Raw genomic sequence first — 576716 nt, forward strand, 5'->3', positions numbered from 1 at the left:
TTCTTATATGCTGAAATACCCAGAAAAGGTTTTTGGAAAGGTGACTGCAGGCCTTGGTATGAGTCTTATCCCAGGAGATCCAGTGGTCATTTCATTGGCATGCCTCTGTGGAAAGCCCTTTGGAGAGCTTTCAGCATCCCATTGAGTGAGGTCAGAGCTGGGTAGATGAGCACATCTTTCTGTCTTCATTTTCCTTCCATGGCTGGTTGGCCCTTTTCTTTCCCCCCTACCTCCTCCCCCACCCCCCCACCCCCCCCGGTCCCCTCCCCTTGCTATCCTAACAGTTGTCTACCTGCTTTCAAGGAGTGGTGTTTGCCTTTTAAACTCAAAGTCTAGCTTTCTCCACTGCAGGATCCCTACAGACACACCTCACCAAGCCAGCTTACCAAATGCAGCTGCATGCGTGGGCCTGTGTGCTAAGCTGGTACACGTTTGTTAATAGACATGCCTCCCTGGCATAACATAGATGTCTGCTCTGACTTCCAGGTTCTGAAAACAAAACTTTTTTTTTCTTTTTGTCATGCAAAACCTATTTTATTTTATTATTTTATTTTATTTTATTTTATTTTATTTTATTTTATTTTATTTTATTTTATTTTATTTTATTTTATTTTATTTTATTTTATTTTATTTTTATATCCCAAGTTCTTTGTTTAAATGCTTGTGATGGCTTCTATCTCATTTGATTCACTTTGTTCCCAGAGCTTGGTAGCTTGGAATGGAAGTGTTTGAGAAGGGCTAAGTGCAAGGATGCTTTCTGAAAACAGATGGTCTCTAGCTGATGTCTTTCAGCTGAGGAAGGACTGTTTTGAATATTTACCAGAGATTTGGTTCCTCCTCAAGATGTGTGGGCTAATGGGCCTCAGGCGTTTGTTCATTACCTGAAGACAGACAGTCACAGATAAAATCCACAGCTGAGCAGGACTCTCCTTACGTTCTAGCACCTCTTTTTCTGTCTTTGTTTGCTTTAAGCCTCGTATGAAATGTATTTAAAGACAAGGGCCCTACTGTCAGCAGCATATTGCAGCTGTTGAAAAAGCAATACCTGCTTATGTATTAAATCTAAAGTGAATTTTTTTTTCTTCTTTTTTTTGAATGCAGTCTAGAGTTGTTACACATACACAATTGCAGTTATAAAGAACAGAAGTTGTGTAAGTCAACTCCTTGCACACATCACTGAAAAAGCCTGTAAGTTGTAATAAATCTTAAAACTTAGTCAGACAATATAAATATGGCACGTAGTGTTTTCAGTCTTTCTGTCACATTCTGGAATAAGGTTACAGAGAGCTGTGACTACCTCCCAGGATAAGTCTACAGTGAACATGGAGTATTGTATTCCGTAAGTCCTCACACCTACTCTGTTCTCACAGGTGATTCAGTCAGAAAGTTTACAGCCACCTGCAATTAGATTTTACTGGTTCAAGAAAGGCATTAAAAGGCATTAAAAACCTATATCCATATGGAGCACTTACCTTTACCTTTGTGTCTCTCTTTCATTTGTATTAATGCATTAAGATATGTATGCATTAATACATGTGTGTGTCTGTATATATATGTGTGTGTATAAAAGTATATGCATGTATATATGTCCTTGCGCACACACAAAGTCAGGGTAAATCAGCATTTCTTTCAGTTCTCTGCAACAGAGTTGAATCAGTCCCCACATTTTTATTTGCCTGGTTCACATTTGTTGTCCTCTGGCCTCATGATTCTCCCTTTCTTACTTTTCCACTCTTCCTTTGACTCTTTCCTTTCAAAAAAATAAATTCTCCCTTCCTCTTTTAAAAATCCTATTTATTTTACAGACTTCAGCCCTGTCTTCTTCTCTTTGGTAGTTTTGGTCTACAAACAAGTGCTGAAGAAGTTATTTAATGTTTTCCTCTTGGAAAAAAAAAAAAGAAAAAAAAAGTCTGTGTTGTTTTGGATAGGAGGGAAGAGTTGTATGTGCACCATGGGTGCGTGCATATCAACTCTGAGTACATATGTTGCAGTTTTGCATCCTCTGCCTTATGAGGAAGAATTCTGGTGCTGACAGTTCATACTCGGGCCATTACATCTCATTCTTTGGACCCAGTCATTGGGCTTTGCTATTTTCAAGCTGCTTTGCTTCCCATTCAGCCCTTCATCAGACCTTCTTTCAAGTCCTGGAGCCCCTCCCTGCAGAGGCAGGCAAAGCTAACTTAGCATAGCCTGGATCTGCTCTCCAGCTATGATGTTCTCAGCATGCAATACTGCTTGTTATTATCTGACTTCTTTCCTGTGGGACAAGGTGGTCCCTGAACAAGATGAATAATAAAAACTTAAGTGCCTTTTCAGAGGACACATCACTGTTAGTCAGCATTGTGTGGTTAAACAAATGTTCAAGGGAGCCAAAGGCAGACTAAACTTTAAAATGGCCTAGGTCCCAGAGATTAAAGCTGTATCAGCAGCCTGCACCTCGTACAGAATGCAAAGAGGGAAAACATCAAAAACTAACAAGCTGCTAGTATAAATTAAAGTCATTTTTTTCATAGCTGGGATTACTCAAAGCACAAGCAGTTTTCTGCAGCTTAACTTGTTGAAAATAGAAGAGAGACGACCAGTGTAAACTCATTATGCCATCATATTCAGTACATTTATGTCTGTACTGACAACTTTTAAAAAAGGATTTTGATACTAGACTCCTAAGGCAATAACTGCTGTGTTATTAATGTTGCCAGGAGCTGACAGAGAAATTCTGGTAAGCCTCTGAAGTGATATGTTTGCACATATCTATTCATATATATGTGAAGTCTATTTTTTTATCTTAGGAGATTTAAAAAAGCAACCAGACTTCCAAAAAAATTGACACTTCCATGCTTCAGGATATGTGAATGGCATCTCTCTGCTCTGAGTTAAGAATCAGCCTTGTGTTATGAATTATTTATTTTCCAGAACTGCCTCTCAGCTGGTAGCTGCTCTGACCTGAAAAATATCATAGTTAAGGAATTTGCAGTCATATGTCATTGGCATATTCTACGTTTGGCATTTCCCTTTACTAACGTAAAGAGAGCCTCTTAGGCCAGAGCATCTTATTAACTATTAGATATATTTATTTATTGAAAATACATGATCTAATTCACACCCAGAAAGTACATATACTTCTGGAAAGGCAAGATGGTTCCTTTGAGACAAAGTTTTGTTTTGGCATTGACACAAAATCTTGTGGGAAGTGGCAAATTCTTGTTTGTAGGGGGAAAAAAAAAAAAAAAAAAAAAAAAAAGCCAAGCTTTTGTTTCTGTTCTTTAGGACCCTGCAACAGAGGCCCGTCAGGGTCTCAGCATGTGCTGAGATTGCTGGAACCAGCTGTAGTCAGAACATGCCACAACCTTGTGCTGAAGTGTCCTTTATGGTGCCATTTCATACACAGTAAATCAAAACAGTCTGAGTTTTCTGTAGTTTTTGTTTGTTTGTTTGTTTGTTTGTTTTTCCCATTCCTCCCCAAAACTCTCATTTCTTAATGACAGGTTCTTGTCATTGAGCACAGCTCAGGCACACTCAGGCATCATATTCGTTATTGTCCATCTTACTAACACTGATTTTTGCCTATGATTCATTTCTACAGTGCTGGTGCAGAAAGAGACTTGGGATGAGAACCTTGCTTCTTGCCATCTATTCTCTTTGCAGCTGCCTAACCTTGATGAAATAATTAACGTCAAATCCACAGATTGTTACTCTTCCAAGGCTCACATTTATATCTCTATATCTTTTTAGTTGAAAAGAAATACTGGCTGATACGAACTTCTGTCTATTATGTATTCTTATCAGCACAATCCCTTGTACAAGCACAGACAATGTGCATTTCATTACATTGTATTTCAGCTTTGTAGCCTTCTTTAGAAACTGATGCCTAGAGTTTATTAAATTATAGTTTATCATGGAAGATGGGTTTTGGAGGAGGATTTGGAGGGGTAAATTCAGAAGGATAATACTGCAGCTTTGTGTCTGGACTGAACAATAACAAGCACATTCCTACACGATTATTTTCCGTTATCAGTTTCTTTCAAACCAAGGTAATTCAGTGCAGTCATTCAAAGAACTACTCCCCCTTATAAGTGAAAAATTTAATCCCTGCTTACAGACTCAGAAAATTTAGATGAAATGTAGACTAATGACAGTCTAACATAAAGTCATTTCATTCACCCTGAGTGATGGAGTAAAAATATCCCTATGAGATTGTCTGGGTACAGCATAATTTAAACAGTAGAAGATCGCAAAGCTGCCAAGTACAGTTATACTGCTTACATAAGTAATATACTTGCAGTTTACACCAAAACTGGGTAAACAGAACAACATGAAAATGTAATTAAAACTCAAGATACTTAACGAGTTTTGGGCATCTTCTTCAACCTTTTGTTCTACAGAGTCCATCCATGTGAAACATGTCCATGTTCCATGCCCATTATCAGAAACACGGTTTGTTTATTTGTCACAGACACGGAGACCTGTGATTACGGCTGGCACAAGTTCCAAGGACAGTGCTACAAATACTTTGCCCACCGGCGCACATGGGACACAGCTGAAAGGGAATGCCGTCTGCAGGGAGCCCACCTGACGAGCATCTTGTCCCACGAGGAGCAGATCTTTGTGAACCGTACGTACTGTTGTCATCTCTCTAAGCAAGCACAGGCACTGAGGATTCAGAGAGAGGATCATATTGGCCGTTCACTAAACTTTTACATCTCCATGTTAAAATATACTTTTAGAATATAGAGATGCAAAGATGCACTTTGTTTTCTTGGTTGTCACTTTGTCTTTAAGTGCAAGATCCTTAATCTCTATTAAGTTATGACTTGTTACATAGAAAATGTTTCATTTTGGGGGAAAGTGAACTAGTCCTATGGTTTTGATATAGAAAATTAATTAAACTTTTTTTTTCTGGTAGCTTTAGATCTTTTGTTCACATGGCAAAAATGGCCAGGCCATCATGTTAGTAGGCATGTATAAAAGAATAGCTCCTATGAGTTAATGCTGCAAAATCTTGACCTCAGTCACAGCCTAGACAAAACTTGAAAAAATACTGTAAATTAAAATATTTGTCTTTTTTTTTCCTTTCTTTTTCTCTCTCTTTCTCTCTTTCTCTCTTTCTCTCTTTCTTTCTCTCTTTCTCTCTCTTTTTCTCTCTTTCTCTCTCTCTCTCTTTCTTTCTCTTTTTTTTTTCTTTTTTTTTTCTTTTTTTTTCTTTTTTTTTTTTTTTTTTTTTCTTTTTTTCTGATGTGTGCCCAGATAGGAAACTCATCTGTTTTCTTTGGGGGGGATGCAGTCAGTAATAGGCATGATTGTTTAAAACAGTTAGATAAGAATCTCCATTTTTATAGACATCCAAATTAAAATAAAAATGCTGAAAAACAGCCTGTAAATAGTTGTTTGCACAGGGAGTAGAAGAATCTTAAGAACAGGATGTCTGATTCATTCTGTGCAAATTCTTTTTCTTTTCTTTGATGAAATCTCTCCCATTTATGGGAAAGTTAATAAAAATATCCTTCTGTTTCCTTTCCCATTAGGTATTGGGCATGACTACCAGTGGATTGGCCTCAATGACAAAATGTTTGAGCGTGACTTCCGCTGGACTGATGGTAGCCCACTGGTAAGATGCCTCTGAAATTAAATCATCCACTCCTTTCTTTTTGCTCTGTCTTATCAATTTCCCATCAGAACTGAGGGAAGCTGCATGAAAACATGCAGTCACTAAATATGCATCCAAGCAAACAGCCAGGATACTGTCTTGTTTCAGGATAATTTCCATTTGTGATGTAGTTCTAAAATCTTAATTTTAGTTCTTATTATTTTATATGTGGGATCTCCTAATGTTTCCAAAGAGAAAAGCTCAGAAAGTCTGAGACTATTACTTAGGGGTCACTGCTGCAGACGGTTTTGTTTTTCATCTCTAAGAAGATTCCTTACATATATAGAGCAGAATGCATTTTTTCAGATGAAGATACTGCATATGAGCCCTTGTCTTTTTGAGTGCATGAAGAAACCTTTCAGGTCTTCTGGGGAGCTGTTTTAGTTGGTGTGGCATTCTGATGGCTAGGATGTTGAAGCAGTCATTCTTAGGTGGTTCAGGAGGCCTGCAACCAATAATCTGTCCATAAAGTTTTAAGTTGCTGTTGATACCTCCTGATGCCTTAAAACATGAAGGAAGGAAAGTCAGCAGAAGGAGAGGGAAAACACTCCCTGTCCACCTTTAGCAGACCTAAATCAAATAGTTGCTTGATACAGTACCTCCAATTCAAAACAGACACTTCTGTAGAAGGGACAGGTGATTTATTGCTGTTTAACACCCACTGAATAGCACTATATATATAAAAAAGCAGTTATGATTATTATTTCCCCCCACCCCCAGTTGTGAATTCTTAGAGGAGAAAGCATCTGGACTACAGGACACAGATGTGCACATGCTCACACATGCACACAGTGATCATTGCTGCATACTATGTGACTACAGCTTATGTAGAGAGACACCTGGATCAAAGCAAGCTTTACTTATTACATTTTTATATAAATAGCCACAAAGTCCTTTAAAATAACTTATAAATGAGCCATTTCTTGGGAAACATGTGTAGGAGGTGACAGAATGGGGAGAAAAGGAAGGAAGATGAAAATGTTTGTTGCCCAATTGACTGCTTGGTTATTCTTTGGTGAAAACGACTTAAATCATGTTTGTACCCATTTGTGCTTGGAGCTACATAGTCTCGCAGGATGTAAGTGAAGGAGTTTCTTTTCATCACCTTCTCTTGCCTCTCGTGTATTTTTGGGAGCACAAGATGGGTCATGGCCTTGAGCTTCACTCATTCTGGATTATTTCATTCTCTGTTTCTTATGTGGCATCTTGCACCTCACTGTCTGAAACAGGCACTCTCTGAGGATGGTTTAACTTTGATGACACTATCCTCTAGTGGTGGTGATTCATTACACCTCAGGTAATAAATAGAAATAATGAAAAAATCAACTGTAAGCATAAAATGTAGTTCCTTGATGGTGTCCTTAAGTTCCAATGAATTTGAATACCATGTAGTTGAAAAATGTACATCATTTATGCATTTGCAGATGAAAAGCAGTTATGATAGTGTTAAATGAATCAATATAATTTACAATAATGAAAATAAGCATTATTTCATACATCCTCAGGCTCTAAAATAAATTTATGAGTAGAGAGACAGCTGTTGCGCATATCAAAATTTAAACAGCCTTCTGGTGTTCTACATATCAGGGTGCATCAGCTTTTTTTGTCTTTGTTGCCCAGCTCCTCTCCAAGAGATTATTGTCTGTCTAGAATTCTATTCAACAATTCTGGTGTAGTAGAAAATTCTTCATGTCTGCTGGGGATCCCCCTGATAAGCTGGAGACACTATCAACATCAGAAAAGCCACACCAACTTTCAGGTGGACAGTGCATATAGAAGTGATATATATTCATTTATCTTTATCTTGATAGTTTTCTGACAACAGCTTGGTTTAATCTGAAAATCATACTTATAATATTTCATAAGTTTTTGGGTTAAAAAGGGTTGTGATGCTCAGTAGATTTAAAAGAAAAAACAAATGAATAGCAGCAGCAGCAAGACACATCATGGATGAAATTATTGTCCCAGTGCTGCAGCTAACTTAGTACTGCGCAGATTAATAGCTGTGATAACCAGTGTTTACACATAAGAGTTGCGACTTCTCTTTCACATGAGTTTTTTGTTTGTTTGTTTGTTTGTTTGTTTTCCTGAACCAAACAAATAAAAGGAGACACAAACCTAGAACTGGAATCAGAAATCCCTGAACCACAGGCTTTACCTTTGGACAATATGGGATAAGGTCTGGATTACTCTGGTACACATTTTCCATGGACATAAGAAGACCAAAACTCAAATAGTTAGTATGTTGAAAAGAACTCTTTTGCCAGGTGTTGGCATGTCTTTTATTAGCAGTTTCTGGAAAAAGGATCAGGTGACTTTTTTCTTTATTGTTATTATTTTATTTGCACCTAAAAGGTATTTCAACCAATGAGTCTGATAGAAGAAAATCAGTCCTCTTTTTAGCATTTTCAGCTCAAAACCAAGCCAAGTGTTTTTCCAGAATTTTTAAACTGAAACTAAATGCCAGCCACCATTAAATATGATAGTCAAACAAAAGCACCTGCATGAGTTCCTTAGTGAAAAACAACAAACATACATTCAAGTGCACTGTACATTGTTTCCAGTTACAGTGTGCTCTTGAATACACATGTCCAGCTCAGCTATTTTTTGTGGGCTTCATGGTCATATGCAGCAATGACATAAATCATGTGCTGCCTCACTTCCATATGCTCCCAAAATACAGTTTTGTTTTGTTTTGCCGTGTTTTTGTTTTTGTTTTTTTCTTCTTCTTATTTTTTTTTTTCTGCAGAGCCTTCTTGTCTGTTCATGTGAGATAAGTGTTAAAAAGCTGCAGTGGTGGGGCTGGAGAAGGTGATGAATTCATCTTTGTTATTGTTCTGGTAATGTGAGAAGGGTTAGAATCTCAGATGCAGTTGTGGAAATTTCCCCTCCCTGACCAACCAATGGATATCAGTTTTGCCAGTCAAATATGCAAGGGCCTTTAGGTTTTCTGTGAGATCAGATCATGCCACTTCAGTGGGACAGGAGATTTCTTAAGGTTGTGTAGGGAGAATATGACCAAGACTTTTAAAAATTGAGCATATAAAATTAGGGTTCTAACTGGGAAGCCTAAACTGAGCCTAGATTATCCCAGGCAGATTCACACTTATATTCTTATTTTGAAAAAAGGGGCAATTATTTAGGTGCCTAATAGTGGACTGTCTATTGTCAATCAGTTTTGGTATCTTGACATTCTTGGTGATCCCCCGTAGAAAACAGTGACTGTCAAAAAAATCAGCAGTCAAAAGAGTCCATTTCTCCTTGTGTTTATTTTTCATATACCAACCGGAATTTATGTGACTTGCAAAAATAAAGCCAATAACCAACTTTTGGAAGAAATGGTCTAATTCTCAGAGATACCCAAAGAAAATGTTTGTTTCTTGAATAACAAAACAGGTACAATCAAATTCAGTGAGAAAACAAGTAACAATGCTCAAAACACTTTTTCTTTTTTATTTTTTAATCCACATGACATTTTTCCATGCCTGTATTGTAGATTGACTATGTTTGAATATATGTTCAACATTAAATGCTGAAGACTTCAAAATGTTTTCTTTAACACAAACTCTTAGGACAAGGAACATTTATCTTTAAGTAGAAACATGTACAGTTTTAAATCGTATTATTGTGAGATTCTGTTCCTACAAACAGTGTGTAAGGAGACCTTTAGATCTACCTCACTGAACTGTCTGATGAATAGTTATCTGTGTGCTTTTAGGGGATTTTGACAAGTTTTAGGTCTTAGTAGTACAGTAGTTCTCAAGGTAAACCTTCTCAGTAGTTTCCTGCTTTTCAGGCAAAATGTCATAACCTTGTGCAGCATATTGGGCAGTCTAGATAGTTTAAGCACTTCCCGCTAAGCATTACCTTTTCATCATGCTGTACTCCCTGTATTCCAAAAATGTATTGATCTTGAAAACTGCAAAATAACATGATTAAAGTAGTTAGGTCACACCTTTGGTGCCCTAAAGTTCAGCTGGCAGTCCAGGTACTACTTTCACATAAACAGATTGCTTTCCATGAAACTGGTATTTCATTATATACATTTTTATTGGCCAGACATTATATTTGTCCTCCCCCCCCCCCCCCTTTTTTGTTTGTTTGTTTGTTTGTTTTGTTTTGTTTGTTTGTTTATTGCAAATTCCCTTTGAAGACAAAGTGGGAGCTTCTTGCATATGGTCAGGGCAAAAGCTCTGAAGCTCCTTGGCTAAGCTTAGGGCACCTAGTCCAATATGTAAACCAAAATGAGATGTAATTTCACTAACACTGGAAAGTATTGCTGGCCACCTGCACGAATCCAATTTGTTCTGATTTGTTGTACTGTAGCTGTATGGCAAGAAGCAGTTTTTTTTCTCATCTACAACGTGTTCTTGCTTCTTTTCTTTTGGAAAAGAAAGAGCTTTCCGGCATTTCCGGTGGTTGGGAGAGTTGGATTTGTCTTCTGGAGCTGATGGGCCACATGAAAAACACTTAGGCAGTGTTTCCAGTGTTCCCATTTCCTATCAAGGGAAAAGAGCTGATTGCAGCTGTGTGAGTGCAACACAAAAAGAAAATGTTCTTTCAGGAAACTGAGACCCAGGCTTGTGGAGCAAGTTCACCTCTCACTGTGGTGAGAGCTATAAGGCACTGCCACATGCCTGGACCTGTAGCATCAGCCACACACAAGATCATGTGGGCCAGAGGCAGGGGATTTGTAGCCTGCAAATTTTGACTCATCCACCTAGACCCTAATTTCCAGAAGGTTAATCTCAAAAACAAAGGCACTGAAGTGAGCTCAGAGTGCTCACAGCACCCCAGCACTCCTAGAGCTTCATTATTCATTGTGTCCTCAAAATCAGGCAAATTTCTGCTCAGCACATTTGAGGTATATGCATTTCACTGCACTGACAGACAGAAGAGGCAGAAGGAAATAATACAACATTTTTAAAAGCTTTTTTTTTTTTTTTTTTTTTTTTTTTTTTTTTTAATTTGCTTTCCTTCTATTACAGTGTGGTTGTGGGGCTGTCCCATTGGTACTTAGTATGGGAAAGCATTAGTTTTCCTCAGCTTGATATTTTACAAGGGAATCAAAACAGCTACAAATAAGAGCTTGTTTACAAATAATAATACAGAATCAAAATTATTCTTGCACTTTTCTGTAGATTTTTCCCTTGCTTTTATGGAATAGTGAGTAACTCTTTTACAATGATTCATAGAGAGTCTTCATTTCACTTATAAAATTCTTGAAAAAAACTCAAATAAGTTTGGTAAAATCACAGTGGTACAGGAGAAAAAAACAAAGCCCAAATAGTAATACAACTATATAAAAAGAAGTCTGTACTTCTATACAACTTCTATACTTCTATACAACTATATAAAAAGAAGTCCATTCCTACTTAGGTCCTTGTATATCTTAAATTTGATGTAATACAAACTACAAAATAACAAAATTTACACTGTCATTGGAAACATTTAATAATTGGCTTGATCAAAGACACTGTGAATACAATGCAACATTTGAAGGTATCTTAGGGAAATTGAATTTAAATAATTCACTTAGCTCTGTGAATACTAACTTTTACAGCTGTAAAGCACACCCATCCAAATAGAAGAAATCTGGTGTTGCTTTTGGCAGCTTCTCCATTGTGTTTGGGCTGCTGGCGTTTCTCTGTTAAGGGCCCTTGAGCAGGCACGGTGGTAAAGGAGTCCTTTGGAGCTATTCATGTTATGGATTAAGCGCATATAGCTACTTGGGGTTGTGCCTTGGGCCTCTGTCTCACAAGGGGAGTTATTCATATCCTTCGGAAAATGCTGTTGATAATTAGTGCTTTGTAGGGCAGTAAGCTCACTCCCATTACATAAGATTAGTGCCGTAATAAGGAGCTGGCTAGTGTCTGTGGCCAGATTGTCTGTCACTGGGAGAGTGCTGCCAGCTAGGAGAGTAATGGGGCATATTGCCACTTTTAAAACTGTCCAGAGACTCTACGTTAGTTTTTCTTCCCTTCAGCACAGCAGCTTTACGCTGTGTGTTCGCAGTGCTGGCCCTCCGGTTGTCAGTCCTAGGTAGCTGCATAAAAAACACAGTAAAACCAAACCCAAGTTTAATCCTGGAGAAAACAAAGCCCTCTCTTTTCCCCACTTTATTGGTCAGTGCATCAGAATGGTCTGACCTGAGCAAATCTAAAACTGCACCCCTTGCATAAAGAGTAACGTTATTTAACACAAAGCCCTTCAAAAGGCACGGGGTTTTGTAGGGAGGTAGCCTGTCTCCGAGGGTTAAATAAAGCAAACAAACTAAAAAATACTGTAGTCAGCTGCAAACAAAAAGCTCATTGTGCCAATGTCCCACAGGATCCCTGCAGAAGGAGATTTTAAATCTACCAAATGTTTTGATTTTGTGCTGCAGTCAGTCATTACAGACTCTTTTTAAGATGCTCATTTGACCTGCATTTAACTGGGGGAGAAGTATATAACATTATTAATGACAGTTATGTTTTTAGTTCAGCCTGTTGTAGGCTGAAGGAAGGGCCTCTTGTACAAAGCGTTTTTTTTGTCTTATTTTTACCAAGGGGGCCAGCAGTTTCTTCAGAGCCTCATTACAGCTGGCCCTGGGCTAAAGCTCTTGGACAGCTTCAAACCTGCAATAACTGTTGAAATAAATGACAAAGTGGAGGATTTTCATTTTCCACTGACTCTTCTGTAAACTGTGCACAAAAAGAGCAAGTCACACCCTACACAATTTGCATCACGTTGATAATACGTAATTAAGCTGGTGTTAATCCCAGAAAACATGTATTATGCCATTTAACATCCTACCACACTTATCTTCCACGGCAAGACACCTGCCCAATAACAAGAGAATTTAACCAGCTCCCTGTGGCATTCATTTTTCATTCTCCATCCTAAGGGAACTTCTGGATATCTAACACACACAATATACCCAGAAAATTGAACTCTAGAGTGTGTGAACCATGATAAAAGTCACTACCCTAAGAGGACTTGGTGCAGAGCAGATCAAACAGGTCAAAGTCATCGGGGTGCTGTCCATTGACTTCAGTTAGCTTTTAAGCCGTTTATAAGAGAGAGATCTTTTCTGAAGAATTGTGATCTCGGAGCTACTTAGTTTGCTTCAGGGCTCAGTAGTGAGTAGACACTGCCATCTAGTGGTAATTTCTTGACATACCTGCCACTTTGTGCTTTGAGTGGAAAGTTTGTTACCTTGAGGTTCTGTTTAAAAAAAAAAGTCAAAAAGATAGTCGTCTCCTAGATAACCCCCCCCCCCCCCCCAAAAAAAAAAAAAGATACTGATTTTTATTTCAGCTACATCAGCTGATGATTTTTACTTATTTCATTTCTAGTTCAAAGCTCCTTCTTTCTCCCTGTGTGACTGCAATGGGGAGCCAATTTTGGGTGCCTGCCCAATCCAAATCCTGCCTCTTTCCCAAATCCCATGAACAAAAAACACAAATTAGAGGCTTGAGGGAAGTCATTCTACTGTGATCTCTGTATTAAGAATATTGGGATTGTGGCATGTGATATTTTTTGTACCCATAGTCAAGTTTAGACATAGCAGTTGTCTTCCAATTGACTCAAATTTCTCCCAGCAAAGATTTGCTGGGAAACATTTAGCTTTTATTTTAGCATGCGCCTAAAGTATGCATGGGATCTACCCTATGGAGTTTGGGTACCACCCATGTCTTTAATGCAAGGCATGTGCTTAAGCATTCAGTGACTGGAGTTTTTAATCTCACAAATACTTTTGGTAAATTCTGTCAAACTACTCCCATTCATAAAATTAAACAGAAGATCTTTTGCAGATCTTTGGGGTGAAATTAAGTGAAACAGAGCCTATGCTGTAAGGTAGTTTCTTGTCTTTCTCAGTATATAAATGTATTTAAATACTAGGTGAAGTTAATGTAAGTATTTTATTCATTGCCAAATCTTCTCAGCGATCTGTTTGATTTTATTTCTACCAAAAAGAAATGCAATCCCTTTCAAACTTCCCATGAGTGTCTCAAGTAACAGTTTCAGTGCTGTCTAACAGCATAAGCCACAAACATTCTGAGCTGATCTTTATTCTCATTCTACCCCTGTGCTGATCTATCTTGTGGTGGTTCAGCCAACCTAAAACCATGGGCAATAACAAGTTATTACATCTCTAAAAGAGAGATGTAGTTTTTAGTTAAGCAATCAAGCTATAAGAGAACTTCCCCAGTGCTGGACTTGTTCACTAGATTTCCCTGAAAAGGCTTTTTTTTTTTTTTTTAAGAAATGCATGCTATTGTGAAGAAAAAAAAAAAAAAAAAAAAAAAAGTATTCCTGTTCCATAGCAGAATTATGGGAAAAAATGAGGATAGCAGCCAAAAAGTTTTGCAGTGGTGTCTTACACTAATTTAGTGACAAAATCTGAGACAGGAAATAGTGCTTCATTTTAAGATGACATGGCACAGAGAGCATCATGTCACCAAGTCCCTGCAGCTTTACGTTTTTTTGTTTGTTTGTTTGTTTTTGTTCTTGAGTTTGTTTGTTTGATTGTTTGTTTTATTTTATTTGCTACATTAATCTTGAATTGAGAAGCAATCAGAGGGGGAAGCAGACAGAAAGAAATAGAATAAAAATACTATTGGAAATTATAAGTCCCAAAAAGTGCCAAGAAAGGTTTATACTTTAAACTCATTTGGACATGCTGAAAACATGCTTTACTTTCCCTGCAGGAAAGCCATTAACCCTACAAATATAAATAAGACATGTATTCCAAGTAAACTGTTTCCTAGCTTTAGTTTTGTAGAAAAGATCATTAGCCTTTGCACAATAATGAGGTCAAGCAGTAACATTTTGTTTGCATCAGTAGCTGTGCTTGGTTAAACATGGTGTTTGTTGACTATTCTGGAATGCAAAGCCCATGCTATTGATCTCAGCCACTTGGTGTGCCTTTTGGAGATAAAGGAACTGTTGAAATGTCTAAGTGCATGTCTCAAAGCTGAGATACTGCTCACTCCTGGATTCACCTTGACAGGGCAAACATCTGAAAGAGCTGAATGGATTACTCGTTAAAAAGGAAATGAGTCCCTCAAGTAAGGCTGGTTATCTGAAAATTTAAATAACAAATCTCCCACAAGGCAGGATCTTGTTTGTGACAGGAAGGCTCTGCTTATTCTGTTTAATTACCAGCCATCTGAATGACAAAAATAGTGACCAGCTAATAAAATCAGCCACTTTACAGCTCTTGCTGTAATCCTGGTTTTCTTGGATTTAATTGGTGGACTGTCATCCTGCCACCTAACTGGCAGATTAAGGCTGTGATTTAATTCAGTCTGATATGGGGGGGAGGGGGGGGGGGGGAGGGAATAAATAAATAAATTGAACTTTTATTATAAAAACATCTTCATGGACTTTTGTAATCATCAGATCCAAGGTCCTCCCATGAGGCAAGAAAATATATAGCCACTGTTCCCCAGGCTATCAGTTGCCAATCAGTCAGCCATGTGTTGTCTGCTGCCATGTGGGAAGCCTGAGGAGCTGGTCCCCTGCCTCACTGTGGCTCCAGCCCATGGACCTTCTGCCCTCTTTCTACGGGGAAGTTTTCAGTACTTTTCAGCAAAGTAAACTAGAACAACTAAGTCCAATGTGTTAGCATGGGTTTCAGTTTCGCCAAAAGACTGTACAAGAAAGATTTCCTAAAAGGCAAAAAGAGTGCAGTGGGAGCTCCTGTTTTTGGCATGAAATGATGGCAAGACACAACAGTGTGTGGTTTCCAAAGGACCAAATGCATGTACAGATATCAAAATGTTGTTGCCAAGGCCAGTTCCTGCTGTTTTCTGGTCACACCAAAACACAGATTTTTTTTGATAACACAAAGCAAGTGTCCTGCCTTCATGGATGCTGAGGGCTTTGCCAAGAGCCTGGCACAGCAGTGTCAGCGTCCTGCAGCCTCCCCAGCAAGACATGCTTCACAGCTGGAGGAAAAGGGCTAGACCTTCTGTGAAGCTCACTATAAGCTTACATGTCCTTACATGTCCTGAAGTGCTTTTCATTTTAATTGCTTTGACATTAGCCAGGGCAGTAAAAATATTTAGGTCAATATAATTATTTCTGCTGAGTACCTTTCTTCTTTTCATGGTCTTTCTTCCATGTATGAACTTAGCATTTGAATCTCTTTAGGTTTTCAGGACCCTAAATCATACCTTATGAATGATACAGCTAAAACTAGTGCTAATGGTGCTGATTGAAGCATGACTGTTGGTAAAAGGATGCCTTGGACTTTATCAACTCCAACACAGCACTGCTTAGCGTGGCTTTGCTGGTGTGCTGAGACAGCATCAGTTTCCCTGAAGACAGAAGGTAGTAGCAGGGTGGCTGGAATGATACAAGTGGGCTTTGGCTCCTCTGTGAACATAGCTAATCTGTTTTGGACATGATCTTAAAAAACGAACAAACCCAAATGGTAGATGTTGCCAAGGAATGAAATTAAAATATTGGGTTTTGTTTTTTTTTTTTTTTCTTTTTTTTTTTTTTTTTTTTCTTTGTACAATATAACTGTTCTACAAGACAGTAATTGCATTGAAATACAAAGAACTTAAATGATGTAGCCACTTAAAGAATGGCATCTTATTTAGATTATTTTGAGTGGTGTTTTCCAACAGGAGATTTATGAATTGTTTAGGATACTTCTTTTTGCAAGGGGAGGGGTATCTGTACATTTCACAGACTTTGTAGAGAGATTGTAAGGAATATCTCTGAAAACAAACAGTACAATGCAGTATGTAACATGGGATTTGGTTCTTTCCCATTACGTTTCTGCTGATGTAGTTTTACTGGACATAGTGCAGTCACCCCTGGTTTACAGTAGTTTAAGTGGAAAACAGAGTCAAGCTCATGGTCATGCAAAAATGTCATCTGTAAGAAGAAAGCAAATTATTAGTTTATTTTTGTAACAACTTATTCAACTCAAACTGTGAGAATCTTTTTGTATCATTATCATGTTATCAGGGGCTAAATAAGGATCTGAAAAACTACAGAGGAGCTGGGTGGGGACCTAAGAAAGCAATTCAGCGGTCTGGAACTTCCTCTGCTAAGCAATTCTGGCACTGAAACCAAATGAAATCAGAGGTATTCAGCCAAAATAAACTCATGCAATGATGATATTAGATATGAGGTAACAGCATGTCATGCTGGAGGATATCAGACATTCTTGAGTAAACCACACAGCCCAGATATAATCCCTTGCCATTATGCTGCAGCCCTGCCAACAAAGCAGACAAATTTTGGGCTCGGGTGGGAGCTGGCAAGTTGCTGAGCACCTTCAGCTCACACGCCCCCAGTTGCCATGAAGCATCCCAGTTCCCACACACTGACCCCTGCAGAAGCATGCAGCTCTCTGCAGCTGCAGTTCCACAAGACAGAGCCGCGAGGCTTTGCTGTCAGGGCGTCACTAACCAAACTTTTCTACCATTAACCTGGCTGTTTTCACAGCTTTTTCCTTGTGTCCCTATGTCTTGGCATATTCTCAAAGGAGCAGATGCTACCTTTCAGTAGGGCAGGTGGTGAGATGTGAGGGGTGACTGAGACGAGTGCGTGGGGCCATAACACAGGTAAACCTAAGCCCTTGGCGTGTGTGTGCACCCTGCCTTAGCCAGCAATAGGCATCTCACATGGCCTCGGCACATTCCCAGACCCTTCACCAGCTTGGCTGTGCCAAGTCACTAGACCTGAGGCGAGGCAGCACTTCCGACATATTCTTTTGCAAAAGGGAGCACTCCAAATTACAAAAATACACACTGTGCATGGGCACACGCCTTACCTCCCATTGTCCTCACTGGCCCAGGAGATATCAGGAGGTATATGCAGAATTTTCTTTAGTTAATTTTGTTGGTTATTTTTTTGTACCAGGTGTTGCAGGAGGCCCACACACAACAGATCCCATTTGACACATGTATATGGTATTTTACTACCATGCTTACAAAAGGTTATACTCTTAATTTCTCAGTTGATGTGAGTTTTTGAATTCTGGACATCAGTAAGGAAGTTAGAATGTGTTGCAGTTTAGGACTATGAGATACTAAAGCATAGAGGTGAAGTTAAGCAGGTCCCACAAAAGTAGGAAGATGTTTTATGAATTGCTAGAGGTAACAGATTCAGTGCAGAACAAATTTATTTAAATCATGATTGTTAAATTGCTTGGATAATTAAAACCAGTGATGGACACATAACAGGAAAATATGCATTTAACTCTTTTGTTGTTGTTGTTGTTGTTGTTGTTATTGTTCATAGCTTGATTCCTTGTAAGGTAAATACTACTTGTATAGAGTATGTAAACTGTATTACTAAAATGGTTTTGCACAGGCAATGAATAGTGGTTATTTCATAAAGCTAAGCAAATAGAAAGCTAAACTTTTATGACATTTATGTGGGCCAACTCTAGACAGAAAGATGTAAGCATTGTAGGAACTCTGTCATTTTGACCATACAAGGGACTATCTGCCAATTAAAGCCTGGCATTTATGTGAATTCCTGTTCTTTTAGATATCTATTTTTAGCCACCATCAAATTCTTGGAGTGACACAACAGGAATCACAAAGAAAATTGCTAAGAATAGTTTCCCATATTTCCTCTAGCTTTTCTTTGCATAACATTAAGGAAATCTCAAGTTACTGAGCTTCAGTTGGGATCAAGATGAAACAAGAAGTGGAGTAAACAGTATCCCACCACTGCTAACTTCAAGGACAGTAGTGCATATGTCCCCTATGAAAGACATTGGATAGATTATCTATCTGTATGATAATCCCTTTGTTTTCCTGCTGGTTTCCTGCTGTCCCTCTTGATAGGGGCAGGTGCTGAGCTGGGAGGTGCAGAGCTGTTTGGTTAAATTAAGTGCAAACCTGCAAATTGACAGCTTCGAACCTAAAAAGCAGAGTCTGCCCAAATCAACATGTCAATTGTATGTTCCAGGTGCAGTGCCAGGAAGAAAAAAAAAATAATATATATATATATATTATTATATATATTATATATATATAATATATATATATATTATATATATATATTTAATGCTAAAGCTATTTTTCTGCCATTTGAAACTTGTTGTTACATACTGACAATCAGATTTTTACTTCTAAAACTACTGTGCCAGTTTCCATTTTCACTCATATGTATGTGATCCAGATGTCTGTGGTGGTAATTTCTCTGCAGAAGGCAGAATTTGAATCATAATTTCTCAAGCTGCTCTATACTCTCAGTCTGCCACCTAAGCCTTTTTAATGGCAATATCAATCTGCAGTGACCTGGGGCCACTTTCTGACACCTTTACTTATTTCACACAAAATTCTGAAAGTCATCCTATTGCATGGCTTCATTAATGAAGAATAAATAATTTGAATTTGAGAATGCAGCCTGTGGTTTGTCATTTAGTAGACATGGACTAGTAGGGGTAGTAGCTTATTCATTGCATTTCCTGGCTTCGTGCTTTCAGCCTATGTAAGGTAGAGTGTGATCCAACACATTTTTGTTGAGATAGTCCTTGAACTGAATTGTGTCAACTTGTTTTACTCACCTGATACTAGTCTACAGTAAGTAAAATGTAGCATCAAAATACTTTTTGTCTGTTAATAGAGTGGGAAGATATTGTAAATCTAGTTTTGTGTAGTTTGTGCTTAACTGCCTGAACCAAACAATTGAGGTTGCTCATCATCAATGGTAATATTTTGTGTTCTGTAAAATGAAATGTAAATATATTCCAACACTGGAAATAATGGGTGTGCTTCTCTTTTCTGCAGCAATATGAGAACTGGCGACCAAACCAGCCAGACAGTTTCTTTTCTGCTGGAGAAGACTGTGTTGTTATAATATGGCATGAGAATGGGCAGTGGAATGATGTTCCATGCAATTATCACCTGACCTATACCTGCAAGAAAGGAACAGGTACAAACTTTACAGTAACTATAGCATAATTCCAGTTTTATAAACACAAAGGGACAAATTCTAAGTGATTTATGGTGACCAATAGAGTGAACCTAGAGCTGAGTTAGCCCCACAAACTTGTTTTTCTCTATCCACATATTAAACTTTTCCTAATCTGCTCTTGAGTCAAGGTCAAAATGGTACACAATAGAAACTCCTAGTTGAAACCAGACAAATTTCTTATTTGCAGATCTCAACAAAAGAGGCATTTACGTACTTGGCAGACCTGCTTTACCTGCGTGCCACTGTGAACAATGTGCGTAGCAGTGATAGAATGCACAGGAATGGCACAAAGCTGCACCAGGGGAGGTTCAGACTGAAGGAATCTGAAAGGCACATTGGACTTATACACTGCTAGAGCTGATGCTTACATACAATCACAGAATAGCTTGGGTTGGAAGGGAATTTAAAGACCATCTGGTTCCAACCCCCTTGCTATGGGCAGGGACACCTCCCACCAGACGAGGTTGCCCAAGGCCCCATCCAGCCTGGCCTTGAACACCTCCAGGGATCAGGCATCCACAGCTTCTCTGGGCAACCTGTACCAGGGATTCACCACCCTCAGAGTGAAGAATTTCTTCTTTATAGGTAATCTAAACCTATTCTCTTTTAGTTTAAAATCATTACTCCTTGTCTTCTCACTATACCCCCTGACACAGAGTCCCTCCCCAGATTTCCCATAGCCCTCTTTCGGCACTGGCAGGCCACTGTAAGGTCTTCCCAGAGCCTTCTCTTCTCCAGGCTGAACAACTCCAACTCCCTCAGCCTGTCTTCATAGGAGAGGTGCTCCAGTTCTTTGATCATACAGGACGCTCTTACAGGCCCCTGTCCTTCTTCTGCTGGGGTCCCAGAGCTGAGTGCAGGACTCCAGGTGGGGTCTCACAAGAGCAGAACAGAGGAGGACAATCCCCTCCCTCACCCAGATGATCCGTGCTGCTGTTGGTGTAGCCCAGGGTACGGTTGGCTTTCCAGGCTGCAATCACACATTGCTGGCTTGTGTTGAGCTTCTTGTCAACAAACATTCCCAGGTTATTCTTCTCAGAGCTGGTCTCAATCCATTCTCTGCCCAGCCTGTATTTGGGCTTGGGATTGCCCTGACCCATATGCAGGACCTTGAACTTGGCTTTGTTGAACTTCATGAGGTTTGCATAGGCCCACCTCTCAGGCCCATCCAGGTCCCTCTGGATGGCATCCCTTCCCTCCAGCGTGTCGACCACACCACCCAGCTCGCTGTCATCAGCAAACTTGCTGAGGGTGCACAAGGTCCTACTGCGCATGTCACTTACAAAGATGTCAAACAGCAATGGTCCCAACACCAATCCCTGAGGTTCACCACTCCTTCCTGATCTCCACATCGTTATTGAGCTGTCTACCACAACTCTTTGAGTGCAACCATTCCTTACCCAGTGAGTGCTCCATCCATCAAATCCCTGTCTCTCCAATTTAGGGACAAGGATATCATGCGGTCAGTGTCAGATGCTTTGCACATGTCCAGGTAGATAATGTCAGTTGCTTTTCCCCTATCCTTCATTGCTGTAACCCCATCATAGAACGCCATCAGATTTGTGAGGCACAACCTACCCTTAGTGAAGCCATGCTGGCTGTTACCAATCACTACCTTATTTTCCATGTGCCTTAGACCAAGCTAAGGAGGGTCTTCCAGGAGTGTCTGCTCCATGATGCTGCTGAACACAGAAGTGGCCTGTAGTTGCCCGGGTCAATGAAACCTCAAACACGAGAGTTGCCAGGGGATGTATATTAACACTTTAGTTGTTCTCTGTCTTTTTAGACTGGGAAAGTAAAGAAGAAACCAAAATCTCTTGTGCACTCCACTGTTGCCCAATTATCATTTACAGCATTTTGATAACATGTTCATTGTGTGTTGAAGGGTGCATGAGTTTTAAGTGCTTTTAAAAAGTCTGCTGTTGAGGAAGACCTGAGAAGTTTTAAGAATGAGATTTTTTTTATTTTATTTTATTATTTTTTTTTTAATCAAATGCTTGTAATAACTTCACTGCTCTTCAGGTTTTGCAGCTTTCCAGTGAAAATCTTTTCTTTGTGTGAGTATGAAAACTTTTTTGGTTCAAAATTATATCAGAAATTTAAACCAAAAAGGAAATATTAACCATGCATTTTGCAGTTTTACCATTTCCATCATTATTGTATTTGATGTACAGAACCGGAGAACTACAGAAAAAAAGTGATCTACCTGTCCTTATTTGGACATGTCTCTTGGGATTTTTGCTAAAATCTCTTGACATGTCCCCATAGACAGAATTTACCTCAGAAAGGCATTTACAAACTGGGGTTTTGTCTTCCTTTAAGTTGCCTGTGGTCAGCCTCCTGTTGTGGAAAATGCAAAGACCTTTGGGAAGATGAAACCTCGTTATGAGATCAACTCACTTATTAGATATCACTGCAAAGATGGCTTCATCCAGCGTCATATTCCAACCATCCGGTGCCAAGGGAATGGAAGATGGGATATGCCTAAAATTACATGCATGAATCGTAAGTTCTCTGAAAAGGAATCAGTGCTGCCTCAGAAACAATAGATTCATTAATGTAAAGATGAGCATCTGTAATGATAAGTAATGAAAAGTAATGAGTATATTTTTAAAAGAAGCGCAAACCTTATATTATAGATTATGACAGCAGTACAGCTCACACTATCTGTAGAAAAATCACTGGGATTCTAAAACTAATAAAAATGTTACTTTTCTGTTTTTAGAAAAGCCATTAAGATTCTTTTCAATTAAGCAGCAACATTCTTACAAAGTCTCTGAATTCATAGGTTCTCAATAATGCTAACAATGCCTTCTGCAGATGTGGTCTAACTATTTTCAAGAGATGCTTCTCCTGTCTGTAACATGGCCTTAGTATCAGTTAATCATTTGTTAACTCCCTAATTAATCACAAATAATAGAAAATTAATGTGAAGCGTAGCCAGTCCATTCATGCTGATATCATTTCAAATTAATTAATATATTCTTTTTCTCCCTCCTTTTCATTGCAGCGTCCACGTACCAAAGGACTTATTCTAAGAAATACTACTATAAACATTCTTCATCAGGAAAGGGAACATCATTAAATTCATCAAAACACTACCATCGCTGGATCAGGACATGGCAGGACTCAAGGCGCTGAGTGCTAAATGGTGAATGGGGATTTCCACCATTTCAGCCAAAGTTCTAACTTTCTGTGCCTTTTCTATCACTTATAGGAGTATTATCAAATTGTTTTGAAACTATGGACTCCGGTATTCACAATGCATTTTGCAAAAATATTGTGTTTATCAGAAAACAAAAAAAAAATAAAAATAAAAATTATATAGAGGAGAAGTGCTTATGGGGATAAAAAGAGACCATTTCCAGCCTATAATGATTATTAGTTTTCTATATGCCATCAGTGTGGACCATTTTATGACATATACCAGCCTTCTGCAATATTTAAACAGCTCAATTTTAGCACCAATGAAAATGTAAATAAGATGATTTTAATGTTGTTTAATTGTGTGTTGTTTTAAAAATCCTGTATATAAAATGAAAAGTCACACTAAGTTCAGGCATATTTATGGTTAGAATGGCCTCAGAGGTCTTCAGTCATTTGTGACATTGTTTTTATGTTGTTTACCTAGGCTGGAAATGGTTGAAATAACTTCACTGACTGAAATTTGCTATTACAAGGTGAAGATAAACACACAAGTGACATGACTTTTTCTTTTTAATGCAAACTGTGCCAGTTACCATCCAAGGTACAGTGTGTGTCCATGTGATGCAAAATTTAGAGCACATAAAGTGGGGATATAGCATGAACTAGGGACTGCAATGTGGAACTTTTTTTCTGCTCTCCATTCCAGCCTCATCATTCATGAGAAAGGACTGCATGGAGGACTTGTATATGACAAGGAGGGCCTGTAAAAATCCAAGTGCTAATACATTAACTTTATCAACCAGGGCCACCTTTTCTGAAAGAAAGAAAAAAAGAGGAAAAAAAAAAAAAGAAAAAAAATGAAAAAAAAAAAAGACTTTCACAACATTAACCACAAGGTCTATATTACAGGTCTCTGCATTCTAAAATGGAGTTAGACCTAGTGTTTGGGGGATCTTTTTTTGTAAAAAACAAACAAAAATCAAAAAAGTAAATAATTTTGTATATATAACCATTTTTTAATCTTTTTATAAAGTAATGAATGTTTGTGTATGAATGCTGCAGCTGTGAAGCGTACATAAATAAATGAAGTAAGCCATACTGATTTAATTTATTGGATGTTATTTTACCCATGCAAAGAAGATTAAAAGAGCTCGCCAGTGCAGTATTAGCCCCTGAGCTCCACTTTTGGAACCATCTTTTGCTATTTTCCCAGAGAACAAAATTCCTGCTAAACAGGATCATTTGTTTGTGGTTAGATGGGTGAGAACTGTGTGACTTATGGAAGAATCAGGATCTTGGCTTTCTAGGAAGAAGTGTGTGCACAAAGAGGTTTTAGGTTGTAGTTGGTGCAGTGTGTATGTAGGAGTTTTCTATTATGATTTCTTACCCTGGTCAGCGCGACAACTGACCTGGATGTGTATAGTAAGTGTAGAAGGTAATGTTTGAAAGGACTTCTCCACATAAAGGATTGTGTCTGGTTATTTCTGCAAAGTTCCCTGCACGTCTTTGGGCACAGGAAAAAAAATAAATAATAAAGGATAAATAAAGTAAGTTCCCTAGGATACATACATACAACTTTCAAAATAACACTGCAAATACAAACAGAGTTGGGAGGCTTATGCCTTTGTGTTAGTGTGGGGATATGATGCAAGAAGTTGAAAAGGAAAGGAAAAGAATCAAAAACCCAGCCAACATGTACAAGTTTGTCCCAGGCAGAACTGCCCATGAGGCGACCTTGCCATGGTTTATTGGGACCATTGATTACAGTCCCAGGCAACATCTCTTAAAAAATTGCAGTGACTGCTCCACCATGGATACCCAGTCTTTGTGCGTTCAACATGGCAATGCGTCACTGTGTTGGCCGGTTCATTCCCCACCCCTACCCCCAAACAATGCACATAATACTTTTCTCTATTTATATTATCTTGTATAGTGTATAATGTGAATGTCTGTTTTTTGTGAATGAAAGTCTAAAATCTTTGTAACTTTTATATCTGCTTCTGTTTCACCAAAGAAACAAGGTTTTGCTATACTGTGACTTGTCTTGTTATTGCATGTCTTCCTGTTTAAATCTATGCAATGTGATTTTTTTCATATGAATACGGTTAGACTGTCAGGTACTTCACAGTTATCATGGGCTTAGTCAATTGCCCACTGGAGTCAGAGAGTCAGCTGGCTGAACTTTAGTAGGTGCTGGATTTGACTTTATATGAGCAACTGTAGGAGATTTGGAGTAATATTTTAAGATATACGGTATATGTTTTGAAGTCGAATTTTGCTTGTATAAGTCAAGGCTCTGCTCATAAGTATACAGTATTCTGCACATCACTTCCTTGTACCAGAAGCATACAGAACAGAAAATATATTTTAACACTTTACAAACTTTCTCACCGTATGTATAAAAAACCCTGCATAGATTTGTTGTTTTCTTGTCTTCTTGTTGGATTTAAACAATGTTGTAAGGCATTCACATAACATTGTGATTGTAGTTTAAGTAGATTAGGTGCAGTGCTTATATTGATTTTTTTCACCTCCTTCTATTACGCATAATAAAATAGGACTGACAACATTCCTTATTAAAAAAAAAAAAAAAGAAAAAAAAAAAAGAAAAAAAATAACCAACCTGTTACCCATGCTTGTTTATTTAGACAGAGAATGGAGCTTTCTTCAGCTCTGAAGACTCTTTTTAACCCTGACCTAAACCCCAAGTGGTGCAGTGCTAGCATGCAGTTGGAACACATCCACTCACATTGCAGGGACAGGTCTGGTGGGACACCGGGACATTACCGCAGCAAGCAGCTGCGTTCCAGTATCTGCAGCATCACCAAGCTCAGGAGTGTGGCAGGATGCTGTGATCAGCCTATAGAAACAGAAGACAAAGCCAGAGATTCAAACACAGATCACTTATTTATTTATTTATTTTAACGAGTATTCCTTAGCTCTGCTTTCTTGCCTTCCAGGTAAACCCAGAATCCTGTCAAATATTTTCCAGTTCCCCGGTGTCTGCTCCAGAAACTCTGCTTTAAGTTGCATTTGACAAATCCATGCAAGACAAACACCAGAGTAGTACTCCTGTAGTAGTCTCCCCCTGCTGCATAAGTATTAAACACTTTTTCTCGACTAACCCACTTTGTCCTGTTAATGGGATGCAGAAACAGCTGTAGAGGAGAAGGTCGAAAGGTTAGTAGAGGATGGGGTGTTGATGGTTACAGTCCTTAGCCGAAAGGAGTCCAGGTGTGCACTGCACATCCTCAGATTGCTGTCAGCATGTGGAGCATTTGGACCAAACAAGGATCAAGCTGTAGGTCAGTGCACAGGGCTCAAATGCCACATGGGAGCATCTGTGTTTCATGTGCCTATGAATATCCAAATAGAGTTCATTATTCCAAGAGTCTTCCTGCCCCTTACCACATTGGCTGAATTTGACTTCCCAGCAGATGGAGAGTCCTCCACCTCTACCTCCTCTAGAGGCTGGCACTACACAGGGTAGAAATGAGCCAGGCTACTTGTTTTGTTCTCAAGAGGATGTGCTGCCTACTGGAAACATCCCTGTATCCCAGCTGTGCCCTAAAAGTCACATAACTTGAAGCTAGGTAGGAAGAGGCAGCTTCCTGATGGCAGATCTCCTGGCAGGCCATTTATTTCTGTGGGACATCTCACCCAAGATGGAGACTGTGGATGGAAGTGGCATGTAGGAGAAATCACAAGTCCCTTGGCATGCAACAGGCATGCCAGCAAGATACAAGTGGGTTGGCAAGGGGCTGCCAAAGCAAGGAACAGCCTGCAAGGAGCTTTGGAGTGAGGATGTTTTTTTCCAGAGCAGTGGCTGAAGGAACATTGTTCAAGGGTCAGTCTATGGGTATGGTGTGGGTCCATGTCTGATACTTTCTTAAGCGAAAGGTCTTCATTTCTGCAGCCAGCATCCTTGCACTGAGCAGGTGCAGAAACTAGCACACACATGCAGAGATATTTCCTTGACAAGAGGATGGTGAGCCTGCAAAAGCCAGTGCAAGTTTGAGCTGTGAGAAGTTCTGCAGTACAGGAGCTTGGCAGACTGAAGACAACCTGAAGCAAGAGGAGGAGGAGCAGCAGCAGCTACCAATTTATATATTATTGTGTAACTGCTGAAAAGCTGGATATTGACAAGAGTCCTAAGCGCACAAGTTCTGACTAAAATTAAATCCTTAGTGCCCTCTGCTGCTGTTTGCTGCTTTAATAAGTCGTCGTCCCCCCCCCCCTTTGTTATTTCCACAATGTAGATGCTGACTCTTCATCCAGAAGGGCCATGTTTTTATCTGCTGGGCTGTTGTCTGTTAAATGTCTACCCAAAAAAGAAGTTTTGCAGGTATACCTCCAAAACAGGAGGAGGCCTGAGGCCTGAGGCCTCGTCCCCCAAGGAAGGCTGCAGAGATGCCTCCTAGGGCTTCAGAGCAGGTCCATCAACTTTCATGGCATTCATGGGCAGAGAGGTATGAATCCTGGTGTGAACCAGAGCTATGGTAGCAGGGCGAATGGGTGACCACCTTCTTAGCTTGATTAAAAGGCTTGCATCCTGCCCTGCTGGGCAGCCCACCACAGCTGCCTCAGAGCTTCAGTGCTCCAGGAAATGTTTAAGTCTTTACATACTGAAAACAACTGGGAAAAAAAAATGTTTTCAGTTCAGCTGCACTAAAACTCAAAGGCAAATGTATTCTCTTTCCGCAAAAACATACCACTTTTCATTGTATTACTTATTGTAAGCAGCAATGCGCATAAGCCTCTGTGACCATGCTGCTTTTCCTGACAAGCTGTGAAAGGGATACAAGTGATATTTGGACTAAGCACTGGTGGAAGCTGTAACATGCAAACATGCCAAGCAAGGTTGTTAACATGGTGAAGCCAAGCACAGCCATTCTAAGGAAAGAAGAAAAATGAGGAAATACAGAAAAATATGTATCACCTGAACACCCAAGCGGTAGAAATAGAAGGAAATTTAAGGGCCTGTAAAACACAATGCAATGCAAACTTTGACTTCCATGGAAAACAAATATATTCAAGTGAAGAAGCCATCAGCTGCTACTATGATAGAGGCTAACTTATGGTTTAATGCAGGTGGAAAAAAATAAAATAAAATAAAATAAAATAAAATAAAATAAAATAAAATAAAATAAAATAAAATAAAATAAAATAAAATAAAATAAAATAAAATAAAATAAAATAAAATAAAATAAAATAAAATAAAAGGGAGAGAGAAATCAGTCCTGGAGATGTGTCATTGAGGAATTTCTTCCAAGGATGAGAATGGATTCATGACACTGGCAACCAAATTCAAGCAGGAAGGGATCCAGAATCCTGCTTCTGGGATGGTCAGAAGAATGGGGAAGCTACACACAATGCAAACACAGGTTGTGGTCCTGCACAGACACAACAGTTTGATGTACCAGCCACATGAGTTCTGGTTGTAAGCTGTAGAAGTTGCTTCATCCAGTGGTGAGAAGTTCTGTGATGGTAGAAGTCCTTACTACTTTAGCACAGGAGGAGATCGGTTCAGAAGAGGGAAGAAATGGTGTGGTTGCCTTTGGTAGCAGGTGAATGGCAGGAGTTTTGCTCCTGTGTTTCTTACACTAGTGTGTTCAAGTTGTTAATCAAAAATAATTTTCCTACATGGTATGGAAAACTATAATGCAGAGGCTTGGGAGAGGAAATACACAAAAATCAGTAGCAGACCCAGGAAATGGTTTTGTGGTTTTTAAGGGCACCGTTCCTTCACAGGTTAAAAGCAAGTGTGACTTTTTCTAAGCAGAAGATGGAAGTTTTGATTCCAAATGTATTAGAATCCAAGGCTGCTCTCTTCAGGGTTAAAATAAACTTTGGTCTCGCCCATGTACAATATATAAGTTAATATCTTATTACTATTATCATTTTAAATGCCTTTCTGAATGAAGAATTCCTTCGACAGCAAAGACCATACCTCTTCTGCTGCAGCTTGATCATCTTAAACTACGGCAGCTTTTTGAGGTAATCAAACCCTGACTTAGTAAGCACATTGTAGATCAACAGGGCGAGAGACAACTCCCAATACAGCATCCGTACAGACCTCGTGGCAGGAGAGGAGACAGCCCCCATCCCCACATGCCTGCTGAGACAGCTACTATTTTCACCTTCTTGCTCTATCCTGCAAGCAGGCAGGCTGGGAGTACAGTGGGAGCTAGGAAGGGACAGAAGCAGGACAGCTGACCCCAACTGGCCAAAGGGGTATTGCATACCATATGGTGTCATGCTGGACAAGTAATACGGGGTGGCTGGTGTACTGGGTCTGGCTGGAATATTAACTTTCCCTGTAGCAGCCCCTACAGTGCTGTACTCTGCACTTGTAGCTGGAACAGCAGTGTTATCACACCAGTGTTGTGTCTACTGCTGAGCAGCACTGGCACAGCATTGGGCCTCTCTCTAACCCTCCTAGGGGGTGGGCAAAAAGTGAGAAGAGAAACATCACTAGGGCAGCTGACCTAAACCAACTACAGGGATATTCCAAACCATGTGGTTTCACACTCAGCAATAAAAGGTGGAAATAGGAAGAAGAGGGGAGGGGTGGGCTCTCGTTGTGAAAACATTGGTCCTCCTCCCGAACACCGGCTACGTGCGTTGAGGCCCTGCTTCAAGGATGTGCTCAAGCATTGCTCATTTGTGGGAAGTAGAGAGTAATTTATTTCCTCTGCACTTCCACATAGCCTCCATTTATTTTATTTGCTTGTTTTCCTCCCTTCTTTTTATCTTCCCTTTCCCCCCTCCCTTTTCTCCTTTCCCTTTTTATTTCCCTTTAGTTAAATTGTTTAGTTCATAATAATCTTTCTTTAATTATTATTATTATTTCCCTTTAATTAAATTATCCTTATCTCAACCCGTGAGTTGTTCCTTGCTTTACTTCTCCCCCTCCTCATCTAAGGAGGGGGAATGAGAGAGCGGTTGTGGTATTTAGCTGCCCAGCACGGTAAAACCACCACATCTGGCTGGGGGAATGCACGGGTACTGGCTGCCACTCTTTTCTGGGCCTGGTTACTACAGGTAGTTTGGCTTGACAGAAAGAAAGGCCACGTGGACTGCCCTGCACCTCCCATCCCGTGCCCTGGCTTTATTTTTACCACAAGTTTTTAGGTAATTTTGTTTCCTTTGCTCTTATGATATCTCCCTCTTCATCTTCCTGTTCCTCTGATGGCCCAGCCACTTTGGAGTAGCCTATCTTGTCTTCTTCTTCTCCCTCCCCAGACTGAGTAGGAGTTCCTCTGCTTTCTAAACGACCTGACTTTCTCAGCCCTTTTGAAAAAGGGGTATGATGTTTCCCTTTTTGCACTCACCAGGGACATTGCCTGACTGCCAACACTTTCCAGCTAGGACGGAGAGAGGCTTGACAGCTACACCAGCCTGTTCCCTCTGTACCCTGGGATTCATGTCATCAGGTCCCATAGAACTGTCACTGTTGTTTAGACTCATCAGCTTGTCTCGAACCCACTCTTCCCTTACAGGGGGTTTGTGGTGGTTTTACCATGCTGGGCAGCTAAACCCCACAACTGCTCTCTCACTCCCCCTCTTTTTTGATGAGGAAGGGGAGAAGTAAAGCAAAGAACAACTCACGGGTTGAGATAAGGATAATTTAATTAAAGGGAAATAATAATAATAATTAAAGAAAGACTATTATGAACTAAACAATTTAACTAAAGGGAAATAAAAAGGGAAAGGAGAAAAGGGAGGGGGAAAGGGAAGATAAAAAGAAGGGAGGAAAACAAGCAAATAAAATAAATGGAGGCTATGTGGAAGTGCAGAGGAAAGAAATTACTCTCTACTTCCCACAAATGAGCGATGATTGACCACGTCCTTGAAGCAAGGCCTCAACGCACGCAGCCGGTGTTCGAGAGGAGGACCGACGTTTTCCCAACGAGAGCCCACCCCTCCCCTCTTCTTCCTGTTTCCACCTTTTATTGCTGAGTGTGACACCACATGGTATGGAATATCCCTTTGATTGGTTTAGGTCAGCTGCCCTAGTGATGTTTCTCTCCTCACTTTTTGCCCACCCCCTAGGAGGGTTAGAGAGAGGCCCAATGCTGTGCCAGTGCTGCTCAGCAGTAGACACAACACTGGTGTGATAACACTGCTGTTCCAGCTACAAGTGCAGAGTACAGCACTGTATGGGCTGCTGCTGGGAAAGGTAACATCCCAGCCAGACCCAGTACAGGGTGGGACTTTGCTCCCCCAGCCTCCATCTAGGGGTTCAGGGAAATGAAAGACTGAGGAAGCCTGCCTACCAGTGCAGACGGAGGCAAAGAAGTTGTTGAGTACCTCAGCTTTCTCCACGTCTCTCCTTAACAAATATTCAGGTAGAGGAACTCACTCCTAGGATAAGAAATTAGACACCTCTAACTGCTTACACACTCCGATTTTCACCCCTCGGTCTCCTATTGACACAAATGGTAGAGTTGCATGGTGGCCCTTGCGGACTCCTGCTGTCACCCCAGTGCAGCAGCCCGAAGGAAGCTGGCTCCTCTCTTGTGCTCTTCCTTGAGACTCTGTGCAGAAGGGATGCCACCTCTGGCACAAGGGCTGGGGGATGGGAAAGAAGCACTCACACAACCCCTGAGAACTGGCAACAGAGTGGTTTATTGCCGGGACGTCTTGCAGGTAAGCCTGCAGGACGTCCATGGTGTTTGGGGGCTCCATCGCAAGCTAATGCTTGCGATGGAGCCTGCGCGACGACGAGTAGGGGGCTGGCCGCGCACTCCTGCGATGCTGTTGTCGTGCTTGCAGAGCAGACAGCAAAGACGCACTGCGGAAGTCCCATGCCTGTTCTGGCCGAGGTGGATCCACTTGCATTGGTTCATCCATGTTTTGTGGAGGTTCCACCTCCATGGGCTCCTCGGTGTTGGGCAAAAGGCTGAGCCAGTCCTTGCCCGGGACTGCCCAAACAGGATGCCTTCCAGATGAAAGTTTTCCAGGCCGGGGTGCTGAACCACGGGATCGTTCCGTTCCATGCCGACGTCCACTGTCAGCTTGATTGCCATGCGTGGATCCGACGTTGCCATCTCGTTTATGGCCCTGGCTGGGTGCCGCACCATGGTAGGGATAATAGGCACGCCTGTGCTCCCTGCGGCTGTCTGCCAGATCCTGCTGCCTTTGCCCAACGCCGCTGTTGCGCCACTCGTAGGACCGGGGCCTGGAGTCTCTGTATGGATGCCGGGAAGGACTGCGCGTGGCCCGGGATGGCTGATGACCATGCCCATCCTTGCTTGCGACTGGCCGCACGGGATGCCTTCCATCTGGGAGGTTTTGAGGCTGGGGTGTGGAACCAGAGGGCTGTCCACTTCCATGCCTTGGTCCCATGCCACGGTGCGTTTGATTTCCATGCATGGGTCCGACGCTGCCGTCTGTGCTACGGCCACGGCTGGGTCCCGCGCCATGGTAGGGATGATAGGCACGCCTGTGCTCCCCACGGCTGTCTGCCAGATCCTCCTGCCTTCTCCCCACGCTGCTGTTGCGCCAATCATAGGAACGAGGCCTGGAGTCTCTGGATGGCTGCCGGGAAGGACTGCGCATGGCCCGGGATGGCTGATGCTCAAGTCCGTCCCTTCTTGGGACAGGCCGCATGGGATGCCTTCCATCTGGGACGGTTCCAGGTTGGGGTGCGGAACGAGAGGGTTGTCCGCTTCCACGCCGCTGTCCCATGCCACGGTGTGCTTCCTTGCCATTTGTGGCACCGACGCTGCCATCTGTGTAGCGGCCATGGCTGGGTCCCGCGCTCTGCTGTGGACTGTGGGCACGCCTGTGCCTCACGTGGGTGTCCATCTGATGCTGCCACTCTCTCCCCACGCCGCCGTTGCGCCACTGGGAAGGCCCAGGCCCCCTGTTGCTGGATGGCTGAGGGGCTGGCCTGTTCCCAGCATCATTGCGGTGCCAATGGTACCGCTTATAGTGGTCAATGGGCTGCATGCCAGAGCTGCCTTGGGCACTGGTGTCTGTTGTGCCGCTGGTGCTCTGCCTCTGCCCATGACGCTTCTTCTCAGTTGCTTTCCTTGCTGGTGCTTGCTGGGACTGCATCGCTGTCCGCTCACACCAACGAGGACCGCCTCTCACCTTGCTGCTTCTGGTCTTCCTTCTGCCGCCAATGCTGGCTCTCAGAGGGCCTAGAAGCTCAGCGAGTGGCGGGCCAGCGGCAGGGGGGGCTTTTTATAGGCAAAGGCGGGGCAGTGGTGGCCACTGTGACCTCAGCAAGCCTCAGTGATGCAGTGGCCCATGCGTGGCCAAGTTTGGGCGGCTGCATTGGGAGTGTTCTGGAAGATGCCCTCACGTGGAGGAAGGAGGAGGGATAGGGGGCTGAGGGCCCCTTGTGTGGGGCTGGCTCCCCCGGGCCATTTGGCTTGTCAGAGTGAAAGGCTGCGCCTTGGCCACGGGGACTGCCCTGCACCTCCCATCTTGTGCCCTGCATTTCTTTTTAACACTGGTTTTTAGGTAATTAGCTCTATTCCTTATGCAAAAGAAGAGAAGCAAGGTGCATCTTCAGCCCTAATTCCCAGGTGCGCTTGTGCTCTGACTGAAGAATTTCTTCCCCACATCACATCTAGTCTAAATCTCCCCTCCATTTGTTCAAAGCCGTTCTCCCTTGTTCCGTGGCTACACTCCCTGATAGAGTCCCTCTCCAGCTCTCTTTTAGGCCACTTCTATGGGTTGGCTTAGGTGGCAAAAATGCAGGACCTAGCAAACCGCAGCCTTATCTGCCTTGGTCCACATGTTCCACATGTTCTTTTCCAGCTCTGTCTCTAGCCTCTGAGCAGTGTACTATAGAGTCATAGAAACATGAAGGTTGGAAAAGACCTCCAAGATCATCCGGTCCAACCATCACCCTGCTTCCCATGTCACACACTAAACCACGTCCCTATGCACCAGGTCCAACCTTTACTTGAACACCCCCAGTGGTGTCAGGACCGTGGACTGTTCCAACTCTTAAATCCTCCCCAAAAGTCATTGTCAAACCTTTTTGTTAGTGTTGCAACCTGAGCTGGCCCTCAGGTGGACGTTTAAGCCAAAGCCCTGTGATTCCCAGGCTGGCATCTCTAATGCATCTCTACAGCCTTTTGACTCCCTTTCCTCACATTTGGTTATTTCTCTTTGCTCTGGGTAAAATAAAATTGTCTTCTTTTCAACGGGTTGGACAGTTTGTGCTAGTTTTCTAGTAGTTGCAGTGTATAAGGAGATCCTACACACAGCGTAGAGCGATTCATGACACCTAATCATTCACACCATTTCGTCTTGTGGAGCCAATATCCATCTGGTATCTCCATGTGGTATCTGCAGCATTTTGGAGCAAAGGTTTATCTGTTGGCACTGTGTCGTCACTGTCAAGGAGCAGTTAAAGTGGTTTGAAGGAGAAATAAATAAATAAATAAATAAATAAGGGAAAAGGGATGTTTTGATTCCTTCTGTCCTGTGTCCCTTTCATACCGGCAGCCTGGCTCCCTCCCCAAGGGTGTGCTTTCCAGACAGCCATTTCTGGAGGCAGACTAAGACAGACCAAAATCACGTGAAATTAATACTGTTATAAAAGGGAATTGTTATGTCAGTGAGAAAAATGCAGGGAGAATGATGGGAGGAACACAACATAGGTATTGATTTGAAAATGGAAAATCAATCCATGTTAACTTTGTATTAGGGAAGAACTTGAGCTTATACAAAATAATTTAGAGCAGCCAACCAATGGCATCCTCAGTGAATGCACATGAGCATCATTGCTAGCTATAGCAAAAGATACACAGCTGTAGTTTTCAGTAAATAGACCTAATTGTTTGATTTCTCATTTGGTAATACAGTGTTTATTTGCACTCTCCGTTACAATATTTTTAAGCTGCTACTATCCTTTAGGACTTAATACACAACTTTTAGCCTGTGTTTGTACAAGTGGACTACACTTTCGTTGGCTTTCCTGTTCTGGGAAATTGTTAGGAACAGCTGTTTGTACATATATAGCTGAACATTCGAGTTTAAAATGACAAGCAATGGAGATACAAGATTTTTCAAGATACTTAAAGTGACATCAACCTACTCCTGAAGTGAAAGGACTTCTAAAGTGAAAAGCTTAAGACATCCAGCAACCCTTACTGTTGCTTGAGTAGCAGATTCCTCCTGAACATGAGATTCTGAATATGAAAATTATGGAAAAGCTTGGAGGTTGGTCAACAAACGTTTTTTGAGCTTTCAAGTACAGTGGACAGTACCTGATGTGTAATTACACTAAGTAAGTTACTTTATATTTTATCACATTGTTTTTATCACAAGCTTTACATATTGGAAGCTTTGTTTTTCAGGGGAAAAAAAAAAAAAAAGATATTTGTATATTAATGGAGTCAGATGAGTGACTGCAAGGCAGTATTAACACCATCAGCATTCACCTTAGAGGATTACAGAGAATCATGGAATGATTTAGGTCGGAAGGAAAAAAAAAAAAAAAGTGTTTGCCAAAGGAGAGATGAATGAAATCACAAAAATTTAACCCTTTTTGTCATGCCCTGCCCAACTGGCTCCAGGCACAGCTTTGGTCCTCCAAAGGAAGTGGGATTAGGGATGACTCTGGGCTGCTGAGGTCAGCACTGGGGCTGTGGTGTTGCTGTGCCTCAGCAACAGCAGGAGGGAAGTGCTGTTAGATGAAGGGAGAACATGGGATAACTGGTGCTGGTGCTACAGGTATTCTGAAACATCCAAGGTAATGCCCTGAAAATAGAGTTACATTTGCAACTAGAGGTAATATGCATGGTCCAAAAAATCTTCAGGCTACTTGGATAACTGCAGTTCATTCCTGTTGGAGTAAATCTTCTTTCTGTTAAATCACTATGCTTCTCAAAAGTGTGTGCAGATCAAAACAATTGTCCCTGCACACAACACAGTTGGCTACTCTGCTGCATGTGTGGCTTGGAGTAGCCACCTTCCTTCGAGGGCACATCTTCAAACCTTCCCCAGCTGCTGCTAAGCTTCACTTTACATCTCTGAAGCTCACAGATCTTGCCCTTCCTTTGTAAAGAAATAATAAAGTGTATTCAAAACAATCTTCTCAACTTCTGTGGTGATAATCCACCAAAGTTAATGTGTAGTTTTATTTTCTTGTTTTCTTGTTGTTGTTGTTGTTGTTTTGTTTGTTTGTTTGTTTGTTTTTGTTTTGTTTTGTTTTGTTTTTCTTACTCTCTTCCAAGCGTCCAGTGCTGTCTGTACCTGGAAATCCAGCACTGCCTCTCTATGTGTTCAGTGACCTCCTGAGGTCACAGGGGTATAAATGCCTCTAGCTGATCTCACACTGTGGAAATAATATATTTTGGCTGAAAATCTTCAGTTTGTGTTGCACTGGTGATGAGCAAAGAGCTAAAGGGGAAAATCAGTAACTTCTTTGTAAACTTCTTTTTATCTTGGCTGTATCACCATTTAAGTAACCAGCAGTCTTAGCATTTAACTGCTGCTGCCTCATTACTTTTCATAATAGATATTTTCCAGACCTGTGTGTCTTGAGATATGACAATGGTGATATCCCACCCTGATGCTACATGGTCCAGCATCTGAGAAACAGTTTTTGACCTCAGCAGGCATCCCTCTATCTCAGACAGAAAGTGTCATTCAGTAGGTAATGCTCTCGAGCTTGCAAAAACTCACAAAAGCTGTCAGACTTTGTAAAAGATGTATAGCATATCACAATAAGGTGTGTGTCTCCTAGAGTAATGAGAAACTGACAATCTTTAATAGCCTTAATTTCACTCCATTAGAGATTAAAATAGTGGTCACACATGGTTTAAGTATAGATTCAGCCCGTAGTGAATGGGATGTTATGTCTTCAAAACTGGAGAAATCCAGTTTACTTTTGATCAATTATATTGCCTTACATGAACCACGAGCTTTTCTGACTAAAGTTTTGCTATGTCCACTTTTGTGGCATAAGGTATGTGGCTAATGGTTAACTCAAAAACTGAGCACCTTTCTACAGCAATGTCCCAGTGTTTCATGGGTTCACTCAACCACCTGTGTGTCTGTGCAATCTGAGCATGGGAGAACTCAGCACAGATTCCTGGGAGGACATGTGAAGGTACTGTTACAAATACTCACTGGCAGAGTGTTCTAGCATTTGCTTGCAGCTATCTAAATTACCCATGGCATGAGATTCAGGGATAAAGGTACAGGAGTGTTCTGCAGGACCAATGTAGAACCCTGGCTAGAAGTTTCTGAGAAAGCCAGGCAGAAGAGGAACCCTCTTCCAGTGATGTATTGTGATCTGGTTTTGCAGAGGCAAATAAACCAATCTGAAAGATGGGCCAGAATATATATAATAAACTGGGATTTAATTGTACGGTTGAAGGAAAAAAGGGGCCTCCCCAGGTAAAAGGGCTGATACCCACTGGTCTGATACCCAGCTTCATGGTCATTCTTGGCTCTTCTATGGCATGTGCAATTTCAGCCTAATATGCCCATGCAGCCTGCTGGGAGCATGAGAGGCTCCACAGCTTGTGGAGCAGAGCCTAACACAGGTCTAAGGCAAACCTGTACATCTCTTTCCCTCCACCCTGAAGAGACATTTTGGGGTGAGGGAGACCAGATGTGGCAGGAGGCTTGCTGCCTTCTGTGGGGGCAACAGCATAAATTTCCTTTGGCTGGTGCTCTTCCAAGAGCAACCGAGCACCCCAAACCACCCCTGCCTGAATCTGTGTTTGCTTAGGACCTCTCACTCCAAAGCAAGCAAGCAGTTGCTGCTCAGCAGATCCCACTGCCAAAAATGCCATCCGGGATCCCTCACTTACAGTCAGAGGTTATGTGGGAAAAGTGTTGCCCCTGCCACCTACTTTCAGCAAGGACCGATTGTACAAGCTAGCATTGTGCAAGGAAATGCAAACACATGGGGTGATTTCATTTAGATTTACCTTAATAGTGGGGAAAGCACAAAAAAAGAAAAAGAAGAAGGAAAAAGAAGAAGAAAAAGAAGAAGGAAAAAGAAGGAAAAAAAAAAGGAAAAGGAAAAGGAAAAGGAAAAGGAAAAGGAAAAGGAAAAGGAAAAGGAAAAGGAAAAGGAAAAGGAAAAGGAAAAGGAAAAGAGAAAAAGAGAGAAAAAGAGAAAGAGAAAGAGAAAGAAAAAGAAAAAGAAAAAGAAAAAGAAAAAGAAAAAGAAAAAGAAAAAGAAAAAGAAAAAGAAAAAGAAAAAGAAAAAGAAAAAGAAAAAGAAAAAGAAAAAAAAAAAGAAAAAGAAAAAAAAAGAAAAAGAAAAAGAAAAAGAAAAAGAAAGCACAATTTGAAGTGTATACATTATAAGTACAGATAAGGAAACAGAACAGGAAAAGGAAAGAACAGGAAATCTTTTAATGCCCCTTCCAACAGAAACCATTCCAAGATTCTATAAAAACAGAGATATATTAGGAAAAATAATCATTGTCTTGGGATCAGTTTTGGTGGGTGTTAGGAAGTCTCCTTTCAAAAACATTCTCTCCACACCCAAAAATGAGATAAACTCTAAGTGCTAGAGTACATGGATTTTATTAAAGTTTATCACTTCTTCAGTTTCACACACGTGTAAAAATTGAATCCATGTAATTATACCCCAGGGCAAAACAACTTGGGATGACGATAGCAGAAGCTAAGGAATATCTTTTTTTTTTTTTTTTTTTTTAAAAGGACAAAAAGGGGGGGGGGGGGGGGGTTGTATCTTTCTCCTTTGTATTTTTGCTGCAGCAGACACATAGCTACCTAATTTCTGAGAGATACCATCAGTCAGAGAGTTAGAGGTGAAGGCACTTTATTTACTTCTCTGTATTACTTATCTAAAAGCTATTTAAAGGACGAGGACATCGAGTGCACCCTCAGTAAGTTCGCAGATGACACCAAGTTAGGTGCATGTGTTGATCTGCTCAAGGGTAGGAAAGCTCTGCAGGAGGATCTGGATAGGCTGCACCGATGGGCTGAGGTCAACTGCATGAAGTTCAACAAGGCCAAGTGCCGGGTCCTGCACCTGGGGCACAATAACCCCAAGCAGAGCTACAGACTGGGAGAGGAATGGTTGGAGAGCTGCCAGGCAGAGAAGGACCTGGGAGTGATGGTGGATAGTCGGCTGAGTATGAGCCAGCAGTGTGCTCAGGTGGCCAAGAAGGCCAACGGCATCCTGGCTTGTATCAGGAACAGTGTGACCAGCAGGGCTAGGGAGGTGATCGTCCCCCTTTACTCAGCTCTGGTGAGGCCGCACCTTGAGTACTGTGTTCAGTTTTGGGCCCCTCGCTACAAGAAGGACATCGAGGTGCTTGAGTGGGTGCAGAAAAGGGCGACGAAGCTGGTGAGGGGCCTGGAGAACAAGTCCTACGAGGAGCGGCTGAGGGAGCTGGGCTTGTTCAGCCTGGAGAAGAGGAGGCTCAGGGGCGACCTTATCGCTCTTTTTAGGTACCTCAAGGGAGGCTGTAGCGAGGTGGGGTTGGCCTGTTCTCCCACGTGCCTGGTGACAGGACGAGGGGGAATGAGCTTAAGTTGATCCAGGGGAATTTTAGGTTAGATGTTAGGAAGAACTTCTTCACTGAAAGGGTTGTGAGGCATTGGAACAGGCTGCCCGGGGAAGTGGTGGAGTCACCATCCCTGGAAGTCTTCAAAAGATGTTTAGATGTAGAGCTTAGGGATATGGTTTAGTGGGGACTGCTAGCTTTAGGTCAGAGGTTGGACTCGATGATCTTGAGGTCTCTTCCAACCTAGAAAATTCTGTGATATGTGCCCAAACCTTGCGAAACTACAGCATACTTTTATTTTTTTTTTATTTTTATTTTTTTATTATTATTATTTTTTTTCAGTCAGTGATAATTAATACTGCTTTTCAGCTTTTCAGAGTATTGCTGTGGGTAACTACATAGTCTTATATCATCTGCAGATTTATATAATCTGTGCTGATGTGGAACAGAGTCAGGAAGGAAAACAAGGGATAGCTTAAAAAAATGATTGTACTAATTTCTAATCATATTTATGAAGTATGAGCCATGCTAAAAAGAAATTTTTTACAGCTGCACTCTGTTGCAAGATGCTGGGTAGACACACCTTCTGTCCAAGGATCATAAGGAAACACATAAGCATGACAAGGTTGCTCTCACAATATTTTAGCACCTCCTCACACTTGTTCTTCAAAAGGATTTGGGCTGTACAAACAGATTTTCAGCAATAAAAGATTCAGTACACCCAGGATTTGAGGCTTTGTTGCAATATTTTTTTAAAGTGATAGGTATCTTATTATGCAATGCAATTAACATAATGTCCGTAGGCAATGTTTACCAATATGAAGCCAAAGACAACTACATAAAGAAGTGTTGAAATGTACATGTTTTGCTTTATTGTGTGTTCACGACCAAGTTCAAAATGACTGGGTTAAAGTGGGTCGCTGCCATTTTCTGTCATCTCAGACATTCAGACAGAAAAGGTATGGGGAAGCACTGTTTACTGTGGAAGTGTAATTTCAGTTTTTAAGGCTTGTGTTTTTCAGGAGCTACAAACAGATCCCTGAAAGCAGAAGTGGAAGTTTAGCCAAGCTGGGTGCTATCTCAGAAATGTTACAGAGCAGTGCAAAATTTGGTGTTGCTGTTGATAAAAGTCTTCCTTCCCAAAATCCCTCCTGGTGGTCATGGCATGCTTGTGCAGAAGGATGATGCTTCCCTCTGATTCTATGGGCCAATGTCTGCTTTTCACAACTGATAATGGTTTGGCAAATGAAAAGATGACTGCAGTGATCTCCCTTTCGTCTACACAAGTCCCTTCCTTTCGCTTCAGAACTTGGTTTATCTCAGTTTTGCAGAAGTGGCCTTGGAGGTTCGTGGTGCCTATCCTTGGTGTGTCCATATTGCTTCCTCCCTTATTGCTAATCAACCTGTTCAGCACAAAGGTCTTCCCCAGCTCCCAGACCCCATCTTACAGAGATCTTTGGGAAAGGGAGAGAGATCCTGCTCCTCCTCTCTGTCTGCAGTCATCACGCTGCAGGTTCTGGAGATTTCTGAATCTCCAATGCTTGGGTCACTGAAGCCATCCACATGGCTGCTATGACAATATGGATTCTCGTCTCCTATCTGTTACAACAGCATCCTTCTCCTGGGCCTCAGCATTTCATCAAGCAGTGTTGACGTGCTCCTTGGACTCCGGTTTTAGGATGATTTTCCCAGCTTTGCGCTTTAACCCTGTCATGCTTTCTAGCACCCTTCTCTTGCTTTGTTGATGCTCTTGCCTGAATGAGTTGTAGGTGCTCTACCTGGACTTCTGAAACACCATGATCTTGGTGTGATCTGACTTCCTCCACACCAACAGAAGAACTTATCTCTACCACCAAGCACCCCACTGCACCAACAGACTGCACGTTCCTCAGGGGTTATGCTTGCAAGAAAAGGCCATCTTGGTCTTCTGAAAAAGTCCCAGTGAAATTCTGTGTGGATCCACTGAGATTTTTATAGTTACAGCACACGCATCTACCTTTTATTTGAACCATAAGTTGCTGGTGTGCAGCACCTCTATATTTTATACACATCTCTTTTCTCCTATTTTAAAGCAAATTGTGAAAACGATAACAACATTTCTCCAACTACAGTACAGAGTTGTGAAGTAAGACACTTTTTTTTTTTTTTTCTTTTTTCCTTCAAGCCAGGCGTTTTTAGCAAAGGAGAGTCTTGCTAATGTCAGACACTAAAAAAAGTCCTCAGACAGGTTGTCAGACTATAGGATTTCTTAAGAAAATTGGTTTCTAACTTTGGAAATGTTGGAATGCTATTTATTTATTTATTTATTTAAGGGTTTTGTTGCAAACTTTCAGGTTGAATATCTTCACTTTTTAATGAAAGCTAAATTCTTGCATAGTTGCATGACTGGGGACTTTGACAAAAAACATGCAGGGCTATACTGGATCTGGTTGGAATGTTAACCTTTGCTATAAATGCTGAATCTGAAGCCTGCATAGGAAATCCAAAGTAATAATAGTAATAATAATCTCAGGTTCTATACATCAAAATCACCTTCAAAAGACATATTTTGAGGCATAAGATTTGCATGGATGACTACTATGTGTGTTTCATTGGCTATGTTGTAGTTAACTAACTAACTGGGGAAATTCCACTGCCTATTAATATATATTTTTTTTTCATTATGGCCACTGCCAAAGTCTTGAAACTGAGGAGAAAAACATTTCCCTCCATTGTCTCAGTCTTTATGGTAGGGGCGTCATTTATAAAAGCAGAAAACAATAAAGGGGGGGTTAAAATTGTGTGTTTTCAGTGAAAATGTTGCTTGTTTTCCTCCTTTGCTGTAATTTAGCTTCTTCAAGAAATGTGATGTTGGCCACCATTTTAAGGTACACTTTCGAATTTTACCTTGACATGAAGATGCATAGTGTGTGTTTCCACTGAGGACTGAGATTAAACTGGACAAACAGTAACAAATGCCATGCAGATAAGGAAGCTCACTGGCAGCAGTCTGTCCCTGTGAAGTTACAAGCCTGAAACATCACCTTATTTTTCTGCCTGTGGATTTAACTGAAGCAAGATCAGTTTTGTCTGAGGACCATTTGGTCAAACTCTGGTATACAGCATCCCACAGCACACACACAGATCCTTTGGGAGGTGTTTACGTGAGCACTGACTGGTCCCCATGAAGCTTCTGGGAGCTGTTCCTTGGAGCAAAGTGTGGTATGCTTTCTTGGATGGGGGCTGGTTGGTTGACTTGTAGCAAAACTATTCTTTAAAACATATATATGTGTGTGTATTCATGGAGAAATCTAGGAAGAAGAGGGTTTCACTGTGCTTTAAATAAATCGGCTGCACTCAGGCATATTTCTCAGGATATTTCTTCACATGTGCTGTGCAGGGACAGATGCCATGAGTTTGACTTTATTTTGCTTTTTAAGAAGCAATAAAGATAAGATGCTTTGAAATGCTCCTGGGCAAGCTCCTGTTCAAAGCTACCTGATGTGGATCAGAGATGAAACTTTTATAAAGAATACATGTGACAGTCTTTGTAATTTAGTACATCCTTCCTGGGGATTGATGTCCAAGATGTAGTGGTTATTATTATATCTTTTAAAATCATATATCATTAATGAGGGAGAATATCAAGTAAACTAACAAGAGCAAAGTGACATCACCCTGCTGCTAAACATACAAACAGCAATGTCTAGAGCTGAAGAAAATCAATGTCAGTGACTGCAACTAATTTTTTAGCTCCCTAGACCTGTAGTTTTCTAAACTCACTTTTCGATAGTGCTGTCAGAAAATGTAGAAAACAAACAAAAAAACCTCTGCACAATGTCTGTTTTGGTGTTTTTTGTTTGTTTGTTTTTGTCCATTGATCAGGTGAGCACACGTTATTTATTTCAGCTCCAAAGTGCTGTTGATAGCATCCTGATTAGTTTCTGGGGGACTGACCTTGAGAGGTGATTGCGGCATACATCCCTAGCCTAGATAGCGTTTAGGACTGACAGCTATTGCTGGTTGGGGATGTAACCTTCTCCCTTCACCACACGGGGGAGAAGCGTTTGAAGCTGTCATTTAGGATTTCTCCTTTCCTGACATATCTTTCTTCCATAACTACCATGGATTTAATCGTCCTTGGCTGAAGGGGTTTACAGGATGTTGGCTCTAAAGCCTCTGTCCTTCTACCCTAAACACTCTAAATTGATGGCCTTACCAATTCACAGTGATGGGGCATTTTCAGTTAAAATATCAATGCTTAATACGCCAAGACTTTTTAAATGACTTTCTTGTGCATTTCATTCTCTGCTACTTCATTGGCAGTTTTATTTCCTGTTAGTAGCTGAGTATGGCAAGTGTTATTTTTATTAACTTTGTGATTAGTTTCTGTCCTTTACAATATGAGGAGTTATTCTCACAATCTGATTTGGCTTCTAGCAATGCCAGGCAAAATTACCCTCAAATACTTCATCTGTTGATTTTTATTTTTATTTTTTTCAGGTTCATAAGAAAAAAGTCACCTCATATGGCCTATGAATTTTTTGTTTATTCTGGTTTCTTACAAGGAAAACGTACTGTGTGCTTTCTTAGGGGATATTTTTCAAGGAAAAAGCATATCCTTGAATTTTACAATGTCTGTCTTCAGCATCCTGTAGTCACGATGGAGTGTATGACAGCTCTTTGAGTAACAGTGTACTGCAGGAATTTAGCAATATGGAGATTCAAGTTAGACCTCTCCAGTTTGACCTAAGTATTGTCAGCATGGAAAGGGTTAAAAGAAAGCACTGTAAGAAAGACTAAAAGCCTTCTTTTCAGAACAAATGATGGAGAGGCATTCATTTTCCCCTTTGATGTAAAAAAGTCCTTTTTCCAAACTGCATCAGTGAGTTGAATGAAAGACATGTATCTACCTATAACCTTCACCTTTCATTATATTCCTACACAACCCCTGTGAAAATAGCAAATTTAATAACAATCCAGAAATATGGTTTCAAATAGAAAATACACACCATGCGTATAGAACTATATTCTTTTTTTTTTTTTTTTTTTTTTTTTGTTTGTTTGTTTGTTTATATTTCTATCAGGATTGTCTGAAAATCTCTTCATGCTTTGTTTATTTGGCCAGTCCACAGACAAGAACTGAAATTATAAGTGTTAATAACTCTGTATAGCAGTGACCATTACATTGATATCCAATTAAGGATCTAAAATACAACCCCAGCATTCCTTGCAATTTGCATAGAGATTACAGCACTAAAATTCACTCAGTGATGTTTATTTCCTCAGATGTTTTTTGGTTATGAACTGATCTTGTGTACTGTCAAGAGAAGGCCTGAACAACACTATTTTATTCACTCTTCAGATGGAATTAACTTGGTTAATTTATTTTGGGATCAGTACTAGTAATAGCCTTGCTAGGAGGGGCAAAGCAATTTCATGTCTGTTATTATTGTATCTTAACGATGCACTTTTCTTTTTCCCTCTCTGGCACCAGTAAGAGGCTGCATCGGACACCTTGGATGATCTCTGCTGTCCTTTCCCTCACAGTGTGACTGGATGGTGCCCTCCAGCACCGAGGGGCTGGCCCAGAAGAAGCAGTGATGAGGGACAGCTCTGCCACCACTTCCTGCCCCCAGCCCTTTGCAGAGGAGAGGCTTGGAGGGCGGACAGGATTTTGGTTTGGGACAAAAATATCTGTTTGTGGTTAGGCTGCATGCCTTTGGGTTTTTCCTCTGGCCTGACACGTTGACCAGACCACAACCACCCCACAGGTCACCCCATCGGGGGGGGACATCTGCAAGCCCAATGTCCCCCCAACAAGAGGCAAACCCATCAGGACGAGCAAGGACTTGGCAGTGGCCTGGCTCTGCCAGCCTGAGTGCGGGCAGCACAGGGCCCATGTTGCACGGTGCAGGGGTCCCTGACACCCTCAGGCGAGGCGGCAGGCTGCGGGGCCTTGTCCTTCGCGCAATCCAACACTAGATGTCAGACAGCGGCGGGCTATTGCGTGGGGCCGCCCGCGGGTGGACTGGGGGAGCAGAATTTGGGGCCACGGCCTAGACTGCCACGCTTGGCATCAGAGCAATGGGTGCCCCGCGTTATCAGAGGGAAAAGATCTTCTGTGGGAACCGGACCGTGCTTCCAGATCATGCCTCGTGCTTCGGCACAACTCTGTCTTCAGTTGTGCTTAGGGCTGGTTAAGGTGGGGAGACTCATCTGTGGGTGAAGGTGGCTTAAAATTGTGCTCCCCAGACTTGAGGAGTTGCTGGGGGAAGGTGCTACAGAAATGTAAGCCCTTGCTGTAGCTAATTACGATGTGGAACAATTAAATGAACCCAAAGCTGTGTGAGGTGCTTCAGATGAATCAGACTCTTTTTCTTTACACACAGCGCTGTCCAACTCAGTTTTAACTATTTGTCTCCTCTTCTCGTTAATGCCCTCAATTTTCATGCCACACTAGGTACTGAATAATGAAAACTGGGGGGCTGTACAACATTCCTAATACACACTTCTTTTTCCTGGGTGCAAAGATCAGTAGTTGTCTTAGTTAAAGTATGTGCCTTAAAATTCCACAAAACCATGGAGAATTCTACAAATCATATTTGAAATCCTTTTATTATTTGGTCTTTGCAGACTATTTTGGGTAGAGAGGCAACTCTGTGTCTCTTATTTCTACTAAAAACATTACTATTATGCTGTTGTATGAGTTGTCCTGAAATTCATCTGCAGGTTTGGCTGATTTTATTGCTAATTGCTTTAAATGGTAATTTGATGTCTGGGACCTGAGCCCTAAAATTTTAAAATAATATATTTTGCTATTCTAGTCATTGACAGAAAAATAAATGCTGTTTTGATAACTGCCACTGTCTGTTTTTATTTAAATTTTGTGAATGGAATTTAGCTCTGATATGGTAGAATTTGTGGAGGTGGAGGCATTGCCCTAACAAGGGAAAGAAGCACCTGTCCTAGCCATGTCTCTGTTACTGGGCTTTGCCAGCGTGTCAGCACTGCAGATCCATCCTGCGAGATGCTGCAGTGCAGGCATGCCTGTTGTGAATATAATGCCCAAAGGCTGTGAAGTTCAGGTGAAATGCACAGACAGACTACGATTTTCCTGCTACATGGATTTATAAGCAGCGCTGCACAGGGTAGAAGTAGGAAGGTGAGCGTTTGTGTCTGCAGCTGGTGCTGAATACAGGCTTAGTGTTAACTGGGTGGTTTAGGGAACAAGTGTGTACAGACAGCAACAATCATTCAAGGCACAGAAAATGGCTATAGGAGGACACTGACAAACTCTATGTCACTTTGGGAAGGAATGGCTAACAAGCAATACAAGGGGAAGATGAATAAAAGAAAAATGTTTTCACAGTCTGTACAATTACCTCTGAAGTGAATTGGAACATGAACTTTCTGTGGCTTGGTGTTATTGAGATAAAGCTGCACGCACTTCTGGAAGCGAAGTTCTGCACAGCAGTACATGGTACCTGGTGATGCCTGAGTGTCCCATGGTAGCAGGCAATCAGGTTCCATGTGTGGTTTCATGCTCAGCTCCCAGGTCTGACTGCAGCATGACAACAACCATCCCTTCTTCTTTGAAAACCTGTTTCAATCTGTGCCTGGGTGCTGGACTTTAATATTACATCCAAGATGGAGTCCTACCAATTATTTTTCTTAAGTCTCAGAATATTTCCAAACATCCATCTCAGCTGAATAGTGGTATGGTGTCTGGAAAGTCAGTCAGCTGCCTCAGCTTGTAGGGGTCAGATAACGTCATGTAACCATAAGTAATGTAGAAAATGTTAAATGGAATACCCAAAGCCCTAAATTTTCATGATCTTTTACAATCAACGGTTACCTAGGGTAAGAGAAAAGAGTTTCCTTTTAAATAGGATGACTTAACTACTCAAGCAGAAATATGAAACAAATGAAATAACAAACAAGGTATTAGTATTCGGACCTGTTGGGTTGGGGATATGGTTTCAAGTTTTGATTCAAAGTTGAAATGAAACTATAGAGTTTGCATAGAGAGTGGAATCCAGCATTTTGGAAGCATAGCTAAACTGTCCAATCTCACAAGATTTCTACTATACTTGGTTGTAATAAACATCATGAAGAATATCTCAGAATGGTAGGGACCTGTTTCTTAGTTTCTCAGACCCGTTTCTCAGGTCTGACTGACTCCATGTTGAGGCACTGATGAGGCAATTAAAAACTGATGCCTGATGAGAGAACTGGTCAACATTGAAGATATATATCCATGGACCAGAACTTTCATTCAAAATTTTATGTAGCAGTAGTGCAACATGTTCCAGAAGGTGTGAAGCTGGCATGTCGTCATTTGGATGAACTAGCATCACAGAACAGCTGAGGTTGGCAGGGACAAGATCTAGTTTTTGTCTTTGTGTATATTGTTACATGAAAATGTTTATTATGTATCCTTAAAATATTTGTTGGTATCCTTAATATTGTTGTTATCCTTAAAATATTTGCTAGAATAATCGGTTTCTTTCTTCTTCTCAGGGCATGTATTCTTGACAAAGGCATCAGAAAGTGAATGTTGTGCATACAATAGATATCTTATGTGGATACTTGTGACAAGAAATGAGTTCAAACTGAAGTGCACCCAGAACTGAAGTCTGTTATGGTACAACTAAATGATCTTTAAAGGTCTCTTTCAACCCAAGCCATTCTATGATTCCTTTGTAGTCTATGTAACTGCAAAGGTCAGATGCAGATTAAGTAGGACTTGGAAGAATATTTGTTCCTACATGAGTATTCCGAGATCAGAGAGAAGGCAATTTTAATATGTTTAATATGGGAACACAATTTTCAGATGTTTTTACAGTGTCTCAGAAAATGACAAGTGAAAGAACCAAAGTATCACTAGACAATCTGGTGAGCTATGCTTCTGGCAGGAACAGCTGAAGTGGCAAGACTATGTGACCAAATATAACAAAAGTTATGTGTTAAGTTATGATGTTATGTGAAAGAGGCAAGCAGCAAAGTCTTTTGCCTGAGTGCCCTGCAAAAATGTATATCTGTCAAGTAATGCTATTAAATAATCTTTTAATCAAATAAAGAATTCAGGAGTAGTCTATGATGATACTAGCACCTGGGAATTGGGCACTGTGAGGAGTGAAAGAAGGCTATCAGCATGAGGGGGAGGTGTTAGAACCCTGGATAGATCAATGGATGAATGTTTCAATATGTAGAAATATATTTCTACTTGGTTTATATAAGGGTTGATTTACATATTGATAAAGCAGACACATCCTCTGTACAACCAGTGTTCAAAGGTCATTTCAATATGACCTTGGAGTTCACAGTCTAGCTAGCCCTTGATGACCCTCTGCAGGACTTAGCATTTATTCCTCACCCAAATATGAGTTTTAGGCCTCATCCCAGAAAAGGTAATCCCCAGAAGCTCCACTGAGTGCCAAGGGCACTTCCCTGGTGGGATCTGGGCATAAGTTTCTTCTTCCCTCATTGCACAAAACTTTCCACCAAGCCCTTGGCAATGAAACCTCGGTGCAGTGACCCTGGGCTCAAGTACCAAAGGCGAACGCCAACCAGATGGAGGTTATTTTCTCTTGTGCTCTCATCAAGAATCTGCTGTTGAACTAAGTACAGTCACGGTGTGACAGATCATTGCAGGGTTAGGAGAGAATCAGTCTTTTCATAAGTTGTTGAGAACTGTCCAGTACTCTGACTTGATTTGCATGTTTATGTTTATGTCCAATTAGTTGCATTTATATGGGATCTTTTGGGGATAGGATTGTAACTCTATCACGAAGTAAGTGTGACTCTCAACATGAATAATAGCTTGATTGTGCTTTGTTTGTCTCATGTTACTCACTCTGAAGAAACTAAAGGCATCTGGTCTATTTATTTTATTTTAATTTAATTTAGATCTATAATTAAAAAAAGTTAAATCTTAAAGTTCTCATTGCAGTGGTTAGCTGTCTTTTCACACAAGTGCAACCGCCATTTAAGCTTGGATGATACTACAGGAATTACCCACTGTTAAGTGGTAATAAAAATCACCGACTATTAGAAACAAAGCAGTTATTTTCTCTTCCCTTTGATCCAGTCTTACACTTTTTTTTTTTTTTTTTTTTTCTCTAAAGTTTCATTTAATCATAGCTTTTCTAAGAAGGTCTGTTACATGGTAGGTACATCTTTATTTTCTTCTCTTTGTATCTTTTTGTACATCCCCTTACTTGACCCACACTTTTTTGAAAACCTTGACAGTGATCTTCACTTCCATTTTTGTTGGTATGGCAGTAAGCATGACAAGTCAGAAACAACCCCTAATTTTAGAAATTAGGTAGCATTTCATCCAAACAAAGTGACAGGCAGGCACCTTGGGGCAAAAATTATCCACAATGGTATCTGCACTCTTTCTTCTGACTGTGATAAAGATCTCTGCAACTTTTGCATGGCTTCTCTTTTTTTTTTTTTTTTTTTTTTTTTTTTTTTTTTTTTTCCCAAATATTTATCTCCAGTCTCTTTGCAAAACAAAACTAGTGTCTATATATAACTCAAAGGATTCCTGTGGAAGGTCATGTTTTACCTCACTTCTAGTAGTTTTGCAACAGGAAGCTGAAGAGGCAGTCTCCCTGAGGCCTGCCTGAAAACCTAAGCATTCTCTAAACTGAGAGCCACAGTATTCCACACATGGAGGAACAGCAGAGCTAAATGTGGGTCTCATTATGCTGTATTAAAGATAACTTATAATGACCATAGCAATTGCAGCAAGTAATGTTAAATATACAAGAAGAACATTGAGCAATTGTTTTCCATGTTTATTTTAGGCCAGTTCTCCATCTCTTCTCCTAAACACCCTTTAAGGTCTACAGAAGCTTCCCAGTTGTGCAATACAAAGACCCTCTTTGCTAGGCAGCATAGACTAATACTGAGACAAACAGGAGAGTGAGATCTTGCTGGGTACGGTTAGGGCCTGTCTGGGAAGTGGGATGAGAGGAAGGTTTGCTAAATCATGTGTGAATCTGAAGTACTCTTCCTGTGATTCTGGGTCTGCTATGAGAATTGGCTTTGTAATTTTAATATGCAAGAAAAATACATTTGTGAACCTGAGCTGCATATCCAGAGTGCAGCCTCTTCAGTATTTCCCCTCAAAACTTGTCATATAGAGGCAAAGGGTGGGAAACGCATAGCTAATAGTATGTCTTCTGCAAGAGGAAAATCTTTAATGTGATGCAAATCATCTTTCCATCTCCTTGTCATTGCTTGAATACTGTAAAGGGTTGGAATAGTGTTGATGACTAAGCCCAACATCTGGAATTACCAAACGAACCAATCATCCAGAGACAGAGGCTACTTTTTCTAGATAAAATCTAGAGTGAAATGTGGAATGTGAATCTAAACTCTGTTTTCTGTGAAAGGTCTGTAAGCTAATTTTAGCTGTTGTTTTATAATTTGATTAATGTGTTTTATAATTGGATTAATAGAAACTTTTTCTTTTTCAGTCATGATATTAGTGGGCAAAACAGGCAAACTTAGTGGAATTCACATATCAAAGTCCATCTACTTCATGTTTATTCAAAAATGAGCATTAAATAAAATGATTGTACTAAGTGTTGTACAAGTAAATATAAAAGAAGACCCTAGACAGGAGCAGTAACAAGTTTCTTATCAGAAAGTGGAAGGGGGGATCCTGGCGGTGCTCTGGTGCACTCCTTGAGTCCCCAGCCTCCACAGAGCCTATTTTATTTGGACTCTATATTGAAAAAAGCATCTGTAAGCACTAAAGACCATGTAGCCGATACTGTTGTTCACAGGGGAGCTGTGCTGGCTCCCAGTGCTTTTGCTTCCAAGTGCTCTGGAGGTGCATTCTGTGACGAACAGCATTTCTGTGAGGAACCGGGTTGGTCTCAGCCTCGTGGTGCAGCTGTAGCAGAAGGGCAGGGGACCAGGGACATTTCAAGCCCCATTTGACAGTAAAGGAAGCCCAGTCTGAAAGGCACTGGCAGTTCAAAGGGACAAACAAGCAGGCCTGCTGACAGACGGCAATCCCCACTGCTGTGCTATAATACAGGCAGGGCCGCGGTGGTGAGTAACGCAGGCCCTGCAGCGAAGGAGACCTGAAAGCCTTGAACAAAGCACTAAACAGCCAGACAGGAATTTAGGTAAGGCATTTTCATGGCTTCTGGGACCACAGCTGTGAGCTCCAGCTGAGATGCAGACAAAACTTGCTGATTTCTTGGCGAGAGACAGTAAGCAGCAGGGCCTTCTCTTCAAAAGACGCCTGGCAGTTTATCTTGAGATGTCCAGTCAATGCGGCTAAGTCAACATGTAAGATGAAGGGGTTAGTGATCTCCCTTCCCTCCTCCATGGGCCCAAAGTCCCCTCCCGGCTGATTTATGAGTTCCTGCTGGTTTCCAAATGGCCCCTGATCCTCCCTTGAAACCTGAGACCCGCAAGACCCTCCTGAAGTTTCTCCTTCTCACTCAGGGGGGAAGAATCAATTTCCAAGCTTTCTGATGAAAGTTTTGTGCATTTTATCCTTCTGTCCTAGTGCTAAATGTTTTACTTGAGGAGAGAGGCTAGGGATTATTACATATCAACTATCTCCTCTGGTAGGCATCATTTCTGACAACACTTGGGATAACCCACTGTGTTGCTCTTTGCTCAAATGATTGCGCTTACACTTACTCTGTTGTGGGTACTGCAGGGCTCCTCCAGCTGTGGTATCTCTGTGCCTGATAACAGCTTGGATGAGGCAGGGAAAATTATTTCCATTTTACATGGGACACACACAGAAGATACAAACACAAACTGTGTAAGACCACACAGGGACTCAGTGTTGAATAACATGCCTGAATCCAGCCTATACAAAACGAAAACATCTTAGCCACCTGCACTAACTTCTATTCTTCACCTTAACAGAGACCTCATTGCAAGAGGGAAGAAGACATACTGATCAAGCGACAGCCACTCACCAAAAATCAATACAAAGTGAAGTTTTCATTGGAAGACTTCCAGTGAAATTTATTGCTTGACATGTTCCTGACAGGTCTCTTGAGAGTGTTCAAAGCTTGAGAGAAATTGATGGTGTTCAAAAATTTGAAGCAGGAAGTATTAGCTGTGTGTGTTTTGCTTTGGGGGTTTTGATGGTGTTTTCTTTTTCCGTTTTTTTTTTTTTTTTTTTTTTTTTTTTCTTTTTTTTTTTCACCAGTCCTTATTTTTTCTTCCATTATCTTGGCTCTGATTGAAGTATATTGCTGCAACCAAACATGGAAATCTTTGGATCCTGTGACATAGCAGCACTGACATTTTGGCAGGAAGGACATGAATGCAATGGCTTTAATAGAGTATTTGCTGAGCTTGAGACATCTCTGCACTTCACAATGAAGTCCTTCTCCTGAGTTTTGAAAGCAGTGGTTCAGGTCTTGGCATTAGGCACGACGAAGAAAATATCCTTTCAATTAAAGCTGGGAAACATTGTGAAAAAAACTTTCTGAATCTCTGTGTCTTTATTTTGGGAGAGATGAGCTGGCTGGCTAGGAAAGTGCCTTGAGTCACTTCAAACCCATGACCATAAAACACCTATGGGTCTTGGGACTGTGTGGCTTTCAGGAACTATTTAGCCATAAGAAATCAAATCCTGAGGAGAGTGGTAAGTAAAGCACTAACCTTGACACTCAGGTAAGAGTAATGACTGTTGACTCCTAAGGAGCTTAAAGACTTACATACAAGCTTGCTTGCTGCCATCAAGACAAACCTTGGAGATGTGATGGGAAGCCGGTGTCCCTTGTTGTCGATGTTGCATGTCAGTAACACTGGCGAAAACAGCTGGACACATCCATTTTTGTCCAGATGAGGAAACGAGTGGGTGAAACAAGACAGAATGAATTACTTTTGATTAAAAGAAACATCATGTTCTACTTTGAAAGTCCTGAATTAAGTTTTGTTGAGCAAATTTACTGCGTCTTTGTGGGCCTTCTTAGCAGTGCTGGTAGCACAACACAGACCAGTAACTTTTAAAATAGAGGTTCCACTGCTCCCAGGAAGGTGGTTGCTTTATCTCCTAAACTCCTGATGGTGTGTTGATCAAGAATTATTTCTTCTTTATTTTGTTGAGCAGTGCATTTGACACAAGATTAGCTACTTTCAAGCACTTGTTTTGACAGTATGAGTAATAGGGACTTTCTGTGTTTTCAAGGCAGCAAGTGTTCTTTCACAAGAAGGTGATCTTTGCTATCTTTCTTTGATAGGTATCCAATTTCTGAATATTGCTGCATTTTTGGTGGTGGTAATCTTAGCAGCTGTCACTTCAGAATTAACTGTTCTGTGGCTTTTAACCAAATGATGTGAAAAATTGTCACATATGCTCCCCCCACACACACGCACACACATTTTGTTTGTTATGAGCAGTCTCTGAGACAACTAGCCACTGTCCTTTTTCATTAAATAATCTACTGAGCCAAAGCACTATTCTGCCAAACACAGATGCCAATGAAGACTGAGTCACATACACAGTGCAGTGAATCATTTGAGGTTCAGCTGTGACCTTGGTCTTTAGTGCTTACAGCTGACATACATGATTGTGCTGTGCACTGATATGTTTTGCTACGGTTTGTGTTCAAGGCTGGTTACACTGTATTAAAACAATAATATTTAGAGGATTTGCACTGTTCTGTATAAGGTAAATCTGAATTAGCACAAGTTTCAATGCTGTTTTCCTAACCCAAGTATGCTGCATGTACTTGGAGCCTTCACAAGACTGCACTGGAGATATAGCTAGGGTAGCCTGCAAGAACATACTGCCTGTGGGGGCCTGGGGAACCAGAAAAGGGATGGTTCAGCCAGCAGAGCAGGCACTGGACATAGAGGTTTTAAGGCAACTGGGCCTGAGGGTCCAGGTTATCGGGAAGGGCAGGAGGCACATCCTTCAGAGAACTGAAGACAGACCAGAAAGCGGGAAGCACCTGTACCCAGTTCCCTGGGGACCAACACACATCTGGACAAGAAAGCTGCTTCAGGGCGCTGAATTTGCCTTTAAGGATGTTGTCACTAGGCAAACTGTAGACATGTTGTGATGGCTTGTTTGGCCTAGGTTTTGTTTTACTTGTGCTTTTTGTTTATTTGTTTGTTTTTTTTTTTTTTTTGTTTTGTTTTGTTTTGTTTTGTTTTGGTTTGGTTTGGTTTGGTTTTTTTTCACTCAGCCTGGAATAAGGGGAAGCTGGCCAGGCAGATGCATGTCAAAAGCAATGCCAGGGCCTGACTGTCCCGTACAATGAGATGTTGTGCAAGACTGTGTGAGTGAGCACTGGGTGGGGAATCCCAGAGGACACGCAGCACTTTGGGAGGGCATGGCTCAGTTCACAAAGGCAATGGGATTTGCTTTATTAGCAGGGTGCGAGGCATGAGGGTGTGCTGGACGCAGCTACAGTGGGTGGGGTTTCTTCACAATGATATCCCCCTTGTGCAGGAAAATGCTCCCTTGAATATCAGCAGAAAAATTATTTGTCTCTGCAGCTGCACCTAATCTGGTAAAACTGATTAAATCACTAGCTTAAGGAAAAGTCCATGACAAATGGACCTTGTAAAATTAGCTGCTAGGGTACATCCACGGTGCTTGCTGTGCTGTGAAATGCACTCTGCCGTCCCTTCCCTTCCTCCCTCTTTTCTTTGGCAGAGGGGTAGGAGTTGCTCAACTGCTGTGTAGCCTGGAGCATTGGTGCTCTCCAGTTCAGCAATAAGAAACGTTGCCACAAACAGGACAGACAAAAGTGTGTATGCAGTTGGTTCGGTGATTTCAATACTGTGAAAAAAATTCAGACAGCAAGCCTGGAGATGCAATCAGGGGGAGCTTGAAGTAAACATGTACTTCCTTAAAGAACTGGAGGAGCTGTGGGAATCTTTTTAATCTCTTTTTTTTTTTTTTTTTTTAATTATTTTATTTTATTTTATTTTATTTTATTTTATTTTATTTTATTTTATTTTATTTTATTTTATTTTATTTTATTTTATTTTATTTTATTTTATTTTATTTTTAATGGTAGTGGTGGTGGAGCAGGGGAGATGAGCAATTTTGAGCTTGAAAAGATCAATTATTCCTGAAAACAGAAATAAAAAAAAAAATGCATTTTAATTTTAAAATGCTGGTATGTAAGCCTGACCCATATCCCACCTTGGTCTCACTTTTTGTTTTCAAACAGCACTAGCTCAGTTTTCTCTGTACAACTGTATAGCTGCAATGTAGATAGAAATGCTGTTGCAAAGAAATACAGATTCACAAATTGCCTTCACTAGGTGTGGCAGCATGAATTCCTTGTGGATGAATTTGGCCTGATTTTTGTCACTTTTGTGACAATAATGGAGTTTCACTGTCTGCTCCAGTCAGGCTGACTTTCCCTGTGTGCAGTCTGTCACAGACCGCACCAGTGACTTTTCACCAGTGACTTTTCTTCTGGCTCAATGCTGGCAGGTATCTGTTCTGTTTTTCCCCTGGCCTTGCAGGCACTTGGCTTGGTTGGAAGAACTCAGTGCTGGACAGAAAGAAGTCTAATGAGAAATGCCTACTGCCCTCATAAATGGCATGAGGTCTACTGGGCTATTTTATTTTATTTTATTTTATTTTTTCCAGGAGGGACCATTGCCATTAACTTTCATATACAGTTTGGACTCCATGATAACATAAAATTCCTCCAGTGACTTCTAATTCTTTCCCAATAACTGAAATGTAGGGTTATTGTTCAAAAGACATCTGGTCTTGATTTAAAGGCTAGGAAATTAATTTAAACTTAAGAAGACTTTCTGCAAAAGACAAAATCCATCAAACATCAAACCGATCAGTCTCAATCTGATTAAGACAATACTTCAGGATTTGTTTGACATAATATTTATTCTTTTGTGGAGCAAGTGAAGAACAAACAGGCTTTTTTTTTTTTTTTTTAAATTCGCCTTGAAACTATGATTTTGTACTGCCAAGTTTTCATTGTAATTACTTTTTATATTAGTCACTAATTCAATATAAAGCTAATGTAACAGGAGTTTCAAATATATTTGAAGTGAGGTTCTTAAATACTGATCTAAACTCATTATGAGCACAAACTGTCATAGAGTTATAGCTATGTGAGTTCAAATATAAATTAAGCCAATAAATGAAGTTTGGGAATTAAATGGCACATCTTGACTCAGTTTTCATTCTTTGTTTTATTCCTTAGCCCCACCACGTGTCTCTCCCTCTCCCTCTAACTAAATGTAACATGTACCATGGGTCTAGTAGCTCAGACAGAGCAGAGCAGCAACTGAGACTCTGCTGTCTTTCAGGAAGGTCAGAGGATTGTATCCTTGCTCTGTCAGATGGGTCTGACAGGAAAATGTGTCTCAGCAAATTTACATTCTGGCTACAGATTCTGACAGCAATTCAGAAGAAAATCAGCGATCAGGGTAACAAGCCTGAATGGCAAATACAGGGCTTCGAAGTTACCCTGGGAGGTAGCACCAGTCATTTATATCTGTGGTGTTATCTGGTAACCCTGATTATTGAGCTTTCCTTCCCAAACCTCGTTTAAACAAAAGAGCAGAATAATGTTTCCAGCACGTTTTGGAGAGTGTCAGAGTGCTGAGCTCTGTAGTGACCTTGTTCTGAAGGACTCACAGTAATTTATTGAGGTCTCCTGGGACCTGAGTCTTTTTCTTGCTCATCTGGACGGGTTTCAGAGCAAGCCCTGGCTAAAACATGATGTAACGGTGCAAATGCAGAGAAACTAAAAGGAGAGGCAGGTTAGGAGTTAAGTACAGAGACAGAAATGTCAAGCTCCCACACCCCAAGCAGAATGTGTGCTGAGCTGGCCTCTGCTTTCTCCTCCCTTTCTGGGAACTGTACCCGCTGGAGCCTTGGCCCCTACTGATATCGCTCTCCCAACCCCACGTTTCTGAGAAAACAGAGAGACAGGCAACAAGGACTCCCTGCCTGCTGTAGCACATTGCAGAACCTGCCTGTTTTATTTGTCCAGTGTGGAAACATCACCAATACGGCATCTTTCTTGTAACTGATTGGGGCAATGTTTTACTCATGTCTAGATCTGACTTCCTGAGCAGGAATCGTACTTTTATAGACAGCCATACGTTTGAATTTGGAAAAGAAAATACAAGGATTGGGGAAAATATTTTATCCTTTAGCTTCTAAAAAATATAATAATTTCTGTATTTTTATTTTTGGCAAAGACTGAAGTGGGTGCCAGCCAGCAAGTAAGTAAAATACAGTCAAAGACTGTCCTTGTCCACATGTCTAAAATGGACTACCAAAAATGTATCATTTTTTCCAACATTTTTGTTGGGCCAGGTGTGGAAGGTGATTCCCCCTTCACACCCTTAGAAAAATGTTTATACAGAACAGCTTTAGTTTAACCTGAAAGGAAAATTCTGAGAGTGCCTCAGAAAGCCTGTGGTAGGAAATAAAAACTGAAAACAATTTCCATTAAATCGCTGGCTCTGACCATGATGTCGTGGGCTTGGCATATATCGTGGGTTTAGAGCCGAACAAACGGCCCTACAGAAACCCCTGAAGTTTTAAACTGCATCTTCACAAAGTGTCTCTGTTACTCACCAACCTCAGGAAAAGGAGAGGAGGAAATGCTTTGCTGCCTTGGGAGGGCACAGTAAATAAGCTTGCTGTCCTTTTCTACCTCCTCACTGAAAAGCAGAAGAATAGTGAAAGGATACTGTATCTAAGGAAAAAAAAATAAATGCATACTATGACAGACACAAAGGGAGTGTATAAAGGATCATATACTTTTTCAAAAATAAAGAGGTCCTTTGTAAGAGGATCGGGGGATTGGATTTGCCTGGTTTCTTACAGCTGAAACAGCCCTGGCAATGCTCTGCCCTCCTAACCCAGCAAAGGAAAAAATCCAAACAGGTCTAAATTCGGTGCTGGGGGAATGGTACTGAACTGAGTCCTGAATTGACATGTCCCTGGTTTTCCTTTGCTGGGTTAGGTTAACCCTCATAATTATCAACAGAGACATCCCCAAGTGCCACAGAGGCTGGGAAGCGATCCCAGCTGACCTCCTTGCCCTGACTTGACCTTGATTTCTTGCCTGTGGACACATACCAGCAGTGTGGTGTCCGGACAGCAGCTCTGGGGACAGCTTTGGCTTCCCAGGCTGGAGGAGTGGTGCAACTGCTTGGCCATGTGCTTAAAGTGAATTTCATAGAATCACAGAATCCTAAAATCACTTAGGCTGGAATAGACCGTTAAGATGAAGTCCAACCATCAACCTGACATGACCAAGTCCACCACAAAACCATTTCCGCAGGCACCACATCCACACGTCTCTTAAATACCTCCAAGGATGGTGACTCCACCACTTCCCTGGGCAGCCTGTCCCAGTGCCTAACCACTCTTTTTGTGAAGAAATCCTTCCTGAGATCCGATCTAAACCTCACCTCATGCAAATTGAGGCCATTTCCTTGTGTCCTATAATTTGTCACTTGAGAATATTGAACCACCTTTGAAGTTATGAATGCAAAGCTAATACATTTCAGCCCAAAAGTGAACCCAGACATTCTTTCAAAAGAGTGGATTTTGCCTTTGTTATGAAAGGAGACTTTTAATTTTTCTGCATTCATGAAGCATGTGCAGTACATATGGCGGCACTGCAGACAGCCTTCCAAAGACTTACCATATCCTCACTAAGTGTCTGAGAAAGTGATGAGTAAAGGCATCTCTTCCTACCCAGCCATCACTGTTACAGTTGAAGCTACTACTTTGACTGGTATTTTGCTGGTGGTCGTATGGTGTGGGCTCATGGCAAGGCCATGAAATGTTGGCCAAACAACTTTGTCTCTTTGGTCATCTGCAACTTGGATTTAAATACTGTATAATTCATAAAATCTTATTAATAACAATACCTTAAAGAATTAAAGAAAGAAGAACTATAGAAGAAAGTGTAGTGAGAAACACAGCTTAACCAGATGGAGAGTGTTGGTTTCTAGCAGTCTAGTACATTTCTCTAAATTGTGCAGAATTTGGATGCGTGGGGAAGGTTGGGCGACACCAGTTTCTCTCCCAAGTCTATGTTTGTACTAATCTATAGGTAAGTACTACTTCACAGATATCTTGTTTAGACTTCCTATTAGGAAACTGCAGCTCAGCATATCTACTACCAGTCAGGTCTCAATTGCTTTGTGTAATTAGCTGATTAGCTGCTGTTAGCAAGCCTTGCAGCATCTCTCCTTATCTGTATTCTCTAAGAGCTACTTACATACTTGGATATTCATAATGTTGTCCCAAACTAAGGCAATGCCTTTTACATTATCTGGAGGTTTCTTTTTACTTTTTCAGTGCAGCCTGTGAAGCTGCACTTAAGCCATAGCCAAAAATGAAACAATGTCCCTTATCACATTTCCTGGAAAAAGACAGAAAATTAAAGTTTCACAGGAGAAGTCTGACCAAAGAGAAGATATCCTGCTGGCCATAAAAGCAAATATGTGCAGAGAAGGGGTTGGAGGGGCTGTGGCTGCTACCTCCCTGAGCTATGGCCTGCTATGTCCAGCCATAAAAGCAGGATCCTGCAGGCTCTGCTGACTTCTCCGTGCTGGTTGACCACTTGCTCCTGTGCTTTGCGGCTGAGATACTTCAGAGTCCTTGTCCTGAAATGCTGAGCTTGGTTTCTTTGCTCAGTGAGTTAGATCAGCTTCAGAGGCAGAAACAATAAACATACATACTGTTTTGCATTGTTAATGATTATGAATGGGGATTTACCAAATGGGCAGGGAATCTTTAAACAGCAGAATAAACGTTATGGCTTTATGACTAATTGTTGCAACAAATTCTTACTGAAGATTTCTGATTAATAAACCATTACTTTGCACTTGGGAAAAGTGCTGGATTTATTAACATGGACTTTTAATCCGTAGCATGATATAAATGTCTAGCAGTGCTGCTCAGTTTCTTGCTCTCAGAGTTCTTACTCATAAATATAAGTAACATTTCCTAGATATAATTTTTTTGTTTTGCTAAATAAAGTTTGGGCAAAGACTTTTGTAAAAGTGTTTGTGGTTTGGGGTATGGCATAGATGGATTTCTGCTTCAAAGTTGTGCTGAAATGATTGCCTCATTTGTAATGGAAATGAAGTTTAAAAGACAATGCAAGATTATGTATGAATTACTAAGCAGCTGTGACATTGTCTTCATGCTGACACGTACATTTTGTCCCTAGTGTTATTGTGTACCTGTAAATCACAGCTTCGTGGGGTGCAATCTTTCCCAATCTCTTCTGAAATATAACTCTGGGCAGCTCATGTGCTGATGGGTGGTTGAAATGTGTGTGGCTGCACTCATCAGAAAGGTGCTGGCCTGGCAGCAGCTACAACAAGGGAAGTCCTGTATGTTCCTGTGTGCAGTGGGTGAAGATTGACAAGCACATAAGGCATAAGACCACACAATCTATTTTTGCTTTGCTTTTCTACTTTCCTTCCATGCATTTTCTAACTGGAATGGTTTACAATGTTTTAGACAGTTCCTATCAATAGCACGTTGTTTTTTCTTGTCCTTCTGACTTCGGGTTGATTCACAGAGCTGGTGTTTGTGCTGGCACCCGCCAGAAGCAGAACAAGCTGCCACCTAAACCATACCAGCTGTGTTTTGGGTGACTGGCAGGCCATGTCCTTGTCTACCACAACTTCACTGCGGCAACACTCGGTCTACTTAGACAACAGTAAATCTGGGAGTGCAAGCCAGACTTTTGGCTTGCTTAGGGGGCCAAGGTGGTGATCAGAAATTACCAGTGTCTCTGAGCACAGTGCCAGCATCATATAATTAATTAGTCTGGACATATGCTCAGAGGTCTTTTCTGGCATTAATGCTCTTCTCAAGGCCTCGTCTTCAACCTTCCATAATCAAATAACGATATTCAGAAAGTGTGGAGAGAGGGCTCTACTAACACTTACCCTGAAGTCTGCTTCCATCTAGGGAACCAAGATAGAGATTTTGCTCATCTCTGGAAAAACTCATCAAGGTAGCTGAAACTCAACCTTGTAACTGTTTTGAATCTTCTAACAGCCAAAAAAAAAAAAAAAAAAAGATGCAGAAGATGCAGAAGGAGAAGAAATTTTCTTTCTAGAATAAACTGAAAGTGCTGCTGGGGAAGACCACATCTGTCCTGAAGAGAAGCAAGTATCTGGGATTTCATTATAGCACACATCTGGGTCTTTGTGAATGGTATGATTATCTAGGTTGGAAAAGACCTTCAAGATCATCAAGTCTAGCTGTTGATGACTGGTCAACAATGTCCAAGGTCAATAAAACACAGCCCTGACTTAAACTGAAACCTTGGAGAAGTTTTAAACAAGGCTTTTCAATGGGGCTGAGCAGTCAGGGTGAGAATGCTAGCACTGCCAACATGTTTGCATGTGTACACAACCCCGTGTCCATCTGTCTGTTTGCTCCCTTTTTCCTGATGTGACATTTTTAGAAGAAAATGAAAAGGATTAAGTCACATCTTAGCATCCTGTCAAGTGACTGGTTATTCTCCTAGCACTCCTGGGGGTAAGGAAAACCCAGCTCAGTGTCAAGGTGATCACCAGGGTACCTCCAAGGAGCATGCTGAAGCTTAGCACATGGATACACAGCATGTCAATGACCCATTTGGCACTGAAATTATCCCCAACATGCCTGGAACATCTGTGGTGGTGATGTGGGCTGTGCATCCATCCTGGCATGGCATAAACCCATGGGAAGGGCTTCTATGGATGGTTTCCTCAGTTTGGTTTGCACGCTGTGATGCATTTTGCAGTTCAGGAACAGGCTGTGGGTACTGGGGGACTGTGTTTCCCAATTAGAGTGTGTTTTGGTGAATCCTATCCCATGATGGGCACTTACCCAGGGCAGAGCACACTGCAGAAGTGCCTAGATGAATTTGTGACTCTTCCTTCCTAGTTCCTCAGCTGTTAGTTTAACATTACACATATGCTATATAATTAATAATATTTAATGTAATGTTAAGCTAACAGCTGAGGAACTAGGAACGGAGAGTCACATGGGACTTACATATATATATATATCAGAGGCATTAAAGCATTTTAGAAATTAAGACAATCCAATCGCAAACTGGCACTATTAATTATATTGATCCTCTGTGTTTCTGAAATCACCGCTATTATAGGTATTACTTGAAAATCTGTGAGTCTGTGAGAAATACCAAATTCGCTCTAAAAAGCTTGATTGATTTCCATGTACAGTTAATCTCGCACAGCAGATTACTGCATTGCTACTGCAGTTTACAACTACTTGTGAAAGGCCTCTTGAAGAATATACCACAGAACTGAAACACAACCAAGTTCGTTTGTGCTCTGAATCAGCGACAAAACTTAGGTGTTGAAAAATGCAGAGGAAAAATTGACATCTTTTTAAGTATTAATTAAGATTTTCAGTTTTATAACACATTTGAGAACCATCTTAAAGAACCATACTGTGTTTCTTTTGTAGGACAATTCTGTTTTAAGGGGTATACACAAGGGATATATACATATTCATCACAGGAGATCAAGATTTATAAGCCATCTTCAGAAATTCTTGAATGCAAATTTCCTGGAAGTATTAAGCCTTGAAGATTGTATTTTCAGTGCCAGAAAGACAGTCTTTCCTGGTGTAATCCTTGATGCTGTCATTTTATGATAATTATCTTTTAAAGAATATGGGTGTTGAAAACCTTTTCATAGCTCTGTGTTTTCTAACTGAGGCTGTTCTTGTGCATTAGGATGTCACCCCTTGGTGTCATAAAGGTGAATGTGTCACTGCAGAGGGAAGAAGTAGAGAAATGAAATGAAAAGTTAAAAGTGCTGTGGTCACTAGTTTTGTGCTGAGTACTGTATTTTTCAGAACCAAGTATCCCAGGAACCTCCCTTGAGACAAGCTGAAGCAGTAGAGCTCAGCTATACTTGATTGCAGTCAGTAACAGCATAAAATCTTATTTTAACTGGCTTTCTACAAGGAACACTCAGTGCATGCTAATAATGTGCTGCATTTATACCTAAACAAAGAAATTTATTATTAGTTCTGCATAACAAATGGAAATATTACCTGGATCTTTTGGAGCTGGTTAGAATGTAACAACCTGATGGAAACAGTACAATTGCAGTTCAGCACTCACTGTCTGGTGGGGACACAGTCTGATGAGCCTGGAAGCTACATTCCAATCTTATTTTTGTAGTGTTGTTTTGAGAGGCTGTGCACAAATAGTGTTAAAATGTACTTTTTGAAGCTGCCTAGCTAGTTTGGGAACCTGTCCATTTTTACAGTCTGACAGCTCATCAGTCCTACCCCTGCCAGACACTTCATCCCTTCACTAACACTTCAGACTCTCCATCCCTTCTACTGGACCTTGAGGAGAATGGAAGATCCACACGCACCTCCAGCTGGACACAAAGCTCAAAGACAACAGTGCATATTAAATTTGTTCTTTTCATGAAGTTGATAAGAGAAAATACTATTAATTTCTGAATGCAAAGCACTCATATGTAGAAATATGCATGTAAATCCAAAATCATCCATAAACTAGATATGATAGCAGCTAGATATGATAGCAGCCTTATGGACTTCATGAGGAGCTAAAGGAGATCTGCATTACAAGTGTGCTGCATCCATTGCTCCTGGTAGCTGGGAAGCAGCAATGTTATGGAATATCTCTGGGCTGTTTTTGCTGTGGCTACAGCACTCCATCTGTGCTTTGTCTAAGTTGGCAAATAATTCAATACAACAGGAGTGGTTCAGCAGATTAAAGCAGTTAGTGCTGAGATTCCTACCTCTGTACAATGTGGGATATATAGTATTTTTCATTGGGTCGGGATTTGGCCTGGTCCCTGAGCCCACTGTCCACTCCACTTATGTGGTTTGAAGATGTCTGAATGACAGAGGGTTGGATCAAACCCTTACATACCCCTTTGGACCGGGCTGCATTTGTTGTCTACCTCAGCTTGAGCTTCCAATTTAGTTTCCTCTGAAGGCAACCAAATTCATGCACATTAGAATTGTTCTGCAAAACAAGCCAAAGTGCAAGAAGTGCAGATGATCAGAAGATACACTTCAAAAATTCAGAGCTGTCTTCAATTAATAGTGTTGATTATTTTTTTAATGTACATGCAGCCATATGTAGCTCTGACCTTAGCCTGCATTTACAGCACTGCCATTGAAGTAAAGAAAATGTTGCTATTTTAGTTACATTCACAAATTTAGAAACTTTTATCTTGCAGATCTTCAAGTTCAAGGACAGGCTAAGTAGGGTCAAACGAGCAGCTTAAGTATTTCATCCACTACAGACCGTCAGTAACATAAATAAAGTTGACCCTGTGCACATAGGACACCCTGGTGTGCAAGTGAGTGTCTGTGTCTCTGATATTTGCTCAGAAAACCTTAGTAAAATGCCTTATTGGGTTATTACGCAGGAGATAAGAAGGTTGCTTGCCTTATTTACAGGCAATCAGAGCAAAATGAAAAGTAAAAATCTCCAGATCAGGAGCAGTAATGAAAAACTAAAAACTCAAAAAAAAAAAAAAAAATCCTTGACAAGAGAAAGAATAGTCACTGCTGCTTCATGTTTGGTACCATGGAATATAAATTAATTTTGAATTGGGATTCAGAAGTTTACCACAGTAAGAACCAGCCACTGGTTCAAAAGTCAGTTCTCTTGAAATGAAGACTTGTTCATTTCTCTACTCTTTGTTTGAGTTGGAGCTTATGATCTTAAGATTTTTGAAATCTGATGTTTTTCCACATAAAAGACAATCATGTACTTAATTTTCTCCTGTTGAAGCAATCAGAATGAAATTAACTAGAAGGCAAAGGATGTTTTGTATGTGAATACAGTGAAAAACAGCATAGAAATTAAGAAGCTGAAATGCCTTGCAATACATTTTTTGATAAGGAGTAAAAAACAAAACTTATTCAACTAGTATCAAAGCATTTTCATTTTGTTTGCCAAACTTTAAAAAATAACAAATCTATCAAACAACACTGGACACATTGGAAAATACACTAGTGCATAATTCATTAGCTTAGTCTTATGTTAGGACTGTTGTTATTAGTCAAACAATTGCTTGCCTCTGGCATAACATTGAAGATGGACTTCACATTTTACTCTGTAGTGGCTTTATAGATTGAGACATTGTCAAACAAAAAGAGGAAAATATTAGACTTCTAATGAGAATTTCCTGCTTCCAGTTTGAGGCTTAGCAAAGAAAGAGAAGAAATTATTTCCAAACTCTTATCTATTTCAATTTGAGCTTTTTTGTTTGTTTGTTTGTTTGTTTTGTTTTGTCTGTTTGTTTTTTAAATTACACGTTTGAACTTGTTTCTTAGATATTAGTGGGCACAATACAGGGAAGGCAAATGCATTGTGGAGGACAAGGACCTGAACTATTGTTTTGTTTCCTTCTTTTTTCTTAAACAACCCTTTGTGTCAACCCTATTTTCAAGTGTATTTCACTATTAATGGCATATGAAGACAAGTAATTATTTTTTGATAGTAATTACTTTTTATCATTTCACCCATGCTTTTACGAACAATGACTGGTTCATACAGTTTTCTTAAAATTAAGACTATTCAATTGTTAATTTTGTATTTTGATTTGAAACCTGGAGAAGTCTTTTTGTTTTGTTTTGTTTTAACATAATAAGTTACCTAACGTTGGAATTTTATTGCTCTGTAGCGTACTTGTTCAACTTCCGTCACTGCTTCTGGAAAGAGGAGAAAATGGCTAATGTGAAAGATCCAGCATCTTAAAATCTTCAAGAAGAACAATAAGCTGTTGTCCTTAATTAACAGAAAACTACTAATATCCTTTGTGTGTAAAAGAGAGAATGGCTAAATAAAATGTCAGCCTATTGCTTCATTTAGTAAGTCTTCAGGGGAAAATCCAGACGTTTCTATTTCTGTGGCAGTTCCACCAAACGCATGTCTTAAATCCAGCCATTTCCAAACATGAAGACAGCATCCCTATTTTGAATAGTGGGATGTAATCCAATGGAAGCTGCCACTATAAATGGAAATCCTAATTAGTGAGGGACTGTTCCTACCAAAGGCAGTTTTAATTTTATGCCTGATGTAAAATCAAAATGTTACCCACTTAAAAATTGTTTTAACTAAGTTTTAAAAAATCAAGTATGATTATCTCAATCATGCATTAATTTTATTATAGGTTTACCTTATTCTGAAAAATGGATCACTCATTTTGGTCTTTTTCATTTAATTTTTACGGATGGGTGATAGAATGAAAGTTTTTATAAGATTGGTTTCTAAGGATTGGTTTCTAAGCTAAACAGTGCACTGTATATAACTTCTAGGGTTAAATCTCCAGCACAGATCAATAAAATAATGCAGGAATTGTGGGATTACAGAAGCCGAAAATCTGTCTCTATGCTTTGAATAACTGATTCTTTGCTTGACATTAAAAATCCTTTTCTTGACACATTACAAAAGATTTTTTTATTGTTTTTAATTCTAAAGTCATGGGATTGAAGAAAAATTTCATAAATATTCCAAAACTAGATATGTTATTCTACATCTAATTTCTAGTAATGCAAAAGCAGAGTATAATACCAACCAAGTTAAAAAATATATATATTCCTTGTATATATTTTTATTTTATAAGATGGGAGAAAACACAAAATATAAATTGGCACTTGTATTTCTACTTTCAAAATGTTTCAAAGAAATGTTTCAAACAAAAGCCTTTGGAATATGTTTCTCTTTATTCTAATTGTAAATCTTTTTCACAGAGTAGTTGATTTTTGTCTTTCTTTCTTTCTTTCTTTCTTTCTTTCTTTCTTTCTTTCTTTCTTTCTTTCTTTCTTTCTTTCTTTCTTTCTTTCTTTTTCTTTCTCTCTCTCTCTCTCTCTTTCTCTCTGTCTCTCTCTCTCACTCTCTTTCTCTCTCTCTCTTTCTCCCTTTTCTCTTTCTCTCTTATTTTTTTTTCCCCTTGACAATAATAAACAATTTTTTTTTTCCCCTTGACATAGTAAACAATTGCTTTGTTTTCTATGTTTACTATGTCAAAGTATTTTCATACTTTGATCTTTACCATTCCTTTTTGTCTTTGCTGGAAAAGAAGTAGAAGAGCATCCAGTCAATAAGAAGAAATCATCATATTGAAAAGAACAACATGATTTAATTGTTGTCATTCATGGGCATTAAAATACAGATACATTGTGAAATACAAGGTAACGACAGAGAACATGAATTGATTCTAATGACAGAATTTTCTCTGACCAACAGAAAACAGCACAGACTTTTATCCAGTTCTTAAGCTGCTTTTTAAGATTTTTATCCAAGCACCTAGCTAGCTTATTCAAAAATAAGAAAACATTTGACATTTGACATTATAAAAGGAAATGGAGTCAGTAGCTGTAAAAATAAATAGAATTCATGTCTTTTTGCCCATTTGTGCCCATTTAACAAGTAATCATACACTTTTTATGTATTTTTTTAAACCTGCTTACATTAGAGCTAATTATATTTTTCATACAAACATATTTTCATCACGCTATCCCATTAACTTTATCTGTTATAATAATATATAATATTGCATATCAATATACTGATCTAAAACTAGCTTGATCCCAAGTTAGACTACTGGGCTTTTTGTAAGTAACATGACAAACTTAAATTCACAAAGTGAGACTCCATTACATGAGCATTTGATTCCTAGCAAGCATTTATCTTCAGTGCGAACTTGCAGCTACAGCTGAGCAATAACATTTTGCCACTTGTGCTCACATGGCAGCCGAGGGCCACTTGTTCCTTCTTGTGCCATTGCCTCACTGTGCTGCCAGGCTGGAGCCGTGGGGAGATCCACAGAGCCAAGGGGACATGTGGGTGTTACGAAGCCCCCTCAGCCACCAGCACGGGTGATGCACTGAGCAGGGCAATGCGCTACGCCCGGGCTGTCACAGCGGCAGCCCCGAGATGCGGGCGCAGAAAGCATAAGCAAGAGCAAGCCTGAGATTGCTGTGATTTAGGACCTGACCAGCCATCCCCAGCATGTTGCAAAGTTGATGAAAGGCTGAATTCGCCTTTCCTGCAGTGCCTTTGGTCTAGCAGTGAGGGCACTTTAGCCAGCCCCACGAGTGGGTTGGAGGACTACATTTTTATGCAGGCACATAATAATCCCCAATCCTGCAAGAAAAATGTGTCTGGGCAAAACCCTGTAAAGGGTTTCCCTGGAGAGGTAAAAAAAAAAAAAAAAAAAAAAAAAAAAAAAAAAGGATAAAGAAAAAGAAAAAAAATTCCTTGAGGATCTCTTAACTGCTGTGCAGTAGGAAAACCATGCAGACTCCTCCAGATCTAGCAGATGTCTGGGGAGGTTAGAGCCAGCTGCATAAAGGGCTTCCCACTTTACAGCAAGTCTGGATCTAGCTGGGGTAACAACCATTCTGGGATATTCCCTATGGCCTTTCCCATCCCACAACTTCCCTATCCAAGCTTCAGAAATACTGTCTACCTCTTTTTCTGTACTTCTGATGGTTGGACAGGGGACAACATGTATTCTTATTGGTCACAGTACAGTCTGCACACCCTATTCTTTCTCCTGCACAAATATATATATATATTTATTTCTACTTTCTTCCTGGTTATTTTTCTCCCAAGTGTTTGGAAAATATTCTGAATGGCTTGAGAAAATGTGTGAAATGGACACTGATTTTAAAAATATGTAAAAATTACATCCTGGCCTATAATAACTCTCAATTTACATCTAAGCAATAGATTTCCAAAAAAATCCAACTTCCAACTTGAACAAAAAAGGGGAGGGGGTGGTTTGGCACCAAGATTGGTTCATCTGTGTAGTATGAGCGAATACTCATACTGTCAGTGACTGAAGAGATGAAGAGTTGTCTCTGAGCTTAATGGGAATGAACTCCAGTACAGTACGTCTTGTACTCCTACCATGGTACCTCTACACTCCAATCCTACCATGTACCGTTCCTCATTTGTTCACAGATTTTTAAAAAAGGACCACCACCACATTGGGAATCAGATTTATATAGCCATGTCCACGGGAAAATAACTAAACTGTTCACAAAAGCCTACCAGTTGTGTTCTACTTGGATACTACCATTATATCTCATTTAGATAATGGAAAAAATGGGCAGCTAAAAAACTTTGCAAAATACAAATATTGGTCCTCTGAAATCTTCATAGTCAGTAAGTGTAGAGTAGGAAAAGAGTTCTACATTTTTAAGTGGTAGAACCAACACTGGATAGAGAACTTCAAAACCGCCTAAGAGATTACTTCAGACCTAGATTTTTATTTTTTTTTCTTCTTTTTATCAGTGACCTCTGTTTTTTTGGATATCCAGCTTGAGACACCATAAATGGAGTAAATTTTCAGAAAGCCTTGAGCACCCACTCTCTGAAAAACTGGTTGCATTAAGGTATCTGAAGATGAGCACCAAGAATTGCTGCATCCAAAATGAGTTTGCATCAGGAATCCAAATTCCCTCAAATTGGCATTTAGGGAGGACCTAGTACTTTAGGCAGCTCTGAAAATCCTAGGCACCATGCACAGTGCATGTTTATCTCTGACACTGGCAGATATAGGTAAACATCTTCCACCTAGACCACTGCAGATTTAGAGAAAAAAACATATTTCAATACTTTTTTCTGCTAACTCTAAGGAGGATTAACGAAATAATTCAGGGCTAGCAATACTTTTTTTTTTTTTTTTTTTTTTTTTTTTTCCCACTGACAGTTTAAAAAGCAGATGTATTTTAGATACATGTACATATGAGATGCAAGGAAATGTATTTTTCTCTTCTAAACCTTAATAGCTGAGTTCAGATTTTATTTAATAATCTTGTTTTAAGACTTAATCAGTTTTTTCAAATTTTTATTTCTTGTGATGTGTAAATAGCTAAGAAATCTAAATATTCTAATATTCTTTCATTAAGACAGTAACATTTCAAAAGCTAATGTAAAGTCAAGCTGCTAAAGTTTATAATTTTTCTGTCCAGCAGTTCATTTATACAACTGCCCTGAGTAGATGCTATATACTGCTTAGCAAACAGCCTAAGAGTTTAAAAATAACTCAGTAAAGCTACTCAAAGGTAACACAATACTTCTCAGGCATCTTTAATTTAAGAAGAAAATAGGGTTTTCTCATTAATTAATTATTCACTCCATCAACGATTTATACATAATAAAAACACAATTGAAATGTTCAGAAATAATTGTGCTTGTTCTTATGCATTGGATCATAAGCCTATTTTTCAGAAAGACAGGGTTCAACTCTGAAACAAATCCTATTTTTGTGGACTCTTTTAGCTGCTTTTATTAAACTGCATGTCATTCCCATGTGAAAACAGTCTTTTCTAATCATCTGGCTTGCTGTGGTTATCATGTTGGCTTTTTTTCTTTTTTTTTTTTTTTCTTTTTTTTTTTTTGCAAAACCTTACTGACCCCCTATAAACAAAAACATTATCTTATTTCAAAACTCCAGATATAATCAATTTGCAGTATCTCAAACTGGTACAAATATGTAAAATTTGTGCTTTTAAAAGCTTCTGCTTTGAGTAGCCTTACATTCCATAATTGTGTCCTAGCATTGTCAAGCTCTATTGCATGCCCCATTCATGAAAATTATATTTTGTTGGGATGATGTAGCTTAAAGAATTTGGCTCTAAAAATTCCTTACCTAGAGCTTCTATTAAATTATATTAATTTAAAATATCTATGGAATGATACTTTTACAAAAATATTAAAACAAAAACAAAAACAAATTAATGAGTTGGGTTTATGAAAATGACTCTTTACAGTAAGAAAGGTTTATCACAGTTTTGGTAACTTGCATGAGTTCGTATCGAAAAGAAATCTTTCACATGTTCTTAATGAATTTAAATCTGGTGTGCTCTAGGTATTTTCAGTTGTACGCTCTGAAACAGTAGACACCATACAGCTTGTGCTTTTTATCGGGGAAGCCTACAAAGCGAACGGCGGCTTCATTAGGGCTGCAGCGTTTCCTTGGTCTGGAGATCGGGTAGCGGACGCTGCCGTCCGCCAGCCAGCCAGCGTCGCAGCGGTCATATCCCAGGAGCTTCCAGGCAGCAAATATCTGGCCAACTTTGGCGATCTGAGCGCCATCCTTCAAGCAGGCCTGGACAGCCTCATCATAGGTGAGTTTGGTCGGGTGTATTAGGTAGTAAAAACGACCTAGCAGGAGAAAGAAGAGGAAAGAGTCATAAGTCGCAGAATCAGGCCAAACAGTGGCTGATTTGGGACTCCGAAAGTTAGTTGTTACGCTGTGAAAAAGATTTTAAGTTTTTCTGTAGTGAATTGATAAATATTGGGAGTAGAAAAAAAAAAAAAAAAAAGAGCAGGCAGAGGAGGACAATCTAAACAAAAATACAGCATTATACATATTTCTACTAACATAGTATGGCACAGCATCTCCAGCCTTACTGGCATCCAGTGCTAACTGACCTGTTGTAATGCATTTTCCTCCTCTGGATGTAGAGGTATAAAAACAGGAAGAAAAAGGGTGAGGAAGAGAGATATTGGTAGATAAGCTGTTTTTCAGTGGTGGCCTTTGTTCTGTACCTAAGGTTAAGGTGCCAGATGCATTTACCAAGAAGGTGCCAAAGATAATCCAATAAAATGCCTGAGGCAGATCTCAGGCAAAGCAGACCTCATACAGCTGCATCTTAGCAGTAGGGAAGGGAAATTAGTGAAATGTCCAAAGCAATATAATTTTACATCATGCTCTCAACACGAGATTAAAACCCTTGCGAGTTTTCTTCTCAGCAGCATGACATAGCAAGATTTGGCCACAGATAGCACTTGGGTGAGGGTGGCTGCAGCTAACACATGCAGTTTTACCCTCTGACAAGGCAGTGACCTTGTTTCTGGTTAAGTACAAGCACGATGTAAAGTTTTTTGTTGTTGTTGTTTTTGTTTTTGTTTTCCCCTCTAAGAAAGACAAAACATAGCACAGCTTCTCAGAAGCAGAGTCCGAAGCTCTGGCAGATCAAAACCATGTCTGCCATAAGTCTTCATTAGCAGCATCACAAACATTCACAGCAGTTCTGCAACTCTGTTTCTCTTTAGGCATCAAAGGACATATCCTTGCCTTGCGATGGCATTGAACTGATAGTGCTAGTAAGAAAAATTTGACTCTGTCTCAAGCTAATGAAAACATATGCCAGCAAGTAACCCTCAAAGAGGAAGTCCCCTGTATTAATCCAAGAGCAGCAATAATACCAACATTAATTTCACTTATCAAGGCAATATAAATTCTTTGTTAGCATTTCACTCATTATACTTAGGTTTATTTATTAGATTTCAAAATAAATTCACAACATTTTCAATCTGACTGTTCTATAAAAGGGGGAATTTGGCTGAGAATCAAATCAGTTCATTCATGTGGGGCAAGTACACTCTCAGCTTTTTAGTTATGTACGTATTCTGGCGTAATATCCATTTTCTTCCTCATAAAAAAAAAACAAAAAAACAAACAGTTAAAAACACAGGTTGGATCCTGCACAGATTACTTTCCTGGTGAAGGAAAACCAATGAGAAAGAAGAAGAGTTACATCAGCTCTAGATCCCAGCAAAAAAAAAATGCTTAGTTTTTTTTTTTTTTCTTTTTTCAAGTGAAGAAATGTCAGGTCAGATGAAAATATAAAGATAATAGAATTAGCTTTGTGTGAAGGTTTGAAATTTTATACTGTGACAGGAATCATTAAAAAAAAAAAAAGCAATGACATTGTGGCTGTGGTGGAAAAGAACCTTCTAAACAATTTCACTGTTGTCAGAAGCAATATCTACAGTGTTTTCACAGAAAACTGTTGAGAGTAGATAATCCACACTTTTGTAAAATGCTTGGTTGACTCCAGCTCAGCAAGTTGACAGCATTTACAGGGTGTTGCTGAAGAAAAATGTTTATTAAGTGGAAACCTGTTCTTACTAGGTTATTAAGAGGTTTCCCCAAAGCAAATAGGATTTCAGACTTAAGGGAACAGGGATTTGGACTGATAGTATGTAAACTTCACCTAGCTTATTAGTTGCTCTTCAAACCATATGTCAGTGGAATGTAATTTCCTAGGGATTTGCAGTAAGGTCAGGCTTTTGACATATGACATCAATAATAAAAACTCCTATACTCTGCCCCTTCCCTAAATAGGAGAACTTTAATAGCAAGCCCCACAAGGGTGGAACATGCATCCAGAACATCTGATTAAATAAGACACAGTCAATAAACTCAGTGCAGATTTGCTGGTTTTTTGTTTTTTTTTTTTTTTTTTCCTGCCAATAGGTTAGAAGGCCTCCTAAATCGCAACTGCTCAATCTTAGTTTTCATTAATTCACATGGAAGGATGGGAGGTGAGAGGGGAGAGAGGGGCATTAACCCTCCGTCTCTCATTAATAGCTGGTAGTTAGGTCACTCCTACAGAGGATGCGTGTGCTTGGCTTGACTTCTCACTCCAAACCAAAGGGCAGGGGATTTATGCAAACCTAATCAAAATCCATTTATTACAGCCTTTTTAAGCTTTTGCATGTAATGGAACAGCTTAAAGAGGAAAACCTGAGCACTTGACCTAAATACCTACATCCTGTGACTGCAGGAGCCTGAGGGATGCACTGCCAGTGAAGATTCCTCCTAACCTCAGCTTTAAATGGGGCGTTTTGAGGTGAAGTGTTTTTTTTAATCAAAACTGGGTGTAGACAAAGTGGGACAGCACACTCAGAGGCACGGAAAGGCAGCACCACCCCACCTGCTGTATTCTGTGCCAAAGAGCTAAGACAGAGATGCCTGTGTGCTCAGGGAGGATGCCTTCATCCGCAGCTGGTCATCGAATACCTAAGGGTTGGGGCTGAGCCCTAAGGCTGATGCAGGGCATGGGATGCCCCGTGAAGTCAGCAGTCTGCACACAGGCTGAAAAGCTTATGAAGAAATGGGCTGAATTGTTTCGCTGTGCAAAGAGTAAATGCATGGTTTCAAATGGCAGCGAGGGGCATTCCCAGCAGGCAGCACAACATGTCGGCCATATCATCTGCTCCACAGACCTGTACAGCTCAGGACACCTCACAGCCACAGACACCGGCTGGGTTAGGCCATTGTTCTCCAGAGCTGAACATATTGAAAATAAATTCCTTAAAAAATAAGGTCACAGTAAGTATGCTTAAATACAGTGATCAACTCTGGTGACTGATTTTAAACCACTGCATTAAAGAGGTGGGAACAATTTTTGAAAATCCTCTTCAAGACCTCCCCCCTGACTCCAGTGCACCCACTTTTATGAAAGGGCACATAATTTCACTTTGCGTAGTTTTGTTCCCCTTTTTGGAGCAACAACTACGTGTTCCCAGAGATCCAGTACTCCGTTTATCTGGAACAGTCCGCATGCATTATTCAGAAAAGATCTTCTTCCACTTCCTCCCCTGCAAATGGTGGTGGGTAGTTTATCACATGCATTACTGAAGTAAACAGGTGGTTCACAGCTGCATTTTCAACATGATCCCTAAAATTAATTCTTTGTATTTTTAATTTTGTTAACATAAGAGATTTTTACCCAATTTTGCTAGAGCTGATAACAAATCAATTATGCATTGCAGTTCTGTGTGCAAAGTACATAACAAAATGCACGTTAATGAGCTGAAAGTGTGACAAGCCCTAGTTTTTTGTGGTTTGTTTTTTTTTTTTTTTTTTTTTTTTTTTGGAAAGTGTTTAATTATAAAGGAGCTGATAGATATGTCTATATTTAGCTTGCCTAACACTTTCCAGTGTCAGAGATTCCCATGTTTTTTCTTTGAGAGACTCACTGCTCCCATTGAGAAACCATTTGAAATTAGGTAAAGAATAACCCTCAGCTATATCATTACACATTCTTTGGCCTATGCTATTTTGGGTCTGTGGGACTTGAATTCCTGCTGCAATACTTGTACAGAAAAGGACCATCTTTCCTGCACAGCCATATGGTCTTATTCTTGAGCTCTGAATAGTAAACATATAGACAGAATTATGATAATGTTACTCTTTGTATAGTTCTCTCTCTCTATATATTGTTACATATTCCTATAAAATGGTAAATTGCTGGTACTACAGTTTTTAAAAAGCAGATGATCCATTTTGGGGTGTTTGACTTTACCTTCACAGTCACAAAAGACAAAAAAAAAATCTGCTATGAATCACCTGAATGACACAGTTACACAGGCAGAACAAAATGCTCAAGTATTGCACTTAAATTAGTCTGAGAAAAGACACTGTAGAGGGTAATTTTCATAAAGTACTAAGATTATTTTATACTGCATTGCAGAAGAACTCTGCTGAAACAATTTCGCTGTGCAGTTAACAGGAATGAGTGCAGAATTCATTTCTAACAGCATCAAAACAAATTTTTGTCATTATTTCTTGGTGTACTCAGTTTACCACAGAGGGACTCCAGTAGATTCAGAGTGAAAACATTGAATCTGGACAGGAGCTCACTGCATTGAAGACTATATTTTCATTTTTCACCCTAATGACTGAATGTAATTTTGTCATCATGTACCTTTCTTCTCCACATAAAACCCAAGCCTCTACTATTTAAAATTGAGGCTTTCTTGCTTTTTTTTTTTTTTTTTTTGCTTTTTTTTTTTAATCTCCCTTGTGATCATAACATATTTTTGAGATTTCTTTCTCTAAAAAGAACCCAATGTAAACCTCACACACCCTCATTATTCACAGCAGCAGCTCATACAACTGACACTCTTTGAGATTTTTTTAATATATATTTTTTTAAGCTAGCCTTACATGCCTGTGATCCTGGGGCCCCTGGCGTTTTTCCAGCTCCCTCACATAGAGCTGAAGGCTTCTCTGTTTCACACTGTCAGGAGACTCCAGCAGTCACTGCCACTGTTGGAAATGCATGGTGTCCTAACCACTTCTCATTTTCCTTGACTGTTCCCAAGCCGAGAGGATCAATATTGCGTGTTGCAGAAATAGCTCAGTGCCCATAGCCACTATCTTTGGCAATTGCATCCTGGTGGCAAGTAGGGTTATTGAAAGGTTTTTCCCTTTACAGTGAGAACACTAATGACATTGTTAAGCACATATAAGTTATCTGAATTTGTTAAGCACAGTTATTTGAATTGCTGAGCTGCCAGTAGGAAGCTGGCATTCTGGGAGGGTTGCTGGGATTATTGTGGATGTTAAGGTGTGCGTGGGACATGAACAGTGGAGAAAATAGAAGGGACACAGGAGGTTTTCTGCTGGTAGCCTGAGGGACTCATATGATGCTGAGCTACAGGGAGATGGGGAAATTGGTGCTCAGCACGTTACATCATCCTGTTGCTGTGTGGCATTCTGTCTTGCAGGGCAGTTTAACCAACTCCCCAAGCATGAGATTCATTTTAATGGAACTTTGATTTTTTTGATCTCTTTGCCACCTGTTTACCTTGTCCTCACCTTATCTCATTCCGCTTCTCTCCTTCTCTATCTTGCTGTATTACTGTACAGACAATATTTGTCTATAAACATCTTTTTTTTTTTTTTTTTTTTTTTTTCAGAAAGGATTTTTATCTTCCCATAAGAGATGCTGTTAAACTACTAGTATGGAAAAGGGTTGTTATTAGTGACCAGCGATCATAAATGTTTGCCCTGCAAGTGCTTTAAATGGTGTAGCTATCAAATTCATTTTTCCCCTAGTTCACTTTATTACTTAGTGCTATTTCATTACTATAGATTTAAATCTGCATACAATGAGCGCATACAAGATTTCACTTTGAATCAGTGGAGCCAGAAAAAATATGAGCCAGCATTTCACAGAATGATGTAGCATGATAAAAATCAGATAAACATTTGTTTCAGAGTACATCCAGTCTCATTTTTGATATTGTTGGTTTCAGGATTTGTTGCTTTGTAGTTTTTGTTGTTGTTTTTGTTTTTTTTTTTTTCTTTTTTCTGAGAGGGTGGGACAGAACATATCCTCTAATAGCAAATCTTATGTTTATTTTTTTGTGTGCTGTAGAGCACAAATGCTTCAGTGTGAATAATCAATCTGAGCAAACACAAAAAAGGTGATGCTCCTTGCTCTGGTGGGGCTGCATGCCAAGCAGGAATTACCCATGAGCACGATGTTATAGAAGATTGGAGACTCCTTTTGCACTGCTCACTTGCAGTGCTCCTCTCATTCACAGCCACGCTTTATAAATCCTTTTCAGGCACTAGATTAAATGATAGCAGGCTGAGATCAGCTCATTTCACACCTACAGTATGATCTACTGACAGCTGAAATCTTGCAGTCACTAAAATAAGGTTTAGAGCAAACCAAGCTCAGAGCTAGAGTGAACATATTTTGGTTTTGACAGTGTACTAAGATTAGAAATCTAAATTATTGGGCACAAGAGCCAGGAATAGCTTTGCTGATAAGGAAGTATTAGTCATGTTAGAGTTGGTGTATGAGCTGGAGCTGCTTGAGACAACACCAGAGATGACGTGGCAATCAGAACTTTGTTTTGGTGACATTTAAGTTGTAAAACATCATAGTTATAATTGAATTCAGTGGGGAAGTGCAATTAAAGGAATTACTGATTTCTTCATCACTTCAGCTGAAAGGACCTGGGCAAATAGCACTAAAAAGGTATTGAATTAACACTAATGGGGTGAAAGTGGAGATATTAGAAACAAGTGCCAGTACAACTCCAAGTTTTAAAAATGATCTGTGTGAACATGTGGCAAAGACAACATTACTCTGGGCATGTCTTAGTAAATTCAACAGCAACATTTCCCAATGCTGACGCAAACTTTGGCCAGCCAAGTGTTATCTGCTGCCCTTTGCTGTTGTCGGCATCACTTTCTTTTCTGAAACGGCCTCTTGTGAGGTAGAAGTGAGCCCAGCTCTTACCATTGAAGTTTGAAGTGAAGCAGAACACATCATAGCGGCTCTTATCCTTGTCCCAGAAGCCGTAATTCCTGACGCCGGGCACCGTGTTCTTCCCCCCACAGGGCTCCCTGGGCTTGGTGATGGGGTACTGCACGGAGCCATCGCTGAGCCAGCCTGCGTTGCACCAGTCCAGCCCAGACCTCCAGGCCTCGTAGAGCTGATCGAAGGAGGCGATGATGGAGTCCTGGTCCAGGCAGGCTTGCTGAGCCTCGTGGAAGTTCAGGTTGTAACGACCCAGCCGCGGAGAGTAGGGGAATACAACACCTGAAATGGCAGAGAGGGGGCTAGCTGAGTATCTTCAACACCAAAAGAGCACAAGAAGGAGAAGCAGCATTTCCAGTCATCAGAAAGAGAAATAAAGGTTAACCCAATAATGTGTTTGACAGATAAGTTGCTGTTTTTCTGGGGAAAAATGCTCTGCCAGCACATCAGCTGCGTGGTCTGGAGAGGGTTTGCAGCCACCTTCTCACCTAGCTCCTCTCCAGGTAACGCAGCGGGGAGCCCCCCAGGGCTGCATGTGTGCCCCACCAGCAGCTCTGCTTTCCCTGCTCTGGTCTCACCCTCATGCATGCAAGGAGTGCTTAAAGATGAGAAGAGCTGGAAGAAATTTTGCAACTAAATGCTTCTCATCAGAAAAGTCAAGTTTATTGGCTGCAAGATCAAATTCTCTTTCAAAATATTAAAAAACAAACAAACAAACAAACAAACAAACAAAACAGCTTAGTTCTATTTCTTCTTCTTTTTCTTTCTTTTTTTTTTTTTTTTTTTCTGGGTAGGATTTGGCGATTTTATTGCAATTACATAAAAAGAAGACGTAGCATAGAGACACACGAACTATTTCTTCTTGCATGTGAACATTAAAATAAAAAGTTCTGATTGACATAAGAGTGCTGTGCTCTTTTCCTGGACTCTTACCAAGATTTCCTGAGAGTTCAAGACTGCTGGATTTTTGTTTGTTTGTTTTTATTCTATTTCACAATGTCCCAGGAACAGGAAGGCATTTCATGCCCAGCTTAAAAAGAACATTTCAAGGCTAGTCTGGTAGGAGATATAATATCAGGGTCCTGAGATATTAAAATACGAAATCTACAGGGAAATAAAATCCATGAAATCGTGTGTGGTTCTGGGGAGTCCTTCCTGATACTCTTCAGCTGCTTTTTGGCATTTCCTCACCACTCAAGGAGGCAGAGCTCCTCACTGAGGGCATCAGGGAGCACGGTCCCTTCAGCAGATGACGTTTCCTCATTTAGGTGAGGAAACCATTTAGCCAAGCAGCACTCAGCGTGCAGCAATGCCAGACCTGATAAGCAGCACAGACCTGTCAGTGCCTCCATCCCCCCCTGAGGAGTACCACACACCATCCTGCTGCTTATCAGTGATGAGCAGCTGCATGCAGGCAGGACACAGAGACCTGGGGACAGAGAACATCCACGTGGAGGTGGCGGATGTAGGGACAGCTACAAAGCAGTTTCAGCAGCAACATTCAATCAAGGTTATTGAACTTATCTCATAGACTTTCCCACATGATATTTATATATGTATATCTGCATTTAAAAGTTACTTCTCAAAGTAAAAAGGATGTTTCTGAAAATGCTGAAGAACCACCTCCCCATGTCGCTCTGATAAAAGACTGTACAAAGAAGAGAGAGATGTGAAACAAAAGTTTGGTCAGACCACCCTAACTTTGGCAGGGTTTAGAAACTTAACTCAGATCTAAATTTTATAGTTGGCTTCAGCCCAATCTTCATAATAAGCTGAAATAAAATGGCACCAGAAAAGATCCAGCTCAGAATGTTTATTCTCAAACATCCCTGCACAACGGAGTGCTGTGGGATGCAGAGGGGCTGAAGACAAGATAACACATTAGGGGATGAGCCAAAAACTTTAAACTCTGGTACAGACATCCATCTCTCTTTTTATTTTCTTCCCTCGGATGAATTCTCCCCGTAACAAGTTTCTCGTCTCCAGGGCAATGTAGCATAGGATACTAGGATACTGAAATTACATTACAGCCATGCAAGACTGTCAGCATGCAATGAAGTCATTCTTCTTCTCAAGCACTCAGCCCACCTTGGTGTCTATTCCACTGGTATCTTATTGTCTCCTTTCTTTCCCTCCTCTCCCTCACTCATCTATCATCCAAACAGTGTTATTTTTGTTAAATAAAATCTTTGTTATTACTAAACCCCAGTGACTCAATCCAAGAAAATAAAGCATGCAAATGTAAACTTGCCAGGGTAATAATAAACAAGATTTTGTTCTCCTCCAGCAATTAACTGGAGAGTCTGCTGACTTTCTTTCCTTTGTAAATCTTTTCTTAAGGTACTTTTCAGTTATTAGTTGTCCTGAACTATAAAGCATTAATGAATTGTAATGCTTCATGTGCTGCTAACTATAACTTCATAAACAAGAAGCTGTAGCTGTGGCATGATTTCTCAAACTTTGTTTTTCCTTCCTCCCTCCTGCCCCTTTAAAAAATAAAAATATATTAATTCTCCCTTGGTGTTAATGGATAGAAATAAAAACGACTATAGTAAAAATATAGCAAGCATCAGAGGAGTCCAAGCTTTATTGCTTTATCAGAAATCCAATACTTATTGTTTTTCCAGAACTATACTTCCCCAGACAACTGACTCCTCGTCCAGTACATATGCTTGATCTGCACTTCCACGTAAAAAGAACCCTACCAGAGGTGGATGCTAGAAACTGAACTGCTAAACTTATATACCTTCCAATTTGTTGGAAACTGTTCAAACAGATTGGGTTCCTTAAGATTTCTAATATCTGCTTTTTTGACGGTTAAATATGTTAATTTGTTACAAATGTACTTGAGCTTGACAGTTTAAGACATAATGTCTTAATAATGTAAATAGGCACAAAACTGTAATATTAGCTTTGGGCTATATTTGGGTAGACTGCATAGAAGCTGATTTTTGTTTGGGTTCATCCGCAGTACAAGCCTGCAACTGATTAGCATTAATTTCATCCTGCAGATGGGGGTGGCCATTGGTGATGTTGTACAGCTCCATTGACTCGATATACATTTTGTATAGCTTTGCATTATTTTGAATTGTTGCTAATATTGTTTTATCTTCTTCATTTCCCTATGAAACTAACACTAAATTAATAGCTAGATCTTACTATTCATCTTCCTTTTGGTACAATTTAGCAGTTCTGAACTTTAGTTCATTGCACAGCGTCTTCTTTGGTCTTGGATCTTATAAACCATCAAAAGATAATCCATCCCATCTGTTCTTGAGTGGACAAAAGCTGTCTGGAGGCTCGTTTCTGTTCCCAAACTACAGACTGACTCAAAAACCCTGACTCCAACCCTGCGTTTTGCCACCAAACAGAACACCCACTTCCAAATATTAACAAATTCGGCTCAGGAAACAGAGGGAGAGGAAAACTTCCAGCCTCAAATGGCTGGAAATTAGCACTTATTGTTGGCCACATGAAAGCTCCAGATAATCTTCCACAGAGGAAGAATGGTTTTGTTCTTCCAAACACTTTACATAACTGTAGCCTGTTATGTATGGCTCGCTCTCGGCTTGCTATGAACAACAGCTGCTGATCTCCCCATGTTTTCTGTAGGCACATCCTGCTGGCAGTCTTCACATGGTATCTGTATGCAGTCAGGCACTTCCAGCCATCTACCAGAAAATGTGTCTGTGCAGGGAGCCTCTTTAAAACCCAGAGAGCTGTGGTTCCCTCACCCAGTTAGCTTGTGGGAAGACGGAGCTGAAACCCATCACTCAACCTTGGTGATTCAGCTCCTCACCCCAAGGAAGCTGTTGAGATACTTGTGGAGCCTGAATGAGGAACATCAACTTTGAGCGTGGACTTGACCATGTGGCTCCTCTCCCAGACTTGCACTTCTCTGAAATAGGATCTACACCCACGGTGGGACAACCCCTGCTAGAGGATGAACCTGAGACACATGGATTCAGTGCAGAGCAAACCTGTCACTGAGCAGCAAGGATCTGACCCAGCTTGCTGTATGTACCTGTGGCAATGCAATCACAGTCCCCAGAACAACTTTTGTAATGGAAATTAGGACTTGTTCCAAATCAGAAGGTAAGACGTGGAGGTTTAACATATCCTCCCCATACACGAGCCCATGTTTCCGTAATGCCTTACATTCAATTCAGGTGTTCAACTCTGCTACTGTGCTTCTCATTATAGTTTATGAAAGGGAAACCAGGAGAAGGGAGAGAGAGGGACAAGAGAAACTGTCCTGCAAAGCAAAGTCAAAAGTGCTTTTGTGCACAGGTGTTGACAGCTTCCTTCTCCCTGATTGAGGAAATATTTTTTTTTCTCCATTTGTTTCAGAGGGAGAATTTATAAGAGGTCTATGAGAATCAAATGGTTGCTTAACGAAAATGAGAGGAAGATAATCAGAGAAGCAGAGCTCGTCCTGCTCACATAAGGAATAGAAAAAAAAGCATGACATTTGTGTGTCATTTGCAAGCTATTTCAGACTCCTATATGCAGATAATTCCTAAAACTCAATACAAATGCTTTGTAGTTGCCCAGTCACTACAGGGACATTCACAGTGCAAGGAGCTGTAATGGTTATCCAAGGCGAGATGAGGAAATAAGCCTAGAAAGCACAACTCCTGTAACAATTTATGGGTGTCTATTAAGCTTGTACCATACGCAATTAGCAGTTTTAAGAGTATTTACAGATAGAACAAAATCTCTGTTAACGCATGTGGAGAAAAAAAAAAAAAAAAAGTCTTTTTAAAGCCAGAGTAAAGAAATGGGCTTCCTTGAGTTCTAGCCTAAACAGAAAAGTAAGTTTTCATGTAGCCAGTGTAAACACCTGGTACAGTAGGGTTTGCTATATGCCATACTGTAGGGTACAGTTTTACTTTGGCAGGTTCATGCACTCGAAGACAAAATTTTCCATGTTGGATTTCTAAAATTCGGTGAAAAGTGGTAAGTCTCTCACTTTCCTTCAGAATCCATCTCCACTCCTCTACCTGTTGGGTGTCTTGACTATTCAGCACAGGCTCCGTGGTGGGCCACCAGCTGTGAAGAGGTAGCAGCCTCCCCATGAAACTGGGGCCACTTGAGGCAGTGTCCATCCATCCCACGGCACCCCTGCACCAAGCCATCAGCAGGGTCACTTGCTTCTGACCAATGCAGGCACACCAACTAGACTTGCCTGGCCTGGGGCAGATTATTTCCTTTTATTTTCTACAGCCTTTATCAAAATTTGAAGACTGTTGTCCTTTGCTCTCCTTAGGACTATCCTAATTCTTTTAGCATTCTCCTTTCAGGTCTTCATTTCCAGATAATTATTTGTTGCTCTATTTAGATCTTTTACTTCACTGCATCCTTGAAGTGCCATTTCTCACAGTAGTAGCAGTACATGTGTGTCTGCAAAGACCTGTTGTCCTGACACAGAAGGAATTACATGGTCTGACACAATTTATTCTTGCTGAACTGTTGTCTTTTACAACAAATGTTGTTGTCTTCTAAGCACTTACAAATGGTGTGCCTTATATCATCAGTTTTACTATAGACAGAACAACACATTGTTATGCAAAGAATGTTTTAAATAGTTTTTGGTGTATGAATGTAACAGCAACATGCAAAAGAAACAAAACAAATTAGGATAAATCTGATTAGAAACTAGGGCTAGATTAGAAATGATTTCTGTAATAATTTGGAAGAATTTTTTTTATATGCAACTCATGAAATTTTTTGAACTATTTTTGAGCTATAAAGTCTGTTTTGGGGGGAGATGCTGCTTTTTCCCACCCCATCTTGGGCATAAAGGCTAACATACCTCCAAGCAAGATAACAAAACCTGCTAGTTTGGGGTTTATGTGGAGCCACCGAAGGTGTTAATTTCTATCAAGAAGCACGGTCTACAGAGATTTTTAACAGCTTTATCTAGATCTGCATATTTCTGGTACTGTTGAATGTATCAAGTAATTATTTTATTGCCTGCACTGCAAGGCTACTGTGCTCAGTTATCATCTATCCCTGAAAACAGGACCTACAAAAAAAAATCCTAACAAATTAAAAACCTGCCTTGGGCAGCTTAGCATTGCTCCACTTTCTCTGCCACCTGGCCCATGAATCTCAGTGCCATGAAGGAATAGTACACTCAATCTGTGCCTGAGCAATATTAGTCAGGGTGCTGCTGGAGCTTTCACCTGCCCAGGAAACCAAAGGACACAAACCTGGCATAGAGAGATTCACTACAGTGCCTCATGCTCATAAGAAGAAAAACAATAAAGCACTGACATAAAGAAAATTTAGTGCAGAACAGAAAAACAACAACATAAAGGAAATTTACTATAAGCTGAGAATTCATTCTTTGCTTATGACTTGGGCAACAACATCTACCTTCCATAGGAGGCCTTTTAATTTGTTGAGCTTTCAGTACTCTCAGAATATTTGAAAAAGAATACAAAGTTCACGATCCTTATTTATGCACAGGAGCATGGCATGTTCAGTTCATTGAGAAAATGCCTTTGGTGACAAGGTTAACATAAAACAAAATCCCACTCTCTTCAGTTCCTGCCACTTCTTCCATCCACTGTGCCCAGTGCAACACTCCTGCCCTTAGACCCTGCATCTAAGTCCACGAACAGGATGGTAATGATAACAAGGTTGTTTTTAAAAGTGCTTTAAAAAAAAAAGGAAGGAAGGAAGGAAGGAAGGAAGGAAGGAAGGAAGGAAGGAAGGAAGGAAGGAAGGAAGGAAGGAAGGAAGGAAGGAAGGAAGGAAGGAAGGAAGGAAGGAAGGAAGGAAGGAAGGGAGGGAGGGAGGGAGGGAGGGAGGAAGGAAGGAAAAGAATGAAAGATATTATGAAAGATTTTCATAATAACAAAGAAAATATGCAAAAAAAAAGTTGTGCAAGGTATGTAACAAATATAGATGGAGTCTAATTTCAATTTATTTTTTTTTCTGTTTTTGTATGTTTGTTTGTTTGTTTTTCCAAAGCTAAAAATAACCAGTTATTATGGATAGCTTATGTAACAACAATCATAGGAGGCCTGTAAGTCTAATAAGAATAAAGTTCTACCACATTCAGAGAAGATAAAAGGTCCATTGAGGTAGAGGTCAACTATTTTCATATAGATAAATTTACATGCTTTCACCTAGCCAAATTGATGCTGTTTGTACAGCAAACTCACACTGGAGTGATCAGCTGTTTTATGCTGCTAGCGGGCATTCCTGGATATAAATGGTTTTGTCTTGCTGCCAACTAACATCCTGAGGGCCACCATCTCGGGACATAAGACTAGTGATGCAGATCCTTCTTACTGTGAGATTAACCTTATTGCTTATAACAGATGAAGGATGCTAGTATGGACTAATAGATTTTCATTTTTGTCCAAGGACTAAAGTAAATTTTATCTAATAAATTTGATTTGATTTTTTTTTTAACTTATTCTGGTCAGCAGTGCCCAAATGCATGAAACAGCAATAAAAGCCAACACTGCATAAACCTACAGATGAGATGAAAGAGTGCAGTGGCACACAAAGAGAGGGATACGCTCCATCCATTATGTACATCCATTATGCCCATTGTAAATATATACTTGTAAATGAAGTATACTTTAATCATTATGATTTTAGAATGGAACTTCAACACAACTTGGATTTATTTATCCTAATCATTACTAAGTTGTTCTATTCCAATCTGACACACTCACACTCTTATCTCACCTCTTGAAAGGCTAACTTTTACCATAAGGTTTCCTAAATTAGTATTTTCTGTCTGATTAGGAAATGACACTCTACAATATCAGATATGAACAACTTGACACCCATATCTGACAAAAGTCTTTAAAACAAGACATTGTTCTGTACAGTAGCCAGACACTCATCAAAATGTGTGAACTTTCCTTAGAGCAGAGATTGGAACATACTTGGCTGAAGACAAATGACACCTCTTTGCCCTTCCTATCCAATGAATTTCCTTATTTTGGGTTTGAGGCAAGAGGAAACAGGAAGGAGTGGTGGTACTGGAGAAGATGGGCTGGAGCTGGCATACTTCAAAGGCAGATGAAGTAGGCTGGAAGATGTGTATTGGGAGGTAGAACCTAGATCTTGTATCCAATAACCTGATGCTCTATCACTAAATGAACATGGTAAAAAAGACAGAAAATCTACTTTTTGCCATTGTGTTCAAGAGATACCATTTCTCCAGTGCTTACTGCTGAATAACTTTTTTTGTCCTCAAAAAAAGAGATGTAGTAACTCTTGGGGATGTCAGGGCTGCGATGTCTCACTCTGTTAATGTGCTTTTCAGGACCTGTGTAGTGATGGGACAAGGAGTAATGGCTTCAAACCTAAAGAGGATAGATTTAGATTAGCAATAAAGAAGAAATTCTTTGCTTTGAGGGTGGTGAGGCCCAGGCCCAGGCTGCCTAGAGAAGCTGTGGATGCCCCATCCCTGGCAGTGCCCAAGGCCAGGCTGGATGGGGCTTTGGGCAACCTGATCTAGTGGGAGGTGTCCCTGCCCATGGCAGGGGGTTGGAACTAGATGATCTTTCATGTCCCTTCCTACCCAAACCATCCTACTGTTCTACGATTCTATGTAGATATCCACCTGAGCAATCTCATACTGCTCATTAGCCCATTTGTGGATTCAGCACTTAGCTCTGGGCAGCATCAAAAACTACGTAACTGTTACTTCAAAGGTACGATGCTACGTGGCACCAGAACAGGTACTGAATGTGTGGTACAATGAATATTTTAAAGATTTTACACTGGCTCTGACTGTATTACATTGGCAAACGATATCAATATGCCATAAAATGCTGGGAAGTCTTAGTATATGACTGGGAACAAGATGCACAGTAATTTATCTGCAAAAGCTTGAAGGCTGATGGAGGTATGTACTTAGGATGTGAGGAGCCTGCCAGAAGAATGTTATTGCCTAATGCCATGAATGAAGTAAAATGCTTTTTCCTTCTACTCATTTCTGTCTTCACTCAAAACTGAGTATTAGGTAACTTAACCTGTGTACATGACCAATTTTCTTTATCTCCTAAATTTGTAAAGAATAGTGTATGTTCTTATTAAGAACCAACTATGTGGGGTGAAAAACAATCTAAAAGGAATATTGTGCTGGCATGAAAACTGTGCAGGTCCAGGGCCTTTCTGTACCCAGAAATGGAAGATATTAGCAGCCTCCAACCAGGAAAGAAAAAAACGAATGAAAAGAAGTAAGCTCAGCCCATGATACCTATTTGGTTGCAACCAACAGTGAACCAGTCTTATTGAGAAGATTGTGTAAGCAACCATCAAACCGTCATAATGTGCAACAGCCTGCAGTGAAAGATTCACATACCTCACCAATTTAATAGGTCTTGCTTTGGATATATTTTTTTTTTTCCTCACCCCCCCTCCCATTTTTTTTCCCCCTAACTACTATATAATGCCTGATACACACATGCTGGAAAGTATAAGGGTAATGGGGACAGGGAGACATCTTCGAGCAACTCATGGTTTATTGCTGAGAACTATACAGTGCATTGGGGAAAAAGGCCAAATGCTGATTTAGCTTCATTGAATCCTGTAAAATTTATCTGAATTTCATAAGAGTAAATGAAAGATGATTTTTTTTTTTTGTCCTGTTTCAATCCATTCCACCATTTTTTCTAATGGTTTGTACTGTATTGTTTACAAGAATATTGCTGAGGGAAGTGGCTACTACAGTCTACGTATAAGAGTTGTCTTAGCAGGATATATAGAGATGTATTTCATACAATTATAAAGCTGGAAAAAAGACAAAAGCATTGTCTCTGTAAAATTATTTTAATATTTTCCCTGTTGTAAGAAGATTTTTATCTGCTTGCTAATATAAAATGTCCCAAAGTTCTGTAAAATGGCTTTTAGGGGAATACTTAATATAATTTTGCCCAAGTCAACTGCAAAAACACGTAGCAATTTCTGTAAAACTACAGGACCAAATTAAAAACATACGGAGTCCTTCATACTGTGTTTGGTCAGGGGTTGATTTTTTTTTCTCTTGGCTCCCCTTGCACTAGGCTCACTGGGAGCTGAATATGCTATGGGCTAGTATAAGTTATAAAAGTTCTAATGTTCTTCTAATTTATGATAGCTGCTAAAGGCTGTCAGGCCCAGGTCCCCAGAGCACAATGAATCCCACTTCTCAGCTTGCTGCTATCGCTGATAGCACAATACCAGCAGTATGAGGAGGAAAAGCAGGTATTCCTGAACACCACACAAATCTCAATTTAGGTATAATTCAGACATTACTTACCTTCCAAACTCAGAGCTACCACTGCCGTGTCATCCTCTAATCCTTCAATCACCTCGCACTTATATCTTCCATAATCCTCCAGCATTATATTTGTGATTATGAGGGAGGCATCATTTTCACTGCTTTCTCTCAGAAACACTCTGCCCTGGTACTTTCCGTAGCTCTTTCTGTGGTGTCCCATCGCAACAAAGACGTCCACTTCTTTGAGGTAATCTGAGGTGAGTTTGGTCCACTTGACACGGATTTTGTGGGTTCCTGAGCCAGCTATTGATGTGTGTTCGTGGTAAAATTTACATGGCAGTGTGACATTGCCACCCCGCTGCGAGAAGATTTTGGCTTGTTCTGCTACCACAAGTAGACGGGGTCCATTTTCTTCTAGGATTCAAGCAGAAAAATAGAAAGGAGAATGAGTCTGCATTCCACCTTGTGCAGAACGGACATGACCATTAGCTGTAAGTCCACAGGATCATTTCCCTGCAATCATTTTGTACCTGTACAGCAGTAAGGCATGCAGACTAGTTGTATACAATTATTTACATAGTCACACATATACAAGCTAGTAACAGGCATTGAGGTGAGATTCAATAGCAAGCTACAGCTTTACTTCCCACGCTATGTATGTGGAGAAGTGCAATATGTGTGCACAGAGTGGCCAAAATGGTTTGCAGCACTGTCCCCTGTGTAGGCAGAGGCCATCTTACATAATCCATAGTCATAATGATAGAGGTGCAGTGATATATCAGAAGGGTTGTAGAGTTGGTGTATGAATGCTATCATCTGAAAACTGCTTGATGCAAGCACCCTGTATTTCCCTGTGGCTTGTTCCAGAGCTGTCAATCAACACTGCCCTCTTTTCGTAACTCAGTTTATATATGCGAACTGAGCTTATTCAGGCAAAGCCTCTAATGATATGGGATGCAGCAAATCATTCTCACAGAACAGGAAAAGTGTTACAGTATCAAACAGCATTGTCTATAAGGACATGAGAAGTGTCAGTGTAATTTAAAATGGCCTGTTTTCTTCGTGTATTTTATTCTAACCTTCGAGCTCCTCTGCTGACATACTTCTGCTAACGTCAGAAAGTCCAATTTATCTTCAAAACCATAAAATCCTGTCCTTTCCTGCCCTCTTTCCTGATCATCTCAAACTTTTTTCCCCCATCTTTTTTAACCGATATCCTTCAAACTTGTCACCATTTTATCTTTGATGTTTTGATCTGACTTTTCACACCAACCCATTTTTAGCTGACAGGCTCCTGTCCTCCTTTACCCTTTCCCCAGATTCCCTGCTCCCTTTTCTCTGTAGTAGGTCACTATTGCTGATGCTGCTCTGTGTTTAGGATAGTCAGCTGGAGCAGCTTGCTTCCAACCTCATCTCTCTAGGGCTTCTTTGACAGGCTGTGTTGCCTTGGGAAAGCCCTGGAAAGCACAGGTTTGATGGTGGCAGCCAGCTCATGTGGCCAAATGCTAGAATATTTCCTTCTTTCAGTAACTCTTGCCTCTCCTTTCATACCAAATCGATTTAGCAAAGCGCAGTGCTTCTGTAGATATTGCTGTCCTCTGTCAGTAGAGACACTGTCTGAAGCTAGCAATCACCAGCACTCAGCTTGCTAGAAAAGAATTACCAACCTCACATAACTGATTACAAAGAATCACAGAATCACAGAATCATTAAGGTTGGAAAAGCCCTCCAAGACCATCTGGTCCAACCATCCCCCTTCCACCAATGTCATCCACTAAACCACGTCCCTAAGCACCATGTCCAACCTTTCCTTGAACACCCCCAGAGACAGTGACACCACCACCTCCCTGGGCTACCCATCGCAATGCCTGACTGCTCTTTCTGAGAAGAAAGATCTCCTAATTTCCAGCCTAACCCTCTTCTGGTGCAACTTGAGGCCATTCCCTCTAGTTCTATCACTAATTGCAAAGACAAGCCAGTCGAGCATGAACCTGCATCTGCATAAGAAAATAAGCTATCCTGAATGTGTAATCCTTTGCCAGGATATGCTGTGTCAAGAGCATCACCGCACAGGATAGCCTACCAGAGAAGGTTCCTCCAGAATGAACAAGCTCAGGTGCTGCAAGCTGGGTTAGTAAGATTGGAGACCCTCCTTGCTAGTGAAATTGCTTAAACCATCCCACCCCATGCAAGTGGTGTTCTTGTCCTTCGTGCTGGCAATAAGAGGGCAGCATCTGAGGAGAGAGGTGGCAGGGCACTATGGGAATTGCTGCCAGCCCTGCTTTCATGGGAAGAGGAGAAGGACGAATGGGAAGACAGCCAGGATGGCTTCTCTGCTGCTTTCCCAGTTTCCATCAGGGACAAAGAAGTCCCACAGACTTCTGTCTACCTTGGGAAGAGGAATGTTGTGCTTTTGGGTGGTTACTGCCGAGAAACCTGAATCAGAGCTCAGCTATGTTGTGTCTTTTACACTGAAACAGGCAAGCTAATAAATATTAGCAGACAGGAGGGAGAGTCTGACTCAGGTTGTTAACGCTTGCTCTTTCTAACAACAGCTCGCCTGTCCCAGCGAGGGCTGGAGCCTTGCCTGGAGCACTGTCACCTCTGTCTCAGGTGCCAGCATCCCCGTGCAACCCCGTGTCCCTCCTGGCTGCCACCCACCTGCCCTGAGACCCTTTGCTCAGGGAGTGCCTGAAGCTGTGTTCCAGTAAGAGCCAGGGATGGAGGAGATGGGAGGCTGAGGAGTGAGGGGGAGGCACAGATTCTTCTCAGGCTGAAGCATCTCCTGGGCCCCAATGTGTTGTGACATGGTGACCTGATGGTGGGAGATGGGGTGAGTGCTGCACTTAAAAAGAACAATTCTTCCCCAGAACTACTTTCTTCAGAAGAACCATCAGAGAAGTCATGAGGTGAATGGCCGAACAACTGTAAACTCTGCAAACTGCAGATAACGCCTCGCTAAACTGTTGCCTCCAACAGGACAGTTTGGGCCCTGTCTGGGGATGAGACAGACCAGATGCACGGCCACACAAGAGCCTCAGACACCACTTCAAAATGCGCTAGCCTTGCTGCCCCTCAGTGGTGCCAAACCAAGGAGGCAAACACTGGAGGAGAAAGGGTATCTGCTGTAGCCTCTGTTCTGCTCTCCCTCTCCCATGTCTGACAGCTATGCCACCAGCAGTGCTCTTCCTATCGTCCTTACTCTGTACATGCCTTGCCTTGACTGCAGCAGTGCGGTTCCCAGTTCAGGGACACCAAACGGACTTGCTCTCACATTGCTACGACCCTCAGCTTGGTCTCACCAGCTGGCTTATTGTCTTTCTTGTTTGTTTGTTCGCTTGTTTGTTTGTTTTTTGTTTAGCTTAGTTTTGTTTTGTTTTCTTTTCTTTTAACTGGCTTTTGCAGTCAGGAGGATAGTCAGCTGGAGGAAGCCAGGTTTGCAAGGAACACGGTGTGGGGCAGGAAGGATGAGTCAGGCTGCAGCCCATGACAAACAACTTTATTCACTTTATACATCAAAACTGTCCAGAATTTCATGCTGACCCTGGTACAGAACTTGATTATTCCCATATTTTAATGGAATAACTTACAGAGCAGCAATGAAGGGAAAAAGTACTTTCTTTTATTTTTAGAATAAAAATAATCCTCTTGGCGTTTTTTCTTTGCCCTTAGAAGTCTTCACAGATGTGTTTTGTCAGTTAAAACATGTATTGCTTAGATGTTCCACACTGTTAGGAAAACCATTAAGTTAATATCATTGTGCCTTGCTGGCTTAAATAAACATAGAGTTGTTTCTTGCTTTCTTTTACTAGTATCTGGGACCTCAGCATAGCTCTCATGCTAAAAAATCCTTACTCTTTCTATAGAAGTAGCATGTCTTGTTATTGTACTATGCTTATTTAAAAATTAAAAATATTTTCTGTGATAAAAATAATCCCCTATGATTATGCTTTTCCTCTGATCTCACTTATTCACACTGAATAATATATGGGAGGAAATATGTTAAAGGGGCTGTATTAACTCAAGTTTAAGTTTCTAGGAACCCTAGCATTGCAAGAAAAACAGCAGTGAAATAACAGACTTTCTCTCTTCTAAACTACTGCCATCTTATACCTTAAATATACTTTAAATGTGCATTTATTTCAGTATAGATAAAGAAATTGCATGAAGATCTGGCTGCAAGCATGTTTTCTCTCAAGTGGGACCTACCTCCTTGACTTACTTCCATAAACTTCCTGGCACTAAATCTATATTCAGCCCTATGGCTACTGCCCAAATTTGGGGTTAGTTCTGATTTTGCACTGATAGCAGGGCAAAGGAGCAGAATGTAGTCACCAAGTGGTTAGCATTAGTATCACCACCTTTCAGCCCTTGTTAGCCCCAAAAGAGGGAGCAGAGGATGAATAGAGCAGAAAACATGGCACTGTCTCAGTACCTTTTCTGATCGTAAGGAAATGTTCTTGGGTTGGGTGGTGTGGCATTAAGACTGACAAAACCAAAATATCACACAGAAACTGTGTGGAGATTCTGAATTACCTTTAAATGTTACGCATGGGAAATTACACTAATGTAGCATGGTGAAGGCAAATTAATAATTTAAATTGATGTTTAATACAAAACCTTCTGCTTCTGTAATAATTTTTTCATGACACGAGTACACTGGTACCTACAATGTACCAGTAATGTAACAGACCTAGATGTAAGGTCTAATAAGCAGACCTGAATGCCTTTAATAAAACCGAGATGCCAACAGAAGGTGAGGTTGTTCCGTGCTGACATTTCTATTACATGCTGTTTCGATATGCCACACTATGAAGAGGAAAGAAAGTTGTGTTGGTGTGAAACAAGCAGTTAAACTATAAGAGACCGCATGATGGATTTTGGGATAATCTTAATTGTCCTAAATGACAACAAAAGTATCAAGAAATTTTAAGGAAATATAATGCAATAACATGAGATTTCAGTTAGGTTTATGTTGTGTTTTTTTTGTTGTTGTCATTGCTAAAGAGTTGGTACCCTCTAAGGTGTACATATTTTTTTGTGGCGGTAGGGAGGAGAGTACACATCACTTAAACATAGTTCTCTCATTTGCTTTTATCACACAAAAGCTAAAGTGCAAGGACACTTGTATGCAAACAAACTAGCAGAGAGCAAGGTGTAAAGCCTATCTTGAAAAGATGATTTGGCCAAGTAGTCTGGGATAATAGCACAGCCTGACCAAAACCATGAAATGCACTACAAGCTTCAGGAAAGAACATAAAGTCAAGGAAGAGTTAAATGCAGCTTTAGATATTTCATAAATTGTGCTCTTTGATAGTGGAATAAAACCACAAGAGAAAAGATATAAGCAAAGGAAATGGGCCAGGAGAAAGAAGCAAAATGTAAGACTGGTGGTAAAGGTAGGGGGAAAAACCATCTAGCAGATGCAAAACTGGACTGAGGTCTTGTTTCACTGTGTTAACCAAGGAAGGGAAGAGAATTGGATGGCCTATTGCCGTGAAAGACTGAAAAAACAGAAACCCATGCTGCTCATGAGAAGCAAGAAGAGAAGATTTCTGGCTGGAGAGGATCCTGAAAGACCTCCAGTCTTGGCTGATGTGTATCTGGACAACTAGTACTGACATCTTTCTGCTTGGAACGGACCAACAGAGACTACATAGATCAAGTGTACCTGCGAGGAATTTTTGAGGATATTCAGAGTGGAAAGCACTCAGCCTGGAACTTACTTTATGGATGGACATTTTCTAATTCACTGATTACTAGTCTTCCATGACTGAGACACTAATTTTTGATAAGAAAAACTCTAAGGGAAGAAACCGGGGGAAAACTTTAAGGGAAAACATGGTATCTATGCCTACTGCACTGCTAAGTCTTAGAGACAACAGGAGTTTTTATACTAATGGAGGGCAGGAAAGTGGTGCAATTAGCCAGATCTTCTGGCTCCTGACACAGAATTGCTAAGGGAGCCAAAAGCATGTTGTAACAGCCGTCAGACCAGAAGATGGTATTAATCAGTGGCTCTTCAGGAATGCCAAGTAAAAGAAAGAGGTGATGAAGTGGCCGCCTGCATTAGTACACAGACCAAAAACATGTCAGGAAGGACTGTGAAAGATTTTACTGCAGCAGTGAAAAAAGTCTTCTGAGCAGGCATAGGTTCATTTTGGAGTGTGGAGTGACCACACAGCTGGAGGTGGAAGACAACAAATGACGCAAGTGCTAAACTAACATATCTTACGTTTTCAGTAAGGTTGTCTTTGATGTTCTGAAAGCAGGATATAGTTTAAAGTACACGAGTGCACTGATACAAAATAAGAATGTAAAGATGAAACCTGAGCTAAGAAAATATAGTCTGTTCAATGAAAAGCGTGGAAGAACTCACCATCTGAAGTACTGACGTTACTGCTGGCATTTGGTATGGCAAACCCGAAGGCGGAGATATCAGCTTGCTTATCACTTCAGTGCACTGTAGTGTAGCCTGTCACTGCACTACAAGAATAGTACCATATGTTTCTGCACAACAGCAACATAACATATACATATATGTAAGGAAAGTAATTTAACTGTTAACAGGCCTATTAGTCTGACTTCAACAGCAAACAGGACTTTAGGAAAATTTTTGACTAAAAATTGTTGAAGAAGAAAGAGAATTAGAGTAAATCACTAGGAACATGGATAAAATGCATCATATTCTGACCAAAGGGTGTCAGATTAATGCTATATCAATCATATAATAAAACTAAATATATAAAGCCAGGAAAATGGGATTCATTGATTGCTTGGATTTCAGGGAAGTGATTTGGGAAATATAGGAAATTATGGTGGAGAACACAGGTGTTTGATGGAAACTTTGCTAAATGTGTAAAAACTTCATAAAGAGGAGACTGCAATTGCTTGGGTTAAAGCATAAATGATTGGCCTAGAAAAAAAATCCAGTCAACTTTCTCCAGAATCATTTTTAAGACTCTTTAATATTTCAATTTTATTTATTTATTTATTTTTACCTTGTAAGGTAAATAAGTAAATGGGACTATTGAATGAGTAATGTTTCACATGATGTATATAGCCGCATTGAAGGAGGAAGGATAGATATTTAGAACGTGTGAAGATAGAAAAAGGGTGGACAAAGTGACAAAATTTAATACGGACAACAAAATCTAGATTTTTGAGGCCTAATGTGAAGAATTATTGATATGAACCTTGCACTTGTTAATTGCAAGTGATAATGAGGGACAACAACTGCTAAATATTGTCTAACACAGTAGACTATCAATCTGCACTGCAGCATGGCCAGGAAGAGGGAAGATTTGACCTCAGGTCTAACAGGCAAAGCATTGTTGTCAGGAAAGTAAAAATACTGATGCTAGCCTAAGATCTTATCTGGAATGAAATCCTGACTGTGCACACTCAAGAAATTTGGATTCAAACAACAAGCGTATGGATGAACAACTAACATCAGGCAACTGGAGAACATACACTCAGGGATTAATTTGAAAAAGTTTATTCACATGGTAGCTGTGAGGAGACTTGTTGGTAAATCACTGATGTTTTAAAGCAAACATCAAAGAAGAAAGATAGTTATTTGAAGATAAGGATATTAGGAGAAGCATAAGGTTGTTCAGTGGCTGTGAGCAAGCATGTAGAATTGGAAGAATGTCTCTCATGTCAGAATAGGGTCTAAAACTGCCCTGCAGTGATAAGGCTTGAAACCCAGCTTGTTTAAAAATAAAAGTAACTTTATGGGATGTTAGATGCTGTAAAAAAATGGAATAGAACACAGTTTAGCTCATTGCCTCAGGAGATGCTTTTAGCTCTGTGTACTTGACTACAGAACATTTATATGTACCTTTTGTCACTCCAAAACATGCAATCCAAGAGGAGTTTAGCTCTGGATCCCTTGGATTTCACCTACTCAATACTATACTCCTTAATATAATACAAAATGCCTTTTGTATGAAGCCATAACATGTGTTCCACAGACTTCCCTGATTTGCAGCTCATTTCCAGGTGTAGATCATCTTGTGTGTTTATGCAGCACTGGGCAGAGTGAAATCCCTAGCCTGTTGTGATTCCACAATGCAGAGAGGAATGAAAAAATTAATAGTAGAAATATCAAGTTCTGAACAGTTTAATTCTTTTTGATTTGTGGTCTGTGTATTTCAGAGCTCAAACCAGCTGATCAGCAAAGGTTATGGCAGAGCTTGATTTTAAGCATCATGCAGCTTTCCTTGAAGGAATGAGCTCTCAAGGTTCAGAAGAGTTGAGTTTTCATGGGTAGGGAGAATACTCTATCTTGCAACTTTTTCATCTGTGAACTATTCAGCATTTGCAAATTGCACTGTACACACCCTGAAGGACTAGTAAGAAGCAACATGTATGACTTGCAAATTAAACTAAAATAAACTTCTGACTAAGAAAGTTTAAGATACACAGAATAAGGAAAATTAATTTTGATTTGGTTTAATTATTTCCAATAATTTCTTCTCCCAACATGGTAAGTAAATTTCAGAGATAAGAAACAGAATTATACAAGGCACACTATATATTTAGTTGACATGAGTGTCAAATTTGAAATTAACCCTGGGGAAGGAACATTTACCATCTCACAATGGTGATATTTCTTCATTTTGGTATACACATTCATTGTGTATACCTTCATGCTGTAAGCTTCTTTAGAGGAAAGCCAGCTATCTGTTATTCCTTATTTGACCTTGACAGCATGAGTGCCTGTTTCAGTAGGTGAAGCATGCCTTTGACTTCTGTGACTTACCTGGAAACTTCTAAATGCTCAGGCTTTCTTAGTATCCTTCTCTAACTTGGTAAATCATATTTACATACAAATTCAAATAAAATAATTTGCCAGCTGATTAGAGAAAGGAATCAAAATTGGGGGTGGGGGTGGGAGAATTTGTGCTGTGTTTCTTAATTTTGCAAGATTAATTTTACTCATCCTCAATAAACATATAAATGAAGGCAGGAATTTACCTGTTAGTTCTGCCTATCCTTCCTGCATAAATCCTTGTTGTTTTCTTATACAGGATGACCCTCAACGACTGAAGCTGGGACTGAAAAAACAGCTGCATTGTACTGCAGACTCAAATCCTGCTACAGCTATAAGCTCTAGGATTCAAACCAAACAGGATTATGCAGAAGGGCAGTATAATACTTGGTGTGAATTAAAGGTATGAGAAAGGACACGTTTCTTTCTGGGTAAGCTACTTTTTTTTTTTTCCTGATGTTTAAATTGCCCAGTTATGATCTCAGATGTGCTAAGCCTTTTTAAATAATAAACAGCAGTAATTTTCTGTGATGTGAAGAATTATGTATGGCAGTCTCATAAAATGAAAAACATTCCACAATAAAGTAGTTATTTCAGCCCACTGCAGTTACTTATTACTTTAGGATGCATGCTTTTCTTCTTCATCTTAAAACAAGCTGTCCTTTACTCACTAATCTTTGCAAGGTTGTGACTAATTGCTGTTAAACAGTGCAACTTTCTTGTTATTGTGTTGTGTTTTTTTTTTATTATTATTTTTATTTAATTTTTGCCTTTTTACTTTCTCTGTGAGTAATAATAATGAAACAGAACAAGAAAAGTAAAGGTTCTGGTCACAGGTTGCAGTACTTTAAAACATGCAGCAAAATAAAAACAAAAAATAAAAAAAATAAGGATCATTAAGCACGTCATTCTGTCTTCCTGAGCAATCTGAAGATACTGGTATTTTCTCATGTATTTCCTTACCTTGGATGTGAATAATTCTCTCATGCTCCAGGCTTGAGTTGTCAGGGTGAGGGTCAGCCCAGCAGACAGAAATCAGCACCAGAAAGAGGAGACTCATCATCTTTATACTCAGAAGAATCTTCTTCACTGTAAGGGCAGCACATACAAAGAGGCTTGTGAATTTTTGGAAACCTTTACAGTGTTGGACTGCACAACTTGTTACAGCAATGATCTTTTAAAGGATCTGTAACATAGTTAACCCATTCAGCTCAAAAAGAATGGGTTAGAAATTTCTTAGTCATGAAGACTGGACCTTTTTAACCACAGACTTTGATTAAATGAAACTTGCAATCCATATTTAGCTCTGCTTATGCAGAAATACAACACGAAAGAACAAAAGCACACACACACACACACACGCACACACACACACACACAGATATCCTTAAACTAAACGCCTTGCAGCACCATAAGTAAGCTGTACTGGTGTTTCAAAAAATGTTCTAGTGTGCTTTTGCATTTCCAGACCTACTCGAGCTCTGGTCCAGGAATACAGTTAAAACAACCGAAGCTATATCTAAGTCTGTATCCCAATATGATGCAATCTGCTGGTGGCAGATTATTAAGGTAAAAACAATCTTCTCACAGGTTTTGGCATTTCAGACAAGACTGCAAATCAACATAGCAGTCAGGGTGATAAGTTTGCTTAAGCTAAGCAAGAAAGATGACAAAACATTTCTGAGGCTGATAGAAAGGTCTATTTTATTTCATACTCTCTTACCATTTTAAAAGATGCCTAAATACACAATGAAATGTTCGAAACCATGCACAAAGTAGGTTAGAGTTGTATATGCTACCACTGCAGCTGCCCTGATTGATTTTTCATTCATTTCTACCTAGAATGCTGACGCACTAACTTAGTGTGCCAGGTAGGGTCTCTGCAGTCAGCAGAGCTGAGAGCTGCAGGGAAAATCTCTGCCAGCCTCTGAGTAGTAATTAGGCAAATGAAGACCTGAAATAGAAAAGGAGGCATAAAAGACAAGAAGTTTTATACGGAGGGTTTAGACTGATGTGTGTTTTAGAGCTGTAATTTTAATGACCCTTATTTCTTGAAATAAGAGATAGTTATTTCCCAACTTTGCCTTTCAAGAGACTAGTATTTTTTTCCCCAGTCTTGAAGTAGGGACAGCATTATTAATATGCTTTCTCTCTAATGCAGAGAAGTGTAATCTTTTTTGCTGTGCCTCTCTCGGAGCTAGAAGCACATCAGAGTTGCAGGGTACTCTCAGTCAGAGCTGGGGGCTGAGTCTGAGCTTGCCAAGCAGCCCCAGTCTTTAAGCATATGCCAGCACCTTACAAGCTTCAAATCTAGATCCAAATACTGGAACCTGGACAGCCTCTGCTACCATCCGAAATGCAGAAATGCTATTGACTTTTATTCAAACAGCACATGCATGTTACTTGCCTGCCCTTCCATTTCTTCAAGCGAGTTTGGGTGGGAGCTCAGTGCCCGTTCAGCATCCCTTAAGTGGAGTGCCTAGAGGTAGGACAAGTGACTGCTGCATGCTGCTTTCCAGGTGGTCCAGCTCAGAAACTCCGGGCTCCCCAGCCACTCCCTCTTTCCTGGAAAGCCTGGCAGCCCAATGACCTCCATTCGGGAGAGCAAGGGCAGATGTGGCTCCCCCTGCAGCACACCAGCCTGAGCCTGTGCTGACTGGGGGGGTCACCGGCATGAAGCAAAACCACGCTGCTCTTTTTCTCACACACCCCACACCAGGCACATTTGCTCTAAAAGGTGGAAATGCTGCAGGTCTGAAGCATTTTTATTCACTTATTTTTGGCTGTTGACTAACAACTGACGATTCTGTTTCATTGGTTGGTGAGAGTTCTGTTGATTTGGAAATAGTCCGGGTAACAAAGGAGCTTTGATTTTGGAGAGCCCATGCAGAGTCTGTGGGGGTGTTCCCATCCCAATCTGCAGCCTGGAGCCTACGCTGGATGCAAAAGCTCCTGGACCCTGCAGGGGCTCTGCAGACCTGCTTGGGGAGCACCTTACCATCTCATTAAAGGTTTGCCTCTGTCATCACAAACTTGCTCTTTTCCATGGCACCAGTGAAACAGAACAGCCAAATAACCAGGGTACTGGTAGTACAACCCTATTTTGGGGGGCAGCACCCCCATTTCTCCTAAACTATGCACGCACAGGGACTAGGGCTCCACCGTGGAATAAAGACACACCTCCTGGTTACACAAACGGAGAACTCCACACATGGACCCCTCCTTTGTCAAGGTCACTTTAATGCGATGGGGAAAAGCCCTCCGCCTAGCAGGAGTTTCCCTGAGATGCTGACCTGCAGAACAGCTTTGTTCGGGGTCAGTCTGTTGCACTGAAGGTGCCAGATACAGCTTTTTGAGATATTTCTGTTCCCTTCAAATAGAGACAAATATTACCCTGTGCTCAAAACTTTCCGTGACAGCATCACAGAAGGAGGATGAGAGACTCGTAAATGCTGGACTCTGTGTACCTGCTCTTTCCTCAGCTCTGTGGATGCGGCTGAACAATTTCATTGGTCAGAGGCCATGGATATGGCACAAAATCAACCTCTGGGGTACAGATAGACATGGATTTGGGGTGAAATACTCCAAATGGTGGTACCTTAGCTTTGTGAATAGACGAAGTTTACAGTGTCTGGGCTTCAGGTTTTCCGTAATAGCCAAGGACAGAAAGGGCAGCCTGATGTGTTCATGGGAGGTGGAGGGGCAGGCACATGCAGTTATTATGTGTGTGTGTGTGTCTGTGCTTCCTTTCACTCTGGTCAAGCTCACCTGTGCTGCTCAGGTGCACCTCTCTGAATTGCCTCAGACTGCACAAAACCAGCAAGAACTCCAAGACTACCTAACAGGGGAGCAAATGCTTGGCCCACCTTTTGTAAAATTTACCTGTCGCATATTTCCCAAAATCACTGAACGCTTTATGCTTGAGGTCGATCAATGCAGAGCAAACTTTTAACTGGGCAGAAGCATCCCGTCTGTTCCAGCCTCTGCTAAAGGCGAGCAGCCCATTCACTGCCACCTATGGTGTTTCCAGTCAGGAACACTCCGAGCTCGTCCCACATTCCTCCTGGCACTCCCCACCATGGGAGACGCGGCACACGGCCAAGGCAACGCAAAGTGACTTCACCAGGCCAGGAACCTAAGCCCTAGTGTTTTGTAGGTTATCCAAAAAGCAATTAGCCAAAGAAACTTACATCCTCAGCTCTAGCCAAAGTAACAGCAATCAGGCTCCTTTTCTGCAACAGCCTTGAAGACCTCAGGGGAAAAATGATAGGTGTGGATGTTTTCACATTAAAATTAATAAAGTCTTGGCTGGAAGACAGTGAGTTTTCAGTAAAAAGTGGTAATGACTAGTCGTATTCAAGAAATTTGTGCTGGTTTCAATTGCTACATCTTTCTGCATCAATCTGCTGTCTCCCTAGACAGGGGCAGAAGGAGGCTGAATAGCAGTTTATAAGGGGGGAGCATAAGGCTTAGGGCAGTGGTCAAGATGGCTGTGCATTCAGCTTCTAATTTCTCTAAACCTGTCCATTCTTAGATAAAATTTGAAACTCTCGTACTAACCATCATTTTGTTATGCTTACTGAACCATAATTCATCTACCACAGGCAAATCTAAAAGGTGATAAAGCACCAATGTTTGCATTTTAATGTAATATGCTGAAAATCAGCAGAATGCCTTCAAGTAATAAGACTGTGTAAGTAAGAGGCATTTCAACGAAGAATGGAAGAGTAAAAAATGCAAATAAAGGCACACATCAATCCCTGTTTTTAATACAAAAACATATTTCCTATTTACTACTACAACTACTTTTTAGCTGCAGAACATGAGAGCATCCACAATGTTTGGCCAAAGGTCTACATTGCTCAATATGCTCTCCCTGACAGTAGTTAAAGGCCATGGGAATACCTCTGATTACAGGAGTTAACTTCTATCTTTTATTAAGATGTGATAACATCCTATATCAAGTGCTTGTGCCCCTGAGAGGAAAGACCTGTGGAAAACTGAATTCACAATGGCTCAAGAGCATATGGCAATATGACCATCACCTCCTCTGATTCAGCTGCAGACATGGTCACTCTGGTAAGATGAGTGCTTGAGTAAGATTTGACTTAACTCGTGCAAAGAACGGGCTGCTTTTGGGGAAATGCCATAAAATGCTGCTTTGGATCATGCAGGACTGCAACTGCCTTACTGCTACCTAGACCACAAGAACCCCAAGAACCACAGAGAAGGGTACTGCAGCAAGATACAATGCCATCTACTCAAGTGCATAGCTCTACGGTGCAAAGAAGGTTTAGGACGAGAGGCAGATGACATGAGATACCTTGCCGAAGAAGAATATGAGTTACCAGTGCACAAGGACAGCAAAAACAGCTAACTCCCAGGACAGACACAGCGGCCTTCTTCATTAAGGGCTCTGTCTTTCTGTGGATTTCTTAGTATTTTATACAATGAAAACCAGCAGCATTCAAGGGTATCTAAAATGGGTAACAGAATTAGTAAAAGCAGTCTAAATAGTTTAGTGTTGAAATAACCCCAAAATCAATGGACTATTCACAACTGTGCACAAACCTATTGTATGATATAAGCCACTACAGGCTCCCTCTCTTTGCAGATCTGTTCCATCTGAGAACTGGTGCTCAGCACTATAAACGAACTTCTTAGTAAAATAAAGCATATGTATTTTCAGGGAGAGGGTGTCAGCTACAAATAAGGAAAATCTCTCACTCTTAGACACCACTGGTAGATAACAGAACATGATGAAGATCAACCTAGACAGTACTCCTACAGTCTCCTCAGTAGCCTTTCCTAAAATTGGGAAGATGGAGTAGAGTAGTACTGCAGTCTAGCTGAGTAGACATGGACTTCTGGTGTCAAATGACTGGCCAAAGTCTGCTGAAGCTCACACCTTCTACACGCATGTAGACACCTAGGTTTAGGCAGCTGGGCCGAGCCATAAGAATGTGATTCAGCTGTGAATTATTTTTGTCTGTATGTAAAATTTCACTTAGGAGTCCAAACAACTAATATTGTTAATTAACAACTAATACAGTTAGTGCATTTCTAGCCAATGCCATCAGCGGAAGGCAGACTTGTATTTTGTTGACCTAGGATGCCTTTGGTGTACTCCTGTCTTTGAACGATTTCTTCCACCCGCAGTACAGCTTCTGGAAGAGTGAGAATTGTGGACTTGAATCTTGCAAGCTGAAGCAGAGGGCACGCCTTGCATGGCCTCTTTGGCTGAGTGGCCTAACAAGAGGCTGGTTTGCAAGCAAGGTACAGGCACAATTCATTCAGTCTGGGATGCAGTGCTCAGGACTTTAGGGGGACTCAGAGACAGAGGTGCCTAAAGTGCAGCTCTGTCTCAGCATCTCCTTACAGGAGGGGGCTGAGAGTGCCTCTCATGATTAGCATTTCTTCTGGCTAGATCTAGGCAGCTTTCCACTCAGCATGGCAAACAAGATTTTAGAAAGCCAGTACTGTTCTCCCCATGACTGCGCAGTGCCAGCTTTCTGACTCACCTTGGTAGTTCCAGCATGCTTCTTTTAGATCTCCTGATGCCATGTGGGCATCTGAAGTAGGCAATAGCAACATCAGCCTTTCTCTTGCAAGGCACCTAGACTTTTATAAGTACTCACAATCTCCTTCAGAGAACTTTTGTTCTCCAAAGGCAATGGTAAAATACTCAGTCCCAGCTACAGACTAAGATCTCACTTAAAAAAGTCAAATTAAAGTCCACTTCTAGCCTTGATATGCCCTTACACTTTTGTCTAGATTGCAGTTTTCATTTAAATTACTGAGAAGAAAGGTTCTTCTCAGACAAAAAGTCCCCCAGGCTGACGGAACTAAGGCAAGACATATTCAGCAGATTGCTCTCCAAGTTAAACTGTTCACACAAAGGAAATTTCACTGATGCCATGGCAAAAGGAAACAAAATTAACAGCATAACAATGGTAACATTTATACTCTCTATTATCATGACTTAGAGCAAGCTTTCCATGACCTCCTCCCATGCTACTTCATTAGTTAAGGCAATTTAGAAATTTGTGAGACTGTCTAAGTCTTGAGGCCATCTAAAGTGCCAGACGGTCAATGTCTGAATAACAGGTTGTCATAGTAGTTACCTAACCACAGGCAGAACACTTCAGTGGAAAAGCAGCATGACCATTCAAAGACATCTGGAATCCCCTAGAGTCTATTAATTCCCTGGGAAGAATGCTGATAAATTGCTTGCAAGGAGAAAGAAAATATCTTTGCAGTCTTTGAAGTGTCTGCCTTGTATTAGAAATGAAATATATTCCAGATACACAGGGTAACAATGATAACAATACTTTGGACGTTTTTCAGGGTATAGCCAAGGTCATGTGGTGACTAGAAGTTAGAAAATTCATTACTCCAGGTTTAATTCAAGCGCAGATAAGGCCAATATACTGCAGTGAAGGTCTATCATTGATGGAATACTGGTTATTCACTGCTTTGAGTAGGTTTCTTTCTTATTCTTTACAATGGGGTATATAAAAATGCCCTGAGTTCAGGAATCTGGATGGTTTTACTTAAAGGTGATCGTATGTTCTTTGATAACATAGTGCAATGTCACAGAAAGGTGACTCTTTTTTGCTTTGTGAAGTGGATTCACTTGTTTGCAGCCCCTTTCTTTAGAGAAAGTTGCTACTGCAATCTCCGCATACCAGGGGTTCTCAAAGAATTTATGCAATCCAGCTGAACAGCTGGGTCTCCAGCTTGGTTGTGCTTGTATTCTGACATTTGTTTGGTCAAAATGCCTCTTTCTGCCTTAAGCAAGCATGCAGGTTGCTGAAGGTCAGTAAGTGAACTTGATCTCTCCCTCTTACTTTTCTTGACCCTTGGTCATATTTACAAAGCTAGCTTTTCATCAGTCCCTCACTGCTTCCATGGGTATCTTCCTATTACCTACACCTCTTCTTCAAGGTGTTTCTTTTGTCAGAGGTGTACTTTCTGGTAGCCTGAATAACTTGTGAAAGGCCATTTAATTTGGGAAGTTCTGACAGAGTTTTTTCAGCATCTCTATTTAGGCTTATACTTTTTGCTTTGGAAATATAATGAAAATCATTGGAACGGTAAAGCCAGAAAACAGTCCACATAATGACAGTACCTTGAGATACATACAAGTCAGTGAGTTCCCATCTGTTTTACCTGAGGGAGGTACATCTCTATTCTGACGGTCCCATGTTTAATTTGATGAAGTTCTCATTCTTTTTCCCCAGGTAAGCTGACTGTCCCAGCAGTACAAAAGTGAAAATTAAAAACATTAACAGTGCCTTTGCATCCTTGCAGGAGCCTGCTATGTGAGAAAACAGATGCACTGCAGACTTAATTACCAGTGCCAGCCTGCTGTAAGGAATTACCATTAGGGCACCATTTTTGGCACGGATCCTGGTGCAAAGCATAAAATGAGACCTTTTGTCCAGCCAACCAAGATGGCTTGGTCCTGTCCTCCCTCTTCCCTGTGGCCCAAGAACCACTCTGTCTACATTCCCAAGGTCATTGCGAATGACTTTAACAAGCCACTCAGTTTCCTAAGGAAATAGTGACAGTGATACAATGCCCTGCACATTTTTTAAAATTGTTGTTAGATGTTGGTAGAGCAAGTCACCACAAAATCACTGCTTCTCAGAAGATAAACAATTTAATTTTACAACAGCACTGTCTCCATCAAACATCTGCTTCTTACTGCAAGGATACATATGTGTTTCGCTTGGATATTGTCACAAAGTCTTAGCTGTGGGTGCAGCCAGATCAAACCCATATGGGGATCAGTTGTAAAAGCACAATTCTTTCAACAATTTTTTAATTGAATTAATCAGCGATCAATGGCAAAACATACCTTCTACCGAGATCAGTTGTTCTGCGGAGGAGGAAGGTCTAGAGGTTAGGGCATGAGTTCAGACTCTGGGGGACATGAGTTCAGCTCTGCCCTCTCTGGCCCCCCTGGGAGGTGCTGGGGGGCACAGAGGTGGCAGGGGGAGTTAGTTATCCTTTATCTGAGCCCCCTCTGTGACACTGCCTGACAGTATTTCATTGCTCTGAGGGCGCTGTGGAAGACAATACATCAGCTTTTAGAGAGAGCTCACACCCCACTGCATTGGCACACCCAGAACAGAAGACTTCTTCATGGCCGATTATAGGCACTACACACATGATAAGCACCACGTGGCAGTTTTCCACATGTATACAAACATATGAACATGCAATTGTCTGCCTGTACCATGCTTCCCCCTGCTTTTCTTAGACATCTTCACGACCCAATGTCTTAAGCCTTAGAAACACCTGTAAAGCCTGAGTCACACATTTAGTTAACTTCTCATTAGTTACATTCTGTTGCAAACTAATAATGGACATTTCTAAGATTGTGGGTGTTTGTAAGACAGTATCTAAATAAAGGCAACACTTGCAAACCTTATTGCTCAACAATGCTGCCCGGGTATTATGCATACACTTTTGTTTTGTTTTGGCTTACAAAACAACCTACAGCACTGGGAACACCACAAGCTCATAGCAGGATTTAAAAGCTGCTCTTTATTTTGAATCAAAAAAAGAATATCCCTTTCTATTTTAGAGCAAAGAGACTTTCACAAATATCCTTTGTCAGTCAGATGTGAGAAAGATGCCAGAAATTAGTGTATATTCAAAGCTCCATACTCTGTATATCTACCAACTGCTGATATTGGCAAATGGTGATTGAAGTTCTGCTCTTCAAACTAAGTTAACAGCAATACCAAATAAATAAATAAATAAATAAATTGCTGGAGTGAAGAGGAAAATATAATAATTGAAAACTGAAATTGTGAACTGATATCCCTGAAGAAATAGATATGGGAAGCTGGGGTAGTTCTCTGTGGTGAGCAAGCCAATGGAGAACAGCTCTGCCACAGGTAGATCACATCAAGCTATTTCTGTGTGAGAACTTGATATCCCTGCCCTACCTGGGTACCAGGAAAACATCAAAACATTGGCTATGACTCACCATGGGAAATCAATATTGAGGATATAGAATTAAGAGTTTAGTTTAAGAAGGTAAGGACTTCAAAAATAAAATAATAATTAAAAAGAAAAAAAAAAAAAAGAATTTTTGCTGCAAAGCATCACCTGATGAGTTCAAAGAGCAATCTCAGGACTGGAGTTGTTTACATGGAGTATTTTAATTAATGAACTGGCAGAACAAGTGGATACCTGCCAGTTTAATTTGTGGATGACACTATGTCAGCTGGCCTCTCTGAGGGTTTTGATCGACACTTAAAGTTTTGGCAATGGCGTGGCCAGAGAGCACCACAGGGCAGGAGTGAGCACTCTGCATCACCATCGCCCTGACAATCTCCTCTCCAGCTCCAAAGCACTGACAACACCTTCAGACACACTGCCCACGCTGCCAGCCCTCTGTGATCAAGATGTAGTCAATAAAAATGGGACAAAGGCAGACAAGGGTTTATTGGGGTGATTGGAGGAAAGGAAAATCTTATAAAGGAGACTAAAAGAGCTTGTCTTTGTTGGCCTGGCAAAACACAGCTGAGCAAAGATATAATTGCTGTCTATAAATATATCACAGGGTAAATGCCAGAGAAGAAAAAGAACATTATTTCAGCTAAAATTTAGGAACAGTACAAGCAGGGCCATAAATAAGTTTAGACTGGAAATTAAATAATTTTAAACTATAAAGAACTGTCACAGTCTTCCTAAAGATATTTTAGGAGGGAGGCAGGAAGCACAGTTAGTTTAAAGGTGGAACTGGTTTGCTCTGTGAAAAACTGCCAGGGATGATGGGGAACTTGGGCAGAAGAGGACTGGGTTATGGCACAGGGCATTCCCTTCATTCTTGTAGTCCTGTTTTTTGTCAAAGGCCTCAATTGAAGTACGTTAATAATCCTACTTAAAGCAGAATTTTTTCCTTTCCTTTTATAGCAGGTCCAAACTCTTCTATTGCTATTAAAGACATGATCCAATATACTCAGGGAAGGCTTCCTATCACTCCACATTCAACTGCAAGCACGCTCTCAGTAATACTTGGCAGTGGCAGCAAAGCACCCTTCCCACCCTTGGTCCTTTTTATGAAAGATTTCCCCGAACAGCTTTTAATGGTCAGGCTTGGTATCTGGCTCCAGTTATTTCCCAAGTAGACTCTGTGCCTTACATACCGATGCTGTTGTCCCTGACACAGATCATTAAATATCTGCAGAGGAAATGGAGACAGATGTGGCTGGCACTTTTGCAGTGCTCGGTCACATGGAAGGTTTGGCTGTGTCTGCTGTGATGATTATGTGCAAAACGCGAAGATGACAGTTCTGTTCCAGAGGTGTGGTGGTGGGGGAAGTGCAGCCTGCCCACGACGCATTTTAGTTGTGATGATTTTGAGAGCTACAACGATGTAAAAATAAAGGAGAATGCCAGATCCATTTCCACTCTGGGCCACTCAGTAAAATGACACAGGATATTAAGCTGAGAAAATAGAGAACTTCAATACCTACTTGTAAATCAAGGACATAATCGGGAAAAACAAACAACCAAAAAAACAAACAACCAAAGAGGAGCTCCTCAAAACAAACTATCCTCATTTAACATTTACATGAGGAGCTAGTATAATGGTTCAAGCAAATTTCAGAAAGTGTAAAATATAGCATTAAGATTAACTGAATAATTTGCAACTGTTTGATGGAATCACAATGCAGAACATATCCTGGTAAATAAAACTCTCTTAAGTTGTGTAAGCAAAACAGCTTGCAGAGCATGCAGTTTTGCATATCTATTACAAGAACAAAAGTACATCATATCTTAGTTTCAGATATATTCAGATGCAGAAAGATGTGACTGAAGAACCTATCCAGGAAATACCTACTGCCTCCGGTACAAAGTAACCATAAAAGAATATACTAAGAATGTGTGGAAAACTACAGACAGCACAGAATTGAATTTAGTTTTCACAGAGACAGAAATTGAGAGGAAAAAAAAAAAAAAAAAAAAAAAAAGCCTAAGGCTGTGTTGCTATGTTTTAATTCGTTGGAGTATAACATATAACAGAAGAGATCTTGAAAAATCAATGCCATTGTTAATTGAATGCTTTTGACATTCATTTTCTGTGCCAGCAATATATGCTGCTTTTGGTCAGTTCTTCAGGTAAATTAAACCTGTGTAGGTTTCAGGAAAGGAGAAGAATAGTAAAGACCCAGTTACAGGTTTTCTAGACAATCTCTGAATAGGAAAACTCAGTTAACAAAGCAAGTGTATTGATTTGTATTATGCAAGACAAAGCAATACCCTTGCTTAGTCAATAATAAGAATACCTGCAATACCAGTAGGCTGAAAATGAATGAGGTTTCAAAGATACATAAATAGGATATCCAGTTTAAATAAATGGCAAACAGATAGGACTCATGCATTTTGCAAATGCCACTCAACCAAGTGAATTATAAGGATCAGCATTGCTACAGTCATCCAGAACAAATGCAAGGCTTTCATTTGCGCTTTAATGTCCTCAGGATTATGCAGGCTGTTTCAACTTCACAGCCATAATTTCCAGTTCTCAAATAGCACTTACAGGGGCTTTGAATGCCCTCCAGCCACTGTTACCCAATCCACATTCTCACCTTCAAGCTTAAGAGGCGGGTTTGTCACACCATGAGGGATGGAGGGAAGCCCAGGAACAGTGGTATGGTACAGATAGGGATCTCTTACTGAGATCTCATACATGTGCAATTTAAGATGTTGGAACAGTGAGCCAGATTATTCCTACATTTTTTTATTATTATTATTATATATATATTTTTTTAATATACATTATTTACCTAAGCAATTGCTGCAGGTGAATTCTGGACACTGGGCAAGGCTAACTTTTGCCTCAACGCAATACAGCCCTCCTCATGCTCTTCTTGTTTTTCAGTTACTCCACTGTTATTTTCACACCAGGTAAGTTTCCCAGAGAATACAGAGAAAGATTGCTTGCCAGGACAACAGGAAGATTTCCACAGTAAGCTCTACTCACTGCAGATGCAGGTGCTGAAATGGTAGCCTGGGGTGAAGAACTGAAGAGCAATGGAAACCACACATTACCAGCCGAAAGAGCTTCTCTGCAGTGTTGTCTGAGTGAAGACCCCCTGCCCTTAAGTGCTGCTAGGAGGAAAAGGAATGATGGGCTATTTAATTTACCCTCCTTGCCCCACAGGGAAGAAGAGGAAGCAGGAGGACCTACATAGCTCTGCCCTGGAAAGTCAGTGCTCGTATCTTCTCTGATTCTCCAGTCTGTACTATGGAATACTTGTAAGGTTTTGGCACACCACAAGGTAACATCATCTGTCTGAAGCGTTTATCAGGCCAGGTGAGACCTGTGCCAAGTGTCAGCAAGGTCTATGATTTCCTTACTGCTTTCACAAGTTAGGACTGTGATTTTCAACTGGGACATTAAATGAGAGTAGAGTAGAGTAGTGTAGAATAGAGTAGAGTAGAGTAGAGTAGAGTAGAGTAGAGTAGAGTAGAGTAGAGTAGAATAGTTCAGTTGGAAGGGACCTTCAGAGATCATCCAGTCCAACTGCCTGACCACTTCAAGGCTAACCAGAAATCAAAGCACGGTACTGAGGGCACTGTCCAAACGCCTCTTGGACAGGCTCAGGGCTCCCAGCACCTCACTAGGAAGCCTGTTGCGGTGTCTGGCCACCTTCAGGGTGAAGAAAGGCTTCCCGATCCCAGCCGGATGCAGCTCTATGCCGTTCCCGTGTGCCCTGCCAGCAGCTCCCAGGAAGCAGGGGCCGGCACCTGCCTCTGCGCTTCCCTCCTCAGGGAGCTGCCGGGAGCAGCGAGGCCGCCTCTGGGCCTCCTCTTCTCCAGGCTGGGCAGCCCCAGTGTGCTCAGCCTCTCCTCACAGCACGGCCATCCAGCCCTTGGGCCAGGCTTGCTGCCCTCCTCTGAGTGCTTCCAGGGGCCTGAACACCCGTTGTAGGCTGGGAGCCCACAGCTGCACACTGTGCTCCAAGTGAGGCCTGCACCAGCTTTTATACTGTGAAATATAAGTAAACTATGAAATGGCCTAACTGAGATACTGGCAGCTGCTTGATCTAGCTTTCAACTCGGTGACTTGTACAAACTTCCTAAGCTTCAAAAACTGCCAAGCTCACAGGGCATGGGACAGTGCTCCAGGGTCTCTCACTTACCAGCAGCCTTGTGGGGTCAGCTCCCTTCCACTTCCTTCTCAGAGGCCAAATGCACAGACTCACTTACATCCAAATGCCAAATCTGACAGCATAAACGCCATTCGTGAGGCTGTTTGGCTAGGGAAGGATTTTAAAGAGCCATGCAGCAGGGGGTAAAAAAAGCCCCAAACACCCAAACCTATCCCTGTGAAGACCTCTCTAAACAAACTAACCCTAGCAGAGCCCCACCTCCCAGCCTGAGGGCTGCCAAACAAGAGACTGGGAGCTGTGCTAATCCCTAATTAAATTTAATCTACACTAGAAAAGGTTTGTTGATTTAGATAGATAGGCAGAACTGTGCTGACAGGTCAGTCCCAACATAGGCATGCTCAGGAAAAAAAAAAAAAAAAAAAAAAAAGAAGCATAACTGGTGGCAGCTTGGTGAGCAAAGTAAACTCTGTGATGAGAGCAGAGGTTTCTCTCACTTGTGCAACTGCATCAGTGGTACACAGCACACGAGCAGCTGCAGGCCTGGTCTCCTCTTCCCTCAGCAGCCTTGCAGATAGCCCATGGTTTGCACACCTCAGCCAGCCCAGCAGCTTGCCCCATCTCCATCCATTGGAGCTACCTCCGGCTGCTGCTGTTGGGAGCAGGAGAGCTGGAGCTCTGCCTTCCAGAACAGTATAAAAGGTGAATCCCATCCTAGGTCCCCCATCGTACGTACACTTGTACACAGACACAAACTCTGGCCATTGCATTTGCTTTGAGAGAACAAGATATATGTTGTCTGACATGACTGCATGATAAGATATGGTAAGATAAACCAGCATGCAAGAGTTCTGTCATCCTCTCTCTAAAGATGTCCACGCAAGACAAGGAGAAAAAATAATTTCTGTCTCCCACCTTTACTCCTGAAGCATTAAAACACATTTGCTTACTCTGGAAAAAAAAAAAAAAAACAAAAACTTACAGTTACGTTGCACTAGCCACATACTATTATTAATTTGCTGCTCACTGGGATCAGAAACTCAGTAGATGGACTTGAGAGGTCCCAAATGCAACTTCCACCCCTGCCCCCCTTTATGCTTGTATAATGGTTAATTTGCTTCTAAAATAGGTTATTCCAAGATGAGGAGAGTTTATCATATTAGGGGACCTAATACCTAGTATTACAGCAAATAATAGTAAAGAAATTTCACTGAAATTAGCAAATTAAAAATAAAAAAAAGGTATGGTTTGTTTGGCTGACACATTATAATAATCTTAAAAAATCATCTTGTTTTTTGGTCAATTTGAGGAATGTATACTCCAAGAAAAAATACTTCCATGAGTATCATAATGATTTTTTTCTGAAAAAGCATAAATAAAATAAAGGAGCTTTTTAATGACCTAGCTTCACTGGAAATGCTGTAGACAGTAGAAATCTATTTCTAAGAAATCAGGTCATTGCTCTAATTAAATCTGACATAGACATAAAAGCATACATATAAAGCCTACATTTAATGAAGAAAAATTTTGCACCTGTAACATGGCACTAATGGATTGCTTTGAACACTGTTATTTTCATCTGAAATTTACAGGACGTCTTTTGAGGTGTAGGGATGGGTCTGTTTTGTATAAACGTAGAGCAAAGGCCATTTTCTTTGCACTTACAGATGAACTCGTGGCATTCAGCTCTGATCTCTATGCTGCCAGGATGGAACAATTCCTGCCAGCAGATGCCAGAGGCATTTTTACTCTCAAGGAGTCACAGTGTCTCAGTTGTGCTGCAGGGAAAAACGATTTAAGAAATGCGATACTTTATCTTCTGTGGGAAGGGGAGAGCAACTGCAGTAACAAAAGTTTTTCCCAGCACCAGGAGTGTGGGTGAGGAGCTGGGGGACAGGAAAAGAACGTTTTTTGGCTGAGCATCTGCTTGGGACTTCAGTTATAGCTAGGCTTTACAAGGGAACACCTAAGCTCTTCTTCAGCTGTAATGCAGCTCTCAATGCATCGATGCTACAGTCAGCAGAGCAGGCTTTATAGCTTAGACTTCAGCTGCAGGAAGGACTACAGAAAAAGAACTGCAAGTCTGCTGTGGTTGTACACCATTTCTTACAGTTACTACATGAGTATGTGGGTGACCTTTATTTCACAACTGGGATATCAAAGGCTGTAAAGCCAGATGCTATTTAAGAGCTTAGAAATTCCCTTAATTTTTACTATAAAAGGACTGGCACACATATTTTATTAAGGATTTTAAATTGGTTATAATAAAAGAAAAAAAACCTTCAACACCAGTCCTGTATTGCAAACACCTCTGTTTAAATGTCTCAAATTAGATTTTGTTGGAAAAATGACACTGGCACACTCATAAACCAGCATACTTTCCATTATAAACTCATTTCTAGTATAAACTTTGAATGTACAAGCTATAAATAGCACCTTGACTACAACATAGACTCTAATTGTGTGCCCTGAATTCAGAAACAATATTTGGACTTTAGCTGATTTCTTTCTTTATAATTCTTCATCACTTCTATCATTTATTTACTATTTCTTTACCTTTCAATAAAATTTCATGAGAAAAGCTATAAATAATGTTCTTCAGGCAGGAAACAAAAGATGTATCTGCAGTGAAACGCCTTACACTTTCTGTTCAATGACAAATACAGTGCAGTTTCTTGTTGTACCATGGCATAAGCAGCAGTAAATCCCATGAGAAAATCCATGTCTGCGATCCAGTATCCATAAACTTAATATCCAGCCTCCTTGTGCTCCCTCTGTACACTGTTTGCTGTTAAGCACCTCCACTTTGTCTGCCAATTGTGATTTTATCCAAGGTATTTTTTTTTTTTTTACCTTTCCTCAAAACCTTTCTTTCTCCTAATGCAATCTCATAACCATTTTCCAGTGTGCTTCCACCTGCATGCTCACCTCCATCTTAAGCACTCTCCTTTCTTGTGTTTACTTGGTATGAAAATAGAGAAGAAAACCTAATTATATATAATTGCTTAGAATATTTAGAAATAGATCCTCTGGGTGTTCTAAAACATATAGAACAACACTACTACCTGAAGGGGAAAAAAAAAAAAAAAAAAAAACACCTAAAAAACACCTAAAAAATCACCCCTAAATCACCATCAATAAAGTAACCTAAAGTAAATCTTGCTAACTTGTATCAAAGTATTTGAGACTGCTAATTTTCAATATTTGACATGTATGAAGAAAAAGGCAGTAGTATATATGTAGGCACAGATTCCATTTCGCTGGACATCATAAAAAAAGCAAAAGGGATCTAACTTTTGGGGGCTGGCAAAACAGAGCAGTGGATATTGTCAAAGAAAGATATTGTTTGGTTTTTAGCATGCAAGAGGAATAGTTAAGCAACATTGCCTCTACTTATTGGTCAGTGAAGCAAAGGTTATTGGTTTCACAAGTCATCCTCAGCTTACTGCAGTGATATAATATAAATTCAGTAAACATTTTCAGCAGTGCAAGTTGGCTAAAGTGGTAGGATGACCTGAAACTGTTTTCTGGCAAAGCAATCCTTGCTGCTGTTACATTGTCTCACAGTGGCTCTGTACAGTATCTCTAAGCAGTATACAGGATGCAGTCATTGCACAGATGCTATAAAGGGAGTTTGTTGCCATCTGTATGTATTGAAGTATTCAGGGTTCTCTGCACACTGGAGATGTACAGCCAAGAAAAAGCTATATGATTCCCCTTTCCTTCAAAACTGCTGTGTTCCAGAACATAAGTTTTTATTTAAAAATAAAAAAATACAAAAATCATTTAAACTTCCTCTCCACTTTTGCAAAATGAGTTAATGCTGCTTGCCATCTCTGTAATGCCATTTAAGATGTAGCAATGAAAAGAGATTTGTAAGACCTAAGTATTATTTTCATAGCTGTGAATAAAACCTTTATAATATGAGCTTGTGCTAAGCAGCTCAATGGTTCCTGCCTGAATCTGCTAGGGTATGCATTATATCTGCCCACAGTGGGGACAGTCCATCTTGGCTTTCCTGAAACTCCAAGGTCATAAATGTCCTGCCACAGATGCTAAAACCCAACAACCTGGTATAATACGTTATCACATATAACTTAAATTGTATGGAATCCCTGACATCTTCTGGCCCATTAAATACTCAGTTTAAAATCATAGAATCATACAATCACAGAATGGTTTGGGTTGGAAGGAATCTTAAAGACCACCTGGTTCCAATGCCCTGCCATGGGATGCCTCCCAGCAGCCCAGGCTGCCCCCAGTCCCATCCAGCCTGGCCTTGGGCACTGCCAGGGATGGGGCAGCCACAGCTCCTCTGGGCAGCCTGGGCCTGGGACTCACCACCCTCTGAGTGAAGAATATCCTCCTGACATCTAATGTAACTCTCCCTTCTTTTATTTTGAAGCCATCCCCCCTTATTATTCCCTACACTCCCTGACAAAGAGTCCTTCCCCAGCTTTTCTGCACACCCCTTTAGGCACTGAAAGGAGCCTATAAGGTTTCCCCAGAGCCTTCTCTTCTCCAGGCTGAAAGACTCCGACTCCCTCAGCCTGTCATTTCAAAGAGAGGTGCTCCAGTCCTCTGATCATCCTCATGGCCATACTCTGGACTTGCTCTAACAGGCCTCTGTCCTTCCTTTGCTAGGGACCCCAGAGCTGAACGCAGACTCCAGCTGGGGTCTCATGAGAGCAGAGCAGAGGGGAACAATCCCCTCCCGTGCCCTGCTGCCCACGCTGCTGTTGATGCAGCCCAGGGTACGGGTGGCTTTCTGGGCTGCAGCCACAATTAGCCACTCTTTGATGATTTAACAGAGAAGATCATGTGCTCTGGTAACTCAATCCTTCCTTCAGCACTTGCAAGAATAAAACTGTTAGGACAATAGCAATATATCATCTAACCTAAGGTGCTAGCACTGAATACAAGACACTGACATGACAGATGATGTTTATGGCCAGCAAATTGAATGATTTTACCTGCTTTGAATATGCAGTAAGGAATAGAAAAATGTTTTCCCCATTCTGTCTATGAATTTACAAATTAATCATTCCAGAAGATATATATACTTTAAAGGGAGGATGAATTCATAAAGTAAAAAGGAATATTATTGGTCTGTGAGTCAATGAGCCAGAAGACATTAGCATATGCAATCTTTACTGTAATTATTTAACATTTTTCAGGACACTGTATTAACCTTTGGAAAAGTAAGCAATGGAAAGTTGCATGGCTAGTGTCAACAAAGTATGAGCCAGAAGTGTCCTTTTTGCCTTCTTTACATGGAACAATAATCTCATTGCTCAAAGCACTTTTACTAGATTTTTAGTTGCATTCTACTTTGTGTCGATGTTTATATCTTTGCAAAATGAAGACAATTTATCCTAAGGTGAATAATGGGGGTTCCCTTGCATTAGAAGACCTGCACAAATGTCCATATTTGGCAGCATATAATTCTTACTGCTATATATATTTTTACAGTTTTAACTTTGATCACTAAAATGTGTATAAATTTACATGGAATCATATAATCATTTAAAAAGACCCATAAGATCATCATATCCAATGGAGACTAGAAGACTAGCTGGATGAATTTTGTTGTTGTTGTTCAATTGCTTTTTTGTTTGTTTGTTTGTTTGTTTTTGTTTTGTTTTGTTTGGTTTGGTTTGGTTTGGTTGGTTGGTTGAGTTTGGTTATTTTATTTTTTTTTCTTTTTTCTCTACCCATATCTCTGTTTATTTGTTGCTTTTTTTTTTTTTTTTTTTTTTTTTCTAGAAGCAAAGCAAAATGTCTAGAAACAAAACAAAGAGGATGACTTTTTTTCTTTTTTTTTTTTTTAATTGTGTAATTCCCCCTGCTGCCTGGCTGTCTGAATTATTTTCTGTACCTATATTCCGATTTTCATGTCCTTACTTTCTTGTAGTCTTTAATATGCAGCTATCTCTTCTTTATTTGGAATAATAGCTATCTGCTGAACTGGAGAAGATGGTAGCCCCAAGCAGTATCAGTGCTGAGAACTATTCCAGCTTCTAGAGAAATTGCTGCTTTGGGCTCAGTCAGTAGCTTGCTATCATTCAGTGTTGCACAAAGGCTCATAAACCTCTTTGGAACCATGAATTTAATATAAAGCCAACTGTGTGATATCAACTGAGCAACAATTCATGATGTTATGTACTCTCCATGCACTTTCTCTGCTGTGCCTTCACTGCAGTCCCACCCTAAACCACTGGTGATGGCCAGGATTAGGCTGGCTTGCATGAAGACGTATATATACTTTCTGTGATACTGTCATAAGAAGAAATCATACAGCACTGAGCCTGACGCAGCAATATGCCTTGCTTGACTGAACTGGTTGCACAGTCATGTTTTGTAGGTGGCTCTATATCACTACCAGATAAACTCATCAGGTTACCCACATGAATTCAAAATATCCCTGTGAAAAAGGTAAGCTTTACCATCCCATTTTTATAGACAGAGAAATGAAGTGCTAAGAAGATCCCAATTTATTCAAGGTCACAAAGGAATTTAAATGAGCGGAAAATGAAACTATGTTTGTCAAGCAGAAGTAAAATATCTTTACAGTAAAAAGTTTTAACTACCCAATAATTCTTTCTTGCCCATTGCAATTAATAAATAATTAAAAGATGACAAATAAGATCTATTTTCAGATGCACCAATCTGAAAGTGATACTGTGTCATATTCTCACTGCTAGTGCAGCACCCACAGTTCTCCCTTACACAGAAAGAAGTTAAGATAATGATTCCCTGTAAGCCCTCTGTGGGCACTCCATTGAGCACTGAGACATTCCCAGTCTCAGTGGCAGGGAGTTGTAAGCAGTAAGGTACTGGTCTTCAGATTTTCAGTAAACTTGCCTGACTAGTAATCATAATATAATTCCTGTAAGAGTGAAATGATTAACTATATTAGAAAGACACAGCAGGCACAAATTTATCCCAAATGGTCTATGAACCTTCAGCTATCCTATTCTGTTATTTTATTTCAGGAGGAAGAAAGTAAAGGTCAGAATCATGGACAAATCTGCTGGTTCATTCCTCACTATCCAAGCAATGCACTACTTGAATATATTTGAAGTCATTTTGAGATTAAAGATAACACTTCAAAAGGCTCTTTGAGCACTGAATCAGCCTTGAAGTACCCATAGCTTCCTGAGTCAATCTAGAGATGCTGATCAGTTTAATGCTAGAGAATTGCATTAAAGGTCAAATCCAAGAGCAATTAATGGCTGCATGATAAGAAATTGAAGAGTCAACTGAGAAACATAATGCAAATAAGCATCATGCTTTCTGTATTTTGCCTTTCTTTGCTTCCTTCTCTAGATTTAGCTAAACACAAATTAACCAGGGTTGTTCAGCATTTGACAGCAGTAGCTAATGTGTTGAGAAGGGGATAGCTTCTTCTTCACATCCCTCTATTCTTTGAGGAAAAGCAATACTGCATTTTTTTTGGATTCTTTTACTTGTTCTTTCTCTTTATGTTTGCCTTCCTTCCTCTTTCCTTGAATAACACCTGAAAATGATGCTAGAGTGGAAGTTTGGCATCATTTTGTAGTATCTTGTCCTCCTTTATTCTTGGGTTTTTGTATATCTAAACAGCCATGAAGGAACCCATAGCTCATTTTTGCTAAAGTCTCTCATCTCTTCAATACCATGAGTACACATGATACACAAACAAATTGTTTTTGAGTTTGAGTGTAAAAGTGCAAATCATGCAATCACAGAATAGCTGGGGCCTATGGAAACTGTCCAGTCTAATACCTCAGTCCAATCTCTCCAAGGATGGAGACACCATAACCTCTCTGGGTAACCTGAACCTGTTTCAGTGTTCATTTAATCTCAAAGTCTTTCTCACGTTTAAACAGAATTTCTTATACGTTACTGTGGGCCCATTGCCTCCTGTTGCTGTCATTGGGCACTACTGAGGTATGAATACCCCTTTCAACCTTATTGAGCCAAGAGATAAAAAGTATTCTTAGACTGAACCATGTGGTTAGGACTCACTAATTTACTTCTGCAGTTGATATATTCAAGTTTTCCATTGTAAGCACAAAAGACAAAGAAGGTTTTCTTAGTATAAATCAAGACTCTTACCTAATATGATTACTTTAAAGCTGATGATCTATTAAAACCAACCCAGAAAATATGATGAGATTTGCCAGAATTTTATGCTGTGCTTTCTATTGCACCTGCCATGTTTAAGCTTCCATGACAGGGAAATATGAACTAAATTCTCCTTAACGTAAATCCATGTAGATTTCCTTAGTGCTACATTTTCCTTACTGAAGTCTGGGAAGAGCTTATGGACCCATAAAGAACCAGAACTGCATTTGAATTTATTTATTTTTCAAGTCTGTATGACAGTGTCCCTTTCTAAAAAGAAGATGTGCATCCTCAGTTGTAGGTGTTGACTGACAGAGTCTTTAATTTGTCCTTTTGTTCATACTTATTTGCACATTGCACAGTAACTGAATTTGCCAAACTTTAACTGCAAAAGAAGCATATTCTTGCTTCTGCTTCCCCTGTGGACTACAAAGACTATAAATTCCCTTGAAGCAGAAGGAATGGGACTGGGACTCCATTGCCAAACAGACCATTGCCAAAGGTGGCTTAGAAGATAAAAAGCCAACATTTATTGAACCAAGTCTATTGATCCTCAATTTCTAATTACATTGGGTCACAGTTTAAGGCATAATCAAGCCTGATATAAGAAATATGTTAAATTGTCTGGTGTCAAAGGAATTCCTAAGATTGTCCATTGGAGACCCTAATCTTCTCTTTAGGTATATTTGATAGGGTGCCCTCCAACATGTTGGCCCCATTATAACACCGCACCTGTAAGATTCTATTTAACTTTGATGTGAGAAACTCAATATAAACTGGGCAGTTGGCACTAATATATAAAATAATAATAATAATAATAAAAAAAAAGCATAAAAGCTGTAAATCATATTTCAATGGCAGTTTCTGGAGTAATAAAAAATAAATAAAAATGAATCAATGAATATCACTGTCTGCAGAATGAAGGTTGTTTTCAGAGATGACTATTTTGCAGACTGTGAGTCACAGAAATAAATATAAATTTGCTCAAACTAATAATCAGCTAGAAATAAAGTCGTATTTTCCCAATATGACATCAGGAGAAGGCTGAAGTCCAAACAAATGAATTGCAGCAATTCAGTAATGGTGCATTCCTGAACCAACATTCCTCAGACAAAGTAATAGAATCTGCATTAATCACCAGATGCAACAAAAATAAGTTGCCCTCACAACATGATTTGACAGGATCTGTCTTCTGCTCTGGAAATATATACTTTCTCTTGACATTTACAGTGTTTCCCATAAATGTGGTAGCTTTAATTTTCTGATATGCAACCTTTATTTCTTGACTATGTGCCATCCAAATGACTTTATCTCATAATTCTTTGCATATTTTTTGCTGCTTGACAGTTCCTGAAACACAGTAAATCTGAAAGTTTCTATTAACTTGATACACAAAGTACTGTGATATGCACTATTGAGTATATCTTCTTTTGTCTCCACTACATTTAAGGACAAATTGATCTCTTCATGAGCCACAAACTATTAAAACTCATTTTTAAAATGAGTTTTTTTTTAAACTCATTATTAAAACTCTTTCAATTTTGTTAAATATTCTTTTGCAAGTTCAGATGTAAGTTCAGAACCAAAATATTTCTCCCAAATAAAACTGTCTTTCAGTCAATATGTAGAGAAGTCGTCCAACAGAGAACAACAGGAAGCTACTTCCTTCAACCTTCTATCCATTTTGTCCAGCCTGCTACTGAAAACTGAAACAGCTTCACAGGGTTCCCAGATAACTTATGCCTGAGTTTTCTCATCTTTACTTTCAGAGATCTCTTTCCCTGGCCTTTCTTCTTGCAATATGCACCCATTACTTTTCTGTGCTATAGACATGGAAAACTGACTATGCAGCACCTCTTACTTATGATTTGAAGACTTCTGAAGGCTTTCCTTCAGTGTATTCACCTTTAGTCTAGGCTTCAGTAGTTGCAGATTTTTAGTTATTTATTCAAAGTTTTTTGTTTGTTTGTTTTTCCCCTAAACTATCTTGTTTGTAATTTTTATTTACCTTAGGACTTTCTTTAGTTGGTCTCTGCAGCTCTGAAAATACCGTGCTTGACACTATGAACAAGCTCAAATGAGACCTAAAGCTTTACTGAGCCTTGTACATTGTTTTCTTTCTGTCTTAGTTTAACATACAGTATTTATTGAAAAGTTTTTTGTTTTTGTTTTCTCCAATTTGGCAAGAAAGTGATAACTTCAAAGCATAGCTCCCAAAATACATTAAGGTCTCCCAGTTTTATGTTGTCTAAAAACTTAATCATCTTTTCTATTCCATTGTTCAGGTTACTAACAAAAATACAAAAGAGTACCAAATTTAACTAGGTCTGGCAAAATCCCACTTTAGATGTGCTTCTGTTTTTACATTGAGCTATGGATTTCCTAACCAGTTTTGAAAACATGCTACACAAGTTCTATCAAGACAACACCTTCCTAGCTTCCTCATGTAAGTGTCATACATGCCACTATTGTTCTCCCATCCTACTGGGGAATGCCCTATTGGACTTGAAAATTTTCTTGTTGTCTGATTTGACCAGAGTGAAACATAAATTAAAACACAAATGCAGTCAGATATGGAGATTACTTTTGAAAAATCTAATAGCTGTACGCTTGTCTTAGCTGATCATGGGGTTAACAGAAAGAAATGTCTGGAAACTAGATGCAACAACCCATTCATTGTCTGAACAACCAGACAATGATATTAAAGAGAACCACCCAGGCACACTGACAAATGTTTTACAATACTTTTGATCTACTCTGAGACATTCTTGATATAAAATTACATTTTTTTTTTTTCCTGCTAGATTTCTCAGGAGTCATCATAGTGTTGTGCGATTTATTTATTTATTTATTTTATTTGCACTGCACCTTTTGCTCCTGTACATACATTCAGCTTCTGCTTGTTCTTCTCTACTTTTTATATGTTACATTGTTAGAATGGGACCAGCATGTCACACATCTGGAGTACAACTGTTTTTTCTCTGGAATATGATTTACAGGCTCAAAGGAACTGTGTTGAAAGACACATAACCCCTGCAGCATCCAAGTGTTTCTATCCATCTCCTACTATATCCACCCATATGTGTGGGGCAGAAGGGGACACATCACCCCTGCCACGCTGGGCACTAGCCACTTGGTGAATAACTCTGAATGTGCTGTTTCTTGCCCTGGCATTCAGAGGTGTTTCTAGTCTTTAACAAAAGCTAAACCTAATCTGTTGGCTTCTGTGTTCTTTTTCTTTTTCATTTTTAACTACTTTTCAGAAAATAGATCTGCAGCCATATTACAATGCTTTATCAAGAATGTTATTCAATATTTAAGAGTAAAATCATAGTTCTCTCTGGTTATGTTTATCAATTATAATAGCCAGATTATCATACTCTCTAGTCACAGTTTTAGCTGGGCAAAATATGGAAAATGTTTGAAACATCAACATCTTTAGTGTCCTACCAGTTCCTGGCTCACAGAGATGACCATTTAGTCCCCCAAATGCAGTATGACATGATACATGTGACCAGACATCCAACCACATGTACTACCAGATAAATACACATCACTTCACAAATAAAACATTTATTTCAGTAGCCAGGTAAGCTACTGAAAATGTGTTCTAATTAAAAATAAAAATAAATAAAATCAACTACATAAAGCAAGGTCTCCACAGCAACAACAAAAATCTGCCTGCCTGTTTGACTTGCTAGCAAAAGCTGAATCTTACTTTCTACACCTATTTCAGAACTATATAATCAAAGCTATTACAGAAACAAGTTACAAAAACTTGGCAAAATTTGACATTTTGTTTCAGACATCTAGAAATCCTGAAACACATTTTAGCTGAAAATAAAAAATACATTCATTTGTTTGTATTATGCATGAAATTAAAAGCATGGAATTTCATTACTGCATGTACTGCATCTTGGGTGTGGGAAAATGGGAGCAAATTACCTCCGGCAATAAGCAGTGCATATCAGAAGGTGGCAGCACCATTATGGCCTGATGCATTTGCAATACAAACATCACCGCCATTTCAATAAAACAACCAACTACTGCACCTCCTGTAACTTTATTTTTTCCTCTGACACACTTCTTGTAAATCTCTTGGTTGGGACCAACATGATAATGTTTTCACCAGTATTACAAAATAGGAAAATTTGCAATGTGCTTTTTTCTGGTATAGTCAGTATTTTTGTATATGACTCAGACCTGAGTTTTTCTTCTGTTTGAAAATATTGTTTATGGAAAAAAACAACCTGCATAGATATTTTGGGTGTGGCATGTACTTTCTTAAATAGATAAATAGATAAACAGTCATTCAGTTCCAAATAGAGAGTTTGGGAAGTTATTTTAGCAATGAAAAGTCTTTTCCTATACTAAACTTGCACTTCCTCAACACAAAGATGCCACAGGTGCAGGTTTTGATTTCTCCACTCTTTTTAAATGTGCTCTATTTTACTTAAACAAACACTCTACTGACATCAGTGCAAGAGTTATGTCTATAATAAATACATTTTCAGGTTAGGGTTTTATATACTGCTTTTTGACCATCTGTGTGAGAAATTATGGATGCCATTCTGGAAATACATGAATAGTTTTATTCATTGAGCCAGTTTCTGCTGATTTCAGTAAATTACTAATGTAAAGTAGCTTATATATTGTTTTGCAGGATCAGAATCTAACAGCAAAGTGGTATTGTACTATGGCTTGTGTATATGATCTTCTAAAACACAAGTGCCAAGCACTGATAGCCACTAACTAGTGGAACAATGAATCACCAGTTTTGAAACAATGGTGGATAATAGCCTGTATGCTAAATACTACAAATCACCAGCAGTTTGCCATTTAACATCATCGATTTTCAATGATCAGGCTCCAAAAAAATGGTACCTTATGTTAGCTACCACGACATAAGCAGTTTAAATTAACATGATATACCATAACAACAAAAACAAAAACAAAAACAAAACAAAACAAAACAAAAACTTAAAACATCTACTTGTGAAAGACCAAAAGTGATTAAAGCCAAATTTGAACTACTCTAAGTAACTCTTCCTTCTTTCCCCTCAGGAATATTTTGAAGTATTTGTTTTCTGCTACTTAGATTTCTGTCAAACACATTTCATATCTAACCTGTCTCTATTGCCCATATGTTCCTTGTAGACTGTAAGCATTTAAAGTAATTAGAAAAATTTATTAATGGAAAGCTGTCTCAAGATAATGGTCTTCTGGTGCTAGACAAATGCCAAGATGACATTTTTTGAGGCAAGAGACATCTATCCAGCCACATTCTTCTGGTGTCATGACTTCATTTCTGTTATGCCAGACAATTAATGATGTAGATTCTGCCATAACATCTGATATGCCCTGCTCTGGGAAGTGGTAGTGACTCTGTGTGCTGGAGGCTCTAGTGGAAAGCTTTGTTCTGGGAGAGTCTCTGCAGCTTTACAAAGGCTCTCAGCAATGCTGTTTGGGCTTGATTCCCCTCAGCAGCTCCTGTGATTCACCATACCATGTCAGGCAGAGTTAAAACAAAAGATAGCTACCCTATGAAGCATGGCATCAAATCAATTAGCCTATTTGCTGCTGTGGAATTTTACCTTCCTTTCATTTGTAAGCTTTGCCTAACTAGTGGAAAGGCAGAGCTCCTGCTCACTTTAGCCATTAACTCATGCATCATGCTAACAGCCTCCTAAGGTAATATCTCGTGTAACTCCTGAGAAAAGTTTTTGAAGTAGTCAGTGGAGTCTTCAGACAGAATATAGCTCTGAGATTTCTTAATGCATATTTTAAGTGTTTGTTTTCACAGCCATTGATCATGTTGAAGATTTCCACTCTGTAGTACTAATTAAAAGGAAACAAACAACAACAAAAGTGCACTTTCAAAGCTAAATGAATGAGAAGAACATGGAAATTGTTTGTTCTGCTGAGCTCAGTGTTGTCATTTGATTTACTCTTCAGACAGTGATGAGAATAAGTGGGGAGCGAAGCACAGGGAACTTGATTTTGCCAACTATTTTAAGGTCTACAGTGAAGTAGCTATTGTGGCACTTCAATAATAGAACCATATATCTGTTTTAGGTGCCTTGGAGATGACTGCAGTGGGAGCTGTGATGATGGTGAAGTTTCAAAAAAGCATATGAGGAGGGAGCAGGTAAGCTGGTCACATAGCATGAACAGTTACAAAATACATCCAGATCCATGTATGTCTGCTTAAAATCATGTTGTTTCATTGGATTCTTTAGAGCTATGAGAATTGACAGCACCTTAACACCTACTACTGAATAAACAGCGCAGTGCACTGCAAACCAACTTTCCTTTCTCTAATGAAGAGAAAGGATAGTCCAAGAGATAAGTGTCTGAGAGGTCTGAAGAAGGTGGAGGTAGATGACATGCACAGAAAAAGAAGATGAAGAGGGTTTATAACCTTTCATCAGCCATCAGAAATAATTTGACATTTTCTTTTTCCATATCTATTCTTGACAAAATATCCAGAGACAAAACAAAAGGGGGCTTAACAACAGCACATCCTACATGCTAAAGGACTTTCGGAAGGAGTTTTGAAATCCTTATTGCAAAACATGGATTCTTCTGCCACAATATTTGTGCAAAAAAAAAAAAAAAAAAAAAAAAAACCTATTTACTTTCTTCAGTAACAGCTCAGTATGTCAGGCTAAGTGTTAATTTGTTACTGAATGATTTAACAACTCCTTGTAAACAGATATTAGTGACAAATTACGTTAAATAAAAGCTAAACTGTGTTTTAGCAGATCTAATATGCATTTTAAAAAAGTAGAAAGAACCTCCCTTAAAAATATATTTAAAAAAATATATATTTTAAAAAAAGAAAAAAAAGAAAAAGCTGATAGTTTTTAATGGTAAAAACGAAAAAAAAAAAAAAAACAACAAAAACAACAACAAACAAACCTAACCACTTCGAGTTAAATTGCACCTGGACTCCACTTCGAGTTAAATTGCACCTGGACTAGCTACAGATGTTCAGAATTGAAGAAAATTATCTGGAAAGATTATTCACAATATCCAGTAGGTGGCAGACAGTGACTGTGTTTAGGTCATCTTATCTCCACAAAACCTCCCATTCATAGAGCAGATAAAGAACTGCATTATTAATTTATACCACCGCATCCACTCTACACCTAATATTTGTTTAGCCAGCTGTTTCCTCTAATCCTCCTTAAACGCTATTGATTGAAATCCTAAGTATATTCAGACTTTTTTTTTTTTTTACCCCAAAGAACATTTTGTTACCTACGTATTACAAGCTACCTTTTCAAGTGAAGTACTGTACGCTACAGTTACTAACAGCAGAGACAGAATGTCTAATACTTCCTCACAAGCAACAGAAGCAGCTTGTAATATGAAAATGATTCCCTCCACCCCCACCTCAAAAAAAAAAAAAAAAAAAGTACTGTTCATTTTCAGGGAGATTTAAGTAGTGAAATACACTGTCAGGTTTACAATGAAACATAGAAATGCAAAGTATTCCAACTTCCAAGAGTAGCTTAACCACTGCTTTAGTGCAAAGGCATATGAAAAGCTGAAAATACTAATTTCAAGTCTCACTCTTTAATCCTTGCACTGATTTGGAAAACTTTCAGTACATTTAAATATAAACAATTACAAACTCACTCTTCCTTTGAAGATCTCAAAGAACTTTTTAAGCTTGGTCAATATTATTTCCTGATTTTTATTGGGAGGCCAGGAGGTTAAGTGACTTGATTAAGTAAATATCAATACCAGTTCTTTGGTTTCAGACTGTGACCAACAGTGGACAATGACATTTCATTTAGTCACATTTCAGAATAAAATCAGAAAGACTGGGGAGCTTTCAATGCAGTAGAAAATGCTTTTCTTACCCTGTCGCAAATTGTAAAAACAAAGGTGCACTGCAGCATGCCACAGGAATGTGACACTCTTTTCTGAAACCTCTCTCACACAACCTCAAGCCTTTGCACTACTATATATTTTGTTTTATTTTATTTTATTTTGTTTTATTTAGAAGTTGCTAGTTGTTTTAACCATGCTGGCTGAAAATGAGAGGAAACCGAACCTGTTAGGTTTATAATGAATGGATGCTTTGCTGTGAATTACACTGTCAGTCATGTCTCTGAATAGGACATTGCTATAGGTAATACTTTTTCTCATAATGACATGGATTTTTTTTTTTTCTCTTCCCCATTAGCATCTGCTTAGAGATTCAGGGATCTTATTAGGAAGACAAGCAGTTTGGCACATTTTCAGAACATATCAGGAGTGTCTTGATTATTACCTCGACATTTTTATTATTCAACTTGAAAAAGCTGCTCTGTCCAAAATTATTTTTCCCCTTTTGCTTTAACTGCTGTGTTCAAAAGTATTGCAGATTAATCTATTTCTTTCTTTCTGTTCCTTCCTTTTTTTTTTTTTTTTTTTTCAATTTCCCCTCTTTGCTTGTTGATAACTTTAATACAGGTAAGTATATACAGATTGGAGTCTCAGCTAATGCATTCAGAGCAACTCCACTTAGCTATGCTCTACAGGAGTTGAAGATCTGCATCCATTAGATATGAAAAACCAAGGAAGCATGAGCTGTCTCTTTGTAGCACAAGGATTTGGCATTCTGCATGACACTCCTTGGCATGAGACTGCTGACTCCCGGTTCTCACTTCATAGGAGCTGATAATAATTTTCCTGTTTATGATGTATTTCTCCACGTGCTGGAAATGCTCACTCTCTAGAAAGTGTTTATTGAGAGGGTGTGTATCCATAGTTACACAGACTCACTGCACCTCTGTTTTCAAGTGCCACATCATACATATTCTTAACAACGTTTTCCTAACAAAACAATGGGTTTCTTTCCACATAGGCACTAGAACAGTCTTGCTAATCATTAATACAAAGTCATCACTGTCAATAATCCACAGGACTCTCTTGCACACATTGCCAGGTTCCCAGAGCCTCCTGCAGGAGTTTTATCAGTTTTATGACATCACACAGCAACATTTGGGAACATTTTCTCCCCTGAAAGATCCAGGCAGTAGTTAGTCACCCTTACTAATGACACACAAATAGTAACAAACCCCCTCAATTCAAACTTGCAAATGCTTTCCAACCCTTTGTGTCTAAACCTGACACACAAGCCATTTTGCTATGGCAAACAGTCTGCATGACACCTTTATAGGTATTTGACCAAAAGGAAATAAACAGTATTTTGATACAGTAAGATGATACAGTTATCATAGTGATGGACCAGCTAACATGTTCAAAATGCTCTGCCATCTAACTGTCTAGGAGGGTGGAGGTGATACCTGTGTCAAATGTTGTTCAGGCTTTCTCTGACAAGAAACAGAAAAAAATATGACATCAGGATATAATATATCACGTCTTATCAAAATCTTTTTTCTTTCCAACTGGATGGTCTGTATTTTATAGAAATCCAGTTTCAGCCCCTGAAATTCTTGCTCAGTCTAACGTCCTCCTTTTCTTATGCCCTAAAAACTTCTAAAAGCATCTAACTGGGTGGAGAAATCCTTCAAGAAAGACAAATCTCTGAGAAATGTATAATCCCATAGGAAGAAGCTGGAGACCAGAGGTATACAACTTTTGTATTTCAGTCTGAATCTGCAGTTGCAACATGATCTCTCCTTTGGTAACAACTGAGTACTTAAATGCATCAAATTTAGCCAGTTTCAATCCGTCTTTTGCCCTCTCCCCCCACCTTAGCTGCCAAATTAGATCGCTTGAAAATCCTTTCAGTACAGCCCCACAGCTGATGCTACAGCCGTTGCTCACTGCATCCCCATCCAACTTAAAGCAATAAAGGAGTAAAAAGCTTCCCAAAAGTTCGATAGTTTCTTTACCTTGCACAGAGCTCCCGAGTTAAGGTGCTCTCAGAACTCTCCAACAGTTTGAAAGAGAGGACAGCGAAGTGCAGAAGAAGTTTATGGTGCTCACCTTAAGTTAGCGTGTGAGTGTGTGTGCCTATGTCCCGACTGTCTCTCTGTGGCTCTGGGTGGCAGAGGACCTGATTCAGGGAAGAGAGAGCCACTTTCTCACCGAGAGGAAAAGAAAAGCAACACGTCATAAGTTAAGTACGCCTCCAAGATGTCTTAATTACAGCTCGACGTGCTTTCCATTCAGACCCCAGGAATGAGAGGAAAAAACAACCCCACACACGCGGTCTCTCTCTTTCTCTCTCTCTCTCTCTCTCTCTCTCTCACTCACAGACAGAGCGTCCCAGCACGCTGTCCTGTCCCTCCAGGTCCCTGCCCCGACGTCCTTGCCCCTTAGCTCCTGCCCTCCCAGATCTGCACCTAAAAAAGCCTCTGGCACCGTACACAAGTCCCGAGCTAAAAAAAAAAAAAAAAAAAAAAAAAAAAAAAAAAAATTTGTTAGAGAAAAGTTGTTAGTGGTGCTTCTCGTGAAGGGATCATTGAATTTAGGGTGTGTGACACCCTGAGAAACGTGATACTTCTGACCACTTGCCTCTGCTCATTTCCAGCCTCCCCGCTCCGTGTTTGCCCCCACCCTGCCATTACCTCCGGGGGTGGGAACGTGCTTTCAGACAGGGAGAAAGTGATGCGTGAAAGGCGGGGGTGTGCAGGGGTGGAAACAGCTGGACCTAACAGGATCCCGTTGTGTTTTTGTTTTACCCCCAACTTCCAATTGAATTATTAATCCAGGAAACAAGTCCTGCTTCTCTCATTACACCCCAAATACAGAACACACCTTGCTCACGTTGCTGGCACCACACGACCCTAAAGTCAGGAGACTGATGGCCCCAAGTCTTTACATTCAAATTTCTAAACCCCTCCTTGGGCCAAATTGTCCCTCCAGCAGCAGAAATCTCTGGATTGTGGTGCATTTCACATCAGGAAAAAAACAACTCCCTGAAAAAGTCTAAAATCTGCACAATATTTGGCTCTAACCCCCCTAAATCCAATGGCACATAAGGCATACATGTGAAAGTTTGCATTTTAAAACTGCAGACAAAACGTGTTGCATTTGATTTATCTCTAAATGTGACCATTATTTAAAATATATAAGAAAAAAAAAAAAAGGAAATAAAAAAAAAAACAGTGTTGATGATGTAGTACAGCTTGGCAAATTGGGGCACAAATAACGTTATCTATGTTAAAGCAAAGGTAGCTGTTTTTCCTTCACTTGGGAAAAAAAATAAAAAAATTAAAAAGGCCACAGTTCTTGATGCCTGATCTGCCATCAGCAGTAGGAAATGTATGCCCATTTCCTCGACCTCTAAATTCTGTTAAATTAGAGAACACGGGTAACCCAGGCAACTTGGTCTTGCAGATTCATTTCAACGCTCTGCCCACCTCTTTTCTCAAGAGCTAAATGGAAGAGTGTAACCGTGTGTCAGCCTGGACCCTGCTAAGCTTTTATCATTTCCATGTATTAAAGTCTCAGGCTGCACCACCAACACAGATGGCAGCTCATCTGCCCTCCTCACTCTGGAAATGCCCAAACCCAGCAAAGCCTGGTGCAAGAACCTAGGGCCAAATCCATCTGTCCCACCAGGTCTTGTCTTCAATTTTGTGGCAGACCCCCATTTTAATAATAACAACAACAACAACAACAACAATAAACAGGATTTTCCTAGACATATGAAGGCTTGTGGCTGTTCAAAGCAGCACGCAGGCACCACGCCCTGGCCTAGCCAGGGCTGTGGCCAAGCACCTTGTGCCCTGCAGGCCACGCTCATACCCTCGGTGATGGTGCTAGGGTGGAGGCCATGGGCCAGGATAAAGGCTGGGGGCCGGGGTGAAAGCCCAGGTCTGGGCTTCAGCTCCACTGCCTGGAGGGGCCACTGAGCTTGGGGGCTTCCATCTAAGAGTTGTCCGGGGGGCAGCAGCGGCCTGAAGCAGTCCCAGCTGAACAAAGGGACGTTTCTTTTCAGTGCACCGCCCTGCTGATCCCGGCCTCCCACCGGCGGCCTCCGCCTTGGAGGAAGCGGCCTCCGTTCCCATAACAGAGGGGGCTTTGATGGGGCAGGCAGTGAAAACACCCCCCCAGCGAGGCGAGGGGCCAGCCGCGGCCTCTGCCCACAGGGAAGCAGGGCCGTTCATAGTCAACGTAGTCCAAAAAAGCTGGGAAGGGCGGTGGTAGCTGCAGGGCTGGAAAGGAGCCTGAGGAGCCAATATGTCGGGGGCTCTGCTTGTGTTTGGGGAAGTGGCAGTAAACAGAAACAACAAACATCCCAGAAAGGGAACCGGAGTGTATTTTTACTGTGTTATTTCCGATTGCAAATCTGGTGCAAGTGGCAAGGGAACAAAACACCAGGAAGTCAAATATAAAGCCAGCCAGAATACCTTAATGATAATTTTGGTACATTTGAGGAGTTGTGAAGAGAACAGTGTTAAATGTTATCAGTGCAGCATGTTTTTTCATAAGTCACGGAGGCAGTGTGCTGATCTTAGTCTGATCTTCTCCATCATCATCTAAAGGCTTAGGAAAAACTACTGGGGTACTGCATAAACCCCATCAGCAGCATACATGAAATATCTATTCCTTCTTCTTCTGGTGGACGTGGAAGTGGAAAGAAAATACTGGCATGAGCAAATTTCTCCCAGCTCCTTTCTTAGGGAGACTGTAGCACTCCCCCAGAGGATGCAAAAGGGTGGAGGCTTTTTTTCCCCAGATGTTTGGTGAAAGGTATCAGCTTGGTACACATATTTGAAACAAATAGAAATAAAAGTGAATTAGCTCATAAAATTCCATTGATTTGTTTTATATTTTTTTTTTTTTTTTTAATTCCGAAATCTGTATGCAATATTATACTGGCTTTAGGGGTTTTATAATCACAGCTAGAGGCATGGCTAAAAATCCAATGTAGATTATTTACTGAGAAGCAATCTGTGGCAGAGGAAGTCCCTAAGCTGCTGGTTGCTGGATACCAGGAAGAAACATCAATTAAAAGCTCATTTTTATCTTGCTGTCTTTTTCATGGTCATCCTTCACTCCTCGCTGATTGGTACTGCTGAGAAAGATACTGTGCTAGACAGACACTGTTTCGGACCAATATGAGTGTTTCCATGTATTAAGCTCTAGCAAGATGTTGCAATCTCTTCGAGAAAAGATGCAGGTTCAAAATAAGCATAATGTTAAATATAAGTGTGGCTCAAGAAGATGGTCATGATATTGCAGGAATCTAGGATTAAAGAAAAAAAAAAGGCAAGAGCTACAGTGCACTATCTCAAAGGCAGTTATTTGATTAGTACTTGTCAAGGAAAAAAAAAATAAAAAAAGATTTCATATTGTTCTGTCACATTTGGAGGCTTTATCTGCATATGCTGATAATTATGTTTCCGTGTAAATACCATAGAGATTTTTAGAGATGCTCAGCTAACTCCAGCTGAAGAGTAGTTCCCCATGCCAGTCACTGCTCCATACTCATTCAATGTCCTTGGGAATTGGAACTGCAGGATCATATCTATAATACTGGTGAAGGATGTTGCATTTCCTTTTTTTATAAGCATAGTTTAGATTTTTTTTTCCTAATATCTGATCTTGAAAGCATGCAGAATGAAAGCTATTTACTTAAACCCAGTCCAGATAAGATGAACGGATATTATGTTTGCCCTTACTGTGGAAGTGTCAAGACTGGCAACTTCATAGTCCTACTGACTATTATTCCTAGCACCTCAGATCACAGCAACAACTCAAAAAAAAAAAAAAAATCAGTATAATTGTCCCAAAGATTTTGAATTATTTTCTTTTTAATATATACACAAGAGTGGTATTTTCAGCAAAATATTGTAATTAATGCTGCATTGGTACACTTTTGAAAATAATTTGGAAAACATCACTGGCACCAGTTACAATTGGCTATTTTTCAAGATCTGAGTAGAATTACACTGGGAAAACAGCATCTAAAATATAGACCTCCTGATAAACCAGAAGAACAAGAAAGGAAGAGTTTCAGGATATTCTTTTTGTTTGCTTTTTTGAACAGGCTTATCACTTTTTAAGCTTTCTTGATTTGGGGCTGATCAGCTGTTGAGTGGGTACACTTTTAGAGCATGTGAAACACCTGCCATGCTGAAATTCTTCACCTAAGTTTTCAATTCATAGTAGTTGGTATCTTTATTTTGGGGGAGTGTGTAAGGGCACAACCATCACAACATATACAGCTGATACAAAAATTAGAGGCCCTAGATTTTGGAATGTAGCCTGTTTAGGATTTGCCAGTAAAAAAACAGGCATTAGCAAGTAGTACTGGGCACACACGGTTAATGAACCTCCTGTGTGAAGATAGTTGTCCCATAATAAATTTATTGTCTCTTCTTATTCAGCTGTTCTTGGTTCTTAGTGCTCTTATTTATTTACAACATTCTTAAAGTTTCATTCTTCTTATACGTATATTCCTGATCAGTAATGGGGCTGCTAAATGGTAATGATTCCAAAGACACCTCAAACACTGCTGTCTTCACACTCTTCTTTCCTGCCTCTGTTCACTGCCATTCATCATTATTTTGGTTTGTAGTCATTCACTCACCTTCCAGTTCATGTGATAGTGATCTTTTTGCTAGACAGTCTTAATAACTGTGAATCATACTCTTTCAAGAATAATAAACAGCTAGCTGAAACTCAAGGGCTCTGGCAAATAATCCTATGCTAAAATACTCAGTGAAGTAACCTGACAAGACTTACATGATCTTTATGTGCTTTAAAAAATCCTGTTTACCTTAGCTATTGTCCTCAGTTCTTGTTGAGTTCAATGCTAGCTGTTGTAACTGCAGTTTTAGCTTAACACTGATTATCTTTTAATAATATAGTCACATAAAATGGAATGTTCAGTCTTAACCCATAAGAAAGAGAAAGCTGCTGAGGAGTCTGCTTGACAGCAAAAATGAAGCACACTTGATCCCACTGTGGAAAAAGATACAAGGCAAAAGCTAATATGGTGAAAAATGTAGGTTATTCACTTCCTCTGTTTGGAAAATTCAGCAGGATGGACTCAACAACTCACCAGCATAAAGCTACAGAAATCTACAGGAAAAAAAAAAAAAAAAAAAAGGTAATATATTAATACTTTAGTTTTCCAAACAGACTAAAAAAGAAGGAAATGTTCTTAAATGTTCTTATGCCAGTTGAACAGCCAGCTTTCAGCTTTCCATTTGAGATTATTTGTAGTTTCTCAGCCTACAGTGTTTTGTCATTCTTTTCGAAAGTTATGCTTTTTGCTGTATGAGGTTGTTTTCTTCAGACTAATTGTCAGATTTTAATGAGACTAAGGCTTGGGCATTCATAGTTGTTTAATATTTGTAGCTACATAATGCCCTGTTTTTACAATATTCTCATTTTTACTGGTTAATAAATGGAGCACCGAAGAAAGTTGATGTAAAAATACAAATAATATCACTTTTAGCATTAATTTCTCTAGAGATAGATATACAGGCTCCTTAAAAGGAATTTGCATGGTCTTCATTTTGCCTGATAGTATCAGGAGAATCATTTTCATATAATAAATACAGTTTTGACTGAGCACTTCACAAAATTTTACACTCTTCCCCCCAGAAGTGTGATCTTGTCTTCTGATCTGTGTTATCTTTTCCTTGGAAATTGATTGGTCGTGTTACAAGTTTGGGCCAGCTCATGGCCTTTCTAAAAAATGTTTAAATGTTAATACTGTATCTCACAATTAGTTGCGCCTCTTTGGCACACCAGACCAGCTGTATTTTTTTCATTTCATCTTCTGTGAGCTCTATACATTTTGTTCTTAATTATTTCTGTTTTCCTTGGAGATGCTGAAGACAAATTGGTGAAATGGAAATAGGCTAAGATCAAGAAAAAAAGGAAGCAGAAAGGAAAAATGGAAGACAAGAAGGAAAATGGAAAGTTGTGTAGAAACAGAGGCAGAAAACTTTCTCGTATCAGCATGAAATTTAGCAAGTAAAATACTTTTCAGTAACACCATAGCTCTTGCAGATCTCAGAGGTTTCACAAGTGTTGGTGCATTGCACACCGCAGAAAGAAAAAAATTATTTCATTAGATAAAAGAAAAACAACCCTTGAAATATGTCTTCGAATTAAAACAAAAATATCTGAGGTAATCTTTGGACTGCAAATTCAGTAGTGGACAAGATAATGTTTAAGCTACCAATTAAGTTGTCTTAAATGCTGCTCTATTAGTTGGCCATTAGAATGAAAAAAAAAAAAAGAAAATCAGTTCTTACGCAGTATTTTCTTTGCTTTTGTCACACACATTTATTAAAACTAGTTCATATGGTTGCAATGTCAGTTGACTCACAGAATGTCCACTGTGACTGTTGGAAAGTCAAGAATATCTGTATGCGTGAGAAATGCAAAAGAGATCACAGATATTACCCCACAGAGACTAGATAACATTTTTTCAATCCATGTGCATATAACTGATCTTTGGCATTTGATGGCATGAAAGAGGTGATTTCAGGCAGTTGTGGTGTTGTCAGAACTAAAAGAACTGAGGCTGAGGACTGGCCTTATCACATGGGAGGACTCATTTGGACCAAAGTCAACAAAACGTTGCGGAGCCACTCCTGACTGTGCTGTCATCTTTCAAACCATTCAGACAGGAAAAAACACTTTTTATTACCCAACCACTAGGCAGTCCAAACCCATAGCAATAGTGTTTTGGTTTTTTTTGTGTGTGTTTTTGTTGTTGTTGTTGTTGTTTGTTTGTTTGTTTTGTTTTTGTTTTTGTTTTTTTTTCTCACTGTTGCATGTCTTCCCAAATCATTAGAACTGAAGTGGCAAGATTTTGGCCACTCTCCAAGAAGTCCACTGAAGAGTTTCAGTATAGATTGTAACCAGACAGCTGCACTGGTCTACAGGGAGACAGCTTAGCATTCCAGTGGTGTATTATGAAGCGTCTTCTCTGCAGATAGAGAGTATGCTAGTGAGCATGGATGCCTGATGTCTAGTCCTGACTGTTTCGTGACACTTTCTGCAACTCTGGGCCAGGAAAAGCTGCCACATTGTGCTGCAGGAGCTGCCACTTTGCAGAGTATGTCTTGTACTGAATGGTGTTTTCTGAGGCATTTATAAATGCAGGAAGTTGTACTTGTCCTCAGATAATAGGATGCCTGTGCCTCTGAAAAACTCAGCATTGGAAGGGTTCAGATCATGAAGTCCATCCACGAGCCAGGAGACACAGCCACTTGCCACTTGGCTGTCAAACAAGAGGTGGATACAGCCGACTGCATTTGCCTCTGGACACCAGGGCAAAAGACCAGCAGCAGTCCAGAGGCAGAGAGATGAGCTTTCAAGCTGGCTTGCTCATGCTCAGAGGCCAGCTGGCCTTGGAGTATCTGTGACTGAAACTGTGTCACAGAGTTTTGGGTCTCTTTTTGTTTGCACATATCATTGCCTGGATTTGCAAATGCATTCTGAGGTTTGGATGGGTGAATGTTTTTGTCATCCAAAACTGCACAGGCTCAGACGTCTACATTTAGAAGTCAGTAGCTGACCCAAAAAGTCCTTTTTTAAAGAATGTATGGCTCTGTCTTTTCCATTTTACTGCCTCCATGTTATATAAGGAGCTACTATACTACACTTAAAACATACAAAACCCATTCCTTCTGCATTTTACTGAAACAAGAGGCAGAAATGGCATGCCACTTATTCTGGGCAATTATTAACACTTGCTCAGATTGGCAGTTTCATTGAAGTGGGATTTCTAGTGTGAATAAAGGAGCATACTGTCTAGTCCCAATTATTGTTGCTATTTTAGCAGAATATTTTGTGTAGGTAGATGAGGTAATATGAACTGTAATGCTGTCAGTGTGTGACTGGTACACTTCTTACATCTCTGAGCAAGACAATTCATTATTTTTGCTTCCCAGGGGTTGTGAACAAAATTAAAATTTCTGTAGGAACAGATTCCCTGAAGGTCCAGTGTGACCTCTTTTCTCATTTTGCATGATAGGGCCTTAAATCAAATGCAGCAGATTTCAGTTAATATATTTCATTTGCTGACAGTATGACATTGTTGGTATTTAGGCTTAAATTCATATTCTGTCAAATCTCATTAGTTTATTTTAATAAGAATAATCTTGATTATAGCTCCCTGGTTCCAGTAATAGCAAGGATGTCTGTCAATAACCACACATTGCTCCACTGTCACTTTCCTATTTCTTTAAGTACTGCTTATGGGACATGCCTCAAGCAAGAGGTGTTAATATTTTAAAATATGTATTTTCTGAGAGGTAAAGCTATTTGAGAGGTTTTACCATATGTATATTTTTAAAGACTTTACTTCTGATTACAATCTGATGTTTTTGTGTCCTCTCTGTCAAAGAACAGTTTCTCCAAACAGTTTGATTGATAGTCATGAGCTGGTGAAAGAGAAGAATGTGACAGCCATTTGTTTCTCTGCTTTAAAGAATTGTCTTGGGGCAGTCTGTATAGGCAACTGTTCTGGGGTAATAGTATAACAATGACTTGTTGGGCTTTTCAGGCAATTCAGTATCAGCTGTCATGCACAAGAGTCTGTAGAAGTTATTTGTGGTGCTACTGGAAAGTTATGAATTACACGTTTCTCTACAAAGAAAGTACTCACTCTGTCTTTTGGGTTTATTAGATCACATCCTGCAGGAAGTTTTAAGTCCTGCTATTTTGTTGTATTAGAATATCCTTTTTCAATAGCAGTATTTTCACCTGTACATATAGCTCTCATAGTATTTAGTATAATATTTTGTCAAAGTGTTAGAAAGAGAACTCATTTCAATAGTGTATGCCCGCACAGATAATTTGCTAGTGCTCTGTAAAGAACTTTGTCAGTGTAGCTGTACTTACTAACACAAAAAGGAAAGCTGGATATAATTATTCTAATTTCCTGTTTACTTGTCCTTGGAGAAATTGCCATGAGGAACAAAAACCTTCTCTAACTTGGCCTCAAGGAGAGCTACTGGGGGGTCACCCCCCAAATAGGGGTGGACCCCCTGCCCTGTCGATGTTGGGCAGAGGGAGGGGACCTGGGAGTTGAGGAGGAATGGAGACAGGTCCCTGCTCGACATCGCAGGCAATGCCCTCCCCTACTGGCCCCGCCTTCCCAGGTGCCCTTACACAACAGGTTTGAGGCCCTGGAGCTTGAGAGACCGGTGGGTGAGGATGAGGTAGGAAGCCTACCCAGAAGGATGCCTAGGGCGAGGAAATCAACTTCATGCCTCAGGACTGCCTCCACCAGGAAAGAAAGAAGGGTAATTGTTGTGGGCGACCCTTCTCAAGGGAACAGAGGGCCCTATTTGTCGGCCTGACCCTATCCGTAGGGAAGTCTGCTGCCTCCCTGGGGCCAGGGCCAGGGACGTTGCCAGGAAGCTTCCCAACCTGGTTCGCCCCTCTGACTATTATCCTCTTTTGATACTCCAGGCGGGCAGTGATGACATTGAAGAGAGAAGCCTGAAGGCTATCAAACGGGACTTTAGGGGGCTGGGACGGTTAGTGGATGGAGCAGGAGTACAGGTGGTGTTTTCGTCTATCCCTACGGTGGCAGGGAGGGGTACAGAGAGGATACGGAAAGACCACCTGATAAACACGTGGCTCAGAGGCTGGTGCCAATACAGAAATTTTGGGTTTTTGTTCTTTTTTTTGACCATGGGGCGCTTTACTCGGCAGCCGGCCCGATGGCCGCAGACAGATCCCTATCTCTAAGGGGAAAACGGATCCTGGGTCAGGAGCCGGTGGCACTCATTTAGAGGGCTTTAAACTAGGTAAGATGGGGGAAGGGGCTGAAACAAGGCTTGTTGGAACTGTGCAAGGGGAAACAATGGCAAGGCCGTGGGATAAGGCAATGGCCCAGCTGAAGTGCATCTACACCAATGCACTCAGCATGGGTAACAAACAGGAGGAGTTGGAAGCCATTGTGCAGCAGGCAGGCGATGACTTGGTTGCCATCACGGAGACATTGTGGGACCACTCTCACGACTGGAGTGCTGCAATGTCTGGCTATAAGCTCTTCAGAAGGGGCAGGCAGCATAGAAGGGGTGGTGGTGTGGCTCTCTTTATTAGAGAATCTTTCGATGTTGTGGAACTCGAGGCTGGGAATGACAAGGTTGAGTGCCTTTGGGTTAGGATCAGTGGGAAGGCCAACAAGGCTAGCGTCCTGGTCGGGGTCTGTTATAGACCACCAAACCAGGATGAGGAGACAGATGAGGAATTCTACAGGCAGCTGACAGAAGTTCCAAAGTTGTCGGCGCTTGTACTCGTGGAGGACTTCAACTTCCCTGACATATCCTGGAAGCACAACACAGCCCTGAGAAAGCAGTCTAGGAGGTTTCTGGAGAGCGTGGAAGATAGCTTTCTGACGCAGCTGGTTAGTGAGCCTACCAGGGGTGGTGCCCCGTTAGACCTTCTCTTCACAAACAGAGAAGGACTTGTGGAGGATGTGATTGTCGGGAGCTGTCTTGGGCAGAGTGACCACAAAATGGTGGAGTTCTCTATTCTTGGTGAGGCCAGGAAGGGGACCAGTAAAACCGCTGTATTGGACTTCCGGAGGGCTGACTTTGAGCTGCTCAGGACACTAGTTGGTGGAGTCCCTTGGAAGGCGGTTCTGAAGGGCAGAGGGGTCCAGGAAGGCTGGGCGCTCTTCAAGAAGGAAATCTTAATGGCACAGGAGCAGTCTGTCCCCACGTGCCCAAAGATGAGCCGGCATGGAAGAAGACCGGCCTGGCTCAACAGAGAGTTGCAGCTTGAGCTTAGGAGAAAAAAGGGTTTATAATCTTTGGAAAAAAGGGTGGGCCACTGAGGAGGACTATAAGGATGTTGCAAGGCTGTGCAGGGACAAAACTAGAAAAGCCAAAGCTCATCTGGAGCTCTTTCTGGCTACTGCCGTTAAAGACAACAAAAAATCTTTTTACAAATACATCAACACAAAAAGGAGGACTAAGGAGAATCTCCAGCCTTTACTGGATGCGGGGGGAAACCTTGTTACAAAAGATGAGGAAAAGGCGGAGGTGCTTAATGCCTTCTTTGCCTCAGTCTTTAGCAGCAATACCGGTTGTTCTCTGGATACCCAGTACCCTGAGCTGGTGGAAGGGAATGGGGAGCAGAATGTGACCCTCACATATCCACGAGGAAATGGTTGGTGACCTGCTATGGCATTTGGATGTGTGCAAGTCAGTGGGGCCAGATGGGATCCACCTGAGGATACTGAGAGAACTGGCAAAGGAGCTGGCCAAGCCGCTTTCCATCATTTATCAGCAGTCCTGGCTATTGGGGGAGGTCCCAGTTGACTGGCAGCTAGCAAACATGACGCCCATCTACAAGAAGGGCCGGAGGGCAGACCCGGGAAACTACAGGCCTGTCAGTTTGACCTCAGTGCCAGGGAAGCTCATGGAGCAGATCCTCCTGAGAGTCATCACACGGCACTTGCAAGGCAAGAGGGCAATCAGGCCCAGGCAGCATGGGTTTATGAAAGCAGGTCCTGCTTGACAAAGCTGATCTTTGACAAGGCCAAGTGCCGGGTCCTCCACCTGGGGCACAATAACCCCAAGCAGAGCTATAGGCTGGGAGAGGAGTGGTTGGAAAGCTGACTGGTGGAGAAGGACCTGGGAGTATTGGTTGATAGTTGGCTGAATATGAGCCAGCAGTGTGCTCAGCTGGCCAAGAAGGCCAACAGCATCCTGGCTTGTATAAGAAGCAGTGTGGCCAGCAGGGCTAGGGAAGTGATTGTCCCCCTGTACTCAGCTCTGGTGAGGCCGCACCTCGAGTACTGTGTTCAGTTTTGGGCCCCTCGCTACAAGAAGGACATCGAGGTGCTTGAGCGAGTCCAGAGAAGGGCGACGAAGCTGTTGAGGGGTCTGGAGAACAAGTCCTACGAGGAGTGGCTGAGGGAGCTGGGCTTGTTCAGCCTGGAGAAAAGGAGGCTCAGGGGCGACCTCATTGCTCTTTACAGATACCTTAAAGGAGGCTGTAGCGAGGTGGGGGTTGGTCTGTTCTCCCACGTGCCTGGTGACAAGACGAGGGCTAATGGGCTTAAGTTGTGCCAGGGGAGTTTTAGGTTGGATATTAGGAAAAACTTCTTTACTGAAAGGGTTGTGAGGCATTGGAAAGGGCTGCCCAGGGAAATGGTGGAGTCACCTTCCCTGGAGGTCTTTAAAAGTTGTTTAGATGCTGAACTTAGTAATATGGTTTAGTGGAGGACTGTTAGTGTTAGGTCAGAGGTTGGACTTGATGATCTAGAGGTCTCTTCCAACCTAGAAATTCTGTGATTCTGTGATTATGACAAGACTTGGTGAATCATTGATGATTCTGTCTTTTGATTCCTATCTGGCTGAAACATTCTGAAGTGGAAGCTCTGTCAGTGTAAATATATTACACGTATAAGCACAGAAGATAAGGCTGCCAAAAACTTAATCATTTTAAATATTTAGAAGTGAAGCATTTGTACATTGGAGTCTGTTTTCGACCTGATTTTACAGACTGTTACAGACTGACTTTTCATTTGTTGAATGATTCAATGTGGAAAATATTCATCAAGTTATAAAAATATGATGACTTTGATCTCTTTTCCTTTTTAGGAGGACAGAATCTGCAGTTACTGTAGGTGGAAAATCAATATAATAAGGAAATGTTGATTTAACTTTTCATGTGAAATATATCTTTTGAACTTAGCTAGAAACAGTCTTGAAGAGACCAGATTCACAGTTATTTGCTTGTTTTTTGGTGCGTGTGTATGTGTGATGTGTTTTTTTGTTTGTTTGTTTTGTGTGTTTTTTTTGTTTGTTTTGTTTTGTTTTTCTCTTTTAAAATGAGGATGGTTATTTAAGACAAACAGTTTAAATAGGAGAAAATCTTATTCATCAGAGTTGAAATAAACTCCACCTGCCTGAAGTCCAAGTAATAATCTATGAAGCCATTCATACAAGAAGGAGAGGCAAATGTTTTTGGAATGCTGAAGTTTTATAGTTGTCAGCTATGACACACTACTAAAAATCAAGCCTTACATAGTAACAGCTTTTCAGTTTAACCCAGCATTCCCCATACTTTTGCAACAAATGCAAATACAAATACAAATATATCCTTAGCAACACAAGAGTAGATCTAACATGAAAGGTAAATTATTGCCCTTTGTAGAGGATATAGAAGAAGGGTAGCTGAGATAGACACATGAAAAATGGGACAAGAAAAAATCTGATGAAGGCTATCAGACAGAAGGAATAGAGGAATTCTATCTTTTGTAGAGGATTTAAAATAAAATAGCAATTCAGAGTATAACTCTGCAGAACTCTAATCATAGGAACCTTACCCTGATCTATAAAGAGGATCAAGGTATTTGAAAAGGGTTTCCTATCTTCAGAGCCTTTGCTCTTTTCAAGCTTAACCACTAGCCATTTACCACAAGCAGTAGGCAAATAACCGGCTTAACTGACCAACTAGGATAAGCTATAATAACTGCTTAGATTAAAAAAAAAAAAAAAAGTCATGCTATTTTATGTCAAAAAGTGCAGTGAATAGTCACAGTGATGTTTTCATAGCTTCACAAATATTTTTCACTCCTAAAATACCTAAAAAGCAATTTTTGCCTTTGACTAATTTGTAGTGTATGTTTTTTTTTTTTTTAATAGTTATATACATGTGTGTACATGTCTTTTTTTAAATCTGACAATATTTCTGTCCTCACAACCAAATAATTATTTCAAACATTCTATGGTCAATAAACAAGCTTCTTTAGTCTTTCCTCTTAGCCTTTTCCATATACTAATTTTCAGATGGAGCTAACCGTATCTTTGTATCCAATTCTTTGGGCATGATTTTGTTAGGTAATACCAAAATAGATGAAATAATATGTTTTTTCAGCCCTCTGAACATTTTCTGTGGGCACCTTTGCAACAGGAGGACATTACTAGAGTAATTTGCAAAAGGAATTATGCTTCTTTCCAGTGATGGAAAAATTTCCTGGCCACAGTAAACACTTAGAACAGGGATGAACAATGAAAGCAACCGTACCTTATTTTAAAGTACTTCATGATGTCATTTAAATTATGTTATTTACTTTGTATCAGCAGACTTCCAATCCACGCAGATTAAGGCTTCCATGTAATCCACTGGACAGAAACTCAGTTTGAAAGAAGTAGGTTTCTGGATATTAAATATGGGATTCTCTGTGTTCCTTTAATATAACAATAAAATAAAAAGGATTTGTCCTGCCTTCTTTAGGCAGAATACCTACTGATCTTTGTGGCAGCTTTCCAATATTAAGAACTTTAAGGAAAGAAGCTTAATGAAGAAAAATAGTCCTAGTTTGCCAAGGAAGTTGTTTATTAATTTTAGTTTCTGAGGCCTAGAAAATTATATTGTTTAACAATGAAGTGTTTATGAGATGCTGGATGGCAGCAGGATTATTGAAGTTTATAGGCAGATCAGACTCCAAGAAAAGAAAACATTCAGTACATTTAAACATCTAAAATTTCTGTATTCCCTGCAGATTTAGGTAACTATTTCTTTATTAAGAAATAGATTTATACCTCTGAAGAAACTTCTCTTCTTCTACAGCATAGTTACAAAGGTACAACATAGAATACGCCAGAAAGTATACCTATCTATTCATAGTTTTATGCTGATTCACAGTAAAGATAGAAGTCAGTGTTTTTGCTGCTAAGCAGAAACCTGAGGATATACATCTGGTGAAAAGCACCCTAAATAGAGGTAATGATATGTTCTGTCGTGGGATCCAGAGAAGTATCTTTCAGGCTGCTTAAATTAGGCAACAGAAAGCCGGAATGAGGTATTGGCCTGAGCATGGTGGTATGAGAAAATAGAATTAGGCATCTAGGACATCTACTTTTGAACTTACTTACCTTCATTTAACCTGTATTTTATTTTAGGCACATTCGGTGTTGATCTGGATCTTGCTTTAGACATCTAAGCCTGAATAAAATATCCCCTATTCATATATTCTTGATTATTTTTGTTTTAATTTTATTTTTAAGGCAATGAGCAAACTGCTCTTGTGATTTTTAAATACCTGATAAATATTAATTCAACATAAACTTATTAAAAAAAGTTATATTTTTGGTGCCTGGGTTTCAAGATGAAAAGAGCAACTTGTACAGATTCAAGAGATATTCCCTTTTTTTGATGGGATTTACCTTTCTTTCTGGATACATATTCTGAAAATTGTATCAATGCCAAGAGACTGTTTTACAAACAGACCTAGTAACTTCACAGAATAAGACAAACCTAGTCTGAACAAATTTTCCAACATATGGCCTTAATAATTGAATGCACTTTTCAAGAATATTTCCCATGAAATTTGCACATTAATTTAAAAATTTCCAATGTCTATGCTTATCTGAAAATATTTGTCCTTCTCAAATTATGTGGCCTTGACCATGTGTTAAGAGAAACTTAACTGCAGATAAGAAACTAAGAGTTACTTGGTTTTAAAAACAAAGAATCAAAAGAGGACTCAATGTTCATAGATCTTCCTAATAGGAGTGGTATTTCCTCAGCTGATACCATTGCCTGAAGATGATTTTTCTTGATGAATGCATAGAATATATTGCTGTATGTCTGCTACCAGTTAGCAGAATTTCCTGTTCCTTGACTTTTCTGATAGATGTTGGTGGAGTTGATTTTTATGACATAGTGCATTGTGAAAAATTCAAGAAGTGAGGCTAGTGAAGATCTCTGAATGCTAAAGGTCCTTATTTGCAACGAATAAAATTAAGTACTGTTTTTTGCACCTTTATCTATGAAGGTGTAGTCACATTGCAGTACAATGGAAATGTTCATTGAGCTAGTTCTTCTTAGTAATGGGTAAAGAGACATTGTTAGTTGAGGTAGTCACTGTTAACCATCAAAAAAATACCTAAGCAGTCTCTAAATTGTGAAGGTGATTATACTTTGGAGAGAGATCCATGTTCAGATTGCTTCCAGCATCTGAACTGGCTTAATCTGAAATAGTGTAGCTATTGCCATGCTGCACAGGTCAGTGCCATGGACATACATGTACTCTGTGGGTGGACAATGCCTGGGTAGATGTAAGTTTGAACAAGATCCATAATTTCTCTTTAATAAATGTGTTGTACCAGTGCCTGTGAGAAATTCCAAGCCATGGTTAAGCTTCTGCTTTGCATTGAACAGTAATGAATCTTAGACAATAAATAACTTTTCTAAATTCAGGTGATGGCTTATGCTCACCCTGAAGGACATGTTGAAAAAGTAAGCAGCCGAACACATTTTAATATCAGAGTTGATTTTCCTGGCATTTCCTTTTCTCTGTTTCATTCCCTTTAAGTAGCTACTCCTTCTCTTAGGACATACATTCACATCAGATATATGTGGAGTCTCACTGTATCTCCAGCCTTAAACTCTCCTAGTCATTTTCCCAGATCATTTCCTTCTGCGCTGTCTGATTTCCCTCCAATGAGGTAGGGTCCATTTTTGATACAATGCTGAAGTTTTCCAGAAATAAATTTGGTTTATTTCAGATTGAATATTACTGAAAGTGTACACATGCATCCACTTATTACACTATATTACACTTATTACACTGTATTACACTTGTATCCACTGACACTTTGCTAACATTTTGTGTCCAAGTGGAACAGAAAAAGCACTTCTTGCATAGCACAGTTAAAAATGGTCTTTAACGTTTGCATGTTTTTTCACAAGCATTATCCATGACCTTTTCTGTAGTTCCTGGAAACCTGCTTTGCAATTGCTCGTAATGGTCTTAACATTGTGTCCACTTTTTGCCCGTATATTACGAGCTGAACTTACAGCATCCACCAATTGTCCTGTGCTCTTGATCTAAATAAGTGTTCTGTTTGGCTACTCTGTATTGGTTAAAATTATTTTTGATTGTAAATTGCACAGCAGATATGTTAGAAGATTTTAATTTTAACTAATAAATCTGAAGCCAATTGTGCTTGTTTAATGGGGAAGGCTGGAAGACAAATGAGCCATGCAGAGTTAAATATGACTTCTGAGATGGGTATGTGAGGAAAAAATAGGTAATGGTGAATGGAACCATAATTTGTCCTATTTTTTCTAGAGAAAACAGCTTCACCAAAACAGCTCTACCAAAAAAATAAAAAATAAAAATAAAAATTCACTGCTAATGTTTGTTACAAAAGTAAGAAATGAAAAGCAGGTTAAAGTCAACAGATAGAGATGCTCTTTCACCTAAGAGTAGCTGGGTTAGAGCAACCACTCAAGTGCGATACTCCAATTTCCTGAGGGACATGATCCTGCATTTGCCTAATTAATGTCTGTAAGGTACTTTGGAGGGAGAGGGAAAAGAAGGTAGAGGAGTCTTCTCAGGTCTCCTATTGAAACTACTGCTTTGAATAAATAATTAAGGCTTCACAGCTCCCAGGCAAGCATTCTCACCACCACTGACACAGTCACCTGACTGTTCTCACTAACTGTTTGAGTATTTTATGGAAAAGAGAATTACATTGACAGAATAATCTCACAATGTGTTGATAAATCTAGTTGAACCCATCCATGTGGCATACAGCTAGATGTGAATTTGCCTCTCTTTTCCAGTTATATTGGTTGTTGTTGAGAAGGAGAAAACTTGTCTGACTCACCTGGAATTTGGGTGAGGCATCTGAGTCCTAGTGTTCATCTTGGCGGATGTTTAATTATGTATGCAGCACAGAATGGATATGGCAAGGAGGACAGAGTTCCAGTTACAGCACAGTGGTTCATCATGCAAAGGAATACGGGGAACTTGAATTTTTTTTTTTTACCTGTAGCCACGGCCAAAGCACCATCTACTGAACTACTGAGTGGATATGGGAAGTGAAAGGTCTGTGAAGCAGGGGAATGTTTTTTCATAAGGCACCATGCTCTAATTCAGCTTTCACTGAGAAACAGTCTCGAGCTCTTTCCCTAAGGTGCATGATATGCTAAATCTGCCAGCCAAGAAGTCCTTTCCAGATCTTCTAAGCTTTCTGAGAATGCCCATCACTTCTCCTATCTTCTGAATCATTTCATCAGTTCTCCTGAGACCATTTCTGGGAGTCCTTCCACATGCTGATTCAAGACACATGCTCATGTGTCTGAAAACAAAAACACCTTCTGACAACTGTCTGTTTTCATGGAGGTGACTACGTATTTCATAACTACAACTTTTTCCCTTCATGAATCTAGAAGAATCCTACATGGCACCATGTGGCTCACACTATATTTTCCACTGCTTTTCCAGGTAGCTGAACTTTAATATATCCATGATTTAATAGAAACAAAATACTTTTTTTTTTTCCCTTTAAAATGACTTTAAATTTATTTACAAGACTGTCAGCACTTTAAATGTCTCAGTTTTACTTTCTCTCTGTAGATAGGTAAGGAGGTGATGTTAGTCTAGATTGAACAGATCCTATGGGAGAATGACTGACCTTGAGAAATTTAAGAAAAGCAAACTATGTCTATGCAATTAGAACAGCAAAGTGTAAGCCTGCTGGTCTTGTGAGGCCAAATGGCATATATGAAAATATTAAACACCTGCTGGCAATGTGGTACTGAAATATCAGAAAATCCCAGTTCTGATCTCACTAGAATTTCAAAGGCATCACTTCTTGAACCTCTCCTATCATTGGGAGGAAACATCTGAATTTTTCATATACCTTGATAGATTATAAATTAGCTGTAATCACAGCAGAGAAAGCCCTGTGCCTCACAGGGGAAAGTTCAATAAGAACATCTGCTCAATGTGCCATGGTGGTCAAAGAAGCAAAGAAGATAGCAGGTTGTATTAGGGAAAATATATAGAGGATACTGAGATCACAGTGCTATTACATGAATAGATGCATTTTCTTTATTTTTGTGCTTAAAACTTCCGGAATCTGCTTCTAGAATTCTGGCATTTCAGGAAATACAAGTTTGGTATTGACTAAATTCTGTTTGGTTTTGAGGTGAGAGATTATAGCTTGTTTTATTTTTACTTATATCCTTGTTTTTATTACATAAAAATAGTGCTTAAAGCTTGAGCAGGTATTAACTCCCATAGCACAGTCATAAATAAAAGTGAAGTAAAATCTATATATTAAGGTCATTCTGTCTTAAATAAAGATTTAAATACAAAGCCAATTTCTAGAGACATAAGAGGATTTTTACAAAGAAAGCTTTAAACAACTGGAAAAATGGGATTATTGAATGTGCAGAGGGTCTGTGGCCATTGTATAGAAAAATAAGAAGAAAGGAAAGAGCTCAAACTCCTTTATAATCTCATAGGAGGACTGAGGGATGCTCAGTGAACTGAAAAAGTGACAAATGCCAAAATGATATAGGAAGCCCTTTTACACCCCCTCCCATCATTTTGACCTTTGGAACTCAGCTGCCACGAAGTTGGCAAGCAGTGATGAAGTGGCACTTGTGGCAGTCAAGCTGGTCCTCCAGGCTTTCGTAAAGAGCCTGCAGAAAGGCTAAAGACATTAATGCTGCTCCCCTCTGCCTGTCCCGGACTGTGTAATTCCTCCCTGGTTTCTGGCACTGACAGGACATCTCTGTGCTTGGCAGTGGAGACTACACCACTCAAGATACCTCAAAATAGCATCTGCTCATGATTCAATCTTTTTCTTTCTCTTTCTTTCTTTCTTTCTTTCTTTCTTTCTTTCTTTCTTTCTTTCTTTCTTTCTTTCTTTCTTTCTTTCTTTCTTTCTTTCTTTCTTTCTTTCTTTCTTTCTTTCTTTCTTTCTTTCTCTCTTTCTTTCTCTCTCTCTCTCTCTCTCTCTCTCTTTCTCTCTTCCTTCCTTCCTTCCTTCCTTCCTTCCTTCCTTCCTTCCTTCCTTCCTTCCTTCCTTCCTTCCTTCCTTCCTTCCTTCCTTCCTTCCTTCCTTCCTTCCTTCCTTCCTTTTCTCTTTCTTTTTCTTTCTTTCTCTTTTTATCTCTCTCTCTTTCTCTCTCTCTCTCCCTCCCTCTCTCCTTCCCTCCCTTCCTCTTTGTCTCCCCTCCCCTCCCCTGCCCTGCCCTCCCCTTCCCTTCCCTTTCTGTTTTTTCTTTTCCTTCCACATAGTAATGTTGTTCTGTGTGGTTTAGAGCATCCAAATGATTTATTTCTAGATATTCTAGGTAATTCTATATAGTTAGATTTTCTTCTCTATTTTGTTGCCAACTAAACACAAGAAAAGAGAGCACTTAAACTGGAGGTGAGCATGTGGGTGGAGGCATGCTGGAAAATAGTTACAGGATCAACTTTTTCTATGGTACCTATAACTGGGTGTTTATTTGGGGTATTTCTTAGTATGTGTGTAAGCCTATATCTTAATAGATGCTTTGTTGTTAGTATATTGCCTAGATTATTGGCAAAGGTGTGATTTGAGAAAAGGTTGTTTTGTTGTTCTGACTTTCTGCATCACATTTAAATGTATGTTCCTACACACAGTTCATTCCTCAGAAAATATTCATCCATGCTATCAAGAGTTAGTCATTGAATTCCACTAAATATTTCACTCTGGGACCTGTGCTACTAAGGGAGGAAGAGAAACTCTGTAGAGAACAGCTATGGCAGATTTTTGTACTCTTTTGTACTGAAGATGAAAGCTAAATTTATAAGTAATTGTTTTTCAATATAATGAGGACAAGTATAAACTGATTCCCTTCCATATCATCTTTCAGCCTACTACAACGATAGAAATGACTGTCTATAATCAAGAAGGTATTTCATATGGTTGGGGAGAGCTTTTTTCTTTCTCTTAAATTTGTCCATCTCTGCCATCCCAGTAGGTATTGGCTAGGAAGGAAGGAGAGGTATTGGCTAGGAGAGGTGGAAACTTCATACCCCATGGAAAGTGAACCTGCCTTAGCTAGTTGTAGAACTGGACTTGCTCCAAATTTACTGCAGGATGAACCAAATCCCAGGTATCCAGTATTGATTAAGTTTCTGAAACACTTTGTTTTACAATTATTGTTTTCATTCACATATCTTGGTGGGGTGGAAAGGGGTGGTGAGGATTTCTTTTTTGTTTCTCTTAATTTGGTAATCTGAAGTTAAGGTTTTCAACTAATACACACCTAACGTCTTTCTTGGTTTGAGTTTCCTAAATTGAAAAAGTTAGAAGCATAGTAAAGACATTCCAGCTTTGTTTTGTGTCATCACAATGCACTTGATAATCTTTAGAAGACCGCATAAAGTAGTGTCAATGTATCTTTTCTTCCCAGTGCTTTCAGAAACCAAAGAGATACTAATGCAGATAACCAGGAAAGACTTGAAAGGGACAAGAAAACGCTGGTTTACAGAACAAGTGGCAAGTGCTAGAGGCAAAATGTTTTTTGATGTTTCATAACAAATAAGTAAATCAATATTACCTCATTACATTGACGTAAGTTTGTGTTATACCCTTATACATTTTAAACAAGTGGTTTTGTGCCCCTAAAAAAGAAAATATAAGATTAATATTTACAAAATGTTTATTGGATTGTACATGATAGATTGTGCATTGAAGGCAATCCTATCAAAAATAAGATGCAACTAATCTAATCTGAAGATCAGAAGCTATTTCAGGCAGATAAGATAGTGCTGACATCATGCCAAATGTAGTATCATGGTAACAGTAAGTTGCAACAGATTCAATTACTTTAAATTTGTCATGCCAGAATGACATTGAGAATACTTCTAGCCTGTAAGTCTGAAAACATTTACAAAATTGAAAAATTGATATTTAAAAAAGTCGTTTCAATGATATAAAATGAAGTCACAAATTTCCTATGTATATTAAGGTTGATTTTCCACAAAAAAAAAAAAAAAAAAAAAAAAAAAAAAAGTGTGTTGGTTTCATTTTACAAGAGGGACATTGTAAATTAGGAGGTTTTAAGTGTTAACAATAGCTAGTGAATGCTTTTTTTTTTTTTTTTTTTTTTTTTTTTTTTATGTTTAAGATTAATTTATGTGTTCTCTTCAAAACCCCTTGTTTTTACCACTCACTATTCAACCAAGATTTGAACAGAAAGGCTAAAATTCTCCAGGCCAGTGAAAGCTTCCAACTCCAGAATATTGGCAATGCAAGCTCCAGATGTGCTGTATTTAATTTTAATTTAATTTTTAATGCAGTTTTAATTTTGAGTCTGAACTGACCGATTACTCAGCCTTGTATGAAGCAATCCACCTGTCACTGTACAAGGAAGATGACTGAAGTCAGTTCAGAAATAATGTCAGTTCACTCAGCCAGACTAGATATCAGCTGTTTTCTGAAGTAAGAAGTTAATAAAATGATATCTATGTACCTGAAGCAGTGCTTTTGGTGTGCACAGATTCAATGGCTCCTGCCAGGATCAGGCAGGCAGGTTCACTCCACAATGGAGCAATCACAGCTCAGCAAGCTTATGACAAACTGAGGAATAACTTCCCAGATGTTGCAAAGCAGAGTAAACTGAAGATAAAAACTCTTCAAAATTTCATCAGATTTGTATCTACTTCATTTGTTGTTTTTAGTGGGTATGTTTGTACGATTGATGTATAGCTACTTCTAATGAAGAGACTAATGCACTTCCTCTCCAAAAGCAGCATTTTCGTAATTAAGAAATATTTTATTAATTATTAACCTCTGTTTCTGAGGGAGAAGTAAACAATCTGTGGTCTCATTTGTTCTGTAGCTGTTACCAATACTGTGATTGATATATTAATTGATTTAACATGGCAGCAGGCACAGAAAGCAGAGGTACTAAACACTGCCTGTGCTTTAGCCATTCCCACCCAGACCTCTGCACTTAGAGAGACAGGTGAAGGATAGAAATAACCAGCAGTGGATGAGCAAGAAGTCAGGGAGATGGTAGACGACTTGATCCATGGGCCAAGAAGACAAGATGGGCTGCACCTGAGGGTGGTGAGAGCTGGCTGATGTCCATGCAGGGTGATGCCCCTATAACCTCTGGGAGGTCATGCGGCTCCAAGGAGGTCCCCAGAAACCAAAGAAATGAATGTGCTGCACCCATTTTTTTCAAAAAAGCAAAAAGGTGATCTGGGAAACTCCAGGCTGGTCAGCCTGGCTTTGGTCCCTGGGAAGATCATGCAGCACATGGAGAAGAAGGTGACTGGAAGCTATCAGCACGTGGGTAAATCACACCTGACCAACCTGTTGGCCTCCTGGGAAGAAATGACTTGTTTGTGGATGGTGGGAGACAAGTGGGCGTCATGTACCTGGTCTGTAGCAAGGCTCTTGACACTGTTGCTGTTCTCACATCCAACATGGGCCATGATGGTTTGGATGGACAGATAACAGGATGGGTAAATACTGGCTGGGTGATGGGATTTAGAGCAGTCAATGGGCCACATCAGCCCGGAGCCTGCTAACAAGTGGGGCGCTGATAGGTTCTAGACAGGGGTGTTTCCTGTTTAAGGTATAATCATAGAATGGCTTGGGTTTGAAAGAACCTTAAAGATTATTTTATTCCAACCCCCTTGTCATGGGCTGGGATGCCACAGATTGGGTTGCCCAGGGCCCCATCCAGCCTAGCCTTGAACACCTCATGGGATGGAGTATTGACAGTTTCTCTGGGTAACTTGTTCCAGTGCCTCTCCACCCTCTGGGTAAAGATTTTCTTCCTCATATCTTTATTAGAGATCTGGAGGAGGTGACAGAATTATTGTCCATCAAGTTTTCAGATGACAATTAAGGTAGCCAATGACATAGAATCCATGAGTCATTAAAATAAAAATCAAGACCATAGCTGTGGTGTTTAATGCACTGAAGTTGATGTGCTCTTGCCTGGGAGCAGACATTTTCATTTATTTAAAGGTCATCTACCAATAATTTCAGATGGAATCAGCAATGAAAAAAAAAAACGTCACTTGGGTTTCTCCACAGAAATTTTAGAAATTAAGCTTAAGCCTAATCTCTACATTGAAATTCTTAATTAAAAGAAGTTTTGAAGCAAGTCTGTCTTTTACACCTGATAATTTCCTCTTCCAACAAGAGATCAATGCCCCAACATGATGGCAAATGACCCTGTGTCACTGGAAGTATCATCTTTCTTTTATCATGCCAGTTTCTGTAAGAAGAGAGAGCTTCATTTCATGAAGGATACTCTATGTGTGCACTTAGCTGCTTAGTTGTGGGTTTCAGCTAGATGTTGAATTGTTTGCTTTCTAGACTGAATGATGCTGTATGTTTTATGAAGCTTTTCACCCTTCATTCAGCGTCAAAATTAAGAGACAGATGATAATAGCATAACTGGGAGAATGTCCATTCTGAAAACCCATACAAATCACCATATTGTAACCCGGTCCGTAAGTGATCTGTGTTGAACTGGACTTTTTTTTTCTCAATTCAAAACAGGGCTCAGGGCCTGGGAGGTGGGCTTGGAGCAGCTGTCCCTTCTGGGCTGAGTTTGTGGGAGATGCCTCTCTTGAGGTCATGAACAGCCTGCCCTCACTAGGCAACCTAGGTGATCTGTATCAGATTATCAATACAGAAAATCTTTTTCAGACTCTGTGGGACTTAGGCTATTCCTCATTCACAGAATTAAAAAATGACTGATTCTCCTGGAGAGTATCTTGTACGTCCCTCCTCAAACCTATTACCACTCTGATTTGATAAACCCGGTGATTATATCTTTGTAAAATGGAAATAGACTTCATTACAGAACTAAATGTTTAAATCTTAATCCATCCTGAACATTTAAAGTTGTAATACCTTTGTTGGTCTTTGCAGAATCTCATTACCTGTATTACTTTTTTTTTTTTTCTTCTGTCATTTACTTTGGGGAAGTGAATTATGCATAACTTTGTTTCAGTGGGAAATTTGCAGGACTCTGCATTCTGTTTTCTTTTCTTTTCTTTCTTTCTTTTTTTTTTTTTTTTTTGGATTCTACTTTGAAGATGTGTACAGATCTCAGTATCTATGACACCAAAGGCAAAGTTGGTCTGTTAAAATGCCAGTAAAGCAGATTAAAATGCCTGTAGGTTGCACAAACTGCCATAAATAGGGCAATCTCTTAGATACCCTAGCACTGAAAAATCTTGGATGCTTGGATGGGCTATTTATCTGTCAAACTGAAACCTTCCCAATAGATCTTCATTTGGCAAATCATCCAGAACTGGTACCAGTTCCTGAGTGGGGGCACAGCTGTCATATTTTATCCTGACCAAAACACCTGTCAAACTGCACTGTTCTGGCCTCTCAGGCACCAACAAATCATGACCCTACTAAGAGCACACTGGGAAATTTGAACATACTTTTTAAGGCTGTAAAATAGTTAATGACTTCAATGTATAAAAGATATGGGATTTATTTATTTATTTATGAGTTGGCAGATTGCCATCTCTCCCTTTTCCCTTTGGTTCTGTATTTTGCATTTGAAGCATATTGCTTAAAAAACAAACAAACAAACAACAACAACAAAAAAAAAACTATCAAAATTGAGTAGGCATCTAGCTAATCAGAGCACAAAGGGTCATTGTCTGTAACTAGGAGGTTATGGTTCATTGCACATCACTGATTAAAAAAAAATTAACTTGACAGTCTTAGTGTGTAAAAAAAAAAAAAACTAAAATGAACATTTCAAGACTCAAATGACTTCAGTATCTTTCTTTTTAAACATAGGGAAGTCCAATGGCTACATCACAAGGGAAGGACTTGGGACATCCAGTTTCAACTTTTCAATCTGAAACAGGCTGAAGATGCAAGTTTGGACAGTTCACATAGGTCAGGCTTTTCCAGGGACATAACCCTAGTGAAATCACTGAGAGTTAAATTTCTCGGTATCTCTGAAGATTTGGCTCCAGGTATCCCAAAAAATCACAAATGCTCTTTAGCAGGAAAGTTTTATGATCTGCCCTTTGGTGCCACTGAAGTGTGCAGAAGGGTGGGGACTGAATCCATGTCTTGAGAAATATTTTCATTCTACTCATTAAGCTGGTAGGAGACAGCACCATGAGCAAGGTAGGAAGCAGTGAGGCTAGGCATTGCCCTAACCACCAAAGGACCCACCACATCTTCAGGAAGGAGGATCTAGAGAACCACAGGCTGGTCAGCCCCATCATGTCTGTTGGGAAGCCAACAGAACCAACTGGAAACCAATCAGAAGCAGTCAGCATGGATTCGGAAAGGGAAAGTCATATTTGACCAACCTGATAAGCTTTTATAGTGAAGTTACCAGCCTGGTGCATGAGGGGAGAACAGTGGATATTGTTTTCCTGGCCTTGAGTGAGGCCTTTGACACTGTCTCCCCTAAGACCCTCATAGAGGAACTGTTGAAGTACCAGTGAGGTGGATGAGAAGACGGTAGTGGTCAGCAGTAAAAACTCTAGTTGGAGGCCTAAAACAAGGGGTCAATACTAAGTCCAGTCCTGTTTAATGTTATTATTAGTGACCTGGATGATGGGATGGAGCGTACCCTCAGCAAGTTCATAGATGACACAAAACTGGGAGGACTAACTGACTTACCAGAGGGTTGAGCTGCCATCCAGAGGGACCTCACTCAACAGGCTGGAGAAATGGGCTGGCAGGGACCTCATAAAGTTCAACAAGGAGAAGTGCAAGGGAAAGAACAACCCCAGGCACAAGGGCATGCTGGGGGCCACCCAAGCAGAAACCAGCTCTGCAGAAAAGGAGGACTGGTGAACATGAAGTTAAGCATGAGCCAGCACTGTACCCTTTTTGCAAAGAAGGCTAAAGGTATTGTTGTATGCACTAGGCAAAGTATTGCTGGTAGATCAAAAGAGGCAATCCTTCCCCTCTGCTTGGCACCTATGAGGCCACGCTTGGAGTATTGTGTCCAGTTACAGGCTCCCTCAGTACAAGAGGGATCTGGACATACTGGAAAGAGTCCAGAGTAGGGCCACAAATATGATTAAGTGTCTGGAGCATCTCTCCAATGAGGAAAGGCTGGGAGAGCTGGGACTGTTCATGTGAGAGAAGAGCAGGCTCAAGATGTTGGAAGGGTCTCATCCATGTCTATAAATACCTGAAGGGACGGTGAAGAGGACAGAGACAGGCTCTTTGCAGTGGTGACCAGTGACAGGACAAGAGGCAACGAGCACAAACTGGAGCACAGAAGGTTCCCTCTGAACACCAGACAGCACTTCTGTGCTGTCCAGAGAGGTTGTGGGGTCTCCTCCTTGGAGATCTTCAAAACCCTCCTGGACATGGGCCTGGGAACCCTGTTCTGGGTGTCCCTGCTTGAGCTGAGGGATGGACCAGGTGCCCTCCAGAGGTCCCTTCCCACCTCAACCATTCTGTGATACTGTGATAGCCATAGCCCTTGATCTGTGGCAATAGGAGTGGGCTGAGATGGAGCCAGAAGTTCCACAAGCAAAGTGAGAATATGAAGCACAAGGCTGGGCACCAGCACATCTACATCACAGCTCCAGTAAGAGGCAAACACAGAGGTTAGACCTGAAATGCACTTCCTGTTGTGGGTGATGGCTCTAGCAGAGCCATCCCAACAGGCTTTCTTGCATTACAGTGTTGTGTTTTTTTTTTTTTTTTTTGCATCTCAGCACAGTTGCAGGTTATGTGGCTGTGCCATATTGGAACCCATATGAGGCAGGGAGGTAAAATTCCAGGGAAGGACGTGGGGGAAGAGATTGCAAAGATGGCTATTGAGCTCAGGAGTACAAACACATTAAATATTATTTGGGGAGTAATAAGGGTAATATATAATAAAATTAATGTTAATAATAAAAACACTGCCTGTTGTCTGCATCCTTCTCTTATCTACTGTGTAGGGTGATCTTGACTAAGTACAGAACTAGTTCCCTTGGTACTGCCTAGGTATATCTCTTACTCATAATTCTATATTATTCCAGTATTGCTGTGCTTGGAGCAGAGGGTTGTTTTGTCAAGCTGCATGTAGTGCCAAAAAAAAGTAATTAACAAGGCTTAAAAAGTGGACTAAATCAAATAGAATAGAAAAGTATAACCCTTGGCATAAAAAAGAATTCCATATCTGAAATCTTATATACAGAATTTCAGTCCAGAAAGATTTTAGTTTACTTGCCAAAATTGATGTTATGTATATGTAATACAATACAGAAATATTTTCTACACAAAATGCAATGAGGAAGGTTTCTATTGAGGAGTTTAATAAAAAAATTACCTGTCAGAGAACATATCTCACCTTGAAAGTCTTTATCATTCCTTACTTATGCTTTTGGTATTTAACTCATTAAAGTAATGTTAGGTTCTTAATTTTTTAAGGTGTAAGTCCTAGGCAGACAGTGCAAAAGGAAAGATGTGGAACAGAGACATATTTTTTGGTAATAGTCTAGTTTTTAACTGTTAATGCCACCACCCTGCTAGGCAGGCTCCATCCAGCTACCTTTTCACTACGACCAGACTTGATGAGAGTTTTCCAGGAGAGTGGACACCTTATGCAAGAAAGAACAAACATTCAGCTAATTGAAGGAAAAGTAACATTTCTGTTACTTGTGAGAAGAGGAGGCAGGCATGTGGTGGAGTTGTGCCTATAATCACAGCAATTGGCTCAGACCGTTGACAGCATACACAGCACAGAGCAAGTGGCATGGAATCAGCAGGATCAAGCAGACAAATAATAAAGAGTGGGTAAGTGGGAAAGCAGCCCAGAATCACAAAAGAGATGATAATAACACATCACAATTGAGGTAAATCAGATATGTGCAGGAGGAAGCTTAGCTTATTCAAGTGTGAATAGGAAAAAGATCATTTTGCTGTTTCACATCTAGGGCTGCTGCACAGACAGCACACATTTCTTTGGTTGTCATGCATACTTGTCAGTTCCTGAGTGCTTTATTCTCACTGCTGTGGGTGCAGCAATAGGAGATAGAGTATTAGCAGGCATTATGTAATTATCTTCACTCAGGTGCTGTGTGTGGAGTGCCCACCTCTCCAGTGGACCCTGGGCTTCCTGTGCCATCAGCCTACCAATCACACGAGGTGGGGGTTGCATCCTCTGAGCATCTCAAAGGGCTGAAAACTGGAAGTGCACAAACTGGAAGACAGTGAGAATTTTTTCAGCTTAGTCTAAGTAAAAGTACACCTTCCCTCCGGAAGAGAGAAAAGCGACAGCTTCCATTTCTCTTCCCACCGCGAATGAATGGAGGGAGAAAGGGTAAAAATTGTCCTGGCTTTAATTTTCTTGATCACCACAAAGAGGGTTATCTTACATGTGATTTTTCTAGGCACGTCTTTTACTCCTGAAAATTTTGCTCAGGAAGATTTAAGGTCTTCATCACTTTGTCCACAATTGCTCCATGTCTGGTAGCCTAACAAGTCAATCAGAGTGTGTGCAGACTGATAATGTGTGAGGTTTCCAAATATCTAACCAAGTCAGAGCTGCATGTCTGCTCTGTGGTGTGGCCATCTGCCATGAACACAAAAATTCTGGAAATCGACACTGCAGTAACTGCAGCAGATTTAGAAAACATCAGGTTTGCTTCACTATTTTGCCAGTGGTGAGCAAAAACAACACAGGGCACTCCCTGTAGGTCTGGTGCTTCTGCAGGAGAGCAGCTCATGGGCACTGCAACACATGAGTGTTTCTGGACGAGTGGTGCAAGCACTTTGTTTGCAGAGCTCTTATCTTCGGAAACTGCACAGCCTTTCTGCAGGATGTGGGCAGTTTCATTGACTGGGGAATTCCATTAATAGTTGAGCTATCTCAGCAGTAATTCAGAGATACGAGAGATGATAAAGACCTATTTGTACATTTTGGCTTATCCCACTGTAAAGGCAGGGTTAATACCTATTGTACAATCCCTGCAGTTTTGTCTGTCCTGCTTTATTTGTCTCAATCAATAGGAATTCCATTATACCTGGGGTAGTGCTCCACTGCGTGAAGCATTACCCTTCCAGGAGTTTATTCAGACACTTGGCTTAGATTTTCCTTTCTTAATTTTCATCTCTTTACTTTTGGCTATTCTCCTTTATGCTACCTGAGATATCTCTTTTCTGTCCTTAGTTTTCGTATCCTTCAGCTATTTGTTAATGGTTATCTTGATGCCTTTTAAGCATTCCACAGCCAGGCCATGTTTATTTAGATCTTTTCATCTTTCTTCATAAGTCAATGCCTCCAGCCCACTTTAATCATATCAGTGGCTTTGCACTGACCTCTCTCCAATTTACAGCTCTTCTCAATAATGAGAGTCTCAGGGCTAAACACAATTTTCTGTGAACAGCCACATACTGTACAGAAAAAATTTTACCTGGGATTTCAAGTGTGATTTATACGCAGCTGCAAACTATATTTTTTCTCTGCAGTTTTGCATTGGAAATTCTGTTTTCTGTCAAGATTACCTAATTTGCTATGAGGTGCCCATTGTTGTGTTTTTGCCCTGATATCCAAAGAAATAATAAATGGGAAAAATGATTTGAATGAATGTAGAGATCAAGGGCACATGGAACACTCTTCCAAATGATGTGGAAATGCATGGAGGATTTTTGTATTTTCGCTCAAGATGTCAGAAATATGGGCATGGTTACTATCAGACTTAGTGAATATGTACTGCATAGGAGAGATGAATATGCACAATGACTCTGTGTCTTGAAGTTCTTTATTTTACAAATGTCATCAAAATTGGTGATCTGGATGAAAATCCCTGCTCGTGTCAGTGGTAATGGGAGAAACTGGTGCCACCTTAATAGCTTCACTTTTTCCCTTCCCCTGGCCCAAAAAGCTATTCCAGAAGTTACCTTACAAAAGGGTTTCAAAGTGAGTATCAGCAACATCTGTTTAATGTGACAGAGAAAGCCAGCAGAGGGTAGCAAATCAGTAAAATGGGCAAGAGCCATAGAAGGTTCATTTTGAGATTGTCTTCTTTTATTGGCATATGTGGAGCATGAACTCCAAGGGTGTTTTGTGAAATAGAAAAATGTTTGCTGCAGCTAAGAACATGTCAGTGATTTTTGTTTATAAGGACATCAGCACTGGAGGTGGAGTGAATGAAGATGTAGTAGAAGCCTGACTTACTGAGTGCTTTGTCATTATTGTGAGCTTGAATTTTCTAATACTTCTGTCTTTCTTCATAGAGCTTGTTTCTTGTCTAGATTCTCTCAAGTTCATGGCCAAACTATGTGAAATTTGTAATAGAAAAAGAACTGACTGTGGCAAAAGTGGATAAGTGGAGAACAAATCATACTCTGCACACTTCAGCCAGGAATATAAGGAAGAAATACAGTACTCCTTAAAATTCATGTTAAAACACATTCATTGCTAACACAGTTTAGCAGCATGCCTGTTATTTTTAACAGATTTTTTTTTTTTTTTTTTTTTATAGTTTAGCTACTGCAATGATCACACTGTATAACTTTTCATCAGAAGTGCATATTTCTGTTGCATATGAAATAGTCTTGTAAAATGACTATAAAATGTAGACATATAAATAATGTATGCTCTCATGATGTGATAAAATATAGTCCCACAAATTTTTGTTGTTGTTTTTTTAGGCAAATTACGGTCAGTGGCTCATACAAAACATGTTCCTGAATATGTGAAAAATTACATGGGTGTTTAACATTACATTTGTGAGTACACCTGGTTTGAGTCATTCAGGCACACAGATAAAGTCCTACAGGAAGTTTTAGGGGGCTTACTAGCTCTTTTTTCAAAGTGAAATGCATAATAATCAGTATTTCATCCAGACTTGCTGAATATTCATCCCCTATTTGTCTGCATCTCTCAGTGCAAATCACATGATGACCCAAAGCATAAAAACACAAGTATTACCACCAATTTACTTAGTGTTAAAAAGGATATGACTGAAAGGAAAATGGAGACTGGATGTTTACTAGGTAAGTGTTAGCAACACAGGCTATCCTTTGATCTAGGTTTCATCTCTGTGTGTAACAACATGGAGCAACTGGGTATGACAAAAAGGCCTTTAGAAATGTCATGCAAACTTGAACGTTATAAATAGAAATAGTAACTCATATTTTTTGGTTCTCACCTCTGTTTGACTAATGATTCACATGAATAATCAGTATTCAGTCTAGTGGTTTTTCTATGGCTCAGTTTTTAGACTAAAAGAGTGTGTCTTTTCTCTATTTAAATATATGTATGTTTATCCATGATGACTTAGCCATGAGCAGAAATCTAATGTGGAAAATACTATCATAAAACATTAAGTTTTCCTTTGAGTATGTCTGGCTTTTGGAGGAAGTCTTCATTTTGTATGTGATTCCACTGCAATTAATGAAGCTTCAGATTCTAACAGGATATAAATGGATGTCTGATTGCTTATGTATTCAGAACAGTTATTTCTAATTTAAAATACAGAACCTAATCATGCCAATTCCTTCATTTTGGGAGCCTTTGCTCTTCCATTTTGCCATTCATCATTTTCTTTCAAGTTACTGTAGCTACAGAGAGAGAGAGAGTGATTTTTTTTTTTTTTTTTTTTTTTTTATGTTTCTTTAATATATTTTGATAGGCAAGCAAAAAAAATTCCTAGCCACATCTATGTATAAAATAGTGTGAGTATATTTTCTACCACTTTGAGCTGAAAAAAAAAAAAAAAATTTGCTGGTGCACGTAAATCAGTAGAACTTACATGATTTGATATTTAATTGAGAAAAAGCCAAAGTATCCAGAACTTTGATAGATAAAAAATGAAAGTTTCTTTGCAGAGTCAAAAAGTCAAGGGGTAACCACAAACAATTCAGAAACCCAGGCAGATAATTTAAGATGGATAGTCACTTAGTTACAACCTTTGATCTTTTCTGATCTTCACCTGCTGCTTGTTGGGTGAGATAGCCTTAACATTGCTTTAAGGCTGTGACCCCTCTTGCAAAGGTCTTTAGGCTTCTGAAGTTATAATTTAGTATCTAGTGGAAGTCCTTTAAAGGTAGCTGAATAGTACGTAGTTTTCATAGACAATTTTGCACGCTTCTTTTTAATGTTTCTAGTAACCCGAACAAATCTGAAAATTGGCCATGCAGAAGTTGCTAAAGACACTGGAGTATCCTGTGAGCTTTTGATAAAGGTTATGTTATGTAAATGCAATTGCATAGATTTTATTACAGAGGGTTAACCTGCATTTAGTAGGTATTGTGAAATTACAGAATAATCTCAATGGACACAAGGCCTCAGTTCTTTCCTACCAGCTGTGAACAGCATACAAGCATCAGAAAAGCATTTTAGCTTTTCTGCCAAATATAGCAGCATACCGGCTTTTGTTGTCAGGTCACCTCAGCTGTAACTGTGCAGAATTACAGCCCTGGACAAGCATGTACAGATTTCCTTTCAGAGCCCCACAACAAAACTGTAAAAAGTAAAGACAGTTATGATTATTTGAGGTGTACTCGCATTTCAGACACAGACATCCTGCCAAACTCAGTAGGATATCTACACAATGAACAATGACAGTAACAAGGATACACTTGTTACAACAGAGGTTGGTTTGGCTGCACGTGCTTGTGAGAACTAATCAAAGAGGATCAATATGTACAGCTGTTCCAGGTACACATCTTCCCCAGAAGTCAATAGGGCTTTTCTGTGCAAAGGAAGAGCAGGATATGGCCATGAGCCTTACAAGCTGTTACCTAAACTGGTGCTGTCGATGTCAGGCAGTGAATAGGACCGTTAAATGAATTTGAGTCTTCTGTCAACCTTTTGCAAGTCAATGTATATGTGTCCCAAAAAACACACACTGAATTGACAGAACTGCTTTATGCTTAGATAATAATAAACTGATGTCATTCTGTGGCATCCTTCTGAATTGGTTAGGAGCTCTGAGTGCAACAAAATAAAATTCAACCTGCTATTTTAGTGAACCTTCAATTTAAGGCTCAGATCAAGTCCTTGTTACTTGTACTAAGCAATAATTTCTCTCCTCTCCTCTCCTCTCCTCTCCTCTCCTCTCCTCTCCTCTCCTCTCCTCTCCTCTCCTCTCCTCTCCTCTCCTCTCCTCTCCTCTCCTCTCCTCTCCTCTCCTCTCCTCTCCTCTCCTCTCCTCTCCTCTCCTCTCCTCTCCTCTCCTCTCCTCTCCTCTCCTCTCCTCTCCTCTCCTCTCCTCTCCTCTCCTCTCCTCTCCTCTCCTCTCCTCTCCTCTCCTCTCCTCTCCTCTCCTCTCCTCTCCTCTCCTCTCCTCTCCTCTCCTCTCCTCTCCTCTCCTCTCCTCTCCTCTCCTCTCCTCTCCTCTCCTCTCCTCTCCTCTCCTCTCCTCTCCTCTCCTCTCCTTTCCTCTCTTCTTCCCTTCTCTTTTAATAAAGCACCTTATTTCCTAGTTCAGAAATCTCTTCCAGCATCTGCTGCAGCTTCACTGAAGTTAAAGCCTCACTAAAGGAACTATTTAAATGTTTAATTACTCCTCTGCAGTATGAAGTTTAATGATTCTTACTGCTTTCCATATACCATCCAATGCAGTTGTACTTTCTTTCTAGAACTTCATTTCCAACTTGCTCTTTCTCAGAGTAACATTAGATATTCATGAATTTAAGTAAAGCATGAACTGTCATAGCCATTGTTTTGTTCTCTCTTTCAAGAAGTGACATCTCTGAACAGTTTAGCAGCTTATTAACCAGAGGAAGAATTATCTTAGCAAAGACAGTTCACAATGTAAGAAATGAGTGGTGAAGTTAAACAAATGTGTATATTTACTGAAATACTTGTATTATCCATGTCTCTTCAACATCATAATTACAAAGACAGTGTAAAACCCCTATTTATTTGTAGGAAGGCTGCAAGCAATGTAAATGTAAATCACATTGCACCAGCTATTTTGCTGTCAAGAGCAAATATGAAAGTTCTGAAACTAACACTGTTTGAATACTGAACTCATAAATAACAATCATCCTACAGTAATGCTATCTCACCTGCCTTGCTGTTGGTTCCTTCATCGACAGCATCACTGCAATATCTTTGGATCTCTGATACCTTTGCACAGCTAAGCACCTGGGCATGCAGAATAAGAAATAACCAATGGAACAAGTCATGCCCCGTCTTAACAGCAACGTGCCAGGGCTGAGCTGCAACAGCAAGCAGACATCAGGTGCCCAGGGAGCACCAAGGATAGAAGAAGTCCCATCAAGCAGCATGGAAATATGGGGTGGAGCTAAACAATTTATCCACAGCTTAAATTCACCAAGCTCAGCCCCTGGGAGAGGTGGGGAAAGCAGCTTCCTGCAGCTCAGCATTAGCAGTGGCCCCGAAACAGCCCTGGGTGCTCCACCAGGCTCCGTGTGGCACTTGGAGAAGAATTATTGTAGCCTTGATTTACAGCTTCCCTGGAGCTTTTATTCCTAATTTGTTGTCGCAGTACAATAAATCTGCACCGTACCATATCGTATCCGAATGAGGTTAGGCAATTACTGGTGCCAATACATTTTTAAGCTGAGAGAAAACAAAGTCAAAGTGCTAAAGGGAATGTTCCCAAAGGACACTAGGGAAGCAAAGAACAATTACATGCTGAATTCAAAAGACATTTCATATGTTATTTCTAACAGAAGTGCAAATGCGTTGTGGATTCCTGAGCATGCTCCTTCTCCATCCCCTCATCTCCTTTAATCACTTTTTCCTGGACATGTGTGCTCACACACACATACTGTTTTTAGAGAAAATGTTCAGAAAGTCCAAACAAGAAACTTGAGTCATCCTTCAGTTTGGGCTGAATTTGAACTTTTTACCTAGTGGTCAAAAAACTGACTGAATATACTGTTCCCTTGTTTTCATCCACTGGGTCCCACAAAGGGACCATTTTTGTTATACATGTACAAGCACACTGCGGTGGGATTAATCATAAACCTGGGCCTGTGAGTGTCTGTGCGTGTGAATGATGCTTTCTGTGAGCAGAGTTGCAGCTGAGAACAAAGTCAGGACTAAGCCTCAGAAAGCAGCCTCTGTGCTCTCCTTTAAATGCACTAATTCATCTCTGGGCAAAAGGGGCGAGAACATACCAAGCAAGTCCCTGGAGGACCAAGTACAGCTTGTGTCATGACAAACGCACAAGGTGAGGGCTTATATCAGACCTACTGTGTGCTCTATTGACAAGTTGGGAAAATTATGACACTTTTCAGACCTTTCCTGCTTTTCATGTTGCTGGAAATATTTCATCTTGAAATGTCATGTGCCTGTATGAATTAATGTGTAATTTCGCATCATACAAAAGTAAAATAAGGAAAAGGACAGCAAACTCCCATCCTGTCGCCCGTGCTAAAATCTGAGTGTGAACTGACATTTTGAATGAAAATGTGGCAAGAATGACATGTCTTGACAGTGTTCCTGAGTTTCTGCTCTACAGGGAAAGCTGGAGGTGGCTTGCCATGGTGTGCTAAGGCATAAAACTTCCTATCCTGTGATTCACGATGTGGCAAAGTCCTGCATTCATTTGGTGACCTGCTCAGCTAGCAGGTAAATGAAAAGGCAGCCTCAGGGAAGTCTGCTTGATGGTATGACATGCTTGATTAGGGTTAAGGTATTGCGCCATACTGAGGGAAAGCCAGCAATAAAAAAAAAAATAAAAAAAATAAATAAATAAAAAAGAATTGTGCCTTAAAAACAGAAAATAGGAGTGTCACTAGTCTCATAGGCCCAATGAAGCAGCACTCCTATTTATTTTCCTGGAAAAAATCAGCAGTTTAAAAATAAATAAATAAAGTGAAATAAATAAATAAAATAAAATAAAATAAAATAAAATAAAATAAAATAAAATAAAATAAAATAAAATAAAATAAAATAAAATAAAATAAAATAAAATAAAATAAAATAAAATAAAATAAAATAAAATAAAATACTTAGTAGTGACATCTTTTGACACATTATTTCTTGTGTCTCATTGCCTGATCTCATTCTCAGTTGAAACAAATAAACTAGCAAATTTAAATTAACTTATAGGTCCAGAGAGCAAGTTACATGAGAAAGAATCATCTGGTCTCCCCCCAGAGCATCTTCTGTAAGGCAGCCCTTTGTGCATTCCCTAGACTCTCCTTGCCCCACTAGCTGCTGCCTCATGCTAGCTAGGGCCAGGCTGAAGCATCCTTCACCAGCTTCTGCTGCTGCAGCCCTGACAATGCAAAGGAAGGTCAAAGCAAAGATCTTCCCTAGGGCCACCCAGCAGGCTGCAGGGAACATACGACAGCAAACAGACATCATGTAGTGTTTATTTTCCAGGGCCTTTGTTCCCCCAGCTTTGCGGGCTGGGTCCCAGTGTGGCAAGTACACAGCAGGAAACAGCATCAAATGGAAATTCATGTTAGCAGTGGGGAAAGATTCCCAGAAAATAAAGAAAAGATTTGTGTATTTGTGATAGTTTCCTTGGCTAGGAAAGTGACAGCTTCAAGTACCGTTATAACTATAGATCATTTCCTAGCACTTTAGGTTTCATTATGCCTCAGAAAGTAGTGAAATGTGACATTGGTAAGTGAAGTTGGTGTGCAGGAGCTTAGTAATGCTATTCCAAACAATAGGAATTAATTTGATAGTTGGTTAGAGCCAATCAGAATAAATTTATGTGAACTTCATAAAGAGGTCTTATACATTTGCAAATAACATGTGGTGTGATTCTGCAGTAGTTAATGGACATTTATCATTATGATTGAATGACTGAGTTGTCTGCATCAAAATGAGAATAATGACCTAGACTAGCACTCATTCGTGTTGATACTTAAATAGCCAGTCTCGTATTTCAGCTAAATAATTCCATAATGATCACATTTCTGGATTAACTTTTTATTTTATTTTTATTTTATTTTTAAGGTAAGGTTACTTTTTCCTCCCAGCTTGAGCTTTCTCTTTTTTTTTTTTTTTTTTTTTGGAAAAACCTGTATGACCTTCATTATCAAAGACTGAGCATGTATAGCTCTTAAATAATAATGAATTAATCCTCATACTGTACTCCAAGGCTCACCACTTCTTCTTTAATGTCGGGGGTCTCCTTAAAGAATACGTAGCAAAACTCGATTAGTGCAGAAAACCAGCCTATTTTTAATGTGTATTTTTTCAGATTTTTTATGATGAACTGTGCTCCTCAGGAACTCTGTGCAGCTACACATGCTTACTGAATGAAATTCTCCCAACACCAAATAAATATATGCTTCAGCCATCATAGTTATAAAAGGCCTCTTCATAGCAGAGAGGAAAGTTGCACAGAGCCCGCTGAAGGCAAGAAAAGTCAATTCACTCCAGTCTTACACCTACCCACCTCACTGAACAGGAAAATAGATGGGCCTGGCATCTTACCAAAAGTGTTAAGATGTTAGAGCTATCTGACAAGAGGCAATTCCTAGATCCTTGTCATTTATTTTGAGCCATTTCCACTGATATGAATTACAGATGGTGAACATGAGAGAGAAGGAGGCAACCTCTGAGGTTACTACCTCTGAAACCACATATGGGTTAAAATCCAATATCTTAAGACTTACCAGCTGTCAGCACACATGCTGAAACAATGGATCCACTGGTAAAATACTGGTTAGTATGAAGTCAGTTACATTTTACTCTACCTTTAGTTTCTCTCAAGCCACCGTGTGCAATTTCAAGTCTGAGAAGGGTTGAAAAGGAGTTCAAGAGGACATATAATTCACTCCCTTGCACTGAGGGTCAGCAACCCTACTTAAGCTTCTCAAAACAGGTGTTTGCATGCCAAAGCATTGTTGTTCCCGATCTACATCTCCTATAATGCATATTAGAGAAGACAGTGTTTCAGCGGTGAGCTTACAAATCGTTGCAAAGTAGAGACATTGCTTTTTGTATCTTCCATAAAACAGTATGATATTAATATAAAATATTGTTACACATTTGTGATCTGGCTATATTCCCTAGGGCCTTTCCTGCCACATGGCATAGTGCAGTTACTTAACCCACATTTGGTATCTGTGAATCCAATGTCCTCTGCCAACTTCTCACTGAATTTCTTCCTGGACTTAGGAAATTCATTTGCTGATATAATTTTGAATATAATTCTGATATAATTTTGAATTCTGATTATGTTTCTAAAGTACTTTCAGCATTATTTGTTGTCAAAGCCATCATCGTTGTTGAATTTCTATGTAAAGGTACAAAGATGTTTGACCAGACCAGTATTTAGTCACTGAAAGAAAGTTATTGAGTAATGTGAGAGGAAGATATTCAAGCTGCTAAAACATGCATTTCACTTCCTCTCTCCAGCTAAGAAACTTGTTTGAGAAGAGGACAAAAATCCACACCATAATCAGATTGGTCAAGAAATCACATCCCCACTCAAAATGGAAATGAGACAACTTTTGAAAAGGTCAAATATACAAAGAGATCATTCCTTTGTGAATGATAAAATGCAAGCAGAGCCAGAGCATGGGCAAGGGCCTGTGTGTGTGCACCTGTGAGGAGAGCATTAAGAATCCCAGAAAGACATCTCGGAAGAAAAAAATCACACCACACAACTAGATAACCCACAAAATAAAAGCCCAGTATCAGGGTTTGGGTCAAAGCCTTTGGTTCTAGAGGTAATCAAGGAAATACTACTTTGTACTTCCTTTATAAATAAATGCTAACAGAAAATTTTTTAGTTCCTTCTTTCTATCTACTCTTTTAGAAGAAAAAAAAAACACACAACACTTTAAAATATAAATATTTGGTTCAAAGACATGTTACAGAATGTGAATTTCTAATGGGGGTAGGGATAAAGTTATAGTAGTTATTGCAGGGAGTGGAAATTCACTGTATGACTGCAGAAAGGTCCTCTTAATAATTCACAGATGGTCAATTAAATGAAAGTTAATCAGTCATAGGAATGAAACAAGTTATATCGTCAGTCTCTCTAATGTTAATGTACTACATGCCTACAGTTAAGCCAAACTTGCTGTAAGGTTCTTAAAACTTAGCTGCTGATAAAATGACAAAAGCAATTTGGATTGGGCTGTTGTTTCTAACACCTCTTACTTCATTCCCTCTTGGAATATGCCAGCACGCTGTCCTTCTGGCAGTTTTGGTCTCCATTTGCCCTAGCGCTGATTTGGGCATTATTTTTGGTTTCCCAGCCGTTTGTGGAATATAATTCCTTTTCCGGTTCTCAAAGCAATTTTATGAGTTACATCTTTGTCAGCTTCTCAGTGAGCTATCACTAGCTACATAACACTCCTTCAGATTTTCATGGTATTTCTGTTATTTTACATATCTGAACCTTATTTTTGCCCTCAAAAGACTGCAGGACATTTAATTTTTCTTCTGTCACTATCTATTTTTACTACTCCTGGCACTTCATATAAATTCAGTATTGTCACCACCACAAGAAGGCTGTTAGCCAGTCTGTGTGTGCTGTGAGCAAGACTTCCCGATCAGCTCTCATACAGCATTCATTTTTTTTTTTTCTGAAAGTGTTGCACGGCTATTAAGGAGGTGACTGTTGAGCACTGTGGGGACAATATTACAGTCTTCTTGTGAGAAGCTAGTAGATAAGACAGGGGTGCAGAAAGCAGGCATGGCAGTTTGCCATTCATTTAAGTGAGAACATAGAACATGTTGTCAATATTACTAATTGTTGCATGGTGATCATTGCTAGCATCCTACCTTTGAGAGTTGACTGATATCATGATGGGTATTGGCACAGGTTCCATCCTGCTGGAAACAGCATCATAGCTTAATCTTGAATGTTTGATTGTGTATGATGCTGTGATAGTGGAAAATGGCCACATCATACCTACTTTGGAAACAGCAGCATAGAAAGCATAAACTGCAGAGTATTAGGCATGTTCTTTCGAGGAACTCGGCCTTTGAGATTGACTCATCTCCACAAATTGCTGGCAGTCTTTGGGGTTACACCACCATAAGTCTGTGATGATGATAACATAATTACCAAGGCAACAGTAGGGTCTAGTGGTGTTAAGGAATTTGTCTTTGAATCTTATCCTGGCAACTTCTGTTACCCCTTCATAGTCAGGTCTCTGTGGACACTGGTGGACTTCCCTTCAAACTCTTGTGACTTTCAGCTGTAGAAAATGCCATTCTCAGCCTTTCCATATTTTCTTATATTGTTTTCACAAAAACAGGAAAATGTTGCAGACAGTACAACAACAGGAAGCATTATTCAGCTTACCTTTACATCCCTCCAGCCCCAGCACTTCACCTGTTGATGGTGGTTGATATGTTCCTGCAAACTGCCCCAGGGCTGTTGTACATGTATGTCCTCAGTTCCTAAACCAGATCTTTCTGCTGCTTTTATGAAAGGTGGTTGAAGGAGCTGGTCCTTTGTCTTCAGCACTTTCTCTAACATTGAATCACAGAATCACAGAAAGGCTTGAGTTGGAAAGGACCTCAAAGATCATCCAGCTCCAACCCCCCTGCCATGAGCAAGGATGCCACCCACTAGTTCAGTTTGGCCAAGCCCCCATCCAGCCTGTCCTTGAACACATCCAGGGATGGGGCATCCACAGCTTCTCTGGGCAACCTGTGCCAGTGTCTCACTACCCTTACAGTGAAGAATTTCCTTGTAATATCTAGTCTAAATCTACCTTTTTAATACCATTCCCCCTTGTCCTGTCATTTTCTACCTGAGTAACAAATCCTTCTCCATCTTTCTGTAAGATCCCTCTAAGTAGTGAAAGGACTCAATGAGGTCTCCACGGAGCCTTCTCTTCTCCAGGCTGAACATCCCAAGCTCTCTCAGCCTTTCTTCAAGGGAGAGATGCTCCAGCCCTCTGATCATCTGTGTAGCCCTCCTCCAGACTTGCTCTAACAGACCCACATCCTTCTTGTGCTGGGAGCCCCAAACCTGGATGCAACACTCCAAGTGAGGCCTGAAAAGAGCAGAGTAGAGGGCCACAGTCCCCTTCCTTGCCTTGCTGGCCACTCCTCTGTTGATGCAGCTCAGGATGCAGTTGGCCTTCTGGGCTGCAATCACACACTGCTGGCTCAAGTCGAGCTTTTCATCCAGCAGAACCCCCAAGTCCTTCTCCACAGAGTTGCTGATGGAGAGAGGCTTGGCAATGTTATATATGGAGTGGTAATTTGTGTTGAGAAAATGGTTGATATTAATAAAGAAGAGGGAGATTTGGGAGTGTGGCCATGGGGGTTGGAAAGCCCTGTGGTTGAGATAACATTAGACTCTTAACTATGAGGCCATCAGGAATAGAAAAGACTTTAGAGGGAACAAAGAAGGGTGATTCAGGAGACTCCATGCAGTCTCGGGTTGCTTGTTCTCCAGGCGTTAAGGCATGGAAGTTTCTGGGTGTTTATATGCAAAGTTGTTTGACCAATGAAAACTTGTTTTGAAAAGAACTGCTGTGGAGAGAAGGGTATAAGAGGGGAGCCTGACCTCAAGATAAAATAAATAAATAAATAAATAAAAGGCAACACTATGTGATGAAGTTATGTCATCAATAAAGAGACAGAAAGAAGGAATGGAAAGGAACAGGCTAGCAGAACGGAGACCAGGACGGGAACAGGCACATTGATCACCTCATGAGGATAGATTCGGCCAGACTCAGCAAACTGCTCAGAGAAGCTCGTACAGAAAGTTGCTGAAAACAGGCACACCGGAGCTGGGAAGAAGCTCAAGCTGAGCGAAGCAGACCCGTGCACACAACTGCCCCTCGCCGGTAAGCAGCTGGGCATTATGGGGAATCATACGTCCTTAGAAAGAAAGACTGTCCTGGTAACCTTACAGCTTATTCTCCTTATTAACAATCAGGCAGTTTATAAGCCTGAAATATGGGACCAAATTGATGTCAAGGTGTGGGACTCTGCAACTAAAAACGAGAAGCTTGCAGCAGGGTTGCTCGGCACTTGGCGAACAATCTCTGAGGCCTTAAAGAGCCATGTGGGACCACAGTCAGAAACGTGTGGTTTGCCAGACAGTGAGGGAGTTGCAGGCTCCTTTACTGTTCCTACTGCTACGCCATCAGCCCCCCCACCGCTACTGCCACCTCAGGCCTTTGCTGTTCCGCCCCCTGCTGACCTGGACGTGCCTTTTGACCCAGGCCCTATTGGCCTTGAAAAGGAGGCGGATATGTTTTTCTTCGATCCAGGAAGAATAAGATACACAAGGCCCGAAGACGGAGTTGCTTGACAACTTAAAGCAAGACATATTGTTCAAAAGGAATGTAAAATAGAGACTTATTTGTAATCAGGAAAAGGAATGGAAAATGGAGACTGTTAAGTCATGGAACTTAAAGGATTGTTTGTTACCTTTCCTGATTGTACGTATGTATAGGCATACTTGGGTTTAGTATGTAAAAGCAATGTTCTGTATATTTAGAATGTTTGATGTTCGTGTTTGCGTGTTGGTGGAGCATAGACTCCCCCCCCCCCACAGCACTATTTACTTGCCTTTTATACCTTTTATACCTTTTATATAAATATTACTAGATTCAGTTGAGTTGAGACTTCGTTTATAACAGCAGCTACACCATCCGATTCCCTCATGACCCTGGGAAGCATGTCATCAGGGCCCACAGACTTGTAGTTTTTAAGTTGCATCCCAAACTTGCTCTTCACTTACAGTGGGAGTGACTGAGCTCCCCCAGCCCCCACCTAGAGGTTTGGGGACATGAGAGATGTGGGAAGCCTGACTACCAGTGAAGACCAAGACAAAGAAGTTGTTAAGTACCGCTGCCTTCTCCCATCTGTCATTACCTGTTCTCCATCTTCATTTGTCAGAGGCACTACACTCTCCCTAATCTTTCTTTTGTGGCCAAAGTACCTGTAGAACCCTTCTTGTTATTCTTTGCATCCCTCACCAAGTTTAGTTCTGTCAGTGCCTTGGCTTTCCTGATCCCATCCCTGCACATCCAGACAGCATTTCTGTACTCTTCCCAGGGCACATGGTCCTGTTTCCACCGTCTGTGCATGTTCTTGTTTATTTATTTATTTATTTATTTTTGCCTAAGTTTGACCAGCAGATCCTTATTCAACCATGCCAGTTTCCTACCTTCCTGCTTGACAAAGATTTTTATTTTCTCCTAAGAATTCATCTTCCTCATTTCTTAAACTCTGTTCTGCAGCAGTAATATCTGAATCAATGCAAACTTCTTCCTTATTCCTGATTTTTAATTTCTACTTCTGTACAACTGCTTATGTGGTCACATGGTGAACTAGACCAGGGAACTGATCCGTCTGCAAAATTTACTTTGGGATAAATAATGAAAGGGGTTATTTCTCCAATTCATTGGTTCCCCAGTGCCAGACTTCATCAACTGTACAAACAACAAAGGGGACAGTACAGCAGGTTCGGATGGGTGTCAGAGAGACAGGAGGAAAGACTAATGCAGTGTTTCTGCCATGGCCCTACTCAGTTGGAAGAGGTCATTTCCTTCTGCCCTCCTGCATGAGATCTTTCACTTGACATTTCTACTATATACTTTTTAATTATTGCATTCCTGTCTTCAGGCTGTTTTCCCCTGCAGCTACCTTAAAGTACAATAATGTAATTTTACGGACATGTGATTTACATACTGCATAGCCCCTTTTTTAAGTTGTGGAAGGTGCAAAGTTGTGTGCTTTCCACGGAGTCCACATATATAACCTGCAAGTACATAAAAATCACTGGTCTGATTATGAGTTGACCCTGTGCACCTAGCTGGGGACAGAGCCCAGACGATTAGTAGGATTTAAATAACAGATTAGACAAAGAGGGTTTTAACCTCAGTTAAAGCTGTGTTTGAAGTGCGGAATTTTCCCCCTTTGCTTATCACAGTTTACCAAATTTAGATGCAGTCACACTCCTATCTGGTCCTGTTTAAATGACTATGCATGTTTCTTTTTTAGGGGTGGGGAAAGATGAAACAAATTCTAATTCACTGCATTTCTTTCCCACCCATGATGTAACCTTAATGCATTTTCAACCTGCAGAAAGGTACAAAGGAGTCTTAATTATCTGGAGGAATTTGTATTGATGGGCTCTCTTCTTTTTCTTAGCTTTCTTGTAGGAGAATAAACAAAACACTAATGACAATGAAATTACTGCTTTCTGATGATTCTTCTATAATTTGGGTTTCTTTATCTTATCCAATTCTATAGTTATGACTTTAAAAATTCTACAGTGGTCCAGAAAATGTATTTCTCTTTTCTTCCTGGTACATTGATGCTTCTGCTTTAGGAAGATGTTAATAATGCATTAAATAGGAGTCATTACTCATACGTTAGAGGAATGCTTCGTACAAGTGGAATGTCTTGCTTTTAAATTGGTGTTTTATATCATTGTTTATAAGATCCTTACTTAATCGTCTGCCACCAACAAAACAATCTATAGAATAGTTTCAGTGTTTACAAATACTGCTGCACTCCTAGAAATAGGAAAAATAATCTATGAAATTTCTATTTACTGATAAGACTGGAATGCGGGTTTGAATCATGAAGTACAGATTGCTGAATACATTAAACAATGAAAGAGAACTTGACCAGCTTTACTAACAGATACCTCTGCAGTCTACAGAAATGACTGTAGGTCCAAACAGGCATAAACATTAAGAAAGAAAGAAAAAAGAAAAAAAAAAACCTTCTTGAAAGACAAAGAAGGTTAATGAGTTAGCCTTCCATTTTCTGGCTACAAAGCAAGGTAATTAAAAGGTATGTAAGTGAGTATTATGAACTAGTGTTCATGCCAAAGATAGAGATAGATGTCAGTTACTGAATGGCACATTAGTACAGATGTGACCTGCTATTCTAATCAATTATCTTTTCTCTACAAACATGAGAAAAACATATTGATTTAATTTTGTGATTTTGTTTCTATATACACAGACTAAATTGCTTTTGGCAGCTTGAACATGAGAGTAATTTACTCTATTTACTCTGCTAATACTATATTTTTGTGGCCTCAGATGGATTTGAATACTCCAATTTCCTCTTATTAAGCCTAAGCTTTCACAAAAAAAAAAAAAAAAAAAAAAAAAAAAAAAAAAAAAAGCCTCTTGCAGGCAGGTTACATTTTTGCTCTCAGAAAAATCACCTTGTAGCTTTTTACGTTAGAAAGTGATTAAGTTTTAGAAAGAATATTTATTCCGCCTCTCCACTTTATATACTGTAATTTGTGAAGTTTATATCATAAATCTAGCCAGTAATCAGGATAACAGCATGACATTTTACATATTTCTTTCTTGAATTATCACACAGCTTTTGTCTTACAATTTGCTCTTGAAAGCAGGCTGGAGTATTAAGATTCTCTGCAAGAAATATGCTTCCTGAAGCCCTCATTAACTTTCTTTTCTTTTTAATTTTCATGTGTGTTTTCTTGTCTTTTTATCAGTGTCACACTGAAACAAATGGCTTTTTCTGACATTCTGTATTACAGTTACAACACATTAATTCTCTTTGGCTTTGGCACCTTTACTTCTGAACAGTACTACTTTATGCTTTTTAACCTTCCTTCATCTCACAGTTTTAGTTAGTGATCCGATTGTCTTTACCTCCATCCATCTACCCATTTCACCCACGTTCATACATCACAGTCAGAACTTTAAAAAATGTTACTGACATCAGAGTACTTTTTAAGTTCTTCAGTGTTTTAAGCAGATCTAAACCTATTTAATTTCAGAAATGTTCTTTCTCTTATTGATATACCATGCTTCACAATTCTCAGCTGGCATACCAAATGAAATGTCTGTGATCATTTATCATCTACAGATGGAAAAGAATTCAGTATGCAAGGTGAGAATACCGAGATACAGAGCTCTCCAGTGCTCTCTCTGAAACATTAGCAGAAGCCTCAAATTGAGGTAAAACGCACATTGCCTAAGGTGAGGTCTCCTGTGAAGCTTCATCCCATGGGCTGCACACACTGCCAGGTGCATAGAAATGAGGAGGTCTTTCACTATGCACCTCTTAGCCTTAAGAAGGAATGTCATGAGATATCCATTCTTTCTCTGCACATCTAATTTTCCATGTATGTTTGCATAATTTATCTTCCTATTTTATGCACATTACAAATGTGGTACAACTGTCCATGCAAGTCTGCTTACACAGACTGCATCCTGACAAACACTTGTAACAAACCTGAATATAAAAACAAATGTCTTATGGGCTTGAACAAAAAGTTACTTGACTCTGAACTCAGATGTGTCCTCATACATGCACTGAAGCAAAACCTGGTTGCTTTAGTAGATGGTCCAGCCAGATCTACTGTTTTTTTCTGTTTCTGATCCTGAAGTCAAGATCAGACACAGGTCAGGGGGAAAACAGGTGAGGAACGGGAAACAGGTGAGGAGGTAATGATATTCCTCTAGGTCTTCTATACTTACTCTCCTGTGCTGTGGAAATTCTGATAGACATGCTCAACAATGAGCATTGTCAAAATTGTCCAGTGGCTGAAGTCCTTCAGTGAACTGGGTTCAATCACAGAGTCAGTGTTCAACAAACAAAACTGGTTGGGGTCATGGTTGCAGAAGTAAGCTGAGGAATCAGCACAGGTACCCCTGAGCTTTGAAATGACAGTTCTGTTCTAATGAGGAGTAATTGGCTTCAAGAAAATAATGGAAACTTCCAATTTGCTGTGTATCTGAGAATCTCACAGAGCAAATTTATCTACATACATGTCCTAGGAATGTTAATTGTTTTTGTTTTGTTGTTGTTTTTGGTTTGGTTTGTTTATTTTTTCTTCTTTCTGTTTGCACAACTGGAGTTTGTTAACATATATTTTAATTATCTAAATTATTCTATATTATGTAAGAAACTTATGAATAATTGCAATATATTAGAATGAAAGTTAGTCTATCCAATATCCCATTTCTTGAGAGTGGTCTGTAGTAGATACTTGGAATGTGCTCAGGTGGTCAGAGAATCCAGAAAGGAAAGGAAAGGAAAGGAAAGGGAAGGGAAGGGAAGGGAAGGGAAGGGAAGGGAAGGGAAGGGAAGGGAAGGGAAGGCAAGGCAAGGAGAAAAGAAAAGAAAAGAAAAGAAAAGAAAAGAAAAGAAAAGAAAAGAAAAGAAAAGAAAAGAAAAGAAAAGAAAAGAAAAGAAAAGAAAAGAAAAGAAAAGAAAAGAAAAGAAAAGAAAAGAAAAGAAAAGAAAAGAAAGAAAGAAGAGGGGAGGGGAGGGGAGAGGAGAGGGGGGGGAGGGGAGGGGAGGGGAGGGGAGGGGAGGGGAGGGGAGGGGAGGGGAGGGGAGGAGAAGAGAAAAGAGAAGAGAGAGAAAGAGAAGAGAAGAGAAGAGAAGAGAAGAGAAGAGAAGAGAAGAGAAGAGAAGAGAAGAGAAGAGAAGAGAAGAGAAGAGAAGAGAAGAGAAGAGAAGAGAAGAGAAGAGAAAAAAGAAAAGAAAAGAAAAGAAAAGAAAAGAAAAGAAAAGAAAAGAAAAGAAAAGAAAAGAAAAGAAAAGAAAAGAAAAGAAAAGAAAAGAAAAGAAAAGAAAAGAAAAGAAAAGAAAAGAAAAGAAAAGAAAAGAAAAGAAAAAGAAAAGAAAAGAGTATGATGGATGCAATCCACATTGCAAAAGCTCTCTTGGAGTGCTGTTCATTTTTAACATTACAATTATCTTTCATGTCACATTTATGGAAGTTGTTTTGCTCGTTTATCTGTTCCATAGCTTTGGAAAATCAGAGTAAAGTGTCCCTACTTGATGGGGATTTGTGGGGGAGAGGGGAAGGGAGATTTCCAAGACAGACTGAGACCTTATCCAAGAGAACTTCAAAGCTCCATATCATTTTCTATCCTCCAGACAATTTAATTTCACTCCCCCCCCACCTCCACCCCCCCTACACACACAGGGATGGACATCAATACATTACAAAACTTTGGTATTTCTATATATTTTCAAGAAAAAAATGATATTCAAAAGCCTCCCATTGATTTTTTTGATAAATGGCTCATGCAGAAACTTGCTTGACAGCCAACAGGAATGAATAAGCTTATTCCAATAAAATCACCACCGTGGATGATTACAATATTTTTCAATGGCCAGTTTTGTGCAAAGAGAGAGATCCCTACAGGGAGGTCATTTGTCAGCCTAAGTCAGAGCTTTAATGCTACTTTGAAATAGCTTAGATGAAGTTGGGTGTGAGTTTCTCTTTTTCCTTTCAGGGAAAAAAAAAAAAAAAAAAGTGTGAAAAAGTAAGAATAAAATATGGAGAATCACAGCACTTGTATAAATCAGGACACAGCTGCAATGCAAATTCATGTAAGCTCATGGTGCTGATATATTCATTTTGTGATCTAATGGGACACTTACATGTGATCAGTTTTGTGGTTGTTGTATGTTTGTTTGCTTTGCATTTTCTTTAATTTTATTGTAGTGTATTTTGGCAGGAACTGCTTGAGCACATTTAAATCTTGAGACTGTCCATGTGGTATTTGTCTGTGCAGAAGTTACAATAGTATACACTGTATCCCCAGGAATTAGTTTTACTCTCAGCTTTTGCCATAATTATTTTTAACTAAATGATAATCCCTATGTCTGAAGCAGCTTCTGTTTAAACACTTGTTCCAATGGGATATAAAACTTAAATGGCGATAATTCTACTTGCCGTACTGCAATGTTGTCAGCCAAATCAGAATTTTTACATACAGCATGCATTCTCTTGTCATTATTAACTATTTCAAAAGCAGCATGAATTTACCATCCTCAACTAGCTCTTGATTTTAGTAGAGTTACTGGCTAAGTCTGGAGGAAAGCTTTTACCTCAACATGTTCAGCTAATGCTAGATGATACAATGAAAAATATAAAGAAGAAAAACAACTACTACAGATTCATAGAAATGCTTAAAAAGGAGAAATGCTTAAAAAACTTTCTCTTAGTTTTTCCTCTTAGCTGTGTAGTTTGATATATAACTGAAATTACAAATTTGTGTTGTTAATTGAGAAAAATGTGGAAAGGTTTGCCTGTGCATACATATTCTGTACCCTTCTAGCATGTTCTTTTATTTCCCAAAAAGACCTCAATGACAACCGTAGTTTCTAGCAGCAACCATCATACTCTCTTTTAATAGGGAGGGTTGCTATTTCATGATAAATTCAAAAAACATAGAGTTCCAAAAAGGGAGTCAGGTACGGCATTGCTGAGTGTTGCCATGTATAATTTTTGTGTCATATATATAGAGTGAAACCCCAAGTGAACCCTTGGTTTCCCAAAGCACTTCATGGGAAGATGTCTGGATTTAATAGAAACCAGGCAGACTGCTGGGCAGGGAAACTACTTAAAATTAACAAACAGCACACAGTCTTGTCTGTTCTGAAACCCAGTGGTTCCTCAGATTTGGGCAGTATTCACTTCAAGACCATCAGAGCTCAGCACTGTTCACCTTCCTTTGGGCCAGTCCTTCAAAGCTGAGTAGAGTAGGCAGAGTAGGTGCCATGTCCTCAACCAGACATGCCTTAGAAGAAGCTAGTGCCTCTCTGCACATTGCTGAGGAGTAGGACTGTGTGAATACCATAAGCTGATAAGAAACTCTAGCTTCCTTCCTTATGGCCTTGCTGTGGCCCACAAACCATCTAACATTTAATAAAAAGAATTTCCTCTCTACCACTTAAGACACATGGTCAGAACTTCATATCAAGCTCTTGAAGCTTTGTAGAGTGAAGCTTCTTCACTCAGAACCAGAGCCTGAGAGGCAGGCTACCATAAGTCTGCGCTTTGCCTTCAGCTAAAGTCACTCTGAACATAGAAAAATATTTTGATAGAAAACAAAATGAATTTTAAACTACTAAAAGACGAAGTCAACAATGTGATTGCTAGGTTTGGAAAGCAAATGCAAAGATACAATGCAATTACATACCTTATTAGTCAGCTGCACTTGGCTTGTTTTACAGCCTCTGCTCATTTGCCTAAGAGCTGACAGAACGTAACGAACCATATCCATCTGGCATTGTCTCTCCTGAGTTGAAGCCCCTGACTTAGGATGGAGTCTGTCTTTAATGAACTGCTTTACTCACCAAGGCTTCTATTGAGTATAAATATACCCCAAGGGGACTTCATATAACCCCCAGTCTTGATGGTTGATTTGATTATTGTTTGAATTTATGATCCTTCTACTAATGTGAATCTTTGTGATATAATATTTGGCGTTGATACACAGACATGATCTTGAAATACAATTTCATACTAAGTTGTGCAGTTAGTGTTACTGCTCTCTGTATCAATAGATGATGCATTAATACAATATAAATAATGCTTTTCTTAATACATATGTTGATGAGTAAACATTGAATCATATGAGCCTGTATGATTTTATGTAACTAACTTTGTTTTCACATCAGACTATTTATAATAAAAACACTTCAGGATGAAACACTGAGAAATAAAGGAAAAGAGTACAATATATTGTTTTTTACTTGATAAAAATTTGAAGAGCATACAAATAATTTTTCCAATTTTGTGGATGGATGAAAATCTTGAGATAACTTTCATAGTGGCAAAATAAATCATGTGTTTTCCAGCTTTTTGTTGAATTAAGAAATGCAAACCCCAAAGTTAAGTCAGAATAAAATATCTTCATTGAAAGAAAAAAGTATGTTGTTTGTGATATATAACCCCTTTATTCAGCTTAAATTTTGCTCAGGTTTTAATAAAAATGTGGTTTCATAGTGAAAAGCCAAAAATTGTGAAATTTAAAAAAAAAAAAAAAAAAAAAAAGGTTGACTGAAATTTTGGAAAGTTCAGAAGTAAGTATTTTGCTTCATCATTATGTTGACCTTTTTCAGACATATCTGATAGTAGAATTTATACTAGTGCTGGGAAAGTCCTGTTCATTGAGTTTTGTCTTGTCTCACACACATTGTCCTGAGAGACAGATGAGATCAGAAAAGATACCTAGCATCTGCATTTTAATTGAGGTTAAGTGTTTGTTGCATCTTAACAATGTCCAACATGACCAATATTAAGTTTCTTCAAGATAATTAGAGATGAGCTGTGTTTTCAGGTTTTCAGCTTTGGAGCTTAAATTCTGTGCAAGTTTAGTTTCTGGTCATTTGTTTAATCTTGCCCAGGGCAATGAGAAATCTCCTATTACTATGGGTTTAATCTTTCATACTTGGAATAAGTGGGAGTTTTCTTTTGCCTTTAGTGTAAACATATCTTGCACTGTTTTCATTAAAAAAAAAAAAAAAAAAAAAAGCTAGTACGAGTTTTACTGAAAGCATCTCATTAAGCTAGGGAATCTTCAATCCCCAGAGCCTCCCTGAGTATACCTGTGTCTCATTCAGTAAGTTCTGGTGGTAACTGTGTTACCACTTGTTCTGCACTTCCAGTCAAAATGCAGTGGTGGGTCTTTCAGAGAAATAAGCTGCCCACTTTTCCAAAAGAAATAGGTAGATATTTTAATATATTTTTTTCCCACATATACTAAAAAGCACAGAAATAGTTGACATCCACACGTTCACTAACTGCAAAATTTTGTATGCATTTTATAAATGAACCAGTGCAGTGCTCAAGTGCAGTGCAAAATTGGCAGCCTTGAAAACTGGAGTTGTCTTTGGACTGAGTGGCTGCTGCGGCAGAGACCGTTACACTATTTCCTATGTCAGGTGCTTCTGGGATGCATAACTCGGTTTTGGAGTCTTGGTTCTTTGTTGTGGGATAACTGTGATGTTCTGTGTAGCCTTTGGTAACATAAGCATGATTTGGACACTTATGTGATGCGTTACTAATTGCACACTAATCAGCACCTACTAATGCATTAAGACATTAGTGCATTTGTTTACCACTTACATGTAGCTCTGTAGCCCAGTAACTACAGTACCGTCATTGTTTCAAGTATGCCACAGGCATTACTGTTTGTGAGACCTGAGGACTGGGGCTTCTCAGGCTAATTTTTCACAACCATTCTTGGTCTTTCTGGAGCTTTGTTTTCCTGTGGTTTAGCCACAGCAGTATTTTTTCTAAGGACCAGAAGGCTATAAGTAATTTGTTTTGCTTTTGCTTATCTTAGTGTAGTACAATCATAGTTTTTATGTAGAGGGCTGTAGGAAGCCATTATCCTGTGTAGAACGAAATATTTATGATTAAATATGTAGAATGAAATATTTATGACTAACACATTGGTGTGGTGTGGAGGAATAGGGACCTTATATATTAGCAGAGCAATCGGGGTGCAGGATGCAGACTTGAGGAACAGTCGTGGGATGATAAGAGGCAAGGCACAGGCCAGCACTGGAGACCCCACAGCTATAAACAACTTGTCAGTGGTCAGTTGAACAAATGCAGACCTGGAGCTGGATAAAGTCAATTTTTAACAAAGGGGACACAGAGCAAGTATCTAACACACAAAAACAAAACAAAACTAAACTAAACTAAACAAACAAACAAAACACACACACATATACACCATAAATTTGGATATAATATGGACTGGAAGACCATTGAAGACCAAGGTATTAAGCACTGTTAGAAAATGTTTTTAAAATAACTATCAGTTAGATTCTAGAGCAAGAAAGGACTTGGATATTGACAATTTGTTGTGTCCTTCCCCAGGCTGAAGCCATCACTATCAGGAGCAGTGGAAGCATGAGCAAAACACCTGAAAAAAGGTGTGGTAAAATGGAAGTGTGCAGATAATTTTAACTTTCCTAACATTAGTGAGAATAATGTTAATATTATTGAGACTTTTTTGGTAATAGTATTTTTGTTGTTGTTGTAATAGGCAGTTAAGAGTTTACATATACTGAAAATAATTTCTTGATTTTACATATCATTTTATTCTCTTTTCCCCATTACAAGGTCTGAATGTAACTTATTCAAAACTATGTCTATAATTGGTGACATAATCCGAACTAAATTTTTTATTCATGTAATAACTGGGCTCTTTTCACAGAAAGGCTAGGTGAATCATACCCCAGATCAATGATGGACTTCAGATTTCTATGATTTATAGTTACCACTGGTTTTAAGGGTAAGTTGAATGGAAATAGAAAAAAAAAAAACAATTCATGTACTTGTCACATAGGCTCCATTTCTCTTACTTACACATTTCTGGTCTTACAGCTGTTACACCTGAGAGCACCGGTGTAGAGAGTAGTGGGAGCACTGGCCCTTGTCTGGGGCTGCTCTGTGAAAAAACAGAAAACTGGGGAAATTTACTGAGACATGGTGAAGAAAAAAGTTCACTGCTTTTCTTGCTAACCAGAGTCCCAGACCTATGAACTAATCGCTATGAAAGAGCCCAGCTCTTTGAAATGAAAATTGGGTTCAATGGAAAATCTGTGACTATTTGAAAGATGGCTGCAGTGCCAGCAGATGAAATTAAGCGCATGCTGTGATTGCGTAGGGATCTCTGATGTGAGTTTCCGCTCTGACATCTTTTATGCAAGGTCTGTAGGGTCGGTGCACAAGGCTACAAGGCACATGAAGTTTTCAAGTCCAGACTACCCCCATTTCAGCTTTAGAGTGACCAGCTCTTTGGGAAGTGCATTTTCTTCCTTTGGTTGGAACTGTCATCTGACAGAAGTGTGTACACAAAGGAAACAGCCATTTCTGGGAAGAGCCTCAGTAATGTCACTTTGTTTATACAGCCTCCATTTTACTCAAATGAAAAGATTGTGTACTGCATTCTTTCTCTATTTTTTTTTCTTACCCCTCCCAGTTAATCAGCAACACAAAGAAAGATAGATTCAATTCATCCCTGATTACTGTGGATGGGATGCAGGGAACAAATAGTTACAAGGCAATGTAAAACAAGGGTTGATTCATACTGTGACAAAGGCAAGGCACTGCAGATGCAAATTGTTTTCAGGAAAGACATTAAAGAGTAAACACAAACCCGTTTTTCCTGGATTTCATCATGACAAAGACATAGATATAATCGGATACTAATAGTATTAAAATTTGGAACAAGATCAATGGAAAGAAGAGCTGAGCACAAACAAGGTGGCAACTAAAGATTGAAGAACCATACACAAATCAGAGGAACAAACCTCTTCTTAAGAGTGAAAGACAGGGCTGCAAACATCAGCCACAAGAGGGATATGTGGAGCTATATTTCCTGGTCTGGGGTCTTGTTTACTCTTGTTGGGTGCTTATGGAGTTTTGGTCAACAGAATTAGAAAAAAGAAGGAAGAGAAGAGCTCTTAGATTTGGATAATGGAAGGAGGGTAAAGAAGTTACTGTTTTAAAAAAATATATATATATATATATTCATATATATACATATTTATGAATATATATATATATATATTCATATATATATATTCATATATATATATATTCAGGTGTTTATTGTTTTGCAGTAGTTTGCCTTTTGCCTGTAACTTTCTTATTTAACTCACACCTTCATAAATAGTTCTAAGTTTGGAGAGAGATTGTTTTTTCTTCTCTGTACAAGGAAGCTCTTTATCAAAGCTATGAGATACATGAGAATGACCTGAGAACTTTCCCACTATACATCACCTGCCTGCCTGCATTTCTCTGTCTGTAAATTTCTTTCTCTGGGATTTTTGGAAAACACTAGATGGCAAAGTGGAATCCAGAGCTGCCTATTGGAGATGAATTTTATGAACCTTGTGACTTGTGAATGAGGAATGTTCCTCTACAAGTGGTCAGGATTAGTGGCTGAAAGATAACAAATGACCACCAGCTTTCTTCTCAGATTTAGGCTAATATTAACACATGAACAGAAGATAGTGATAAAACAGGAGTTGGGAAGTTAAGCAATTTCTTCTTTGCAGACTGCCTTTATGTTTGGGGTTAGATTAGCACTGTAGTGCCCTGGTTCATGGCTAGCACTCCTCCCTGCCATTAGAAAATAATAAGAGGGGACAAATGGGGAACAAAAACAACATGACATTGGTCAAAGGAAATACCTGCTTGGATTTAGAGGCAGGAATGAAGAGCATTTGTGTATGTAAATTGGTCTATTTTGCCACATAGATTGCACCTGAGGAAACACAGAAGACTTGTGAATTATGCTCTAGTTATAAACACAATCAATTAGGAAACCATAATCTGTGGCAAATAGCTTAAACAAAGAGGCATCCAGCAGAGACATGCACCAGTCAGGTTGTGGTCAGTGGGAAGTGATGTCCTAACAGTGAAAGGTGGCCACCCATAAAGGAAGAACAGCATGTTGGTACTATAGAGAAGTTATAGTAAATTACAGCTTCATTTCAAGAAGAAATCACAGCTTCATTTCAAGAGGAATATATTGTATAGAGCATTAAGTCCCTGCTCTTCATAACCACAGGCAATATTTTATTGGTAATAAAATAGAAAATAACATTTCAAAGTTTATAAAGAACATTTTTTTTTTCCACCCAACAGGCTACAAATATGTTGAAAACACAATACTAAATAAAACTAACAAAATAAACATAAATACCTTAGAAATATGTAAGTGACTCCAGTAGACAAAGAGAGAGATCAGTGTAGGAAACTGGGGGGAGGAGGAGCACAGGGGAAAGGGACGGCCTGGATCATCAGTAGAGGTAAATTGCAGAATGAGATAAAAATGCTCAAAAAGCCTTATTCTAATACCAAAGTTTTCTTCCTTGTTCCCAAAGTTGCTGAACAGTGTAACTCTGACTGCAAACTATGCAGACTAAGAAAAGTTGTCCAATCTGAGGAAGTGCAACAGCCCAAAACCACCCTAAGTCTAGGTATGGTCAGATAAAATGAAAAATCACTAGAATTTGCCAGTCAAAAGAGAAGACTATTCCATGGCCCCAGAGACAGCCAACAGAAACTTAGAAACACAAATATTTATTGGCAAATATTTTTCAAGAAATACTGTGAGCATATAAAAAGAATGGCTTTTTTGCTATCACTTCCACACATAAATTTATCAAACTCCATTTTGATAGTGATTTCTTGCTCCCAAATGTCCTGCTTAAAATTTGTACCCAAGCACTATTCCTCTGGTGGTTAGAAACCTTATTGTAATTTCCAGTCTAAATTTATTCAGTGTCAGTTCATATGCACCTTCTACTAGCATTTTGTGATTAATCATATTCCCTTTCATTTTCATTTTCTCAGCTTTAGACACACTTTTATTATTCAAATATGGAAAGTTGTGCTCTGCTGCTATCATTCTGGCAGTCCTCTTTACTGTCCCAGCTCAGGTTAACATTATTTTTTTCACTAGAAGTGAGTATAATTAAATTTAATATTGAAAATGAGCCCTTCTGAATTGCCTGTAAAATGAAGAAGAATCTGTCTCATCTGAGAAGTGATAGGTTTCTAGGACAGTACTCTTGGTATTGGCCAGACATTAAAATACATATTGAACAGCAGCATCCTAAGAATTTCAAAAACTATTTAGTCTTCATGAAAGCAACAACACATTTGTGTTCAGACAATGCAGAAATGATATAGACATATTTAATTCATGAAGACATTCTCAAGGACAGTTCAGAATTCATTCTTCTCATTAGGCCTGATTTAGCTGGACAGACTCCAGAAAGTTTTAATTTGCTCTAATTTGGAATAAAAACAGACCTTGGACATTGTTTTTATAAACAAATAAACAAAGAGGTTGAGCTAGCCACTGTAGGAATGAGAATTTTCTAAATTGCTTCTAGATTGTGTACTTTGTTGGTCAGGGTTTGCCCAGTCCTAAGCCTTTTGAGCATGATAGCCCATCCTGGATGTTGTTGGAAGTAACCTCCTTTCCTGTTCTACAGAGTTTCAAACTGTCATCTGTTCTCATAACACTTCTTATTTTGCATGTATATTCCTCTCACAGTTTTCTTGTTCTCATTTAAACAATACTAGCCAAAAGCAATAGATAAAAAGTGGACTATTACATTCAATGTCATTTAACATCACATGAAGTGCTAAAAGGGTTTACATCCAACTGTATGTATTAGCTCAAAAAGGAAGAGAAAACATTATCACCAAGAAGCAATTCTCTTCTTTGGTAACTTCAATCGGGAATGATTCTTATTATAAACAAAGCTGTAGTGCCGTAGTAAGGCTATATTGTACTCACAAATATTCATTTCAGCATCTTCAGGATGATTGCATCTACTGTGGCACAGTGCCATCCTGTGGACCCTAAGGTTATCTAAGGCAACCAGGCAGATTATTATGACAGGTAAAGTTGAGCAATTTTTCATGTAAGGCATTAAACCAGACCTCGTTCAGTAAGGATGAATTAAGTAAAAGTCCTTGGCTGAAATGTGTTCTAACTTCTTCATGTAACCACACACTTCCTCCTGTGGCATTATCAACACTAAATTCTAGAGCTGCATAGAGGGCGATAATACCTCTCCATCTTAGTTTTCAAAAAGTCTCAAAATGTATTTTTCCTTCCACATTTTAAGAAAACAACCTCTTGTTATTATATATTTTTGTTTAAAAAGCAAACCAGGTCCAATATGTCTCAAAAGTCCAGTTTTGATGGACAAATACATTTTTGGTGGCATTTGATCAAAACTACTTTGAGTGCTTACATGTTAGTAGTGAGAACATTGGTCACAGACACGGGAGAGGTCTTGTAGTGATTCATGGAGAGTTTTTCTTCACAACTCATACTAAGCCTGACCATGAGAAACTCATATCCTAAGGCAGATTCAGAAAGCTAGTCTTTCCCTATTTACTTAAACCATGTGATGCTTATTCACATACCTGTGAAATGACTTGTGTTCTTAAAATTTCATCATGCTAAAAGTATTTCACTTACCTCTAACAACATTATCTTGTCTTCTACAGTGGACATATTTCATGGCCATCAGATGTGTTGAGCACATTCTTTTCCCCAAGTGGTTTGATCTTGCTTTTACCTTTGTGATATGCCTGAAACAAGAGATTCAGCAAGCCTTGGAAAGCTTTTCAAACAGCCTTAGGAAAGCCAGAAAAAAAGCATGTATTGCCTTGAGTTCATTTAAGGGATTGGCTGGTATCAAGCAAGTGGGCTGAACGCTCAGTGACCCCAACTGGATAAAGACAGTTCGTCTGATTTATGCATGTGCAAATATAATGCTACTCAATGCAAAAGTGTTTCACTGAGTGTTGAATGAATGCTCTCTTGTGACTATTTATGAAGACAGAGTGTTAAAAGTGTTAATGTAATCAATAAAAAGGAAAAGGTCTGGGAGTAGCACTCAATCTGAGCAGTTGAAGCTTTACAGAACATTGCCACTGAAATAAATATTTAGCAACTCTACACTGAAGCTGCTATTCTTTTGACAGGATGAGTTTCATGCCTCACAGCACAAAAGTTATGAGATTTCAGTCAGTAATCAAAGAATAAACTCTATATTTTTTCATAGCAAAAATACAATGCTTCTTTTCCTTTGACATGCTGATGATTAAATGAAACATTTCTACCTCCTACCTCAACTTTCATTTTTGGGGAGCAAAAAGAGTACAAGAGGTGGAAAAAGTGACCAGAAATAGAACAAAAAGATGTGAAACGGTACTAGAAAATGTATGCTAACTTCAGTGTGGCAAACCTGAAGGTAGTGCCAATGGACACTACTACATGACACTATTGCATCGTTGGAACTGAAAGTTGAACTGAGCTTGTCTGAGCTTAAAAAAGGTAGAGAGCTCATGCTTAAGACCACAAAGACTATGAATCTTAGATCACAAATGATATCTGGATATCTGGATTCCATAGGTGGGAGGAAATGGACCTTTATAACTCAATATACTCCAAAATCTTGCAACAGGGCATGTGGTTCCTGCAATAAGTAGAAACTGTACAGTGCTCTGAGTGAACTCAAAGCCTGAGATATTATAAATTTCAGTAGGAAAACGTAGTGTTTATTTTCACTACTAGATGATTACTGCATCACTTACTACGTACTTTGATATTTTGTACATATTAACTCATTTTATGCACTTTTTTAGATTAAATTCAGTTCATTGATGTTGTTATGAGAGAGAAATGATCCAGATGTTTGAACAGCAAATAACTAAACTGCAACAGGTTTCAGATGAGAAGCTGGAGGTTTTGAGTGTTGAGGAGAGTGACTGGGGATTTGAGCATGTAAAATCTTTGAGGAAAGTACATAATGGCAAGATGTTTCTGGAAATAACTTAATAATGTTTTATTTTAACATATCATCTCAAGGTCCTTTGGCTTCTGGAGCCCTTCAGGTGAATGGGGCTGCACACACACACACACACATTCCAGAACAATTGTTTCCAACTCAACAAAACAGTACCGCATCCACCAAAGTGCATTTTTCTTTAACTAATAAGGTATACTTTTTAATTATGAAATGCAAAATTGCAAAAGCATTTTATAGAAGAAGTTAAGATGAATACCTGGGATACTGCTGCTGGAAGGCTTGTATAAACCATGCAGTAGTGAGGGCAAAGAACACAGAAATGTGTACTGGTATGAAATAAATGCTTTGACACCGACTAGTTTAAAGACAGAACATAAGCAGAGAGAGTAAAAGATTGAAAAATTGTGATCTGAATGTTTTTGAATTCCCACAATGTGATTAGCTATCTTCCCAGAGACAATGGGAGAGTCATGCAAAATATTTATAATAGTCTCACAAGAGAAACACAAAATGAACTATGAAATGAATGCTTTTCTAAAACAGGGAATGACTATTAGAGGAAAATACTTTGTTATTTATAACTCAGCATATTTCAGACACTTAAGAAATGGGTGAAAGAGCCTTGTGTGCTGCTGCTGTTTCATGCTTTGGAAGAGGTGGAAGAGTATCTAAATGCAGGTAGCATTTAGATAGCAACTTTGGGTGTTTTTGTTGTTGTTATTGTTTATTTGTTTGTTTTACAAAATTGAAAGGTTATTTTTAGAACAGCAACTGGAAAATTAATTTCTAAAGTGAGTAACTTCTGAAAATATTTCTATTAATTGTATCTCAGCCACAGGTCACCCCACTGGCAAAGAGAACCAAGTTCTAAAATCACTTTGACTGATACAGCAGTTTTAATGCTTTTCAGAAGCACTTTCAACTTTCTCCAATCAGCATAATTAGATTGAGGCCACCATCAGGTGCACTATGCTATTATCTTTTCCTGTAACCAAATATTGCTAGGATAATAAAAACATTGAAGTGCACCTGGTAGTAGGAAGGTCCCACATGTAATGAAGCTTTTAGTTAGTCAATGAATTCAGTAAAAGTCATGTACTTTACAATTTTAAATTGATTTTATGTTTTATGGTTTATCTTTAACATACTTCAAGGAAGACTCAGAACTTCTAGAAATTCTTGGTGTGATTTCACACATGGATGCAGCTCAACAACAAGCATTTGTATGTGAATTTACTCTCTCATTTGCTGAGAGAAGCACCCCAAAATTATGTCAAGATTAGTTTGTTGAAGATATTCTCTTACTTACCCAGAAGATTTTTAGGGACATATCCCAGTAGTGAAACTTTCTTCTTGTCTGTCTTGGAACTTGAAGCTTAATAAAGGTTTTGATTTACTTTCTCCTACTTTTTAACATCTTGAGTATGCACATGAATCCAAAATGCTTTTAAGTGAGCTTCATAGATGGTTTACTATAACTAGCAGTGCTTTCCTGGACTTGTAAATTATTGTACTGTGGCAATTAGCTGATCACACTGCAGTAGGGAGTGACATGTACACCATGTCTGTCCCTCAGTACTTTGGAGACATGTTTATGACTCAATGAACATTATTTTAACTGCTTTGGGGAGGGGGGGGCTCCTTTTTTTCTCTCTCTCACATATATAGTTATATGTAATGACAGAACATATTACTTTATTTTTGCCTTTCCAAGAATTACTTGATTATTTTTTTTTCTAATTATTTACATGGATATTGTGGGCATGATGTTTAATTACAAATATAGAAAAATACACAGTTTTATTTGTATAAAATATAGCAAAACATCTCAGTTTAATGAATGGTCTCTTGTGGAAATATTAAGGTTATTTTCCAGTAGCTTAAAACTTATATTTATAGTGTTTATTTATTCCATAGTATAGATATTTTTATTTATTCCATTTTATTTATTCCATAGATAGTTGTAGGGAAAAATGCACCTACTTTCATGCCATTTCTTTTTTAGGCTGAGCCAAACAAACAACCAACCAACCAACAACAAAAAAACAGCTTTCATACTGAGGTAAAAATTACAAATCTTTTTTTTGTAGAATACAGTGAAAATTTCTATGTACCTTTTCTCTATTGACTTTCATGAAGAAAAATACTGTAAAGGACACAGTTAGGTATCTGTGTAGTAATTTAAAGAAAAAAAAAAAAGGCAAAGGAAATGTAGTCAAGAAGAAAGCTTTTGAAAGCACCATGTACTGGCCTCAGCTTGCTCCTGTTGAAATCAGTGGAAGTTTTATTATAGACTTCAGTGGAAACAGAGCGAAGCCAACACTGAAAAGTTTAGAAAATGTGAATATATGATCAGAGCTGTCATTTTGCAACATAGATGGGGCTGGTTCATTTAGTGCTCAGCTCTGGCTCCTGATGCTGTGCTCTAAGCTGGAGGGAGGGTGAGAGGAAGAAACCAAACATGTCCTTCCAGACAAAATGTAGAAGTTTTAGCTGCTTTGTATATATATATATAAATTTGTTAAGAGATACAGTCACCTGTAATAAAGAACATATTATTACATTTGAAAATCAAGTAAATGACATGAATGACAGATAATACATCTAGAAACAAGCAACGTACACTGTGTACTTCAAATACTGGTAAATGCAATGGAGAAGAAACCTTGTCACATGGTAATTCATTAAAAATGTTTATTTACAACCAAAGTATGTTTCTTTTGGTTGGTTGCACTAAAGCCTCTCTTACTGAAGCTTTAGTAAAGAACTCATATGGGACAAATTTTGTCTGAGCAAAGTAAGCTGTGATTTTGTAACTGTAAAAGTAAATGAAGACCTAGTAGAGTTCTTAGGAAGAACTTAGAAGTATGTAGGGGCCCAAGTCACAGTTTTAAAATGATATTGTACATTTCAAATGTCAAATCTCTTGGAGGTCAGAGGAACTGCTAACCCATTTATGGCCATGAAAACTGCATCTCCCAAACACAGCTTTCCAAGGACTTACTATTTAAGTCTGTTTTTCACAAGCCATGTAATAAACCCTGCATTTCAAACAGTTATTCCTGTTCATATTGTGGTATTGCTTTGCAGAATGGCCTGCCTTCATGACTCAAGTACTTCTCTTCAGTGCTAAGGGCATGTTGGCCTCAGTTCAATCCCAGTTATACACATTACCTAATTATGCCTCCTTTTATATTTCAGAAGGCCACAGAAATTTATGTGTGTATGTATATATGCATATATTATATATGTATGTGTGTATGCTAAATGTATATCTTTGTGAGAGCATAGCAATATTTCTATATTTTCTAGTTGTCAAACACTATAAATTCATCAGTAACATTTTTTTTTCCATTTGTGTTCATCTATCTTCTTTCAACAGATGAATATTTTTCTATAACAGCAATATGAGTCCCTCACTTTCAAAATATGACTTTTATTTTGCTATATAAACCTTGATCAGCTCTCTTTTCAGTCTTCACTTAAACTTCATTGAGCAGCATGCTCTTTTAAGTATGCTTTCCAGACTTTGTACTATATGTTTTAATTATCTGAATCTTTTCAAAACTTTTCAATTATTATTATTTTTTTTTCCAAGTGTGGCTAATCTAAACATAATGTCAAGCAGAGAGCTAAAGCATTTCATTTTCATACAGGTTTTCTCCTTGCTTATTCATCAAACTGGGTACTGTTTGCTCGTCTAGGCTCTGAGAACAATGGTTATAGCTGTGCTCTGCTGATAATGTAATCCTTAGCTCCACTGCTGGGTCACTTTATTGTAGAAGAAGGTTTGCTGCCTTTGAAATGAGCCATTTCACATTGTGCAAAAACACCTGGTGATCCAAATTCATTGATATATTATTTGCCACTCCACAATTGCTATTGCTTGTTTTGATATCAACTTTTTTTTTTTTTTTTTTTTTTTTTCCCCTCTATAAGTATTGCTAAGTATATGCAATGTAATTTATGACTTGTCTTTCTCTGCACTTCTTTCCATGGCCTTCATCCATCAGTCAGCCACACCATCAGTTAGATATTCTGCTCTTTGTGCACATCCTCCTTGAGCAAATTAACTCTCTGGGTGGGGAAACCTGAGTAGTGAGCAGAAGAGTATCAATGAAGGTCCATGCCTAACAAGGAGCCTGATGAGCACAGCCATCCACGTAGCTGAAACTGGGGACCAGGACTCCCTGATGAGGTAACCATGCTTCCATCAATGAGCCAATATGCACACCCATTGAGACAAATTTTGTTCTTCCAACGCCTCCCTAACATTGCAGGATAAGGCAACGACAATGTTTTAAAAGTATTTTCTGAGCTCTATCTTTAATCCATTAAACTGCCTCGGTACATGGCTGGATATATATCACTCTATTGCACATTGTCATACAACAAATTCCTCAGAGGTGATGAAGGATGTTGTGTCTGCCTAGGCACCTTTATTGGCTTAACTTTCCACACCAGAATCTAGAATTTAAAAGAACTACTTGCTAAAGAAAAAGCTTTGATCAACATTAATTATGATACTATTATTCCATTTTTTTAGGAAATCTACCTTGTGTGTTCCCATTCTTTTTGTCTTGTAATGGTCCATTATGATCCCTTTGGAGACATGATTGTATCCCTTCCTCAAATGGGGATAGTCTGCATATCTTTTTTTCTAAGGTCCCATAGACCTTTATAAATAAATAAAAGAGAGATCATGTTTTAATTTTCATATTATCTAATTTAAAAAATCTAAAATTAATGTAATATTAATGCCTGCTTAATGTACTGTTCATTAATACAAATGAATTTTCATTATGCATTAATTTAATATTAATTATTGCCTCAGGAAGTAGTAGCTACTCCTTCTGTCTAGAGGGGCATAACTGCATTTAATTCAAACTTTATCCTTAAACTGGACATTATCTTACGAAATTTTCTCTACAACTTCTCTAGGATACTGCCCTTTGTAATATGGACATGCTGTGAACATTCTCAGCACCAAGATCTACAGAGGTAATTTGAAACTACACTGGTCTCCAATCAACACTACTAGGGATTTTCCTAAACTTGGGAAAAACAGTATATGCAAAATGATCTCTTTTCTGTTTTTATGGAAGAATGGAAGTAGGCTCTTGAAACATAGAAACTTTCTATCTTTGTTGTTGTCCATTATCAAGACCTTCAATATGCAGTTACAATTAATTTTTTGCTATCTTAAAGTCACAAATGTAAAGTACTTGCTGTTAAGCAATTTTATTTTATTTTTTTTACAGTGATACCCCTTGTTTTTTATTGTTTTCTATTAACAATTTCTATTAACATAATGACTTTTTTTATTAATAACTCTAAGCTGCTATTTTATCTATCATCATCTACACAGGATACATTATGTATATTTTTATTGAACGACCCCACAAAAGAATAAGGGATGTTTTCTTTTGTATTCTTCCTTTGAGGAAAGCAATTTAAATATACTTGTAAGGGGCATTTTTAGTTCCTAAGGATTTTGAGTGCTTTCTGGAGCATCAGAAAAATGAAACATATTCTTCTCAATGTGTATATGAGCTGAGTGAAATTCATCCATGTGCAGCTGACCACCAAAAGGCTGAGGCATTTGTCAATCTTGAAATTTCTTTTCAGTGAATGTATGTTGTGTATACAGCTTCAGCTCTTCCAGCTGCTCATAAATAATTGTGTCTTGTGTTACTTATTCAAAAAAGGACTCAGTGGAAAGTAGACTGAAACTTGTATCCACTGGTCTGGGCAGTTAAAATTATGTTATATTCCTTCAGCATGAAAACTTTAAATTTCTATCCAAAGAAAAGGTGATAATGTAGGAGCCTGGGGCAGGAGGAAGGTAGCAGCAGAAAAGATCTATTAATACTTAAAACTCCTTTTTAGCAGCATAGATATGCTTTTATCTACACCTTATCAGAATCTAAGTACAGTAAGACAAATGGTTATTCCTTAGCAAAATATTCCATTAGAAATATCCCACAATGCATTTTTTTTTTTTTATATACACATACGTGCATTTATTTTATACTCTCCAAGATTTCACGACTGGCCCCTGCTAATGCTTTTTTGCCACAGTGGATGTTAGCAGTTTAGCAGGATTTAACATGATATAGAGTAATTGCTGACTGTGTAGGAGGTAAATTGCCTTAAAAAAAAAAAAAAAAAAAAAAGGGTAAAACCCAGAGAAAACAAGTAGTGTGAAGGATTGTGTCCCTAGCATTAGCATCTTGCTGAAGTAAATAAGCTTGCACAGGACAAAACACATAGGAAAAATGTGGGATCAAAAGAACACCACATCTGCAACAAGTTTATGGCCACATTACACTTGTGCCAATCTCACAACTCTGTCATGTCAAAATGACGAAGTGAAGATCAGGAAACCAGGAAGGATCTTGAACAAAAGCACAGGAAACAAAAATCTGTGGCCCCTTATTTCTGTACTTTGTACATAACCCAGCCCCCTAACACCCCTCCTGTTCTTTCTTTCCTTCTGCAAAAGCATCGTGTATGGATGCCGGCAGGAATCACTCCATGCACACTCTGTGCCCACTCTCCTGGCCACAGGCATACCTCTAGGCATCCAACTGCTACTAATTGCTCTCAAAGAAACAAGGACTCCTTGTCAGCATAACAGTCTGAATTACCATTGAAAAGTTTCTGATTTTTCAAAATTTCAAGCTTGGTCATGGGCTTTGCAGGTGTTCCTTCCCCTGCCAGCTTTCCCATGAAGTTGTGTAAAATTGTGCTTCATTAGCATTTATTATTTCTGTTAGAGCTTTGCATGCTGACTGAGCACAATAATGATCTCTGCACTTGGGAGACTCCAAGCTGTTATTATTAAGAGTATTTTGATCATGATTTACATCTGTGCATTTACAGATTTCACCAGGATAACAAAAGGTTTGTTTTTCACAACTAATGTAGTTTGGAAGAAAACAAAGAGTGAAATTCCATAATGGTCTGACTTGCCAACGAATTATAGCTACCTGAGCAATCGCCAATAATAATATCAACTCTCCAGTCCTTTTTCTCTCACTGTTAGATGTCATGAGAATAAGTACTGAACACAATGGTATTGGAGAAGAATGCAAATAAGGAAAATCAAGTTAAAAATGAAAGATTACAATTGTACTTCTTTTTATCATTCAATTTTCTTTGCAAAAGGATTTTTTTAAATTCATCTTTTAAATATCATTATTTTGGTCCACTTCCTAATGCATTTTACAGCTTAAATGTCATCATTTTACTCTTTCTCTTCTGTCAACCCATTGAAGATATGTGGTATAAATCATGGACTAATGTGAAATGAACTAGCAAATTGGTACATAATAGGCAATTTCTTTATATCTGCTGAAGTATTTCACATGCACCAATAAATACATTATACTGAATATTTGTAAGTGTCTTTTGAAGGATGCAAATTTGGAAACATGTAAGTTAGTGAGGAATTTAAATTCTTGACTTTCAGTGTTCTGCAAAGACACAGGAGTTTGTGTTTGGGTTCTGTTGTTTGTTTTGTATTTGTTTTCTGGTTATAAGGACAGTTACCTGTAGCCATGGAAGTCATTTTAAGAAAGATACTCCAGCTAAGCACCACAGGAAATAATTTCTTTATGATGACCTTGTGTCACTGCAAGCACAAAGCAGTCTTCACAGCTGAATGCTCTAGCCCCAGGGACTACTAATGATGGGAAGTAATAGCTTTTAAACTTCTAGCCACCTGAGTTGTGTGTCGCATACATTTATTCCCTTTGGAATTTTTAAAATTTATTTATGCGGTATCTTTCAGGACGTTTCAGTGTAGCAATATCACCTTGGTGATAAGTTCACATGAATTTCAGACACATCTCAGAAACAGACTGTTAGTGATGAACAACCTCTAGAGACCTGAGACCCAATTGCATATGATAATCTGGAAAATGTTGGCCACTTTCTATTGCATTCGTGTTATTCATGCGCTTTCAGTACCTTCAGTAAAATACTATTTGGAAATGCTTAGAGAAACAAACTGATAAAAACAACTATAAGATTTTCATCTTTGTTTCTACTCAGAGATATATATATATAAAAAAAATCACTAGGATAACACATACACATGCACACAAAATCAAAGAATTCTAGTCATAGAAAAAGGCATAAAATGAAAGACACATCTGTTGTGACCTTTATTTAATTTCTCTCGTGGCAAATCTGTTCCCCACTGAACACTGCCCTGAGCTCTGGCCAGTCTAAGCGTAAAACATTAAGTCATGAAAATGCCAGTCACTATTTCATTTGAAAGATTACATATCACCTTACTCAACCTAGTGTTCAGGATCTCATTAGCAGTTTTATGGTCATCAGTGTTTTCCTTGATTATAACATCTACGAGCAGTTACTTGTGCCATTGGTGATATTCTGCTTAGGGGGATCGTAACTAACTCTAGCATGTCATAGCATTTAACATACGGGAAAAGTATGTGTACTTAACACACTCCTCTGAGATGCAACATCTATAAGCATCTTGCGTGTGCTTAAGCATGTGGTGGCTAACCACCCCCCCTACCACCAATATCACCCACTAAACCATGTCCCTAAGCAGCACATCCAAACTTTCCTTGAACACCCCCAGGGGCAGTGATGGCACCACCTCCTTGGGCAACCTGTCTCAATGCCTGACTGATCTTTCTGAGAATAAATGTCTCCTCATTCCCAACCTGAACCTCCCCTGATGCAACTTGAGGCCATTCTCTCTAGTCCTATCACATGTGAGAAGAGGCTGAACCCAAGCTCCCCACACCTTTCTTTCAGGTGTGTTATAGAAAGCAATGAGGTCTGCCCTGAGCCTCCTCTTCTCCAGACCAAAGAACCCCAGTTTCCTCACCCACACCTCACAGGATTTGTGTTCCAGACCCTTCACAAGCTTTGTAGCCCTTCTCTGAATATGCTCCAGGGCCTCGATGTCCTTCTTGTAGTAAGGGGCCCAAAACTGAACACAGTACTCAAGGTGCAGCCTCACCAGAGCTGAGTACAGGGGGATGATCACCTCCCTGGTCCCACTGGCTACACTGTTCCTGATACAAGCCAGGATGTCGTTGGCCTTCTTGGCCACTTGGGCACACTGCTGGCTCATGGTCAGGCAAGCACCATCCAGCACCCACAGATCCTTTTCCTCCTCACATCTTTCCAGCCACTCTGCCCCAGGCCTGTAGTGCTGCATGGGGTTGTTGTGGCCAAAGTACAGGACCTGGCATTTAGCCACGTTGAACCTCATCCTATTGGCCTCTGCCCATCAATTCAACCTATCCAGGGCCTTCCTACCCTCCGGCAGGTTGACACTTCCCCCCAACCTGGTGTCATCTACAAACTTACTGAGGGTACACTCAATTCCCTCATCCAAATAATCAATAAAGATCTTAAAGAGGATGGATTCCAACACTGAACCCTAGGGAACACCACCGGTAACTGGTCGCCAGCTGGATTTCTCTCCATTCACCACCACTCTCTGGGTCTGACCCTCCAGCCAGTTGTTAACCCAGCAGAGTGTACTTGTGCAAGCCATTGGCTGCCAGCTTCTCCAGGAGAATACAGTGGGGAAAGTAAGGGAAAGGGAAAAGGGACTCACTTTCTCTTGACTTATGTTGTTCTTCTGTTGCTATTTTTGAAATTCATAGGGACGGGGTTTTTTTAATCGGTAGCTGGAAGAGGAATATTAGTCATAGATGGACAGTGGGCGAGCAAGTGCAAGGAAATCTGTGCATTAGCAAATGTAGAGTATAATAATGCAAAGAAGTATGTATTATGATTGTACGTAAGGGTTTTAGTGAAGCATTTCACATAATGGCTCATAAAACTTGACCTGAAAAAATTAATTCAGCTCAATTGGGAGGAACATGAAGAGAAAATTACCAGAAGATCATTAAAAAGAGCCATGATAAGCAGTAATGTACTAAGATGTTGGAAGGTGGCAGTTGGGATATCAAAAGGACTAACAATAATTTCAGTTGCATATAATAACTGAATTAATTGCCTGAAATAAATTAAAAAAAAAAAAAAACAAAAAACAAAACAAAAAAAAAAACACAAAAACCAACATATTTATTAAATATACAAAAGATCCAGAATTAACACTTGGTGTTATTTCCTTTGGCATAGAAACCGTAAAATAACCATTTATGGTTGGATCAGTGAGTAAGAGAAGTATGCACATATTGCCAGGTATGTGCTTTACATACATTAAGGATATCAGCTTTTCCAAAATAAAGTTCATTCCATTTTTCTTACCATCCTGTGGGTGAGCATCATTACAAAAGACTAATCCTCTGTCAACAGCTACAGCTGAGGGGGGTGAGTAGGCAACAGGCACATCAGAAACCATCAGACAGGCAGGGGATGTGTTCCTCCTGCAGGCTGGTGAGGTAGCAGCTGGGAAGGCTGTCACAATGAATTAATCTGCGTGGCTCAGACCCCCAAAACACTAAATGCAGAGACCAGGTGAAATCCTAAAACAAATTTTACTCACACACATATCGTATCTGGGATACTATGGTGGCCACACTTCTTTTGCCTCAGTTTTTGTCTCAAGTCATCCATGCACATAGAGTGCAGTCACTGCTGGGCATATCGATGGATCATGCTGACATTCATCAAGTTCTTTTCCAGTTCAGTTTTTTTGTTTGCTTGTTTGTTTGCTTTATGTTTTTTGTTTTTCATTTTTTGTTTTTCTTTATCCTAACAAGATTGTTTGCACCAGGAATACATTTTCTAGTGTGGCCGTTCACTGTTAACATCAGTGAATGAGTAGGTGACTTGCTAAGATGCAATGGACTCATGAACTTCTATCACATTACTAAATCTTATTAGTGGTCTGTAATATGAGGCAATAACAGATGCTACAGCCTCTGTGTCTTCTATCTTTTGTTGCCCTGTATCTTTGGATAAAGGAAGGGCATCCTGCTCATCTTATCCATGCAAGTAAATACCTGAAGGGAGGCTCTTTTTGCCATAGCCCAGTGCTAGGACAAGAGGGACACAAACTGGAGCAAGGAGGTTCCCCCTGAGTACCAGGCAGCACTTCTGTGCTGTGTGAGTGATGGAGCACTGGTGCATGCTGCCCAGAGAGGCTGTGGTGTCTCTCCTTGGGGAACTCCAAAAGCTGCCTGGACATGAGCCTGGGCGCCCTGCTCTGGGTGGTACTGCTGGAGCAGTGGTGGGACCAAATGAGCTCCTGAGGTCCCTGCCAGCCTCAGCCTTTCTGTGATAATGAGTAGGAAGTGGGATGAAGTTTGCAAAGGTAACAGCTGCTGAACCATGTCTCCTCTTGGACTTGTCCTTCTCTCCTCTTCCTTCTGGATATTCACCTATGTTCAGCAGCTTCTAAGAGTGCTCCAAACTTCAAAAACCTCTGCACGGTGTTCCCTTACAGGCCCCTCTGTGCTTTTTTGCTGTCCGCATGCTTCAAATGTTTCTGGGTTAAAGACCACCACAGAGTGGCTGGGGAATACTGACCAAAGAAAGAAAAGCATTAGGCTTAGCATCAATTTATCAATAGACTTCACTTCACACTTTCCTTCTGAAGCTGGCTTCTGGCTGTCAAGAACTTGATTATGACAGCAATTAGCACAGTGCCATCAGTGAAGACCCTCTTCTTTATGAGACTGAAGTCTTGTCTTTGGCCCCAACAATAAAAACGTATCTAAAAATAAGCATCTGTTTCTCACCAAATTTTAATCTCATGGGATTACATGGGAAAAAAAAAGCAGTGAGTCAAACAAAAAGAATTCCGCAGTTAGAAATTAACATTTTTTGAAATGTTTAAAAATATCCTTACAACTGCTTCTGTCTGAAAGGACTGACTATCCATTGCTGCAGGTTTTCTAATTCCACTCTGACTGAGACAGTTTAATTTTAGCTGGTGGGAATAGTGATGCTTCATGAAAAACAAACAAACAAACCACCTACTGGAACCATCAGAGGCACTCAAAGGATGACTGAACATAAAATACTGCAGTGTATATGGTCAGGTGGTTTGAAGATACAGTTTCATTATTTTGTGATAATTAGTGTTACTTGCATGAAATATCATCCTTAAAATATATCGATTTACTCAGCAATGTTCTGCTTCAATGGTACCCTTAGGGACATCTGTGAATAACAACAAAGGAAGAAGAGGTTCAAACTAGATGGATATTTAGACAGATGGATAGACAGGTGATTTACATGCTTGTGTGATACACAGGTTAAGTCCTATTAATTAAAGGTAGTATTCCACAAAAAAAAAAAAAAAAAAAAAAAAAAAAAAAAGAGTCATTTCTATTGTTGCATGATTGACATGAAAATCTTGTGTCCTCACACTGTAGAGCAGCAGTCAGTGTGCTGCTAGTGGGATCATTACCCTTTTGATTCAATGTTCACTTTTCTTTTTACCTGAAATTCCTTATGCAACCAGTTTTGTTAATCTCAGTTTTACTTCTGTCCTCATTGCCAGTAATTAGAAAGGCATCTGCAAAACCAAGAGCAGTGCTACTGAAGTACAGTTATTTCTCATCATCTGAGGATCTGTCAGCACTGTCTCTTAAATTTCCTTCGCCCACGTATTCAAGTTGTATAAAATAATCATGGCCAGCAGCCTTTTCATTTTCATGCTGCAAAATGATAAGGCAGGAGCTTTACACCAGATTCTGTGCTGACCTGCTATGGAAACTAGTAATAAAGTGTGGAGTGGAAAATAATTTTAGGCAGCCAGGCAAGCAGCAAGGCAGATGGTTCAGTGTTGGTAGCAGCAGTGGCTGATGCTGTTCACAGGACTGCACAATTTCTTCCTTGCCTCCTCTTTGTCCATCCACTGATTGTGAGCATGTTACCTGAGCACCAGGCCAGGTCCTGTGCCTGCACTGGTGAGGTTCACCTCTGGGTCCCCTCTGCTGCTCTTGTAATGCCCATGTTTAATAGCATGAGTGAGAGATGTTCCATATTCTAGATTTTTGGATCATCCTTCCAAGGTGAACCCAGATGAAAAGAGCTTTAAGGAAAATATACAAATATTACAACATTGTTACAGATGCACTCAAGCGTTGAAACAGCTTTGCAGATGTGCAGTAGCCAGGCATGTCACGAGGTGTCACCTAGGCAGTATACATGTAAGCAAGCAGCCACAAGAGCTTTCATCTCCCTCAGCCGTCCCATGTAACTGAAAAAAAATAAAATAGTGATGCCACATTATGATGAGCTCCAGCAGAAAATCGAAGCCATCCTGCTAATCTTTCCCAGCAGTCTGTTACCATCCATCACCTATTATTTTTCTGTTGTTCATCCATACTGGACAAGAAGCTCAACAGTGGTAGTGCAGATATTTTTATAAATGAGTATGCTGACCTTTGCGAAGTCCCATTTTCAGGTGGGAATAATGGTATGCTGCAGTCACCCCTACTACCTTTCCTTGTGCCCAAGGAAGACACAGTGAAGGCTGACGGGATGCCTCCCACTGGCAAAATGGAATAACAGTGCAGGAGTGCAAACAACACTGCTGCTTGAGCACACAAAGTCAGCATGGCTGCCAGCACTTGGGAATGTGTGTTTAATTCAGTCTAACACTGGCAATTTTGCTGCCCCGGGGAGAGCAGCAGAGAGCCCACCTATCCCACATGGCAATCAGCAGCTGAGATTTCAAGGGTAGCCACATCAAATGCCTTTAAATGCAGGTGCATGAAAACCAAGATTCAAAAACAGAAGGGTGCCCTACGTGCATTTAGGAACTGTATCCCAAGAGGGAAGTGGTGCCTGCATTGTATATTAGATCTATATTAAAAATAATTAAATAAATAAATTATTCACGGAATTAACTTATCAAAAGGCTTGCATTGAATCAATATAAATATGTCCTGTCATCGTGACAGATTTGGGCACGCAGGACCTTATGTCTCTGTATGCCAGGGTTAAAAACACACAGGTATTTGTTGTCTCTTGTCCAGTATGGTGGAAAACAGACTGAACGAAAGATTCTCCTTTTGATCAAATAAAATAAAGGGAATAGGAAAAAAAATGTAAAGACATAAATTACTTGCAAAGTAAGGAAAAGAATTAATTGAGGACCTAAATCTGTTACCTTTATTCCATAAGTTCCATGGTTATCTTTAGGAAAATTTCAACAATTTGCAGTCCAAGTAAGGCTAGACTTTAGTAACAAACCCACAGATCTAAGTGAATCTGTATCATCACTGTTGTTCAATATCCCACTGTATTGGAATACCAACACTTCCCTCAGCCTCTTTATTTTTTTCTGCCTCTAGATACCTATATTTAAATGAGCAAATCTTACCTCTCAAATAGATTTTGAAAGCATAATATATTCATATAAAAAGAGATCACACTGACAATTGAAAAGACTGCTTAAATAGCATCTATTCTAATAGCCTCTTTCAAATTGTGCTACATCATTTCTTTGTAAAAGAGTAAATAGTGCATAGGACATCCTCAGAGCGCATTGTCTTTAGAGGCTGGAGAAGTATAAAGAGGAGTGAGTCCTAATACTGTGAAGATTTCAAAAGAAACATATTTAGGTATTATTCTCAGGATGACTCAGGGAAGATCAGGCAGAACTAATCAAATTTCCAAATCAGAATTGTAATCTCACTAAAACAAAAGCAAACAAGCAAAACCCTATCTGTATTCTCCCTTCTGCTACTCACACAGACATTTTACATCCAGATGTACTTGTCAGGAAAGGTAAGGTATCAGAAGACTTCCTGGATCCTATCAGCATAACATCAGAGTAACTCAGCTGAAGCCTGTTCAAGTGACGCCAGTGTAAAACTGATCCAAAGCATGGGACTATCAAGATCGATGCCATTAAAACACTGGAAGAAATGTTATTTTCACTAACCCAATACAGAGGGCTCTGCATGGCCATCGTGAGATGCTGACAGCTCCACGCCAGACCCAGTCTCTCACAGCCTTCACAGTAACTCAATTATAATATCTCATTCCTTCCAAGATGACAGAAGTATCTGCGGCTGATGTTTTGAGATGTCAGCACGTAGCCGGGAACTTGCACCACGCAGGGGGTAGATGAGTGTCAGGACCCTGCATTATGCATGAAGGTCACTTCTCCTTGCCTGTGCTGCAGAAGCCCATCGGACCCGTGGCTGTCAGTGTGACAGGATTGTCAGCAGCACATCTCTTTGCCTCCCAGAGCCTCCTGTTTCGGAGACCCTGTGCCAGCCAAGGGCCCATGAAAAGGCAGAGGAGCTGAATCTCAATGTTAATAAAGACATTTTTGAGGGAAGGTCTTGTAAAGAACAAACATGCCAGTTTTGCAGGGACTAACCTTGAGCTGCTCTGTCTTCATATGGTGGTTTTAAACGTGATTTATACTCTCACCGCTTACAGGTAACTATATTTGGACAATGTCATACACATACAGTTAAGTGCACTGAAAATATACTTTTCAAAATCAAAAGTTCTGAGAAGTAAGAAAAATTTTGAAGGTGGAACTGCTTTGTCCAAAAAGACAGATTGGTCAGGGTAATTAATCCTTGCTTGCTGAACAATGTTAAAAGCAAACAAACAAATAAACCAACAAAAAAAACAACAGCTTTATGGGTTGTACATAAAATGTGACACAAATCCACAAGTCTCTATCAGCTCAAACTCTTCTAGAATTTAGAACCCACAATTTTTGGGGGGGCAACATGGTATTCAATAAATCTGATTGGCTAACCCCTCTGAATTTGCAGACTATTCATCAACTTTCCTTAAAGAATTTGACTTTGGTTCTCAGCTTTTTCTTTTTTTTTTTTTCTTTTTTTTTTCCATAAAGGAATATTCTTCTGCCTTCTAACAAAATAAAAGGGTGAAGAAAACATCAGTGGCTTGAAATACATCTCTGCAACCTTTCTGAAACCTCCCCTTTTATACCAGATCTCATGCATTTGAAATGGTTTGGTGTAAGTGTCTGGTATATTACTTAAATCACATTATAAAATCCCACAGAATTAATGGCCTCATGTACATTTGTTCAATGACTTGAACTAAGTGCAGGTTTTGAGGAAGCAGTCGTCCATTATTGCACTTCCCGAATCAATACTGTTTTGAAGGAGTCACTAAGTTAATTTATGCTTTTAGTCCCACAGTGCTTGTTCAGTTTGGCAGCTGTGTAGAAGGTTAACAGAGGTAAAGCTGTGTTTCTTAAGATGTAGTAGTTCTGAAAAATCCTGGGTCATTCTAATTACCACCTCCTGAAGCTAAATATAATGGCAGCCTGCCTTATGTCTCGGACAGCCCTCGGTGCAGTGTGACTTGGAAAAATGAAGCACGCTCCCTGTTTTGTGTACTGGGAGGGCTGAAGACACCAGCTATATAGCTGGATTTGTCTTTGAATAAAATCCTCTGAGGTAAAACGGCTTAAATGTCTGTCATCAATAATTATACCCGTGATGTAAATTAATCACTAAATGGGTCATGGCAGGTCGTGTGGGGTTTTTCTTATCAAGAGAGGTTGATGGAGTGAAGGAGCTGCCTGTCCCATGTGCATGGGCTTTGGTCCTCCTTAAGAAGTGATGATTGTGTTCTTCCTGAAGAACAAACACTCAGATTGGGATTGTGGTTTATACAGCCTCCACTTTATGATATAAACACCAACCTCCAGACCAGGGCCTTGTCACACCCACACCATCCAGTCAGCCTCAGTGCTAAGACCATTTTCCTAATGACCAGTCTATGGGTGTGTTTACTTAATAACTCCCCCTTTGCCTTGGAGTCCCACAGCCTCCTCCAATTGTTTGTTTTAAACCAGAGGAGGATCTGGCCCTGCCTCCCCTGGGTTTGTGTGTGTGCCCATGACAGCATGGGTGTGTACGAAAATGCTAAGCAAATGGTGCCAGGTATTTTCTACGCTTTCAAAGGAAATGTTTTTGGCTGGCTATGTGGGAATGCTTCAATATTTCATTAAAATATGCACAAGGTTTCACATTATGAAGATTAATGCATGCTGACAGTTTTTGGGTTAAGCATTTCTTCTGAGGAGGTTGTACCAGCCTTTGTTCCTGGTGACTCCAGAACAATGCATTGTGAAAAGAAGGTCAATAGTCAAAAAATAAACCTGTAAAATATACACTCCACTATTATTTAGGCAGAGTTTCAGTTAAGTGGAATGGAATACCACTTAGCTATAATAAAGCTAAACAAGTGGAAAACAATGCTCAGGTGTTCGAGTCTTTTGAGATTTCCTTTGTGTCAAATCTGAGAAGCCAAGAATGTGTGAGCCCAATACATGTAAATTATTATTATAATTATAATAATTATTATTTTATTTTAACGTGCATTTTAAAAATGTTCATTTTAAACTTGTTCATTCTTATAAAGGAATGGTGTGTCCTTAAATGGAAGCCCTGCATACTTCTACATGCTATCATGACTTCTGTAATGCTTCATGCTTCTGTACTATAATGCTTTATACTTCTATAATGCTATAATCACTTAAAAGATGGGAAACTTCCACTCTGTGCAAAAACAAGATAGGTGGTCTCTATGGTAACTTCCTAAAATACCGTATCACATTGTTTTAAGAAACTACTGTTACCCAAAACCCAGCCAGAAATACTGCAGGTGATCATAGCACGAGAGAAACTTACCCTACTACACCAAAGAGAAGACAGCAAGCTGGTGACAGCTTCCTAGCTAAGATGTCAGTGTGAGCCACAACACCAAATGTCACAACACACAAAGATGGATCCAAGTTGCTGAACACTGACCTAGTCATGATTCTGCTTGTGAGATGGGACTGTCATCTTCCTTCATGGTAGGAAGCTGAATCCTATTTAGCCAGGGTTGCTCATTTTAGAGGGCAATGGCATAATTTCTAGAGAATGAGGAATCCTTAGAGGCATTTTGCAGAAGAAAATCCATCAGATCTCTGTCACAATCCAATGACTTCTAATACTTCCTCCAAAGGAACCTCCAACATTTTTAGGTGAAATTTCCAGGCATGTATACCTCTGAAAATGTATGCAATTAAGAGTTATGACTAAAAGGAGGAAATAATATGATTTTTTAAAAGTATATTTTTCCCCTTGAATTTCCTAATATTAATGGTGCAGGATTTACATTGAGCAAAATTGACAATGAGAAAACCTTAGCATTTGAGTGCATTTTGCCAGGTAGAGGCCTTTTTAAATTTATTTATTTATTTTTTTTTTAATTTTAAGAGTACAATTTTACAGGTCACATTTGGTATACTTTATAAAGAACAAAAGACTGCCTTGAAAACATAGACCTGAACTACAAAAAAAGCTGAGGTGTTTGGCTTTCATTACCTTACTGCTGGCTGCAAGGATGAGGCATAACCTTTCTCCTGATGGTAAGTGCTTGCTTCATTCAACACATTCATTTTCTCTCTCCCTCAAAGTACGGCTGCAGGAGGATGGAAGAAAAGGACTTCAGCTTCAACAAGAGAGACTGAGAAAGATGTATCCGCAGACATCATATGGCATTCCACAAAACTGTATTGATCCCATGAGTAGTGTCATCTATCTGCATAGTATTTGACCACCAAATTTTGGAACTCAAAACTGTAAAGCTGCATCACTGAAAGTGTTTGGAAGATCTGAAATAAATCCACTTTTATTTTTTTATTGCTGTGTTTTGATGTTGAATTAGTTCTAGGCAGTGTTCTCAGGAAAAAATACAGGGAGAGGAGAGAGGAAGAGAGGGGAGGAGACGGGACGGGATGGGATGAGATGGGACAGGACAGAAAAAATAGATTTCTATTGGATGGGATCTTCAGAGGTCATCCAGTCTGACTACCTGACCAGTTCAGGGCTCAAGTCAAAACATGGTACTGAGGGCATTGACCAAACGCCTCTTGGACACTGACAGGCTGGGAGCACCCAGCACCTTGCTAGGAAGCCTGTTGCTTCCTAGCTTGTTGCAGTGTCTGGCCTCACTCAGGGTAAAGAAAGGCTTCCCAATGCCCAGCTGGGCCCTCCCTTGGCACAGCTCTGTGCCGTTCCCGTGTGCCCCGCCAGCAGCTCCCAGGGAGCAGGGGCCAGCACCTGCCTCTGCGCTTCCCTCCTCAGGGAGCTGCCGGGAGCAGCAAGGCCGCCTCTGGGCCTCCTGTTCTCCAGGCTGGGCAGCCCCAGTGTCCTCAGCCTCTCCTCACAGCACAGCTGTCCGGCCCTTGGGCCGGGCTTGCTGCCCTCCTCTGCATGCTTCCAGGGGCCTGAACACCCATTGTAGGCTGGGAGCCCAGAGCTGCACACTGTGCTCCAAGTGAGTCTGCACTGTGGGAGGTGTGATGATACCAAGTGATTCCCCTTCTTCACATCACACTTGCTTGGATTGAGATCAACAATTTTTAGTGACCACAATGTACCAAAGCACTTCAGCACATACTGCATGGGAGGGCAGCACACAGGCCTAAGTAAGTGGGACTTGAACAGGCATAAAGTTGCAAGGCCTTCCTGAACTGGCACTGAAATGCTTGTGTAGTGCAGAGATGAATGGTCCTCATAATATACATGTCCTGTAGCAGAGAACAAAACAGGGCAAAAGAAACAAATGTACCAACAGGCAAAAACAGAACTGAGAACACTGCAGACAGAGGCTAGTAGAAAAAAGATGTACGTCTTTGAGGCACTCCCCAGTCAGAAAAAATCCTGAGTTAAATGACGTGCAAGTAGAGAAAGGCTGGATATTGATGCCTTTGAGAGATTCTTTGTGAAGTCCGGGCATAACAGACACCCAGAGATGTGCAAAATACAGGCTTGGTTGTACTGCAGGACAAGGTGAGTTTTAGGTGATGGACTGAACTCTTCAGCCAGGTGTGTGCGGTACCACAGTGCACTGAAGGAATAACCCACAGGTTGACCTTCCTCCTCCTCTGATGGACCTCACTCAGAGCATCACCTTTGTGGTCAGCCCCAAGGTTTTTCCCCTGTGGCTCCCCAGTGTCACCAGGGTGCAGCCCTCATCCCACTGCCTATCGAGAAGGGGGCTGCCTGCAATGCTGATTTCACTGTCCCCAATCTCTATGCCACTAGAGAGGGGTAGGACAGTCCATCCATCCTCCCAATCATCTGTCAGCTCAGTTGCACACCTACAAGTGCATCAAGGGGGCTGGGCTGCAGCAGGAGGGCACCAAAGGACACAGAAGGGAAACTTACAGAGTTTTAGCCCCACAGCTGCTTTCTCTGTGCCCAGCTTGTGGCAGGTGCTCCTGGGTTGGCTTTCTGTGGCTTTTGTTCTCATCTTTTACTCTGTGCCTGCCTTTTAAGTATTCACAGGACAAAACAAAACAATGCTTTCCTGGGTAAATACAGGAAGGAACAAGGAGCATATTAGCATGTACTGATTTTTCATTATACTGAAAATTAACTCTTTGGACTTTGTGCTTCTTGTCAGCTGCAAGGAATAATTAACATCGGACAAATAATGAATGCCATTATAAGGAACAGTACAGCTGAGATTTCTTGTCTCATTTGCAATTACGTCTGAAGGTAACGGGATCACGTGGAAGGCTGAGATCCTGCATAATCAGTTAACAGAGTTTAATGTTGTAGGAATAGAAAAAGGCTATTGTGAAGACAAAGGCAAAGGTGCCAATCATGCAGCTGTTTCTGCACACTGTGGTCTGTGTGGCAGCCCCATCCCAACCTGTGCCACAGCTGCGGTCAGCGGCAGACACACATGTGCATGCAATGTCCTGCCACACTTAGTACAGGGATGACACTCCCAAGCAGACCACAGAGGAAATGTCCCTCTGAAAGCTTTGTTCCTCCTGCCTGTGCAAATCTTTCTCAGATTCTGACTTGCATTTTCAGACACTGCTTTCTTCTTTTCCGCCCCTCCTTTTTCCCCCCTCCCTCTCTCCCTCCCCCCCCCCCCCACTTTTTTTTTCCACCATATAAACATCAGTTTAATAAAGGCTGAGGATTAGTTAGTATTCACAGGCATGGTCTTTCCTATTCTCAAAGTAAATAGTTCCACTGCATGCAATCAGATTGCCTCAAGATGAAAACAGGCAAAAAGGAAACCCTCATGAAACAGATAAGCTTCCTGTAAGTCAACGTTGACATTTGAAATCATTTTAGCCAAACTGTGCCATGTGAATTAGTCTTTCAATTTAATTAAGGGTAACATAACTATTCAGAGACAGATCACGTTCAGAAGACGTCTTCGAGACTGGAAGGCATAAGTCACAGATGTGCTGAGGGGGCATGTTCAGATGAAGAACTGCCAATTCACCTTCTATCCCTCTGATACACTGTTTTCAGCCCCAATAAACCGGAGATTTCTCACAAGACAGTGGAAGAGGACTTCGGAGTGACTTGTGAGAGCTATCAAGTAAGGCTCATTTGAGCCCTGGTAATACTGAGCTGCAACCTGGGAGTCTGAAAGGAATATGCAGCCCATGAGGAAGCACTTTACTGGTCATACTGGAATACAATTGGCACAACTCACTCTCCTTTAACCTAAAATTAACTTCTGATTTCTGGGAAGAGGTTGTTCGAATTCATGGTGTGTAGGACTATTTACTTGGCTGCCAACATCTGAGGTATCTCAAGCATCTCTTCCATTTGGTACAATGATGGTAGACCAGACTTGTAGCAGACCTTTGTCAGGCTTTGGGAATGCACTAGTTCATGCGGGCTGTCTAAATGCATTGCAGACGTTAATCTGAACAGAACACAACCCAGTGGAGAAAACAATTAACCACAAATGCATTTTTTTGCAGGCCACAGGAATGTTTGTGGTAAAGGCCAGGGAAAAGATCACTAAATGTTTAAAAATACCTAAACCATTTTATACCACGACAGGACGTGTTTACTGAGCCATTCCTGATACCCACTCTGTGTTTACAGGTGTAGCCCCTGCGTGCCATCAGTGGGGCCGGGCAGACACTCCTCCACCACATCACACCCAGCTCCAGGGCTGCCCCGTTTGGAAGTCTGGTTTTAGGGTCCCAGAAATATCTGGGGAATGTGGCCGTTGCAGCTGAGCATGAAAAGCTGTTTGTGAGTCCATGGTCTCACTCCCACAGCTAAACAACGCTTTCTATTACAGCACAGAAACTGGATAGGAGTGGGTAGGTGGAGCAGCCAACGGGAGTGGTGCGTGGCATTTGCTCTGTGTGTGCATTGTATAAATGTTGGGTCAGACTCTTCTGGAAGTCACTCTCACTTCTATCTGAAATGGAGCATCTTTGTGTAGACAAAAAAACCTTCCTACTTCCCTGGTCACTAGACAGTGATGGTGCTTTAAGTAAAATACTTGTGAATCATTCAGTAAAAGGAAATAAAAATAAAAGGTATTAAAACAAAGTAGTGCTTCTGCCTTTCAAGTAATGCTGCCTGTTCCCATGTGAGGAAAACATGGCTAAACAAACCAGGAACATAGATGAAATATCCACAAACACCAACACTGCCCCAAACTCTGCTTATTTCTCTTACATGGAAGAAAATTGCATCAGCACGCAGAAGATGGACAGCCAGATTAGGCTGATGAATTTAATTCCTTTGCCATTGGTACTCGAGTTTTCTGCCAGTTGCAGTGAATAAGGTCCTTGGAATGTCTACTGGGGAAACTAATTTATCGACATGTTTTCACATCAGCTTTAGTCCATTATATTTGCTTACATATTTAAAGCTAACAAGATTTTAGCCAAAGATGTATACTGCCTAAATGTCCTTTGACATACCTGTCATTTAGCAGGAATGACATGCACCACGTGCCCTTGAAATGCTGGTCCTAAAATGTGAAGAGCAAGAAAATTAGAAAAACAGGACAGATCACACAGCTGAATACGCAGGTCTGGAGCCACAGCTGGTGTAAGCTGACAGCTACAGAATCAGGAACATATCTGGTTCACAGGTGCCTGTCTGAGGGGCCAGACTAAAAAAATCAAAGAGTTTTGGAGACATGCCAAGAACAGTGCCCTGCACGTTCAGTGTGTTTCATATACAGTAGCTGCCCTGGTATATAACCTCATCTGTATGGACACAGTGCCCTCCTCACACAAGCCTCCCCTTTATCCTTTCTCAGATTATTTCCTCATTCTGGTCTAAACACCAGCCAGCAGTTCCCCTTTTTCCCTGGTAGTTTTTCTAACCCCCATGCCCACAGAGGGGATCTTGTCCCCCAGTGCAAGGTGGGTCTCAGTGGCAGCATTTGTGAACACAGCTCTTATCTTCAGTCCAGTGTATTTTTCAGCCTAAGTGGTACCAACCTGGTGCTGCTCATCCATTTTCCACATTAGTACTGCAAGGTAAATAAGTACTGGGAACTGTACGTGTATCTTATCTGTGCATAAGCCCAGGCAAAATGGGTTAGGTTTTCATGGGAGACATCCCCATGATGAAGGTTGCTCCATGATAAATTAAGATTAAAACAGAATGTAGAACATTTGTGTGTCAGTTTCAGGATATTTAAAGTTCTAGACAAAATATATAGACCTGGATGCAAAGGTCTTACAATAGGCAGTGCCACTAGTCCTGCTTCTCATTTTCATTTAGACAGAGAGAGAGAGAAAGAGAGAGAATGGTATTGGATGTGTAGAGAACAGGAAATTATTCTCAGATTTACACAATGATCACAAATCCTGGAAAACCAGGAACAGGACCTAATGGGAAGAAGTATGTTTTCCATGCAACAAATTCTTTAGTCTGTTCTACAAGAAATGGGAGAAAATAGTGAGTGAAGGGGCAATATACCAGAAAAAATCACTAATCTTACCCACATCAAAAGGTTGACTAGAAACAAAATTAACTCTTATGTTCTCTAATGAATCTCCTGATATACACTGGATTTATTTTGCCAGATCTATAAATATTAAAGAGAACTACATGCAGTGCTCCAACATGAAAAGTGTAATCACCCTTCTGCTTCCTCTTTGTTCTTTCTATTTCCATGCCTATTTAAAGCAAACTGCATGACACTGGCCTGCAGAAAATTCATATATATATATATATATATATATATATATATATACACAAATACAACATCCTCAACAGAAGTAATCCATGCTTTAATAGATTATTCAAAAGTTCTCCATCAGTACCTCCTCCAACAAAGCCACGGGGCAACACATGAGTTGCAAGTATGAACAAAATTTCTCCAATTCAGAAACTGTAAAGGAATCACCTTTCAAGGGAAAATTAGGATGTATGTAAAATCTAAGGAAAGAATACTCAGACAAAATATTTTCTGTAAATCATCCTATATATTTTCTAATATTATTCTAATATTTTCTATAAATCATTCCATCATCCCAGACCCCAGATATGATTTATGTTATGTGTGTAAAGTTGTGGACTGTTGACACTGGTTATCATCTGTGCCTCTTGGTCATGCCCTTCCACCAGCAAGATGAGGAAGAAAGCAGGAAGAGCTAAAGTGAGAAAGCTTGTTGGCTGAGATATAAAGAGTTTAATGAGTGAAGGAAAGAGGTGAAACAAAAACCAGAACCACCCAAGTGGTGCAGTCATTCACCACCTCCCCAGGTAGACTGATGCCCACCTCCACCCCAGACCTCCTCCCCGCTGTTGATGCTGCATGATATTATAGGGCAGGGGGTATGGGATGGACAGCTTGGGCCAGCTGTCCTGGCTGTGTCCCTGCCCAGCACCTTGCCTACTCGCTGGGGACAGACAGCAGCTGAAATGCTGTGGTGTTGTTAGCTCTGCTGTAGCCACCAGTGCAGAACAAAGCACCGTACTGGCTGCTGCAATGAAAGGTAACTCCAATCCCAGCCTGACCCAGCACAGAAGTCCATGGTATGTAGTGCACACACCATATTGTCTGACATTTTATTAAGAATGTGCTGTATCACTTTATAAGAGGCCTTTGAGCCAGTTTCAATAGATTGCCTGTATTTTATGCCCAACAGTCTGAATACTTAATTGTATTTATTGTGGTCGTGGCAATATAATACATTTCTCTACAGTTCCTAATGACCTCTTGCAGTGCTCCAGAAAACCAATATATTTCAGATTGTTGTTCATTTTTGTCTGCTTTTTATTTTCCAGTCTGATGCAAATGTTTAGTGACCTTTCCTACCATATTCTTAGGGCTGATTTCCTTCATCTGGTCATGCAGCCATCAGAAACGTGTCTACTGACCTATCATCTGATGTACAGCCTCAGATAACCATGATGCATTAGTGTGTAAATCAGCGAGAAAGCAGCCCCAGAAACATTATCACGATCAATAGGCTGTGTGCTCTGACAGCTCTCACCATTCCTTCTGCCCCACCTGTATTTCACTGGGTTATTCATGCTTCCCATACATCCCACAGGTACAAGACGTGGAGCCTACTTCTGAGTTGATATATACTATATCTATATCTAAATACAATTAGTTTTGCTACTAACATATACTGATACAATGCTACACTCAGTTAAAGTTAAGCTGTGAGACCAAGACATGTTTCCATGTTCTTATGTCCAGATGCATTTAAACCTACATTTACAGCTCTCTAAATGCTGGTACTGACATGTATCATCAAAAGATTATGCATGATCAATGCAGATGTAAAGCTAGGCAACTAAGGCTCATAACAGGATTAAGTCTGCCTGCGTCTTTTATATTATTAACCTAACAGAGTCTTCTGCATTGGAAATTTCATTTAAGGAAAATTATGTATTCTTTATTTTAAAAAGAAAATACAAAGTTTGCATCAGTGCAATTATCTCCTGTGTTGTCCTTATTTATTTTATAAGGCTAAGCAATCAGAGGTTGCTCATGGATCACTAAATGAACAGGTTAACTTGCTGTTTGAAAAGAAGGCACAAAGTAAGTCTCATTGTATTTACCACAGAAGTATCAGGGACTACATATTTTATAATGATGTACAGTGTTGATATGCATGTTAATCTCTCCAGCTCATTAGCAACAGGTTTGGGAGGATGGACACTGATAAATAACTGCTATTCTGAAGAGAATTACTAATTATTTTCCTTCAGTGTCTTCATTAAAGTTCCTGGGGAAATACATTATGAAGAATGAGAGGGAAAATCACTTTTCATTTCTTCAGGAGTGGGCCTTGTGTTTCATGAAAGAGTTGCAATTTATAATTAAAAGTCAGGAAGATTCAAGATGTGTATGTTCAGAAATTTATAATTGAAGTGCTAATACTCAGCCACCATTCATCAAAAGGTATTATCAGCTCTTTATATGTGCCATTATATTGTTCTCATTTCTAGGTCTGGTAGAGATACGCAATCAGGAAAAAATCACAACATCTGTTCTGGTACTTTTCTGTTGAAATATGGCACACTGTTAATGTTCAGACTGCACATCTGGCCGACAGACCAACTGTCTGCACACACACATGGATGGATTTTGTCTCTTAAAAGACAACTTTTGGTGAAGGACAGAAGTTGAAAGGGGGTTGAAAGTAAAGCATGTACCTCTGTGAGCTTATTCTAGCAGAGCAGGGAGTAAACCACTGAAGCTCCAACCTTCCTAAGTACACAAAACTTGAAAGTTTTTTTAAATCTCAGTGTTTAAAATTGGGAGTGAATAGCTTTTCTGTGCACCACCTTAAATCTTCCTCAGAAATTAATAAGACATAGTAAATCATACCATGTTTCCCAAGTTTTGAAAATATTTTTCATTCAAACACTGCTTGGACCTTCAGATATGACCATCTTGGTCCACTCCCAAGCGTTGCAGTAGATCTTCTCTAGAGGTTATTAATAGGGCCAGGTTTGCAAGAAATACTGGGAAGCAGACTGCGGAGTAAGGTGCATGAATGAGAAGCGTGACTGTGAGCAAGCACCGGCCCTGTGCTGGTAGCCCTGCTGGAAGTCTCACAGCAGGGCTGCACTGCAGACACCTTTTATCTTTATGGAAATTAATTTGCCTAAGTAGGAGTGCAGAAGAGAGGATAAGAACTGATAAATATCCCAAGGAATCTGACTTGAAGGAAATGAAATTGTCAGTTTACATTTCTGGTGCTCATTTAGACAGCAGAAAAGGTACAAAAATGTTTTTAGTCTCATTGAAACCTTTGCTTTTTTTATCTAGAAGAACAAAGGGAACACATTGAAGGGAGCAGAACACCAGGGTTGATTTTGCCAGAAAAAAAACTTACCTACCACAAAGACCCCATGAAGGAATCCAGGAAAATGCCACCTTCTATCTCTGCTCTGCATTTGCTGTCAGTTTGTCTGAGATAAGTTGTATCTGTTTCAAGGGACTGCAATATAAGTGCTTCAAAAATGGCCTCATTTTTCAAAAGTTTTATTGTTAAGTTTAAAGACTAGACAAGGTCATACTGGTTTTACATCATCCTACATGATTTAAGTATATACAAAACCATTTGAATATTACACAGCTTGAAAGGTTGCAAAGGTCATTGTGTCTGAGACACTTCTGTACTTACTGACACATCAGAAGCCAGCACTGAATATTATAGTTCATATTTGTTGTATAGCAAAGATACACTCATTTAGTATCCTTAGTCTTCAAAACCCACACTAATTTGTATGCAGCCATTCCGAAAGAGAAAGTCAACCCCAAGACCAGAGGCAGTTAACACAATAAGCCCTTAGCATAGATAAAATGAAGCCTTGCACCTGTGCTTGATTTCCCAGGCTAACAATGTAGCACCTTGCAGAGTGGCAGGAAGGTGCCTACAGATACTTAGCTGGTTCAGGGTGAAATTTAATTAGGAAAACACTTCCACTCCTGTTCAATGTCATTGTCACAATTAATATTGAAGCCAAGGACCATTTCTGAGTGTTCTTCCATCCCCTCCTAAGGGGACATTCCCTATATCCACATCTGTTTTGGGGATGACAATTGCTTCCGCTGTTGTGTTAATTTATCACTTGTCCCTTATGTCAATGATTTTCATGCACACAGAGAGGAAAATAAAATTAAAGGGAAAAATCGTAACACCAGACCATATCTGACTCAAATCTGTTTTGTTAAACCTGAAAAATTATTTCAGATTTACACTGCTGACAGAAGGAGCACAATTTGGTACTATGGGTGCACAATACTGTTTAAAGAAAGCTTGTTGGCAGCTAAAAACAATCTCAATGGGAAAAGTCCCAGCACATTGGGTGAAAGTGTAAGGGCATCATCTATATGTTTTTTTTTTTTTGATAAATTATCAGAGCATCTTATCATGATGTATGGACTTTTCAGATTGTGAAGGCTGCTGGCAGATGGAAGCTGACAGAGAGTGAAAGGATGAAATTACTCATCTCTAATGCAAAACAAAACAACTGTGTTAGGTATCATGACAACACTACTTTTATATGCAGATAAGTGGGAACAATCAAATTACTAACACAAGACAAATTAACTCAAAGACAAAACTGATGTTGCAAAAGATGACCATGAAAAAAAAATCACTTGGGAATAAAAAATACAAACCAACTTTAAAATAACTTTGTGAACTAGGGGCTCTAATTTTCAGAAATGCCTCCCACTTTTTGGGTATACAGTCAACTAGCTAAATGGCTACATGGTGTTCTTCCTATCTATAAATAAATAAAGGGTAAATTGCACTCCCACAACTGAAAAATAGTTTTGGACATCTTTAAATACTGTGTGCTTCCTAAAAATATAAATATTCTCTTTTTTGAGGTGCCTGACGTGCACAACATGGGCAGTGTGTAACGTAGGAATGCCCTGGTCCTCCAATATTCACAAAACTTCTTGCTCTTTAGAAATACCCCAAGATTGACTTTCTCTTCAAAATTGCTCACTATGTTTGAAGACCACTTCATATATACATCATTAAGGAATGCTGTTAACACAGTTACGGACAAGACAGTAACAGTCTAGTGGCTTTTGTTATGCAGCACAAAGTAAAAAATAAAGAACAAACTTAGCAGTGTAGCACAGGACCTCAACATTTCTTACACATACTTTCACCTTTATAAGACTCTTCTGTAGAAGTCTTTAAATGTCTAAGCCTTATAAAATAAATACTTGTATAAATACAGTTTAAGGATTAAGTCATTTTATAGAGAGGCAGGGTGTTCTGTTTGTTAAAATGTGACAGTTTAAGTGACGCTATCCGAAAACCGCCACCAATATATCCCCAATTCTTGTATGTAAAATTCCTGGCTGCTAATCTAGAGTCTTTCACAGTTAAATGGATTATATATTTTGTCTGTGGTGGAGAATGTGTGATTAAATGCAGGTTTTGAAATCCAAACCGTTTTGTTTCCAAAGCAAACTTTGCCCTTTGCAGACTGTGGGCCAGTTGGGTGTTTGTCTGGGAAGCAGGACCCAGGCTCATACTTCAGCATTTTGGTTTCAGTGAGAGTGTAACAGTGACAAAAAATAAGTTCAGTGACATTTGCTAAAACATGCAGCTGTATATATATATTTTTTATTTTTTTTTCCCCCACATCAACATGTTATGAAATTAACAAGGTGACCCCACGTGCCATCATTTCAGGTAGGAAAAAGCCCCCTCACTCCTTGTCCTAGTTTTTTTTTTTTTTTTTTTTTCAGATGCTGGTGCTACACTAGCATAGTCATGGAGAACCTAGTGCCTAGGGAACCAGGAGTGCCTCACAAGGTTGGTATCGTTACCTCTGCCACTGGGGAAACGGAGGCACGAGGGTGAGGTCACTTGCCCAAGAGTGCCCAGCAGACAGGTACCAGAGCTGTGACTGCAGCACACTTCCTCAGGCTCTTGCACCTTGCTGCTTGGCCACCCTGCCTCACCAGCTGCTTCAAGGAGCCATGGCCATGTGGCCATGGCCATGTGGCCCACCCACCTGTCCTGTTTCCAGATTCTACAGCCAGGTGTAGCAATGCCGACCATCCCCAGCTTACACCGATGACCCACAAGATCTGCCCTGACATCAAATACCTAACTGTACCTCTGGTGTCCTCCATGCCCCCTCACTGTTCAGTTTTCCCTCCTCAAATCTGTTTATGACACCAGGGCCCTTGCTGACTATCCTGTTGTTCAAACAGCACAGTATGTATGAAGTATCTCTGCAGATGAAGCATGACAAAGATCAGCCTCCTCATGTCTCATCATCTGCAACGACACAGGTGGGAGCAAATGGTAACAGGTGCCCAGATTTGGTGAACTACAACTTCTCTTGCCTCCATTCTTGTGAAGAAAGACATGACCATTCACATTCTTCTGAATGAAAGACATAAGAGCCTAGTGAGAAGGTTTCCCTGGAGTCAGGAGTCATTCCTCCTGTGCATCTTGTAGCATCTAATTCCCTCACCCCATGTGTGCCTCCTCACAGAAATTCAGGAGGTTTCTGAAGGAATTAATCACGCATACAGCTCCATCTAGAGTTGCTCACTCCTGGGCAAGTCACCAAAGGGCTCAGGATTTATGCTGTGCTGTGTGCTTGTACTTTTGTGAGTACTGAGGATGAGAATCCTCAGGTACCACAGAGTCTCATCTCAGCCTCCTTGAAAAAGCACACCTCAAGCAGAATTAATACACTTTGGCAAATTCATTAACTTCATAACATACTGATAGCAGATTTTGTTCCGTATACAAACAGGTCACCTCTTTCAGAGAAAACAACATTAAAGGTGATACTGAACAGAAAAGATGTTAGTTATGTCTACTGCATGCAAAATTGAGAAGGAAAATGGGTTTAGCTAGTTGCATGGACTCTGCTGTTGAGATGAAAATAATGAAAGGTAGCTTGTAATATCACAGGTACTGTATTTTACAGTACCATAGAGTATTTTCCAAAATATATGTCATAAATACTGACAGTGTTTGATAGGCACAATTACTATAATGCAGTCATCCCCAAGTAAACTTATTGCTAAAAGCTGCAGTATCACTTTTTGCAAGTAAGATGACAGAATGATTTATGGAGAACTCGTCAGCCCAATGTTTCTAAAGCTGCAAATAAGCTTTGTCACGCTATTTCTCTTCCCTTGTAAAAAGGATGCTGCGGTTTTTCCCTAACACATTTGAACTAGTGCGAACAACTTAAAGGAGAGCTAGAAAGATAATTCCACAGCTAAAGGGACAACACTAACAGATTTCAAGGACAAAATCGGATTGGATCTTTTAAAGGGCAGGCTTAGACCTCCTTGCGAAAGACAGCTAGCGGCCTACCATAAAATGAGCACTTGGTCATGAAAAACCCACTCAGCTTCCTACAGGCTTTGCGCAGTTTCTTCTAGGGAGGGACTGGTAGGTGTGTGGAGAGCTGTGAGGCCTGGCGGAGCCCCGCGTCAGTCCTCCTCTGTGCAGCCCAGCAGCTCCGACCGCAGGGTGATCCGGCCGTACCACGACCATGGGATGATGCGGATGTGCCGGGCGTAGACTGGGGGGTCGATGACATTCTTACGGTGCGTATCATTGTCGAAGTTACCCTGGAACACCTGGAAGACAAGCAGCAAGAATATGGGTGGCTATGTGAGTGCTGAGTGATGACTGAGTGAGCAAGGGGAGCCTGGGACAGATCTCCCTTCTCCCCCTGACACCTGCTGGGTTCAGGAAGGGCTGGTCCTCTCTGCACAGAGTTTTCCACATCTATTCCTCGTGGTTGGCGTTTTATAAGATGTCTGACAAATACTGGCCCAGAACCAGAACTGCATCCCTACTTCGTGAAGATCTACCCAGTGTGTTTCTCAGAGAACAGGGAACAACGTCCTCTAAAAAAACACCAGATACCTGGAAAATACCTCCATGTAATAATATCCGTGGGATCCAAAAGGACCTGACAAAGCAAGCCAAGTGCCTGAAACTCTGTAAGTAGGGGCCAAAGGAGAGAGAAGAAACCTGAAATCTGGTGGGGCAGGTTACAGAGAAATGACCTCATGTATGTGTCCCAGAAGCTGTGTGGGGTCATGGCTCAGGCCTGGGAATTTCACTGCATGACACTGAGGATTCAGTCCTTGGTTGGAAGCACCATTAACATTTACAAAATCAAACATCTTTTTACTTGGCATTTGTATCATGTCAAGTTAATCTCAGGAGATCCTGTTATTGTTTTGAATGAAATAACATTAGTAATTAAAGTTAAGAAGGATTTTTACTCTATCACTCACAAATGTAATTTGGATGCAACTGCATAAGCCATCATAAAGCTAGTGATTCTCAAGGATACTATCTTTTGTTGAAAAATACTACATGAATTAATAGCATTGGTAAGCAGTAAAGTTTGTAATTTAATTTAAAAAAAATCTTTACACAGTATAATGAATGTTTAGACATTATTTCCATTAGTATGTTTTAGCCAATACATCAGTGAGTTCCCAAACTCCTGTCTGTGTTAGAACAATGACAGATTTTCCCCCTAAAAGCCACAATTCAAATTCAAAGGCCACAGTATTACTTTTTGGCAAAATGATCAGATTTTCCTCCTGAGATATTTTCCGTTTATATGGGAAATGCTCAATGTCTTCAAATGTCAGCCGATTCACTTTCCATTTACAAAAACAGTATTTGATGGATTTTTAACTTGAAATGAGTGAGTTTCATTTGCATCAAGCAGAAAAGGAATATGAACCTTCTGCACAAGTGTTTATATGACTGAATTAGTGCAGAATAACAATTTTCTTGGAAGTTCTTAGGAAAAATGTCAGAGGTTGAATTCAGAAGAAGCTCAACCACTATTTTAGTCTTTAAGCTTCTCTCAAGTGCTATCAATCTGGCATTTTCAACAAAACATGTACACTCCACAAGTGCTGCTCTTTCATAAGTGATATATTTCCCTCCTCGCCTGGCATCTCAGCATAGAGAGTTGGGAGCATTCAAGTACCTAGCAGTTAAGAGAGAGAGATAAAACTGCAAGACAGACTGACCACAGAAACATCAGTGCTGCGACTCTAAGGGAAAAAAATATGTATTTATGACAGGAAAATTTTTTGTTGCCTGAGTACAGTCTTGATTACATTAATCAGCTAGAGCTTGGCTAAGATTGCTTCTGTATTTGAGTTTCATTTGTTGTAATGCAACATACAATAAAAGGCAGTAAGCTCATTTTTAAAATTAGAGTGGCACCCCCCAATGTACAATCTGCAGCAAAGAAAGATTAGAAGTAGAAGGATTTTCATTTGATTTCTTGCGCATGCATGCAATATATCTGTTGGTATTTTTTTACCAAGCCAGATGATAAACAATGCAGAGCTACAAATAATTCTTGCTGCAGAGGTACTGGAAAATTCTCTTTTTTTGTTTTCCCCATGGAAGACTTATCTCAGAGATAACATTTTGACTAAGGCTTAGAACAAAAAATGTCTTTGTTTACCAGAAGAACCCATCTACAGCCCTCACATACAGCTACATAAAATCCATACCCACATGCAGCTATGCAAAATAAATGAAAATATCTGATGCAAACCAAGCAACAAAGGAAAAAGTTGGATTATGCTATTTACTTAGTGCAGGAAAAGAAAACAAACACACATATGATGTCATTAGCATTTAAATCCAAACTCATCTGTTTTGGAGGCCAATTTATGCAAATCTGAAATTTACCTTTCCTCAAAATTCAAGATCCAGTCCCAAGAAATTAACTCAAAGTGCCAGGTCAGAATAAGGATTTTAGGGAAATAAATTTATCAGAAAGTGAGCAGAGCTTTGCCAGCATCCACAAATGCGATCAGCATGAAATACAGCACTCCAAGAGCAAAAGTATGGGATTTTTTGTTGTGCACTAATGACAAATTTATTATGGGAAAAGTATGTTATTTGCCATTCTTCACTTTACCTCAGCATAAATTCACTAATGGAGTCAAGAAACTTGGATACAACAAGGAGGACAAAGGATAAAATCTGTTCATTGACTTATTGGTAGAAAAAAAGCTATTTCTGTAGCCAAAAATATAATTTTTCTTTATTTACTTGTTGTTTGTGGCCAAACAGTCAATACTAAATGAACCAACTAAGCAATTAAAAGCTTTTGAAGACCTGGTAGCGTCATACCATAAATGATCACTTCTCAGTTTTTGAGTTCATTTCTACAACACCTCTCTGAAAACTGTAGTGGTTTATTAGCATTGAAGAAGCTCATATTGCAAACCTAATACATAGCTCTATGCAATTTTTCATATATAAAAAATAATAATAATAATAAAAAAAAGCCCAGTAACAAACAAAGCCAAGCTAATTATACTAGGCAAGGAACAGAAAGCAAAGTGCAAGTCACTGATGTGGCTGTGTATAAATCCGGGGTACATGCTCGTTTTGAGTTCTGTGTGGGTGCAAATCTGCTCCTCTCATCTCAACTTCATCAGCAGAAGTGAAGCACAGCAAATCAGCAAGACAGTCACAAGCACAGAAGGATGCCTGTTAGAATATTATCACATAGACTAAGCCTCTTGAGACTGGAAGGAGGTATGATGGATGTCTATAAAATCATAAATGGCACAGTGAAGATCAATCACAGACAATATTGCACTGTCCCCTTCCAGTGAAATAAAACAAATGAGTCACCTAAAGGTCATGGTTCTCCACACAACACGTAATTAAACCATGGCACTCTTTCTCACAATCTTTAGGTATTAGTAAAGATCAGATAAGCCGTTAAGGGTGAGATCAGCTGAGGGCTGTTAAACATATAGGTAAAAGAGAGCTGGAGGCTAGGAAAGAATTACCAGGGAAGAATCATGGCATTATTATTTTTTCTCCTCCGGTTATCTGCTAGAGGATGCTCCCTGTCACGGAGGCAGGCCACTCCTGTGGACAGAGCTTCAGCCTCACTGAACACAGTGGCTGCCACCTCACCAGGTGCCTGTGTTTGTAAAAGTGGGTTTAAGCTCCTAATTTTTGACAATCATGTTTCAGAATGCTTTTTTTTTTTTTTTTTTTTTTTTTTATTTACAGTGGGCACATCTATTTATGCCAGTTTGCATACTTAAAAGGTGAAATTTACTAAACATTTACTCAGAAGCTTCACTAAGTTTACACATACACACCCCACACACGTATGTAGCTCCTCTGTAGCTTAGTCTCTTACAGCTGCTATTAAAATAAAAAAAAAATAGAAAATATATGATAACATTTTATGATCAGTTAATGAAAAAAAAAAAAGAGAACAAAAGCCTGGAAAATACATAATGATATTCTCTGCAAAAAGATTTCTGAATTTAAATAAATCTTGTTTATAACTGTCAAACAAGCAATTTGGTTGTCTTGCCTTTAAATACTCTCTGAATTTTTTTAATTAGAACTAAGTGTTTTATGCCATAAGCAACAAATCCAAATTAAGACAATGCAAGTTGATTCATCTTTTAAAAAGAAAACTGCATGTATCTTTTATGAAGAATACTTTTAGAAGAACTATCTGAAGAAGAATAGCTTGTGAAAATTGAAATTATTAGAATCAATGCTTGCTCCAAATGTGGGGCTGGACATCTGTTTTTATGGCATGTCCACAGGGCTAATTAACAGATGGCTGCAGCGGGGGGAATTGTGGTGCAAGGAACAAGAAAATTCAGTGAGCCTGATTCTCCACAGAGATATTTCTGGATCCCATTTCTTGCAGAAACTGAAATTATAAGAAAAGTTTGCATTCTAGGTTCCTGATAATAGCAGAGGTTATTACCCAGAGGTTCCTGGGTAATAGCAGAGAACTGAAACTTTTAGCATGCGAGCTTCAGATGGTTCAGTCATTATACCATCTGCTATACCATAACTGTATGTTTTATTCTGTGCACAGTATTTTATACAGGTTCTTGGACCAGTTAATCCTGCTCATATTGGAGGCAGAGTATTTTAAAGAGTAGCCAGACATGGCTTCCACTGGAGTTTGCTTCAGTGCATTACATCTCAGTGGTATGACAAATAGAGGAACACTATTCACTTCAAACATAAAAGAAAGCTGCATGAAAAATAATTTTTGATAGTGATGTTCCATTATTTCAGAAATACTATTCATTGAAAAAAAAAAATTGCTTAAGCAAGAAAGGGAATTTGCAGATAAGAACAGCACATTTAGTTGCTTTGAATTTTTTTTTTCTTGGAGAACAAGAGAACACCATGAAGAGTTACAAGTAAATAACACCAGGTCAAAGATGGTAAAAGATGTCCTGATTTCTTACCAGAAAACGAACTGATGTATTTAGGTATTTGACTGTATTTTAGAACGATTCAGTCCCATGAAAGATGCTTCTACAAAAGATTGAGCAGAGTTTTTTAATATACACAAATAAATGTGCAGATATATGCACCTGTGTTTATGTAGTGATTTAGAGGGCAGATAAATGACATTGTTCCTTTTCAGTTGGTATGTAGAAAGTCTCTTTGGGTGGCTGTAGATCCACCACTTCTGATCTTAGCCATCCTTCTGCTCTTCTTTGCTGAGCGCCCAGGAGTGGCTGAAGAGTCAGGATCTGGTTGGCATGCAATGGATAGCTAGGCAAAAGTGTCCAGTGCAAGGACTGTTTTTTACATTTTTGTAATCTATGAATAAAATTATGTGTAACCTGATCATTATTTTTATCTCAAGTTCACAATGGATACCAGGCATGTAAAACTTGTAAAGAATACTAACACATTTTTTTTTCTTTTTTCTTTTTCTACTCAATATATCTTCTGATTCCACTTAAATGGGAATTTTCTCCACTGCACATAGTTTGTGAGTGATTTACAATAGAAAGTTCAAAGCCAAGCAAAAAGAGAAATATTTTGAAGACCAAACTCCTTTAAGAAATGTTTACAGAAATTCACGTTAGCTCAGCTGAAGGTAATAGGAGCCACCTGTAATTTAAACCAGTGGAGAATTTAGACTAAGGGCTTGAAAAACTTAGACAAACACTCAGAGGGACCCTGGGAGGCAAGACACAGTGTTGAAACATTGCCCTGATCTTGCATGGGGTCAATATATTGATATATGTTGTTTATGCTCAATAGGGCTGTTTTGCTTTGTGCAAGCCTTATCATCAGTCAAGTTCCTTCAGGCAAAATACCAGGAAAGCACAACACACCATCCACACCACACAGAAAAATGGGCCACAGATTCTAAGCTGTAAGCAAAATTTCCACTCTCCTTTCCAGTCAGTCACACAAACCAGTGAAACCTAACTGACTGGTAGTTTCTTGTCGCATCTCAGGTGAAAAAAATCAAGTATAATGGAGATTTTTTCCCAGTGAAATTAAAAATATTCTATTAAATTAAAATAAAATATAATATATTAAATAGGAGCACTAAATAAAAATAATATAAATAATAATAATACAATTACTGCTTAGCTATGTCGAATATGTGGGTTGTTTATAGGAATTTGATCTATCAATTTAAATCAGGTATTATTATAATCCAACATCAAAAAGAAAAAAAAAAAAAAACAGTAAAACCTAGCAGAAACCTGGTAATCCAACTTCTTGCTTACATGTATGTTTTTGTCTTCTGTTCCTATAGCAATTAATGAGACACACAAAGCATATAGCTTATAACTTGTTCTTCAGTTTGTCCACAAATCCAGTGGCCGTTGTCTACCTGCAGTTACTCGCACATCTGTTGGCTAATAAGAATTGACAATACTACAATGTGCTAGACTTCCTTAGACTACTTTCACATATGTACTCATTTTAAAAATCAGCCTATAAAATGCCATTTGACTCTGCAGTTGGCCTTGAGTTACTTACAGCATGTCATGCAATTTATAAATCACATTTGGAATGTGATCCAAAAAAAAAAAAAAAGGTCAAATCTGGTTTGGTTGCCCTTAGCGTTGTAGAAATAGTGAGCTACTGACCTCTAGTTGAGGAAAACAAGATAGCTCTGGTCCTTTTCCTAACATGTAGCTTCCTCCTACTTGCCAACCAGCAATTTAATTTGTTTATTTTTTTGCATCGTGAAAAGAATAGGAAAAGAATTCATATTTTCAATGGATCTCATACAAACTATTTAAAATGAATGAGAGAACAAGAAAAGTATTGAAGAAATGTTTTTCTTTTTTTTTTTTTTCTTCGTCTTTTCCCCCCACTACCACTAACTTTTAGTCTGCATTCACAGAAGCTTAGCATAGATGTGAACTAAAATCAATGGCAGTTGAAACAGCAAAAGGCAAACAGGAGCTGCAGGAGTCTGTTCTTGGAACAACATTTCCATTTGTTACTGGGCAAAGAAGAAAACTGAATACCACATTTCCTTCTGTTTAAAACAACTAATTTGTTGAAGGGTCACCTTCAACAAATATAGGCTGCAGGTAGTGCACTTGTGAGTACAAGATACTATTTTTTTGTTTGTTTGTTTTTCTGTTTTTCTCTGTACAATAATTTCACAAATGATGTAAAAAAAAGAGACACAAGTGAGTAGCTTCAGGAATTCATTAAGATCTGCTGATGCATTTGGAGTCTTTCCGTAAACTACTGAACTACTAGATGATCAGCACCAGATAGGGTTAATGTGCTTTAAAGTCACTATATTCATCCACAAATCCTTATTTTCAGGCTGAAATATCTCCATAATTTCTGGATGTGAGATATTCTTTTTTTTTTTCCTTGTAAAATGACATATTTGTTTGGACTTCAAAACATGTTGTTTTTCCTTTATCTTTTCTTCTTTTCTCTGAGAGTTTTTGGAACCATCTTTCTCCTAAACTATTGGATGTCTGGACAAGGATCACAAGGATGAGTAAATCACCTGTGGGGGAAATCAGAAATCTATATATTCTATCCTTCTCAGAGGAAATCATTACACACAGTTATTAAATAGAATGAATAAGGGTAAATTATGAATAATTTATTCTCACTGCTGTTGATAGTTGCCAGTGTCTACCTTTCATCTCCCTTTTGTATCTTCAGGGGACAGCAAAAAACATTTAAAGCTTCACTTTGCTGTGAAAACAGAGTTTCTTCTGAAATGTTCTTCCATTTTGGGCCAAACCTTACATCTTTACTTAAGCAAAAGAAATTGGTGTGGGTGTCGTGAAAAGGCACTACTCTAAGGCAGGACCAGTTATGCTGTTTCTCTTCTGCTCCTCATGGATGATGCATAGCCTTGTGTTTTCTTTGGTTGTTTTTATTTTTCATTTGTCTTTTGTGTCACTCCACTGCAAAGGAGTGGGCAAGAGAACATCCAGTATTTTTGCTGCTGCACACTACCAGTGGGCAAACCTCATGAAAGCACACTATTACTGTATACCAGGCTGGTGTGGTGATGAAGGGTTTCACATCAAAATGAAAGGTTTTACTCAATAATGCTCCGTGCCTTGGGTATTTAATGTAATTAATATGTTCTCAGAATGAAATGGAGGTTAGAAATGTAAATGTTTGTTAAAAGTGCAGATGTGACCAAGCTTTTCCCATTTTGGAAGGTGGGATCAAAATTTGCAGTGGTCTTGACAAACCGGAGAGATGGATGGTGCAATTAGTACACACCAGAATAATGGTGTGTACCAAGCCAAACCTTAGGAAGTGATAAGCAATATCAGAGATGACAGAGCAGGCAGTAGTTCTGTACTAAAGACTACATAAATTAGCACAGATTATAAATTGGATCTGAGGAAATAATAACATGCCGTTACAAGTAAAGGAAGGCACATACAGAGATCTCTTTCTCCCTCTCTCTAATCTATCTATATCTATATCTATAGGTCTATCTATTGTAAAACAGATGACATAGTATTTCGGCTCGATATTAATCAGATCTCATTTGAAACACTCCAACAAGTCTGGGAAACCAGCTTCAAAAAGAGGTTGTCCAAGCAGAATCCAAAAGAATAATTTGAAGCTGAGAAAGCATACCATATAAAGGAAGACTGAAAGAATGAAGATTATTTGTTCCCTTGAAGAAGCTGAGAAGAAAGATGTTAACATACTTCAATCAAAGCAAACTGTGTTAAAAAAGGAAGATAAAATCTGTTCCTTGTGTCCTCTGAGGACAGAGAGGTACTTTGACAGAGCATTGCAGGATGCAACCTTTCCACCTTTAACGATATTTAAGCACTGGGTTTGACTGCTGATACTGTAAAATTTTCATCACTGACTATTTCTAAGAACATATTGAACAATACTCAGGTGAAGAATGGTTTATGATATGAGCATTGTACTTTGGTCAGGTGAAGGACAAGTAAATGAATTAAGTCTTGACTTAATAAAGAGTTTTGACTTTTTAAGCCAGCAAGTTTAAACCTTAGTTCAAACAAGGAAGAACTACTTGCCCTAGGGTAAAGGACCTGGGGTTTGCTAAATCCCATTTTCTATTCAGAAGACCTCAGAGGAGATTGGTGAGAGAGGTCAAGAGGTACATGTCCTTGTGATCTCTCCAGGTCTTTTTCAGTCCTACCTTGAATATCTCCAGAGAAGGAGACTCAACAACCTCCCTCCTATGAAGTTATGCCAAGCTCACTGACAACTAGCATTTTTGGAATGTTCTGAAAGACTCTGGATGGCTTTTGTCATCTGAAAAAAAAAATGGAAATAGCAAAAATACTTTTTTTTAATGTTTGTGTATCAAAAGACCGAAGACTAGACCCTTACCCAGTGATCTTGTTTACTTTGTACAAATTAAAATTCAGAAGATATAATTTCTGATTTTGAGTTAGGTGAATTCAATCACATTCTGCCTTTAATTGCTCTTGATTTGTTAAAGAATCATAATAAGATGCATTTATTTTATTCTTAGGGATGTTAATTAATACGGGATGGGAGATGTTTTAATAAGACAATGATTAAGAGTTTTTCATTGTTCATAGCGGACTGTGCATATAGCAATTAACAATCTACCTGATGATGAAAGCAGAAAGAATTTAATTACTTTGGAAAATGTTATAAACAAGTGTGGACTGGAACAGTGAGACCGCATTTTGTTTTAGATTTGCTTGTGACTGTTACTGTGTTTCTCACTGGAGACTGGAACACAGGTTTCCTTTTTCAGTAAAATGAACACAACAGTTCAATAACAGAAGTTTGGCTTGGAGAAGACATTTCTTTCAGAGTGAATCTTTCACTTCTGCTTTTAAATGCCAGAGATTTAAAATGGGATGTGTGCAAAGTACTGAAGTGCCTATCTGTCATTTACGTTGAATGCATTTACGGTACGTTTACAAAAGGTGAGTTGTTTCTTTCCAATTTTTATCTGGCAACCAATTATACCAGACACATCCACAATCATAGGTGTCAGGACCTACTCTGTTGGATGGCTAAAATAGCTGATTTTTTTTTTTCCCGTTTAAAAAACCTTTAGAACTTGTTGGGGAAAAATCTTGTTGAAGGATAGAACCACAGAGAGCAGCCACTTGGCTGCTTGTGACTTGACAGTGTCATCTTTTAATAATAATCCTCTTACAAACATAACATTTCTATGCACACATGAAGTTATGTACATATGTACATATTTAACCCAGTAATGCAGGATAGCTTACACTAATAAATGACTATATATACGATCAATCAGATAAAATCAGTAAAAATTAAGAGATGCTGCTGTCTAACCCCTCATCAGCAGATCTGCTTGTACTCATGCAACATAGATCAATGCATATCAAAAGCCTTCTCATTACCTAATAAATAAATAAATAAATATTGAATTAACCTATATAAAAATACTCTTTCTTTTATTCTAAGAAAAATAAGTACAAGTGGAAATATTTATTACTCCGATAATATAGATGTTAAAACCACCAGGTATGAGACATATATGTCAGACATATCAGCCATCTGGTATTTTTATTAATGTACATTTTGATTCAATTAGACATAATCCCACTAATATATTTAATAAATAATTCACATTTTGCCAGCTTTCTTAATGTATCCCTTAAGCAATGCATATGTGTTCAGGTTTTCACAGTATAAAAGTGTTATACAGTTTAAAGGAAATGTATAATGAATAATATCCTAAATAACAAGAGAAAAGTTAATTGCTTCTAAGTAAATCAATCAGGAAACCTATACTTTCTTTACACCTCCCATTAAATGTTTGCAAAGGAAGTTATGAAAGTTTTTATGTTTTGTATTCTTTTAATAGTGTAATAAAAATAATCTTTCCATTGGGTATTTGAAGCCCTAGAGTGAATAATTTCCTTAAAAAAAAAAAAAAAAAAAAAAAAAAAAGAGAGAGAGAGAGAAAATGGCTAGGTAATGAGGTGCATTAAAGATGTGCTTCACAGAAAATTATAGAAAATAGTGCACACTTACAAGAATATGCACTGAGACACTGTTTTCAAATATACAAATAAACTGCTATTTATATACCTTCTTCTGTAGAGTTTAAGGAAGAAATAATTTCAATAAATGGAGAACTGTAAAGTTTTATGCCCCATATTTAACAGCATTAAATCAGGTGCATTGCACTGATAGGTATGACATTATTGCACTGTGAATGTCACTGTGTTATACGACCCTTTTTTATTCACCTTTACTTTTATCTGTGGGACCCTATGCATAGCAACCCCATAAAGCAAGCATTGTGTAATAATCTACAGGCTTCCAGCACTGAAATTACTCCAGGCATTACTACCCTATATGCAACCACAATATCATTTTTCTCTTTGCTTTACCTTATCCTTCTTTTGTTTTTCATCCTGGTATATTATCCAGCGCTCCCCATCATTACTGTAAGCAAGCTTGTACGATCCCACAAACTGGACATGACCAAAATCTTTAGCTCCTTGAGTAATTATGCCAGTGACCTTTGTAGGGACAAGAAGGTCGACCTAAACAAAACAAGACACAGGAGAACATAATTAGAACAGTTTCACACAAAAATCACATCACAAAAAAAAAAATATTAAAACAGTGCATTGCTCTTTTAGGTGAGATGTTGGCACAATTTAAGACATCTTTTCTTCTCCATTCTCCAGGTTAGTGTTAGACGACAGAGAAATTCACTTCTGTATCCCGTTTGTTATTCATTGTTTTTACCACATCACGGCGCAAACAGGACAATCTTGTACTGTTTTTGATTGTCGTAGGTGCTACACACATTCCTAACAAAAGCACAGTCTCCGCTGCAACACATTCATCGCCAGAGTGTGTTCCCTTTTGCTCATATTAATCAGAACACAGCGTGCCAAAGGATGATTCCCCAATTCCTTTCTATTTCCTTTGCAATGACAGAGACTGTGCTTTATAAAGTCTTTTAAAAATTTGCTATCATATATTTCCTACTGAACTCTCTTTAAGACTCGTATGTCTTTTTCTACCTCTAAAGCTCTAGCTTTTAGCACTGACATTTTGGAGCTTTTTATTTTATAATCATAGCACAAATAAAATTCAAATTCAAATAAAATCTTAAAGCCTAAAAAAATCTGGGCTTTCATGTATCTCTCACATGGGTCTGCACATTTGTGATGAGTTTTTTTTGCACCAGATCTCTACACTGAATATAACAAATCTGGGCTAGATGCCTTGGCTTAAAGTGATCAAGGAACAGAATGGAATAATAGAAATAAATTGACTTAATAACATTTTTAGAAGAAGAATGGAAGAGTTCCCTATTAGAACTGACATTTTCTGGAAATGTGAAGGTAAAACTTCACATTAAATTCCGCATCCTCCTGCAAAGCGTTAAGCTAGTAATAAAAATTAAAAAATAAAACCCAGAAAACAGAACAGAGATAGATTTATTTCAGACAATAAATAGCTGTGAAACAGTCAGCATTTTCAATATTGTCTGTTAAATCAGGCTAGACAGACTAATAGTAAAAAAATTACAGTAAAATGACAGAATTGCTGAATTCCAAGAGAAGATGTGGGATATGTTTTTATACCAAAAAAAAGTTCAAACGAAAAGGTGAAAGAATTGAGGATCTTTGGCAGATCAAATTCTGAAGAGCTAGTCTTGAAGTTTTGGGAAACTGAAGCCCTCTGAACAGGCCAAATTTTCAATGAAGACATAGGGAAAAGGAGAAGAACAGCTGTGAAAGCACAAGATATTAATAATGAGAAAAGAAGAAAAAATAAACACGCGTAAGAAGTCATGCCAATTCTTTTACACTGTGTGTACTACAGTTTGGACCCAATAAAGATGAAAATGCGGAGAAGTATAAGGATGCATTTTTAAGAAACGAAGATGAAAAATGACTGTTCAGAGCAATCAGACAAGGAATACTGGAGACATCTGCCCCAACACTTGAAGACAAGTAGCAAATAATGAGTATGAAATCCTTTCCAGAAAAGGAATAAATTAGAAGCTGAGAAAACATGACAGTAAATGGAAAATGGCATTTCCCAGAGATGGTCCAAGAGTCTTGGTTCTACCAGAACAAAGGCATTTATTGCCATCCAACAGCAGCAAAGTTGCTCAGAGGAGAAACCCAGAACCCTAGGAGGATTCCTTCCATTGGGAGGATAAACTATTTTTGTTTTCTCTTTCTTCAGTGGAGAGAAGGAGGGTCTGAACCAAGGATCACTCAGAGCAGCAGCCTCCTGTGGATGTTCTCATAGACTGTTTCCTTCCATAAGGAGTGGAAGAGTCTAGCTTCAATGGCCAAAGTGGGCCTCTGGGAGCTAAATACCGTTAATCAGTTAATGCTTTTATGAATTAATAAACACTGGGTCTCCAGACCTTAATTCCAAATATTTTTTGGAGCTGGAATGAGTAGTCTGTTTTTCAGAAAGGCTGATCTGGTAGAGAATCATTAATTTGACTACACTTTCAGGCAGCATTTGCACTAAATTTCAGAGTCAAATTTAGATGCTGTTTATAAATAATTTTGACATTAACGTTTTCCAATGGTAACTTTTTTTAAGCAGAGGATGTTTCCTATACTAAAAGTTAGTACATCTCCTGCTAACATGAAAAAATGCATCCATAAAACCAGTTGTTTATTTTTAAAATGTCAAGAGATATGTAAAAGGATTTCACAAATATTTATTTTAACATGGCCGTGACATTCAGAGTATTTCTCTTCTCACTGAAATTCAGAACAAGAAAAAGGTCTTACTCATATTCAGGGGATTTCAGAGGTAAAATCACAATAAATCTTTATTATAATCCAGATCCAGATTTAATAAAAATGTCCTAGTAACAATTGCTTTGTGCTTACAGTACATATTTATTGGCCTTATACTCTTGTTCAGAAAAATGATGTGGGAAGCTGGAAAATAATTTAGCATTTTTTTCTTTTTATTATTATTATTTTTTCCCTGGAAAGACTTCTTAAATATTACTATGTAGAATATGTTTCTGTGTGTGCATGTTTATGTGTGTGTGTGTTTTATACAAAAAAGAGAGAAAGAAAAAAAGACGGCATTAATAGATAGGGACTGTTCTACATCTTGACAGTACAGACAATAGAAATTGCTGAAGACGAAGAAAAAGAAAACAAGAATGCACCCAAGTCTTTTTCTCTTACTTTGGTATCTTATTTACTTGTTTGTCCATAAGCCAATAAGAAACCTTTGTGTAATAAAGACTACTTTTAACCCATCATTAAAACAAAAACAAACAAAAAGCTGTTTTTACTGTGTTGCTTTATTACATCCTGGAAAGGGTTATAACACCCTTTCTTTTCATCCTTCCTATTGAAAGTACTTTGGAGCAGAAAGGTGAGAAGAATTTACCCCAATTTCTAGGGCAAACATCTGCACTAAAATAACAGAACATCAGAACTTCCTATCAGGATGCAGCACACATTTATTCAGTTAGTGCAGATTGCAACTAACAGGCAATCAAACAAATTGCCAGGGAGAGAAGTTGAATTAACACACAACCACTGTGTGCTCTTCAAAGCTGAATGTGATTAACCTGATCAGAATGTGACTTTGGCTTTTTTAGTGCAGCAGAATTTAGAGTGAGGTGGAGGCAATTAGTCTGCGACTGATAGGATCATTAGCTGGTTACACGAAGAACCATGGTTTACAGTTTAATGTACATTCCTACAAGCAGCTGATCAAAAAGCAGTTTAACATCTTGTCTCTGGAAGAACTCTCTTGGGCTATAGCTGCTTCCTTTGTAAATATCTATTTCCCACCTTGCTTCAGATGTTAAAGATGATTTAGTTTGATTTAGAGAATTTAAGAAAAGTGCCTAGAAAAACTCACCTGAACATGAAACTTTCTTAATGAAATGGATGTGCAGCATGAACTGTGTGGCACTGTACAGTTAGACACAGAGTGACTAGTACTTCTATTTACACTGTAAGTAGGTCTGCTTCATCAGGGAAAAAGTCATACAGGTGTTCTGTCCCTGCTGTGAGTGGTCCAGAGCTGAAAAAAACCTTGACTTTCCCTACTTGTCTGTGCAGGTGTGCTGAATTTTCATATAAATATCTTTGCAGCTAGACTCTTAGAGAACTGCAACTAGATGCAGATACTTGCAATCTGGCAACACTCCTTCCTCCCAGGAGCAGGAACATAAGGATATAACACTTTTAGACATTTGGAACAGCTGCCCGAGAGCCAGTTTGGATTGGCAAGCAGTACAGCATGCACTGAGCTTGAACACATCTATAATGATTCTGGACTCAAGCTGCCCTTCGTGGCAATGGCTTGGTTATCCATTACATCAAGAAACTTGATGCATGTGGAGTCAATGCACTACAAAATAGCTGCTATAGCTCTCTGAATATTCCCTCCTCACTCCCAACGCACGTTTTCCCTCTTTTACATGCTTACTATTTTAGACTGGGAAACCAGTAGGCACAGGTAGCCTATGTTTATATGGACAAGCAGCAGAGTGCAATGGGTGAAGATGTGCAAAGCAATGGATATTTACACCAGGTTGCCTACACAGTAAGTACTACAGTGATTTAACTTCCAGCTGGGTTGGGCGAACTTCTGGAGCATGTTTCTTGGCTTAATTTCACCTGAAAAAAAATCTGCATCGTGATCTGTGATGCCCTCTGAAGACACTCCATCATGTAAACTAAAGTATGGGAAGTGGAGACAATCTTAAAAAAAAAACAAAACTCGCTTCCTTATCTACATTGCAATGTTAGAGAAGAAGAACCCTCAGAATCCAGGGGGCACTGGATCCTATAAAGCAATGAAGATAATGGTGAGGTGGCTCTCAGCTGACCTTCAGCTCTGCATCTAATCACCTCAGCATTTATAATCTCAGCTTCAATTCTCAGATGCAAAGGAGAGAGATGAAATAGAAGATCTCAGGAGTGCTGAGAGTTAAGGTATTGGTTAGTTAATCTGTCTTTTTTAATTGATTATTTAAATAGCTCATTTTAGTCTGCTCCTTATAAAGATATTATGTTTCTGCTCCCAGTATAGCTAGCCCTGTGCCCAGTTACCTTTGTGGTTTTGTGGATTGTTTTTTTATCAGCTATTGCCAGATAACTCAGATGAAGTTCTGTGTTTCCTACTCATCAAATAAGAGTCCCTTGGAGCAGAAGTACTAGGAATGAGAAGGAAGAAATCTGGGTCATCTGAACATAAGGGAAACACTGGCAAGGTGTTACCAGCACCTGCCTGTAAAAGACTGAAAAAGAAGGCCTGCATGGCATCTATGTCACCGTGATGCAGAGCAGTCTATCATAAATGCTTGCCCTGTGTGGAGGTCTTATATATTTTAGGATGCTTAAGCTAATATTAGACACGCGTGGTTAGCACCTGAATCTCACCAAGACAGTCTAACACACTTCAGCTCTCCTGTGCAGGTTCTCTACTCTTCATCTAAGACCTTGATTCCCACTTTTTTTTTGTTTTGTTTTTTAATGGGAGAAACTGGCGTACACAGATTATTGCTATATTCACGAAAGCCTACAAGAGAGTGAAAGGCTTTTAGTGTCTACACCGAGAAGTCAGAATTGCAGCTCTCCTTATTGTATTGCGCTGGACGTAAGACATTCAACATTTGCCTCCATGCCCAGTCACTGGAGATAATAGGAAAATTGGTGGTGTTACAGTACCTGCTGCAGATGGGTGACATCTATATGCTACTAACAAAATTTCAGCAGCACGTCTTGCTTGTAAACTATGAAGCTTAGAATTTCAGGCTGTTCTCCAAAGGTTCAGATGAGAGGGAAAAAAAAACAAACCAACCTACCCCAAACTACAATCCATCATGACTAATTGCACCTAAAGACTTTGAAGGAAAAAAAAAAAAGCAACTACACATCCTTGGTTTATTATTAGGATTACCACTGCAGATTCAGAACTAGCAGAGTGTTGTCAGTATAAACATTTAGATACACACTATGAAGGTAAGTATTTATTAATTTAACCTGAGACAAGTTATGAGACAAAAGGAAGTGCTCTAGAAGAAGCCATAATAATTTGATAGGAATAGGCATTTCAGTGCATTTTCTTTAATATACGTCTAAAAAGGAATTTTATACGTTCAAAATGAAATTAACTACAAATGTATTTACATTTAATTGGGGTCATATTACTTTGTATATGTTTAAAATTAAAATTCTACTCATGTACCTAGGTGGAAATGGGTTGTTGTCAGATGAAAAAAAAGATTAAAGAATGCAATTCTTTTTCTTCCTAAAAATGTAGTGTTTGTTTTGCTTGCTTCTTTCTCAATTTAAGCTTAGACTTCAACATTATTTTAACATCATGCCACTATATTTTTAACAGTTCTAGTCCTGTAGGTTAAGATAATAAATACAACTATTATTATTTACTCAGATTTGCCTCTTCTTAAAGAACAAATTTCCTCTGAATTGCTTTATGACTGCAGCAACTGCATATAAGAAACAGCATTAGAAAGAATACTATATGCCTTCAGCTCTCCTCAGTACAATTTAAAAGCTAGACACTAGGGTATGAGGCCTGTTGCTTGAAATCTTCATGGACTATCAGAAAATAGATTCCACACTGTTATTTTGAAATCTGAATGCATAAAACATACACACAGGAGCTCACAATTCACTTAATTTCTGTGAGAAACTCCTCAAGTAGCAGCTATTTCTGACATTGTACAGATTGTGTGGATACTTCATTAATGTACTTACGTACTTGGTAATCGCTATTATTTACGTATTATGTGGGAAAAAAAAGGAAACAGAATACCTGAATTACTATATTTTTTAAGTGTTTTAAGAAAAACATTAAGATAAATAATCTATATGATCCACCGCACAGTCAGTTTAAGAACAGGATCTACTTCTTACAGAGCAACATTTTATAACCACACTTCAGTAAACCATGACCAATCTCATTTTAATGATATTTTAAATGCCAAAATGTAATAAAATGAAATAAAACTTCAGCCTTAGGATCTGGATTTTCCAGAGCAGCAAGGGGAGCTTCTACCTATTTCCTATGGGAACCTAACACAGTTAATGTTCTGAGGTCACATAGGCCCTCTGGTAATTCCTGCCTGCAGCACGCATAGGATAATACTGTTTTCATACTGATCCTGCAAACTGGAATGATTTCTGTGAGTGTTGGTAACTCCCACAACTTATCAGTGGGCATTCGTATCCTAATAGGAAGTGGCAATACCCAGCATATCTAGGCCTGAACGTATTCTGAAGTAAAAGAGAATTTAGCATCAAAGTTATAACATCAGTGATGATTAAATCTATAGGCTTTTCTCATAACATTGAATGTTTCATACCTGTGTACAACAGTAATATTACTCAAAATGTGATTAGTGGATTTTAGAAGGGATCACAGTTTGTTGCATTCGTCACTGATGGTCAAGAATCCATTCATTAAACAGCAGTAGCCTTCCTATCTGCTTTGTAATAATCAAAGCTTACCAGTCCTTGTGAGGATGACAAGAGATTTGAAAATTGTCCCTTAAATTACAAGCAATTAAGCAGGCTTAGACATCTGGTAGAGCTAGACGAAGATTTTGGGTTGCATTACAGGACACGTGAAGAGTTGATAAAAAAATTTGTAATACCATTCTGTGCTAGATGAATCAATTGGAGTTCTTGCAGGAAAGCCAATGACAAAACAGCACTTAGTCATTTAAAAGAAAAAAGAGGAAAAAAAAAATATGAATACGATCATCAGTAGTTCATGATGAACTACCTACTGAACACTGCTGCAAGCCCCAACTGTGCAGTACAATTCACTGATTCTAGCACCTAGTTCTGGCTAGAAATAGATATGTAAATGTGTAGAAATTTACATTTGCATTCAGTTCTTCACGTAATGATACATGTCTTTAAAGGCAAAAGAAGTGTATAAAACTGGATGACAATAAGAAGTGCCCTTCAGGAGTACATTTCTGTAAGATATAATTTAATGTAGTTATTGCTCTACTAGTTATAACGATGCTGATAACTTTTGGTCAGAAGTTTTTGAGTATGACTGGAAATGAAAATACAGCACAGGAAAGAACAACTACCAGAGAAAAAAAAAAGAAAAAGAATTAAGAAAAATATCAGTTGTTTCTCTTTCTGTTTGTCTTTCCTCCTATGAACAAGGAACCAATCATCCTGAGAAGCCAGGTGGGCATGTTCTGCTCTCTTTGGATTCCGAGAATAACAAGGAACTCTGCTCCCTTTCCTTATTTTACTAAAAGATATCTCAAATTGACGAGTAAATTTATCTGTAAGATTTCCTGCATGCCTGTCCTGTGGGCTCTGTCCAAGCTGTGGGTTCCCTAATTTTCTACCAAAGACCACTGCAGGGCATCTCAGGTGCTAAATTAAAACGGCAAAACAGGTGCTAGTAAAACAGCAGCAGATCCATGGGAAATGCAGACAGGAGAAAACTTGAGGAAATGTGGTCTATTTAACAATAAGCTTCAGAATGACACCTGATAACCTGAAATGTGAAGGATGAGGAAGTTAACATTTTATAGCAGCACTTTGAAACAGCATAAGCTTTTCAACTGCAATCAGTAGAAATCTAGTTATTTCAGATTTCATTTGTCTTGAGGCATTTGTCAGTGCATTATGGGTTTTAAACTGAAATCAAAGGCTTGTGATGCAATGACTGGAAAAGGAAAATCCTTCCTTAGAATTGAATTACTGCAACTTATGCTCAGTTTTCAGTAGAGAAAATGATGCAACACCTTTTATTGCAGGACTGATAAATATCTTTGTAAAATGTTGAGATCATAAATGGACTCACCTACGCATGAGCAGCCCATTTTATTTTTAAAATGAAAAATAATGTTGGTAATATGGAAGTTCATTATTCACCTGGTTGTTTTTTTCTCAGCTGATTAATAATGTTGCAAATATATTCTGCAGTACATAAAAGTGTCCCAATAATCTACGAGTATGCAGACTATAGATCAACAAGTAAACTAAAGATAAGCTTGCACACAAGATACTGCAAAGTGACTAATAATTAATATAACTAGTGAACTGTTGAAGTACTAACAAAAATCTGCCTGTAAGCAAAGTTGAATCTGTCTAGAAGATAAGTGGGTTTGAGGCTGAAAGTTCCTCCTTGTATTTAAAATCTCTGAGTGTACGACTCTTAGTTTTATAGGAAATGAAGCCAAGACAGCATCATTCAGCCATTCTTTTTAAGAATGACTTTGCCCATCTGTCAGCCAGGATTATTATGCATAACTGGTTTCATACAGCTATGCTGCTGTAGCAATAAACTAAAAATGTCAAAATTGTGCTACCAGGCTTTGAAAACAACAGTGAGCCCCCTGTCCCCATCCCCGTCCCTGCAAGTGATAGGACAGGCTTTTGTTCCCAGTGATACACTATTAATAACCTGCAGAAATAAAGAAAATCAGTGCACTGCAATGTAAGAACATCTTCTGGTAATTTTTGTTTGTTTGTCTGTTTTTTCATTTTTAGTTAGAAAAGAATTTTTGCAGATTAACAGAAGAAATCAAGTTTCTTCTTCCTTTTAGACTAAATGACTTGGCACTTCTAAGGCAATAATCATGTGATGTAGTGGCTTGAATACAATTAAGAGGCCTATTAATCTTCATTCTCCAGGACATAAGAAAGATTATCTGTTATTAGTCAAAAGGACATCCTGGAGCCCCTATTAGAGCTTCATAAACAGACCTCTGGTCAAAATAAGAATGGGCTACTGGCAGGATGTATCCAACCCTGGGACTCAGTTCTTTCTTTGATCTGACACAGATGTATGTTCTTGGCTTTCAGAGCACCCTGTAATGCTTATCAGCTCTCTGCACCTACCACAGAGCATCTGGAAAGCACCGGACACAACTGATTCAAGGGATTAACACATTGCTAAAATTGTTGACCAAGCCTAGAGTTATGTCCTGTGTCCGCTAGGTTTAAACAATAAACAAATCACTTTTTACTGAGAGAAACAGAAGGAAAAAAAAAACAAAAACATCCAGAGAGATATGAGACAAGGAATTGTGCTTTTGAAGTAGTTGATATGTATCTTGGCCACTAGGCCCAACTGGCCTAGTTCAGTTTCTGATCAGGGTAAGAAAAAGTAAGGTTGTAAGAATGGACTTCCACATTCCAGACAAAAGTGACAATTCAATAACCTTCATTTTTACCATCTATGTCATTCTAGAGCTAAGACACCCTTCCTGACGAAAGCTGCACAATAACTGATCAATAGGTCAATATCACACACATTTTCAATGAGGAATTTCAATCAAATGAACTTCAGAACAGTTCAGCTCCCCCCCCTCCTTTTTTTTTTTTTTTTTTTTTCATCTAGTCAATATGAGAACATAAGAAAATGTAATGTGAAAGTTTTTCTCAAAAATATATCCATCCATCTCAGGCTGCCACACAACCTTATAACAGGATTTTTGATGTTTTTGATAAGGCTAAGAAGTGTAGGCTCTAGCTGAATGAGGTGTGAAACAACTTTCACTCTGAGGACTTGCCACAGGTAACACTGGACAAGACACTTCCAGGGTTATGGAAAGGATTCTGCACCATGGGCTTTTCTTCTGCCACCTCCTGAGGCCGCCTGTGGTCAGGCAGCAACCAAGGCCTCAGCCATTTAAGAGTCATACTGCCCAGTGGACCTTCTGGCAGGTTACCCACACATTTTCTAAGGCTGCTTTGTCTTTTGTACCATTCTCTCACTCACCTGCAAATGGTTCTTCATCATGCTCTGCAGTGCCTACACTGAAGAAAACAAACAAACCACATGTACATTTTTTTGTATCTTAAACCTCGAATAGGCTCCTATATGTAAAGCCTCTCTAAACCCCTCTGAAATAAATAGAAGGAACTTAATGATTGCTAGTGGCTGCTATAAATACTCTTGGTGTCAGTGAGATACCACTGGAATGTAATTTTGTAAATTATTTCAAAGTATTAAATTATGCTACCACCATTTCCAATATAGGTAGCTAACCTCATGCTTACTGTTTCCTATGACTAACATACAAAGGATTTTGATGTCAGTGAGTGTTATGCCATGTTCACACTAAGTAGGTTAGTAAAAACATGACTCGTTTTTCAATATATAAAGACAAATTAAGTGACAAAATTTCCTGACCGTACTTTGGCTACCCCTAATTGTAACTAATATTTTTGAAAAATGAGAAAAATACTTTTTTTTTTTTTTTTTTTTTAAATCATTATTATTATTATTATTATTTTTTTTTTCTGAGCCAAAGACAGTAAAAGGGAAATATATAGCTCTGGCTAGAAAAGCCAACCTAGTTCTTCCAAAGACATAACTATTTTATACAAACAAGGTTCAAACCCAAAGAAAACCTTTGGGATTCTGAAGAATATCTGAAGCCAAATATTTGCAATATTCTACATTTGCACATACAAACAGGCAACCCCTACTTACATCTGATACAGCTAACAAAGAGCTACAGACAGACCACAGAGGGTAAGGTCTGGTCTACTAAAAAACAGCAGAAAGATAGGAGATGATCAATTAATTATTAATGAAGTTGAAATCTTAACTTAGGAAGTTTTGAGCACAAACATACACAGAAAGAAGTCTGTGAAATCCTTGCATTAAGAAATCTAAAAAGAAAGTATTTTCAGCTCTGAGCAATGTGTTTTACCTCTATATTCATCAGATTTTGTTTTCGTTTTTGTTTTTCCTTGTGTTCTCAGTGTTCCCATCCCAAAGATTAATCTTTTAAATGACTCCTGCAGCCTTTGCTCTGTCAGGTAGGTACAAGTCTAATTTATTAGAGCCCACTTCTTACTGTCAAAAAAATCTACACTCTTCTGGAAGCCTTGGAAGAAAGGGAAATTTTCAGTCAGCTTCAGGCATGTGGAAGATGTTGTGACACATCCATTTTCATACTTGGATGGTTAAAAAATAATTTTAGAGGTGTAAATCGGAAATAAACCTGAACACCTGCCAATTGCATCTACCAGTAAAAAGTCTAGATAAAAACATGTCAATATAAATTAACTTCTACTAGAAAGCAAGGTATTATATTGGCTGGCAGACAGAAATAAAAGATCTTTGGCTTATCACTGAAATACACTGCCTGTTAAGCATAGTTTCCTATCACGAATTCAAGTAAAAAATTACCCTTATGCAGTTTACAGTGTTTCTCTACTGACCATAAGTAGATGTTTCTCACTCATGCATTTCTGTTCAACAGAGTGGACGGCTTCCTAACTATTTGCTCTGTAGGCAGCAGAAAATATACCTCAATTACTACAAAGCAAATCAGCAGTAATTTGCGTACTGACTTGTAACACATTATTGTGCTTATGCCAGATGACTCTGTAGAAGGACATAATTTTCAAATGTGCTATGGCATTCAATAACAAAAATATTAATTTTTCACACACACACAAAAAGTATTTTAAAGAAACATGGGCATTAATATAAAGGTGTTTCTTTGTCATTTTTACAGCAATATTAAATATTTTTCCATACTGGTAGATTCTCACCACTTCTTCTCAAAAAAGACTTGCCAAGCTGAGGAGAAAAAGACACTCCTAAGGTTATACACACAGTGGAGGTAACTGTCTCATTTTTACCTAACGCCATGCGTTGAACTGACCAGATTTAAAGGTTTAATGAAACTGGGTGGCTGTATTTCGTTCAGAGTAAGCACTGACTTACATTTCATCTGGGGTTAAGGACCATCCTCATGTTAACCCTATGCCCCTACACAACACGCACTGCTTTATGAGTATGAATGTGGTTATCCCCACCAGTTTCGATGAAAACCCTAGCTCTATGCACTGCACGCATCCATAAGCACGGGAGATCCTGAGTTCACATGCAATTACCAGCTCAGTGATTCTGACCTGCTTGTATCACAGGCCAGAGATCCCACTCTGAAAAAAATACAGGTCATCCCCACAAAACTTGAGTTTTAACTTTGATATTTCAATGCCTTTGAACTGCAAAGACATGCGACAGATGAAGCTTCTCCTATGCATACTTTGACTTTAGAAGCCCCTTACCAAAATGGGGATTGAAAAAGGCACTTAAGAGTGATTTAAAAATACTTTGTGATTCCCTGTGGTAAATAGTCCATAGTCCATCTTGAGCAAGAACAACAGGGAAGGCTGAAAAAAAAGGGAAAAAATCCACTACAAAGTGTTGGTTTTCTTAGTATCAACAGGGTGTTTTGTGCACAACAATGGTTTTGCTTAGAATCATAGAATGATAGAATGATTTGGGTTAGAAAGAATGCAAATAATTTCTAAATTAAAGAAGAAAAAAAAATACTAACATGTTAATTGCGAGCATTTCCAGAATTACTACTGCAATCAGGTTGTATGAACCCTGATAGCATCTACTATATTCAGTAATTTATTTCTAAGGACGAGATGATGATCCTATGACGACAGCATGATTTGAACTTTGGTTTGAAAGTGATACTTGGTGCATATGTCTGTAATTACGCTGATGCATAAGAGCATAAAGGTGAGAGGCTAAATCATAGCTGAGCACTTGGGCTTTCAGAGTTATCTTCTCCTCTTTGTTTCTTGGCTTCTGTTTCTGATTGCACATTCAACTACAAAAGGGAGCCTTCAAGAAAAGCAGTCTTTGCTTCTCCAAACAATGCACATTCGAAATGGGTAACTGCCACATAGAAAGCAAACAAAAACCAACCAAACCACCAAACAAAACCTACCACACAATCCCTTTCATTTTCTTGGGACTTCTTGTAGCTCATGCAAGCCTCCTTGGCTTTGGTGGCAAGTGAAATTATCTGCTGGCTGAAGTCTGGCTGCATTTCTGTTGCTCAGAAGGCAGCCAGAGCCTTAATACTGGCACAGCTTTGAAAGAGCTTTTCTTGGAGATGCTGTAGGATGGCACCAGCTCCTGACAGCAGGCAGGAGGAGCAGCCTGCAGGGACTCTTGCTGGCTGCAGTGCAGCAGAGCGTGGCTAAACATCGTAGACACATGTGGTAATGACGAACACGATTCACTCTTGATGCTACGTAGCCAACTCGTGCAGGGCTCATTGGAAACTGAAAAAGTAATTCTGCACGAAGTTTTAGAGGATGATCTTGGCTTTTAATAAGGCAGCTCTTTCAGTGCATTTGCATACACTTCTCTTTTGTATGCTGAAAGTCCCTTGAAGTGAAAGGGTTCTTCCATTACATAAATATGCATACATATATATACTTACATAGAAGTATATCTTCACATTTCTTCTTAAGGGTTTTAATATTTCCTTAACCGTGAAGATGTTATTTGGGTTACATGAGCATATTCACAAACACAGCCCTTATTTCAATTCTCCATCAAAATTCTGAGTTGTGAATTATTTCCCCACCCTTTCCGTAGCTTTGTATGTCCCTACATCAGGGTGTTTTATATATCTGTGTGTGTGTGTGTGTGTGTGTGCATGATAAGTTCAACTGTGATCAGGTTGTAAATATATGTGGAAGAAGAAGCATATTTTAAAAAGAAAAACATAGCTGACAGCAAGTAGGAAAAGTCAATTTCCCAAAGTACAGGAAATCATAGGCTGGGATACACAGTGTAGGTGACCTAGTGAAAAAAAGGCTATAAAATTCTACAAGATTATGTAACTGGGGCACTTGTAGCTAAGAGCTCACACCCATAACTTGGGTAAGTTTCATTTGCATTATGGTGCCAATGACAAGGATATTGTATGATATTAAGTACCTCACATTAGTCACCAAAGTCACATGAAATATTAAAAACACATGTTCACATTATTTTATTTAGTCCACATTTCATGTTTTCTTCTGCAGACTCTGGATGTCATAGCTATATAGTATTGTAAAACAATGCAGTTTAACTTAGAAAGTTTAAAATAGCTGGTAGTGCTTGGTTTTGGGGAAAAACAAACAAACAAACAAACAAAAAAAAAAAAAACACCAACACAAAATTACAAAAGAATAAATATTTTGCACAGGCACAGGGCCTTTTCATGTCCTGGTATTTGCCAATACTGGGATAAATAATTGAGCCTTAGAGCTTCGATGTGGAATTTCTGGAGAATATTTATGATGACAGCTCCTGCCCCTGAGCACCCATGGTGACAGCACATGTAGTGAGCAGACAGTTGACACCTTATCTGACAAGTTCAAGCTATTCTACAAGTTTACAGTTCAATTTTATTAGAAATGAACTATCACCTGTCCGGGCAGCTCCATTTTCCCAGTTTCTTAATTCTTCTTATTTTTTGAGTTGCAGAAGTCCTGGGTATATCTAAGAGCAACAGGACCCAGTCTTGTGCTGGCCTGGTAGCAGCTATAACTGTCAATGCTTCAGCATTCCATGGAAGTAGTGCACACTGACAAAATTAACAGCGTGATTTTCTTTCTAATATCAGTTGGCCTCATAAGATATGTCTATTTTCTCTGCAAAACTTGCCTCAGCTACATTGTCATTGATGCATGCAAAATATATGCTATTTGTTATGCACATCCATGCTTCCTCATACATTTTGGAATACTGAACACTTTCTTTTGTCAATGTCTTCTGCACCAGTTTACATTCCCTTCCTTGATCATCTCACTCACTCTGGCTTCTCTAAAAAATGAACAAAAATAATTTAGGCCAAAGACAAAAATAAGATTTTGCAGAATTTTACCAGGCACTGAAAATGCATTTAACCTGTTGACAAGTACATTTAAACCTAACTCACATCAGGTGCACCTTAAAATTTACCAGCATGACAGCAAGAAATGTACTGCATTCCACACAGATTGTATTTCATTTGCTCATCATGCCCATAGTTTCTAAGGCTGTGTATCAGAGAAGTTAGGTTTATTTCTATAAAGTAGTTGAAATGCAATGATCCCAGAGAAATGTGGAACTAATCTCTTTGAAAAGAAAGTGCTGAACTAAAAGAAATTAGATGGGGCTTGCCAGTATTTTTATGTGTTACTTACTGTAGAGCTCTGTAATGTATGTTTTTATCTGCACAAACTCCTGGAATAACACATTTTTTCTAAACAGAAAATCAAAACATTAAGAAAGGATGTGGTGTCCATTTTTCTCTCCCTAAATGCTGATAATTTTATCTCTACCAAGTTGCTGTTCTAATTGTTCCAACGGTATCATGTCATAAAAATAAATTTCATAGTTATATACACAGTCCAATCCTAGTTGGCATCTGTTCTCAGATAATCCTGAAATTGGATCCAGGAAGGTTTTCCTGCCATGCAGCTGATTGTAGATGGAGATATAATAAGGCTTTACCAGCTTCTGAAAGTTCTTATGAATATTAAGAGCCACAGAATGCCCCTGCATCTGCCAGCTTGAGGCTATGGGTGTTTTGCAGCTGGCTTGTTCATGTTTTGCTCACGAACAGTAACAGGAACAAAAGTAGACCTTTTAAAATTGTTCCTCTTCATTTTTGTTGTTCCCTGTGGAAGTCTCAGAAAGTTTCCCATCTCAGAATGGAGATGGGAAATACAATGTGGCCCCTCTGGAGTGAATAGAGGCACAAGGGATGGAGGTCAGGAACCTGTACTGTCCTGGGGAGTAGCAGATCAGCATTGTCCAAGGCTCCCATCCACTGTTATAGACATTGTCCCATCAGACAGCATCTTGTGATCCCCTCTTTCCACTGTGCATATGGTTTTATATCCCATTCTCTTATGTCTTTTCCTCACGCTGAGGAGGAATTCTCTGTTCTCCTCACAGCTGCAGGCTGATACCAGGCTCAGTCTGTTCTCCTAGGCACAGCTGGCCTCAGCACCCTGTCAACATAATTTGTTTCCTATCTCCTTTTAGAACCTTTCTATTAGGCAAAAAACATTGATTAAAATCTCAGAAATGGGTAGAGAGACCACTGATGCAGAAACCTGAAACCATTTGAGCTGACGGGTATCTCAGTGATGGAAGAAGAGGCAATCTGAAACTGGATTACTACAGGTAAAGAGTTAGACAAGAGTTAGTGAAGAAGAACATTCTCACAGAGTAAGCATCCTGCTGCTGCAGACCTGAAAATCTAAGGAGAGGGAGAGACCTGCTAATACATGTTGACCTGATATTTTCATTCTATACTCCTACGCTACTAAGGTTCTAGAGAATTATTTTTTTTCTACTGCTCTAAATCAAACTGTAGATAACAACCATAATGCTTGATGGGTACAGGAGCAGTGGTTTCATCACTGTGGCATTCTGCACAATGACGAAATATTTTCCTATTGCAAATATCATCTTCTCCAATTGGTATGAAAAATTCTGTGAGTTAAATTCCCGTAAAATACAAGCAATATGATGAATTATATTTACTATGATCTGAGTTAATTTAAAAAGAAAATATTCTTCTATCCATAACATTTTACAAATAGTATTTCAAAGCAGTGCACATATATCAACTGTGCTTAGGTTTGTCTCCTATCTGCAAGCTCATGCATGGAACAGGGAGACAGGGAACATTCACTTGCCTTTTGCAGGTGTGATCTTAAATTATTGTAGTTTTCCTGTGCTCCAAAGGGGAATATATTGTGTCTTATTCTCAGTTCCCAAAAGCACACTGATTAGCCTTGCATGTCTCTTGTTCCATTGCTACCATCTGACACAAAGCTGGAAGCTGTTGTAACAGCTAAAACACCAGTGACAGGCACAAAACAAAGGTTTAGTTCCCTCAGCTGCTCAATTAGGAGCATTCTTGTCAGACTTTTTTTTTTTTTTTTAAATAATATGTCTCCAAAACAATCTCACCAATGAAAGGTAGCAATATAAAAATCTCTTTGTGCCTATTGCAATCTGCTTAATTATGTTAAAAATAATTTTTTTTTTCCTCCAAAGAGGAATAAAATCAGCAGTGTACTTCTTAAAGGGAAGTATTTAAAAAGTTTTATTTGCTAGTTTTTATTTACTGCTTCAAATGTGTTATACCATTACAAATGTGCTCACCACTACAAACCTTCCTTCAGAGATATGAATTTTAGAACGTTCACTTGCACTGAAGCACAGGCGACAGATGTGCTAACACAAGAAGAGGTTAAATACCTATTACTCCATTTGATGGTTAAGGTAATGAACTGAGGAATTGTAAAAGAGAAAGTGGTTATGATGTAACATGCTGTAACTGGTTTCCCTGGTATTGAACTGGTTGTGTCAGAAACAATTATTATTCCCCAAGTTATGTGTGTTGAGCTAGTGAAAGTAGACTCCTTGGGCTTCGTAATTGTGCTTCTCTTTTGATATATAAGCTTTAAATGCATATCAGTGTGGAATATTTACCATATATGCAGCATGACATCTGGCTGCGTTTTGATTGCATAAATGCAGAAGTGCTGAAACGTCACAGATTGTTTGCCTAGCTGCAGCAATAAATACTGATTAGCAATAAATGACTCCGCTGTCACGGATGCACTGACCGCTGCTTCCAAACCAACATGCCTACTACTTGTAGCTGCCCAAAGCAAAGCAGTGCCTTGCATTATAAAGAAGAAATATCTGACCCCTATGTTTCCATGATCTTTATGAATCATTGCGGAAGGACTTGGAAAGTACTGTGGTAGAGGAGCATCAGAGTCACAGAGACAGCAGATACCCACCTGGACAAGGGAAATCCATCTGCAAGGCACTGGTCTAGGACTAGGGTGTGTGAATGCAGACCTTTGGTTGTTTTAAGGGGATGTAATGTCCATGTGAAAATTTTGGCAGGACGTTTGGCAGGATGTTGGCAACATGATTCTGGCTGCTGCCAAGACAGACTATATTCCCCTTATCTTACTATGAATTGTTTTTCATGGTAGGGATATTGTACTGGACTTTTCTATAGTAAGGCAGACTTACCATTTAACATGATTATATCACCTGTGCTTCTTTTCACTGGTAAAATGTTTAAAAGATTCTTCCCTTTTTTCTTCTGTCTTTGAAGAGACATACTTACATTATAAAATCAACATGCACCTCAGGATACCCTAATTCCCCTTCTAAATCCCACAATTTTGATGTGGTTTGTAGAAGTGCAAAGGTGTGGATTACAGCTATTGAGCAAAGCCTCTCTATGAATTTGAAAAGAGATATGCCTTCAGTTGACAGCATTTTTCCCCTCAATTGGATAACTCTGATTTAATTTTTACTCTGGCAACGTGACCAGTGCATGACTGCAATGTGTCTATCCAGTAAAATACAACACATTGGATCAATGAATCTGAACATCATCTAAGGCTTACATATTTTCTCCAGAACCACAGAGACACCCCTTCATCCCCTGCATTGCGGCTGCTCAAGAAGGACTCATGAGGTCTTGTGATATGTTCCTAATTCCCAGAGGAAGCTGGCAGCAGCTACAGTCACTGAGCTTCAAACCCTGATAACTTAATTCTCCAGCCAAGGAAAACAGGCAAGCCACTTTTCCTGCAGAGGTGTTGTGAGCTGAATGGGGAAAGATGTCAGTCTGCAAAGCTGGTGGGAATGGGTAATTGAGCTTGTGCTCAGAACTCCTCACTAGGTCATTCTATGGGAACCTGAATTTTTAACAAGTAGCTTCTTCAGACTTAGGTGCTCTCAGAAAGGCAGAGCTGGCTAAAATATCCTTTAGAGCCTTTGGGGACTATTTGTGGGCACTGTTTAGAATATAGTGTGACCTCTGAGCAAATACAATCAACCAAAACCGAAAGAAAGCAAAGCCACTGCTAGACATTGCTCAGTACTGGGGATGGAGAACATAGATGTACTAATTGTTACGTGTGTATACAATGAAGTAAAAATAAAATGAAAATGCTTATGCTAAATGATAATGCTATTATGAAATGTTAAATTTAACAAAATATGTATTTCTGCATTTCTTGGAATTTGTAAAAATGCATATTGGCATAAATATGTACTAACAGACATATTTACATATGTCTATTTACTAATACTAATTACTTACAAGAAGTAATACAGAATAAATGTGATGAAAAGATTAAATCCAAAATAAAGGGTCAAACATGAATTTGCAGCATCCATGCAAGATCCAATGAGCTACTGTACAAACTAACATCCTCATCAAAAGAAAAAGAAAAAAAAAAAAGTCTTATAAGCAATAAAACTTTCCCTGTTCATAACACATAACATTTTCTACCTCACTGTGCCCCACCATTTCAAGTGATGACAGGAGCAGACAATTTATAAGCATCTGCTTACTATTTGCTAAGTTGGGTGGACAAGATCTTTATTTGCATGGCATCTGCCTGCTACCTCTTCTGATCCTTATCAAATTCCCCCCCCCCCCCCCGTAATCACTAAGCCACCTTATATTGTTTCAGTGGAAAGTTAGGCATTCTGTGTTATCTCATGATATCTTAACCTAAATCACACGTTTTTGTTACTCTGAGCTTCAGTTAATACAACGTGCTTTCACCTTGATCAGTGTGAAACAAAGCATTCAGCTTCAATCTGACTGAAGGATTCCTATGAGCTCTCACGAAAGATTGAAGCTCGCTTCATAAAGTTACTTTTCAGTACTTTTCACAGTGCTCATGTTTCTAAATTCACTCAGCTGTTTTCCCTGTGACATTTGTAATTGAACACCAAATTCTGCATAAGTCATCCCTATTTTTATAGTGTGTTCTGACAATGATATTTTACAACTGTTATTAAGGCAAGTGCATTTAATAACAGAGTGTCTGGTACTAAAAGAGCTGTGCAGATTTGAGTAATCAGATTTTAAATCTCTATTTCTGCCTTCCATTCCCCACTAGCATTTATGGTGGACATAGCTAATTATGTTCTATGCCTTGATTACTTACCCATCAATGTACCACAAACACGTTTGGATGTTGCAGTAAATTAAGCTTTTTGTACATAGCTTGCTATCATCAAGCTTGCCAATTATTCTCCAGCCATTTATTTAACCAGGCTGAAAAATATTGTCACTTATACAAATCAAAGCTACTGTCAGTACCTTTAAAGTTTCATATACCATTAGTAACAATTCAAAATCCTTCCATGGAAAACCCTCTTTTGTCCATTGACATAGTTGTTCTTTTGTTCCTTCATAAAGTGTAAACTTCTCTGCTCACTTTTACTTAATAAGAGAAACAATATTGTGAAGATCACTTAACACTCTTAACTAAAGAGTTTAGAAATATTGATAATAAAATGATTAGGTAACAGCAAAATGTGTTGTTCTCCTGGCTACCCACTTAGTTGCTTACATAGGTTCAACATCCTAAGTTGAAGCTACTTCAGCCATTTAATGAAAGATACAGTACGTTGCTTGACATGAAACAAGTAAAAATCCAAACAAGAGGACACACTTATAGACCTTGGATACTTATCACACTTTTCTAATGCCGTCCTCCTTGGCCATCTGACAGTGCCTGAAGGACTTCCTTATAGTACAGTGTGATGGATGGAACCAGCAGATCCACTAAAACAGCTCCTAACACACTGTATTATCTGTCCATACTGGTAATTGCCCTGGCCGCCAACTCCCAAGATTTTCTCCATTTTCTGAGGGCTAGCCAGTAATGTGATTTGGTGATTTCAGAGGAGAACATACCGGAATAATATCATTCTTGTCATTTAAATTGTTGTGTAGAAATATAATTCAGGTTATTACCCTAATAATACTGAAATCAAATCAGTTGCATAATTACATAAAAATACCATAAAATAAAAATATTGAACGAGAAGCTGGGCTACTCTTATCTCACCTGGCTTCTTTGTTCTGAAAGGTGGGCTCCTAAACAACACTAGTTGAGTAAACTCAGTGAGTAGAGAGTCAATGGAGAGGAACAACCTCCTCCAGGGGGCTGCTCATTCTGTATCTCTCAGTTATCTCAGGAAAGCACAAATTACTCTTTGGAAGTAACTCTCTTTAAGAGAGATGACACAGATGGAGTGCCAGTGACTTGCATAGATTCAGCTAAATAGATTTAGGAAAAAATACAGATGCAACTGTTTGTAGTAAGGAGTCATACTTGAATTAAATCCTCACAGGATTACAAAACAGAGTAAATTCTATTGTAAGTTGCAGAAACAGTTGCAGGGTGTGATTCTGCAGAAATAAAGCTGAAAGTCTGATAAAATCAGAGCAGCACCCATGTAGCTGATAAATCAGTCTTTTGTCACTATTCCTGAGACAACAAGATCATGCAAGCTGAGTGGAGAAAACTACTTTGACTGACACAGAGGCACATGCCCCCTGTTTGTCACAAAGCACTGAGGATTTACTTCCAGCTACATGAGAGCAATTTTTGAAAGCAGTTCTCCAAACAACAGAATTACACAGAGATCTCAGAGGAAAAAAAAATAATAATTAAACAAACAAACAAAAAAAAAAGATTAATGAAGTATCACTATTCTGTCCCCACATTCCTGTTCACTTTGTTTTTTCTCTGCTTTGACTTCTGCTCTCCTGTAGCTCTGGTTGCTTCATGTGTATGGTTGATGTCTCTGCAGAAAACTGACATAAGAGCACAAGCTGGACCAAGAGTCCTGAACTCTGCCTCCAAAAGTGGCCAGAAGCAGATAGCAAAGACAAATTACACAAGTTTCAGCCTGATACATCTGCATTCTCCATTAATTTTCAGGCAAGGGAATTCACAGAATCACAGAACACAGAACTTAAGGGTTTGGAAGGGACCACGAAAGATCACTGGGTCCAACTCCCCTGCCAAAGCAGGTCCCAGAGCAGGCTGCCCAAGTAGGCGTCCAGACAGGCCTTGAATAGACTGAAGCAAAGAAAGCATTCAGTATCTCTGCCTTCTCAGCGTCTCCCGTGACCAGGACACTCCCCTCGTTCAGCAAGGTACCCACATTATCCCTAGTTTTCCTCTTGCTGTTTAAATACTTGAAAAAACCCTTCTTATTATCCGTTATCTCCTTCAAAAGCCTCATCTCTAGGTGGGCTCTAGCCTTCCTCGTCGCGTCCCTGCAGGCCCTGACAACACATCTATACTCCTCCCAAAAGGACAGGCCCTTTTTCCACATTTCATAGACCTTCCTCTTTTGATCTTATTGTTGAGCTCCTTGCTGATCCACGCGGGTTTCCTGCCCCCCTTCCCCGATTTACTATTCTTTGGGATGCACCGATCCTGAGCATGGAAAAAGTGCTGCTTAAATGTAGCCCAGATCTCACAAGCATCCTTGCCTTCTAGCAACCTGTCCCCTGAGATACTCCCAAGCAGGTCCCAGAAGAGGTCGAAGTTGGCTCTTCGGAAGTCCAGGGTAGCAATCCTGCTTTTAGCCTAACTTCCTTTGCCTAGTTCCACCTGGAACTCCACCACCTCATGGTCGCTGCATCCCAAGCTGCCCCCAACCTTCACATCCCTAACAAGGCCATCCCTGTTGGTAAGAACGAGGTCCAGGAGTACCCCACGCCTTGTCGGCTCCTCCACCACCTGTGTCAGAAAATTGTCCTCAACGCATTGTAGGAACCATTTGGACTGCTTGTGCCTGGCCGAGTTGCTTACCCAGCAGATGTCTGCGTAATTGAAGCCCCCATGAGGACCAGTGCTCGTGATTGTGAGGCTACTAGCAGCTGCTGGTAGAAGGCCTCATCAACTTCCTCCTCCTGATCTGGAGACCTGTAGTAGACCGCCACCGCTGTGTCTCCCATATTAGCCCACCCCTTAATTCTTACCTACAAGCTCTCCACTTGTCCTTCACCCTCTCCCAGCTGGAGCTGGGTACACTCTAATTGCTCCCTCACATAAAGGGCAACCCCACCCCCTCGCTTCCCCAGCCTGTCTTTCCTAAAGAGGACATCACCCTCCATGACAGCATTCCAGTCATGCAAACTGTCCCACCATGTCTCAGTGATCACAATGAGATCATGGCCCTGTGACGGAACACAGATCTTGAGCTCATCCTGTTTATTTGCCATGCTCCGTGCATTGATGTACAGGCACTTTAGGGAAGCAGCAGGTGCAATAACTCCTGGGGGGATGCAAGAAGAAGATACTGGATGGGGAATTGGGAACACTACCTTCTCTGAGGAGCCCTCAGACAGTCCTATGGGAGAGCTCAGAAGCTCTTCCCTGTCTTCAACAGTGACAGTAGTGACGACTTCCCCCAGCCCTTCTCTGTCACCTTTAGCTCCCCTCCCTTCCCCCATCAAACCTAGTTTAAAGCCCTGGTAATCAGCCCAGAAAGCTTGCTCCCCAACACACTTGTGCCCCATTTGCTCAGTTGGTGTCTGTCCGTAGCCCACATACCCGGTTTCTCAAAGGACGGCCCAAGATCAAAATACCCAAATCCCTGGTCCAGACACCACCCCGTCAGCCAGTCATTTACCTGTCCTGTTCTGCTCCTTCTATCTGCATCCCAGTCACTCAGCGGGAGGACAGAGGAGAACACTACCTGCACCCCCGATCCCCCCAACAACCTCCCCAGAGATGTAAAGTCCTTTTTAATATTTTTAATTTTTCTAATAGCAGTTTCCCAGAATCCAACCTGAATGACTATGAGAGGATAGTAGTCCTCCTGTTTAATGAGTCATGGCAGAGCCTTCCTAACGTCTCTGACATGTGCCCCAGGAAGACAGCACACTTCTCTGGCTAGGTTATTTGGGCAGCAGATAGGAGCCTCAGTGCCCCTCAGCAAGGAGTCCCCAGTCACCAGGACTCTCTGCTCTTTTTTTGTGGCACCGGTTACAATGCGGTGCTCCATCCAGCCCTGATCCTTATGTTTTGCACTTCCCCCAATCTTGACTCTCTTCTCAGGGTTGCTTCCCGGGTTCAGACTACTGTCCAGACCCTCAGCCTCTTCCGCAACCTCCGTGAGAGCCTCAAATCTATTTCCCAGGGACACCATGGTGGTAGGTGGCACCATGGGTGTCAGGGGCAGATGTCTCTTTCTGCTCCGAGCTGAGACAAGGGTCCAGCCCCTTGTCTCTTGCAGACAGTCTAGCCCTCTGTTCTGCATGTGGTCAACGGGGGCAGCCTCTACCCCTTGTCGGGACATAGGAGAGGGCTGCCGAGCAACAGCAGGGGCAGGGAGACCCCTTCTAGAATTCCTTCAGTCTAACGTGTTTTGTCTATTTAGTAATTTTAAAGGCTTTTCTTCCTGTAAGGGCTGAATGAGTTCTTGTCCAGTCTGCCACTGAATTCAAATCAACCTCTCACAGCCACAAAACCATTAGTCAGAGTTTCTAAGGTCTATCAAGCATGGTGTAAACCACTCAGTAGTTTTTTGTTTTTTGTTTTTTTTCATTAATCTGACTCCCACTGTTGATGTTCTCTGTCTTTTATAGTTGTCTCTCATATTCCTCATAACATGACTGTTTTCCAGGTGGAAATTAAGTCTACTTAATCATCAAGTATATACCGTCATAGAGTATTTACTTTTTTTTTTTTTTTTTTTTTTTTTAAAGACAGTACAGTTAAGTCCAAGGTGAGACAAACAAACAACTGTTATGTATATTTCTCTCCCATTGTCTTAACCATTTACCCTTTTGCTTAATCTCTGTGCAGGCACTTAAGACTCAACTGTGATGTTGAATCACACACACTTTCCTTATCTATATAGAGTGGGCAGTATTTCATTATCCACTAATGGGCAATACAGAGAAGAAATGGGGTGCAGAAGGCATAAAATTCCTACATGCTCAGTTCATACAGCCTGTAAGTGGCAAGTGGAATAGGCTCTAGAGAGGTCAATGCTCACTTGTAATAATGATATGCTTCTTGTTGCACAAACCTGGCTCTCCTCTCTAGTCTTCACTTTACATTATTTTAATAAGGACAGATTAGTAAAGGAGGCACTGAAAGGATAATAGGGCTCTGTGCTGTGGCAAACACTGTGGTACTTGCTAGTCACCGTCAATGGTAAGATTTTATACCCATTGTAATTTTGAATGCAAGTACTTGTAGCTGCTAGTGGTGTTGTTTTTTGTTTTGTTTTGTTTTTGGTTGGTTGGTTTGGTTTGTGTTTTTTGTTGGTTTGTTGGTTGGTTGTTTTTTTTTTCTCCTTGTTTTGGCAGTTATGGTTTAGACACTTAATTGCTTCATAACATATATAGAGAGAATAGAGAGAACAAATCCAAAGAGGAGCAACTGTGGGAGCTGGGGATGTTTAGCTTGGACAAAAGAAGGCTCAGGGGAGACCTTATTGTACTTTGCAGTTACCTTAAAGGAGGCTGACCTTTATACGTGGGGATCAGGCTCTTCTCCCAAGTATCAAGTGATTAAGATTAGAAGAAATGGCCTGGAGTTGTGCGAGGGGAGGTCCAGGTTGGATATTAGAATAAATTTCTTTTCTGAAAGGGTTGTTAGGTATTGGAACACATTGCCCAGGGTTGAGTCAACATCCCTGGAGATCTTCAAGAAACATATAGATGTGGTGCATAGCATGGTGGACTTGTCAGTACTATGTTAAAGGTTGGACTAGATGATCTTAGATGTCTTTTCTAATCTGAATAATGCTATGATTCTATTATTCTACAATATTATGAGTTTTCTTTAAAAGAATAGAAATAGACAATGTTTTCCAGAAGAACTGACAGTGACGGCTACCAGCCACTGCTGCCTACAATTCTAAGAAAGAAGTATTCATGGTTTTATTCTATCAGGGAGCAATGATCATGCACTGTCTCAAGCAACAAGAAGGACTAAGTCAGACCAAAGCTGATCCCAGTATCCTGTTTGTTACAGCTCTAAAACTTAGGAAAACTAAAAAGCACTTGTTGCCCTTGGTAGAATGACCTTCCTATATTTGGTTGGCCTAAGGACTTTCTGAAATTGTATCTGAACAATCACTTATCCTCCATGAATTTACTGAATCTGTGATGAGCTTACTTACATATTTAATCTCCACAAAATTCCACAGCATATGGGAAGTTTATTTCTATAAATATACTGACTGCTAATCTCACGTGTCCTTACTTAATTCTCATGTTGTAGAGAATACCACATATTCCATTCCCAATGGTGCAATGGTGCTATTTCTTTGTCTTTTTTTTTTTTTTTTTTTTTTTGAGGTGTATGACTCAATGTCAAATGATTGCAATGCATAATATGGATTACTCCCAGGCATTATCCCATATACTCTGGAAATACCATATGGAAATAACTATCAGTATTTACACTGACTTTACTACGGCCTGGTTAGTGCTTCTGGTACTTTGCTTTGAAATATCACAACATTAATTCTCATGTTTAATTCAAAGAGTGAAGATCAGCATCCTGCCACCCACATATGAACCAGAACCCGTATATACTAGTTGGCTTCTTCTCCTGCCTCAAGTAGACATTGTTTATCTTGGGTATTAACTGTTCTGTAAAAAAAAAAAATATTCCATGTTAATCTAATAGGTTAGTTAATGCCTCTTCCTGAGCTGTAAAAAAACTACCAAACTGCTGCTACAGTCTTCTGTGTGCAATGTGGTCCTGAAGTTGGTGTAATAAACTAATTAGTGGAACAAACTTATAGAACTGTCTGTTTTTATTTTTATCCCTGCTATGTGATGATTACAATCAAGTGGGGTTCTTTGAAGAGATCTGCATTTTATAAACATTGCCTTTGTTAGAAATGTGGCATTGACTTGTCTTTTCAAGCATTTCTCTTTAATCTGTGCAATAATGGGATGATACAATGTAAAGTGACAGATGATCAAGTTGTCTAGAAAGCTCCACATAGAAAATCTCTACTCCAGTTTTTAAGACCACACAGCCTAAATGGCTGAAGTGCAATGCTGAAGTGAGATTTATAGGTCTCTGTAAAAATGAGGAACAGATTAAATTTGAATAATTAATTTTAATGTTTTCATTTATTTTCTTGTGCATTAAACTTTAACTTGCTTATATCTTTTAATGCAAGAAATAAAATCTAATTCCCAGAATTCAGTTCTCATTTCAGTCAAAATAAAATGGAAAGGCTCATGCAATGCAGGAGGACTGCAGTGTAAATTGATTAGCCACAATTTCCACCTTCTTTGTGAGCTTCCATAATAGATGACAGACTTTTTTAAATCACAGAGTTAGACGTTGGCTTACATTTTATTCAACATGACAACATTTATTTCCAATAGCTTCATTTTTTTTTTCCAAGAATGCTATTACTCCATTTGAAGTTTGACTTGTCAGAGGGTCAGAAATACAACACTGTGGTCCTTCACTATCTATCCTCTTTTGCCCCAGTAGCAGGAGTCATTATTGTTTCAGTAGAACTAAAAACAGATAGCATTTTATGACAGCTTCACAGGAGAGTGGAATGCAGTCAGAAAATTTAAAAAAATATTGTGGAAAAGGATTGCACCATCCCTACATACATGTAGTCAGATATACAGTAACTCAGATATGCAAAATACTCAAAAAAAGCATCCTTCATTCCCAAGTGTTTTTTTATAATGTATATTTTAAATGAAGAATTATCTTAGCATTACAAAAAAAATATATTTAACTTATATCTTGCTATGGAGTCAGATTGCCTTAGCATCACAAGCTCACATATATTAGAATGGGGAATAAAGCAAATAAATGGAACCATGTTGAAACTCTCCAATAACCCCCAAATAACTCTTAAATTCTCATAAAACAGAGATTTAATTTTTAATATCAAATGACTTTCTAGGACTATGAATTATTGCTATGAACCTTGGAAAACAAGACTTCCAAGCTCCTTTCAAATGAAAACAACCCTGTTTGATGTATTTCAGAACACAAAGCAAATCTTATTCTGGTCTGGCAATTTATATCAATGTACATTTGGAGGAAGTGAAAAGAATAAACAATTTGGTGGCAGCTGATGTGAAAAATGGTCAACAACTAATCACTAAACTGGCAGCTGCTTTAAGGCCACTCAGAGGTTTATTTTGAGTGTAACAGTCCTCCCTGTGGAGCTAGATCTGCAGGCAAGTTTGCCCAAAGAACAAAACAAATGCATCATTCGTTTGTCAACAGGCACCTCTCTACTGCTGGTAAGGCTATCACTCCCATTAGCTCAGTTGGATTTGACACATGTTCTCCTGACGTGCCATCCAGCCAGGGATGTAATACTGTGGTGTTCACATTATTTGACTGAGGTTCACCACACTCATTGTACATGTATTAACATGCAACATATACCTATATATAGACAAAAAAAAAATCATGGTACTTCCATGCCCAGCTGGAGAACTTTCATGGGCTGAATGTCAGTGGGAGACATTGAGAACAACAAGGCTTTCTTCTGTGGTGGATTTCTCTGTGGCTCTCAGCTATGCTCTGAAGTGTGGCCAGTACACTCTGACGCCCATTTTGGCTGTAGGAGTGTAGAGGCATCCATGTTTTGCCAATTCATTGTCAATGAGTTTTACAGACTCAATATTGCAATGTAGATAAGCTTGTAATTCAAAACACAAACAAACAAACAACAACAACAAAAATACCTTCTAAAAACTTCTTACTTTCATTCTGTGGCTCCATAAAATGACATCACCTGAAACTGTTTGGTACTCTCCAAAAAAGCAAGTCTTAACTACTCCTGCAGCATGACATTGAGGTTCTTAAAAGTTCAGGATGCTCTTTAATACATAGAAGCACACATAACTGAACCCACAGCACAGCCTTTGAATTCAGTGTAACTGACAAATAACAAATAAGACAAACATCACAAAGTAAAGCCAATAAAAATAAATTCAGATAAAGGAATATGCGGTGAGGGTCTGTTACTCTACTTATAAATACTGCATCAAGCCTTTGTAGCATTTCTGATATTGCCAAATGGGGATCATTAACCATCTGTGGTAAAACCTTTGAAAACATTATGGTAGTTTTCTTAATACTTCTTAGCTTAAAACAGTATTTGTTTGTTATAATTCTCATTACCTCATAAAAAGGATGACCCACTAAGATGGGCTTAAATATTGTTACTTTTGTCTTTGGAAAAAACAGACCTGTGCTTTTTACAGAGGTGTTTTCCTTTTACAAGCTATATATAGAAATAACTTGTAAAAATATTTTTCTGTTTAATTATATGACAAAGGCTGTGTTGAAATAGAATTAATATATCTTGTGGTTAATTAAACATGAAGCTTTGAAGAAGATCACTCCAACAACAAAAGCAATTAACACTTGGTTATGTATGGGATATAATTAGGCAGGCAGTTATTGTAATCCACAGGACAAACTTTTAAAGCATGCATTCCTTTAAAATAATACATCTTCTGACTTATTTTAGGGGCAACTGTTGAACAAGAGCACAAGCGCTGTCAACTCAAATACCTTCTCAGCTCTGTCCACATGTCAAAGATGAATTACAGATTAAGAACTATGGCTTCATTCTGAGAAAATTTGCCTTTATTTCTGTCTTTATGCCCATTGAACAACTCTCAACTTCTGTACGTCATTGTACTCCCAGACATAGGCTCAGAATCAGCGAGGAACTCCTGTGAGAGCCTGTTCCAACACTTTACATTAAAAGTCTGAAGGTGCTTTTGAACAAGACCCAGATAATTGAAGAAATGTTTAGTTGCGGTATTTTTGTGTCTACTGTCATTTCCCTTTTAAATTCTCTCTCTCTTTCTCACCTTTTCTGCTAAGATTTTTCTCCTCTGTCATGTTTGCTGACAGGGAAACTGCTCTTGCATTACCTGAGGATCAAGCAGGATGGATGTTATTAAGCAGGGTGGAAAGAGGGTCTTGCACAATACATCGCTATGTAGACACACCTGAGTTAACACGGAAACTAAAAACAAAAAGCCAAGCTATTAAGTATTATGCTGAAACCAACACTAAACTATCACTGGGGTGTTACAGGGGAAAAACACACAACAAAACCAATGAACAGGGTAAGATTCAGAAACATCAAGAGAAATGTCCATACTCTTATGTGAGGCTTTAACATGCAGAGATATGGCTGTTTCATTTTTCTGCTTACTGCTTGGTAAATGTCAGCCTGGTTAAGCACATTTCCTCCTTCTCTGAAGAAGGCTTCAGGGTAGTCAGTTTCTTTTGAGGTTTACATTAATTTGGGGTTTATTTGTCATTAGAACTTCTTTGTGTTTATGCCTCAATTTCATTATTTACTTAAAAAAAGCATATATATGATCTCTGTTCACTATTTGCCAAGCTAGGAACCATCTGTCTTTATCTACATTATGCAGGGAACCAAACAAGAAAATGAATAGCAGATGTTGAAGAAAAAAGTTCTGAAGTCAACCAGAATCTTGTAATACAGCTTCACAGAGCTGTTAAACTGGCGTCAAGACTAAAAGGCTAAGAATGCAAAATTGAGAGGCCAATCCAGTGAAGAGTGCCTTTCCAAGATATATTTTACTTGTAAGATCTTGACAGATATATGAAGAAAATATATAAAAGTGCCTTGCTTAGTCAAAAAATAACATTTGGGAAATATTATACAAACATAAAGGGCTAATAAAAACAGCACAGCCCAGTTAATAAAGCACTGAGCTATCAGAAAACAGAATTAGACCCAGTTCCACGCTGCTCTTTTGCTTTCATCCGGCATCAGCTTTTGTCTCGTCTGTTTTTACAGCAGGTATTTCTTCACTGCTGAAAGATAGTTGACCTTGCCAAGGACAGTTAATTTCTCCCCTTCATCTGTATTTTCCTAGTCATCCTTTTGTCTTGTCTAGACTGAAAGTATGTGTTGGCCGAAAACTGTGTCCAATTCTGCATGAGCCTAAAATTAATTCAGAAGCAGCCATGAAAACAATGAATGGTTTTATTTGGAAAAAGTGGATTCTATTTTGAAACAAAGCTGTGGGAGAAGAAAGGCACGAACAGGGAACATATTTGCAGCCTTTCTTTCTGTACTCCTACCTAGCCAAATTTGTAGCCATTTTCTCATTTTAAGAGAGGGGAAGGAAAGTACAGTTTTGTTGCACAGAGAGAAAACAGTATTTCAAGTCAGTGGAAAGGATAGTAGGTAAAATGAGCAGGAATTTAAAACAATGAAAACCTAACATCTTTCCATAATGCATGCCTTTTTCAGATGGTGCTGCTATTGGCATCAAGCAAGAGCAAAATTTCCACTGTAAATATACAGTAACAAAAGGACTCAGATGCTACGTACATCAAAATTCAGAACAAGGAGGGAGTTTTCGCTTACACCTAGATTTTTTAAAGCAAGATCAAAAGCTGTTATTGTAATAGGAAATGGGTCATAATTCAATTTAACTTTCATCTGCAGGGAAGTGATACAGAAAAAAACTACAAGTCAGTAAGGGAACTGACAGTACTCTCCTGCAATGCTTTAAAGCTAGACATGATTATGGAAACTGTTTATGGAAACTTCTCAAGTAATTTTTGTTAGTGATGATGAATTTGTTGTATTTCAAAAATATGCTCTGGAACAAAGAGTTAACCCCTCATTTTTTACAGAAGACTTAACAGAGAGAGTAGGAAATAATTCTGAATAATTCCTTCTGAACAAAGTAGGACACAGTAATATTTGTGCAATCAACGTTTTCCTCCTATAATATCCTAATTGTAGCTGCTTTACAGTTCAGATGGACTCTTGTACCTGTCTGTGAAGGTGTCAAGCTATGAATTCCAAGCACCAGGAAGTAATATGCTATGTCCAGTTGTTTTCTATTTACTGGACACCTTGCAACAAAAATCTGCATCTTTCCTGTCCTTCTAATAATCTTCTTCCTTGTATTTTGCCAGTTAGAGTAAAATCTATGACTTTACAAAGGCTCTAGACTTTCATATCTAAATAGTAAAATACAGTGTAAATGAAGCATTGAAAAGCCAAAATAAACTAAGATTTTATGCTGCCTTATTTAATTTCAAGGCTTAAATTCAATTACTACTATAAACATTTCCATAAAATGAATTGCAGAAGAGAGCTTTGCAAAGTCAAAAGCAATTTAGGAAGGGCAATGCTGAAATGCACAATTTAGTAACATTATTAATGGGAATAATGCATTTAACTTGAAATTTAACTTGATTTGGGGGAAAAATTAGGTTAGAGATTGACCTCTAGAATGGCCATCAAATATTTGCTGACAGATAACTGTGACTAGGAAATCAAGGAATATCTCTTAATACCATTTCTCCAAGTTACATGTGTTTGTTGCTAGCATTAAAAAAGCATTGGCAGTATAGGGGGAAAAAAAAAAGGAAAAAAGAAAAAAAAGCTTGCTGTTCACCTCTATCTACAGTGTCCCAAAAGCATATAGCGGAGAGCTATTTCTAAAACCAAGTCCATGGTTTATGAGCCAAAAGCGACCTGCTTGGCATTCCAGCCTAGGCATTGCAAAGTATATATATTTAACAATGTGCAATTTAGTAATGGGTACCCCTCTCTACCTGGTTTTGCCTTTGACTACATCACTAGGAACTATTTCTCCACTACCACCTTATTCCATCACTAGCCATTTTTCATAGAGTAATTATATCTATAGTGAGCTCCTGGCAAAGTATGGGAAAGAAAAGATCTATATTAATCCTTTAATCACAGCCTGCCTCGTTATGTTGCTGCATGCTGTGAAGTAACAGACTGAGCGGAGCATCAGTCTGCGAAGCTCTTTGAGGTAAGCATAAAACCAAAAGTGAGTTGCCAAAACTGAATGTCCAAGTTAAGTATTTCAAGCAGAAAATGAAAACTGCCTTTCGAAGGACAACAAGAAAAGAAGAAGATAACTTTGAATTGAAAAGATAAAACAACCAATATTGACTGTAAATATCTTTCAGCATCCCAATAAAAAGAGTGGTACAAAGCAATGTTTATCTCTGTACGACTTCCCTTTTCCTATCTGAAATCTACAAACTCACTTTTCTGCCTGTAAGAAATTGTAATTAAAAACCAATACCAGCTTTGCTTCTGAAGAACGAGAGACCTTTTGTTGCTGTATATGTAAAGAACATTGGTTCCTCTCCTGATCTGCTTGAGAGGTCTGTGGTTTATTGGAGCGGCAGAGAAAGATTCATCCCCTTCATTTATTATATGTTATAATTAAGCTTACAATTCCCACACAATACTTCTGTATCTTTCAAAGACCAGTCACAACATACTGCTTAGCACTCCAAGCTTTCTAGAAGTCATGTAATTTCCTCATTAAGTTAATTACTAGATTGGTCTTAAACTAACATTTTATCCTATTCCAATTTGGGGTATTTCAAGTCCTTAATTAAGACATTGAACTTTTTTTTCCTTTCTTTTTTTTTTTTTTCTTTTTTTTTTTTTCTTTTTCCAGAGTGTGGGTATGAAAATAAAATACTTAAGCTGGTGGCCAGACAGAAACTACTTACTTGTCTACTTTAACCAGTATTAGTAGAAATACTTGCTTTGTTAATGATACAGTTCAAAAGATAATTGAACTATCCACATAATTTTCTCCTTCTGCATTGTTTTCAGCATATATAAATGTTACAATATTGTGATTTTCTATCCGGCAAGCCTCTGCAGAATTCATTAAAAATAAACAGGCAAGTACAGCAAGACAGAGGAGAAAGAGGCAGGGGCAATAACAGAGTAGCAGTAAATACCACATGAAAGACAGAAAACAATATTCTTTTATTTTGTGATAGAGTGAAAGAATACCACCATGAAAACAAACTAGGCTAATCAATATGAGATAAAAAAGTGTTTTCTTCCCATATTAAAAAAAAAAAAAAAGGAAGGATTCACCTTACGGAAATCTCAGCATCTAAAAAATCATCTAGTTTAAGCTGATAAACAAAAAGTGAGGAACTATTTGGAATACAATTCTGCCTTTCTTTTCAACCAAGCGACTTTGTGATGTAGAAAACATGATAACATATTAAACAGAAAGAACAAGTCAAACTGCAGCACTAAGACAACTATTTTAGAGCAGTGTTGATGAAAAAGCCATGAGAATATTATCTAATAGTGGAGATTAGGCTGCCATGAAAAGCACCCAAGCCAAACATGTTATACTACTAACGATCATCACATTTGAAAAAGAAGTAGGTATATACATGTATATAACAGTTGCTTTGCCAATCTTCACAGTAATCTGTTGTCTTTATCAGCATCTGTTTTCTTCCTAATAGTGCTTATCTGATTCCATCACATGCAATCAGTGAGTGAAAATTAGAGTAAGACATTGTTTGTTGCTCCACTGTACTATTTAAGGGAAGGATGATTTTCTTAAATCATCAGTGCTCAGTGGTAGAAATATAAAACAATAGTGAATTAACTGTATCAAGTTTATCTCCCATGCACATCAAGTTGGAAAAAAATGCAACCTGAAGACATAGGTGAAAGTCAAATTCGCAGTGAGAAAACTGTTCTGAAGTTTCAAGTACGATTGGAAACACAAGGCTATAGCAGTGCTGTTGGTGGCCTGAAGATAATGTGGATATGCAAAGGAACCTCAGCAGGTTTCCCAGATGGGTATCCATTTCATCCAACTGTGCTCTGTTGAGATACAGACCTTCAAAAAACCCCCGGCATTTCACTGATTTTAAGTTAAAATACCAAGACCTCTGTGTGCTTAGAAAGAACTAAGATAACATACAAAACAATTTAAGTAACGGAGATGGTTAAGGGGGAAGAAGAAAACTCCAGCTATTTGGAAACACCAAATGAAATGAGATGCTTCGGCTGCAAGCAATATTGCAGAGGACAGCAGTTCAGAGAAACAGCATCAGAGAAATTACTTGCTGAAGCACCAAGCAAAGGACAAACGGGCAAAGGCATTAAAGCACAAGGCGCTGCTGTCCTCATTAGGCACAGAGTGGGAAATCAATACGGTGACGGATATGGCATCTGCCGGTCTAGCAGAAGTAGGAAATATTTAAAAACACCAAATCTTTAACTAACAGCAAATAGATGAAAGCAGATTTCAGCCTCTCTTGACTTCATAATTCGTAGCTGCAGAAAATTAATCGTAGCTTGGGGATGGATTTTAAGGAAAATATTAATTTTTTTGAATGATAGCCTTGGCTAGGAAAATGAGATACAGCATGGTTGAAAATTTGTTTACAAGAGCAGTCACCAAGCATCTGAAAGATAAGGAATCTTTTCAATAATCTTCATAGTCTCAGTGCCCCACTCCAGACATAAGGCAAGAAGTACTTTAGCATACCCAAATATCTAAAAAAATGGGGACTGTGGTGACTGGCTGGAATTACAGTCCTGGATTGTGTTCAGGAGAAAGAGAAGCACTCCCAAAACAGCCTCATCACAGATCACCAATAAATCCTTGCAAAAGACTGTGAACTGTCTTGCAATATCTGGCTTGGTTTACATTAAGGTTGTACATAATGATAGGAAGCAAACCTTTACTTCTTTTAAATTTCAGCACCAACTCCTTCCCCTCTTCCCCTGAACCTTTTTTTTTTTCTTTTATTTATTTATTTTTTTTTAGATAATTTCTCAGCAGTGTCTCCAAAAGGAAAGGAATCCCTAAGGAAGTGCATTCAGGAGCAGAACTGGTTGCTGGAATTAATTACTCCCATTAGGTTTGGTACCCTGCTGAACAGCAGCATTTTTCTGTATCACCACCCTGCACTGATTTTGACTACAACAACAAGAGAGACAAAAAGAGGCAGATTACCAATGTCAGTGAAGGGTCCTACCCTATGAATTAGGCCAGGTAACTGACACATGGCTTTTGCAGTAGCATCTTTACAGGAACAGCAAGTATCTCCCTTGAAGCAAGCACTTTGGGGAATTCACACCCATAGGATCAGGCAATCACCTAGGCTCAAAATGGCCTTCAAGTCCAACCACCAACCTGACCTACCAAGTCCCATCACTAAACCATGTCTATTAGTGCCCAGATTATGACTGAGATGGAAAATGACAATTCTGGTCATCTTATCACACTCACATTTCCCACACATCATAGAAAACCTTTTTCTTCTACTAATGGTAGTGTTTGATGTAAACAAGTGTTGTGCAGGGAACCTGTAGCTCATCAGGTAAGTAGAGCTTAGTTCACAACAGGTTTCCAACAACTGCAGCACTGATAAGGTAATATTCTTAAAGAAGAAAATGCACTGCCTCTGTGATGAGTCACATAGCTGCCTCTGGAGCTAAATTATGGATGTAGCGATCCCAAACACTTCAAGAAAAAGAACTTACTTATTAGTGGCTGCATTTTAAAATAAATAGAAGATTCAGAATTTCCCTTTTTGAAAGAGAGAAAACAAACAGAGTTAAACAACCCCAGCCCATGATAGAGAAGAATTTATCTCCAGGGTTCATCCAAAAGTGCTGTGAACTGCCCATAAGTAGCAAGTAGCATTTATGCACATGATGCAATCACCTCTCAGCAACCATTATCACAGCAGGCTCCCTGATGTGTATGTCAGCACACAAGCTTTTAAGAAGAGGAACAGTTGATAACAATGGCGTTTAGGCAAGGTTCTCCCAAAATAACTACCAGTTGGAACAAAGCTGTTCGAGTCATCCGCATAACACATATTACAACAATAATTTTTAAAGGCATTCAGTAGGCTTTTACCCAATTTTATAGGCTTTCTAGTGAAAATTATAAAAGATAAACCAAATAAGGCATGCAGAGAAAATTCAAAAGGCATGTAAAGCTAACACTGTGAAATAACACATTGGTAGGACAGCCACTTAAGTGATATTCAGAAATCTGTGCCTTACTTTATGCCTGTTTTAGGATACCATGGAATTGCTATTGGGTTTATTCTTTGCAATATGGAATTGCTGAGAGAAAAGGGCATACAGATAAGTTTGCTTTCACATACTTTTTCTTACAAATGTGTTTTGACTAAATTCCGTGAAAGCAGCATGATGATAAAATTGCAGTCAGTGCATTAAAAGGTTACAGTATTATGCATTTTAAAGAAAAAAAGAGAGAACTACCAGCAAACAAAACAACAACAAACAGACAAATTTAAATGTCACGCTTGTTTTTCTTACAGAACTGTTACCCAGTCTTGAAGAATATGAGTCCATTTTACTCATGGACTGAATTAATAAGAATCAGCTAATAGTGTAAGTTAATGGCTAGTTTAGACACTGAAAAAACAAGTGATTTTAATGCCTTCTGTTTTTTTAGAACAAGAAATATTATCATACTCTTAAGACAAACAAACAAACAAAAACCACAAATACTTCTTGACAAATTTTTGACCATATTAAAAAATATGCTTTATAAAGGACTTATAGAGTCCTAACAAGTGGTCACAGGGGTCCAGGTTAAATTTACAGGTTCAGGTAGGTTCAACTATGGCAAGGCTTAGAACAGAACAGAAAATTTTAGAATATAAGAATTAACTCTGCAGCTCCCTGCCATCTGTAGTTAATTAAAAATCCACTGTCACCCACAGGAGGAATAATGCACCACAGGGTATTTCTGCAGAGCCTCTGCACAATCTTGGTTTCTTGGCATCATTGACGGGGCTAAAACTGGCTGCAATAAAACAGCCTCTCTTTTACTTGCAGAAACACTTTCATCTGCTTCTCCACCATAAAATACAGCAATAAAATCTTTCTCCTCTCCAGAAGTTGCTAACTGCTGTTTCAACAAGCTGCTCTAAAAAACTTTCAGCAAATCCCAAGATCTGCAGTTATTCAAATGTTAAATAGACAAGGCAACTGATACTTCCGTGCTATACGTGTGTAAACTTGGGGAAAAGACAGTAATCATATTGCTAAATTGCTTAGCAACTGTAGGTAAAAAAGCTAATATGTCATAATTTATATGTGGAAAGATTGCAGGGGGTTAGTACCACATGTCTAGCACTATTGAGGCTTCCTGCTGAGAACTCCACTGCAAACTGGCAGCTGATCAAAACACTGCTATTTTCAACAGTTCAAAAAATGTAAATGTGTCAGCAACTGGTCAAATAGGCTTCCATATGGTGATTTATTGCAATCTTACACATTAGCCTACTACTGACTTGTATAAATCACGCTCAGGCGGAAAACATCGCCTGCGTGCATCTTTATAATGAATTCATATGCTGAATCAATCTCAGTAGTGTCAGACTTGTCTCGAACTTTTGAGCATTCTCATTTAGACAAAGATAATTTCTATGGACCAAGTTTCTTCATGTGCACAAATCTCAGGTAAATATGCTTTTCCAGGGAGCTTTGGAAGGACAGAAGCAGGACGAAAACCTCTCTCAACAGTAGAGAAGCCAGTGAAACAGATCTGCAAACACTGTGTTAATTTACAAAGGAATATTCCTGGTTGCTGGAAACCTTGCAACATTTGGCTAGCTCTGTATGCTGCACAATCTGACCTGCAATGGAGCAGTGCAACTAAGGTACCAAAAGCATGAAGATCTGTGCAGCCTTTCATAGCTTCATCATCTGCACGTGGCATGGTCAGGACGGTTATAGTCAGGATGGTTATACTCACAACGGGGAGCAAAAAATAATCCCAAACCAGTAAATCTTCCCCATACTGGCACCACAAAGAATAATGCCTGTGAAATTTTATGTGAAAGTTTACCTGCAGCCACTGGGACTGGTCATTGTGTCCAGAGGTCCAGGCATTGACTTTGCCTTGCTTGTCCAGCCGAGCTTTCCTGGGCTCCCAAGCAAACATGTCCATGTTGAGCGTCCGGAAAACACTGGAGGCAGTAATTTGATAGTCCTGTATATGTCCCGACTTCATCCCTAGGGGTTCAGAGCAACCTGGAACAGCAAATAAGATCTGTGACACTACCTACTTATCTCTGTAAGTGGTTTAGTTTTTTCCCTTATGGAAAAGACAACTGGCAATTCTCAAAGAAAGGGCTTTAATCAAGAGTACTGTTGGGGGAAGCTGCAAACAAACACATGAAAAATAGCCAATTCAAGGCACTTTATTTCAACACTACCTTGGAAGAATTGAAAACAAGATAGAGAATTCAAAGTATTTTATGCTCACATAAATTTATGAAGGGAAACAAACAGAAAAAATCACTTTTGTCTCTTATCTTGGTTTTCTTTTCCTGTCCAGTAACTTGATATTGTTTCCCCTATTCAGTTCATTTTTATCATGTTTATATGCCTTGCCACAAAACCCATGCCCCTGTATACTGAGGAAACATTATTTTTTCTTAATGTCATTACTGAAGTATAGTGTTAACAAGCACTGAGCCCTTCTACACCTTCCAATTACTAGATACCCAGACAAAAAAGTCTCCACACATGCTGGCAGAATGGAAGACTACAGAATAATGTCTGCAAGGGAGGGAGAATATTAGTAGATAATTTTGTAGGAGAAATAGAGTTGTAGGTTTATTTGTTCAAACCAGGTGGATGTCCCACATAACTGAGTTATTTTGACTGCCGCTAAAGATAGATCTTGGGCTTCTTTCTCTCTTTTTGGTGTCCATGAAACAACAAGAGCAAAAACAAATAGAAACAACATCAATATAATAAGTGACTCTGTGTTGCTCTGCCCTGCTACAGTACAGTGAGAATATACAAAGCACATCTAGATCCAGAAGAGAGAAGAGGGAAGCTGACAACAGGCGAGACAACTGTGGATGGTAGCACTGTAACAACAGTACTGGAAGTGAGGGAGGGAAGTGAGCTCCCTGGATATAAGGTTGAAAAGCAAAGAAAAGTGCTCAAAGTGGGGGATGAATAGTGCTCAGGAAGCGTGGACATATGGCTGCATGGAGCAATGATTGATGGATGGATATTTGTGGGAACACAAACAGAGGCAGCTTTCTTGATTTTTTCCTCCAGCTATCAAAAATCTGCCTGTGTGCAGTTGTGCCAAAGTTGTCACTCCATAAATTCGGTTATCCTACTCAGATCTGTGGCTGACTTATCTCAGTTAACCTGCAAATAATATTTTAATTTACTCTAACTGAATGGGCCAGAATGTGCCCAGGAGTAACTGTGGGTGACAAGACCTTGACTTTATAAGACAGAAGTTTTCCACCTGATATTTGGACCCCAAGCCACTGGGCTGGTTCCTTACAGGTAATCATTTGCTAAGTCACCAGCTGTGTCTCTTAAAGCACACTGGTAAATTGTGAAGACTTTCCCGTGGTTATATGACCTGTCTCAACTGGTGTCTCCTGATAAAATCAGAGAAGTGTGACTACTGAAAAAACAAAACAAAAGAAAACAAAACAAAAGAAAACAAAAAAACCTCAAAACTATCATATTGTTTTTCACTTTATTTGAGCAAGATATCAAAGCTGGCTCTCTTAAAACTTCATTTTCTCCACAGTATTCTCACCCTCATTTAAAAGACCTGAATCTTGTTTGGTTTCTTTGATATTCCTAGCAAAGACCTTTTGGTCAGATTCTACTTCTGTTTCTGCAGTTGGTTTAACCACAGAATCAGGTGGAATTATTGAGGATTCAACTAAGGGAAGATAAGCCTAGACCCCCTGGGGGGTTCAAACAGCAGGAGCAAATTAGCAAAGACAGGTAATAACAACATGCTCTTTAATGTAGTAACAACCATATTTAAACTTTGAAATACTGGCATGTATCATATTCAATTAAAAATAAACAGAGCTAACTTGGGGGGGGGGGGGGGGGGGAACAAACAACAACAAACCTTTTCAGAACTGATTCTCAGTGCGAAAATGGAAAATGTGAAGCCTTGCCTGTTGAGGGAACTATCTACTTAAAAACAACAAAACAATTTTCCTGGGAGTAGGAGGCAGCAATTGATAGTGTAAATAAGAGAGACTCATCTGTTGCTTTAGAGAAGGATTTTGCTTATTATTCAACTCTGAAGTATCACTCCAAGATCACAAGGGCTGTCAGCAGGAATGTTTCATCCAAGGAATCTGAAGGAGGCTCTGACACAAAAACATGGGTTGTCAAAACTGTTTTTCAGTGCTGGTCCAATCCATCAAAACAGTTCTATCTTCTCTGAGTGTTATTGATTTAGGAAACAACAGATGTGTCTGCTTGTGTGTCTGTGCATGTGTGCATGAATTAATGGCATTTCACACCTGCCTTCCTTCTTATCTGTCCCAAATGAAAAACAAAAGAGGAGTAAGATGGTTGTTGCAAATAATTGGAGAAAGTGAGAAGAACAAGGAAAACTGAAACAGATAATCTTGATGTACATGGGTTGCAGAACAGCAGCAGATCACATATGGTCTCTTGCCATGGCACCCTGCATGGAGTATGAGCACTGTTTTTTGTTTTTATTTTTTGAGAGGTGAGCTTTTATTGAGAGCACAAACAACAGAATCATCAAACTGCTGCAAAACTTTGTGTCTGTAGATAGGCATCTGCCACAGAAGTGTATTTGTAATAATGCTCACAACTCCTTGAGACATCTCCACTGTACTGCATGTTCTTTCAATTTGCTTCATATTGTTCCTTTGAAAGGATTAAACCTCCTCTTCCTTTTCTACAACCTGTTAAAATCAATGAGAGCTGATGTAGACACACTTGTGGCTAAGCTCAGAGGAGCATCTTAGGACAAAATGTTTCAGATACTTTGAATATCACCACCTGTGATAATTGTTAACTGGTGACTGTGTATGTTTAAACCCATCTTGGTATAAGTTTGGAGACATCATATTTGGCCTACCCCAATGAAAAAGGAGCAGCGAACTAATGAGGAACCTAAACCCTGGGAAAGTGTGGATTAGGGTCTGAAAATTGAAAGGATCCACATGGAGATTATTCTCTGTCGTCTTTTCTGATGGCATAATATTTTAGTCTTCTGAGTCCTGTACGTTGCTGTTATACTGAACTTCTTTCAAAAAAGCTCAACATTCCAACAGAAAGATTAAATGTCTGCAATAGCAGAGGCAAAACTGCAAATGCTTCTGCATGTGAAGGTCTATACACACCTTATCTTAGATGAGGATTCATGAAGAACTGGCAAAATCTGTGTTTAAAAGGTTAGTACTGTGGTATTTTTTATTTTCTGAAAATCGAGACATTAAAACAAAAATCTTACTATTAATGAAAATAGGATTCTTCTCCAGAGTAGATACTACTGAACATGAAAAAGGGGAGAGGAATCTAATATTAAACGTAAATGTTAAAAAGGCTCCCTGTGTGAAAGTGCTTTTAGATATTGTTAGCTTGGAGAAATATTTACCAGAAAACAAACGACCAAAAGAAAAAAATTACCTGCTTGGAAGATGCTATGTGCAAGTGTCCCCTGCTTAGTGCTGGGGACTAACTTTCCTCTGCAAGATGTGACAAACTCAGAACATTAGGAATTTATTGAAATCACCCATGGCCACCAAAGCACACCAACATCAACAGTGGACCACCTGCAAAAAGGCAGTGCCTACCGTATGCAGATGTTTGAGTGTGTGAGTGAATTGCATGAGTGAGTGACTACGTTGTGTGAAATTATCTGCTGTTGAAAGTTTGATGCTAATCCTAATAACAGCTTAATGAATAAAGGCATTCTAATAAACAGTAGCTGTGATCTGTGTCTCCCCATTAATGAATACCCTGTGGTAGGAAGGGAATTTGCAACACAGAAATGTGCAAAACACAGGCAAGGCAGAAACTTAAGACCAAGCAAATTAATGCCTGATATACTGATGGCCAACCACACAAGCACTGATCATAATTTTCAGTAAGATCTGGCTACGAGTCGTTTCAAGTAAAGGGATTTATGAATCTACAGCAGATTATACTGAACATTTTGATGAAATTTGTACTAAGAAAGGATTAACTTTTTGGATGATCTGGTGCTGCAACATAGTCTCAGTCCTTTTTGGTAGTGACTCCCTTTGAAGCACCAGCACTTGTCAAAGAAGCCAGACATCTCAACATGTTTTTCTGCCTAAGAAAGACAAGACCACCTGGAATTACAGTGTATTAGTCTGCCGTTATATATAATTATACTTCTCTTTCATTAAGATTGAAATGCTTCTGTTGAGGCTTGGCTGCCCAGGGTTCTAAGAAATGACAACCTTGAATCTGTTAGGAGACCACTGAAATTAATTCACTTCAGTAGCTTTCACAGTTCTTTGAGCAAAACAATTCCTGGTCATTCTGGCAAGGACTTACTCTAAATTGCAGTTCCAGAAATGGAAGACGTAAAAAAAATCTAATAGACTAAAGCAGCTAGACAGAATTTTCTATTTACTCTCAAACCTATCTATATTGGAAAAGGGCTACACTGAGATTAATGCATTAACTTTTCATTTCTGAATCTGGTTTTGATGCCACTAGAGGACTGAGGATTATTTAACTCCAGCTGTTTTGATATATCATTCGTGAATGGGATGACTATTGTTTGTACAGTAAGCAGCAGCCACATAAAAATCTTTCTTAAATGAATTCAGTGGTGTGCTCCCACTGGTAAAAGGTTGATCTCTTGAAAAAGATAAAAAATTTACATGCTTTACTGAATTTGTAAGGGAACACGGTTCTTGCAGAGAGTGACTAGAGGTCAGGCTTTACATTTTTGAGCTATAACTTCTGCTACTACAAACCTTAAGAGGGTTTATATTGGTTCCACTTGTTCATTTACTTTTTTGCTACATGATACAATCCGTGCTTCTGCTGGAAACCCACAGAACAAATCTAAACTGAAATCTTGTCCAAAGCAGACCAGCAAAATAGTTCTGCCTCCAGCACGAGTGATCTTCAAAGGCAGCCAAAGCAGTCTGGTACCTCTGAGGATGTCATACACACACCAGTGTGGTCACCCAGTCCTCATGAGAAATGACTCAGGTCAGCTTTGGTGCCAGGAAGATTTACAATGCGATACTGCGTAGCTGCCACATTACTCTACCCCTGTTACTGCCCTACAGCAATCTACTTCTGTCATTCATATTATTTAGATAAGTATTTTTGCTGATGTAACTTACATAAAAAGAGGCAAATTTCTGCCAGGATAAAATCAGGCCTGCCAACTGCATTTCACCAGGTGGTGAAACCACTTCGAGGTGGTTTAGGCCACAGGCACAAAAATGCAGTGCTTGCTTAAGCAGCACTACAGCAGCTTTCCAGTACCTAAAGGGAGCTACGGGAAAGCTGGGGAGGGACTCGTTGTCAGGGATTGTAGGGATAGGAGAAGGGGTAATGGCTTTAAACTAAAAAAGGGTAGATTTAGAATCTATGTTAGGAAGAAATTCTTCACTCAGAGGGCTGTGAGGCCCAGGCCCAGGCTGCCCAGAGGAGCTGTGGCTGCCCCATCCATGGCAGTACCCAAGGCCAGGCTGGATGGGGCTGGGGGCAGCCTTGCCCGGTGAGAGGTGTCCCTGCCCATGGCAGGGGGTGGCACTGGGTGGGCTTTAACGTCCCAAACTACTCTACGGTTCTGTGATTTTATGGTTGTGTGATTATTTGATTTCATGATTGTATTTAACGCTTCAGAGACACAGTGATTGCAGAAAACCCACCTGATAACTCACAGCCCAGAAGTTCCATCCTCAACGTGCAATGTCTTCTGCAAACCTGAGGATACAGCCGGACATACTGTGACTTTATTGGTGGTGTGAAGGAGTTAGCGTACGGGGTGTTGTTGTCCACGTTTCCACGGAACACCTATGGAAAAGTGACATCTTAATAAAACATGCCAGAAGCACTACTGGAGGTGCAGTTGATTACCCTGCATCAAAAATACCTGCTTTTTTCTTCTCACCTGTTCTCCATGTTTCTCTGCAAGTATTTTGCATGTTGAGGTTGTCCTATCTCCTCCAGTGCCCAATACAGAAGCTTTTAAGCAAAACCTAAAATAAAGCCCTTGTCTTGCACCAGTGTGCATTTGACACCTGTGCTGTGGGCCTTTATCTTGTCACTCCTAGGAACTCGATCTACTAACGCACTAAATTACATCTTCTTTTCTAATTAGTGCATTAAATGGCCCCTATTCAATTTAGCCTTCATTTATTTGCACTGATTGACATTTACTCTTCCCCTCTACTTCAAGAACCTGCTCTAGCTCCCACTGCGGTGTACTATAACCCTCCCATTGATCTCAGCGGTAGCTGAATTAAACCTATAAGCATTTCCCTATTTACTCCTCATTCTAACTAGATATGCTTTGTATGTGTTTTGCTTTCTTCCCTCACTACACACCTTTCACCCAGCAGTTTAATTTCCTGCCTGCATAAGAAAAAAACATGTCCAACCCTGCAAGGTGCCTTTGTTCTATCTTAACCTATACAGCAAAAGGATTTTTGCTGCTTTGTATGCAGAAGTCAGTACAAAAAATAAATGGTAACTATAAAGTGTGAATGTGTACTTCTCACTGGATGATACTGTTTGTGCAGCACAGAGATTAGCATTGATGAATGGGTTCCATGCTTTTAAGGGTTAATGGTAATCTGCCAATGTAATAAAACTAAATTGAAAACAGAGTAATGAGTAATTACTGGTAAACTAATTAAAATGAAAATCAGTTAAGTGTAATAAACAGGATTTTTTTAGCCTTGGGACAAAATATTTATAAAACCATCAATTAAAGAATAAGAAATTCTTAGCAGAAAGAAAGTCAAAATTTCTGGATTTCTAAAACAGAAACATAACTACTAGGCAACCTATATCAAGCTGTCAAGTAATTAAGCTTATTTACTAGAGATATCTCATATGTCTGAAGGCAGCTAAAACATGAGACATAGACATACACAGTCATACTCAGTAAGTCATACACAGATGACTTAACTTACCATATCCTCATTTGTGCCTTTTACTTTGTACATTGTCCACGACTTCCCATCATTACTATATGCAATTTTGTAAGATTTTACATATTCTGGACTTCCAATTCTCTTGGCACCCTGGGTTATAACTCCAGTGACTCGCATCTTCTTCTGCAGGTTTATCTGAAATGAGGGCAACAGTATCACTAACCATCTGAGGGACATAATTCTGATCCTAGATTATTTTGGTTCCTTCTTTTTTTTTTTTTTTTTAATTAAAGAAATGAAAAAACATAGCTGAATCATTTAAATCACTATCTTCACACTTGTATTAATTACTATTATCTTTCATTCATCATACACGTACACAGACAAACAAATAAAATAAAAAAGCACATACTATGCTTATATTATTATGTGCACTCACTCACACATTGCTACATAAGGGATATTGCTGCTATAGTACTGGGACATGGCATTTTACTTGTACTACTAGGTATTTCCTTCCTAAAGAAGAAATACAACAGTGCTTTAGTTTACTGAAGGCTGAATCTTCCGTTCTTTTAGGCGCCAATATACAAACCCTAAGTAAGAGCCTGAGTTAACCTCAAATTAACATTTTTTTATGAAAGTAAAAATACATGGATTTTCTCTAAAGCAAATAAGTAGACTTTTCTTTGATTCTCACTGAAAATTCATTTATATAAGATAATGGATGAAATGCTAATCCCAAGGAAGTCAATGACAAATTATCAATGGCTATCAAGAGATATGAACATTCCTTATCCCTATTTCCCAGCTAGCAGGGCTGACACCGTGACCTCCTTACTATTTGGAATGGCAGCCCCAGTGCAGGAATATCATGAGCCAGAGATGGATCAGGTATCTGCTGATGAGACACTTCAATCCCTTTATTCTTTATAGTGTGGTCTCAAGATTCTGTCTCACTTGGAAATGTAATCTAGTATCTATTAAGAAGGTAACATGATCAAACATCACTGTTAAAGCATCTTATTACATATAAAATGGGAAAGTGAGGAAAGACAGCATTTTACTGCTGTGCTTTTGAGGTACTCTATCTCTTTCTCTGTTATTTGTCTGAAATAGTTGGGCTTTTGATATTTTTGTTCTTGAGGAAAAAAGAAATGCCAATGTAGCTTTATCGCATTCTCACCACAAGTAATGAATAAACACTCCTACACTTTTAAGATAACAATGGTTGTTTTATCAGTTTAGACCTGGGAGAGTAGAAGCTGCCTATACAAGTTCACATTTTTACAGGCTCTTTCTAATACATACCAGGAAAACTCAGAAATATTTTCAGTTGCAATGGAGAGAATGGACTCATACCAGGAATTTAAACAGGTGGTGAGATTAGAAGAGATTCAGAGAAGAGGTTCAGTTTTGGAAAACTTTTCTTCCACATTCTCTGTTTCCAAGAGGGGAAAAAAAATGTGCACACCCCAAAAAGACAAACAAACAAAACAAAACAACAACAACAAACAAACAAAATGAGGAAACAAACAAACAACAAAAACACCACACAGATCTTTGTAAGAGGACAGCTTCAGAGACTACTATCAGCTCCCCTAATACCATTTCAAAATGTAGTTAACCCAGAATAATAAATGGACAAACACCAAGGTTTCTCAAAGACTCTTCTGCATATTTCACTCTGTATATGGAATTTAAAATTATTTATAAACAGGCAACATAGACAAATTTGTCATATATTTACTATATTAATAATAGTAAAGAAGATACAATTTCCAAAAACAAATTGGAAAGTACAGTCAAACATAACACAGTCATTGACAATTTGCTTTTTAGATATGCAGTCAAGAAATGTCTTCAAATTTCACTGTTTGGGAAAAGGAAGACACCATGGGAGATACCCCAATACCAAATAATTTTTCTTTGATCTATCTATGCATGTATCTAATGTTCTTTCAGGTTCACTCTCAATTTTTATTTTTATTTTTCCCAGATAATGATCTAACAAAGGTTTTTGTTTGTTTGTTTGTTTGTTTGTTTGTTTGTTTGTTTTGGATGAGAATGTATGTAGAAGATATTTTTTCTGGTTGCTTGGAAAGAATAATTTCTGATGAAACCATGGCTTTAGCCACTGTATAGTCTATTACCACACTGGCTCCTCCATGCCTCAGCCTCCAACTCTAATGTTCAACAAATTAACCACTGCACCTCAAGAGGCTTTCTTCCTTTTAGAAGCTTTCTCAGTCAGGAATTGTACTCTGAATCATAAACTGAGCTCTGGATTTAAACAGCACTGAGCTTGAAATAACTTAGGAAAGAAAAACAGGACACTGTGTTTTGCAATTAGATCTATAAATTTTGTCAATGTTTGCAGGAAAATCCTGGTGAAGGAAGAAGAAAAACACTTTCAAATCCCTACAGCTTTCTTGCATAGAAAACTGTCATGGGGCTAACTTCATGCCTGTGGTAACTCCTTTCAGTGTATATGGATACACCAGGAATTAATTGGCCCTTTGTGTCTGGGTTCCTTTATGTGTTTTAAATTTCTCAAGTCAGATCCTAGCAAAACACAAACTATTAGAACTGTGCAATGACTATAATGAAGCTGGTGCTGAAATCTTTCTTACTTAATGTACTTCAGCAGGAAGCACAGTTTCTTCCCAATGTGAAATGTGAACTAGCTCTTGTAGCACTAAAAGCATTTTCAAATGCATTTTTCTGTGGCAATTGTTAAGAAAAACAGCTTGGGATGCTCTGCTTTGTGGATACAACAGAAATACAGATTTAGGATAGGAAGTTATATATTCTAATTATATGGGTGACTGTTTTAAAACGAAGAAGTGAAAATCAGCACAGTAAGAACAAGAGTTCTTATTGTTTATTGTTTATTGTTCTTATTGTAAAATGTATATTTTTATAAAAGACAACAGCTTATTTGTTTATAAAAGACCCCTTGACATCACCTAGAGCAAACGGGAAAATCAAGGATGATAGAAGATCCATGGTACTTTGAGGGGCTTGTCCCAGTAATTTAGGTACTAGTGTAGGACAATAACTTTGGAAGAAGAATATACTTGCAAGAAGTTTGAGGAAAAAGATGAAAAGCCTGATCGGTTCTCCTAGCCTGGCTTACATCTAAGGTTACACCGAGAGTACCAGATTCAGGCTTGGCAGGCAGCCCACGTGCATGGTGTTGCAGTTGGCCCCAGGGAACAGCAACTGACACAGCATCTTACTCACCCAGCACACTTTGGGGGCTGCAGCTGCAACGTGCACATGCAGAGAGATCTTAGTAAAGGATGCCTGCTGCCATACTTCCTGACGGCACACAGCGTTTGATGAAACTTGAGCAAGGTGCCACTTAACACCCACAATTAAAGAATCAGCCTCTAACAGGTTTTGCATTTCAATGCAAAAGTTTCCTGCTGCTAGAGTAAATGATGAGCACTAAATCATGCAGGTAAAACTGGCTGTAAGAGAAAGCCCATAGTCTGATTTCAGCCCATCCAAATCTGATTCTACAAGAAAGAGGCACCGTCTTTACAATAGATGGTGCAAATTCACTATGCTGTTATGGCAAGTTAGTTAAAAACTCAGCAACTGCACAGGCTTGGCAGCCAACTCAATTTAACAGCCCTCAGGGATAAAATCTAGCACCTCAGATTCAGTGCTGTTCGCATTGCTGAAGGCTGAACATGTGTACTGCCAGTTGCCTGGTGCCTCCTAAACTGCACCATATAGACAAAACTAAGTAAAAAGAAAATCACTCAGGGAATGCTCCCTTGAGTGTGGCACATGCCCCAGAGCTGGGGAACAAAATGCACCCTTATCAGTTAAAAAAATTCCCAGCAACCCTTGAAATTTCATTTAATCTTGTTCCTTTAACCACCACAATCACCCCAGCTCCATGATTAGACCACTTTTCTCATTGCAGCACTTTACAGAGCCATGGCCTTTTTGTGCAGGAGGGGAAACAGTGACTTGCTATGTCTCCTGCTCTTGGCACTGATTCTGTAGCAGTAATTACCTATTAAACAATTTTCATGGGTGCACTAATGTCTTTGACTGCAATGACTCACACAAATCAGTTTTGGGATGCTAAATCATTCAGATATCTACACAGATGAAGATGAAGATGTAGGCAATCAAAATTAAACTGGAATTTAACTTCAAAAAATATGTATCATACAGGAAAAACAAATGAAAAAAAATATTTTTTTCCCAGGAGACTGTGTCAATGTGAACAAGGCAAAGTTACAAGTTTCTACAGATTGCACAAAGCAAAAACAGTGCAAAGACAATTATTTCAAAGACATTTATTTTCAAAGACGATTCAGAGCCAATCCTATGATCTGCATGTTGCTTTTTCAGCTACACTTTTAGGTGTGAGAAAATGGAGGACCATAAAACTGGAGATAACTACAACATGTTTTTTTTCCTATAAAAACAAGAAACCATTTAATAAACTGTCCAAAGAGCTCCACAAAATAAACAACAAAAATAACTTCCCAGCATGCTTAACAAACCTTAGAACTGCAGGAAGAAAAAAAAAAAAGTCACATTCATAATATATCAATGTAACAGAACAGGAGAAATTTGGGACACCGTCAATGTAAGTTCACATTCCTCTGCAATCTGTGATCAAATATTAGCATATTCAGTGTGCAGAAACTATGTACTTGACAAAAAAAGATTAAAAATAAAAATAAAAATCAGTTGCATCTGTCTCATCTACATTGTTACATGGAATAGTGGAGGAGAGAGATGAGAAGATGAAGTGACTTTAGGAAGACACCATATGTGATGCTCCTGGCCAGAATACATAACTATAATCCTCTCATTTGTTACTGCACTGTTAGCAATAACACCACTAAAATTTAGCACAGAACAGGTTTGCCTGAAGTATACCTTAACAACAAGCTTCCAAGATATACCGAGTTTAAAGCTTTCATGAAGCACTGGGTCTTTGAAACTTTAAATGCAGTTTTTCATGAGGCTTTGTTCAGAACAGAAATGCAATTTACAAAGAACTGTGATGTTTACCTAGTTCAGTTATGAGATACAATAGCATTACTATAAATAATTCTCCATCCTTTCAAAGCATATATTTTTTTAATAACCTTCACTACTGTTGATGTAAAAATAGGGTTGATCAGGACTATACCAGCATGCAAAGATTTACTATAGCAATGCTTCCCTGATGATTTCATCAGTTTTTGAAAGATTGAAATCTGATTTTTTTAAGTCATGATTCTGATAAAGCTATATAGAAAGCTCCCACAGAAGCATATGCTGATGAGAAACATGGATACTTGCCAATGGAAATGTTTGTAATAAACTCAGGAAAGGAGTAACCTGACATGATTCCTGCAATACTGTGAAATGTAATGAGCCTGAAAGCTCCCTCCTATGATTTCTTCTCAGTCTTCAAGCACAAGGGGCCCTGAGCACAATGAACATTGCTGCTTCACTCAGAAGGCATGTCTGAAGCAGGGGCTGCAGTGCAGGACTCAGCATGTGATGAGGTTCAGGATGGCCAGAGAAGGTCAGTTCCTATTATACTCCCTGCTGCAGAGTATCACCATGCCTCAATGCAAAGTGCTTGTATATCTTGCCTGTCTGTGGCTTTTTGTTATTCTCCTAACCAGCACTGTCAGCAGAGCTTCTCCAGGTTTAGCTGAAGGAATTAATGCAGTCAGGATAGCAGCACTAATACGAGTCCTAACTAGCATCCAGATGAGGTAAGGTAGTGATTTATCCATGGTGGCATTCCAGCTGTTGCTTCTGTTCTGGAATGGGAGTTTGCTACATGGAAAAGCCAACTTGTTTTATATTAAACTTGTGATAGTCTGGAAGAATAAACACAGTCATTTGCTATATGTCACTTTACAAATGGTAATTCCATTGTGTGATTGCGGGATTTTACCTTGCAGGCAAATTGATGAAATACCCCGTTATTTCAGATCTCAAATCCTCTTTGTTTCACTGACCTGGATGCAGATCCAGCAAAGATTCTGCACATATTTCATACCAAATCCTCTGTAAGCTTACCCTCCTGATCGTATTGTTCAGTGTGCCTCACCCAACTCTTTCCCCATACAGTAATAACAAATGGCTCTCAAGTCTTCCCCGTACTCACAGCTTAGTCCGAGCCAGCCACCTAAAAGTAACTCAATGTCTTTGCTTTCTTCAATTAGACTATTTATGTTTCAAGCTAGGAATGCTGAATCATTGGCATAAATTGTCCCATTCATTTAATTTCCATGTCTGTAGAAGGATCAGAATGTAGGTCAAAACCACTTGTATAGAAAACATAAATACAGGGACTGTTTGGATCAAGCTGTAATATTCATATGGAGGAGCATACACTATGAACATTACCAAAAAGCACTCACTTCATTTGGCTTTTGCTGAGAACTTTCACTTTATGCCTCAGAGACTTTACATAATTAGACAGACTAAAAACTTGCTTGGTCTGTTTCTTCTTCTTATTAAGCCATTATTTTAGTCCCAAAGGTAGTTGTTATGAATGTCATTAACAGGATGATATGAATTATTCAAATACTGGTGTGTTTAGCCTGTCATCTCAAAAAGAGGTCCATAATCAATCTCACATTGCTCAGAGGTCTGAAGCCCTGTAAAATTTCATTTCATTTACAAATTCCTGATTAAATGGGTATTAACTACCTGCAATTTAAGGTTAGCTAAGAAACACTAGAATTGTTTATTGCTATTATTAATTCCTTCATATACCTTGATCTTTGGAATCCTTTTCACTTCTTTGACATGCTTATATCTCAAAAACAAGACAAAACCAACCAAACAAACAAAAAAACACCCAAACCAAAACCCAACCAGCAACCAACCAGCTCACCAAACAAAAAAAAAACACTTCCCCAAATTGTCTAGAATAATTCTTACAGTTCCAGTCAAAGAATGTGTAAATAAAAACAATTGTCAAAGAAAATATCTAGACGTATTTCCACATGTAAAATACAATTGATCGATGGCTCTTAGAGTTTAGAAGTAAGATGACAGGCTCAGGGCACAGAAACAAACATGCCCTTTTCTTTTAATCCTACATGAAAACCCTCTTTCTTTAGGGAAGAGAAATAAATTCAGAAGGTAAAATCTTAAAATCACCATGCAAATATATTCAGTTAAAGCTCTTTAACTTGCCTTTGACAAATATCAGAGGTATTTTCTGTTGCATCCTTTCAATATGTTTTTAAGGCACTTTGGTATCTGCGCTGCAGTAAAAACTGCGGTAACAAGTATGATCTGCTCTGAAGCCCAACAAGGACAACTGGGAAGAATTTCCATTTTGGACTTCAGCATGCCTTGCCTAGGTCCTGCATCTTCTCAAGCCAAGACTTAGATGGAAATGTGCTAGAAAATGACAGGTCTGTTAAAGAAAATCTCTTCATTAGATTTAAATGTTAGAAAAAAAAAAAAAATCTGAAATTAAATGCATCCACTGAAAGATGGAAGCTGTAGCAAAAACTGGAATAGCTGAGAGCATGCAGGAGATTAAGGCTTCCCTGGCAATGTGCTATCTCTGCTGGGGGTTTTGCAAGTTCCCAGCTTATTTTAACACACAAGGAAACTGACTTCTTTCACCAGAATACACCCAGTAAGTGATAGCAGTGACACCAAATGGTGTATGAGCAACATGTGTGGAGAGCACTTCTTAACCATAGTTCACTACCCCTTCTTTGTTTTATGCAGTTTATAACTAGAGGAGATAGAAGGGGAAGAGTTTCACTGAAGAGTGCTTTCACAGGACATGATTGTTATGGGCTATGTAAAGGACAGACCTGCTTTACTATGTCATCTTGGCTATGCCAGCCTTAGGAGATGTTACAAACCTAAACGTAGTCTGGATTTTTTGCAAGGAGTTTATGAGGAACATGCTAGCCTTCCTTAGCCAGTAACGTAACAGTGTTTTCAGTTCCTAAAAAACTTGTGATGTGGTATTTCAGTTTTCATAATGCAGATCATAAAAATACACTTTCTTACTCATTTTCTTCTTAGTTTGACATAATCCTCATAATCATCATATACCCTCTTAAAACCTTTTCCAACGGGCCTGGCTTTATGCTGCCTATCATGTTGGTCATAGTATCTTGTTTTTCCCATCTGCAAACACCTGGAAGTGATTTTCTAGGTAGTCCAGAGTCTTTTTCATTGTCAGTTTACAGAAGATCCAAAGCATGCTGAAATTCCAGTTGTAATTAGGACTTGCCGACTGACCTGGTAATGCTGATTATAACTAGAACAATTTTTAGATTCTGTTCACCTTGTGATACAATTTTTGGGAGAAATACAAATGGGAAAATAGGAGTACATGAAAGCAATACTTCCTACATATTGTCATCTTTGAGAATAATCTGTTAGTTGCTATGAGACTGGTTGTCTAGGGAGAAAGGCCAAGGTTTTAGATGGACGCAAGTGGAGTAAAGAGGTAGATTAATAAGCACACAGGTGGCAGATGGCTTTGTTTCTGCTGAAAAGACTATATCACCCACATGATTTTGCCACCCACAGATGTTATTACAAAAAAGGAAGAATAGGCTTGAATGATTAATCCCCTCTGAACCTTAAAAAATTGCCTGAATATTGGTTGAATCACAACAAACACTCACATTTTTCATTATTTCTTGAAATTAACAACCAACCAATAAATAAGTTAACATATAAATATAAAAAAATTATCCTTGAGCATCCTAATGCTTAGGGAAAAAAAAAAAAAAGACAAAAAAAAAAGACTCTCCTATCATTTTAATTAGCTCTGCTTTTTTCCTTAAAATATTTTCTCCTACAAAAACTGATAGAAAATAGATTTGATAAAATGTAAAATGCTTTTGGCTTTCCAATAGAACAAGAAAAGTAACGAGTAACTCAACATTGGAAAAATCTTATTGAGAGCTTCAGACTTTATAGAATCATAGAGTGGCTTGGGTTGGAAGGGACCTTAAAGAACATCTGGTTCCAACCCCCCTGCCATAGGCAGGGATGCCACCCACTAGACCAGGTTGCCCAGGGCCTTGTCCAATGTGGCCTTGGGCACTGCCAGAGATGGGATATCCACAGCCTCTCTTGGCAACTTGTTCCAGTGCCTCACCACCCTCTGAGTGACGAATTTCCTCCTAAAATCTAGTCTAAATCTCCCCTTTTAGTTTAAAACCATTCCTCTTGTTCTACCTTTATCTGCCAGGCAAAAAATTGCTCTCCATCTTTTTATAAGTATTGAAAGGCAAAATGGAGGTCTGGTGGAGCCTTCTCTTCTCCAGGTTGAACATCTCCATCTCTCTCAGACTGACTTCATAGGAGAGGTGCCCAAGCCCTCTGATCATCCTCATGGCCCTCCTATGGACCTGCTCTAACAGGCTTTCTTGTACTGGGGGTACCAGACTCAGATGAAACACTCTAAGTGGGGCCTCACAAGGGCAGAGTAGTGGGCAGGCTCTCTCTGGATGCAGCCATGCAGCCAAATCCGTATCCACCAAATGGTCCACTTTTCAAATCCATATCTCTACAATTTGGGGATCAAGATGTTATGTGGGAATATCAAAGGCCTTACAGAAGTCCAGGCAGATGACAGCGGTCAGTGTTCCCTTGTTGACTGATGCAGTTACTCCATCACAGAAGGCCACCAGATTGGTCAGGCATGCTTTGCCCTTGGTGAAGCCATACTGGCTGTCTCAGATCATCTTCTTGTCCTGCATGTGCCTTAACATTGCTTCCAGCAGGATCTGTTCCATGATCTTCCTGGGCACAGAGGTGAGGATCACCGATCTGTAGTTCTCTGGGTGCTCTTTTCTACCCTTTTTAAAAATGGGAGTGATATTTCCCATTTCCCAGTCATCAGGGACTTTGCCTGACTGCCAGGACTTTTCAAATACAATGGACAGAGGCTTAGAAACTACATCAGCCAGTTCCCTCAGGACCCTGGGATGCATTTCACCAGGTCCCACAGACTTGTACCTGTTCAGTTTCATCAGGTGGTCCCAACCCTGCTCTTCACTTACAGTGGCAGGGACTCTGCTTCCCCAACCCCTGCAAAAGAGACTTATCAGTGTCTCTTTATCTTAACCACTCATGAAGATAGAAGGTTAGAAGAATGTGAAAGTAAAACTCACTCCTGTTTTTCAGTCCACAGAATTGAAGTTCCAGTGAAATTAGAAGGTCTTTGAGATTACAAGCACAGGTCACCATTTCCAGCAGATGTCTACAGGTTTACTTCAGAACCAGTTTCCTGCTTTAGTATCATGGTGCTGGCAACTCCTACACTCCCAACAGCCTATATAAGAACATAACTTTTTTCCACCACCTCTAAAATTGCAGAGAAATTCCAAGGTGCACACAGGGACTGCAAGAGTCTGTAAAGCTCGGGCTGTGACAGAGCTTTGACTCTATGTCCAGCATAAGAGAAACTTCTGTCACAGATGAACTCAGCACCCATGTGCTGCTCTGGGGCCATCAACACACAAGTAAGTGTATATACATGCCTCTGTATCGAGCAAAAAAAAAAATATATATATATATACATATATATATATGTTAATATATTCATATGTAACTCTACCTTTTCTTGAACTTTAGCTGTAGTGAAGTAACTTGAACCAGTTCTTTTCTAGAAGTGAGACTTGGCAGAAGACTAATTTTTAAGTAAAGATCATTTGGACTGCTGGTTTTGAAAGTGAGTATTTATGACATAAAATACAGCATTTTTGACTATCACACACCAGCACAGCATCATCTAAGTGCTTTAGACGCTGTTGTCCCTGTGGGGGGGGTGGTGATGCCCACACAGAGCTCCATTACAGCTAGCAAACCACCACACAGGCGCAGGGGCACCTACACATGCAACTTGTTATTGGCACAAGGAACCAGACAGACATGGATATGACCATTTTAGCATGCCACCACTTGCTGCTTTGATTACTTTTAATATTAAGATGGTAAATGTAAAAAAAGCCTTAGGTCAAAATAGATGGTGTCACAGAAACATAAAACAATGCATTTAAAAGTACTGTTCCTTCAGTCGTTCAGCCATACTACAGGGAGTTATTAAGGAAAGCTGATGTGCGGGCTGACAGAGCGTGTTATGGATAGTGTTTATAACAGCATCAAGTTTCCGTTGCCATGGGAATGCTAACTCTGAACCGGCTGCTTTTGTATCTCTGAAACCTCAATCAAAAGTTGTTTGAATATGTCTCTGTGTGGGTGTTTGTGTGTATGAAGAATGAAACTAGGAGATTTAAGATAATATCAAATAGACATCAGGATAGGGGACACAAGGGAGTATCTGGATGACTAGACTAGGAAATAGGCTTCCAGTCCTTTTGTTTTCTTGTCTGAGAACATAAACAGCATTTTTAGACTATGCTAAACATATAGGTGTTGAGGGAGATCTGCAGCTTGTAGACATTGGTATTGAGTTCACTGAAGTCAGTGAATTTGTGGCAAACTTTGACCATTTGAAGATATTTACTAATTCCTGTAGTTCACTGGTCCTATGTGGAGCTGCTTTGAGAGAATTCAACTGCACGTTCCTTATTAGTTTCTGTTTTCTCCTGTCAAGGACTTTCAGGTACTTACTGCCACTTGTCGATATTCTCCAAGGAATACTTTAATACTAAGTAAAATTTTGGATTGTTGACAAAAAATGAAGAGCTTAAATACATTTTTCAGCATTTAACTTACCAAATTAAGTCTTTCTATATGGTTCAAATCACCGTACGTGATGACTCTCAGATCATATTTCATAAGGTTCACTTGGCCACATTATTCTAAGCTGAGAGCTATATTAAGTAATATTAAATATTTAATCTATGATGACAGGTATTTTTGGAAGCTGATACAACAGTACTCATGAATGAGGAAATGAACTTTGACAAAATGAACGGTTTGACAGATGGTAGTTTGCTTAGAGCCCTTACTAACAGATGTTTGAATGAATGTTCTGCAAGACCTCTGTGTATTTTAGGTTTTATCGTTTTATTAGCAAATAGCTATCATCTGGTGTATACTTGCTCTTTGGAAGATCTTGATGTGGAAGCTGCTAATTATTCGGTGCCTTTTTTTTTTTTTTTTTTGAAAAATAAATAAATAAATAAGTAAAAATTAAAAAATATATACTTTTGTGTGTGTGTGTGTGTGTGTGCGTGCATTTAGGATAAGAACAATGAAACTTATAAAGCCTTTACTATAAGTAATTTTTTCATGTGTCAGAATGAGTAGTTTTGTGAGATTCACATCCACACAACCAGAGATGGGATTGAAGCTGCAGGTGGTGTGAGAGACACCCATGTAAAAAAATAAATTAAGCCACAGATAAATACATAAATAAGATTTACCGAACAGAAACAATACTCCAATATATTTAGAACAAATTAAAAGAAAAACAAAACAAAACAAAACAAAACAACAAAAAACTTTACAAAAGCATGAATAATCACTAAGTGTTTCTGGTGTAGAAACTGGACTTTGGATCCTCTCAAACAAGTATCCTAATCACTATCATGCAAGTCTTTGTCTTACCCTGCCAATTTTAAACGTCAAATCCAGTAACATGTGAATGTATGATTTAGTCCTTGGAGACATTTTTAGTGAATGCTGTATATGGGCAATGCTGTAGTGTTCTGTTTTTTTTTTTTTTTTTTTTTTTTTGTTTTTTTTGTTTTTTTTTTTTTTTTGTTTGTTGTTTTTTTTTTTCTGGGTGAATACTGCCATCTTCCATACAACATGCTGGCTGTGTGTGCACTCTGCAGGGCAATGAACATTTCCATGCATTTCATGGGATGCCCACTGCATTGGTCCGTAATTAATCCATTAATCCTTCTGATTTCTGCTGCGGGAACATGCTATACAAGAACTACATTTCTGTGACTGACTAGACTTAGCTGACCTTGCAATTCTAAATTACACAGGGGCCTGGGAAAGTTTTACCCAGAATCTGCTGGCGTAGATCTCCTTCTACAGGTCACCTTTTTATTAAGAGTTTCAGTAGGAAGACTATCTATTAACATTTTCAAGAAAAATAATGAAGAAAAATTAGAAAAGAAAACTGCAAAAGGCAGAAAAAAAAAAAAAAGGACCAAAAAAACAACTATTTTGTTTTAGATCAAAACACTAATATATTCAGATTACTAATTAAAAGTTGGGCATCTTCTCTATCAAACTAATATCTCATCTATCTAAAACTGTAATACCTCATCTAGAGTTTCATCTAAACTTTAGCATGTAGTTTCAGACAAGCTATTAGGGAACAAATTAGAAAAGTGCTGTAACGTTTTGTTTTAATATATTTTATATAAGACTTCTAGCCTTTCCATTTCAAAATAATATTTGACATTAAAAAATGACCCAAGAAATAAATAAAAAAAAAAGTATAATATAGAGCTATAAAGGGATGACTTATTCCAGGAGGAAAAAGTATTTCAATCTAATCTCAAACTAAGTATTTTGTATATTTTTATGTCCTGTAAAAGCTAGAGAAGTGAAACAAAACAAACCATTCAACCTGAACCAACTATTTTTTCCCCCATTTTTGACTCTACAATCAAGCTGAGCGGTCCAACTGAAAGAAATTCTCCTCCTTCTCATAGTAATAAAATATTTGAATGTTTTATTTAAAAGCAAATTAGTAACGATGCAGATGTCTCTGGAGAAATGGTTCATGCTATTTTAATAATGGATAATTAAATATATATACATTTTTATGTATTTCTATTTAATAACTTACATTTTTATACAACAATCTCCGGCAACAGTTTACATGATCAACCAGTTTCCACACTGGTGTGATGCACAGTAACTAGTTCATTTTCTTAGTATTCTCTGGATGTAATGTATGCCCATATCTGCTTTCTGTGTCTTTGGATTAATATCGACCTTGTAAAAACAATTTATATATCCAAAAGTCCCCAGAGCACTTTAAAAAATGAGGTGGTAGTCTCTCAAATACCATTACAATTTCTGCAATTACCAGGCTTACACCTCACAGGGATCCTCTTCTCAATCATGAGACCATCAGAAGTTACAGGATCTCTTGTTCTCAGATGTGACAGCCCAGTTGTGCAGCAGCAGCAGCAATTATGGGGCCACCAGAAGGCACTGATCTTTTCCACTTCTTCCCTAATCAAGCAACCACAGCCAAGACCAGGAACAAATTTACTCTATCCTTCCCTTAGTCAAAACTTCACTGCACACTCAGATTTTTGCTGTCTGGCATGAAATCTGGTACGTTTCACCCTGTATCTCTTGTATGCCTTCACCCACCTTCTTGTCTCATTCTAAAACTGACATATTTCTGAGGCTGATGCTCCTGGGCTCCCTGGTACGTTCAGCATTTAAGTCAGGCCAGCCTGTGGCTCTGCTGCTCCAGGCTCCCTGACAAAGTTGGCTAAGTACTACTGTTCTTGTGCCAGTCAACATTTAGAAAGGTTGATCTATGGATCAGCCATATATTAATGTAATTAATGTAATGTAAGTAATACCAATGCACTGATGTTATTTATAGAACAGGAAGGTCATACCCCCTCCAGAAGTCTGAAGAATTGAGGCTCTTATCTGACAAGGCAACATTCACCCACCTTGCTCTCTCATCCCCGAGCATGGTTCTTCCACGTGCACCATTCTACCAAAGTTACTCACACACTTTAACTGCATGACTTATCTATTTTGGTACTGTACACCATTCCTTACACTGCTGTTTATACTGAAATATTTTATCTTGTCTTATGGTGTTCTTCATGACATTCCAGCTCATACGTTTTCTGTATATCCACCATGGCTGAAGTCTTTGTGTGTTACAGGAATAATAACTGCAGTGATACAAAAAAGGATAATGTTGTGTGGGAGGATAAGGTAAATTAGCCATGAACAGAAGAAAAATGAGTTAAGAAATACGAGGTTTGGATGAGTTACTAAATACAAGCTTTGGTTAGTGAAACTGGGAGAAGAACAAATCTACTGTTTAGGCATGGATCTGTAGGTTAGAAATCACTAAAGAGGAGACAGATTTAGAAGGTCCTCTTACAGGTTTTTGTTAGAGATTAGCAGTTCTCATTAAAATATTACCATTACATCACAGGAGAGCAGACCATGGTACAGAGAAACAGTCATGAGTGGGAAGGAAAATGGTACAAACAGAGAAAATGTGACAAGAAGGAGAAGAGGGATGACTGAAGGTAAGTATGTGAGAGTCAGAATCATAATTTAGGATTTGATCCATTCCACTGAAGCATCTAAAATGACTTTGGATATGGCAGAGAGAGAATACAAACAACAACCCTGCCATGGCCATTTCTATATTGCCTAGAAAAAATATAGTGTGAACTATGTTGAAGGAAAGAACATAGATATGAACTATGTGGAAGGAAGGAGTAGAGATAAAATGGAATCAGAATTAAAAGAAGGAGCATATTTTAAAGCCATGAATGCAAAAGGACAAAAAGGTAAAGAGAAATCAGTGCTCTTTTAACAAGAGAGTTCTGAAAAGGGAAAAAAAAAAAAAAAAAAGAAAAAAAAAAAAGAATATTAACAGAACAGACAAAGTGACGACAAAGTGACCATTTTGACAGATGGAACAATTCAGGAAATACAGAATTGTGGAAACACAGAAGACCAATGAGATTTATTTATTTTTTTCTCACTGTATTTAAAAACATTAAAAGTCAGTGTTACTTGTAAAGCAGTGAACAATACACATGGGTGTTGTTTTATCAGAGTGTCAATCTATGAGGAGAAACAGAGGTCAGCAGAACTTTAGAAGGGAGATATGACTTACTCTGACTTTAATTTGCTTTCAAAAACATGGTCACTGACCCTTTAAATCACAAGCCAATTACAAGCATTGTAGTGCCATTACTAATTACATGTGGAGAGTGTAAATTTAAAATGGCAATTTCAATTTTCAGGTCATTTAGAGAATGCGGGAAAATGAAATTGCATACTAATTAGTTCATGTGTGTCAGACACCTGAAAGATTAGAGAAAAAAAAACCCTACACTCATTACAAGTGAGTTATAACCAAAGCACTCAAACCTTTCATTTGTCAAGCTGCATATAAATAAAGAAATTAAATGACAAAGAAAATTGATAATGATGGAACAAGGCAAAAATAGGAATGGGCCTTTACATAATCATATTTTGTGGGACTTTGCCCATTATCCAACAGCTTCCTCTAGGATTTATCTAGCATTAGAAACTGTAATAGAGTAACAGGCCACAGCTTCAGGTTCACTGCATTAAATGTTAATTTACATTTCCTAAAAATGTAATTTCTGGTTTCAAAGTTTAGATTTAATTTCTGTCACACTTTCACACTGTTTTTCAAAGTGCCATAATCTGGACCAGCTGCTCCATCTCCCAGACCAACGTAGAGAAGGTCCCCTATGCAGACCCTCTAAATTATGATCCAGGTTGAAGTTGGTGAGACGGTCAAGAAAGTAAAAGTAAGAGTAAGCTGTTGTTAGGAGGACTTCTCCCACAAGAGCAGAAGGGAGTTATCCAGAAACTTAGCAGATCCAAGTAGCCTCACTTTTTGTAAGTTTCCACAATTGCTGAAGAAGCACCTCCCTGGCCATTATGGAAGCTGTGTAATTATAGCATACGGGACTTCTGTGCTCCTCTTCTCTCAGCATAAACTGTTCACCCATACAGGGGTCATATTGCAGTCTTGAAGAACCATACAGGGCTCCAGTGTAAAGGACTACTACACAGTGCATAAGATGTGAGTTTGTGAAGTACTTTATCCTTGCCAAATCAAAACAGGATTTCTCCAGAACACTAAAAATTACTTTTTATCTATAAGTATCATCTCCCTATCAAATTTAGATTTCTCTCTCCAGGTGTTTTAAGGAGAAAAATCATCAGAAAAGGAAAAAAAAATCCTCTTAAGATTTAAACGTGTTTTAATATTGCAATCCCTGAACTCCAAAAAAAAAACAACCACACTTGGAAAGTTCTGTGAAAACTAGAGACCAAAGTTTATTTCTGAGGAAAAATGAGAAGAAAAAGAAAGGAATGCTAGGAGCTTACTACACATTAATCATATCACTTAATTAGCTTTTTAGAGAGTCCTTACATACTAGGGCTGTCAAAATTACAGAATAACCCGCAGGGGATTGGCACTACCTAGATTGGGTCATTAACTCCAAAAAAGGAACATATTTTTCAAACCTCATGCTCTGGGCTGAAATTTGTAGAAATATTTCTCCTTTGGTCCAACCTTCCTTCCAGGTAAGCACAAAGAGAAGACTTCCCTGGGAGCAAAGTCCAAGGCACACATAATTACGGTCTGGGTAGAAACCTGCCCAGCTCTCTGAGAGCTGCCTCAATGACAGGTGCTGGCTTTGCCAAGTACCAACATGGAAGCAACTGGCTGCAGGCAGTCTGCATCCAGGTCACCTTCGACTACAGCCATATCTAAGATGGGACCAGTGCTAAATGATTCTGACTCTTTTCTCCACACATTTTAATAAAACCCACACCCTGTAGCAGCCCCACAAGCTAATGTAACATGGACATTTTTCATTATCTGTTAGCTACATTAGCTTTCCACTCCTGCAAACATAATTCGCAAGTCCCTTTGTGTTATTCTTTCCAGGTCTTTTTCAATATATAAATTTCACAAACTTCCCAACCCCCTCCAGTCAGAAGAAAACTGACTTCAGATATGTTGAAAGACCTTTGTGTTTTCACTCTGCAGTGAATAACAAACAGTAACACAGGCTTCATTTTTCAGAACTGACAAAACCCAGCATTCTCACCACACCAGCTCCAGAGAACTTCATCAAACAGCGCTTTGTGCCTGTTCTCAAAACAAGAAAAATGAACAGGCAATCCTGCACACTTTTCCCCAAACATCTGGGAAACCCTCACAAAAATTGCAAATGGTAGTCAGCATGAAAACTTGAATAAAAATTATGCAATGCACACAAAGGTAGGTAGGTTCGAGAAAAGTGTATCTGACACTTTCAGGAGACATATGGACAGCTCATCTCAGTGCTGGTGGATAAGATGGTCAGGTACTGTCTTCTCCTCTTCCTGTGGCGGGTTCACTGGAAGGGAGGTACCCTATTCACATGTTGACTGTAGTGATTAATATGAATGTTTCTTTCCACGAGTATCTGGCATCACTTTTATTAACAGTTGATGACACTAAAGCTTAGCCTAATTCATATATAATAAAAATGTTACAAAACTAAAGACCTATAGCAATCACTAGGCAATCATTACCTTCATTAAAATACAGCCACAAGATTTTACATTCTACTGCTTCATGAGACACATACCAAAGTCATTTGCTGCTGGCAGAGAAATCCGGCCCACAAAGGGGGCACTGCCATTTGAACTATTCTAGCCATAACATCCTCAAGCAGGAATGGAAAAATGTGTATTTTCAGCCCTGCAGATATGGTTGAACAACTATTTCAACCTTAATTACAACTGTTCCCGTTACTTCCAGCATGATGCACACAACGCTTAACCTATGTGCACCGAGCAGCTCAGCAGAGAGGACACACAATTCCCGCAGGCTCTGGTACAGCCAAAACCACATTAAAGCAGTCTAGAATTATGCCCAAGGAGTGTGTCAAAGTACCTCCACCAAGAGATATCACTACTAAATGCTACTAACGACCTAATGAGCAAATGTAGCATATGTGGAAAGCTGCTTCCTTGGAAAGAGTCTTTATAAATTTGCTTCTGTGGCTTAAAGTCACAATGGAACATATGCACACTTTTCTTAAAAAAAAAAAAAAAGATCTGTGCACTTGCAAAGTTGAGATTATTACTGTTTTGCAACTAAATAGTCCCTTTTAGTCTAGGCTACATTTCTGACAGTGAATAAGAATCTAGCTGTTAGTTTACCACTTGTCTTCATCAGTTTCTTAAGTGACTATGGCAATTGAATCAAGGAGATTTTTTCTCCTCAGCTCCATCTGTTACCTGAATCCACGGCCATCTGTCATTTTCTGCAGCAGTCCAAGCGTTCACAAGACCCTTCTTATTAAGTCGTGCATAGTATGGATACCATTTCTGGAGTCCAAAGAGAGCTCGATGAGTGGATGATGCAGTAATTTGTTGATTTGACACAATTCCTCCTTCTATTCCTAGTGGGCCAGAGCATCCTATGAATGGAAAGAAGAAATGTATGCAACCGAAATTATTTATTTCTCCAAGTCCAAAATGGTTGTAATTACAAACAGCAGACAAATAGATCCAGAATATCATGTTAAATACCTTATTAGAAGAGATTTAAAGCACTTAAGTAGCATCTTCTTTTTTTTTTAAAAAAAAAAAAAGAAAGAAAGAAAAAGTACAAAAATATAGTTTGTAAGTAACTATTCCCATTACAAATTTAATGAAATCAGTAAAGATTTCCATTTCTTTTAGTTTGTTCTCTCTGAAGAGCTGTCTGTGCTTTACAGATACCAACATCAAGAAAATGATTCTTTGATTCAAATGCTGAAATAGCCGATAAAAGCAAAATTCTCTAATTTCTGTAAAGTTCCACATTGCTACTCGTGCTATAAAGGTCAGCATTTAGCCAATACTCTTCAACTTGTTATTGCAGTCATCTTTAGAAACACGAATCTATAAATATAGTATGCATTTACTCTGAAAAAAAGTTAAAGGTCTTATGCACCTAATGAGCAAACCACAAATTATGTATTTAACTGTAATGTTTAAATGTTCCTAATTTTAAGAGTGGTATTCAGCCAGAACAGCAGTACTTGTTGATGTAATCTTTCTTAAAGCCATGACATTTTTCATACATATTTTTCTGAAGCCACCCAACTTGGGTACATCAACAATAGCATTCAGTTATTGTAAGCAATCTAAACAGAAAAAAAAAAAAAGAAAAAAAAAATTCTTTATATCCAAATGATTGTCAGCCTGCCTACTATTAAATATCACCAACCACTTTCAAGTAAATTTTTTTTTTTTTTTTAAATTTGATTCTGATGCACAATATCAAGAGAAGTACACTGCAGGAGTATGAAATGTAGCAGTTCATCTGCTCAGTTGTTCAAAAGATCTGCTGCATGGGTCAACTGCTCCTTGGCAACATTAAACTCAACAGAACAGAGAAGATATTTACTTACACTTTAGTCTTTCTCAGAAGCCTGTCAGTGCATTCACCTTAAGCACTGTCCAGGAATGAACTCTGAAATGGTACTACTATGAAATCCTTACACCATATGGGCAGAAAGTCACAAATGATTTAATTCTTCATTAATTTAAAGGCACAGAGAAGGAGGAGTGACCGGCACAATTTGCTCTTCTCAGCAGAAGCTGAGGCAGGGAGACAGTGCTAGGCAATGCAATCCCTGGGTATTGCGCGTTACTGATAATGGAGACAAATAAAACTAAATTGCAGCTTTAAGTTGTTTACAGAGGAAAGACCATGGGTAAGCAGGTGCTTGGGTTCTGAAAGAAGAAAGTAAAATCCCATGGGTGACTTCCAAATGTGTTACTTCTCAAATGAGAAACCGGCTTTTCTTCCAGGAAAAGCTCAAGTGAAACCTTGGCCCCATTGAAATTAATGACTGACGTGCACCACACCGTACCATAATATCAAGCACATGTGTACCATAATATCAAGCACAGCCCACTAAACTTGCCTAGAGTTTAAAACTGTAGTTTTAGGTTTTTGCATCACATACTTCCCAACAACGAAGGTGATGCAATCAGAACTTGACTAATAACTCTGTTAATGCTACGCAAAATGCAACAAAATGCAGCTCACTCTCCTGCTGCTGTGCCAGATGCATACAAGAGCCAGAAGAAAACAAATTCCTTGTCACCAGTACAGGCAAGTACAATATATGAAGTATTAAAAAAAAAAAAAAAAAAAAAAAAAAACATGTCTGTTGGGAAAGTATAATTTTTCACTGTGTTATCAACTGTTACTTAAAAATTGGAAGACCTATGGAATCTTAACTATGTTTTTGAAATCTGTTCATCTAATTTACTTATTAGGACATCTTCATCATTTCATAATGGAAAAGAAAGCAGACATGTGTCTATATGTATATATATAAACATGAAACTCACAGGGATATACAGGACAGATTCCACCTTGCCATGAAACTCATCACTACAAATAGCAAGTATAGATTGATAAATATTTAAAATTAGAGATTTGGGGAAACAGAAGAGATGTGGAAACAGAAGAGAAGTCTCTAAGAAGAGCTTAAAAAGGCAGTGTAGAGGCATAGCAGGTATTTTCACATGGACGTGGAGCATACAGCTGTATTATGTCTTGTCCTGAGGATGAGGGCCCATGACAGCCCTGCTAGCATTACTCAGTGACCTAACAGGAAAATCATATGCATGAGGACAGGACCCCAGCATGTATCAGGGTCAGTTTTGACTGAGCTGGAGAGTAGGAGTATCTGGCCTTAGCAGATAACTTTCAAAAGCAGAACATTTATTTGCCACCAAGACCCTCAATCTCCCATAGATGTCCCAAATTTGTCAGAAGAGACAAGGATTTCTAGTTTTTTAGGTGCAGAACTGTGTAAGACTTCAGCTGAAGGCATTCTTGTTCTCATGCTTGGTATGTGTTAAACAGTACTTGAAATATGTGTGAACTTCTTTCAGAAGACATGCAAATATTCTCTTCTACATTGAAGGCAGATAAATTACCAAGTACAACACTTACTGTGCTTTGTCAGCTATTTGTCCATATATGGTCAAAGTGTTTACCTTCCCTTAGATTTAAGAGGATTTGATTCCTGAAATCCAAAGCAACTCCCTACCTTCAGGGAATAGGTACTTCATTGTACAAACTTACTTTAATTGCAGTTCCAGTCTTGGTTTATCATGTTTGTCAGTTTTTCAGTGTGAATTAATCCCATATTCATCACTTCTAGAAGTTAAAGATGCTAGTCTTTAAGATACTACATTGGTGTTCAGTCCAAGCATAACAAAATGAGATGTGTAGGAAACAGTAGAATAGGTATTACTTTCTAAACAATATCAGCTCTATAACATAATATGTATGTATGCACTACTAAGATATGTTTTAAGATTTTTTTCTCTGCCATGATATAAATTAGATTATTCTCATTACGTGGGAAATTTCAGTTAAGCCTCATGCTTACAGGTCCATGACTTGCAATACCATCCTACTGCCATGAACATAGCACTGCCGAGAAATTAAGCAACTTTCTAGGCACAGGCCTGGCATATGGACCCTTAGGAAGCCCACCCAAATCTATCTACTCCTGAGATGTTAGATGCATGCATAGTAATGGCTTGTTTTCTTGAGAAGTCTTATCTCAAGCTTGATGACACTGAATTTAATCTTCTGTTTCATAGCCAGGTCAATTGGTACTTCAAGATCTTTATAAAACTCTTCAGTACATTTTAGAAATGCTAATTACATTTCTTAAATTTTCATTTTGCTACCTTGCTCCTCCAAAAGATATTGAACTTCAGTGAAGGTTTTGCTATGACTCTACAAGTAAGCTCTTTCCACAGTTATCACTGCCCATTTACCCATCCTTGTGTTCTTTCTTTTTAATCAGACATTATTCTACAGGAAAACTTTTCAATTTACTTTCTTTTATCAGTTGAAAGGAAATAGTTGAACACATTTTTGTGTTTCAAATACTGCACAGAAAATGGACTTTCTTTACCCATAGGCTCATTAACTTTTTCCAAGTAGGCCAAATAGATTTGTGAGTCATGCTTTCTCCTTACAAAAGGTATAATGAAACTATTACTCTCCAAATTCCCAAGAAATGTACTTTGCCTGAAAACTACCATCTGAATCACCTGCCTCTGGTTCTATCAAGCATGTTTTATCAGTGACTAACTGTTTACAGACTAGCTGCTGTACAAAGATACTCAATTTGGGCCACAAACGGTAATTTAATTTAAGATACCAATTGTTCCTTTTAGTGCTTCATGGCTGTGATATGCTATAGACTTCTAACAATGGAGAAAACAAGCAGAAACAGCCTTTGGAGATTGTCTTTTAAACAAAACTAAGATATGCATGTTTGCAGAACAGGTACAAGCCACATTGGTTTGTTGTTATATCTCTGCTACTATTAAATCAACAATTCATTTAACAAAAAATCATGACAGCTTGGCAAGCTGCAGTCTCCAAGGGAGTGATAATACCACCACAGTGACTGTGCAATTCAGCCTGGTCAACGTCAGTCACCAATTTTATTAGTTAATGTGAACACACTGGGGTATGACAATCAACTTGATAAAAAAAAAAAAAAAGAAAAAAAAAAGAAAAAAAAGTTGAAAAATCAGGTAGTAGCAATTAAAAAGCTGTGTGACAGGTTGCTGATACAGATTCACAAGGCTGATTTTGTCATCTGGAGCTGTTACTTTTAATGTCATTGAATAGCAAAATACTAACAAGCAATTTTGCTTTTAGTCCTATAGTGGCAATTGTTATTCACTAAATAAAGCTGTATTGATGTTTCTCTAAATCTCATTAAAAAACACAAACCTATGCCCACAATACCCCATTGGCCATGAAGAAGACACAGTGCAAAACTATACCACAAAGTAGGTACATGTTTTATAATGGATTCATTGAAAGATGGCAAAAGTCAACAACTCCACAGAAGAAATTAAGGATTCTTTTATATCTTTTCAGTTCTTTGGAGATCTTCCCACCAACCCATCTGAAGATGGAATGGCTATAAAACTCCCTCGAATGTTCCTTTTATAATCTCAGGCATAACCAGGTCTGAAATGCAACATAATATTTTGCACCACAAAGCAAGTAACATTTAGTCCAGATGTCCAGATTTCACTTGTACACCTGGGGTATATGGTTCAACAAGGCCCCCAGATAAAAAGTGAGAAGATGAGTTCCGTGTTTATACCCTAGTCTCTTAATAAATAAATAAATAAATAAATAAATAAATAAATAAATAAATATCCCTAGCTTAACAAAAATACTAAATGCAAAAGGAAATATGACCTTTAGCATATTGGCATCTCTAAACACATAAAGAAGAATAGGCAGATATGTCACTGATTCCTGCTCTTAACAGGGAAGGAGAAACCAATTCAAGATAAAAAATTAGTACTTGTAGGAGATAAGAAGCAGAAAGCACTGGGTAAACATGTTACTTGAGTATATTTAATTTGGATGACTACATTTATGTCAGTCCACAAATTAAGAAAAACCTCCAAATGGTTTAAAAATTACTTGAAAATGTGAAGTGTTTTTGAAAATGTGAATGTGTTTTCTTCTGTAAACAGAAGAAAAAGATTTCTTGTTATTGACAATGAAGCATGTCTGATTTTGCAGCATGAATATATAGCTTTCATTTTCTCTGTTGGTTTCTCTCTAGCTAACGTCATCAAAACAAACAGATGCAAATTTGAAGGCATGCAGAAAACAAATCTGCTTTAGACATCTGCAATCCTGTCTATCTCCAAGCTCCTCATTTTCTGGAATGAGATTACTCTGGCTGTACTTAGCACAGCACGGTAATTGTGCCGAACACAAACCCTGACAATGGGATTACAGATGACCTCTGATATTGCAGTAATTAATGCCAATACACGCATCAAATCCCCACCAAGCAATCTAGGCTTCATCCTCCTGTTTCTTCGTGTTGTTCCCCATGCCATCCATACCTCTCTTCCTGGTTTGTTCTGTTTCTTCAGGTTTTAATGAGTTTATTTTTATAGGAGCTGGTTAGATAGATATGGACAACCATTCGGTGGTCTGCCACCGAAGCGCCATCCATGTGCTATGTTCTCACAGGGCTTGTTTTTTTCACAACTTCACAACATGATAAAATCCTTTATTTTTTTGTTTTGTTGTGTGTTTTTTTTTTTTTTTGCTTTGTTTTGTTTTGTTTTTGTTTTTGTTTGTTTAAACACATAAGGTGTTTTTGTGCAGTGGTGGATGTGAGACACAGCTTCCCTTCCTACGAGAGGTGTCAGCAGACCCTCTCATGGATTCAGGAACATGACAGTCTCCAGAGGCCAACTTCACCTTGTACAGTTTCACACAGAGGTTTTGTCTCTCTGAAAATACACATCTCCCCATGCCGGCCAGCAGCCCCAGGGTGGGATTCACATCACTCTGATAGACACCCAGAGGGATTTTCTACACTGACCCAGCTCTGGGAAAACTGACACTTCCAGCATAGTGCAGGAGCTCATGGAGATGCTGGCTCAGGCACTGAAAGCAGATTAGCTTTTTAAATGTGTATATATATATATATATATATACATATATATAGATATATATATGATGCTGTGTCTGAAATGGAGGCTTGTTAGTCAGGGAATAATTTGCTTTACTCTAGTTTGGAGAATTTTTCATTCTGCTGTTTGCACAGAATGGATACCTTTGTAAATTCCCTGTGCAAAACCCAGGGATTAATGTCTGGGGAATTACCACATATGACCTTGTTAAAGAGGGAACCTATCCAACAGGAATACAATTAAAGGAAAATACAACTTCTGATATACAAAGTCCCTAAGCAGCCAGAAGCTGGGGAAATGTGATGGGAGAATGACCAGTTAGTGCTTGTCCATTTTGTCATGCTCTTTTACTTAGTGTTCACTTCATCTCACCATCCAAGGCAGGACTGTTGGACTTTATTCTGAGCAAACATGTTTAGTATTAAACTCAACAAGAAAGGTATATCTAAAATCTCTTATCTGCAAAGCTGTAGACAGAAAAAAATATATGTATTTTTAGTACTGCTCCATAAAGAGCTGCTTTGTACTGAACTCAGAAACATTAATGGCATTAATAGCATCCCTAGGCACATTCAAGATGCTTTTAATGGAACTGGCCTGGAAAGCAAACTTCCACAATGAAGCCACACTGTTTACGGATCCCTGTTATAAAAAAATAAGGTTTCAGATGACCTGGAAAAACCTCTATCCCAAAACACATAAACTAAATCCATGTAATTCCCAACAAATGTTTTCTGAATGCATTCCACAACCCTATATTCAGTGTTTGACTGCTGTCCAGCTTGAATCTTCCCTGCTCTGTCTTACTATTTCTTGTCCTAACCCCACAAGCATGGACAGCAATGTACTGTTCGGGCTGCAGACTTTGCTCTATCTGACAGCATGTCCCCTGCCTGCTTTCACTGTTCTTTGTTCTACCTGGGGGTGCCGAACAACCATGATGTATGCCAAACACACAGTCGAACTCAAGGAGAGAAAGCCCATGGCTCTCCTCGCCTACAAGTTATTGGGATGAATGGAGATTTAACCCAAAATCCAGAGAGGAGTTTAGAAACTAGAAAAGCAATGAGGTTGTACTGGGTCTGGCTTTACTTCTTCCCCTCCTCATCTAAGGAGGGGGAGTGAGAGAGCGGTTGTGGTGTTTAGCTGCCTAGCATGGTATAACCACCACAGAGGTGAATCTTGACAATATTGCATGTGGCCAACGTTCAGCCACAGCAGAAAATTACCATCACTCCATTGTGATTTCAGAAAGGACATGCCATCTAAACACCAAAACTAATTTTTTTCCTCTGAGCTTATACCATTAATTATTCAAAAGTTACAGCATTCAACAGTTCAGTGATATGCATTACATTTATTCTATTTTGTTTTCAAGCAGAAATATGACTTTTGTGAAAAAAAAAATAAACTTATAAGTTATGTTGCAGTAAGGAGTATGGGGAATTTAGTTTCTCAAATTAATCTGCTGATCTCTTGTTTAGAAATATATTAATCTTTAGGTGGAAAATGATTTTTAAATTTCAAGTTGGCACTGTGAAAAATGACATTTTTACCATGTTTGGGTAGTGACATTAACCATTTTATATAACATAGCCAATTAAACACTACTAAGATTAATCTGAATAAAATAGAAATTATGAAGTAGCATTAAAAACAGCAACAACAACAAAAAGAACTTTCACAAAAATTAAACTACATATGATCTTGAGGTCTCTTCCAACCTAGAAAATTCTGTGATTCTGTGATTTATCCTAGAAGATAAATTCATATAAACTTTCAGGTCGCGCTACAAAGTAATTGACATATGGTCATACTTTCACAAATAATGAATGGCAGATACAGAAACCATAGCCCCTAACACTGTACAAAAATAATTGTTTTTTCTATTGCAGACTGAAAAGATATGCAATTCCAAGTTCTATTTACAAATCCCAAGGATTTTTGTGGATCTGGACTTAGGCAGCTGTACTTGGAGGAGACTTGTGCAATCGTGGAACTATCTCCTTTGCTTCTAGTCACTGTAAATGGTTATGGCACAGCACAGCTAATCTAAGCATAATTTAAGCATTTAAAAAATAAAATTATCAACCCAATTGCATTTCAAAATAAACCCTTTCATTTGCTACTGAACCCTGTGCAATCCATGCACTTTTCTCCCTTTCACAGGTGCAGATTGAAATATTTCTTTGAAGAATACAAGAAAACTCAGTAGTTTTCCAGCTATACTAGTAAATTTGCTAATCAGACATGGCATTCTGCAGAAGTTCAGCGTGATTTCAGTGTGATTACAGAAAATTGTTTTCAGATTTCCCTGGTTTTATATTCACTTTTATCTGTCTTGAATAACATGCACATTTTTCTTTGATTGTTTGCTTGATTGTCTATGGAGTATGTACCACATACATAAAAACATATATATAGCACACGTATTATATTGTGTTGTAACCCCTTCTCCTCCTAAATCCATTCCAAATGAGATACTTTTTTTTTCAGTCACATTTGTACTAGACCAACTAGCAATTTCTATAAATAGGGTGGATAATCTTATCTTAAACTAGACGTATTAAAATTTCCAGTAGTTTTCATAACTCCTGGGAAAAAAAGAAAAATCAAGCTAAAGAATATTCACACCACTGCTGCGAAATGAGGTTCACTACTTGGAAAGCTCACATTCTGCCCATCTTCTAGAGTAACCTGCTGACACAGATGCACACTCTTACAGTCATGCTGGCTTGGTGGGAATGGTAATTTCACAGGTGCTAATTGAACAGGAAATCTCATTGATTTCCTTTATAACTTTTGATAAATCCTATCAGTAGTGGTGAAATATCTGGATTCTGACTAGCTGACTGTTTTGAAGTCTGAACAGGTTCTCTGAAATAGTTACAGGAACCAGATGCTGATACTATTTTATTTTTAACAATTAACCAACTACTTCTAATTTAAAGGCAGTGCATGACATGTGTATGTATATGCACTGAATGATTGCATCATTTCAAAATCTGCCTGTTCCAAAAAAACAAATTTGAAAAAAAAATGCATTCTCTTGAAGTAAGACTGGAAAGACAAGATATAGTTACAATGAAAGTCAATATGCATTTTTTTTCTAGCAGGTCTACAATGAAAATCAATGGGATTACAACATCAATGTAATTAGCATTCCTGCAAGCCAGCCTGACAATCAGAATGTTCCCTTGCCTCAACAGAGAAGAGTATGTGCTTTTCAAGTGGCAAATCTCATTTTGCTGCCTAGAGACATTTTTTTTTTCCCCCTCAGAAGAACAGCGACTGTTCCTAGAAATTACAACATTACTAGTTACAGCATGTATTCATTGAAATTGTTTAAAAACTACTAGTGGTGCTAATATGAATTCTACATTATGATGGAATACACGTTCTACAGAAAGAAGTAAAAATATGGGAATATCCTGCAATATACTGTTGAAGTAAAACACTAAATATGAGCAATAACCACAGTAGAGAACACGAGCTGAATGCAAATGGCTGTTATTTAAATCTGTCTATCCAGAAATGGCAGTTCTCATGGCCTCTAAACTGTTTCCATCTTCTTCTAAAAAACATCTAACTTTTTAATAACTGGAAATTCAGATAACAGCATTTAGATCTTGTTTCTTGAAGCCATTTCATGTAGGTATAACCTTATATTTATGTAAAGCAGCCTGTAGGATCAGGGTTTGAAGCCATGTTAAAAAATACAGAATTAATTTAAAAGGTGAAACAAATTTTATTAGGGTGAAACAAATTCTGAATGATGATTGAAAATCAATCTTTGTATACGCACAGTAAAAGCAATTTTTCATTACTGCCATAGTGTAGTACAATGATATGTGATATTTGGCAATCCAGGAAGTATTCTTAAACAAAAGTGAAACATTTATATATATACATTTTTTCTATATCAAGCTTTTTCCTTAATCACATCTCTTCACCATAAACGTGGCATTATTTCAAAGTATTTATATGAAGAACTAGCTAATCAAACAAAGGAAATATAAGTGCTATAATTCACATGACCAACCTTCAGCCATCTGAAAGTTAGGTATCTACCCCAAACTGGCTGCTTAGACTCTTTCTATGGGACCCAACTGCTGGGTCCTACACCATTCTCTTAAAGAGAAGGCTCAGGGAGTCTTATGCACTTGTATAAATACCTGATCAGTGTGAATAAAGGCAAAGCAGCCAGACTCTCCTCTGCAGTGCCCAGTGAAAGAGGCAATGGGAACAACTTAAAAGGCAGGAAATCTGAATGGATTTCCTCTGAATGCAATTTAACATATTTGTTTGTGTTTTTTTTTGTTTTATCTGTGAGGATTGTCAAACACTGGAACAGGTTGCTTATATTGGTTTTGTAGCCCCACTTATGGAGATATTAAAAAAAAAAAAAAAAAAAAAAGGTTCAGATGATCCCAGAGATCCCTGACAACCTCAACCTTTATCTGACTCTGTGACTCTGTGGTCCTGAAGGGTAGCTACTCCAGCATATTTTCAGATCCATGTTCTTGGGCTGGTGGTAAGTCCTGTAGATCCACACTACCTCAAAGGGTCTTCTCTTTCTGAGCAGGATTAATCTGAGGTGGTTCTGTTGACTTTGGAGTCTTTTTTTTTTTTTTTTTTTTTTTTTTTTTTTGCAGTAGGGGGATATTTTCCCCTGACTACCTCACTTTATCCCATACTATACAGTGATACATGAAATAATAAATAATTTTGTCATTGATTTAGCACTTTTTCTACTTGGGAGTCATTCAAAAGCAGAACTCTGTTTATGCAAATGTGTCTGCTGCCCATATTTTTCTTGGTAAAATTAAGTATGAATATATTTCAGTTTCAGTCTATAACAGTCTGTTACAACGATACCTGGCCTACTAAAATCTGTCTGTTTTCTTGTACCAAATTAAATTTTTGCAGTGAGCCACACGGTTAATCAGCATATTTAAGAAAACAGGATTTCCAGTTGTAGGACTTATATCTCACATTTCCAGCTGAAGGTAGAAGCAGTGAAGGAGACTTTTTCATTTTCCAGAGGACTCTGTCTTTTGCATATACATGTACAGACAGACTGTATCTCTAAATGTACACTCTGATGGACTGAAGAAGAGCTGAAATTACTGGAAGCACTCTGGCTTTTTACACAGAATTTACTTCCTTTGCACTTGCACAAATGAAACACATTGTATGAAGGTAATGTGAAGGGTAGTCACATATCTGATTAACTGACTCCTGGCTTGGCTCGGTAGTCATGAGCACTGTGTACCAGTGCAGCTAGAGATAACATAGACACACTAGGTATATTCCTACATACACATTTTTTGAATGTACTGGCCTCCTCTTTTATGTCAAACACATTCTTACTGACATCTAATCTTCTCTCAACTTCATGACAGCTTTTTTTTTTTTTTTTTTTTCTTCTCTCACTAGTAGCTGTAGCTTCTTATATCACCTCCTAACACATCACTTTTAAACAATAGCACAGCCTAAGCCCTTTGCAGTCCCTCCCACACAGAAGTAGATTTTCACTTGGAACGAATCCTAAATTGTGCAAGACCTGTGTATGGAGCACTGACTTCTTAAATATTAAAGCTTTGCAGATCTGTAATATGAATATAAAGATCACTGTTGCCCAAAAAGGATGGTATACTACCACAGCCACCTTACTATAAATCTGATCTTGCTAAAAATCTCTAGCTCAAGTGAAGCAGTGCTGTGAATTTCAGCTGTTCAACCTGGACTGAAGTTTGAAGGTTGCTGATGAGTGCAACACAGTGGGGATACAGCTGCAGATCACAAGCTCAATGTCGCACTTTTTAGCTATCGGCTATTTGAATCAATCTTCACCTAATCAAATTGTTTGCTCACTCCATGCAGCTCAAGCATTTTTTCCACAGTCCAATGTTATGATTAGAGTGATATTGAGTAACTTGGTTGTAGCAACTCATGTTAATTGTTGTTCTGTCGACTAATCCCATGGGCAAGACTAAATCAATGTTTTCATTCTCATTGAAAGAATTTAATCAGCACTTTCCTTAGACATAGTAACAGACCACAGGTCCCTCTTTCTAGTACATCACAACACAAGGTGAAAATATAAAATAGAATTTACAAAACCCCATTTATTTCGCACTTCAGTAGACTTGGAGTACTCACAATGACAGTTATTTCAGATTGCTTTTACCTATTACCAGATAAAAAACATAAAACAGGTTTATTACTTATAGGTGACTCCTAACTATGCAATGGAATAGTATATTTTTGACTGGCTCTGGTAAGTTTATGGAGCCATTCAGCTCTGAAATCTGATTAACAGAAAGCATTTATTGCTCTAAGTTTGCTTCTCAGATTTAAAACTACACAAAATGGATTTTCTTGACCTATGAACATTTTTATTATTATTCTGAAGCATGGCTCTAAATGTCACTAGCCAGTCTGGTGGTTGGCACTGAGGTGAAGAATATGATTAATCTTGTTTCATATCTTCACATAAAGTACTGTATGTCAAAGGCAACATCTTTAACAATTTACATCAGTAGCAACTAATGAATGCACAGACACTTCCAGACAAGCAAACTTTCCAGATGATGTTGTATTAAGCTTCAAATCTCTAGGAGCTGACATGAAAATGAAGTGATTACTTATGTTCTATTCAACAGAAGACAGCTTTTCAGACAGTAATGGGAAGAATTGCTACCTATTTGCTGATATGTCCAAAGAGATTAAATGCTTTTTATGCTGATGTAGCATCTCAGCCAACCACGGCACATTATTCTGTTATCGTACTGGTCAATACAGTTCACGTGTATAAGCAATGGCTATCAAAACTAATCAAATATAAAGAAATTAGATGTTATGTTCTACTTCTCAAGAGTGTCTTTACTGCTAAGTGAATATCACATGCTTCTATTACCAAATCCTCTCTCCATAGTTTTATAGTATGGTTGTAAAATCCTGTCTTGGCCTTTACTTGGTCTACATGCTCCCTGCTGAGGAAACAGTGTAAAAATAGTCACGCAATTGTTAGGTGGCTTGAGAATTTAAAAAGAGGAAGCAAAAACATTCTTGAAATGCTTTTGTCACCTAATATTCACTTGATTTTTCCAGTGGTAATGTGATTTCATGACTTAGTGTTTTTAGAAATTGTGTCTGGATGAAGAAACTAAATTTATAGACTTTCAGTATAGAGCTACACCAATAAATCAGTGCTTTATTCCCATCCACAAAAAATATCCCTAGGGTGCACTGTGGGAACTACAGACGTGTGAGTCTGCTTCCATATCTTGTAAGTTGCTGAGTCTATAATTGAGAATAAGATCACTAGGTACCTGGTTAAAGGCAATCTGCTGGAAAAGAGCCATCATGACCTCTGTAAACAGCAATCTTGCCTCCCCTGATGGAGTTCTTTAACAGTGGCAATGTGCACTGGGATAAAGGAGATACAATGGAAATAATATACTTGGATTTTCAGAAAGTATTTGAGAAAGTTCCATATCAAAGGCTTTTGCTGGTGAGTGGGGATATGGTCCTTCCATAGACTGAAATCTAATTAAAGAATAGGAAGCAGCTTTTCAGGATGAAATGTCAGCAGTGGGATCCCCTGGTGATCAGTGTTTGCATCAGTTTTACTCATCAGTGGCCTGGATAAAATTGTGAATGGGGAAACTGACAAGTTTGAAGCTACTAAAGTCTCTTGATCAAATGCTACTTTGATGGTGAGCAGCTCCAGAATGGCATAAAAATTTAATGAGTGGTAAAAAGGGTGACAGATGATCCCCAGTGTACACAAATAGAAGATATCACATATAGGAAAACAAACAAACAAGCAAAAAATCAAACCAAACCAAAAAAAAAAACCTATGCCTACACAATTCTGAACTCAGAAATTGCCATCACAACTTAAAACAGAGATCTCAGAGTCATCATCAAGAGTTCTCTGTAGTCATTGGCTCAAATTGCATCTACAGCTCCTGCCAAAATAAACTGAAAAAAAAAAAAAAATTAGGCATGGAGAACAAGGCATAGACTATTATTTTACAGGTGTATGAAACTCTGGTGTGACCACATAACATGTACAGTTCTAGCCTGTACATCCCATGAAGATCAAGAGGAAGTACAGAGAACAGCAACTCAAATGATTAAAGGGAAACAGCAGGTATCTTAGGAAAAAGGTATAAAACCCTAGGACTTTACAAGCTGGAGAAGAAAAGGCTGAGGACAGATATGAGTGAACTTTACAGAAAAATGGGCAAGGTGAATGCAGTGCTGTTCATCACATCCGGAATACAGAAACTAGGAAGTACTCACTGAAATTCACAAGAAATCAGTTTAGCACATATAAAAGAAATTACTTCTCTGCACAGTGGGCAGTGATTTTCTGGAGCCTTCTAGAGGCACACAGAGAACTAACAGGTTCAAAAAGGAATTAGGGAAATTCAGGCATAATAGGATGGTCCAGGGACATACCCTCTGATATTCCTACTGCTGGAACTGTTGGCCTGGAGCAGACATGAGGGCAACAAATGACAGAAAGTTCTCAAACGTACCTTCCCTCCTTAAATAATGTTTTTCACTGCCATTGTCAGGGACTTAACCGTAAGCCAGACAGACCGTTGAACTATCTGACTAAGTATGATGGGTTTTATGTTCTTAAGAAATTAACAATAGAACAGTAGTGAAATTTAGCTAGAAATCCATTATGTCATTCATGTAAATAGACTATTTAAAAATCACTCCCCAGGAAAATACACTACATACATAATGAATAAGTATAACGGTTCAATTAAGAATAGAAACTAGACTTTAAAAAGCTACTCCTTCAGAAGGCATCTCCTTTTAATATAGTTTATAGGCTCTTTACTCAGCATTCTGTAGAAAACCTAATTATCCAATAATTTAATATTATAGAGACATAAAAATGTTTGTTAGTGGACTGCCAAGAACAGGGTTGTATTTCTAAGCTGACAAGCTATGAAACAATATTCCCTTTCCTGTAGTACCTCAGAAGAAATGTGGCCAGTGAAACCACTAGATAGGTATGAAATTTTTGTTGCAGCTGTTTAGAGAAGAGATGGAAGATATTAGAAAACACCATTTACTCACCAAAATCCAATTCTTTTAGCATTTTCTTATTTTCGTAAGTAAAGCATAAATAAATATTTGATTTGTGGATACAATCCTCTCACAAAATGCCTAGACCTTTGAAAACATATAGATTAACTTAGCATTTTTCACTTCTTATGACTAAAGAGAAAAATTTCACAAAATCCTATATCAAATGGCAAAGGGAAAGCTACCTGTCAGCAGTACATAAACCATCACAACTCTGCAATTTCATCTTGATGTGTTAGGTTCTGCTGGCTGAGAAAGAGCAAGGTAACCCCACTGTGCTGAAAACACTAGTATTATGAAATTCCAAATAAACAAAGTTACTCAGCAAAATTACAATGTAATTACCACAAACAAGTTGTTTGATTATTTTAACTCAATACTGCATAGATTACACTATCTATCCATAATGACTTCTCAAAAAAACAACAATAACAAAAAACACCAACAAAAACCCAAAGTATTAAAATGTACACATCTCATTTAAATTTGCAATAACCTCTTCATCCTATTTCCTCAGCACCAATGTAAAGAGCCTATAGGACTGCGGAAACATCTTCCTGCCTTTCTTGTGTAAGTTACCCTATGTAACATTTTCCATGACTTGAAATCCCTTTGGATAAATGTGTGCCTTGCAATGTTGGTTGCTGATCAGCTAGCTGAATGGCAGTGGGATTGACAGAGCAGGAGAAATTCTTTATTCCTCAATTTGTTGTTTTGTAGAAGAGGACCTAACTCAGAACAAAATCCAGAACAAGGAGGAACATGAGCACTTAATTGCAGTAACTTCAGTAGGCATGCATTTGTGTCCAACCACATGAAGAAGGATGAAGTTCAGCCTGCAAAAAGGAGAAGCTTGGATTTAGGGTCTTGCAGGAAGTAAAAGTTTAACTTGACACTGTCTTCTGAAGGTGCTTCACTATGCATAAAAGATGTCAGTTAATCAGAGACCAGAATTTTCTTCTCCCCAGACCTCTTTCTGGACCACAGACCGTGACATCTCTGCTTTCCCAAGTTGAAACACTTTTCTGCATTACTTCCTTCGAGGGTAAACACTGTTGACAGGTGCAGTCTTCGCTCTTCTTAGAAACTACACTTTTCCTCAACATTTCAAGTTGGCTAACTTAGGCAGCTTCCCACTCTGTAAACTATTTTGGTGAATTCCTTGGGGTCTGCTTCTCCTTATATGTTACACAGGGGACGAAGGTGATGCGGGGTACATGATGACTAAATGCTAGTAATGAGTAGGATCAAAAACTATTGGTTCAATCTTCAAAGCAATATGCAATTAAAGCTAGAAAGACAGCCTCACACTGACTACATAGGCCACATTTCATTATTAAATCGTATTTTACTTCCAGCAGTTCTATTTGCATGTCTAACACTAAACCATAGCTTATAAAATATATTACATAACTTGTGCCCCATCTTGCCTGCAGAGAACTGGGTCAGACACCCAGCACCAACTTCAGCACAGATGAGAAGGGGCTGAAAGGATTCCATTGAGTGCTTTGGGAAGGAAGGTTAATCCTTGTGGGTTTTCCTGTTGACACTTTTTATCAAGGAAACAACTTCCCATGTCTAAAAATGAATCAAAACCAGCACTCTCTCAAGTGCACTCTCTCATACCTGAAGGAAAAATTAAAGATTAAAATTAAAATGAACTAAAAAGGAGTTTTAGGGATTTCCCATGTGGTCATGATAGTGGTGGTGATGGAATCCAAGAAGACAGTATTCATTACTTCATATTCATAGACTGGAACGACTGGGACAGGAAAGAGGAATGTAGAAGAGGAAGAGATTTCAGCAATCACAGTAAAATTTGTGTGTAATCTTCTGTATGTAATTTTACTGCTATCGAGAGACAAAAATATTTTCCCCATCAATATATGCTTTTCTCCAGCTTGGATACAATGAATTACAAAATGGTTAATTTTTTTGCTGTGCCTGTATTTCAAAACATGGATCGGTTAAAATGGATTGAATAAAAATAGGAACATAGGTATTATAAAATTAGGTTTTAGTAACAGGTGCACAGACTGGGACAGATATTATCAGAACAGCAATACATTACAAATATTACAATATAAGTAATACAGACTACATATACTGAAGCTGATCTTCATTGAAGGTATGCAGTGTTGCCATCAACTGCACAGATTTTCCAACAAAGGAAAATCATATTTATGGAGGAGCGCTATCAAACAGATTTTGCTGGATCACTAATGGATATTAATCTGTCCATCTGTAAAAGTTTCACATCATTTCTTGTCTGTAAACAAATTTTCTAAGTAACTACACCAAACCAAAAGCCAGCTAAATTACATTTAGCATTAATACTAGAAAACAATTATTGATACCAAGGAAAAGCGTTTGAACTAAAATTAATTCCATCAGCTTTTCTCTGCAAAGAAATAATCCTGTATGCTACTTGTGAATTTCGAAATCTTTAATTCCACTTTGATTCTGAAACTCACTTGCACCCTTCTGAGCCTCAATTAACATGCAGCAGAAAGACTCCAAGCCTTTTTCCCTCAGGGTTATGTTGCTGCAATTTTATTTTATTTTTTTTTCATGCCAGTGACAGCAGTAAGTAATGCTGCGGTGGCTGATCCTCCAAGCTGCAGGGGTGCATCCATCTGGGGCAGCTCTCAGGCTGAAGGCCACTGCTCATGGTGTGGTCTGCAGCCACAGAAGCAAGACATTTGCCTCTCTTCTGACAGGCAGTGATTGACTGCTATTCCCCAGCAGACCCCACACCAAGTTGTGATGAACTGCACACTGGTTTTCCTTTTAACACAACTAATGATGAGATGCTGGAGACATTCTGAATTTCTTCTCTTGTAAGCCCTTGAATCATCTGATGGAACAAGCATGGTGGTGGCCAGGGACTAAAATAGATGTAACCTACTAGCATCGCTCATTCCCCTCCCACATATCTTACATATCACTGCACCAGTGCCTGGAACAGGAGCTTTGCTGGACTCTCTGTCTGTCCAAAGCAGCAGGAGCTGTGAATCTTGCCTCAGTGGGAAGTTGATCACTGAGCATATTACATTTCCTTCTCCTTCTGAAAACTGCAGGTGGGAGCTGTGCTGAGCCTGGAGATTTTATTTCATTTAGGGCTCGTGTACCCATGTTTTGTTCTGGTTTCTCTTCAGTTAATGTGGATTTTCATCTTTCACAGCTTGGTTGAAATTTGAAGTCCAAATGAATCTCCAGAACATGAAACAACTTAAAAGCTTCCAACTTTTGCCAAGTTTATATGATATTCGCTTGTATCCAGCCTTGTGTCCCATACATTAACCATTGTAAACCTCAAAGCAGTTTCATTATGAGGGTTTGCATGGCTCTAAAAATGATTTACTCTCATTGCTCACTTCTGTGTCCACCAAGGGGGAGCAACATACCATATCAGTCTGACTCAGATCTCAAGCCACCCTCCATGATGAATCAATTTTGGAATAAATCACTTATGCATTATAAATAATAAGCCTTGAAATAAGGTATTTTTTCCTACTGAGCTTGTACCTGAAACAGCTAAAACGGTTCTGTGATGTGGCTGTTGGGAACTTTGTTGAGCCCACTGCAGCTATGAATTGTTCTTTCCATATATTTATAATCATTGGTGCTGTTAATGAAGGCGTTTTTATACAAATTTAAGGAATTATTTTTTTGGTCATAATAACTTGCTTCTTCTGGCTTTTATTTCCTTTTACTGTACCAATTCCATACCTGCAAATTATTTCACTTGGGTAAAAGTAGAATGTACATTATTGACCAGGGACTTAAGTAGCCTATAAAGGCTACTTTGAAAATAATGTTATGCTGCAATTTTACTTTTAAGGCTTAGAAATGCTGAAATACACATTCGCATAGACTTTGCCACACATAAAAATGCACATAAAAGTTCCTCCTACACAAGAACAGAGGATATTTTCATAAGTATTTTATCTTCCCTACTTTTTGTGAATGTCAGTAATACAGAACATTACAGAAAAGGGTAGTAGCATCTCCCCCTTAGGCTGTAGAAGCAGACAGGTCGAAGACAGGTAGGAGAAGGAACCCCAGAGCAACCTTCCTACTTCCTTACAGAGGGTAACTGTGTGTCCCCAGGAGTCAGGAAATACATAACGCCTGACCAAAGCAGATCAGCAGATTTAAGTAAGGAAATGTGGCGATAAAGTCTCCACAGCAAGTTGGTTCAAGCTAAAATGAGATGTCACAAAGTCAAGCTGTAGCTGCCTGAAAATGGGGTTGACGAGTTTTTGACATGGCCCAAAAGCTTGTACTGCACTATGTGACTCATGTAGCAAGGAGATGATTAAATGGGTAAAATACACCTGTTGGGTCCGAAGGGATTGTCTGAATATCTTACAATGAGTTTCTGTTGGGTGTCTGAGAAAAGATTGTGTCTGCTACTGCCTAATCAAAATTAGATATTAAGAAATGAATTTTCAAAGTGGGACATTGCTGTGTAGTACAACGGCAGCAAGACGAAAATGCACCCAGAGGCATAGGGATGAGTATTTTATTTCAATATCAAATACTGAGAGTTCAGTCTCATTTTCCCATTGTGCTGAAAGGAAGAACTACCATTCTGATCTGCTGAGCCTAATTTTGCACACCTCTGCATCTTATATGAGATGTCTGGACAAAGAGCAGCAGAAGGGCCAGCCCTTGCTTTGTTGTTTGAAGACTCAATATTAGATGTGTTAAAAGGATTGATTAATATTTCTCACTAGGTCATTGAAATGCCTGGGAGAACATTTCATTTTCAACAATGCTTTCTGTCATTTCTATAACTTTTTCTGCCTCTCTGCACTTTCATACCAATATACTATACAGAAACGCCAGCTAGACCGTATTCCCAGCCTCAGCAAACCTCATTAGTTTCAGCCAGAGATTCAAGAGGGTTTTTGTGCAACGCAAATACAGAAATTGTGTTCCATCCATGATAAACTGACATAGTTAAGAATAAAAAGCACCACCCTTACTTCTGATGCATTTAGCCTGTCTTTCAGCACGTATTTAACCTCTTAAATAGTTCCTGATTTTGTTCATAAATAGTAAAAAGTTCAAAATAGGACATGAAGAAATACCTAGACTGAGTTGAATTACATGGGCTAAAATCACATTTAACAGGTGAAAGTTTTCCCTTTGCAGCTTCAAAATGTATTTCTAATATGTTTCTTTTAAAAGATCTTTACGTAATCCTAGGAGGACATAAATCAAGTACTAGTGTTAATTTTATATTAAATTGAAACAGTTCTTTTAGGCACAGAAATTCTTCCATTCTTACATTTTTGTAAGACTAACCACACATTATTCCCTAAACTAGCAAGGACATTGTATGAATGATAAGTTATCCACCTTGCATACAATTTAAAAAGTAGATTGTTTTTTCTAAGGGTAACGCATGTCCACACGTACACAAACACATATAATCTCCTTAATTTTTCCACACACCAAGTCCTGAACTTATCCAAATAATGACAAACAGGAATAGATATATTTACCAATTATTTATTTATTTATTTTTGTAGTATCCTTGGCAAACGAGCTGAAAATTCTAGCCTACAAATATGAACTTTGAAGAGAAATAAGAGAAATACAAGAACTACAATGCATTCTTGTCTTTGCCTTAAACATGAACTAAAATATGTATTCTTTTGATTAGGCTGATGAATATTTTCAGCTGGTTTTAAGTCTTGATTTTATGCTCAGGCTCTGACCTATGACATGCCTTTGTACTAGTTTAGTGTTTGTGGGGCCATGCAGTTCATCTGATTAAGGAATTGCTCTTATTCATTAATTACCTTTTCAAATTTCCTGGGTCAGTTTTTGCTGGGACAACAACGCAAACAGATAACATGGCAGCTCAGAAAAAGCAGCCATGAAAGAAGCAAGACAGGCAAAGAAGCAGTGAAGCAAGGCTGCTTTAGGCAGCAGCCTGGCTGGTTTATGTCAGTTTTCATGGAATTGCTACTTTGCAGTATGATGCAATAAAAAACAGGGTAGAATATTTTTGTTCCATTTCCTTCTAAGTATTGAAAATCTGCTTAGAAATTTCTGGAATTAAAAAGTAATTAAAAGAGCTTGCCTATTTAATGAATTGGATAAGAGAGCAACAGGAAATCTTGATTCAGTTGAAAGTCATAAAGTATAGGTCATCTAGAAATTATCCAAGGTCATCTAGTCTAGGAGTGTAAGGCTGCATGCAAGCAGAAGTCTTGAAAGCTTCTTTCTGTCTGGATTTGCCAGGTGTTTAGGTAATTTTTCAGTATGGAAGACACTGAAAAAAGGTACATTTTCATTTAAATAAAAAATTGTTACTTTTATTTCCATGGAGATTAATGCAGAAGATGATTGAGTGTAATATTAACATCAGTGTACTAAAACATAAAACACAGGAAAATGTTGTGAAGGTACACTGCTGAGCAGGTTTTGTGACATGTTATATAAATTAAATTGGAGCACTTCATTTGAATTTAGTCTTCCTACACATGGGCATGTTGAATACATAGAAAAGGAGGTGAAGGATCTACAGCATACGTCACAAATATTTATAGTGACTAATTTAATCTATATCTTTAAAGAAAAAGCATGAGAAAAATTGCCACGTGTTTTAATGGCAGTAATGCTTGGCAATCAGGAAAATATAACTCCAAAAGTACAATGGTGAAATTGTGATGTGTCCACCTTAGAAGTACCGTCTCCTAGATAAAAACTGAACACAAAATTACCTGTAGAACTACTCACAAATTATTGCAATTCACAATCCATGTTGCTCATGGGAGATTTAAACAGTACAGAGTCATACTAAATAATGCAAACAGTCTGACATCAATGAAAGTGGCTCCCTGTTGCCTGCAAGAGAATTTTGTGATCCAGAAAGTAAAATATTCAGGCCCAGGATAATCTGTCTTGGAACTAGTAGTTATTTACAAAGGCACAAGAATAAGGAAAACTGTAAAGGAGGTAATCATCATTGATAGCCTGCAGTCAGCACAGAAGCAAGAAATAGGTTCAGAGACTACAAGAACAGAAGGAGATGCAGCCGTAACAATGAACATGCTGAGGCCTTAAGAAATCTGGAAAGTAACGTGCAATTAATAGTATTTAGCTTTTACCTCCAGAGGATGCAGAAAGGTTCTATCTTTCTGTTCTGTGGTTACTAGACATTTACAGGCAAACTTTGTAAATACCAGATGCTCAGTAAAGGTTCTCTAACAGGCTGATAAGCTCATTCCTGAACAATTGAATATTTTTGAAGCCATAGGTGCTCTTGTATTCCACATCACTGATTGTGCCTCCTCCTGTGCTTTGCAGCAATGAGAAAAAGCTGTTTTTAACATCACTTATGACTGAATGGCTAAAGACAGCAATAGCTAATAGAGAAGAATGAAAACTGAATTTAAACCTCTCCAGAAACAAAGCAAAAAAAAAAAAAAATCAAAAACAAAACAACAAACAAACAAACAAAAAACAACAAACAACCTGAGAGGTCAGACCAGCACTTTATAATCAGAAGGACAGGTAAATAAAAACTAAAAAAGGCCACAGAGAAGCAGAAGCACTATTGGAGTGTGAAGGACATCAGCTTGCCAGGTGATACCTTCTTGTCTTCTGAGAACTTTACTCCATGGCTAAGCACCTAGAAACCAACTCCAAACCAAATCCTCTCCAGAAGGAGACACAGGATATGTCACAGGGTCAAGGTGGTCCAAATATAGTTCATGCTTTCAAGCTCATCGCAGATTTTAGTGCTATGGCAGCACTCAGGTCCAACCAAGCCTTTCCCTCGTACTTCAGCGGCACTAGCTGTTAGGGGAGGCTTTTGTGATTAGTCAGAAAGATTTGGGGTGAGTGTACCATGGCACTCACAGAATCTGGTTGTAATATAACCATTGTCTCACATCTGAAGAGTGCTACACATCAACCAAAACAGAAGGGAATTAAGAGACTAGCTAAGAGAAATGTTGTGGATTTAAAAGAATAATAGAATGACAAAAAATTTAGTTGAAGCACTAGGAATAACGTCAAACTACTGCAAGGTGATGAGTAATATAACAGGTCAGTATTACAAAGCATTGGTATTTAGGATATACAATCTATTGTACTATTTAAAATGCATCCTAGAGAATAGGCTTGCAATGACAAGAAAGCTGACTGCATGGTATGTTTCTCTATTTTTTCTTCTCTGTCTAGGATACGTTACATATTCTGTGATGTGGATTAGCAATTCTTGAGCTTTTTGAGGTAATTCTGAGACAGCAATCAGTCATTTACATAATTAGTGTAACAGTATTTAATTGTATGATTACTGTAAATATGTGTAATACTCTAATGGTGTAATTAGAATGTGTAATTACTACCTGTAATTACATAATTAGGTGTAATGGCATAACTAAACTTCTCATGAAAAAAGTGGATATTTACGACACCATCTATAGGAACTGCTATACTGCAGAATAATATTGCTGGCATAAAAAAGGAGAGTTACCGATTTAATGCTACCTGTGCTGAAGCTAGCTCAAAAGCATATGAGTACTAAAAGTTTGTGAACTATGCCAAAGAAGTAGAAGAATATGGTTAGTTTCCTGAACAAGGGTAGTTCAGAGATCTCCAGTCAATACAAACATTATTCCCATTGTTAATAGTTTGTTATTTATTTACAGCTCTTCATACACTGAGCTGAATAATGTACATATGAATATACTGAATATATATGAATATAGATCAATAAAAATGGTATAACTGGAGTATTTTAATATCTATGTTTTTATAAAACGTATTTATAAAACATAAAAGTATTCTATAAATACTGATTTAAGTAAGATATTACTTGTACCTTAACTCTTTATAATCTTTATAAAATCTGTCTGATCTTATTTTGGTTTTTAGAATTACCCAGACTTTCAGAATTGGATCTTTATAGTGAGCTCATAATCAACGTTATTCATAAAAGCACAGGCAGCTCTTCCCAGGACAGCTCCTAGATTAACTCCACTAGTGAATTCTCTGTAAACCAGTGGTCCATCTCCCACCTGGCTACTTTTATCTTCCCTTCAGGTCTCTACCTTGCTTGCCTTACAGTTGTTTTATGCATGATCCTCAATTAAAACAAGAGCCAGAGTCAAAAAACAACAACAAAAGCAGTCGTTTTCCTTCCACAGAATGGGTAGACAATCCGTGGTACACCTTGCCACAGGGTATTATGGGTTTTTAGGTGAATTCAAAAGAGGTTAAATAAATGCTTGGAGAACAAGCCTCTGAGGGCCATTCTTCCAGGTACCAAATCAATTGAGCAGGCCCAGGCTTAGGCTCAGGAATTGCCCTGAGCTGAAAACAGTCAGATGATGCAGACACATCAGAAGTATTGTATTTCTATGCCCTGCTCTTACAGTTGTTGGTATTTGCTAATAACTACTGTTGAAGATATGATACTTGGATAGATTGAACCCTTAGTGTGAATCAGTTTTTATATTTTTCTTTACACTACAGACACGTTTTCATTTCACTCTTACTTAATAATTTTACCACGCAAATGTTTCCATCATATCTGATACTTTACTTCAATGCCCGGCTGATTTGATCTTTAAATTTCCCCCATTCAGAAAAGAATAACATGATTCTTTTAAGCACTATGTATTTGTAGACTAGTTAAATATTTCTACAGTATTCTGTAGTTGTTTCTGTCAAAGAAAATAATAACATTTTTTTTTTTGAAAAAGAGATGTAAACCTATGGCAATACTTACTCTGTTGGCAGTTTCTCCCCATAAATTCACCTGGACATTCACAGGAATAGTTGGCAACAAGATCTGTACAGATTCCACCATTCTTGCAGGGTTCAGCTTCACATTCATTTATATCTGCAGGAAGCATACAAGATAACATCAGGATTAGCAATAAATAAATAAATAAATAAATAAAATAAAAGCAATAAACACATATTTTAAAGCAGTAAATCACAAGGTATTTATACACCAACATTGTAAGACATACATTTATTCTTTTGCCCAGAAAAAGTATATGATTAAACAGGGCAAGTTTCAGGAAAAAAATCAAAGCAGTCTCTCATAAATTTTGCTAGTTTCATATACCTACAGAAGTTTTACTCTGTCCCATCACACAGCAGAATTGAATTTTTTGCTCAGTGATTTGCATTATAGCTTCTAGAGGACATCAGAGCTACAAGTCACAGCTTGGCCTTAAGTACGCAAATTCAATTAGTCTTAACAGAGTACTCATTAGTGACACTTGCAACTTCAAGAAATGCATCTCCTTCCTTATCAACAGATGCCATTTGAGAATGTCTCTCAGTTAATCTTAATTCATTAAACATCTAATTGACAAGGTTGTTTAATTGTCAAAAAATTTCCCTTCTGTGCATGCCTTAGTGAGCAAATTGAAACTAATGGCTTGATCTAGAAGCTTGAAAATTTTATGAAATTCAAGATAGAAGCATGATCAATTTCATCTGAATTTCCTTTTTTTTTGGTATGTATCAAATTCTGCAAGAATAGTCCTCTGTGTTTTTCAATGTGGTAAGTTTCAAATATAATATCGGGTTCTTTTTCTAAAGTGCAATATTATTTTTTCAGTCATCACAAATAGACACATGAAAGATAATGATATCTCATAGTTAGAATTCTCTGTATGTTTATCTTTAATCTATATAGACTGAAAACATATGGATTTTATACAGTATTGTCTCAAAGAACTGTATCAATGCATATAATTAATTGGTTGCATTAGACAATGTAAACAGCAAACAAGAAAGCAATCTTTAGTTTGTGATGTAATTCCACTTCACTTTTGCTTAAGTACATGTTCATTTTGGATGCAGCTGATAATAAAGTGAACAGGTGTATAGCACAGAAATATATTAAAATAAGAAGATACTTAACAGAGATAAATTAGAAGCATTAGCTGATGGGCCAAATGGCCTATGAATTGAACTAATACTGTCCTGTTGAATCTGTTTCTGTCTCCAAAATGTAAAACTGGTTTGGACTGGCATATACAAACTAAAGAGGATCCTATGCCACTTCCTAAGTCCAATGTGATAAGACTTATGCAGAGGAGGCAGAATGCAGCTTTGTCAACAAAGTTGCTTGATTTCTGGTAGTTGAATGCGTAGCTTTTGTAGTTTCATTTGACATCGTATGTTTACTAGAAATCTAAGTACAAAAAAAAAAACATAGTGGTTTAATACACAAGTCTTCCATAGATATGAATTTTGTGATGCCTATGGGTAAGTCTTTATCTCCAGTCTTTTCTGCAACTTTAAAAGCTGAATATCTGTCAGGTTGGAAGATTTGCTACAAATGAAACAAGTGACTCTTTCAAGTACTCTTGTAGAATGAATTAAGCTGGGCTACTGTATGTACCAATACTATTTTTTTTTTAGTGCACAATACACGAAGATAGAAATGTACAAGCTTTTGAGCTTCTTCACTTAGTCATTCTGCCCCCTTCCTCCTGCCCCCTCCCAACTTTTGAACTCTTTGAACATTTGTTCCACATACCCAGACTGGTATATGTGCTATTTTAGTGAGATGCAAGTTGGTAAAATCAAAATCTGTTTTTACTAGAATGCTCCATGGACATATCCTTTTTTTTAAGGGTGATTTTATGGCAAAATTAAACTTTCTGCCTTTGTGGTTCCAGATATAAGAAATTCAGGAAGAAAAGCTACTGCAAGCATTTCTTTATCTGAAAGCAGATAAAGAAATCCTGTACGATTTTAAAAGTTTATAATATTTATTATGTACAGCAGTGTAATTAATTGATGTTCTGCACATATGTAAATTTGTACAGATTCTAGTGATTTCCTTAATGTACATTACCAAGAAATGAAATAGATTACATATGACCCAAAGCACAAGAGCAGTACAGGTATCTGAATGCAGGAACAATGCATTTTAAACAAATAATTGATATGGTTGCCTTACAACTACTTGCTTATTTTACACTAAACCGTAATTTGAATAATGACACATTATTCAATGGGCATCACAATGCCCAAACTATGGTGAGAAGGCACCTTTTTCAAGCAATATATTTAAAACATTTTGTGAGCTATTTCTTTTCATGAAGTGATGGTCTATTCATATTTTGCTGTGAAGGTATGCGAGATGAAGATTTTTCCTATATTTTTAAATATAAATTTATACACACACACACAAACACACACACACATATATATGTATAATGGGAATTTCCCAAGCAAATCTTTGCCTTACTTCTGACGAGGAAGCATGATTTTAGAATATGAAGAAAAAATCAAAGACAGATCCATAGTATTGATGCAAATGGTTATTTCTCACCAATTTCTCATATATAAGAGACAGTCATATCTTCTTGGAAACTTTCCAGCAGGGAGGTGTCTTAGTTCTTATATGGAGTTTCATGGAAGTGTTAAAGCTGAGGTTTAACATTAACTTCCATATTCTACCTCAAACTGAATGCAACTTTAATGAAAGAGTTTTAAATAAAAGCTGTTTGTCTGAGTTTTTAGTCAGAAGATAGTAATGGAACACTTTTAAAATGCAGTAATGCAAAGTGTTTAGCTTGTGGCAGGCCCCCATCTTAGCTACTACTGTTTCCTGCCATTCATCATCCACATCCCCTTCTTTGCTTTCATTCACCCCATTACTACAGCAGAATAGCTCATTTCATCTGTATCATGCTGTCCTGTAAAAACAATTTACATTCTTTTTTTCTTGCTAGGCACAATGTAATGGCAGTATTCAGAGAAGACTCAGCTGTCTCCCATTCAATCACCTAAAGCACATGACAACCAGCAAACACCACCCATTGATCAGAAAAGCTAAAAAAAATAAAATAAAATAAAAAATTCTAGCTCAGTCATGTTCTAGCAGCCATGGAAAGTAGTCTGTAAATGTTAAAAAAGCAGGGATGTACCTTTCAACTTGTCTGATCGAATGACCTGTGAATGCTGAGTGTGTATGAAGAGGAAAGATCACAAAAACTCATCAAATTCATGTGCTCTTGCTGTTGCCTCTTCTGCCCTTGCTCTCAGAGATGATACTGGGTTAGAAGGATGTGATGGTTTTTAGCTGGGATAGCATTAATTTTCTTTGTAGAGGCTTGTATGAAGCTGTAATTTGTATTTTTGATGAAAACAGTGCTGATAACACACCAATGCTTTTAGTTGTCACAGAGCAGTGCTCATGAAGGGCAAAGGCCTTTCCACAGCTGCTCGTGCTGCCCCACCAGCGAGGAGTCTGGGGGTGCAAAGGAGCTCGGAGGGGACACAGTCAATACAGCAGCAAAAGGGATGTCCCTTACCATGTAGCAACATGCTCAGTAAAAGCAGTGGAAAAGAAAGACGGATGTGTGTGTACATTCAGAGTGATGACATTTGCCTTCCCAAGAAACTCTTAGGTGTGATGTGATGAGCCCTGCTTTCCTGGAAGTAGCTGAACACCTGCCTGCTGATGGGAAGCAGTGAATGAATTCCTTGTTTTGCTTTGCTTGCATGTGCAGCTTTTAATTTACCTAGAAAAATGTCTTCATCTCAGCCTATGAGTTCTCACACTTTTACTTTTCTGATTTCCTCCCCCATTCCACCTGGGGAGAGTGAACGAGAACTGTGTGGCACTTAGCTGCCATACAGTGTCACCTGGAGTACTATGTCCAACATTGGGCCCCCCAGTACAAGAGGCACAGAGACATTTTGGAGGCAGTACACTGGAGAAAGTCCGTTCAAGAGCCATCAAGGTGATGAAGGGACTGGAACTGTCTCCTGCATGGAAAGGCTGAGAGAACTGGGACTATTTAGCCTAGAGAAGCTTATGGGTTTGGGGAAGGTGAAAGGGAATGGAATTCATCAATGTACTTGAAGAGAGGGTGCAAAAATGGAGCCAGGCTCTTGTCAGTAGTGCCCAGTGCCAGGACAAGAGGCAGTGGGCACAAGCTGGAGCACAGGAGGTTCCCCTGAGCACCAGGAACACTTCTATGCTGTGCGTGTGGCTGAGCACTAGCACAGGCTGCCCAGAGGCTATGGGGTTTCCTTCTTGGGGATCTCCAAAAACCACCTGAACGTGGGCCTAGGCACCCTGCTCTGGGTGGCCTTGCTGCAGCATGGGTGGGACCAGATGAGCTCCTGATGGCCCTTCCCCCCTCGGCAATTTGGTGATTCTGTGGTAACCTTCATGTTGCTATGATCATAAATGCAGGGGCAGACCTTCAGCTAAATGTGGAGGCTAGTTTCATTTCTTTGAACTAGCAAAATTTCAGACTTTTATTCTAAAATTAATGATGGTTACTGATCTCTGAGCTTCTTTTTAATCACCCGTGTCGTACTAGTTGTTGCCTATAAAAATATCGCATACTGCACTAATAAAAATTCATGGGGTTCTTAGCTGAATTTCTGTCTATTAAAGAGGAAGTAGAGAAGGAACAGAGTGGTGTGCTAGAAATAAAACCTGCCAAGGGAAATGACCAAAGAACAGGCCTGCTCAGTTCTAAATTAAATTCTTTATATGTATTTATAAAATTTAACAAGATACTTCAGCTCCCTATTTGCCTTTTTAAGCAAAGCCCATTAACCTTCCATTTTCAGCAGGTTATTCATCATCTTAATACAGGCTAACATATTCATGGAAGAAAAATACCAAGGTCACTGTGAACTGAAAAACATTAAGTGAACATATGAACTATCTTCTACTTGCTGAAATAAAGGTAGTAATTTATCCTCTTAAAAGCTTTTCTATGTAAAGATAATACCTTCTCAAGATATTTATTTTCTTTCTAGTTTGTCATTCATATTGCAATATATATAGAAAAATGCACAACTTTCTAGCATATTTCATTTTGCCTGTGAATGATGTAGAAAACAGATTGAACCTTAGATATCAGATATTTTTGAAGCAATCTTCGTATTCTATCCCTATGGAGCAATTAGCTATGATCAGTGTGGAAAAATGAAGTCTTCTATTATTATAGTTGTTACTTGGATCCTACAATGATTTTATTTCAGTAATTTGAGAAACTTCAGTCCCATCAGTTCAAACAAATATGTCATATTTGACAAATGAGGAAAGACAAGCTCATTCTACTATCGTGTTTGATAAAAGAACAGACCTTTAGCTGGAAAGATAGTAAACTGAACCATGAAAACTGAACCAGAAAAGAGCTGAAGTTCTACAGAATTATTTAATTTACCATTCATTATTTCATTTGACTGAATGTGCAGATGTAGCATACTTAATTAAAAGTGGTTTCTGAGAACTGCAGTTGGATTTTGTTCAAATTGCTAGATGTGCCAATTATGATACTAAACTTTACACTGGCTTAAGTGTTTCTTTTTTCCTGAAATACAAATATTTCCTCTTAAACTTTGATATATTTTCCTAAGGAGATTGAAATAGCAATTTTAAAGGCCTGAGTTTCTGGAGTAATTGCTCCAGAAACTTTTTTTGTTCCAGACTTTTAAACAAACTGTCTATATGTTGTCAGATACAAATTCTTGACTGACAATGCAATTGATTTACCTCCACTAGCAGAGTGTGCTTTATGTGCAAGTTAAGCACACACAAGGTGAAATCACTGTAGTTTACTCATGAGTTTACTCATTGAGATTAGGTTTAAAGTCAGGCCATACATTAAAGTTTAGTTCATTTTTTTTTTACATACAGTAAAGTTTAGTTATGTTATGCATTCTAGTAACTAAAACACAGATACTTGGCTGCTACCACAGAATTCAGTTCCTTGGGGAGGGACCTAGTAAGTCTGCTAAATGCTGAGTGAAATGGGCTCCTAAAGAGGCTCAAACACCAGCATGGGAAAAGTCAATATTTCTAAATTGTGTCCAGGTTAGCTTAAAAAGCAAAGCAAACAAACAAAAAACAAATCATATCAAAACAAACAAAAAACCTTCCCCAAGATTTCTCTTCTAAAGACAGATTTTGAAATTGACTAGGATGCAGGAACAAAGAAACAGCGACCATTTTTTGAAAACAGATTGTTGCTTGAATAATAGCTTGAAGACAGTTGATTAGGAAGTAAAGGCTACATTCATGTTTCTCTGTATCCTGCAGATGATTAAATTTACATTTCCTAGACTCAAACCACAACTACAAAGCTATCATGCATGCTTCTATTTGAGGCACAGTCACCACCCAACCTGAACAGAACTATGTGGTCAGAAACTGGGCAAATAGGAGACTGGTTGACTCTATTACATATTGATTTGGAGAATCACTATGCAGCAGAGTTCTGGGTTTTCATCCTTGTTTGCTGCATTATATTTGCTGGATAAGCAAACTCTATTTAATAAAACATGAGTAAAAAGAGAAATTGTACTAGCCAACATAGCTAAAAATATATATTCCATATTTTGGACTTTAACTGCTAAACACAACCACATGTGCTTTCCTAAAAAAAGTCAAAGAAAATGTGCATTTTAGTCATGTAACTGACATAATCAAATGTTTAGCTATTACTTCTAGTAATTTGAGTTCTTTTGCAAGTTACGTGAAATCAACCTGACTTTTTGTGGTGAAGGGACCAATAAGCTTGATCAGTTGTTTTTGCCAACACAGCTTGCTTCTTGGCTGTAAATGCACACCAGTTGATGTTCCCATCTCCTAGCCCAAAATCCTAGTTCCTGCCACCTGAGCCCTTATTTTTGATCCAGGCCTACCTCTTCCAGTACAGACTTCCTGAAGTTCCCTCCTGCCAACAGAAATTCTTTCTTTACTCTTTGATTTCATACTTATTCTGGCTTCCCTATCACATGTCAGCTCATCTTGGATCAAACTTGTATTTTAATCAGTCTTCTAGTTTCATTAAAAAAAAAAAAAAGGCCCATCTTAGCTACAGTGTCATGATTCAAGCTTCCACACGAAGCCAACTTGGTCCTTGTTAGGGGGCATTCATTAGGGGGCATAGCCCAGTTGTGCCTCAGTAAAACTGCTAATTTTTTTTCCATTGTGAAGTCAATTTAATATATAGAAAACAGAAGATCAATTATATAACCTCTGCTATAACCTGGCTTCTGTGAAGAACCACAACTATAAAATGATAAAGATCATGCTACAATATGAGAAGCTTAAAAGAACCAACCAACCAACCAACCAACCAACCAACAAACCTATTTTTTTTTCTTAATAACAAAGAGAAAAATTACAAACTTCACTGGTTGAGTTCTATTCCAAGATAAAAGTTTTTCTAAATAACACTGTTCTCTGCAAGTTCCCAGACGTAAATACGTTTGAGAATGTATATGTAAATGTATTTACATTTGGAAACTTGTAGAGAAACACAGTATGGAATAATTATCTTTTACCTGGACCTCAGTCTGAGCTTTTCTTAGAGTTACTTGATGACTCTTGAAAGATTTTTTAAAAGCATTCTCCATATACATTTTTTGGTTTGTTTCTTGCATATTGGTCTTGAAAGACTTAATTACATGCGTAAGTGCTATAAGACCAAAAAAAAAAAAAAAAAAAAAAGTGGATGATCTTGCTTGCAGAACTTTGTAGTAGCTTGATGTTTAAACATTAGGATTTTAGGATTCAAACACTCAGACTTCTCATTACTATTTTCATAACAAATACTGTGAAAGTCGTATTATGTACTCTTTCTTATTATTCCAGATTTGTAATAATTTCTACAAGTGCCAACTTTTTTGATGTATTACATGGTGAAGCTGCATAGAAATGAATAAAATACTACCAGTTTTGTTTGGCAAAGAATCTGATTCAAAAAATAATTTACTATGACCACCTTAACAGAGAGCTGCTTAGTTAAATCACGCAAAAGAAAGAACATGTCTAACTTAAAAGTAGTAAACTATTTTTTTATTTTTGGTAAAAATATGTTTGGTTATTTTTTAACTTTTGGTAAAACATTTACACTCAAAAAATATCACTTAAATGTTTTTTCTCATGCTCCTGTGGTTTATTAAACCAATCTTAAATTGTAGAGGTACATTTTTTTTTTTTTTTCTATAAAGCTAGAAACTTAAAAAAAAAGAAAAAAAAAAAAAGATGTACTTAAAGATTCAGTGAGCATCAACAAAAACTTTGGTTGGATCACCTCTAACTTTTGGTCAAAAGATACTGAAGAGTAAGAAATTAATACCACAATAACAGTTTTATTGTCAATTGTAGCAGTAAGGTTTCTAACCTGTTTCTGAGGAAGTGTTTGGCTGTAAACAAAAAATGAACTATATCTTCAACTATAACAATAGCTTGATTTAATGAGAATAATACAAAACCAAACACTAGTAAATTACAAGTACAACCCTGAGTTACACGTTTAAAAAAATAGAGTACCTTCCCATGAAATTTCTGAATTTTATACACAGTATTAAATCTGAACTAGATGTATTCAATCCATGTTCATCACAGAACAGACATCTGTTAAAATTTAGTGGTTTGATTGCTTTCTGAAAGATAGTTTCCTGACCACAGAAGGCTCTGAAAACCCTGTGCCAAATAACCTGCAGGAAACTTTAACTGTAATGTCATACTGAAGTGATTCACTGTTCAGATACCCTTATTATCTGATCTTCAAAAAGAGCAGAAAACACCATTATGCTTGAGAACAAAAAAAATACTAGCCTCTTGCTCCCCACCCTTAAAGGCAAAACATTACGTTATCCCTACAGTTTTCCTTCTCCTGCAAGTATTTGATATGACATATTATGGCAAATGTCCTCCAGAACAATCCATCACAGATCTCCTAATTAGGATTTTTCCTGAACTATCCAGTATAATATACAATATATAGTATCATATCATTCTACTAAAGAGAATAAGCCATGTAAGAAGCTTAGACCTAAGTTTTGTTCTGAACTCAAAGGAGATACCACACATAGGGAGGCCAAAGAAGTAAAAATAAAGTCTAGATATGTCAGAATTTTTGGCTTGACTATATAAGGAACTTTGAGATAAACTTGTAACCAACAATGTATATTAAGGTCTCATCATATAACAAAAACAATTTTGGGAAGAGTTTCATTGTTAACATCTACGGTTCTGTCAGAAACTGCCTCTTAAGCATTCTCCTAATATAATGGCCTTGCTTTTCATGCTTTCCTTTCAAAGCAATTTTACATTCTGTTAGGCTTTAGATGAATTTCCACATTTTTTCAGTGTGTCTTTATAACATGCTACCTTTGATAAAAAAGACATTATGCCACCTGTAAACACTGATTCTTTTCCTTACTTAGGAAAAAATCAAGTGTTATTTCCCCTGTTAGAGGTCTCTGAAACAATTTTAGGTCAACCTGTTTCAAGAAAATTGGAATATTTAGCTATAACTCTGACTTCTTTTTGATTTGTAAGGAAAACACAGTTAGAGTGAAAATGAAAGGATATTTTCTTTCTTTCTTTCTTTCTTTCTTTCTTTCTTTCTTTCTTTCTTTCTTTCTTTCTTTCTTTCTTTCTTTCTTTCTCTCTTTCTCTCTTTCTCTCTTTCTCTCTTTCTCTCTTTCTCTCTTTCTCTCTTTCTCTCTTTCTCTCTTTCTCTTTCTTTCTTTCTTTCTTTCTCTTTCTCTCTTTCCTTCCTTCCTTCCTTCCTTCCTTCCTTCCTTCCTTCCTTCCTTCCTTCCTTCCTTCCTTCCTTCCTTCCTTCCTTCCTTCCTTCCTTCCTTCCTTCCTTCCTTCCTTCCTTCCTTCCTTCCTTCCTTCCTTCCTTTTTTAATATGACATTTAAAAAAATGCAGTGTAAGAACTTTGTTTTTAAGAAACTACTGTTTTTAACCATGAATAATTTATTTCCCCTGTAGTTCATTTAGCACCTATTCTACCTATTATTTACACTTCTGTTCATGGTAATGTTGTTACAGCATCAATGAATGAATGGTAGCATCTATGTGTAAAATCACACTTTAAGACAGATATATTTTATATATATAGCTTTTTCTAGCTTTCTTCATGTTCTGTAATGGTACTTTCCCTCTGTTACCCTCATATGAATAAAATTTTCCAAATTCAATTTAAAGTTCAAAATCATTTATGAGTGAATTTCTATACAAAAGTAACTATAACCACAGTTGTCATAATGCTAAAGATGAACTGTAGAAGAATGAGAAGACTATCAAGAAAAAGACATAATGAATATTTTGCAGGATACTATTATTTTTGTCATGTTGCATAGAAAAATACTGTTACTCAACTTATAAGAATATACATCAGATATCTCTATGAATACTGCAACATTTATGATGCATCACACCAATATCAACAGATACAATATTTTATGTGTTTAGGTACATTTTATGAAGCACACAGGTGTTCCAGGAAGAGAGCAAATATTAACTTCAACATTTTTTATACTCAAAAGTTGTTTTTTTTTGTTTGTTTGTTTGTTTGTTTTTTTCTTAGAACTCCCTATGTAAAAGGATGCTAAGATCAAAGAATTAAGTTCATAAAAGTCAAGTAGGAGCTTCTAAAGTGAGTATAAAAGTACCAATTGACTTCAAACAATTTTATCAGCTCCTAAATATGGTAGGGCTCTACAGGGATCTTTGCCACAGTACATCTTGTTGCATTTCTGCCAATATCTGTGGATTTAATTTCATTTGTATTCCCAAGATACTTCTCTATTCATGTTTCTCTATTCCCCGTAAAACAGGTTAAAAACAAAAACATCAAAAAAACATCCCCCCAAAACCAAACCAAACCAAACCAAACCAAACCAAACCAAAACAAAACAAAACAAAAAAACTGACAACTGCTCTGATCATGCAACAAAATATGAATGAAGTATGTTCCTACTGCTGTCTTGCAAAATTTTTACCTTTCAGTTGGAGCTGCTAAAAAGTTATTAAAAATTTTCTCTATGCAGTCACACTTCCACCACAGGATTATGCCAGCACTTCCTGATCTTCTGTTTACCTGTTTAAATGTATACTTAATGTTTTTCCAGCTGAGGTAATTTAAATCTAATAGAATTTTGGAATGACATTCCCTGGACCTTTCATATTAGTTTTAAGAGTTGGTGCTTTAAAAGTTTTTTTATATAAAATAAAAAAGACTTTTCATATTTAATTATTTTATATATATACTGGCATGGAAACCTTCATGCCATTAAGTAATTTATCATTTAATTTTACAGTGAAGAAGCATGTCTTTAGGGCAACAATTCCTTTCATTTCCAATGAACCTTATTAAAATAATTGGCTATTTATAATAAGCATTTGACAAATCATTTTAGCTGTAGTTGAAGAAAAAAATCATATTGAAAAGTGAATCAAGTAGTGAATCAGTCTTTATTACAAGCAATGTTCCTAGATTGTCAGCTTCATGGGTAAAAAATTATCCAGCATTAGACTATAACCTCTAACTGGATTATTTGTACAAATAAGTGTAGGTGGTCTCATGGCAAGAAGTCCAATTATTTTCAAAGCAAGTTTGAACCCAGATCAGTAAATGAGCATACTTCCCTTCACATATCCCAAGACAATTGTGTTTTTTCAAAATGCAGTTGTTTATGCATTTCAGAATAGAGTGAATTTAGGGATACATCTTTTTTTCACATGAGTACAGTTATGGCATGTTTTTTGAAAAATGTTATTAGACTAACAAGTCCTGGAGGATATAATGATGGATGTTCAAAAATGACTAAAACAGATGGTTATATTTGTTCACATGTCTACATTAGATATACATGGAGTGAAGTGTATTGCTGTAGGGCCAATCTATAAATATCTAATTTCTGCACTCATACAAAGTTGTCTATGGGACATCAGTGCACTTATGTTGTATAACTGCACATAAAGGTGCTGCACAAAGGTCATGTCTACCCTTTGTAAGGTATTAACCTTACAAATTCATACTCACAGCTACTGATAAGTCTATGTATGTTTTACTGGTTATTATTCTTATTGTTAGATTTAATCACAGAAACAATCTAACACTGTAAATAGGAGCAAGATCTTTTGGCATAGTTCTCTAATCTTTTTTTCCCCTCTAGTGACTGTGGAGTACTACATTTTATTACATTTATTACACATGGATACTTAATAGATCAAGAGCATGCTTATAAATCATTTATATGGAAGGTTAATAAATGAATGGATGATTTATTACAGGATTAACCAATTGCCTTGGACACTAACAACTGTAAAATATCAATATGTTTACTATAACTATATGGAAATCTTTAACCCTATAATGAGTATAAACTTCCTTACAGAAGAAAAAGCAAGAGGAATCACAGAATCACAGAATTTTCTAGGTTGGAAGAGACCTCAAGGTCATCGAGTCCAACCTCTAACCTAACGCTAACAGTCCCCACTAAACCATTTCCCTAAGCTCTACATCTAAACGTCTTTTAAAGACCTCCAGGGATGGTGACTCCACCACTTCCCTGGGCAGCCTGTTCCGGTGCCTCACAACCCTTTCAGTGAAGAAGTTCTTCCTAACATCTAACCTAAAACTCCCCTGGCTCAACTTAAGCCCATTCCCCCTCGTGCTGTCACCAGGCACGTGGGAGAACAGGCCAACCCCCACCTCGCTACAGCCTCCCTTGAGGTACCTATAAAGAGCGATAAGGTCGCCCCTGAGCCTCCTCTTCTCCAGGCTGAACAAGCCCAGCTCCCTCAGCCGCTCCTCGTAGGACTTGTTCTCCAGGCCCCTCACCAGCTTTGTCGCCCTTCTCTGCACCCGCTCAAGCACCTCGATGTCCTTCTTGTAGCGAGGGGCCCAAAACTGAACACAGTACTCGAGGTGCGGCCTCACCAGAGCTGAGTACAGGGGGACGATCACCTCCCTAGCCCTGCTGGCCACACTGTTTCTTATGCAAGCCAGGATGCCGTTGGCCTTCTTGGCCACCTGAGCACACTGCTGGCTCATATTCAGCCGACTATCCACCATCACTCCCAGGTCCTTCTCTGCCTGGCAGCTCTCCAACCATTCCTCTCCCAGCCTGTAGCTCTGCTTGGGGTTATTGCGCCCCAGGTGCAGGAAGGAAATGTGCAACTACAGAAAAGTCAACTTCTCTTCAGTTCAGCCCCAGAACTTCCCACTTGAAGCAACTTAGTTGAAAAAATCATCCTGAAAAGCATTTCCAGGTAGGTGAAGGACAAGAAGGCCATGCAAAGCAGACATCATAGATTTATGAGGAGGATATCATGCTTGACCAACCATGTATAGCCTTATACAATGATGACACTGGTGTGGTGGACACAAGGTAGATGTTGTTTACCTCAACTTTATTAAGGCTTTTAATGCTTTGTCCCATAACATCCTCATATAGAAGATGACAGTGTACACTTTAGGTAAGGGGACAGAGAGGCGGACTAAAAACCTGCTGAATGGCCAGGCCCTGAGGGTTGTGATCAGTAGCACAAAGTCTACCTGGAGGCAAGTCACTGGTGGTGTACCTGGGGGCTTGCTCCTGGGTCCAACAACATTCAGTTAGTGACCCAAGTGTTGTGTCCCAGTGCACCCTCAACAAATTGGTGGCTGACAGAGCACGGGGAGCAGTGACTGCTCCACACAGTGCATGTGCTGCCATGAAGACGGCCTGAACAGGCGGGGGAATTGGGCTGCCAGGAATCCTGTGAGGTTCCACAAACGAACTGACAGGTCTGGGCCTTGAAGACAAACAGTCCAATGCACCACCACTATGTGCCAGGGGCCAACCAGCCAGAAAGCAGCTGTGTGTGCAAAGATGGGCTTTGGGGCGCTGGTGGACACAAGCTAACCACAAGCCAGAAGCTCACCTTCATGGCAGAGGCCAGTGGCTACCTGGGCTGAATTTGGAGGAGTGCTGTCAGCAGATCAAAGAGGGTGATCCTTCCCTCTGCTCTGCACTGGTAAGACATACCTGCAGTGTCCAGTTCTGGGCTCCCCAGTACGAAAAAGACATGGACATGCTGGAGAGAGATCTGGGGAGATATAAAAACCTGCTCCTGGAGCAAAGCACTCTGGTTGTCCCTGCCTGAGCAGGGAGGTTGAACAGATGATCTCCAGAGGTCCCTTCCAACCTATGATTCTGTTATACGTATATATAAAGTATACATGATATCTATGTAGACTGCATTATCTGTGGCAAATTCACAGCACTATTAACAACTTACCCATCATTTTATCTTTAGACTACAGAAATTTCCTTTCTTCCTCTGCCAAGGTGAAAAAAAGAAAACCCAATCTCCTTCACCATAAAATATGCAATATGTGCATGGAGCAGTTTCCTCACATCATCAATGACTGTCTAGTATACGAAGGGAAGTATTTTTCCAGTGACTTCTGTCTCCACCTGACTGACAGCTCTATTATCTCAGGGCACATACACCCTCGTTGTTCTTCATGATTCACAGAGCTGTATGTCCTGCAACTAAAAACACCTCTCAGAACTGGAACTTGTATTTATGGCAGCTGGGCCAGGCAACGTCACCTTTGTTTGATGCTCACATCAAATAAGCCCTATCCAAATAAGTTAATGCATTTTCCAAGTCTATGTTCAGCAGCCAGGGAGTTGCCTTCCAATTTATAGATATCATCTCTACAGAACTTAGGGCCATGGGTGGTACGATCCCTGTAAAACATCTCTATTTTTGCTGAGAAATGGAAGGAGGCTTTTTCTCTGTTAGAGCACTGAAATAATGAAGTCAGATACAAATACTGTTTTCACCTTTATCTTTCTTCCTCATTTTGATGTATGTCTTCTCCTGCAGTGTTATTTTGATGCTGCTTTCATATTAAGTATTATTGACATAGAAAATAGAATGGATGAGAAATGAGCAGATGAATTCTCCTCTAACAATGAAAACTACTGGTATTTTTTAATTATTTTAATTAAACTCTGAAAACTGTATAAGAGTAATAATTGTATGCATATACAGCATATAGCATTAAATACAACAAAGGATCAAATAGAACACATTTTCAGAACCAGATGCGTTATTGACTTGAGGATAAAATTAAATCTGACAAATCTGATTACAAAACTTATCTATTATTTGCAGGAAAACAGCAATTTAAGTTCTCTTTTATGGTGCAGAGCATACACATCTGGACCATGCAACATAATTCACTTCCAATCCTTTCTAGTAAGAAGGCAATTGCTGAATGCTATCATTTTTGCTCATTCATACCAAAGCACAGATAGCAGCAAAAGTGCTTCTGAGATATAAGTAACCATTGACACTCAGAGTCACAGAAGATCTGAGAATTTGGCCGGAAAAGTATTGCTGCAAGAAATAATAAACTCCTCTTGTAAGCCTGAGGAGTATCTATTTTATTAACAGCAGTGACCAAAAAGGAGTGCATCAGTTACAACACTTATCTAATCTGATGAAAATGGAGAGCCGGCAATTCCACCTCTTAAACACATTCCTGTGTCCCCACTTCTCTAGGACCTGGCTGATGTGTGGCTACATGAGGGCCAACTCAGTGGTCTGATCCCACCAAAAGTCCCTTCTTGTGGTTGGTTTGTACACTTCTGAACGAGCCTGGTGAGATGATTCATACTGAAGGTAGGCTGCTGAATCTGATGGGGATATATTCTCCAGGATGATGAGCACCATCACCTTTGCTGGTATCAAACAGTCACACAAAAGGATTAAAAAAAATAAAATCAGACCAGATTTCAGATCATGAGACTACAGAAGCTCATGTGCCTCTCATGTCATCAGACATTAAGAAGTCATAAAGAAGGGTGAGAAACATGATCTATTCATTGCTTTCAGTGCACCTGAAAAACAAACAAACAAAAACCAGGCACTGCCAGGTTATGTCTGTTTTTGAAATTAGAGTGGCCTTACAGACTTGCATTCATAGAGTGTGATGATTAGAGTGGAAGGCACAGTATCTGTATTACCTATATCTCAAGGATACTTTTTCTGCACAAGATCTAGGCTGGTTGGGTGGACTGAATTCCTATTTACTCAATGAAGTGTTTTGTGTCATTTCCTAGTGTGCAACATGAGGACTTTAAAATACCAGACTATTTTCATTTAGATTGTCTTCATGTCAAAGGGAACCAGTTCTTGTGTTCTGAGACTGCTCTGTCACATGAAGCAAAGCATACCAAGTGGAGATGATCAAGAGATCTTTTTAAAAAAAAGTAGTCCTCAACTAGAACATTCATCTAGATGCCCTACAGAAAAAAATAGTATGTTACTTAACACATCAGAATAAATGCAAGATAGAAGAATATCCTGGGTATTCATATGCTAATGTGATGGCACCATTAGTTTTGCTTCAGATATCTTATGAATACAAAGGGAATACATTTGTAATGCAAAATAGTATATACTATTAGAATATTCTCATTTTATTGCACTTCAAGTCCAAGTACTGTGTTTTTTTCTCTTTTTTTTTTTTTTTTTTTTTTTTGTTTTTGTTTTTTTTCAAGTTTTGAACACACAGGTAATGGGCTTGACTATATCCTTCTTTCCCTCTGTATATCACTTACTTACAAATAAACTCACTGACCTCAAAAGTGTATTCACATGAGTAAGTACTACTTAAAACTTCAAAAAAGTAGATAGTGCTCTTTGCCTTCTTCAAACTGTTCATTTGGTCTGTGGAGGACTATGACCTGAGACCTAGGTCCTTTTTTTTTTTTTTTTTTTTTTTTTTTTTTTTGTCTTATTTTTAATTTCTAGCAATATCCTTTGAAGAGCCATGGGAATTGTTCAAGTGCCAAACATTAAAGTCAGTCATATAATTTTCAACTAGTTCAATGAACAATGGAAATACTAACATTCTACATAAGGAACTGCACAGACATATGCCAGCAAGAGTTCATAACACATATACAATATTTTCATTCTGCATCCTTGATACACCCACACATACAGATGGTTCAGAACAGTAGTTCTTACAGCAGGAGAACAATAAAAAAAAATAATAACAAACCAAGAGAAACATTTAAATGATAAAACATTATTTTTTTATTTTTTTTTATTTTTTTTAACAGCTTCTTCCTACACAGATGGGTCAGACTGTGCCACTGTGTAACAAAATTCTAAATGGTAAGTTTTGTCTCATTAAATCATGAGATTTCACTTCAAGATTTCATTTATCTCCATTATCTTCCTCACATAAACGTCCTGATACCTCTGTAACGAATCTTCAATCCCCCCTTTAAAGCTCTAAGCATAGCTGTGTTGATCCTAAAACGTCAGTCACTGAAATTGTCTTATAATTTCCTCTGCCTACCTAAATGGGCATAAAAAGTGGGGAGAAGGAACAGAGGACAAACAATATGCTCAGCTGCAGGTTTCTTGTGTTTTTCCTCTGACCTTCTGTAACTTGTTGTCTTTCATCTGCATAATTTAACAGATCAGAGTTGCAGATATATTTTACAATAATAATTCTCTATAGATGTAATAATATGGTTAACACCCTGTTTTAAGAGCTTAATCTTGATGCAGTTTCTTGGAGAAAAATTGTGAAAATGACAGTTTGGGAACAGCCCAGTGTTATAAGTCACTTAGCATTTCAAGGCTGCATCAAAGAACACATGTTCAAAGCCTTCAGAAAAGGGCTTATGACTGTGCAGAAAGCCATGGATATTGCTCTCAATAATAACCATTCTCTCACACTTAGAAAGATAGGGTCGTACCAACAGATGGTAAGCAGGCTTATTCACAAAGTATACTACTTGACAAACTGGCAAACATGAAGGTAAGAACTTGCAATCACTGAAATTAATTAGTAGTGGTAAGGCTATTTATAAGACCACACTAACAAACAAGTTGTGTTTAGCTTTTCTAATCACTATTTTTCCATTTAAATATGTTTTCCTTCGTATAGTCTTACTATGCCAAATACTTGCAAGATAACATTTTGAGCATTCCCACGAAGAAGACAAAGACCGAACAAAATGGACTTGGACAACGGTCACACTTCTGGAAAGCTGCCTACCAGCCTACTGAATGTTGGAAATATGAAAAGTGAATTGTTAAAAATGCAGATTTTCTCCACTTAAGTTCTGAAAATGGAAGGAAGGAATAGAGTTTATCTACTACAACATGACCTTCTCCAGTGGAGACAACTTCTGTAGCACTTTGTGTAACAACAGAAATGAACGTGTTTTTTTTTTGTACGTGTGAAAGGGAACCCAGAAAGAACACCACAAAATAATAAAATGACACTGAGGCCCTAGATAACAGCTTTTTGTTTGTTTGTTTGTTTGTTTGAATGCATAAACTTGAAGAAAACTGAAAATATTTATACAGTATTTATTGCATGGATTAATGCAGTAGTAAATCATAAGGCCTGAGCATAACATATCTAGAGATACCAGATTCACTTTTACTCTTATTCAAGAAAAATTTCTGTTGAAGTAAATTCTATTTCAAATGATGAGTGCACAATCATGCCTTTATATGAAATCTGTTTAAGCATGAGACATTTAAGAAATACTAAACTCCAAACACAGGTATGATAGCTTTAGAAAAAAAAGTACAAAAGTAGGAGTAGAAGAGGCCAGATTAATCACAGTGTCCAGTTTGCTTTCTGCTACTGAAGAGCTTCCTAGAATTCTTCAAACTACTCTCCATTTTGATGTAATGCTTCTCTGTTACAAAAGGACTATAACAGCTTATATAAACATAATACGCTCCTCCACATCCTCATTTCCAAACCACATAAGACCACTTACATATTGCTTTCAAAAGAGCAGTCTAAAAGGAAACATCTAAAAGGAAATGTGTTAAATGTGTTTCCATGCAGTGTTAGCAAAACTCATTGCTAATATTTTCTGTAGTGCATTCAGGAATATAAACAGTTATTCTCATTCTGAAAAAGCATATTATACCTTTTATGTTAAGAGGGGATGTGTAAAGTTGACATTACAATTCTGTTATTGAATTAAAAGAGTTCATTTTAAATTCAGTATTCATTATTAATTCAAATATAAAAAGGAATGTGCAAAATATTTTTCATACGCTATCTTTTTAAAGCAGAACATGAACAAATTAAATTCCTTCAGCAGTCAAACAGCAATGCATATATTTTTGGAGCATTAATTTCTTTCCATGGTAAACTAATACTACTGATCCTTAAGAAAGACAGTAATGAAGGGAAGAGATATTTACCCTCCTACAAAAGATGCCTATAATGGCTATTGACAGTTGAAGTGACTTATAATATAAAGCACACTTTTTATTTTTTTTTAAATACCAATCATTTGTATTGTATTGCACAGTTTAGTTAGTCTAGAGGTCATAAGAAACCCACCCCTCTGTTCAATATCCTATAAAATCCAAAAGCAATTGGGAAGATCTTCTTTCCTCCCACCATGACATCTTATAAAAGAAACTTAGACATCAAAGTAGGACACTTAATAAAAGCCTCAGCTCAACATCCAGCTCTGGAAAAAATAAAAAGAAACATCCAACAAAATGCTGCATAAAGAATATAGAAAGCAGCGTAAGGATCTTCTACCAAATAAGTGGTGCAGATTTGTCTTCAGTACGGGTCACTGTCCCAGTAAAATATACCACACAACAAAGATTTGAGGAAGTCACTGAGAAACCATTAAAAGTCTTGGAAAAGCTCTCATGTGAAAAAGAAAAGGAAACAATTTAAACTGTTTGTACAGGAAAGAGTGAGATGGAAACATGACAAATGTATGCAAAATACTAAGTGGCATACAGAAAGCACTAAGAAGCTTCTTTTCTTCTAGTCATATAATGCACAAAGAAAGAGACAGTTTAAGATGCTGAAAGACATGAAATTTGAAATTGAAAAGGGATTTTTTTTCAATATACTATGTAATTAGACGATGAACTCAATGCATCAGGCAATTGTTGAGGTCAGATATTTAACAAGAATAAGAAAAGATATTACAAGTTTGTACAAATAAGAAGAATAAGCAATGCAGTGTAACCAAAAATAACAGGAATCAAACAAAATCGGAGAGGATATTATACTTCCTAGCTGAGATTTTAAGCCAATCTCTAGCTATTACAGAATAAACTAAAATCCTTACAGGGACAAATTATGCCCTCTTTTCATGGTGGGCGTGTCCTGAGACTTTCTGTGAAGTGTTGACCTATTTCCTTCCAAGTATTAGGTGACTAAGTAAGCTATCCAAACAAATATATTTATTTGGATTTAAAGCAAAACAAAGCCCCAAGTTCCAACAGCCCCCAAATTATTGTCACTCTTGTTCAGTCTCACCACAAATTTATTGTAAGAAGATGCATCATCAAATCTTCCTCTGGTCTCAGTTGACAACCTCATCAATTTGAACTTCAATTAATAGCATTTGCTTTTCCGGGCAGATTCAGACAGAAGTTTTCCTGGACTTCTATAACTGTGACAAACATCTGCTTCATTGCTGCTCCTCCACCTGGTGGTTATGCCTTTATTATGTTCCACATTTTGCCCCATTATGGTTTCCATTTTAGGAATAATGTTTGATTGACTTTTCTTCTGACTGTAATAAATATATTGACTATTGGCTTTTTTTCTTCTTTACTGGTGATCTCTAATAGACATCTTTCAAACTACTTGTTTTCTTTTACATTTTAATTAAGCAAATAAGTAACAGTCTGTCTGCCCTTTTTCATTTATTATCTGAGCAATTAATTAGACACAGGAATAGTTTTCAGAATTCAGGTAAATAATGCTTATATGAATCTGTTCCCTAGGACATCTACAGGTAACTTGCTATTACTATACTTTATAGCTTATTATTACTACTTTATATAATTTAATATTAATATAATTGTTAAAACTATACAAATAGCTAATTGCAACAACAACTAAAACAACCAACTGTGGTGGTTTTACAATGCTAGGCAGCTAAACACTACAACTGCTCTCTCACCCCCCGTCCTTAGATGAGGAGGGGAAGAAGTAAAGTAAAGAACAGCTCACAGTTTGAGATAAGGATAATTTAATTAAAGGGAAAAAATAATAATAATAATAATAATTAAGGAAAGATTATTATTAACTAGGCAATTTAACTAAAGAGGAAAAAAAAAAAAGAAAGGGGAAAGGGAGGGGGAAAGGGGAAAAAAAGGGTATAACCAAACCAAACCAAAACAAATAAAGGCTATGTGGAAGTGCAGAGGAAAGAAATTACTCTCTACTTCCCACAAATGAGCGATGCTTGACCACATCCTTGAAGCAGGGCCTCAACACACGTAGCTGGTGTTCAGAAGGAAGACTGACGTTTTCACAATGCGAGCCCACCCCTCTCCTCTTCTTCTTTTTTCCACCTTTATTGCTGAGTGTGACACCACATGGTATGGAATATCCCTTTGGTTGGTTTAGGTCAGCTGCCTTGGTGATGTTTCTTTTCTCATTTTTTTGCCCACCCCCTAGGAGGGTTAGAGAGAGTCCTGATGCTGTGCCAGCACTGCTCAGCAGCAGACAAAACACTGGTGTGATACCACTGCTGTTCTAGCTACAAGTGCAGAGAAGAGCACTGAATGGGCTGCTGCAGGGAAAGTTAACATTCCAGACAGACCTAATACACCAACACAAATTAAAAAGAAACACCTGGTTTACATTTAGAACTCCCTAAGCCTAAACTTACATTGCAGGAGAAGCCATAGTGAGTGTTCATCACCAGAATCATGGGGTGAACATCTGGCTCGGTGTACCTGCATATACCCTAGTACATTAAATTTGTCCATATGGCTCAGGGGCCTGCAGGCTTAGAATAAACTGCATCTGTGTGAGACGCTCTTGGTTTTAGCCTCCAAAGCAGGATAACTGCATACAAACCTCCTGTGGAGAATGGTTTCTGGACTGCTCTACCACCAAATTGCAGCTGGAAATGGTTTAGCTGGAGTGCTTGCTCATTGTAACAAAATCCATGCCACGTCTTCCTCACATATATTAGTTCCTAGTAGATGTAATAGTTCCTGGATTTGAATTTGCTGCTGAAGCTTCAGTTTATGCATCGTCTCAACTAGGTCAGAAATTCATGGAGATTGGCTGTTCCAGTTCCAGTCCTGCATGTATAAGCCACTACCATTACCCTACTTGTAGTTCAGATGATAACTCAACATACTATTAAAATGTGAGCTGATGCTCCGCCACGTGGCCTCCCATTCATGCAGTTTTTCAATACATTAATATGGCGGCTCGAAATGCCACAGACCTTCCATGCTGTGGAGGTAGAAAGCAGAGAATGCTGGAAAAACACTAGGAAGACATTGCTTACATTATCAAATGTATCTGTTTAATAAGCCTTAATCCTCTTGGAGTGCAAGGCATTTAGTTATGTCTGGCAGTGTTAACGATGCTCGGAATATAAAATCACTTAAAAACCAAAACCTTAAATCTGAACTCTTTCTTGTTTCCAATTTGATTTTTTTTCTTCTTGGATCCTTCTGTCATTTCAGTTAGTTGAGTGCCAGCCAGAAATCCACACTTTGGCATATATTGTTGATAAACCCTGAGTTTCATATTTCTTTCAGCAGGCAGTCTTTATCTGATAATCACAATAATGCATAATATCTATATGTCCCAGTTTATGGATTTTCGTTTTCTTTTGTGGAAAATCCAGCCATCCCATGTCTCCAGGGTATTTCCATGGATTTTGACTTGTTCTGCAGAACTGTACTTTTAGTCAGCTTTAGTGGGTGAAAATATAATCCCTCTATATGTAGATGAAGGCATTAATTATCTGAACAGGAGCTATTTGTCCAGCATTTTCATCTGTCATGCTGAAGAATGATTAGTGAAATTGACAATGATTTAACAATGGATGCTGGTTCATGAATAGTAGTACTTCTTCAGGCCTTTTTCAATAAAAAAGTGGAAAGATCAATCAAGATTGACTTTCTTGAAATCCATGGTTTAAAAAGGGGAATTATAATTCATCAAATGATTACATGCTTCTTTCTAATGAAGGAGAAGGCCATGTAGAAAAAAATGAATAGAATAGAATAGAATAGAATAGAACAGAACAGAACAGAACAGAACAGAACAGAATAGAATAGAATAGAATAGAATAATTCATTTGCAAGGGACCTACAGAGATCACCAAGTCCAACTGCCTGACCACTTCAGGATTAATCAAAAGTTAAACTGTATTTACACAATGTGGCATTTTTGTACTGATGGTTAGCTAAACTCCACCACACCACTCTCTCACTCCCCTTCCTAAAAAGAACTGGAAGAGAAATATGATGTAAGAGGGCTCAAGGGCTGAGTTATGGACAGAGAGATCACTCACCATTTACCATCGCAGGTAAAGCAGACTCAGCATAAGGGAGATTAATGCAATGTATTGCATATTGCTAACAGACTAGAGCACTAAGAACTAAAAGCAAACTTCATCCACCCTTTTCTGCCTTTGGGAAGGAACGTGGAATTCCTTCCTGAACTGAGCCTGCGGGGGCTGCCCACAGGCAGCAGCTCTTCAGGAACTGCTCCCACATGGCTCCGTCTCCCGGGGTCCATCCATCCCCCAGGAGCAAACTGCTCCAGCAAGGGTCCCCCACGGGTGGGCGGCAGCTCCCCCCAGACCCCCTGCTCCTGCGTGGGCTCCTCTCCACGGGCTGCAGCTCCGGCCCGGGGCCTGCTCCTGTGGGGGCTCTCCATGGGCCGCAGCCTCCTCCAGACCACATCCACCTGCTCCACCGGGGGCTCCTCCACCCATGGGGGGGCTGCAGCGTGGAGATCTGCTCCATGTGGGACCCATGGGCTGCAGGGGGACAGCCTGCTCCACCAGGGGCCTCTCCCTGCACAGCCTGCAGGGGAACTGCTGCTGCCTGCCTGCAGCACCTCCTGCCCTCCTGCTGCACTCAGCTGGGGGATGCAGGGCTGCTTGTTGCTCCTCTCTCTCTCTCAGATGCTGCTCCACAGCAGTTTTTTTCCCCTTTCTTCTGCTCTCCCAGAGGCCCAACCAGCATCACTCATGGCTCAGCTCTGTCCAGCATCAGGTCCCTCGTGGAGCAGCTGGAGCTGGCTCCTTTCTGACATGCAGCAGCTGCTGGGCTCTGCTCACAGAGGCCATCCTTGCAGCCACCCCACTACCAAAGCCTTGCCACATAAACCCAGTTAAAATGATCCTGAAGATAAAAATGATTTGATCACACCAACAGAATACACCCTCCTATTGCTGAATGTAAGTTTATGAAATTTTCAGGAAGTTAAGTGTTCTAAGTTATTCTCTGGAAGAGCTTCATCAGTGTACAAAGACCATAGGTAGAATTGCCTTAAGCTAGTTTTTCCAAACTCCTCTCTCCTTGTCACTAGGTACTGTCAACAACAGATTTGAAAGCCAGATTGCCATGCATAAGCATCTTCATGGACATCACCACAAAAGTCTCCCCAGGTTTCTACCTAAAGTAGTCTTTCCTATCCAGACATAGGTGATTTTATGAGCCCTGAAATGGGAAACTTCTACTAGCAGATATATTTTCACATTTTTGCCACTGCAGAGTTAGAATCTTTTCAGACTACCAGTGCCAATTAATACCAATTTTGAAATAAATCTAGGATATGCAATCAGTGAAGTTGTTAATGATCTCTTTTATAATTTACATATTAATTATTTACTCGGGTAAAAGGTTGAGGGATCTCAGAAATATTGACAGGATGTTTGTTGATAAGAATGACAAAATGCCAGCCTTGGGAACATATCGTGATTGCAAAATCAATCACTTACCTTAATTGATTTAGCAGCAGAATATTACACATGAAAGAAGTCAAAAAAAAAAAAAAAAAGAAAAAAAAATGCACAAGAGAGTATAACACAATTCCTGGAAATCTGAACAGTTTATATGAAGATACCTGTCTTGCAGTGAAGTTATTTTAATTTACCTTTTCATGACGGAATTATTTTGACACTTCTTACTTGGTTTACAGTGAATTCAGAATTGAATTGCTAAACTTTATGAAACAGGGGAAGTTGCATAAAAGGAACTTTCTGAATTAAGCTAAAGAGATATCATATTAAAGAGTTATGTAGGATTCATCAATGGAAGTCAAAGGAATGGTATGATCCTTTCTAGACAGCACGTTAAGCATGCATTTTACTTGCTGAAAATTCATGGTGTTATTTACTTCATTGCATCCTAACACCTTTGACATCTAATGATAGCAGAAGTATTGTGTATCGTGTGTGGACTACGTGTCTGGTTTTATGAAGGAGTGTGCCTGAGAACATAATGATGATGTTTCTTCATGCTGCTAGGCATCAATGGCACACAGAAGCTGTCTGGCTCTACCTTTTATAAGAGCAGTCACAAGAACAGAGATACAACTTCCCATCTTGCCACTTTCCAAAGACTTTTGTTCCACTTAGATGACAGACTCATATAAAATACATGCAAATGCCAAAGGTAGGGAACCACAAGGTACTGCACTCACAATTTAGCCTATGTTCAACCTTCAAGCTGGTATAACCTCTGAGTTACAGTCAGACATAAACTTGTCTGCTCTTCTAGTCTCAAGAGTCCTCAGCTCCTGGCTATACAGTTTAAAGGCAGGCAATGACTATCGTTTGCCTTCATTATTACACTACGAACTCAATCCCCTACCTTGAATGACTGTTCTAATGATATGACTATAAAAACAAATTCACTATGATTTCTACTGGTAGTCAGTTCCACTAGATGCCCAGAATCAGGGCTAGATGGAAAAGTTTCCAAAGGAGTGGATAATATCCAACATTTTCTTATAGGTGGATGAGGTAGGCATAATTTAACAAGATTAAACTAGTGGGACTAATTTGAATTCATGCATCTGAGTTGTCGTCTGGATGGTCCTACGGTACCTACATAATAAAATAAGAGGGAGTGTGGCCAAAGTTAATGGAATTGAATATCCATACTCTGGTCTTTGGACACACTTTTCTTTGGGGATATAATGAACATAAGCTGTTACTTTGGCTGGACTGTACTGGTTCCTTAACACTTCAAACTGTAGACAAGTATCTAAATGGAACACTTACTTAACGTAGACTGGATTCAGTGCTTATTCACTCTGATTTAGATGAATGCATTTGTCTTTTAACTGCAAATGAAACTAGATTCCTATTTTCCTAGGGATAATTTCCTAGCCTAGTTTCCTAGGCTTCCAAATGCATCAATAACATGATTTTTTGAGGACTATTATGTGCTTTACAGCACAAAATAAAACACAAACTTGGCATCTAAGTTTCTCCATAGGCAAGCGCTTGTTCTAAATGAGTTTTACGTGTGGGAAAAAACACACACACACACACACAACAAAACGAACAACAAAATACACAACAAAACAAAAACCAAACTTCAATGGATAATGCAGATTATAAGTTAGAACATGATCAGACTTGCAAATAAATGTGTAATCCATTAATTGTTTTTGACCGTTCAGAACGTCTGATGACATTAACTGGAGAAACATGGAAAGATGGTCCTGTAATTTCCAGTTTAAGCACAATAAAATAAAATAGATATTCTTAAAAAAATTTATTAGTGAGGTGTAGATCTTACTACGTGTTCCCCCAAGGAGTCAATATTAAAATCTGAAGGTTTTTTTTTTTTTTTTTTTTTTTTTACATTAGTACTTATCATTTTTATAATGACACACTTTAACAGATATCATCCCCCTGTTCCCAATCTAATCTTAAACTAGGACAAACTCTTCAAGTAAATTATGAGGAATAAAAAGGCATCCAGATATTGTATTTAAAACATGACTAAATATAAATACTGTTTAAGTTTTGAACTTCTGCCCTTGGATTTAGGGCTTGGATAACTCAAAGCACTTTTTCATAATTTTAATGCACAAGTAGAGACCTAGAAGACATATTTATATACAAATTTCTTTTCAATTTCTTTCAATCCCTTCCACTTTTTTCTATCATTAACCAAAAGAAAGCCACAAAAACAATTCCAACAGAAAGAGATATCCCTACTGTTTGCAATACTACCTTCCATTAATTTAATGGTAAATTCAGTTACCTTACCATGTCTTCAATATGCATAGCAAATTAGATGTCGTTGTGTCCAGTAAGTTGGAAGTGAAGTAATTTTCTGAAGGTAGTAAAACTATTCAATGGTATTAGCTTGTTCACAAAACAAAGGCCAAAGATTTCAGAAAATCAGATCTGATGTTAATCCTCAAAATTGCATGCTAATAAAAAGTCTTCTATCCACAAATACATAGAAGTTATCACATGAAACTTACTGTGCTGGCAGTGAATCCCATTAAACCCTTCTGGACATTTACAAACGTATCCTATGAATGTGTCGCCTCGGTATGCTTCACTAATTTCACACATCCCACCATTATGACATGGATTAGGAAGGCAGGGTCCTAAGAGATAGGAAAAAAAAAAAAAAAAAAGAAGAGAAATATATAATGAAAAACCATCACAATTTTATGCTCATTAAAGAAATAAAATCCCTTATGTAGATCTTCATATTCCACTAACCCACTAAAATATACCCTTCACTTAGTTCAGATAACTTGCCAGCACAGATTTTTATGAACAAGAAATAATATGAAGCATGTCACTACTCATTAATCACAACATTATTTTTTAATGTAACAGAAGACAGGAGACAGAGAAGGTAAATCTTCCTCTGCTATTAAAGATAACAGGGATTCTAACTTTTATACCACTGTGGCAATATGTATTAATCAAATGTGCCTATCATGTATAGCGTGACATGTACAATATCCCTGAGTAATCACTGCATGTCAAGTTAGTAGTATGAGATCTTTGCTATGGCTTTGTGTGACTATATGAATATGTAACTATCTGGGTCAGCAGTAAGGCTACTAAACCAACTGTTCTTTCCATTGAGAGCCTTTTTAGCAAATCCACTTTAAACTGCTTTGTTCCTCTGAGTAAATTTATATTTTTTTCCAACTAACTGTGTGTTAGGTTACATAACATCTCATCAGTGAGATCTGATTTGTTATGTTTGCAATGACTATATATGCCTTTAGGTCTACAAATTATTTTGTTAACAACAGGTGTTAAATGTGTTCCATCTTATTATCTTACTAATGTTATCTGTAACATACCTCCTACCAGAAAAAACGCTTTATCATTTTGATGATTTTGTTTTCCAATCTCACTTTAAAGAACTGGCAATTCTTGGTTGGAAAACCTCATATGCAAGTTTCTATGTGAAAAGATTTGTGAACTCAGTATAAAGTATATTGTTTGTGACCTTTGCTATGTACCCAGAAAGGTGTAAATTTTCATTTATTGAAATGCAATGTCATAATTATTTATCCACTTAAAATAAACAATAATAATAATAAAAAAACAGAAAATAACTTTTTCCACAGCATAATTTACTGACAATCAGCACTGGGAATTGAATGATATAAACTTAAAAAGACCACAAGTTTAGTGTTTGTCAGGCTCTGACTATTAGTTTATGTAAGCGCATAGGTTTTTTTATTAAGCGCAAGGTTTGACAGACATTCACAGCAACAGCATTCATTCAGCATGTCTCATCAGTGAAAACTACACTCTCTGAGAAAATATTAATTTGCAGAAGATAAAATTAACAGAATTACAAGCATGTCAGAACACATTCCACAATTATAATTGCCCGTGTAGTTACAGCAGTATGAGAAACTATCCATGTACATATTTCTGTTATAACTTATGTCTTTAGCCTAACCCAGGACACAATCCTGTAGAAGTTACACTTATACACATGATTAAAAATGGGATATGTATGTCTCACTGAACCCAATCAATTAAACACATGAATCTGTATAAGTCTAGTGCACTTAGTAGTAACAAAAGGCAAAAATCATGAAGACAAAAAGGAAGAGAGACTCTTCCTTGCCTTGTTTGTCTTTTCCCATTCATATTCTCCATTACACTTTAAATGTAGTGGTACACTACATATTTAATTCCACATGACATATATCAGTTCATTGAGAGGTCAAAGAAGATTCGTGGCTTTCTATTGTTACAAATTCTGTTCATGTTATTTCTCCTCCATAATAGAGGGGAAAAAAAAATTGCTTTTTGTCTCCCAGTGAATATGGACTATGTGTTTTTTCAAGCCTTGATCACAGTGCTGTGATTTGGGGAGTACCTGCAGGTAGCCCCATATGTTAATTACTTCTATCCATGTGGATCTTTAATCTTCCAAGAGCAATAAATCTTTTAACAATTATTTTCTCATTTTGCTTGCTGCTATCTCCATATGGCTTGTTAAGCACATGCTCAGCATTCAGCATACTTTTTTTTCTTTTTTTAAAGTTTTGTTTTTTCTCAGATCAGTCCATTTGAGCAGCACAGCCATAAATGTACTGGTGCAGATCAGTATTTCTAACTGATCTTAGTCTTCTACGATGCTTTAAGACTGACCTCCCTAACACCCGCACAAAGCAACATGCATATTTTTGAGTAATTATGGTTGCCACTTGTTTATAGAAATATAATAGTAATATTTGTAATCTAAATGTTGAGGGCTTTTTTTGTTGTTCACAGAAACTGGTAGTTCAAAATTATTTTGAGAGCAATGAAACATACTAATTAAATGCACCAAAAGCAGTAAACAATAATCATCTAATTTTCACTAATTAACATACATTTTCTAAAAAGGACATGGGTTAGGCTTATCTGCATTCTAAAAGGATGAATGAGTGCAACTTAACAAAGCCTGCAACAACTTTTTTCTCCTTGTTCTCCACAGGACCATAGTCTGATATTCCAGATCCTCAGGACATTAGGGCATTTAAACTATATGAGCCTTCAAGCATACTTTTTTTTTTTTTTTTTTTTTAAAACTTGATTCTACGAAATCCCTGATGCAAAATTATAAAGGCTTGAGTGTTTTGGACAATCTGGGTCGGAGTCCAGCAATAATGCCATCTTAAAAACTAAAAATGGTACATACGATCTAGGCACTGCTGCCAAATGATGAGAAATCACACCTAACTTCCTTGGGCTTTTAAATAACAATATATTGAATGCTGGATAATTAATTCCCTGACAATCTGATTAATATTCTCAGTTACTCAGATCTATAGTGGTGAGTTTGAAAGCATCCTTTTTTGCACCCTTGTCAACTGATTTTTTAAAAGAACAGTGGGCTTCAGGGATTATTATTATTATTTTTTTAATCAATAGCACTGTAATACTTCTGCAGGTAATCTTTAAGTAGCTTCCAACACAAGGAGAACAACATTTGACCAATATTAATGAGCAGTGGAATTCAATGGTATGCTTTCCAGGCATTTTTATCCTTGCTCATATAAAGTAATGTCAACAAGATTAATTGTGCACTAAAAGTAATAGATCTATTCACTTTGCTGCTCTTTTGAGTCCTTTGTGCAATTCCAGTGGTATTAGCCAAAATAATAATTACAAGTATACTCCAAAATACATCATTCTGTTATTCAATTGAAATCCCATGCTGTTTTTGAAAAAATATTGGAAGTTAACTTAAAGCATAGCAGGTGTTAAATTTTTTAGATGCTCTGACTAAATCTGAGATTTTATAGTTGAGGAATCAAACAAATGTATCCTCAGTAGAGTTGCAAAGGGGCTGAAGGCAGAACTATGTCATCTGTTTTCTTCTTTGACAAGTACAGTCAATTAGAACTTCATAAATATAGTCCTATGTAATGCAATACTGTAGCAATAATTACATATTTGAAAGAGACCATTAGTTTGTCTAGAGCAGGAGAAGATAGGAAATCAAGGAAAGTATCATTTCATCAAAATGTAATTTTTGACAGCGATAATAAATACAAAGAGTGAATAAGCCTATGTATGAAAATTGTTGCCTCATTCTGTCTTTTAGGGTACTCAAATTCTTTTGAAATAATTCAAAGAACTATTGAAATATCTTTCTACAATTTTTGCCTGACAGTTCGAAGGAAATATATATTTTTAAATATCCAGTCATCCAGTCTTATTTTCAGCTGCTTTTTTTTTTTTTTTTCCTTGCACAGCCACCCAGTTTTGAGAAGAAAACAAAACAAAACAAAACCCAAACAAACAAAACCCTAGAGACTTTAATATTTGTAAAGCACGTTTAAATTTATGTATATGAACATCATTACCTAAATTTCTGATTGTTCTCATTTCAGTTAGTTGGTAAGTGAATAATTTTAGTACAGGCTGGATTTATCTACATGAGCAAGCTACTCAGTGCAACTTGAAGAATGAGACAGCTGATGCTAAGGACCCATTATCCATCCATACAGTGTCTATCCTGAGAAGCAGGAGGCAAACTTACTTTGGGCTAACTCTAGTCTCTGTAAAAGCTTTTTGTCTGCTTAGGTTTGTACATATGAGATAAAACATTAATTACTGTCTTCTCTAAGTGTCTAAGCACTAGGGGGAAGTTTAAGGGGGAAAATAGAGTTTGTGATTCCTGTGCACTGATGATGAAGCAGTGCAGCCCTCTCACTCCTCACCCAGCTGAAGACAGCAAGGGCCATATGTAAGTTCATTTGTATCCTCAGTGCAAACTTCATCAGGATAAAGCACAGAGCTTGCCTGAAAGGGCAGGCTGTACATACATTCAAGTTCAAGGTCACAACATGCAAACACAAGATCTCATTGAATGCATTGAAATGCACTATCAAGAAGTCTAAAAATGCTTTGCCAGATCTTTTTCTGATAAATGTCTACCTGGGACTTAAAAATGTGACAAAGGCCAACTTCAAAGCACAATGGCTAACAGCCATTGTGAAGCATGAGCTTCGCAAAATATAAGAAACCAGAAAATAGTTGAAGTACCATCAGTAACAGGAAGAAATAAACAAAAACCCTAATGACTCTTTCCCATACTGCTCCTCAATTCAGTGATACTCAGCTGTAAAATAAACCATTTCTCGCACTTCCAACAAATATCATAAGTCTTTCTTGCCAAACACAAAATATCCTTCTGTGGTGAGAAAGATAATCAAAAGTATCAGGCAGTTGTAAGTGATATACTTAAACAAGAACTCTACATTAGTCAGGTCTTCCTCAAAGTCTGATTACATGTACTCAAAAGCATGCTTGTTGCTGTGCTAAAACAGGAAGACAATCAAATATCACCTATCATTTCTTGCTAAAAAAAGATGACGAATATGAAAAACAGAATAAAACGAATAATAATAATAAATTGTATACTCCAGTGGAGTCACATATGCCAAATTATCACATTTAAATATGTTAACTCTTCTGATGATACCTATCAATTCATCTCCCCTTCTCACAGAAGTAATACAATTTCAATGAAAAATACTAAATTTTATATTAAACATGATATGCATCAAGATGAAGACACTTAGCAACAAAGCTAATTGCTTAATTTATTTTGTGGCATATTACTGAAGAAGGAAGCACTAGCAGATAATGTTAATGTGACGATATGGTAAGCTCTGAAAACCATCAAAACAAATACAGAACCACAGACTTTGAATCACAGAATATCCTGAGCTTTAAGGACCCACAAAGATCACTGGGTCCAGCCCCTGGCCCCACACAGGACTCAAAATCGAACCCTATATTGAAAGCATTGCCTAAACACTTCCTGAACTCCAGCAGGCTCAGTGTTGTGATCACTTCCCTGGGGAACTTCTTCCAGTGCCTGACCGCCCTGCCAGTGGAGAACCTTTTCTTGACTCCCAGCTAGACCCTCCCCTGTCCCAGCTCCATGCTGTTCCCTTGAGTTTTGTCACTGTCCCCAGAGAGCAGAGCTCAGCACCAGCCCTTCCACTCCCCTTGTGAGGGAGATGCAGGCCACCATGAGGCCTCCACTTGGCCTGCTCTGCTCTGGGTTGAACAAACCCAGGGACCTCAGCTGCTCCTCATCTGTCTTACCCTCCAGACCATTGTGAAGCCCTCCTTTGGACACTCTCCAATAGTTTTATGTCCTTCTGATATTGCACACAGGACTCGAGGTGATGCTGAAAGAGCACAGAGCAGAGCACAGCAATCCCTTCCCCCAACCAGCTAGTGATGCTGTGCTAGAAGAACCCAGGATGCGGTTGCCCTTCCTGGCTGCTAGGGCCCACAGTTGACTCACGTTCAACTTGCCATTGACCAAAAACCCCAGATCCCTTTCTGCAGGGCTTTTCTCCAGCCTTTCATCCCCCAGACTGTCCATACAGCCATGGTTGCCCCTTGCCAGATGTGGAATCCGGCACTTGCTCTTGCTAAGCCTCATATTGTTGGGGATTTCCCAGCTCTTTGTCAAGATCTCTCTGCAAGGCCTCCCTACCCTCAATGGAGGCAGCCACTCCTTCTAATTTAGTATCATCCACAAACTTATTTAGTGTACCTTCAAGTTGGCATCCCAGTCATTTATAATAACATTAAAGAGATATGGCCCTAAAATGGAACTATGAGGATCCTCGCTAGTGACTGTTTGCCAGCCTGATGCAGACCCATTTACAATTATGCTTGGAGACTCACCCATCAGCTACTTGCTAACCCATCATACTTATATATGATTTATGCATTTATATACCTGTGTGGTGGACATATTGTCCAGAAGAATACTGTGAGAGACAGTATCAAAGCTTTGCTGAAATAAAAAAACAAACATTACATCAACTGGCTTTTCTTGGCCAACTACATGGGTGACCTCTTCATAAAAGGAAATCAAGTTTGTTAAGCAGCACCTTCCGCTCTTGAATTCATGTTGGCTGACCAATGACTGTCTTGTCCTTCAGGTGTTTTTCAAGAACTCCTAGAATAATTGAGTTATTGAATTGATCTAGAATAATTCTATGACAATTTTCTCTATATTTTTAGCCAGCACTGAAGTGAGTCTGACAGGCATGTAATTGCCAGGATCTTCTTTCTTGCCACTCTTGAAACTTGGAACAATGCTTGCCAGCTTTCAGTCAGCTGGGACCTCTCCACATTCCCAAGACCGTTGAAAAATAATTGAGCCATATCTAATGACGATATCAGCTGGCTCTCTGAGTACCTGGGATGAATCCCATCAAGCCCCGTAGACTTACATGCATCCTGGGGTCCCAGAGCTCATCGTCAATGTTGAATACAGAAGTGAAGAACCCATTAAATCTCTCTGTCTATGTCTATGTATTTGTGAGGTTACCATCCTCATCAGGTTAACAATGTTTCCTCTGCTCTCTTTTACCAATGTTACTTCTTTTGCTGTTAACATAATTAAAAAAAAAAAAAAACAAACTTTTTTTTTTTTTTTTTTGGTCCCCCATAGTACTGGCCAGTTTCAACTCCAACTGAGCTTTAGCTGCACAAATTTTCTCCCTACGATGAAGAATACCATCTCTGTAGACCCCCATGTTGTCCGACCTCTCTTTCAGTGGACATACACTTTTTTTTTTTCTGTCTAATCTTGAAGTTATCACCAAACAAATAAAAAGTATCAAATGATACCTTTGAATTTCATCGTAAATGATAAATACTCTCTAGCTGCTCCTTCATACAACTGATGTTTCTTAAGTCCCTCTTGGCTCTACTGGAATGTCAATCACATCTTTTTTACCCCCTCTGGTAAACTGAAATCTTCATTGGCAATCTCTCATAGTTTTAACACCAGTAGTTTGAAGTCTTCTTTTTTTTTACCCCTTATTTTCACAATGAAAAAAAAAATGCCTCCTCTGCCAAAGCAAAGTCTTCAAAATAAACCATTCACTTACAAAGAGTTCTTATATTTTGAAACAAATATATGTAAAAGAAAGCAGTGACATATACAGCTTCTTTCACCTTTATGGGAGAGTTAATCTCCTTGCTGCTGGAGTGCAAGTAGGGAACAAGCTTCCCATGATGAAAAAGTTACAGATTATCACACTGAGCTGAACTCAGTGTTCAGGTAATCCCATATCCTATCCCTGCTGCTCATCAGTTCCTGCAACTTGAGAAGAAAGTTTAAGAATCCTGAAATGGGGATAATAACAAAAAGTCTGTACTAGATACAATAAATATTTGAGTTGAGTTTAATCTCCAAATCTCTACGTTTCAAATTCTCTTCTAGTATACATTTTCTCTATACATTTTAAAAGACCACACATACATGCACAAATGAGAGACAACCTCTTTTTCAGAAATATATTGACTTTTTTCCTTCCTCATCATCCTTTTCAGTACTCAATTAAATGGATTTTTGAAAGGTGTGCCCCTTGAAATGTGAGCTCATAGATTTCAAAGTTTGGCAGATACAAATCCAAAATATAAAACAACCCTATTTGAAAAAGACTGTCTTCCACAGAGACACACAAATGAGCATTCAATAACTGCAGGAATGTCTTTACAGGCTCTGACAGAGAACTGCACAAAAAGGGCAGGAATATAACAAATGCTTTTCAGGGTCTCTGATCTTCCTCACATTTACTACATCACCTATTAATTTAGTATGATTGTGCAAGGCTTACCTGACACAGAGGCTGGTTTTGAACGCCCCCAGCTGTGTGTCTGTGTGGGAGTTGTGATACATTAGACCAAAACCATTTTAACAACTTGACAGAAATGATCCTGCACCTGCAGAGTTCTGGGGATAGCTAAATCATAGCAAAATGCATACTCATGACTTAATCTACAGGCTCAAGCACAGAAGTATGACATGTCCACTCCAGCAACTGCAGTGTAGAAGTTTAGGTCTCATTAGTACATGAAATTCAAGCCCATGGACCACCTTTATAGCTAAAACTAATTTGCTGTTCAAATACATTGTAGATTATGCCTTTAATTAGAAGAAACTACCACTTCCCAAGAACACTCTTTACATAGATGGATCCAAAGAACATATTTGCTCCCTACTTGAAACTACAACCGCATATCAACTGCTTGCTTTTCAGTACACAGTTCTGAGGACTTTCAAGGAAAGAGTTCCCAGGTTCCACTGACCTTCTTTTAGTAGCGGCTGTAATCACAGAAATGTCTTCTTCTAGTCAACACTGTTGTGGTGCAACTTAAGTATGATTCATCTTCAGTAATGAAAGAATATATTGTATTGCTTTTTTTTTTTTTTCTTTTTTTTTTTTTTTTTTTTTTCTCTCCTCTTAAAAAAGCTAATCTGGGCTTAACATTTATATAAACATCTAAACAATGTAGGGTTCAGTATTCATTGTGCTGGCTCACTGTGATGTGTCTGCAAAAAATAGGCATCTCTCAGTTTAATTGAAACCCAGAGAAGTCAACCTTAATGTAGTTTTAACTACTTCATCCTTCAAGTCTTCTAAATTGTATCCAGAAATCCTTGCTTGTTCAGCATACTTGAATATTTGTAAAACAAAGTAAAAAAATACAACAGCTACTAAAATCAATAAATCTCAGACAATTTACTTTTGGATTTACTACTGTTGAGCCTATTTTGCTGTCAGGAGACAGATTAATTTTATAACAAAAAAAATATTTATTATAGCTACAGCTTGCTATTTATTTATTTTAAACTGAAAAGAACAGACATGATAGGACATCATTCACAACCTATGTGGAATATCGGTAGTAATAGCTGATTTTTATATGTTATTCCAGTTAATCCATGAAACTACTAAAATAATTAGCAGTTACCCACATCTTGTATTTCATGAATATTCTCAAAATATCAGTTTGTCATTGTTGTTGTTGGTTTTTAAAGTAATAAAAAAATCTGTTTAGCCTGGATCATAAGTGTATTAGTACTGTATTAGATCCTATTTAACAATTCATTATAAACTAATGGCACTGATCCAGACTTAATTGCACTGTGATTAAATATTTATCTTGTTTTTTAATGCAGCAAATGGAGTGTGCTGATTATAATGATCAAGGTGTCTCCATCTGGAAGCAGCAAAAGCTAAGGTTCATCCTTTGAGTGCACAATGCTTTAGGTCATTTCTGCACATTTCCCTCTAATTTGGGTCTGTGGATTTTGTATTACTGAGAACTTTACACTGATCATCCAGCCATCTCTCAATGCTTTTTTATCTAAATAACTAGAATATTTTCTGACAAGATGATATTTAAACCTGATAGGTATACCGTGTTTTGCCTTAATGAACAGTGTGAACTTCTTACTTAACTTTTATTTTCTTAACTTTTACTACAGTATAGACCCACATTTGTGGTATGCTCAGTATAGTAGGCTAGGTAGCAGATACTGCACATTGTGAGACCTTAAAATGCTTCAGAAATGTTTAATGCACTACAAAACATTTTCCCCAAATTCTCTCTCATTATTTGTTTTCATACTCCTCAACTTCCAAGTTACAGAACTTTCTTTCCTCCATTTTCAATGCCTTCCTCCCCTCCTCCCCCCCCCGCCCCGTCCCCCCGCCCAGCACTTTATAGCCTTTGTTACTTTCCTGTGTGTTTCTGAATACACCCCACAGTATTCTTCCTCACCCAGATATCTCATAAACCTACTCAAGCAAACTGAGAGACTTGTTCTGGGTATCTACATGCCCCTTCACAGGATTTTGTCTTCTCAAAGAATATCTGCTTTGTTTGCAGAACATCCAGATTCAGGTCCTTTCCATTCTCTCTAACTTTATACTTAGGAATCTGTGTCTTTGTTTTTGTCCCAGATGACACTGCTTCAGTCACTGACTTCTCTCACTCTTGCTAACATAAATGTGGGAACTTGGTTGCCACATTCCATTTTCTGTGAGTATGTTTAGCCAATTCATTTCTCATCTCTACCAAATTTAAAATACTGAACATTTTAAAAGAAGATACTGGTTTTCCAATCTTTCTGCTTTTTTTTTTTTTTTTTTTTTTTTTTTTTTCTCCTGCAATAGTTTGAAGAATTATTTACTTTATTTACTTTAAAATTTAATTTATTTAACTTTATTTTATTTACTTAAAAAAAAAATAAATCAGAGAAATATTACAGATTGTGAAGGCCTTATTTATCAGGAGACCATCAAAGTTTAGTTCACTGATGTTATGCTCGGACACTGTCCACAAGAGTTGGGTCTAAGTTGTATATGTGAAAAAAATGAAAAAAAAAAATAAATGAAAAAAACAGTGACATAAACAGCAAGAAAGTCCTCAAAGTATAGAGTACTTAAAGTGATTGACAGTGTTAGTTTGAAAAGGTCTACCTGCCTGAACTGCTTGAATTTATGTTCTATTACTAACTGATGCTATCTCACTAAAGACCACAGACTACAAGAGCAGGCGGTAGGGAGTGGAAACAAGTATCTGGCAGATGTGTAGCTATATTTTGTCTTTTTAACCAGGCACCAAACTGTTCCGACAAATACCTGGTCTTAAAAAAATAATGGAGTAAAACTTTTTTACTGTTTACCCTTTTTCTGCTTGTCAGTGAAACTTCGAGTGTTTTGGAGAAAATTGAATCACTAAAATCACCTGCTGGCCACTAAGTCTCAAAAGAACTTGGGTTTGACTTGCGGGTCAGCAATCCAACATATAGAGCAGAGATAAAGCCAAGTGCAGATGTTACTGGGTTTCACCCAGGTAAAATAGCCACCACACGTCTCTTTATATCCAAACTATCTCACCCTGAGAATGGACGCACCACCATAGCTTTAGTAACACACCCATAAAAACAGTGTCCTGCCGCCAGGATATCATGAAAATACACATGGACAAATGACTGATAGCAAAAGAAATCAAGGAAAATTTATCTCGTAAATAAGTTGAAGTCGAAGGCTGTATTCATATTAGCAAGCAGAGCAGTCCGGGTAGCAAACTGCACGTTCCTGTTTTGTTTTAGCCATAACTAACCCAGCCCATCTTCACGGAGAATACACTGTAATGCAAATGAAAGCACAGTGAGTTTGGGTGATAAAAGGGGTTCAGTTCAGAAGTGCACTGCTGACAGCACTGATGTTTATATCTATAGGGTCTCCATCAAATCAAACTCACCAAATCTGCTCTCTGTTTAATTAAAACAAATCCATCTCTGTATTTACTGCATTGGTCTACTGCCTAAGTGAAAGATACACAGAAACTATAGAAAGAATATATTAAGAACTATATATAAAGAAACTATATATAGTTTGGTACCTAACCCAATGCCAGTTGGGATTTCTGTGTAACAAGGCTGGACTATTTTTAGCATCACATTCCTTGTCCTCATATATGAAGATGTCAGTTTTCATTGTTTCACTTGACTTTAAACTGCCAGCAATCATGGCCTCACATCCTTTTTAGAAGCGCTGTGTTCCACTAATAGCTGGAAAATTGAAAAAAAAAAGTGAAAAGATAATGTGAACCTTAATTATAACAGCAAATAGATTAAAATCCACTTAGTCTTCTTGCTGAGCATTCCAATGGGAACTAAATAAGGCAACAACCTAAACTTATTCTATTCGTATTTCTATGAGTCAGGTCCTAATTACTAATGTTGCATTAATGACATGGAAAGAGCAGAAGAGAATCTCTGAGGGTGGTTATCCTTAGGACACAAAATAATATTACAAAGTGATGAAAGAGAATTACTAAATGTGGAATATATATAGACCAAAAAGACATAAAGTTGTCCACAGCAGAAATCAAGGGAAATAGACAAGACTTAAACTCCAGCTGTTTATTTCCCTTAGGATGTAGGACAGAGGAAATGTATTCTTTCCAGTTTGCATTTTTTCAGCTATCATCAAACTTTCCCAATTTCATGTATCCTGCCCTAAACCCTTTTGAATTCCAAATCCTGTGCTCTGTCACTATTCACCATATCTTTCTTTCTTCTTAGCTAGGTCATCACTCTGTTTTTTGCTTCTACCTCATTCCCACATGTTTTGGTCTCCTGACAGCTGAGCAAATCACATAGTGCATAACCATCCCAATTTAAAGTAGCAACTTGTGTTTGCTGTTATGTGCCTTCAGTTTTTAAGATACACAGTAGAATTAATGGATTTCTGCTTCCTTTACACCTGCTATATCCACAGTACAGATAAAAATGAATGATTAATGTGATTCAGATGCAGTTGTACATAGATTAAAATATTGACCTAATTCAGTGGATTATAGTAATAATTTCTGCACAGCTATGCCAGAGATTTTCTGCTTTAACTTTAACTCTTGTCTTCTGTGTTATTACACACAACACAGGTGTTGTTGTTGTGGTTCAAGATAGCTGTCTGAACAGGTAAGTACATTTTGCCTTCAACAGAGACTTGTGCAAGAACTAGGCATTAGCTGAGCTCATGAAGCCACAAACATATTTCTTTAGGGGATGATACAAAATCTTTTCTGGTGTCCCCCTTCCACTGTGACATGGGACACATCCAGATTTCCTCTGGCTTCCAAGATCCCCAGATTCACACATGGGCATCATGATAGCTACATTCACCTGAGTGACTTCAAAAGATGAGGGCACAAAGTAGACAATGTGAACTTCCCCTTCCCTCAGGAGAAATGATCTATGAGCACGTCAATATTCCCTTTCCAATCTAATCAGTACCTGGATATGGTTCCTGAAATGGAATCCAAAATACTTTTCATCTGATGAAAGGAGTTGATGGAAAGGAGTCAGGCATGGTCACCACTCTTGAAAAATCGTGGATATTGCAATTAGGCTCTGAATGACATCGAGTGACACCATTGTGCTATGCAATGAAAACTGCATCACTGATTTACTGTGTACTTTCAGTGAGGATATCCCTAGCTACATGACCTCCACAGTTTGAAGTATATTCTTAATTTGGAAGTTCTTAATAAGTTACAATGCACTGCCTTTATTCTGCAACCAAGCATTTAGAGAAGCAAGAGTAGATGACAAGTAAATTATATTGAACCTTTTGTCCCTGTTCTAGGGAGGCTAAAGCCAAATGCTGACTTACAGAATCATTGATTTGTGTTTTGTTTCAAAAAAATGCCCCGTACTATTGTCTTACAGATTAGACTGTTAGACTGGTTTTCTGTTCTAGGTGGCTGGATTAAAAAAAATAAAAAATTGAGAAATTCTAGGTCAATACAGAAAGATTAAGATTTAAATATTGAATGACTATCACATTTTTCCTTCGTGTATATACATTACTTAATGCTGTTCTGTGGTTCAGAAAAATGAAAAGGATTGTTTTAAGGGTCTGAATTCTGTAAAAAGCTTGAAACTAATGGAATTCATGAGTAACTGTAACAAAGTCTTCCCCAGTGCAGTGGTCACTGCACCAAGCCTGCTGGAGTTCAAGAAGCATTCGACAACACTCTCAGACATTTGTTTTGATTTTGGGTTGGTCCACTGCGGAGCCAGGAATTGGGCTTGGTGATCCTCCTGGGTCCCTTCCAACTCAGGATAGTCTGTGGTGGTGAAAGACTTGTAATATTGCTGAACAGTTCGTGATCGATCTGCCACTAATTGTTAAAATATGGTATTCTAGGCAAAGTAAATACATAAGCTTAAATCCACAGCTTTTTGTTCTTGGCCTACGACTTCTTCATTGCAGCTATCCATTTCAGTATTTCAAATATTTTCTCAGCCTGTTTATCACAATTCAAGTAATTTCTAAAATTTATAAAGGTGCAATTCATTTTAACATTTTTAGTAATAAACAAGTAGGCATTCATGGGAGCATGTTACATTTTTGTAATTGTTAATTTTATCAGAACAGTTGTCATACAAGCTCAACTCCCATGGCAGCCAATGGAAGTTGTGTCTTGAATAAGTGATGAACACACACTTCTGGACTGGGCTGTGAAAGCTTTAGCTGTTTTACTTATCACCACTCCCACTCCTACTGATAATTCCCATTTGGCTTTATTACTTTACAGAACAATGAAGCTTATGTAAAAGTTTTTACCAGTTTTCTGAAGTCACACAGTATTTAATTATATCGAGTATTACTGAAATCAACAGTTTTACATACGTACCAGAAAAGGGAAAATATCAGTTGTTTCCAAAACAGTATTTTGAAACACTATAATTGTATAAATAAAATTACATGATAATGCAGAATATGGCTGAATACTACGTGTCATTCTTCCTTTAAGACTAATAATGGGCATTCATGTTCTGAGGTTATACATTGTTTATCTGAAAGACTTACAGGAGGAATTAAATGCATTTTAATTGAAATAGTAAAGGCTTCAAAAGAATATACAAGAAAAGAATCTATTCAATTTGTAAGAGAAAAGAAAAAATAGAGGTCTCGGCTCTGGCAAATGGTCATTAGCATATGGAAAGCCAACCAACTAGAACAATAATGAGAATTATTAGATGTGAATGAAGTGGCAGATACTTGTTATTGTAAAAGAAGGTCTAAGAAACTGCTGCATACCTGCGGAAATCCACATGTTCATGATGGAGAAAATTTGATAATGTTTTTGCATGATATTTCTACTCCCCTAAAACCATTTTTGTTCTCTATATAATAGGAACTAAATCTGGATGTCACCTATAATGTTGCTACAATTATACATTTTACAGAGAGTTGTTTATTCTTGGTCAAAGTTAATATATATATATTTTTTTTTCCATTAAAGCTAGTATAGACTTAAATGTTTCAACACCTCAGTGAAAAGGATATTCAGACAGTCCAATCATTTAGTCCTTACTGGCAACTAGTACCAACCAAAGCGAGAATCAAAACATTTGGGGACAGCTGGGATTTTTTGCTTGGTGTGTGTTTGGGGAGCATTAGTCTTATGCAGAGGAACAGCAACTACAGTGCAATGCAGGAACAAATTCATTTGGATGGAAACTGGGCTTCAGATGAGTAGTTGATGAGACAGAGATTCACAGTAAGAAGGACAAGATGGAGAAAAAAAATCAAAAACTCAGCTCTATTTTAAATGCTGCTCTTCGTCCTCCAGGGCACTTAATTCCATTTGCAGATAATTCCATTATCCGTCAATTTAAATACTTCCTGAGCTTTGATGCATGACAAATCCACAGCAGTGTAATGGTATTATACATATCCATGATCATGATCAATACAATACTGTTGTTCCAAACTTGAAAAAAAAAAAACAACAACCTGAATGTCTGAATACGTCTATTTCACCTAATCACATCAGCTAATTTAATAAAATATGCTACCTGTATCTACAAATCTTTCCTCTTTATAAACTGAAACAGAACTATAATTCATATAACACAACCTATGCTCCAATATTACAAACTGTGATTGTGACGTTGTGCAAGATTACCATGAATCACCATAGACTTGTTTGTTTGTTTGACTTTTTTTAAACTGCAGCTAATAAGAGGTAGAAAATATTTTTATTTAAGAATGAGAGAAATGAATCAGTAGGAAAAGTTACTCAAAGAAACGTATATCAAGACAAATGATTAAACTTATCATGATTTTTTCCTTTGCTGTAAATACAATAACATATGGAGGAATAATACTAACACATAGGGGCATACTGTTTCTGTATTTATTGGTCTTAAGATATTTTCAAATTAAGGTTTTTCCTCCAATTTTTCTTGGTTATGCCCTTCTTCCAATATGATGCTAGTGCACAACAATTTTATCAATGTTATAATAGAGCACTTTCAAGATTCACAATGGTTAACTTTGCACAGAATCTATAAATGGCATATAAAAAAATTGAGTCAGCACAAAAAGTGTACAGCCTCTACCTCAAACATCATTAGATTTCATGGGATCTCATCGTAGCCATTCTTATTTTATACAAATATAACTATTTACAGACTTATCTTGAAAAACTTGCATGAGTGAAGTAAAACTATATGGACCTAGCTTTTTGTGAGCATAAAGTCTGTGAAGCACAGAATGTTCAATGCGTTAAATGTATATCCTGGGAGGAGATATAAAAAATGAATATGAAGAAAAACAAACAAAAAAGAAGACCAACAGACAAACAAAAACCCACCAAAAAAACAAATATAGAAAATCAATAGCTTTAAAAAATGGAAAGTCCTAAAAAGCTCAGGAGAAATTTAGTACTGTCCTGATTTCAGTTAGAACAGAATTAATTTTCTTCCTAGTAGCTGGTGGAATGCTGTGTTTTGGCTTAGGATGAGAAGAGTGCTGATAACACCCCGATGTTTTAATTGTTGCAGAGCAGTGCTTATACCAAGCCAAGGACACCTCAGCCTTTTGCTCTGTCCTGCCAACAGGCAGGCTGGGGGTGCAGTAAGAGCTGGGAGGGGACAGACCCAGGACAGGTGACCCAAACTAGCCAAAGGGGTATTCCATACCATCTGACGTCATGCTAAACAATATATAGGGGTGGCTAGCCGGGGAGGGGGCCGGACTGCTCGGGGTTAGGCTGGGCATCAGTCTGCGGGTGGTGAGCAATTGCACTGTGCATCACTTGTTTGTACATATTATTATTACTTTCCTATTATCACCATTGTATTATTATTATTATAATTGTTGTTATTATTTTTGTTATTATTATTTTCCTGTCTTATTAAACTGTCTTTATCTCAACTCACGGGCTTCACTTTCCATTTCTCTCCCCCGTCCCAGAGAGGGAGGGGGAGGGTGAGCGAACGGCTGCGTGGTGTTTAGCTGCCGGCCGGGTTAAACCATGACAAGTACGTGTGCATGCTTATGTATGCATATACACCATCATATTGGGCTACACAATTTTACAACCCACTTTTGGGTCCTTCCTCTAGAAATAGGAATAGGACTTTTTAATTTCAGATTTTATTTTTTTTTCCAAAATGAAATCATGTGCAAATCATGTACAAATCATGTACACTCCTTCCATATTTAACAGAGGAAAATGGGGTAATAATTGCTCTCTCAAATATCTGACTAACCTGGATGACTTGTCTTCTGCAGGTTTATGTTTCTCTTTGACTTCAAAAACTGCATAATACTGAACTCCTCATTCTTTCAGAGGAAACCAGGCTTCTACCTAAACTGTTACTGCACTGCTGTCAAAGATATCAGGAGATGAAGTGTCAGGGACTGACCACAGCCCCCATTCCCCGTTTCCCTGCACTGCTTCAGGGGGAGGAGGTGAAAGAGGGTGGATGGAGAAAAGGTGTAATTAGTTTGTTTTCTTTGTTTCTCACGTGTCTAGCTTGTTAGTAATAGGTAATAAATTTCTCTAATCTCCCTATGCTGTGTCTGTTTTGCCTGTGACAATAATTGTTGAATGACCTCCCTGTCCTTATCTCAACCCTTGAGCCCTTTCCATCATATTTTCTCCCCTTTTCCCTTTGAGGAGGGAAGTGAGAGAGAGGTTATGGTGGAGCTCAGCTGCCCAGCTGGGTAAAACCACAACAGCACAGTCTAGTGTCAAATGCATAACTGCCAAGAGTGAGCAGTTAAAATTTGTATGTATGGAAGAACTGGCAACCATAATATGTTAGATGCCACTAAAGCCTTACACTAATGAACATTATTTGGGTTACAGTGTCTACCATGAATGGGCCTGAGTAGCTGTCTGTGCAAAGTGCATTTAGAATCTTTAAGAGCTCACTTACTTTACAGTCTTTAACATTGTTATCATGTATAATCTTTCTGCGGGGCCAGTCACTCTGCAAATGGGTCATAATTCAATACTTCTTTTATCCTTCTGGCTGCATGTGTAATACAAAGCCTTAGTAAATGAAAGCCACTTAAATCTGCACCGAACAGAAAATGAGCAAAATTTCCTCCCCAGTACTCTTCATATTTGCACAGTCAATTCAGTGCTTTAAAGATGGGCATAAGACACAGTTTAAAACCAAAATATACAGAAAATAACCCTCTTTCAGATTCTGTTTTTGAGCAGAGTCCTTTGCATCAATCTTGGTAATCTCAACCAAATCCTCAACCAACCAGTACTAATGTTTGTTTTGCTTTCATGTTTTTTTTTTTTTTTTTTTTTTTTTTTCCCTCTTTGCCACACGTCTGATTCCTGGCTAGGATTTCTTGATTGCTTTAATCAAATTTAATTACAGCTTCTCACTGAAGAGGACCGAGTTTGTGTTATTGTTTGTTTCTGGCTTTTTTTTTTTTTTTTCCTTTCTTTAACTCTAGCTCTGGCTACATGTTTCTACCAAATTCTTCCCACCAGAGCATGCATGATATTACAGAGCAGATAAGGAACTAATCCAATGGAATGGTAGCTCTATGAGATAAATGGCATTAGGGAAGAGTCTACTTTCAGCTGGATCTCTTTCAACAGCACCCAGCCCAATGCAGGTCATCCCAATGCAGCCATCCCATTGAATGCCCCTATTCAGACCCACTCACTCAGTGACTGTGCACTGCTGATTAATCACAAATCTTAGCCTGTCAATTCCCTTCTCCCTTGGCAATTCTTTGTCTTGGTTTCCATCACTTCTCAGATGAAAATCTATGTGTTCTAACAGGAGAGGATTTTGTACTATCTGTTGTCTGTATCTGTTCCCTGCCACAGTGTTTTGCCATATTTTCTGTATGCTTCACCTCTAAGAAGGGTCTAGACACCTATGAAACCTCTTCTTGGGGTATACTCGTTCCCAGATCGAACAGCATCTAAGTAAAGCTACCCTGTTAGTGCAGTCTCGGTATGGATACAACATGCTGACAGTGCTGGAACCTGAGGAAAGGGTGTTTCCCTTCCAGGGCATCACCTCCACCTCTTCTGCTCCTTGCCCTCATTGCTCCAGAGATACATTGGTAGTTAGTATGGCAGACTTGACTGCATCTGCCTTCAAAGAGCTTATGCACTGCTGGTTTGCCAATGCTGGACTTCTCAACTCTGTTAGGGTTAGGGGTTGTCTCTGAGAATGGAGTGTGAACTCACTGCCTCCTGGCTGACCCTGTGGACTTCTCAGCAGGAATAAAAGCTCTCTCTGACACCGTGCTATGAAACAGCATGCCCCTGCTCCCCAGCACTGGAGCAGAAGTGTTTCTGAGCAGAATAGCTGTAAGAATTACAATGGTCAGGAGAACTTGTTCTTCCTTAACCTCACTGTGAGAAACTGTGAAATGTCTTGAGCTGAGTTTGGCCTGAGGCAGGTGCCTAGCATGGAAAACTTCCATCTCACACTTCAGGAAAGTGATAAGCGACCTACCGGAAATGTTCATGACAAAACAATAGTACATTTATGGGATACTATGTTGTATTTGTACATTGGGATGAATGTTGTGTCCTCACCAAAAATACCATCCTCTAAAACTATGCAGATTATGGAAAATGCACATGTATGAGTTTCTCAGACAGCTGCCAGCACTGCAGGCAAATAGCGACCTCCAAGCACACTTTTTGTCTACTCCTGGAAAGAACGTAGCTATGTTGCCAAACTGAGATATTTTTATGATATATGGACAAACATTTGCTAAGGGATAGGCTGAAAATACTACCTAATTTCCATTTCTGACTTAAGCAAGATTTCCAGCTTTTAAATGTGTCAGACTACTGTGATGGCCTTCAGTGCCACCTGGAATCTAGGGCTATTTTTACTGCATAAGCCTAATTTCCATCAGAATAGGGTTCAAAATGACCTTTATATCATGTTCTGACTTAGTCTACATTTTGCTTGGGATATATGGAAAAATAATTAACAAGTTAGCTTCAGGCACTGAAAAAGAAAGTATGCAGTACAAGAAGAGAAAGAAAAGATTTTTATGAGTGTGTAAGTAAGCAAGAAAGTAAAGCTCCCTTACAGACCCCGGGGGACTGGCAAATCCTTTCCCTTACAATAATATGGAAAGATAGTTTTCCTCTTCAAAATGTGCAAAACAGAATAGCTCTGCATACCACAGCAGAATTACTGTGCCCCAGAATACAGCCTGGGAGCAAACTGCCACAAAACTACAACATGCTGGACTCTGCTGTACAGTGGATGATAAATTAAAATCTTTGCAAATAAGCTAGATGCATTTTTGAGAATCTGAGGGTGAGAGTAAGCAGATTAAATATCCCATCAACTTTCTGGGAAGTTTCTTGTCAGTAAACTATGGACATGTGCATATTTTGTTTTTTCCTTCCTGATCAAAGGTGTTACAGTCTCAAATTTTTGCAATAAATGCATCATCATAAATAAATGATCATTAGGGCACTATTTTCAAGAAGAGATGCCCTTTGTGAAATCCAGTTTCATACCCACACTCAGTCAAATAGAGTTAAGGCAAATATATGTATAATTAACCTATAGAAACATAAGCTGTTTTTCATATGGAAACATAAATGTAAGCAAGATTTCATAGAATCATAGAGTCATAGAATATCCCAAGTTGGAAGGGACTCATAAGGATCATCAAGTCCAACTTCTGGCATGCACAGGTGTGCTCAGAATTTTAGACCATGTGACTAAGTGCACAGTCCAATTGTTTCTTAAATTCAGACAGGCTTGTGCAGTGATTTCAGATCTTTTTCACTTGAAGTCATAATGAAGTTGTCTAAAAATCAGCAGCCTGTTACTTGAACCACGTGGATCTCTTTAACTCTTTGATGAATGCACCTTTACAGCACCGAAAGGTAAAAACATTTGCTGATGTGAAGGAAGGAAAGGCACTGAAAAACTGACTACATTATTTCTCTGTCCAAGCAAAAACTGTATCTAATATTCTAAACAATCTAACGTATAGCTAGCTAAAATGGAGCTAAGTAGAAACTTCCCATCTTCCACCACAAATAGTTAAGAGAAATCAAAAAAATTATAATTTAGAGTTATGAATTTACTCTAAAATAAAAATGAATTATGACTAGGGTAACATGGGGATTTTGCTAATTTTATGTATATGGCTTGAAATCTATCAAAAATGGTAATTCAGTAAAAAACTTTTTTTTTTTTTTTTTTTTTTTCTGGGTGGGGGACAGAATTCAGTTCACATATTTGCAACTCTTTTCCAATATGAATTCATTCATATATTTATTTATTTATTATATTATTTATTTATTATATTATTTATTTATTATAAACTCTTAGCAATGTTATTTCTGGAGATTCAGTAATTTCACCAGAAAAATAATAAAGAATTACATTTATCACTAAAATAAGATTGTATATTGGTTTTAAATGAACAGATTAGTAATGCTTAGCAATTACGCCTGGCAAACACACAACAAATATGCTTCTTTACTGCCTCTACTCTGTCCATTTACACAAGTCCAAAAGGGGAACTCAAGACACAGGCATATTTTAACACGAGTACATAATTTCCTTTCTATTGTGCACTATAGTAAGTGGAAGTAGATGCTGGTTTTGCCCTGCCTTGCCATGCCACTGACAAGAACAGCTTCTAGGTTAGAAACCTCCATGATCAACTCACACAGTGAGGGTCTCACTGAGTCAAGGGACAGCCCCAGGAAGAGAATGGAGCTCCAAAAGGCCATGGTGTTGCTTCCTAATACGCTCTAGTCTAAGCCAAATTCATTTAAATGTCAATGTGAATAAAAGAGAGAAACCTAGAAAGCAGGTAAATGAGAAAACAAAAGTCCATAGTCACTGCAGAAATCTAATAGGAAATGCAATATGCTCTCTACAGTGAGAGTGTCCAGGAAGAAAGTTGCTAAATAACTATTGGTTAAAATAAATTAAAATTACTTTTAATTACTTTTTTCTTTTTTTTTCTTTTTTTCTTCTTTTTTTTTTTTTTTTCCCCATCATTTTATTTTTTCAAACACAATGACTGATCCATAGCTTCTTATTCTGCAAACAAGTTACAAGGCATACATTAAGACAATATACTTTGGTGCTACAACACCTGCTTTAAAAGTCCTCTTATAAACAAGGCACCTGGGGCAGAAACAAAGCACCATTTTTAATAGCTAAATAAACCTGAGGTTTTCCGAACAGAAAAAAATAAAAAAAAATAAAAAGGAAAAAAAAGAAAAAAAAAAAAGAAAAAAGAAAAAAAGAAAAAAAAAAAAGAAAAAAGAAAAAAGAAAAAAGAAAAAAAAAGGAAAAGGAAAAAAGGAAAAAGAAAAAGGAAAAAAAAGCTGTTATTGTCTTGATAAATTTGTAATCTGTAAGTATGTTCACTGAGATAGAATCATTGATGAGTTTGTTGAGATTATAATTATTCCCAAATCATATCTGCTGCTACTTTTTCCTGTTTCAAATACTCTTTCTACTACTTGTAATCGCTGCTTCTACTAATTGGTATTACATTCTTAATATCCATTACATATATAAATATGTGTGTGTTTTTAGATATTTTAGATTTAGATGTAAAAGACAGATATTTTATATATGTCTATATTTAGACTCTTTTCCTCATTGTATTTCAATCTATATACATTTACCAGATTTATCCTAGTAGTCTTTCTAATGGTGATTTGAGCTGATTTGTAATAGGCAGGAATCTTGAGCTTCTGGAAGCTTCTGTGTCCTTGTGTATTATGGAACCCTTTGAACTCACTTATGTGCAAAGTTTAATTAGTTAGATGTTCTCTCTCTATCTCTCTTTTTTTTTTTTTTTTTTTTTTTTTTTTTTTTTTTCCTGGAATATTGTACTTTCTTTTGCATTTTTTTTTTTTTCAAGCTAAACTTCATTCTAGAGACAGCAAACCTGTCCAATACAAGTCCGTTTCTTAATTTTCCATGGCATTTTCAAACCTTGTTGTTTCTCAAAACTGGTTTTCCCTTTCTAAAAGGCTTAAGTAAGTTTTATATAAATTGAAATTCTATGGAAGGGAACAGATTAAAATCACAGAACGCTGTTGAAGAGCAATGCTACTTTCCATGGGAAAAAAAAGACTGCAAATAGTAGTTGCACACAGATATGATGATATGGTGATACAACCATCTGTTCATTTACATATTGTGCCACAAAGTTGTTGTATGGATTGTTTTCTACCAATGTCTTTGAAGAAGAACTTCCTGTCATATACTGAGTCTCTTCAATGCCAACATTTCATTAAAACAATAAATTCAAACTCTTAAATAACTTTTATTATCATGAAAGTCTAAAAACATTTGCATATCTTATATAGATGGAATACGAAGACACAAATGCCAGTTATCTAAAACACAAGACTTAAATCAATGACAACAAAAACAAGGAATGTATTCAGTTAAGTTATGATCTTAAAAGGGCACATATTTTTTACTTCATTCAAAGTCACAGTGTAAATGCAAGCAAACAAAGTGCCGCATGTTAAGCTGCATCATCTCTCATCTTGTCTTGGAAGATCTACTCTTTGATAGCTTTAGAAATAATTCCAGACTCCTTGATGAAAGGGGAGAATACATTAAATCACAGGGAAGCTTTTCTGAGACGCAAAGATTCAAATAGCAGGACATCCATACACTAGGCTTAAAAACAGTTTTCAGCAAAGCAACCCCCTTTTAGCTATACAACAGACTTTAAAGACTCATGCCACATGGAAAAAAATCTCCATGAGAACTATCCCTAGGTTTTCCTAGAGTTTTCTTTCACAGGGTTCATGAGCTTCTGTGACAGTAAAACTATTTAACTGATCTGAAATGCAAAATAAATGAACAGATATGTACAAGTAGTTCAAAGAGTGTTTAGATGTCTATAACAACAACAACAAAAAAGAAAGATATTTAGATGAAATGGAAAAAAAAAAAAAAAAAGATCTAGATCATTGCTTACCCAGAACAAGGGTAAGAATAAACTAATTGAAACATTCAGGAATGTTTAAAAAACTCCTTGTTCCTGCTTTGGTTAAATACCATGCAAAACATGAGTATGGTTCGTCTTAAAGGAAGTATGTTTAATGATTTATAATTACAGTTAGTTGCTTAGACTGAAACATTCTGACACTGAATTTCACCCCAATGAAATACCATTCCTATAGAGACATACTCACAGGACATGTATGAGATGATTTATGTTCATTCTAGGGGCTACAAGAGTCAGAGAAAATTTTAGACACTTCACTTCTACGAGATTATTTGGGGAGGTGGCAGAGAAGCTAAACACTACCCCAAGAACAGAGAATGGGAAATAGTACTATTTTATCTCTTTGATTAAACAGAAAACATAAATTCTAGTTTTGATCCCAACCACAGGTCAATTAAAAGGTTATAATGTTCATAAAATGTTCCTCTAATGGTCACAATCTTCATAAAAGCAGTGTGAGTTGCAATTTATTCTACAGTGTATTTTTTAGTAAGTAAAGTTATAGTTTGGAAAACTACTACATTACATGTTACCTCCAGTTAATTTTCTCATCTTTCCTCCCCTGCAATTGTTATAATAAATACAAATTCTTACCTAAGAGTATTTATGCGACAGTCGAAGGTACTTGTAGTAACTAAATTCTGGGCCTTGCAGCTGGAACTGCCTGCTTGTCTCCCCAGTGACAATACTGATCAGAACTGGAATTGGGAAGTTAATTATGTCTGAATAACAATAATGTCTGAACAACATTCAGATAAATGTTGTAAGTTGGATGAAATGGGCTGCTCTTTTGGGAAAAGAACAAAATCTGCTAGCTGAGAGAACTTTGCTTTCTGCCTGAAGCACATCTCTTCAAGATGACCACATTCCCCTGAAATTTCTGAGAAAGTCTCCAGGTGCCTCCTTTGGATGCATTTTCTACTTGTTTTTCAGCAACCCTGCATCTTCTTTTCATGACTGTCTTCCTACTATGAGGAATAATATCTGTTTTAAGCAGAACACACAGCTTTATGGAAATCAATACAATCTGAGAAATAAGTTATATTAGAACAACCCTGTAAAAATTCATTAATCTTTTACTTTAAAAACAATTACACCTGGTCAGATACTGAAGTAAAATCAATAGGAGCTATAAATTAAAAAGCATCTGATGACCTAGTATTGGTTATTAAATTTTAAGGTATAAATAATATTTAGTTGAAGAACAATTACACTTTATTCATAATTTTTCCTCTGGAAAAGTTAGAATATGTAATATGTTTGTAACATGGGTTTAAGTATAACTTCATTCTCATGTGCACTCTCCACATTTAAAACTGCACACCTGCTTTTAATTCAACTGGCTGCTTTTGATTTTGACTTCTTCAGGAACAAAAGCGTGTTTTAATATTTAAATATATATTGTGCTTTCAGCTTGCACTTTCACTACAGGTACTTTAAGCTCCACTTTAGCAAACACAAGCCTAAACACATGCTCACAAGACAGACAGGTCTACTATGCACTGCCAATTAAATGGACTATTCAGATATACTAACTTTGTATATAAATGCCTTGCTGAGGATGATTCAAAACGAGATATGCACAGCTGTGCTGGTAATAATTTTTTCATCTTATGAAATTTCTAAAAAAAAAAAAAAAAAGAAAAGAAGATCTATACTTATACATGCCTTATTTTATTCACTGTCATGTTTCATATAAATAGAGAGTTGGATTATACTCCAGTACTGTCTAGCAGAGGAATTTAAGATCCAGAGTTTGCTCCTCAAGGCAAAGATCAGAACTGTTTTCCCAAAGGTACCCTTTTTAAAGAGGAAATTTTCTTATAAATAGGGAAAAAAGCTCAAAAAAAACAGGAGAAGAGGAGAAGTCTAGTTCAAATAAATCCTGGGGGAAAACAAAACAAAACAAAACAAAACAAAACAAAAACACTTAAAATTCTTTTTTTGTTTGTTTGCCTTCAAAGAAAATAATTATTTCAAAAGTAATTCCTGAAAATTCAAATGATGTGAAGCATCTATGTCAAACAACCAGATTAAATAACAAATTAAAACTTTTGCAGGTATTTCGTCATGCTTCCTTGTAACATAATGTCTGAGAAGCTGAGATTTATTTGCACAAATGTTTACAAACATGTGTTTTGTCTCATATTGCAAATTTACGATGTAGATGCTAGAGGCATTTGCTCATTTCTCCAATTCAGAGAACAAAACATTCTGGTGCTCTTTGTTTTTATATTTCTAGCTGATAATTTGTCCATGTGGGTATATCTATCTGCACTGCAGTATCAGTGTAGATCCCACATGTACACCCCTATTGCAAGCAGCATCCTCTTATGGCATAACCAACATGAAAAGGTCACTTGTGTTTCCATTAAGAATTTTCATATAAAAATTTATAATGTTATAGCTATTACTGCACAAGTAATTGTGATACATATTTTGGATGTCAACAAACCCTGCAAGTGTGAAAAATACAGTAATACAAATAATTACCAAAAATTAGGTGCAGTTCATTGAACCAACCATAATTAAGTAAATTGAGTTTGGAACATATATGACAAAGTCTTGGAGGAAAACACCTGAAAAAATACTTCTGTGAAAGATGTAACAGATAATGGATGAATTCAAAGGAAAGTTTAGGAAGATTATGTGATAGAACAATGCTCAAGACATTCATTGTAAATTGTTGTCTGAGCTCTGCTGAACACAGGAATTATGTGGAGAAATAACTAAAGCAGTGATACAGGGCACAGTGAAACAAAGCAGCTAGAGGTGGATAAAAATAAACTACTTAAATGAGTATGAAAGCAAGAGTACAACTCTGTTTTCTGGCACTCCAAATGGCATGGGTTCCAGAAAAGCTGAATATAGAACTTGTAGGCTTCTGTCAAACTACGAAATTTCAGCTAGTGAGCCTAGCAGACAGCCGTAGTGGAGCCCATGTGAAATTTTATAAATTTCACTTCCCTCCCGTCAGCATTTTCAGCTGATGTGTCTTTTTAGTTTGGCGAGCTTATGGACATGGGCTGTCACCAAAAACTGCAGTGTTGTTCAAAATGGAAGGAAGCAGGCTCTGTCTTCATGAAATGTTCCACTGGTTGCTACAGGAATGACTATCAGTGTACAACCACAGCAAGATTGTACTGGACATTACTGCAATGCATTAATATATACCTCAAAAGTCTCTCTACAAAATGTGCATTCCTACATAAGCTCCACAAGGACAAAAAAAAAAAAAAAAAAAAAAAAAAAAAAAAAAAAAAAAAAAGGTGCTTTTCTTTCATTCCTATCTAAAATAGAGGACAGATAACCTCCACGTATCTCCTTTCATAACAGACTCTTCTATTAAAAAGCTGCAGTAGCTATTTTCCATGAAAGTTTCAAAACTGACACATCTCTGAAGAAAAAAAGAGTTTAAGTCTTATTCTTTCTAAAGCTCTTCCTCTCTTTGTTTTGTAGTGGTTTTCCTCACCACAGTCATGCTTTCCTTCTCTTCCACTACTGTCCTCATGTTGAAAACTCCCTTTCGCTTCTTTCTCTGTTCGGTGCTATTCTTAACTATTCTGCCCCTCTCACATCCTACTTGTGGCTTTGTTCTCAGTCCTTTCATTTATTATCCTCCACCGTATCTTAATTACTTGTATTGCTCCCGAGTTGTAGGTTAGTGTTGTAAACAGTTAGTATTAAATCCTTCATTGCCATTTTCCTCTTTTTTGTTCACTTTTCATACCTTTTCTCCTTTGGTCCTCTGGAGACCTTTACTTCTTTTAACAAGCCACTATAAAATAACTCCCTATTCATCTGATGTTTCAGCTCACTAAGTTTATACAACCTAATGCCATTTCAAATATGTTAATCTGTTTAGCAGCATTCTTCTCTGGTACGTCTTCCTTTTCTTTAAATACTCCCAAGCTAATGGATTGCCAATTAATTAGAAATAGTTAATCTTTGCAATAGAATATGCACTACATGTTTGTGTCTCTTAGAGAGCTCCTAAACTAATTTTTATGACTGTGTTGTTAACTGTTCTCACTACTTGGCAGTCTGTCAATGGAAATAAAAGTTCACTGAGCAGATATCCATGCCACAGTTTGCTGAATGTTTATTTTGAGCGGCATGCTTCTGCATCCTCTGCCTTGCCCTTCTTTCCCTCCTTGTTCCCAAGCTATGCTGTCTTGAGGGTTGCAGATCATGCAGCTGACTGAGCTTCACCAGCATAAAACCAAATAAAAAACTAGCACAAAAAATTATTTTTTTTGTATTCCTGATAACATCTTACCTAACCTGTTGTATAAAGCCCCATGTGCCAGCTTAACCAACAAAGAAATATGAAGGAAGATACAAATGGCAGGGGAGATTTTGAGTTATTACTGAAGGAAATGTTCACCAAAGACTATCTCCTAGTGATTATGAACTGAGAAAAAGAAAGCCAAAAGGAAGGGGAGCAGACAGAAGAGAAAAGATCCCAACACTGATATGAATATTTTTCATGTGTTATGACAAATATAACAAATATAACCGGTCAAAATATATATTTTTAAAAGGTAGCTCTCAAATTACAGTCACTATGATTGATGTGTAATCATAAATTCTTCATACCTGCTGAGGTTGGTTCCTCTTCGATGGAGGCTGTGCAAATGGGGAGAGTGGGGGCCGGGGAGAAGGGAAGAGAGGGGACGGAGAGAGAAAAAAAAAGAGAGATGAAGAAATTCAAATAATGCAAATTGATTTATCAATTAACTTTTCTTAGTATACAAGAAATAAAACATCATGAAAGAATTGTTTATTCTATCTTGTTTGATAAACTTGAGTAACAGATGTTTCATTGAAGTAAACAACTAATCTAAAATGCGTTAAATTCTTGGTTTCTATTTATAACTTACACTCTTAGTGTTTCCCTCTAATTTATCTAGTGGGATAGACCCAGTACTGTGATAGCAAGGCTGAATGGAAGTAAATCTGATGACCTCTCTGTCATCAGCTAGCTGTTCCAATACTAAAAAAAGTGCACTTCTTAAGGTACAGACTGCATTTTTTAAAAAATCAGCTGCAGCACCCCTTATTTAGGTAGCTAACAAAGACTTCTGCCTGATGACACACAGACATACATGTAGTCTACATCTTTTTCCCATCTCTTCATCATCCACCCCTTATGCATCCTTCCATTTCTTCTCAAGTTTGTGCTGTTGGTAATAGTTCAATGATTCCAAAATTAAACAGTTAGAGAGTAAATCTGGAAGGGATTTTTAGTTAGTTTGTTTGTTTCTCCTCATAGAACAAAGGGGTGCCTTTTTGATGCTTCAATCCAGCTGCTTACTGCCTAAGGAAAGCAATTAAAACAAATGTCCAGAGCAGAACTTTTCCCTTTTGACCACAGGTAACCATTAAATTGCTTTAAGTTACCATCAGAAAGCACCTTTGACTGTGGACAATCTATTACCCGTACATTCTAAAGAAAGAAACAGACATATTCCCAGTAAAACTGTATTGTAAAAGTACATCTGTGGCCTAGTTCTTTCCTTGCAGTCAGTATGTTTTATATACACATGCATCATAAAAATGGTCTTCTCACAGTCTTGAGAAGTTTTCAACGACAGAGAAAGCAACAGTCAAGCATTTCTCACCTGGGCACTCTAAAAGCACTGTGAAGTCTGAGGCGACTCTCCATAAATGTGATATAGAGACCCACTTAAGATAGTAAACACATCTACCTGTACCATATTTTTTCTCTTTTAAACAGTCTCTTCTACCAGTTGAAATGTAAGCTGCTTCTGTTTGATTTCTTGCAGAATCAGTTCCACAAAAAAAAAAAAAAAAAAAAAAATTCCAAAGAAGCCCTCTTTTCAGCCTGTCAAGGTACACATTTACTTTGGAGCCCGGCAGACTGCAGAGGACAATGCTCCTGCATCCCTGGGAGACATTCATCCACCATGATGGATTGCTTCAGGGCTTGCAGATGGCACAGATAAAGATTTCAAACATTTTCACAAAGATCAAGTTTGGTAAACCATGCCCTTTTTTGCCTTCAATATCATTTCATGTATATAATATATATGTACTGCATCTAAGTTAAATGTGTTGCAGGAGAAGATTTCAAGACAACAAAAGAAAAGAGGGAAAATAACACCTTATTGCTCTTATATTAAACTAATACTATACACCATTAATTCAGTGTTGTACAACAGCTAAATGCATGAAAAGAAACTGAATTTTTAAATCTTGAGCACAGAATCAGAAGTAAGTAAATGGATTACAAACTCAATCAGTCAAGGATGTTAGTACTTCTTAAGGCATCAGTGGCAGAGAGGAAGACTAGACAAACTGAGCACATGATAAAAGTTAGAACTTCAGTTATTAAATTTCGCAAAATGTCAATAATTTCCATTATCTGCAAGAAGAATTGCTGCTTGAGCAACAAATAATTAAAAATGATAGTGACATTGCATTAAAACTGGTTAAACAGAAGTATTCAATTATACAAATAATATTCATTCCAGTAACAGTTTTTTTTAGACTGCTATTTGAGTACTATATGTAGAATTAATTATCGTGATGAACAAATACTAGCATTAGCAATTCAAAACTAGATTCTATTATGACTCTTACGGTTGTTTCAATGGGACCACTCTGCACTTCTAAATAAAATAGGATAGCTGAATCTCAGCTGAAATAAATCATTCAGATGCCAAGACAGCTAGATAATGTTACTTCTTTGTTTAATGAATTACTTTTGACTATTTGACTGCTGATTAAGGGTCTTTCAGACACAGACTCTGTTTGTTCCTATTCCATGGGTGCTGAATTGTCTTACAAATAACCATAATGACTGTCCTTGATAGTCTCAGTTTTTTTCTTGAAATCACGTGCAAGATATTGAGACAAGAATTACTCAATATATATCTTGTCAGAGACCAATATATTTAAACACAAAACCCTGACTGGATGAATTAACATGGTATGAAGTCAGGTGTCACCGAGGAAAATTAATCCATTTTCCTCAATGTGGTCTAATGACATGCCAAGTTACATGACAGGAGTTCAGAACTGTTTTGTAACAGACAGAAGACCTACTTCTAGTTGTTAATAATGTATTTCTTAATCCTGGACAGGAATTAAAGATGCATATTAAAAAGCAGATATGAAAATACAGTTATGAACTTGTTTGTATTTCACGCATTCTTTTTAATCAAATGAAGTTAATCTCTTGCTGTATGTGTATTCTTTCACACCACACAGCTTTATAAACCATGTTTAAAAAAAACAACTTTCAGTAAGCTATTGAATACTCAAAGAATAATCATTTTTTGCTTTATCATACCACATCAGATGCAATGTCAGCTCTCTGCTTTCTCTTAGTTAAGTAAATATAAATTACCATAGCTATAAATTACCATGCCAAAAATTTCCTACACAATGCCACTTTTTTTTTTTTTTTTTTTTTCCATCGGCAGTGATTTAAAACTTGAAGTTATTTTAAAAAGTTGTTTGTACAGTGAGTTATCTCTATAGTAATTATCCATAATTTACTTTCTTTACTTATTTCAGAGGAGTGGTTTATGCAGTCATCTGGAGTTGTTTTTCTGGACAGCTGCTGACTCCCTACACCACGCAGCGAATCAGAGTAAGAAAGGCCCCATCCTCTCCTCTGCAAGGAGGAGCTGGGTGTCTGACAAAGGCATCCCCCAGCAGCTGCAACGGACATGACAACAATCTCACTCGACCAAGCTATGACCTACCCTGCAGCTCTAAAGTGTTTTCAAGAATATTTTTCTTCCCCTTTTAATACATCCTTGACAAAATTTAATAAGACATATGGAAGCACAAACATTGGCTTTTTCCTTCTTAAGAGAAGATCAGATGCACATTTAGGAAAATTCAGTGTTTTTCCTCAGATGTGAATAATACAGGAAAGATACTGGGGAAAGAAAACAAGACAGTGGCTGATTTAGAAATATAATTAGGATACATATGCTCCAACATACAGGAGCTTGAGACAGTACTTGGATAACACCAGAGCAACTATTCCAAACTTCTTATTACTGAAACAACGCTAAAAGACTGGACAAGTGTGGAAAAAATCTGAACTCACAGGAAAGCTGAAGTGAACCTCATGAGGTTCAACAAGACCAATTGCAAGATCTTGCACCAGCAATGTGCATTTGCAGCCCAGAAAGCCAACCATACCCTGGGTTGCACCAACAGCAGCATGGGCAGCAGAGCGAGGGAGGGGATTGTCCCCCTCTGCTGTGTTCTTGTGAGAACCCACCTGGAGCCCTGCGCTCAGCTCTGGGGCATCCAGCAAAGGAAGGACATGGACCTGTCAGAGCAAGTCCAGAAGAGGGCCACAAGGATGACCAAGGGTCTGGAGCACCTCTCCTGTGAAGACAGGCTGAAGGTGTTGGGGTTGTTCAGCCTTGAGAAGAGAAGGCCCCAGGGAGACCTCACAGTGGCCTGCTACCGCCTTAAGTGGGCTGCAGGGAAGCTGGGGAGACACTCTGTGTCAGGGGGTGTAGGGATAGGACAAGGGGGAATGGCTTTAAACTAAAAGAGGGGAGATTTAGATTAGATATTAGGAGGATATTCTTCACTCAGAGGGCGGTGAGGCCCAGGCTGCTGAGAGGAACTGTGGCTGCCCCACCTGTGGCGGTGCCCAAGTCCAGGCTGGATGGGGCTGGAGGCAGCCTGGGCTGGTGGGAGGTGTCCCTGCCCATGGCAGGAGGTTGAAACTAGATGGTCTTTCACCAGCCCAACTTTCCAGTCCAAACTATTTTTTGATTCTCTGATTTTGTGGTACTATGAATGAGGCAGAATCAGTCTTACAGTGTATTGTATTACATGATATAGAATCACAGAACCACAGAATGGTTGAGGTTGGAAGGGAGCTCCAGAGATCATCTAGATACATTACATTAGATCTTAGTTTATATTAAGATTTGTCTTAATTATATTTTTTTATATTTATATTTAATTTGTCTTAATTATATTAAGATTTGTCTTAATTTTACATTAATGTGAAATATGTTTGCCCTTAACATGAATAAAGTGTACGAATCATGTAAAAGAATAAACTTAGATATTTGTTCACATGTCTGTGGAAAAGGATATGGAAGAGCTCTGCGAAATGATTCAAATAAAGCACCTGTGAACAGCAGGATTCAACTTTTTCTGAATGCAACTTCAAAAATTAATGATATTCCACTCAGCATCACATCTCAGGGTCTCTGAGGACCTGCATGCTAATGTGGCTGACTGACTGTCTTCCTATAAACTCAACATCAGTCATTATGACTGCAATGTTGATTATACAGATGTTTCATTAAAAATACCCACATAATTAGTCTCTTCATTCACTCCCTAGTCCTCGGAAATCAGTTCATTTTTCCATAAACTGGCTCATTTTTTTTCAGCTCACAGCATGCCCCTGTGGGCAGTATTGCCACTACAGATGCGGCAACCCTTCATCACATGAAACAGAGAGTTGGAGCAAGATGGAGAGGCTCTGCAGAGGGATATGGATAGGCTGGACTGATGGGCCAAGGCCAACTGTATGAGGTTCAACAAGGCCAAGTGCCAGGTCCTACACTTGGGGTAAAACGACCCTCTTGGAGGACAGGGCAAGGGTGGCTGGAAAGCTACCTGGTGGGAAGAGACCTGGGGGTACTGGTTGATAGCTGGCTGAATAGGAGCCAGCAGTGTGCTCAGGTGGCAAAGAAAGCTAACTGCATTCTGGTTTGTATCAGGAATAGCGTGGCCAGTAGGACTCAGGAAGTGATTGTCCCTTTGTACTCGGCTCTTGTGAGGCCGCACCCCAAAAACTGTTCAGTTTTTGGCCCCTCATTATGAGAAGGACATCAAGGTGCTGGAGTGTGTCCAAAGAACAGCAGTGAAGCTGGTGAAGGATCTGGAGAACAAGTCTTAGGAGGAATGGCTGAGGGAGATGGTTTTATTTAACCTGGAAAAAAGGAGGCTCAGGGGAGATCTTATCACACTCTACAATTAGGAAGTAGCAAGGTGGGGATTGGGCTCTTCTCCCAAGCACCAAGTGATAAGATGAGGGGAAATGGCCTCAAGTTTCATCAGAGGAGGTTTAGGTTGGATATTAGGAAAAACTTGTTTACTGAAAGGTTGTGAAGCATTGGAACAGGTTGCCCAGAGTAGTAGGTGAGTCGCTATCCCAGGAGGTCTTCAGGAAATGTGTAGATGTGGTGCTGAGTGACATGGTTTAGTGATGGACTTGGCTTTGGGACTACACTAGGTTAAATGTTGGACTAGATGATCTTAGGTCTTTTCAAACCTAAATGATTCTGTGATTCTGTGATTATCTACAAGGTAATTGTCATTCCAAGTTATTTACAGTGGAGAAGCAAACCCCAAGAAAAACAGATTTTTTTCAAGACAAATCATTTGCTTGTCTCCATTAAGATCAATTCGTACCACTGTTTGAAACAAAAATTAGCAGGTCACTGAGTAATATTCAGCAGTAACACAGGAAGTTTGTGACAATGCTATACTGAAGATGGATAGATAACATATTAGGTAAGGCCAATTTTTAAGCTTTGCTGCCTCTCCCCCACCTTCCCTTGCCTCTCTTTCTTTCACCTGCCATTCAGAAACCTGGTTTAACGATGTGATGCTTGGGGCTGTTGCTATCGTCCATTCAATAATACTAAATAATTAGAACTCAGTAATACTAAGCATTAGAACTGAAATGCGCAGTAGGAATTACCATACCAACATTAAACTGCTTTGTATCTCTTTTTAATTTTCAAAGTAGGACACCTTTCTCCTTCTTGCTAGATATGAGACTCCAGTTATATATTCTAGTTTAAAATATGATTGGCAATGAATCTGCAAAGTGCACCATTTATGACAGTCAAATATACATCTGTTAGTGTGTGTAAGAAGTTTTTATTTCAATTTTACAGTGAGGTTCGGTTTGTTCTTTTACTGTATGTCTTTTTCTGTCTAGAAAGTGTCCTATTGGGACACCAGTACATCTTTTGACATTCACAGGCCCCCAGAAACAGCTGTGACTCCTTCTATCATCTGTTGGCTAAGTTGTGTTTGCAGCTATTCTTAAATAAAATAACATCAAGAAATAGGACATCAGACAACCCACTAGTGCGTGTCAGCAATCACTCACTATGAATGGACCAAACTGTGCTTGAACAATGAATGGAAAATAGAAAACACATTCTTTAACTAAGAGTTCCCAGGAAAGCCTGTACCACTTACTAAAGTAAATCTGCACTCTTCATAGGTTTACATTCACTGAGAACTTAAAGTCTATGGAAAACTTATTCTTCCTCTCATTACTTTATTTCAAGAAAATCACTTCTAAGAAAAAAACTGGGTACCTTAGCAATATTTCAGGAATTGCTAAAATGCAGAGTATTAACTTCTTTAAAATGACAATGGTGGAAATACCAAGAGTGGTTGTTAATTCATGTCCAATATTTTTTCTCATTTTCTAAGCATCAGTGTCTGGTGCTGAATGAGAAAACGTTTAAATATGAAATAAATGTTTCCAAAGATTTAGTTGGCAGGTTAAATTCTATATTTTTTTCAGAAGACAAGACTAGATAATGATTTTTGTGTTTCTTGCCTTTGCATTTACAACTTTGTAGAACAAGGAAGTCGATGCAGCACTTAGTATTTGGCAGGATGCTCTGCTAAGGAAAACAGAGTAAAAAGATTTGTTTTTAAAACAATTATTCAGTTCTTAGTCAGTTGCAGTTCCTGCCAAAGTTTCAAGTGCTGCCAAAGGCACAACGGTGCTTAAAGCTGTAATTCTGAAACCAGGAGTAGTCTGTCATGACTTGAAATATTGCTCAATTTTACATACACACACACACACACACACAGTGCCAGATGCACTGTTTCAGGAAGATGTGCATGTTCCAAAAGAGCAAAAAATATAATCAGGAAATATCCTAGTGCTTTTATGTACAAAATCAAATGTTCTCAAACAGCTAAGTGACTAAGACCATAAATCAGTGTACAGTAGTCTTTGTTCCTTTAAATTTCTGAGATCATTCCCAACAGCATAACATTAAAATTAATTTGTAAAAAAGGCTATAAAATATAGTTATGTTTAAGTACCTTTCTGCTAGCATGTGCTACACTAGTGATTCCAAAACCTATAGATAATATCCCCATAGCTACACATGGAAAGCTTCGCCTTCCAATCCAAATAATTTAGTATTTTCATACTTCAGGCACATATCTGAAGCTTTTTCACTTGGTCGTTCTGTGTGTCTGAAGGGAATTTTGACCTGTTACTCTTACGTGACTAGAGAATTTGTTAAAAGTATAATATATTACAATATAAACTAGTAATAAGGATGATGATAATGATCTTATTTTATGGGTATTCCCCCTCTCGGGAAATAATGACAACAATAAAAACATAATAAAAGCCAATTCTGATGCTCACAATGTGTTTGAGTCTGGTTTTGAAGTCTGCCATGGGAGGCCAGGTTAACTATCCCACTGCAAATGTGTGATGAAGGACTTGATTCAGACTAAGATAAATGTGTCCAAGTCCCATGCTAGATTTACAACTCCTTTGTACTACAGGCTGCAAAATCTCTTGCATCTCAATCCGAGCAGATGACAGATGATGATTGAGAGAGCAGTTTGGTCTGCTTTTGAGAACAGTTTACTCAGCGTTTGACAACTGCTGCCACTCTTTGTCCAAAGGAAGAGAGCAAAGCTTTCTCAAGGGTACAAGATTTCAATCTGAAACAAAATGAGGTGGAGATATGTGACAGCTGACCAGAGTTTGAGCATCAACAAGTCTTGCACTATAAATAAGAAGGTTGTATCATACTACCTGAAAATGAACTAGAAGGAAAAGTTCCACCAAGAACTAAGAATGGAGATGATATTAGTAATATCAGTGCTGAAATACAACAATAAATTGTAGCTATTCATACCTCAAAAAGGAATCCAATGGAATGAGAAAGATTCAGAAAAACAACAACAACAACAAAACAGTGCTCAAGACCAAGCAGAAAATCACAGTTAAGACAACTAAACCTCAACTCTACATGATGATACATCAGATACCAACTTAAATACATGAACTTTCTGTGAGACTATTGTGCCATTCCTTACCATAGATTAACCTCAACCAGCCAGTCTTCTGCCAACAAATTACTTCCAGATTGACCAGCTTGCCTCACTGAAATTAATATTAGGAATTTCACACGGGAAAAACTGACAAATTTCAATCCCTAAAATTTCAAAACAAATACAGATCCTGTAATTTTCAGTGCTTTTCCCCAAACTTGGCAAATTTTTGGCAAATTTTCTAATATATCAGTTAAAAACTTTGTATTGCCATTCTTTGCATTGCCTTTCTGGAGATACAAGCTATATAAAACAATGAAATAATTTCATTTTTGTATGATATGAGCTTTATCATTATATGAAAAGTCTTTAGATTGCATATAGACAAAAAGAAAAATATTCATTAGTGACTGTTTGATAGAAAATACTTCAAGACTAGATACATACAGTTGCTTTGTTTGGTTAATAGGCCCTACAGAAGAATTACTTTTATTTTATTTTTTAATCCAAGTCTATAGTATGCTTTGCAGCATGACTGAGGGTCAGCAGATTGCTTTACAGAGATAATTTCCATGCAACACAATCTTCATCACAGAAAATGAGAGCTGCAAATTGTATAACATGCCAAGAGGAAAATTCAAAGGAGCAGATGGAAGCTGAAAAGACACTGTGGAGTTAACAGGAGTCCCATGCAGGGAGACATACTGCTTTTATGTGGTATGTGTTTTTAGTAGATTAGTAAATTCAGGAATGAGGAATGGGAAATACCCCATTATAAAGCTACATGGCATGGATACAGGCATAAAAGTTGTGAAGACCTGCAAGAAATGCAGAGCAAGTATTTTTAAACAAATAAAACAATATTTTGACTGCTCAAATAAATTTCAAAGGCTGGAACACAATGCTTAAGGAATAATTGACATACTAGCATTCACTTTCAACTTTTCTGATTGTACCGGAACAAAAGAAGGTCCTATGACCTTTGAAGTCAATGTAGGTTTTAAAATTATCTTCTTTATAACTAGAATAAATGACTAAATGCATGTGAATCTGCTGCTGTTTAACGTGAATATATATGCTGTAAAATATATATAACAGGATTATAGAATAGTTTGGGTTGGAAGGGACCTTAAAGACCACCAGCCCAGGCTGCCTCCAGCCCCATCCAGCCTGGACTTGGGCACTGCCACGGATGGGGCAGCCATAGCTCCTCTGGGCAGCCTGGGTCTGGGCCTCACTGCCCTCTGAGTGAAGAATATCCTCCTAATACCTAATCTAAATCTCCCCTCTTTTAGTTTAAAGCCATTCCCCCTTGTCCTATCCCTACACCCCCTGACACAGAGTGTCTCCCCAGCTTCCCTGCAGCCCACTTAAGGCGGTAGCAGGCCACTGTGAGGTCTCCCTGGGGCCTTCTCTTCTCAAGGCTGAACAACCCCAACACCTTCAGCCTGTCTTCACAGGAGAGGTGCTCCAGACCCTTGTGGCCCTCTTCTGGACTTGCTCTGACAGGTCCATGTCCTTCCTTTGCTGGATGCCCCAGAGCTGAGCGCAGGGCTCCAGGTGGGTTCTCACAAGAACACAGCAGAGGGGGACAATCCCCTCCCTCGCTCTGCTGCCCATGCTGCTGTTGGTGCAACCCAGGGTATGGTTGGCTTTCTGGGCTGCAAGAACATTGCTAGCTTATGTCGAGCTTCTCGTCAACCACCACCCCCAGGTCCTTCTTCTCAGGGCTGGTCTCAATACATTCTCTGCCCATCCTGTATTTGTGTAGGACCTTGCATGTGGCCTTGTTGAACCACATGTTGTTTGCATGGGCACACCTCTCAAGCCTGTCTGTATCTCTCTGGATGGCATCCATCCCTTCCCTCTAGCATATCAAGCTCACCACTCAGCGTGGTGTCATCAGCAAATTTTCTCATGTGATGTGGGCTCAATATGAGCTCAATATGATATGGGCTGTGGTAAAGCAGTGTTAAAAATGTTAAATGTTAAAAACACTGTCCTCCTCTAGCTCTCAAAGAACTTATCATCATTATGTCTGTTAAAAATAGACATTGGTCCACAAAAATATCAATTTATCTAAAGATACCATCTGAGGCCATACTGAACCTGGGCATCTTCAAACTTATCACTTTGTTCTGTCCTAAATACAGGTGACAAAAAAAGTTTATTTTAATCCTGGAGCAGTTTTAACAAGTTATTGTGTTCTGGACTGTTTTTACTGAGCATAGGAAGCTCTTCACTAACAAGTGAATTTCAGCATCAGAAATTCAAGAAGAGAAAAATGCTAAAACATGTAAAAACAGACGTTTTTCTCTCCTGCTGACCCCAACATGGCTTTGCTACATACAAGAGAAAACATGGTGATATGAGATATAAAAATCATGCTGGGGTAAGGTTTCTTTACTCCTCCCAGAAATGTCACATTTCTCTCAACTTGTCATCTGTATACTTACTATTAATTTTTCAGAGAGAAAAAATAAAATAAAATAAAATAAAATAAAATAAAATAAAATAAAATAAAATAAAATAAAATAAAATAAAATAAAATAAAATAAAATAAAATAAAATAAAATAAAACAAAACTTGACTATCAAGGCTATTTTTCATCAATAAATGAAGATAATTTACATTGATTTTTCTTTTATCTTAATGAGTAAAGTCAGTAGAAGTCAAAAGTTTATCAGCTTCTCTGATCTCAACCCTGTAGGAAGCATTTTCACAGCAGCTGTCAGTCAGCACTCCAGCGCTCCTCCACGCCTTCCAATTTTCACTAGTGTAGGAGCCAACCCTATTGAATTTCAGCTGTGTATTTTTCAAGATTTTTTGTCACTCCATGTATAGAGATTTTCTGAAACCCACCTCTCCCCTACTTTGCATATGTTCCTCCATGCAGGTTTATTTGTTTTCCATGCACTGCCCTTCAGAAGCAGAGTTCTGTCTTTTCAGAGGGCACCTTGTACCAGACCAGTGTCTGCATCTCAAAAGCAATCCCAACCAGCACCTCCTCCCACTGTGAGAATTTAGAGATGTTGTGCTCTCATGAAACATGCTAAAAATCTGTCCTTTATTCTTTTTGGGTTTCCCCTCTTCCATGCTGTAAACTGATGGCAAAACTTCTCTCATGTTGCTTCCCTACTTCCAACTGACTATACCTCCACTGACATCTCTGCTGCACACCACTGCAGCCCCAGCACCTGAAAATGACTGCCATTCTCCTCAGCACTTGAGATGTTGCAAAATGTGTTTTTCTTGGTCAGTTAGGTCAGAATAATATAAATCAATACTTAATCTTTGCTTCTGGGCATACAAAAAAAAAGCAGGGTGCACAGATGAAACTGCTGTTTTGAACAGCCGAGTACAAGACTGGTAGTCTTGTCTCTTATCCGTTCTTATCTTTTACTTGGGCTCTTAAAGCACTAGCCTTCTGAGTTCCAGACATGGGAAAGTAAGTAGAGTCTCCATCCTTGCAGATATTCAAAAGCTGCCTAAATGTGGACCTGGGCAACCAGTTCTAGGTGTCCCTGGTTGAGCATGGGTTTGGACCAGATGACCTCCAGAGGACCCTTCCAACCTTAACCATTCCATGATTTTGTGTTTAAACACAATGTGTTTAAAGAAGAGTTAACAGAAGAGCTGTGCAATGGTAGAGGAAGAAACTATATTTCCATAGTTACTCATCTTTTTTACTTTAAGTATTTGTTGCATGTCAGCCTATTCATATTGCTTCACATTGCTATCTAACATGTATTTTAGGACACGTTGACTGCCATACTATTGTTACTGGAATACATTATATTTAAAGGACTAACTACAAAGACAGTGATGGAAAAAATCCCTACTGCTTACATAGTCCTCATCTCCAATATTCAAGACTAATACATTTAAATTTAAATACAATTTAAATGTTGTAAGTGTTTCTGGTGGTCTGAGAAAATGACAGGCAGATATTCACAAATTTAACTCTGAGAAACCTTGACTGAAACACTATTGATTTTTATTACAAAGAAGTGCACATTCGAAAAAGAATTTACTCATTTGTCTTCCCTACCACTAATTGCTCTGTTCAGGACAGAACCTAAAGAACAGTCTTTTACTGTATTTTTCCCCTCATTCAATAGGAAAAATTAGTATATGTTAAGCAGAGATGGGTCAACCTAAACTTTCACGCTTGTAGTGAAATACCTCATTTTATTCTGAGCCCTTTTAGGAGGCAAAGGAAAAAAGGGTCATTTTAAAACATTTGGATTTATTTTTAGAAAGTTAGATGCCAATTCACATTGACTTACAAAAATAAAAATGAAATTTGTAAATATATTTTCATGAATATTTTTCCGAGTTTTTAGGTTTAACTATGTTTCTGTTAGTTTTTAGGTCATAGATATACTTGTTAGTTTTTAAAGTCAGAAATTCTTTCTGAATTTAATTCATATTCATGAATAATTTCCAGAACCCCCATGGCATTTTCCAGCTAATATGCATGTAAAAAACTTCAGGTTTAAAGATGGATGAGTTGAATACCTACAATGATAACAGATGCCATTTTATAACATTTTTGATTTCTTAACATTATTACAACATTATGAACATAAAAATGAAAGAGTATCTAATACCAGTATCAAATGACAAGGTAAATTTCAAATAACTCCACTGACTTAAGTAACAGACAAAAAGTAATTCCAAAATATTTTGTCAAACTGCGTTTTTGTTTTTGCTTTTCTCGAAAACTTTCTTATGATGACTTCACTGAACAGCAAGCAATTCCCTTAAGGGATTTCATTAGAATATTAAATTTTAAATTAAACCATGTATTTTAAAGTCGGTGTTAATTAATATCTACAGCATTCTGCAAGAACTTTCTACATCAAAGATTATTACGACTAAATATAAGACATATTCAAGAAATAGAAATAAAAAAATGCAGTCATGAAATATTCATCAGGTGAGCAAAATCTTCTTCTTCATAAATATTCTAGGTTTTAACCTAGCAAATTTTAGCCATGACTCTGCAATAAAAAGACAAAATAACTCACTACATATATATGTTAAAAAAAGACACACACATACACGTGTATACACATACATATGTATACATACATGCCCTCCTACTGTAAGCTGACAGAACAAAGTGTCTGATTGCTATCTGTAGTCAATTATTAAAGTGAATCAGACAATATTTGACTGATTTTCCTTTACTTGTGTATCATCTTATTGATTCTTTACACCACACAAAGGCCTTTACATGAGATCCATTTTATAAATGTAAGAGTCACTGACTGAATTTATTGTTTCCTGGTGACCTGGAATTAATCAGTCAAATACACATTTATATTACCTTCCATTGTCTGTGCTTCTCTTACTTCTTCATACTTCTCTTTCTCTTTACAGTTTTTGAAAATTTTAAATGGCCTTTCACATCACTAAGGGCCAATTCAGACCTACATAATGCAGATATAAACTCCAATAAAATCACTGGAGTTTAGCGTAAGTAGTGCAATATCTAATCTAATGACACCAGGATAGTTCCTCTATAAGTAGGTCAAGGTTTCCTAGCAGAAAGTGATCTTGTAAATTTTGCTGCCATTTTATCATGACAAAAGCATGCCTCAATGAACGAGAAGCTTAATGAGGTTCTGGCTGGTTTCCAAAACATGTTTTAGTGCAAAACACTTCAGTCCTCATGTCATTCATGATCTCAGAATTTTGTAGAATGTCAGTAGTTGCAGGTCTGTGGTAGGCTACTGTCCATCAAAGGTGCCAACCAGGTCACAGGAAACGTGTTTTCTTTTCCTTTTTTTTTTTTTTTTCAACATTGGCAGAAACTTCTGTGATCCCCAGGGGAGTGGACAGCCCAATTTAAAGAGGTTTCTTTTCCTTCAGATAGTCTTAAACATGATTTATCAGGCAACTTTAAAAGTGACCAGTCAGCGCCATACAGTCACCTTGGTGGATTGAGGAACTTGGTACAAACTAAAGAATGGCAGCTGTTTGTTTCCTAATATCATTAAGGCAGTAAGAAGTTAATGGCCAATCCTTATTATTCATAAACATGGAACCATTAAAATGAAATCAAGCACACCAAAAATTTTCTCTCCATGTCTTGTCTCTTAATCTTCTCCAAGTCCTTTTGCCTTTGTTTCTTTGTCATTTTGGAGCTTTAAAAGGTACTTGTCTGTTTTCTGTATTGTTTTTTCTGCAGCACATAGTGACATGAGGTATGTTTTGTTCGGTTTTAGATTAAAAGTACAAATTACTTTTCAAAAAAACACCTCTGGAGCTCTTGCAAATAAATTACTATTTTTTACTCAATAATATTTTTAACTTCCTGAACTTCCTGTACTTTCTGTACACTGTATGAATCATTCTCACAAATTGTTTACATTACTATAGCAGTTTGGGGATTTGTTTCCATCCTATGATTATGAGTGACACTAAATCTCTAGACAGCTCATACCAAAGTTCTTCTAGCTCTCCTACTCAAACAGGAAGTTGAATGAGGTACTCATAAGTCTTCCATGTCATAGGTTCCCTTTGCCTGCATTGACCCTTCTGAGTATGAGTTTGTTGTCTGCTGCTGCTTTGCAATAGTAATAATAAATAAAAATAAATAATAACAATAATAGATAATAAGTAACAAATGGATAATAAGCAATTAATAATATTTTTTATCTGATTTTTACACTGGTTGGTGGCCAGTCACAAGTGGTGTTCCCCAGGGTTCAATACTTATTTATCATCTTTGTCAGTGATCTTGCTGAGGAGATCAAGTGCACCCTCAGTAAGTTTGCAGACAACACCAAGCTGGAGGTGGCTGTTGATCTCATTGAGGGTAAGAAGGCTCTACAGAAGGATCTGGATAGGCTGGATCAATGGGCATGTTGAATGTCATGTTGAATGTCATGAATCTCATGACATTCAACAAGGCTAAATGCTGGGTACTGCACATGGGTCATAATAACCCTATGCTGCTGTATGGGCTTGCGGATGAGTGGCTGGAAAGCTGCCCATCAAAAATATTTCTGGGGATGTTGGTCAACAGTTAGCTGAATGTGAGTGAGCAGTGTGCCCAGGTGGCCAAGAAGGCCTACAGCATCCTGGCCTGTATCTGAAAAAGACCATGGCCAGCAGGACTAGGGGGCTAATTGAACATGTACATGGCACTGGTGAGCCCACTGCTTGAATATTGTGTTCAGTTTTGGACCCTTCACTACAAGAAAGATACTGGGTTGCTCGAATGTTTTCAGACAAGAGCAATGAAACTGCTGAAAGTACTAGAAAACAAGACATATGAGGAGTTGCTGAGGGAAGTGGGATTGTTTGGTATGGAAAAGAGAAAGCTCAGTGGAGACTGCATCACTTTATACAACTACCTGAGGTGAGGTGAAGTGAGGAGGGTGTCTTTTCTGACAAGGTGAAAAATGATAGGACATAAGAAAACTCTCTTAAGTTGCACCAGGAGATGTTTAGACTGGATATCAGGAAAAATTTCTTCATGGAAAGTGTGGTAAGAAATTGGAACAGACTGCTGAGGGAAGTGGTGGAGTCGCCATTACTGGAGGTATTAAAGAGATTTTGGATGTGCCACTTAGGGGCATAGTTTAGAGGTGGATTTGATGGTATCATGTTGATGATCTCAAGGGCCTTTCCCAACATAAATGATTCTGTGATTTCTATATATTATGAGGCTTCATACTGCTTATCTTTTCTTCTTCAACATTGCTACTGAAAGATTAATAGGAAACTTTATTTCTGTATTCAGGTTTTCTCTGGATGTTCAACACACTGAATCACACAGCCTCATACTTGGTTCAAATGCACAGACCTGCACTCTCCTCTCCCATTGAGATCACTGTTGATATTGTGCTCTGCACAGTCCTATGTTGAGTTTGCAATATCCAATTGCCTGCAATGATTATGTTGTATGACTGTGGTGGTTTTACTCTGATGGGGACAGCTGAGATCCACCACAACCACTCTCTCACTCCCCCTCCTCAAAGGGAAAGTGGGAGAAAATACAGTGTGAAGGGCTCAAAAGGTTTGAGATAAGGACAGGAAGATCACTCAACAGTTATCGTAACAGGCAAAACAGACTCAGCACGGGTCCCCCATGGGTGGGTGGCAGCTCCCCCCAGACCCCCTGCTCCTGCGGGGGCTCTCCATGGGCCACAGCCTTCTCCAAGCCACATCCACCTGCTCCACCGGGGGCTCCTCCACCCATGGGAGGGCTGCAGCGTGGAGATCTGCTCCATGTGGGACCCATGGGCTGCAGGGGGACAGCCTGCTCCACCAGGGGCCTCTTCCTGCACAGGCCACAGGGGAACTGCTGCTGCCTGCCTGGAGCACCTCCTGCCTCCTGCTGCAGGAGATACTTGGGGTTGCAGGGCTGCTTCTTACCCCTCTCTCCCAGCTGCAATAGCTAAGATTTTTGTTTTGCCCTTTCTTAAATCTGTTCTCCCAGAGGTCCAACCAGCATCGCTCATGCATTGGCTCTGGATGTCCCATTGGCTCATGCATGTCCCTTCTGGAGCCAGCTGGGGTCACCACCACCCCTGCAGCCCATGTCTACCAAAGCCTTGCCCCCTAAACCCAATACAATGACTGCATGTGGAATTAATATCTGTTCTTGCTCCATGGCTTTTTCATTAGCAATCTCTGTTTACTTGAAGATCTAAGAATTATTTTGCAGCACTTCAAACAGTTCCTTTTCTGTCATATCACCCATTTCTTTTTAATATTAGGAGTAAATATTACAGTAAATGAGATCCCTGGATGTAGAGGAATACCAAAAGTTAATTTGTTTCTTCTTACAGCATTGCTAAAACTGATTTGGATTAAGTTACCCAGTTTTTGTATCTACATTTTAGCAAAAACATGAAAATATCAAAGAAAGAGAAAATGAACACCTCAGAAATGTTATGAAAACTAGAAACACTAAAAATAATCAGAAATAAATGTTAGGGATTTCTGTTATTCAGGTGATGGAAACACAACATACTGAAACATCTGATCACTATGCATAATCAGATACATAAAACAAACCCATTGCTGAAAAGATTGAACTATGTAGTCCTATGGGCTACATACTACTATAGATTACAAATAACACTAATCAGCAAGACTTAATTTTTCCTGGCTTCACTTAACTGTGGAATCTGTTCCCTCCCCTTCCCTTGTGCTGTTTTGCTAGGCTGTTTTCATTCCTTTTAATCACGCTCTTTTCATCACTTTGTTCTCACCAGGTAGGCCATTGCTATTATGCTTCACTGTGCTGCACTCTGGTTTTCCATTAATCACATTCTCATTGCTGCTCCTATTCTCACCAGACTGTTGCCACTGTGTTTCACATACCACATGCTGGGTAACGACATAAAAAAAATCTGTGTCTATAAAGCTAAATTGGCCCCTTCTTATTCACATACAGGAGTCAACAGTGTATAAAGGTACAGATAAATTAGATCAGTTAAGTCATCGCCCCAGGTCCCAGCTCTTCACTCATATAACCAGTAGACTTCTGAGGTTCCAGGGAGACCTGCTCCAACAAACTAAGTGACTTCATCATGGAAAATGTGTCTTTCTTCTTGTGCAGGCCAAAGCCACTGAGTAACTTCACATGCCTCACAGGACAATCAGCTCCACAGAACTGATGTCTACATTTGAAAAGAAAGGCAAATGGTAGGCAGCAAACAGAGCTGTGATTTAGGGCTGCCAAATCAAGAAGAACAGTGAAGCTACTATGGATCATTTTTAAATTAACAGTGCTCATGAGATGAATGGATACAATACTGTTTGTTACAGATAGAGTATGAAATTAAATTTGTGGCAAATTAAATTATATTCAAAAAATATGCAATTTGATACAATCATGATTAACTAGATTATTTTAATTTTAGTATTTCTTTTCCCATAAAGATTGGATCTTTCTCTATAACTATTGCTATTGGTTTGACTTTAGCAGGCCCAGAAGATGATCACACATTTTATTTCTTTCTGTATTTAAATTAAAGATGTATAAAATAAATGCTTAACACATCCCAGTTCCAAAGTGGAACAAGATTCATAGCCTGCCATTTTAATATTCACATTCCTTATTTTAAGAAACTTCTCATTTAATGGTGTTCTGGTACTCATACATTCAGTTGCAGTACTTCAAACACAATTATTTAATGTTGGATTACTGATTCTTTTAAAGAGCTCAGGTACCTCTTCCACCCTAAGAGGGCAAATAATGAATGTAGTGATGTTTTGGAAGTATCTGTAATTTGGAATCTGATTGATATGTTTAATTACTTTGTTTATGCGACATTGGTCAGGGTCTGTTGTTTCAGTATAACTGAGACTGATCCCAATGACACCACTAGTGAGGACAAACTTAATCTATTGCTTACATTTGTTGCTGACTTAGGCTAATGTATTGTTCAACTATGAGCTAATGACTCCTGCAGATGTTTCTTATTTCATGCCAGAAAAAGCAGAAGCTGAAATTAAATATTTTCTTTTTGTGGCCATTATAGTTCCCCTTATAAATTATAGCCCATTCAGTCATATTTTTGAGTAAATCAAATGACACTGACAATGCAGTTTTCGTATCTAAAAATGCTAATCTTACAGGACCAAATTCTGTCCTCATTAAGACTTTTCAAAATGAATGATATAATTGATGATTTAAAAGTGGAAAGTAATAAGAATTTTTAATCAAGACATACCCCCCTCTCTCTTTCAACAAGCATCAATTTATACTTAAATATGTTGGCAAGGTCTCCGCCTTCATATTATTTCATATTATTTTCACACTCATACTAACCCTTACCTGACATGGAGAAAATCAAGAATTTTTTGTTCAATGCCATATTCAAATGCACTTTGCTATATTCTGAACTGGCTATAGCAATGTTTATTTCTAGATAACAGTAACCTAATACACTGAATTTTAGCTATTAAAAATATTTTTTTCTTCTGTTTCTCAGGGTTTTATGGCCTGATCCACAATAATGACTCTATTATAAGCCTTTATCACACCACTGCCTGTGCATACACAGATCTTTTGCCAGCTGAGGGCTGCAATAACTTCTAAAGAGCTTTTCTCAGGCATATCTATACAGCTGTGGTCTTGACTCTATAAGAATCCTTATTAACAATGATAATACTGTTTATCATAGTAGGAATGTTATTAGTTCATGTTGTCCTACAGCAGAAAGCTGGTTAGTCTGGTGGAAGGAGTCATCTACTGTGAGAATGTGAGAACAGAGTTTTTATATACAGAACTAGAAAAAATGTTTTTTTGCATACCTGAAAATGGGAGTTTTCATCTCTTATGATGCTTTTATTAATTAGCAAAACAACTTTTTAAATAATATTAAAGCTTAAAGAAGTATCTTCCACTGAGAACTCCAAAATACTTATCTATCTGCTCACTATAAATTCTCACAGAAGATTTGATTTTCACCTTAATTAAGTGCAACTTCTCACTTTGTGTACAAATATCTTGCAGCTAAGCTTTGCACTTCTGCTAAACCTCTAGTCACTGTAATTTTGGAATAATCTAAGAAATATGTATTTTTTAATGAATGCATATGTTACTATAATGTTGGAAAAGAATGGATGGAAAAGATGGCAGTTCTTCTGTTCCAGTATACTTCTAATTATACTTCTAATTACTATACTTCATGTATTACCTTTGCCTCAGTTATGTCCTTTCTTGGCAGTTACCACTTACAGCATCTTCTGACACTCCAGTTTCTGGAATCCCTACATCCCTTGTCTTTGTTTATCTGACATACTGCCAAAGCACATGACTGCTCATCACTGTTCCCATGAAGAACAAAGAACACAGGAAGCTGTGTTTGGATGTTCCAGCAGAACAACCTTGGAGGTTGGCCTTGCATCTTTGCCTCCTGAGTGCAGTCTCTCAGGCAGTGTCCCCCTTCTGTCATTTCTCACACAACAGGACACTGTACCACACTGACAGAGGCCACAAGACCAGATAAGTTATTAGCATAGTCTTGTTTGCCTGCAGCTTTAATCCATTATGAGTAACAGCAAAGAGCAGGGGTACTTCTGCAACATAAACTTCAGAAGTAACACAGCTTAACATGTGCATACACCTTCTTGCTGGCAAAACTGGAGAGGTTTGCACTTAAGAAACACACACATGAAAAACATTTGAAAGTGTCCTAATGTCTGAGAATTGGCAGTTTTGGTTAGCCCCATCCTCCATGCCCTCCGTTTTCTCCCACTGTATAGTCAGAGCTTTCTTTGCTTGATCCCCCCAGCAATACCTTCTTCATATGGTTGGATGAAACCTCTAATACAACTCTGCAGCACAAAGTAAGGAGAATGAGAGTGTACCATGGTCATGGTTTTCACCACTGATGGTCTTTGCTACAACACATCTGATCATTTCATGGACTACTATCTTTTTTTTGTGTTGCATTTTTGTTTGTTTATTTGGTTGTCAGCAAGTGTTTCTGAAGTTAGTATTACAAACAGAAGTCAAATAATAAAATAATAATAATAAAAAAAGATAATTCACAATTTGAATATAGACAGAATCTGCAAAGCTTTGCATTCTATTTTTTCATCTCTTACATGTATCTCATTATGCTGCTTCTCTTCCTCTTTCACAACAAACCATTCATACCTCTTCCATACCTTCCTCATTCATACCTTCCTTCCTCTTTGGGAGTCTCTAACAACTCTCAATGTTTCTCATTGTTTGTACCAATTAAGGATAAATATATTCTAGAAATGGCTCATACTGCATTTGAAAAGAAAAAAATATTTTCCCTTGTTCTTGAAAAAATATACTATCAGTGAACTACCTTCTAACTAGATGCAAACATTTTGGCAGATCTCTACCAGTTAACTGAATTGGCACCATTGCAAGCTCTGCTAAGGTGTGGGTCTCTTCTGATACAGCAATGAAAACAGCAAATTTCTAAGATACTAGAGCAGTACCCAACTTACTGATTTTCCATAGATTCTCCTTTTTAAGCAGAATTAATTCAGTTCTGGCTAGTACTTGTTTGACTTGTGCTGTCAAGTCGTCTCATTGTAGTTTTAAATATAGCAAGTGAAGCACAGTATAGGCATCACTTCATTTAGATACACAGATACCTGCAGAGACAAGTGAAATGTTACGTGTGTCCTGTTTCTGTTTACACCATAAAAGACACCAGACTCCAAGAGAACTGCTATGTCTAGAATAAAAATGAACTTTAAGATGGTTACCACAGCAGCAGCTATTCTTTGTATTCTATGCTTACAGCTAAAGAGACCACTTGAATGATCATAGTCAACATAAGCTAAATAGTAATTGCTGTTAAAAGCAATGAGGAATTATAAATATATACCATACTGGATGGGATATAGAAAAGGGTCTCTGGCATTTAAGGGTATTTCAGAGACTTTCCCTCTGAAATAGAAGTTCTGAACCCAGCCATGTGCACTCTCCTCCCAACACCATGGAGGATGTTATGAGGGATAGCACATAAATATCTGAAACCTCCACTTCTTTCTGTGTTCTTTTATGTAGGTTAAAGAACAGTGAATGAACCCAAAAATGAGTTAGCATCATGTTGTAATGTTATATATTTGTGCAGATGCACTGATGTAGAAAGAGGGAGGGCAGTAAAGAAGTGTGCAGGAACTGAAATGAAATATTTGAAGCATCTTCAAAAGGACTTGAAATCTGAGTATTCATATTCCTTTCTCCCTGTAGAAAATGCTCATATCTATCAGCAGAATTGTTTTTTTGCAAATCTAAAATAATCCAGTCTGTTTTGACCACTGCTATTATTCTCTTAGGAGAAGGGGAGGGAATAAGTTTAGGACATTAAAGTTTTGTACATCTGGACAGATAAACAAAGTAGATTACATATGAATGTCTTGTATCCATCCATTTGAAAAAACATTAAAACCTTGCATGCATTCATGCATATTTGAATTATATATTTGTCAAAAGCATAGATCAGAAGTGCAGAACTATGCATATTTGTACTAATTATGCATGAAGAGACACATAAGCTGAATACCATTATAAATACAAACGAAGCTGAAGTGTGGCTTTACCAAATCACACAGGCATCTTTTCTAATATCGTTAAAAATAAAAAAATAAAAAATGTCCAAATCAAACCCTTGTACGTGCTTTTCTAGACTTCAGAATTGGCTGGCTTACAGTCGAATCAGCCCAGTGTGTGATTGTAAATGAAGATGGTATGGATGACTGGAGTGTTTGTTCCTTCAGCTAGTATACTAGTTTTATAGATATAGGCAGAAAATCACCAACTGAAAATGCAAATTTTGATCCTTTTTATTTTTTATTTGTATTATTTTTATTTTTTAGATGTAGGAAGTAATATATTGATTCTCCTGATTTATGGCACAATGTCAGTTTTCACCCAGCTGCTCAGCTCAAGTAATATGATTGAAATATTATACTGTGGTCATAATTTAGGATGGAATTTCATGCCCTAATCATTTTGGTCATTACTATTACGACATAAACTTGACTGAATTATTATTATTATTTTACAGCATCATCAAGTTAAGAAAGCTGTACACCTCTGATACAACACACAAAAAATGTCCCAGTACCTCTAAATGAAATTATTTGTATGCTTCATACAGTCAGCATTTCATTTAAGATCTTGTTATCCACTCTGGGACTGAATTAAAAAGAAGAGGGAAAAGATGCGTGACTTCTCTCTTCACAAAATAGCTGAAGTGTGAAAAACCACCCCTAGGCAACACCCCATGCCACACAGGAGTGTCTGTAGCTCTCCCCACACTTGTGCTGAGTTTCAGTTGCAGGTCTGTGCAGTGCCTTTCATCACCATCCCAGATCATTTACTAGGTAAATGAAAGAAGAGGAGAAGAACCAGTGGGAGTAGCGGAGGTTCTTCAGCCTGGTTATCCACAGCTGCCCTTAGGTTCAGGCCAGTTCAGGCCAGCCTGGCCTAACAACAGAAAGTCCAGAAGAAAACCAGTCCTTACTGTCACCTAAGGTAAGAAGACACTCAGGTGGCCTCTATAAGACAGTTGGAGCTGGCTTATAGAGACACTTTTTCCATTCATCAGTAACCCAGATTATCCCAACATCTCATTAATTTATGATAGCTGGCTATCATATATAAACTGTTGCTCTGTGAAATGAAAGCACTTTTACTCCCTATCATTTTGACTGATAATTTTCATAGGGCTTTGATAATGAATCTTGACTCCTTCAAATTCTGATTTCCATTTTAGATTATCTCATCTAATTCCCGTTTTGCTTACTCCTTGCAACAAATCCTCCATTTATTCAGTAGCCTACTTAACAGGAACAATTTTAAACTATAAATTTATTAGGAAGTTCCTATAATTACACTTACATTACAAATACGCAAAAAACTCTAAGAGCTAGAACATTTCGTTACTTCCCCTTAATGAGGTAAAACGGGAATACAAGTACTACTTTTTGCTGAAAAGCATAATATAAATTTGTCATCTGGTGTATACTTCATTACTTTTCTACATTCAGAATTGAGTCCACTTCTACAAACAGTTCTGTCTTTAACTTACAATCAGAATCATAAAATCACTTAGTTTGGAAAAGGCCAAAGTCTGTCACTAAACCATGTGGTACTCACTAAGTACCGCACCTACAATTTTTGAATACTCCAGGGATGGTGATGTTGGGCAATGGGTTCCTCATGATCCTTTCAGTGAAGAAATTTCTTGTAATATCTAAACTTCCCCTGGCACAACTTGAGGTCATTTCCTCTTGTCTTATCACTTGTTGCTTGGGAGAAGAGACAGATTACCACCTCACTACAGTGTCCTTTGAGGTAGTTGTAAAATATGATAAGGTCTTCCCTGAGCCTTCTTTTTTTTTTTGTAGGCTAAATAACCCCAGTTCTCTCAACTTCTCTTACAAGCTGTATACATTCCAGTTTAAAACCTTAAATAGCTCACACAGTATTCTGGAACTTTGCAGAAGAGATGGCAAGAGAGTAGAGCATATACACTACTCTACACTGTTTTAAACACTTAAAATAAATCTGCATCTTGAATGGAGTGCTGATCAGAAGAGATCAGATCTTGCACCCTTAAGCAAATGCCTTAACTGAGATTTTAAATAAAGAGTGAAAGAGCATACAAAAGTATCAAATCATACAGAGTTAGACAGTAGAAAGAAAATTCTGAGTTACAAACAGCAATTTTCCCAGTTAGAAATATTAAATTTATGCAGAGTAACATTTGGGCAACCTTATTCTTCTGCTTCTGAGCACAATAATATTTATTAGTGGATGGAAGAAAAAGGCGTAAGAATTCTTTTAAGGGGTAAGGGCATCTCTTTATAGTATCAACATTACAAAAGAATGTTTCCCTACTTCGTTATTTTAAATATAACTAAAGATACTTGTGGAGAAGAAAGTAAGTAAATGTGATTCCAAATCATGATGAATTTTGCTGTGCTTAATGAGCCCTTTATATAAATAGTTTTGCAAAAAAAAAAAAAAATCTGGAAAATAACTTGGAGGGGAAATGAAAGAAACAATAGTAAAGTCCCTCTGTCCCAAAGTTTCAATATTCATCTTTTTTTTTTTTTTTTTTTTTTTCTTTTACTCTGGAACTGCAGTGTACTTAGAACTTGCATTAACCTGAGCACCAGCAGGTTTTGCATCTGATCATTTTAGCCTAACAAGTCTAAAATCTTCTAATCTGAATCTCCTAGGATGCCAGAATTATCATCTCATTAAAGACCAATTTGCCTTTTCAGCTAAAGAATCAGCTTCCTTCTGGCATTTTTATTTTAGCAAGTTGTTTTCAAGCTGTTGAGTCATATCCTTCTACACAAAAATCTGGGAGAACACTAGATTATATAAAATAGGAATACAAAAAGGGACAGTACTTTAGGAACATCTATTTCTGAAGTCTATATTTTATGAGAAATTACATCATCTGGGCTCTTCAAAAACATAAAAACTACATATTTTACGTCAGCCAAGAAGCCAGATGAAGAAGAAAATGAATCTATAAAGCTACCACCCATTTCTAGCAAAACAGAAGAGTAACTTGAACCTTCTTGATAGCTCTTAACGAATAATATATTTTAAAAATATCAAAAGTTCTGCAACTCTTCATTCTACCAAGAGTCAGACAAAAATATACAGATCTTGGATTTAATATTTGGAAAAGATACATGCATTTGACATACATACAAAAATGATATACAAGGAACTCTTTTAGGGCAGATTATAGTACTAACAATAAAAAATAAAACATGCATGTTTTATGTTTATGCACATGTAAATAAATAAATAAATAAATAGAAAGTAAGGGTGGGTGAGATCAATCTTTAATATTTGCCTTTTCAAAAACTTTACAAAACCAAAGAATCTATAATAGGGTCAGGTCTGTGCTACAGCTGATGAGCATCTGATATGCGTAATATGAGCCTCTGCAGAAAACACCACTTCCTTCCAAAAGGAGCTTGCATGGCTCTTAGAAACTACAGATCTTTCCACTCCAGACAAAAATAAACAATACTGAACAACAAAGTCAACAATACATGGAACTTTGTTTAAAGAGCCTAGAAGCAAATTCAGCAAGTCTCTGGACTGCTTCAGAAGTACTAATGGATTTGAAATGTTCATACAGTTGCATAACAGAATATTTATTCCATTAGATTTCAATGTCTCAATGTGTACTCAATTCAGCTGTTTTAATCTGCTGCAGCTGTTGCCCACCCAAACCTCTTTCACTCAAAGCAGATGAATTATTTGCAGGTTTCTTTCTCCAGACAACATTAGAGCACCTATCCAAAGACCAATTTTCCTTGGCTGCTAACATAAGCTCTTCACAGATTTTTATGTTTTACTGGCAGATTTGGCAAAATATAGTTGGCTTATTGTACCTACTTGTTTGAAGCCAGTTCTAAACATTTCAGAACCCAGACACATCATGCTGCTAAGGAAACCACTCTGCTCTTTTTTTCTGTTACTTTTTCTGTCTCTTCTTTGCCCCTTAAACTAGGGAAACTGGTCAGCTGCATACTGGAGCCCAGTAGGAACGGACCTGGCTCACAGGAATGAACAAGTGCTTGCAGGTGTCTCCCTTTCAGTCAGATCTGCAGTGTGCCAACTCTTCCTTTTGGACCACCACATTGTTTGCAGACCCTATCTACTTGGAATTTCCAACGGAATAGCTCCTGGTTAAAAGGTACATCCTTATTGGTATGTGAGAGTTCTCCATGACCTACATGCATGGTTTTCTCAACATTCTATTCCTTGGCATCATTGCTGGAACTTTTAATAGAAATGTAATTTACTGCTGAGAGCTTCATTGCTCCCATTGAAAACAGGGGCTGAGAATGTGTTTTGCAGACTGTCCTGGGCTCACAAACCTTATTTATCTTTGCAAGTTCTCATTCTGAGCAGTAGTTCTGGCAACAAGAATCTGGATGTTTTTAGGTTGTCTTTTTAATTAGACCAAAATGCATAAAATCTCCCTCAGTATGTTGAACTGCTTGTTTGCCCATTTGTCAAATGCTCTGAGGCAACTACTCATTCCTTGCCAGTCTGTACTTTCATAAAACAAATCTTTAAATTGAAAAAAAAAAAAAAAGTGATATGATTTTCAAGATAGGGTTTACCTATACACATTGTGGATGGTCATCTTGATATCAGTGGTAGACTTAAGACTTGACATATAACTCAGGATGCTCTATAAAGGGTATGTCCTGATTAAACCCAAGAGTATAGTAACTAACTTTTTAAATTGCTAACAGCATGCTGGGCATTAGCTTTCTGTGATTCTCTGACACTATCCTAATGAATTTAATTCTCAATATCCAAATTAAGAGGTTCTCTTAAAATATTAGCTCTGGTCTAAATGAACATGGTCGTGTATCACTCACAGGTAAAGTCCTTCACCTAATTTGCTGATGCTGATGCAATATCCACTGTATTAGCATTCTCACCAATTTTGACTTGAGCTCCTGTTTTCACAAGAGGTTTACTAGCAATCAATACCAAAGGCAACTGTTTCAGCAGAAACATTGTACAATTACTTACAATATTACAATTACAAAGTATAATGTTTTCTGTTCTGCATTTAATGCAATTTACCAAGACCTTCTACTTGCATGTATATACTCAGTTTAGATTTCTGTGTACTATGCACCCTTCAGGCTACTCAGAAGCTAACAATTAAGACTTAATTAGTCAAATTATTTTTATTAATACCTATTGATTGTCTTTCAACAGAATTCCATATCTTTGGAAAACATCTCTTAATGACTCAAGTGCCCTTATATGTTCATGGTTAAAAACGTGTCTTACAGTCATTTCTAAAACTGTTCTATCGGAGTTGTGGCGTTACAGACTACAGACTTCGGGAGAGAATACTGTGAGAAATGCCATTAATATAGTGAACATACAACAACAGCTACAGCCTTACTAAGAGGAAAATTAGTAATCCATACTCATATTGACAATTCTAATCATAGGAAAGGTAATACAAGAATGCATTTCAAACTGTTTAGCAAATAGCTTGTGGATGTTTCCCACTAAAACCAAAGAAACAAAAAACAGATTCACACAAAATCACATTCATTTTAATCTGGAGTTATGTTGATAGAGCTCCATTTAACAACTTCTTCCATTGCTCAGAAGAGGAAACCTGGCTATCATTAAGAACTCAGCAGCATTAAGTGGTTGCTGAAGAAAACTAGCACTTTCCCTGTTTGCCCCCAAGAAAATAAATTAACACAGAATCCAAACAAGTACCATACCTAAAGCCCAGCAGAGAAGAATTTGTTTTCTACCCCTTCCCACTCCATCTCTCTCTTTTCCCAGAAAAGACTGGTCTGCTATCCTGAAAGCTGTTTATTCTTCCTATATACAAATAAACACAGGCTCACTCACAACTCCACAGTTTCACCTTTTTGTCAATGGGACCATTGAAACAATTTGCAAGAAGAACAAAAGAAAACAAAAACAAAAAGAGACAATCCTTTCTTTTTCAATTTTTCCAAATGTTAAATTGATCAACATCAGAAGCAAAGCATGATGACACTTTACTGAATAATATCCCCCTTTGATCTATGCAGCAGAAGGCGGATAAGTCACTGAGGTAGATGCAGTCATGATGGCAATAAATATAGTCAATTTGGGTGACACTACACATACACTGGAGGAAGAACAGATGCTGAAATTGGGACGAAAACATCCTACTATTTGGGAAGCTTGATATAATTACCTTTTACTCTTATCTATTTAGCTAAATCCTTTTCTGCCTCACTGGAGGATGTGCTGTATTAAAAAGAACCACAATGTAATTTTTCCTGCTCGCCTCTATCTTATTCTCCACTAGTTTATCAACTTTTTATAATCTGTTAGGATTTATAATCTGTTAGGACACAGAATATTAAAATGACCTAACTGTACAGACAGAGTAATAGTATAGATCTATCTTCTAATCTCAATTCACTTAGCATGACAATGTATATATAGTATTTAATATAAGGAAATGGAAAATGAGGGAGGATTACATTTAGAGAAAGAATAGGATTAGAATATGATTGTTAATTTATAATACATAAATTATTACTAACACTCTACAGCAACTTTGTTTTAGGTAGGTTCACTCAAAGTTACAGGATCAGAAAATATTGGAGTGGTCTAGCAGAAGAGTCAGGACTTTCCATTGGTAAGGTTTAGAAAGAAACACTAATACTGAAATAATGTGCTATGATCATGGTGGGTTATTTTATGTTATCTTTTTAAGATAATAAAGAATGTAACTGTAGGTACACCCTTATGTCCTTGAAACACTCACACTACTCCCCAGCTTTCTTGAAAAGGGGTTGGTCAATGTAGATGCTTCCATCTAAATATTTGATTTCTCTACCCTGAAGTATTTTCATGCATCTATCATTCTTCTGTAACAACAATTTTCACCTTCCTATCTGTATTGCATTTATTTACCTACTTCCAACTTCAATCATTCTGTGATTCTGTCATTAAGTAAAACTCGTTACCTCTTCCTGTGAAATCCCCCTATCTGAGGTATATTCCTTGAAAATGTGTGACTTTCCAGTTAGTATTTAGAGATAGCAATATTTTGTTGCCTTGACTGAATAATATCTAAAATAGGAGTCTCTGACAACAGGGCTGCATGGAGTACCTCACTGCATCTCGTTCTTGCTGTACAGTGCTTCTGAGGGGAGCATCACCTTGTTGCTTTCAGCTACACAGGAAATTGTCAAGAAACCTTTTTGGAGATCCTAGGAACTAAAAGAATTAACTCATTAAAAAGACAAAGAGAAGTAAGCTTTATTAGCATCCTTTCTCCAATCTTAACACCTGCTAATAAGCACTTGTGGTAGAAGTGATCACACAGGGTCTTACACTCCTGGACTCCTCTCAAATCCATTTTGCAAAGATTTTTTTATTTGGAATTTTTATTTTATTTGAAAATTTTTATTTGTTCCAGTGTTTGAATTAATGGAGTCTAACTTACTAACAGCTTACACTCTTTGTCATTATTTTCATAGGAAAAATCAGGATATTAACTTGAAGTATCATTTTTTTCAGTGGTTTACTTTATGTAAGGGGAAGATAAGGCTGGATCAGCCTCAAACACTATATCAAAAAGTAAACAAGCAAACAAACCTTTTTCTACTTTTTCTCCTAAAAAGAACTAATTTTGAAGTTTTCAGAAAGTAACAGTTGTCTCTGAATCCATACAGGTAGCATAACCATAAAGAAGAAACACAAACAGAATGAACACTCTGTATTTTATCTAATATAGGAATTTTAATAAACCCTGTACCTAATCAGGGTTGTTTCCTGCATATTCCCTCTGGATTGCAAACTAAAAAATGTAATATTGTGCCTGCATAAACATTGTGATTACCACATATTCTAGAGCTCTCTATTTGCTTATGTTTTACTCTGTTTACCAAACTGAGATTTTGTTGTGTTTGAAGAACTTACTTAAGAATATGTGCATTTTTTAAAGCCCTGTTAATATGTAGATCTAAATTACAGTGGCAATTACCACAATATGCTTTTATCTCAAATTCAGTCACTATCAGCATCCTCTCTGTTATGTGCAATGCAATTTCCTGCCAACCAAATGCATGATAGACACCAAAGTTTCCTGCAGGAAACCCATGTCACAGCCATTTTAGGGCAGTGTGACATGTACTTCTAGGATAAATTCAGACCTTCAGGCATGCATAAAAATGTTGGGGAAAAGGATGGAAAACAGGATTCAAAGACAGTATGTTCCTGCTTCTTGGTAGCTGCACCAATGGAAAATAACAGTTTCTCATTCAAATCAAATGTTAAGTAATAACCAGTTACTATGTGTGATGATGATTTACAGTCAGAGGAAAAGTGCAGTAGGTGTCTACCACAGGAACTATTACATGTGCTTCTAGAAAACTTATGTTCAGGGGAACCAAATTCAACCCAATCTCTACCATAATTAAAATTGCATTATGGAGACTTAGGTACATAGTTAATTACTCTTAATTACTTAAATACATACTCTTCTTACAGAAGAGTTTCTTCAGGTTGTGCCTGTATAGCCTTGACCTATTTATTAAAAAATGAAATCAGCATAGACTTAGGAGACATACAGTGTTAGAGAGGCGCTGAGACTAGCTTTGACAGTTTCAACAAGGCATTTGCAGAAGTAAGTGCTCTCAGGTGTTGGCGTTGCTTTTCTGCTTGAGGCTGGTGTCCTACAGGACAGCTGGCAGAAGCAAAACATGTGAACTGTACTCGGCTGTCACTGACCAAAGCATGTTAGTGAAACTCAGATTGATAAATTACAAACACAGACGTCAGATATGAAATACTTGAAGGGTTGTACTGTTTTGAAATACTTTGGCTGTCAGCAAAAGCAATGCAGAGGGCCTGCAAAGCCTTCAGACAAGAGGTGCTGCCACAGGGCCTTCATTCTAGCTGCAGCATATTTTCCTAATATGAACAAAAATAAGAGACAATGCCAAGCCATTCTATGATTCTATGATATAGATATCTGTGATACAGAAAAAAAAAAAAAAAAAAAAAGAAAAAAGATGAGACAGCAAATACAAGCAATGCAACAACCACAGCACTACACAAAATGCAGTGGACAAAATCACTGACTGGTTGGCCACAATTAACGGGATGTTCAAACAATTATTCCTCCATTCAGATTTTGCACTTACCAACCTCCACAACACTAGAACAATTGGGGTCTGTGAAGCCTTCAGGACACTCGCATGAGTAGAAGTCATCGTTCAGCCCTGACAGACAGATGCCACCATTTCTGCATGGGTTGGAGTCACACAGGTCTCCTGTGGGTTAAAGGAAGAAAAGATTCTTGTATGAAACTCTGCAAAATTTATACACTACCTATGGTAGACTACTGATGATCAAGAACAGACAAGTATAATAACCTCTGTGTCCTCTGAATATCTTTTGGCTAATTCTATTTTATATTTATTTAGCAGTACACATCTGTCTCATCATTTTTGCTTAGCCTTCTACTCCACCAAAAGGGCTTCTCATAAGCACAATGACAGATATTCATTTGTAAACAAAATATAATTAAAAATAATAATAATTTTTCACTTTATCTCATTTTAATTCTATCAGGATATATATTTGGAAAAAAATTACTTCTCCAGATTTAATGGAATGTGAAGCCAAATGGTGCTTTTGATTCAGGATATTATCTTACCACCTAGGTCCCGAGCAAAGTACTGTTACTGTGGTTACATCCTCACCTGCTCCAGATACATACACTCTTAAACTACTCAGCAGTACAGATCAGGCATGACAGTATTTCCACTGAAAACGAAGCACAGAATTTAGGCCAGCAGTGTGCTTTTATGTCAGTCACAGAAAGACCCGTTACATGTGTTTCCAGGAAGAAGTTCAACAACAGAAAGTAAAGCCACTGAATGGTTTTGAGCAATTTAATTCTAACAGTAAGGTTAATGATGATATTTGAGCCAAGAGAAGCTGTCAGTCCACCTCCAGACCCACCAACACCACTGCAAGGACTTGGGCACAGACTTTCAGTGCTCCTTTGCAGTCCCCTCCTTGGCCTCAAAGATGTTTGCCAACTTCTCCAAAAACTTCTTTGCTCTGACTGCAGAGACAGAGCAAATCAATTACAAACAAAGCTATGCTTCGCTTCAAAACCATGCCATGCTATGAGCTAGCCATGCTTCAAAGCTGCGTGGGACATGGCAAGCACAGGCAAAATGGGTAGCTTCAATCTTCCTAAATAAGGATAAGCAAACAGATTTTGCTAATCCTTGAATTGCTTTTCAGGGAAGACAGCCTCCCTGGCTAATTAGCATGGAGGTGATCAACAGCAGCAAGATGTAAACGCTGAAAGACCCACCTCAGGGCTGCTTCATATGCTCAGTGCTTGAACACATCTCCAGTATTAGCAGTGTATACAGTACATTATCTAATACTATTTGAAAACACCTTCATGAGGAGATATAAAAGACTGAACAGAGTGCCTGTCCAATTCTTGTTACTCCTCTAGCACCTTCAGAGAACCACAGCCTCTCACAGTTCTACAAATACGCTGAAATATGGGACTGCTTCTGCTGAAAACATCTGAAATACCTGTTGTCAGTTTGAGATCTGATCCAAAGATTTTGAGTCTTGCTAGTGACTATTATTCCCCTGTAATGCTGGTACCAAGATGTGACTTATTTTACATTTTCATTGAAAGAGAACAAGAGGTAATTTTGTGTCCAGTTCGCAGTGGTATAATTTGAGGCAGTCCTGAAGAATATCCTTTGTGCAGCCTCAATTTCATATCAGATATTTATATACATCTTTAGATGCATTTTTACTTATCTCACACTTCATCTGGTAAAACATATTTGTGCTGTTTATTGATTTCTGTATTTTGTCATATGACATAAGCCATAGGAACACCTTCCACATATCTTAGCATCAAATCTCCAAATGTGAATTTCATAATATTTGAATGTGTTATGCTAAAACATAACAGTAACTTCAAATTCTTTAAATATCATTACATGGAATGTAATTTTGCAAGTAAATCAAAATCATTGCTGAGCACAAATGCAAGTTCATAAACTTGAAGGAAACACTTTTTTTTTTTTTTTTTTTTTTTCCCAACCATGTGATTTTTAATTCTTTACAAAGTTGCACCATTTTACAGGTAAAGTATTTTATTATAGAATGTTACTATTGCTATTCTACATTATGCTCAGTATTGTTTTTAGAAATACCAATAATTTGTACAGTTAAAATATGTATAATTTGTTTTGCAAAAATTTTGCAAATGCAACTTTAAGCAACATCTACAGAAAGGCAATTTTAAAAAACTAAGTAGCACATTATTTTGTATGTTTCTTTAAATTGAAAAGTTGCCTTCTGACATGTAACTGTAGAAAGAGTTACAAAAAGTCCACCTGTTTATGTCAGTAGTACTAACATTTTAATGTTTTAGACTACAGTGATGGCAAGGAAGACCAAAATGTTTTTAATGCCTTGCTGGCCCACAGAGTGAAGATCAGTGCCTTGTGTGAGAATTCCAATCTAACAATCACTTAAGCCATTTTATGGATGTACAAAACTTCTGTGAATTCTGCACATCAATGGCAAACAAACATACAAAAACTTATTTTTTTTTTTTCTTTTAATCAATCTGACAGCTTTATTGGCCTTCATAGCACAGAGATTTGTCATGTGTCTACCTATCTGGTACTAACAGTCTTATACTGAACACTGTCCAGCTGAAGAAGAAGTATGGCAATTTGAAGAGAATAAATGACAACTTTCCATAACATACACTACATATCCCTAGACAGTTTACTTTTCTTCCTGTCAGAATCTAAACAACTCAAGCTTTCTCAGCTTGACTGCTGATTGCATTATTTGGTCCACAAGAGAAGCTTTAGATTTCATGTGGCTTAGGCATATGATTGTGAAAGAACAATCAGTATGAACTGACTGCTCTGAAAACTGCATTCCCATACCTTTAATTAAACAAATTAATTAAATATCATCTGGAACAGAGACACTTGTTATGTTAATGCACATGGATATTCTTATTAAAATGAGAGGGGACACTTTTACTAAATGTTTCTCCACTTAGTGTCCTTCTGATTTCATTTATTCAAAAACAAGAAAGAAAAAGAAAGGTAGAAAGACAAACTACTGCTCCCATGTGTATGTTTTATACTGATTGACAAACTGAACACATTGCTAATTCTCCATTGGATTTTCAGAATTTGAAATCTCCTACTAAAACCAAAGTGTTTATTGCTAGCTACATTGTTTTAATTTGTCTGAAAATTTGTGTGGGCTTCTTAAGCTTGAAGCGAAGTACCTTGACCTACAGTTTGGAACTAATAAAGCAGATGGTGTCCTTTAACAGCAGTCATTTATTTCCATGTTCAAAAAGTAACTGCTCTTTTGACTCCAGCCACCCTGACTCAAATTCTACTGTCAGTTACTGGTATAAATTTGTTGTCATTATATTACATCACAGAAACAAAAAGAGCACAGCACACCTCTAAAGGAAATGGGACTATCAAAAAGACAGAGTGTAAACAATGAATATAATTGTAAGGAGTGAATATAAATACTTTGGGAACAAATTCTGACTTGGGCTGAAACAATTTCCAATTGTATTCATAAAAAAATATGAAACAAACAACTTAGACCTCTCTATACTTATTGAATAACTTATAGCAAAATGCTGTTATGTTTTAATGCATTTCACACTTAAATAATAATGTTATTATTGTTTACGTTTGTTTGCTGCTTACATAGCCTACTTTTTTGTTTTGTTTTGTTTTGTTTTTTAAGTGAGGGCATCTGATATCAAGTAGGGTGCATAACCATAATGGGCAACACAGCACAAACAACATGCTCCACCTGCCCTCAGAATTCATGGTCACCCAGGAGACTGGAAACCCTTGCAAAGACACTAAAACATCTAACATCCACACTCATGGGGAACTAGGAAAATTTTTCACCTTCAGTCCAGTTACCAGTGACATTATCTACCAATGTACCTCCAAGAGAGAAATAAATAAATAAATAAATAAAAATTGACTGTTACTAGTCCATTTCACAGTAGGATTACAAACAGGCACATGTCTTTGTTTCATGTTACTGTTTTAAATGACTATTTGTTTAGACTGTGGCAAGCTTAGTTCATTAATTTTTTGATATTTTATTGTTGTCTTAAGTCTGAGCAAGTGCACAGACACAAGTGAGCAGTAATTCTGTGTAAGACTACACATAAAGTTTGTGAAAACTTGCATACTCAAATTACTAAAACTCACTTAAAATGTTAGCACTCTTATTTATGACTTAGTGCCTGTGAAATTGTGCAGAACAAAATAAATGTCACCTTTGAATCAACAATATTCCTCTCAATTTACATTTTGTGCCTCTTGAGAGGCCATTCATGTTGAAATATTGAACTCTAATTTGTTATACATTTTACTCAGTTTGATGTACAGAATCTGATTTATAAGGCTTTGCTCTGAAGAAGAAAAGGTTACACTGGTGCTCTTTGTTTTAACATAACTGATTAAGGGATTTGTTACCATTAAAGTACTATGTTACACATGACACAGCCTTTAACACAACAGTAGTTAGGGAATTTAACCTTAGAGTCATTGTAAATGGGAGAGTAAAATAAACAAAAAGAATTATATCCATAGATCAGCTCCTACAGAACTGTGCTCTGTACTGGTGACTTGCCATAGTGGTAGATGACATGCTGTTTGCATGCAACTGTGGCAGGTTTCTGTACATTAAACACTGTAAGCAGAACTCTGATATTAATAATAATAATACTTTAAAACAAAACAAACAAAAGACAGTAAAATAATAGTGTACATCAAATAAAATGTATTGAAAAAGGTCCAATAAATAATTCAAGTGTCAAATAAAAACAATTTTTTTCTTTACTGTCTGATCAACCCCATACCTTTCATTGTATGACTACTCAAGCATTGAGGTATGGCACAACTTTGTGTACATAATATTTGTGCTATAATTATCGCTGTCTTTTTTTCATCCTTGGAAATCTCTCGGACTGTAAAATCTCATCACATCAAGCTTTTGAGATTTGGTGCAAGGACCTGTGAAACAGAACTAAGGGAACGTTCAGATGGTCCCTGCACAAAATTGCTAGAACTCATAACCCTCTGAATTTAACTCTTTAAAGGGACTCTTCCTTCGATGTGATGTTTTATATGTAGCTATATATATAATATACATGCATGTATATGTGTAGTTCCTGTTTTTTCATGACAGCATGCATGGAAGAGTTAAAGTAGAAATCCACTCCAAATCATCTCAGACCAGACTGCATTGAGGAGCAGATAGTATATTTAAATGGTTAGAAGTTACGAAATTTTCAAGATGTGCTGTTAAATTTTTCCTCATGTCTTCAGGTTTTTGTTTTTGTTTTCAGAACATTCCCAAGTCAAATAAATCTTTGAGGTTAAGAATAAAAAAGCAAAACAAAAAGAATAAAATCAAAGTGAAGATACATACATACTCAAAAATACATTTCTAATAAAGGGTTCTCCTTCCTCATCCAAACTCAGAAAAAAACATAAAACAAAGTTCAAATAATAAGATGTTTGCTCTCCAGTAATAATTAGGCAATTAGGCTTTTTTTTTTTTTTTAATTTATTTATTTATTTTTCAGAATAACTGTTTTGTTGTTGTTGTTGTTGTTGTTTTGATTTGTTTTGTTTTGTTTTCCATGGAGAACACGGTTAGCAGTCCTGGTTTAACTTTCAGTAAAAGCACTCAGAGGGGAATCATTCTGTAAGTCCACCTTGTTCCCTGACATATCTTCACATCACCATTCTTTATCTTTCAACAAAATGCTGAACATACGACTATTGCTTCTTACCGCAAGCACGTAGCCATGGAGAGAACAGTAACAGTTGTAAACCATTTGACAAACTTTATGTTTTCATATAGAGTACTTTCTAATCCTATAAGATACCCAAAACTCTTACATGACTCTTTACTGAATAGTGCAATACCTTGCTTGACAGCAAAGGACAACCTGAAAGAAGGAACTCAACTGCAGTATATAAATAATGCAGCACACCATGATGGTAACAGTTAGGCCATCAATCCTTGTCAAGAACAGAAATTCAGAGTTTATGAAAACAATTTTTGTGATATGAAGGCTAAAGAAGATGCACCGTGCAAACTGAGCAGTACCATCCACAACCATGTGTGTGTTCCTTTGCAAAGGACTCTTAGTTGTTTTGTTGTAAAATTACATAAACCAGTCAGCTACCATAACTACTTGCAAATCAATTTGCTATTGCAGCTCACTAATGATTGTGAAGGAATAAAAGAAAAAAAAATCATTTACTCTGATTAAAAACTACTTACTCTGTAACGGCATTGTTCCTGGGATAGGAATAAAAAAAAAAACTCCTGTCAAACGCTCAAGAACAGTGTCCAGAATCAGGCATGGGAGAAGCATTTGAGCCCCTATTCACAAAATCATTATCCTGAAATGTATGTAATTTCCCTCAACTACCTTTTAACACCTAGAATGATAACTGTTATGATTTCTGGCAGAACTGTTACTGTAAGAAACATCTGCTTTAGACAATGGAATAAATACATCTTAATCCCATGGATTCATAAAATTTCAAAACTGGAAGGAAAGAAATGATAGAAGAAAGATAATTTGTGTTTGGGTACATTTTCTTCTATAATTTAACATGAGAGTATATTATTTCAAAGTGTGAATGCATGAAGCATCCTTATGTATTGTTTGACATCCTGTACATTAAATATATGCTCAAATGTATTTAGTAAGCATTGTATACTGAAGTAGTGAAATTTACAGAAGCTGATACTAAGGTAAACACACTGATACTGTCGCCGTCCAAGGAGCTGCAGACCCAAACTAAAGGCATGACAAAATTGGTAGGTAAACAGTTGAAAAGGTTATAACACCAGTTCAGGGTGCTAATCACAGATGTTGTTGGGTAGGTACACCACCCTTTAGTGGTATGCTACGTAATGAGTGTTACACAGCTGAATATTGGTGTCACTATTGATGGAGAGAAATGGACCATTTTTCCAGCCTAAAACAACGGCTACATTTTTATTCAATTCCCTATATTGCTACATGAAATATAGCTTATTTTAAAAGCTGTCTCTAAAGAAATAAAATGAATAGCTATTACCTTTCATGAGAATAAAACTTGTTACAAGGAAGAAATCTCCAGGTGACTCCAAACAATAAACAGCCCAGAAAATAACCAGTCAATAGAAATTTGGTCTAAGTATAGTAAAAATGAGCCCCAGCCATGAATCCCAGAAGAGCAACTAAACTTCAGAAGAAGACTGAGAAAGTACTTGCTACCACTAGCATTTTCACATTAAAATCAATTTTCAGAAAAAGAGCTTTAATAGTATTCTGATTTACAGAATCATCTGTACAGTGTCCAAGTTCAAATCTATTTCTCCACAGCTGAACCACTACCGAGAAGCAGAACTATAAATCATATTAAAGACACATCTGTGCAGAGATGCAAAATGTGAACATGAGAACAGATGAGCTCTGCAGTTCTTTTAACAAATTTGTAAGGTGTTATTCAGATTTAATGGTGAGGCAGCTAATTTGTTTTTCCTAAGGTAAAAAGATGGCTCAATAATTAACTTGTATCTCTCTTTATTTGAAAGCGAAGTTAAAGTTTCTAGATATCAGTGGCTCATCTGCCTCTATTCTGCCTGTTTTCTATTCTGATTTGCTTACTATGCAGGTAGAAGGTTCAGCTAGCTTTCTGGCTAAAATATTCATTGCACAATGTTTAAATCATTTCAGAAAATGAATAAATTGATATAGAATAGAATCATAGAATCATAGAATATCCTGAGTTGGAAGGGACCCTTAAGGATCATCAAGTCCAACTCTCGACACCGCACGGGTCTACCCAAAAGTTCAGACCATGTGCCTAAGTTCACAGTCCAATCTCTTCTTAAATTCAGACAGGCTCGGTGCAGTGACCACTTCCCTGGGGAGCCTGTTCCAGTGTGCAACCACCCTCTCTGTGAAAAACCCCCTCCTGACGTCCAGCCTAAATTTCCCCTGCCTCAGCTTAACCCCGTTCCCGCGGGTCCTGTCACTAATAGAATCATAGAATATGATTCATTAACTCTATATCAATATCATTAACTCTAAACATCCATGTCTGAACTTGATGTGAAAACTTCCAGGAGATCATAAATCTCAGAACAAAAAACTCATGATTTTATCATAGGTCTCAAGGAAGCTGAGGTGGTTGGCTTTTTTTTCTGAAAGCCTCTAGGATGAAGAGACTGTATGCACTTAAATAAAACAGCATCAGCAGCTTGTAGCTGTGGACTAGAACTGCAAAATACTACTGTGAACTAGACATAAACATTTCTATAAATGTAACTTTTTTCCAGTCTTGCAATCAGTGGGGGGATGCACCAGCTGATTTCTGAAAACCTGAGATGGCACTATGAAAAGAAAACCAGATTTTTCTAATCAGAGAATTCTCATTAGAATACCTCCCTAGGACTATGCTGAAGTATTAATCCAGGTTGAAGATGAAGTGCTGACTTAAGCTTTGCATTTAGTCTAGTAGTACAATACTGTAAAAGTGTGTCCCTGCTTTCAGGGTTAGAATAGAGCCCTGAAGTAATGCCTGCAGAGATTAATTTCTATCATAATAAATCCCCTTCTGCCTTAAAAAAAAAGTATAATCTCTTTCCTTTCTAAAGGTCTACAGCATGAGCTACTTTATTCATTTGAATGTGAAAGAGCAGTAGGTCACTGTACTTCAGCCTGCTGTGCTACAGGCTTTTCAAGCAGCTGATGGTTGACAATATGAAATGCAAGTAGAAGTAGAAAACAGCTTAAAAAGTAAACTCTTCTCTCTTTTGTAGTTACTGAGTTCATTTCTATGCCAAGTATGTCTTCAGGGAAAAAGATGAACTATTCCTGTCAATTCAAATCTTTATTAGTAAGAAAGGGATCAAAAGTGATTAAAAGAGGAGCAGTTACATAATGCATTTCTGAATATTTTTTGCAACTTGTGGAAAAGATTTAGTCCATGCACTGGTACGAGAATTTGGGGAGAGCAGCCATGCATTTGGATATTGTTTCATCACACAAAAAGAGATATATTTCCCCATGCTGGTAAACTGATACAACCAGTGAGCATCCAGCCTCCACTAAAAGTCACAATTCTTTCTTAACACAAACAAGGAAGCAGTTGATGAATGTCTTTAATGCAAGTGCCTGGACCCCTACTAATACAACCTTCCACAATGAAGGTGGCAAACATTACCCAGGCTCTCCTCAAACATATGCACTGACTTTATGTGGCATGCTTTTGGTAGCCTGCAGGGGCTGCCTCTGTGAGCAGAGCCCAGCACCTGACAGAGATGAGTGATGTCCACCTGCTCCAAAGGGACCCACTGCTATCCAGAGCAAGGTCATGAGTGATACTGGTTGGGCATCTGGGAGAGCAGGTTGAAGAAAGAAGGAAAAGAAAATCCTGCTGTGCCACAGCAGCTAGGAGATAGAGTTAAGAAATGAATGAGAAGCCTACCTGTGGCCCCCCAGCTGAGTGCAGCAGGAGGCAGGAGGTGCTCCAGGCAGGCAGCAGCAGTTCCCCGCGGGCTGTGCAGGGAGAGGCCCCTGGTGGAGCAGGCTGTCCCCCTGCAGCCCATGGGTCCCACATGGAGCAGATCTCCACGCTGCAGCCCCCCCATGGGTGGAGGAGCCCCCGGTGGAGCAGGTGGATGTGGCCTGGAGGAGGCTGCGGCCCATGGAGAGCCCCTGCAGGAGCAGGCCCCGGGCCGGAGCTGCAGCCCGTGGAGAGGAGCCCCCGCAGGAGCAGGGGGTCTGGGGGGAGCTGCTGCCCACCCGTGGGGGACCCGTGCTGGAGCAGTTTGCTCCTGGGGGATGGATGGACCCCGGGGGATGGAGCCATGTGGGAGCAGTTCCTGAAGAGCTGCTGCCTGTGGGCAGCCCCCGCAGGCTCAGTTCGGGAAGGACAGCATCCCGTGGGAGGGATCCCACGGGGAGCAGGGGCAGAGAGGAACCCTGAAGGAGGAGAGGAGATGAAGTGTCAGGGACTGACCGTAGCCCCTAGTCCCTGTTCCCCAGCGCCACTCAGGAGGAGGTAGAAGAGGCTGGGTGGGATGAAGGTGATTTTACTTGACTTTAATTCTCACTGCTCTAGTCTGTTAGTAATGGCTAATATATTACATTAATCTCCCTAGTCTATGTCTATTTTGCTGGTGATGGTAATTGTTGAGTGATCTCCCTGTCCTTATCTCAGCCCTTGAGCCCTTTCGATTGTATTTTCTCCCCCTTTCCCTTTGAGGATGGGGAGTGAGAGAACGGTTATGGTGGAGCTGTTGCCCATTACTATGAAACCACCACAGCATAGTGATCTGATTTCAGTTGTCACTCATGTTGGGCATGTTGCTAGACTTATCTGTTACTCACCAATATGTGAATCAACTGATACTTCAGCACCTGTTCAGACTTACATGGTGAGAGAGGTTTATGAAAAGGGAAGAATAAGAACTTAAATTGAGATGTTCTGTACAAGGCATTTAGTTTAAAGTGTTTGCCTCCCCATTAAGCTGTGTTTTGCTCAATTAAGACTTTGGGAGAGATAGCAAATCATGATGTGAACACATCATCATTACCAGTTACTTGTCCTTTGTTTTCAAAGCTGATCTAGGGAATCTGAATAGTATGCTCACATGTAATATCTGGTTTAGTATAATATTCATATTTCTTGCTAAACATTACTATGTTTTGCAGATCTCCTGATACAACTTCAGGTGGTTTCTGTCAGCAGTCATCTGAGCTCCTATTGGTTTGTCCATTAACTGCTGATAGGTTCCAATTATATACTGACGACCATGACACAGTCAATACAGGGAGCTAGATTTCCTGTTTGACTTTACCTAAGTTCTGGTTTTGATCATTAGCTCCTCCTAAATCTTTCTTCAGAAGATTCTTTGTTTCTGAACAGTTGTTTATAGTTTCTGAACAAACAGTCCTAATGCCTGATCAGAAAACAGCTCAGACACAGCTGCTCCCTTCCCCATCCCCTGGCTTCCATGGAGTCCAACCTATACCACAGTCCAAAGGGTGCCCTTTAAGGTAAGCATTCTTAGGTGTTTATGACCTTCTTTAAATAAAAGGTCATTCTGTCACTTCCTTATGGTCTGGGAGCATTTAGGTACATTATTATTGACTTTCAAGGTACATTTTCTTTCCAATTTCTGCCTTTGCTTCATTGGTGAGAAAAGAGGGACTTTTGCCAAAAAAAGAAGACTTATTCTGGAAACATCACATTTGTGCTGTTAAAATATTCCTGGTTTTCTTCTTTTTTTCTACTTTTTCTTTTCTTTTTGGTATCTCCATTTTACCTTTCCATTTTTCTTTCTTTCTTTCTTTCTTTCTCTCTCTCTCTTTTTTTTTTTTTTCCCCCTTGTGCTCCATAGCTTTTGAGGTTTATCTTTTGGCACCACCAGAGTGAGTGTGTGTGTGTATACATATATATATTTAGCTCCATACTTACACATACACTATATATAGAAATAAAAGTGGTGTGCTTTTCCTTTGTTTGCTCTATATAGGAAAAAAATCAGGCACTGGTTGCTAGGCAATTATTAGTTTCATCTGCACTGGCAAATTTATCTTTTCTCATACAAAGTAAATCCAAATTTGGAAGCTGAGCAATTAAAAAGTCATCATTAACAGTTTTAAAAACTCTTATTACACTCATAATATCCTCCTATCTTCACCAAAATGAAATAACTTGAACCAATGAGTTCTAAACATATTCTCATTAGTCTTTGAAAAGTATTCACTGATCTCTAGTTAACTCTATTTTTTGGTACCCAATATTAAATACTTTATTTAGTCACATTTTAAAGAGTCAACAATATTTACGAAATAGGTGGCATTCAATATCCCGAATTAGGTATCTAAAATAACAAACTCACAATTTTTTTTTTATTCAGTTTTCAGAATTTTGAAAAAATCATTTAGGTTTGAAGTGCATTCCACAAAAGTCCTTAAATATATGTCTACATTTATATAAAATACATTCATTTATACAAAAATACACACACATTCATCTTCATCAACAGTTTCAAAACATGCAAGAAAAATGTAGGAGTATTCTATTTTCAAGCAATACTCTAAACTGCAAAACAGATATGAAAACACATCATGAGGCAGTTAGCATTGGCTACATCTAAGTTAGAAAACCGCCAGGGACAACGTGAGTGGACCAGTATTTCAAAGCATTCAGTGCAGAGGCTTCTGTACCTGCATTACATGAAGCCTGAGGATTTTTTTTCCGATTTAGTCACTTCCCTTCTAGTTAGAAGGTGCCCAAGTGACCAGTCAGTGGTTCAGATCCTTGAGTAGCCATAGGGGTTAAGGTGCATCAATCTCCCATCTGAGCACAGCTTGTAGCCTGATGTCCTCAGAAATCTAGCTCACACACATCAAAACCACTTTGCAGACTGACGCAAAGCAAGCATTGAATGTGGAGGCAATCACAGGTTTTACTTCCAAAGCTTACTGTCATGCTAGAAAACTATTTTAACAGACATTGAACAGGCACTGAACACTCTTTCCTACACAAACTTTTTCTACAATGAGGTCTTCTCTTCTATAACAGCAAAGAGAAGAAAGCAAAATATCTGCAAAGTTTTGACTGTTATAAATGCCTGATCTTACTGCATTCATTCAATGTATTTTTTTGTCCACGTGGATGTTTAAATCTATCCCCAACGAAAGTTTTGTCACCATGAAAAAAAAGAAATGTCACCTATAGAGATACAACAGTATTGCTGGTTTTAATCATTTTCTTTCTGACTTTACAGAAAGGTGATGTTACTGACCGCATTCAGAATAATAATTAGGTAATGAAGATATGTGCCCCTCCTGTGAAAGATATGAAATAATAAGCACATTAGGGCTGTCAGCTACAATAAAAAAGCAATTCAGTTTATTTCAGATGATGTAGCTAGCAGTAACATTAGAGCTCTGGGGATGAATGATGCATATCCCTTTGGTAATTTTTGGAAAGAGTCTGTGGAAAAGATGTACAGATGTATTTTTTATCTTCTTTGGGTAGACATGTTCAGAAATAGAATAAAATCTAAAACTTCTGCACATGTAAAGATTCAGGTGTAGATTGTACTGCATACTTTTACTGTAAAAGTTTCTTCTGGCCCTAGATTTTCCCAAAATAAAACACAAAATTCCATAAAACAACATACTTATTAGGCACATTTCAACTAAATGCATCAGGTAAGACCTGTGTTTTAACCTCATTTCATGCAGCTGAATGTGATGCAAAGACGCTTAAAACAGGACTCGACAAGGGCTCGTACATTGGACTATGTAAACTTGTTTGGTTGCAAATACTTCACATACACCTGTGTTGTCCTGAATTGTGCAGCACAGAACTGACAATTAGCAGCCATTTGGCCTTGCTGCTTACACAATGTAGATGGCTCAGTGGCCATGCAAGCACTCACTGGTAAACCAAACCATATGGAAAAGGTTGCAGCTTGAATGAGCTTACTGCTTTTTGTTTGCCAGGGAGTAAAGTTTGAAAATGAAGAACTCGGAAGAAATCAAAGAAAAACAAAGAGGAAATAAATAAAAGTTAAGCCCAGCAGAGAATAGTATAAATGAAAGATATTCGCAAATGGAAGGGCTGAGAACATGATATTTTTAGTACAGTGAGCTGTAAAAGAAACCCTAATTGTAATCTTAATAATGATAGAAATGGATCCTTGACTAAATGCTATTCTATTTCAGCAAAATTCTGGACACAGATTCCTGTAACTTGTTGCTTGTCAGGACAACCAGAATACCAGATCTGGGGAACTGAAGTACACTGTAATTGCTTGCAGCCTCAAGGCCAAGTCATTAACCTGCCCTTCAACATCTCAGGTACATCCAAGTCTTAACAGAATGTCTTAAGTGAGCTCAAAAATTAAGCTGGTCTCCCACTCTAGCTTCATTTGTAGCAAAAAAGAAAGTGATGCTCTGAGTAACTGGCCTCCTATTTTGTTTGGTTTACCTGCAGCTTTGCTTTACTAACTGCATCCAGGTAATGTAAATATGGTTAAATATGGTTAAACAAATTTATATATATTTATATATTTATATAAAATTTATTTTTATTAAAAAATTATTAAAATTTATTTATTTATTAATTTATATATATTTATATATATATAAATATAATATAATATTATATATATATAATGTATACAGTAGTTAAAGTATGCAAAATAAAATTATGCGACTACTATAAGTAGGAAAAATAAAAAGTGTCAAACTGAAAACAGTAAACGAAGTCATTTCTGAGAATAATTAATTCAAATACATTTTCTTGCACTGCTAAGTGGAAAATTGGAATTTCATGGAAAACTCATTTTGCTCTGCATAACCTCAAATCTCTTCAAGTCGTAAAGATAAGAGAATAAATACTTTCCTTGTCAATTAAGTCTAAAATAAGAGTAGATTAAATTTCACAGAATCATGGAATTGAAGGGGTTGGAAGGGACCTCAAAAGATCATCGGGTCCAACCTCCTGGCCAAAGCAAAAAAAAAATACTGCATTTTAAAACAAAGCATTGGGATACTGTGGAAACCCACTCAAGCCAGTGGATTATTCTGGCAAAGGAAATATTTATAGTAAAAACACCCCCCCCAAAACAACAACAACAACAACAGATTGAGAGAACAAGTATAAATTCTAAAGATATTGATGATATTTCTGGATTTTTGAACTTTTCTAAATGGTTTTGAAACCTTTAAAATACATGAAGAATACTATCTGAAAAGAATTCTGGGGTGAAGGTCGTAGTGGTATTGGTGGTGAACATTTTCAGATCTGTAATTTACATCTGTACTAGAGGTACTTAGTATTTGTTCAGTTCTCACTAACTAGTTATGACAAATATTGCAGTAGTGAATTTGTGTAATGGATTTTACTGATTTTTTTTTTTTCCTAGAAAAAAAGATTTATCTGGAAATTAAAGATGATTTACAAGGAAACTTCAGTACACTTTGTTGTGACACATTTGAAATATTGCCCAATGCTGATAACACACAAAGCCATTTAGTTTCATCCAATCAACAGCTGTTGACACAGAAATGTTGTGCAGAATACCCACTTTCGAACAAGAACAGATGCTCTTTCTCACGTCATTGCTGTCATAGGGAAGCTACGTGAAAACACCTTCTTTCAACTTGTAAATTATTGTGCCTGGACACCTACAGAAACAGAGCAGTGATAATACAGCAACAGTATTAATACTTTGTAGCACTTATTTTGCTCACCTGCACTGACTCACTGTTCAGAGCAGGACAAGTTCATCACTGCTCTCCTACTTCCTCCTGTCCTTGTACAACAACAAAAGTTCAAACTACAAACATTTTCATACAATTAACATCACTTGGGCATCTTCCTTTCTTTCCCTAAAGATACAATTCAGTAAAATTCACTTCCTCCTGTCTCTAGTTCCATGCCCTGGCTTACAAATGTTATTCTTTAACATTTGCTGTTAGTATCCAGTAATTTATTCCAACAAAAAAAGAACACAGTAGTTATAGCACAAACAGGTGATTAGAGAAGCCTCATTATTCACTGACAGGAAATATAAAAGAGTTATTGTGGGTACACAAAAATAGATTGCTACTGGCTGATCCTGACAAACAAAGGGATTTCAGTAAAAAAGAGTGATAATACAATATAGGAGTGCAGTCTGGGATTCAATGTATTTCTTCTCAAATGAAGCTATTAACAACAACTCAGAGGCTCATTAGGGAATTCCTTTATTTTTCCTTGTATTTGTGGTTCTCATTAAATGAATCAGCCATTATTTTTTTTGTGTATGGTAGTTGCATGTTTAGTTCTGGGACTTTTATTTTTTTTTTCCCCTTCCTCTGAGGACAGGCTTAGATTTTAATTTTGTTCTAACAACAACAACCAAAAAATCTGTTGATCCCTCCCCTCCCCAAACTAAAGTTATTTTTTATAGCAAATGCATGTTCTACACATGTATAGCATGCATAGTAAATGTATAGCATACACAGAAATGTAGAATGGTTTGCATTGGAAGGGTCATCTGGTAAAGATCATCTCATTCCAACCCCCTGCCATGGGCAGAGACACCTCCCACCAGACCAGACTGCCCAAAGCACCATCCAGCCTGGCCTTGAACCTCTCCAGGGATGGGGCAGCTACAGCTTCTCTGGGCAGCCTGTGCTAGAGCCTCACCACGCTGTGAGGGAAGAAATTCTTCCTTATATCTAATCTAATCTCTGCTAGTTTAAAAATGTATTTATTTTAAAGCTGTACTGCTGTGCCCATTTCTGTATTGCCCAGGGAGTCAGTTCATGGGTCAGCAAAACCATGGGTTAGCTGCTGCCACTGCTTTGCCTTGATCTTGACCTCGGACTAACACTCTGAAAACATTTCCCACCACGCAGCCACAGACCACCACCTACCATCATATCCCAGTTGGCTGCCACTAAGGGCAAGGACATGATCACCTTCCTAAATCAGATTTCCTCCCCATTGGAGCTGCAGGCAGAGCTGCTCTGGACAAGCCAGGAGGCAGGCAGGGATCCCTGTGATTACACTGCCTCGTTACTGGCAAAAAGCAGCAGCACACAGCACACAGCTGTGCTGGAGCATCCGGATTGATAAAAGCATTATTTGCATAACACTTGGTGTTCCTGCAGGTTTACAGCCTAATAAATCTCCCAGGGAAGTTAAAAGCAGAACTCTTACTGACTTCCACAAAGCTGGAAGGACACTGGTGCTCAAGATCTTTAAGTCAGGAGTAGTTACGTAACATTCTAACAAGATCAGCAGAATCGGTTTAAATACAAATGCGACTTGCATTTCTCTTGTGCGAGTCCAAAGTAACTCCATTAGTTTAATGGCATTATTCCTGTTCCATATTGTTAATAAAAGCAGTACTTGAATCAGTTTCTCCATTACTTATTTATACTCTATCACCATTTATACCATTTATCACCATCATTTATACTGTATCACCAAAAACAATTTTTGAAACAACTTCTTTGGATTTTATTTCCTCACAGTCTTGCTTCTATCCTTTCCTCTAATTTCCTGTCTCATTTATTTTTTAATCCAGTAATGTTTCAACTATGTTTTCCATTTCTCATAAATTGCTGATCAGTTCTGTCTTTTTTTTAGCCCAATTTATTTTTATTTCAACTTCATTCATTTGGTAGTTAGTGTTTGCTTTTCAATTTGTGTACAACCTTTTAGAATTGTTCCGCTCGTTACTCACCTGCAAGAATTTTCTGGCTAAGGAGGTTTTAAACTATTTTCAAAAGTGTCTACAAACTTTCAAGCCCTTTAGTGTGTTCTAGTGACATTATCAGTACTGTCTCAATATTAATTTTGATTGCTGAATTTCTAAGCCACAAATTGCTGAAAATAGCTTCTGCTAGGCCTGCTTAAATCAAACTTGTAAATCATACATGTAAGGTAATTTGGAGAAATAAATTAAAAATACTAATCCCTTATTCACGTTTGTGCTATACAAAAAAAAAAAAAAAAAAAAAAAGCCAGACACTTATTACATTTATGCACAAAATTATTTGCTGAAGCCCCCTGCTATGTTATTCAGAAATAAAGTGATTCAGGTTATGACAGCTGCATTCAAGATATTAGGATATTGCACATAGTTCAAGACAAATCACTTCAAACTAAGCTCCTGCTGGATTTCAGCATTTTGCAACCTGCTTCTTCTTTACACATCTAGCCTGGTAGGAGACTGAAAGGAAGACAATACAAGATGAATCTTTTCCTTTCAGCAGGTGCCAAGCAAGCTGGGATATAAACTTTTGTGGGGGCTGCCTAACAACATTGTCCAAAAACCTTAGCTATTAAAAGCAATACAAGGCATCACAATAGAAAGTATCTTGAATAACTACAGATCAAAGACAGATCTACTACTGTACTGCACTGAATTCTTTTATTTTCTGGGAGCATGATATTGTAGTGGGTTTACGTGGCCAGGTTTTGGTAGCGAGGGGCAGTAGGGTTGTCTTCTGTGAGAAGAATCCAGAAGCCGACCCATGTTAGATAAGAGCTGGCCAGAGCCAAGCCACTAAGTAATGTTGTTTGTGCCTCTGTGAAAACAGATCTAAGAAAGGGAAAAAAAAAAAAAAAAAAAAAAGTGCTTTTGGTTTCTTTCCTTTGTTTCTCACTTCTCTAGCTTGTTAGTGATAGGCAATAATTTTTACTAATCTCCCTATGATGAGTCTGTTTCGCCCTTAACAATAATTGTTGAGGGATCTCTGTCCTTATCTCTACTCTTGAGGCCTCTCCACCCTTTCCCTTTTATGTGGGGGAGTGAGTGAGAGGCTGTGGTGGAGACTTTTACCTCACCTGGGTAAAACCACCATGGCTATAAATTAATAAAAGTAAGGATGAACCAAATTTGGTAGGATTATTTGTCAGAAGTGCAATGAAGACATCACATCTTCCAACCTCAGATAAAACATCATGTAAAGTAGATTAAAAACCATGACCACAAAGTAGTTAAAAGATAGCCAAAACATAGAAAGTACATTTGAGTGCTGGAAAGCTCTGTCATAAAAATCACTGATTGAAAAGTTGCAAGCGTTATATATGGAGTGGTAATTCGTGTCAAGAAAATGGTTGATATTAATATAGAAGGTGGGAGTGTAGCCATGGGGGTCAGCAAGCCCCATCGTTGATGATAACATCAGATTCTTAACGATGAGGCCATCAGGAATGTAAAAGAGTTTAGAGGGAACAAAGAAGGGTGATTCAGGAGACTCCATGCAGTCTGGGGTTTCTTGTTCTCCAGCCATTAAGGCATGGAAGTTTCTGGGTGTTTGCTGTTGCTGTTATATGCGAAGTTATTTGACTTTGCATAAAAAGTTGTTTTGAAAAGAACTGCTGTGGGGAGAAGGGTATAAGAGGGGAGCCTGTCCTCAAGATAGAAAAAAGGCAACAGGACGAAGTTATGTCATCAATAAAGAAGTAGAAAGAAGGAATGAAAAGGAACAGGCTAGCAGAACGGAGACCAGGACGGGAACAGGCACATTGATTGCCTCATGAAGATGGGTTCGGCCAGACTCAGCAAACTGCTCAGAGAAGATCGTACTGAAAGTCGCTGGAAATAGGCACACCGAAGCTGGGAAGAAGCTCAAGCTGAGCGAAGCAGACCCGCACACACAACTGCCCCTTGCTGGTAAGCAGTTGCGCATTACAGGGAATCGTACGTCCTTAGAAACAAAGACTGTCCTGGTAACCTTACAGCTTATTCTCCTTATTAACAATCAGACAGTTTATGATCCTGAAACATGGGACCAAACTGAGGTCAAGGTGTGTGACTCTGCAACTAGAAACGATAAGGTTGCAGCGGGATTGCTCGGCACTTGGCGAGCAATCTCTGAGGCCTTAAAGAGCCATGTGGGACCACAGTCAGAAACGTGTGGTTTACCTGACAGTGAGGGAGCTGCGGGCTCCTTTACTGATCCGACTGCTACGCCATGGGCCCCTCTGCCGCTGCAGCCATCGAAGGCTTTTGCTATTCCGCCCCCTGCTGACCTGGACGTGCCTTTTGACCCAGGCCTCATTGACCTTGAGAATGAGATGGATATGCTTTTCTTCGGTCTGAGAAGAACGGGATACATAAGGCCCGAAGGCCGAGTTGCTTGACAACTTAAAGCAAGGCATATTGTTCAAAAGGAATGGAAAATGGAGACTTGTTTGTAATCAAGAAAAGGAATGGAAAATGGAGACTGTTAACTCATGGAACTTAAAGGATTGTTTGTTACCTTTTGTGATTGTACATACGTATAGGTGTACTTGGGTTTTGTATGTGTTATAAATGAAGTCTCAACTCAATCTGAATCAAGTAATATTTATACATATAAAAGCTATAAAAGGTATAAAAGGCAAGTAAACAGCGCTGGGTGTGTGGGGAGTCTACGCTCCACCAACACACACACGAACATCAAACGTTCTAAATATATAGAACATTGCTTTACATACTAAACGCGAGTATGCCTATACATATGTACAATCAGGAAAGGTAACAAACAATAAACTTCCATGCCTTAACGGCTGGAGAACAAGCAACCCGAGACTGCATGGAGTCTCCTGAATCACCCTTCTTTGTTCCCTCTAAACTCTTTTACATTCCTGATGGCCTCATAGTTAAGAGTCTGATGTTATCTCAACCACGGGGCTTTCCAACCCCCATGGCCACACTCCCAAATCTCCCCCGTCTATATTAATATCAACCATTTTCTCGACACGAATTACCACTCCATATATAACATATGTAAAAACAATGTTCTGTATATTTAAAAAGTTTGATGTTTGTATGTGCATGTTGGTGGAGGGTAGACGCCCCGCACACCCAGCGCTGTTTACTTGCCTTTTATACCTTTTATAAATATTCTTTCATAAATATTACTAAATTCAGATTGAGTTGAGACTTCATTTATAACATAAGCATTTTCTACAAATGTAACCTATTCACAGTTGCATTAAAATTTTGGCTGTATAAACTTATATTTCCTGGGGTACTGTGACCTCTTTTAAACAAGAAAGTTATCTGTACCACCATCATCATCTACTTCATCATAAATCCATAATACCTGATGTTGTAACAAAATGAGTACAAAATGTTGCCTGCTAGATCAGGTTCAAAGTTTATTGATTAGCTTTTTGTAAGAAATCTTCCCGTTGCTGCAATAGCAATTTCACAAAACTGAGCAAAACACAAGTTATTAAAAATGGTGTATAGAACCAAAAAACATATCTTTGTCTATGGCCATCTTAAAGAAAAAAACAAAAAACCCAACACTGACGAACAAACAAAAAAGATCTACAATATATTGGGCCTGTAAATCTCTTCTTATAAGTGACTCACCCAACCTGCCCACTACTAAGTCTTTAAATCCCACCCTCCAGACTGTACCAGACACTGCCCAGGAGACTGCCATCTGACATAGCTCAACGCCAAGGACAGGGTTAAGAACTATCAGTATAGACCGTTGTGGGATTGTGTCTGGCTCTGTGCATTAGACCTGTACTACGACCAACACAGAAGCTGTAAATATCAAAAAAACCCTTTCCTCTGGTGTCAGCATCTGAAAAATGAGAACTACTTCATCAGACAAACAGGGGAAATGGAGACCTTCTTGTAGGAGGGTCTTCTGTCCTCCATTGCTTCACATAGGACAAAATAATTAGGCCATATAAGAAGGGGCAATTATGAGGCAGTGGGTGCTGCCTCTATCTCTGAATCTCCTTGCCACCATTGTGGTGAATGGAACAGTGACTAATTCCCTACAACCTTCTTGTAGTGCTATATTAAGCACTTTTGCTATGCTATCCAGGCTATACCTAATGAAGGGTATACATTTTCATGAGATTTTGATTTTTTCTCTCTGCACAAGTTCAGGAAGTGCCTGTATGTTTCCAGTTCACTTGGGTTGTTTTTGTTTGTTTTTGGTGTTTTTGCCTGCTTTGCATCATTATCATGCACATCTGGGTTTCCGATGAATGAATTCTAGAAGTATCAAACATGCATTTTTATAATGACAGACTACAGCTGAGAATTTAAGTGGTGCCTGCTCTAGGAAGACCTCTGATCAAGTTCAGTCTCTGTGCAAGACCACTGTAATGGGTTTTGATGCCTTAGCAGTAGCCCATGGGGTTTGACCCAGAAAAAGGACAAACATTTGGACTATCTCAAGACTAACCACCCGGCTGGGGCAAGTGTACAATGCCTTCCCTGGTGTGTTGGAAGCTCAATAACCACATATAATCACAGTTCTACAAAGGCTGCAAATCATCCTAAAACTGTGCAGCACTTTCCTAAAACATTCTTGAATGTTAGCTTCCATTCCTAGGTCTTCTGAACAGAAAGCATTGTGATAATCCTAACATTTCAAAGATCCACCTGACTTCAAATGTAATCTGTTCCACGGACATCAAAGGGGCTCGTCAAAGGCCCTCTACAGAGCAGCTTGCAGGATTTGTGCTTCAGGTCTTGAGCACTGTCCTGGTTTCAGCTGAGATACGGTTAATTTTCTTCATAGTGGCTGGTATCATGCCATGTTTTGCATTTAGGATGAGAATAATGCTGATAACACACAGATGATTTAGTTTTTGCAGAGCAGTACTTGCACTAAGTCAAGAACTCTCCAGCTTCTCACTCTGCCCTGCCAGCGAGCAGGCTGGGGGTACACAAGGAGATGGGAGGGGACACAGACAGGACAGCTGACCCCAACTTGACCAAGGAATGTACTGTGCCTGTTCCGTGTCAGCACATGGTTTGCTTATTTTAAGCCGGATTGTATTCTGAAGTCCAGTTTACAAAGCAAAAATAAACTGAAATTACATACTGGTAAATGGCATTACGGATTAATAATTCACAGTATCTCTAGATTTACAGCACTGCCTCTCTGCTCCTGTCTGAAGCTGCTCAAAGAGAATGTGTCTGTTTTCTCATCCTTCTCTGTTTGTCCTGCTCCTCTCCTTGTACTCTGAATTCCCACCTGTCCGAATGTAAACCACAAAGCATGCCGAGGTATGGTGTCAACAGCACACTCCCTAAAAATCAACACATCTTACACTCCTCCTCTAATACCATGGAACAGATTTGGAATGCTATCATTTTTATCCATGCATAGGGAGTACCACATCTCTTAGTGCTCTGTGTATGTTTACAGCAATCAGGTGGTTACACTCATGGAGAACTAGATTTTATGTATGCAGTAAGAATAGACTCCCCTTGACTTCAGTGCACCCACAAAAAATGTTAGAAATTTGTAGCATTTGGCCTGGTATGACATCCTGCCAGACATTTGTGTATCTTCCCCAGATCAGTAAGATCTATTTATTCTTCACACTGCATAACCTGTGCCATTTGCTTAGTGGTGAAGTTATACTATATGACTATACAGTCAGACTGTCCCTGAATGTTAAGTAGTAGTAACTGTGAATCCAAATTTCAATAGCAATAGGGCTGGATGGCTATAATCCAATATAAGAATTCACATGTGAGGAAGTATAAAAAACTTTGTAGTTTTGTTTGTTTGTTTGTTTTTTAACTCTACAATGAGGCAAAAAGTCTACGGCTGTTTAAAAAAAGTGTTTGACACTTAGAACCAGCATGGACACATGTACAGAAATATGCATTATTTTGTTTCTAACCTGATGAAAGATTTGAGCTTGCTTCAAAAAAGTCTGGACCTCACACGCTCTGGTCAAATTTTTGGCAACACTTGTATTCCCATAAAGAGTTTATGTTTTGAATTTCTGCCATTTTCCCATGAAATTCACTTTGGTGAAAGAATTCCAGACCAACCTTAACTTGCAATGCTCTCCCTACTGTACTATATAAATGCAGAGTAATCAGAGCATATATTCCATGTAACTGTGTGATAAGTGACACACAAAATGGTCATTGTGAGAAATGCCAGCTGTATGCAGTGATCTTCTACTGTATGCAGTGATGATCTCTGTGTCTTCTGCTGCCTGGTCTGAAGAAGGAAAATGAAGTAGGGTCCAGCAGACGCACCAGGCTCAGCACGTGGTTGAGCCACTATGAACAAGATGAACACACATGTTACAGGTAAAGAGATGCTGTCACTTCTCACTGTCAAGGCAGGAGGTAGTAGGGGTGAAATAAAATTATTCTCCCTCCAGGGCATGCCTGGATTTTTCTGATTAGCATGTTAAAGAACTTGGAGAAGTCATAGTAGTTCACTTTCTAAATATGAAATTCATTAAGAAGCCAGTACCAATGTTTTCTGTTATCTTTTGAAGCTCAACACATTCTTTAATAAGATTTTCAATACATGATTCTGATTGACTACCTGGTCAGTACCACTGTCAAGAAAATTAACTGGATAATTTAGAGTAAGGTATTTCCTCTTTAAATGACAAGAACTTTCCTTGTAGATACACTGTGTCATTGACTAGTGTGTTAGCTCAAAATCATTAACCTTAATACATGAAATTAAGCCACTTTGCATAACATAATGCACTAAGTTTTCAACCCAGGCACAGCACAATGGATGATCACACCATTGGCCAGTTTTACAATAGTTGGAACAGTTAATTTTAACATTAAATCATATCTATAGATGTCTTAAGGACAAACAGTGTTGTGAGACGAAAAATCTGACTGTGAAGTTTGAGGCTCTTTCAATATATTTTATTTTTAGTAATAAATAAGGTTATTTTCCTGTTTAATGGTTAAAAAATTGTATAACCACAACATTTAGCAAGTGTTGATGTACATAATAGACATATGAGTCAGTTATTACTCTCTGTCATGATGAAAAGTATTCAAAAAGAAACCAAAAAAGAAAAACATTCCGGATACACCACTGATTTGTTACTGATTCCTTAGGTGGGCAGCTATAAGCAACAGCCTGATGAACTAACTAACTCAAATTATAAATATTAAAATAAGACCTCTTTTTCTGTATACAGTGAGAATCTGTATTTTCTTTTAAGTTCTATACATACATGTGCACTTTCTATATTTACTTATACCTTGATTTTGCTTTGTCTCCATACCAGAATAAAGTGGAAAAGGTCTTACAGTCACTGGGTTGATACAGGGATAAACAACAGTGTGAGGAAAATAACTAAGCTCATTGTCTCAACATAGAGAAAAAAATATTCTCACCAGTGTAACTAAACATGTATTTAATTTAACTAACTTTATTTAACTAAATCTCAATACCTGGCAAATTAACTTGCGAAGTCCATGTTGTGAGACCAGTTTACTATGACAGACAATTGACTGACCACCTCTTGCATAGGTATTGCACATTATCATCTAAGGTAATTCCGACAATTACCTCAAGACAGGAATTTGATTTTTTTTTGGGGGGGGGGTGGGGATGGGGGGAACGGAGTCAAATATCAATACCTAATCCAAGCTTCCCTTCTGGAATTGCAGCAGATGCACAACAATATTTGTTTCCATTATCAGGTAGCTGAGAAATGTTCACAGATGTATCAATAACCTTAATTACAAATTTCTCAGAACTTTCTGGAAGAAAAAGGTTTCACATAGTGTTGTGGTTTAACCCCACTGGCAGTTAAACACCACACAGCCATTCGCTCACCCTCCCTCCTCCCTCTCTGGGATGGGGGAGATAAAGACAGTTTATTAAGACAGAAGAATAATAATAACAATAACAACAATAATGATGACAATAGTACTACTACTACTAATGTGTACGAAACAACTGATGCACAATGCAATTGCTCACCACCTGCTGACCGATGCCCAGCCTAACCCCGAGCAGTCTGGCCTCCCCACCCTGGCTAGCCACCCCTATATACTCTTTAGCATGGCATCAAGTGATATGGAATACCCCTTTGACTAGTTTGGGTCAGCTGTCATGGGTCTGTCCCCTCCCAGCTCTTGCTGCACCCTCAGCCAGCCTGCTGGCAGGACAGAGTGGGAAGCTGCAACGTCCTTGGCTTAGTGTAAGCACTGCTCTACAACAATTAAAACATCAGCATGTTATCAGCATTCTTCTCATCCTAAGCCAAAACACAGCACCCTACCAGCTACTAGGAGGAAAATTAACTCTGTCCTATCTGAAACCAGGACGCATAGCTGTTCCCCACCTAATTCACTATTCCTACTGTTCCAGGACAGCCATCCTACCATCTCAACATCTTAACAGCTGGTTGTTTTTTTTTTTTTCCCAACTCCTCCCTTGCCATCCAGAACATTACACTGTGAAAAGTATTAATTGGACAATTCATGTATATTTCTTATGCTATGGGCAAACAGCATCATTGTCACATGTAATGTCTCTCCCTTTCATCTCCAGTCCTATCTTGAATCTCAACTTTTCTTTAAACTGATAGAAATTTTAAAAGGGGGAAAAAACAGAAGACAGTAAAAATTAGTGTCAGATAAGCCAAACCCTGAGTACCAACAGATTTTCAGCTGCTTAACAGTTTGTGGTTTTGTTTTGTTTTATTATTTTATTATTATCACCTTCTCCATTGCAAAATTGAGAAAGGATTATCTTCGCCACACAATTAGGGAAAGATGCTAAACTGTTTCTTTTTTGAAATCAGATCATGTTCTCTCTTTTCCTTCAAAGGTCAGTGAGGATTATTTAAAAAACAAAAAACAACAACAACAACAACAAAAAACAGCTTATGGCACAGAAAAAGACATTATTGGGGAATGGTAGCTTGCTTTGAGATCTTGTACTGGTATGACTATGAATGTTGCTAAAATACAATATAAAGCTAAATATTCATACAGGCTGATGTGTCTAAATATTTATTTTTTAATTCAACATTGCACAGTGTACCTCATGCACAGTCAGCACATATTCCTACATGGAAATGCTTTGGAAAACAGTAGTTCTCCCCAGTACATATTGAATTATTATTACTACATTTTTGTTTTGGAAAAAAAATGAAATCTCACTCTAAACTTGGGTTTACCCAAGTAAAATTCAGGTTTACCTGAATTTTACCTCAAACGTCACAGTAAGACGTAATTAAAAAGTTTAATAGTATTTAAATGTTCATATGGCTTCTGGAAATATAAAAATGTTGAACTTATGTCTAAGCTATCCAAACAAGGTCCTAAAGGATACAAGCATCTGTCTTTGATTTAGGCTATGGGAACTTTAAATTATTATTTCTTTAATTATTCTATTTTTTTTTTATCAGATTTCAGTTCTGCAAAGTGTACTAGCAAACCACTGCAAGCACTCCATGATTTAATCTATCATTAATACAGTACGGGGTGACAACTGACATTCTGTAAGTAATTGCATAGTCAGTGATGTCCAAAAAACACGTAAACCACAGCTGAAATAATGAACAATCATAGTAATTTATGATCTAATAAGATTAGTATGATGAAGCATAGTAATTTATGATGAACTTCATAGCTCTCCACTATTGCTAAAAAACCTGATCTGTGAGATCAAAGCACTTCATTGTCTGTAGTTTTAAGCTATTTGGACCACTTCATACGATCTCCGGATGTTTGGAATTTTGCATAGCTCCCAACTGTGATTTGTGGATACAGGTGTAGGTGTTTAATTTTGCATATATTAGCTGTTATCTGCTAAGTGGTTGTTTTTAAGTGACAAGCAAAGACATATAAAGAAATAGCCTGTTATGTCCATTGCATATGAATGGTTCTTACAGTTAATTTTAAATTCCTGCAGTATGGGGGCTACAAATGCTAATATAGCTACTATTCTAAGGTTAGTCCACCACCACCCAAACTCAAAAACAGGCTTGGATAGAAATATATACTTTTCTTCTCAGTCTGCTTACTCAACACAGGTACCCCTTCTAGTCAAGAGTATTATCATACATTTATATGCATTTTCTAACACGTGTGATCCTGCTACTCTAAGTATTTGACGTCAGGTTTTGGATGAGCCTGTTTTAAATATCATCTTAAGCTAAATCTCTTATGATAGTCTTCTTTACGTATATTTCCTTACGGAACAACACTGGAACCTGGTAATATCAGAAGAAAAACCTCCCATCACACTCAAGTTACACGCGTTAGAAAATACAATCATCAAACTAACAAAAAAGACAACTTCCAGTCAACAGTTTGAAAAAAATCGAAACACAGATATGACTTCAGCCATAAGACATTGAAAGTATTCTGTGGCCATGAACTGTTCACCCACATAGTTTGATCAAGCAGAGATGTCCTCAGTTTAACATTTGTTAGTGTTTTCTTTAAATACATCACTACAAAAAAAAAAAAGGAAAAGAGCACTTCATAGCATTGCTTGAGTCATGATGTGAATGCATTTATGATTTTTTCAAAAGCTCTAAGGTAGAAAATACCATTCTATTATATTTTTACTTTTCTACCAGAAACACTGGTGATAGATAATGGATTGTATATGGAACAGACTTACATGTCGTCAGTTAAACTTACAAAGAAGCATCAGCATCACAGTAGCCATGAACAAAAGGAGCAGGGAGGGAAAAAAAAAAAAAAAAAAAAAAGAAGAAGAAAAAAAAAAAAACTCAAACATGACTAAACAACAAAACCTCCTGAAATTCGCTTGTCTTATTTGGCAAGACCCAAGCAGTCAATAAATAAATATCAGTTTCCCAAACAATATAATTTATCAAACGGGCCCCAGCTCTTCCATCCCCATTAAGTAATAGCTTCTGGGAATGATATATACAGAGCAAGTCACAGTAACAAGCAAGCAGTAAACACACACAACAGGGAGACCTTCCTGGGTGCCTGCTTCTTAATAATTACTTTGCAACAAGACAGCAATTATTATTTTTATTTTTTTTCTTACAATAATGATTTTTAAAATTTATAGTTTACATGAAACATGCAGTGCAAATGTATTACCGAAACTGCCATAAGGAGGAAAGAAGAAAGCAATGTATCTGCAGGAACTATGGTTTTCTATACGCAAAAAATCTAAATAATGAACGCTGCAGTCAATGACCAGGAAAACTGGGGATGCCAGAAAAGAGCATATTAATGACTGAACTAAAAATAAATAATTGACAGGAATCTTTCTTGTAATGCCTGCACTACTGGTGCTCTTCACAAAATCACAGAATGGTTTGGTTTGGAAAGGACCTTAAGGATCTTACTCTAACCCCCTGCCAGGGGCAGGGGCACCTCCCACCAGGCAAGGCTGCTCCCAGCCCCAACCAGCCTGGCCTTGGGCACTGCCAGGGTTGGGGCAGCAACAGCTCCTCTGGGCAACCTGTTCCAGTGCCTCACCACCTTCGCAATAAAGAATTTCTTCTGATATCCAATCTAAATCTCCCCTCTTTTACTTAGAGCCATTACCTCTTGTCCTATCCCTGCACCCCTGACACAGAGTCCCTCCCCAGCTTTCCTGCAGCCCCCTTTAGGCACTGGAAGGCCCCAGTAAGGTCTCCCCAGGGCCTTCTCTTCTCCAGGCTGAACAACCCCAACTCCCTTTGATCATCCTCATGGACTCCTCTAACAGGTCAATGTACCTCTTGTGCTGGGGGCCCCAGAGCTGAGCGCAGGGCTCCAGGTGGGGCCTCACAAGAACACAGCAGAAGGGGACAATCCCCTCTGTTGCCCTGCTGCCCACACTGCTGTTGGTGCAGCCCAGGGTATGGTTGGCTTTCTGGGCTGCCAGCACACATTGCCGGCTCCTGTCGAGCTTCTAATAAACCACCACCCCCAGGTCCTTCTCCTCAGGACTGCTCTCAATCCATTCTCTGCCCATCCTGTATTTGGGCTTGGGATTTCCCTGACCCAGGTGTTGGACCTTTCATGTGGCCTTGTTGAACTCCATGATATTCACACAGGCCCACCTTTCAGGCCTGCCCAGGTCCCTCTGGATGTGTCAACCACACTACACAGCTCGATGTCATCGTAAAACTTGCTGAGGGTGCACTTGGTCCCACTGCTCATGTCACTAACAAAGATGTCAAACCTCCAGTCCCAATATTGACCATAGAGGAACACCACTCATTACTGGTCACCACTTGGACATTGAGCCATTGACCCCAACTCCTTGAGTGCAAACATACAGAACCAGGTCCTTACCCACCAAGTGGTCTATCTGTCAAGCTACAGTTTGCAGCCAGAACCTTTGACGAATCCTTCATTTCTCCCAGACAGCCACACTAACTCAGATAAGCAAGCACTCCTCATTTTGAACCAGATTTTTACGTGGCCAGATAGCAACTTGAAAGGAGACTGGGAAAATAATATAACCTGACTTTAATTGTTATATTGATGGTACATAATAGTATTGGTATTTGCTTTTACGCTATTGGATGGTATTTGCTTTTACGCTATAAAGCTGCAAGGGGCCTCTGGGCATTGATATGGTATTTTCCATTACCAAGCAAAACACTGGCCAGTGTGTCTGAGGAAATAATTTAAATTTACTTGTTTTTAATTGGTATGTTTTTAGGAATATCCAGAATATCATTTGGAAATTTTTTGACTTCTTGCTTCCTGTTTCCTCATTTGCAGTCACCATCTCTACTTTTCTTGGAAAGATGTGGCTGATGAAATGGCTCTCAAAGATGTCTGGTGTCAAAACACGGCAGGTGCACTGACATTCTATAAAAGAGAACTTTGCTTTCTGTAAATCCTATAACCGACTTCCTATAACACTGAATTAAAATTCTTCATTCACTCACCAAGATCACATCATATTACACAATACACAGGCTTCTACACAATTATAAGTGTTGTTTCTTATTGGAAAATGCACGTCTAGCTTATAACATACAGGCATGGTGCAGAACAGTCCAGCTGACTGAGCCAACATTAGCAGCAAGCCAAGCAGCAGGAGGAAAATCTGTTTGCATGACCTGTGTTTTTTGTGGCAGAAAATTCTTTCCAAAAGGAGAAAAATGAAACACAGCTCCCAACTTGCACACTATTTATGCAAGCACAGTCAGTAGGAAAGCAGATAAAGGACGGAAAGGAAGCAGTAGACATCTTTGTGTCTTCCAGGAAAGGAAACCCCCAACATCCCTGCAAACACACATTCATATACACAGATAAAACCAAAGACTCCACAAGCCCCAGGGAGTTACTCTGGCATGTTTTAACTCAGTCACCAGATGCAAACCAAAAACTCCTCTAATTTCAAAAAAGGGAAAACCCATTTCTTCATAGAATAACCTGCCAGAACAGGTCATATACTAATAGCAGTAATCTTTCCAAGTTCTCATAGAACAACTCACTACTAATTTGAGCCTCAACCCTAAAATCTGTCTCTTTGAATGTCTATTATAAGTCTCATTAAAGTTGATGAGGTTTTGACAAGGCTTCCAACTTACAGGCTGGGTTTTTTAGGATTGGGTACCAGACATGTCAGTCAACTGTTTTTAACCACACTAACTTTTGACAGTGTTCTTTGAGGTCTATATTTTCCCCTTTCACAAAACTATTTCTGTGTAGTGAATTTCAAGGACTGGTGTCTTGAATTATGAAGTTAACTTACAAACACAAATACAGGACATTTCATGCAGCACTTATTTTGAAATCTCTGATGTAAATATTACATCTTGGGTTATTTTTGCAAACAGAAGAGTTCCACAGACTGTCTGGAATGCACATGGAGCACACATATATGCTAGAGAAAGTACATTCTGAAAAAAACTTTCCATACTAAAATGGCATTAAAATTATTCACCACTAGTCTTCTTTTAAAACATGAGAGAAAGGGTATACATCAACCTATTAATGTGATATTATCATAGAATAAAATCATAGAACCATAGAATATCCTGAGTTGGAAGGGACACAGAAGGTTCACTGAGTCCAACTCCTGGCTCCACAAAGAACCACCCAAAAATCAAACCACATGTCAGAGTGTTGTCCAAATGCTTCTTGAACACTACAATGCAGATGAAGCCACAGATGTTACTCATTGATTTTTGTTGATTTACATAAGTATTCAATATTTTAAAAAATAAATGAGAGATTTAAAGAGGGTTTCTAATTAGACATATCTCAGCATAGCTTTCAAACTCTCAGTAAAGCAGAGATTTAAACAGTTCAAAGAAATCCAAGAGTTAAAATCCCATTATTAAAGATAGATAAACATACATCCATATGCTCATGATCATAACTGACTTTCAGACCTCACCCTTCTCTTTAGATAATTTGTGAGGTAATTTTAGTAACATGACCACAGAAGTTATTATTCTCCCAAGAAAGCTTAAAAATGAGTAACATGGTGAGCAATTTTACAGGTCTTTTAATACATGGAAAAGAGCCCTCTAAATTCTACAATTTAACACTGTTTAGAATTCTCTCAGCTCAACACACACATTGAAATATTAAATCCATTTTACAGTTGTTTTCTGGTGGAGCTAAACGCCATTATCAAATAGTGGAATTAGGAAAAATCATTGCTGGGTATTGAGTCTCGCATGCAACAAGGACTCAATGAGCTATGTGATATTCCTGCAAAGCAGTGTAGTGTTTAGACATTCCTTTTATTCTTTCATCAAGGTATTAAGATACAACTCATCTCATCTAACCTCGGAAGTCTATGCTATAATGTTTACTGCTGAACTAATCACCTGGGTACTTACTGTCCTCAATGAAGTATTGCAACAAAAATGTCTGCAAAATTAAACTAATTTTCTAGTTTAACTTAGTTTCTTTGTAAACATTTCAGCAATTTCACTTAAAACAATTTAAATAATTTATTGAAATGAAATTAATAATAATTATTAGTAAATATAAATAAATTAAAAAACAAAAACAAAAACAAAACTAGAAATTGAGTCTTTGCCAAACATGTCAGTGGTCTCTCTGAGACTTCTCTGCTTTGTGGGTATTTAGTGAACCTGCACTGAATTATCAGAAAAGCAGTTTCATAGTAAAACAGATACTGAACTGAACAACTTAAGAGTTGCTATATTTTTTGACAATGTCCTTGGTACCTTGACTGCAGATAAGCCATCTTTATCCAGTGGAACTGGAACCAGCTGCAATAAAGGAGAGGAATATGGTAGTGCATCAAGTCGTACATGGAATGTACGTCTGTGAATTTACTGCCTTCAGTCATCAGCTGGAACAAAAATTTGTCTCCAGAACCCACAAGAAGTCTTACAATTTGCACAAAATCTACCTGCAGAATGAAATTGTTGCACTTACTCCAGAGGGGACTGCTCTTGTGCATCAAACACCCCAAGATGACCACCAGTGTCTTAGAAACATCTGACATTGCCAGAAAGCTTATACGCCTGAACACATAAGGGCCATGACATTTTGTGAGCTTATGAGAATTTCTTTGTTATGAAGATAGACCAATGAATTGCATCAAATCCTGATATTGCTACATTGTCATATACATCATGCAAGATCATGCAGAATATCTTTTGCATTCAATTTTGTTCCTTTTTTTCTGAAGTTAGAAAACTAATATTTATTAAAGTAGCTGCTCCAAATTCATGTCTATAATTCACTTTGGGCAGTTGCATACACGCACACAAACACTGCACAAATGTGAAATTAGATCTCAGGTACTCAGTAAATATTGAACACGTAATCTGTACGTCCTGTTTTGTACTAGAGACTAATTGCTACATTTGTTATTTTAGTGTTGAATATGCTTTCTGGTTCCTAAGAAATGAGAAAGATATCACAGATTAACTAACAGAAGATCTGAATATTAGATCTGAGATTTATATTAAACATATAAATAAGAACTACATCTATAGTTGAATTTTTAGATACCTCATGCCACCGAAACAGAGAATAAAATGCTGTTTTCAGAGAAATACATTGAACAACCTCGTGTTGACCACCTTCTTTAATGGCAAACAAACATTTCATATCATTTTGCTGTCTTTAGAAGGGGAGGGGGGGGAGGGGGAAAAAAAGTGTTATCTATGAATAAACCAAATTTGACATTTTTTTCTCTTTTGGAAGTCACTTATGACTAGAATCCATTGAGAGAGAATGAAATAAAAAGCATACAGAATAATACAACCCCGTTCATCATAAAATCTTGGGTGACAACTTTGTAAGGGTTCTACAGGATGATGGCAAACAAAGAAAACATTTAATCTTAACTACTTTTCTTGTGATTTTGATGTGAAAAGGTGGTTTTGTTGCTGTTTATTTGTTTGGTTTTTAATGCTCTACAATGCATTATAATAAGTGGTTGCGTACAAAATAGTTTTTAAATCTGCCAATAATTCCTAGATGACATACAAATATTAGTGTACAAAATGCATGTAGTTTACACATTAAAAATATGAAATTTGGTGGTTTTCTACTATGAAAATTTCAAATAAAGATATGTTAATTATGTAGCTTAATCAAAATTCACAAGTTACCTGATTCACAAGAACCAATGACTGTCCATATCTAAATACGTTAAACATATGAAAACATATTTACTATTTTCAATTTTCCAGCAGTTTCTAACCTACTACTCCCTAGGAGCTTTCCACACCTGCATAAATCAGTTTAATTAGCAGATACTCAGCTGGATCGTATTCTGTGTCAACTTGATTTTTCAGCTTTAAAAACAGACAATTATTCTTCAAGTGTATATGCTTTTTTTTTCATTTTACCTAGGTGGATAAAACTGCAAATGCTTTCTCATGTATGCAAATGCAATTCCCACCAAGCACTGTGTAAGTTTGTTGTGACTATGCATTATTCAGTGACAGATCAAGCTTTGATACAGTGGTAACAGCTCTGTTTCAGGAAGGACTGAGACTTGTGTAGCTTCCCCTTGGTTACAGCTGGGAAGTTAACTGCCCTGCCTGAGACAAATCAGTCTGCCCCTCTTTCCTGGGTGAAAACCACAAGTAACGAATGCAAATGAAGACTGGCTCCACAAAGCCAGTCACTCCCTGCTGCTGTCCTTTCTTTTGTGTAATTCTGGAAGAGATGGGACAGGCATGAGAGAGGCTGGAGAGGTCTTCAGATGAAATCTGGAGCCTTCCAGCTTCTCACACACCTCTTGCAGAAGGTCTGAGAGGACTTGGCTCTGGTAATTACCACTTCCCCAGGTCCATAAGAAAATACAGTTTAGTTGATGTACAGGTTTTAATAATCATTATCACTGTCCTCTTGAAAATCTTTTAAGATGTATTACTTCCCTGTAAGTCTCACATCAGTTTGTCTCAGAATTATTATTATTATTTTTTTTTTTTTTAAAGTAATTTAGTGAAATGTTTGGGGGTTTGACAGCACAAAGCCAGTCTTCTTTTCTTACCAGTAACTCACAAATCTACTCAAAAAATTGTTGTAATATGAACAAAACTCCTAAATTCAAAATAGATGCATGAAAAATGCACCTCTGCAGATTCCTGTTTAATGAAATTCTGATATGTCTGACTCTCCTCAAGAGAACAGATTTGGAGCTGTGTCACTCCACATTTGCAATACTGCACTGACTTTTCAGAGATATTTTTGCTTGTGAAAATATGCCTTCAGGTGCTGTTATCTAAAAAGTGCCTCCTCCCTTCCCTGCAAATCTAGACTGTATTGAAGACTATCTTATAACTCTAATATAACTTTTCCTACCTTCTAGTAACAATTGCTGGATGCAAGGAGATGACTGGGTACATGAGAAATCCAAATCCAAACCATGCACTTAGGATGAACATCAAGATTTCACTACTTGCTGCAGGAACTGTCTATTAAAGAGTCAATAAATAAATTATACTTCTCCTCTTGATTGTTATTTTTATCAGTTATGTCAATTAAACATGTTTCTGTGTTTCTTCCCTTATCATAATAATCTTCAGATGATTGGCCAAAGTACAGCTAACAAAGCACAAATGACTAGAAGCAGCTTGCTGTTTATAATGCTTGCTGTTTAACTTCACTCTTTCAATGTGCCATTTGCAAGAAAACACACAAACATGAAGATATAAGCTGACAATAATCCACAACTGCATATAGCTATAATTATTAATGCATTAGTGAAATTAATTCAATTTTAAATATGCCTACAGTTCAACAGATATACAATATTCAAAGGCAATTACACATTACATATAACAGAGACTACAGCCAGCAGAGGGGAAAACAAAGATGCAGTACCATTATGAACACAGGCATATTTGTACAGATAAGTCATTTTTACAAGCAAAGTCCTAAACCTAGTTTCCCTGCCACTACTGTTTCTTTAGAATTGCATTAATATTAGATTCACCTTTCCCTCATTGATTGTTTACTAATCATTTTATTCCAGTAAAGTTAAGGACATATTTCAAGAAGTACTTCTCCTGAAATAAAAGCAAGTCAATTTTATAGTATTTCTGCCTTCAGCTGAAAAGGTAGACATCCAGGGAGCACTCTACATTCCCTTTGGGAGAAAAGGTTTAGTTCACATCTCACTCACAGAATGAAGGGCAGGATTCCAATAGTTGATGGTGAAATTATCCACTCTTCCTTCATCTTACTGTCTGTAGCCTCTCATTTGTATCAGCAATATCAGACCCATGGAAAAATAAAACAAAACAAAATAAACAGCAGGTGTTGGAGATAGGGAGAATGGGTAATTGGTTAAAAAAATTGTACTAAGAGAAGGGCAAAATGGGGCAACAGAATGCCAGTCGAGAATACAAGAGCTGAAAACTGGTGATCTGTATGAGAAAGCTTAATCTTGTAAATAATGGCACTGACAAAGGCATCCAGAGAACACGTGCAGATCCCCAAAGAGGTGGCAGAACCACTCTGCAAAATACATACAGATGATTTCATGTCTGTTAGTGAGCATTGGACAATACTAATTTGTGTGTGTGTATGTGTGTGTGTTTTTTTTAAGAAAAAAAAGCACCTTCCTTTTAAAAATACAGTCAGATGATTTCATGTTTGTTAGTGAGCACTCAACAACACTGAAAGTTATATTTTTTAAAAAACTTCCTTTAAAAATTTTTCTTCTGTTGGTTAACTAGTAGGAGGCTAACATAGTTTAAAAGACACACACACAACCAAACTGTTACCTACTTTTAGTTTGAAAGTTAAACTATTACATGCAAAATGGCTCAGGCATCATGCAGAGTTTTCCATGAACAAATTTCTACAAATGTTAGCACTGTGAATCAATTTATATAATTATGTAAATCTGGACAAAACAATACCAGTTGTCATGTCCAGATTTATTTATTTATTTATCTATTTATTTATTTTTGAAGTGGTTAAAAATCTAATTATACACTTTCCTGGATTTTATTTTCATATTCATGTGGATCCTAACTCTGATATCTTTTGGCAGGCTCCATTTTAACAGCTGTCAATGTGAAAGTTTTGTATTATCAATATGCACCAACAGCCATTCTCATTAAGCCAACACAAGTTTTCCACCAGACTGAGGAAATACGGAAATACACAGTACTGAATGCTGCTAAAATGCTTTGTCTTTGGGATATAAATTAGGAAGTCAGAAACAATTAGTCAAGGCCCAGAAGCTGATCTCTCAGGTTTTTAACTGCTGCTGGTAGCAATCGTTTAATATGGGACATGTGACCATTCAGTTACAATTTCTTCATGCATTAGCAACTGAAAGCCAAGCAGTGTTGACAGATTAAAATGACAGATTAAGATGACATCTTAAAAAAATTCTCATCATAAAAAGGCTCTTACTGATTGTCACCTTGCTCCTCTGATTAACTTTTCAACACTTAACATACATTTTCATCATACCATTTTTCAGCATGTGCAGTAACTTGATTTTATCCTCTAAAGTAGTTCTCCAAAGACATGTAAATCTTAATTTTAGGAGACATACTGTTAAGATACCATTTCCAGAAATGTGGTCTCTGTCTCATGGTGGTCAAAACTGCAGGTTCAGAACTATACCCACCTATGGAGAATGCCCTACTTGTCATAAGCATTTTTACTCTGAAGATTTTACTTTGACAGTTAAATCACTGCTCAGTCTTCAAGAATACAAACTTACTTTGAAACATCTGTATTTTCAATATGTTAACTGAATAATTGTAGTTTTAGAAAATTTCTTCACAATGAATCCATATCCTCAGTTCTGTGCAATGAAAACTTTGTGATGGGTAAGTGAAAAAGTAAGTAAGTACGAATTTATCTGACAGTTTCTCAAATCAATGGTTCTTGAGCCCTGCAGTTACTACAGTCTCAACACATGAAACAGAAACAGATTTCACTTCAAAGTCCATAATCCCCTACAATGCTGCTTGTCCGTATTTCCCATGTGAATGCCATATGTTGTTATTATAATGTATTCTGAAACTTCTACTCTGTTGTTCACATAGCAGATCACACTAAACTACTTAAAACTCCTGTTTCATGGAACAAGTGTACAAAAATAACCATTCAAACAATTCCTGATGCTGTCCCTGAGAAGATTGTTTCCACCTTTATTGTTACTTCTCCTGGATTATGAAGTGGGATAGGCAGAACAGCTGTTTACACAAACAAAAGAAAAGGCAGAGGGAGAAAAGAAAAAATAGTACCAAATGGAGATAGTATGAAGAAAAAAAAAAAAAAAAGAAAAAAAAAAAAAAGAAAGAGAAGAGGAAGAGAAGAGGAAGAGGAAGAGAAGAGGAAGAGAAGAGGAAGAGAAGAGGAAGAGAAGAGGAAGAGAAGAGGAAGAGAAGAGGAAGAGAAGAGGAAGAGAAGAGAAGAGAAGAGAAGAGAAGAGAAGAGAAGAGAAGAGAAGAGAAGAGAAGAGAAGAGAAGAGAAGAGAAGAGAAGAGAAGAGAAGAGAAGAGAAGAGAAGAGAAGAGGAGAAAGAGGAAGAAAGGAAGGAAGAGGAAGAGAGGAAGAGAGGAAGAGAGGAAGAAAGGGAGAAAGGGAGAAAGATAGAGAGAAAGAGGGTCATTCTCATCTTTTTAGATTCCTGTCTGGGTATCTCCTGTCACCTGAGACAAAATCATGACCAAAAAAAATATATATCTCAACAGTGCAGGGAAAAAAATGGTATTGAGTGCAGAGTAAGATCTCTCCATCCCCCTGACTGAATCCTTAAATATCTAATTTGAGAGAAACAGACACTGGTAAAATCCTTGGAGGGAGAGAAAATGCTTTCATAGCTTTTTCCTCAGATTACTTGTTCTGCCCTTGCCTGCTGGGTTTTTCAGAAAGAAGTACATTTGTAAAGGAACACTTGTCCTCCGCCTTGGAGGTTATCACAAAATCTATATTGGAAACCTCAGCTAAAGCTTCTACATATTTACTATTTTTCCTATTTTCACTAAGCAAATTACATTTTTTCCCTGTAGTTTGCGTCTTTCCTTTTGCAAGGAAAATCTATACTCAAGTCCTTCCTTGCAGAAGCTTTAAAATTGATTCTTTGTGGTGGTGGTCGTGATGCCTGAATATATATGAAATCTTTTCAGTCATGAGTCTTGGACCAGTGAATTCATCCCTCACACTTCTGTTTATTTCATTCTGAAAGTGGCACCTTCTCAGCAGAGAGCCTCCCTGGATTTACTGTGTGAATTTCCCTGGTTCTCTTGGAAATTAAGGGAGGGATCCATTCCTGGTAAGACAGAGGGATCCATCCTGTATCTGAATGGTTAATAGTTATGGCAGCACTCTGAGTTGCCCCCTGAGAATAAAGTGGGGTTTTGATTGCCACTTGCTCAAGAAGAAGCCAATGTCTGATTACCTTATCTATCAGCTTTTTCACAGTGCATCACACTTCTGAAATTTTCACTACATTCACGTTGTAGGAGTTCATTTACTATATCCCGTGCTTCTGCTATAGCTCTGGACTTGCAAGTCCATCACATAGCACAAGTTTAATTGCAATAGGTATTCCTGCATTACTCCACACATGGGCATTGTCACTTACTTTAGGTTAATTTGTAAAAGTTATTGCTCTAAAATTTCACATACAGAGAACTCAATGATCTTCATCCCTTCCAACCTGAGGTATTCAGTTTTATCTAAGAAACATGCTCCAAAAGTTTACTAACTTGCTTGTGATTTAATAATGGTATTTTAAGCAAGAGAGAGACACCCAGATGAAGATATAAATACACTTGTCTCTTTGTCTCTTTTAAGTATTGGCACTAGCAATAGATACAAAACACCATTAAACTTCTTAAGTTGATGGCTGGACTTGATGAACTTGAAGGTCTTGCTCAACCTAAATAATTCTTCTTGATTCTATGAACGCTTAAAAGTGACAGGACATGTAACAGCCCTTCCCTAGTCACAGTGCTCTTACATCCAAATAGACAAGTTACACGCATGCCTTGATGCTAATGTAACTGTTGTCCATTTTGAGTCTCTGAGAGTACATTTCTTAAATGGATGAAGCCGAAGTAGATTATTATGCAAATACAGAACAGGCATTTTGCTCAGAACCTGTGATTATATTTTAACATGAGATTTCCCATTTAAAATAAATGTAAACTATGCAGTAAAATAGATCTTAAGAGGTTGGAAATAGTGGTCTCCAACTATTCTTACAGGATTTGTAATTTTGTTGCTGTTTCTAGAAACTTTGCTTGCTGGTACCCACAATAAAGGTAAGAACTCCTCCCCTGTAAAGAATCTGAAACCACAGATTCAAATCTCACAAAACCCCCGTTACCAGTGTGACTCTTCTCCTATCCCTCTCATTCTTCCCACTACTGGATATGAAACACAGTTTATTTCCTCCCATTTGAAAAACAGGGGGGTTATCACCTCCTGGTACTATTTGAATAGAAGAGATAAATGCATATAGCTAGATGAAAGAAAACATATCAGAAGAAGTAAGCTCTTAATTCTGGATTTAGACACTAGAGTTGGTTATTATGAGCTGAACTATTTGTATCAGATACATGGATTTCCAAAATCTGCCCCTAAAGCCTCATCAGTCAAAAGTGCATAAAGAAAGAGTAGAAGATTTTAATACCTTTTCATACTTGCTGCTAATTCACCATCAAATAATCAAAAAGCATATTACCTGTTTTCTAGTATTGCTCTGATAATAGATAATTATGGGGATCACATCCGCAACAAAATCAAAATGTTCAACAACTCCACTGGGTAAGTGGGAAGATAAATTAAAAATCTTTTTGTACTCAAATGGATGAAGCAACACAAACCATCTCCCACGCAGAGCATCTGGATGCACTATGCTATATCCAGTAGGGTTTTGTTTCTGTAGTTGTTTGGATTTTTTAGACTGACTGAAAAAGCAGGGGGTTACTCAGTTTCTAGAGTTGTTTGAGTTTGTGGGATGGTAACAATGCCATGAGATGGAAATGGCCAGCACACTCCTGTCTGAGTAGACTCACCTGAAACTGGTTTCCAACCAGTTTCCAACTTAAATGGAAAGTTCCCATTTAAAAATAATCCATTTCATTATTATAGTGTATTTATGTAAATACATGTTCACTTTTCACAGTCACAGTGTTTGCGACCTTGTAGGGGGTCTCCCTGTGCCTGTAGGAGCCCTGGACATGCTCCGACTTCATGCTGGAAGCTGGTGGGTAGCTAAGGTATCTCAGTGCGGCCAGGACACAGTGCCTCTGCGTAGAACAGTCTGGATCATCACAAAAGCCAGGCCTCACCTGCAGTGTGGGACTTCTGACACTGCATCTCATGGAGACACAAGAAAACAAACTAAGAAATGAGGGAGAGGCAGCAATCTGGATAAAACCACTGGTTTTAAAAGCTGTGGCTAACTTTCATCACTACTTTAGTCCTAAGTGGTGACTGTAGCAGGCTGTGGAAACACCTTGAAAAACTATGTAATTCTGCCAATTAAGTACTGAAAATTAGTAGTTACAAGGAATTAAATGCAGATTTTAAGTATGACAAATAGCAAACATATAAGACAAATTTGAGTAGGGTGATAAGACACTGTGACTTTAAAAGAATGCCTTGACACTAACAAATTATTGTTTGCAAACTTTGAAATGCAGGAACATGTAGCTTAAAAGTGTGACCATCTACTATTCTCCATGCTAATGGCATTCACATGACAAAACAAATAGAGTAAGCAACCTCCGGTGTCTGTATTAACAACTGTTCCTAAAAGATACATTAAGAATTAGACACAGGTTTATATACTTTGAGCAAGCAAACCTTCTGTCATTGACTAGTTTCATCTCTCATCCACAACTGTAAAACCTCTTTTTGTCAGAATAAAGTTTTCCAGCTTTTCTTCTTCAGATGATTTTAAGGAAAGAAAATGATTGAATGAGGTAAGAGAAATATGTTGTTTTAGCCACAGGCTGGACCTGGTGGGCATTGTATCATAGGTGAACAGTGCTGTGTTATATAGGACTGATAGATAATTTACTCATGTAAGAATGCTTTGAGGTGAACTTTGTGAATTAGAGTTTAATTTCATGAATACTTTGGACTGCCAAAAGAGGTGGGGAAAAAAAAAAAAAAAAAGTTTTCAATAAAGGAGAACTGTTTTCTATTTGTACCTTGAAACAAAATTTCATTTTGTAACTAAATTGTGGTTTCCTTAGCAAAGTAAAAAATACTCCCAAACCATATAATACATTATTACAGAAAACAAACCCTAACATTTTTGTCTTGGAGGAAGTGCCATTTTTTCCATTTTGATCAGCAAAGCAGAATTATCCTCAAAGCTCACGTCAAGAATGTACAGTGAAAGATATTAGAGATACCACTGTTTTTTAATTTATTGGAAGTGTTCATGGCACATAATGGTTGACACAGTTAATTACAGGAAAAAGAGAAATGACATCACAGTTGTAACAAAGGAATGAACCCATGGAGGTACCTGCTGTGTCACTAATACTGCTTGTAGTTGTTTGCTATACCTGCTGCTCATTTTGTGAACTCCAAATGTCATAAACAAAACTGATGAGAACTTAGATCTACAATAAATGTATGGTCTGTGAGCTGAATTTTAAGAATTCTTTAAGAAACAATACTGTGACAGTATCAGGTATCTAGAGCATCCTGCCTCAGTTTCCTTTTTTGAAAAGACAATGATATCGTCCCATTTCAGACAGTTGTTATGGAAATGTTTTCAAACATATTCAGGAAGCATACAAAGATATTACAAGGATGAGCACAGATGAGCCTGCAAGGAAATTAATCATTCTATTTCAGAATACTATGCAATAAATAATGCTCTGCCCTGCTGTGATTATGAGGCAAACAGTCTTTGAACTTGTAACTCTTCTCTGGGATAAATAACTGGAAAAAAATCTTTCATGTAGGTTTGGATTCTGGACTCTCATCTTCCCAGTTTGCCAACCAGACGTGCACAGACAGTGTAGTCCAAAGGGCAAGCTGAGAAGTGCTTCTTGATGGAGCTGAAAAATGACTGCTCAGATAGCAGGGAATTAAATACAAAACAGTCACACTGTGTTGTATCAAAGAGCTCACAAGAAGAAACAACAATTTAAATCAAAAGTTTACAAAACAAGTCAATAACATTACTGTACTGCTATACTCTGAGATTCCAGCAATTTACAATGAGACTTCTTAAGTCAGAGTAGGTGCCTTTATATTTGGAAAGAATCCTGCAAAGGTTTTTCTTCAATGAGTATGTCCATATTGTTTTTTGAATCTGAGAAAAGCTGTGGCAATAAAATATGCCCCAAAGGTCATACTGTGTACAAAAACACTTGATTAAGAAGTAGGTCCATCAGTTTGCTTTGAACAAAATATATTTATTTGATGTCACCTCATTTTTGCAGCACGAACAATCATTTTATTTCTCTCCTGATTTTGCATTCCTTTAAAATTCTCACCCATCTTTTACTCACTTCAAAGTCTGCTACTTTCCCATATTGTCTTGTTACCCCTATGTCTTCTCTGCCCTCCTTGTTTCCACCAGGGCAGCCAGAAGGCATAAGATGCTTTCAAGAAGAAAAGTAGAAGAAGAAATGATAGAGATAGGATTGCAGCCTACATTCAACACTACACATACATCTTACTCCATTCACTATAATATATTCCTGACCTTAATGCTTTCAGTATTTCAGTAGTGTTGGTGTGTAAAATTCAGGAAGATAAACACAGGCATGTTTTGGACTTTTAAGGTGTGACTGTCGCATGGGGCAGAGGAACAGGATGTGCCACAATGCAGGCAGATTAGTTCACTCTGATGTCTTAACACAGACCTATATTTATTGGCAAATCTTTAATCCCTGCTTAATCTTTTGATTATCTGCTATTCAGGAAGAACTTTATTTAAAGTTTGATTTTTAATCCCTGTACTGACCAAAAATGTTTCACCTTACCTGAACAACAGGTACATATACTCATGTATTTCAAAGACAATTAGGAAAAAAATATCAACTTCTGTCTGTAAGCTCAACATACTTGCTATTATGTCAACAGAACAGCAGACACTCCTGCAGTGTCTATTTAGGCAAGACCAATACCTTTACACGAGTAAATTCCAACAAGCTAAGATACAAAAGCTCATTAGAAAGTCACCTGCATTTTTCTAAAGAATCCTGCATTACCATTAAGTTCACTGCATAACAGCTCAAAAGCTGATGATGCTACTTACTTGAGGAGATAAACTATTAAGAGAGCATATGCACCGCTGCCTTGTACCATAGTAAAGGCTCTCAGCTTTGTAGGAGGGGTATTTAATCAAGTATTAAAGCATAAGACAGACTACATTAAGACCATTCAGACAACATGAATTCTTCCTTCCCTCCTCTGCAGTGCTTGCTTTTTGTGCACATGCTTTTTTTTTTTTTTTTTTTTTTTTTCCCCTAAGAACGTAAATAAGTTATTGCAGCTGAATGTGAAAAGAGATATATGAACTCAAACATAACAAGATGCTACAAAAATTGAAGTGACTAGCTTAGACTGAATAACAGGAACCACAAAGGTTCTTTCATGGACAGACAAATTAACAGTTTCCTGTTTCCAAACTTTATATAGGACACAGCTTTAGACTCATATTTAAAAATCATTAAAATAATCTCAGAAATTTAGGATTTTTGTATGGCTCACTGAAAATGAAGCACTCAACCGAGTACACATTTCTGAAAGAAAGCAAATTGAAGCGGAGAGCAGGAACAGCCCAATGCTCGATGAATTTTAACATTCTTCAAGGTGGCATCATCTAAGTAATTAAACTGATTACATTTGAGAACTCAAAAGGCCTAGAGATAAATTCCTAATCTTGAGGAGTCCTAAAATCCTTGATTATTAATCTGCTAATTGTGTGAACACACTTACTATTAACTTCAGTGGTTCAGAAACAGAAAAGAGAAGAAAACAACCTTTGACAATTGCTCAAAGCCGTTTTAAATAATAAAGTGAATTTCTCAACTCTGATTCCCACTGCAGCCATTCAAAGAAAGTAATTGCATTCTGTATCAGAAGTCAAGTTTAAAGGTAATGCAGGGGTAGTTAGAATTATTCTCAGACTTCCAAATATTAGCTATACTTAGTTCCTATTCCAATGGGAAATATTACTCATCACAAGATGTGTAGGAAGGAATCTATATCCAGTGCACCCATGCTCCTCTCTACTGGAGAAGAGAAAACATTTAATGTTACCATATTTACACCATTTACACCCAACAACAGGAGAGCACTATTATTACTCAGCAAGCCTTATTACCTAAGTTATAAAAAAATGCAAACATCCTGCTTCAGTGTTATCTTAATCCCCCTCTGCACCTTTTGTTTTATGTCCTTTTTAAACTACTTCTAACACTGTTTCATCCACAGTCTCATTCACTGCAATCGTGGCAGACCTTGCACATTACAAAAAATCTTCCAGTTCATAAGGAGAAGAGACTCATGATCCTTCTGCATTGTATATGTGCATAGAAAAGATGATTTTTAATTATTATTATTATTTTTTTTTTCATATTAATCCACAGAAAATTTTGCCCTCACTTCACAGAACCACAGAATTGATGAGGGCACTTCCTACACCCAGGTCAGTTCCTCCAGAGCTACATTCCCAATAACCCTCAATCTCTAGGTATAGGCCATTTTTTTCTGAGGAATGAAAGGATGGAGGGGGAAATTAGATACATTTTTATAATTATACAGACCCAAGCTACCTCTCCAGGAATGTTCCAAGATGAAAAGGAAAAGGGAAGGTAAACACAACTGGTTCCATGTCTTGCCCCAATTTCCCTTACCCACACACAAATACCTAGATTTCAGACCTGCAACCCCTCTTTGGTGTTTTTCTTTCAAGGAATAAATAATTCCTCTTCTTTTGTATGGATGTCCAGATATGCTTATAACCTTTATCACAATTCTGTAACTTCCAGGGACTATTTGTGTCTGCTTTCATAAACAAAAAGACTTATGCAATTAAATTAATTTTTAAATGTGTATCAATTCACCGAGCAGTATATTAGGAGACTCTTCCTAGAAGTTTTTCCTAGAAGTTTTGTGAAAATAACTGGCTGTTGAACATTTATTTTACACCTTCCCTCCAAAACAAACAAACAAAAAAAAACACCACCTGCAGCTTACTTGAGCTTCACCAGGTATCAGACAGCTTATTCTATAACACTCCTAAAAGTTTTATAATCTGCTTTTACAGTCACAGGACCTCATTAAAAAAAAACTTTTCACTGAACTACTTATACAAATACTTCAAGATCACTTTCTGACAAGCCACATGTAATATACAGGCACAGAACAATGTACACTTTCAGAGCTTAATTAAAAATAATTTATTCATATTCAAAATTCACAAAACACTGTTAAAAATTGTGTGAATATTTAAATGGAAGGGAATAGGCTGCTGATCTCTGAAAGAAGCACCTGAATCTGATGCCAGCTCAAAACTGCCACAGTTGGTTACCAGTTCTCTGGCAACAGTCTGAGAAAAAACACTCATGAGGTGAACAGGAAATCATAATACCAACTCTTTATTTTTGCTGCAGTGACCGGATTTTTTCAACCTGCCTGTCTTTTCAGAGCAAAACCAAGTGATTTCTCTTGACAACAAGCCTTGGAACTGCCTCTGAAAGAACAGTGGCAGCCACATGATTTAAATTTAAAAAATTAGTTACCTCATTAAGTACTAATGCATGTTCAGCAGGAAGACAATCCTACACAGTGAGAGCGTATGGGCTAGATGATTAAACTGAACAGCTAGCAGAACAAATGCATTCAGGTTCAGCAGGTAAAATTCCAGAGCCCAGGCTTCTGAGATAATTGTTGTTTGGCTTTTTAACCCCAGTCTCATTTGAGGAATTGCTACACAATGGGACAGGTGAGGCAAGTGAAGGCCTCCCATGACCAGGTGAGACAATTAAACAGCATCACTCTTTCCAAAGCACCTGAATGTGTAGGGCTACAGAAGGAGAGTGTCTATAATCCTACAGCAGAAGCCTGAAATACCTTAGCAGAGTGCTTTGAAAGCTCTGACCTTAGAAATAACAAAACTCACACACAAACAAAATACATATAAATAAAATTGCAAAGGCATGTCCCTAAGGTGTATACGTATTCTTAGGCTACACACACTCCAAAAGTACTTTTTTGTTGTTGTTACACATATCATATTAATAAATAATAATGTAACCTATGTTACTTAATAAATGTCCTTAATAAATGTCAGTGCACATTCTACATGGGTTATAGAGAGTATGTGTATTAAACCACATAGAGTACTATGTTTCTTGCTTACAGAGCTTCTTGCTTACTCCTTGCTGTGAGTTGCCAAATACCAGTTCTTTGCCATCCAGAACCCCTGCAAGTGGCACTCCTCCTGAGCTCACAGACATCTACCTGATTTCAGCCTTGCTGTTCCTTTTGGTAAAAGGACAATCTTGGTAATTTTTTTCAGGACAGGAAGGTGAACATATGTAAATCAAAAATATGTTTTCTTCTCTTGTGGTTACTTCACAGAGAAAGCTGTTAAATGTGGAGTATTGCTTTGTTGTACAAATTGGTATTTCTTCTATCTTTTTAGGAGACTTTCTATTTGGATGCACTTGTAGATGTTCACTTAACGTTTATAGGCTGGCCACTCATTCCTCTAGTATTGTTCTCCTCCATGTACAATGACAACAGTTGTGCAGATCATTTTTTATTATAGTAATGGTGCATTTTGAGAGAGGATGTGACAGGACAAGTTCTCTTTCCAACAATGTGAGTAAGAACATTTGGTGAAATGCAACACCACACAAATGCTAATACAAGCTTGGGTTTTTTAAAAAAGAATAGGTGTTGGAGATTAATTCCTGATTTCCTTCAACAGGAAAAGATGTTGGAGATTATTTCTTTAATAAACTACGGTAAGCACCTGAAAGCAGTGTTCTTACATTGGAAGCTCTTGCTAACATGTTACGAATCAGCAAGAGTGCTTATAGTATATGAATTTAGGCTTAAGGTAAGAAGTCAGTCTACAAACTTTGTAAAAAGACCTGTCATATTCCGTAAGCACCTGCATTGTTTAAAATTTTCTTGCTGGTGTAACCAACAATAGAATTAGAACAAGAAATAAAAAGAAAAGTTATTAAAAGTGGAAAATCAAAACAAAACAAAAACAAACAAACAAAAACAAACAAACAAAATTAACATGAAGTTTGACAATGTATTACTAGTATGCCTTGTGGAGACATAAAGAGCAGACATGGAAGTAAAAAAAAGATGAACTGAGTGAGACGAACATTGCTAATGAGTGATAGAGAATGTTACAAACATGGTAGCTTAGATAACATCTATGCTAAAAAAGTTCTTTTTAAAAGACAGAGTTGTTGGTGAAATACAATTGAAACTTACAATTCTGTCATTGTCCAAAAAGGAGGCTCAAAATGATCTAAAGCATCTGACACTTCCCCTAAATACTTTTTCAAACAACTGATGTCTTCTGTTGTGCTCACAACCACCTTCTACATGAATTTCTTTATTCTTTCACTAAGAAAAGGAAAGCTATTGTTCTCTTTCTTCCTCCCCAACCATGACTTTTCTTCTCTAAACAACAAACTAACAGATATAGCTAAAAATAAAAGTGAGCTGAAGATTGGAAAGATATTCTATTGTATCACTGTCTTGAATTTGCCTTCAAAACCACTCTTTTATTATGATAATACAGTTTGTATTGATAATATTCTGTGCTGAAACGTAGATGGCAATAGCATTTATGGATATGTTTGAACTGCTTTTTCTTTTTTTCCCAGCAATTCTCAAGCTTATGCCATAATTGCATAGAATCATAGAATGATTTAGTATAGGACACCTAGAGGCACAGCAGTTTGTTATGGATACTGGCTCTTCCAGAGCAATCACAACCCTCAGTTTTACCTAACATGTTCCATTTACCAGAGGTATGCCCACATCCACGACAACAGATATCCTGCCCATGTCTTCCAGATTAATTAGAAGTGTCATTTTTGTTGTATTCAGAGAAAATTGTAATGAGTCTAATGCACGTCTAAAAGCATTATCTTCACAACAGAAAAAGAAATACGTCATTACCCTAACAGGTCACCTATATCCTTGTTCTCCATATGATTTAATTGTAACTGCTACTCTTTGTTCAAGGTGCTGGAGGAGTTGTATCCACCAAGTCGGTGTTAGCAGGGTCTCCTGTCAGCACCATTAGCAGAGGAAATGTGAATATGGACTTCATGTGAATAATGAGTGTGCTGAAAAAAGCAACTCCAGCAAAGAGTGCCAGTGCTCCTGAAACATGTAACTTAATAGGCCTTTCAGTATTTCCATTAGAAATCCTGTTGGTGATACAAAGTTGAGAAATGTTATCAATACTGAGGCAGATTGGTGTGGCAGAAGAATAATTGGATGAGCTTAAGGAATGTAATAATACAGGTGGAATGGCATTTAGTAGAACAATATGCCAGTTCTCAATATTGAGGGATTAACAGGTCCCCCTGAGCTGAGGGCTCAAATATCTAATCAATAATCTGATCCATACTGTTCTTACACCATGACAAAGGCAAGCAGAATACTAAGGATGTATTAGATGAAGTATATTTCTAGTACAGATAAAGAAACCTGACTATCATTTTGTAAGATCTCAGTGAGCTCTCACCTGGATCATTACATACAGTCATTGTGTATGGCCATGGTCACTAAAAAAAAGGTAATTTAAAGCAGGCACGGAGGAGTTGAGAGCTTATCACATACATGAAAGTTAGTTCAAACAACACTGAGGGCATAATGTATTACTGTTGACTTCAACCACTGTTCATTCCTGATGTTCTTCTGCCTATGTGTTTAAAGTACCAGTACTAACACAAACACTCATGTATGTAAATTACTCATACATGAGTCTGAAATTGGAAAATGTGTGTGTAAATGACTTCAGTGATTACTAATATCACTTATGAGTTGCTGGGTTACCAGTTCACACATATTTGAATGAAATGATGTAAAGGCAGGGCTGTCATGTCAGATACAGCAAATGATAGATAATTTATGTCAAACATACACCAGCAAAAGCATTATCTATACTAGTTCATCATCATGCTACAGAGCTGCAGAACTCTGATTTGGAATCAGAAGCCATGTATTTACATGTATTTACTGTATATTTTGTATTAACTCTATGTTTATAGAATCATTTAGGTTGGAAAAGACGGTTAAGATCAATAAGTCCAACCAACAGCCATTCAAACAACATGGTCCCATGCTTTGGAGAAAAACTGTCTTACACTTATATGAGTCATATGAGCAAACTCCTTCAAAACTTTCATTCCCAAGCAGTTTTATTGATGCTGATGTCACAAACCAACGCCTTAGGTAACAGGTAGCCATGTAATGGCAAAAAATATCTAATGCAGGTGCTACACTCCTCATTTTACAGCACTAAGGTCACAGAGTCACTGTATTCAAAGTGCCTACAATGCTATGTCATATTCAGTCCAAGCCTCCAAGCAGCATAATGAAATATATATGCAAACCCTTTTTTTCCTTTCCCAGTCTTCTTTGAAGTTGATTTTGATTAACAGGAAACATATTTTTTTGGCACATAAAGTCTCAGTATGGACAGCATACCTAGTCATTAGCTCTCTTGCTGCTGAAGAGCACAAGTATAGTCATGTGTGCTACGTAAACTTCATACGCAAGGCTTACACGAGCCCTTCAGTTTAAGGGCTGATGACAAAGTAACTCAAATCAAAGCATTTTGTGTACTTCCTAAAATTCTAGTTCTCAGAGTAATTCCATTCTTCTCAACAAAAATGACAGAATGCCCTCAGCATATAAATGACTTTTAAAGACTTTTTACAAAGCTTGACATTAAGGCTATTGTTGAATGCAGTGGTCAAAATAGACTGCCATTTCCATAACCTTCCTCCATACGCTTACCAAATCCCCTAAAAGAAATATAACTGCTGTACCAAATCAATTATTACTACCTGAACATCACATATACAATAACACTTAGGGAGTTTATACTTCCAAAAATGACAGCTTTAACTCATACATTGGTTAACTAGCTTTTCTAAAATAATACTTCTGCTTCATGACATGGCTAACTGGAATAACTAAAATTGACTCAGATTTCTGTTACATAAAACAGAAATCCCAGATGTTTAAAGATGGAAAACTTTACCAAATGTTTACTTTATACACTTCACATATTCCCATGTGACTAAAGAACTGTGCAAGAAGCACTCTCTGACTATTAAATTTTTCTCAGTTTTTGACATCTCAACCCTCAGGTGACCAAGACTATCAGTTTACTTAAAGGGCAACAACTGTTGAGTCTTACATATTCACAAAGACACAAATCATTACTCCAAAGAGCCAAATAATTTTAAAATGCATTTATCATACTAAGTATTTTTTAATCACAGAATCACAGAATCACAGAATTTTCTAGGTTGGAAGAGACCTCAAGGTCATCGAGTCCAACCTCCAACCTAACGCCTTCTTAATGAAGATGCCATTCAACAGTAATTTTTTTTCTTAAAATACAAGAATATAAATGGGAAAAATAGCTAGTTATTAACTGAATAATTCAAAAGAACATTGAAAACAGTAATTTTTCTTGTGTAAATGGATGGTGATATTTAGATTTATTTATTTATTTTATTATGGTAGGGTTTCTAAGCACATAATGCTCTGCAAAACATGGTAAGAATTAACAAAAGACACTTGGCTGTTCGATAACATGACAGACTTCTCTGATTTTACACAGATGAAACAGCCTGGTGATCTTTTTTATGACAGTCCTTCCCTCCTGCTGATTCACAGCTTCTAAGTACTTGGCAAAGGGCAGCTTTCAAATTTCCTCCCAGGATGCTATTCCAACTCCTTCTGTCCCAGCAAACACCCTTCACATTTTATTACTAAACCACGGATGTTTGTGTTTATGTGATGAAAGAGGAAAGGAGAAGAAACCAGGGAAAAAAGGAAGAAAAAGGACAAGAAAGCAGAAAGCACAGAATACACAATCCTGGTGCTGCTCTCTGCCTTCAGGCACAGCCCCGAGCAAGGAGTAACAATGGGATGCATTTTGCAGATGACAGAGCTGTGTGTAAGACTGCTTCCTCTGCATCTCCCCATTGCTCCAGGGATATGCAGTTTGCCTTTGGCACACCTACTGCAGTGCACTGGACCCACTGGTCCAGCAGTGCTGGACTGATGCAACACAGAGGGGCAAAGCAGGGCTCCAGCCTCCTCACTCTTTGCGTGTAGCAAATGCTGGGCTGTAGTAGAACAAGTTTTTCCTACTCAACTCATGCAATACACAGTGTGTATGCACACCCTGATTAAATAATAACAATAAAGCAATCTGAAGAACCCTGATTGCCTCTAAAGCTTTCCTGTGTGTGACCTCTCCATTTTGAAGAAATGACCTGCTCCACAGACTATTTGCAGAAGTGATTGATCCTACATCAGTACTGCCATCTTCTATACAACTAACAGGCAAACTGAATGCAAGTCAAAGAACATGTTAAATACAGTTAAATATTTTTCCATTGGCTGATAAACAAAGCCAGTAGTTAGGCTAACTTATGAGATGGTAAATGCTATTCATACTTCCCACTTTATATTCCTGTTCTAATCAGGCAATCTTTTTAAGCACATTAGAGCAGGTCTGTGCTGTACAAAGGGGCTCAGGTAGATTTGAAGGCAACAGAATCCGCATGAGCCCACCGAGTTGTACAGATGCAGCAGTGCACGCTGTGTTGGTAGATTGATACTCTGACTGCAGATGTGCCACTATGCAGCATTGTGCCACACCATGCGCACTGCACTGGAGCACCCAGCACTAACCAGCTGTGGCTCACCACTTGTACCATATGTAGGTAAATCTCACCCATGCAGACTTTGGGCAAAGTCTTTCAAGAAAAGGGTTTCATCTTCTCGTTATTCCCTTTCACTTACCTGTATGGCTCAAGGCAGCCTTCTTCAAAGCCACCTTGTTCTTCTCTGGTGGCTGAACAAGAAGCTGTGGACCATAAAAGGCAGCACTCTTATTAGCGGCAAGGGATGCAACTATGTGTAAGCAGATACAAGAGTTTATATTTTTGCAATTTAGTTCCTCAGTTACACGCATACAACAAAGACCTGTAAAGCACACAGAGCTAAAATGCCTAAATAGACCACCAGGTGCCACTTGATGGTTTCTGAATGCTGGCTCTTTTCCTTTGGGTGATGTGTTTTACTAGTCATGAATGAGGTCTTCATTGTGCCAAATTCTTTATGAATGCAAAACAAGAAGGATTCTCAGATGCAAAGAGTTACAATCCTAAGAATATGACTCTCACACAGGGAAAGGGCATTTCTGTTGATTATCATGGATCGAATATGTCAATTCAGATGTGGAATGTCCCAAAACTTTTAATTAGTATTTTATCAGAGTTGACTTTCATTCAGATAAGAATCCATTTTCATAAGCAGTTCCAGTGGAAAACAGAAATGTCTTTAGTCTTCATAAAAATCTACAAAAGCTGTGTAACCTTCAGCCCCACCTGCTGGTACCTAATCTATTAACAAACAGAGAGAGCTACCCTTTAGCACTATTAAAGGTCTTACACACAACCACGCCAAACTCACTCAGACTCATTTGGAGGTGGTTTTCTTTCTTGTCCTTAAGAGATTTAGCTTCACCCCCAAACAAATATGTGTATTGGGTTTACATGGCAAGGTTTTGGTAGTGGGGGGCTGGCTGCAGGGGTGGCCTCTGTGAAAAGAACCCAGAAGCTGCACCATGTTAGGTAAGAGCCAGTTTCACTCACCTCCAGAGGGAAACGCTTCTGGCCAGAGCCGAGCTAGTAAGTGATGTTGTTTGTGCCTTTGTGAGAGCAGATTTAAGAGATGGAGAAGAAAAAAAACTGCTGTGACAAAGCAGCTTGGGGGAAAGAAAGGAGTGAGCACCAGCCCTGGAGCCCCCAGGTGAGTGCAGCAGGAGGGCAGGAGGTGCTCCAGGCAGGCAGCAGCAGTTCCCCTGCGGGCTGTGCAGGGAGAGGCCCCTGGTGGAGCAGGCTGTCCCCCTGCAGCCCATGGGTCCCACATGGAGCAGATCTCCATGCTGCAGCCCCCCCATGGGTGGAGGAGCCCCCGGTGGAGCAGGTGGATGTGGCCTGGAGGAGGCTGCGGCCCATGGAGAGCCCCCGCAGGAGCAGGCCCCGGGCCGGAGCTGCAGCCCGTGGAGAGGAGCCCCTGCAGGAGCAGGGGGTCTGGGGGAAGCTGCTGCCCACCCGTGGGGGACCCGTGCTGGAGCAGTTTGCTCCTGGGGGATGGATGGACCCCGGGGGATAGAGCCGTGTGGGAGCAGTTCCTGAAGAGCTGCTGCCTGTGGGCAGCCCCCGCCTGCTCAGTTCAGGACGGACGGCATCCCGTGGGAGGAACCCCAGGGGGAGCAGGAGCAGAGAGGAACCCTGAAGGAGGAGAGGAGATGAAGTGTCAGGGACTGACCGCAGCCCCTAGTCCCTGTTCCCCAGCGCCACTCAGGAGGAGGTAGAAGAGGCTGGGTGGGATGAAGGTGATTTTACTTGACTTTTAGTTCTCACTGCTCTAGTCTGTTAGTAATGGATAATAAATTACATTAATCTCCTTAGTCTATGTCTATTTTGCTGGTGATGGTAATTGTTGAGTGATCTCCCTGTCCTTATCTCAGCCCTTGAGCCCTTTCGATTGTATTTTCTCCCCTTTTCCCTTCGAGGAGGGGGAGTGAGAGAATGGTTGTGGTTGACCTCAGCTACCCAGCTGGGTAAAACACCCATAATACATTTGTAACACACAATTGAATTTAAAAAAATCAAGGACTGTAAATGACTCAGATGGTGTGTTGCTATCATCTATATTGTTAAGTTCTCATTTCTCTTTGACTTACCTCTCCTGGTCTATCATTTTGATGATTCTGCTCCGCTCAATCTTTGCTCTTGGTATAGTTCCTGACTAAAATTGTGCCAGATGATTTAAATCCTCTTGTGGCATTACTGGTGAAAGAAAACACATCGCTCCCATTTCAGATACCACATCACTGCTGACTGTCAAATCCAGTAAGTCCCTGCTGAAGTGCAGCCAAAAATCTAGCTTCTGCCTAAAAGAATAGCAGAGGGAATGCTGAAATAATTGGGTGTTCATTCACAAGCCTAAGAAGGAATGTATACATTTCCCTGTGGGATTAAACAGACTATGATTTTATTTTTTTTGTTTGTTTGTTTGTTTTTTTGTTTGTTTTTTATTACTTAATGTAGCATTTGAAATACCTTGATAAACATGAAGACCTAACTGAGCAACCATTACATTTCCGATACTAGCCACTGTATTCAGGAAATATGTAATTCTTATGGCTCCTCTAATACAAGTACTCATCTTTTCTTTGCACTCTGCTTTTTATGAAGAGCAACGGCTTCATCTTTTACCAAAAAAAAAAAAAAAAAAAAAAAGTATTATATACATTCATTTTCTTCTGAAGATAGTTATGGAAGTCTGGAATTTCATTTTCTTCAGGAAGTTCTTTTATATTACTCAGTGATTTTAATTGGAAATTTTAAGCTGATTCACTATATACATCTAATTATTTTAAAATGAAAAATGCATGCAATTCTAGTGCAGAAAATTACTGTTTCTATTTAACAGAAGCCTGTGATCAGTATGATTTACTTTCTCTCTCTTAAAAATTTTAGTACTTAAGAAGTTAATGACATAAATAGGAAATGGCTAAAAAATAACTCTAGCATAGCCGTCATCAAAGGAGTATATTTTAACCCTCTAATTTAGAAGCATAAGCATTTGAAACCTGTTGGTCTTTGTGACCAGAAAACAATCTCTTCAGGTACAAATCTCAAAACTATTTGTTTTGTCCATTTGTCCAGCAATCTCTTGGTTTTATTTGGATTTACTAACACTGGTCACAGGGAGGGAGGTGATTGAAATAAACAGGAGAAAGTTTGTTCTGTTGGATTTGTCAAAGGTTATATTCCTCTCTTCTTCATTCAAATACATCATTTCACTAATTTGATTAAAATTCTTAAGAACACTTCCCTGATTCTTCTCAAACTAACCCATTGGAACACAGTATCATTACCAAAGTTGGGAGAAACAAACAGATAAAACCAAAACAAAATGTCTGTTCTACAGAGGAGAAGTGGAAAAAGCCTTTCATCTTATATTGAAAAGGACACTATATCTACACATGCTTTCATAACCATCAAAGAAACCTCCTTCCCGGCACTAATCTTTCATATTGTTTCATCGCAAAGCTCGTTCCAAGTGACCACAGCACAAGCATCACCAAAAATTTGTGACCTACTGGCTGTATCCTGCTAAGATAAACAAGCTCAAAAATACAGAAAACCTCAGAAAGGTAGCTCCATTTTGCTCAATCACCACATAAAACAGCTGCAGAATTGACCTGAAGTATGATTTAAAAAGTCAAGATTTTTTGAGGATCATTTTTACAGATACAATGAGTTTTTATCAAGCAAAATAAAAAATCAAGAAAGTTTATGATATGCCACAGCCAACACTCACATCCAAAATGCACCTGTAACCTCCTTTTATTAGAAGAGTGAAAAGCAAGCAATACAGAGAGTTAGTAAAAAAAAATAAAACACAAGGAACACATCTCAAGCTTCCAAGGCCAACTGATACCAGTAAGTATCATGTCTAGATACTTGAAATGTTACTGGTGCAGTATGGCTTCATAGTATCATCATACTCAAATGCATCTCGTCTTTATTGTGTTTTTGCTCTCTGTTTTACAGCTATTCAACTTATTTCCATTTTTCCTTTCTTTTTTCTTAAGCTAAAATAGTATTATTTTAATGCCTTTTATTTATTTATTTATTTAAATCAGTGAATTAGATGGATGCTCACAAACTATAGAGTATAAATGGCTATGGAAAGTGCTAGCAAAACTTTACTTTCTTGCATGCCCTTGTCATAAGTCATGTAGCAACTAAAGCTTTGCACAATTCATGCCTATAAAAGAAAATAGAGGGAAAGAGCAGCCTTTAAGGTTCTGTTCTCTGTGAAAGACCTGGGGCTGGTAGAATTTTTTAATAGTTCCAGCTGGTAGAAATCAGAGGCAGTCCAAAGATGCCCAAAACCCAGTCTCTGGTTTTCAACCAGAAGCAAGGCTCCTTCTTAAAACAGCAACAGCTGACAGAAGGCTATGGGAAAAAAAAAAAAAAAAAAAAAAAAAAAAAAAAAAAAAAGCATAAATACTGTAAGTTACTTGTACCTCTATGGTTCATTTTCTCCAGTTCTCACCTATAACTATTTCTGCAATGGCATTCTGCTATTTTTTTTTTTTTTCAGATCTGGATAAAAGTGTTCACATATCTATCTTCCCTTTGTTTTACTCTCACAGTAAATAATGTCCACCTAAAATCTTATAATAATCTGAGATGTTAAAAGCCTAAGGGTAAACAAAGACTGTTGTGTTTCCTTAACACCCTTCCACAAAAGCCAGGTAAGAGAAGTACAAATCTTTTAATCTGATTTATTTTTAGCTATAGCTTAAGACCAGTCTTTTTCATCTTTAAAAGGAAGCAAAACTTAATTTAAACTGTTTAAAGAATTGACCAAATTAATGTAGAGTTACGAGAAGATGGAATCCCTTCCTTAGTTTTTGCATGCTGGAAGCATTATGTAAGATTATTTCTTTCTCAATGTTCCATACAGCTTTCTTAATACTATTTAAGTACAAGACACCTGAAATATTTTGAAAATGGTGGCTATAGAAAAATGCACAGATCCTCATCTTCCTTCAGTAGCACACATATTCTGCAATTAGAGCACAAATGTAAGTCAGGGTCCCACAACCAATTAACTCATTTAAGTTTGAATCCCCTCCTGACAATTCTGACCCTACACTTATAAAATTGTTTAGAGATCTATCTTCAAAAAAATACTCTTGGTGTCAACTGCTGGTTAGTACTCTTTTTGTGTTCTAAAGGAGCTATGCAGGGTGTTCTTTTTTGGTGGTGGTGGTGGTTTGGCTTCTTTTTTTCCTTTTTTTTTTTTTTTTTGTGGGGTGGGGGGGGGGAGAAGAGAGGAGAAGAGGATGAGGGAAGTCTGCTGCCAGTACTTACAAACAAGCAAACGTGTTTTACTGATGTCGACTAATGACCATCATTTGGCCTTAGCCTGCAGATCAGTGCCTCAAACTACCTACATTTACCACTCATCACAACTTTCTCCAGAGATGTTTTTCCCCTGTAGGATAAATTGGACCTGACTAATGCTGCTTAACACAAAATCACATTTCTCTCTCTTTCTCTCTTGAAACACATTCTAGTACTCAGTGAGTTCATTGAATCATTACACATGGTCATCTAAACATTCATGGATATTGCCTAAGGTAAATACTTTTCTAGAAGTCAGCCCAATTAAATGATCCACCAATTTTTTAAATTTTATTTTATTATTATTTTTTTTAAGGCTAATGATATTGTCATGATCTGCCTGCAAAAATTACCCAGCTTTTCAGTTCTGCTAGTTCTGCTTAACATAACATTTGTATTGACAGTGTTAAAAAGCTTTTTTTTTTTTTTTATTTTTAATTTCCACCCTTTTTTCCCCAAATGACTTATACTTTGGTCTTTAGGAACTAAATCTGAAAAGCTCTCTCAGCTGACTACATGACTAGTCCCAAAGCTACAGTCCCCTTATTATCCAGATTAGCTTGGAGTAATTACAGAGCATACCAGATCAAGGAATCTGAATTTCCTTTCCTTGGAAACCCAGCCAAAGAAAAAGGCCATGGCAGCATGAAGGGTATGTGGGTCTCAGACCTTCAGCCAAGTACAGTATATAGAATAATTCTTGCATATTCACTTGGGTCTGGGAGCTCATAAGTCCCCATGTTCCTTGAATCTCTCTTTCTGGAGAAGGGATGGCATACCCTTCCCTCTTAAAGAAAAACAGGCACTAGCGCTTAAGACTGAAATTAATTAGTTTATTCACCAAAATCTCTACAACAGATTCTGCAGTAACAGATGGAAACATCCAATTAGTTGATTTAAACACTTTTTAGGGAAAAGTTGCCCCTTTTTGCTACTTCTTTCATGTATTTGCATCCCCCATGGACAGACAGAAGAGCTCTTCCTGATGCATGCCAGAATTTCTGGACAGAAGAAGAGGTCTGAATAAAGGTGAATTAAGATTTGAGCCCTAATCTTCAACTTCTAGAAGCATGCTAACTGTGTTAATGCACTCCCTTGAAGTCTTCATTTCCTCCCAGTACATGAAGGATCCTCAGTTACAAAAGCTTACATAGTGCAACAAATAATACTGCAATACAAACCAGTATTACTTTGCTTGCCACTTGATTCTAAAAAGCGTGAAAGTGAGAACCATCACTGGCTGATGTTCTGCCAATTTTTTTCCTTAACCGCATCTCTAAGACACTACCTTTCTTATCCACTGGCATAGCTAATCATCACAAGGTCTCATTCTTCTTGAATTTGTATTAATTTGTCATCTTTCACTCATGCTTTCAGAAATTGAATAGATGGTGACTTTCTGAATACTGCTGTGAAGCATTACACAAGCACTTTGCTTTAACTAAGATCACTGCTATATTTTCTCACCCTTTCCTATCACACCCAACCTATGTCACTTTGTACTTTCAAAGCTCTTGGAAAGGATCTCTTGTAATGTATCATCTCTTACCCAGTAATAAGAAGTCTAGCTGAACCTTCCGTGTATTTGAAAATTCATTTCCAAATCAGCTTGTGTTTCATTCTCTCCCACACTGCCCTTTAGCCTTGCAAAGGTATTTTTGAGAAGTTCAGCAAAGCTGCCTTTCATCTTTTCTAAACGTATTTGTAAAACTCTCCTTGTCACACCAGACCTTTAGTCATACCAGACTAGCAGTATAGCCATTTGGATCAGGATTAGGCTCCTCCTGTGTTCTGCCAGCATTTTCTCCCATCCTTAGGCTGCAGCATTGTGTTTTGTTTTTCTTTTTTTTGTGTAGTTATCTACATACATGCTACAATGCAGAGGTGCCAACTGAGGCATCCCTACTAACTGTGAGAGAAAAAGTATTTAAAACCAATGAGACTTACCCAACCACGGTCTTCAAAGACTGGTCACTAAACCTTGTACTATGGCACTGGTTCTACTCTTCTTACAAATAAAGAGTACTACCTACCCTGCTTATTAACAGTAATATTTGCAAAGCAATTTCATGCACTAGATTTGAAATTATAGGAACAGTAGTAGGGTAGATGCATAACTGGAAATCAAGCCAGTGGCTTGAAAAATAAACCACAGTCGCCTTATTACTGCAGGCAAATGCACTAAATAGGAGTAAGAGGAATCAACAACTGTTCTGTCAAATATTCTTAGCAACCTCCACACATTATGCTACTAGTGCCGTATCAGCAGTATTGTTACCATTTCAGAACTGTAATGAAAAAGTTAACAAAGACAAGGTCACCCTTAATTTGGGATTTTCACAGAGGTACATTTGGCTGGTAGAGAGTCTTTGTTGTAGCATTAGAAGAAAATAGAGGAATATGAGCATTGACACTGAACATAATTCTAGGTTGATGGTTTGTGTGATAAAGAGTGAAATACTTAATCTCAGAATACATTTTCCAGAATCCACAACATTGTAAGATTGTGCCTTTTTTATTCTAAATTCTACTGAGCACTCTCAATTTATAATGAAGGCAATCAAAGGCAGTGAAAACTTCCCAGAACCGCTCAGCTTATTCAACCTACATTTATTCATTTTTTAAGTAAAAGAAACATTTCATATGGAAGTAAGAGAAATATAACACATGATCTATGGCCAGCAATCAAGACTTTAATTTATGCATATTTTTATTTTTCTTACACAATTTCCATATACTGATCAGCTCTGTTTATACATAGCTTTTGTTAATAAATCAGTGCAGGGTACATTCATTTTACTGGCTAATTTGCTCAGAACTAATTCCTTGAAGCGGAGCCCAGTGAACTGAAGAGCCTATAGTTTTTAAGAAAAATATAACATCCCTTCTCATCAGTTTTAAAGATCAGCTGCTTTATTATACAAAATATTTAATTTCTTACTACAGCCAGGAAACAGGGAAGTTTTAAATTAGATAATTAATTATTAGAAAATGTCTGGTCTACACCCAGAGTGTAACCAAAATGAATCACCAATTCAGTTCATTTTAATTTCTTCCCTTAACATACATATCAGCAGAATTGTTAAACTCTTTGCATGAACACTGAATCTTAGATCTATAAATCTCATCATCTTAGCTGGAGTTTTCTATCTGAGATCTCTTGTGCCAAATCCAGATTGCATTTTAAAATGCAGACTCATAACTTCATTCCAATATACTTGAAATAGATGTTTTGTTGTCACTATCTGGAAATTGGACATTTCCATTACTACTATCTCAAGGAAGAAAATGTTCAAGGAGGATCTCTATGTACTGTCAACCATTTTTTTCATCTCTATTTCATAAACAAACATAAAAGGAAGTTAATAATGGAAGTAAATTTTTCTTTTTGGGTTCTTACTGCCAGCCCACACAGACAAAAAACTATAAAGTGAAAACTGCAAAAGAAAAGAAAAAAAAAAAAAACAACAAAACATTAGCACTGGAAATCACAGCTTGTTTAATGCAGTTTAGACTTGTTTATTAATTATAAGCAACAATTACAAAGTAAATAAGCAAACAAACAAACAAACAAAAACAACAACAAAAACAACAACAACAAAAAAGCAGGTGTACTCTGTAGATGATCTTAAGATTTTAAGTCTGGCTTCTCTGAGTGACAGCCCTGTCCTTCAGTGCATACACTGGCTGACCCAGTTTGGTGTTACCTGCACTCTCAAGTGGAAAGCACTCACTCCATCACCTCCTTCAGGTAACTGATAAAGATCAAAAATGGCAGATGTCCCAGATATGCCCCAGCAGTGTCAATATGGCTCAATTGACCACTGCCCTCTAAGCACCATCATCCAACCAGTTTTTACCCATCCTGTTCTCTGTCCATCCAAACCATCACGGCCCATGTTGGATGTGAGAACAGCAACAGTGCCTTGCTACAAACCAGGTACATGACACCCACTGGTCTCCCACCATCCACAAACCAGCCATTTCTTCCCACAAGGCCAACAGGTGGGCCACGTGTGATTTATTCCCATGCTGACAGCGCCCAGTCACCTTCTCCTCCAGGTGCTCCATGATATTCTTAGGAACAAAAGCCAGGCTGACCAGCCTGGAATTTCCCAGATCATCTTTTTGAAAAAAAAAGTGCAACACTTTCATTTCTTTGGTCTCTGGGGACCTCCCTGGATCTCCACAACCTCCCAGACTTTATAGAGGCGTCACTCTGCATGGACATCAACCAGCTGTCACCACCCTCAGGTGCAGCCCATCTTGTCCTTTTGTCCCATGTCAAGTCGTTTCACATCTCCCTGACTTCTTGCTCACTCACTGCTGGTTATTTCTGTCCTTCACCCATCTTCCACAGAGATCTGGCAGACCTGGCTGTGGAGGACTGAGGCAAAGGCAGAGTTTAGTACCCCTGTTTTCCACAGTTCATTTGAAAGTGGTCCTCTATATTTCCCTCCTCCCTTGCAGTGAAGGACTGAGTTGTTGGCTTCTTGGAGTCTTTACAAGACACTGTTAAAATTGTGTTTGTTCTCCCCCATACTCATTCCTGCAGCCTGAGACTGGGGAAGCAGCATCATTTCTCAGTACTCTTCTTCTGGGCCAAGGTCACTGAGATGTACCACAGTGGTTGGTCCAGCCCACACCAGGGGCAATCTTGTCTGGCATATAATCATAAATGAATCATGTTCCCCCAAGAGTAAATGACCACTTATAACACCTATATTTGACAGACAGAGGTTTTCATTTCAGGTGCACACACTGTTACTCAACTTACTGCAAAGTTTACTGCAAAGGGATGACTTCACCATTTAGTATTGCAAAAAGTTGACAGGTGATTCATACAATGCTGGCAAGCAACCCAAATTAAGGGCCCCGTATCATAGCATAAAAAGACCTGCAACAATTAGGGCACAAACACACCTAGTGCAGTGCTGGCAGTTTTTCCTCTATGTTTTTCCCTGAGAGAGAAAGGAGTCCAAACCCGAAAATGCAATAAAACAAAACAAAATCTCAGAGAGGTTTTAGCCCATTCTGTAATGAGCTCTACTGCAGCTCTTGAAAGTTCTGTGAAACCATATAAACCTCAAATTTACCAACACTAATAATAAACCTACATATACGATTTGAAGATTTAGTTACCTGATTTGAACATAAAGAGACAGCTTGCAATACAAGTAAAGGTTTTGCCAAACACTGGCATTAATTTAGGGGAAGCTTTGGTGTAAAGTTATTCCACTGTATTCACAGGAGGTGTCCCAGGGTTACTAAAGCTGAGAGAAGCCACGAAAATCCAGATTCCTGAAAGAGTTAAATGTGAAGAGCAACCTACTTTCAACATCAAACTTGGATTAATATCTACCAGGGTCCTCGGTCTTTGAAGCATCAACTGAAAAAACAGAAATCCATAAGCTCATGTCCATTCAATGATAGGGAAAAAGAAAAATGTATTAAAAAAAAAAAAAAAAAAAGGATAAAATAATAGTCCAGAGAAGAGAAGTGGTTTAAGGTACAATATAAACCTTAAATGTGAAAAACACTTTGAAATAACACTGCGTTTGACAAAGTGAAGCCTTTTGTCTGCATTTTCTGCCCTAACTGTACTGCAATTGTGGCTGACTCTAGACCTTGGCCATTATCGCATGTAACACTGATAATTTTTAGATCTATTAGAATGCTTTCAATTTATCACAAGAGTTCCAGGAAAACGGAAGGGAAAAAGGCACGGAAACCCTTTGTGCAGAGGAAGAAAGTAGGACCTCATAAAAGCCAGGCTTGAAGAAATAAAAAGCCCAGGCAAACAAACAAGAGACCTGCACGTCTCTCTTCCCACAAATATAAATACACACCTCTTTACTCTTCTAGGCAACAGTAAAAATTCTGAGTAGTTAGTGATAAACAAACTAGGTCACTACACAGATACCAAGGATAAATATAGTAATTTCTAATGCAGGGAAATGATCCCAGAAAAATAAATAAATAAATAAATAAATAAAATTGGAAAGCCTAAAATGGCTGTACTGAATGCAGAAACCCTTTTTTCTTTACAAATGCCATTACCATTATTCACTTTTTGGTGAACATTGCGGAACATAAATACTACATAAAGATCTGCCTTGTGTCAGTGCTTACAGATCTGCCAGAATAAGTCAAAAGCCACCACAAACACTGCAGGGCCATACAGTAATTCCCCATCCTCTCCTGCCAATACATTTATTTTACAATTTACACCACTGCAGCACATTCAAAGACTGACCACCTATGAGTGGTCCTGTATATACAGGATCATATAGCGACATCTGCACACTGGCAACATACCACACAGACATGATTTCTTTTGAGTGCTCATTCCCATCAGGAAAATAAGGTCTGTACTCTGCCCTAAAGAGGCTAAAGACTAAGTACACTCCCTTTCCACCCTGACGGCAACAGCAAGCACCTTGCACAGGATCATCCTTCCCTGGTAGAGCATCTCTGTCCCTACATCGTGGCCTTCAGTCTGCTCCCCAGAGCTCAGCCTCCAGGAACAGCCTACGTGGCTGAAGAGCAGAGATATGATGCAGCATTATTGCACTGCTTGAGGAAGGTATGAGCCGAAAGAAGTTAGTATTTTATTTTTAAACTACATCAATTTAGAAGAAGCACCACCTATAAAGTCAGTTTCAGCAGATATACACTACAGATTGTAATCTACTGGAGCAGTAATTTTATGTCTTTTATGCTGTTCTCTTTCAAAGAACAGATGTAATATGTCTAAAATCTTCAGTAATTTTACTGCTATATCTTAACAGGAAAATGGGCAGAACAAAACTATACCCGTTCTGAAGCTGCTTTTTCTACAGAAAATCTGTTCTGAGATCCTATATTAAAGGCTTTTAAAAATTATTCCAACTGTTACAAAATACATATACCATGCTGTAAACAGACTGGGCATTTGCAATTTGAATTTTAAAAGCTTCTAACACCTCATTTTGAAAATGGAAAAGAAATGAGAATCTCTTGCATATACAGTAATAAAGCAGGAACACCAAAATAACTCCAACTAAGAGTTTTCCTGAAACAGCAATTCTAGAAGATTACCTGTTTGTGAGATCCGTGCAAGTCTTTGGGTAAATATCACTAGCATGCTAACACCACACATACACTGTGAAATCCATGTGCAACCAGCTGCAATATTTGCAGTGCAGAGACTTACGCTACACGAGACCTCCCATCCAGGCTCTAGATAAGTAGATGTAAGACATCAAATTTCATTATTTTTCTTGAAAGTAGATGCCTTTCAATATGATCTATTGACCTTTGTCTTCAGACTTCAGGGATGCTTTTTGTAGCATCTGGAAAGTGCAAACACTTCAAGAAAAGAGGAGGGAAAAAAAAAAAAAAAAAAAAAAAAAAAAGGTTGCTATGGAAGATGCTGGCATAAAACATTAGGAATATCTGCCAGATTAGAAGATCTACAGGGTGAAAGAATACCTTCCTGAACCTCCAAAAACATGCAAGAAAAAAACTTCCTTTATGTCTTGCTACAGTTCTTCAGCTTGGAAAATGGTGGTGCCCAGTTCAGAAAACTGTATGTAATATGTAATCTCTTTATAAATATGTAATCTGATTAATCTTTATCTCAGTTAACTTGGGGCTCAGTTTTGGGTTTTTCCTCCTTCTCTCCCCTGCCTTAAAAGTAAACGTTTAGTTGAGATTTAAGTCTCCTACTGGAAAAGAAAGTAGTTTACCTATACTTAATTATTTATTGCTTTCTACAGGAAACATACAAAAACTTTCAAAACTTGTATACTAAAAAAAAATTGTCAGCACACCAAATTGGTAAAAATTAATCAACCACTGGTTTCAGACCCCAGGAAGAGACACAGAGCTAGTGTGTAAGGTTGGGGCAAAGGGATGCTGCCACTGGGAATGGCACAGCACTTCATCAAGTCACGTACTCACTGAAGGATGCACCTTTGTCCAACCCAATGGCCAGACTCAACAGGCATACATTCACATGAACTGCTACCAGAATAAATAACTGAAATATTTTAGGTCTACATTTTGAAGAGTTTCCCCATGGAGTAACTGAAGCATGTCATGGTTTACTCATTAATTTTGGCTGCTTCTCTCCCCCTGCTCAGGCTTCAGTTAGCCCAAACGGAGGAGCCAGAGCCACGTCTCCTCACCAACAGCTTAAAGCAGTTTGCTTGCCCACGAATGAGCAAAGGGAGAGTCTGGCAGGGAGGCAGCTCCTCCTGACTGCTCTCTGTGGCCAGGGAGTGATCTTTATCCACAAGCTAAATAGTTTGTACATAGTAATTAGGGAAGAAAAACACTGTAATCTACTGTCATCAAAATAGCCTACCAGGAACATTTTTGTTAATCAGCACTTGATTGGCCCTGGGACAGTAAGACAGCATGCCTCTGGGCTGGGAGGTGGCAGGAGAAACACAGAGCTTGCTCCTCTGCCTGCAGGAAGGTACTGCAAGTGCACACAGACAGGAACTCAACACATACTCACAGGTATGGTTTTTGTACCTGGTCTCTGCAGTAGATGATATATAACTACACGCATGGGACAGGGAGGGAGCTTGGCATTTTCTGCCTAGGGTAGAGAAACAAGCAAGCTTGTGTTACTGCTCAATATGGTTTAAGTTCACCTGTTTGGTACTGAAAAACGGTCTTGGGACATTCACAAAAACACTGATAGCCAGCAAGCATTCTTAGGGGAAGGTCCAGAAATCTATTTCTCAGGAAAAAACACCAAAGCTGTCACTGAGAAAAGGATCTGTAATTTCCCTTGTAGAAAGAATGTGAGGACACATCCAGTGTCCAACAACACCATGACACTCACTGCTGTCTCCCACTTCCCAACACCTTTCATAGCACCCGCACTGGGCCTTGGCTAGTCCTACCACTAAGTCACCCAAGAAGCTGAACTATCAGAAAACCAGCATTGCAGAGAAATGCAGTCTTCTTTTGCTCTGTTTAAGATCGTCACCAGTGCTGGAATTACAGAAATTAGTGGCAAACAGCAACTAGAGGAGCTTTGCCACCAAACACCCAACGAAGTTTCTCAAATCACCTGATGCTTAGCAGTAGCAAACTGCATGGAATGAGAAGACTAGACCTTGCTCCTCACCCCTCCAGAGGCCAAGCAGCAGCATCTCTACCCACATGTCAGAGCCACAACTTTTACTACCCTACTTTTACCCACACTCAGCACTATAGCTGTATATTAGCACATAATTACCCAACCATACTGAAGGATACTGAGGCACACTAGAGTGATAAGTGCTCTTGATGTGTGAAGTAATATAGATGTAGCCTTAATGTGCAGCCACTACATATTGCCAACCACGCTTTACTCAGCAGAATTCAGGGCTCTGACTCAGAATGTTGCTTTGATTTTTGACTACATTTTTTGAGACTACATTTCTGAGTACGTCTGTGTCGTGGTTTAACCCGGCTGGCAGCTAAATACCACGCAGCCATTCGCTCACCCTCCCCCCTCCCTCTCTGGGACGGGGGAGAGAAATGGAAAGTGAAGCCCGTGAGTTGAGATAAAGACAGTTTAATAAGACAGGAAAATAATAATAACAAAATAATAATAACAATAATAACAATAATGTTACAATGGTGATAATAGGAAAGTAATAATAATATGTACAAACAAGTGATGCACAATGCAATTGCTCACCACCCGCTGACCGATGCCCAGCCTAACCCCGAGCAGTCCGGCCCCCTCCCCCCGGCTAGCCACCCCTATATATTGTTTAGCATGACGTCAGATGGTATGGAATACCCCTTTGGCTAGTTTGGGTCACCTGTCCTGGGTCTGTCCCCTCCCAGCTCTTACTGCACCCCCAGCCTGCCTGTTGGCAGGACAGAGCAAAAGGCTGAGATGTCCTTGGCTTGGTATAAGCACTGCTCTGCAACAATTAAAACATCGGGGTGTTATCAGCACTCTTCTCATCCTAAGCCAAAACCCAGCATTCCACCAGCTACTAGGAAGAAAATTAATTCTGTTCTAACTGAAACCAGGACAGTCTGACATTGCTTGAATTATTATTTTTTTCCTTTCCTGATCTCTGTCTGTCCACTGTGACTTCAGTAGCAGGCTGAATCAAAGATCTACCTTTCGGGAGGAGTTCAGTTAATTACAATTAAAAATGATAACTGTCATCCACAGGAACCACAGAGAGTAAGCATATGCATAAGGATGCAGGGTATGACAATGCAGCATTTCTAGAAGACAACATGCATCCGAGCAAGTACACCAGATTAAATAGAAGCCTGGTGAAGGAAGCCGAGAGGTTAGAACAGGATGGGATTGATCACACCTAGGGAAATGAAAGTCATTATTAAAGAGGCTGGTTTTTATCCTGAAGGAATGCTTATAACTGCTGCATCATTTTATATGAGGTCAGGAGGTAAGCCATAAAAGAGACATCTAAGAAATTAGACAAAAGCATCATTAAAGAAATATCTGTAGAACGTACAATAGAAGAGAACTACTAGATCATTTTAGCTACTTCTCATGACAACAGCATATAATTTCCCCATCCACACTGTATACCATTCACTGTATTGATCTAATTTTTCCTTGGAATTGTTCAAATAAATGGATGTTCAGTGGTTTTTAAATAGTTATGGAATAGCATCTGAGAGCAATCAGCTACTAGATCTTCTTTTTTAACCTACAAAAGTCCTTGTAAGACAATCCGGTGCAATTCCTCACACAAGTAAGAAACCTGACAAGTTACGCAGCAAATGATGTTTTCTCCATCTCTGTTTTGAAAGCCCAAACTGCCAAGGGTAAGAATAACAAAAAAAAAAAAAAAAAAAAAACAAAACAGTCTCAAAGCCCATGCCACTGTCTCAAAACATAATACTTAGCTGGAAAAATGAAAACTGGCAAACAGATTAAAGTGGTACAGCCTATGGGACTGTAATAGAGAATAATCAGAGAGCAAGCCTGGATTAAAGGCAATGCTTGTGTGCAATGATATCCAGCAGGGACAGAGGCTGTCGTACATGAGGGGGAGATGGACAGAAAGATGTAAATGTTAAAACTAAAATAAATCAACCCTCTTTTATTTTCTATTTTTCACATGCATGGCATATATAAGTCTTATCCAAAAGTATTTTCTAAATTGTCTGTTGTAGCGTTGCTGTTGTAGAAACCTACGGACATGAGTAATCACAGGGCAGAAATTACTGTTATTTACCCACTGCTGTCACAGCTCTCCATAATTATACAGGTTGACACAGCATCTTGACAATGATAGGAAAAAAGCAGTTTTTATAAAAATTTTGTCAGCCTCCCTACATAGAAGCGTGGCAAATAAAATTACTTCAGCTAAAAATTGGCAAAGCAATCATCTCTTTCAATTTTTTTCATCTATGTCAAAAAGTTGCTGTTGGGAGAACACTCAAAGACAAAAAAAAAAAAAAAAAAAAAAAATGTCCTCTAGGCCTAAACAGTAGCTTTCTCCTTACAGAAGGGCCACAGTCTGGCTATGCACAAGTGCCTTGTGCTGTTTAAAACTGAAAACAACTGAGAAAAACAATGAGTTGCAAGGGAGCAGGACAGGAAGAAGGAAAAGAAGGCTGTTTGCAAAACACTGAAAAAGTCCTGTTCCATAAGAGAACAAAATTGAGACTCTCATTTTAAAACCTTGGCCTGAAACACTTCAGAGCTGACACAAACCCATGCTGTCCACATCCTTGCTTGCACCTTCAGTTTCCCACTCAGATGTACAAAGCTCCTGCCCAGGCTCCAAGCAAGGAGCAGATCTCCCTGTGCCTACTGACCATCCTCCATCTCCTGCTCCTCCCCACTGTCATCTTCATGCTCAGGTATACTGCTTAAAATACTATGTCTCAAGTCCTGACTCCTGAAACTGGCCTTCTGCAGGCACAAGTGGTATTGTTAAGATATGCTGGGTTCTCCATGTGAACCATGCAGATGAATACTTTCCTCTGTATTTTCAAACAACTTCCATTAAAGTCCTGTGACTTTGAGCCTTTGCCTACAAGTGGCCAAAACTGAAGTTTTGGGAGGTGAAGTGAAGAAAACAATCATAAGTCTCAAAAATAGTTTTAAATGTTTACTGCTTTTGCCAAATGCAATAGACTTTGCCTTGAACTATGGAGCTCTGCATCAATGCAACAATGAAGTCTTATTTAACATTACCTAAACATTTTGAAAATGGTTTACAAAGTACCAGACTAGATGTGTGGCACATAAGTGAACATAATTCCACTGCACACTAGCTGAAGAGGATGGATATGCTCACTATATACGTATGTGGCTACTATGCAGCATGCAAAATTAACTTTTCACATGTGTTTCATAGGCTAATGCATTCACTCACACACCACATGCTGCAATTATTAGCTAGGTTAGCTTGACTTTTTATTAGTGGACCATGGTCTATTTAATTTCTCAACTTCTTAAACTTAAAATAGAATATCAATGCTGTGACTGAAAGTAGCACAGCTTGCTGATCAACCGCCACCACCACCAAAAGTGTTAAGTGTATTCCCACAATACCTTAACTGAGATTTTGCAAGATCCCAAACCACCTGCACATGACAGACATGCACAAATTCTGCACCTCTAAATTTCTGGGACCCTTAAGTAATATCCAGTGCCCAAGTTTGTGCTCACAGTTTTTGTTTTCAGGTGGGCCAACTCATTGATTGTGCATTAAGAAGTGCACAAAAGCTCTGTTGCTTTAGTGCTCTATACATACCACTAGGACATTAGGCTTATCCTACTGTCAGTACACACAGTGAGCAGCTCTCGCTCTAAGATAAGGTCTTGTACAACCTAAGTTCCCTACAGAGGAAACCTAGACCTATTATCAGTGATATATTGCACTGAAACTAGGCTCATGTTGGCTTTCCCCTTATTTCCTCACTTCACACCCTTTGAATTAAATATGTGTGTAGGTCCTCCATTAATTATATTACAGCATTTTCCAAGGTTTTTAAGTTTGCAAATGTTAAGGTACTTACAATACTTATTTGGGTTTAAATCTCATAACTCATCTTTCATTTTCTAGTGTGCTGTTTGACTAATAAAAATGAAGCTAATGTTCTCACCGTACAAATGCTTTTAAAGTCAAAATAAATTAACAGCGTTTTGATCCTCAATACATATTTTCAAACTTGAGGCAGCTAGGCCTCAGATATGCTACAAAGAAGCCCAGCATAATTTGTAGTACAATGCAGATGGTTCTCTAAGACTTCAGATATGCTGTTGGCTCTGGGGCTTACGTAAGTTTGAAATGTGTAAATGCTTTTTTTTTTTTTTAAAAGAGAGAGATAAAAAACAATATCATGCTGACTGCTATGAGATTCACAAGGAATTTGAGAATAACATATATTTGCTCTGACGTTTGCAGTCTCTTTAAGCACTGCTTTTCCGCGGCCAGGTCCTGGTATCTTTACTTACATTGATGGGATATCTGGCTGTGAGTATGCCACGGCTGCTGTGTTGATAAGTGCTGTATAAATGGCTAGTTCAAGGCATAAAAATCAACATCCTAATGCAAAGCATTTGTCTTTTGAAATAACTTCCAAAGTGGATCACTTCCTTGATTTTCAGTTGGATGCCAACTGGAGAAATGGGGGAAGGATGAAAAATAATACAGTACCCCTTTTCACTACGCTATCATTGAAACACAGCTTTATATGAAATATATCCTTTGAAAGAAGATGTACAGGATTTAAGTAGGTAGGGCAGAGAAAAACAAAGTTGGATACTTGAAAAAATAAAAGAACGTTAAAAAAATAAAAGAAAATAAAAGAAAACAACACAACCAGCACTATTAAATCCAGTTATAAGAACGCAAGGCTTGACATCAAATTCTGTCCTAGGCTGACCAGACACGGACTGGATGAAAGAGAGTATCTGCCATATGCTTTCTGGAACAGTCATGGAAAATCAATTTGAATACAAATGTAATTTGTTAAAAGAACAGTGGAAATCATTATGCAGGGTCACACTGTCAGCAGTTTGTACAGAAGCAGATGCCAACCAAAAAGGCAAAGGTGTGTTCAGTAAAACAGGAATCTTGGTCTTTAAAAGTGTCTGTGATCTTCTCGGTCTCTTGGCACAGTTGCATGTGAACAAACATACAGTTTACCTCTCTTGTTTCTCAGGATTTTTACTCATTGCAGCTCATTCCAGCTGCAGAAAGAGATTTTATAGACACTTCTAAGCCTCAGAGAGAGTGGAGGTTCCCACTGTAATGGAGAAAAAGCAATATTTATGAAACAGTTCCTTGAAAGTTCCAAAATATTTTATCTCAGGCTCACAGTCACAAATTCAAGAAAGATCTTTGCTTGATTTCAGTAATGTCACTATCGCTTTTAGGCAAACAAAACCTAAAAACTCAGCAACAAGGAAAATGAAAATGTACAATACAATTTAAGGATCAGCTCCATGACAAAGACAACTCAGATGGTAAATCTTCAGAAGATCCTATTGCAAAACCATTCAATACATAGACATGGAATACATCGTACCATTACCACAGCTGATCAGTTTGCCCTGCTCCATGAAGTAAATCTGGGGACTAAGATAGCCACCAGTTTTCAATTATGTTTTCCCCACATTTGATCCCAATCTTCACTCACTGTTCCAAAAATCTATTGGCAATAATGTTCCTACAAAATGTTCCTATTTGCTCTACTTCTGTTGCCCTATATTTGTTCCACCTGAAATAATCTCCTGTAGTCTCTGTAGTCACTCTAGTAGTTACTGTCTGTCTGCTGCACGGTGGAACATCAGATTTGCTCTTGTTCTGATTTGATGAGGGAACAGCAACAAAAGCAAATGTGAACCTTTATGGCTGTTTAGAAATATAAAAGCATATCCCTCATTAAAAATTCAACTGCATCTTTCTTGCAAGCTAGGGAGTAGAAGTCACTGCACCCTTGAAGCCTACCTTCATCATATACATGCATACAAACACATCTCTGAAAATCAGACTCCTGTTTCCGTGCATGAGATTGCAAATTTGTCAGACCAGCCACAGAGAAGGTAATTCCAGTCTTCCACTGGGATGACTTTCATCCTCTCCTGCAACCCTTCCCCCATCCCTCTCTCCCATTTTTTAAAGAAAAAAAGATGATTTGCTGATATACTATGCATGTGTTCCAAACGCAAAAAGCAAAAAAAGGTTTTTAAGATGTGATAAATCGACCAGAATTTGATCTCCATCATTACTCTTCAGTGCTCCAACAAACAAACAATTGGTATTTTCTATTTGACGGCAGACTTGAAACACAAGTCTGAAATGAACCGTATAATTTAACTTTGATCTGCAGTTGGAATTTACCCCTTAAGAAAGCAAGAAAGAACTGACCACTGCACAGATGACATTACTGTAGGTTTTCATGATACATTCATTATACTCCATTATGTGAACGGACTCATCAGGAAGTAATGTTCAAACGATGCACAAAAAGTTTTGCACTGTTCAAAAACTGCTCTCTGATGAGTTTCTTAGTTACAGTGCCTAGAGTCTACATAAATTGAGAAGACCTATTAAAAGTAAACATTATGACAGCGAGCAAAATTAACCCACTATATCAGACTTGTCAAGCAGCATTTTATTCTGCTTCAGCATTAAAAGACTGTATAATTTTCTTCTGTCCCATTTTGAAACCCAAGGACAAACCCTTAACTGAACAATCACAGCCCAAGCAGGAACAGAACAAATGGACTCTTTCTTCCTATTTCTCAGCTCTAGAATATCTGTGAAGTTTTCTGTGGTCTGAAGTCACCTAAAAACATTGCAAAATCATGGACTTAAATGAAAAAACTTCTTAGGTGTGAACCCCACAAAATCCTACAGAAGCCCAAGGCAAAGCCAAATGGCACATCTAGACTTTGTGCCAGTTGCAGTGTCTTTTGCTTAAAAGACTTTAGGCATAAACTGCAGGTACAATGACATCTTGCATAAGCTATCACATGCTCACTGCAACCGTGTGAATGTTATTGGATTTTGAGGAGCCACCGTGCTGAATAATTTAAGATCTGATAAAATATTCAATTTTACTGATACATCGGTTCATGGGTTTCATTTTAAAATTAAAAAAAAAAAAAAAAAAAAAAAGTGAACAATGACGAGAACAGGTCGCAGTCAATGAAAATACTCCCTGAGTCCTCGGGATAACACTTGTTCTACTCAGTTTCGGGGAGGTACAGCCAGGACAACAACAAGGTCTTCCTCATTCCCCCCACCCCCAAGATGTGCCTTGCCCATGGAGGGACCGCAGCAGCCCCCACCCGGGGGGCGAGGCCGCAGCTCCCGGCGGCCGAAAATCCTCACCCGTGCCCGGCAGCCGGGGCTCGGGGGAGCCTCCAGGGACGGCGGGGGGGTGCCGGAGGTCGTCCCCAGAGGATGTGGTGGTGGCCGGGACCGGGCAGGTGATCTCCGGCCAACCCCAGAGCCTTCCTCCCCTCTCCGCCGGTCCCCGTCCTCCCCGCCGCACCGCCGCCGGGTCAGCCCTGACAACTTTTTTTTTTCTTTTTATTTTAAATAAGGAGTCGGCAACCCCACTCTGCTTACAGTGAAGGCTTATTTCAAATAATGATGAAAAGAACTCATAAAGTTATTTTTCTGGAGTTGGGGATTTTTTTTTCCGAGCTTGTTGGGGGGGGTGGGTGAGAGATGGAGAAGGCGCCGCTGATGTTTTAGACGGAGGTGCCCTAGTTAAAGAGCAGCAGGAAAAGGGGAGCCTGAGGAGAGCTGTCCAATGCTGCCGCGAAGCTGAAGTCCCCGAACATGTTTGCAAACTGCTCCGCGGATTGCTGGACCTCCGGCTCCCCGAGCCTTCAAATTAAAATGAAGACGGCTGATTGGGGCGGTGTGGCGGGGGGGAAAAGAAGGAAAAAAATAAAAATAAAAATAAAAAATAAAAATAAAAATAAAAATAAATAAATAAAAAGGAGATGTGGACAGCTCTGCTGGTATTGTTAAATCTTCCCAGCCGCTCGTCTGGGTTACGTCTCAGCCCTCCCGGCATGTCTTCACCCCGCTCATTAAGCGTAGTTGGGAAACAAAACGTGCCCGTGGAGGGGCAGGCTGGTCGGCTTCTGCCTGGGATGCGGAGCTAAGTCCGTGCCATGCCCAGCCGCGAACAAAAAGGCAGCCTCACCGGAGGCACCCACCGCCGGCCGCGCCCGCCCGGCACCCGCGCACTTGGGCTGAGACTTTTGGGACCCCCGACCCCGACCCCCGACCCCCGACGGCTCACCTCGAGCGAGCGCCAGGCTCCCGCAGAGCGCCAGCCAGGCCAGCACGGTGCGGCTCATGGTCCCCTCTCCTCCCGCGGCAGCGCAGCCTCTGCCGGAGCGAGCAGCCGGCGGAGCCTCCACCTCCTCCTCTTCCTCCTCCCTACTCCTCCTCCTCCTCCTCCTCGAGGCGAGGCGTGAGGCTGGGCTGGTCCCTCCCGGCTCGGCCCCGGGGCCGAGCGCAGCTCCCGATGCCGCTGCCGCCGCCCTACCCGCGGCGAGAAGGATGCCCCGCCGCGCCCGCCAGGTGCCGCCGCCGCTCCTCCAGCACCGACCGGCCGCCGGCCTCCGTCCCGCCGCTGCCTCCGCCTCCGCAGCCCCCCTCCCTCCTGCCCTCCTTCCCTCCCTCCCTGCCTGCCGCCCGCACGGCCCCCCGAGCGGCTCCGGAGGGGAGGGGAGGAGAGGGGGGGGAAGGAAAGCGGGGGGAGGGGGACAAAGGGGAGAGGGTGTCCTCTCCCCCACCCTCTCCCACATAGCCCCCTGCATCCCCTCCGACCCCCTTATCTCGGGGAGAGGGACGCAAAGTTTTGGCTGGAGGCCCCCCCTCGCCCCCTCGCCCCTTCTCAGCATCCCACCTGGCAAAATTCGGGGGCGCCCTTCCTCCCAGCCGCCCCCGAGGTGGGGTGCCAGCCTGCCCCTTACCCTGGAAATCTCTGGCTCGGGAATCGGGACTAGGGTGAAATTATGGAAACGGCACGGGGTGAGGGGCGCCGAGGTCGCCTGTCAGAGCTGTGGCTGGCAAAATTGGTGCTGATGGATGATTTATTTATTTTTTTTCCAGCCTGCCGCATGAATCCAGAAGAGTGAAATAAGTACTAATTGTCCAGCGGGAGACAAAAGGCTCTTCAGATCTTTTCTGTCCGTGATTTGCTTCCCCTCTACCTGCCCTTACAGTAAAAGAGCCCGTAGTAGTACTGCATTAAAAGTTAATAGAAATGCTGAGCGAGAGGAATGCACTCAATAGCATCAGCGAAGGAGCCCTTCTGCGGGCACAGCCCCGGTCCATGGCCGGGCTGTTGTATGACAAGAGGGAGAAACATCGCGCAGCCAGGAGTGGGAACGGCCTGTTAAGTCACCTAGTCCATTGGTTCCCATCTCACAATAGCTTCCAACTTTTTCTTTTACAAGCCCTTTGTCTACCACTAAGTGCCAGTAAGTGGCAGGGTGACAGCCCTTCCCTAAAGCTCCGGTTTTACCTCCGAGCTTGCAATGAAATGCGTTCTTTCTCTGACATTGGAGGTATTTCCGTTCCGACACACAGGCCCTCAGCGCATTTTGTGCACCTCACCCCGCACCCAAACGCAAGCCGCTGCTTCGTGATGCGCCGCAAAATTATCCAGCAGCTTAGCATAGATATAGACCGGAAAAAAAAAAATCGCCTACACTAATGAAGACCACAGTAGCAAAGGAGATATGTTAGCACGGGCTTTTTAGTCCAGCGCATCTCTCTGGACATGCAGTAGCTGGTGGTAGCATTCACCCAAACTTTTTGCTGCTCTTCACCTGGCAGCAGTGGCGTGGGCTGTGCTCACACCTTCCTTCTGCTGCACAGACAGACTTCGCGATTACACCACTACCTCACAGCGACTTGGATTTCACTCATCAGTCTCCATGCCGGAGATCTCCCTGAAGAACTACTGTCTGGGAAGAAACACTTTTTTTTTTTTTTTTTTTTTTTTTTTTTTTGTCTCCTGGAGGGTTGCTGGAGATGCTTTTCTATCAGTACAGAGATAGCAGAAATTTAGGAAGCCTTTACAAAGCTTCTGATATTAATGCATCATTTCTCCACGACGGTGCTAATTTTGTGGCTTATCTCTGTTTTACAACGAAGAATCCAACTGTCATAATTACAAGGCAAGCTGCACTTTAGCTGCTGTGGCAGCCCAGCATGCCTGCACCCCCAAGTGGCTGGCTTGCCTTTTTTTTTTTTTTTAATGTATTTATTTTTCTTGAGGGAATAATCCCGTGATGCAGCCCCTTTATTTCACCAATTAGGATAAGTCTAAAGGGCCTAACTACATTTGGTACCGGGAAGCCCTTTTTCCACTGAGAGTCTGTGACTAGCCGCTGATTAAAACGACACAGAAATAGCTTCTTCAAAGCAAGGCATTGTTTATTCAGCCAAAAGCAATGAAACAACAAAAGGCTTTTATGTTTGGTTCTTACCTAAAGTGCAATGACTTTTTGTTTTCAGATTTTCAATAAGTTTTATTCAACAAAATCTCTCTGTCTCTCTCTCTATCTCTCCGGTAGTCACCTCAGACTATCAGACTGCTCCCGCATCCTTCTTGCTGCCCATTCATCTGGGGTCCCCTCCAAACAATGCTCCTCACCTCTTGCTCCGACGTGTTTCAGGGAGGACCCTGACTCTGGGATGCTGCAGGAGCTCCCTTTCATCCAATGCTTCACTCCAGGCAAGTCATTTTCCCTGGCATGGGGTGATGCAGTGCTCCAGCTCAGTGCTGGGAGGTACAGTCTGTTCCTTCCACCCAACTCAAGCATAGTAATTATTTGCATCTAGATTTTCTTAATTAAGATTTCTGATGTGTAAAAGCCAAACCTGCTTATTGTGGTAGCAACAGTTTTACTTTGAGATTCCCCATACTACAGTCCCAAGCTTCTCTGCTACGTCACCAATGTTATCTTCGGGGTTGCTGAGGTTGCAACATGTCACAGTGCTCTCCGCCACCTTCATCCCTGACCACCCCTGACCTGATCTTTCAGTGAAGAGGTTGACCCAGTGTCCTTCTTTGTCCTCTAATGTTCAGAAATGGTGGACTTGTGGTGTTTGTTGTATGCACCTTTCTTGAAGAAACTGTCCCTCCTGTCACTGGGAAAACCTGACTCCTGCCATCATGAGCACTGTAGGTATGTAATTGTATTTTTCATACAGGAAAACCCAGGACATGAGACATCTTGAAGGCTATCTTTCCATCATTTGTTTACATATCTGCAAATCCTTAATGACTTCCCAGTGGGTCTAGGCACTAGGCTGAAATATGGACGAGATGGGACTGGAACGGCACCAGCTGTTGCAGTTGAAACTGACATTCTCACCTTTGGTATGCATTTTAATGCATATGATTCTATGATACATGCAGCATATAAATATTGAATTTTTATTTTGTATTCCAATATTTTATGTAATGCAAGATTTCCACGTTCTGTCATGGTTGCTCTTAATTTTCTGGAATTTACTACCAAAATGGGCTCAAGAGCTGCCAGGTATTAATCCTTACTCATCCTTTCTTCCTTTTTCTGCCACTCGGTGTATGAACACAACACACAAAGGCCTCTTTTCATTTTCCACACTGTTTCCACACTTCAGGATAATGTGTTTACTAATCACTCAGGATAAAGGAATCTTTTACACGCAATTCATTTAACTTCTTCCATCTAAATGACGATCATTGTTTACATGGAGTTTGTCCCTAACTCTTTAGCAGATAGAAACTTTAGGAGCTATCTAAATCTGTGACATTCTGTCCTTGGGCTAAGGATTCCTGTTATCTTGAGGATTTTAAGTGGTTAGCAGAGAGACAGATGAACTATCACCTTACAAAGGGAAAACACAGGCTTCTTTGACCCTTAGCAATAGCTATTCCACAGCCAGTAACTTTCCCATTGCTTAGTTCATCTTCCTTTCTTTACTACTTTTTTTTTTTTTTTTTTTTTTTTCTGTATTATTTTCTGTCCTACCTCATATGCTTAAATTAGCCCTTTGGAGTCATAAAGCACATCAAGAAGGAAAAAAAAAAAAAAAAAGATGGACATTAGAAATGTATGCAGCCATTTCATTTGCCACACTGACCTTGGATACAAAAGCCTTCAATACAGCAACAGCAACAACACATTTTAATGCACAAAAGGAGTACATATTTAGCACTAGGTACATGATAGTGCTTAAGGTTTAATAACAGTGACGTAAGGTCTAAATACTTGTTACACTGAAGATGAAGCAAGTATCTCCTGCCTGTGCTGCAGTCATAAAGAGGTAAGAGACTAAAAGCTTACTTTCATCATTTGCTAACCTATTGTCAGTTTTAGAAGGCATCTCGTAAACATGAATACAACCAATGAATTACCCTGTGACACCTTCAGGGCATCCTGGGTATCAGCTTTGTTTAGGAGATTAGCTTTATCATTGACTCCCATCAAAGCAGTGGCCAGATTTGAGCCTTCTTAAAGTGAGAGATCAGACCAGCTCAGAGCTCTGGGTGTACAGACACAGATTATATTGCCACCTCCATTATAATTAAGTGGCTACTAAAAAGCCACTGCTGCAAACAAGCAGTAGATCTTTCCATAATGTTTTTGAGTGATACACACTTTGTTCGTCAGGGATTTGCCATGCACCATTCACCATAACTGGCTACTCTGATTCTGCAAGTCATTGGCATGTATTTGCCTCGGAGACAAGAACAAATACTACGTCTGTCTGTCACTACCACGGCAACACTGTCAGGGTCATCCTGCCTCTAAATAAAGGGAATTAGTTCATTCTTTTATGTCTTCCCAAATAGAGATTGGGCCCCCACTTCTTGAACATGAAAGGTTTCCAGTTAAGCCAAAAAGAATTTTTGATGTGTAAAGCATGGAGGAGCCTTCTTCCTTCAAACCTTTCTGGTTGAAAAGAAGTGTTATGTGCTGCTGCATCACAGGAATGGGAGAGACGCTGCTGTGTGACACAGGGATCTTCAAACTCGTTGTCAAACAAACAAACAAACAAACAAGAAAACTTTTTTATTATTATTATTTTAATATTTCTAGAAAGGATGAAACAAAATCAGTGCTGTAATTGGTTTTGATTTCCTTTCTTTTGTCTTAGAAATAAGCTTTCACTGAATACAGATGACATATTTAAGAATCCTATAGAGTGGCTAAATGTTGGAGTATGTTTTAAAATGAATCCTTTGCCACCCATAACGTGAATGTGTAATGTGAGAATGTAAGAGAGGAGAAGGGTGTGCTGGATGAAGTACAAGAGTAACCCCTGAAACAAGCTATTCCTACATTTTTTTTCTACATACCCTTACGCACACCAATGAAGTTGTGGAACTTGATGCTAACTAATTTCAGTGGAAATTATTCCCTGCCCACTTGTGAAAGGATGAAAGACAGCAATTTAGATTTACACGAATGGGGAGCAGTGGTTCTTCCAGCAGCAGTGAGGCAAGTGTAGAGGCATAACGCTAATGGGTATGTGTCTGATCACTGCTCCTGTAGGTATGTGTCTGATCACTGCTCCTGTAGGTGCCTCAACACCAAAAGCACCTGGTGGCTCTGCTTTCTGAATGGGGAGGTGTGAATTTGTGAATTTGTCAGTTTGACCTCAGTGCCAGGGAAGCTCATGGAGCAGATCCTCCTGAGAGTCATCATGCAGCACTTGCAGGGGAAGCAGGCGATCAGGCCCAGTCAGCATGGCTTTATGAAAGGCAGGTCATGCCTGACGAACCTGATCTCCTTCTATGACAGAGTGACGCGCTGGGTGGATGAGGGAAAGGCTGTGGATGTGGTCTACCTTGACTTCAGCAAGGCTTTTGACACCGTCTCCCACAGCATTCTCCTCAAGAAACTGGCTGCTCTTGGCTTGGACTGGCACACGCTTCGTTGGGTTAGAAACTGGCTGGATAGCCGGGCCCAAAGAGTCGTGGTGAATGGAGCCAAGTCCAGTTGGAGGCCAGTCACTAGTGGCGTCCCCCAGGGCTCGGTGCTGGGGCCGGTCCTCTTCAATATCTTCATCGATGATCTGGATGAGGGCATCGAGTGCACCCTCAGTAAGTTTGCAGATGACACCAAGTTAGGTGCGTGTGTCGATCTGCTTGAGGGTAGGAAAGCTCTGCAGGAGGATCTGGATAGGCTGCACCGATGGGCTGAGGTCAACTGCATGAAGTTTAACAAGGCCAAGTGCCGGGTCCTCCACCTGGGGCGCAATAACCCCAAGCAGAGCTACAGGCTGGGAGAGGAATGGTTGGAGAGCTGCCAGGCAGAGAAGGACCTGGGAGTGATGGTGGATAGTTGGCTGAATATGAGCCAGCAGTGCGCTCAGGTGGCCAAGAAGGCCAACGGCATCCTGGCTTGTATCAGGAACAGTGTGACCAGCAGGGCTAGGGAGGTGATCGTCCCCCTGTACTCAGCTCTGGTGAGGCCGCACCTCGAGTACTGTGTTCAGTTTTGGGCCCCTCGCTACAAGAAGGACATCGAGGTGCTTGAGTGGGTGTAGAGAAGGGCGACGAAGCTGGTGAGGGGCCTGGAGAACAAGTCCTATGAGGAGCGGCTGAGGGAGCTGGGCTTGTTCAGCCTGGAGAAGAGGAGGCTCAGGGGTGACCTTATCGCTCTCTATGGGTACCTCAAGGGAGGCTGTAGCGAGGTGGGGGTTGGCCTGTTCTCCCACGTGCCTGGTGACAGCACGAGGGGGAATGGGCTTAAGTTGAGCCAGGGGAGTTTTAGGTTAGATGTTAGGAAGAACTTCTTCACTGAAAGGGTTGTGAGGCACTGGAACAGGCTGCCCAGGGAAGTGGTGGAGTCATCATCCCTGGAAGTCTTCAAAAGACGTTTAGATGTAGAGCTTAGGGAAATGGTTTAGTGGGGACTGTTAGCGTTAGGTCAGAGGTTGGACTCGATGACCTTGAGGTCTCTTCCAACCTAGAAAATTCTGTGATTCTGTGATTCTGTGAATTTAACATCAATGTCACTTAACATCTGTAGTGCAGAGGGTTAACAAGACAAAGATACACGCCGCTAAGGAGCAAGTGGCACACAGTGGGTGTTTGGATGTGGGAGCATATGGATATGCTGTCCAAGACCCCTTTTCCCAAAAGACTGGGGGTACCCACAGCTCTTGAGGGGACATGGAGCACTCAGAGTGGCCATGACACTGCTTAACCCTATGCTTTGTCACCTACAACAGTTTATCATTTGATGCAATGCTTCTGCACTCATTGCTGAGGAGGGCTTGGCATTCTGTGTCTTTGATGGCATGCATCCTGCTTCCAGCTGCAGACATCTGCAATTAGAGGAAAACAGTCAGCAGAAAACACACAAACCTATCTGATTGAATAGACCTCAAAGCCAAACTAACATATTTCCAACTTTTTGTATTTGCCTCTCTCCCTGCACTGGTGCATGATTCCTGTCTTGTTCATTTATACACTGGCTGCCATGGTAGGTTTAGATCCTATTGTAAAGACTGAAAGATGATGAAGACCATACTGCCCTGCTTGTTCATCCTACCTGTTATGGCAATTATAATCATCATTCTTAATGATAATATTAAGTTGTGTTGAATGCATATACCATTTTAAACTTCTTTTTAAGAAAAAAAAAGGGGCAGTTATTTGAAATCTCTACCAAATTTTTGACCTGCTCCCAGATATTACAGCCCATCATCACCCTGGATCATTGAAAAAACATCTGTAAAACATAACCCAGTGAGACAGGTTTGTACAAGCTGAAAGGATTCATTCTGATCCAATATATGTTGCAGAAATCTGTGTCCTTTATATTTCTGTGTGCAGAAATATATGTCTTTGAAATCTGTGTTCCCTGGTGTTGCTACCACTGGATCAAATGAGGTTGAAGCTGGATTTCTGCAAAATATCCAAATATCTGTGGTAGAAGGAATCTGATAGCATCAAAATACAGCTTTTTAGAGGCAAATCTAAAGTTCCTACCTTAAAGTACTTAACGACCAAGTCATTTCTTGCTTCAGAGCTACATAAATGCTGAACTTGCAATTTTGCAAAGTTAAATGTGTTTTATCAAGGACTAAATCTTCCTATTATTTATATAAGAACTCTAAGGTCAACACAACCAATGGATTTGGTGAAAAGCTTTGTTTTGGATATCTCTGAATGATAATTTTAACCTAGCAAGGATATTCTTTAACCATTTAAATGGTAAACATCTCTGTGGGTGTGTAAGACTGCTTTTCCTTAAATACTCTCTTGATCCTTCCAACAAATAAGTTTATTCCTCTTTTTAAAAAGTATTCCGAGAAAAAAAGAGAGATTTGGGACATAATTTTAAAAATTCTTTTGTCTTACTTTCAGCACTTTTATTGGACAGTGAGTTTTAGCAGTTCATTCACACTGTATTTCAGAACCCAGGGGAGGAACCATTAAATCACAATGAAGTATTTAATAGAGTTATGCCATCTGCATTTCTGACACTTAGCTGCAAACTGAGCCAAAGATAGCATGATTTCAAAATAAGAGTACTATTAGAACCAAGAGACTTTTGACACCTAATCTCTCATGGTGGGATGCATTTCAAATCAACATTGCATACACAGTTACAGGCTTTGTGTGAAACAAGAAGACAACTAATCAAAACTTTGTATTTTTTGTTTCATCTTTTGATAAGCTGGCAACTCATCATGACATTTTGTAAACTGTCTAAGTTAGAATTTGGCAATATGAGAGATTTTGGGAATGCTTTTATGGCACTGCAGTGAACTGTCAGAGCCATCCTGTCTCAATGTATGACAACTTTTCCTTGTCACATAAAATTAATCTTAAGTGATTTTTTTTTTTTTTCTTTTTGAGGTAGCTCTGGAGATGACAGATGGGTGTTAGAAGTTCACCAAAGTTAAAATACACCAAAACCACAACAGCAATGAAAAGTTGAGGAAAGGAGATATGCAAGTTCCAGTTAAATTTTTGAAAGGTGAAATTTTTCGTCTCTGGCAGAACATCTGTATGCAAGATAAAAAAGGCCATGATGATCTAAAGAAGACACAAGATACTCTTGCCTGAGACAAGATGCTGGGTTTCCTACCCATACCCCAATTCTGGCAATACAGCTGCTTCATCTGGTTTTCTGGTACATCAATTAAATATCTTGAATATTTTCTGCTCCATGGGGGATGCCTCTTTTTCAATACATACTCTGGTTCTCATGGTAATCTTGAGAAAATTTCATTTTATTTTATTTGATTTTATCTTTACTGACAGTCAAAACATATTTTCTAGCTAAAGTGGCTGAGGATTGAGGCAACAACACATTAGAGGCTGTGACAAAGTACAGCATCAACAATGCTTCCCTGAAGGATGCCCACCCTGAGACTGCAGCCAAAAAGACAGGGCAAGAAATGAAGCCAATGAGCTAGAGAATAGGTAAGAAATAAAATGTTCTATCACAAAATAAGATCTATCCATGCAATTCTTTTTCCTATTTGTAGCATAAGCTCTTACTGGATGCTGTTTCTACTGGATGTAGGAGACCTTAGTGAAGGTCACAGAGCACCTGCAACACCATCTCTTTTGAGCTTAAAATCATGATATCTCTTCCTAGAGCAAAAGGTTGCTGCAGTATTATTTTACCCCACTAGCAGTCAATTTAACTAATTAAAAAAAAAATAAAAATCCATAGGTTAAAACAGAAAGAAACTCAGAAACCCAAAAGTTTTAACTATGGGCACCCAGAACAAACAAAATTTATAGCATCATTGGTTGGTAGTTTGACCATATTATTCAACAGAAGCTGTAAAACATTGAGACTAAAAGTTTCTAATACTATACACAAGTCCTAATACATTAAAATATGTAAATGTTTACATACGTTTTATTTCTTCCAAGGTTTTAATATATATGCACTTCTTTTAAATATCCTGAATTGCTATCTGAATGTTGTGTTTGTCACATCGAAAACTTTGTTTAATGTCTACAATTGCAAATTTTGTCTTTTAATTGAGAACTGTTTAAAGGATAATTTCAATCCTTCATTTTTTCCCAGTCTGCAAAAACTTCCTATTGGAGAGACTTTCTCGCACTTGAATGATGTTTCTTTATTCATTTTTAAGACAAGTCACATTCTATTAGATGGACAGAAACAAATTGCACTTCAATGCCAAATGTTCCTAAATTATACACATTATAATTCCTGCCTCTGGCAACTAAAATCCCTAGAGATCAAAGGGGTGGCCCAACCTAATAGTACCTCTTCCCCAGCACCGTTAATTTGGACCAGCATGTTTGGATCATGCTGTTTTTCCTTTTTTACAAGGTTGAAAAATAAACTATTTACACTGAGATGCAATGAACCAAATAGTCATCAGAGACAGTAAAAGTTGCTGTTGTATTTGATCCAGTATAAATTCCCCAATCTGAACTTCCACAGGGAAAATTAAAGTTTTAGAAAATCTTGAACTCAATGGCTCCAATGCCTACCAGGCAGTCTCCAATTTCACCCAAAGCTTTAGTCTTTTAATATTTTGTAGTTCCTGCTAAATTGCTCCGTCTTCAAAGTTTTTTGTTTTTGTGTTTGTTTGTTTGTTTTCCAGTGTCTCTCCTTATCCTCCATAAGATTCTTACTTCAAGAAAAAACGGATTTATTTTCCCCTGATCCATAGTTCTTAACCCATTTCTGTGTTGGAAACAAGACTTCTGGAAGACTACGCTCTCAAAGTCAATCCAGGATTTTATTTTATTTTATTTTATTTTATTTTATTTTATTTTATTTTATTTTATTTTATTTTATTTTATTTTATTTTATTTTATTTTATTTTATTTTATTCTATTCTATTCTATTCTATTCTATTCTATTCTATTCTATTCTATTCTATTCTATTCTATTCTATTCTTTTCTATTCTTTTCTATTCTTTTCTATTTATTTCCCTTTTAAAATAACTTCTATTTGAAAGATGGATGCATGTCCCAGTGCATTGGGAAAGTCCCTTGCCAAATAAAGGCACTTTTGTCTCTCCATGGCAGAAAGGCATACACACAAATTAGACAGCTATCACTCACAGTGTTGACAAGATGAAGAATAATCAGAATATAGCATTGAGGAGTATTTTTTTCCATTTATATATATAAATAGATGGAGAATTCCCACTAAAATGGGAAGCAGAATGATCAGAGGTTTCTTTTAATTGGAAGACCACAGAAAGTAACAAGAAATATCATCAAAGACTGAGAAAATGAAAGGAAGGAAACTCATTTAAGAGACTAAAATGCTGTGATATGGAGGAAAAATATTAATAAATTATTAGGTGGGGATGGCCTGAGGGCTCTGCCATATGAATTAATTGAAGAGGACAGAGATTACCGTGCTTGGACCATCATGAAGCCATTACAGTAGATTTTGACAAATAAACATAATGACACTACGATATATGTAGGTAAGGCTAAATTAGTTTTGTTGCTCATCAAGAAACTTTTTAAAAATTACTGTTTAATACAGATGTTTTGAAAATGTAAATGTAATACACTTTGTAAATCTATTTATTGTTTAAAAAAAAAAAAAAAAAAAAGTAAAAACAGGTATTTCCCTTTGCTGTGATGCCCAATATCAAAAGGAAAGGAGGTGTTATACATTAGCAAAGGTTAACATTAAACACTTTGATCATTTGCAATACATATATATTTAGCCAGCACTTTTGCAGACTAAAAATACTATGCATAAAGTTGGTGATATTTGTAATAGTACAGAGGATTGGTATTTACTAGACTCCATAGTTAGTATTCTGACTGAACTTTGAATGCTTTTTGTATTCAGTTTGCAGCTTGCTTTTCATATTATCTCGTTTCCATCAGCTTTAAAATGTTGCCCATTGAGCTCATTATTTTAGGATGCTATCTCATCTTTATATGTTTTTGTTTGATTCGGAGTTGCTCTTCTAAAAGGGAAAAAGTGTTGCTCTAGTTAAAGTGTTGCTTTAACCGCTTGAATGAACCAAGGAATATTTCCTGAAGCTCATTTTAACTGTACTAATCAGATTAATTTGCAATATCTGAAACTTCACAAATAAGAACACAAGGCCATCATTCATGAGGAATTTCAGTTACATCAATCATTGTTACACCAAAAATGTCAGTACAAGGAGCAGTGTGATTTAAAATGAATTCGTAATGCTTTGCAATATTTAATGGCAACAGTCCAAGTAAACAAGCCAAGCAGAGAATTCACTTAACATTTACTGAGTTGTAGTCACATGGACATTCATGACTAAGGTTTTGGAAGAGCATCTTTCAAAGCATATGATACCATATACATAGCAATTACTGTCTTTGCTATCTGACAAAACAGTTCCCTCCCATCTTTGATATCTTTGATATATTTTATGGTCTCTCCAGTATATACTGACAAAAGAAAAAAAAAAAAAAAAGGTGTCTTTACTTAAAGGATATTTATAACATCATTAGTATTTTTTTTCCCAGTAGTGAAATTTAAAAATAGTTTCACGGTGGACTGTAAGAAACAGATGTAGGTTATTACAAATAATCAAGCAAACCAGAGCCAAAAATGAGAGATGGTAACAAAATATCAGATTTTCTTATTGGAATTTAAACATGGATGATTATTTTTCATTCAACAGCATAAGAGTTATCTGAAAAAATGGAGAACAAAAACCTGAATTTACCCAAGTAATATAAATTGTTTTAGTAACTCATGAGATCAGTTTTCCCTACGGTCTCTCACTAAGGTAAAAACACTCTGATTAGAGAGTTTATTTTTACTAACACCTGTGATTTGCCAGCCTTTTATCTCAGTGCTATTCTTTGAAAGATATCCAGATTGACTGACTGGCTGATCGACAGCCTCTGTCCTACATGCCTGTATCTTGTCATCTCTTAATCTGCGCACAAATGATCAAAACACATGGTGCTAAAATATGTGCACACAGCACTGAATCAAACTAAAAAACAATACAAGCAAAGTTAATGCAGAAAACCATGGTTTGTTTCTACTGGACAATGTTGAGCATGGTTACAATTGTCTTCCCTACAGCATCACACAGCGACTGGCTCACTTTTACTTGTGGGATGGGGGAGAGAATCAGAAAGGTAAAAGTGCAAGAATTTGTAGGCTGAGATAAACACAGTTAACTGGGTAAAGTAAAAGTTGCACATAATAGCAAAGCAAAACAAGGAATTCATTCACTGCTTCCCATCAGCTGGCAGATGTTCAGTCACTTCCAGGAAAGCAGGGCTCATCAAACGTAATAGTTTCATGGGAAGATAAATGCCATCACTCCAAATGTCACACACACCCTCTCCCCTTCCCTCCTTACTTCTTCTTTACCCCAGCTGTTATTTCTGAGTGTGACATGGTACAGGGCATTCCTTTGGCCACTTAGGGTCAGCTGTCCTGCTTCTATCCCCTCCCAGCTCCTTGGGCACCTCCAGCCTCCTCACTGGCAGAGCAGAGTGAAAAGCTGAAATGTTTTTGGCTTAGTGTAAGTGCTGCTCAGTAACAACTAAACATCAGTATGTTATCAGCACTGTTTTCATTAAAAATCCAAAACAGCATCATACAAGCCTCTATGAAGAAAATTGACTCTATCTCAGCCAAAAACAATGCAATGACATACATATAATAGATTAACAAAAGAAGACACACTTCAACATCTGCTATAAAACCATTTATCATTATGAAATCTTGTGTTGCCTTTGCTTTAAAACCTAAATACCTAATCAGCACTTGCAAAACCAATGCAAACAGAATCACTTATATTCTCCTTTATTTTGCGTAGTCAATATCTTCCCTTCTTCCATGAATCAATCATAGATAGGAATTAACTTTACAGGAAAACAAGATTAAGAAAAAACTGTTCAATAAAAACTAAATTATTCAGAAAAGGGAGGGGCAGCATGTGACAGGGGGCAACATGTGACAGATTGATCAACAGATAGAGCTTTCAACATCAAATATAGACTTTCTGAAGTTAGAACTTGATAAATTCATCAGCTCCCAAATCCCTGCACAAGAATTATTTGTGCTTTAAAACACTCTGTCTTCAACAGTATTTGGAAATACAAGATCCTCCCACAGCCACCTACAAACATCCAACAGTGCTTCAGCAGGAACACCACCAACTCAAAGAAACTTAATTACTCATTCAACAATTTTTAGGGCTCACCTCAAGGACACTTGAGCACAGCTGAAGTGGCAATGGCTGTAAGTTTCTGATAGTTTATATGAAAAAAAGAAAAGAAAAAGCACAGCTTAACAATATTATTCTCCTCATGTACTCGTACTCATGTACATTTTTATTCATTCCCACTTCTGGGTTTCTATCTAGCATGTATTTTCCTCCACAATGCTGTTTAGAATAACAATACAAACAGGCAAAAAGCATTGTGGCTGGTGAATTAACATTGGTGGAAAAAAAATAATATATATATATATTATATCTATATATATTTGCTTTCTTGAAGATGCAGCAGCCATTCTAAAAATACTTTCTAACATTTATTAAAAGTGACTTGACCTTTACTGTAGTTTTATTTACATTTTTTTAATTTCATGTAAATTGAGTTGTTTATCAAAGGGCATTTTGCACTGATTGTCTTTAGATTTTCTTAGTTTCTTGCATACAAAGAGAGAATTCACAATGTTGGCCTTTGCATCAGAGTTAAGACCTAACTGTTCCTTGTTTTTTTGTGGCTATTCTGCTAATGTGTGAAAATGTAAGTAAGAAATTGAGATCATTGCTACCAGATGCAAGATGAATCACACACCATATACTCTGTTTATGCTGCATAGTTCTTGTAAAATGCATTTGGAGGAAGTAGATATTAAAAAAAAATATAGTTGCTATCATTTAGCTGTTAGGTGTGTAAAAAGTCAACTTGAATAGGTAGAAAATAAGTAGCTGTGAAGTGCCTGGAAACGATCTGTGATCTACCCTGCAAAACCTTTAGAATATATCTAATATTAGGTGTTGGGAATTGTTGCACTGAGGTGTAGCAGATTGCCATAATACCTGAAATACTCAAAATGCTGAGGCACACAGCTTCCTGTGTTTCAAGCTTTTGCAGGAATAAAGGGATTTCTGTCTGCAGGACCCTTCTGCATTCCCTTGCAGGTGCTCAAGGGTAGTTCTGAAATAAAACCAATAGGAAGAATAGATGTAGATAACTTTTCTCTCTGTTTTATCATTCAACAAAAAATACTGTTAAATGGAAATAAGTTAGAATAATGTAGATAACAAAAATAAGTTAATGCATTTTATTGTTGTTGTTGCTGTTGCTGTAGGGTTAGCAAATAAGATTTTTAAATTGTATTTATTTATTTATTATTACAAATATATATTTAAAGGCAGGAATACCTCTTCATAGATACTTCATAGAAGACAGAGTCTTAGGAAGTTAGCTCCTAGTAAGTTAGTCTTTCCATGCTCTTTCCCCAGAATAATGTCATACAATTTCCTTAATGAAAGAAAAACTATTTACTTCCTTACAGAACCACTTTCAAGGACCACAGAGCACTTTCAGATAGCACCTTAACAGACAGCCACATAATTATAATGGATTAAGAGGTCAGGCTTTGGAAGTGGGGGGTGCAGGGGCAGCCTTTGTGAGAAGAATCCAGCAGCTGCCCCATGTCAGAGAGGAGCCAGATCCAGCTGCTCCAAAACAGACCTGCTGCTGGCCAGAGCCGAGCCAATAAGATGTTGTTTTTGCTTCTGCGAGAGCAGATTAAAGAAAGGGGAAAAAAATGCTGCACAACAGCAGCTGGGGGAGAGAGAGAGAGAAGTGAGAAGCAGCACTGCAGCCCCCAGGTGGGTGCAGCAGGAGGGCTGGAGGTGCTCCAGGCAGGCAGCAGCAGTTCCCCTGCAGCCTGTGCAGGGAGAGGCCCCTGGTGGAGCAGGCTGTCCCCCTGCAGCCCATGGGTCCCACATGGAGCAGATCTCCATGCTGCAGCCCCCCCATGGGTGGAGGAGCCCGCGGTGGAGCAGGTGGATGTGGCCTGGAGGAGGCTGCGGCCCATGGAGAGCCCCTGCAGGAGCAGGCCCCGGGCCAGAGCTGCAGCCCATGGAGAGGAGCCCACGCAGGAGCAGGGGCCGCCCACCCGTGGGGGACCCGTGCTGTGTCTGTTTTGCCCATGACCATAACTGTTGAGTGATCTCACTGTCCTCTTCTCAACCTTTGAGCTCCTTCCAGCATATTTTCTCCCCCTTTCCCTTTAAGGAGGGGGAGTGAGAGAGCAGCTGTGGTGGAGCTGCCCACCTGAGTAAAACCACCACAATAATGCAAATATTTTAGATATTTATTTATATATGCAAGTAAATAATGAATCTTAAATACTTTCAGTTTGGTTTTCTTTTTCTCTATTTATTTATTTAGTTAGTTACTAATTTTTTTAGGCTTGAGTTCTACTGTCACAAATTTCTAAACCTAATTTTCACCTGATTCACTGGCTATACTTGCATAAGGTTGCAAATATGAAAAGGTTCCAACTGTGTTTAGGGTAGACTGCCAATACTTGGTTCCTCTACCTCTTAATTCTCTGTGCACAGTCTCTCTCATGGTGCACATGAACATGTTGCTCTTTCTTCAGATCAGACAAACTAAGTACACTAATGTTTCTTGTCTTCCATAACTATACATATGTTATCCTCTGATCCCTCAGGAGGTCCAGAGATGCTGCCCTTCTATGTAGTGTGAACACAGTTTTCCTATCTAGTTCTTTATCATAAGACTTTCTCTAGTACAGGTGATTGACAAAAAAAAAAAAAAAAAAAAAAAAAAAGACAACTCAAAGAATCTGAGTTTGGAAAACAAGCTGGGGACTGGTATCACCAGTGCCGAGTGTCTATGCGATGATGGTTTATGGCTCACCAAACATGTTGGGATGCTCAGAGCAGTAGGGGTGCATGCTCTGGCGCAGCCATGAGCTGACCTTTTCTACCCTGTGGGTGGAGAAAGAAGCAATGCCCCAAGCCCTGCTCCTTCTGAGCACAGAGGTCAGCACATGTCCTTGTGGCACACAGGTAGTGCCCTCAGATATGATGTACTGTGTAGGGCTCCCTAGGGGATAAGATGGTCACCTCCACAGAAGTACCATTTGTCATACTGCAGTCACTGGGTGCTGTAGTGGCAGAAATGTCCACTACAAAGTGCAGAAGTGGACATTACAAAAGTAAAGCTTAGAAGAACCTGGGCACTATGACATGTTCTCAATTCATGCTGCTCTGGACAATATAAGTGCATCCTGTGTGCATCTATTCATTTTTGTAAAGGGGGATGATATTGATTCCTTACCAGGTAAAGATCTTTGCAGTGTGATGAATACCCAGGAGACTCTCAGAAGCTGCAGTGAATGAAACACAGGAATACCTTCAGAGAGATATTTATTGTAAAATTATTAGAAGAATTGGAGTGACACAGAGGGGGAGAAGCATTGCCAGCAATGTCAAATACTGAAATGAAAGTATTGTCTAGCAAGTCGCATTAAAAGGACATATATATCCATTTAATGAGAAATTAAATAACATTAATCCTCAAGTTAGTGGCTTCTTTGAAATAGGCTTAATATGTTGGGTTGAATTTAGGTTGAAACTTATGAACTTTTTGTTGTTGCTAGCACAGAAATAGTACTACTTGGGACAATATTTTGAAATATGAAGAAAGTTTATTGTTACAAAACTAGCTGTGATCTTTGAGAGACTTTTTTTTTTTTTTTTTTTTTTTTTCAGAAGAAAATCTGACAGATTCATGCATTAGTATCAATATCTTTTCCTCTATGAAACTGGTGAACCTGTCTTAAATGTATGATTAATGTATTTTCAGTTAATGATTTCTAAGATTCTTTGTTATATCTTGTCAAACCATAGGCAGACTACACACTAAACAGTTTCAGAAATGTATAAACAAATAATTAAGGATTGTGTCCATTATTTGCTGAACATATGGCAGAAGAGAACACAACAATTCTTTGTTAAGTAAGTACTGTTGATAATATGATATAAATATTCACATCTTTCTATTACTTTTTAAAATAATTGCTAAAACAATGAAAGGATGAAATTGTTTATAAAGAAAAAAAGGATTAAACACAAATTTCTTTGCTTTTTTCTTTCTTTTTGTGGGCCTTCTTCCAAGTTTAGAGAATAATAAGGATCAAAAATATTGTTCTGAGCAATGAAATGGATGGCACTCCTAGCACTAAAATTGTTTCTATGTCAGCTCTGGACCATTTACCTCTGGATGTTGAGGCTTTTGCTTAGATTCTCATAGTCCTTATGAAAGGCAGGAAAATACTTCTGGTAAATATGCTTCAGTACTTCCAGGCCGTTCATCATGATTGTGCCTACACTAGATTTGGGCTGATAGTTCTTCATTAGGTTCAGTCATTCTAAAAGGTTCTGTTGCTCCTGGTAAAAAAAAAAAAAAAAAAAAAAGTATATGAAAGTAGACAAGCAAAAAGTAAAATCTTATATACTGCTTTAGATTGGCAAGTTATCCTGGGCTGTGATTATTAATCTTTGTCATTGGTCATAAAATCAAATTACAGAGAAATAAAAATATACCTAATTAGTTTTCTTTCAGTAATTCAGCCATTATTGTTTGGTAATCTCCTATTTAAACATAAACTATGTATCCCCCTAAGTTTATTTTTGTCAAGCCTCCAGACTTCCTTTTTCTCAGTGTTTGTTCTCTTAAATTCATTTTTCCTTTAAAAAAAAAAAAAAAAAAAAAAAAAAAAGGATGCTTTCACAGAAAAATGACTTAATTTTTATGTGGGCTGAAGGAGAGCTACTTGAATGCCTGCTGCTGTGTGTAAAATTAGCAAGTATTTGGATACGGACAGCCAGAAATACTAAAGAAGCCATTAGACTTTGTCCCTTTATATCTTAGACACTCACTTTTGCCAAGATTAGTTGTATGGATGTTTCCTACTTCTTTTTTATAGATGTTGTCTACTTCTTTTTCTCTCTACCCACCATGGAGGACTGAGGTGAAACTCCGCTTTGCTTAACCATTCCATAAATAAAAGTACAGGATACTTTCATCTCTTTATGTCTGGAGTCTTCCCTTTCTTTTCCCCTTCTCCTTTCTCCCCAACTGAATTTTCTAACTTCACATGCTCCCATGGACCACATAAACCACTGAAATGTATGGCTTGAAGACTTCTAGTACAGAAATCTGTTTCAGACCATTTATTTTCATTAGTTTTATCATGCCATTTCATCTTTTTTTTTTTTTTTTTTTTTTTTTTTTTTTTTCCCCCTACAAGTTTCCTCTGAAATACAAAGAAATGGATTCTTATAGTGAAAATTAAAGCTTTTGACCTACTCTACTTTTTATAAGGATACTGCTTAATCAAAAATCAGTATCTGGAAAACATAAGGCTGTTCACCCCATAAGGCTGTTCATGCACAGCTTAAGCCTGGAAAAAGTAATTTTCCACTTCCCAAAAAGTCTGATGAAAACATGCAGAAAATATCTCCACACCCCAAACCAAAACAGCAGCTAAATAAAGACAAGACTCCTCATCTTTTCAATAAATGAGAAATATGGGCACCATAGAAGACATTAAAAGATTATGGAAGCTTTTAGTAGTAATTAATTAATGCAACCTGGAAGCCATTGATAAGAAAAGAGAATAGAAAACTCTTCATAAACTTATCTATAGAAAAAGTTATCTGGTCTTTTCTATCAATGAATAATTCATTGAGAATCACGTATAATTTTCTAAAACCTACAGCTCTACCACTCAGGTTAGAAAACAATTCCACTACCACTAAAAATCCAGTGTGTTTAGATAAGTCTTGTCTTCACTGATGTCATAGTCTAATGAGGCATTGCTTTTTCCATACAAGAAAATATAGACAGAACACAGGCAGGGAAAGAGCCTGATTTTCTGGCTGTAATCCTATGAATATTGCTTGGCTACATATAAAAGGAGTTTACTCTCTTGAGTAAAACTGTGAGGATCGGTTTCATTGAGAGATGCTTTCTGTATGTGAAGGACTTATTATGAAGAAAACTAATTTCAGGTTAGTTATAAATGCCACATATTGTGAAGTTAAATATCAAATATTTTAAAGACTGCTCTGATTCAAGCCCATGAAGAAATTGCTCATTAATTTGAAAGTTCAAAATTCAATTTGTTGTTCCTGAGATTTGGGAAAGTATCACTACGTGCATTAATATTTCTAGTGATATATAGAGTATTTTCTCATGCTGTTACTTGGTGGAGGAGGACTTTGAAAAAACAGATGCTTCATCCTTTTTGAAACTGGAGTAGTCTCCATGGAGCAGTTCTATCTGTATATACTGGTTATGGGGTGGTTTCCAGTCATCCTGCTCCCCCCTCCTCCCCCCGACCGAGCTTTAGAATACTTACTTGTGTCACTTGGATGGACATTACAAAAGATTTATGTCAGCACTGGATACAATATAAATCAATCTTATTGAGAAAATACTACTATTATATACTTTATATGTTTTACAGAGGTACTGTAAGTTAATTTTCTAGTTCTTATTGAACAGAGAGAAGATATGGGAATCTCTTCGAGCATTAATTTGCCGGTTATTTGTATTTGGATCATAATATTTTGATTGTATTTGGATCATAACATTTTGATAATTAGAAGTAAACTACTGGAGTGGGTTCTTAAAAAAAATAAAAATAACCTCTATTTTCTGTCCTGACATAGTCAGTAGAAATTAGCCCTGTGAAATTAGCCCCCATGGTCATGGGCCCTTTTATGTACTTTCATACATTTTCTGCCATAGGTGTTTTCTAATCTCTTGGCACCTCAGGTCTTGCAGAAAGTTTTGGTTTAGGGATGCTTTTTTTTTTTTTTTTTTTTTTTTTTTTCCTTCAAGTAAACCTATGTGGCTCCTGTTTGAAGTAAGTATTTTTATACCATGACAAACATAAGGGCATTTTGTGTTTTATGCAGTACATCCCACTGTGGAGGTGCTCAAGACAGCAAGAGACCATGCTAGCTCTCAAACCGAAAGAACCCAACAGCACTAACACACTGTTCTGCTGCATGCTGCACAAGGTAGAGTCTGAGCTAACAAATCTGCTAGTGAGTACCGTTAAGTGTTAATGAACACTTCAGAAGAATGCATTCATTTAAGTGCAGTGATACACTGATGTCCTTATCCTGATCTCATGATCCAGTAAGGACATACTTATTTGTCATACTAAGGGATAGAACTGTGTAGTAAAAGCTATTATGTTAGAGCTTTTTTGAAGAAGAAAATCTGCTATGGGCCAGACATCTTTCTTACAATCACTTTGACTGCACGAAGTGAGAACCTTCCAACATATAGTGAATGGCTTTGGAGAGCAGTGATTATATTTTATAAGGAATTCTCTTCTTCTCCATTTCACTCCTTTCTACTGCTGCAGGGATAGAGGGTATCCAATAGACCTTAATTACTTTCTATGGGAAATGTCAATTAGCCAACTGAGTAAGTTCATAGTGTGCTAATAATGCATTAAAAAGAGTAAGAGCTGTATTTAAAGCAGAATTTTGTCAAAATGCTCTCTCTTTCCTTTGACAGTCAGAACTGGATCCAGATTCTGTAGCTCATAATTATAGATAATTACAAAGAAAAAATAATCTTGAATATCTAGACTACAGAGCACGGGCACGTGCTGGGCGCGTGACTTGATTCTATATAAATGTCTGAAATATCATAGTTCACTTGTCTTTTTAAAGCAAGAAAAGGATGAAGTCTTTCCTATATGTGATTGACCACACCAGCAGCTAAGCCTCACAGTCGTTCTCACATTGCCTCTACAGAGGGAAAGGGGAACAAATGAGAAGAACAAAAGCAAGAAAATTCATGGGCTGAGGTAAAGGCATTTTAATTTAAGAGGGAAAGAGGAAAAACAATGTCCCTGAAAGTAAAGAAAGTCTTGATATTGTGGGAACAGCACTCAGTAACAGCCAAAATGCTGGTGCATTTCACCAACACTGTTCTAGTCACAAATCCAAAACACGGTACAAAATGGGCTGCTGTGAAGCTGTATAACCATCCCAGCCAGACCCAGTAAACAATGCCTTAGTACTTAAGGCATGCCAAGTACTTACTGCCGTGGACCTCTAAAGTAATTTTGGAAGAAGATATGTCTGTGAGATACCAAGCTTCTCTTAAGAAAATGATAGTAAGTGTTTGTCTTGGCCCTTCTGCTATTGATTACTTGTGTAATTGCAGGAAAACGAGCTAACACCAGAAATGAAAAAATGTTTGAACATATGGAGAGACATACAGAGTCCAATGTCTCAGTCCAGCTTAAAATAAGCCAGCAGCAGACAGAAAATGCTGACCTTCATGTAAGATATCTTGCTGGCATGATATTTTAGATCATGCTCAGTGCAATGTCAGATTAATGGTGAAAGAAGGGCTGCACCCAGTTTAGGAGTCAGGCATGATGGAAAACACTGACATCAATTACAGCTGTTCAAACTGGGCAGCACCTTTCTCAGGAGTGGGCTCCACCCCAGTGGCATCTTCTCTGCAAGGCTGTTTCTGGCAGCTCACACCTGAAAGCAAGGTGTTGATGGTCAGGGTACAAATATCTGGATTTCTGAGTCCAGAGGGAAACTCAAGATGAATGTGAAACAGGAATTCTGAACTTGAGAAAGGTTCTTGAAATGAACTTGATCAGGGATGGAGGGAGAGAAAGAGAAGGGTGGGGAAACAGATAGTTGCTTCTAATTATAGCACTTAGTGAAAATCTTGTCACATGGTAAATCTGGGTAGGGTAGAAGAGTCACACAACTGACTGAATTATGAGACGTGCAGACATACGGGTTATTGTCGAATAATCTTTCATTTGAACAGACCAGATGATTTCACAGATTTTTAATATTTCTTTTCTTTTCTTTTCTTTTCTTTTCTTTTCTTTTCTTTTCTTTTCTTTTCTTTTCTTTTCTTTTCTTTTCTTTTCTTTTCTTTTCTTTTCTTTTCTTTTCTTTTCTTTTCTTTTCTTTTCTTTTCTTTTCTTCTCCTCGTGTTTCCTATTTGTGTGTGTAAGTCTGCTTGGTTTTGTTTTGTTTTGCTCTGCTCTGCTTGTTTTTTGTTTTGCTCTGTTTTCTTGAAAGCTTTTTCTCATGGTGACGTTTCCTATGGAGTAATATGCCATAAAAGTAGCCCGCACAAATCTGTTGCTTTCTCAGTGAGAGTGCAGTTACTTATGAAAGGTTCGTGAGAAAGTCAGATAACTTAGGACAACAACTTAGGCAAGTGAATTGGTTTATTTTTAAATAAACATATAGCTCCTCCAGTACAGCACACAATCTAGTGATTGTGATGTAGTTTCTCAGTTTTGCTTTCAGGGGTGCTAATGAAAGTTTTGTGGCTTACTGCCTGGACCCAACCATATGTTGTGGTCCTGAGGAGTCCACTGCCACTTGTCCAATCATGAAAAGCTTTTGGAGTAAGTGCTTGTGCCAGTTAAAATCATCAGTAGAAATTAAACCCTAAATAAGATTACTTCTTCATTTGGGTATGTCTGCAGCGTATGCTGAAGCTGTAGGGATAGAGGCTTTAAAGCCAAGTGAGTTAAATTAAGTAACACAAGCAGTTCCTCTAGAGCAAACCAGATTTGCCTACAGTGTACGTGGTAAACATGTTCTCATTTATGCATAGTCACGAATCTTTATGATGGAAAATCTTTCATGCTTATTTCTTCTGTGTTCTGTCTACATTTTTCCTCTTAACAATTTTATTGACTTAAGGATACCTTCTTTGTGATATACTTTGCAATGTTAAAGAGTCTATTAACAGGATCAAATATCTTATTCTGTGTTAAATTAAACCCACCTAAGGAAATGACATTTTTTTTTTCCAGTTAGTTACATTATTTAATTATTGCAAATCAATATTTCCAACACTTTTTCTTCCACAGTATTTATAAGAACATTAAGTCACTTTTTTTGCTCTGTTACTATGAATTCCCTCGTTGCCTTCTTGAAACAAATTTGATCAATGCTGATTTATTTCAGTAGGTTTGGCTTACGATTATAAAAGTTGTTTGGCAAAAAATTTTTGAATCATTCAAACATTTGGCCCATGTAATTCTCTGAGTTGGCTCAGAAAAGTGAATGTATATCATTCCACTGGTAGAAAAACTTATAATGGCCTACAAAATACATAAGTTTTGGAAGGGAAGCTCAATCACCATACATTGGCTGCTTGTCCTTCAGGACACAGTATGTGTCATAGTGGAATTATACTTTGGATAATTTGTCAGCTGAATAAAGTCACCCATTAAAATTTGGCACCAACTGCTTCAGTGATTTTCAAACAAATATGGCAGAGGAAATTTCAGAGAAAAGCATAAACCAAATAATGACAGGCAGAGCCTGAAACATCCCATGCTATGGAAGAAAACCTCTGACATCTGCTTTTCTTCACATTAACTTGGGCTTTGACTTAGGAAGTTGGGAAGCTCTGATAATTTTATCATAACTTGAATAATTGTTATCAGCTTTCTTGACTAATTATTTAGTATTCTCAAATGAGTTGTAACAAGTGAATGGCAGTCAATTAATTACTAGTACTTACAGGAAATTTCTATCCTACAAGCATGTGTCCCCCTGCAAATGTTTCTCTAGGGAAGAAAATAAGCCTGACGTAATCCTAAGGCAAATCTACTCTCTTCTTCATGTTCAAAAAATATAATAAATAATTAGCAAGATACTATATTGAAATCACTAAATCAAAACGATTTTTATCTAAGAGGAAGCATTCTCTCTTCCTCCATTTTCTGAATTCAGTAGTGGTTGTAACAATAACAGCAACAACAGCAATAATAATAATAATAATAATTTTTAAAAATGTATGCTAGTCAGTTTTTCCATAAATAATTTTTAATATATATTTGGGTTCGTCTGTGTGTGCATACACCTACAGGAGATTCTTACCAAACCGGAATGCAACAAGGTACAAAACAATGGAAGGTTACTGATAAGAAAAGGCAATATCACATTATTTTTTTCAACTTTGCAAGTTTTTTTTTTTTTTTTTTTTTTTCCAATAAAATAATTTAGGATAAAAAAAATGATCATTATTCCATAGCACACTGTACTTGGCATATGCATAACTGGAAGTCTGCAATGTTAAATAGCTCTCCTCTTTTTAGCCAAGGGAGAGAAATAGTCACTTACAGAACACAGTCATCTAAATCATCTAATCTACTTACGTTATATGAGCTTTTATATTAAAGATTGGATGAATTATTCACTTTTTCTCACCATCTACAGTAAAGAAGATCCAGATGATCAGCTCATCAGCTAAATTCCAGCAAAATTCACAAGACAATGCTGATCTATGTTTTAGGTTAGTAGCTGCTAAATAAGTGATAAAAGCTGAAATTAAACATTTGTGTATAAAAACAGAGAATAACATGGTTTTAAGGTTCCTGTAACCCAAGTTAGTGCTCTTAGGAGGTTTGACTGATGGGCAAGGTCACTTTAGACTCAGATGGTGAGGTTAACGGCCTGTCTGTGAGTCCCAGTGCACAGTTTTGAGTTACAACATCTCCTGTTCTGCTTGGAAGGGAGCTTGCTGCAGTACACTTACAACCAAAACAAACATGAACAAAAATATGGATGGAGTTAAAAATATGTAATATAATTTCTCTCTCACAAAACCCTAAACCTTCTCCTGCTGAGAACTGAGAAAGTATTTTGTATTCTTGACCTGATTTTCTTTTCCTCTAAAGCAACATTTACAGGCTACGATCAGAGACAGGATACCTGGTGAGCTGTGATGAGCAATTTTTGTAGATCATTTTTAGCTTTATTTTTATATTTGATGTGGTGCAGTAAGGCTACTCTTACTTTCTTATGTTCCTTTTATTTTTCATTTCTTACTGATAAGTCTAAGCATATCCTTGGTAAGTCTTGCGAATCCATTTCTGTGGCACCTGCTTCTAGGTTAGAACACAGACTCTCCTCATTGGCAAAGTCCCTAAATGTTCACCGTTGCAATATTCATCTCAGTAATGCATGCCAAAGGCACTTTGTAGATAAAATCTTCAGTTCATTTTTTTAGAATCTGTTTCAACAATCTCAGGCAAAAGGACTACTCAAAGCCCATTATTGGCAGGGAGATTTTGTTATTCACTTTATGGGGCTTTGATGGGATCAAGCCCTGTGCAATAATGTATAAAATAAACCATGGTCTAGCTGTGCAGTCACTGGGAATCAAGGGATTTTATGAGTTCCCCAGAGACGGTCAATATCTCAGAAAAAAACAGACCCAATATGTTCTCTCTGATTGTAAATTTGTGATATGCTCTCTGAATGAAAGACATCAATCATTCTGGACTTATGGGACTCAATAGATGTTTAATATGTCTTTCTTGGAAATCTTTGCACAAGATCCTAAAGCAAAAATAAACCAAAAAAAACACATCCCTTTAACTTTATATGTTTACCAAAATTCATATCTGAAGAAGCAAAAGCAAAGGCAAAATGAAAAACAAAACAAACAAAATATAACAAAAAACCAATCAGCCTTGAGAGGGAAAAAAAATCAAATGTTGAAAGACAATTCAAAATCAGCCATTATATTATGATTGAACTCTTAATGTTTTTCTATTTAATCAGACAGCTAGAAAATCAAGGCCTGAAAGACAAAATTTAGAAAATGCTTCTTAAATTTCTTTTATCTGGGCTTATCTATGGGTCTGAGATTCTTTTCTGTATTTCTATGATGGAATTAATTAATGACTTCAGCACGGTTCACATCTTAGATTTGAACTATTACTTTAAAATACCAAACCTGAACTTTGGAGATGTTTTCCTATTGTTTGAACAATGTTTGCTAAACTTAACATTTATCATTGTTACTTAAAATGTTTTGCATTAATATTTATTTCTACTGATGTCTTTGCAGAATTAAAACTGTTTGGTTTTAGGACTTCTGACATGCTTGCTTTTGCAAGATATCCCTCTCTGAAAAATTAGTTTATTTTAAATGAATGCATGATAACTTTGAATTACATTAAAATTTAAGAACCTAATGTGCTTCAGGCATGATTAACCCACCCTCAGATATGTTCCTTCTGTTCTCACCTCTCATATAAATATCAGAAAGATAATCTTTCCCCACAGAAATTAAATAGGCAAAAGTGAATTTCACAAGTAGAGCATACACTGGTAAGTCTCAGGTCAATAAAAATTAGACTTCGTACATTTCATTTTACCTATAATTTCTTGACAATCTTTATCAGCCAAGCCCAATCTGTTTTGTATCTTTTGCTTCTTGTCACCTGTCTCTATTTCCTTCCTGTATTTGTACTTCCAGCCTCTTTGCTCAACTTTTCAACATTTCTTCCTACCAGGTGATGTCTCAGTCCCCCCACTGGTTTTAATAAGCCTCACTGCAATGACCATCTTTCTTCTAACCTGTTCTCCCATTGTCCCACATTTTACAGCTCCAGGATTTATTTTATTATTTGTTTTGTTTTATTTTTATTTTATTTTATTTTATTTTATTTTATTTTATTTTATTTTATTTTATTTTATTTTATTTTATTTTATTTTATTTTATTTTATTTTATTTTATTTTATTTTATTTTATTTTATTTATTTCACTTTTGTCCCCCATATTAGTTCTCCACTCTGTGTTTCACACTGTTTGGATTTTGCAGGAAGATGCTGGAAGCCAGAATGGCCAGGAACTATGGCCTGCAGCAGCTTCTGGGAAGGTCTTACTGGATTATTGTGTCCAGACATGTATCAGAGGCACTGCAGGTGAAATCTTCACAAAGCACATCTGCTGGGGCATCCCACTAAACCTATTTCTCCTGTATAAGTCTTCTGTACAGATAGCAGAGAAGGTGTGGATGATCTAAAATGAACATCAGTTCCAGATGATAACTCTGTATGCATAGACTGTACATAAGGGATTCAGCTCTTTTCCACGAGTTACAAAATAGATCACATACTTTACATATGATAGCTACAGCCTTTCAGAATGGTCAGCTATAATTTATTTATTTATTTCCACAAAGAGATAAAAGCCTGTTGCCCGGATCAATCATCTAGCTAAAAATTCAGTGCTGTAATCCAAGTAAATAAGCTTCTGATGTCTTTAGGAAATTTGACTTTGGGCAAAGCCATGCTTTCTCCCTAAGCTTATTCTTTGAAATTATGGTTACTTTTGGTCAAAGTCTTCAAATAAGAAAGTACTTAGCTGGAGATATCCTGACATGTAAAATTTATGAGTGATTATAGTTACATAAAGTGATAAACAACACATACTGCCTAATGGAAAATATGCTGATTTGACCATCTGCGGTAAGATATGTATACTTCCATTACATGCTAGTCTTTTATTGCAACATTTAGGTAATACTATGCTATTAAGAAATATGTATTCAGATGCAGTTTTTTGTTCTGTATTTCAATTATTCAAATATCCAGATAATCTTTTCAGTATCTGATATGAAACTTTTAAAATTAGGCTTAAAATTCTTCTCCAGCATATTAAAATTCTGGAAAGTAAGAAAATGACTAATGTCAGGTATGCTATTAAAATAAGAAGGAAAAAAAAAAAAGAATTCTGAAGCCTTCAGCCATAGCTAATTACATAACTTTGTACATGAAGTTTTCTAAATTATTTTTTATATACTCTCCAAAGAATCAAAATCTTAATAGATTTATTTTAAAAATGGTTAATCTTAACTAGATTTTGTTTTGGCATAACAAATGACACAGTCAAAAATTGGCTTGATTTTTTAAAAGAAAGAGAGATATGCTTTGGACAAGTTTTCTACCATATTTTGTAGGTAAAAATATTTCTTGCTAGCATTTGAGTAAATAATCTGAAATGGCGCCAATTTTCTCTTGTACCATTTTTGTTAATATGTCATTTGGAAAACACCCTGCTGATGTGCATGGGGATACAAGAGAGCTGCAAGGCTAAAACTGTGCGTATAAGATCAGAATTCAGTATTCAAATAATTATACCTTTCTTTTTTAACTACTTTGAACTTTGCAAATAAAATTGTAGACTAGATAGTGATGCTGTTTTAACATTCTTTTTCCTTCATTATCAGTGTTTAAAGCACAGTATATTCCTCTGCTACAGATAATTTAAGTTTATATCCCTCTTGTCATTCTAAATAGGACTTTTGAAAAGTTTATTTATTTATTTATTTATTTATTTATTTATTATCACAAATATAAAAATGTTATTATAATGTTCTTAGTAGCAGAATTTATTTCAATTGTAGTTTTATCAAAAGAACCACCTTAGGGATCCAAATGTGTGACTCACATGTGCATATTAAAATGATAGGCTGTCTGAGTCCAAAAAATATAAGCTTTTGGTTTACTGTACACAATTATTGTGCTGTGCGACTTTCACAGTAATTCATTTTCAGAATATAGGTATTTGCTACTGGAGTGAAGATAAACTTTCCACTGACTTCAGAATCCAGCCTATTTGCAGCACCCTTGAAAACTCTGTTTCATATATGCTGAGTACTGCAGGGGGATCATATGCTCTGATCCAGTTCCTAAGCCCAGCTCCCACTGCTGATAATAAAAACGTTGCTTCTTTAAGAAGTTTCATAACACACAATATAAAAGAAGAGGAAAAAGGTCAAGCTTAAGATGAGAAGCAAAATGAAAAAACAAAACAAACAAACAAAAAAACCCAACTGCTTAAAAGCCTCTGGCATTTCCCTTGGAATTTAGCACAGTAACTTTTGCACACACACTTTTATGGCTACAATGTATTTATGTTCCCTTCCCTTCCCTTCCCTTCCCTTCCCTTCCCTTCCCTTCCCTTCCCTTCCCTTCCCTTCCCTTCCCTTCCCTTCCCTTCCCTTCCCTTCCCTTCCCTTCCCTTCCCTTCCCTTCCCTTCCCTTCCCTTCCCTTCCCTTCCCTTCCCTTCCCTTCCCTTCCCTTCCCTTCCCTTCCCTTCCCTTCCCTTCCCTTCCCTTCCCTTCCCTTCCCTTCCCTTCCCTTCCCTTCCCTTCCCTTCCCTTCCCTTCCCTTCCTCTTTTTCTTCCTATCTCTCTCTTTCACTCTCACTTCCTTGCTTTTTTACTTTCTTTCTCCCTTTCTCCCTTTCTCTCTCTCTCTTTCTTCCTTCCTGCCTGCCTGCCTTTCTTCCTTCTTCCCCAGGTCATGCAGTATGATGATATGTTTGCTATATCCTTAAAGGCAGAAAGCTAAGCTTTATTCACATACATTCCTTCAGAAAATTCTGCCCTAGTAAAACCCTTATTGTCACAAGAGTCTGATTAGACCCTCATTCTGTAGTCTGTACAGCATTTTTCTTAACTGTCTAGGCAAGAGAGGACAGACATTAATCTTCTTGTGAGCTTGGGGTGTCCTTCCAGCTGGGTATGTGATTTGTTTTTCTGGGGTCAGAACCAACAGAAACCAGACTTATTCTGAGCATAAAAGCTCTCTAATGAAGGTATACCAGCCAGCAGAAAGACAGAGCCTCTTGTGGGTAAGTAGTCAAATGTGACTTACCCTCTATTTCTTTTAGGATTATTTGGAAATCTCTGCATTTCTCATGTGTTCCACTGTCTGTGGCTTAGGGTCATACCAAATCCATCTTCATTCTGCTGCTGATCTTAGCTGTAAAGAGGCATCCATGTTTTATCTAGAGTCCATTTTGAATTGTTTATGTTGTTTAAGTAGTTTTTGTTGACTTACACTCAGGTCAAGTTGAAGAGCTCGAGAAAGTATTGCTTTTAGAAAACTGTTAAACACACTCCAATTTACCTTCTTCTTTCCTTTCTGAGGACAAAATCTGCTCTTGCCAGGTTGACTAGAAATAATTTCAGCGCCATTAATAGTGGTCATGGAGGTTGCTTCTGAATTATTATCTGTAAATGTACACATTACTTCAAATTTATATAGCTAAAGCTATATTTATAAAAGTAGAAAAACTAATATCTAATTGTAAATAAATGTTTTGTTTAATAATCAAAATATATTTTGATTTATGTTCTCACTTAGTAGCTGTGCTACTGTTAAAGCCTTTACCTATTATGTAAAAAAAAAGCTGTTACTTTATTGTACACTGAATGGGAACTGAAGCTCTTTTATTTAACTTCAGGCACTGGCTGAACCCTGCCTCAAAGAACCTCCCAGTGATCTAGTAAGTTTTGACAATGCTATTGTAAAGTGTGCTGAAGTATTCCCCCACAAAGCAGGTTTATAACACCAATACAGCACAGAGTGTATCCTGTATGTTGCAAGGTCTTTAAATATGCAAGACTGCCACAGATGTTCCCATATGTCATTTCCATCCATAATAATCATAAGGGCCATTGGAGAAGGGTAAAATTAAACTTGGATGATTGTGGTTCCTTCCTTTAGTGACTTTTTTTTTTTTTAGTTCCTTCCTTTGTGACTTTGCAGTAAATCCCTGGGGCACTTAGTAAGCAGTGAAAGATAGAGAAGTGTAGGACGAACAGATCAGCTGTGTTTTTTGGGCGTAACATCCTTAAATATCCTGTTGATAGCCCAGGAGGTGTAACTATCTTGCACTGCCTCTCTTCACAGGACTATTTTTCCATCTCCTTTAAGTAGCATTTGAGTCTCTGACCTCCTCTCACATTACCTTCAGAAATCCAAATCCACCCTGAGAGATAACGTTGCTGCCATTTCAGACTGGGTAGATAATTTCTGTGATTTCTACTACAGGGCCTGCAATGAAGAAGGCAGGGCTACATCTGGCTGTGCTGCTAGCACAGGCGCTGGGTGGTATGTATGGGAGAAGGCAGCAGGATGAGACATCAAGATTTGGATGTGGCTGTGCACTGAAAGATGCAGCAACTTGTCTTCCTGCATAGGACTTGGTTAAATGCGTCAACCTGTTGTGGCTGCAGTATCTTGCAGCTTAATGTATAGCGTACAATCTTTATCTTCAGTATAAATTTTTTATACTTGGAAACTGAGTTCTTTTCATGATATGATGCTGTTTGAGTTGGTTTTGGAGAAATAGATGGATGTTAATTTGATAGCCCCTGTATCTCTGTCCTCATTAAAGATTTCAGAATGCTCTTTGTCAGGGTACAACTGATTAAGTAGTAACACTGAGAATCTGCAGAAGAGCTAAGAAAAAATTGATTGACCTGACCCAGACTTTCACTTTTTCATTTAGGTCAAGCCTTTGTTGGAGATAGACATATTTTGATTAATTTTTTCTCATTAATTTTTATTTTCATAAATCTCTGCACTTCAAGATTCCCTGTAGATGCCCAGGCAGATATGTTATAGTTGCATGAAAACCTCAGCCTTACACCACATCTGACCTAAAATAAAAAATAAATAAATAAAACTAAGCAGATTTGGGTAATTACTAGGTCTGTAAGCTGTCTTGTCTGATACAAAATGTGACACTGTGAGCAATACTCCTGTGGTTTGAAAGCAAAATTCTTGTTTATCTTCACAGGAAGCATGCTAGAACAATAAATTCAAGCACATATTTCAGTCTCAGAGCTTCTCCTTTAAATTCATTCTATTAACCTGCACCCATAGTTCTAGGATTTTTTTTTCTATAATTTACAGTTTAGGAGTTCAAATTTGCTCTGAATATCTGTCCAGGCTGTTTTTGTAGCTAATTCTGAAAACTGTAAGATTGCATAACTTACTTTGAGGGTGGTTTTGGCTCACTGCAAATCCTCTGTGCCTATTCTGTTGTGGAAAATGAAAGCATTTTAAACATTAATAAAATGTAAGTAAAGTAATAAACAAACCAATTGTAAAAAGGTTAAAGGAAATGTTAAAGGAAAAGGAAATTTATCCACTAATGGATAAAACATCTGCCAAATTTTATCCTGACATTTAGTTTTATAGCAGAGTGATATATATATATGTTTTTTTTTTTTTTTTGAAAACAGGTATCCAATAAAAACCTCAACAAATTTTTACACAGATGACACCATCCCATTAAAAATAAAATAAATTATATATATATTGTAATAAAATCAATGAAATGTTTACTAATTTTGCAGATTAGCGTATATGATTGAGTTAACAATTGGTAGGAGTTCCACTGTGTTAAAGAGTTTTTAATCTTTCATAAGCTGTTGATAAAGTTTTGTGAATGTAGCCCCTAAAAACAGCCTTTTCCCAGAAAATTATTAAAATATATTCACAAAATCAGTAAATAAGACATTCTGGAGGTCTGTTTAGTTATTTTCCTCAATTATTTTCAGAATTGACAGTAATGAAAATAGATGACAGTAATAAAATTGGGATTCTCACCTTAGAAAGCTTTCTACCTTCTGGAAAATAATTCAGAAAAAAAATATATAACCTAATAAACTGGCTTTTCTAAGTATCGACTAGTATGTAAAAATGTGAATATTTGCATATTAAAGTATAATAAGTATATATTTTACATATTTAAGTTTGGTACCTGACACAGGGCATCATATGGGAGGAATAAAACAATATTTTTTTTTGGAACAGATAGATCCTACCACATTAGGGTGGGTATTTATCTGTGGCATCATCTCCTCCAGAGGATGCTTATAAATGATTTTAAAGAGAGCAAGGCAAGGCAAGCTTGGTAAAGCAAAAGTAAGGCAAAGCAAAACAAGGAAAGGTGAGGTGAGGCAAGCTGTGAAAGTTTGTGGCACATGAGATTAGTATAACTGTTTAGTAGCTAGAAGCTAAACCACCAATGTTAAGAAAAGTGATGTACTTCCTGGTTTATCATTAAGTTGATGGTCTTCACAACCAATCAGAAGCAAAGCTTGTGTCTAGTGTGGTGTCTTGATGGTGACTTCAGGTGAGGTGGGTTTGGAAGCTTCTGTCTTATGTCCAGAGATAGCTGTGGATTCTCTGTGATGGTAACACATTCTCATTTTCCCTAACTATGTCTGCAAACCTTGCTAGCTATTACTAAGCCTCACAACTAAAACTATTAAAGTCATGCGTGCACAAAAATACATGGCATCTAACATGTATTTGCAGCATAGGTTTTGGGATGTTTCATTTATTTCACTCACAAACATAAATTAATTTTATACCTATTAAATGAAATGGAGAAGAAGCTTTTGCAGAAAAATGGTTTTCAGTCTCTAGTAGTACAGTGTTATACAAACAGTGTCAAAGCAATAACTATCTGAAAAAGCAGTAGGCCCTGAGAGTTTGAGTCTGAGCTTTGGTAGACCAACATCTGCTTTCTACTGGATAAGACCCTAAGCTTCTTATTTTGGTGGAGCTTTCAGTGTTTAATCTATTTTGCTAAGGAGCTCTAATATAAATGTTGATATTTTATACAGATCATACCGTGATGCTTCTTGCAAATATAGCTCAGGAAAGCCCAGGAGCAAGGCTGAAATAAAGTTTCTGGAATTTTCTCAACAAGAGAGAAGGCAATCTTGGAAGACATTTATTTTTGTCAGTATTAAAATTGGTAAGATTCTTCTTATTCACAGCCTATGTGTTATAATAAACTAACACACTAGTTTCTTACCTCAGAATTCTTGAGGGTTTTATAATTTGGGTTAATGAACATCTGAAATAAGATCAATGAGCCTGCTATCTTTCTTGTGTAAAATTATGCACAATTCATAGTCACAACATGATTCCACAATACTCCTGACAGGGTAGAAGAAAAAAGAGAGATATCTATATTTAGCTAAGGAAAAGATATCTGAGGAATGTGGTACATTATAGAACATGGGAAAGAGGGAAAAAAAAAAAAAAAAAAAAAAAAAAAGACAAAAACCAATATAAAGATGTCATTTTCTGCATTCTTGATTCCTGGTCTGGGAATCAATAACCAGTACAATGGTTGTTTTTATATTAAATATTACATTTGGGAAAATGAAAGAAAAACTTCTGCAGTGTTTTTTATTAACTTCCATGCAAAGCATAAGTTCTAGGAATCTGTTTGAATCATGTTCAGCTTTAGTACAAATGTACAAGTTATGTGTGTTTTTGGATTCAAAAGGCAAAGCATGCACATAAATTCAAACAAAGATATTAAAGCTGGCAGGAAACTATAGGAAAGAAAAAGGATAAATTGGTGTGGAAATAATTAAAATTAAAAGGAGACTGAGGATCAGATATGTTTTCTGTGGATCTAAAAGTTGGTGGGTTTGTAAGAACCATTTTGATAAAAAGTTCTTGGTCTTTTTATTTAAATACAATCCATTATACAATTACTGTTGTGGTTTAACCTGGCTGGTGGCTAAACACCACACAGCCGTTCGCTCACCCTCTCCCCTACCTCTCTGGATGGGGGAGAGAAACAGGAAAGTGAAGACTGTGAGTTGAGATAAAGACAGTTTATTAAGACAGGAAAATAATAATAACAACAACAATAATAACAATAATGATGTTAAGAGTAATAGTGTTTACAAAACAAGTGATGCACAATGCAATTGCTTACCACCTGTTGACCGATGCCCAGCCTAACCCCGAGCAGCCAGCCCCCCACCCCAGCTAGCCACCCCTTCGTATTGTTCAGCATGAATGGAATACCCCTTTGGCCAGTTTGGGTCAGCTGTCCTGGGTCTGTCCACTCCCAGCTGTTGCTGCACCCCCAGCCTGCCCGCTGGCAGGACAGAGTGAGAAGCTGAGATGTCCTTGGCTTGGTGTAAGTACTGCTCTGCAACAATTAAAACATCAGCATGTTATCAGCACTCTTTTCATCCTAAGCCAAAACATAGCACCCTAACAACTACTAGGAGGAAAATTAACTCTGTCCTAACTGAAACCAGAACAATTACTAAGCAATGGCATTTAAGATCAGTTGTACTGAAATGCTGGAATGAAGGCAGGATTTAGGTATTAAAAGCTATCATATTTAAACATCCAATTTTGCTGTGGAAGTCAGACCTGGAATAAAAAGAAATTTTCAGGTACTCAAAAATTAGATTAACACAATTAATTTAGTATCGGTGTCACCCAGAACAGGTATTGGGTGTTGATTATATCAGCACAGCATATTGAGAACCTACATCTTTTTCAGATTGATTTTAGTCTTGTGCAGTTTGACAAAATTGGTGTAGATACAATAGGTTATTAGTTATGTGTCTTTCTAAGTTTGTGCTTTATTGATACTCTTTATGCAATGTGATTATCTGCTTTTCCAAGCGTGTAAAACAATGTAGGATGGTGGAACGTGGACCCACTAGTTATTACAGTGTCCAAACAACATTGATGTGTACTCTAACCATGACTACAGATGTAGAGGTTCAGACTGAAAGAATATAGTGCTACAATCCCCTTCAATATTGAGAAGCAATGAGACAACTTGGGTAGCACTATTTAATTTCTAAAACCTTCAGGTTTTTTGAGGGAAATGCAGATAATTTTGGAGTTTTGACTGAAAATAAATTATCCCAGGAAACAATTTGACATTTTCATGATGAAATACACATTGTTTTTCAAATAACAGAACTATCTTGTTGAACATCAGAATTGTTATCTGGCCTCAGATTTCCTTTTGCTAATGACTCTTTTAGCATAGTGTATAACTAAAGTTGTCACTGTAGCCACTATAGTAATACATCAATAAAACTGTGTTTCCCCATTTTTCTGCTTGCTTTACCAGGTGAAATAGAGAGATCAGTAGATTAATAGAGCTCCTGTTGGTGTAATGAAAAATCACAAAATACATACAACTGGTAAAAACTCTTTAAGGGCACTTAATTTCCTGTACTTGAAGACCTTACACCTAACAAATCAATTTGTGCAAGCTTTGTGACTCTTGAAGACAAAAAGGATATTTGTTTTTGTTAACATAATATCATTTTCATACGTGATCACGTAAATATTTAAAGCATTGACATGTGGAATGTACCATATTACTGTCCCAGACCTCCACAATGCTCACCAGCTAGTCCTCATAGAACTATATCAGATTTTTTTCAGCTGTGGAAACTAGCAAAACGTTAAGGTTGAGCCTTTTTTGCATACATCTCCAAGGACATTTTCACTTAAGATTCAAACTGAACCACGTTATACACATACTACAATTTTCTCTAAATTACTTCCTACTCAGACTGACATGAGTGATTTGTTAATTAAATAAGGGAAATTTGTTGGATGATCCAACACATGTGAAATCTAGATTATTTAGTAGTGATCCATCTTTCATTGACAAGTTCAGTTTTATTTAATCATTAAAAAAAAATAACTGATTTTTGTTTTTGTACTATTTTAGGTTACAGTTTTCAAAACTATGGATTATGACTAGAAAACCAAAGATTAGAAATATTTTTCTAATTTCCAGCACTTACGAAAATGTTTTCTGCATAGCAGAGACTGATATATATGACAATGAGGATGTACAAATACAATTTTAACCCTACAAGCTCCAATGTCCTCCAAGTTCAGAAGCACAGTCAGTTTTTACTCTCCAAATATTTTTATAATTTCAGAAACCTACCTAAATATGCACATACATTTCATAATATTATAGGCCTTACCATCAGCAGTGATGTTCTCACAAGCATAGTCCTTTATAATCTGTTATTTCAGATACCAGGTGAGCACATGGTATCATTGGCCTTTTTTGTATGTTCCCAGGAATCCATTTATAATCTTTTAAAGAGAGATGGTGCTGGATTTAGAAATTGTAATAAAATAGGGCAAAGATTTCTACTATGTAGGTAATTTCTACTATGTAGGTAGAATAGCTGGAAACATGATTAGTAAAAAAAAAAGGGGGAAAAAAAAAAAAAAGAAGTATTTACCTGATGTTACAAGCAGAAGATAAGCAACTAAAAAGTAGGCAAAAAATACTGGTGAATGACTATGTTATATGTTAATGAAAGGAGGTGAATATGAAGGTGAAGCCCCATTGAACCCCCAGTACCCCCAACCCCAACCCCAAAGGAATAAAGGGAAGGTAATGAAAGTTTTTCTTGTATTAGGAAGCATAAGAGCAGAATATAACCAAAAAAAAAAAAAAAAAAAAAAAAAAAAAAAGTGTTTTTCTAACAACCCCTTTTCTTCTCTTCTGTCTCATGTTCCTCTTCTGTCTTGTCTTGAGGTGAATACAATAATAATTTAATTGTGGTTTTAAGCACATGCACAAATCTAGCAAAAATAAATAAATAAATAAAAACATAAAAGCATAAAACGAAACTAGAACGTATTGGGACATATTACTGGTCTCCTTGTCTCCGTGGTGAGCAATACATTTGCTGCTATGGCTGAGGAAGCACAGAAGCAAAACATGCTTATAGTTTCTGGAGGGATCATGATCCACTTAAATCATAAAACTTAAACTGCATTTTGTACAGTTTTTGAGTTACAGCAGGCTTCTATCATATTAATGAATGAACAAAACCACACAAGTCCTCTCTGTTCATAAACATATATGTTTGGTTTTCAAGCTTCATGTTAAAAAGGAAATGCGGTCTAAAATTGCCTTATTAATGTTTAACAAGCTATTATATATATGTGTGTGTTTATATATATTATATATATTTATTATATACAATAAATATATGATATATTTATATATTATATATACTATATATTGTATATATATTATATATATATATTTAAGAGGTCCTTTGAAGCTACATTTTAAGTGGTAGAAAATGCTTAGAACAAGGCAAGGCAGAAGAATTTGTGATTGTGGGAAGTGAGTTTTTCAGAAGTTAATGCAGTTGAATGGAATACTTGAGTGCTCTCAGCTCCAGCATCAATCAGGTCTTGTATGAATGTAACTTTAATTTATTTGCAATTCAATTTCTCCATTTTGTTATAAAGGAAAGAATACTTGCCTTTCATCATGAAAGAAATATAAAATTGGTAGCTGAAGGTTCAAATTATGAATAAGGAAAGTGGAACTCACATCACTTATTTCACATTCTATTTCCAAAGCTCATCAGTGTTCTTGACAAGGCTATCACACTTATTTTTTTGGAATGAAAATTCTTTTCTAGAAGGTTTCAATAACTGTGCTATTTAATTTGAATCATGCATTGTAATTTTACAGTATACTTTCTTTATGAATGTCTTCTAAAAGGTTTCATACATGTGTGCCTGATAATAATGATGTTATTTCATGTACTTGGTAGTCTTTCTTCTGTTAATGGAATAATTCAGCCTTTTCTCACAGGTAATTCTCATACAGATATAGTGACTGTATTTTACAGCATGTTTTGAACAAATACAGGAGCTCACTTTTAGTGAAGAACACTGCATTTGAAAGACTGATTATTGGTATTTGTGATTTGACAAAGTAATGTCACTTTTTGCATCTTGCCTATTAGACAATTTTGGTTGCTGACTGGTCATAGCTAGATTTAGTACACAATTAAAATTAATTTTGAAGACTATTAATGAGTAATATTTTTGTTACTATGATTTATACTATTATAAAGGTAAGGTTACACAGTTGAACAATAATTCCAATGCTTCTATTTAAAATATGACACCAGTTTGATGTTGATTAGGTCTTTAAATTCAAACGTGATTTATCTTCTCTTTCAATCTTCTTCAAGAAAGATCTCTTCAACTACTATTCTATACTGAATAATAAATAAATAAATAGATAAATAAAAAACTGCCAGTGTTCCACATCTGTTAGGTATGCTTTCTGAAGTAACTATTAATACAGTATTAAGAGTTACAAGATTAATGCAATATTTAAAGAACCAGACTAAATAACACTTCCTCTCAAAAATACCTTATTCCATCTAAAATCTGTAATTATTATAAAGGAGTTACCCTACCTCTTGGCATGACAAACTCTGCTCCTTCATTTCTGCTACAAATAAAACCACACCATGGCTTAGCCCTGAAGTTAATTGGACTTTTAGACCATAAAAAGGAAAAAAGAAAAAAGGGAAAAGGAAAAGAAAAAAGAAAGAAAAAAAAAAAAGCAAAAAAGAAAAAGAAAGAAAAAAAGAAAGACAAAGAAAGAAAATCGAAAAAGAAAGAAAAAGAAAGAGAAAGAAAAAAAAAAAGAAAGAAGAAAGAAAAAGAAGCATTAGGTTGAAAAGAGCTAATTTCTTTCAGACTTTCTGCATGGGAGATTTGATAGCAAGTACTGTAGTTTAAAAGTCTCTGTAAATGCAAATGAAGGAGAAACTGGGACATCTGGGTATAAAAGTATATTATGTAGTTCCAAGAGGTCCAGTGGCACTTATGTTGTGTTTAATCAAGTAGAACAAAGTAGATATTAGATCCTGGTAGACTATTTTGCTTAGCATTCTACAAGTTGTATTTAAATCTCAGTGGCCTGAATGCTAATTAATAGAACAAATTAATCTTTTTGACCCAAAGGAAATTTACAAGCATGTTCTTCTTACACTTACAAGGGTATTTATGAAGGCTTTCAATGGCTCCATTGCAAAAACTGAGCAAGAGATGTGTGGCAGTACCAAATCAAAATTTGGAGGAATCAGGTTTTAATCACTAAGGCTTTATTGAAAGCAATTTTTAGAGTAGAGTAAGGCTGTCACACAAACCACTGTCAAAACAGTCTGATATCTCAGAGGAATTTTTTTTTTTTTGCTTTTTTTTTTTTTTTTTTTTCTCCACTGAAGTTAGTACATCAATATTGTTCTCTAAAAGTACCCAGAGGTTTTCCTAATGTGTTTTGTTAATAAAAGATAAGGAAATGAGATTACAGTGGATGCCAGTGGAGAAAAGGATCTGAATGTAAAGAAAAGGAAAATGCATTTCAGATTTCAGTTATTAAGGGACAAACTCCAAAAGTGAGGGTATTGTGAGTCAGAATGAGACCCAGGTTAGGAAATGGGAAATGTTCCAAGAGAAGTCCCTTAAGGTGGTAGATGTTAGGCTGGTAAGGAATACCAAGGATCTCTATAGAGCAGAGAGAAGAATACTTTCACAGACAGAAGCCTCTGGAAGAATACTTTTGCATTGAAAAACAGTTTTGATCATCTTGTATTTGAAGAAATAAATTTCTTACAGCATGAGAAAAGCTTTCCTAAATAAATGTTTACCTCATAAATGCATTGATTTTAGATTTGAAGGACTGTTCTTCATGGATACAGCCCTTCCTGCTTTGCTCTTGCAAAAAACTCATGATATAACAGAGAATGCTGGATTGAACTAGTGTCTTTTTCCTTGGTTTTCATGACTATAGGTGTACTCATTCCTGCTCAGGAAAAGCTGGTTAGATTGATAATTTGATAATTTGATAACTTGATAATTTCAGAAATTGCATCAAAGGTCTCCACACTGCTGGCAGTAAGCAAGAACCTATGACAAGAGCTTGTCCATGGGTGTTGGTGGTGATGGCGGTGGAAACCTTCACTTAAGGAACAGACCAGCTGGAGAAATGTGGTGAAGCAAGCACAAGGAAGCCAATATTGTTTGGAACAAGCTTTGCATTCATGCCTGTCATTTTGCTTTAGCTTCTTTTTTCCCCCACTGCTGGCATCTCTAAATGCAGCTGCAAACTTTATTTAAGTTGTGCCCTGCCTCTGCACTGAGCTGTACAACTGGCCAGTCTTGAGACCACTTCTTCTTTGTCAGATTTATCCTTCCTGGAGATCTTTGAATATGAAATCTGTGCTAGTCTTCATGGCTGCAGAACATGGCAATAGGTCATCTTGCAAAGGCAGATCCAAGCAGTGGTGAATATCTATTCACTAAAATCTATGCTTTGATTCAAATCCATCTGTTTTCTCACCCCCTAAATGTGCAAAATTTTGATCTCTGGAGGGCTATAATATGTTAAACTATAACTGTTAAAGCTATAGCTTAATTCCTGACACTATTACTGTCAGGATGTCCAACAACACAGAACAACTTTATCTTAGCACCATTTGTCATTTTGCCCTGAGTCTGGCATGCAAAGTCACATGTGCAGCCATGCTGCTTAGCTGTCCTTGTGTATTCTGTTTTGGGACTCAGCAAGGAAAATAATTGTCAGTTCAGCTTGGGTGTCAGGAGAGACTGTGGAAATTCTCGCATACACGATCAAGACATCTTTTCAACCAAAAAAATCTAAATTTCTCACGGAAAAAAAAAAAAAAAAGTCAAGTAATGACACATTGCTATCAACAGTGAATCTCTGAGAAGCAAGGAGTGATAAGTGTTTAACTAGCTTGGCAAGGTTTACAGATGACCAGGCTTCTTCAAAAGCTTCTTCAGTATTTTTTGGTCTAAATACATGTATGCTGGGGACAGTGAGCATCCAAAACTGGTATGCAAGTGCACTGCCTGCCCTGAGAAGAGAAGTAGCACAGAAGCAGCCTGCCTAGGGAGTCTTCAGGTACACTGCTGAATGCTTCTCTGACCTTATGAATGTATGTCTAAAATGTCAAGGGTTTTGATTTGCATCTGTAAAATTGAAATCAGGAGCTCAGCTCAGTACAAACTATAAATATGACCAGAAGAAAATGGATAAGAACCGTAATTACCTTATTTTCATTTTTTCCTACTGAACGGATAATCATATGTAATTTTTTTGTTAACTGTTGAATACCATTCTCTGTGTGTTGCTTTCAGATGAAAGAAAAATGCTAGTGCTTTTTTCTCTGGGGGTGGCAGGCAGACCAATAGGCCTGAATTCTCACACTCTTGATAAAACATAGCCAAATGGCAGATTTTAGCTCATATCATTATAAATAAATAATCACAAGTGGGATTTACACTGTTCATACCTTTCTAACAGCCATGCTAGCTGCCCCCCTGCCCCAAGCTGTATGCAGACAGTATACATGTATAGGTAATATACATATATACATAGTCCCCTTCTTTTTCCCAGAAACATCACCCTTCCAGGTAGCGCACAAATGCTATCTGAGAAATAACTTGGTCCAGCAGATCTCCTGAAACTCTAAAGGGTATTATATCTTTATAACAACACTGCTTTCTTCCATTCAAGCCCTCCATTTTATTTTCTCAGACCAGATGGGATCCACCCAGGGATACTGAGGGAGCTGGTGGAAGTGCTCAACAATCTGTTTTCTACCATGTATCAGCTGCTGTATCATCAAGCTATCAGAGGAAGTCCCAGATAACTGGCAGCTAGCTGGGTGATGCCCATTCACAAAAAAGGCCAGGAGGAGGACCTGGGGAACTACAGGCCTGTCAGTCTGTAATGGGGAAGCTGATGGAGCAGATTATCTTGAATGCCATCACGCAGCACTTACAGAACAACCAGGCAATCAGGCCCAGTCAGCATGGGTTTATGAAAGGCGGGTCCTGCTCGATGAACCCGTACTCCTTATATGACAAGGTGGTGTGCTCAGTGGATGAGGGAAAGGCTGTGGATGCTGTCTATGTGGACTTTAGTAAACTGTTTGACACCATTTCCCACAGCATTCTTCTGTAAGAAACTGGCTAGTCATGCCTTGGGTGACAGTATGCTTTGCTGGGTAAAAAACTGCCAGGGCCCAAAGATTTGTGGTAAATGGAGTTAAATCCAATTGGAGGCTGGTCACTAGTGGTGTCCCCCAGGGCTCAGTACTATGGCCAGTTCTCTTCAATATCTTCATCAATGATCTAGATGAGGGGATCAAGTGCATCCTCAGTAACTTTGCAATCGACACCAGGTTAGGGGTGAGTGTTGATCTGCTTGAGAGTAGGAGGGCTCTGGAGAGGGATCTGGATAGGCTGGACCGATGGGCTGAGGCCAACCCTATGGAACAAGGCCAAGTGCTGGGTCCTACACTTGGAGTGCAACAACCCAAGGCTGGAAGATTGCCCTTTGGAAAGGGTCCTGGGAGTACTGGTCAATAGCTGACTGAATAGGAACCAGCAGTATGCTCAGGTGGCCAAAAAGGCTAACTACATTCTGGTTTGTATCAAAAATAGCGTGGCCAGCAGGATGTGGGAAGTGATTATCCCCCTGTACTCAGCTCTGGTGAGGCTGCACCTGAAGCACTGTGTTCAACATGAGCCCCTCACTACAAGAAGGACATCGAGGTGCTCAAGCCTGTCCAAAGAAGGGCAATGAAGCTGATGAGGGGTATGGAGAACAAGTCTGATGAGGAGCTGTTGAGGGAACTGGGGTTATTTAGCCTAGGGAAAAGGAGGGTCAGGGGAGACCTTAGTGTTCTACAGTTACCTTAAGGGAGGTTGCAATGGGGTCAGGGTCAGTCTCTTCTCTCAAGTAACATACAGTAGGACAGGTGAAAATGACCTCAAGTTGTGCCTTGGGAGGTTTAGTTTGTATATTAGGAAAAAAATATTCACTGAAAGGGTTGTGAGGCATAGGAACAAGCTGCCCAGGGAAGTAGTTGAGTCACCATCTCTGGAGCTATTCAGAAGATGTGTACATGTACTGCTTAGGGACATGGTTTTGTGGTAGGCTTGGCAGTGCTAGGCTAACAGTTGGACTTGATGATCTTGGAAGTCTTTTCCAACCTAAATGACTATATTATTTTATTTAATTCAAGTGGCTATAGACCATGACAGATTGTGGGTTAATTTTCTTTTCTTTTAAGTCAGCCATCCAAATAAGACTGTTCATGATATATCCCAATATTATTTGCCTCCTCAGCTTCCCATGGCAGATAGGTGTCTGATTGCAGTTCTAATAACAGAGTTCACTCAGGCAATATATAAAAAATGCCTGCAGTGAGGGCACGAGAGCAGTCATTCATGATATGCAGCTCCTCAGACCAGTAAGCTCTTTCACAAGTCTTTTTTATCATTATTATTATCTGGATACTCTGCCCTAACAGGACGTAGCAAAATAATTAAACTGAGCAGACTGCCAAAGTACATGCTAATTAACTCTGGTTAACTTCCTCCAGTATTAGCCTATGAGAGGGACATCATTTGAAATAATTACACATTGGAGACCTCTAAAAGTTCATCAGCTCATTCATTTTCTAATGCTTTACCCTCCCTGAACACATATGAACCTTAGGGATCTGCTTGAACTTTGTTAGTAACAGTGGCCTTTCATAAGCAGGTGTTTTCTGCATCATTTCTGCAAACAAAAACAAAAACAACAAAACAAAACAACACTAAACAAAAATAGAATTTCATATGAATGTCAAGTCACTTGCTCAGATGAAAATGAAGGAGACTGAGCTTTACAGAGCATCATCAGGATGAAAATCTGCATAGTACTAGTGTAAACCAACAGATAATGCAGGTTTACTTCAAACTGGGAAAGTAGCCTGTGTTTGCACAAGGAAAGAATGAAAAAAGACTTTTTATTTAAAAAGAAGCATGGAAGGTGACTCTTCACACATTCAACAATATGCTTCTTTATGATGATGTTTATTCCTCCAAGCATTGTCCTCTACTCCCACAGAAATCAAGAAGAATTTTCCTAGTAAACTTTATAGGCTTTTTACCTTTGCTGGGGGAATTCCGTGATTTAAGACAGCTGTGCTATAGCTGTGATCATTACTATTCCCAGAAAAAGATGTCATAGTTTAGCCCGGCAGGCAGCTGAGCACCTTGCAGCTGTACACTTGTTGCCCCCAAAGTGGGAACAGGGAGAGAATCAGAAAAAGACAAAGTAGAATGTGTCTGTTGAGATAAGGACAGTTTAATAGGAAAGAAAAGGGGAAGGGTCTGGAAATGAAAAGAATACACAAAGCAAGTGATGCCGAATGCTCACCACCAATGCCCAGCCAGTGCACAGGCCATGGTAGTCCCCTACGCACCTTAGCCAACTCCCCTCAGTTTTATTGCTCGGTATGATGCCACATGGTAATGGACATCCCTTTGGCCATTTGGGGCCAGCTCTCCTGGCTGTGTCCCCCCTTGGATCCTTGTGTGCCCCCAGCCTCCTCACTGGCAGGGCTGTGTGAGAAGCTGAAATATTCGTGGCTTAGTGTAAGCGCTGCTCAGCAACAAATAAAACATCACTGTGTTATCACCATTATTTTCCTCCTAGATCCATAAAATGACACACACCAATCCCTATGAAGAAAATTAATTCTATCCCAGCCAAAACCAGGACAAGAGAGTAGTAATATTCTTCTCCACCCTGTGCCTGGAAAAGACACCTCTAAGATGTCTTTTGACAGAACTGTTGAACAGGAATTAAAATATAAACAAAAATAAAAACAAGCAATGCAAACAGAGTATCTCTACAAAATCAGAAGAAACCAGATATGCTTTGGATGCATGGATTAAAAAAAAATTACGTAAAAGTCTTTGGTCCATCTGCGTTGACAGTACCCAGTACAGTATCTCTCACTTTGGGTTTCAGTGCAACCATTCTTTTCAAACAATTTCAATTTGCTCATTAATTTGTCCATGTGTTACTTCAAATAGCTGAGCTCTATCCTGCTTGTTACGCACACAGTGTAGTTATTTTCTGTACCCAAACCACCAATTCAATAGAATACTAGCTTCCCAAATCACTCATATATCTTCCAGCAGTCGCACATCCACCTATTCCAAATAAACATTCTCAGCCTGAAAGAAACATGCAGCACTCACTGCTTCATAGTCCCCCAACCTTTGAATATAAGGCATGCTGTTTTACTGTTCTGCTGTTAATTTTTTACAGGGATAGTTTTCTGGATATATATGTCACTAAATGTGAAAGTAAGCAACTAAAAATAAAACAGATCTCAAATTTGGCAATGTGTTTGTGTTATGTTTTTAATTGGCTTGCACAATGTACAATCACACCATGAAGCAATCTTTACACACATTCATCCCTAATATGTCTCACGGTGAACTGGTTCCAGGTGAAGACATGTCATCATCAAGGAAGCATGGACAGTTCAGCAGAAGTCACCCTGGAGATATGGCTCTAACATATGATTTAAATAAACCTGAATTAATCCTATATGTTCTCCTCTTGCAATGGTTGTGCAACCTTCATGCTCCTTTTCCTTGGCCTTACACTCCTTTCCCTTCCCAACTTCATACTGTTCTCAAAGAGGTCACAATTCTTGTGTCCCTCTGCTCTCTGATTCAAGCTTTAAGACCCCACAGGCAGATATAACCTAGGTTAAAAGCTAAACAATTTTAAACCAAACACCTTAGATGATTTCTTTTTGTTTAGGCAAAGATATGAAGGAGACTTTTTATTGAACTTAAAGGCTTTCTTATATCCATGCTTTCATATTCATCTGCTAACATTTCTATATTCTTGAATGTCATGAAAAGACTTTTTTTTTCATTCTTGTTGAGCTCAGATAGTTTATAAAGTCTGAGGTAGACTCTGAAGCAGATGAAAGGGCTGGAGCAGCAGTAGAAAGGCAGGTCTTGAGGCTCTAAGTCACTTTCAAAAATCCACCTCGTGCTGATTTTCCATATCAACATATAACTGCACCAAACAGGAGATGTCCACTTGATTTTCCATGACAAATCTCTGAGTCCTCTACAGAATGGTCACATGCCCTGATCTCTCCCTGCCCCACTTTGCTCTATCAGAATGCTGGAAGGGCTCTGCCCCAAAGCTGTCTCTCAAGGTGAGGATGGTGGCAGAGACATAACTGATGCTAGGGTGAACTAAGACTGAACAAAACACTTGCAAATCACTTGCTTTAGGTTGTCAGGTGGTTCCCAGAAAAATGCTATGTGTTACACAACCCATCCAAATACCTTCTTTAGGAAGTTTACTTTCCCGTCCCCCAGTGTAATACTCATCAGCATACCCAGTGATTTACAGGCTGTGAGTGGAGAGAGTTTCTCCACCTGCATCCCATAAAGCCACTGACACTGTACCACTGGCAGAACCAGTTAGGTGGGACTTAAGAAATGATTCTAGAATCACAGAACCACAGAATGGCTGAGGTTGGAAGGGACCTCTCAAGATCATCTTGTTCAACCCCCCTGCTGAACAGGATCACCTACAGCATATTGCACAGGATGGCATCCAGGCGGGTTTTGAGTATCTCCAGAGAAGGAGACTTCTGAACCTCTCTGGGTAGCCTGTGCCAGTGCTCTGTCACCCTCACAGTACCGAAGTGCTTTCTCACATTCAGATGGAACTTCCTGTGTTTCAGGTTGTCTCCGGTCACTGGACATCACTGAAAATTTTGGCCCTGTACTCTTGACACACCTCCATCAGATACTTACACCCTTTGATGAGATCCCCTCTCAGCCTCCTCTTCTCCAAACTAAACAGGCCCAGCTCTCTCAGCCTCTCCTCGTATGACAGCTGCTTCAGTCCCCTCATCATCTTAGTAGCCCTCCACTGGGCTCGCTCCAGTAGCTCCATGTCCCTCTTGTACTGGGTAGCCCAGAACTGGACACAGTTTTCTTGGTGTGGCCTCACCAGGGCTGAGCAGAGGGGCAGGATGCCTTGACCTGCTGGCAACACTTCTGAATGCAGCCCAGGATCCCATTGGCCTTCTTGGCCACAAGGGCACGTTTCTGACTTAGTCGGCCTGCTCTCCTCCAGGACTCCCAGGTGCCTCTCTGCAGAGCTGCTGTCCAGCAGGTCAGCTTCTAGCCTGTACTGGTGCTTGGGGTTATTCCTACCTATGTGCCGGACCCTCGTTCATGACAAAGTTGATGAAGTTGAACTTCATGAGGTTCCTCTTGGACCATCCCTCCAGTCTGTCCAGGTTCCTCTGAATCGCAGCACAGCAATATGGGATATCAGTCACTCCTCCCAGTTTTGTGCCACCAGCAAACTTGCTGAGGGTGCTCTCTGTGCCTCATGCAGGTCATTGGTGAATAAGTTGAACGAATATCTTTTCCTTTCGTCCTGGACTTTATACTGAAATATGTCTTTCATTCTAACAGCAGAGTTAAGCCTTTTTCATGCTCATTTGAGTGTCATGTTCACTTATTTTCCTGACACTTTGTGTGTGTGTTTGTTTGTGTGTGTATGTGTGTCTAGTGTTGTTTGTCAGATTGAACTATTTTATAGACTTGAGCATTGCATTTCATCAGTGCTAGGCACTGTGGATGAGTCGTCTTTAGGCTCCAGTACAGTCCATAGAGAGGCATTTGGAGCAGCAGCTTAATTTGGGTGTTTTGAGTTGTCCTCTGAAAGGACAACTCATTGCCATTACCCCCACTTACCCAAGCTTCTCCATATACTGCCCAGGATATGGGTGCCTAGGACCCCATTTCAGCCCAGCCTGGGGCCATCAGCATCTGCACCAGTGGTTCTGTAAGACTGCACAGCCCAGCCCTGCTTGGCCACAGGCCATGATTATGTGCCAGCTGACACCCCACATAACCAGACACCACAGGCTGCAGGCCTTTTTATGATTGAAGTTAACCCACAAAAACATTAATTTATTCTTCCTCTTGCTGTTCCCAGATCATTACATAGTAAAAGATTTAATCTCTTAGTGAAAATTGATGTGTTTAGAACTCTACCCCATTTAAAAAAAAAAAAAAAAAAAAAAAAAAAAGCCTTGTAAGCAAGTGAAGCATGGGGCTGAGAGGAAAATTGTCTCTTTTGGGGCGGAAAAATATTTTTTTTGTTAAGTTCTAGGTCTGGATTTATGGGACAAAAGTCCCTTCAGTCCACTCTAGAAGGCTTTTTCCATTAACATTGGGATAAATCATAACACTAGCAATCAATTTGGAATCCTGCAATGTATTGAGAGGTGGTTTCTGCAGCTGCAGGCTGCACTCTGTTTTGATGAACAAGTGTTCATTTCATCACTTTCACAGGTTTTCAAAATGACTCTAGTGAATTAAATCTGGAATTTTATTATGCATCAAATGTGTACCGTATTGATAAACAACTATATTGTAAAAATGAATGGCAGCTCATAGTGCCATGTTTTACAGCTCAAAAGGAATGTCTTTCCAGATACAGTAGCTGTATAACTTGAACTTGAATATCACATACGTCTGGCACAAAATACATTTTTGCTTATTTGTTCACTTTGACAGCAACACAGGTTAATTTTTGTTGCTGATGTTGTTGTTTATTTACAGAATAAAAAAGACAGTTATATTCACTGTTGAAGTTATTGATATCTTATTTTTCCTTTTCCTCCCCCTCTGCAACTCTCATTTCACCAGTGTTCTGAGGGTTTTGTACATTCTGACAGAGATAATCCACAAACAAGTTCTTGCATTTTAAAATGTATATTATACATATAGATGATAATACATCTTCATTTAAAAATCAAGTAATTATGAGTGAAGACCTATGTTTTGTGTTTTCCAACTTTGATTTAGGAAAGATTAGTAAACTATCAAAAGAAACACTCTTAAATATTTAGATCTTTTAGATCTACTTTTTTTTTATTTTTTATTTTTTATTTTTTTGTGTGCCTACAATAAAATAAGTACTTAGAATACCCTGAATTCTTAATTTAGTGGCTGTCAGATAAAAGATTTTGAAGATAATTTCATTTTTAATCATTTAAGATTTTAAATTTACCATTTATTATTGGTTAAGAAGGCAGTCTTGAAAAGAAGCAGAGGTAAATCATAAAAATATGTATCTGAACCACCAATGACTTTTCACACAGTAATCTATCTGAAGGTTAAGAATACCAGACAATTCCATACTGATGGAAAATCAAAACGATTATATTACTAAATATTAGTTCTACTGGTATTCTCCATCCTGCAACTGGTTGGGTGAGGTTAAATTGACTGAAACACATTACAAAAGATCAACAGGAGACAGTATCAGAAAATATGTCTACCTTTTTAGCCAGTCATCTGGAAAAGTGAAACTGTATTTTTGATTTCACAAAACAAAGTAATAGATTTCACAAAACAAAGTAACTGCCTTTCTTCTTCCTTTCCACTCCTTCATTACAACTATGGTGGGGTATGGTGGGCAATACAAAGAAATAGTGACAGTAAGAAAGAAGATGCAATGCTTTAAGCTGGTATTACTGCTGCCTGTTTTGATATGAAACTGTAGTTTGTAATTCTTGGGTTCCTCCCATGCCAACACTTTCCCCTCATTTTCCTGTTTTCTGCATCTTACTGTTGGTTTTCTTCTCCTTTCACATACAGACGTAAGCATACAATCATTCAAACTTCTAACCTTCATTTTCAAGTCTCAAGGAAATCCTATAGCTCTTACCATTTAACTTCAGATCTGCACTGTTTTACAGTTCTTTGTTTTACAGTTCTAGGTCACAGAACATGAAGCAATTGGCCGAAACAAAGACACATTTATCTATTTCTTCTATTTGACCTATTCCATTTGGTTGTAACTTTAACAGATTTTAAGGACACAGTGAACAGTCCATAGGCCAAACAGACTAGGGGTTATGGCAAATACAAACATTTTATAGTACAGCAATACTTATGCTTTTGAGTGAATTACAGCCAATTACATCTGATGTGCTGAAGGATTTTTTTTTTTAATTTAAAAATAGAATCACATAAACTTCAGCTGAATTCAACCATTTCTTTTATGAAACCTACATTTTGGCAGCTTTTAGATATTTGGAGGGGTCTTTTTTACCTTATCAAACCAGCCAGGTATTAGACTCATGTCAACAAAACATTGTTCTTTGGAATATTCCTTTCCAATTAGGAGAATCCTTCATCCTTAACAAATGGATTCCTTATCTATATTGATTTTGCAATATATTACATTATTACAATGAAGTGCCAAAGCAGAACAATAATACTTAATGACAACTAAAGTCAGACCAAGAAAAAAATAATAGAAGTTGTACTAAACAAAGCAATTTTTTCAGCCGTTAAGTACATAAGTGTAGCTGTTCTGAAGCTAAAATGAGCTGAAGCTCTTCAGAACTCAAATATAGTAACAAAAACTTACATCCATGGAAATTCATTTTTTTTTTTCCCACCAGTCTTTTATTCTTTTTATAGATCTAGTCAGGAACTATATGTATATAAAAATAACTATAGTTATTTATATGATATATATATATATATATCATATAATATCATATATCATAATCATATATATATAGTTACAGTTATAGTTATATATATATATATATTTATAGTTCCTGACTATATATATATATAGTTCCTGACTATATATATATATATAATAATATTTTCTATAGACTTAAAGATTTTTTTGCTCCTTTACAGAAAAGCCCCACCTTGCATTGCTTTCTAAATTACTCTCTACTCATTGACCAATATTTCTATAGTGATTTAAAAAAATAAAGAGCTTTTAAAACACCGTTAGGATAGATCATTTGGTTAGTATAGTTCTCTGGAAGTTAAAAATCAGTGCTGATCATCACTGAGTATTTGTTTTTGATGTTATTTCTATGTGGTGATAGAACATGGGCAATAATATTTCTTAGTTTATACTGAACTTTGAATGAAAATTAAAGATTTAACATTGGAAAAAGTGAGTTAGTGTTCTGGTTCTCAAATGGTTCTCAAAACCATTATTAAATGTTTGCACTTAGAAAATATATTCAAAATACAGTCATTTGTATGCAAAATTGTAGACTGTGTGCATCACCATTATACAGTAAAGTGCAAACCTTTTATTAATGTTTGTGATTTTTTTTTTATGGAACATAATATCTAGGAAAAGTATAACTTCTCACATTTTACTGATATATTTATTACCATTCCAAGAACTAAAACATTTTGCAGAACATGGCAGAATGGAATTGAGACAGGGTGAACATTACCTTTATATGGATGGTCTTTGACTCAGGATTCAAAATACTTTGCACATTAGAATTACAGAATCATAGAATGGTTGAGGTTAGAAGGGACTTTAAAGATCATTTAATTCCAACTCCCCCACCTCCACCAGACCAGTTTGCCCTAAGCCACATACTGCTTGACCTTGAACACTTACAGGGATGCAGCACCTACAGAACTTTTGTGGGCAACATGTTCCCTCGCTCTGCTGGACACACTTCTTTTGATGCTGCCCAGGAGGCTTTCTGGGATGCATGTACACACTGCTGGCTCATGATGAACGTCTCATCAACCAAGAACTCCAGGTCCTTCTCCTTAGGGCTGATTTCAATCCACTCATTGCCCAGCTGTATTTGTGCTTGGGATTGCCCTGGCCCAGGTGCAGCACCTTGCACTTGGCCTTGTTGAACTCTATGAAGTTCTCATTGGCCCACCTCTCAGGCCTGCTCAGGTCCCTCTGGATGGTATCCCTTCCCTCCCGTATGTCAACTGCACCACACAGCTCAGTGTCTTTGGCAAACTTGCTGAGGGTATACTCAATCCTACTGTCCATATCACCAACAAAGAGGTTAAATTGTGTCAGTCCCAATACTGACCCTTGAGGAACACCTCCCATTGCTGATCTCTTTGAGTGCAACCATCCCGCCAATTCCTTGTGCAGTGAGTGATGCATCCATCAAACCCATGTTTCTGGAATTTATTGACAAGCATATCATGGGGAACAGTGTCAAATCATAGAATCGTAGAATAGCTTGAGTTGGAAAGGAACTTAAAGATAATCTAACTCCATCCCACCTGCCGTAGGCAGGGATGCCACCCACTAGATCAGTTTGGCAAAGGCCCCATCCAACGTGGTCCTCAGCACCTCCATGGGTGGGACATCCAAAACTTCTCCGGGCAATCTGTTCCAGTGCCTCACTACCCTTAGAGTGAAGAATTTGCTCCTAATGTCTAATCTAAATCCATTCTCTTTTACTTTAAGACCTTTCAGCTTTGTCCTATCATTACCTACCCAAGTAACAAGTCCTTCATCTTTTTTGTAGGACCTCTTTAAGTATTGAAAGGTCGCAGAGAGGTCTTCCCAGAAACACTTCGCACAAGTCTGTGTAGATGACATCAGTTGCTCTTCCCTTACCCACCAAAACATGCAAGGCCACAAGATTTGTCAGGTTTTACTTGCCTTTCGTGACACCATGTTTGCTGTCATCAATCACCGCCTTATTTTCCATGTGCCTTAGTATAGGTTCTAGGAAAATCTGCTCCATGATCTTGCTGGGCACAAAGTTGAGACTGAGCAGCCTTTAGTTCCCCAGGTCTTCCTTTTTTTCCCTTTTAAAAAATGGGGGTTATATTTCCTCTTTTCCAGTCAGAACTTTGCTGGACTGCTATGACTTCTCAAATATCTTGGACAGTTGCTTAGCAACTTCATGTGCTAGCCCTTAAGATGTGCAGATGCACCTCATCAGGTCCCGTGGACTTGTGTGCCTTCAGTTTCCTTAGATGGTCTCAGACTTGATCTTCTCCTACAGTGGGAGGGTCTTCACTTTCCCAGTCCCTACCTTGCCTTCTGTGACTTCAGCTGTGTGGCTAGAGCACTTGCTAGTGAAGACTGAGGCAAAAAAGTCGTGGAGTACCTCATCCTTCTCTATAATCCAGGTTACCCTGGGTTATATACCCAGTTATAACTTAGGTTATAACCCCTGTTTCCTTCCATAAAAGGCCCACAATTTCTCTAGTATTCCTTTTATTACTGGCTTAGTTATAGAAGTCTTTTTTGGTGCTCTTGACTTCCCTGTCCAGATTTAATTCTCTCAGGGTTTTAGCTTTCCTAATCTAATCCTTGGCTGCTTGGATGATTTCTCTGTGTTCCTCACAGACTATCTGTCCTTGCTGCCACCCTCTGTAAGCTTCCTTTTTGTGTCTGAGTTTGGCCAAGAGCTCATGTTCATCCATTGCAGGCCTCCTGGCATTTTTGCCTGATTTCCTCTTTGTTGAGATAAATTTCTCCTTAGTTTGGGGGATGTGATACTTGAATATTAGCCAGCTTTTTAGGGCCCATCTTCCTTTCAGGGCTTTCTTCCGTGGTATTCTACCAAGCAGATCCCTGGAGAGGCCAAGTCCTGAAGACCAGGGTAGTGATCTTGTTGTGTGCCCTCTTTGCTACACTAAGTATCTTGAATGCCACCATTTTGTGGTCGCTGCAGCCAGGGCTGCCCTTGAGCTTCACATTCCCCGCCAATGCCTCCATGTTGGTAAGAATAATGTTCAGCATAACACCTCTCCCAGTTTGCTCCTTTATATCTTGGAAAAGGAAGTTATCATCAACACACTCCAGGAACCTCTTGTCTTGCTTATGCCCTGTTATGCTGTCCCTCTCACAGATACTGAAGTGTATGAAGTTCCCCATGAGGACTAGGGCTTGTGAATGTGAGGTCGCTCCTATCTATCTATCTATAGAGGGCCTAATCTGCTTGTTCTTCCAGGTTGGCTGGCCTGTAGCAGACTCTAACATCTGCCTGTAGCAGACTAATGTCACCTCCCCCTGCCCTCCCTCCTGTTTTAGGACATCAGTTCGATTAGTGCTTCCAAGACTAATCACTGTACCAGTCTGATAACCTTATTTTGAAAAGAATGGGAGATAAGAATAACTCAAATATTCTTTCAGGCAAGACAAGCTGAGTATTTTGTGTGTTATAAGAACATGGAAAAATGGTCATTCATCAAATACCCGTAATACAACATATTTTGTCAGAACATTTTTGCATATATAGTTGTATTCTGCATGTATTTTGTATGTACAAGGATAGAGCTAGATGTTTACACCTTTCAAGGGACAAACTGATGTGACTGAATCACCAACCATCTATGGTTTATTGAAAAGTAAGAGCATATTCATCTCTTTTCATGATACATAGAATGACATCAGGACTCCCCTGAAAGTGATGGTAGAGATAATTAACATATGTCAGTATATCTTAATATATTTTTGTATATTATATATCTTAATATATCTTAGTATATCTTTGCACTTATATCTTATAAGTGCAAATTGAATTAGATAAGAACTTTCAAGAGATGAAGCAAGATCTTGCAGTCTTTAAAACAGGAATAGATATCTTCCTCAGTGAACTCATATTATTGTCTAGAGTCAATGTAGGTTACTCTTCATAGAGTTGTTGAAATTAGAATGCATGTCTTCAGATATTTAGTCTACCCTACCTACCTAAGCAGGATCATCTAGAGTACATTGTCTGTTCTGAAAGTAGTAGGGCAGGCTTTTTCCTGGGTGAACGGGCAGATGAGAGGCAGTCTGTGCACACAGGATTGGTGCAGGGGGATATTGGGAATGCTAGGAAAAATCAGCAGTTGTCTGTCGGCTGTTGAAGAGAGCAGGTTGCTTGTACTGTGAACACCTGTCGAAATGCCTCGTCATGGAGAATCATGGAGCGTTTACTGGAGCACTGATATGCGATCAAATTTTGTGTAAAGCTTGGTAAAACAGGCAAAGAGACTGATGACATGATTAAGGAGGCCTACGGTGATGCTGCCATGGGTAGATAGAGTGTTTTTGAGTGGCACAAGCTGTTCCAAGAAGGTAGGGAAAGAGTGGAAGACGACAACCGCTCCGGACGCCCTTCAACCAGCAAGACCAACGAAAATGTGTCACGAGTGAAATATTTATTGAACCATGATCTCAGGATGAGTATCAGAATGATTGCTGATGACTTGAGCATTCCTCCAATGGAAGTTTTTGAGATGGTGAAAGAAAACTTAGCCATGAGGAAATTGTGCGTGAAGTTTGTGCCACGAGTGTTGTCAGAGGAGCAAAAGGCCAACCAGAAAGCGATCTGCCAGGATCTTCTTCATCATGTGAATGAGGAGCCCGACTTTTTGGACAACGTAGTGACCAGTGACGAGATGTGGGTGTTTGAATACGACCCGGAGAGTAAGCAGCAGAGCACAGAATGGCACACCCTGCTTCCCCACACCCCAAGAAAGCACTAATGAGCAAATCCAAGCAAAAGTCCATGCTCATTTGCTTTTTTTATCAACATGGAGTCATCCACAAAGAGTTTGTACCACCCGGACAAACAGTTAATGCAGTTTTTTACATGGAAGTCCTCACAAGACTGCAAAAACACATTGCTTGTGTCCGCCCAGCCATCGTCAACAATTGGCGGCTGCACCATGACAACGCGCCGAGCCACACAGTGTTCCATGTAGTGGAGTATCTTGCCCAGCACAAGGTGGCAACGCTGCCTCAGCCCCCCTACAGCCCCAACTTGGCCCCGTCAGACTTTTTTCTATTCCCAAGAATAAAATTGATGCTCAAGGGGAAGCATCACGCATCGGTAGAGGTGCTTCAAGAGGCCATGACGAGGGAGCTAAACAGCATTCCGGTCCAGGCATTCCTGGAGGCGTACGAAAACTGGAAAACTCGTTGGCAGCAGTGTGTAGATGCGGAAGGGTGCTACCTTGAAAAATTCTAATCGTTTGTTCTATTCCCATGAATAATTTTTTTTTTTTAAATGAGTCCTACTACTTTCAGAACAGACCATGTACATTGTTCATTACTGTGTACAGTAATAGTTTTCATGTCTACAAGATAGAAACTCTTCAACTGGTGCAAGAAATCTGCTTCAGTGTTTGTTCACTCTCAATGGTTAAAAAACAACCAATCAACCAACCAACCAACCAACCAAACCAACCAAAACCAAACCAACCAACCAACCAAAAAAAAAACCACAAGTTATTTCTTATATTTAAACAGAATTTCTTGTATTTCAGTTTGTGCCCGTTGCCTTTTGTCCTTGATACCACTGAGAAGATTCTGATTCTGTCTTCTTTACACCAATCCACATCATTACGGATTGAATACTTTGAAAAGTTTGATTATGATCAAGATATCAAAATTCAAGGTTATGAATCAAGATACTGTCGTGATTCTGCTCGAGTGGGCAGCCGAGCTCCACCACAGCTACTCTCTCACTCCCCCTCCTCAAAGAGGAATGGGGAGAAAATATGTGAAAAGGGCTCAAGGGTTGAGATAAGGACGAGAAAATCACGCAATAATTATTGTAACGGGCAAAACAGACTCAGCATAAGAAGATAGTAAGATTTATTGCTCATTACTAACAAGCTAGAGAAGTGAGAAACAAATGAAAGAAACCAAAAGCACCTTCCCCCCCCCATCCACCCTCTTCCACCTCCTCCCCCCAAGCGGTGCAGGGGAACGGGGAAATGTGGGTTATGGTCAGTCTACAGCACTTCTCTGCTGCTCCTTCTCGGTCACTCCGAGAAGTGACCGAGAAGGAGCAGTGGGGTCCCACCCACGGGATGCAGTCCTTGATGAACTGATCCAGCGTGGGCTTCCCACAGGCAGCAGCTCTTCCAGAACTGCTCCAGATATGGGTCCGTACCATGGGGTCCATCCCTCAGGAGAAAACTGCTCCAACCTGGCTCCCCTACGGGCAGCAGCTCCTGCCAGGTCACCTGCTCCTGCATGGGCTCCTCTCCATGGGCTACAGGTCCGGCCTGGAATCTGCTCCGGCAGGGGTCTTCCACAGGCGGCAGCCTCTGTCGGTGCGGGGCCACCTGCTCCACCGTGGTCTCCTCCACGGGCTGCAGCATGGAACCCTGCTCCACCGTGGTACTCCATGGGCTGCAGGGGGACATCCTGCTTCACCATGGGCCTCACCACAGGCCACAGGGGACTTCTGCTCCGGCGCCTGGAGCACCTCTCCCCCTCCTTCTACACTGACCTTGGCACCTGCAAGGCTGTTCCTCACTCCCTTCACTCTCCCGGCTGCTGTATGGCGCAGCGTTTTTTTCCCTGTCTTAAATGTGCTCTCACAGAGGCGCAAAACAACAGTGCTTATTGGCTCAGCTCTGGAAAACAATGGGGCCCTTCCCAAACATGGGGCAGCTTCTAGATCTTTCTCACAGAAACCACCCCTATGGCCCCCTGCTACCAAAACCTTGCCACGTAAACCCACTACAGATACCAAACCCTTTCCTTTGGACTGCTGAAAGTTTAGGTTGCCTTTGCAATTGGGATTTTAGATAGTCATCTACTATCACTGTGCTAAAAAATATAGTATCTGTAATTTGGTAAATATAAGTCTATGTGTGGGCAATATCCAGAATTTAGGCAAAGATGACTTAGAAATACGTCCTGCCTTCTTGACTAATGTATTGCTTCCATCTTCTGTATATATTAGTTTAATAATATTATACAGATTTACTTTTTGCATTCAGTCTGTGTTTGACAGAATTCAGGCAGTTGAAAATATTACGGAAAGCATTATGATGATATAGATAAAAAGGATGCATGGTGTCCTACTGGATTTTGATTACATCAGCAAGAAAGCATTGATTTCTTTTCACTGAAAACATTGTACTCTCCTCAGATTAGAAAGAGAACAGAACAAAAGCCAAACCAATTTTAAACAAGTTCTATAGCCTCTGCAAATGGATGGAACACCAAGAGAATTTGCCTTCTCTCATGTGATGTCTTCATGAAAGAATGAGAATTTTTAAAGGTTTTAGATTGGGCTCAGTGTATTTGAAAACTTTAAAAAATGCTTTTTTTTTTTTTTTTTTTTTTTTTTTTAATAGAAGGTCAGTAAAAAAAAAAAAGACAAGTGTTTTCAGTTATAAAGATATCTGTAGTCATACAAACTTCTAAAGTCTGTCAGGTGAAATCATACAGACAATACTTATTTCTGTCAATAGACATCTCATTTTCTATTTTTTTTTTTTTTTTTTTACTGATGTACATTATATTGCTTCTGAGATGCAATGTAATTTTGATTTAAGGAGTAGAGAGAATTATCAAGTATTTTGGAAAAAATAGCACTGTAAGAAACACTTAATGAGACTTAAAAAACACTGGATATGACTATTTAAATACAGACATACTACAATAAGCTAAATGCACTTGAACTTACAGAAATTACTATTATTCTTTGTTCTTGCAAGACTTTAAGTTGCTTTAACACTTCTAGAGGTAAACATTTTAATTTTCCTTGAAGTATCTGTTCATTTTCAAGAATTTGCCTCAGTAACTGAATTTAAATTGACATGCCAAACCAAGAAAGAATCAATTTACACCAGTTTTATTTAAAATTGTTTAGAAACCCAAAAGAAATCAATTGTTGTGTACATGCACTTTAAATGTCAGCAAATGTGAAATGAAACAAAATGAAATGAAGTGAAATGAAATGAAATGAATTTTTGATAACATCAGGAAAGTCAGTATTTATACTTTAGTTATATTAGAACATTCCCCAATTCCCCATTATACATCATAATCTGTCAGCATTTTATTAGAAACACACGTATTTGACATTCCACAAAAGGTCTGTCTGATTCATGAAATTTTTTCTTAAACAGATTTTGAAATGTGTTTTTAATTTGCTTAGATACAAGAAGTTAATTATTGCATGGGAAGTTTTTTTTTTTTTTTTTTTTTTTTCCCCTCCATATTCCTCTATCTAATACTAAGTAGTTTTATTTTTGAAAATGAGCTCCTGTTGGCATCTAGCCTGTGGTAAAGTAAAATAATTTTAATCATTAAAAACAGGGAAAGCTGATATTCTGAGTGAGAATATTGAATGATAGATGAAAAACATTATAAATACTATGAAGAGAGGACCTCATTAAAGTTCATTACACATTGTAAGATCTGATCAAACTAAAATTAAAATATCTTTTGTTTTCCACTATTATTTATGTTTGTTTCTGTTTATATGAATTTGCTTACAAAGCTCATAAAAGCAAAGCTTGTTCTCCATTTTACTGTCTGTTTTATAAGCCACTGGCCTTGCAAATATCTTGTCCCAAAATAATAAAAATTTCATGTTCTTTTTGAAGTAATTGATGGATTTTCATCTTAAAGTATCTTCTCTGAACACCTGGAAGACTAGCCACCATTTTACAACATCTTTGAGCAAAAGTCTGAATAAAATTTACTTTAAAGAAACTTTAAAGGTTATCTTCTGAGCCAATGAGGACCAGCAGCGACTGATCACAGATTCATAACTCAATGTTCCTTTCAGTGGTAGGGATTTAAGGTAAAAGTTGAGCGACTTAGGATAATCACAGATATGAGATTCTCAAAACTAAAAAAACAACCAACCAAACAAACAACAAGGGACTGATTTTGACAGTATAGTTTTGATAGGCATTAACTTCCACAGCTTTTGCTATATATTCTCAGTCCAGTTTTTCATTTTATTTAAAAACAAAATTCACACATACTAGAATGTAAACAGTATCCTCTATCAGTTTCCCCATGAACAGGGATAAATTTTCTTCTCTGTTACTGTTTATTAATTACACCTGACACCTGATATCAGCTTCTAACAGCAGAAAAACAAAGTGCCCTTTGTTTTACTTGCCATGATCTAAATCCTTTTAGAGCCATTGCTTTCCTGGATATTGTTCCCATTTTTGGGAGTATGGGCACAGTCTTTGTATCTACATGTCTACCATTATATTTGTCTATTTTAAACTCATTTTATTTGAATTATACACAGCTTATGAAGCAATCATCTGAAATAAATTTTGCTATTGATTTTGCTTTTATTTATTTAGGCAGTAAAATTAACTTTCAGTTAAGATATAGTATTAGGATGCATATGGAATTTTGCAAAAGGGCACTGCAATCCAAACTTACAACTACACAAATCAAAATGCCTATTTTATTAATCCTGGCACAAAGGCTTCTGGAGTTCTAGAAGCATTTAGACCATGCTTTTAGGCATACATTTTAATTTTCAGGTAGTCCAGTGTGGAGCCATGAGGATGACTCCATGATCCTTGTGGGTTCATTCCAACTCAGGATATTCTATGATCCTATTATTCTATTAGGATGAAGGTTGAAGAAAACTGTGCTTCTGCAAAGATTAATCAAGGAAAATTAGTTTGTCCTGGTTATATGAGGGATCTGTGTATCAGCAATAAGTATTTTAAAGCCTGCTTTATTAGTCACAATGTGCTGTGATACATGCTTTGTATGTATTTTGTCATCAGGAAGTACATGGCTAAAAGTAGGTTATTAATATATTTCTTCAATTTTACACAGAAAAATTTAATTCAGATTTTAAATTGAATTTAAAGTTCTGGCTTTTATTCCAGTGGCAACATGCTCATGAAATGAAGCATCTATTACAACCACCTCTGTAGTGCAGTATTTAAGAGCCAAATACATGACGGTATATAGATGAACTGAACCAGGTAGGAAATGAGAACTATAGCCACACAGAAGATTAAAGAATTGTAGCACTGAATATTGTTAAGATTGATATTTAGGTACCTTGCCACCCAGTTGAGTTCTTAGCCCCACATTAGGCATTCAAGATGAGTCCTAAAAGAAGAACTGAGGGTCTGAATCATTTTTAACGATCACTTTGGATACCAAATTTTAATTCCTAAAAAAGAAAGTTTCTGTTGCCAGTAGAGAAATTAGTTTGTAGAGCTATTTATGAGAGGAAAACCCTCCATCCATACTATATATGTTAAGATAAGGATCAGTGAAAGATAACCTGAAACTCAATATGATATTTCTTATACTTTTAAAGTGCCTTTTAAAAATAGCTGCCATATTAAAACCAATGCCAAGTCAGTCCAGAGCCAGACAATGGGCTCTAGGCAAGATTTATGTGTAACTCAATGACTAGGTTCATCACATTTTTTCAGCAGAAAAATTCAAAGCTTTTGATAATCCTTTTCTTCTCTCTCTCTACCTGCAATTACTGAAAAATATAAACAAATGATACAGTTACATTGTGATTAGATACAATTCAAATTTAATGTTCCAACTCTCCGAAAACACCTATAAGAAAACATTCCCTGCAAACTAGAGGAATGATTAAGAAGAGCTAGTCCACGTGATTTAGGAAGGAGTGGAATAAAATATTACAGAAACACAGAATCATGGAATTGAAGGCATTGGAAGGGACCTCGAAAGATCATAGGGTCCAACCCCCCCTGCCAAAGCAAGTTCCTTTGAGCAGGCTGCCCAGGTAGGCGTCCAGATGGGCCTTGAATATCTCCAGAGAAGGAGACTCCACAACCTCCCTGGGCAGCCTGTTCCAGTGCTCCGTCACCCTCACCGTGAAGAAGTTCTTTCACATGTTGGTACAGAACTTCCTGTGCTCTATCTTGTGACCATTACTCCTTGTCCTGTCCCTGCAAACCACTGAAAAGAGGTTGGCCAAATCCCTCTGTCCCCCACACCTCAGGTATTTATATCCATTGATGAGATCCCCTCTCAGTCTTCTTTTCTCCAGGCTGAACAGACCCAGTTCTCTCAGCCTTTCTTCACAGGCGAGGTGCTCCAGGCCCCGTATCATCTTTGTGGCCCTCTGCTGGACTCTTTCCAGGAGATCCCTGTCTTTTTTGAACTGAGGAGCCCAGAACAGGACACAGTACTCCAGGTGAAGCCTGACCAGGGCACAATAGAGGCGGGGGGGGGGGGGGGGGGGGGCGTTCACCTCCCTTTATCTGCTGGCCACACTCCTTTTAATGCACACCAGGATCCCATTGTCCCTCTTGGCCACAAGGGCACACTGCTGGCTCATGGTCAACCTGTCTTCCACCAGGACCCCCTGGTGGAAGGACCCCCCAGGTCCTTCTCCTCAGAGTTCCTCTCCAGCAGGAATATCTTAAAGCAACATTCTTCAGGATGCACCAGTTGTCACTGATAGGTCCATTTTTTTTATATACATAGGGCCTGATTCTCAGGTAAGAAATCAACTTATCCATACTGACTCAGTCATCTGTGTCAAAGTACAAACATAGCTCATTGCATGCAATGGAAGCTCTGTAGTCAGAGCTTTGTGTTAAAGTTTTATTTTGCTAGAGTAAGGCACAGGGTTCTTTTTGCTGTACTCTTCTGATTATACATTTAGTTTCTTTCTCCCAGTGTAAGGAACAGTCACCTCAGAAGAGAGTGAGGTTAAGTAGTACAAACAAGAAGCAGAAGTTTCCTTTCTTCTCAAGTGGATGGAGCAAAATTTATTCATCAGGCAGTGACAAAGACAAAGCTATATACACCAGGTAGGCTCATGAGACATGAGATTTAAATATTCACTTATCAACAAGGGATCAGGTTATCACCTTGCTTCTGTGCATTTAAGAGAGATGTAGGAGGGTGAAAGAATGTGCTGACAGTGTTGATGAATCATGCCAACTCTGTAGAGCTTCTACTTTGGCAGAGAAAACATGAGGCAGGCTGATGGATCTGCTCACTTGCTCACACTCCCTTGTGTAATTCAGTCCTAAAACAACAACAAGAAACAGAAGCAAGACCATTTACAATGATACTCTAGACATATACCATAGAAAGTGTTCTTTAACAGTTTTTGTCCCTCTCAGAAGTTTGACTTCTGAGATAATGTTGAGCTCCACATGTGAATGTCAGTTCATGCTGCTTGTTATTTTTTGATTACTGTGTTTGTCATTGGGATAAATAAAATTTCACTGCATATAAGCCAGGTAAGGGACAAGTGGTTAGGGTGCTATTATGGGATTTGAGAGTCCTAGCATAAATCCCTGCTCCTCCACCACACAATTTGTGATGAATAATCACGTTCTTGGAGGAATTTCAGGCTAAGGGCTCAGAATAATTTCCCCCACAATACATAGAGGAGTTAGATGCTTCAAAGTGGCTGTCATAAAAAACAGACTGCAAAGTAGGACTGCCATAGAAAAGTAGTCATGAATGCTGAGGAGAGGAATTACAGTATCTTAAATTTCGTCTGTCGCTGAAGTTTGAGTTATTCTTTCCATTCACGATGGGCAAGCTTGAAACTTCTCTCTGTCTTATATTTCAGAACTAGAAGGCAGATCCTACCCTTTTCCCAGGGTTAGCAAAAAGATAGCAACTGTCTGTGCAACAGCTAAAAGGCCAGAATGCTCCATTACCACATGGGTAAGATGAGTTCAGTTTTCTTTCCTCTGAAAAAGGCTCAAAGCCCACATTTCTTGATTCCCCAGACAGTATACAACAAATTAGATGCTGCTCCATCTTAATGTTAAACATATAGGAGATAACTGCATCCCAATGCAATTCATGTCTTGATGGGAAGCGTGCCTGAATAGCCTCTTCTTGGCTACATAGAGCTGAAAGATTTAAAAATACCAAAACAAAATTGTGATCGGGGGTGTGACAAGAAAATCAGAGAAGTACATGTGAAAGTGACTGCTTTACGAACTCAAATACCTCAAGAATTGTTAATAACACAAATACTCTGACTTACTTTTTATTGAATTTCTTTTTTAATGAATAATTTATTTTCAGAAAGCTAATTTTTTCCACTCCATAATTCCTAATAACTAAAACTCAGTTGTGTGGTAAGCAATCCTTTACTGTAATTTAGAAGTTTCTTCTTCAGGAAAGGGGAACTTATTTGAGATGAGCAATCTCATATATAGATTGTAGAGCTCCATTACCTCTGAACTAAATATCCTAGTGTGATGTAAATAGCAAAGGGAAACATCATTCATTTCTCCCATTTTATTCTTGCCAGAGTAGTTTGCAAGATTCTGGGTAAGGTCAGCTGTACATGTTCTTATGCAGCACAGGGGCTGCAGCCTTTCCTCTATCATGCAACAGGAAATCTTTTTATCCAGTGTCAAACTATAGACAATCCTACTTATGTGAAAACAGACAGCTGCCAACATACAATACAGGAAATCTTCAGTTTTGTGGAATTTTGTGTGATAGTAAATAGATGTAGAGACAGTCTTATTAAAAGCAGGTGAAAACCTTCAAATTTTCTTAGATTGCAAAATACTTGTATCAAAATTAAATCTCTCTTTTTCTCTTTCTCTTTCTTCCTCTTCCTCTTTCCTTCTCTCTGTTCCTGACTTCCTGACTTCCTAAATCAATGTATATTTAAAAATGAACAAAACAAACACTATATTTACTTACTGTTAATTCTGAAATTAAATTTGTTTTCTGGATTTTAGCAGGAAACATATGAATTACAGGGAAAAAATACCTTGTATTTGTAGTGAATATTTTAAAACCCTAGCTAAGGAGGCTTGCAGTCTTAGTCCTTAGTAAGCATTTGTAAAAATATTTGCCGAGGCGATCGGCTCCGGGGCAGACACGTTCTGCAGCGGAGCGGGGGATCGGGCCAGGCAGGGCTAATTTTTCCGGCATCGAGCCTACTTGAGGGAGCCGCCAGGACCTGGCAGCCCTCGTGAGGGAGGCTGACGAGGCGAAGGCGGAGCCAGCAGCGCCCCCTCCCCGGCCGTTCAAAAGCTGCCCCTAGGGAGCGCGAGCGACCAGGAGCGCGGCGAAGAGGGCGGGCAAACAGGGCGTGGCGCGGCAGAAGGGAGTGGCGCGGCAGTTAGCGCGGCAGGGCGCGCAGGAAGGGCAGAGCGGGCCCCCTACACACAAACAACACCTCGTTAACAACAGCCGTAACTAGGCGATAATGGTCGCCACCAGGCACGGCGCGCTCTCCAGGAAGTCGGTACACACGCAGACCGACTGCCCGTTAAAAAATGCCGCAGTTCAGGTCACCGGATGCGAGGAGTGTCTGAGCCTGTTGCTGCCATCGGCGGGAGGCAGAGAAACTGCGTGCGTGAGGTGCGAGCAGGTGGATGACCTGGTCCGCATGGTGGCGGAGCTCAAGGAGGAGGTGGCGAGGTTGAGGGCCATCAGGGAGTGTGAGCGGGAGATAGACTTCTGGGGTAACTCCCTGCAGGGCCTTAAGGGGAGGTACCGAGATGAGACTCCTCAAATGGGGGTGGACCCCCTGCCCTGTAGCCGTCGGGCAGAGGGAGGGGATCTGGGAGTTGAGGAGGAATGGAGACAGGTCCCTGCTTGACATCGCAGGCGACGCCCTCCACTTCCGGCCCCACCTTCCCAGGTGCCCTTATACAACAGGTTTGAGGCCCTGGAGCTTGAGAGACCGGTGGGTGAGGATGACATAGGAAGCCCACCCAGGAGGATGCCTAGGGCGAGGAGGTCGACTCCACGCCTCAGGACTGCCTCCACCAAGAAAGACAGGAGGGTTATTGTTGTTGGAGACTCGATTCTTAGGGGAACAGAGGGCCCTATTTGTCGGCCTGACCTTACCTGTAGGGAAGTCTGCTGTCTCCCTGGGGCCAGGGTCAGGGACGTTGCCAGGAAGCTTCCCAACCTGGTTCGCCCCTCTGACTATTACCCTCTTTTCATAGTCCAGGCGGGCAGTGACAACATCGAAGAGAGAAGCCTGAATGCTATCAAACAGGATTTTAGGGGACTGGGTCGGTTAGTGGATGGAGCGGGAGTGCAGGTGGTGTTTTCGTCCATCCCTACGGTGGCAGGGAGGGGTACAGAGAGGACATGGAAAGCCCACCTGTTAAACAGGTGGCTCCGGGGCTGGTGCCAACGCAGCAATCTTGGGTTTTTCGATCATGGGGCACTTTACTCAGCACCTGGCCTGATGGCTGCAGACGGGTCCCTATCTTTTAGGGGAAAAAGGATCCTGGGCCAGGAGCTGGCAGGGCTCATTGAGAGGGCTTTAAACTAGGTAGGAAGGGGGATGGGTCTGAAGCTAGGATTGTTAGGGCTGTGCCAGGGGGAACAATGGCAAGGCCGGAGGATAAGGCAATGGCCCAGCTGAAGTGCATCTACACCAATGCACGCAGCATGGGTAACAAACAGGAGGAGCTGGAAGCCATCGTGCAGCAGGCAGGCTACGACTTGGTTGCCATCACGGAGACGTGGTGGGACCAGTCTCATGACTGGAGTACTGCAATGCCTGGCTATAAGCTCTTCAGAAGGGACAGGAAGCACAGAAGGGGTGGTGGTGTGGCTTTCTATATTAGAGAGTCTTCCGAGGTTGTAGAACTCGAGGCTGGGAACGACAAGGTCAAGTCCCTTTGGGTTAGGATCGGCAGGGACAACAAGGCTGGTGTCCTGGTCGGGGTCTGCTATAGACCGCCAAACAGAGATGAGGAGACGGATGACGAGTTCTACAGGCAGCTGACAGAAGTTGCGAAATCGTCAGCTCTTGTACTCGTGGGGGACTTCAACTTCCCTGACATATCCTGGAAGCACAACACAGCCCAGAGAAAGCAGTCTAGGAGGTTTCTGGAGAGCGTGGAAGATAGCTTCCTGACGCAGCTGTTTAGTGAGCTTACCAGGGGTGATGCCCCGCTAGACCTTCTCTTCACAAACAGAGAAGGACTGGTGGGGGATGTGGTGGTTGAAAGCTGTCTTTGGCAGAGTGACCATGAAATGCTGGAGTTCACTATTCTTGGCAAGGCCAGGAAGGGGACCAGTAAAACCGCTGTATTGGACTTTCGGAGGGCTGACTTTGAGCTGCTCAGGACACTAGGTGGTGGAGTCCCTTGGGAGGCGGTTCTGAAGGGCAGAGGGGTCCAGGAAGGCTGGGCGCTCTTCAAGAGGGAAATCTTAATGGCGCAGGAACAGTCTGTCCCCAAGTGCCCAGAGATGAGCTGGCGGGGAAGAAGACCGGCCTGGCTCAACAGAGAATTGTGGCTTGATCTTAGGAGAAAAAAGAGGGTTTATAATCTTTGGAAAAGTGGGCAGGCCACTAGGGAGGACTTTAAGGATGTAGCGAGGCTGTGCAGGGACAAAATTAGGAAGGCCAAAGCTCATCTGGAGCTCAATCTGGCTACTGCCATTAAAGATAACAAAAAACGTTTTTATAAATACATCAACACAAAAAGGAGGACTAAGGAGAATCTCCATCCTTTACTGGATGCGGGGGGAAACTTAGTAACAAGAGATGAGGAAAAGGCGGAGGTGCTCAATGCCTTCTTTGCCTCAGTCTTTAGCGGCAATACCGGTTGTTCTCTGGATACTCAGTACCCTGAGCTGGTGGAAGGGGATGGGGAGCAGGATGTGGCCCTCACTATCCACAAAGAACTGGTTGGTGATCTGCTACGGCACTTGGATGTGCACAAGTCGATGGGGCCGGATGGGATCCACCCAAGGGTACTGAGAGAACTGGCAGAGGAGCTGGCCAAGCCACTATCCATCATTTATCAGCAGTCCTGGTGATCTGGGGAGGTCCCAGTTGACTGGCGGCTAGCAAATGTGACGCCCATCTACAAGAAGGGCAGGAGGGCAGACCCAGGAAACTACAGGCCTGTCAGTTTGCCCTCAGTGCCAGGGAAGCTCATGGAGCAGATCCTCCTGAGAGTCATCACGCAGCACTTGCAGGGCAAGCAGGCGATCAGGCCTAGTCAGCATGGGTTTATGAAAGGCAGATCCTGATTGACGAACTTGATCTCCTTTTATGACAAAGTGACGCGCTGGGTGAACGAGGGAAAGGCTGTGGATGTGGTCTATCTTGACTTCAGCGAGGCTTTTGACAACGTCTCCCACAGCATTCTCCTCAAGAAACTGGCTGCCCTAGGCTTGGACTGGCGCACTCTTTGTTGCGTTAGAAACTGGCTGGATAGCCGGGCCCAAAGAGTCGTGGTGAATGGAGCCAAGTCCAGTTGGAGGCCAGTCACTAGTGGCGTCCCCCAGGGCTCGGTGCTGGGGCCGGTCCTCTTTAATATTTTCATCGATGATCTGGACGAGGGCATTGAGCGCACCCTCAGTAAGTTTGCAGATGACACCAAGTTAGGTGCGTGTGTCGATCTGCTTGAGGGTAGGAAAGCTCTGCAGGAGGATCTGGATAGGCTGCACCGATGGGCTGAGGTCAACTTCATGAAGTTCAACAAGGCCAAGTGCCGGGTCCTGCACCTGGGGCACAATAACCCCAAGCAGAGCTACAGGCTGGGAGATGAGTGGCTGGAGAGCTGCCAGGCAGAGAAGGACCTGGGAGTGATGGTGGATAGTTGGCTGAATATGAGCCAGCAGTGTGCTCAGGTGGCCAAGAAGGCCAACAGCATCCTGGCTTGTATAAGAAGCAGTGTGGCCAGCAGGGCTAGGGAGGTGATCGTCCCCCTGTACTCAGCTCTGGTGAGGCCGCACCTCGAGTACTGTGTTCAGTTTTGGGCCCCTCACTACAAGAAGGACATCGAGGTGCTTGAGCGAGTCCAGAGAAGGGTGACGAAGCTGGTGAGGGGCCTGGAGAACAAGTCCTATGAGGAGCGACTGAGGGAGCTGGGCTTGTTCAGCCTGGAGAAGAGGAGGCTCAGGGGTGACCTTATTGCTCTCTACAGATACCTTAAAGGAGGCTGCAGCGAGGTAGGGGTTGGTCTGTTCTCCCACGTGCCTGGTGACAGGACGAGGGGGAATGGGCTTAAGTTGAGCCAGGGGAGTTTTAGGTTAGATGTTAGGAAGAACTTCTTTACTGAAAGGGTTGTGAGGCATTGGAACAGGCTGCCCAGGGAAGTGGTGGAGTCACCATCCCTGGAAGTCTTCAAAAGACGTTTAGATGTAGAGCTTAGGGATATGGTTTAGTGGAGACTGCTAGCGTTAGGTCAGAGGTTGGACTCGATGATCTTGAGGTCTCTTCCAACCTAGAAATTCTGTGATTCTGTGATATGTTATTATCTGAAATGTGACAAACATTTAAGAGTAAGTTTTATGCTAATAAGAATTTCACTGGCTTCACTAAACAAAGTTGCATTTAAAAAAAATCTCATGGTATAGCATGGATCAAAACTCGAAACTCAAAATCAAAACTACTAGTGTTCATTCACTGTAGTCAGTGAACAATCTCACAAAACTGAAAATGGACACGTTTTGTTTTGTTTATTTTTTGAAGCAGAGTGGGAAAACAAACAAACAAACATCTCTCTCCCTACAACAACCCCCCCAAAATAACAACAACAAAAAACCTTTCACTCAGTCAGCAAGGTACCTCATGATGATGTACTTCAAGCCTGGAGGTGAAACAATCTGTCTGCATCATGAACTGAGAGATTAGCTAAAGGTGCTGAACAGTCAATATGCAGTGCAGAGCTGTTAAGAAAATGATTACAGACAGAATCTTATAGTGTAAACATGGGTACCTTTTAAATTGATATTAATTCTAATCAATAATTATTAAGAGCTGTCTGATGTTAAAATGTATGACAAGATTAGCTTAAGCTATAGTAAAGACAGCTGGGTTATGAGTTTTGCCAAAATATGTGAAACTGCTAGTGCAGTAGATGCTACCTTTAAAAACATCTCAGTCTGCCAGGAGGGTAAACATGCTGCAATCATTGAATAGTTTGCATTTTGGCCTGTTCAAAACAACATTGACTAGAGCTGCCAGCATGTCACCAAAATTAGAGTAATATGATAGAATTAGCAAAAAATCAGGGATAACTTCTCAGGTTAAATTCCAGAGAGTGATAAATTTGTGCAAATCGTATTAGGCTCTTCAGGGACCACACCACAGTCAGGATTTGTTCTGCTACTATTTTTAATAAGTAGTGGAGTCATTTTTGACAACGTTAATTACAATGGTACAAGTTTATTCTAGTATGCTCCTTTTTTCCCTAAATAGAAAAAGTTCCCTCTCTCCTCCCACCTATAATATAGACAAAGTTGAAATACTTCATTTACAAAAATAATATTCACCTAAGTTTCAGTGTTAAACCCAAAATGTAACTCTGAATGTTTATGTTTTCTTCTTTTTTCTTTTTCCATTGCCATGACTGCTTCTTTTTTTTAGAGGGGGCAGTACAGTCCATAGGACTTAGTATTAGGAAGGAGCCTGTGATCATTTGAGAAGCAAAGGGAGTCTGAAAGTACTAAGGAACACTTTCCTCATATACATACACATACATACAAAATCACAGAATCACAGAATCGTCTAGGTTGGAAGAGACCTCCATGATCACCTAGTCCAACCTCTGACCTAACACTAACCAGTCCTCCACTAAACTGTATCACTAAGTTCAACATCTAAACGTCTTTTGAAGGCCTCCAGGGATGGTGACTCAACCACTTCCCTGGGCAGCCCATTCCAAAGCTTAACAACCCTTTCAGTAAAGAAGTTTTTCCTAATATCCAACCTAAACCTCCCCTGGCGCAACTATTGGTACAAGCTTATTCTGCCTCGTCCTGTCACCAGGCCCATTGGAGAATAGACCAACCCCCACCTCACTAATGTACATTAATGTACCTATAGAGAGTAACAAGGTCGCCCCTCAGCCTCCTCTTTTCCAGGCTGAAAAATCCCAGCTCCTTCAGCCACTCCTTGTAAGACTTGTTCTCAAGACCCCTCACCAGCTTTGTCACCCTTTCCTGGACTTGCTCGAGCACCTCGATGTAGTGAGGGCCCAAAACTTAACACAGTACTCAAGTGCAGCCTCACCAGAGCTGAGTACAGGGGGACAATCACTTCCCTAGCCCTGCTGGCCACACTGCTTCTGATACAAGCCAGGATGCTGTTGGCCTTCTTGGCCAGCTGAGCACACTGCTGGCTCATATTCAGCCAACTATCCACCATCACTCCCAGGTCCTTCTCTGCTTGGCAGCTCTCCAGCCACTCATCTCCCAGCCTGTAGCTCTGCTTGGGGTTATTGCGCCCCAGGTGCAGGACCCGGCACTTGGCCTTGTTGAACTTCATGAAGTTGACCTCAGCCCATCGGTGCAGCCTATCCAGATCCTCCTGCAGAGTCTTCCTACCCTGGAGCAGATCGACACACGCACCTAACTTGGTGTCATCTGCAAACTTACTGAGGGTGCACTCAATGCCCTCGTCCAGATCATCGATGAAGATATTAAAGAGAACCGGCCCCAGTACCAAGCCCTGGAGGACACCACTAGTGACTGGCCTCCAGCTGGATATAACTCCATTCACCACAACTCTTTGGGCCCGGCTATCCAGCCAGTTTTTAAGCCAACAAAGCGTATGACATTCCAAGCCACGAGCAACCAGTTTCTTGAGGAGAATGCTGTGGGAAACTGTCAGCTCAATATCCTTCTTGTAGTGAGAGATCCAAAACTGAACATACTGCTCAAGAAGTGGTCTCATCAGTGCCAAGTGGAAGGGGACAATCACTTCCCTAGCCTTGCTGGCCACACTATTCCTGTTACATGCCAGGATGCACTGCTGGCTCATGTTCAACCGCCTGTTGACCAGCATCCCCAGCAATTTTTCTGACGGGCAGCTTTCCAGGCATTCTTCCCCAAGTTTATATTGCTGCACAGGGTTGTAATTACCCGAATGCAGGAGTCAGCATTTAGCCTTGTTGAATGTCATGCAGTTGGACTTGGCCTAGGGATCCAGTCTATCCAGATCCTTCTGCAGAGCCTTCCTACACTAAAGGAGAATGATTGTCATTCCCAGACCCCCAGCTTGGTGATGTCTACAAACTTACTGAGGGTGCACTCAATCCCATCATCAAGATTGATGATAAAAATGTTAAACAAAACTGGCCCCAGTACTGAGCCGTGGGGACCACTACTTGTGAACAGCTGCTAACTGCATTGGATCCTATTCACAACAACCCTTTGGGACCGCCTGCCCATACCTCCCTTCCTCCCTTGCTCCCTATCTCCCTCTCTCTCTTCTTCCCTCCTTTCCTCTTTCCCTCCATCCCTCCATTTTTTTTGCCCAGCAAACCATACATCTGTTCAAGTCAGGAGAAGCCATTTTCTCCAGGAGAAGGCTGTGGGAAATAGTATCAAATGCTTTGCTAAAGTCCAAGTAAACTATATCCACGGCCTTTCCCTCACCTACTAAACCAGTAATCTTATAGAAAGAGATCAGGTTAGTCTATCAGGACCTGCCTTTCTTAAATCCAATATACTAAACTAAAATGTTGTCCTCTCATCTCCAAAGTGTTCCTTTCTTTTTTATTCAATACTATCTTACATTTATTTACAGGAACAATGTGACCTGTTTTAGAATTATTTTTAAGAAATATACATTAATATCATAAGCAATATGACATCAAGAATGAAAGTGTTGGTGTATTATGTTTCCCTCAAATTTTAGAAATTGTCTGTAAGTATCCTTAAAATGAAAACAGTGTATAAAAGTGTAGCCTATTGTAAGTAAATCCAGTGCAGAAAAGCTTGTGACTTATGTTTGTTCTTTCCCACTTAACAACACTGCATAGTGTCGTGGTTCCGCTCGAGTGGGCAGCCGAGCTCCACCACAGCTACTCTCTCACTCCCCCTCCTCAAAGAGGAATGGGGAGAAAATATGTGAAAAGGGCTCAAAGGTTGAGATAAGGACAAGAAGATCACACAGTAATTATTGTAACGGGCAAAACAGACTCAACATAAGGAGATAGTAAGATTTATTGCTTATTACTAACAAGCTAGAGAAGTGAGAAAAAAAGGAAAAAAAAACAAAAGCACCTTCCCCCCCCATCCACACTCTTCCACCTCCTCCCCCTGAGCGGCGCAGGGGAATGGAGGAATGGGGGTTATGGTCAGTCTACAGCACTTCTTCTCTGCCACTCCTTCTTGGTCACTCTTGTCCCCTGTGCTGTGGGGTCCCACCCACGGGATGCAGTCCTTGATGAACTGATCCAGCGTGGGCTTCCCACAGGCAGCAGTTCTTCCAGAACTGCTCCAGATATGGGTCCATACCACGGGGTCCATCCCTCAGGAGAAAACTGCTCCAACCTGGCTCCCCCACAGGCAGCAGCTCCTGCCGGGTCACCTGCTCCTTCGTGGGCTCCTCTCCACGGGCTACAGGCCCAGGCCGGAATCTGCTCTGGCAGGGGTCTTCCACAGGCGGCAGCCTCTGTCGGTGCAGGGCCACCTGCTCCACCGTGATCTCCTCCACGGGCTGCAGCATGGAACCCTGCTCCACCGTGGTACTCCATGGGCTGCAGGGGGACATCCTGCTTCACCATGGGCCTCACCACAGGCCACAGGGGACTTCTGCTCCGGCGCCTGGAGCACCTCTCCCCCTCCTTCTACACTGACCTTGGCACCTGCAAGGCTGTTCCTCACTCCCTTCACTCTCCCGGCTGCTGTGTGGCGCAGCGTATTTTTCCCTGTCTTAAATATGCTCTCACAGAGGCGCAAAACAACAGCGCTTATTGGCTCAGCTCTGGAAAACAATGGGGCCCTTCCCAAACATGGGGCAGCTTCTAGATCCTTCTCACAGAAACCACCCCTATGGCCCCTGCTACCAAAACCTTGCCACGTAAACCCACTACACATAGTTGTTGAACCTGCAGCTCTTATTGAGAGAGAAAGTTACAGGCAAAAAAGCTTTCAGTGCTTGCATGTAACAGCACTTCTTAGAGAGTCTTCAATAGTGAGCTTATTTAGCTTCCGTTTTATAATTTACTGTAGAGCACTAAGTCCACATGGTGGGATAGCTCACATGACTGGAATGCTGCCATGGAGGGCTATGTGCTTTTTGGGAAAGACAGCCAGGAAGGTGAGGTGGGGGAGTTGCTCTTCATGTGAGAGGCATAAACTACTGGCAAAACTAAACAGAAAAATAAAGTACACAGCATGCGGAAAAAGGAACATGCCACTTGGGAGAATATAGGGACATCAGAGGATGAAAGGATATGATGAAGATGGCCAAGGCCCATTTGGAATTATATATAGTAAGGATGCCAAGGACAACAAGAACGGCTTCTTAATATACATCAGTAGAAAAAGGAAGACTGGGAAAAATATGAGACCACTGCTGAACTGTGATCCCTGCTGATGAATACAGAGAAGGCAGTTACTGAGTGCCTTTGCTTCATTCTTCACTGTTAAGACCAGTCCTCAGGAATCTCAGATCCTATATATAAGGGATAAAGTCTGGAGAAAGGAGGTCTTTCTCTTGGTCAAGGAAGATAAGGTTAGAGAACATTTGGGCAACTCTGACACCCACAAATCCATGGGTTTCAGTGGGATGCACCCATGTGTGCTGAAGGAGCTGGTAGAAACTCTATTTTGAATTGCACTGTTTGTAGAAGAAAGTGATCAGGAATAGTCAGCATGAGTTTACCAAGAGGAACTCATGCTTGACCAACCTGATATCCTCCTATGATTGAATGACTAATTGGGTGGATGAGGGGAGAGTGGTGGATGTTGTCTACCTTGACTGCAGCAAGGCCTCTGACACTGTCTCCCATAACATCCTCATAGACAAGCTCAGGAAGTGTGGGACATGAGTGAACAGTGAGGTGGATTGAGAACTGGCTGGATGGCAGAGCTCAGAGGGTTGTGGTTGGTAGGACAGGGTCTACTTGGAGGCCTGTAGCTAGCAGTGTCCCCCAGGGGTCAGTACTGGGCCCATTCCTGTTCTACTTTTTCATCAATGACCTTGATGATTGAATGAAGTGCACCCTTAGCAAGTTTGCAGATGACACAAAACTGGGAGGAGTGACTCATACCCCAGAGGGCTGTGCTGCCATTCAGAGGGACCCAGATAGGCTGGAGGGATGGGCCAAGAGGAACCTCATGAAATTCAACAAAGGCAATTGCAGCATCCTGCACCTAGGGAAGAATAACCGCAAGCATCAGTACATGCAAGGGCTGACCTGCTGGACAGGAGGAGAACCTGGGAGTCCTGGTGGACAACAGGTTCACCATGAGCCAGAAGTGTGCCCTTGTGGCCAAGAGGGCCTATAAAGCGAGGTGATCCTGCCCCTCTGCTCAGCCCTGGTGAGGCCACACCAAGAGAACTGTGTCCAGTTCTGGGCTACCCAGTACGAGAGGGACATGGAGCTACTGGAGAGAGCCCAGTGGAGGGCTACTAAGATGATGAGGGGACTGAAGCAGCTGTCATACGAGGAGAGGCTGAGAGAGCTGGGCCTGTTTAGTTTGGAGAAGAGGAGGCTGAGAGGGGATCTCATCAAAGGGTGTAAGTATCTGATGGAGGTGTGTCAAGAGTACAGGGCCAAAATTTTCAGTGATGTCCAGTGACCGGAGACAACCTGAAACACAGGAAGTTCCATCTGAATGTGAGAAAGCACTTCGGTACTGTGAGGGTGACAGAGCACTGGCACAGGCTACCCAGAGAGGTTCAGAAGTCTCCTTCTCTGGAGATACTCAAAACCCGCCTGGATGCCATCCTGTGCAATATGCTGTAGGTGATCCTGTTCAGCAGGGGGGTTGAACAAGATGATCTTGAGAGGTCCCTTCCAACCTCAGCCATTCTGATTCTCTGACTGTGGATCAGAAAATGAAATTCCTTTACACATTAAACTGAGGAGACAGAAAAGAAATTCAAGTTAGCTAGTACCTGTTTCATGTTTTTTTTTTTGTTTGTTTGTTTGTTTGTTTTTTGTTTGTTTGCTTACTTTTTAAGGGAAAAGAACTTAGAAAAAGTGCTACTTAAAACTGTAATATATTCGGAATTTTTGAGCTAATTCACAGAATTACAAACCAACTCATTACTCTTATAAGCTATAAAGTCTGAAGAATATGTATTCCGTAGTAATAACATTTGTCCATGTTTATAAGGCCATTGATTACTCAATGAATCTGTAAATCCAAACAGCTTCTCTACAGAATCATGAAAAAGAAAAAATTCTGGATTGTTTTACCAAAACAAAAAAGACATAACCAACCTGAAGAGAAAGCTCTTCTTTCATTTTTAAATTTGAATTCTAAATTCCTTCAGAAATAAAATAGACACTTTTACAATTGCTTAAGTGCAAAGTAAAAAAAAAAAAAACAAAAACAAACAAAAAAAAAAACGTCAAAATGTCATTGCTTAGGAAAAAATATTGGTATGTGGTATGTTTGCACCATTGGCTTTTTGTGAACACATTCTAGAGAAGAAGAGTCTGGAGATCATATGTTTTTTCATGGCTCGATTTTATTATGCATGATGGAAATTATAATAAACAGCATGCAATAGAGTTCTAAAACAGTCAGCAAAGCCAAACACCCAGAATTTGCCAGCTTCAGATGTCTTACACTGCTTCACCGGACTTAATTTTTTAACCCAGTAATAATAATAATAACAACAACATCAATAACAACAACAACAACAAAACACAGGAAGGAGCTTTACTCAACATAAGTAAAAACTGCATACTTGATCATGGAATCATAGAATCTGTTGGGTTGAAAGGGACCTTAAAGATCATCTAGTTTCAAGCCCCCTGACAGGGGCAGGGGCACCTTCTATGAGATCAGATTGCTCCAAATTGGCCTTGAAGACTTCCAGGGATGGGGCATCCACAACTTCTCTGGACAGCATGTTCCAGTGCCTCACCAGCCTCAGAGTAAAGAATTTCTTCCCAATATCTAACCTCAGTCTACCCTCTTTTAGTTTTAAACCATTACTCCTTGTCCTATCATTACATTTTTTTTTTTATTATTTTTTTTGTAAGGTCAGGAAAATGCTGAAATATATATATATATATATTTTTTAATATACTAATATTTCTCGCATTTTGGAACTCAGCAAATATTGAACTCTTCCTCCCTCTCCCCTTGTCCTCCTCCTCCCCCCCCCTGCCCCCCTTTTTCAAGGTCATCCAATGTAGTGCAGAATTCAGAATTTGAATTTGAAATACCTGATTATTTTTTAAACCAGCATGAAGGCTGGATTCTGGAGTTTGGCCAGTTTAGCCACTCTGTCAACACATGAATTCTGCTAAAATGAAAAAACAAACAAACAAACAAAAAACCAGCAACAACAAAAGACACATACATCTGTGCAGTTTCTGCAAATCTGATCTAATATATGGCCTGTTATTCATGTTTACTAAGGGATACACTTGGATAAATTTCACTCTTTAATAATTCTAACATTTTTGCAATAATATACAAGCTTACTTCAATGTTCTTTAATCTCAAGCTTTTTTATGGAAGTGTCCAATTTGTGTGCTTGTCAGAGCCATAGATGAAGCCCATTTCCCTTGCTTCCTTTATTTTCTGCAGCATTAATGAAAGAAATAGTCAAGGTCTCAAATAGGGAGGGTCAGCTTGACCAGTAGCACATCGTTGCCCTGTAAATGAACAGGAATATCAAGTCAAGATAACGAGGGAAAGAAATAACACTGAGACTAACCTAAAGCAGAAATAGCCCCCGTGTTGACTTGAAGAGAGGACCTGAAGAGTCCATCTCTCTGGATGAGACTCTGGCAGACAGTGTCAGATTTCTCCAGCTGGAAATGTGCTGCAAATTTGTGTTTGGAGCTGTTAGATCCCACCTCCATGTCAAGAGAGCAGGAGATAGAGGATACTGCAAAGTGACAGGTCTCACTAATCCTCATCTATGGACCCTCCCTCAGTACTCTAGAGAGGTCAATAAAAAGAAAGATGTTATTGATAAGAGAAGAGAGCAGGTAAATAGCTGAAAGACCTAGGAGACTAATCAACTTAATACACCATGTGAGAGCAGAGAAACAAATGAAATATTTGTGTGAGTCTGGAAAACCAAATGAAAGCCTTTTTTTTTTTTTTTTCCCCTTATAAAATTATGAGAAAGGATAACAGAAAAGTATTAAAATGTCAATTAAGATTGAAATATGTGTATGCCATGTCCAGATGACATGGTAGAATGGTGATTTACATTACACATGGCTAGGTTAAGTAAATGTCACGGAAACCAGAATATTTTGGACCAAAATGACTTGACGGAGAACTGTGAGAGAGTTTCTGCTGGGGATGTTAAAATCTGCTTCTAGTTCCCACATTTTGATCTAACTATATCAATATTATTAGAGATTAAATGTTGACGGGAGCCATGTCATTATGAAAACTTCAAACTTTTGAAATATTTACAGACCACTTGGGAAATTACTTGTTGAAATGCAGAAGATAAGTTAAAAAGCTGCTGGTACAAGAATTGTGAAATAAATAAGAAACTGTGCTGGGGTTGATAACTGAGTGTGTTGAAACGAATGTATATTTGAAGGAAGCCACAGTGAATTTCACAAGGACTCTAAGATAGTTTACCTTGTTGTTGTTGTTCAGCCTTTGGCACACAAACTGGAGCTTTTATAGTTCCAGTTTATACAAAACTGAAGTTTAGCTGTAGTAGCTAAACTGAAAGGAACAGTTTATGTAGGAAGGATTAAAAAAATATACAGTAGGAATTAAGTGCTTTTATGAGAGGAAAAATTAAATGGAATGATATTTAATAACAGAACTTAAAATATCTATGTAGATTTTGTACTTGGATGTTAACATTTTTTTGTTCCCTGTGCCATGAAGATTGTTATCAACAGAAAGAAAAATTGAATTCTATCTGAGCCCAATGAGTGCAGATGGCAAATGTGATACTACATTTCAGGACCCCTCATGTAGGCACCAGAGTTAAAAACAAAAACAGAAACAAAAACAACAAGATTGAAGTTACAGCTTGATAAATTAAGGAATAAAATATGTTGCATGGTTGACTGCTGCACTTTGAGACTGAGCTTAGTGACCCCAGCAATTCTGAAACAAAACTGCATTATTCCAGCATCTTATTTTCCCGTCCCTCCTTTCCTGATCACTGTGACCCTAGGGATTACAGGGTACATCCTTAGGTGTATTTTGTTCAGGAGGGCTGAATGGTTGCCCTTCTTCTGTAGCACTACTTGGAAATAACATGAACTTTACAGTGATACTGTGTGATCCTAGTAAAAATTTCATTCATACTGTGCTGAATACAAGTCATAATCAAGGCATGCACAGAAAGTACACATTTGATGGAAGGTGGGAGACGAGACATACAGAGCAAGCAGTCATCAGTGAATGATAACTGAATTAGGAAAAAATTGACATTTGTTTCTGAAATCTGTTTGTGTTCTTTTTATTTTGACATCTGTAAGTATAAATAAGTTAAAAAAATAGCCATGTGACTAAGTTATTTATGACTTCATTTGCTTAAATTATTCACTTTCAGAATTTAGTGATATGAAATACAGTATATTTATACTATGATTGCCATAAATTCCAGTATGCTACCTTCTAAATTAGCAATATATGTGTGTGTGTATATATATATATATATATATATATACATGTATATATATATATACACATACATATTCTGAAAACACAATACTTTGTTAAACATACTCTGGTTTCAAATGAGATATAGTAGGATAATGTCTAAGAAAAGACTAGATCTGAGCTTAGGTAAAATTTTATGGTGTAAAGTATCCAGAAACACAAATAAAGATCTCAAGGGATCTAAAAAATAAAAAATAAAATAAAATTAAAAAAAAAATAATAAAAAGCTCCTTAAAATGAGGATCCAAATCCTACTTATTTAGAGGCAGGCTTTCTGCTCTAAATATGACACTTCTGCTGTTACTTACCTCAGAGATTTGGATATCTAGTTCACATACAAAGAATGTAATAGATGAACTGTTGTAAAATACTAATGAGTCAGCAATTGAAGAATAAGATCACAAAAAGAAATGATCTATTCTTTTGTTTTCGTCAGATGAATTTTTGGGTCCTCCACTTAATATTGTTTCCTATACACGTAGTAAGTTTAAATGGCAAGGTTTTGACAGAGGGGGGCAGCAGGGGTGGCCTCTGTGAGAAGAATCCAGGAGCTCCCCCATGTTAGTAAAAGCTAGTTTTAGCCGGCTCCAAAAGGACCCACTGCTGCCCAAAGTGAAGCCAATAAGTGATGTTGTTTGTGCTTCTCTGAGAGCAGATTAAAGGAAGGAAGAAAACAGCAACAACAAAAACTGCAGTGCAACAGCAGCTGTAAGAGTGAGGAGAGACAATCAGCCCTTCAGCCCCCAAGGGCAGTGCAGCAGGAGGGCAGGAGGTGCTCCAGGCTCACAGCAGCAGTTCCCCTGCGGGCTGTGCAGGGAGAGGCCCCTGGTGGAGCAGGCTGTCCCCCTGCAGCCCATGGGTCCCACATGGAGCAGATCTCCACACTGCAGCCCCCCCATGGGTGGAGGAGCCCCCGGTGGAGCAGGTGGATGTGGCCTGGGGGAGGCTGCGGCCCATGGAGAGCCCCCACAGGAGCAGGCCCCGGGCCAGAGCTGCAGCCCGTGGAGAGGAGCCCACACAGGAGCTCCTCTGGGGAGTGGGGGGAGCTGCCGCCCACCTGTGGGGGACCCGTGCTGAGTCTATTTTGCCCATGACAGTAATTGTTGAGTGATCTTCCTGTCCTCATCTCAACCCTTGAGCCCTTTACACTGGCCCTTGAACCCTTTTCCCCCTTTCCCTTTGAGGAAGGGGAGTGAGAGAGCAGTTTTAATGGAGCTCAGCTGACCAGCTGGTAAAACCACCACAACACACTATTATGAAAGAAAAGTACACAGATGTTTGTGCTGCTTTCCCAGCAGCTTCTCTGATCCCTGTTAATTTATTGCAGTTTTTACACATCACCTCAAAATTTCAAGAGGCAAAGATTATCACCAGGCTTAAGGTGTCAACTGATATCATTCCTGATTGTGTGGGAATTTAGAGTAGAGTAAGGATCCAGGTGGGCAACATCAGTGTGGTCCAGCTAGCCTTTTAAATTATGAATTAATAGGATGCCTTTTATGATAATATACATTTTTACTGTAAAAATCTCAAGTTAAAATTTTTCATTGTGTTTGACAGCTAATGTACATTCTTGAGTTTATGTATTATTTGTATAATGTGTAAGGTTTAAAGCAAGTTGCTAGATAAAACAGACCTCTGTTTATAACTATATTAAAGAAAAAAAAAATAGCTTCTTATCATGTAAAGCATTTCTGAGTGCATTACTTTTCAGATGATGGAAATCAAACTGTACATTTCTGACACATAATTAAAATATTCCTGGTAATGTTATAATACAGACTGTTCGTTTTGGCCATTACCATAAGTTATAGTGCTATAAAACATGGATTAAGATGTGCATGGTTCTCTGTTTAAATTGCAGCTCTGCAATTATTCTCTATTTAAGTTCTAAATAAGTGTCAAAATTCTAAATTTACATATATGCAGTATTACTAGAAAGAAACTAAAGTGAGGTCTGTGAGTACAGATGCAAATAATATGTTTGTTTTACTTAACTAGGTTGTAATTCAGACTCTTTAGGCTCTGGTCTTGCCGGGAAAACCACAGAGCTGTGTCAGGATATTGGTTGATACCAGCAAAAGGGTTTTCCTGTCTGTCTGAGGAAATTCTTCCTAATGTTAAAACTAAACCTTTCCAGGTGCAACTTGAGGTTGTTTCCTCCTGCCATTTCAGTTGTCCTCTGAGAAAAGAGACCCATACCCTCCACACTGCAATGACACTCTCCTTACTGGAACATTCATTAAAGGTAACATACAGGGCTAAAGCATACCCTAGATGGGGTATATACCCTATACCCTGGGACATGTCTGAAGGTCTAAACAGTAGGAAAATATACTTTACATACAGTGAAAATAGAGTGCTAATATCTAAAGAATTTTACCATTAAAAAGCTAGATGGTCAGGTCCATAAAGTAAAAATGCATAAATTCAGAGATATTTCACATTTTGTGTTCATTATTTAGATTGTGAATGTTTTCTGACTCCAATATTTGTATAACGTGTAAGGCTCATACAGGTCTGAGACATGTAGACTACACTAGAATTTGAGGGCTTTGGAGAGCTTCCCAACTTCTTGGTCTAGTACACGGCGCATACTGAAACAAGCCCTAGATCTACACTGGCATCTCACATCTCTGTGAACATGGGAAAATAAACAACCCAAAACCTGGGTGGGTTGGTGGGCTGGCTGGAAAAGAGCCTTGATAAGCTCTGTCCCGGTGCCAGTGGAAATGTCTCAGGAATCAAGAGTATGAACCACACTATGGAGTGTTCCTGCGTTTCTGCATAGACATAGCCTTTGGCAGCGCAGCATAGTAATAACAGTAACAAATGTAATGCAGCCAAGGGAATAACAGACATATCTACTTGATCAAGCAGTGGGAGAAAACAATGCAGAGGAAATGCAAAGTATTTGTGTATTCATGTCATTGTTATATATACCAGTTAGCAGTAAATACACTGATTTAAATATATGTGTGTAGATGTGTGTTTCTGTAGAGATATATACACATGCATATGTACAGCCTCAGTGGTGCTTATCACTATAGTTTGAGCACCTCATACATATTAATGGATTTAGCCTCAAAATACCCTCGGGAAGTAGAGAATTATTATCATTATAAAAAGAAGAAATGTAATACATTGCAGCATGAAGTAAAGAGTAGGAAAAAATACTGCTAGAAAAAAAAAAGGGGGGGGGGGGTAACCAAAAAGATTCTGCAGAGAGGCTAAGATTAAAACCAGAAATGTTTAAAGTGCAGTAATTGAACATTACAGAACAGTAGGTCTCTGAAGAAAATAGGCAGGGCAGTTTCTGACAGTGCAGGGAGACATTGCAGTGTTTTAAGATTCTGTGCATAGCTATTTGTATCTCAGGATTGTCCAGTATATATAGATCTCAGTGTATTTTCTTGCAAGCACATCGTAAGTTTTAGCCATTAGTAGGAAACACATGAATAAATATTTTTAATAATATCAAGCATATATACTGAGTCTTTCACAGTGCAAAGATGCTGTAAATCTGCCATCTGGGAGTCTCTTACCTAGATGTTTTCATCTTCCCCAATACTCCAGACACCCCTTTCTGGAACCTGGCTATTTTACTTAGAAGTCCAGACCCTTTAAAACTTTGGTTAGTTTAACGATAAATAAAAATCTCCAACAATATTTAAGATATCAAAAGACTTCAGAAGTGTCTCAAAATATCCAAAATGCTTCATCAAATTTTCTAGGAGTGAGCATTTCTTAAATCATTTTATAAACACATTTCTGTTGAATTCATCTCCTGTGGGACATTTCCAGTCCCTGCAGCCCTTTACAACAAGAGTAAGACTCAGGATACTTCTAAATAATATACTCTTCTGTCCCTTATCTGGCTGCAAGAACTTATAGAAAAAAGTGTTTTCCACACTTTTTGCAGTCAATGTTCATTCTTTACTTTTCAATTGCCATGTAGACCACCTATATAAATCTACGGGTTTGAACCTATCTCCGTGACCTTGACGTTTTGTGGAGATATACTTGGACAGATATATTTTGCATATTATTTAGCATATATATTTATAAAAACAAAACAAAACAAACAAACCACCAACACCAGCAACAACAACAACAAAAAAAAAAAACACCACAAAACAACACAAACCGAACAACAAAAAAAAAATAATTGCAGAGAGATTGACATTACAGATTGTTGACATTACAGATTTTACTTTTGTTCTCACCCCAGTTTTCAGCTTTCTTGTTATGACATTGTCCTAATAAGCAGTAAAAATATCTCTAAAGCTATTTTTTTAATAGGAATTAACAACTTAAGAGTGACCTGAAATTTGGTTGCATCTGTTACATCCTGCTTGTTGGTACTGACTTGCATTTAGTTTCATGCAGCTCACTGTGTCATAGGTTTTTGTAAGTATCCTGTAACTGTGTGTACTTAAAAATGACAAATGAAGTATCTTCTTGCGTTTGTGTTATCCAGAGCAGTGGACATATCCCAGTGAACTGAAGGTAGTTGTTAATTCAGTGCAGTGCCGATACTTCCTACTGTATTATTTACTGTCATTTGGAAGTCCTTTGTGTTTACTACTCATTTACAGACATGTTGATCAGCAATTTAATTTCTTTCCACTGAGTATCTTATTTTATAGTGGTGAAATATCATTTCCTGAATCTAATATATTGTAGTTCCGGGGAAAAAAAAATCAGCAAGAAAGAGAGCAAGGGAAATTAGACTGTATATATAAATTAGTTTAATGGTATTTATTTTTATCTACAAACACATATATTAAAACTTAAAATATTGGGATAATCTTTTCCTGACATGTCAAAATGCATGCATCTAGTTCTTATCAAGAATAATTGTTTTAGCACAGCACTAAGCATTGTTACACTAAAGGTACTACCACCAGTACCTCAGCCTGTTAGTATGAAAGTAACTGAGATACTGTTATACTACCCTGCTGTCAGGAGTATTTTTTAAGTTCTCTTGTGTATTGAGTTCTTTGAACTTACATTTGAAGACTGTTTCTGTAGTGGGAAGAGCTCTTTTAAAGAGCTAACTAGTTCAAGGGATAAGGGCAGGCATACAAGCTTTCTTGTCCTGGGAACCTGGACTGGTGTAGATACCATTTCTGCTCAATGCAAAAATCCTGCTCCTTATTGTGTCTCATCAGGCAAAACTGAATATTGCTAAAAAGACACTGCCTTGCTGTGACTCTGGTCTTGCCTTCCTTCACCGAGAAGCCTGCCCCAGTTGCTCCCTGACATCTTGTTTCGTCTTGCTCAGATTTGGAAAAAATGTTGTTTTTTCAGAAATGACAGGATAGAATTGCTTAGGCAATCCAGGTAATATTTTGAAAAGGCACTTTAATGTGTGAAATTACCATAGTTACTATTAGCAGGTTTTCCTCTGGAAGTGCCTGTATTTGAGCAAATGTAAAATTAATGAATAATTCTAGCCCTTAGCATGTAGCTGTAACAATGACAGGAAAATGACATTATCTAAGGAACATACCTAGAGAAATCTGAACTTTTGATACTGATAAACAGGCTAAACATGAACTGGCTCAAGCTTTTTCAGATTAATTATATTTCTTTATGAAGATAATGGACATTTACTAGTTCGTTCCATGGGAGCTGTGCAACTAAAAAGAACCATAGAAAAATAAGGTCTCCAGGTCTGTAGGAAATGAGTCTGAGGTAGAGATTTTATTTCTTACACATCCAAAAGCATTTAAAAATCAATTTTGTCTAGGTGTACATATATATATATATATATATACATATGTGTGGAAATTAATGCTTCATCTTAATTTATTCAATGATCCAAAAAAGTTATTACTGCCATGAAACCTATCCTAGCTGATCAAAGGGCTGAAGGTGATTAAAACAAAATCAAAACAAAACAACAACAAAAAGATCCCACAACTAGAATTCCGTCCTTTTATTTCACTAAGATATCATAAAAAGGTTCTTAAATTCAGTAAATGTTTACATGCAGTAAAATACTAAATTTTGTATGTGTCAGAGAGTAGTTTTGTACTGCATGTCCACGCATGTGTATAAATGTTTGTATACAAATACATACCTATCTGTAAATGTATATATTTGTGTGAAAGTCCTTTCTTTAAGTACAAGTCTTTTTTTCCGATGCAATTAATATATAGTGTGTTACTATGTAATATTAATAAAAACACTGTTTTTTGAAGATGTTTGAGGATTAACAACTTTTGAATACCATTTGTTAAACTCCCTGATAATGTATTTAATTTGCACTAATACCTCTAATAGCTTATTAATATTTAGTTCATGCTGAAACTATTCAACAGTCAGTGTTTACCACAGATAGAAAGCTTAAACAAATTCATGGATATTTAAAGCTTGAGCATATGACCCTGTGTTCTTGCTGGGTTTTGTGAGACATTTAAGAGATTTATGAAAAAAAAAAAAAAAAAGGCAAATATTAGTTTTCTCATATTCTTGAGAGCTCATTCTTCATGATAACATGCTTTTGTTGCTTTATTACCAGTCAGACAGACTAACCACGAGCAATAGTTTTCAAGCATGTGCTTTAGGTAAGAAATAAAGAACAAAAGACTGAACACCACAGCTTGCAAAGGATGCCCTCAGCCTAAAGAGGGAACAAAGCTTAACAGGAGAACTACCGTAGGACCACATGGACAAGTTACAGTTGCCCCATACTGAAAGTTGGATGCATTGGGAGCCCAACTCAAATGCCTCTACATAAACTCACACAGGATGGGGAATAAACAAGGGGAACTGGAGATGTGCATGCGGTTACAGTGTTATGATCACATTGCAATTATTGAAACATGGTGGGACAGCTTCCATGACTGGAAGGTGGCCATGAATGGATTTTTGCTCTTGAGGATGGTCAGGCCAGGGAGGTGAGGTGGTGGAGTTGCTCTTTACATGAGTGAGCAACTGGAATGTATGAAGCTCTGTCTAGGGGAGGATGAAGTGTGAGTCGAGAGCCTGTGGGTGAGGATCAAAGGGCAGGCCAGCAGGGGTGACACTGTGGTGGGTGTTTACTACAGGCCACCAGATCAGGAAGAGGAAGTGAATGAGGCCTTTTACAGGCAGCTGCAAGTTGCGTCATGTTCACAGGCCCTGGTTCTTATGGGGGACTTTAACCACTGATATTTGGTGGGGAGACAACATAGCTCAGAACAAACTGTCCAGAACGTTACTGCAGAACACTGTAGATAACTTCTTGACGCAGGTGGTAGGTGAGCTAACCCCAAGAGAGGCACTCCTGGATCTGGTACTAATAAACAGAGATGGTCTAGTTGGAAACGTGAAGGTTGAGTGAGGGCAGTCTCAGCTGCAGTGATCATGAGATGTTGGACTTCAAGATCCTGTGAGGAGGAAGCAGGGAAAAAGTAGGACCTCAGCCCTCTATTTCAAGAGAGCTAACTTTGACCTCTTCAGGGACCTAATTGGAGGAATCCCCTGGTGCAGGGCCGTAGAGGGAAGGGGGGCCCAGGACAGTAGGCTAATATTCAAGCACCACTTCGTCCAAGCTCAAGATTCCTACAAGAAAGAAGTCAAACAAGGGGGGCACGAGACCTGTGTGGATGGGCAAGGAGCTCTTGGGAAAACTTAAACAGACAAAGAAAACATACATGATGTGGAAGAAGGGACAGACCACTTGGGTGGAATATAGGAACACTGATAGAGAATGCAGGGATGCAATGAGGAAAGCCAAGACAAGGCTAGATTTAAATTTAGCTAGAGACGTCAAGAATAACAAAAAGGGCTTCTTCAAATACATCAGTAGCAAAAGGAAGACTAAGAAAAACATAGGTGGGCTGCTAAATGAGGTGGGAGTCTTGGTGATGGAGGATACAGAGAAGGTGGAGTTACTGAATGCCTTCTTTGCTTCAGTCTTCACTGCTCAGACTAGCCCACACTGACTACCAAGCCTAAAAACAAGAAAAAAATTAGAGAAAGAAGACTTTCCCCTGGTGGAAGAGGGCTGGCTTAGAGGTTATTTAGGCAAGCTAGACACCCACAGATCACAGGGCCCTGATTCAATGCATGAGGGGGTGCTGATATAGTTGGCAGATGTGATTACTGGACCGCCTTCTATCATCTATCAGCAGTCATGATTGTCCAGAGAGCTCCCTAAAACTGGAGACTTGCTAATGTGACACCCATCTATAAGAAGGGTTGAAGGGAGGACCTTTAGAACTACAAGCCTGTCATCCTGACTTCGGTGCCAGGAAAGGTGATAGATTGCATCTTGAATGCAATCACACATCATATGCAGGACAACTGGGAGATCAAGCCCAGACAGCATGGATTCATGAAAGGCAAGTTCTGCCTGACCAACCTCATCTACTCCTATGACTGGGTGACCTGCCTGGTGAATGAGGGGAAGACTGTTGGTGTAGTTTGACCAATCTAGAAGGAAAACTTTATTTTGGATTATGTCAGCTATTTTAAAATATTTGGACAGGACAGTGATCTTAGTGTATGTAAGCACCTTAAATGTCTCAGAAACTTTAACCACACATTTTTCAGATCTGCAATTTGTAAAGGTCCAAAGGTGAAACAGTTGAGCATCTGCTTCCTTGTGTGGTCAAGGTGCTAGGACATATACTTGGTACAGAGGATCTGGGCTTCTCCTGCTGCCCGGTACGGACAAATTGTGCTCTGGCCAATGCTCTTTCCAGGGCTGGTGCTAGTGGGTTGTTCCCCCGCAGGCAGTTCCCCTTGTCCCAGCTTTCCCTCTGACAGTAAGGTGCTCCTCATCCAGGCTGACACTGACAATGATTCAGAGGTTGTTTGAAGGACCAAGAGCCTGTAACATGGCTTCCAATGGACACAGAAACCCTTTGCTTTTGTTGTACATGCTTCCTCTCTGGAGTCATCCCTAAATTGTTTGGTTCCCTAAACACAGATGAGTCCAAACACACACCCATGCTCAGTTTTATTCCATTACCCATTCCCTGCAATATTTCCCAGGAGCACATTCCTTCTGTCATTTTAAGAATTGATGTACTTGGTGGCAGTGGAAGGAAATTTTCTGCCCAGAAGCCAACACATCCCCTTGGGCATCCAGCTTGCTCTTTAAGATGTTAGTGTGAATTCTGCATAAAGCCATTTATGTCCTTAAAATAACAATTATGCTACTTCCATTGCATATTAAAAGTATTTTTTAAACTAATTTGGATCTACTCAATTTACATGTACTTACCAGTATGAAGTATACATTGCATGTCAACCTTATAGAGTTTCATTAAATTGCTCACTTCTAACGTGTTGTCTGAAATCGTTAACTGCAGGTTTGCAACATCATGTGACAGGCATGACACCATTAACACAAGTGATTTTCTGTTCTCTTAATAGTGGAGTAAAAGCAGTAAAAAATGACATTTTGTCATATTTATCTGATGGTATAGCACATTTAGATAAGCCAGCTTTGCTACTGGCATAATTTGAATATTACTAATACTCCACGATCTTGGTTTTCTACCTGGAACTTCATAAAAGATTAAGACATTTCATTTCCACTCTCACCATATGAAAACATTAACTTGCCCATAAAACCTTAAAATACTGAATTCTTAGAGACAACAGTTTCAACTGTTTGATGATAGTCATCTGTTATATAAGAAGAAGATGCTAATATTATGCTGCATGATATAAAATATTGCCACTGTTTGGAAACTATAACAAGCATAAGCATATGAGAAAGCTTAATTTTGTTATGGGAAAGATATAATTGTCATTAAATAGCCATTGCTATAATCAGCAATAGATAATAAGAAAGTATTCTGACATAATTGTATAGGGACGAGGAATTATGCTGGCCTCACATATTCAAGATATTTGGGTCAGAGAGGTAAACTGATATAGGAAAAACACAACAACTTTACAAAATGATAAGTGTGATTAATCTTTCTCAAGTCTAAATATGGGTGTGTACAATATCTGCTAAAATTGTCAAGAAATTTATATATCATGTTTATGATTTAATAAGCTACAAATGTCAAAGGGCAGTATCCAAAGTTCTCCCCCCTCACTATTGGTTTAAAGATAAATAAATGTGGAAAATATGTTGTTAAAATATTATTAAATATCTGTCTTTGGTCTTCATATGCTTTGCTATATTTTTAGACAAGCTGAGAGTTAGAGCTGGTAAGGTATAAAGATTCTAGTCAAGTATGCAAGCAGTTGATATTATAAAATAATTTAATTTTTATTTTGATTTGTCTTGGTCACACACTATTTGATTACATTGATATATGAATTGGACACTCTTTCCAAATACCTTACACGCTTTGCTTCTTAGTATGTCTAATGGTAGTACTATAAGCAAGATGGAAAAACTACTTGACCCCTTCAGCAGAAGTGGGCAAGATAGAAAAATGAAATTGTTCAGGAGTGCACAGTTATATTAAAGAGAGTCAGTTTTGTGTTGAGCCAAACCCTTCACGCAACGAAGCCCCTTAAGACAGCATCAGATCTGCAGCTATGCAAATTAGCTTCTGTGAGCCAGTACACCCACCAAAACCCTTCTGTGTGGGATGATGCTGTGAAAGCTCCCACTCCAAAATCCTGAAATTTAGTTTCAGCTCTAGAGGATGAAGAACATAGGAATCTGGAAACCATTAAATCATAATTGCTACTAAGTTATTACCCTAAGGTGGTCTTATTTGCACACTTTGCTGCACCAGTTAAGTATAACAAACCTATTACAGCAGAGTTGATAGGGACAGGGTTTCACTGAATTGAGGCATTTCACAAGTTTATAACTGCTAAAGATCTGCTATAATGATTGTAGATAAGGTATATCATCCTGCAAAGACATTTTATCCATCATCATTTTCCTTCTTTCTGCCTAGTTTGGATGAGCTAGCAACAGCTATACAATTTGTGAAGGATCACTGATATGCTAGCAAATGAAGAGGCTAGGTGGATTATTTTCATATGTGATGTACAACCTTCAGATTAATATTGCTCTTCGGGTGGATAGTTGTAATGAAGCAAAAGCAGTGTTAATGGTTTGAGGGGATCTTCAGCTAGGGTTCAGTAGAGTTACCTTATATTTTGGAGAGGGAAGGGAGGAGACTGAGTCTTGCTTCCATGAGGTCTGATATCCTTCATTTCAAAATCTAATCCTTCATTTAAAGCTAGGAACAAATCAGTCAGTGTTGTAAATCCTACTATCACTGATTTCAACAAAGATATCCCAGCTTATATTCATTGAAGTCATAGTTGTCAAGACAACCCTTGAATGGATGAAGAAGAGGGTTCATTGGTATTTGCTTGGGTCTTTCCAGTCAGAAGCAGTCACTGCAAGGTCATGATATTAGTAAGATGAATGGGAGAATTCATCTTACTAATATAATTAACTCTGGATCTCAATTACAACAGATGATCTGTTAAGTACCACTATCTCTTTGATGACCAAGCATATAAAAAAACAGAAAAATTACCCTCATTGATGGCATGGTATTCAGCGCATTAAGGTAAAGAATAATATGTCATAAAGATCTATACACTTCGGTGCATATTCCATTATATTAGTGATATATTATGCTGACATCTTGAATGACACAAGGCTCATGAGTAAGCCTGGTTGGTTAGAAATGTTAGAAAAGCAACAACACCCATTCCTTTTTCTTCCTCTACATTTGACACTTGGTGCCAGGCACAGAGAGTTGCAGGAATTATCTGTCTTCCAAATACCAGCTGGTATGTTTCTGCTTGTACAAGGAGTAATTTTTTTTCCTTTTGCAAAACCATAGAGAAGTATATGGGCCACAGCTAGCTAAGAAAGGAGGATTTTGAATCTGAATATATTAATCTAACTTTATTGTCTTGGCATATTTTTCACCTATCTGCTGAATAATATTTAGTGTTTGCTGTTTTTCTTTTTTAGTGCAAGATGAAAGTGGAACAGAACTAAGCCTCATTTTTTAAGTTTTAAGCATGAGAGTTTCTAATACAATTCATTAATCCAGTCTGGAAATCTTATGCATTTAGTTATGCTCCACAGAAATGTCTGGCAACATGTTGACATATACCTAGATTTTTTTCAACTATCAATCATTTAATTTGTGAGGTAGATTTCATCCCTAAGAAGACCTGATTGCTTGAGGGATGGATGTTTCTCAGAAACGAGGTTGACTAATCAAAAAAACAGCCATTTACAGTGATGTCATTCTCACTATAGACAGAGTGATAATGATTGGAGCTGGCTCTCATACATTAGACATAAAATGAGATATTTGATTTCCTTTGCCACTATTACCACAGAATGGGAAAAACAAAATTGCACTTCTTTCTCATCCTCACTGAACTTTGTGCCTGCAGCAGGGATGCATTATATCTTATTTTTTCTTATAATCT

The 576716-nt window shown here is 38.6% G+C and overlaps 3 protein-coding genes across 6 annotated transcripts in view; 1 reads left to right on the plus strand and 2 right to left on the minus strand.

Annotated features, from left to right (window-relative positions):
- Positions 1-25286, plus strand: part of VCAN (versican) — a 113443-nt gene extending 88157 nt beyond the window's left edge. For all 4 annotated transcript variants that reach the window (XM_082783544.1, XM_082783546.1, XM_082783547.1 and 1 more), the window contains 5 exons: positions 4454-4612; positions 5523-5605; positions 19396-19540; positions 21905-22087; positions 22593-25286. In XM_082783544.1, the coding sequence (XP_082639670.1) occupies positions 4454-4612; positions 5523-5605; positions 19396-19540; positions 21905-22087; positions 22593-22723 (701 nt within the window). In that variant the 3' untranslated portion in view covers positions 22724-25286. The remainder of the gene's footprint in view (positions 1-4453; positions 4613-5522; positions 5606-19395; positions 19541-21904; positions 22088-22592) is intronic.
- A 45781-nt stretch (positions 25287-71067) lies between these two features.
- On the minus strand, positions 71068-129546 carry HAPLN1 (hyaluronan and proteoglycan link protein 1; the record flags this gene model as incomplete). The annotated part of the gene is made up of 5 exons (XM_082784112.1): positions 129528-129546; positions 98026-98151; positions 88326-88700; positions 78029-78331; positions 71068-71357 (listed from the first exon to the last, which is right to left on the minus strand). Exons 2-5 carry the CDS (start codon positions 98123-98125, stop codon positions 71068-71070), a joined length of 1068 nt encoding a protein of 355 aa, XP_082640238.1. The 5' UTR covers positions 98126-98151; positions 129528-129546.
- A 90238-nt stretch (positions 129547-219784) lies between these two features.
- On the minus strand, positions 219785-484440 carry EDIL3 (EGF like repeats and discoidin domains 3). Its single transcript, XM_082782474.1, has 11 exons — positions 484345-484440; positions 409225-409353; positions 377542-377571; positions 348781-348909; positions 321454-321567; positions 296316-296497; positions 277389-277544; positions 276120-276264; positions 270281-270465; positions 231336-231491; positions 219785-220265 (listed from the first exon to the last, which is right to left on the minus strand). The coding sequence occupies exons 1-11, from the start codon at positions 484400-484402 to the stop codon at positions 220116-220118; spliced, it is 1434 nt and encodes a 477-aa protein (XP_082638600.1). The 5' UTR covers positions 484403-484440; the 3' UTR covers positions 219785-220115.
- Positions 484441-576716: the final 92276 nt, after the last annotated feature.

The sequence above is a fragment of the Aythya marila genome (genome assembly GCF_965140915.1).
Source record: "Aythya marila genome assembly, chromosome: Z".
Lineage (NCBI taxonomy): Eukaryota > Metazoa > Chordata > Aves > Anseriformes > Anatidae > Aythya > Aythya marila.

What these genes read in the sequence shown, in the direction of transcription:
- EDIL3 (XM_082782474.1), bottom strand. Translation starts at nt 484,402, where the DNA reads ATGAGCCGCACCGTGCTGGCCTGGCTGGCGCTCTGCGGGAGCCTGGCG. An exon ending in GAGCCTGGCGCTCGCTCGAG is followed by an intron (nt 409,354 to 484,344) that starts GTGAGCCGTCGG and finishes TTTAACCCACAG; the next exon opens with GAGACCTGTGTGACTCCAAC. An exon ending in AAGGCACAAATGAGGATATG is followed by an intron (nt 276,265 to 277,388) that starts GTAAGTTAAGTC and finishes ACTTTTCCATAG; the next exon opens with GTGTTCCGTGGAAACGTGGA.